Source organism: Podarcis filfolensis, assembly GCF_964270895.1.
Source record: "Podarcis filfolensis genome assembly, chromosome: 5".
NCBI classification, from domain to species: domain Eukaryota; kingdom Metazoa; phylum Chordata; class Lepidosauria; order Squamata; family Lacertidae; genus Podarcis; species Podarcis filfolensis.
Window position 1 is genome coordinate 69,880,250 of NC_139608.1, and position 566,553 is coordinate 70,446,802.

At 43.8% G+C, this 566,553-nt stretch overlaps 11 protein-coding genes and 4 long non-coding RNA genes across 62 annotated transcripts; 6 read left to right on the forward strand and 9 right to left on the reverse strand.

Moving 5' to 3' along the window:
• Positions 1-1,220: 1,220 nt before the first annotated feature.
• LOC310762824 lies at positions 1,221-25,692 on the reverse strand. 5 transcript variants are annotated; one of them, XR_014548205.1, is made up of 5 exons: positions 25,016-25,692; positions 14,939-15,008; positions 8,228-8,356; positions 5,770-5,854; positions 1,221-2,767 (listed from the first exon to the last, which is right to left on the reverse strand). It is a non-coding gene; the product is annotated as an uncharacterized lncRNA (long non-coding RNA). The 5 variants fall into 5 exon arrangements; XR_014548204.1 differs by having other exon boundaries at positions 1,221-5,854; positions 25,027-25,692; XR_014548206.1 differs by having other exon boundaries at positions 1,221-5,854.
• Positions 25,693-25,695: 3 nt separating this feature from the next.
• CHST3 (carbohydrate sulfotransferase 3) lies at positions 25,696-74,103 on the forward strand. 4 transcript variants are annotated; one of them, XM_083614312.1, is made up of 3 exons: positions 25,696-25,828; positions 66,975-67,252; positions 68,868-74,103. In XM_083614312.1, the coding sequence occupies exons 2-3, from the start codon at positions 66,984-66,986 to the stop codon at positions 70,105-70,107; spliced, it is 1,509 nt and encodes a 502-aa protein (XP_083470438.1). In that variant the 5' UTR covers positions 25,696-25,828; positions 66,975-66,983; the 3' UTR covers positions 70,108-74,103. The 4 variants fall into 4 exon arrangements, with proteins under 4 accessions (XP_083470438.1, XP_083470440.1, XP_083470439.1 ...); XM_083614314.1 differs by lacking the exon at positions 25,696-25,828 and adding an exon at positions 32,863-33,123; XM_083614313.1 differs by lacking the exon at positions 25,696-25,828 and adding an exon at positions 53,475-53,681.
• LOC310762825 lies at positions 28,159-95,760 on the reverse strand. 2 transcript variants are annotated; one of them, XR_014548209.1, is made up of 4 exons: positions 95,651-95,760; positions 61,093-61,211; positions 31,469-31,726; positions 28,159-28,978 (listed from the first exon to the last, which is right to left on the reverse strand). It is a non-coding gene; the product is annotated as an uncharacterized lncRNA (long non-coding RNA). The 2 variants fall into 2 exon arrangements; XR_014548210.1 differs by lacking the exon at positions 28,159-28,978 and having other exon boundaries at positions 31,306-31,726.
• Positions 95,089-103,059, forward strand: AIFM2 (AIF family member 2). Of its 4 annotated transcripts, none has more exons than XM_083614319.1 (9): positions 95,089-95,326; positions 96,067-96,275; positions 98,410-98,525; positions 98,615-98,734; positions 99,235-99,327; positions 100,349-100,457; positions 101,440-101,592; positions 102,139-102,339; positions 102,654-103,059. In XM_083614319.1, exons 2-9 carry the CDS (start codon positions 96,101-96,103, stop codon positions 102,806-102,808), a joined length of 1,122 nt encoding a protein of 373 aa, XP_083470445.1. In that variant the 5' UTR covers positions 95,089-95,326; positions 96,067-96,100; the 3' UTR covers positions 102,809-103,059. The 4 variants fall into 4 exon arrangements, with proteins under 4 accessions (XP_083470445.1, XP_083470447.1, XP_083470446.1 ...); XM_083614321.1 differs by lacking the exon at positions 95,089-95,326 and adding an exon at positions 95,798-95,933; XM_083614320.1 differs by lacking the exon at positions 95,089-95,326 and adding an exon at positions 95,836-95,962.
• MACROH2A2 (macroH2A.2 histone) lies at positions 102,087-120,643 on the reverse strand. 9 transcript variants are annotated; one of them, XM_083614324.1, is made up of 9 exons: positions 120,093-120,643; positions 115,528-115,752; positions 114,644-114,750; positions 110,940-111,137; positions 109,913-110,023; positions 107,751-107,850; positions 106,904-106,993; positions 106,072-106,246; positions 102,087-105,073 (listed from the first exon to the last, which is right to left on the reverse strand). In XM_083614324.1, exons 2-9 carry the CDS (start codon positions 115,697-115,699, stop codon positions 104,908-104,910), a joined length of 1,119 nt encoding a protein of 372 aa, XP_083470450.1. In that variant the 5' UTR covers positions 115,700-115,752; positions 120,093-120,643; the 3' UTR covers positions 102,087-104,907. The 9 variants fall into 9 exon arrangements, with proteins under 9 accessions (XP_083470450.1, XP_083470449.1, XP_083470454.1 ...); XM_083614323.1 differs by lacking the exon at positions 120,093-120,643 and adding an exon at positions 119,689-120,071; XM_083614328.1 differs by lacking the exon at positions 120,093-120,643 and adding an exon at positions 119,693-119,971.
• A 1,160-nt stretch (positions 120,644-121,803) lies between these two features.
• Positions 121,804-315,854, reverse strand: COL13A1 (collagen type XIII alpha 1 chain). Of its 9 annotated transcripts, XM_083614298.1 has the most exons (42): positions 278,307-279,305; positions 265,908-265,977; positions 216,156-216,182; positions 210,692-210,727; positions 207,441-207,467; positions 203,898-203,948; positions 194,492-194,527; positions 193,915-193,941; positions 192,964-192,990; positions 187,954-187,980; positions 187,822-187,848; positions 187,358-187,384; positions 182,165-182,230; positions 179,772-179,870; positions 179,400-179,441; positions 178,401-178,427; positions 176,859-176,894; positions 175,584-175,646; positions 174,819-174,845; positions 171,836-171,880; positions 168,160-168,192; positions 165,765-165,791; positions 165,166-165,228; positions 161,521-161,574; positions 160,544-160,630; positions 159,772-159,840; positions 157,029-157,052; positions 156,633-156,686; positions 154,835-154,879; positions 151,904-151,993; positions 151,189-151,233; positions 150,620-150,661; positions 149,092-149,118; positions 148,230-148,310; positions 144,201-144,236; positions 141,099-141,152; positions 140,187-140,240; positions 139,521-139,556; positions 134,920-134,997; positions 132,351-132,389; positions 130,659-130,690; positions 121,804-128,253 (listed from the first exon to the last, which is right to left on the reverse strand). In XM_083614298.1, the coding sequence occupies exons 4-41, from the start codon at positions 210,710-210,712 to the stop codon at positions 130,688-130,690; spliced, it is 1,716 nt and encodes a 571-aa protein (XP_083470424.1). In that variant the 5' UTR covers positions 210,713-210,727; positions 216,156-216,182; positions 265,908-265,977; positions 278,307-279,305; the 3' UTR covers positions 121,804-128,253; positions 130,659-130,687. The 9 variants fall into 9 exon arrangements, with proteins under 9 accessions (XP_083470424.1, XP_083470425.1, XP_083470431.1 ...); XM_083614299.1 differs by lacking the exons at positions 130,659-130,690; positions 144,201-144,236; positions 168,160-168,192; positions 171,836-171,880; XM_083614305.1 differs by lacking the exons at positions 130,659-130,690; positions 134,920-134,997; positions 182,165-182,230; ... (1 more) ...; positions 265,908-265,977; positions 278,307-279,305 and adding exons at positions 136,389-136,475; positions 185,293-185,349 and having other exon boundaries at positions 210,692-210,836.
• On the forward strand, positions 314,527-338,231 carry LOC310762822 (uncharacterized protein). 12 transcript variants are annotated; one of them, XR_014548201.1, is made up of 6 exons: positions 316,775-317,174; positions 317,474-317,527; positions 317,816-318,177; positions 331,447-331,547; positions 335,259-335,463; positions 337,669-338,231. XR_014548201.1 is itself a non-coding variant. In XM_083614338.1 (5 exons), exons 1-4 carry the CDS (start codon positions 315,368-315,370, stop codon positions 331,513-331,515), a joined length of 225 nt encoding a protein of 74 aa, XP_083470464.1. In that variant the 5' UTR covers positions 315,235-315,367; the 3' UTR covers positions 331,516-331,547; positions 337,669-338,231. The 12 variants fall into 12 exon arrangements, 1 of the variants encoding a protein (XP_083470464.1); XM_083614338.1 differs by lacking the exons at positions 316,775-317,174; positions 317,816-318,177; positions 335,259-335,463 and adding exons at positions 315,235-315,385; positions 328,553-328,636; XR_014548194.1 differs by lacking the exons at positions 316,775-317,174; positions 317,816-318,177 and adding an exon at positions 315,506-315,816.
• A 22,783-nt stretch (positions 338,232-361,014) lies between these two features.
• On the reverse strand, positions 361,015-365,753 carry LOC310763662. The gene is made up of 3 exons (XR_014548747.1): positions 365,662-365,753; positions 361,757-361,853; positions 361,015-361,317 (listed from the first exon to the last, which is right to left on the reverse strand). It is a non-coding gene; the product is annotated as an uncharacterized lncRNA (long non-coding RNA).
• A 10,178-nt stretch (positions 365,754-375,931) lies between these two features.
• LOC310763663 lies at positions 375,932-378,834 on the forward strand. Its single transcript, XR_014548748.1, has 2 exons — positions 375,932-375,999; positions 377,472-378,834. It is a non-coding gene; the product is annotated as an uncharacterized lncRNA (long non-coding RNA).
• Positions 378,835-382,045: 3,211 nt separating this feature from the next.
• FAM241B (family with sequence similarity 241 member B) lies at positions 382,046-387,553 on the reverse strand. 2 transcript variants are annotated; one of them, XM_083616189.1, is made up of 3 exons: positions 387,416-387,553; positions 385,419-385,545; positions 382,046-383,895 (listed from the first exon to the last, which is right to left on the reverse strand). In XM_083616189.1, exons 2-3 carry the CDS (start codon positions 385,509-385,511, stop codon positions 383,611-383,613), a joined length of 378 nt encoding a protein of 125 aa, XP_083472315.1. In that variant the 5' UTR covers positions 385,512-385,545; positions 387,416-387,553; the 3' UTR covers positions 382,046-383,610. The 2 variants fall into 2 exon arrangements, with proteins under 2 accessions (XP_083472315.1, XP_083472314.1); XM_083616188.1 differs by having other exon boundaries at positions 386,878-387,496.
• A 31,196-nt stretch (positions 387,554-418,749) lies between these two features.
• NEUROG3 (neurogenin 3) lies at positions 418,750-419,666 on the reverse strand. Its single transcript, XM_083614943.1, has one exon. It carries the CDS (start codon positions 419,598-419,600, stop codon positions 418,812-418,814), a length of 789 nt encoding a protein of 262 aa, XP_083471069.1. The 5' UTR covers positions 419,601-419,666; the 3' UTR covers positions 418,750-418,811.
• A 24,364-nt stretch (positions 419,667-444,030) lies between these two features.
• LOC310762809 (broad substrate specificity ATP-binding cassette transporter ABCG2-like) lies at positions 444,031-474,657 on the forward strand. Of its 5 annotated transcripts, none has more exons than XM_083614296.1 (18): positions 444,031-444,443; positions 448,391-448,481; positions 456,993-457,103; positions 457,327-457,541; positions 461,107-461,166; positions 462,097-462,214; positions 463,590-463,745; positions 464,405-464,562; positions 465,051-465,202; positions 465,422-465,514; positions 467,494-467,681; positions 468,562-468,713; positions 469,730-469,819; positions 470,738-470,862; positions 471,702-471,856; positions 472,519-472,608; positions 473,319-473,371; positions 474,094-474,657. In XM_083614296.1, the coding sequence occupies exons 4-18, from the start codon at positions 457,393-457,395 to the stop codon at positions 474,239-474,241; spliced, it is 1,887 nt and encodes a 628-aa protein (XP_083470422.1). In that variant the 5' UTR covers positions 444,031-444,443; positions 448,391-448,481; positions 456,993-457,103; positions 457,327-457,392; the 3' UTR covers positions 474,242-474,657. The 5 variants fall into 5 exon arrangements, with proteins under 5 accessions (XP_083470422.1, XP_083470421.1, XP_083470419.1 ...); XM_083614294.1 differs by having other exon boundaries at positions 444,110-444,443; positions 467,491-467,681; XM_083614295.1 differs by lacking the exon at positions 456,993-457,103 and having other exon boundaries at positions 444,038-444,443.
• On the reverse strand, positions 474,614-497,364 carry TSPAN15 (tetraspanin 15). 3 transcript variants are annotated; one of them, XM_083614334.1, is made up of 8 exons: positions 496,566-497,354; positions 490,769-490,954; positions 488,335-488,409; positions 485,279-485,374; positions 483,002-483,118; positions 479,138-479,185; positions 477,665-477,781; positions 474,614-475,834 (listed from the first exon to the last, which is right to left on the reverse strand). In XM_083614334.1, the coding sequence occupies exons 1-8, from the start codon at positions 496,665-496,667 to the stop codon at positions 475,682-475,684; spliced, it is 894 nt and encodes a 297-aa protein (XP_083470460.1). In that variant the 5' UTR covers positions 496,668-497,354; the 3' UTR covers positions 474,614-475,681. The 3 variants fall into 3 exon arrangements, with proteins under 3 accessions (XP_083470460.1, XP_083470461.1, XP_083470462.1); XM_083614335.1 differs by lacking the exon at positions 479,138-479,185 and having other exon boundaries at positions 496,566-497,357; XM_083614336.1 differs by lacking the exons at positions 477,665-477,781; positions 479,138-479,185 and having other exon boundaries at positions 496,566-497,364.
• A 3,660-nt stretch (positions 497,365-501,024) lies between these two features.
• On the forward strand, positions 501,025-517,669 carry TACR2 (tachykinin receptor 2). The gene is made up of 5 exons (XM_083614349.1): positions 501,025-501,988; positions 507,602-507,796; positions 510,301-510,457; positions 511,616-511,812; positions 512,857-517,669. The coding sequence occupies exons 1-5, from the start codon at positions 501,594-501,596 to the stop codon at positions 513,053-513,055; spliced, it is 1,143 nt and encodes a 380-aa protein (XP_083470475.1). The 5' UTR covers positions 501,025-501,593; the 3' UTR covers positions 513,056-517,669.
• Positions 514,773-564,771, reverse strand: LOC310762828 (hexokinase-1). 3 transcript variants are annotated; one of them, XM_083614341.1, is made up of 18 exons: positions 564,695-564,771; positions 540,214-540,376; positions 537,249-537,397; positions 532,332-532,451; positions 531,311-531,406; positions 530,476-530,575; positions 530,168-530,351; positions 529,437-529,592; positions 528,654-528,887; positions 526,519-526,823; positions 522,719-522,867; positions 522,505-522,624; positions 521,614-521,709; positions 521,069-521,168; positions 520,701-520,884; positions 520,080-520,235; positions 518,580-518,813; positions 514,773-517,663 (listed from the first exon to the last, which is right to left on the reverse strand). In XM_083614341.1, exons 1-18 carry the CDS (start codon positions 564,746-564,748, stop codon positions 517,519-517,521), a joined length of 2,745 nt encoding a protein of 914 aa, XP_083470467.1. In that variant the 5' UTR covers positions 564,749-564,771; the 3' UTR covers positions 514,773-517,518. The 3 variants fall into 3 exon arrangements, with proteins under 3 accessions (XP_083470467.1, XP_083470466.1, XP_083470468.1); XM_083614340.1 differs by lacking the exon at positions 564,695-564,771 and adding an exon at positions 550,758-551,697; XM_083614342.1 differs by lacking the exon at positions 564,695-564,771 and adding an exon at positions 540,609-540,696.
• Positions 564,772-566,553: the final 1,782 nt, after the last annotated feature.

Here is a 566,553-nt window from a genome sequence, read left to right on the forward strand (position 1 = left end):
AAAACTGCAGTAGCATTGAGTAGAAGATACTGGGTGAAAAATACCTCTCTAGAATCTCTGGGCTGCTGGTTTTTGTTTTGTTTTAACAAAAAAAAAGCACAGGGTCTTGTTGAAAGGAGGCTGGCCTTTACAGATGGCATTCCTGTAGCAAGACTTGCACTACTCAAGGGAGGGCCTTGTTAGTCATAGTACTTGTGTTTTGAAATTACTACTTGCCCTGGGAAATTCAGCTCACTTCCTCTCTTTTTGCCCTTTTGCAACAAGTGTTGTCTGAATGCTTCTTCAGGCAGCCCAGAATAAGCTTGAACGTACCGTATTTTTCACTCCATAAGATGCACCTTACCATAAGAGGCACCTAGTTTTTAGAGGGGGAATGGAAGGAAAAAAATATTATTTAAAGGAAGCGCTGAGCAGAGCCTGTATGCATCCCAGGTTCTGCTCAGCACTCCCTTTCACGAGCCGTGCGGAGCATGTGTGCGGCGCTTGCGGGCTTTTCCTCTCCTCAGGGAAAGGCCCCCAAGCACCGCACACACGCTCCACACGGCTCGTGAAAGGGAGCACGGCTCTGGGGGGCTTTTCCAGGAGGTGGGGGAAGGGACTGAGGGGCTAAGCCAGAAGCTAGAACAGCAAGAGGGAGTGCTGCGCATCAATACCTCTCGCTGTTCTGGCTTCTGGGATAGCTGCGCAGCCTGCATTCGCTCCATAAGACACACACACATTTCCCCTTACTTTTTAGGAGGGAAAAAGTGCGTCTTATAGAGCGAAAAATATGGTGATTCCCACCTGTCCAGTTTGCCAGTGGCATACACCAGTCTCCTGCCACTGCTGCTGCTACTGATGACCTCCTTTCTCCATAAATACTTGCCTATACCTTAAGACCATCATTGGAAGGCTTCCTCTAGGTCAGTGTTTCCCAACCTTGGGTCTCCAGCTGTTTTTGCACTACAACTCCCATCATCCCTAGCTAGCAAGACCAGTGGTCAGGAATGATGGGAACTGTAGTCCAAAAGCAGCTGGAGACCCAGGGTTGGGAAACACTGCTCTAGGTGCCCCTATCATCTAGGGGATGTGGGTGATTCTAAGTGGTGGAAACCCCGTTGCAGGATGCTCTTGTTGGAGAAATTTAAAAAGGGGCTCCTAGACCCTTCTGTGAGGTTACACTCACAAAAACCCAACAGAAAAAGATGCAGGCTCTCAGGGAAAAATAGGTGTTTATTGAAATGCAAATATGCAAGGGACAACCGCAAAAATAAGGAGGCTGCAAAGAGCCACATCCAAAGCAATGTTTCATATCATAGGTGCTGGCGCCCTGGGTGCCTGAGCACCCACAAAATTCCCCAAGAAGGGGCCAGGCACCCACAAATGTCAGCGCCAGGGTCATGCACGCAGCATGGCACCCGCAGCCCCAGGCACCCATGGTCACAGGGCTCAGCTGGCACTCCTGTTTCACATACACGTCTAGATTGCACATGTGATTTCCAATCACCAATCAAATGATTACAGCAATCTTAACAGTTGCAACAGAACGTCAACATCCTTACTCTTCAGATCAGTCCTCATCATGTGATTACATATAACCATTTTAATGTCTTTCTTTATTAAGACTTTTGCTAATTTTTCTATTAATTAAATGACTCCATACCCCCCCCCCCGCAAAATCCTTTCCCCATCTGTCAACAAAACAATTCAAGATTAATCACAATTGCCATGCCTAGCTGATTCTCTTTTCATGCACACAATGGCCACCCTAGATTCCAACAGTTTATTATTTCAGCCTTCTGGAATGAACATTTGCTACTTACAGTTCTCTAAAAGAAACTTAAAAGGTAGACAGGCACGGGCCTTTTCAATTTAGCTAGGCCATAGGCTCAAAAGAAAACAGAATCATAAAAATGATATTTTTATGAATTTTTTATTTTCTTCATTGCTCTCCTCAGAGAAAAGTTTGCATGGCACCTGCCTTACTGTCCTTTTCATACAGTGAAAATATGTTTTTTATGTTTAGATGCAATTTTAATTCTGCCTTCTGCTGCTTTTGTGATTTTGCAACTCTTAGCTAACCACACTTTTTATTTACTTTGGGCCACTGTGAGAACAGGATGCAGATGGGCCATGGGCCTAATCTGGCAGACTCTTCTTATATCTGAGCTGCCATAGACACAGTAGAGAAGTCATGTATCCTGACATCTGGAGCTGTGGTGTGATACATTTCACTAACCTCACAATAGCAGTTTTTCACCAGTGGAAATTGTATAGATTTAATGGCACACAAAGACCACTGTTTGCAGCTTTGTTCTTTCCAACTGTAAAGCATGAACATGATCTCAAAATAGCATACCAAATCAGCAAAAAACTATAATACCCCATGACTCAGATTTTTGTCAGCTGGTATCTGCATCAGACATTTTCATGAAGTCAACTTAAACTGAAATGTGATCTCAAAGGGTAGTGAAAGTATATTGTGCAATGAGCTTTCAAATGCTGTACTGTATTTATTTCCTCATGTGGGCAATGATAGATGGGACAGGATACATCTGGATTAGAAGCATCAGATACCTAACAGTATTGACAATTTGAAATTCTACTCAAAGCAACAGCTTTATATTCAGGGTCATTTCAGAATTGGTGGTCCCAGAACTGCAGCCATGTCTTCGTCACAATATATTAAGAACTTGAAGCTTAAAGTCCATGGTTCAAATCTCACTGTAGATATGATTTCTCTAGAGGGCCTCAGGAAAGCCATTCTCTCTCAGCCTTAGTCCGCCATCTGCAATATGGAGATGACTATACAGTGGTACCTCAGGTTACATACGCTTCAGTTTACATACGCTTCAGGTTACAGACTCTGCTAACCCAGAAATAGTGCTTCAGGTTGAGAACAGAAATTGTGCTGTGGCGGCACGGCAGCAGCAGGAGGCCCCATTAGCTAAAGTGGTGCTTCAGGTTAAGAACAGTTTCAGGTTAAGAACAGACCTCCAGAACGAATTAAGGACTTAACCCGAGCTACCACTGTACAGATCTGCCTTGCTGGGCTACTGCTGAGTGGATTCCTAAAATAAATTATATGAAGTATGCCTATTCCCAGGTTAACTAACAGGGTCAGCTCGGGCGAAACAAACCAAATTGGGGAGTAAAAGTTAAAGGACCCCTGGATGATTAAGTCCAGACAAAGGCGACAATGGGGGTGAGGCGCTCATCTCACTTTTCAGGCCGAGGGAGCCAGCATTTGTCCACAGACAGCTTCCTGGTCATGTGGCTGGCATGACTAAACCTGCTTCCCCATGTTGCCTCTGCCTCCCCATGTCTGTTTATCCCCACCCACTGCCTTATTATCCTGCAGCAATTGGCAGGATTTTGTGTTTTCCTTACCATAGGTGGGTGAAGTGGATGGACACAAGAGGGAGGAACGGGTGGTAACAGCTGTGGCTATCTCATCTCCTGCCTTACTAATGTGATTAAAGGTACCGGTAAATATCTATTCTCCAGACTGAATTATAGCAATTCCATCAGTTCAACATAGGAGTTGCCAGTTGAGGAGAAACCCAGCCTGCCTCAACTCTGCGCCTTTGACAGAGGTTTGATCTGCAGAGATCTGCAGGTGAAGCTTGTCGTGACGCCAAGCTAAATACCTGTAAATCAAATTTTTGATAAAGAAAAAAGCCGCTGCAGAGATGGGTTCAACAGTTGGCAATCCCCAACTACACCGCAAGGCACAGTGCCAAGGACTGAGTGAACTTTCAGCTCTACTAACAGAAAACAATGAGCCACATCTTATCAATAGCTCCAAGGAGCGTGGGTTGTAGTGGAGAAGTCAAGGGATGGTGAATCTCTTTCCCCCACTATTACAGAAGTTAAATGTTTTGCCACCTAAGTCTTCAAGCTATAAAGTACGTTCTCTAAGCAGAGTCTTATCCAGTCTTGAATTCACCTAAACTAGGGCCAAACTAAGGATAACCATGAGTAAGTCCAAAAAGAGGCTTGACTTAACTAATCACGAATGAGCCAAAGTAGATAAATGCATTGTTGTGCACAGCCTTAACAATTCAAATAGCATGTACCGGGTGTGTGTGTGTGTTAATAATGATTATGATTGCACCAGTCAGCAGACATGAAGGAGAAATTTAATGGCGAAACTGGATGCCTTCATCTGCCCAGCTATAACAAAACATGTCTCTACCATACTGGTCTCTACAGCTATGGCAGGCGCTGTAACACACTTTACCCTTGATGATGCCTTCTTTCATTGTTTCTTGAGACAGACAGATGCCAACACTATTAGCTCTGTTTACTGAGTTTTAATTGTAATGAAGTATTTTGTATTTTTTTTATATTCCTGATTGTAAGTTGTCATGAGACCATTTTTGATATATGGTAATCATGATTTATCATCATCTGATAAAGTGACAACTCCTGCCTGTTCTTCCCCGGGGTCTTTCACTTCTCCTCCTCCTCTGCCACCTTCATACAAGAGTCCTGTTTGCTACTTCAGCAAAAGGGAAGGCAAAAGAACCTTATAGTGGGAGAGCTGTAGCTCAGCATTAGAGCTTTTCTTGTAGAAAGACCCAAGTGTAATTGCTGGTGTCTCCAGACAGGGCTGGGAAAATCCCCTTTCTGAAAATCCCCCGTTGGAAACCTTGGAGATCAGCTGCCATGGGTCTAGGCAGATTTTACAGTTGCTTCATGTGTAGCTATAAATCTGAAAGTATAATTCTGTAATGTGGCTATGTACTGTAATTGCGGTGATGCTGTGGTCTAAACCACTGAGCCTTGGGCTTGCCGATTGGAAGGTCGGCGGTTCGAATCCCCGCGACAGGGTGAGCTACCGTTGCTCGGTCCCAGCTCCTGCCAACCTAGCAGTTCGAAAGCACGTCAAAGTGCAAGTAGATAAATAGGTACCGTTTCCGTGTGCTGCTCTGGTTTCGCCAGAAGCAGCTTAGTCATGCTGGCCACATGACCCGGAAAAACTGTCTGCAGCCAAACGTCGGCTCCCTCGGCCAGTAAAGTAAGATGAGCGCCGCAACCCCAGAGTTGTTCATGACTGGACTTAACTGTCAGGGGTCCTTTACCTTTTTTAATTATGCTCTGGTTCATGCATCTATTTTGATAGTGTTTTTGAAACTGTATGCAAGATGCATTGTGGCACCTATTTGTAAGAGCCAATGTGGCATTGTGTTTAGAGGATCAGACTAGGACAGAGGAGCCCCAGGTACAAATCCTGCCAACCAGAAAATTCACAAGATACCTAGGCCTAATCTATCTCTCAGGGTTGTTGTGCTAATGATAAGATGTGGGGATAGGACACAACCACATATGCCAGCTTGAGCTGCTTGGAGGAAAGGGGATCATAAATAAATGTAATAAATAAAATAATTTAATACCAATAATACTGATACTGCTGCTAATAAAGTGCTTATGAATAGCACTTGATTCATAGGTGCCAGTCAAAGGAAAACCAAAACAGGTTTGCAGCCTCCTGCATTTTAAAATGAACTTTGTATTCTGACCACCTGATCACTCATATGAGACATTTTAATCTGTTCAGGTCAGGTTAAACTCAAGCTGTAAACAAAAGGTTAGTCATCCTTAATGTTAGGATTGTCATATCTTTCTCTTTTTTTGTACAGACCTTGATCTGGGGTTTGTAACTAGTTCTGAGCTGAATAATTTGGCCCGACATGTTTATCTGATTTTAGGGAGGATTAAAAACACCTCCAAATATTGGATTAATATTTGTAGGGGGGTAGACTTTAAAGAATTTTCATTTCTTACCTTTAAAGACAAGGTGGCCAAAGGTTGCTTTTTGTTTCTGTTTTCATTCTAAGGGGTATTCTGACCCAGGAACACAGCAAGGCTGCTATTATAAAATGAGAAAGAAAGAAAGAAAGAAAGAAAGAAAGAAAGAAAGAAAGAACACTCCAACTATCTCATGTGTGAAGGTAAAAAAAAGACTATAAAACTTTAACACACACACACACACAAACCCCCACACCCCCCTACACACCCCACATAAGTTGTCAAATATTCATCCAGCCATTGATGAGGGGGTAAATTGTCCTGTGAAAGTAGGAGGGGAAAGAAAGATAATCAGCCTAGCTTGAAGTTTCTCTCTCCCTCTGTCTTTCTTTCTGCCCCCACCCATGTCTTTCTAATTGCCTCTTCATTGGGGCAATTCTGCATTCAAAACTGCATACACCTGCTAGCGTTTTTGGGTGGTCATACAGTTTCATTTCTATTCAGTGCATATCCTGTAACCTCAGTGCAGAAATCACACAACTTTTTAGATCAGAAATGTTGTGTTTTATTTTTGTCCTATTTCTGTTGCGCTATAACCTCTCCAAACGGCGATAACATGGTAGCATTGGGGAAGCACTACAGAGCCAAATCCAATTTTTTGATCTCACCCAAAAGGCCTTCATGAAAATATGTGTTTTTGATTGCACAGGAGCAATTATTTTAAGATGGTGCTGTCAAAGGCACTGTAGCGGGGGTGCAGGAAGATGACCTTACTGATCAGTTTTCAGAGAAGCGTGTGTTTTTTTTTGCAGGGGGTGGGGGGGACTAGACTCTGTGAAGCATAGTACAAGTCCCTGTTCTCAGAATACTGTATGCAGAAATGCAGCTGTGCTGGTTTTGGGGATATGTTACATTATAGTCAAGAAAGATGTGAACAAAGAAACCTTATTATGTTACAAAACTGCCTGCACTTTAACAGGGGCCTAAATCAGTACTCAACAGTAATATATTAACTAACAATAAAGACGGGCTTAATCCTTTACATAAGATTAGGGCAGATATGCCTTTTGCAGAGACGCTGCGACGTTTTGTTGCAGTTCCCGCTTGTGGAATCTTTAGAATTTTGCTGAGTGAATCTAGGCCTTTATCACCGTCCGTTTGTCATAGCTTGATCAATTGTGTCCTGTGGACATTATCTAATGAAGGTAGCCAGATGCAAAAGGGGATGGGGCTCCTGTAGACTTAATACTTGTGTAGAAAAATGAATGGTCAGGCAAGCTGCATCCGCTGGTTTCCCCCCGTTCTGTTAAACACAGTAAATGTTTGCGAGCCCTGCTTTCTTTTGCATTTGGTGACCCTATTCAGGCGGCGGCCACTTTGTGCTAGTGTGATGTGTGGTGGGCCCTTTTGGACTCAGAAGAGGGCAGAACGGGAACAGAATGGGGCATGGCTGGCTGGTTTGTGCGAAGCATGGAGTTTCCCCCAATCTGTGAATACAGTGGTACCTCTGGTTACGAATTTAATTAGTTCCGGAGGTCCATTCTTAACCTGGAACCGTTCTTAACCTGAGGTACTACTTTAGCTAGTGGGGCCTCCCGCTGCCACTGCGCCACCGGCACGCGATTTCTGTTTTCATCCTGAGGTAAAGTTATTAACCCGAGGTACTACTTCCGGGTTAGCAGAGTCTGTTACCCGGTGTTTGTAACCCGAGGTTCCATTCTACTTTCTTTTCAGGCTTGGGCAGCATAAGGAGTACTGGCATTTGGATATTAAGATCGACCTTAGTGTATATGGTATCAGCAGCTCTACAAAAGTACCCATATTCTTTAAAGTTTGTCAGGTTTCACACAACTGCAAGTCTCTTTTGGTGTGTTGTGCAGTCTGTTTTCCTACCATATGCCACATAACAGGACCGAGGTTTTGTGATTTGGCCTCCGAGTTACAGGATTCTCTCAACTTTTCTGTTTTGAAGAAATTAGCATTTGGTCTGCAGGTGGCAAAATGTTTTTGGTTGTTTTTTTTTTAAATTCTGACACTGACACCTGCTTGTGCAGAAATAAAAACCGCCTTGCCAGCAGACTTTTAGCCTTCCTGGGCTTTTACAGCTGTCACTGGGAGAGCCACAAGCAAAGCTTGTAAACCATTTTTTATGGCCTTCTGTTTCAGTGGAACTGAAAAAAACATTGCTTTGTTTTTATAAGAGTGCTTTGAAATCAAGGATACCTGACAAGAAAATAACCTAAAAGAGAAATATATCCAGCCACAAACAATATCTTCAAATACAGATGTATCCAAGCCACAGAGAACTGTCCTACTGCTACTCTGGACTGTTGTGTGGTTTACAGGATCTGCTCCTAAACTATGGACTTAGGGCAAAGAATACAGTAACCTTGCTGAAGCTAGAGTGGTCTGGATCTGTCCATTGCCTTGATGGGAAGACTGATCTATGTCACCTTGGGTTTTGTGATGGAAGAAAGGCAGAATATATACGTACTAAACAGATGTATCAACGTAGTTCACATTCTGTGTAATGATGTATGTTGTCCTCAGAAACTCAAGAGGAAGTTGATCAACTTTTTGTTAAGTATGCCTATTCACCATATAACACATCTTGCAACATTTGCTGGGTGATAAGAAAATTAAGATTGCCAGGCTTTCCCCCTGGTTTTTGTTTTTTCAAGGAAGCAAAAACACCAGGCCTGCTAGTGTGCTTTTAAAAAAGGATTGATACTGTATGCAGCAGTCAGCTGCAGATAAAAGTTTTTCATGACCATGGAAAGAAATGTTTTCACTTGCTAATTGTTGCAGGTCAAAGTGCTATTGAAAAGTTGGATTGCTGCTTCTACTTTCACTTCTTCATTGTAATATGAACATATGGAGAAATACAAAGTGCATCTGGACTAACTACCGTTTCTGGTTGAGGTACCAGTTCCGTTTTTTTTGAAGCTACACTTACCAAGATATATAAAAAAGAAAATATAAAAATTAGCTTGGCCAATCTCCACCTGACATAGTCTTTCTGGATCAGATTCATATTGTTATATAGCTGGGGTACCCGTGTCTGCTGGGCCTCCCCAAAGTTGATGGGCATTGCCATTCAAATGGTGTGTGTGCACTGTGTCATATGATTGATTATGCAGGTATTACCTAAAGGTAAAGGGACCCCTGACCATTAGGTCCAGTCATGACCGACTCTGGGGTTGCGGCGCTCATCTCGCTTTATTGGCCGAGGGAGCCGGCGTTTGTCCGCAGACAGCTTCCGGGTCATGTGGCCAGCATGACTAAGCCACTTCTGGCAAACCAGAGCAGCACACGGAAATGCCGTTTACCTTCCTGCCGGAGCGGTACCTATTTATCTACTTGCACTTTTGACGTGCTTTCGAACTGCTAGGTTGGCAGGAGCAGGGACCGAGCAACGGGAGCTCACCCCGTCGTGGGGATTCGAACCGCCGACCTTCCAATCGGCAAGCCCAAGGCTCAGTGGTTTAGACCACAGCATCACCGCAATTACAGTACATAGCCACATTACAGAATTATACTTTCAGATTTATAGCTACACATGAAGCAACTGTAAAATCTGCCTAGACCCATGGCAGCTGATCTTTAATTCTAACTGATTGTCTTTTGCACCTGCCTCAAGCTGGTGGGTGTTGGGGTTCTAGTAAAAAAGTAAAGCAGATCTGGCCATCTTTAAGTCTGCCCATCCTTTTAAAATGATAAAACAGGAAATACAAGTGCCAAACTCTTGCCCTTGGTCCTTGGGTGGCACATGCTTTGGTGCTTTTCTGGGAGTTGTGGAAGGCTGTAGGCAGAATAAGGTAATTCGTGGAGGTGGTGCAAGGAGACAACATTGCACCCAAGTGCCTGGGGGTATGTCTTAAGTGGTTTTAGATTTAATGGCTCACCACATGGTGGTGAAACTGTTTAGGGATGTGCACACATGTGTATGAATGTGAGAGAACTGTGTGCAAGGCCAGCCCTATCATTAGACATAGTGAGGCAACTGCCCAAAGGCAGCAGATGCAGGCGACAGGTCTCCCCCTGCACCCTCTCTAAGCTACCCTTATTGCCCTCCAGCCTGGTGGATGCTGCCCCATTGCCATTCAGTAAGATTCAATTGACAGTTCAGTTAGCTTCTGCATGTGGAACAGGAGCAGGAGGTATTGCATTTGCCTCAGGCAGCAAAATAACTTGACCCATGCACTGATTTATTTGTGTGTGTGTTGCACTGTGGTTGTGGTTTCCTTAAGTGTAAAGCTGAAGTGAAAGAGGAACAGAAAATGACTTGCAAATTATTTGCAGAACAAGTTAAGATGTGTACACAGAGCTAAACTGCAAAAGGAAGGTGCTGGAAAGTTAGGTGAAGGCAATGTCCCAGTTGAGGCAGCAACAGGCTTTTCACTTGGGGGAAGAGCAGTGTCACTCCCCCCCCCCGGCCCCTTGCATCTGCCACACATCAGAAGGTGACACCTGAGGCGGCTGCTCCCAATGAAGGCTCATGTAGATGTATGATTCATGCCCCTTTTAAACTAAAATAGTACTGGGAAATCCTTGAGTATGGGTCCCTCAGAAGGCCTCAAACCACTTTTCACCAGTGGGGAAGGAAGCTCATAAGTGAACTCTGTCACCATCTATTAAACCAACTCTTAAATTTCCCCTAATTCATGGGTGCCACATGTGGTGTTCTATTCTATCTCACACAGCCATCTAGGGATGAAAAAGAGATAACAACAACTCAGTTTAGGGCAATGAGATTTTGTGGGACTGAAGGCTGTGGTATCAGGCAAGAGGGGTAAATCCCAAGATACTTCACAGGGTGTGTGTGTGTGTGTTGGTGTGCTTTTGCTATGCAGTTAATATTTCTATTTCATATTTTAAGGAAGCTTGTGAATTTTCACAACATCTTTGGAGTGACTTCTTTGGGCATAGCTTTGATGCATGAAAACTGTCAGGAGAATATTTCCTGTGACAATGTTTCATGGGTGCTTACTTTTTATTTTGCTCCTCCACAGCCAATGTGGTATAGTGGTTAGAGCATTGGACAGAGACCTGGGAGACCAGGGTTCAAAGTCATATAGCTCACAGGGCAACCTTGCACCAGTTGCTGTCTCTCAGCCTAGCTTACCTCACAGGCATGTTGTGAGGGAAAAACGCAGAGTGGGGACCCACCTCGAGCTCTTTGAAGGAAAGGTAGGATACATAAATGTTGAAACAACAACTACAGCTGTTTTCCTTTGTGTGTGTCTTGGTTAATGCCTAATGTAAATAATCACTGAAGGTCACAGTATTTGCTTTGGATTAGAAAAAAACGCACTATGCCATTTTTCCAATTGCAGAATTAGCTGCAGCAGTCTTTTGTATGTCTCCTAAATTGCCCGAGGATTTTTCTTAACAAATGGCAGTATACAAATACACAATATCATGACAATAGAGGAATCACATGGGTTACAATGCTTGTGTGAGTTAGGACTCATTTTACCCAACCCCCACATCCAGCGTGGATGTGTATTTTCAGTTAGTGTGCATCAATGTTCTCGACCCTTTTCCTTCAGTTAGTATTTCCACATTCCACTACGGGCATGGATCTCCCCCTTTTTAGATACAGCTTTCCAATATAATAATAATATAATAATAATAATTTATTATTTATACCCTGCCCATCTGGCTGGGTTTCCCCAGCCACTCTGGGCGGCTCCCAGCAGAATATTAAAAACATGATAAAACATTAAAAACTTCCCTAAACAGGGCTGCCTTCAGATGTCTTCTAAAAGTCAGATAATTGTTTATTTCCTTGACATCTGATGGGAGGGTGTTCCACAGGATGGGTGCCACTACCAAGAAGGCCTTCTGCCTGGTTCCCTGTAACCTCACTTCTCGCAGTGGGAACTGCCAGAAGGCCCTCGGACCTCAGTGTCCAGGCTGAACGATGGGGGTGGAGATGCTCCTTCAAGTATACTGGGCAGAGGCTGTTTAGGGTTTTAAAGGTTAGCATAAGGTTACCAGATGTCCCTGTTTCCTGGGACAGTCCCCGGATTTACAAATCGGTCCCCATACAAAATCCATTGAAGTTGAAAAGTGCCCCGGATGCATGTAAAAAATCTGGTAACCTTAGGTTTGCACCAACACTTTGAATTGTGCTCGGAAACATCCAGTATACCAGATTTTCACAATGCAGTGCAAGAAAGCTACAAGTCAAATGCATTTTCATTTGTACACACTTGGGCTGAAGTGCAAATCTATTCTGTTTTAAAATATCTTTTTGCATCAAAACTGGTTTGTGTGGGGGAATACATGCATTGACTCATTGAAAGAAATCGGATGTGTCTGGATTGGGGTTGACCTCATGTGTACAAAGCTGAAAACAAACAAGCCCAGCACATTCAGAGTGTGCTGAATGCACACTAAACCATAGAGCGTATGGTTATCTAGCGCTTGGACACTGAGACGAAGTTTCCTTGTCTATGTTTTCTACATACAGGTCAGCAGAGGGAGCCAGAGCATAATACTTTATGTCATGATCTTGGGACCACGACAAGGAACTCCATGACTCAGTTAGTGCTTATGCTGCCAGTACATAAGGCAGTGTCGTGCTAAGTAGCACCCTCCAGCAAAAAGACAAGATCCAACCCAATGGAAAGGACAACAATTAGCTATTAGGACTAAAGCCCCAAACAATCTTAAGACGTACTTATTTGCCATTGTTATTTGATGCTTTGTAGCAGGAGTTGGAGGGACGCGGGTGGCGCTGTGGGTAAAAGCCTCAGCGCCTAGGACTTGCCGATTGCATGGTCGGCGGTTCAAATCCCCGCGGCGGGGTGAGCTCCTGTTGTTCGGTCCCAGCTCCTGCCCACCTAGCAGTTCGAAAGCACAATTAAGTGCAAGTAGATAAATAGGTACCGCTTTCTAGCGGGAAGGTAAACGGTGTTCCGTGTGCTGCTCTGGTGCCGGTTCGCCGGAGCAGCTTCGTCACGCTGGCCACGTGACCCGGAAGTGTCTGCGGACAGCACTGGCTCCCGGCCTTTAGAGTGAGATGAGCACACAACCCTAGAGTCTGTCAAGACTGGCCCGTACGGGCAGGGGTACCTTTACCTTTACCTTTAGCAGGAGTTGGGAAATGGCTCCAATTGGCAGGCTGGATCCCTATTTACCCCATTCTTGGTGAGCCAAGTTTGAGTGGTGTAAATCACCTGACACCACAGGGACACCTGTTTTTCCCTCCTGAGTCTCAGGTAGGGGTGGTCAGCATTCCTTCCTCTGATCACCTAGCAACAGTGATTCAATGCCCTGGAATACGTGAGTTACCCGCTGGTGGACTCATCATCCTTCACAACTGTCTTGTTAATAACGTAATATCACTGTACTCCCGCCACTCAGTGGAGAAAACGATTGGATTTTGTTGGCTGCCTAAGGTAGCCAATTGATTAGGAAGAAACAGCAACCCCACCCGTGCACTTGTGCTTCTAACTTCAGCTCTGTGTGGATAAATTAACAGGTGAAGCTTTTCATGGCATGGAAAGAAGCATTATCGCCTGCTAACAATTGCATATCAATCCACTGCTAAAGGTACAACTGCAAAGCTCAGCTGAAAAGTTGGCAGCCCTGTGATGACCAGTGTTGGTCAAAGTTTCTTGGTCTCAAAAGTTGTCAATTAAAATCCTTTAAGGCTCAACGGTCTGCAGCCCAATTGTTCCTTCCTTATTTCTCCAGTCCTGCCTGGGTTGCAACATCCAGAACAGCAGCTAAGTGAGTCACCTTTTGGAATTGATGACTTTTCCCATTGCAGTACTACAGGGACTAGTGGTGTGTCCCAGCGGAAAGTCGCGTTTGTGTGTATTGAAGGTAAAGTAAATAATCCGTTCACAAGTGTCTAAAATGGCCTGGCTCCAAAGAACTGCACAACAAGCTAACCAGGGGAAATTTGGACGTGTTTCTCAAGCAACAGCTCCCCAAGCCACAAGGTAAACTTCGCTTGTTTTGAAATGGAGGGGAGTTTCATAAGCAGTTTGTGATGTAGCATAATGGTCTGCCATTCAAAGGGTGTGTGTGAATTCTACTGAGCATGCCCAATGCCTTGATTGCATCTAAAGTAGCTCTTTGGATCCCCGCCAATGAATTTCTCAGTTCATTCTTTGCAACTTAAGTATAGGTTTGCTTGTTTTTTTTTAAAATTATATTAGATTTAAAAAGGAGATTCTGGTTCTCATTAAAGACTGTTTTGTTAATGGTGCTGCTGTAGGCAATGCACATCTCTTATTCATTTATTTAATGAATTAATAGGTTGTCATTCAAAGTACACCAAGGAAGTGCACTAGGAGGAGCTGGCTTCAAGCAGCAGGCCCATTGGCAGACCAACTCTGTGTTTACAAAGATCTCTGCAAAAGTGACTTGAAGGCTGATAACATCAACCCTGCCGTGTGGGAATCCCTAGCGGGTATCAGGTATTGTATTGTGTAAGGTATAGTCAGGTATTGTATCCACAGCAGTGACCAGAGGAGGAATGGCCTCTGGAAGAAGCACAGGGAGAAGGAAAAGCCATGACGCATTTGCAGCAGCAACAACTCGACACCTTCATCTGCCCCAGCTGCAATAATAAAACATGTCTCTGCCATATTGGTCTCTGCAACCATAGCAGGCACTGTAACTCTCCAACTGTTTGACTTCAACTCCAATAGGCGTATTCCTCTATTGTCTCCTGAGGCAGGTGGAAGCCAACCACAACAACAAAAAGTACACCATCTCCCCCTTGGTGGCTTACAACATCTCAAAGTGATATAACAATAAAGACATCAACAAATAATAACAACAGCAAGAAGCAATTCCATATGTAAAAACAAGTTCGAATCCAATGTAGACCGGGATAAATATCTGCACTTGTTTCAAAAAGACCGCCTTCAACAGGTGCCAAAGAGAAACAGAGGCTGTGTCTGTCTGATATACCACTGGACGGAGCTTCAAAAGACAGGTGCTGCCATGCTAAGGGCCCAGTTCCTACATCATATAGAACGGACCACCTAAGGGTGTCTGCAGGTGGCCCTCTCTTGTGGAGCACAGTGACTGGCTGGGTAGAAAAGGGCTGAGACGATTTTTAGGCATCCTGCCCTCAGCTATACAAGGCTCTCACCAGCACCAGCTCCCAGAACTTAGCTTAGTAGCTAATTCAGTACAATTATTTCTACAGTGGTGTAACATGGCGGAGATAGCTTACCTCAGTGAGCAGCCAAGCCGCTGCATTTTGCACCAGCTGCAGCTTCCGGGCCAAGCTCAGTGGGCAGCCCCTGCAGTTGAAACAGGAAAAAAATACAGTATATCATTTATATATTGCAATACAATATAAAAATAATATTAAAACCATACTAAAGATCAAACAATATGCTAACAGTAATAATAATAGCAGCAGTTAAGCATTTCACTTTTCCTTATCCAATTCCAACAGCCATCCATCTATGAAATCAGGCAACTGTATTGTCAAACAACACAGCTGGCCTGCACTTGGAGGACAGCTATTAATCACTGCTCAAAAGCCCAGCAGGATTCCCTTTCAAGTTTTTGTGTGTGTGTGTGTGCAGCTTCTATTCATTTTTGAAACACAGTCGAATCATAGAAGCACCATGAAGAATCTCAGGCATAACCTCACTTTGCCTTCGCACTCCCTTTCAAGCTGAATCAAGGCCAGAAGCCCAATGTGCCATCCATTCACCCCACTGCATCTTCTGTGAGATGCAGTCTGCACATCCACTACTCTCTATTACTATTTGCTCCTTTTGAAGCAACCATACTTTCTGCTTCCAAACCAAAGAGGGATAAAATGATACAACTATTTACATATGATGCTGTTTTCTGTTTCTTTATTTTACCTAAACAAAACAAAAGAAAGTTGTAAAGTGGAAAGTATATTCTGGATTCCCCCCCCCCCCCCGTGGCTTTAAAATGACAACCAGGTTAAGCAAATATTCCAATGCTTCCCCCCCCCCCCAAATAAATGTATGGTAAATCAAAGGCATCAGAGTATGCTTTGCCATTGATCTGCGTGAGATAAATGGATTTACGGAGGTAGCCTTCCGCATAACAAAAAATACTTTTAGGAAAAGTGGAACTGAGTTTTTAGGGATGCACGCTCATCTGCTTAATTGTTCGTTTTTGGCTGACTTGTTCTGTTTCTTTTACATATTTCCAGATGCTTGCCTAGTGACTGTGTGGGGTTAATTGAAAAACCCGTCGGCACGAAATCAGGTGACGTTGCTGACACATCACCAGTTTGGACCAAAATGCAGATATTCAGAACTGCTGCAAGATAATTGGAATCAGATGTCTTTTTCCCTACCCTAAGCCTAAGGCATTTTGGTTGCTTTAGCAACTTATTCCCCTTGCTTCTCTTCTGATGTCATTCTTGGACTGCATTGCTTTGGAACGTAGTGGCAGAGGCTGCCAGGATAAGGAGGTGTGCGGTGGCTGGAAATATAGCCTGTGTGGAGACACACACACACAGCCACTGGGAGGCTGAGGGTGCAATCCTGCCAGCTAGTCATAACTTCATTGAAAGCAGTGGAGTGCAATTGGGGTTATGATTGATGCTGGATTGGATCCTGTGTGTCTAAGACGAGAGATGGATGTTGGTTTGGTGTTTTTCAGAGTTGAAGGTGGCATGGTACAGCTATACCACTATGATAGAACCAGACCGCCATTTCTCATGCTGTACATACTTTGTCATGGACTGGCTGGGCGCAGAGAAGTGCTGGGAGGCACCAGCTGGGGAACCCCCAGGGGAAGAAGGCTCAGAGCCAGGGGACTGGTGGTGTGACGATGCGTGGTCAGAGGGAGAAGGAGAGGAGGACGTGTCAGGAGCTGAAGAGGCAACAGGGTTTAGTGAGCAGAAAGAGGCTGTGGCAGAGGGCAGTCCAGATTCAGAGACAGGAGAGTAGGAGGGCCAAGAGACAGAGATATGGCAGGCTGCTGAAGAATCCAGGGAATCTCATCCTCCTGCTGCAACCTCAGGTCTCCTAGAACACACAGATAAATGAAGAGGGCAGAGCAATGAGAGAGAAAACAATGGAACCTTAGGTTCCTGGGGAAGGAACTGTGGAAGGAGCCGTAGAGAGCAGTGGGAAGGCCTTCGGTCCTTGCAACTGCTTCATGGGGGCAAGACCTACCCTGGGAAGGTTTGCTGCGACCACTAGGACTGAGCTGTTTTGTTTCTTTGAATAAAGAGTTCACTGACATCTGGCACTTTATTGTTTTATTGCTGACCTATGCCTGACGCCAGCTCCTGACATACTTCCTCCTTCTCTTTCCTGTGCTACTATTATTTCTGGTCAAATAGGATGAGGAGGCTTTTGTGGTGCATCAAAACCTTGCAGCACTTGTTGGACCAAAGGTAATAGCGGGACAAAATAAACCAATGTATACACATTGCTATGGGCACTGATGTCTTGATCATGCCAACTCTCTTAAAAAGCATTGCCTGTTTCTTGAGAGGCTGGATTTTAACTGTTCTATGAAGGCAAAGATATTGCTACATTTGAATCCTTTGTCACCGTGAGCGGCAACCATATACAGTGGTACCTTGGTACTCGAACGCCTTGGTTCCCAAACAAATCAGCTCCCGAATGCCGCAAACCTGGAAGTAAGTGTTCTGGTTTGAGAATGTTTTTCGGAAGCTGAATGTCCAACACAGCTTCTGATTGAGTGCAGGAAGCTCCTGCAGCCAACCAGAAGCTGCGCCTTGGTTTTTGAATGGTTTTGGGAGTCGAGAACCAAGGTACCACTGTAATCATCTCAGGACTGATGCCTATTTTCATTTGCAGGGTGCGTATGATGGCACAATTATCGTGCCATCTTTCCTTATATTTAGGTATTGTTGGACCACACCTCCCATCTTCTCTGATCATTTGCCATGCTGGGTAAGGCTGATGGGAGTTGGAGTCCAACACCACCTGGAGGACTGACATGCTGGCAACGCAGGTTGACTTGGCATTTGGCTCCTGAGATTGCTTTGCCGTGTGTCCCGCTCACAACCTGCATTTGCTGCACCACTTTTAAAGCTGTCTGCCAGCAGCTGGGTTGCAGAGCAATGATGCGGGAAGTGTGGGAAGAGTTCCAAGCCGGCACATGGCAAAGCAATCATATAACTGCTTGACTGCATGCTGAACTTAGCGCAGCTAAATTCAACCCACATTCCTCATGGGCCGATCTGGTTGTTCGAGTTGGCCCTAACACTGATTGATAATAAAATGGGGATGGGGAGTTAAGAAATGTTGTGCTTCCAATCTATTCAAAGGGAGGAAACTGTTCTTATTGTGTGTGAAAGTACTGAATTTTACAAAAGTGCTGTGAAACCAATTGAAAACTGAGATGCCTGCAAAGTATTTATGCCTGATTGCATAACAAAGGGCTGGTCTCTCAATTTCCTTTTTACATGGAGAGAAAAACCACTAAGAACTGTGCAGTCTTGAAGGAGAGCAAGAATGACTTAGTCTTTCTCCAGCAACCTTGATATATTTATTGCTCCAGCTCTTCATGTTGAAGAGAATATTCCCCATAGGTAAAGCAGTTCTCAAATAACACATGCGGCCAATTACAAAACGTCTTGCCTCTGCATTCACTCCCAACATTGCTGTGACTTTTAATTATATTGTTATAAGGTTCTCGCTTAACCGCAACATGTAGGGCACACATTTTCTTGTAACACAGGAAACGATAAGCTTTAAATGTGTCTAGAAATCACACACGAGTCCCAGTGGAATGTGAGCAACCGACAATACCATTATATTTTCACATGTGTATTATGCGTTCTCTGCTGCAAAACTATATGCATGGGGAACTGAGAACAGGACTCTTGCTGGCGTTGTCATCTCTTCATCTGGCAAATCATGAGCAGGCCAGCCATTCTGGCCAAAGCATCCATGGTGGGGTGTGGGAAGTTGGGTTGCCATATGTTCTCTTTTCCCAGGACATGTCCTCTTTTTTTAAGGGTAAATAAAATAAGAGTTGTCACAGCGATCCATAGTTAAAAGTTGAAGTTGGCAAATGTGTCTTCTTTTTCGCTCTTCAAAATATGGCCACTGAGAAGTAGCTTGCTGATGAACAGCACTGAGGTTGATGTACATTTTTATGCAGAGAGGGGTAGTAGAGCCTAGCAGCTAAAATAGTAAGTTGTGAAGGAAGAATGCCCTGGTTCAGATTTCACCCCTGACATGAACTCACTGCTTTGGGAAGGCAAAGAGGACAGTTTCACCCCCATTCGCATGTTTAAATCTTGCTATCGGTCAGGCTTCAGGGAATCCTATCCCCCTCATGGTGGCAGCAAAGAAGCAGATAAAAAATATGAGTTCTTACCAATTAGTTTATTCAATATTCACAGAGAGAGACGAAGGAACGCAGTTTCTCTTAGATAATGGTGCTGCTCCAAGTAAAGTCCCACCCCCTCAGTCTCTCCTATTCTACGTCACCCCTGCGCTGGCTGATCTATGCTTTCTGCCTCTGAGCTTTCTGTTCTACTACAGTGGTACCTCTGGTTGCAAACAGGATCTGTTCCGGAGTCCCTTTTGCAACATGAGCAGAATGCAACCTGCATCTACGCGTGTCGCAATTCTCCGCGTCTGCACATGTGTGCATGTGCATTTAGCGCATCTGTGCATGCGCAAGCGGTGAAACCCAGAAGTAACCCTTTCCAGTACTTCCGGGTCGCTGCGGGACGCAACCTGAAAAATCGTATCATGAAGCAAACGCAACACGAGGTATGACTGTACTCTCAATGCACGCTTGGTCCTGGGAGAGCGGGGTGGGGGGTGGGTCAGGAATGCTATCCAGAGACACTGAGTCTGTCAGCTGTCTCTCCCCTGGTGCTTCTTCTTCCTGGTGCTCTCCCAATATTTCCCAGCTTCTCCCCTCTGCAGCCTCTGAACTGGGACCTTCTGCAAACCACTGTTCTAAATCTATACTGTCCTCCTCTTCTTGGAAAGGTGCAGGAAGCGGGGGGCGGTTCCCACCATTCCTCCTCAGTTCACTCTCTGACACTATCATTCTTGAGGAGCACAGTTTGTTTGTGCTCTTTGGGAAGGGGACATAGCTGAGTGGTAGAACACATGCATTGCGCGTACAACGGCTCCTCGCCCCCCTGAACTCCTAGAGAGCCACTGTCACTTAAGAGCACACAAGACTGGGATAGAAAGAATACTGAAGAGGAAGCTGTGGAAGCCAGCTTTTGAAGAGTCCATCTCTCCTGACCCCTGACTCTTGGCCACATTTAATGGGGCTGATGGGAATTGGAATCTAAAAACTTTTGGAGGGCCACAGGCAGTGGCGGAGCTTCATGCTCCGGCACTGGGGGGGGCGGAGAACAGGCGGGGCGGGGCTGGCATGCACCCTGGGGGCGTGGCATGCCTCCTGCGGGGTTGTGGCACCCAGTGCAAGCAGTGGGGCAGCTGCGATGGCACCCCACCAGGATTGCGCTGCCAGGGGTGGTGCGCTCCCCCCGCACTCCTCTTCCTCTTCCAGTGGCCACGGGTTTCCCGTCCCTGAGACAGGGCAATGTTGAGACTCAGTGTAAGACAGCTTCTTTGTTCAGCACATCTATTTCCCTTGCGGGTTAATATGCCTTTTGGATATTTTTTTGAACTGAAGGGGACAAATGGAGGTTTACCACCACTCCCAGAATGAAAAATGGTATTTATTATTCATTATCTATTTAAATTAACCCATTTGCTAGCACCTCGGTCATGTCACACAAAGGAAATTTATACTGAGCACAATTCCAGCAAATATAAACGTGGCACAACTTCGATGTACGTACATGCATAGTTAATTATATGCCCATTTCATTACCATATAGAGTTTAACATTGTTTTTAAACAAAATTGAGCTTTCCAATAAAAACTGCGTAATTTAAAGCAACAAATGCAACACATTTTGCACATCCCACAAAGAGAACACAGTGCAAGGAGGGTGGGGGAGAAGAAAAACAACAAAGGAATGCAGGGGACAGGATGTGAGAAGGTATAGGAGGCTCGGAGCTAAAGATGCCTTCTCCAGTACAAAACAGGTGAGCCTGCTAACATCAGGATCCAGAGAGCCCTTTGTAAGAGTGGAAGGTGGGATACCTCTGATTTCTGACAGTCCCTCTCCAGCTGCAATCCCTTTTCCCCACCTCAAGCCATTCTGTCCCTCTGCCCATCAGAAGTTGCTTGGGGAGGGGCAGAAAGGGCTGCAGGGGCAGCAAGGAGGCAGAAGAGGCCTGGTGCCCGAGCAGAAGGCTGCTTGCATTCCCCACCTTGCTCAACGCTTTTGAACATCTTGCATTAGATATACGGCGAACCATTGTTAACGTGGAAATGTTGTTGTTTTTTAAAAAGCATAGAGATCTGAAAATGTCCCTTGTAAGTGTCCTCTTGATTGCGCAGCACAGAAAGTTTGGTTCAAACTCAAGCAGACTAGGATGTAGGGGTTGTGGGGCAGATAAACTAAACGACTGTCCCAGTACCCGCATCACCAGCATGCTTTTTTGGTCATGCAGCTTATGACCTGCATGCGTAATCTGTGTCCATTTGCTTCGGTATGCTAGTTTCAACGACAATGGTGGAAAACCATTAATTAATGAGCTAAGCGGTAATCAAAAGCCATTGTAATTAGTTCACACCATTTCACTATGGCTGTTTTAGAAACACAAGAGTATGCCAGAAAATATTAAGTACCTTAAGGATATAATCATATTTGTTGGGGTGATTTAGAGAAACAAAATGCCACTCTCCAACTGGAAATCCAGCTGCTTCTGCTAATATGATTCTGCCTTGAATCTAACAATATGAAGCTCAGAGGGAGCCATAAAACCTCCAAACATGATGTGGAATACTGTTTTCTATGCATAAAACGCCACAGCCTTAGGGGATTTTTTTTTCATATCTTTCCAAAGCTAGATGTGAGTTCTGTATCCTCCATTTGGAAGCCCAGCAACTCCCCTTTCCAAGGGCTTGACATGTTTCCAGTTCTAGCTCCCAGTACATGCAGACCTTTTTTCGCATGACAAGGAAAGGAGCCATGGGCTCATAACTTAATCTCGTGTGCTCTGAGCCCAGAGCTGCCAGGAATATAAGCAAAAGCATTTCTGCAATGAAGGCTTATGCTTTAAAATGAGTTTGCTCAAGATTTTCAATGCGAGGACTACACCTAAAGGAACCAGTGACCAGAAGATGGCATGATCTTCTTAGCTCAGGAGATTTCATCACCCCTCTTTATGCTACTTCTTAACTGTGCTTCTGGTAAGAACGTAGAAGGGTGACACAATGAGCGGGCAAAATCAGCTTGAACAAATCACTTTTTGGGTATGACACAAACATGTTACCGCCATGCAGATGCCAAGGAAATAAACAACTATTTGACAAGATACAGCAATATAAAACAATTTCAAGGAACAAGGCACAAAACCATTGCACCAACAATAAACATTTGGGGTCCTGCACATCACCTGCAAACCCGCAACTTACTCAAAATGTACACAATTCTTCTTTTGTGTGACACGACAGCCATAACTCATTTGCATCCTTTTAAATTCATGTTGCACAGAGGGCATTGTGTGACTGTAGTAGCATGCAACAACCAACTCCATTTTCTCAAGAACTCAAAGAAGAAGAAGAAAATCCCTCACAGAGGTGCAGCAACCTCAGAAGTCACATTACACCTATGGTTCCATCAGTCTGGCAAGCTCCTGTAGTTGCGAGCCAGGAACCAATTTAAAATTGATGCTAGGGCGAGAAATTGAATTTGTTGATCTCTTGCTAAACCAGCGGGGGATTACTATTATTCTTATATCTGAGCCTGTGCTATGCTGTTAAAAACAAAAAAAAAACCACTGTTTCAAGCCTGTGGCAAAGGGCGAGGCTTGAGGGATGGATGACAAAAAAGCTGCCAAAGGCAGATGATTGGAAAATATGGAAAGACTGAGTAGTTCAAAGCCATGGCTCATCTACTGATTACTTTGGAAATACCATTTTCAGACAGAGCCATTTTGGTGCTTAAAGGATAGTGCAAAAAATCTGCAACTGGGGATATCATGCAGCCCAGACCCATTTATCTAGGGATGCATTGGTGTAGATACACATATATGTGAGTAGTAACTGTTTAGCACATAGTATTTATAATTCATTAAATTTAAAGCATTTCCCAAGGATGTTTCAACAACAACAACAAAAAAGCTCCCAGAGTGTCCTAAAGTGCCACCAGGTTTGCAATCAAAAAAAAGATGGCACATAAGGAACAAGGGATGGGGAGGGCAGAGGAAAACAAGCAAACTTGGGTACCTGTTCTTAAACAAGGCAGTGGAGGCTTAGGATCAGAGTTTTCCTTCTCCGAGATGGGCTACCTTCCCAGGATGACAAGCACCATCTGCCCTCACTTTCTTCTACAAGCAAGTGCAATCCACCAGATTCTGTCTTCACATGTAGGGGAAGTCCCTAACTCAGCAAGGGTTTGAGGCCCATTAGCTACCCGCACCTGGTTTAGACAGCCATATGAAGCAGTTCCGGCTGTGTGGCCACTGTTGCATGCTGATTGCTTTTAGGAGATGCAGGTGAGACCTGAGCGCAGGATGGGGACCAAAGGTGGACAAACTACCCCCAGCAGGAACGTGATGTGTCCCACACTAAAGATACAACCCTTCCTCAACTACTAGGTCTATACTGTACATGTAGAACAGCTCCCTCCCAACAGAAGCCCCATCTTCCTTTGCCACATAAATTGCTGCTTTGGCAAGTAGAGGACATTCAAAATGATGGCTGGCAATGCTTTTTAAAAGGAAAACAAATTGAAAGTCCTGCTGTGTACACACAAGCCCTCATGCATCTGTAAATGGATGCTTGGTCCCTAGGGTGAAGAAGGTGAAAGATGATCAGGGAAGCCTTTGCGAAGGCAGCAGTGGAAGGTGGATCAGTTTTCTTAATGCATGAAGGCAAAGCCAATGAAAGATTGGGATTAGTAGAGGAAGGAACACTGGGTAAGTATAGGATGTAATGCATATGGGCAAAGTTAGGCTCCTTGCCCTGCAGAATCACCACAAGAAAGCTGCTTTAGTCACTTCCAGAAAATGCAAGATGTAGCCAGAAATAACCACGGTGGAATGAGCGTGCAGGGCAGGGGGTGCCAAGCTTTTGGGGCCTGTGGACATATCTACACACACACACACTGCATCCAAGAACACACCACTATCTATTATATTGTAGTGGTTCTTCTAAGCTGAATTTCAACATGGGTGGGGGAGAGATTCTGGGGTCCCAGGGAAGGCATTTGCAGGTACCTATGTGGCTGGTGGGCCCCATGTTGGTGACTCCTGAGTAGGGAGATGCATCCTGTTAAACTTCCTCATTGCACACACACATCAAACCTGCTTCCTGTGGATTGTACACAGAAGCTGTGTAAGAAACACTGTAAAACTGCAGATTAGGGTAAAGACACTTTGGGCTCCAAGTGTCTTTTGTGATGGTAGGTTGACACTCAGGAGGTGACATGCCATTAGGTGTGGCAGCCAGTGGTGGGTGGTGCAAGAGTTTATATTTTAGCATGACCTGCCACATAGCTTTTTCACTGTGTGCATGCGCCTTAGGAAACTGGCTGGTTGCGGCTAATCAATGCACGGGAGGAAGACCATAGCTCAATGGTAGAGCATCTGCATGCATAACGTCTCTGGGGCAATCCCTTGCCTTGATATGGCAGCTTCCTACGAACACCAGCAACGATGTGCTGTATGAGAAGTAAAGACTATGTAGAAGACCATCACGCACATCAAACCCAGCATGGTACAATTGTTTTCGGGGCCGGTGGAGATGCTCTCAAGTTTACGACAACTCACACAAAAGCAAAATTTGTGCAAGTGCTGCTTTAGCCCTGGCTGCCGGTATTTCTGCTGTAAAAAGGGCTTCTTGTTCATAGTTCCATGGAAGTGCCTCGCATTTGAAAAGATGGCCCTCTGAGGATGCCTTTCACTCATCTTTGGCCATCACTGCATTTGGCATCGCTTTTTGCAAGCAATTCCTGGTATCTGAGCACTAGTGCATGCTTCCCCACTCAAGCTGTGGACTCCTGACGGTATCATTAAAGGGCTTGTTGCGCTCCAGGCGGCGTCCATCCCTACACCAGAAGCTTGCAAGTGAAGGGCCGAACCCTGACACTACGTACTACAAGCCTGCCGAGCTCCTTTCCCTGAATCACACCCTTCCCGGCAAGGTGTGCTGTCAATCATTCCCCGCCACCCCACGCCTGGAGGTGCACTTTTGGACAGCGGCGGCCCACAGATACACACCCACAACTCACGAGCAGGATGAAAGTGGCGCCTTTTCTCTCCGGCTCCGCACAAAAACCCAGCAACCCCAAAGCACCCCTCGTGCAGCGCGACTCCTCGCTCCCGCCAGCAGCACGCAAGCGCCCCAGCAACGTAGCCGCATATTTTGTCGGCGAGGGTCTTGGACAAAGCCAACAGAAGGGTCCTTGTTAGCCGGCTACTCCCTGGAGAGGGAGGGTGGGAAGGGAGAGCGCGCGCAAGAAGGAGCGAAGTGGGGAGGGGCGGCGGCGGCGGCGGCGGCGGCGGCGGCGGGGTGGAGCTGGGCTCTCTCTCTCTCCCGCTGCCTGTCTCCCCCTCCGCCTGCAAAAGCTGAGGGAGCGAGGGCGGGAGCAGCCGGAGCCGGGAGGGGATGCAGCGACTTTGCGAACACTTTGCAACTCTCCCTCGCCGGAGGCAGCGCTTCTCCCCGGCCTCGCCGCGGGCTCCCCCTGAAGCGCACGTCGCGGCCGGGCCGCTGGGGAAGCGCTCCAGGAACCCCGGCCAAGGAAAGGAGCGCGCGTCTTCTGAGGGGAAGCCGGAGAGAGGTGGTGGAGGAGGAGGAGGGACTCCTTTCCTCGTCCCCAGGGCGCGCCCTCCCGCCTGACCTCGCGCACCCCGCGCCTCAGAGGGGGAACCTTTCAAGCAGCTTTCCTCAGCAGAAGACGGCGAGCCGGAGTGGATGGTCCCCAGGCTGCTGCTGCCGCTGCCGTCGGCTGCCTCGAAGTCCCTTTCGGGACAAAGGCTTCTCGGAGCCGGCCCTTCCTTGGAAAGAGGCTGCGAGGATCCCGCGTCCGGGTAAGGAGGAGAAGGAAGAGGAGGCGAGACATCTCGCGCCCGAGCCGCGCCTCCCGCGCGCTGCCACGCGGGGCTTCCCCGGCCGGCTGCGCCCTTGTCTTCTTTCTGCCGCTTTTCACGCTCTTTTGTTTCTCGGTGGCGGACGAGTCCTTTTGTGCTGTGCGCTGATGGGTTTCTAGCTTCTCGGATGTGTCGGGAGGGAAGGGAGGAAGGAGCCAAGCCTGGTGGCGCATCCTGATGCTGGGAAAGCAGGACGAGGGACTTTCCTTCCTTTAAAGAGAGAGAGATACCCCCAAATTCCCAAGCGGCTCGCGAAGTTTTGTAGGAAGAGAAAGTAGCAGCAGGCTTTTGTTTTCCTATGGTTCCTAAGTTGCATTTATTTTATTATAGGGCTCGATGGGTAGAGAGCAAAGCACCTTTAAAGTTGCATTGTTTCGGTGATAGAAATACGCGTGTTTTAAATCTCTGGCGCTGAATGAAACCCATAGGACTAGGAAGGGCTTAACTTTTGGATTGTGCCCGTAGATGTTATTTTTGACACAGCCTGTTGTATTGCTGAAACAGAAAATGGTCCATATTGGCGCTTGAAACACATAAGAAGGGAGACTTTACCTGAAGTTGTTAGGGTTTTTTTTTGGGGGGGGGTGTCACATATTGGTGTAAGATGCAAGATGTGGGCTTTTGAATTGTACAGGTCTATTCCTAACCAGAAGGTTGTGGTGCTGAATGGGAGTTTTCAGACAAGCAACTTGAAAGCTGTGTTTCAGAGATTAGTTGCTGGTCTGAACAAAAGTATGTTTCTCGAGGCCTCATCAGACAAAAGGAAGGGCATAGTTCACCAGGAGTTTATTCTGCATCAGCCCCATTGAAATGAATGTCAGCTTTGTAAGCGTGCTCCCATTCCATCATCATCATCATTAATTAAATTTGTATACCGCCTTATACCCACAGGTCTCAGGGCGGTCAATAGGGATGGTATCAAACGTTTTCTAAACAAAGGCTAGTTCTGTGTAGCAATAACTCATATGGAGTTTATAATGTATGATAAATGTACACACTTGCATATCACCATGTTTACATCTGGCAAAATAGATATGTATTGGAGTTCACACCATTTCTGCATGTAAGTAGCTATTGTCCAGAGAATTTGTCACACGTGAAATGGTCCTCTCTTGCATTATATTCCCTGTCCTTTGGGAATAACAAAATGACTGTGGTGCCTGCTTTACAGATGGGGAACTGAAACCATTGGCAATCAGTGAAAACATTCAGAAAAGGTATTGTGGTATAGTCCTTCGGTGACATCACTACATAATACCGGAGGCATGTGGTACAGTCCTTCCATCACATTACCACTAAATAATACTGGAGATGTATTCCCCTGCAGCAGAAATTTCCTGAGCGTTAAGGATAATCATGTTAAAGAGACAAAGTTGGCATACAATTTTCTCCCTCAAATCATAGCTTTCTGTTTGTATAAAGTTATTGACATGGAGAAGCATTTAAACATTACAGCCCCGCACCTGTTTTCCAAAGTGGTGCAGTCATGGAAGTGGGGGAGAACATGCGTTTTATTTCTGGGCAGTGAGTTAACCAAGTTCTCAGAGGTAAAAGTGCGCAGGTTCATCGTTCTGCCCACTAAACTTGCAAGGTACCTAAGCTGCTGTGTGGACCGCAGGGGAGTTATTGTGGTGCATGAATGCCATCTGTCTTGTGGGTATCTGATGCACTGATCTGAAAAGTGAATGGGAAGTATTTGCGGAGATTACCAGAATCATATCATAAGAGTAAAATGGTATCTGTTGCCAGAATTTCCAAGAACAAGACCTTTTGTTGCCCTTTTTTTACTCTGAAGTGATACCCGACCCCACAGACCTTCTGCATTTAAGACATAATCCAATATGTCTGGCAGAAGGATGAAATCGCAAGAGATGATGAAAAAAATAATCAGAGAAATCCAAGTAGAACAGATCAGGTCTGTGTAAATTCTGCACTTAAATCAGAATCCTGCATCAATGTAACCCAAATTTCTTAGCAAAAAATTAATCCTGCGACACACTCATTTTGCAAATATACCATAATGGCATAACTCCTCTTATTTGGTGTGATTTTGCACATTTTACTTTATAGTGGGTGGGAAGGATAGGTTATAGCGTTTCTGCCTAGTCATGACCACTGGAAGTTTTGTTCCGTAATCCTTTGGTTTCTGCAGTTTCTCTGGGTACTGGCCACATGTTTTCAAGTATAACTTTATAAGTGCCAAAGTACAGAAACTTACTTTTTTCCTGGTTAATTTGTTTAGGAAGCTGAATTCTGCACAGTGATAGTCATAGCCACTAGATGGAAGTTCTTCTGCAAAAGACATAGAAGACAACATCCAAAGATAAAGAGTGCTTATGTATTTGTTACATTTGCACCACACTTTTTCTCTAGGGAGCTTGAGGTGGCGTACATAGTTCTCCCCCTCTCCATTTTACCCGTATAACAACCCTGTGAGGTAGGTGAGGCTGAGAGACAGTGACTGGCCCAAGGTCACCCAGTGAGCTTCATGACTGAGTAGGGATTTGAACCCTGTTCTCCCAGGTCCTAATGCAACCCTATGGCTGCACCCATACCAGCTCATTCAAAACACATTTTCACCCCCTGCCTTGTTAAGGGTGCTGGGAATTGTGGTTTGTGAGTTGCAAGCTATTGTTGTTGTTTAGTAAATTTGTTAGTCACTCCAAGACAACCCAAAGAGACTTACAGTTCTCAGAATTAATGGGGGATTTTTTTCAAATGTACTTTAAAGGTCTGGTGTGTATGCAGCGTAAAGCTACTACACCATTACTGTCCCCATCTTCATCATCTTCATCATTATCAGTTCATTAAATGTTAGTGTACGTTGTGTGGGAAAATATAAAATAGACATGGTTCACACTCAATGGGTTTTATCATATGATGCTGCTGAGAGATAAGGGATAAGTGAGACTTAACTGAAGGTGAGAAATCCAAGCAAATTCTATAGTTCATCTCTGTAAGCAATTATACATTTGGTAGCAATGTTAGCAGTCCCTATGGGCCTTCCAAACTGTAAGGTTGAAGTTCTTTATTTTCCAACTTTGGAATACAATATGCGTTTTCTACAGACAAGCTTTTCAGATGCTTTGTCTGAAAAAGAAACGCTTCATTAAAACCAAAACCGCATACATAATGTAAATTGCCAGCAGATTTCAATAGAAGCAATACTGGTGGTAGGAAATGACAGGCGCAAAGGCACGATAAAGCCTTTGTTTGGACTAGAGGACTACAGCATATGATAGGCTTTTGCCAGATGAAGGTCTCCTGTAACAATGATCTTTAATTGACTAAATAAGGGAAGACATTCATTGGAGTGAAAAGGAAGGCTCAGGCTTTGAAAGCTGATGGGAACAAAGGATGGTTAGGGTGTGCCTGTACTAGCTCCTCTTGTTGCATTTCTTGTCATTTCAGCCCAGTTTCCTCCTCACTGCCTTGGCACTAGTCTTGGCCCACATTTTTGCACATACCTTTCTTGTATGCATGAGAATCCACTGCCCAGGATTGAGGGCCACTTAAAACAAAAAATGCCCAATGCATTTGCTCAAGGAAAGCTTGTCACCTCTGCACTTAATGCCATCATTTGAGAGCAAAAAAGAAGGGGGTGAAGTGCTCTGAAATTTTCCTATGGAATTGCTACATAGCTATGATTGATCAAGCTCAGTGGTGACTTAGTATTTGCCCTCCAGATAGAAATTAGCATTTGAAATTTGCAAGGTGCAGTGGTGGGATTTGTCTGCGCCTAACCAACCTAGCAGTTTGAAAGCACATCAAAGTGCAAGTAGATCAATAGGTACCGCTCTGGCAGGAAGGTAAACACCGTTTCCGTACGCTGCTCTGGTTCGCCAGAAGCGGCTTAGTCATTCTGGCTACATGACCTGGAAGCTGCACGCCGGCTCCCTCGGCCAATAAAGTGAGATGAGCGCCGCAACCCCAGAGTCGGCCACGACTGGACCTAATGGTCAGGGGTCCCTTTGCCTTTAACCAATTTTCAAAATGCAAAAGACTGTGGCACTGAAGGAGTAGAGGGTAAGGTGAGAAGTTGGGAAGTTTGGATGAGGGATGTTGGGCAGAACATTTCCCCAAATCAATTGCCAGATGGTTAACTCCTCTTTAAAGAGGTTCTAGCTTTCCACAAGAAATGAAGGAAGAGGACACAGCACATGCAATGAAAGGAAGATAGCAGCAGCACATGCAGTTAACAGCTCTCCCCGACCCTGCTCCTTCACAAAGGAATGTATGTAGATTTGTAGATTAAGCGAGTTATGGACTCTTTTCTTGTCACATTAGAGAAAGACTGTAATTCACGTTGCCAGCTCATGTACTAATTTTCTTCCAATTATGATATTAGCGCTTCAAAGGAAAGTGCTTCAATCATACACCTACATTCGCACTGTGGTCTCAGTTCATATATTTTCACCCTGATCTCAATGAGGACTTCAGTTTTTAAAGGCATACCTGATTGCTACAAAACTCTAATACCTTTTGCTCAGTCCACACAAACGCCTGCCTTTCCACTCTTTGGATTCAGGGTGTTATGAGCTAGTTGCAAGGCAATCTGCACACAAGGAGGAGTAATGTGAGTGTGCAAAATCACACTTCTTATTTTGGAGGTGCTGCTTCTCACACTACCCAGAAGCCTCCAGGAGGACATGCCATTAGTGATCGGCTTCTGTCCTGAGGGAGGAAGGCTGAGAGAATTTGTAACTATATCCTGCCTTTAGAGTCATGACAAATGCTGTTCTGATTTTATACTGATATCCGGTCCTACACATCTCCTCTGCTTCTCTTTCCATTTTTTAAAAAAAAAACATGTTCTCATCGGTTTAACTGCCTGTTTATTGATTCAGAAGAAGAAGAAGAAGAGTTTGGATTTGATATCCCGCCTTTCACTCCCTTTAAGGAGTCTCAAAGCGGCTAACATTCTCCTTTCCCTTCCTCCCCCACAACAAACACTCTGTGAGGTGAGTGGGGCTGAGAGACTTCAGAGAAGTGTGACTGGCCCAAGGTCACCCAGCAGCTGCGTGTGGAGGAGCGGAGACGCGAACCCGGTTCCCCAGATTACGAGACTACCGCTCTTAACCACATTCATTCCTTAGCTGGCAGGTTGTGGCCTCAACAACAGGCTACACCAGGCTTTTCTTGACTATGTGGTTTTAATTTGTGATTTATTTATTTTTGAGGGATAGCAGCGGTGTACATAGAAATATTTAAAAGAGCTGCCATGACGCATTGCATAGGTTACTGGATTTCCATGTAGGAGTGTCCTACATTGGAAAGATTTGAAGAAAGCCTTGTGTCTGAGCTTCTCCGGCTTACCAGGATTATTGTGAAGACAACAGTGAAACGTTCTACCATTTAGAAATGATACTAGTAATGACAAGTATTCTCTGGTAAAAAAAGAAAGAAAATAATTCGGATGGCTGTTCCATGTATATATTAATCCGCAAGTGAAATTCAAAGGTGACTTTGTGTTTTTGTTTTTGAAAAGGGACATGATGTTATCACCTAGACAATTAGCTACTGTCCAGAACGTGCCAGACCCTGGAAAAGGGGACTTGCTCAGAAATATCCAGCAATTACCTCATCCTTCAGGCCAACCTTCTACCTTTAGGTGTGGAAAGTTCTCCTTCCATCCTCCACAAAATCACTCAGTGGTGAAAAAAATGAGCCTGGACATCATTCTGGATCTGAATGTTCCTGGGAGGCTTCTGCTTCAGGGCTGGCAGAGGCAGGTTCACGTAAATTTCATCCATGGTATTTCTCTTCCAGCTTGGATCTCAGCCACTGTGATTGGAAGCTATGACTTCTGTTGACACAGTTGATCGCTGCAGCCAAATTCTGGGATGGAGAGACAGACACATGGGTATATTCTTCAGAGAGAGCATGTGAGGACTTCTGTGGATAATTCCTGTTAGTATTCAGAAGCATTATCCACATAAATCCCTCATTCAAACCGGAGAATAGGGTGTTGTGTATATGTAAACTGCAGCATTTCATCCTACCTTAGAGTCCCGGGGGCGGGCAGGGAAACGATTGGGTAAGCCCTTGCTCCCTCATGGTATTAGTGCTTGGTGCCTTTCCCACCTACTAATTGGGGAGATTTATGGTTCCCAAAGTGGATGTTGAAAAAACAATTATTTTTCCTGGTAACTTTTACAAACCCGACTTGATGCTTGGACTGGAAATGGAGCAAGGTTTCCTGGAAATGTTCACCCCCAGATGCTGGGATATTCAGCCATTCACCAGGAATATGACAATGGATTGATTTACATGAAGGAATTCTTTCTTAGCACTTCCTTGCCTCCCAAGAGCTGCCTTGGGGTGGTGGTGGGGAAACTGAGCACACTAGCTGCTTTAAGGTGGTAAAACAGAAGCAAACGCAGATTCCAAATTAGCTTGAAGGAACAGGCGTCCCATTCAGTGGCTTCTCTGGGCTCTCGGTTGTAAGGGAGGGTGGGAAAAAATCAAGTCAAAAGGGGCATGTTTCACTCTCCCCCCCCCCTTTCCCATAACAGCTGAGTAGCAATCTGTGGGCACATATTTTACAGTATAGAGAAGGAATTTGTTTTATAAAAATAATCTCAAAAAAAAAGAAAAGAAAAAAAAGCAACACAGTGTTTGAAACCAGAATATCCCAACCTGGAAAAACAGTTTGTTGAGACGCAGATGTAGGTTTGTGGTTTTGAACATGCCCTAAAGGCACAGCAGGGAAGAGTGTGAACAGAGCAAGCCAACATTGTATTTTGCTGTAGGAGGAAGCAGAGAAACAGCAGCCAGATGCACCTCTGTTGTCTTTAACGGCAGGAATTCTAAGGCCAAAGCCTCCTGCTCTTGGGCGAACTCATGGCTTAGCAGTAAGTTTCCCAGCCATTCCTGGTGGTCTGCAGACCATGGTATGTAAGACATCATGTTTTTCACTTAACACCACCTCCAGCCTGAGGTCTGCTGTGTAATCTCTAAGGGTGCCATTTAGGTATACATAGCATGAGTGATGAGCCCACAGGGAAAATGCACTTAGTTCTCTCTCTCTCTCTCTCTCTCTCTCTCTCTCTCTCTCTCTCTCTCTCTCTCTTTGTTGCTAAACAGATAACCTTCCTCAGAGAATCAAGCTGGAAGCAACCACTTCTTTTTCCAGGAGAAGCCCAATTTTGCAGAGCGCTGATTGGCTGGCCTTTGTGATAGGCCCAAAGCCACACTCTCCTGCCTCTTCAGTCTGCTCTGTGTAACGCTGACCGGTTAGTCCTTGTGGCAAGTCACAGAGTCATTCTCCCCTCCTGCCAAGCTGTATCTCAAGTTCTTTTTTTAAATATATCTGTGTTTTTAAAAGAAGGTTCTGAATGAAATTTAATTGGATGAATGTTACGGGGGGGGGGGAATGTGGCAGGGGATTGTAAAACCAAAACATGGTGGTGGGAAGGAGAAGAGAAAATCATTGCTAGCTAGGTATTAGTGTGAATAGAGGAGTAAAGCTGGCAAAAAGCAGAGTTTAAAGTTGGGTCAGAATGATTAAGAAAAAACACACTGCACCATTCGCAAGTGGCAAGATGGGGGTTAGTTTTATGGGGGAAACCCTCATTGAGCATGGACTACTCCATGCATGTAGAATTGCTCTTGTGAGAGTTTTTGTAGGGGGGAAATGGTGCCCCCCTCAACATGTGCCATTCTGAGCAGAGGTGTGAAATGATGTGGTGGTGTTCTCCAGTGGGTTGTGAGCGAGAAATAAAAAAGAAGTCTTCCACCTCCAGTGGATTTTGACAAGGAAGTTAAAAAGATGGTCTCTGAGGAAAATAAGCAAGCATGACCCTGTAGATGACCTTCCTTGAACTTCAGAGAGATAGCGAAAAGAAAATGTCAGAGCAGAGTTATCGATTTTACAGTTGTAGGATATCTGTGTGGCTTTTTCTTCCCAATTCTTTCAATTTCTGAATGTGTAGCCCGGGTGAAGAGATTACTGTTTCATCTCTCCCTCTTTCTGATTAGCGCCAGTCCTGGAGTACTACGCTTACAAGGGTTCTTTGTGGGAAAGTGGTGGCACAAGAATAGAATGTGAGGTCACTGCTTTTTCAAGGAAAGGATGCTGCATTATATGTATTGCAATACACAACATTGCATTGGGGTAGGATATCAGCCCTACTGAGTGACGCTACCTGCATCCCAGCTGATCTAGGGTAACGTACTCTTGGCTCTAGGCAGCCATTGCACAATCAGGATTCAAATCTACTTGCTGCCTCTTTCTGTCTCCCTACTCATCACTTGTAGATATTATCCCAAGTCCAAGTACGCAGATGACTCACCAGGAGTCCACATATGAATAGATTTCTTACCCAAGGCAATTTTGTTTTGGTTTTTGTGAAAGGGAACATCTTTTCTTTCCAGACTCATTCTGGTAGAAGTGGGAGGCATAGAATGTCCACATTATTTATGCATGTGGGTTTTTTTCAAAATTTTATTTGTGAGGATCATTTTGAGGCAAGCAGTAGTTCGTTTTCATTTTAAGAAGCTTTGGCATTAAGCCTCTCCTTTACTGTCCCTTCAGGGTTATGATGACTTTTCCTTCAGACAGCTGTTGCAGGAAAGAAGAGCTTAACTTAGGCAAGGAAACACTAATCTCTCTCTTCTTTTTTGCTTTTTAATTATATTTTCTTTCTGTGCCTCTGTGTGGTCTAGTTGATCCTTAATGCCACCCTGCCAAGTCCACAAGAGATTTCAGTTGAAATGGGCTTGTAACATTAACAGTAAAATCCTGTGCACATCTACTTAAAAGTCAGTTATGTTGAGTTTGGATTGAGGCCGCAGTCCTATGCACTCTTCCTTGGAACTGAACCCCATTGAAAACTGTGGAAGTTTCTTCTGAGTGAATGCACATAGGATTGCACTGTCAGCCTGCTTGCATCCTCTTCATTGCTGTACTCCATTGGGGTTGCAGAATGATTGCAGATGCACAAAGGAAAAACAAACAAAAGCTGCATTGGCTTCTTGGCAGAGAAAAATGGACGAAAGGGCTTTAAATTGTGTAATTACAGCTTTCTCTAAACATATAAAAAATACGAATAATATACACAAGAATGAAAGCAAGGTTCCAGGCATGAACTGCTTCACTGCTGTGGGCTGAGTTAGATCCTGACTGAAAGATGAGTAGGATGAAAAGGTAATAGACTGGCTTTGGGAAATTGCAGACCTTTCACCAGAGCCAAAACCAAACAGATGCTGCATTCACCCAGGAACAGCAGTAAGAAGAACCTTCTCTCAGTGCCGAGTTAAGGACCCTTGTGGAATTTCCAACCCTTGGACCAGCCATCTCTCTCTGTTTGCATGTTTGAAAAACTGGAAGTGGGAAGTTGAGATAGGCTACAGATTTCAAACATACTCATCGCTTGGTGAACATCTTTCTAGTCTTTATGATGTCTCGGGTGTCTGCAAGCATGCACATCTGACCACCACTGAACATGAACATCATTAGCATGAACAGTAGGTGGTTCTGTCAGAAAGTTAAGAGAAGAAAGTAACAGACTGTTTTGGGACATGTAGTGCTTTTCGGATGAGAAAGACCACTCTGCCAAATGCCCCATGCCCCTAGGAATAGCAACAGGGAAAGGGCTTTCTAAATGCAGAGTTAAGGGTTTTTGTAATAGCCCCAGAATCCCCTTTATCTACACATTTGAAAATTCCTGTATCAGAAAGGCAAGTTAGGCCATGCTGCATATTTCACCACTCCCACCATTGACTGGGCGTCTAATACATTTGCAGTACCTTAGAAAATTCCTACACAGTTCAGTATAAAAGAATAAAAGCCAGAAATATATGTGCAGTGGTATGAGACTATAAAGCAAACAGATTACAACTAAATATCACATAAGCAGAGAATTGCTATGCAGCCAACAGTACATTTTTCCTTTTATGACCGTACGTCTAGTTTGATGTTTTCTCACCAGTTTTCTGATGCAGCCCAATTGTATGCATGTTTGCTTAGGAATAAGTCCCACTAATCACAGTGGGGCTTTCTTCCAGGTAGGTGTGCATATGATTGCAGCCTTAGGCTGGACTCCGCAGCCTACTCTAACCAGATGTGCATAGGATTCTACTGGTAATGATTCATAAGCGGGTGTTCCTGACATAATGTGTTAGATCTCCCTTTTTGGTCAGTTCACATGAGCATTTTCTGATGCTGCTCTTAACCCCTGATTGCAGCAGTTTGGAGTGCATGTGTTGGAAAATCCAAATTTTGTACCTAGGCAGCCCAGTTCTATGTCAAGAGAAACTGAATCCTGCAATAATACATTAATTTGCTTATTTTGTGCACACATTTGCTTATTTTGCACAATTTTGCTTCCTTTAGTCACAGGATGTGATGAAGAAATATTCAGGGATGAATGCCAGTTGGGGGTGGGGGTGGTTCACCACTCCCCCCCCTGCCTTTTTGACACCTACTTCCTCAGTTTCCCCATGCAGAGTGAGTTCTGTCTCCAGGCAAGCAAGCATTCTGAGCATCCTTCAGTTTGGTATCAGCATGGATGGCAAGCCAGAGAACAGTGCCCAGTCTACCATTGGATCTTTGTTGAATTTGGGGATAGGGTGCTGCTGCTAGAGACAGTGCTGTCAACACAACCTGTGGTGACTTCAAGGGCTGAGAACTTGAAACGTCTTATGGCTTCGTGATGACACCATGCTTTCTGCTTTCATGTTCGTTGACTGCCATACAAAAATACTGTTTGTCTAAAGTTGTCGTATAACTTTGCTATATGGATATCCTAAAAAAAAACCCCACAAACATTTTGAAGCAGCGAGCATTTTCATGTGGTGAAACTGCAATAGTTGCTTACTGTATTCCACCATGTGTAATGTGGTTTACTCCCAGGTAGCTGTGCATGGGATCATAGCCCAGCATAACTTCCATTTCATTGCATCCCTAATGTGATAATGGTTTGTAAAGTTATCCCTCTTGGTTTAAGCGAAAGGAGCATTCTGAGCATTTGAAACCACTTTAGCTGCTGATACACACACTCTCATTGGGTATGTACAGGGTGAGTCCTTTCAAAGAGGCCCCGTGGATACAGAGTACACATGTTCCACGGGGCCTCTTTTAAAAGACTCACCCTGTAGTTTGCTGCCTTGGCTATCATCATGAAAGATACTTCTTTAGGGACAGAGCTGTACTGGTTTGGTTAGCAATGCTTTTGCATGGGTATGCTTTTGTCACCAAAAGAATACTAGGTAAGGTTGGGCAGCAGCTAAGGACATATGAGACCAGGGCCACGTATTTGGGCAGGGCAGGACAATGATAATTGAGAACTTGGAAGAGGCTGTCTAGGTTTCTCTTTCTTTCTGCAAAGAGAAGTGTCTGTACTGGAACTCAGCCTGCGCTAGTTTCACAGACCACATGCTCCATGCCCAAGGCAACCTTGACAGTCCCCTCAGGCTGGAGCAGCAGTTTCCTTTGTGCCTAGACAGGCAAACCATGCCCTTCATCTTATTCCTTGCCTGTAGCCCCACTGCAGGTAATTGATCATATGCAGCCAACAATGATATATATAGCCCAGCCAGTTGCTCTGTTAATTAGACGTCTACTGTCTTGGTTGTTTTTACTTTTTGTGGCTTTCTCAAAGTTCTTCTAATGAATAGTGAATTATTTAATGTAGGGCTTTCCAACCATATATATATATATATATATATATATATATATATATATATTCATGAATGCCACTGTCTCCAAGGACAGCTGCAGTGTCTGGGGAGTGAGTGGATCACGTCAGAGGAAAGGGGGGAAATCCTGACCCAGATGCTGATGCTTCCTGGTCTCTCTGTCTGCAGGAAGGGCTGTAGCCTGGAGGCTCACATCATGCTCATTCCTATAGGGAGGGGAAAGGTGGTGGGAGCCTTCCCCCAGATGCTTATGCTTCCTGGTCTGTCTGCAGCTCAATGGTAGAACCTTCTGCCTTGCATGCAGAAGGTTCCAGGTTCAATTCCCAGCTAGGGCTGGGTGAGACCCCTCTCTGAAATCCTGAGAGCTACTGCACATCAGTGCAGACAATGCTGAACCAAAAATCTGCTAATGCAGCTTTCTACGTTCCTCTATTTTGTGCCCTCCTTGCCAAAATTATGCCTGTTTTGAAAGGCTGCATCTGGACTGCTATGCACAGTTACACTTTGCCTCTAGTTCACTGCCTCCCCAGCTGTCTTTGGGCAAGGTTGGGCTGGATTGAACGGCACTGTGCTGTCCTTGCTGCTGCAGCGGCACTCAAGACAACATAACATAAGCTACACCCCCCCCCCAGTAGTGCTGTCTGCCATACTGTGAGTGGCTGAGAAAGGAGAGCATTCATGTTCAGTATAGAGAAGTGCTTTTGATAGGCAGGAGATCATCCCTCTCTATCCAGAGGCTAAGCCAGGTCACCCCCTGTTTAAATGTGGGGCAAATTTGGCTTCTCCCCAAGTGGAAAGTCTCGTCTCCCTGTTTGATACCAGGTCTGATCCTATTACTTGCAGCTAATTAATACACAAGCTGCATGGAGCCTGTCATCGCGGGCAAATTCCAGGGAGCAAGAACAGTTTGTTGGAGCGGAGCAGACATAGCTGTGTATTATTTTCCACTGTGTTTTCATATTTCTCTGCTTTCAGACATAAAAAAGAGGTGGATGGTGGAGAAAAGGAGTGGGAATCAATTAAATAATTCTACGACCATGGTTTTTCTCACTTCACAGAGTTATTTTGCTGAACTCTGAGTCATTTTGGGAAAGTGTGACTTCATGCTTCCATAGAGTTTCCTTAGTCACCTGCCTAATGAAAGGTACTTCCTTTCTTGTAGGGTGGCCCTAGATACAGGCACAGATAAATGGGCTAATGTTTGCAGTCATCCTTAGCAGCTGGTTGGCTGACTCATCCTCCCTCTTTTAAACCTTGCTTTATTTTTAAAAAATCAAGTCTACACTCTTCATTTTCTTATCCCTCCAGAAGAAAGTATTCCAGGCACATGTATTCCCCACAGAGAAGGCAAGATATGCTAATTTATAATTATCCTCATTAGGTGGGATGGTGAGAGCACACAGCTGCAAGAAAGAGGAAATTAGTCTCAATGGGCTATAATTGTCTTGCAAATGAAAAGTTCTGAGCCCAGAGTACTGGGAAATGGCACCAAGCGTAAGCTTCCAGTCTAGGCACACTCAAGACGAGAGAAGACCATGCTAGGCCACTGGCATTATTCACCACTGGCATTAGTTGTGACAGCTGTGGGTGCCAGGAGCAGGTCAGCAATAACTCATACGGCTTCAGTGAGGTTAACTCATTATTCAGAGAAACAAGACAGCTCCAGAGGCCATGCCTAGACAGCACAGCAACTCTTGCCAGTAGAACTCACTTCTCTGAGGCAGTTGAGAGGACTGAAGTTCCCCACCTAACCACAGCTCCTTAAATCTCCTCCCCAGGGTCCTTCCCAAGCAAGCTGAGGCACTGTCTCTGTGCCTGTCTGTGCTCCACCCTTTTCATACCTCTTCTGGTTCTGGGAGACCAGGGGTGAGGGGAGCTGGTTGCAGCACGAGAGGGAGACCACTTGGCTTCCTCACCTGCCTGACTCAGCTCTGCCTCTTCGTTCCCCTCCTCTCCCGCCGCTGGGCTGCTCTCTGCCACAGACACTTCCTGCTCACTAAACCCTGTTACCTCTTCAGCTTCTGAAACCTCCTCCCAGTCTGCTCCATCTTCTCTCTCTGGCTCTGAGTCTTCTTCCCTTGGGGGTTCTCCAGCTGGTACCTTCCACCACTCCTCTGCATCTAGCCAGTCCATGACATCTTGCTCTTCTTTGTATATTTTAAGAGCAGGACTGATAATGCTATGCGAAAAGCAAGGCTGCCCCCGCGAAACAGCATCATCTTAAGTTCTCCCCTTGTACTCTGTGATGGAAAGGAATGGGTAGCTGTGTTATGTTATGTTATTCATCTTCTTGCCCCAGCCCAATAAATTTTGAGTCATGTAAAGAAGTTTCAGTCTGCATTAGTGCATTGGTTACACCGACCAACTTCTTCTTGGGAGAAAATATGCTGCATTTCACTTGCCCTCCAACCAAACATCTCAAATCTCAGTGAACATTAGCTGTGTCAGAAAGCTGAGCGTCAGCTGGGAGCAGCTTATCCGAAGAGGGAAGTGTTAAAAGGTGCACAGAGACCCTCTCTGTTTCAGCTAACAATAGGCCATTTATTACTTTTAATTCTGCCTCCCTTACCCAGACAGCAAGCATGTAAATGAGGAGTTTTGATCCAGCACTAAAGAAGGTAACTGAGATAGAGAAAGAGAGAGAGAGAGCATGTTGGGCATTACATTCTCTAATAAAGATTATTGCAGAGGGAGACTGATAAGGGGAAGCTTTTAAAAATAGATTTAATTTAAGGTAAACTTTCTACTGCTGCACCTAGTTCCTACTTTTTATTTTAAGTTCAAATATACAAATACGGAAGTTCAGCTGGAAAAAATCTCAGGCACCTGGTCCTCTAGGTGCTTAGAATTTTTATTCAGGCACCTAATTATTTGAAATATCTTTTCCTGGCTCTGTTTACCAGCGGTGAACATCTGTTTCCTTCAAGTGATTGATTCTCTCCAAGGGACTGGATCATGTTATGTTCCTCACATGATTCTTTAAAAAATAATAATAATAACCACTTCCATTTTTCAGAATGTCAGAATCTCCAATCTGGCAAAACGTGGAGACTTGTAGAAGCATTTAACACAGCAATTATGGCTCCACATGTCCATTTTCTCACCACAGTAGTTTTCATGTCAGCCGATTTCACGGTCAGCAGCTACAGCTGCTCTCCAACTACAGGCCTTCCAGGAGCTCTGTAGGAGCTCTACTCATTGAGTAGCTACATCCCTGGATAGACCAGGGTGTACCTAAGTTGCTTTACTGTCTCATTCATCTCTTTCAACTGTGATTGGAAACATCCTTGAGCATGAAGTTGTTATGCTTAGCCACTTGTTCTATATGCTGGAGGAGCAGAACTTATTCTCTCAAATACCTCACACCTGCTCTTTTTGGACTGAAACATCAGAATTTGTCAGTGTATGACTTCGGTATGAGATTCTATAGTGCATCTTTTCCACTTGTTCCCTCATTAAATTTTCGCAGCTGACTTAGCTGTTGGCATTATTTTCAGAGTACCTGCACTGTTTTTGATGTGTCAACTTTTCTGGAATAGGTGTGACAATTATTTAGCGGTGGACAGTAATTATATTGTTTCCACGCACTACTTCCCTGTTCCCAACAGTCTTTACTGGGCAGAGAGAAAGGAATAAAGATATTTTTGTAACGATCTATTCATAAACATATATTTATTGGGGCACAGAAGCAAGCACACAGACAAGCAGTGCTAGATTCAAGGCTGTATCAGTGCAATCTTCAGAGTTCTGTCTGCAGGAACTTGTTAGCACCTCTGCTAAACTGTTACTCCCCACCCGGCAACCCCCCCAAAACCCTCTTTTTCAGCATTGCACACTCCTTTAACTCAAACCGGACACATTAGTTCTCATCTACACTGCAGAATCAGATATATAGTTCAAGGAGACTTTGGAGAAAGGGTAGGCTTATGGAGTCTTGGTGCCCTGTCAGCTACCAGGCTGTGCCTTTTAAAGGGAGGCCTTGTAGCAAACAGGAGTTTTGTCAACATTATGTGAAAGAATGTCATGCCTCGCTCCAGCCATACGAAGCATTTTGGTAGATAAATTCTTCATTACTCATGTTGGAATTTGGCCAACACACTGAGGACCCCTTTGCCTTGAGGAAGATATTTCAAATGTCACAAGATTTCAAATGCACATGTGTGTATATGACCTCAGCTTGACATCTAATTGGAAAAAACACACGGCTGGACTGATACATGATACTTTCTGAAGCATAGTCACATATAAAAATCAACATCTGTAAAAGCTGCATGCAGATACAGTGGTACCTCAGGTTACATATGCTTCAGGTTACATACGCTTCAGGTTACAGACTCTGCTAACCCAGAAATAGTGCTTCAGGTTAAGAACTTTGCTTCAGGATGAGAACAGAAATCATGCTGTGGCGGCGCGGCAGCAGCAGGAGGCCCCATTAGCTAAAGTGGTGCTTCAGGTTAAGTACGGACCTCCGGAATGTATTAAGTACTTAACCTGAGGTACCACCGTACGCCGGATGCGGGTGGCGCTGTGGGTAAAACCTCAGCGCCTAGGACTTGCTGATCGTATGGTCGGCAGTTCGAATCCCCGCGGCGGGGTGCGCTCCCATCGTTCGGTCCCAGCGCCTGCCAACCTAGCAGTTCGAAAGCACCCCCGGGTGCAAGTAGATAAATAGGGACCGCTTACCAGCGGGAAGGTAAACGGCGTTCCGGGTGCTGCGCTGGCTCGCCAGATGCAGCTTGTCACGCTGGCCACGTGACCCGGAAGTGTCTGCGGACAGCGCTGGCTCCCGGCCTCTAGAGTGAGATGAGCGCACAACCTAGAGTCTGGCAAGACTGGCCCATACAGGCAGGGGTACCTTTACCTTTACCTTTTACCACTGTACGCCAGAAATGTGAATTGACCATGCGAGGCCTACATAGTTCCATACTACTACTACTACTACTATGTCTTGCATGGGGGTTATATTTCTGGAATGGCACATATAGGCAAAGATACATACCACCCCCCTGGAATTGCCCTGCACAATCATCCTTACCTTCCAGGTAAGGCAGAGAGCTTGCTTACCAGGCTCTGGGATGACCTCATGGCTGAGTTCTCACAAGATATTGTGGGAACTCAGGTGGCCCTGCCAGATCTCGCAAGACCATCCCAAAGCCTGGTAAGTAAGGCAGGGAGCCTTACTTACCAGCTCTTTCCTTTTTTTTTTTTTGTAAATTTTAATTTTTTTAATTGTTAAAATAATACACATATATTACAAATATACAAGCATACAAACATATATTTCATACAATCCTTAAAAGTGTTCAAACATACCTACACTCATTCCCACAGATAATTCCTTTTCCCATCACCATCCACCACCCCTCACCCCACCTTTGTGTTAGATTTCCAATCTACTCAGTTGCAATTTCTTACCACTTCTATTACTTTCTTTCACACACCTTTAACCTAATTTCATACTTCTTTTTCTATTACACATTGTTATCCATCTTATTTAGTATTTCAGTATTTGAAATGGAACTTGTTTATTCTAATAGGAGTTCTGATTTTTCGATATGGTTTTCTAAGTATATCTTTTAAACACCTTTCAATCCCTGTCTATCTTCTCTTTTGAGATCTTTCCAATTTCTCCCATTGTTTTGGATATATTGTAGTACTTCAATAATTTGGCAAGCCACTCTATTTTTGTCGGTACAATACCACTTTTCCCATTTTTCGCAATCAATAGCCTTGCGGCTACTGTTGTGTATAAATATAAGGTCTTGTCTTCTTCCTTTAGGCTTCCTGGTATTATTCCCAATAGAAAACCTTCTGGTGTTTTCCTAAATGAATATCTGAACACTTTTTTCATTTCGTTATATATTGTTTCCCAAAATTGTTTGACGTTTAAACAATTCCACCATATATGTATCATAGTACCTTTCCATGCCAGGAAAACTTGGCCCAAAAGAAGATTTTAAGATCTACACCTTGCACACAGTTAATTTGTGGGATTTTGACTGACCGGCTTTCAATTGCATAAGGTTGAAATCATGCCAGATAATTGCGTGCAAGATGCAATTTATACTGTACACTGATGTCAAAGAGAGCATAGCTTGGGAAGAATGGAAAGAAAAGGATTTCTCATCACAATACTGTACTTGATTTTTTGGAAGACATTTGCTTAGGGTTGCCATATGTTTTGAATTTCCCGGACGTAGCTGGTATTTGACCCTTGTAAACATGACAGCCAATTTCCTTAAAAACTCTCCTTTTTTGAGATTTTGCATAAAAATATATATCATGGAAATGCATTCTGGTTTTCAGACAGCCCAGACTACTAAGCTCCCCTGGATTTTATGTGGTTGTGACATATCCAGGTTTAAACACACAATTCTGTTGCTGTCATGTCTAGTTTAACCTTATGGTCTTCTCAGAGGCTTTGGTAAAGTTTCTGCATTCAGAAACCGAGAGTTCAAAAAGAAATGGAACTGAAAAGCATGTTTGAAGCTATGTAAAGGGATTTGCATATTTTATTTCACCCCTCCACTCCAGTTCCTCAAATATATTGACATGTTCACATCTTGGCAGTTACAGACCCTGGACACGACATGGAAAGCTTTGCTGTCTGGGTGGAAACTGATTAATGGAAGCCGTAAGCTCAGGAAACCGAAAGAGCAGCCGTCACACAATCGCACATTCCATCAGAATGGTTAAGTGAACGTCAGCTAGCAGAGACTTTTAAAATGCATAAATGGATGCAGGGCTCTTTTCAATACCCATCGCTGCGAAGATAATCTAAGCAGGGTTTTCGAAACCAAGTACCAGTCTTGCTCTGAGCTCCTGATCATTTATGCTTTTCAATAGGCTGCTTTATGCACCGGGAGGCAGAGAAGTTAACTGAAACTGCTCTGTTGGGAATTGACGCAGTTCTAAGAATCCAAGTGAAGAAATAGCTTCTTGTAGACGCTTCGCTTGTAACACTATTAAGTGAATGTTTCTTTAAGCAGCGCAAATATTACCCGTATTTGTATATCTACTGTGAGCAGGAGGGACATCCGTTTACTGCATTTAAAAACCCTAAAAACCTGCAAATGGAGTCATTTTCAGATACTGGGTATGCTCATTCAGTACTGGGGGTGCAGCACTGCAGCAACAGGCTGTGTCCCAAATCTACACGCATTCATTGTAACGTCTGAAAGAGAGGGCTGCCTCAGGAATTGGGAAAAGCCTTTACAGGTGATTCAAGGAAGGTGTGTTGCCTGGCGTTGTGTCTGTGAAGTGGGAGAGTGGCATTGTGCCAACAAATAATAATAATAATATTAACAACAACAATAACAACTTTATTACAGTCATACCTCGAGTTACAGATGCTTCAGGTTGCGTTTTTTTGGGTTGCGGACCACCGAAACCTGGAAGTACGGGTTACTTCCGGGTTTCAGCAGTCACACATGCGCAGAAACGCTAAATCGTGCTTTGCGCATGCGCACCGAATCACAATCGTGCGTGCGCAGACGCGCCGCTGCGGGTTGCGAACGTGCATCCTGCACGGATTACATTCGCAACCTGAGCGTCCACTGTATTTATATCCCACCCATCTGACTGGGTTTCCCCAGCCACTCTGGGCGGCTCCCAACAGGGGGCTAAAAACAGACTAAAACTTCAAACATTAAAAACTTCCCTAAACAGGGCTGCCTTCAGATGTCTTCTAAAAGTCAGATAGTTGTTTATTTCCTTGACATTTGGTGGGAGGGCGTTCCACAGGGCGGGCGCCACTACCGAGAAGGCGCCAGACCTAGAGACATACAACGGATGTCAGAAGAGAGCCTATGCACACACAACAGTATCAGTCAGGAACAGTTTTCCACTATGATATCACTCCCCCCCCCCAACCGAACCTGTGTAGAGAGCTGGATGGGGTTTGCAAAGGAAAAAAGCCTCCACGGGGGGCCCTGTTACAAATAATGCATATAGATTAGCAGGTGTGGGGAGAGTCTGGCTCTGTGACGCCACCCCTTCCTCCCCTGTGCATTCATTGTCCGGAAAGGGTGAGCCAAATCCTGCAAGGGAGCCAGAGCTTAATGTTCTCCGTTAGTTCCACTTCCCCCCTGCTCCCTAGCACCTTCTGTTCTCTACTAGAGTGAAAGCTCCAAATGTATGTTTTCGGGTAAAGGGGCACTTCCAAAATCCAGAATGGCATAAAAATAGTAGATCATTAAATAAATATGCAGCAAAGGTATTCTGTTAATAGGAAGGTGGAGGATTCCAGTCTGATGTGATGAACTGAATGGTATGGAAACTTGCTGTTCAGCTTTGAGCAGCCAACGGCACCGAAGGAAGACAGCCAATCCCTATGGGGTCACTTGGTATTTAATAGTCCGTACCAAAAACATAAACACCAAACCTGCTAATAGATCTACAGGGGTTAGCGGTTCGAAGAATATTATCCACAATATCCCCCAAGGTTATGGTGATATGTTTTGCATGTTGCTGCTTTCGGAGGTGGCCCATAGATAGAACCACTTCCATGTTCACATCCTTGGCTTATTGGTGACTTTGAACTATGGGTGAGATTGACACATTCAAACGCAATGCGATCCAAATAGCGCTTCAGTTTTGAGGGGAAGGGAGTGGCTTTGGCAAGTCTCTTTTACTCATTAAAGAGCTGTGAGGGGCCTCTGACATTAGCATCACGAAGTGTGAGTCAAATGAACGGACTCCCGGTTGGCCATTTCCATATTTATTCCTGTGATTCCTGATTTTCCGGCATCTTCTGGTTCTCCTGGAGCAGATTCCTAGGCTCCCTGCCATAGCGCCGCGGAAACAGTCTGCTTAGGAAGAATCAACTCCTTTACCCAGATTCCTGATTTCCTTCCTTCATCACATGATGTCTTGAAATACTTTCTCTGGCACCTCTTTCATCTGAAAAGCGAAGCAGAGTCCTGACCTGTTTCAACTAAGTGGTAGATTACCGCTTAGCCTAAGGCCAGCACTGTCACTTATTCTTGTGCCCCAGTGTATGAACTGCCCAAAGTGATTCTTGCCATGTTAAAGCTCTAGGATAGGGGGTTCATCTTGTAGCCTAATATAGTGAATGCTTCTGTCCAAGTGAAGCATGCTACTAGATTTCAGGTGAAAATAGCTTCTGCCCCAAGGGATGAGGCCCATGCAATCATAGAGGGCAAAAGTCAGAGTAGTTCCTTGACTCACCTGAGCTTAGTACTGTCACCCTCCTTTTATACAACCCAGTGTTTGAGTGGAAATCTTATTTTAAAGGACATTAATCACTAATTTAGCTGTAGTCAACGGGAAGCTGAAAAAAGGCTCAACCTTCAAACAGGAATTGTTTAAATGAAAGATACAAGGAGCCTGCTAAAAAGTGATCCAATGAGACCAGCTGATGTTATTATTATTAATGCATTTTATTTGGGGGAAAATAATCATAAATCAGGTCAGGGTGGTGGGGAACAGGCTGACAACGCAGAAAACACTGGACTTCAGTGACATTATCTGGATTCTCCATAAAAAGTGAGCAGAGGATGGCAATTCCAGAGACAATCACTACTGTCTCTTGAGCCATTAATGTCACCAACTACTTCATCCCTGATCTCTAATTTATTGTTTTAGATCAAGGTATGGTTCACACATGCATGTTCATCAATAAAAATGATACACATAGGTAAACATTTTATCAAAATTAAAATATATTTATACAGTGGTACCTCGGGTTACGAACTTAATTCGTTCTTAACCTGAAACCATTCGTAACCTGAGGTACCACTTTAGCTAATGGGGCCTCCTGCTGCCGCCGCTGCACGATTTCTGTTCTCATCCTGGGGCAAAGTTCTCAACCTGAGGTACCACTGTATTGCACAAAACATTAACATGTAGCTTTGCTTTTAACAAATGCATTGTACTGTATTTACTCAAATCTAATGCACACCTTTTTTGGCCAAATTACATTGCGAAAATTAAGGTTTACATTCGTTAGCAAATACCTTTTTTGGTTTCAAGGTTCTGAAAATTGAGGTGCACATTAGATTTGATGACACATTAGACTTGAGTAAATATGGTATTTCTCAATGTTCATCATAATACAGTTGTACCTCGGAATTCTAACAGAATTTGTTCTGGAAGTCTGTTCAACTTCTGAAACATTCGACTTCCAAAGTGCAGCTTCTGATTGGCAACCCTGCAGCCAATCAGAAGCCACGGAAGCCCTGTCAGATGTTCAGCTTCCAAAAGAACGTTCGAAAACTGGAACACTCACTTCCGGTTTTTGATCATTCGGGAGCCAGAACATTCGACTCCCAAGGCGTTTGGGAGCCGAGGTATGACTGTACAAACGTTTCCTCTGTCCCTTTGAAATCAAATTTCTGTAATATATGCAAAATCTGTTCCCCAACTCCTTTATGCTTCAAATGGTCTATTTCCTAAGTTAGATGGGTTCCAGGCAAAATTCCTTTGGTCCCTACTTCAGGTTACAAATTGTGTTCCTAATTCAATTCTATTTCTGGAAACAGGTGAATGTCGGCTTTTCACCAAAGCGTGATGGGCTGCCTTGAAATATTGGCTAAAGATTTCAGTATTTGGCCTGGGGAAGGGATTACTTGTACATTTAACCAACAAGGAGTCTGTCAGCTTCTGGTCAAAAACTATGGTCCGAAAAGCCTCCTTGATTGGACTTTCACCATCCTTTTTATATCATCTGGGTTATGATACTGCCCTTAAATCCCTGAGGCAGAGGTTATAGGACATTTCATACAGCGATCTTCGATCTCGATCTTATGTAACCTGTGGACCGTTTGCATCTGTAATTCAATATGGACATGATTTTCAGTTACCTTCATATCTTATGAATCTTACAGTACCTATTGTTGACTGTTTAACAAAGCCAGATTAAATGTATTTTCATCTGAAGTACGAAACGGCAGACTGGCCAGCGTACCCTATCAGTATAGGCTCTGTTTACGTTCTCAGGGTGTGGACTGTATGAAGCATATCTTACTACACCGTTGCCAGTATAAACAAGCCAGGGATAAATTAATCAAACCCTTATTGGTAAACTTACTGGCGAAATCTGAAACCTTCTGTCTCAAGTATCTTCTTGAAGATAAGTCAAAGGATAATACCCTGGCCGTGGCTAAGTTTGTCTCAGAGGTAATAAGATCTAGAAACCAACATGCTCCAGATAAAACTTAGTGACTGCCTTATAATCTTTACCCTGTATTTCTGCTGTATCTTGCTTTGAAACTGTTTCTTGTGGGTCTTTGGACCTTAATAAAGAATGTGTGTGTGTAATATATTGGATTACGGTAGAAATGGAATTTTTTGAAAATTCAAGAAATCCACATGGATTTCTTTAATTCCTGTTTCGACCCTTCGCCTTGACAAGAAATAAGGATTTCCCCCAATTTTGCTGAAGAAGTGAACAATTCTTGTATATTATATGCATACACAGTTTCATTCCAAATTTCCTAAATTATCCAGAACATACTTATAGCTGTGTTTATAGCTATAAAATAGGTATACAGTATACGAATATTCTTATGAAATTGTGTTAACAGAAATATAGTACAACATGGCTCTTGACTCTTTTATACATATAGTTGCATATATTTGTACATATAATCCCCTCCACCCTTCCCACAAAAAAACCCCTAGCGGTGTCTGAGCAGCTTGGACATATGGGTGCTTGTTAACCAAAGGCAATCTCATGTTAGCAAAACTCAATCTTAAGTGAGGTGTAAACAGCGCTTCTTTCTTCAGGAACCAGTTTAAGCATGCTTTTTATAACAAAACAAAACCAAACCATGTATTTTGGGCCTAAATGTTGTTCACTGTAGTGTAAACGTTATTTCCTCTTTGTGACATTTAGTAGCAGGTGGCCCGTTAAATTCATTCGAGAAGAGAAGATCGACTGACTTTAGTAAAGGAAGAGGGTAGCACGAGCCTTCTAAAGACAGCAAATTATGCATGTCTTGAAAAGACTGTGCTGTTAAGAATACGGAATCTCTACTGCCCTGAAAAATGGTAATAGCCACAATAGTCCATGGCAGCTGTTGCCATCAGAAAGAAAGACTTTAAGGCAGACAGTAGTTTTATGAGAGCGGAAAGTGGTTTGAGAGAGGTTTTGTTTCCCATGGAAATGAGTACAGTGGTACCTCAGGTTACATACGCTTCAGGTTACATACGCTTCAGGTTAAAGACTCCGCTAACCCAGAAATAGTGCTTCAGGTTAAGAACTTTGCTTCAGGATCAGAACGGAAATCGGGCTTCGGCGGCGCGGTGGCAGTGGGAGGCCCCATTAACTAAAGTGGTGCTTCAGGTTAAGAACAGTTTCAGATTAAGTACGGACCTCTGGAACGAATTCAATACTTAACCTGAGGTACCACTGTACAAACATATTTCTTGCCTCTGGTCAAATAGGTGGGGCAGGTTTTTGAGGCAGTGCGTGAACCTCTGAAATCTTGAAGCAAATAGGTAGGACCATACTGTTACCAACAAGAAAGATGACAGAATAAAAAACAAGTAACCTTTAACTCTTCCTGCGCAGCAAAAGATAAGCCAGCAGCCGCTTCCCCAGCCTGTTCCCTGCTTGGTCCTGTTGTCAACGCTCCCTTCCCATTTGCTATGTTAGCACACCTGGATTCCTGATCAGGTTGGGGAGGGTGTGGACCCCAGGACCAGGAAGAGAGCAAGCAAGAGAAGCTGATGGTTCCTTAGAGCAGTGTTTCCCAACCTTGTGCCTCCAGCTGTTTTTGGACTACAAATCCCATCATCCCTTGCCACTGGTCTTGCTAGTCAGGGATGATGGGAGTTGTAGTTCAAAAACAGCTGGAGGCACAAGGTTGGGAAACACTGCCTTAGAAGGTATTTGTTGTTTAGCTTTGTCAACATTAGCAGCTATGCCTCATTCAGACTTTCTCCTTCTTTCAAAAAAGAAAAGAAGCAGCAGCAGTGTCCTCAAACTGAAAGGCCTTCTGTCATCGCAGGTGCCCAAGCAACGTGACCACCTGTTCTGAGCATCACCACTAGCGCTGCTGTAATAGCTGCATGGCATAGCCTTTGATGAAGCCCTGCCATGTAAATCTGCTGCACTCCAAACAACTCTGAAACAGAATATACCAAATGACTCAATGACTCTGTAGGCCGGTACTGTTATTCCTCTTCTCCCAAATTACTATTTGTGCAGTACAATTGCCACCTCTGTTTAACGAAATGTTAGAGGGCCATTTAAAAACTAGCAGGCCCACTAAAGTGGCAAGTTTGCCAGTGTTTCGTGCAAACAGCTCCCCTTGTGCCATTCAAGTAGTACAGTCCCCTATGTGAGGACTGTGCCATATCAAAAGAGATGCAAGAAGTGATGGTAGGAAGAGATCATAAGAGGTGATCACGGCATCTTTTATTCTGGGATGGAAACCCATGACTAAGTGCAATGAAGTAATTCATTCTCTATTTCTAATCATGCTGCCATCATAAAACCCCCATCAGTTCAAGCACACAAGCAGTAGAGGAAGTCAAGCACAGCCCAAATGCTTGTCTCTGTTTCCCAGCAACTGTGTCACACGATGGAGTGGCTGATATGTGAAACAACAACAACAAAATCCTTGTTTTTAGAGGATGCTCCGCAAGTTACAGGAGGCAGGCACCATCCTTTAAGAAGCATGTCTTTCTGTGTGTGTCTCCTGAAGAGGTGCTTTCCTTCCATGAGTTTTCAAAATGGTTATTAATTCACCATGTATTGATTTTTTAAAAAATGTGCCGTCTGATTAACATGGGGAATACAGAGGTATTGCACAGGTCCATGACTCTCATTTGTTTCACCCAGCAACCCTGTAAGCTAAGTTAAAGGGAAAAAAGTTGCAAAAGGGGAAAGTACACATGGTTCAGGTCCCATAGGGTATCCACTAATAATATATATATATATATATATATATATATATATATATATATATATATGAGATTAACGAAATATGGCAACCCTAAATGACCTGATTCAGGAATGAAGAACCTGCAGCTCTCCAGATGTTGCTGGACTGCAGCTCCTATTGTCCCTGCCAATTGGACATGCTCTCAGGATCTGATGGGAATTGGAATCCAACACCTGCAGGGCCACAGGTTCCCAGCCCTGGCCAAATTGGAGCTAGTCCAATTAAATAGATATTTGTGTCCATCTTCCTTGTCCTGAAACATATTCTTACTCTGTATTATTTGTTTGCATCAATGAGCTGTTTCCTCTTCCGAGAAAGGAGGTAGGAAGCTTAAGTACAATACTAAAATATGTTTGTTTTGTTTGGACTTTCAGTCTGAGGTTAAGAATCTTGTCTGATGCAACATCTGGCAGGATTCCTCTGGCTTATGTTCCCATGATGTAATGAGTAAGAATCAGGCAGTAAAGAAGCAATAATCCATAACTGGCTGTACCACTTCAGAGCAATCATTTGAGTGTATGCCGATGATGAAATGATGTTCTGAATGTAATACACCTATTGGCTTTTATTAGTGCAGTGAGGGGGGATTCCTAAAGCAGATATTAAACATGGAATTTAGAAATGTGGTTGAGCAGAAGTAAAGTTACTGAAGAACAACTTCCCCAACGATGCTTCTTCACAACGAAAGTGCTTTCCATTCTCCACAACAGAAGCCTTTGAGCTCTTGAGTAGTTTTGCTCCTTTAACTGTATTTGGAAATGCCACCGCCATCTGACATAGGACAACTGCAGATGTCAAGTGAGCAGAGGTTTGAGTGTTTTTGCATCTTGTGTAAAGCATGCAGACTTCTTCCCCTGGAAGTGCACCTCCAGGCTTTGAATAAGACATGGCGAGAGGGAGCATGAATCACACATATTCTCCCACTTCGTTTCATGTAACCAGGTGTGCTGAGTGAGCGCACCCAATAATGGTCAAGCCAGATGATTTAAAAACTTGTCCAGCCTTGTTGCACTATTTATGTTTAGCTTTAAAAGTTCACAAGCAACAGTTCAGGATTCTGATGCCAGGACACAGTTTTAGAATTCTGAAATGAGATTAGAAAAAGAGTGCAGCCTGTGTATTACAGGGGAAGGTAGCTGACTGGGTACTTTTTTTTCTTGTATTGTTTTGTTATGAAATAAAGAGGGTTTTTGGAGGGGAGTGGGGAGTCCCTGGGATATTGTTTGAGGTGACCTTACTGTTAGGTAGTGGGTGAACATATCAGACGACACAGCAATCCTTCAACAGCTCTAGTTTATTTTTTATTTTTTTAAATAATATTTATTAAAGTTTCAAAAGAATTACAAAAATAAGGAAAAAGAAAAGACAAAAAATACAAAATACAGAAAAAGTAAAAACAGTTAAAAAGAAATCCATCTTTCCATAACTTATCTTTCATTTACTTATTTCCTTGACCTTCTCACACCTCCCTTTTTTGTATTCTAGTTAAATTGATTATTTCAGCAAGTCCTTTCCATTCTTGTATTTATCTTATTAATTTGTCTTAATATATTGTAACTTTACATTCTGACCTGTTAACAATCCGTTCTTCCTTAACCCTATATAACATTACTGCAAAAACCACATTACTTCATTCCAACATCCTTTTAACATTCCTTAATTTTACAATGTTTCTGTAGATAGTCTTTAAATGTCTTCCAATCTTCTTCTACCGACTCTTCTCCCTGGTCTCTGATTCTGCCAGTCATTTCTGCCAGTTCCATATAGTCCATCACTTTCATCTGCCATTCTTCCCGGGTGGGTAGCTCTTGTGTCTTCCAATACTTTGCTATAAGTATTCTTGCTGCTGTTGTTGCATACATAAAAAAAGTTCTATCCTTCTTTGGCACCAATTGGCCAACCATGCCCAGGAGAAAGGCCTCTGGTTTCTTCAGGAAGGTATATTTAAATACCTTTTTCATTTCATTATAAATCATCTCCCAGAAAGCCTTAATCTTTGGGCACGTCCACCAAAGGTGACAACAGCTCTAGTTTATTCACAGGCCAGAACAGAACTGAACTGAAGGGTTCAGCCAGCCTGCTTATATAGAGCTCCACTACAACACAACTGTAACAACTTTCTGTAACTATCCAATCACTGAACGTCACCTTCAATCCCTTATTTGCATATGTGGACCTGAGTGAAAACTATCTACAGTATCCCCCTGCTGGCCCAGGGTGAGAACATCAGTACATAACAGGTAGGATGAGGTTCAAAGAGAGCAAGTCGTTCGTTTTAGTGCCACAGAGGTGCCATTTGGATTCCCATGCACAAGAATTCCTTGGGCTGTATCATCTGGACCAGGGGTTTTCAAACTCATTACCCCCATGAGAGGTAAGACCCCATTGGAGACTGGGGGCAGAGCTTGGCATAATCAGCTGGCAATTACTGATATCAGTTTTTATCTAACCTGCCTTGGAAATTGCCAGATTCTTTGCCACATCACTTTCCTAGCTTTCCTCAAGCTATAAATACAAACATTAGCTCCGGAGGTTTTGTGACTGCCGCCCCACCCCCATTTTAGGCAGAATTTGCTGGCCCAGAGGGTTGAGCCTCAACATACAGAAGGCTTGTTCTTTTATATTTTCTCCTTCCCGCCCTGGTGTGCATCCCAAAGTATTTTTATCCGTTTCCTGTAATTTCTTCTCCCATTTGCCTTTCACACTCAATTTGTGCCTTTCTCGCTCTCTCTTTCTCTACCACCCCTTGTCCTGAACCCCCACTAATTTCTTTCCTCCTTGGCCCTTTTACATCTGTTTCTTCTTCCTTTAACAGCTTCCCTCTCTTATCCCCTTCCTCTTTCTTCCCACTTTGCTTGCTTGTTTCTAATAAATATCAAAATTTTATCTGTTAATATTATTTTAGCTTCTTATTCCATTTCTAATTTCCTTCAACGCCTTCTTGGGCCCTTTCCCCCTCCTCATCCCCAAAGCCCTTCTGTCTCCTGGCCATCTTTACTCAACATGCAAGAAGTTGCTGGTTCAGCTGAAAGGCTTATGGCGACGGCAGGCAAGGGGTTAAGCAAGTGAAGAGGGACAGAGCAGGCTGTTGCACTAAGGTTGCCTGAAAGTGGGCCCACTGGTGAGTCCTTTTTTTAAAAAAATAATATTTATTAAAGTTTCAAAAAAGTTACAAAAATGAGAAAGAAGAAAAAGAGAAAAAAGAAAAGAAAAAAAAACAGAGAATACAAAATACAGAAAAATAAAAACAATTAAAAACATTTCCCTCTTTCCATGTCTTGTCTTTCATTTACTTATTTCCCTGACCTCCTCACACCTTCCTTTTTTGTATTCTAGTTCAATTAAATATTTCAGCAAATCCTTTCCAGCTTGGTTTTTATCCTAATCCAATCTTCTTTATCCTAATAATTTATCTTAATATACTGTAATTTTACATTCTCTTCTTTCACCAATTAGGCATCCATTTTTACTTTATTTAATCTTACTTCTCCTTAAAACTGATATATTTAAACTTAATCTCTTAAGACATTTCCCCTAGGGTCATAAAAATTTCATTCCACGATTTTTCCAACTCTCATCAAAAAATTTTTTTAAAAAAAATCTCCATATATACATTTTAAACTCCCAGTTTTCTTCCACTGTTCCCCCTCCCCGGTCTCGGCCCCTGCCGTCAGTTCCATCAACCTCCAACAGTCCATCAACCTGGAGATCTTATGTCCGAGGCTCTTAACTCTTCTTCATGTCCCATCTGCCGATCTTCTTGATAATCTTTGGTACTAAAAAGCCGATCTCGGGGGAGCTCCAACCCATCGATGCTCATATTCCTTCTTAACAGGTCTGCCAGATTTCCATAGTTAAGGCTAGGGCCCATAAGGTATTCCAAATCTTGTTTCACAATTCTTCCAAGTCCAAAGGCCCCAAAAGCTCCAATCACCTCTTGGCTCAAATTCATATCCCAAAAGTCATTTGATCCCCGCATAAGGGGGTCTCTCCACCTTTCATTTTCCAGATCAGGCCAGATTCCCATCTTCAATGACTGGCTTCTCCTAATTACAGTCATAAAAGGCCTCATCTTGTAATCCTCCGTTTGCCTCTGTAGGGTTAAGGCTCCCCCAGTGTATTGCTTTATACTCCACAACAGCAACTTTCTCCTTCTCTAATTCATCAGTTAAGAAAGATTCCTGTGCCGGGTTCTTGTCGACTTCTATGCTGATGCCCACTTCTGTTCCCAAAATATCAATACTGGTAGCCATGGCATCCATCTGTTTATGCAGCTTTCCCAACAGATAAAATGTCCTATTCAGTACAGACACTACTTCTTCCTTAACCGACATTCTTGAGATGTTCAAGGTCAAAGCTGGTTTCTCACAGTCTTTATCTTTATCTTAAAGCCAATATCCCAGCTGCACTCTTGTAACAATGTCCCAAAACTCCCTCTAGAGGGAAACAGTCTCCATTTGTCAATCCTTTCCAGCACAGTTCCAAAAGTAAAATAGTAACAGTTCCAATTACCTTTTCTTCTTTTTTAAACGCAGAAGCAGACAGTAGAAACAATGTCTTCTTTTATGTCTTGACAGCTAGCTGTCAAATTTATCCTGTTTACCGTCGATGGACTTTTTGCAGACCGTTCCCAGGTTCAGAGACGTGGTACTTCGTCCAGCTTCTCCTGCAAACTTCCCCTGCTTCCAAAGGGAGTAGTAATAGTAGTTTCAATCAGTGGAGTTTTAATCCTTTACGAAAGACTTTCCAAGACCTTAGTTAACAACTTCTTTGCTTCAGTCTATTTACAGAAAGGGAAGGTGGACTTCCTGTTTAAACCTTCCCCGTTCGGTGCCAGATTAAATTATTTTACAAGTCCAATTTCCTGTTCTACTCACGGGTTGTTGTTTAAAATCCAATTGTCCACAAAAAGAAGTCAGCGCTCTCCGACAGCGGCAATGCGGCTTCGCTCCGTGCAAAAAGCGGTCGATTCAAAGCACCGCGCCGCTCACCACCACATCGCTCCGGATTCCCGATATCGGGCCTCCTCGCGAGTGGGGGGGGGCGCAAAAGGTGCCAGCTGAATCCCAGGTTCACAGGCTTCTCCACCTGTGATTTCTAAGGGTCTCCGCCTTCGCCGTGGCAGTCAGACCCTGTTTTTCACAGAGCCGGTTCCTCCGATCGGGAGGAGCTCCGCCATTGCCGGAGGCGCCAACCCGGAAGTCCCCCACTGGTGAGTCCTGTCCCACTGTTTGACAGACATTGTTCTAGAGGAGGGTTTCCCAAACCTGGGTCTCCAACTGTTTTTGGACTACAATTCCCATCTTCCCTGGCCACTACTCCTGCTAACTAGGGGTGATGGGAGTTGTAGTCCAAAAAACAGCTGGAGACCCCAGTTTGGGAAACCTTGTTTGAGAGGGTGGATTTTGCACAGCCCAGAAATCAAATAATTAAAGTACCAGCATGGTGCAAATAGAACCAGTCTTTTTAATAATCTAAAAATAAGTAAATCTGTCATCAGCATTTTGCTTTTCTTTGAGCTATATACTATTTAAATATTACACTCGAATGGCCTGAAACACAATGAAAAGGCTGCTCCTGGTTGCCTGCCCCATGATGTTTCCCACCCTGCTGAGATGAAAGCGATTCTGAAGAGCATCCTTAAGCAAAGTCTCAAATGAAAACTGCAGACCATATTGCTTTGTGAGCCACCGTAGGCTTTTAACAGTCCTTAGAAAAGCTCATAAACAGAAATATGACTTTTAAGAGGAAGCCTGTGGTGAGACAGAGGTCAACGAGCCTGCTTACTATAAAAGTCTGGCTCAGAGCAACAGTTCTGAACTGAAAGGGCACGTACAGACGGAGGAGTAAGGACGGCTTCAAACGATCCGGATTTCTTAAAGCTTTGTGATGAGCAAACTCTTCATCCGGCTCCCAGTGCAAGCACCAAGCTAAAGTTGCTTTTTGGAGGTAGCTAGCACAAGAAAAAGTTAGTGATCTGTAACAGACCTAGGTTTGGAATTCATCCTCAATTAGAAGTATTCTGGCAAGACTACAGATATATATTTTTTGTATATATATATTTTTTGCTGGTTTGTTTTGACTTTATTCTTTAACCCTTCTCTACAAGCCCCAAGTTAAATTAATATTCAGCTTACCGTATTTTTCGCACCATAGGACGCACCGGACAATAGGACGCACCTTGTTTTAGAGGGGGGAGAACAAGGGAAAAAAATTATTCCGCTCTCTGCCCAGCGCCCCTTCAGCTCCTGCCATAGGCGCGCGTCACCTCTCTAGCCGGGAGAGGGTCGCGGGGGGCTGCTTTAGCCCCGCGCGCGCTCTCCCGGGTGGAGAGGTGACGCGCGCCTATGGAGGCTCCTGCCATAGGCGCGCGTCACCTCTCCAGCCGGGAGAGGGTCGCGGGGGGCTGCTTTAGCCCCGCGCGCGCTCTCCCGGGTGGAGAGGTGACGCGCGGGTATGGAGGCTCCTGCCATAGCCGCGCGACACCTCTCCAGCCGGGAGAGGGTCGCAGGGCTATGGCGTCTTCGCTCCATAGGACGCACACACATTTCCCCTTCATTTTTGAAGGGGGAAAAGTGCGTCCTATAGAGCGAAAAATACGGTACCATGAGCTGCCAGCTGCCTCACCTGGATTTTGCCCTCATTTCAGCCTCATGACCCTGGTTCTTGACTGTCCATATGGAAGACAATTGTTTTCCATGTTAATTTACCCATGGGCGTCTCGTTCATTATTCCTTATTGTATCGTATCCTCATCCAGCCCATACTGACACTCAACTTCATACTTCACATAGCAGCAGCATTATTTTTCAGCTACATTTGTGTTACCCACAGCAAATGCATAAAATGTGAATGGTGGTCTTAAACACATGGCAGGGAGTCTGAGTGGTTGTGTCCAGTGCATGTTCACATGCACCTGCCTGTTGCATTTTATGATGCTGTTTTAGAGAATATTGATGTGACAGCAGAGAAGCCGTGACAAACGTGACCACTGTGTGAAGCAGCTGTGAGGACATGCATAGACTTTATACTGGGTATTCTGAAAGACAGGCAACTCCCATTTTGTACGTGTGACCTGCACTGTTTTCAGATCCGGCCACTTTTAGTTAACCACCATAAAGGTGCTGTTCTTTGGGGACTGGATAGTCTGGCTGCTGGAAAATTTTGCCTTTATGGTGGATGGGGTTATGTATATCTGTAGTATTTCTATGTTTTCGTTAATTCTGCATTGATTTTTATTGACTTCCTTTATTTTGATTCTGTTAGGCTGCCTTGGGTCTCTTTTTATGGGAGAAAGGCAGGGTAGAAGTCTTCTCATAAATAAATTAAATACATTTTCTTACACTGGCTGGGGTCTGTTGGCGACAGAAATCTGCTCACCAGTTGTCCCTCGGAAACCAGAATTAACAGTACGTTCATTGTTGTCTCTGGGTATTTTGATACCGGTCTTAAAAAACACTGAGGCTGCAAAACCACATTGATTGCAGTTCCATAGAAAGGTGGTATACAAATTTAAAAATGGAATGGGACAAAACCCTGTACTTGTTTACCTGGGAGTTAGTCCCACTGAACTCAGTCGAAATTGTTTCTGAATAGAAAGGTGTGGACGATTGCATTGTTAGAAGGAGAACATTGTGTGGGTGGGGGGGGGGTGCGTATTTAGAACTAGAAAATTTTATCCACATTTTTCCAGGGTAAGAAGCAGACAGCTGGGAGTTAAAAGCAACACAGAGCACACAGTTCTGAGTCTTAAATGAGAAACATAAGCCTTCAGACTCGGTTACTTGGCAAATTACTATTTTTATGGCAATAACATATCTGAGCCAATAGGGCAGGTTGGAAGCGCAACACTCAGCCCTGTGTTTTACAAGAGAAGCTGAGAACACATTCAGCAGTCTTCTCTCCTGATTTCTCAATCTTAATTTTGTGAAAAGAGGCATCTGGGTCCTATGCGTATTTACTCGAAAGTAAGCCTCGTGGGATCAAATAATTGCAGCCTGTGTGTCTGTATGACACAAGTAATATCCCCCTCCCAAACCCTGAATTGGCAGAATAACTGAAAGTTGTGAGAAGGCCTCTAATCTCGAGTTCTATCTTCCTTTATCTGCCAAAAAAGAGAGGACATGCTGTAAACTCTGGCTGGGGTTGGGGGGGGAGACGTTTTGTTATTGTTTTCTGCGTTCAAATAACAGATAAATTTGAAATGGCGTCTCCACAAAGCAACGCCTGCCAGTTAGCTGAGTGCTCAAGAGTAGCTGTTTCCCCTTTGGAGACTGAAGTGGCTGCTTGTTTCTCACTGTTTCACGGCAGCCATGATTGAATCCACACCTGTGTCAGTCGTTTTCGGGCCTAGGGCTGGCAGACCTCGCAGTCAAACTACGTATTCTTCTGTTAAGCACACTGTTTATAAATGGAGTTAGAACTCGCCAGCAGCAGCCATGGTGGGCAGAGGACAGTCTGGATTGGGATTGTGTTGTCTCGTAGGATGGGGAGAGGAGTAACCAATTTCCACTTTACAGTTTTCCAATGGAAAATGCCCCTTGCACCTGCTATTTGCACTTGAGCAAATATCACCTGAGGGTGGGGAGATTTGAGGGAGGCATGTTCTCCTTCCCTGCCCCAGATCCTTATCTGTATTAGCGCGCGCGCGCACGCACACGCACGCGCGCGCACACACACACACACACACACACACACACACAGGCTTTTTGCTAAGAAAAAGAAGTGGAAAATCTTAAGTGCACTTTCAAATACTGTACTTAACGTAATGTTTAGTTTAGCTCTGAGATGGAGTTTGGGGGTAGGGGTTAGGCTTGGAGTTTCAAGTGCAGGAAGCAGATGATAGTTACAATCAAGGTCAAAAAGGGAGGCTGTCAGTCATTGTCCCAGGCCTGGTGAATCCAGAGATTTCATGTTATTTGATGATTACAGTGGTACCACCGCTGCACGATTTCTGTTCTCATCCTGAAGCAAAATTCTTAACCTGAAGCACTATTTCTGGGTTAGCGGAGTCTGTAACCTGAAGCGTATGTAACCTGAAGCATATGTAACCCGAGGTACCACTGTAATTGGAGTCCCACCCCCCTCCAGCCACTGCTATGTTGTAGGACATTGCCTTACTCTTATTCATATGCCACTTCAGAGATACTACTTTATAACTGCTGCAGACGATACCACTTTATAACTCAAGCAGTATAACCTCCAGAACATATTTTTTTGTCATCTTTAAACCTACTAAACATATGGTATCCATAAGCATAGCACATCTGGCCTGAGCATGCCCTCCACTTTCTGGGACGAAATATACTGCTTCCCGAGACTTTTATGTATAAATATTGGTTTAAAATGTAAAAAGTAAAGAATAAAGAATCTATTTATTGCTTGGGTTCCTGGTTAGAAGTGCATGGGTTTCAATTATAGTCATGTGATTCTGTACCAAAACCCAAAGGCAGGCCAAATGTATTCTGGAAAGGGGGAGGGGTTCATTAGTAAAAAGCAACCCGTGCCAAAGTTTCGTGAAAAAGCAGGATGAAGGTTCATGGACCCCTGGAGGAAACTTGGATTATGTGCATGTTAACGAAAGGGTTCTAATAATCTGTTTGCAGTTGGATTCCTGTCACACACAACGTCATTTACAACAGTTAGTACGTACCCTGAGGCTGGAGGCAGGCAATAGTTTTAAGAGAGCTGGAAGTGTTTTGTGATGCGTTGGTTCCTGTGGTCTCCACACGCATTTCTCTTGCCAGGCCATCACCTCCGGTCAAGCAGCTTCTGCACAGGGACAAAAAGAGGGTGAGAATACATGGTGTTGGCACCATCTCTTCCGCTCTCAGGGTGGGTGGGTGGGATTGTGTTTCTCCAGCCTGAGACACCTGTTCTGGGATCCAAATATTTACAGAATGGCTCTGCCCCTCACTCCGAAACACTGAAATATTGTGAAACCTTTGTGTAAGCAACAAAGGGGCCGTTTCGCTTCACTACCGATAAGGACAGATTGGTCATTTAAGGCCTTTGGCAGGCAGATTTTGGCAGCTAGATAAACTATCCCATGGCAATAGGCTCAGTTGTTAGGTGGTTCTTGTTTATGATAGATTGATGGACAGTTGGAAAGCAGCGACCGTTCCTACTGGCTGCCTTTTAGCTGGGTTTGAAAACAAAAATCTTATTGGGATTCTGTTGAATTTTTATCTTACTGGTGATATATAGGCCACATTATTAGAGTTTATGCCTAGCTTTAAATATATTTAATTTCCTACACATACGCAAGCTCCTGCCAGGAATAATCTGTAGGTGGTTTCATTTGCGCAACTGTTAAAAGAAATGGCAGCATTTGATTATGACATTTTTTTTCAGCTGCCCCAAATATCCTGTCCCAGAGCAAAACCGGTCAGTAAATTACACAAGCTCACAGCTTGTTATTAGAGAAACATGATCTTCACAGACTTGGCTGGGTTTCAGGCCTAATGAGCACAGCAGCAGATAGGTCCGACTCTATGAAATCAGTTGCTGAGTCTAAAAGCCCCTGCCTCCTCAAACCCTTGTAAGTCCTCCCCTCTCCAGGGCTTCTTCCAAGCAAATGGAGACTGTGCCTGTGTGTCTGTCTTTTCCCCACCCATTTTAGCCCTTTCCTGGTTCTGGGAAGGGAGAGACACCTGTTGCTCTTCACTAGCCTGACTCATCTCTGCCTCTTGGCCTCCTTCCTCCCACCCTCCTGCTTCAGCTTCTACCTCTGACTCCTGACTTTTTCTGCCACAGACTCTCCCAGCTCACTGAGCCCTGTTACCCCTTCAGCTTCCGCCACCTCCTCTTCCCTGTCTTCTCCCTCTGACCTCTCACTGTTGTCCCACCCCCAATCCCCAGGCTCTGAGCCTTCTTCCCTTGGTGGTTCCCCAGCGGGTTCCTCCCACCATTCCTCTGCATCCAGCCATCCATGGCATATCCCTACTGAGCTAACGCCTGGAATTGTGAGCAAATGCTGGAATTCTGAAGCCATAGCTGCTCGCACCAAGTTGGTGTGCACATCAGAGCAGTGGCTTGCTTAACCAGTGCTTGCCCACAACAAGGGTCGGTTTTTATGACCTCTTTGCTACCAGAGAGTTACTGTTTATTTATTTAAGACTGTCCCTCCTCACTTAGCAGGGCATTCTAGAGGATAGATCGTACTGGGCTGGTGTTTCCAATTCCACAGTGGAGGAAGAAGTACAAAGATACCCAGCTCTTTCCCCGAATAGGCAGAGGGTGGGCCCAGTGCCGTGTGTTTCATTCAGCCCCTTATTAAGGAGTCGGAGGTGGTTCCTGCCCTCAGTGGGATTCCCTTTCCAGGTTCGAGGCCCCCACCTCCCCTTCTGCAGATCAGAGAGAAGCCTCTGGGCTTCTGCAAATAAACAGTTGGTGGGACCAGCGAGTTCTGCTTGCGCAGAGTATAGACAGTTGCCTTTTAGAGCTTGGAGCGCAAGAGTCTGAAAAGCCAGGAGGGCCTGGTGCCAGAGGGGAAGTGCAGCAAGGGGTCTTTGGGGAAGATTTATTTTTGGGAACGGAGAGATGTTAAGGGGGCAGAGGTTGATGGATGCTCTCAGCAGCTGAGGATGGAGCTTGCAAGGAAGAGGAGGCCCCCTGCTTTCTTTTTATTGCTCTCTCTGCTGAGCTGGAGCCTTGTTCACGCAGCAAAACAGAGCAGCCTTCAAGCCCTTGATGTAGAAGCAGGGTTTCCATATGCCGAGAGCCCCAGATGTTTCCTTGATGGTTTGAGGCAGAACACGGGGGAGATACCAAAGTGCCGTACATTTCCCAGGCCTGTGCGGCGAGATGCAAAGTGTCCACTTTAATTAATGGGAGTCCCATCTCTCTCACACCGATTTATCTTAGTAGGGGTCGGCAACCTGCGGCCCATGGGCCAAAAGCAGCCCACGGGGGTCGTTTAAAGGGCCCACGAGCCGACCGCTTGGCGAGTCCCCGCGCGCTGCACTAAACTGGTGCAGCGCGGAGTGGTGACTCGCTTTCGTGGCGCCGGAAATCGCGTCTGCTCAGATGTGATCCGGCCCATAGAACAATCTCCACAGGAATGAACTGGCCCAGGCGAGGTAAACCTTGCCGACCCCTGGTCTTAGGGTGGGGCTGCATGATATGGGGGAAACACAGTTCCCAAATGTCTTTCTCTCCCACTCCCCAAAAAACCTTCCCCTAGAGAATTGTTGTTTTTTTCTCACAGTGATGGTCTAAAACGGAAAGTTAACCCTTGCATTTGCAAGGACAACTGAAGGGCATAGGGATAGGCAGGAAGGGTAGGTTTCGCAGCCATCCTTCCCTGTCAGTCCTTCTGCCCATACATTTTTTCTCTCGGCAAATGCATAGAACACACAGTATCCAAGATAAGAGTCTAGTTCCACTGTTAGCTGAGTACAGTGGTACCTCTGGTTAAGTACTTAATTTGTTCTGGAGGTCCGTTCTTAACCTGAAACTGTTCTTAACCTGAAGCACCACTTTAGCTAATGGGGACTCCTGCTGCCGCTGCGCTGCCGCCGAACGATTTCTGTTCTCATCCTGAAGCAAAGTTCTTAACCCGAGGTACTATTTCTGGGTTAGCGGAGTCTGTAACCTGAAGCGTATGTAACCTGAAGCATATGTAACCCGAGGTACCACTGTACTGCGCATGGCTATTGCATTGGGTAGTATCTGCAATACCTTCAGCAATGTATGCAAACTCTCCCTCTCCAGCACGTTCTTTATTTCCCTTTGCTGCTTTTAAAAGTTTGCCTTAAAGGCGTGAAATGAACTGGGTGAAAATCTGCTTTGCCCGTTTGGTCTGGTTTCACCACTCCATTAACTTCAATATAATTTTATTTAGTTACATTAAGAAATAATGCAGAATATTTATACTTCGTTACAAGGATAATCCAAAAATGTGTATGGAGAATCTTATGTGTATAAAGTTTTTCTGTCTTTCTTTCTTTTCTGCACCTGAGCTGTTTCGAAACTCCCATTGGCATAGATGCCATTCTTAAAAAGGAGGTTCGTAGAATCTATGACATAGGTGACTATTTCCTTCCTGCCCCTGTTATCTTGGGGAGAAACTTTGTTCTTCGCTAAGAGTGAGCACCCACACCATGAGAAATGCTTCTGAAATAGAGCCTTAACCTAGCTCCCTTCCCTGCTGCATTCCACTGGTAAGAAAATACATTTTTGTGAAAGGTTTTTGGGGTTTTTTAAGCTTTTGCTGGTGGTTGATGGATGATGCTATCTGGAGGCTAGTTTTATACAAGAAATTAGCTGTCAGGCTTGCTGCTTTCTCTTTTTTTACTGTTGTTTATTATGTGATGGTTGAACTTGCTTTTATTGGATTTTTTAAAAATCGTATTTCACTGTCGCCCAGTGCTTTATGCTTTTGTAATTAGAGTATCTCTCTTTGGGTGCCCATGGGCCATGAATGCAGGTAGCCGATATGATGAATAAATAATCAATTTCTGTTGAGCAACAGGTGGGACTTTCACTTTCACTGCTGCTGTCACTCTAGCCCTTTCTCAGCACTGAAAGCTCCAGGGCGAGGGCCAGCCTTGCTTCCTAGGAAAATATTTAGGATTAATTGCCTAGGAACCTGATCTATACCTTTCCTCGTGCCTTTAAACTATGCACCTTTGTCTTACTGCTTGGAGAAAGATGGCTGGTACACATTAAGATTAACTTAACAATGCAAACTGCCACATAGCACCCAAGCATTAAATAGCTCAGACAAGGTGAGAAGGTGGAGGGGGGAATGTTCGGGGGGGGGGGGAGGAATAATGAGACCGGCAGTCCTCAAAAAGGCAGTAGAGGGAGAGGGGCCAAGCTACACAATCAGCAGAACCTTGTTGCAGCTTTTAAGGTCATATGTTGGAATGCTCCCCCTATGCCCTCCTGCCCACCCCCCAAAAGCACCCTGCTCATAAAGAAAGAAATAATAATAATAATAATTTATTATTTATACCCCGCCCATCTGGCTGAGTTTCCCCAGCCACTCTGGGCAGCTTCCAATCGAGTGTTAAAAACAAAACAGCATTAAATATTAAAAACTTCCCTAAACAGGGCTGCCTTCAGATGTCTTTTAAAGATAAGATAGCTACTTATTTCCTTCACACCTGAAGGGAGGGTGTTCCACAGGGCTGGTACCACTACTGAGAAGGCCCTCTGTCTGGTTCCCTGTAACCTCACTTCTTGCAATGAGGGAACAGCCAGAAGGCCCTCGGCGCTGGATCTCAGTGTCCAGGCTGAACGATGGGGGTGGAGACGCTCCTTTAGGTATACAGGACCGAGGCTGTTTAGGGCTTTAAAGGTCAGCACCAACACTTTGAATTGTGCTTGGAAACATACTGGGAGCCAATGCAGATCTCTCAGGACCGGTGTTATGTGGTCCCGGCGGCCAGTCCCAGTCACAAGAAAGAAAGAAAGAAAGAAAGAAAGAAAGAAAGAAAGAAAGAAAGAAAGAAAGTAAGTAAGTAAGTGTCGGGAGAAAAGTCAGGGTAGGCTAGAAGTTCTCTTTTTGGTATGCAATATTTTTAAATGCATACATATAATACACACAGAGGAGGAGAGGGAACGATAGAGAGTGTTCAGATACACAGTTCCCCCATTTACAGTTTGCAATGGTGCCAGCCAGAACTGGATCACGTTGCTTGGCACAGAATCTTGGGAAGGAAAGCTCAGACAACTGTGGGTGCTTCCAGATGGCTTTTTAATATGCAATCTGGTCGCTGAGAATATTGCAAAAGGTTAAGTTGGCAATAGGCTTTTTTTTTTTTTTACTGATTGGAGCTGTCCTGGAAAACAAATATGAAGATCGAATTGGGGGTGGGGAGGGGAAAATACGTCATGCGGATCCTGCAAAAAAACAACAACCCCCACTTGCATTGATAAGTACTGATTCCATAATAAACACCCCATGTGGAAGCACCTGCTTCTTTCTCTGCTGATCACTTGAGGTAAAGGGAAATTTCACAAATCCTGTGCACTCGCTCCATCATGAAGTGCCACTCTGGGTCTTTGCTTGGGTTGTGTCGAGGGATGGAGGAGCCATGCTAGGATGCTGTCCTACCACCCTAGTTAGAATCACAAGATGGAAATTGGCAGCATCCCAAATTTAAGCCAGGAAAGGCGCAAGGGACAGGATGAAGCCAAGCGAATGTACATGTGAGCTAGGAGCTTTAGGGGGATGTGAGAGGCCAGATGACACAGCCACCACAGAGATATGTCCCTCACTGACATGAGAGGGTGGTGTGTTCTGTACCTCCAGGAGGCAGCAGCACAGCCCCAACCTTCTTGCGGCTACCCTGTTTCCCCCTGAAGGTGGGCAGGGACCTTGGTGACTCACATCCTTTGGAAGCAGTCCTGCACTGGATGAATCTCCTCCATCGGCAGAGCCAAGAACAGCGGTCTAATGCCCATTAAGTCCAGATAGATCCACTTTGAAAGTGCGTGAATTTTGCATGCAGTTCAGACGTGCTCCTAAGCATGCAGTATACTTATTGACACATGCAATTTCTCTCAATTTCTCTCTCTCTGCAGGGCATCCTAATGCTAGACGATGCTTTCCAGATAGCTGAAGAACAACGGGGAAGTTTGAGGAAGGTCCCTTTACCCCCTTCTCCTCAAAGGGGAAAGGCCTTTCTTTGGCAAGTCATCGAACACAACACTCTCTCTCTCTCCATGGATAAAGGGCACACGTTACCTCAAGACTTCTGGGTGCTGCTGCATTGCCTGAGGATGAGGAGCAAATACGCCATCCTCCTGGTGTTTGTGGTAGCCCTTGTCATTATTGAGAAGGAGAACAACATCATCTCAAGGTAGGAGGGGGAAAAGAGAGCTGTGCTGGAAGAGAGGCTTTCTCTGTACCCTAGCGTAGCCTTCAGGCTGCAGCTATATCTTACCACCTTTGCAGGTCCCAACTTGCTACCACCATCTCTCCGGCCTTTTGGAACAAGGTAAATATTTCTTGCCTCCCAGTGTGAATTAAGCTACCTCTTTACCCAGGAATGCAGGCAGGTTGCTCTTTTAAACATCATGCCCCACACAGGGATGGGTGGCAGCAATGGATGGCTGGAATTGGTTTCATACAAATTGATTTGATTTGACATATATATCTAAAGAAGAGCCTTCTAGCAGAATCCGCCTAGAAAGGGGCAAGAGGGAATTTCACGAAGCACACCTTTTCCCCCTTTTGCTTGACAAGCTGCAGCTGCAAAAGTTCACTTTTCTGAACAGCTTTTAAAGGTACAGATAGGATACCAGTCCTCACAGAAACATAGAAAACTGCCTTATACTGAGTGAGGCCACTGGGCTCACCCAGATTAGCGTTGTCTACACGGACTGGTAGAGTTTCACACAGGGTTCCCTACCTGGAACCTGGGGCCGTCTAAATGCAAAGCAAAGTTATGGCACTCCCCGCCCCCTGGGTCATCCTACTTGTGTCGAAAGCCGTCTCAGACAGTGGTTATTACACTTTCCATAGACCACTAATAATTGACACTTCCGAGTGCTTATACAAGCATGGTAGTTAACTACCGTGGTACATAGACAAGCATTTCTATTCTCAATCACTCCCTTTTGCTACCGGGTAACCTAAAACAAAGGGACGCGGGTGGCGCTGTGGGTTAAGCCACAGAGCCTAGGACTTGCTGATCAGAAGGTCGGCGGTTCGAATCCCCGCGATGGGGTGAGCTCCCATTGCTCGGTTCCTGCTCCTGTCAACCTAGCAGTTCAAAAGCACGTCAAAGGGCAAGTAGAAAAATAGGTACCGCTCCGGCGGGAAGGTAAACGGCGTTTCCGTGCGCTGCTCTGGTTCACCAGAAGCGGCTTAGTCATGCTGGCCACATGATCCAGAGGCTGTACGCTGGCTCCCTCGGCCAATAAAGCGAGATGAGCGCTGCAACCCCAGAGTCGGCCATGACTGGACCTAATGGTCAGGGGTCCCTTTACCCTATAACAGAAGATCACTATTGCCCGGGCTGGCTTTATGGCAAGTTACAATGGCAGGGCAACAGCCTCTGGTGGCAAATTGCGAATGGCTGGTTGGTTGTGCTGCCACTTGTCCATGCCACTTGTGTTGACTTTGCCAAAGAGATACATACACACAGACTATGCTTTTGGACTAACTGAGGCACCGATTTGCAAATGGTGTTCTGGGGGATATAGGGATTCCTTAGAAGGTTTATCAGGGGTTCAGTCAGAATATTAGAATTAGCAGGTAAGCATCCTGCTATGAAACTTTTCTTCACCCCGGGCAAGCAAGCCCAAGACATTTTGGTGCCTAATGTCGTCTCTACCCCAGGCCTTTGGCAAGTAGGTGAGAACCAGTGGCTATACTTGATTTATTAAGGCCTGGAATAACCTTTGAAACATTGCATGTTTAATATTGCTCCTGCTATTCGTTAGGGTGACTTTTGTTCTCTTTCTTCACAGGGTGTCCGACAAACTAAAGCAGTCTCCGCAGTCCTTGATGGAAGCCAACAGCACGGACTCTGGCTCGGTGCTGCCAGAGAATGGCTCCCTGCTGTCCTTAAGCGAGCTGGATGCGGCTTTCTCCCAGCTCAGGAACCGCCTTCAGAATGTCACTTTGCAGCTCGGGGGGACTTTGCCAGCTCCTGTTCAGGGAACCCGAAGACACATTCTTCTCATGGCCACCACCCGCACCGGCTCCTCCTTTGTGGGGGAATTCTTCAACCAACAGGGCAACATCTTCTACCTCTTCGAGCCGCTGTGGCACATTGAAAGGACCGTGTCCTTCGAGACCGGAGGCGCCAACGCCGTGGGCTCAGCCCTTGTCTACCGGGACGTCTTGAAGCAGCTCTTCCTCTGCGACCTCTACATCTTGGAAAACTTCATCATCCCGTTCCCGGAGGACCACCTGACCCAGTTCCTGTTCCGGCGTGGCTCCAGCCGCTCCCTGTGCGAGGAGCCCGTCTGCACGCCGTTCGTCAAGAAGGTCTTTGAGAAGTACCGCTGCAAGAACCGCCGCTGCGGCCCCCTCAACGTGACCCTGGCCACGGAGGCCTGCCGCCGGAAGGAGCACATGGCGCTGAAGGTGGTGCGGATCCGGCAGCTGGAATACTTGCGCCCACTCGTCGAGGACCCTCGCTTGGACATGAGGATCATTCAGCTGGTGAGGGACCCCCGGGCGGTGCTGGCTTCCCGCATGGTCGCTTTCTCCGGGAAGTACGAAACGTGGAAGAAGTGGGCCACAGAAGGTGCGGCGACCCTCAACGAGGACGAGGTGCAGCGGCTGCGGGGGAATTGCGAGAGCATCCGGCTCTCAGCGGAGCTCGGCTTGAGGCAGCCAGCCTGGCTCCACGGCCGCTACATGCTGGTTCGCTACGAGGACATTGCCAGGTCGCCCCTCCAGAAGGCCAAGGAGATGTACCGATTCTCGGGCGTCGCCATCACCCCGCAGGTAGAGGAGTGGATCCGGAAGAACACCCAGGCACCTCACAACAGCAACGACATCTACTCCACCCAGAAAAACTCCTCCGAGCAGTTCGAGAAGTGGCGCTTCAGCATCCCTTTCAAGCTCGCCCAGGTGGTGCAGAACGTCTGCAGCCCGGCCATGAAACTCTTCGGCTACAAGCTGGCCGGCAGCCCCGAGGCCCTTACGAACAGATCGGTCAGCTTGCTGGAGGAGAGGAGGACCTTTTGGGTCACGTAAAGGCACCACTTTGCCGGTAGCTTTCTTGTAAGATTGGAAAAGCTGGAGCGCAAGAATTGTTGGGGGGGGAGCAGCGTGTAGCGCAAAGGGTGGAGGAGGGGGACGCCTTCGGCTAGCCTGCTTTGTGCTTCTGCTTACCTTGCGCTCACCGCCCTCGCACCGAGGTGCTTTCTGCTTTTTCTGGGAGCAGGCGTCACCTGCCTTTCAACTCCCAGGCCCCTAGATGGATTTGTGAGGTGGCTGATCTCAGTACGAAGGGAGTTCAGAAGCTGACACAGGCTGGAGCGTGAAGCGCTGGGTTCTGCTTTCCCTACCTCATGTTCACATCCTCCTCAGCAGAGGAGGGCCTTTCTCTTAATGCCTGGGGCATTTGTTCACTAAACACCCAAAGAGAGAAAATATTCTATTTTTGAAAGTTATTAAAAAGGAAGAAGAAAAAGAAAAGAAATTGCTTTCACATCCTGCTGGGGAGATGTAAGAAAAGCAGAGTTGTAGCACTGGTAATTGCCTCAGGCAGCCTTAAATTTAGGGCTGATATTTGTGAGAGGGTGTGAAAGAGAGGAAAGAAACTTGTTCATCCTTTTGACAAGAGGGTGTTTTGAACGTTTCCTACTTGAGACCCTCAGATAAATTAATGCCTTGTTTAAACTTGAGGAGATGCGTTTGGATCACACCAGTCACCAGGGGAGGTGGTGGTGGGGACTGGCTCTACCAACAGTAATGAGAGGATTTTGGCCTACACCACGGACAGTTTCGTGTGCTTGCTGCCTTTTGTCTTGCTTTGCACCTAAGCCCTTGGAAGAGAAACAGAAAGCAGGCTATGAAAACAACATTCGACGGGAGAAGAGAGGAAGAATGGAATAGCATTCAGCCTGTGTCCCTGAGGATCAGGCTTCCTCAGTGCCATCAGCTGTTTTGGTCTCCGATAGTCTATTTTTGAAAACAAACACCTGCTGTCTGGTTTTCTCACTTGTCACTGAATCAATTGTTACTGAATCTCACCCAGCTGACTGGAGGCGGCTAGAAACAATAGCTGCTTTCTTGTGAGGTGACAGAAGGCTGTGGCTTTAACTGTGTTTCCCACCCTGATTGCTCCTCCTTACCTCCAATAATTGTTTCTGTGTCCTTTTCAAGTGCTGGTTGGAAACTGCCAATAGTTCTTTCTCTGCAGTTTCAGAGTGGGGGTTGTTTTGTACAGAGCAGGCCTGCCGAAACACAGAGGGGACGAAGCAACAGGCCAGTGGAGCTGGTTCAGTGATAGGAAGTGGAAGTGGTTTCTGCAACTGCAAGAAACAAGATCTCTGAGAGCTGACAATGAGCTCCTCTTATTCCTTTCTGGTTGTGGGTTCACATTTTCGTTGCTTTGCTTCAAGTGAATGCAACCATGTAAGAAACCACCCAATGAATTTTTAGCACATGTCAGCCCCTGCTATTAAACTGAAGCACTTATTAGCTTACTTTCTGAGTGGAGACAGATATAAGACTCTGATCCATTCTTCACAATTGTCACAGTTCTTTCTTGAAATGCTAATTTAACACCTTAAAAAAGAAACAATTACTTTCTGTAATAGGTAAAATATCTCCAATCTCAATTGGCTGAGATGTCTATGGAGTCATATATTATTAGAATCTTCATTTCCTTTTGTTTCTTTCTTTCTTTTAACAAATGTCGTTCAGCCAGAAGCTGTTAATGCTTACGGCATTTAAGACCATTGCTTTATTTTTTTTGGCGGGGGGGGGGGGGGCGGATGGGAGAATGGGGAGAGAATTGCCGAATAAGTATTTTACTTTAACCCGCTCAGAATAGAACTGTATGCATCACGGTCCTATTTTCCTGACATGAAGTGAGTGATCAGGGAATGAAAAGAGGACTTTTGCACAGCTGCAGCAAAAATAAAAATAAAATCATCTCTCCACCCCACCCAGAAAAAGCAGTTGATTATCTAAACAGAAAATTTATACCATGGTGAAGTAGAAGCTAAAAAGAAAGAGTATGCCACTGAACAGAAGGTTAAGAAAAATGCTTCTGGGTTGCCATTAACTCTTTCCAAAATGTCTCCCAAAGTTCCAAAGCTAGGTTTTCCACAGAAAGCATCACGGAGGAGGTGGGTGTTCGCATCAGCTAATTTTCACACAGTTGGATGACTCCACACACTCAAGATTACTAGCACCAGTCACCTGTACAGCAAATGAGCACAAATTATTCTTCCCCTCCACCCTCCCCTTATTAACCTGTCTTCGGTGGAGATAATTTGCCTGACTGATAAGTGGTGACTGATCCTCACCGTCTCACACATTCAGAGTATTAAGCGATCAGCAGAGTTACCAAATGATGCATATGATGTGTGAAATTTCCCTCAGTCGTAATTCAGGGAAGCCTTTAAACAAGGGTTGTGCATTCATTTCCAGTCCAGGATAGCGCCATAGCATGGGCAAAGGAGATGGATGTGGGCGCAGTCCGCATGGATCTGGAGTTCTTCTGCACACAGCAGGCATTGACAGCACCTGCCCCACTGTTGAAGGGAACCCTCTTGTCTATGGTGGGGAAGGGGTGGTTCTTAGACGCAAGCAAAATTCTCTTTTGGGGGTCACTGTAGGGAAATGTTCATGCTCTGTTGCAGTGTTTCCCAAACTTAGGTCTCCTGCTGTTTTGGGACTACAATTCCCATCATCCCTGACCACTGGTCCTGTTAGCTAGGGATGATGGGAGTTGTAGTCCAAAAACAGCCAGAGACCCAAGTTTGGGACACGCTACTCTTGTATAACTTGGCATAGACTGAAACGGAGTCCTGCTGAATAGTGCGCATTGATGTATATACGTAAAACACTTTTTTGGGATCACTCAAAAGCTCCATTGATACATGTTCATATGTTTTGGACAACCAACTCCCATCGGCCCCAACCAGCACGGCTGCTTCTAGTCCAAAATGTCTGAAGGCCCCAGACTGGTGAAACTTGGTATAGAGCAGGAGGGTTGCATCCACAGCTGCAACATCCACTCCCATGGCGGTTCAGGTGAATTCTGGGTTTATGTACTAGCAGATATTGTTAGTGTGGTGCGGAGCCACACAATCTGCCCAAACCACGTGGTTAGAGGTTATGGACACAGGAGACAGTGTGATATGGCACATGCTACGAAATGTATAACTGAGGCTTAAATGTCAGTTTCTACACAGAATATTGATGAAAAGCTACCTGTGCCATTGTCATAACGTTAGGACATGTGCTTGCTTTTTGCCCTGGTTGGGAAGCTGCATACAGGTGGCAAAGCAAACACTTCTGCTGACTTTGCACCAAATGGTGCAAATTCTTCTCCCTGCAGGGTGGACATCTCAGTGGAGGCAGAATGCTACCTATGAAACAGTCTTAAGCAGGATGAGGGTCAGATGCAGCATAGCTTGCTCTCTCTCTTGAATATTACTAGAAGGAAGCATGGCCCAAACATTGCCTGTTCCAAAGGACACAGTACAGAGGTGTTGGGATAGCTATGAGAACTTTCTGTCTATGAAAAGCAATATGGACAGTCTTTACTTCTGAATCTCAAGATATCCAGTCCACAGGCAGGTAGGATTCTTTAACAGCCCCCATGCCCATTGGAAATTATTCTGGTTTATGGAAAGTTTCAGCCAGCACTGTGTTCACTATGTGTTGCTTCTGCTGTTGCTTAATTTTAATTGTGCTTTCACATTCTGTTGTGTTGTTGTTTTCAAAAAAAGTACAACTGTGGCTTTGGTGAAAAGCAGCCATGATTTCTTTACATCTACAAAATGGTTCCAGTTTTGTATGTTTTCTGTCTGTCTTTAGCTGTAAAATGTGCAGTGGGTTTGTTTATTTATTTATTGTATGGGGGGGAGGGGAAGATGAAAAATAACTTTATTAGCAGGAATTGGGACTGCACCAAAAGAAAAACAGACTCGGAAATGTTTCCCAATAAACAGAAATGCAATTAAATTAAGAGTAGCTCTGGTTAAAATAAAACATGTCTTTTTTCCCTTCCTGTTTTTTTTTTTTTTTTTTTTTTTGCAAGAATCTTTTACGGGAGAGAAGGGTTCTATTTAAAGGAAAGAACTGGGCAGGAAACAATTACATTTTATTCTCCCTCTGTAATCTCAGAGCTGCAAATAGCTCTAACTATCTTAGAAACGATAAGGAGAGCCATTTGTTCTTTTAACAATGTGTTCTGTATCCTCAGCTCAACAGAATTCTTCCTATTGCACTGCAAGAGGTGCATTTATTTATTTATTTGCCGATGAAAAGGTGGTGTGTGTTTGAGGAGGGGGACGTGGTTGCAGTCACATAAGAAGAGGATTCACAGTGTGGTGGCATACAGACTTTTTCTTTAAGATCTTAAAATGAAAAAGAAAAGTATTGCATACAGTTTTATCGCACCGGAAAATGCAGGGGAGCCATAATCCATTGCCCAGTAATGCTATATTAGCCAATGGGGCTTAAGTGTGCCTGAATGGGTGCTGGATTGCTGCATTTATACTTTACAGATGACAGGTGACTGGCAAGTCTAGAATCAAGCTATCCTTTAAATATATTCATGGAAAGCAAAATAGGTATGGCTGTCATGCTGCAGCCCAGACAACCTACTTCATCATTAAAACGTTTTATGTCACAGCGACATTGCCAAACTCGCTTCTGCAAGGTAGTGAAGCAGGCAAGACTTTGCTTTTGTCCCATAGGAGGAGCGAGGAGCGACTTGGTGTCGGAAGGGCAATGCCGTGGCAGCAACCTCATCTGGTTGAAGGTAAAGGCAAGTTTTCTGGACTGCAGCCTGGCCAACCCTATATCAAATATGGGGTTCATTCCCCCAGAGGGCCCCTGCTCTTGCACTTTGGCAGCTGAGAAAGCTCCCTGTTTTGTAAGGCTGCGGACATTTTTATATACTTATTTTAATTTATATTGACATGGTGCAAGCATATGGAGATGCTTGGTTAAGCACAGTGTCTGCCAGTCTTGCTGTATCCACTGGGGAATAAGAGTCCAGGCCAAAAGTTGGGAGTCCAGAATCACTGGTAGGAGCAGACCCAGGAATAGGAGGGGGTGTGATTCTTTGGCAGCTCTCAGGACATCACACAGAAAGGCTCCCGACTCTAGCTAGCTTGGGGATAGACACAGAGAGGCAATTTTCTCCTAAGCCAATCATTTGACCTTCCTGAGCACAAGGGCGTCATTCAGTTTGGTATATTTATTTAAGGAAGGGTGGGTGGTTGGTGGGGTTGGTTTTTTTTTGTTTTTTTTTTTTGGAAACTTGATGAACACATCTTCAGTCTGTGAGAGAGTGAGACAGGCTTTGACCTTCTGGGTATTTTGACTTGCTAGATTATAGAAAAATCAGGTTTCCAACAACACAGCCTCGCACCCCCCTCGTGTCTTCTGTCAAGATTCAATCAGCATGCTGTCTTCACTTCCATCTGTGCTGTAAAAGGATGCAGTTGGCCCAGGAGAATGGCGCATAAGCCCAGTTACGGGCTTCCTTTGCTGTGTGGCCTCCTGACCCCCTGTTGCCTTGGGGCAGGGGAAAGCAGCTCCTATCAGCCTTCGGGTTCACTTTGCAAAGAACAATTTTTGGCACACAAAGCATCCTACAAGGGTAAGGTTATTGGTTCGGGAGTCTTCGAAGCAGAAAGGCAGCAACAACTATTATTATTATTCATCTGATTTCTATACCGCTTTGTATTTTAAAGAAAGAAACCCTCAAAGCAGTTTACAACACAATAAAACATCAGATAAAACAAACCAGAATAAAACAAATTGACGCTTCAGGGAAAATATTCCAGATCCAAGGGACATTTTGCTTTTCCCGTATTTATTTGCCTACTTAATTTATGTAGCTGCCCCATAGCAGAAGTACTCTAGGAAGCCGGTGTGGTGTAGCGGTTAGAGTGTTGGACTAGGACCTGGGAGATCAGAGTTCAAATCCCCACTCAGTCATGAAGCTCACTGGGTGACCTTGGGCCAGTCGCAGCCTCTTAGACTAGCCTCTTAGACTACAGGGTCGTTGTAGGGATTAACTGAGAAGAGGGGTGAACCATGTACTCCGTAAATAAAGCTCTTCTGCTTACCTGCTTAAGGAAGCTGGAGGGAGCAGCCAGATGGAGATACCTATCCCCATCCTAGCATCCAGAGACCTCCACGTGGTTGCAGTTGGACCCACGTCAGATGCAAAACACCCCTGGCGCCTGGGGAATTTCTAACACTGGGCTTGTCATTGCACTAAGTTAAAGTTATTTATAACCCACCTTTTCCCCAGTCTGGGACTCAAGGCAGCTTACACAGAAAAAAAATATAGAACAAACTAAAACATAGAAAAGGAAGTCATTAAAACATAATTAAATGCAACTAAATGTTCATGTAGTAACACAGAAAAAAATGAGTTTGGAGTGGAGCCATCGGAGTTCCTCAGGTATCCCTATGGTTGTCCTGCAAAACATTTTCAAAAAGGCAGGAGTTACCAATGTTAAAAGAAGCCCGCAGTGGCACTGCGCCTCTGATTATAAAGCCTGTTGCCTGACTTCTGGCCTCTGCTTCTGTGTGAAAGGACAAAGTGGTGCATGCAGTGGTGCATTTTCCCACATGTGCACAGGATACAAGCAAGATACTGCCCTGAGACAATTGGATTTGGTATTGTTTACTCACCTAATGGCCTAAAATTCTGCAGCTCCGCCACCCTGCCCCATCCAACTTGCCTCAGAGACAGAACTGCAGACGTGTATCAAGCCAAAAAGTTTAGCATTTCCAGCTGCTCTCAGCCTTCCAAGGCCGTTGAGAGAGCTGCTCTCTCCTACTTTTATCTGTTTTCCCATCTCTTGTTTTCTCGTTTATCCTGGGCCATGCTGTAACTCATGCGGAAGAATCATCTGTCAGTCACGTCCCCCTTTTAAACCCCATCTTTGAATGGACAATATTCTGCCAGAAACAGCTGTTTTAGTTTGTTTAAAACCAAAACATCAGTATACAAGATTCAAGGCAGGCCCTGTATCTTCAAACTGAAGGGGTTCACATGGGTGGGAGGAATCTGTGAGGAAGGAGGCCAGGAAGAACAGCTGGGTTAAATGGTAGGAAAACGTGCTTCCAGTATCTGAAAGAGGAGAGCAGTTGAGAGGTTCAGAGAATGCCCTCCCCTCTGTTTATTTACCTGTGCACAGAGATGTCTGTGTTACGAGCTAGGAGATCTCCCAAAAATAGTGAAACCAATATGTAAATATTTTCTTACTGGCCCTATGTGCTGTGATGGAGGTTTTTGGTGGAGAGCTTTGCCTTGTGCTTTAAACTTGCTTTGGTCCCTGCCCTGCTAAGGCAGTGCCTGCTTGGACGGAGACATGTTGGGGTGATGTTTCATGCTCCTTCAAGGAGTGGGAAAACTCAAGGCAGCTGTAACGTGAAGGGCGTCTATATAGTGGCCCGTTTACAAACGAATGATTAAGAAGGCATTACAGGGGTGCAGACACAAGCACACAGGCAGGGTTTTCCCACAAAGAGATGCCTGTTCGGCCCCCTTAAAACCCAGGCTGCTGCTTTTTTATTTTTATTTTTTGACAGGCCTTGCGGAAGCTCTTCCAGACAAAGCTGGTTCTAACTCACAACCTAGCAGGAAGCTCTGACTCATTTGCAAGCTGCTTGGAAGAATCATCAACCATAACTGTGGCTACAAAACCGTCCTAATTTTTGTACGCCTTCATTTTGTTTGCAATTTCCCCTCATCCCTCCTCACTCCCTGTTTCCTGCCATATACCGCCTGATTAAGAGGTCTGGGAAAGCTCAATGGCTTGCCACATTTTTGTGACAGTTCAGTTGGTTCCAACGTATTTGGGAGTTTTCACTTTTTGGACCAATGTGGTTACCTTTGCTTCTTCTCGGGGGAGGGGGGAACAGTCAGTTGACCATTGGTGGCCTTGTCCCCCTCTAATAACCTGCCACATCAAAGCCCAAAGGTAGATCCTATGGCACAATAACAGTGCCTAGCTGCCTTGATAGGTTTTATTGTCAAGCAGAGAACTGCTGCACATTTAAAAAAACAACAACAACCCAAGCTGTGGACCCGTCAAAAGATCTGTTTTTGCTCTTAAACAAAAATAAAAAGAAATGCATAATTCTGCTATTCTAAACTTTTGTCTGGCAGTGGGAGATGGCGGCTGAAGGTGCGCCAGCTGCTGAGACTGCCTATTTAGTAACCACAAGTGTTGACATGCCCTAAGGTGCTCAGGAAAATAAAAATAAATGTGGGGTCTAGGAGACAAAGCAAAGCAGAAAGCACCCTCCTGTAAAGCTTTTTAACAAGCGCCCAAAAGGAGGCAATGGTATGCTCTCACATTTCCTCATCTGCTGTGTTGGTTGCTCACCTCCCTGATCCTCACCCGTTGCTTTCCATTCTCCTGATTCATAGAGAGACAGTGAAAGGAGGAGGAGGAATAAAATTTGAACTCAATTTATTGAAAGGGAGGAGGCAGCTTCAGTCAGCCAAGAAGCGCAGCCCCCCCCTCCAGATGCATGAAGCCTGAGTGCAGTGGTTTCGTGGCAAATCGGTACTCTGCACATGTTCAGAGGCATTACTGTGGTAGCCTGCCGCAGATGCCAGCCATGTAAATACATGTGATATCCAACTGCACATTTCCTGGGATTCTATAGCAAGCCACGATGCGTACCATAAGCTACATTAGCGCGGAAAGTATAAACTATCAGGGCACAGAAAATCATGTTTGCACGCTTCTTGTATCCCTTCCCGCCATCTTTTTTTAGCAGTGTTGACTGCAAAGGAAATGAGGAAAAAAAAACACCCCAGAGAGTTAACTTTTCTTCTGTGCCCCTCCAGGAGTAGCAAATGAATCGCCCACCACATGCTCACTGCAAAAGAGGAAGTCTCCTAAAGTTATTCTTCTGTGATACATTATCAAGCAGATGGTCTTAGGAGGATGAGAGAGAGAGGTATGCAATCTCTGCAATTATGGGGGGAGAGTATGTAAGCTTTGCCGGTTTCACAGAAATCATTAACTGGGGGTGAGAGGGATAGAATCCAGGTTTTTTGGATACCAGCCGATCTAGCAAGAGGTGCAAAGCCGATTATCTGTAGCGTCAAAAAGTATTTGCATTTAGCCCAGTATCTCCTCCTCTGGCTGGCAGTGACTCCCCCCAAGATCTCTCACAGAGGCCTTTTCCAAGCCCTGTTATCGGAGAGATAACTGGAGAGTGAACTTGTGACCTGCATATCAAGCTTATGCTCAGCCACTGGGATGTGGCCTTCCTCCACGCATGGAGTCGGCCTCATGGGGAACAGCCAGTATGGCATACTGAGTAATGAAATGGGCTCCTGCTGCTGCTATAGCCCCAACTAGGTGATGCCACTGCTACCGCTATGTCTGACGCGGGTAAGCTTTTTGCTACACCACCTGCCAAGGAAAATCCTAGAGCGCCTTGGCAATTTATTAAAAAAAAAACACCTGACCATGAAGGCAATTTAATGTTTAATTTAAGATCCGAAGAGTTGGAAGGCACCCTGAGGATCATGTAACTCACCCCCCCCTGCATTGCACGAATATGCAGCTGGGATTGAACCTGTGACCTTGGCGTTATCAGCACCACGCTCTAACCAACTGAGCTAATAGATTGCTTTAATTAGACAGTTGTTTTAGCAGGCAGCTTATGAGCGGCCTTATAAAAGCCTGGATAGCTCGGTTGGTTAGAGTATGGTGCTGATAACGCCAAGGTTGCAGGTTTGATCCCCGTACGGGACAGCTGCATATTCCTGCATTGCAGTGGGTTGGACTAGATGACCCTCAGGGGTCCCTTCCAACTCTGCAATTCTATGATTCTATGAAACAGTCAGAGCTTCCTTTCCTGGTAGGATAGATAGATGATAGATAGATAGATAGATAGATAGATAGATAGATAGATAGACAGACATATACTGAAACCATGTGTCTATGGGCATGTGTGTTCAAATTGCCTTCAGTAGGGTTTTTATTTAGAGATCTAAACATCTTAGTAGCATTTTTGAGCTTATAATAGAAAATGTCCCTAGTAGGAAAATGCCATGCATTTTTTCCTAGCTTCACATTTGAAAAGAGGGTTCTGCGTTTCTCTCGCTCCCCCTCCCAACCACTGTAATTCCCACCGCGGGCAACAAAAGCTGTGGATTTCATTCAGCTCTATTAATATCCTCTCCATCAGTCTGGCTTTTGAAGCCAGGCTCAAAATTAGTTGGAGGCCGGCTGGAAATAGCAGCCCGCTTGCACTCTTGTCTCCTTCCGTCCCCTTTCCCATGCCACTCCTGCCCTATTAATAGCCTCTAAGTGCAACCCGGCCATTTATTCACTCAGTAAACAAATAGTAAAATGTCAACATGACGGGAATACACAAGAAGAGGGATGAGGAAGGGGTGGCAGGGAGGGAAGAGTTAAGTTGCAGGAACAGGTCTTCTTCACTGACACAGGGGGGCAAAGGATGGTGGCATCACCACGCGCTGCCTCCTTTGTGGGAGAGAGAGTTGCCCTATGGAAGCCAGGGCAGCAGGCAGGCATCCTCTGGCCTCTTGCCACACCAGCCGGGGCTCCGAGGCGCCACTGGGAGCTTGCACCCCTGCCTCCCAGGAAGGCCATCCTACCCTCGTCCTCCTGCCAGAGAAAGGGAAACTGCAGGGGATGTTGCTTCTCGCCTCCCTGTCGAGGAAGAAATATTATTTCCACTTGCACAGCTGAAGGGAATCTGCACACTACAGCTTCAGTCAGCAGTCAGGGTCTTAAGGGTGGGGTGCGTGCAAAGTGCAAGTTTTGGACCTCTTTTTTTAAAGTTATCACTTGTAAGCTGAGAATATTTGATAGAAAAGGAGGGTATCATGTTGTTGGCAACCGTCTGTCTCGAGAAGCAATGGAGTGCGCCTCCAGGGCCGAAGTCAAACAACTGAGTTAGCAGCAGCAAATTGACCTCTCTGGGGTGCAAGCCTGGGTAGAGTGTATGGAAGTCTTCGGCTACCCAGATGATGAGACTCCCCCACCCCACTTTGACTTTGCTGATGTGGCCCAAAGGAAAGTAGAGCAATTATGTTTGACACCAGCTTGGCTGCAGGAGTTGCCGGAAGGAGGCAAACAAGGCGCCATCCAACAGTCTTAGGGACTCCACTCTGGATTTGCATAGGGTTCACTCCTTAGCCTTTTCTTTTCCTGAAGATATCTTGCAAGGCAGCGGAGGTTTAGGATCAGTTTTCTTTTTCTTGGATGGGCTACTTTCCCAAATGGATGAGCCCTCCTGCCCCCCCTTTCTTCCACAGCATGTGCAGAAACCACCTTCTTGACTGTTGGGCTAAATAATTAAATAGATGTTGCTATGAGGATCAGCAGCTGGAGACTCCAGGGCTTTATCTGGCCACACACTGAGCTGGCTCCCTAGGTGTGCACCAGTCCCCTCTCACTTAAAACTCGATGTCAACACACACTACTGTGTGCATTCAGGGTTCAACTCACAGTCACCCCAATGTGCACATGGGTTTGTGAGTATACCGCAAGTTTCAAAAGAATAAATTGGGCTGTACCTTCCAAAAGTAACTAGCGTACTCGGTGGGGTTCACATGTTATCTATTTATCCAGGAGAACCTATAATTATGATCGTTGCTGAGAATCACGTCCAGCCACTAGCTCTTCCTGCTGCAAGCTGACCCTCTGGGATGTTCTAAATGGGAGCATTGAAACGGCAGGCTCTGAGGAAGAAACAGCCTTGCCTTGTGACTCAAAACACTTCCAGACATTCGCCGGCTTGTTTAAACTAAGAACAAATACCTCCATTCGGGGGGAAAGACAGGCTAGCATGCAGGACTGTTAAAAAGCGACTCGGCGCTTGTTTGGGAAATGCTTTTTACCTTCCATGTCACCCTGACTTCCAGTGGGGACATAAGCAAAAACATACCCAAGACTTTTCTCTTTGCCGCTGCTCCTTCTTCCTCCCAGACTCTTCCTCCACCTCCCAGGATATAAAAGTGATTGAATAACAGAAACAAGCCTTCTTCTCTTTCCCGCTTCATCTGCCTATCCAGTTCCCATGTTCTGTGCCTAGACAGATTGCACTTGAATCAGCTGCAGTCCTGCAAACACCCTCATTTTCTAGTTAAGGCTGAAATTAATCCTGATGGACAAGATTTGGAACAGCTAGAAAAGTGATTCTCTAGGATGCTGGCCTGGCAGGGCTGGTGGAGTGAAGTTAGGAAGTGGGGAGGGCCAGGGAGGAGGCAGGCAAGCAGGAGTGAGGGGGGAAAGTGAGAATTAAGACCGCAAGAGTGAATTAAGGCTGAAAGGTGAGGGGGCTAAGATATATGGCAACTGTCTGTCTCGAGAAACAACGGAGGTGTTCTTCTTCACCTCTGGGGATGAAGTCAAACTGCGGCGTTAGCAGCACTGAAATGATCTCTCTGGGGCACAAGCCTGGGCAGTGTGTATGGAGGTCCTGGGCTGCCCCGATGACAAGAACCCCCTCAGCCTTGCTGATGTGGCCCCAAAGAGACTCTCCACTCCAGATTTGTGAAAGGTTTACTCCTTAGCCTTTTCTTCTCTCAAAGATATCCCGCAAGGTAGCAGATGTTTAGGATCAAAGTTTTCATTCTCCTATATGGGCTACCTTCCCAAGCTGACAAGCCTCACCTGCCCCATTTTCCTCTACAGCACATGCAGAAACCATCATTGGACTGTTGGGCCCACTATTGGTCTTGCCCACTCAATCCGCCAGAGCCTGCTTTCGCATGCAGGGGTGCTAAGAAGATGGGGGGGGTGAATTCAGGTGAGGCTGACAAGTCTGGGTTGCAGGGATGTTGGCAGCCTGAGGTAGAATTCAGGGCTCCAACCATGGGGGGCAGGGGTGGTCTGTTTCCTTCTGGAGCCTACGTGCCAGAAATGAAACACTTTCTGTCAAAGGTGAAAGCATGCATCAACATAACCTAATATCCATCAAGTCTATCAGCGTTCCAACAGCCTATGTCATTGGAAATTGAAAATTCACCACACGTTAAGTGTCTGGAAATAAATCGCCACAGAGGTGTAGGGTGTATAACCTCAAGAATTCCGGCAAACCTAAAGATGACGCTACATCCAACCCTTTCAGAAGAAGTTTAACAAATAGCAGTGAAAATGTTCTGTTCTCATGGGCATTTGATGCAGTAGCCCAAGGGCTATAGCTAGGAGAGCTGTGTTTGTCTCACCACCTCCACCGGCCAATTCAGAACCTCCTGGCCTCGGTTCTGCATCTAGAAATAGCAAGGGACCTTCCTTCACAGAGATGCCGTGTCCCCGCTCCCGAGCCTAGATCTAAGGCTTGTGCAAATGATCGCGTATAACAGCCAAAGGCCTGTTACGCAATGCACATGTAGTGCTTTGAACGCTTGAAGGTGCTGTGTCGATGATGCTACCCATCTGAATCCAGCCAGATCAATGAGACATGCAGATGCACCAACATCTGCCATGCATGTGCAAGACAGCTCCTGTGCACAAATCTCACTTTGCACTCAGGCAAAAGCTTGCAAGACAGGAAGCTTGTACGTACATCTCTGGGAGCAAAGCCACATTGAACCTAATGGAATTTACTTCTAAGCAGATATACATAGGATTGCACTGTAAAGCACAATGCAGGTTAGGGCTCCACTCCTGTGTACAAGGAACTTTTGAGCTCAGTAGAGCTACCTTCTGAGTACACTTAGGAAGCTGCCTGGATCAGACCATTTGTCCATCTAGATCCAGGTCCTCGTAGATGCCCATGTCACTGGAAACGGGCTTTTTCTAAGAAATTACATTTTAATGCAAACAATGTCATGTGGACACTGCAAAAAATAATTTGTGTGCATGTAGAGTACTGACCCCACAGTAAACCGGCCACCCAGGATTACCCTAAGAAAGATCTATATCACACGTTGCCTGGGAAGAATGGTAAAACAGTGGCCTCTAATGTCCAATAGGGAGAATGCCAGGTTCACACAACAAATATGTGCAGAATGAACTAGGGAGCAGCTGGCTTACTGCCTGCTTAGTATTTCAAAGTATGATTTCTTATTTAGTAATCTTAATAATAAATGTGGAGCAGGCGACCCAAGGCTATCAGGGCCTGACTGCAGGATAGAAATACAGGGTAGTAATCAATTATATTTTACCCCAAGTAGACTCACTGGAAATAATGGACATTGCTAAGGTTCATTAATTTCAGTGAGCCTACTCTTGAGCAAAACTTTATTCACTGCCACCCACATTAAACAAGAAACATGAATTTGAAGTACAATCATGCTTTCACATCATAAATTCAAAGTGCACATGACTTCCCCCCCCCCCCAATAATCTTGTGAACTATAGTTTAAGGGTGCTGGGAACTGTAGCTCATTGTAAACTGCTTTGAAGTTTTGTTAAAGGCAAGCAGTATACAGATCTTATGAAATGAATAGACCTAAAGACAAATGCAAGATATTGCTTCCTTCAGACAAAAATACAAGGTAGATTGTATATGAAGGTTCTGAGAAAAAGTCCTTTAGTTGCTGGGAAGGTTTGTGGTATGTAACAAGTTTTTTAAAGCCAGCAGCTTCTTTGAATACCACAGCCGTCTCCTTGCTGTGGTGGGGACGTGAAGGAAAGGTACATTCTGTTGCGAAATGTTGATAGGAAGAGAACTTTTCTTAGAAGTTGCTGGTCTTCCTAGGATGTAGTAAGGCAAATAAATAAAACGAAGGCTCCCCCCCCCCAGACTTGGAAAGAAATGGAGACAGGACAGCTTTTGGATGAATCAAAATATCTCTCATGTACATAAAAGGTCTCTTTCTCTTGGAAGCCCAGGTCGGTGTCCAGCCCAGCCAAAAGGGAAGCTCTAATGTGTGGTGAACTACAGACCCAACAGACTCTGAGGAAACCCACAACCTGTTTACTTTTCAGTGCCCTCTTTTTAGCCAAAGGCCTTGGCTGCTTATTTTGGATGCCGTTGCCCCTCCTATATCTCCTGGATTGGGCTGTTCCAAGAGGTGTTATTAACCTTCCATGCAGCTGCTCAGAAAGGATGATTGGGGCCTTTCTTTTAGTCAGAGGGGGATCATTACCCTCTTTCCAAGAAGGCTGTAGAGGTGCTGGGTAGAACCTCCACTCAAGTCCCTTTCATGTTTTTCAGCTGAGGAACTGCTCCCAGAGACCGATCATATAGCGCCAGCACCCACTGTGCACCTGTTTCTTCTCTCACTGATCTATTGATGAGCCGCTTTGCACATTCAAAAAACCAGGGAATGGCAAACCTCATGGACAGCTGAATCCATGTTTCCCCAAATCCTAGTCCGACACACCAACCACTAGGCCAGGGGTCAGCAAACTTTTTCAGCAGGGGGCCGGTCCACTGTCCCTCAGACCCTGTGGGGGGCTGGACTATATTTGGGGTGGGGGGGGGAGAAGAATGAATTCCTATGCCCCACAAATAACCCAGAGATACCTTTTAAATAAAAGCACACATTCTACTCATGTAAAAGCACCAGGCAGGCCCCACAAATAACCCAGAAATGCATCTTAAATAAAAGGACACATTCTACTTTAAAAGCACGTTGATTCCCGGACTGTCCGTGGGCTGGGTTTAGAAGGCGATTGGGCCGGATCCGGCCCCCAGGCCTTAGTTTGCCTACCCATGCACTACGCCATGTTGGAAGGACACTGCTAACAAACAGAGAGAGACAGTGTGGCATAGTGATTAGAGTGTTGGACTAGGACCTGAGAGATCAGGGTTCAAATCACTGCTTGGCCATGAAGCTCACTGGGTGACTTTGGGCCAATCACTGCCTCTCAGTCTAACCTACCTAACAGGGTTGTTGTGGGGATTAAATGAGGAGGGGTGAGAGCAGGGTATGCCACCTTGAGTACTCTACAGCCACCTTGACTCTCCAACAGTTTGACTTGAAGGCTCATTCTTCCATTGTTTCCCGAGACAGACAAATGCCAATGACAACAACAAATGCAATAAATCAATACAATAGTGTAACTGCTAATGTCATTAGATGCGGAACATCCAGGGACATCATTTAGGGCAGCCCCCTCTGCATTTTGGACCCCACTGACTTTGTTCCTCAGCAAGTTCTGTATCTCTGAATATCTCTGTGTATTGCAGGTGCAAATGGTACTGAAAACACAATTTTGTGTAAGACCCCTGATAACATCATAGGCACAAATCATTAATTTTTGATAAAAAGGATGTCTAGAGGGGTGCTGGAATGCAACAGATTTCTCTTGAGTTGCATCTGCTTTTGATGCAGGTGGTCCCTGCTTCAATCCCTGAAATCTCTGCCAGAAAATCAATGTGTCCTGATTCCTCGTTTTCCTTCTCCCCAAATGCTCTGTTATTCGCAACCTGTGTGGGCCCTGCTGGTTTGCCATGCAGAGGACTCTTCTTGTTTCACTTGGCTGGGGTCAAAAGGATGTTCCAGGTATCCTCTACCCAAATAATAAAACAGTCGTCAATATTAAAGTAAGATAGGTCACTGTGTGTGTTTTTAAGACAGCTTGTCGTGGTCTATAAGACGTTCTTTCATTCAGATTATTTAATCTTTCCCCTCCCTCCGCCAGACCACAGCCTCAAAAAGATGAGTCAGATGAGAGAATGAGCATGAAGTCCGAACATACACATTATCTCAGTAAATATACTTCTTCCCAAGTGCCAACCCAATACATTTTGCAGTTTGAAGTAGTGCCCAATTGGTGCCCCTCACAGGCTAGATCCAACCCTTTAGAAGAGATGTTGCCAACATGGCACCCATGCAAGGTATCAGTAACTCACAGAGCACAGCAGTTTGCTTTTGCTACTCCTTTCCTGCTTGCAGCGGCTAGCCATTTCCTACTTGGAGCAGCCTCCCTTAAATATGACCACTTTTCATTGAATGCCGGGATAGGATGCCTACCCTGCCTTCTGTTCTGAACACAGCAGAAGGCAAAGGGCTTCTCATTGTGGGTGAGCATGGCAGCAGCTGACCTAAGTGCCTTTCCCCTGCTAATTGGAAGGCACGCCTGCACCATATTATGGTCCTCTCTCTCTTTCAGCTTTTAGATATGGCAGCCACTTTGTGTTGTGCCATGCCCTCCCACAGCAGCTGTTTTGGGATTTGGTGTCCAGGCAGTGTACCGAAACTCCAAATGTGCCCACTGGTCCAAGGAGGTTGGCGACTCCTACTTAAAAACAACACACTGCATTATTTAAACACCAGCTGCTGCCTTCATCTATACACACACAACCACAACTCGTGGTGCTGCCTAAAGGGGGATGCAAGGCAGGGCCAGCCCTGTTGCTCCCAAACCCACATTTGCTGTCATAATTATTTTTTTATTATTTATTTAAATTTGTATACTGCCCTTCACCCGAAGATCCCAGTGCAGTTCACAACAGAAAATCAGAAAATGAGAAATACAAAATACGTAATAAAATATAAAAACAAATCAATAACCCTCCTCCCACAAACACATTTTAAAAGCCGTAAAATGTATTTGCTATTATTTATTAAGGGACACGGGTGGCGCTGTGGTCTAAACCACAGAGCTACCCACATCCCTATGGACAGGATAGACAGGCACAAAACCATTCCCATGCCTACTAATTCTTCCAGCGAAAGCACCATAGCTCATGGCAGAGGTAAAGCAGAAACTCCAAGGTTCAATCACCAGCATCTCCAACTCCCGCTAGAAATGTCCCCTTTGAAACCTTGGAGAACGATGGTTTGCAGACCCAGCCACCTAGCAAGTGGGCCTCAGGGCAGCTGTCAGCATTGGTAGGCCTCACCAGTTCTGAGCTCCTGGCAGCTGCTTGCCAGGCCTCAGTACTGTTCAAGTAATGGCTGGTTCCTCACTTGGAATCCTACTTGAAAACACCTACATGAACTCCTTTTGTATGCTTTTCTGGAACCTAACCCAAGCCATTTCCCTTCCTTTCTGTTTGCTTGCCAAGATGAGTTCGTTCTTGACAGATTGCTGTTCTTGTCAGATTGCTGGCCTCGTTCACATTACACATACAATTAACAGATGTCCACAGCCAATAAAACAAAGACAAACTGGTCTAGGTGTGAATCCACTGGCTGGTGTTCTTTGATCAACCACAGGGACATTAGCAATGGGAGGGAAAGCTATAAATGAAGGGCTGTTTTTAAATCCAGCTCTGAAGAGTGATGGGTTGTGTAAGTAGGCAGGCATGGATTTCTTTCTTTACTTCAGGCTTCTCTCCCCCATTCTCTTTTCAATGTGATCTTCCCAACAGGAAAGTCAAATGCTAAGGGGCCTGAGTTGGAAATAAATGACTAACCTCTGGTCACTTTTTACTTCGTGAGACCAGCTCTTGATACAGTGGTACCTCGGGTTACATATGCTTCAGGTTACATACGCTTCAGGTTACAGACTCTGCTAACCCAGAAATAGTACCTCGGGTTAAGAACTTTGCTTCAGGATGAGAACAGAAATTGTGCTCCGGCCGCGCGGCAGCAGCGGGAGGCCCCATTAGCTAAAGTGGTGCTTCAGGTTAAGAACAGTTTCAGGTTAAGAAGAGACCTCCGGAACAAATTAAGTACTTAACCCGAGGTACCACTGTACATCCAAATGCATCTCAGGTCCCACCCCTGATTTTGCACTACATACCCAGCCAGTCAGTTTCTCCACCCTTCAGCACAGTTTGTGCTCCTCAGCTTGGAGTATGGCTTTCAGCTTACCCTAAATCACCCTCCCCAGCTGCCAACACCATACGGGAGCCTGGCCTGAGGGCAGGGAACTGAGGCCACGGCCACAAAACCAGCAGAAGGCACCACTTTCAAGCTGCCTCACGTTTTTTAGGGAACAGTGAACTTGCTTTCAACTGCAGATAACTTTCACACAGATGTGTTTGCTTGTTTTACTATCTCTGAGGCTGCTGTTGTTTCTGTCTCTTAGTGTGTGGGTTATCTATTGTTGCGCTTTGCCGTTGGACACCATGAAAAGCTGTTTCTAAATTTAATAGCAGACAGTAATTCTTGCAAAAAAACCCCCCAAAAATGTAAATCACAGCCTCATGCAAGAGTGAAACTAATGTCAAAATGGAAACAGATCTTATTTATGATTACATTTAGATCCCTCTTCCCTCCAAAGAGCTCAAGATGGCAAACATGGTTCTCTCTCTCTTGCCCCATTTTATCTTCACAACAATCCTGTGAGGTGGGTTAGGCTGAGAGGCAGTGGCTGGCCCAAGGTCACCCAAAGACTTCACGACACAGTAAGGATTTGAATCCTGGCCTCCCACGTCTTGTCCAACACTTGAACTACAGCACCACACTGGTTTAGGACATTTTGCTGAAGGGAAGGCAATGCTTTCACTGTTTTGTCCTAATGCACAAACAATACATTCTTGCTCTTATGTGAATTGATCATGTGTGCATGTTCTCCTGCTGAGGTTCTGTTGCTGATAACTGGGGGAGCAGTTGAACGAGAGAGTTGTACTCGATATAACAACTGGGCAATTCAGGAACTTCTGAACGCATTTTACTGTGACTCAGATATGGGAGACTCCAATCATTTTTAGCTCCTTCCTCCTTCTCAAGGCTAAATACTTATCTTTTAAATAGTCCATAGAACGAAAACAAACAGAGCTCTGAAACATACTGGCTGTTGACTGAGGGTGCCTGTTTGCAGGCTGCAGTGGGAAAATAACGTCAAAACAAGCAGGTATGCAAAAATATTTGTAAAGCCTGGAAAGAAAAACACCTGTAGTGAGCCCAGCGGGTGGGGGCAGGGAGGGGGAGAAGGTCTCATTTGACCACAGTGACTTCTGTATTCCAAGTTACTTTCCACTTGCTGCTAGTTTGTTCCTTTACACTTCCCCTTTATTCACAAAACTCTCTTTTAGTTCAGCTGTTTTGTTTGGGCTCAGTTTTTTTATATTGGCCAAGCATCCCTGTTGATTCGGGTCCAGAGCTGAAATTTCATTGGCTTTTAAAATTTGTTGTGCGGAGGGGGGGGGGGATGACAGGATCTCATCTTTGCCAAGTGTTTGAAGGGGATCTTGGGGAGTGTTCTTTAAATATAGGTGTGTGTCAAATTTTATGCACAATAAACGAGTTCCTGGATGCAATCCTAGGCACACTGACTTGGGATAATAAATCCAGTTGCAATGAAGGACTTCCAAGGATAGAACCAGCCTTGCGTCTTTCATGCCTTTTTGTCTTATGCTGCTCAGCTATAGGCAGGCAAATGCTGTGAAGGAGCGAAAATGCAAAATATAGCAAATGCACTATTATAATTTTAGCCTACCTGCATATTAAAGTTATCCAGGACACTGGCCAGGTTTGCGCCCTGGAGAGGTCACTTCAGGCACTGTGATTCTCCAGTGGTTTGATTTCACCCCTGGAGGCGCACTCCATTACATTGGTACCTCAGGTTACATACGCTTCAGGTTACATACGCTTCAGGTTACAGACTCCGCTAACCCAGAAATAGTACCTCGGGTTAAGAACTTTGCTTCAGGATGAGAACAGAAATCGGGCTCCGGCGACGCGGCAGCAGCAGGAGGCCCCATTCGCTAAAGTGGTGCTTCAGGTTAAGAACAGTTTCAAGTTAAGAATGGACCTCCGGAACGAATTAAGTACTTAACCCGAGGTACCACGGTATCTCCCAAGACAGATGGATGCCAACATCATCTAGGAGGAATTTATTTTAGTAAAAATGTGCTTCCATTCCTTGTTGCATTTGCAAACCCCCTCAACTGAACTGCCAAAGAGTTGCTCAATCATTACCCCCGTTCCCCCCCCAACCAGTTGCTAAGGATGCGAATTCTGGTTTCCTGGACTTGTCAGGTTCTGATGGTTTTGCTTCCACTCAAAAAAGGGGTTTCTGTTTTGCAGATCAATTTAGTCACTTACACCTCCTAGTGGCCATAATCTGACAGATTTTCTCTGGCAACCTGAATGGATGCTCCTTTATCTAGAAGTGTAGGCAGATGCACACTATATATTTAAAGCACATTGCCCCCCGCCCCAAAGAATCCTGGGAACAGTTGTCGTGGCCCCCAACTACAGTTCCTTAACAAACCATGGATCCCAAGATTCTTTGGGGAATGTGGCTTATGTATGGTGTAGACCTACTCTCAGCCCACTAATTCAATGAAGCTTTGTTGTTGTTGTTGTTTAGTTCTGTCCGACTTTTCGTGACCCCATGGACCAGAGCATGCCAGGCACGCCTGTATTCCACTGCCTCCCGCAATTTGGTCAAACTCATGTTGGTAGCTTCGAGAACACTGTCCAACCGTCTCGTCCTCTGTCGTCCCCTTCTCCTTGTGTTCTCAATCTTTCCTAACATCAGGGTCTTTTCCAGGGAGTCTTCTCTTCTCATGAGGTGGCCAAAGTATTGGAGCCTCAAATTCAGGATCTGTCCTTCCAGTGAGCACTCAGGGCTGATTTCCTTAAGAATGAATAGGTTTGATCTTCTTGCAGTCCATGGGACTCTCAAGAGTCTCCTCCAACACCATAATTCAAAAGCATCAATTCTTCGGTGATCAGCCTTCTTTATGGTCCAGCTCTCACTTCCATACATCACTACTGGGAAAACCATGGCTTTAACTATACGGACCTTTGTTGGCAAGGTGATGTCTCTGCTTTTTAAGATGCTGTCTAGCTTTGTCATTGCTTTCCTCCCAAGAAGCAGGCGTCTTTTAATTTCGTGGCTGCTGTCACCATCTGCAGTGATCATGGAGCCCAAGAAAGTAAAATCTCTCACTGCCTCCATTTCTTCCCCTTCTATTTGCCAGGAGGTGATGGGACCAGTGGCCATGATCTTTGTTTTTTTGATGTTGAGCTTCAGACCATATTTTGCGCTCTCCTCTTTCACCCTCATTAAGAGGTTCTTTAATTCCTTCTCACTTTCTGCCATCAAAGTTGTGTTATCTGCATATCTGAGGTTGTTGATATTTCTTCCGGCAATCTTAATTCCGGCTTGGGATTCATCCAGTCCAGCCTTTCGCATGATGAATTCTGCATATATGTTAAATAAGCAGGGAGACAATATACAGCCTTGTTGTACTCCTTTCCCAATTTTGAATTCACCAAGAAGATCAGCCTTATTTAACTAAAATGTGTATATCTTGCCTTTCATCACAAGATCTGAGGGTGGGGACCAATTAAATTAAATGAAAACAACACATCCTTTAAGCAAGCATAAGGACTGATAAAAATGATTGACATTATCGCATACAGTGATCTGTATTTTTAATATTGACACAGCCTCCGTTTCTCTTCCCCTTCTGCAAAGCAGAGCACGCCCTCAGTTAACACTAGAGTCAATTATCCTTCAGAGAGGACTTGAGTAATACTTGATATATATTTTAATGATGAAGCAGAGAGGAAGAATCTCATCACAAATTCAGAAAACCAACGTTTTATTGGTAAGTTGGAGTGGCACAAACGTAGTACTACTTATAGCCAGCCATTTCAGAGGATTTGCAGAACTGTGCACACCTAGGCTATGTACTAAACTCCGGGTCCTGATTCTATCTAGCCCAACATAAAAGCTAGAGCACCAGCATATAAAATACGGTGTTGCGCCTTTGATCTGCCTACTTTTAACATTATGGCATCACAGAACTTCCCTGAAGAGGATGAGGGATGCAACGACGCTTATGCAACATGTTTCCCAGTAATGCAATGTCATCTGCTTATATAAAAAGATGGGTGGTAAAATGTGGGTGGCCAAAATTTATACAGATCAGCACTGCTCATAAGTTAAAGAAGCAAAGACACTATTCAATCTCATTATATGTGACTGATGTACAAAGCAATCCTAGACACGCCTGTTCAGAAGCAAGTCCCAATGAATTAAAACAAGGCTTATTCTCAGAAAAGTGGGTATAGGACCACAGCCCCTTGTGCATCCAGAAAAAGCAAATGGTAGAGTCATTTCTGGACTGGAATATGTACTTCTTTAGACTATAAGCAAGGAGGGCTTCAGGTGTCTGGTGTGTTTCCGCATGTAAAAGCTCTCTTCACACAGAAAGCTAGCATGTCAAGGAGAAAGGTTGAATGTTGGAAATTTTCCACCTGTTACACGAGTTTCGCCCTGGGACTTGGAAATAGAGTCCAGGGCATGGCTCACAGGTAGAGCTACTTCAATAAACGGGTTGCAGTGTGGAAAACAGTGTTTGTGTGCAGTATTTTACTTGCTGCAGATGGCACAGGTCATTCAGTGTATGGGGAGGGACAGTCTCAGCTTCGTATATGTCTCCAGTTACAACAGCCTAGTTTTCTGCCATGTAAGCCTGGCTCCCATTGCTTTCTACTTGTATTTCATTTAATTAAATAAATTTATATATCACCGCTCAGTAAATATTTCCAAGGCATCTCGCCGACACAAAACTACGGTATATATTAAAAAACAAAAACGACAATAAACAAAAGGACAGAATTAAAAATGAAAACAACACAGCAGCATAAACCTTCCTATCGAGGCTTGGGAAAATTAATTCATTTCAATTAACTTCCCAGTTACTCCATGATTCTACCATTCAAATACAGAATATAATTGCTGACTCTCTGCTTTCAAGAGTAGCCTGACATACGAAAATGACACAAAGCAAGCAAGCTTGCCCAATCACTCATCATTTTTCCTTATATGAGGAAAAATGTCACCTGCTAAAGTTCCGCGTATCAAGCTGTTATTAAAAGCACAGTAACAAGGGTGGTAAAAAGATGGCAACCCCAGGGCTGAAACTTGTAACAGGAGAGGGAGCATGAATTTTGATCTTCTTTTAAGTTTCTAGTCCTTAAGTATGTGAAGACAGACTTGGAAGTGGGTGGGCAACGTCCAGTTTCTTCATTGTACTTATTAACTGGGTTTGGGGTTTTTTTCTGAAAAGTATCTCAAAGCAACTTGCACACACAAAAATTGCACATAGGTTAAATCCAACCAAAAACTGAAACTAAGCCAACATAGTTATAAACAGCACATTCATCTTTATAAAATGGCAGAACTAACACCCCAATCCACTGAAGGAGGCCACAAATTAATTAAATGTCCAAAGGCCTGACAGAAAAGAAATGTTTTTACCTGGTGCCTAAAGTGAAGGTGCCAGAGGTTTTTAACTGCAGTCCTATATACTTTTACCTCAGAGAAAGCCCCAGCTTGTGTTCACAGGTTGCCTAAAGGTAAAGGTAAAGGAACCCCTGACCATTAGGTCCAGTCGTGACCGACTCTGGGGTTGCTCGCTCATCTCGCTTTACTGGCCGAGTGAGCCGGCGTACAGCTTCCGGGTCATGTGACCAACATGACTAAGCTGCTTCTGGCGAACCAGAGCAGCGCATGGAAACGCCGTTTACCTTCCCTCCGGAGCGGTACCTATTTATCTACTTCAACTTTGACGTGCTTTCGAACTGCTAGGTTGGCAGGAGAAGGGACCGAATGGGAGCTCACCCCATGGCGGGGATACTTCAGAGCAAACAAACATAAGGTTGCACCATTAAGTCTCAAAAGCCGCCATATTAAGAGCCAAGCACATGTCCTAGCGATCAGGGGACACAAGCTGTCCCCACATAACTCTGGGCCACCTCTTGAGTTGCACACTCAGAATAGGTTATCCAACAGCAGCAAATATATTCGCATGCATACAGAATTCATGCTGTCTATCTGTCTATCCCCAATACAGAATTCATGCTGTCTATCTTTCCACATGGCAAGCTCACAGATACAGCGCGGTTAGCAGTTACGGTAACTCCAGAAGGAGATGCTCCCAATAAAAGCCATCGAAACGACTGCCGTTCATAAACCCGGGAGCGAAAACAGCGGGAACATGTTTGCGCGCAGAGTTGGGAGCGAGTCCCGTTGGAAATTACCGCTGCTCCAAATAATGCCGGGAGACCGTACTGTGTAACATGCCGCTTCAGCCTAACATGCCGCGCTTCCTTGGGAGTAAGTCCCAATGGACTTCAGGCGGCTCCCCGAGGAAGCACGCAGAGCAGGAGCGGTTATGAAACAAGATCGCCGACAGTCCCGGCGCCTCGCTAGGGGGCAGAAAGATGGGGAAGGCAGGGAAGGCGGCCGTGCACCACGGCGCTCTCCTTAAACGTCTTCCGGGATATCTGGAGTGACGCCCGGTTCCTTAGTCATTGCCCAGCAGATAGCAATCGAAAGCGGACCAGTGATTCAGGCTACTTACTTGCTACCACCCCCCTCCGCCCCCTGGAAATAAATAGGGCGGAAGCGGCAGCGTTTTCCTGCTCGCTTGCAGACTTTCCATTTTGCAGGTAAGTGGAAATGCGGAAAGCTTCCAGAGATTTCCCTTTGTGGGGCGGAAATGATAATAATAAATGGAAATTTTGGTAATGATTGTTTCTGCGAGTCCAGTTTTGCGAGAGGCCTGACTTGGACCGAGGCAGTGTTCACGAGTATTTTGGAAGGGGGCATTTCGTTGCTCCGTTAGCAACGGAGGATAGTGGCCGATATATGCTTCTCAGTTTTTTAGCAGCATGCCGCAGTTTCATTAAAGCAAACAAACAAAAACAAGGCAGCTTTCCATAATAATAACAGTTTTAAGGAAGAAGGCACCAAGCATTCCGTTAGTTGCCTACCTTATGAGCTTAGCAGCAAGAGAGTCGTTTTCAGCAAACGGCTGAAAGTTTGCATAAGAGGCGCTCGCTGAATCCCGGTTGGAATCGACTGGTGACGCCGGAGGCTGTTCCCTGCAGTTATCAAATGAGCCTCAGCAGCTCCGGGGACAGCTGGCGACGCGCCTCCTGCGGATGATCCCGGGGACTGAACCGGTGTATCAGGGATCAGGCAGTCCTGAGACTTTCTAATGGTTTCTGGATCCCATGCCTTATGAAGTACCAACAGCACAGCATGTACCAATAAGTAATCTAATTAGAATTAGCAAAATTAGGGTTAGTAAAATTAGTAAAAACTAATCGGTGCAATTAGTACGTAGATCTCTGTTCCTCAGCTGAACTCTTCACAGCATTTCCCCCTCTTTTCTCATTTTCTTTAGCTGCCTTGGCTGAAGACCTTTTGCTCTCTTTGCGATGGGCGGCCAAATCTCTGCGGACAAGTCGGTGCAGGTGGTGATAGTCGGGGGCGGCTTCGGCGGGATTGAAGCTGCCCGCAAGCTCAAGTGTTGGGGAGTCCCCTTCGTTCTGGTGGACATGAGGGACGCTTTCCACCACAATGTCGCTGCTCTCCGGGCTGCCGTACAGAGTGGTGAGCTTCTCCTTCTGGGGGCAGCAGCATATGTGCTTCTTTCTCTAAGATATGGGCAGTTTGTATAAGGGAGATAAGCGGTCAAACCAATTGCATAGATAGGGGTTTATACCATGGAGCTGTGTTGCTTACTCAGGCCTTAGAAATCACAATTGGTAGAGAGGGCTCTGTGTGATGTCATTTCCGGTTCTCCTGGAGAGGAAGGAGCATATAGTACTTCCTGTTCCCCTCTTCCTTCAACCAGCCATGGGGGCAGGTGTGCCCTTTGCTCGCTCCAGCTCAGACAGATGCCTGAAGCTGGTTACACTGTAAATATGCCTATTTCCCCTGCATACATATTTTATATTGTTGCCACTGCTATGAACCAATGCAAGATGATCAGTAAGTCAGTCATATTTTCAAACTTACTTCTCAAGTTGTAGCCCGATTCATTGTTAAGTGGAGCAAGAAAGGGAGAGTCGGCTTCCTTCAAAGCTGGACTTGCTCAAAGCAAAGTTTCATAGCTTAACTCCTATGCTTTATAAATTTTGCTGCCAAGGATGGGATTTTGAGACTCTGTTCAACCCACACACGTGGGTGCCTGGAGGGATAAATTGCAATTGATATATCCTCTCCTACCCATTAAAACCCATCCCACAAACAGCTGCAGTGTGCTATGAGAATATTTGTAGGTAGGATGGGAGCTCTTGGATCTATGTTGAGAAATTAAGTACTGAGCCTGATAATCAAACACCTCTTTCCAGGTGGCAAAACCAGGCTGAATCCTGCACATAACAGCAACTGTAGCCTCATTCTTTTCCCTACACTTGTTTCTCTCCCTGCCCTTGTCCCCAACAACTTGATGGGTCCTTTCCTGTCAGGGCCATATGCTGGGAAACTACTTTTTTTCTTTTAAATGCCCTGTAAATCTTTAGGAAAATTTTGCTGCTGCGTGAATTGCTAAGCTGAAAAGTTTCCAGGTAGCACCCTGTGATTCTCCCACTCCAAGTACTTGACATTCCTTCATTTTTGCAGTCCCAGATGGGAGTGATAATGAGGTTTACTGCACCCACAGTGACAATATTGGTTTGAGGAGACAACAAGTTATATGGGCCTGCTATAACAACAAAATGTTTCAAAATTAAACCAGTTCAGGATACTGAGTTGAAATTCTGTGATTTAGCAACTTGAGAAGCCTGAGGGCACCTAAGCAATACCCTGATCCTTTATCTTCTGTTCCGTTTCTGTGTTGTTGATCCGAAGGATTGGTTATATTTTCTTTGCTTTTAGAAATTGGTAGTTGTACAGTGATTTATGCCACTTTTTTTTTTTTACACTGTATACTGCTCTGAATACATTGGTAGAAGAATCAGACAGAAAAAATATAGTTATATTCATATGGCAAAGTTTTGGGAGCCTTAATGTTTGTGGGGCAGAATTATGACTGAGGCCTAGTCTACACATGCAGCAGAATGAGGTGGTTAAGCCCTGTGGTGGTATAAAGGACCCTAATTTATTATTTAAGTTTTCTCTTTTTGTGTTGCCTTTTGTAAAAAGTTCACTGTACCTAGAAACTGGAGCAGATCCACGCCTTACATTTAAAACACACCCAACAAAAACCTCCAAGGAAGGCGAGTCCACAACCTCCCGAGGAAGTCCGTTCTATTGTCGAACAGCTTGCACTGTCAGAAAATTCTTCCTGATGTTTAGCCAGAATCTTCTTTCTTGTAACTTGAATCCATTGGTTTGGGTCCTGCCCTCCAGAGCAGGAGAAAACAAGCTCGCTCCATCCTCCATGTGACAGCTCTTTAGATATGTGGAGATAGCTATCATACCTCTTGTCAGTCTCCTCTTTCTCAAGAATACAGTTGGGTGTGGCTTAAACACATGGTGTGGACCTGCAGGTGGGTTGGACTGAAGTGTTTTTGTTTCTGTTATAGGTTGCTATTTTAACTCGTAGGGGTTTTTTTTTTGGGGGGGTGTACACTCTGAATGTAACATGCACCCCCTGCGGTCTACTCCTATTTGGGCTTCTACCTTCTCATCCTGCCACACACACAGACTAGGCCATACACGTATTAAATATTTAACTTCTTTGTAATCTTGCTCTTTAAGTACCATGAATGGCCTGAAAATTCTATACATCATTTTGCAGGATTTGCCAAGAAAACTTTCATCTCCTTCTCCAAGACCTTCGGAGGCAGTTTCCGGCAGGGTCTGGTAATTGGAATTGACTTGGAGAAACGGCATGTCCTGTTGAATGATGGTGAAGTGAGTGCATTGAGGCTAAAATCTGTGGTAGCCTGTAGACATGAATTGCAAGAAGGTCCGACTGACCCTCTTTTAACATCTCTTTTTAGCAGCTCTGCTATTCCCACCTGATCCTTGCCACAGGGAGTGATGGGCCTTTCCCAGGAAAATTTGACAAACCCATGGACATGCAGTCTGCTATTCAGACCTACGAGGACATGGTTCAAGAGGTGATGTTGCAAATTCCTTTTGGTGGGAAATTGGTCTTTTCACCTTGTGTATGGCTATGTCTAGGGTCTGTACATGGACCTACCTTGGCTCACTAAAGTGCCACTTAAGGCTGACTTCTGGCAAGATGGCAGTTGGGCAAGTCCAAATACTCCCTTTCAATCAGAAACTCAGACATATAAGCTTGGCACCAAATGGCTCCTTAAACCAGGGTTACAGTTGCCAAAACAGAATGCCTAGTTTCCATTTGGCGGCCAGAAGGCTCATAAGTCGTATTTTTCAAGACAACTTTTGGGTTCCTGAAATTCGCTCTGATGGTGCAGATAAAATATTACAGATATAATTCCACAGGATGCATTGTTAGCATGTGAAAACAGGCAAGATCCAAGAACCCCAGGCATGCACATCCAGATGGTGGAGATGTAAGGCGCCATCCTGCTTAAAATTATGAAGACATATTAACATAATATCTAAACTCTCTTGTTTCTCCTGGTTTTGAAAGGTTGAGAAATCTCCCCGCATAGTAATTGTGGGGGGTGGTTCTGCTGGTGTTGAAATGGCTGCGGAGGTTAAGACGAAGTATCCCAACAAAGAGGTAGGAGCCACAAGTGACACTACCGCTCACCATTTTATTCCTCTGGTAATTAAAATTTCCCCAGAATAGACAAGGGTTGCCGTAAGTGTGGACTCTTAAATGTTTGTTTGTGTGATTCTAAATATCTCTATAGTTTTTTTTACATTTCTTTACCCCTGCCCCCAACAGATAACTGCAATTCTGTGCATGGTTACTTGGGAACAAGTTCCACTGTGTTCATTGGGACTTGCTTCCAGCTAAGTATGCATAGGATTACAGTTGAAATTGTTTTATTTTCAAAAGTGAATGGGTGCTTGGCGTTTTTTCCTCCTCTATTGCATTGTCTTTAAATGTATGCTCAGTGCTACAGGTTGGCTAATTCCTCTTTTTTGGTCTTTTTTAAGCAGAAAAATTGCAATTTGGATGAGTTGTTGCCCTGTTCTGCTGTTATGTTGAATTGTAATCCAGGGACTCCATTTTCTTTGGCTGTGTAGTGGATTCTAGCTTGCTATGTCTTCTGTAAGCCAAAGCTTTACTTTTGCGGGGGGCGGGGCGGGGAGCGATCTAGATCTAGTTGCCAGCATAGCAAACACAAATATGAAAAGCTGCATGATTTTATGGGCTCTCAATGGCCACATTTGGGTGTCATGATATACTAGGTAAACTATTTACCATGCATGAAACCAGTTGCACCCACTTAACCATATTCCCTGGCTTAGTGTAGTGTCTGAACCAGGAATTGTGGCTTCTTTCACACCAAGCAAACCATGATAAGCTAAGGTCTACTGATTGTGGTTTGAGAGAAACAAACCCTGATCCCTGATTTGGATGGAACACTAAGCCACCAACTTTTTATTTTATTTTCTCCCTAAAAAGGAACGAAGGGGCTCATGCATGGGAACCCATGCTTTACTACGATTTACCACAATGTGAGAATGCTGCCTCTGTAGTAATCGAAAACCTGGTTAAATTGATATTGCAGACAGGTAATGGGTCTTTGCTGTTAACACCCACAAATTCAACAATGTGGTTTTGTCCCCAGGTCACCCTTATTCACTCAAAAGTTGCACTGGCAGATGCAGAAGTGCTCCCCAGAGTTCGGCAGGAGGTGAAGGAGTCCCTTTTAAAAGAGGGGGTACATCTCTTATTGAGTAGGTACATAGCTCATTTATTGCATGTAATTGTCTCCTAGGAAAGCTGAAAATGATCTTTCCTCTTAAACGTTTCTAGACTGATTAAGGGTTGCTTCAGAAGAGTTTCTTTTTGTGCTTTGGTATACATACACTGTGCATCTCAATGAAACTATGCTCATGTAATTTATTTAGCTACTTTTAAAATAATACACAGGAACAATTGGCAAAGAGGATTGAGCCCCTGCTCGTATTTTAGTAGCATAAATGGTTAACATGCATGCACATGTCAAATTAGGACATACAGTGTTTGTATTTTGTACGTTGCTCAAAAAAGTTATTTAGAGTGGTTCATGGGGATTACATACTGTGGCAACTTTCATGTAAGTTGGAATACTGTACTCCCATTGGACTTGGGGAGCGTTGCTTCTGAGTAGACAAGCATAAGATTATACAGTACTTCGTTCCTATTTTACTTCAGGTTACTTGGTGAGGATATTGTGTATTTATTTTAACTGAAATGTGTTTTTGCTCAGGAGCTGTATACAATGTGAAGTCCTCCCTGGGACCAAGTTCCAACCCAATTTTTATAATTAGAAGTTGCTCATATAATAGAGTTCCAAGATTTTCTTTATAACCAGGAGGGTTAGTAACACGTCTTTTTTAAACAAAACCGTATTGGAAGTTTTGAACTGGGCACTTGGTTACTTTTAAGTTATGGTAAATATAAAACAGGGCTGGGGACTGAATGTAGGTTCTCCAGATCTTTTATCTGACCTGTGGGATTCTGCAGGCCATGCCATGTGTCCAGTTTAACATATTCCAGCCTTCCTGAGCACCCTGTCTGAAAAAGTTTTCCCCACCCTTGTTCTAAAATTTAAAGTTAACCAACATCCTTTTGAGGAATAAATACCTTAAAGCACAAGAGGATGGGAGCACGATTGTTGCAGTGGTTCGGTGACATATGGTGTCCTTGTTTTTGTTTTTTGGCTGCTTACAACAGGTCAGAAAGTTGAAAACCTGCAATCACTGACTTTAAACCAATTCAAAGAGAACATGATAGTGAAGACAGACAAAGGCACAGAGATTGTTACCGACATGGTGATTCTCTGTACTGGGATAAAAGTCAATTCCGCAGCATACAGCGGTGCATTCAGTAAGTTATTTCCCACCCTGACTTCATGTTTAAGGTAACATAGTTCTTCCAGTCCTCATGTCTCAGTTATAAATTGGAATTGTAACTTTGTACTTAGTTTCAGAAAGTGCCAGGCTAGCGATATTCATTTGTTGGCTACTGTTGATGCCTTTTAAAATGTGACCTTTTACTCATATAGCTGGCCCTACCACGTAGTATCTGCCTCCACTGCTAGTTTTGGGAAGATAATTAAGGCACACATCCTATGCACACATAGCTGGGAGTAAGTCCCACTGAAGTCTTGCTTCTGAGTAGACATGCATAGGGTTGAAATGAGGGATAACATTCTGCATGTATTTTAATCATTTTTAGACCTGGGACTTTGGAAGAAAATATACTAAAATGGGCACTTCTAATATATCTATATTTTACAGATAACGTTAGATGAGACTTGTTTTGTGGCTTGTGGAGAGTTCATGGTTTCCATAAGACCAAGAAAGACAGGTTAAACTGAATTACATAGTTCATGGAACTACATACTGATTCAATTCCATCATCCATCATTAGGCGACAAGCTGGCAAGTAATGGTGCTTTGCAAGTGAATGAGTACCTTCAGGTTAAAGGATATGATAACATTTATGCTATTGGCGATTGTGCTGATGTGAACGAGCCAAAAATGGCATACCATGCTGGGCTCCATGCAGATGTTGCAGTGACAAACATTGTCAACAGCCTGACACAGAAGCCTCTGAAAACCTATACACCAGGTAAGTTTTGTTTTGTGCCTTCATGTCTCTCTTACATGTCTTCGACAAATGTGCATTACAAGGGGTATGACAGGAGCTTCCATAACTGCACCAGAGTTTGAAGCTGCTATTTTAGGGGACTTCCTACAATCTCTTGTACTGCTGGTTCATTCCATACTTTGTTCGGGTGGGGAAATAATAGTTGCTAATTAAATGTGTGAACAAGGCCTCGATAGCTCTTATGAGTGGGGAATATGGACTTTGCATGAAATGTGGGTTAAATAAATGACTTAAAGTAAATAATGCAGCTTTATAAATCTTTGTGTCCCCTTCAGGATCACTCACATTTTTGATCTCACTGGGAAGATGCGATGGAGTGGGCCAAATCAGTGACTACTACGTGGGACATCTCTTAGTGACAGTAGTTAAAAGCAGGGATCTTTTTGTCTCACAAAGCTGGAGAAAGATGGGACAGTGTATGCCATGCTAGATAGAAAGGGGCTTGCAAGAAAAGATGCAGGTGTAACAGGACCAGTGCCAAAAAAAGAATATACCTTTCAATTAAAGAAGGGTTGGGTAGTTATTACTAACTTTAAAAAGCTTAACTTTTGTCATATATGGTTTGTATATCTTATCCAAGGCTATATTTTACATTGGACCTTGGGATCATTTTTACTATCTGGCTCATAAGCTATAATGGATTCTGAAAGTTCTTGAATTAAAAGAAGTAGCAACCTACAATCTGTTTTGTGCTGTATTCATTGAACTATGTGTGTCTTGTCTGCTTGAGTTTATCTTTTTTTGATATATTAAGCTTAAACCTACCTCTTTTAAGCAAACGATTTCCCCTAGAATATATTTATATTGACTTCTAGCTGATCCAAGCCCAAAAGGTTTAGGACAGTTGGTCCATGCAGCTCCCAAAACTGTGTAAGCTATGATGTGGCATAGCTCAAGCTTTAGAACTTATCAGTTCCTAGGACCTCAACACTGCAGTTGTTGTTACTTTACATATTTTTTTTGTGTTGAAAGTTGTTTGTTTCTTGAACAATACAGTATGATGACCTCAAAAAGTGAAGTTTTTTGTTTTTAAAAATGTATTTACAAGTTGAGTGTTTTCCTTCTATCCATGGGTAAAGAATGGAACATTAAAACCTTTACGAACAAACCTGGGTGAGTGCAGAATCGTTTTGATTAAAAAATCTAAAATGACAGCAACATACCTATTTTTCCTTGCCACCAACACATGGTCGTCTATTTCAAAGTAGATAAAAGGTAAATGTAAAATAACATTCCATTATGCACTACTTTTTCCTGTATTCAAAACTTTCATCCATCATAATACAGCTCTTTGTTGTTGTTGTTGATGATGATGATATTTCAAAAACAAACATAAAGGTGCCTCATCATATTACTCCCTTTGTTCATGGATGAGAGCAGAATTTAGTGAAGCTGATTTTGACTTCAAAATAAACTGTATAACACACTGGGCACTATTCAACTAAAGTTGAGCACTTTATGTACTCCCCTAAAGCTCAACAGCTGAAATCTAGGAGACTTACACGAACAGTGGTACCTCATGTTATGGATGGGATCTGTTCCGGAGGCCCGTCCATAACGTGAAATGCCCGCAACTCAAAGCGCTGCATCTGTGCATGTGGCGAAACCCGGAAGTAACCCATTTCGGAACTTCGGGTTGCTGCGGAACATAACACGAAAAGATGCAACATGAAGCGGACGCAACATGTGGTATGACTGTACCTGATGATTGGGGGGGGGGTTCAACTACAATTTGTGACTGCATGGTTGCTTTTTTTAGTACATTTGTATCCCCCCTCCATTTGTCAGATTCTGTGGTGTCTTTTAGTAGTGCAAAACTACAATATAATCCGTTCCACACATCTTTCCCAGTGGCAATGTTGAATGACAGACTAGGATGGAACTGGTCTCATTGTTCCAAGAGACTTCTCTGTCATATAACTGAAGATGTTTTCCCTTGAGAATAAGTCTTAAGTGAAAAGGTTTTGAGTTTCAAGTTTTTAAAAAGCATGATGCCACATTTTTTTATATAAAAACAAATAAGATGAAATATTCTCAGCAATTACAGTTCATTCTGGGGTAAAACAGTAAAGCACCAAGTGAAGTTTTCTTTGAAATTACTTTCTCCAACATGGAATGTAGACATAACAAGGTTTTCTAACTACCAGTGGGGAAAGAAAGAGCAAACAATTCATTTTCCCACCCACTCTGTGTTGAATTGTCTTGCTACTCTAAAATGAGATTAATCTTTAAAAGGTCTAAACTAAAATAACTCGAGACATTAAAAGGTAAAGAGAGCTGGCAATGTAATTTCTTAGGGATGATACAAAATGGTAGAGGGTGCCTAAAGCATGGTATAATTGCCGATCAAATTCTCCCAAACAAATTCCCCTTCTCCCCCCCACAATTAACAAAAGCCCTCCACCCATCACAAAACTTCAAACCTACTCACATACTCCGTCCTCACAATATTTTAAAAATAAAACCCACTTCTAATTCATTCCTACTCATATTCATGTTGAAAAATAAATTTTCATTTGGCTTCTGTTGCTACTTTGCATCTAGCTTTGCCATCTCTTGCACGTAGATGCCAATGCTCTCACTGTCAAAAAGCACGAAGTAAATGTTCTTCAAGGAAGAAGGGCTGGAGTCATCAAAATGGGAAGAAATGGCTTTGAGTGTCAGCTGGGCTGCAGTCTGTTTTGGAAAGCAATTTCTATATACAGGGGGAAAGAGATCAACATTAAAGCTTGAACATAAGAGCATTAGCCCAAATTATGAGCTAAATGTACTTTATAAATGCTCAACTCATTATCTAAAAGATGTTATTCCAGAAAATTATCAATAATGTTCAACCTTATAATTGCTAAGATTATAGCAGCTAAAAATCAGAAAAAGCGTATCTCCTACTATATTTGAATGGATTGAGAAAATTTGGACCATAGCAACTATGATCAAGCTAACATAAAAGTACATATGCACCAGCCTAACAGACTTATGGAAAAATGGGTATCTGCTGTCCAGGAATATCAGCATATTTATAAAGGATGGATAATCTTTGTTTGGGAAGAAGAGGAATGATAACAGGCAAGGGCTCATAGGGACATGAAGCTTGGAAAGAGTGCAGTGGATCAAGATCAAGATGTAGCTGAATCAACAACAGTAGTTTCAAGATACAGATAGTAGAGCTTACTTGGTCATGGAAATAAAGGGAAGGGAATTATGGGAAGAGAAGCTGGCTGATAGTGCTTCTCAAAGCACAATGGCAGTCATTCAAGATTCAAAAAGATAGTATACCACACAATGTAAGTAATGAATGGCTACTGGGCAGAGGAGACACTGTTGGAGAGAAGTATCTTAACATTTCACCTAGCATACCTAAATCCTTGGACAGCACTGAAAAAGGCCACAGCTATTGAAATATAAAGCCAGTCACAGAAATCATTAGGGCAGCCAACTCCTTTCTAGCAAAGCTCTTTAGTAGTTGCATGATATACTAGAAGTTCAGAAAGCGATGCTTTCCTTGACACAGAGATGCAATGACTTGAAAAAGTTGAACATTATGCAGTCATTAAAGGTGCTGGACCTCTGGCAGGAAAAAAAATATATGGCAAGCCTTCATGTCACACTTACAAATTTGTTTTGTGACAAATTTGACAAGATGTTGAAACATTCATAACTAAGTGGCGGGGCTTTACAGAGAAAACCACATACCTGCCACTGGGGAAAGGTGGGAAAGCCACAGATTTCAGCTTCTTGTCTTCAGCAGCAGTTAAACAGTTCTTTACAGTCTCCTCCAGTTGCTCTTCACATTTGTCTGAACCCCACTGTGGGATGTGACAGTGAATGACAAACTTTGCTGCTAGACCAGTAGACTGGCTGAGAGCAGCTGAGGAAAAAAGGGAGAAAAAAAGCAAATATGTTAGGCGTTAAAAACACCCTGTCAGTTTAATCAGGTCTATAATTTTTGGCTACGGAAACCAATAATTTTTGGCTACAGAAGCCAAAAATTGTTGCCAGCCCCCATCCCTCTGTCTGGCTTTTCGTCAGGAAGAACCAGCGGGATGGGGGGAAGCTTGCTTGCATACCACTGCTTGAAGGTGCCTTTGCCATCCTCCATCCAGTGAGGGGAGGGTTGCCATGTGGTGTAACCCACAGCCCCCCTCCTGACTCTGGAGGGTACAAAAATCACTAAGCTCTGCAGTTTCAGAATTAGATTTAAGGCTTATCATCTCTTGCACTCTGCAGAGGACAGCTCCACACTTGCTGCAGTGAGCGTGGCAAATGAAACTGTTAAGCCTGCTATTCATTCATACTTCCAAACCAAAATAACATTCCTTATAAAAATATAAGGTAGTCTTTATTCTGTTGCAATACAAGCTACCTGTGGGATGGAATCCCACAGAGATTGAAATAACTCATGCATTTTTTCGAAAAGCTATTCCAAAGACAAACAACAGCAAGAAAAAATATTTCTTGAATATTTGTAAGGAGAAAATACTAAATGATTAATAAAAAAAAATCTGCAATAAACAAAAGAGGTTACCTTCTGTGACTTCCAGAGGTCCTTGTGTTTTACGGAGTTCCTTTATGGTTTCTAAGAACTCTTTACCTCCAGACTTTTCCAGTGCCTTACCTGGGGGGCAAAAAAGCAAGACACGTTTCTATTAAAATACTAGTGGAGTTTTCACATAAAAATATAGAATCTGAAGTCAGCTATCAATTTTGAGCCTATAGCCCTACGGTCAAAGATTCATTTAATAAAATGATTTCCCCTCCTCCCAGTGCCTCAACTTTCCATTTAAAATGTAGATAAATATTGTGCTGGCTGTCTCAAGTTTATTATAGTTTTATCGCACTATGGTTTTTTTTTTTTCTATTTGTAAGACACCAAGATAATTCATTTTATGAGGTGTCTAAAAGAGAATAAACAAACAAAACTCTTAAAACACTAGCAAAAACCTAAGTACATAGCAAATGCAGCCAACTTTAGGATGGTGTAATTAAAAAGCAAACATAGTATTGCACCAACTTATTGTGTTATGAGATATATAGGCATCTGAAATCTTGAAACAAGACATTTGAATTATATCACTGTTAAAAATAAAACAATTGCCACAAAGATGGAAACTGCTGTACAAATACTGCAAGGGCTTTTGTTACACATAACTCAGACTTCAGCAACCTGGAGACCTCCAGAGGTTTGGACTACAACTGCTTTGAGTGCCAGTCAGCTTAGCCACACTGGCTGGGGCTGATGGAAGTTGTATTAGTTTTGAGTTCTGATGTTAAGGTTAGACTTCAACAGTCCCGCTGGAAAAGGGTTACAATTACAATTCAAAGGTTCAAATATCCCCATCTCCTTAAAAAAAAAAAGAGTTTTAGAGACTTACCTACTTCTTCTTTGAGGTCTATTTCACTAGTAGTCGGGTGCACAATGCCTTCTACTTTCATAGAACCAATATGGCTGATGTCACTCTGCGTCAGAGAGAGCTGCAAGATGCCAATGAAACAGGAGAAAGAATTCACAAGAATATAAAGAAGCTGGCTGGATTGGACTAAAGGACTATAAAGTACAGAATCTTGTTTCAAACATGCCAAATAGCTGTCTTCAGGAAACCTGCAATCGGATTGCATAAAATCAAAATCCGTCTCCTATTCTATGACCCCAGCAGATTGTATCCAGAGATACTTTTTAGAGATGAGGAAACCAGAACCAAACATAAGATTCAAAAAGTGACCATATCATAGATTCATATAAAGGCATCAGGATACTGACAAGCTCTATTTTCAGGTCCTTTCCTAACATTCCCAGCAAAGAAATTGCCTTTATGCTGCAAACCAAGTTTATGCTTTCAGTGAGCTGCTAACCATAACTTTGATATATTTCCTATGTAGTCTTAGCCTGTTCACATCCCATTTGTGTGTGTGTGTGTGCTGCTATGCACTTTGCATTTATTTACTGATGCTGTGAAATTGTCTGAATACTAAACTACTAAAACAGAAAGCAGATTGTACTTCATTTTCTTATTGCTACCAAGCTGCTATCAAATTGCAAGGCTCTCACTTTCAAACTAGGGCTACCAGCAGCTCACTTTTCAGACTTCAAACAGAGCCTTTAAATACAGGATGACCACATGCTCTTTTCATTAGAAACCCCTGCTATCTTTTAAATGCCTATCTTTATAATCAAGTAATGCATTAACCTGGCCCAAATCCAGCTGCACATGTGCACAGCAGTAATTGGGCTTCTGTGTGCATAGCCTGTATCAGATAACTGGTGATAACTCTGATCACCCATTCAGGGGAAGCAGGTAATGGGAGAGAGGGTACAAAATCCAGTCCCCTAACCAACAAATGGTTAGAATAACTGCCAGTTTTCTGACCGCAGCGCAAGCATCTGGATGCAGGGAGGAATTATGCAAGCAATTACTCATTCACCCATGGAAACATGCAAAGAACCCTGCTTTCCCGCCCCCAGCTGATCAGGGCACTTGATTTCTGTGTTTACTATATGCATATGTATCTATAGTTACAGAGATTCACCTGAAATAAACTGGACTAAGGGCACATAACTTCCCCTCTAATAGGTTCATTGTTTTCAGTTTGCACAAGAAATACCTAACATTTTTGGATTTCAGTTTTACTAAAGCTGCATCTTCCTATTATTACTATCATTAAATTTATATACTGGCCTTCATTGGAAGTTCTCAGGGTGGTTCACATCACAGAGAAAGAACAAATAGTGAGAACAAAAGCAAAACAAAACAATAACCCCCCCGCGCCCCATTCCCACAATCACATTTAAAAGACCACAGAATATTAATCAGCCTGGTCAAAGAGGAACATTTTCACCTGGCACGTAAGGATATTTAATGAGGGCATGCAGTGAGCGAACCTCGCTGGGGAGAGCATTTCACAAACGGGGAGCCACTACAGAAAAGGCCTATTCTTGTGTTGCCACCCTCCAGACCTCTTGAGGCACATGAAGCAGGGCCCCAGATAGTGATCACAGAATCCGGGTTGGTTTATATGGGGAGAGGTATTGCAGCACAGTGCATGAAGTAGCAGCACAGTGTTCAGAGATGTTAAGATTATTGTAGTGCAAACTAATGCAGTCCCAGACCCCTGGAATTTGTGCCTTATAAATAACCCATACCTATTTCATGCAACACTTTCTCACAGAGTCTCTCTGTGTGTGTGTGTGTGTGTGTGTGTGTGTGAGTGAGAGAGAGAGAGAGAGAGAGAGAGAATATTCGTTGCTGTGAATGAGGAGAGGGGTGAGACATCAGTAAGAATCATGATTGAATAGCAGGGGCATGGCCTGTTTTAAACAGGAGAAAGCTTAAACATATAGTTCCTAGAGTGAAGATCCGCAGAGTGGCTACTTCATCATGATTTTTTTTTTCTTAAAAGAAGGAATTGCTTCATAAAAATACTTCTTGGATCTTGAGGAAACCTTGACTAAAATATATGCAAAGCGAGAGACAACTGAGCAAATTTTGGTGTGGATAGTGTGGACATAATTTTATTGTACTGTTCTCTAACTTGGTACCTTCTGTCCTGGAAGAAGACTCTTGGAGGAGAGTATAGTGAACCCATCACCAGGTCCATCATCAGCTGCTGAATTTGATGCTCCTTCTTTTTCATTCTCCTTCTGTTTGTTCTATTGGGGGCAGGGAAAAGAAACATTAAGAAGAAGAAAACCTAACAGAGTAGGTGGGGAAATGTACTGTCAGAGAAACACCCCCCCCCAATATTCACAACTAGAGTTTCCTCTGATGTGGTAACTTTTTTGTTTTCCACATGAGGGGCTAGTTCACATAAGCATCTTAGTGTGTAAGAACAAAACAGAAGAGCCATTGTGCAAGGATCTTAACACCTTATAGGTAAAGGTGTGACTTGGCTCTCAAATGGACAATGTGAAGATCAATGCTAGTATTAAACATAAATATATTTTGCCTTGCAGAGTTGGGTTTACTTTAACCTGTGCTATCCTGGTCAGGTCAGGTGTCCATTTGCAGCTCTGATAGATTTTGAAGACATGAACTGTTAACATATCCATGTGTGACTCATCTGTAGTTTTTTTATCGCCTGGCATATGTTGGAAGTGGAGAAAACAAACCAGCTCTTTAAATCTATGTTAAAAACCAAAAACACCAAGACTGTGGTCCTCAACGTAACTACTTGGAAATAAACTCTGTTGAAGTCACCCAAAGATTCACTTTCTTAGATGGAAGGAGCTTCCTTTGGAGGAAGGGAACCTTTGGATATAATCCAATGAGACTAATTTCCAAATTATTTCCCCCCAAAAATGGTGAAGTCTATTCCCTCTTTATACTATTAAGTGTTAAGGATAGCATTATATGTAAGGGTCCCCCCTTATACATTACAACCCTATATGGCAGCCAAACTCTTGAAAAGCTTGAGTTATTCCTTTAAAATAACTTACAGTTATTTTACAAGAAGATAACTCTGAAATGAACCTGACCACAAAGAAAGGCATTATAATGAGACCAGTCCTAAGAGGGATAGCATAGCCTGTTTTCCAAATAGAGCTGCTTGGTCCAAGTTTTGCTTACCTTTTTGGGTGCCCGGGCTTTTGCAGCCTTTGTTTTCTTTCCAGTCTTCTTGGTCCCCAAATATTTCCTCCCTCTCTTCTCTGGAGAAGGTGAAAGGATAGTATCAGATTTGCTTTTGGTGCCTCGTTTTTTGGCAAGAAGCTCTGGATGAATCCTGGGCAGGACACCTCCACTTGCAATGGTCACTCCTTTTAGCAACTGCAGAAAGAAGCAGTGTACAGAGACAGGACATACCTGAATACAAGTTCTCTTGAGGGTACTCATTCACTTTGATAGATTTGCTTGTTGTTTTTACAAACAATTCACTGTACAAAATGGAAAAACTCCAAATATGCAGCTCTGCTTTCATGCTTAAAAGAATAAAAATGTGGTCAAATAAGCAAAATAAAAATAAATTCAGTTATACCGTATTTTTCGCACCATAGGACGCTCCGGACAATAGGACGCACCTTGTTTTAGAGGGGGGAGAACAAGGGAAAAAAATTATTCCGATCTCTGCCCAGCGCCCCTTCAGCGAAGTGGCAGGAGGCGCTGCGCAGAGAGTGGGAGAATTTTCCCCCTCTCGTTTTCCCGCTCTAAAACAAGGTGCCGTTTAAGGTGCGTTCAGGCGGCTACCTTGGAAGCCTGGAGAGCGAGAGGGGTCGGTGCACACCGACCCCTCTCGCTCTCCAGGCTTCAGGTTCCTTTCGACCTGCTCTTTGGGGCTGGCGGGGGGGAAGCCCACCACCAGCCCCAAAGAGCAGGTCAGGGAGCAGCGGAAAGGCGCAGCGGAGAGGCTGCTGCCATAGTCACGCGTCACTTCTCCAGCTGGGAGAGGGTCGCGGGGGGGGGCTGCTTTAGCCCCGCGCGCGCTCTCCCGGGTGGAGAGGTGACGCGCGCCTATGGAGGCTCCTGCCATAGGCGCGCGTCACCTGTCCAGCCGGGAGAGGGTCGCGGGGGGCTGCTTTAGCCCCGCGCACGCTCTCCCGGGTGGAGAGGTGACGCGCGCCTATGGAGGCTCCTGCCATGGGCGCGCGTCACCTCTCCAGCCGGGAGAGGGTCGCGGGGGGCTGCTTTAGCCCCGCGCGCGCTCTCCCGGGTGGAGAGGTGACGCGCGCCTATGGAGGCTCCTGCCATGGGCGCGCGTCACCTCTCCAGCCGGGAGAGGGTCGCGGGGGGCTGCTTTAGCCCCGCACGCGCTCTCCCGGGTGGAGAGGTGACGCGCGCCTATGGAGGGCTATGGCGTCTTCGCTCCATAGGACGCACACACATTTTCCCTTCATTTTTGAAGGGGAAAAAGTGCGTCCTATAGAGTGAAAAATACGGTACTTCCTACATTTAATACAAAAAGGAAGACACAATTTATAGATCAGATTGCTGATACTGAAGGCCCATGAGCTTTGGTGACAATATACTCGTTTATGCTGTTATAACATTCTCCAATATTTCATGGATGAGAACTGAACCACTCTTTTGTGCATGTCCAAGTATTTCTGGAGTGGAGTCTGGCACCTCAGCAGCATGCCTGGCTACATAACGCTGCGGCCAACACAATTCAGACTCAATCTGCCGAAAGTAGAAACTGGGAGCTAAGCAGAAGGCTTAAGTGGACAAAACTAGTGAGGCAACCCACAAGCTATCCAGCAAGTAAAAACAACACTACTATATTGCATTTAAACCACAGAACACTGGTCCACTTTAACAGTTGAGGAACACAGAGGCACAGCAGTAAATACCCAGCCCAAGATAAGTGAATGAATTGATAGTAAGAATTCTAGAAAAATAAAACATTAAGCAATTGTAGCCTCCCTGCCCCCGGTTTGCACTGTGGTGGCCTAGTTCCCACAGAGATTAAACTACTAGCACTTCTCTCTATAATAGTTAAGCATCCCTCTCCATTGCTGCAAACTTCACCCAGAGTGTACCATTTCATCCCACTTCTCGTGTTCCTTCCCCAATCTGGGAAAACCAACCCCTGCTTCCCTTCCTATTCTCCCCAATTTCCTCCAATGTAAATTATGCCAAGACCTCACTAGGGCAGCTCAGGAGTCTACTCTCAATGTTGGGCCAGAGTTCTGGGAATAAAGGCACCTCTGAGATCATGAAGAGTACGAGCCCCTCATCACTGAACTACTGCAGACTTTTGCCCTCCCACAAACTTAACACTCAGGAGTGGGCTGCCTCTGAACACATGCATAAACACTGAACCATCATCCATCCTTTCTGCAATGCCCATTGTCTCCTCCCACTCCTCTCATTCCTTAACTTTCTCTCTCACACTTTCCCATCCCTTTTAACAATCTACCACAGTGGTTCCCAAAGGGTGTGGCACACCACACTGGTGTGGCAGGACATCGTGGCAAGTGTGGCAGAAACATTCTAGAACAATAAAATATTTAAACATTTCAGTGCAGTATAGTATATCCAGCCAACTGAGGAGATATGGAGAAGTTTATTCACTGTTATGTTACGTTTTGGTTGGGTCTTATAAAGGTATGTTCTATTGCAGGCTTCCTCAAACTTGGCCCTACAGATATTTTTGGCCTACAACTCCCATGATCCCTAGCTAGCAGGACCAGTGGTCAGGGATGATGGGAATTGTAGTCTCAAAACATCTGGAGAGCCGAGGTTGAGGCAGCCTGTTCTATTGGGTACGTCGTAATTTTGGTGGTACCATAGTTTATGGATGTCAAAGATACAGTCAGACCTCAGGTTGAAGTAGCTTCAGGATGAATATTTTCGGGTCGCACTCTGCGGCGACCCGGAAGTAGCGTAGCGTGTTACTTTCGGGTTTCATCGCTCGCCCATGCGCAGACGCTCAAAATGACGTCACGCGCCTGCACGGAAGCAGCGAAATGTGACCCGCACACCCGCAGTCGCATCTTACGTTTACTTCAGGATGCAAACGGGGCTCCGGAACAGATCTCGTTCGTATCCAGAGGTACCACTGTATAAAGTAGCACATCTCAATCTGATAGGCTACTCTTTGTGACACCTGTCTTGAGCTTCAGCTGCTGCTTTCATCCACATGAATCATGCAAAAAGGAGGGGAGAGAAGAGGGAGGAATGCCCCCCAGCCTCTAAATCAATCTGATTCATTGAAATATTTGCACACTGCTCTGTATAGATTTCATAGTGGTGTAAAACCATGGCAGTCATGGTTGAAACAGAACAATTGGAAAGCAACAGCACAAACCTCCAGCAGTTAAACTTGGACCAAGTTCAATGGAGTTTACTCCCAGGTAAGTAGGTATGGGATTGAAGTTTAGGTGATTGCATTTTGTGGCATTATAACAGTATAGCTGTTAGTATACCCTTTCTTAAACATTTCTGTGCTGGGGCAGCATGTCTAACTACTGAATACTAGTTAATAAAAATGTACTATTCAAATCAGAAGCACATGACTGTAGAGCTGCCCCATGTAGAGCAGGTTGATAAGAATGCTTTAAATTGACTCCAAACACTTCCATGCTTAATGTTTATTTTTTCACTTTCTCCCTCCCCCTCCCTGAAACTTTTAAACAAAGAACAGCAAACATGTTAATGAAGAATAACTGCAAGCCATGCAACACCTTGTTTGGCAAATTCAGAAAAAAACTGTAAGAAACCATGAGATCTTGGTTTTTCAACATTTTTTTTCCTAGTAGTGTTGAACTACAGCACTACAACAGTAATTAACAGTTATCCAATGCAATTATCTTCTGTAAATTGTTTGTAAAGCATACCTGATTCAGCTCCTCATCATTAGCAACTGCCAGAAGGATGTGTCTTGGAGCAATTCTTCCCTTTTTGTTGTCCCTTGCAGCATTACCAGCCAATTCCAATATTTCTGCTACAAATACATTGGGATACACGTCAGTAACAAGATACGTCTGTTCCTGGGACTCACTATGTAAATAATTTACACATTTAGGCCATCTGTGAACCACCTCACAGTTTCATTTCCTAGATCTGTAAAATTCTAGGTCCTTCCTTGAAATGGAAAAAAGCCTGGGATGTGTGTATTCCAATACCTTTGCTTTTAATGATTTACTGAATTTACTAAATGGGGGAGGAGCAGAGCAGCACAGTCCGAGCATTGCCAGCTTGCAGTGCAGGGGGGTGGCTTCCAATCTTTCTTTTCACTATACCAGTTCCAGGCTGCTAGCACCCTGCTCCTAAAGGCACCATTTCAGAGCTTTCTTCCTGCTCCCACTAGCGGGAGAACTGGCACGAGCTTTCTGCTCACCTGGGCCTTCCAGCACAGTGGAACCCTCTCCACTGGCAGTACTTCTCTCTGCTGGCAAAGAGGCAAACAGTGTGCCATCCTGACCCCTCCAGCCATAATCGAGGGATTAGGATTGCACTGTTATTTGACGATTTCTATTTATATCCTGCTTTTCAGTTATATAGTGCCCAAAGCTTCTTACAAAAAAAGAAAAGCTTTCCCACTTGGGATAAAACATGCATAATTGGATGTCCACTATTCCCACTGCTCTGTTAAAAGCTTGAACTCAACAACATCAAACGAGCAAATGATTTCTTTACCATTATACAGCCTCATTTCCAGAAGTGTTGTGCAAGCACTTGGCCTTGCCACTTCATTAATTTAATTAAAACATGTTCTTACCTGCTAGATATTCTATGACAGCTGCCATGTAGACAGGAGCTCCCACTCCTATCCGGAATTTGTATGTTCCTTTCTTTAAGTATCGCATCATTCTGCCCACTGGAAAAATAACGCCTGCTCTGCTGGAGCGAGACATTTTGGTCATTTTTTTCTTTCCACCTCGGGCCGACATTTTGTCGCTCTGTGTTTTTCAGTCTTCTGGCAGATTATTCTTATTTGCTTGTCCTAATATAAAACATACAAAGGGTGAAACAAGGATTGATATTGGGTGTGATATAATAGGAGTTGGATTTTTTTAAAATGTTGGGGAGCAAGATTTAAGGCTGTGTACACACTATACCTGGCTACGCTATATGTTCAGAACACATTCCCCTGCAAAGAATTCTGGGCCCTGTAGTTTGCCCCCAACAGAATTAGAATTCCCAGCAACCCTTAACAAACTGCAAAACATAAATGACCTATAATAATGTAATTGGTATGGAAACAATACTTTCAATATTGTACCAACTAGTCCACAATGTGAACAATTAACATGGCACAGCTGCCAATACCCATGATACATCTGAAACAAAGTTTTCATAGCCAGTTTCTTTGTCTGATGTTCATGTGCGTGTCAGTGTTTAGGCAGCAAGACCTTTATCACACACACATACGATACTATGAACAGGTGTGAAGGAACCCCATGCTGCAGAAGCACAGTACAAAAATAGAGAGAAAAACCTGTGTGACACAACTCAAAAACAGGGTGAAGACTGTGACCACAAAACACTGATTTGCCCGGGGGATCTGGAGAACTATGTGGGGAAATGGAATAGAGTATCCTTGAGGAAGGGTACTGACTGGAACAGTGAGCAAGAGAACTCCGCACTGCAACACTGGATATATGTCCCATTTGTCTGATTCAATTTCTCCTATTACAACCAAACCTGTTCATGTAATAGCCTCTCATATTATCCTAGGCTGTTCCAATGCAAACTAAAAATAGGCTTCTATACTTTTAAAAATTGTGCAAAGTGAAAATTTCTGAAAGGCACAGCTTTGTCATGAAGGGGTGAGCATAATTGTACCTGTTGAAATTGTCTTTGCTACACAGCTATGAAAAATACGGAAGCTGTATCCTTCATTGCATCGGAATACGCTATATTTTGATTCCATATGGCCACAAAGGCATATTTTTTTATAGGTAATAAGTAATATATAAGTAATTTCCATTTTTTATTTGACCTGATCTGTGGCTTTTAACCTGGAAGCCTCATACACAGATGAAACTTGTCCTAGCATAGAGATAAATGGATCTCAGGGTTGTGATCTAACTATGGAGATGTACCTGACTTACACACATCTGGTAAAATAGCCTGTATTTGCTCAGAAACTAGGCCACACCCCCACCTGATTCTGTACATAATGCCCATTGTGTGCTTGGCATTTTACAAAGTGAAAGAGGCACACAGGAGACAACAAAGGAAGGGGAGGAAAATGGAGCAGTGATAAAAAGGGCAAGTAACTGCAATTATTTCAGTTACATGTACTTAGGCTTAGTTAAATGCATCATTATACTGTTATTTGTTTGTGCTGTGTAGTTTTCGTGTGCCTATGTGAAGGGAAATAGGATGGCAACCTTTCCCCCTGGCAGAGGCTCTCTGCCTTCAATGCAGGCAACCCATTTATGCACAGGTTATGTCCCAGGTCATTGTGCGCAGTCAGTGGACTGTGTGTAAGCTCATTCCGCCCTCTTCTGGTACCAAACCTGGCAAGTGTGTGCACGGTCATATGTGCATCTAATGTGCACAAAATAGGATTTGCCCGTACCAAATTATATGCTGAAGTTCAAACAGCTGCAGCATTCTCAGAATGAGGATAAAACAATAAAGCAAACTGCACCTGTTTAATGCAATTCCTGTCAGACTTGTAGTTCTTTAAGATACAGAAACATAGGAAAAGTGAAAACCCCAGAAGGTAGAAGGGTTGTCTGTGGATAGATTCCTGATGTTAGCTTACACAATATTTTGCATTCATGTAGAAAGCTGCATGTCTACTTGTATTTCTGAGATAGGGCGATCTAATTCATGTGTTATCTAGGTGATGTGAGAGCCCTGTTCAGAAATGCTCTCCATGCATTCAGGGAATCAGGGGAGAGGAGGGCGTGGAGCCCACTGGTCCCACCCCCAGTTTGCCTACTGACTTCTCATCCATCGCCTTCATACATTCAGTGTGAGGTTTGGAAGCTTAGGGCTCCCAAATATATAGCAAACCAAACCTTCAACCAAAGGTGTACAGGTTGTGGGCAAGGCCAGCAGACATGCCGATACTGCTTCTCCTTCTCACTTGTTTCCTAAGCACATAAAGGGCACTTCTGATTTTTCTTTTCTTAAAAAAGAATATACTGCTTAATATATAAAATATTTCTAAGCAGTGCACAGAAAAACACACAAATATTACCTAAATATGTAAAACCACAAATACAAAATACAAAAACAAGAATGAAAAGTTAAGAAATAGAGCATTATAAGTGCACTTCTGATCGCAGGGGAAGATATCCATGATTGAATGTTCCCCATACAGAAAAGTATATACACTAGACTAGATGTTAGGGACAAGGGGATCACCAGACTACCAATTCAGTGGGAACTAGGCCTAAATGACAGGGAGATCAGATTGCTCAAATTATGTGGCAACTTCATTATTTCCACTGAATCTTCTGGCACGATGCAGAAAATATAGATATTATTTATCTAAAACATTTACATCCCTGTCAACAGGCGGCGTTTCAAAGTGGCTGATATAACCATGATATATGTTCTTTTTTATTATGGCAGTAGTGATCGATTGAGGGGCTGCGTGGGACAATAAGAGAAAACGTAAAAATTGGTAGACAACCGTATGGAAAAACAAAACAAAAAACCTCAAGACCTCGCAATTCACACACATACAGCGCTTCATAAATAGAGGCACGCACTGCGCATGCTCCGCGGCCGTTTCCTCCATCCATAACATTCCCTCAGAAGAGGGAGGTGTGACATTGCTCGTCCTCATATAAGAACGCCCCACTCTTTAAAGGGGCTGGCCTTTAAATTCAAGCAGGAACCTTTCTGTTTCAAATTCCAAACCGCCAAAGCATTAAAACTTATTTACGTAGCGAGCGAGAACGTGGAGGAAGATGTTGCTAATACGGAGTCGGGGGCGGGGCGCGCGCGCACTGAGGGACCCGCCCCGCCTAACGTTCTTTAGGGCACGCGCTCATAGGTCGGACGGTTGAAAGACGCGGGCTGGCAGTTTTTTCTTAAAGGGGGTGTGTGGGTGGGCGTGAGGGGGGCCAGCGTTTAAAGAGGCAGGATGGAGAGCGTGCGCTTATGCGCGAGCCGCCAGTGAGGCGCAGGGAACTCTGGGAAGCCAACGCCGTTCCCTTTCCCGCGCAATTCCCGTCCTCCTAGCCTCTGGCGGGGCGGGTGGGGGAGGCGTCTATCTCCGGGCTCTCTCGTCAAATTCCCGCCTCTCCTCGTTCTGCTTGTGGCCCGAGATGAGCGGGGGGGGGGGGAGTGGTTGAGATGCCGTTAACCGGCTCTCGCTGAAAGGGCGCCCCGGAAAGGGAAGCGCCGGGGAAGTGACCTCTCCTCACCTCACTCCCCCTTGGGACAGCCGTGCGGTGGGGAGGGAGAGAGGGAATCGCGACCCCCGAGAGAAATGGGGGGGGGTTAGAGAGAAACAGCGCAGAGGGCGGCGGCGCCTTCCCCCCCTTCACGCCACTCGGCGGCATTTTCTTGACCTCTGAGGAGGACAAAACGGGAGCGGGAAAAGCGCCGCAGCCTCAGCGGGAAGAGATTCTCATCTCGCGGGCTGAGGTGCCGCCACTCCCGCTTTTTTCTGTTTCAACGGCTCGTTCTGCCGCCTTTTCTCTCTCCCCCTCGCTTTGCTCCCTACCGGGGATGGCGCGCCTCTCCCCGCATCGCCTCCATGCGTGGGAATGGGGGGGGCAGGAGGCTGCGGCTGCTTTCGGGGGCCGCTTCCCTTCCCGCCGCGGCGCTTTGGGTGAGGGGCGGGGGCGGCCAGTGACGGCGACAGGCCTCCTCCTTCCCCACCCTCCCCTGTGGGCCCCAACGGCTTGTCCTCCGGGGGTGCATTAACCGAGCAGCCTTTCCCCCCGCCCCGAGCCTTCCCGGTCACCTGCCCGCCTGCTGCCGCCTCCGCTCCGGCGCCGCCGCAATGCCCGCGTCGCGCTTCCTCCTTTCCCTTCCGTCGCTTTTATTGTATGGTTTCAATGGCGGCAGCTCTGGAGGCCGGTGGTAGGGAGGGGAAGGGGGGTCCTTCTCCACATACCACCTCTAGGAGGAGCCACGGCAGCGCGGTCCTCCGAGCGCCCCCGCCGCCAGCCCTGGCGTCGACGGCGCTCTCCTGGTGCCTCAGGGAAGAGCCGCCAAGGGGGCCGGGTCGCCGAAAGCGAGCTGCGATGCTGGCAGCTGTAGCAGCAGCGGGGCTTTTTAGCCTTGCTCTTCGTTTGGATCGGCTGCGGGTCAGTTTTGGAGCCATCGGGACACCCTTTCGAAATAACCCAGTAACCCTCTTCCTACCTCTGAAGGTTCCCAGCGCCTCCCGCTCCCGAATTCTTCGCGATTTCTTCTAATTCTTGCTTCGCAGCGGTGACTTTAACCTAAAAGAAAGCTCTCTGCCAAGGAATACCTGCCCAAACAGAAAGGGGCGGGGCTCTTTGGGAAAATACTGTGCAGTGGTGCTTCTTTGGACCCGGTGTTACAACACCGCTGTACTCTTTCGCAAGCTGCTTCAGATCGCTGTTTGGCGAGGATGTTGCAGAGCGCGCTTGAGATCCAAAGAAGCATCAGTTAGGGATCTTGTGTTGCTAGATGTCCCTCTTCATCTTCGATGCCGCACAAAAAGTACGAGTCTTGTGTGTTCAAAGCTGCCACCGCAGCGTAGGCTTTTCGCCCATAATTATTCACTGAAAGGGTGGCACATCATTTCCCCACTTTTCATTACCACTGTTTAGCGCAGGTAAGGGTCGAACAGCAACTTGTTTGGAGTTGCGTTTTTTAAAAAACTGTTGAGGTGGCGTCATCTGTTCTTAAACATGTCAGGCAGATTGCTTCCTGTAATAAATTAATGTGAGTATATTGTGTGCAAAGAAAGGGAAGGACCATGCCTCTGGTAAAATACGCAGTTTGCCCCAGCAAAAAATTATGTGGAAGTAAGCCCTTCTTTGTTTCCTGAGGCTTCCAGTAAGATGTTTATAAGATGCTTCAACTACATAAAAAAGTATCTGGAGAATTGGGTTCATCTCCCTATAGGGCTCTACTCAGACTTCGAGATATTATTGAGAGGCCTTACTCCCATGTCTTGCCACCTTCATGGGCATGCTAAGTGGAACTTTTCAGTGGCTGCTCTCAAATTGTGTCATTGCCACAGAGGGCTAGGTTGGCTCTTTCCTTTTGTGGACAGGCAAAAACTTGATTCAGAAACCTTTGGCCACTAACTGGCTGTTGCAGCTCATACCGATAACAAACTTAGTTGGTCTCTAAGGTGCTACTGAAAGGAATTTTTTTATTTTGTTTCGACTATAGGAGACCAACATGGCTACCTACCTATATCTTTTGGTGTCTGGCAATGATTTCTGCACTTGTGCATGAATCACATGGGTTGCGATTCAGCGCTTCTGCACATGCGCAAAGTGCGATTTAGCACTTCTGCACATGCGCGAAACCCGGAAGTAACTCGTTTCAGTACTTCCGGGTTTTGGCGGGTCCATAACCCAAAAAAAACCCGCAACCTGAAGCGTCTGTAACCCGAGGTATGACTGTATAGCATTTTAAGCTTTTTATTTCTCCCAGTGGTTTAAAATATATCACTTTCATTGTGAGGAGAGATTACAGTGGTACCTCGGGTTAAGTACTTAATTTGTTCCGGAGGACCGTACTTAACCTGAAACTGTTCTTAACTTGAAGCACCACTTTAGCTAATGGGGCCTCCTGCTGCTGCCGCGCCGCCGGAGCACGATTTCTGTTCTCATCCTGAAGCAAAGTTCTTAACCTGAAGCACTGTTTCTGGGTTAGCGGAGTCTGTAACCTGAAGCGTCTGTAACCTGAAGCGTATGTAACCCGAGGTACCACTGTATTGGAAATATGGTCTTTGTTTATAAATATAAAGGTTGAGTAGAGACTGCTAAGCAGTTTCAAAGTTTTCAGTGAAAACTGAAGCACGGTAAAAAAAAAAGTTAAAACAATCCACCACTTAATAGCAGACACACACACAATTAATATACAGATAAGGTTTTGTAAGAGAATGCACACTTTATTTTTAAATCGGCTGCATGAAATAATAAATCGTAAACATTTGCCACTTTAAAAAGATAAATATTTACATCATATACAATAAACCAACAGTACAGAATTGCATAAAACTTACATTTTCCAAATAATAACCTCACTACAGAAATAATACAAGATAAGTAAATGTTAGCACAGTGAATGTTTGTAGTTTTCCTGGAGTAGGATCAAATTGTTGCCCCACAGTGCATGATAAAGAATGGAGAACTAGTTATGGCATTTGAGCGTATATCCTTAATGTTGCTTATAATCTACTTTGCCTAAGAAAGCTATTATTATGCTTGAGGCTATGTGCATATTGCTGTTTACTTCAGCTCAGTGTGCTCCCAGCACTGATGGTTTGAAACCATGGACACATGGTGCTAACCACAATCCCTATCTATCCTCCAGCTTCTTGGGAATTACTGGTGTTTGATGTGTTTCCCCTCAAACCAGCTTCCATCTGACTTGAAAACGTAAGCAGCAGTTAATCTGAGGTGTGTTCATTTCCGATAGCCATTGTCTGGGCCAGCCTAGGACGTTTTTGCCGCGTGAGACAAAATAGAAAGGGCTGCTGCTTCCTCTGCAGCACCCCCTGCCACCACTTTTCAGCAGCCACAGCCACCTGAGGCAACCGGAGGTGGTCTGGAAAAGGCCCAGCATGCTGAAGGTGGTGGTGGGGAGTAAAAGAAAGCCAGAGAGGAACAGCCTGTGAGCAGAGGAGGCGGCGGCCGACAAGGACAGGAAGCGGTGGGCGACATGCTCCTCAGAGGCTGGATCTGCCACGTGAGTTGACGGCTTCACCAGTCCTCTTGGGCGGGCTGGCCCATGTGCAGATGAAAGTTTCATTGAATTGGAATGGGTGGGGAGTAGCAGGTAATGCACATTGGTTGAAGACATCCCTGCTTCCTCTCCTGTGTGTACAGCAACATAAAAATGTGATTTGGAAATGTTGCAAAGAAAACCATGTCACTGCTTTTCAAGCCACGAATGTGTGTATGTATCCTGATTTAGTATATTTTTACATAAAAAGTGAACAATTTTTTTTGCTGCTACTTTAAAGATCTGAGCATCATCTCCTTACATTTTGTTACAGTATAATGATGAGGTGTATGCTTGATTCCATTTCTCCAAAAAGTAATTTTGTTGGGAATGTTGAAAATAAAACTGCACTTATCCATTGATTTCAGTAGTTCTACTCTGTGTATGACTTGTTGGATATAACCCTAAACGTTTAAATCAGTATGCAGCAGAAGCTTGAAATCCTTTTTTTTAAAAGTGGGCATAAACTTTGGCTGCAGTTAATTTCAAAATAGCTTATCACACACACATACTATTTAAACAGAATTATTTAGGTTAAGGCTGCAATTTTGTACCCTGTTATCCGGGATACACTTCTGAGTAGAATTGTACTGGGTTGTACTTTAAAGCTACATATAATTTGATAAGTTTGCATCTCTGATAAATAAAGGCTTATCTGAAGAAACAGGTAAAAAACAATAATAGTAACTGCTTAGGTAGATAATCCAATTTAAATGGATAAATACCTTTATCTGTTTGAAGTAAAAAGAGTTTGAAGTTGCTTTCTCACAAAGCTTATTAAATATTACCCTACAATATTTAGTTGGCATGCCAAGCAGTGATTTAACAAACTGAAAATTTCATCGCAACCTATGTAGATACAAAGATGTCTATCTCAAATCAGTTGAAGCCTATGTAGGAGAATGTAGAAACAATGCCCCAACAATGCAATATATTCCAGTTTAATAAAATTTTAAATATTTGTACATCAATTAAAACCAGATAAAAAGCATATTTTGTCATGTAAATTGACAAAACCAGAAACAACAACAAATTGTTTCTGCAAATCAGTTTCCTGCAAAAACTGGCTCCATAACGAAAGTCTTTTTAAAAAAAATAAAATAAAACCAAATATTAATTCAAAAGATTAGCTACTCATATAATTTTTTAAACAAATTCTGATAGCTTAAATATCTAGAATGAAATAATGACTTTAAAGCTATTACAAGAGTCCCATTAATTATTGTGAGGTAGGATACCACAAAAAAAATCTTAAATGGCAGGTTTCTGTCTGCCCTGATTTTAATATCTTTACCTACTATTTATGAAGGTTCCTAGAATTTATTTATAATCTACCTTAACCTGGATTTGGAAATAATTCCTATAGGGTCTGTCCTAAATTAACACTTTGAATTCATGACACTAGTTTTTTTGTTGTTGGTAAATGCACACAGAAGGCAAATAAAACTAATTTGTCATCTTTCAATAAGTCACATGAGTAAGATATGATGGGTCCTTGGAAATATTTGCATGGGTCTTTACTCACAGGAAATTCTTCAAAAAAATCAATTCCTTTGCATGCAAAACATGATTTTTGGACATGCATCTTTAGACATTGTGGTGCTGGATCCCATAATTAACTGAAGGGGAAGAAAAATTGCTGCTAGCATTCCAAAAATGATTGCACAGGAGTGCACAGAGCTATTGTAGATAGGCTTTTCTAGGAGTTCTCATGCTCATACAAAAGTTTGCATAGCTGTTAGAACATATTTAGAATTAATTTCACTTTCGATATCTTTTTTGCTGTTTGGCATGCACTGATTTCTAGTTTTGGAAGAACATGTAGAATGAAGACTAGAAATTTTTGATTACATATATTGGAGAAAATTTGGTAGATATATTAAATAGGAGTTTAAATACATTTTATGAAAATATATTTGTTGCATGAGGAGGATATGCACTCATTTGCAAGAGTCACTAGAATTAGTGGCACTGATTGAAAGGATATGAAAGATGTAGAAGGAAGGTGTTGAAGTGTATTGGGATGCGGAGACATACGGAATTTTCTCTAAATGGAAGTTGGCACTCACCAGGAGCAATGTATTAACAGGAAAAGGTAGCTAATTGATTTACCATCAGACCCTTAAACTTCCCATTGCTGTATGAAATCTCAAAATAATATAGTAACTAGTCAAAAATAATAGCAATAAAACCTAAGATTAATGCATGTAAAAACTATAATTCCTTCTCCATACATCATTTATAAAGCAAAGCTGGTATTTAGTTATTTAGATATAAAACTATTGAGAGCTAACTTAAATATGCAAGCAACCCAAATGCCCAAAGATTATACAGACTGCATAATGAACTTAGTGTTTAAGTGCTCAATTAACTCATAAATGCATTGGGGATCATGCAAGATCTATTTTGTCCAGCATTCTGTTTTCAATAGAGGAAGCTTACAATGAGAGTGTGAAGGTGATGGCAGTCCTCTCTTGCTCATTCCTCAACCTCTTCATGTCCAGAGGTATACTGTGTCTCTGAGCAAGGAGTTGTTTACTTAGGACAACTTGGATATTGAAAGTTAAAGCACAGGAAAGTGTTTTATTGGATCACAAAATTGGCAGTATAGAGGTTAGTTTCATTTTCACAATCGCTTCAAACAGAACAGACATGTCTGAGTCTGTTTTCGTTTAGAGAGACCACCTGTCATCAAAAGAGACCATTTCTTTGCCCTTCCCGGTCCCTACATTTTGTGTAAATTGTTACTATTATTGAAAGAGACCATTTTGATCCCTCAATCCAGCTCTAGTGGTGCATAAATAAACATAGCTAATGTGCCAGAATGATGGGGGTGCACAGTTAGATGCACATTCACTGGAATTTGAATCCCTGTCCTCTTCCTGGTGTTGTTAGCCAAACATAACTGAGTTGCTAGAGCTTGATTGGGGGCCTGTATTTAGGGAGTCCACAGTTGTTTGGTCCCCAGGGTAGTCTGTGGAAAAAAGAAAACTTCCGAGCTGAACATCTGCCCATCAGCAAAAAAGCACCAATAAGATAGTGTACTTGGAAGGCAAGAAAACATCATCCCTAACAACAAATGATTTAGGAACTTAAAATTTTCTTGCTTTCCATATCAAAATACAGCTACAGAATATATAACAAAATAAAAAAGGAAATGTAATATTAAAAAATGAATATATTAAAGTACAAAGGCACACCGCCCTGCAGTTGGACACATTCTTACCTCAACAAAACAAGAACTTCTGCAACAAACCTAATATGCAAAAATAGCAGTCCCTGTTAATACTTACATTGAATAAGTCTTATATCAAAAATGTTTTGAAGTAACATTCAACTTCTTCTTGTTCATTGTGAGCACACACTCTCCCTGATCTGAAGAACATTCAGTCCAATCCAAAATTTTGCAGGTGCATACATAAAGAATTCGTAAGTGCAGAGGGCTTTCTCCTCATTGCTGGGCAGTCCTCTGTATGCATCCCCATTGTCCATATGGAACCTCCTCCAACATCGCAGTGAACACCTCTTTGCAGACCAGATTGTATATGTGGAGGTTGGGATGGTAACAATCCTTGAAACCTAGCAGGACATCTAAATTATGGGTACACTGCAACACAGATCCATGCTTATGCCCCATTGATTTCAATGGCATTGGTTCATAATAGTGCACTTAACTGTGCCCAGTGTGGTATAATTATAAGAACTTGAGCGCAAGTCTCATGAACAACTACCCTGTATCACTTCTGACTTGCCCATTTCTGGTTTTTCTGCAGATAAAGCTGTGGCAGAAATCATCTAGTGATGAAATAGTACCCAGTGGCAATTAAGGTTTCCAGTAACCAGTTTATACTGTTTGTTCTCAGTATTGCGAAATCCTTCTATTTTCTTACTGAATAGTTCAGGCTCTGCACTAAACTATGATTTATAAACAATCAATGAAACATAATGGTTTAGATCCCAGATTGCTGTTCTATTCAGAAGTGAGGGATTTTAATTTGCAGGCCCCCACAGCATATCCCCAAAGTATCCCAGTCCCTACTAACAGACTTTCAGGGGACTAGAGGGAAGGTGTGGGGAGCCTCATTCCATAAATTCTGTCCTGGTGAAAGAAGCATCCAACAATCAAAGCAATCATGTCTGTTTCCTTAAGAATTTATGGGTTGTTGCTATTTGAGTGTTTACTGACAGTTCTCATCTAGAGCTTTGTGGGCATTCCAATGTGAATATGCTATTTCTGCATGAATCCATTTTCAGCAATGTAGGATGCAGATCTGCATGTGTAAACAGATGTATACACAGAATTGCCTCCTGTGAAAGGGATAAAGAAGCCCAAATGTATGCAAAAGTGTTGTATGCAAGGAGCTGTTGGGGCAGTTTAACTGTGCTAGAGCCCTGGGGGAGCATTCAGAAAAAGAAAAAAACCATCAAGTAAGTTACAGATGAACTAAATGCATTTTTGGCACAAGTCTTCACAATAGAAGACATCCCAGAGATACCTACACTTAAAACAAATTAACAATAATACACATGGACTACAGGAATCAGTAGAAGTTTTAAACCTAGTTGACAAAATAGTAAGTTACTGGGACTACATTGCATCCACTTGAGACTTCTTAAATAACTCAGATGATATTACAAAACTATCAAAATTCAAAAGGGGCGAAGTTGTCATTAAAATTGTCAGCACGTTATTGGAAAGTTATATTCCCCCCCCCCCTAATCTTTTGTCCCATAAACTTGTACAGTCTGTTAAAGTGGTACCCTTATGTTTTTAGCACTGGGATAGTTCCACTGAAAAGGGAACCTAGAGAAATTGAACAGAGTTTTATCATGGCAGCAAATACTTCATGACAAATATGTTTCTAGTATGAAAAATGTCTGAAAATGAGTAGAACTAAAATTATGTAGAAAAGAAATCAAACATTTATCAAATTTAAAATTAACTTCTAGTACACCAAAAGGATAATAACTTTCTTGCAGAAAAATAAATGGTAGCTTTTGAAGAGAAGCCATGAAAAGGTTAACGATGGAATCATCACGTGAGTAAATGAATGTTTGTCACTGGGCAACCAGGAAAGATGGCAAAGTGTTGCTGTATCTTCACTGAGCTGCTTTTCAGAATCAATATTCAAGTTTATTGCTTAGAAATATGAGAAAAATAGCCCCTCTTCTGAAAAAAGCAACAACCACAGAAAGTTGTCTTATGCCCTAATGTTCTTCACATCAGCTGCTGCATGACATGTCAAGATTTTCGGACGAAGGCTCCTATTATCAAAACAGACTGAATTGAATGAAAAATGTTGAAACAGAAGCCAGTTTCTCTCACATCTGGCACTGGTGCCGACCTCTGGAAGGAGAGAGCAAAAACCACTGGGGTGTCCATCTTCTGTAGCCTCACCAGGTCCACTGTTCAGGAACAAAACTCTGGTGCGCGTGGCTCAAGAATACTTCCGTGCTCCTTGGAGGCAACTCATTCAATAGCTTCAGCAAACCTTCAAGCAGGATGTTCTTCTGTCACCACTGTAGGACTTCCACAAATATCTCCACTCTCTTACTTGTTTCATTATTTGGCTATCAGCCAAGGAGTTTGACCCTTTAAGTGACAGATATATTATTTCATATAGAAATGTCCTTTCAGATATTAGCAAAAGTGCTGCTCTCATGTACTTAAAACTATGCAAAATCTCAAATCTAATTTTATCTGTGTTCCACTGGGCTCCACTTAAACATAAATGTTTATAATCCTTAGCAGCAAGTATTTTTCACTTAGCTATTTTGGGTTTTGCACCTGTGCCATCCCTTTTCTGAAAATGATGGGAGTCTATCACACCTCCCTGAAATAATGTGAGTGGACTGCAGCTAGTATGTTGCACAATCTTTTGCTCTACTCAGAATAGTGACATTGTAAACCAGGAACAGTCTAGTTTCCTGTTGTGCCCTGATACTGAACTAAATCTGAGTTGGGTTTCATAACTATTCGTTTGGGGTGCATCATGGGGATGCAGTGCACATTTTGAATTGTCAGCTGCAGAGTTGGGGCAGATATACACCATATATTTAAAGACCATCCAACACATTTAAAGCACATAACTCGCCCAAAAAATCCCAGGATCTGTAGTTTCCCCCTTCACAGTGCTACAATTCTTTTTTAAACTACAGTTCCCAGGATTCTTTGGAGAAAGTAATGTTCTTTCAATGTGTGTTGGGTATGCTTTAAATGTATGCTGCGGATCTGTCATTAGTGTGGATATTGGTGGTAATCGTGATGGGGAATTTGCATGGTGCATGAACTGAGTGACATCTTTTAAAATACTGGTCTGCGTCTATAGTATACATAACGAGTGCTGCTTCCAGGACTAAGAGAAATACATAGCAGTAATCTACACAAGGCTAAGCCTTCACTTGTAGTACTATGTTCTCCATACTAAAGTTCAAGAAAATGCTGAGAAGCCAGAAGAGATTTAGAAGGATATGAGAAGAATGACGAGTCACATGGGGAAATGAGAAAATAACTGGAAATGTTCAGCTGAGGCACACACACCTCATGGCCTACCAAGCCAAAGCATATCCTGCTGTGGGTTTGTCCTGGTTCCAGTGGATTGACCAGAAAGCTGCTCTTTCCTCTATGTGAAGTGGTCAGCATATATATAGTTAATAATCTATCATATGTTAATAATGTCAAGGGAAACTTAACTGACTGTTCACTGATCTGAGGGCACAACTGGATGTGACCTTGAGATCCTTATCATGGAGAGTGTGTGTGCGGGTGTGTATTAGCTGCAGCCTGGGGGCTCCTGGGGTCAGGACCACCACTCTGGGCCTCTTGGGTTCATGTGTTTTAATTGATAGTGGCCACAATTAATTATTTTAGTCTCCTGCATTACCTTTAGTTTGGCACTGAAGTGAGGACAAGAAGCAACATGTGTTAAAACCAGCAGTGGCGTAGCGTGGGGGTGCAGGGGGGGCTGGCCACACCGGGCGCAACATCTGGGGGTTAGGGGGCGCAAATCCACGGATTAGGGGGCGCAAATTACTTGCCTTGCCCCGGGTGCTGACAACCCACACTACGCCACTGAAAACCAGAGGAAAACAGCCATTGTTTGGGTTGTGAGATCTTGCAGGGTGCAGGGGCAAACAGGGAAATGCTGAATAAATGCATCTTAGTGCAATAACATTTGATGCTCCTTAGAATGAAATATTTGAAGAGCAGCAATGCATGGGAAGAGAGGCATCAGCTTTTAAAAGACGTCCAAGAACTGAAAAGGGCTATTATGAATGCTAGAAGTTTCTACTGAGTTCAGTGGGACCAACTTCCTTATTGTAAGGGTGTACAAGATTGTGCACTTAGTTGTGTATCTGAAGCCTGCTGTTCCCACCAATGACTTCCTCACTGAAATGTTAACCTTTGATTTAACTGATTCTAGAAGATCAGTGCTTTATGTATGTGCATGTTTTGTTATCCACAAATTCTCCTACAAATTTAGTTATTTCATCAGTGGTGCCCTCTGCTGGCAATAGAGTTGAACACAGGTGGTCCCTGTTGTTTCTCACTTTGTTGGCTTAAGTTTTCCCATAAAATACCATTATATATATATATGATTTATTTTACAAATGTTAATTTCATTTCATTTTAATAATGAAAGTCCATAGTATTTTAAATTGTTCTTGCATTCATTGTCAAATGGCTTTGTTGGTCTTCCTATGTAAATAGAGTGATTCTTCCTGGCACCTTAATGCAATAACTTATTTAGCTGTATCACTTAGTATGAGTGCACAAATATCATGCAAATATTGCAGCTGTATTCCACAATGCAAGTAGCATAGTATCAATATACATATAACGATACAAATGACTGACAATCAGATAAAAAGGAAAAAAAGTAGCATTTTCTGTACAAAAATATGCAGCTCTTTATAATTTGAAAAATGCATTATCTTTTGGCACTTCCAAAAAGAACACTGTATAAAAATAAATATTCTATGCACAAACACACATACACACACAGGCCAGTCCATGGTTAGAATCTTCACTGCAAAAGAAAAATATAAAACTATGTTAATATCACACATAATAATTTTGAAAGGGATTTTCTGTTGAGAAGAAGTGCTGTGAAGGTATACTTTTATGTGAGTATGATCCAAGGGAAATAATCTAAGCATGTAATCAAAGCTAAGCATGTTGAAGTCCTATTGATGTAAAAGAGAGAGATTTTGCATGTTTCATCAGTATGAAAATGTCTAGCTTTGTTGACAGGCATTTTTCTTAGGAACTGAAGTCCTGGGGAAATCACCTGTTCATTTTGCATTCTTCAGTAATTGACTAGGAGAAATTTGTAACCCATTTGGTCCTATTCCCTCTATATTCACAGTCTGCACTTTGGAGTTCAAAATGCTTCACTGGAATTCCACTTTAATCAGTGGCAGTCTTATGATCTGCAGAGCTTTTAAGTTTTCTGCTTTGCTTGCTGGGCAAGGCCCACTCAGCATGCTAGCTCTGGAAGGTTAGGGATGCTCACACGACATCTCACAGGAACTTGGACAGCCCTGTGAGATCTTGCAAGAGCATCCCAGCACTGGTGTGCTGAGAGGGCATGGCCCACACAAGAAAGGCAGAGAACTTAAAAGCTCTTTTTGCACTGGGAAAACCTGGCACAAAAAAGCTGCTAAGCTCTCTGCCTTGCTTGCATTTAACTTGTGGAATTTCAACCAGCTGGCCTTCAACCTCTTAGGGTTGAAACTACACAAGTTAAATGCATGTAAAATGTAATCATACTGTACGAGACATCTTGTGAGAGGTTAATCACAGCATGAACTTTATGGAGAGATACTTTATTACAATGGATGCACCAGGGCATCTTAATGCTGGATTCAGCCATATAGCATACTTTTGAATGCATAAAGGTTCACAAATACTTTTACACAGAGAGTCCAATAGATATGTAACCTCTGTACAAATTACAGATTTAAACCAAGTGGTTTAAATCCTAATTTTAAAAGTTTTGGGTGTTTGGATGTTTAATTATGAAAGTCTCTGTTTGAATAACAGAAGTGAGTTGTTAAATAAGTCTAACATTCTCATGAATGTCAAATTCTGACTTCTAAGGACCAAACTATATATGTCATCAAACACATCATTAGTAAGCAGGTATGTGGATTAAAAGAAAAAGAATAGCGAACTTGGGGTGATTTTTGTCAGGACCGAAGTACATGGTGATAGAAGGTTTAACTCTTTCCTCTATCATGCCCCCCCAAAAGATAATCCCTTCCAGCTGTTTTTGACCCCAGAAGGAAAGTTCTCTTTGCAGCACTACCCTCATATGCCTGCTCTGCATTAAAAGAGAGACTGCATACAGAGACTGCTAATGATGTGTTTAGCGTCATGTCTACTTAGGCTCTTAAAATATTGGCATACAGTTTATAATTTTAGGCTTTTGATATGATTATATTATGTATACCCCACTCTGGGCAGCTTACAGCATGGTGAATTGCTAATGTGTTTGGTTTGGTCTGAGTTATAAAAGATACATTACCCATGCAGTCATCTTATTTTCATATATTTGAACAATAACATAGTACCTATAATATAGAAGTTTTTGAATTGGGACAGAAGTGTGCTATGGCCAACCCGTCATGCTTTTCTGTTATAGTTACACCATGCAGAAGCAGCACATATCACAATCATGCCATTACCTTATTCCAGCATCCTTGAACTGGCAAGCCATCTTCCCCCTATAACAAAGAATGATTTAAGGAGTTCAAGACAGCAGAAGACTAAAATAAATCAGGAGAGGAAATAAATAATATAGCTGCAGAAAATATTCAAAATTTAAAATCTGTTTAGATGAGATATCCCAATGTAATACACCTTGCTTAGCCATAGATTGAATAAACATGTTTGGTACAAGAGGGCTGCCTCTGCATATAATAGAAGGCCCACATGTTCCAAATCAGAATCTTGCAACCAAATTCATGTTGGACCTTTCCATACAATCAGTTTACTGTCCAATAAGTGCGGATTCCAGATCCATTAAAACCTATGGAAGTTTTGTCACTGATTTCTGTGGCTCATAAATTACTTTCTAAATGTACAGCTACTACTGACTGGTTTAGCCTCCAGAAGCCTCTCCTCTCGGTAGGCTATGGTGGGGACATAGCATTTACCCAGTCCTTAAACTACAATGTTTTGATGTTTTGTTTAGTGCTTTGCAGGCTGTGTGTGCATCTATTATTTAAAATATCTGTAAGCACAAATAGAATAATTTTCTAAGGCTATACTTACCAAGCCATGAATATATGAGGGGAGCCAGTTTAAAGGAAAGTCCCAGTGTGTCCCCTAATACTGTCAAGTGTGTGCAGCAAGCTGTATTCCTGTCACCCAGATTTCTAATTGGATTACCCATTAGTCATTCCAGTATTTTAACATGTGTGTTTGATATATATATACATTTATACATACACACAAACCTATTAAAACAAAGAGCTGGTCAGACTTGTGGATTGATCAAACTTCAGGCAGAATTATGACTGGTTTGTTCCTCTGACAACTAATATGCTTTCTAAATAGAGATTTCTCATGAGAAATAATACCTTTTTTATTATGGCAATCTTGAAATATAGTGGCAAGAAGTATGATAAATTAATGATCATTTGACACTGAAATAACCACATGTTTTCTAAACCTATTATCCTTAATGCAGACACTCTCCTGACAGTACATCTTTCCGCTGGTACATACAACTGCAAAATGCAACAACTGAAGAGCCATAAACAATGAATGAAGAAGTTCCCATTGGTACAATGGTCCCATTGGCAGGAATGAATTGTATAATGCATGTAAAATCCAAAGTTAGGGAACAGGAGTTACAATTGAGGGGATCAACAGAAGGATGTGGTCATAACAGTGTGTTTGTTTTGCAGAGGCTGGGAGGCAGAAGGAAGCATATTTATTAGTAAAGAGCAGAAATTAGGCATATCACACTTGAAAAGCATGGACTTCATACATGCTCTTAGAATACAGAGCAGTCCAGGAACTATGGCAGCAGAGTGACAAGTTAAAAAGTAAGGTTTTTTTCATGCTTGAAGCAGATAGCATATTTTAACATTGGGTTTCTTGCTTTGTTATAAGAATATGGCATCAGTTTGACTTTTCACAAGATTTTGCGTGTGTGTTTGTATCAATGTAGTGTATCAGAGTAGGAGTGTGTGTGCTTGTGTGTGTAACCAGTAATGAATGTGGTATATTCCACGGGGGGGGGGGGGGCAACACTGAAAAGACCCATTATTGTGTGGCTAACTTTCTGCACCTTCCTTGGGTGGGGCATACAGAGAAGAGCCTCTGATAAAGACTGCAGGGTATGGGCTGGTTCATCTGGAGAGGTGATTCTCTTTAAATGGCAAAAACAGCACTTTGAACTGAGCCTGGAAATTATTTGGTAGCTGGTGCATTTGGGCCAGAATCAGTGTAACATATCCAAACCTTATGGTCCCAGTCAATAACCTGTCTCCTGAAATCTTCAAGGAACAGATTACAATTGAACAAATTACAAATTCAGAATTAAAAAAATGAAAGAACTATGAATAGTCTTTTGCCATGATACATGGGAAACCTGTAATTCTGAAATAGAGGATATGAAATAGGTGTGTTGCAGGACAGAAGTGGGAAGGCAGGGTGATGTGGCGAATAACAAGATCTGCGGAAGGGTCACAGTTTATATATGTGAATTAGATGAAGAAGAGTTTGGATTTGATATCCCGCCTTTCACTCCCCTTCAGGAGTCTCAAAGCGGCTAACATTCTCCTTTCCCTTCCTCCCCCACAACAAACACTCTGTGAGGTGAGCGGGGCTGAGAGACTTCAAAGAAGTGTGACTGGCCCAAGGTCACCCAGCAGCTGCATGTGGAGGAGCGGAGACACGAACCCGGTTCCCCAGATTACGTGACTACCGCTCTTAACCACTACACCACACTGGCTCTCATGGATGCTCTTTTATGTGGTGTGAGATATTTGTAAGATCATGAAAGTTAAAGAAGAAGTAAAGCAGATACGAGCGAGCAACTTTATGTTCCTTAAACCAGCATATTTATCCTCATATATTGCAGAAAAATGGTAGTAGCAACTGGTCTCACTCCAAAAGCTGTTATGAGTGTCAGTGGACATCAAGCATTTGGGAGAAAGGGAGGGGATATGGAAAGGGTCTTGCAATAAAGGAAGGAAGGAAAAGCAAACTGAAACATGCAGGAAAGGGAAGGTAACACCATACCAATGGGCAAGGGGCATCCAGCCCGTCCAGCCCTGGTAACCCCGGCTCACCCTTCTCGCCTTTAAAACCTCGAAGTCCCTGTTCGTGAAATCAACCACTAGAATTACTTTAGTCAGTGCAGATTATCTCCATTTTATGGGTGGAGAAACTCAGTAGAACAATGATGTACTCAAAGGCACTCAGGTTATAGTCCCAGTGTTTTTATGTACAATGGCATACAATGATAGCTTTTTTAAAAAAATAGTATTCTGAAATAACCAGAAGCTACTAGTTTTAAATGGAGAAGATTAGAGAATCCAAATTTTGGGGAAAGACTTCCCAGGAAGCTGATACTTAAAAGCAACTTGGTGGCAGCGTGCTTTAGCTGTTTGGATGGCTTTGCTACAGAATTCACAGAGTTAAGGAAGTAGCTGAAATGGAATACTTTGGGGTTTTGTCACATTTTTTATCAGCTTAACTTTAAAATATCTTTAGAAAATCTTACTGAAGTACTGTTAATTTGATATGATTAAGAAAACAGAATAAAATCTTGTCATGTTCTCTGGCCAGATACAGATACAAGCTATTATAACCCAGATAAAGTAAACCAAGTAAAATACGGCTTGAAAAGTTAGCACTTAAAAAATATTTCCTTAAAAAAATATTTCCTTAAAAAAAACATTCCTTAAAAAAAATAATCTTATTTTGAGACATTTCCTTAAAAGAAATAATCTTATTTTGAGACATAGGAGGTAAGGAATTCTGAAGCTCTCCACATAGCTGCACGTGTTTCAAATTATCTTTCAGGTGTCATCAGAAAGCCACTTGCTTGTTTGTTAAAAGAAAATTGGAGTAATTTGCCCGTATGTAAGTGGTTCAACGTCAAGAACTTTCTCCTTTTTCTTTGGACTAGATCAGTCTGTTTTTCACTGGGTGTCATAAACTGAGTACCCTGCAATACAATCAGCTGCAACATCTTTCTGAGACAACATTTGCTCATCTCCACAGTGGGCAAAGGAAGAAGGCACTTTTAGATTTCACTTTTACTCAGGCCCCCTTCACACATGCACATTCACTTGATGATTGTAATGTAAAGTGATGACCCTTTACAAACAAACCCTGTAGATGAGATCACACTGTTTTCACATTGCCTCATAACACATTTCATTTGAGATAGTTAATTCAGCAGCAAGTCATCAAGTGAACAAGTGAACACACATGTATGAATTGGCCTTGAGTCTATGGAAGAAGCTGTAACTGAATCTAGAAGTTTTTAAGTGGTATTGCTTTTTCAACTGGGCAAGTTTTACATGGCCAGGGCTTGCTCTGGCTTCCTTTTTCACTTCAGTAGGCATGGCAGAGCTCCCCTCTTTTTTTTTAAAGAAATCAATTCAAGACGTTACTGCATTGTGGTGTCATTGCCTCTTGTCCTTCTTTCTTCCCCAGTGGCTTAAAATATAAAACAATGTGCCTTATAAAACACAACATACCAATGGGCAGGGTGCATCTAATCCAGGTGCTCCTTGGTCTCCCTTATCCCCTTTAGGCCCCCTAGAGCCTTTCTTGCCCCTTTCCCCCTGTGAATAATAGTTTATTAAAAAAGATACATAAAAGATTTAGGATTATCCATTTCAAGTCAGTGTCTCATAAAAACAAAATACTGTAATGTAAAAACAATTAACTTCAAAAGCTTAATTTTCTTTTTCATTTAACATTCTTCATGATTATTTTTTTGGCTGGCTTTGGCATTTTATGTTTAAATGTATGCGTATTTTGTATGATTAAAACCTCAAATTTAAACAATAGCAAGGTGTTTGTCTTTCATTTTCATGCAGTGGCTCTGCTTTATACATACAGTTATATAGTTATATAGATTTTTTTTTTCCTGGCGGTGTTTGTATTGTTTTGTCATGGCCTTTGGCTGGTACAAATGAGCTTATTTTGATTGACTGACTGACTGATTGATTAATTGATTGATTAAATAATCACAGTGTTCCTCCTGAAATGTTTTAGAATAATTAGCATTAGGAACAACGGCTCCTCACATTTGCTCAGAAGTAATCCCACTGAGCTCAGTGGGGAATTCTGATCCACAATATCCAAGCGGACAATAAAAGTAAAATGAGTGGTGGGGATCATTACACTTCTTTTCCAATGACTAACTTTGGAAAAAAAAACATATAATCTAGCTTAAGTTCTGTATTATTTTTAAAAATAAACCTAGGAAGACACACTTCTGTTTAAAAATCACGTATTAATCAGCTGGCTCCACCATGTTTTTTTATTTAACAGGAGAGGCAACATTGGCAAATTCTTGTAAAAATGCTCTGTTCTACTTAAGTTCTTAAAATAGACCCTCAAAGGGATAAAAATGGAAACCACTGGCCTCATGCTACCTCTCTGAACAATGGTGCAAAGTCACCTTGAATGAAAAATGCCAACATCAAGCCAGGGACCAATAGTCAGAAAGACAACATAATTATGAAATCTTTCCAAGCCAATTTACAAAAATCAGCAACATACAAAAGAGGGAAACATTTTGATAAGTGCTTGTGGATGTAGGATGTAAGTGGGATTGCTGCAGAGGGAATTTCATTTAGTAACTGGTATAAGGATTAGGTGGCGCAAGGAGACGACATAAAATCAGGCAGAGGGGGTATATTTTTTTAAGGGAAATAAATGGGTTTGTTGTTTGTTTTTTTAATAAAACAAAAATAAACTGGCAGGAAAAATGGATGGGAAAGGAGAGGTCACCCAGGATCAAACGTTGGCTTAGAGGGAGGATAATCCAGGAGAAAATGCAGACTGGGTTGCGGCAGGAAGAGAAGGAAGGATCCGGGAGAAAAGGCAGAAGAGCAGGAAGGGATAAGGGGGACAAAGGTAGACCTGTAGAAGCAAGGAACACACACACGCAAACCACACAAAGACAGGAGAAGAAGAAAAAAACAGTTGAAATAACAAATTCAAGTTTAATGCACAGAATAAGCATTGGCACCTTTTCAGCTGGTTTGTCCAAATGAGCATACTCCATTCCCATGATCTGTTATAATATTGCATTTATTTCTATTTTCTTGACTGCTCTTTCTGGGAGATAAACCCCTATGGTATCACACAAGAGCCAATGGGACTGATTAGCAGAAAAGAAGGACCAAGCTGCATGGGATGGTGGCAGCATGAGATTCATGGGTCAGAATCAGGCCTGCCACTGGATCCTTATAAAACAGAACTTGGGGTGAGATTTAAAAGCACATTAGGGGCAGGCAGGAGAACCTCCTGTTCTCTGTACTTCTCCCTACGCAAATTATGTCTTCTTAGCTCTTTTTCAGCCAGGAGGACTCCTAGGCTGGAAGTAATCCTGCTAGGATAAAAGCAGCTGGAAAGAAGCAGGTGGGGTGGGAGGGGCAGGGTAAGGGGTCAGCAGTCTCCTGCCCTCTCCTCCTGAGCTTTAAATCAGCCCTTTTCCCGCTTTGTCAACATACAGCATAATGCAACCAATATTGGGTTGTGCTACCATCAAATCTAGTTTGGAAAGATAATTTCCACAACTGCTGCACAGAGTATCCCGTTGCCAAATCATGCTGCAAGTTAAATAACAGGCTGCCCTTGACTGTTTTACATCCATAGCACCACACATTTCATACCCGACTCAAGAAATGTTTCCAAAACATCAATTAGTCATAAAGTGTCTGCTAATGATATATGGAAGGACTCTTCATTTCTTAATGACTAAATGGATACTTATGCAGGATTTGTGTGTGCACAGTTGCTGCTCACTCTAACTCATCCCCCGCCCCCGTATTGTGATTTCAAAGTATTTGTTGCAGTTTTGCAAAACGTACTCCTGCATGGTGCTTTGGATCTTTTTTTCTCTTTTGAGTGGTTTCAGAATTATGAATGGCACTGAGAGTGAAACTGGCCTGACTTTCCCCAGAGCTTTATTACAAGCAATTTAGAAACAAAGCTCTCTCTTCTTGATGACTCTTGTCTAACTGGGCAGAAGGTTCACTCATCATTCTGTGACAGTTCTCATCTGCCAATAAACTTGTTGGGACAGAAACCCAGCCCAAAGTGGTTTCTGAATTTTCAGTTTTAGTTAACCAAGACTGTCCTAAACATTTTATTCAAATTTAAAACCAACTGAAAAAGTCTCAGGAACTTGCTTGATAGAGTAATCCGAATAATAACTACATTTTATTTATTTTTTAATCAAAAGGAAGTTATTGAAATAAAAGCAGAGGTGGAATGATTAAGTACTCTATGCAACAGCAGCCTTGGAGAAGTCATAAACTAAGAGGTAACACTCATCATGACTGTGATGTGCTGTGAAGACTTATCATCTCGTTACTTCATCAAGTATTGTATCACAACTTTATTTTAAGGTTTTCCAAGCGTTTCATGAGAATTATTTCGAACTCTGGTTCTATTATTGCTAGCAGCCAATATTACTGCAGGCTCCTACATTCTTGAACAGGTAACATCCTTGGAAAAGATGATAAGTGTTTGGGTTATACTTTATTAGGCAGTTAGATTTTACCTTATCCCTTTTGATGTCCTCACAAATTTAATCATTCCACCATTCCTTAAAGGCCTTAATAGTGAAAGAGCCATAATTTAAGACTTACCCGGTTTCCTTTTTCACCTGGTGAGCCTTGTGAACCCTATAATATAGGTATGAATGTTTAAAGAAGTTACTCATTTTAAAGCCAGTGTGGTAGCCTGCTTAGTGTTTGAATCCCCACTCGGCCATGAAGCTCACTGGGTGACATTTGACCAGTCATTGTCTCTCAGCCAAACCTACTTCACAGGGTTGTTGAGATAAAATAGGGAGGCGAGGAGAACCACATACATCACCTTAGAGCTACAACCTTGCTCACAAAGTGATTCATCTGATGACTGAGATGGAGAAGATGGAGATGGAGAAGCAGAACCACGTCTGAGCTGAAGTTGAGATGACTGGGTGGGTTGGAGACGTCTTAACCTCTGTATTCATCCCATCCATTTGCCTAAATATTACCCCCGCTGTTCTTACACCAAAATTGGTGAAGCCTTGCGGGGAGTGGCAAAAAAATTGCTTGTGGAATCTGATCCAGCCCCCAAGCTAGGAGTTAGCCACCTTCGAACTAGACAGAAAATTGATCATCCTTTTTTTTACTTATGGAGAAATTTTAAAGCATTTAGCTTTACTCAAGTAACTGCAGCAGAAGATCTATGTTCTCGTGCAGTGGAATTATTAAAGTGAATTTCATGGGGAAAGTGAGGTGGAGGAAGAAGAAATGCTCTATACTTACAGGAAGTCCTGCTGGTCCTGTTGGTCCTGCTGTTCCAGGGTCTCCTTTATTGCCCTAAAATGAATTTAGGAAGACAGAAGTATTTCCTGATTTTGAAAGTGTACTACAGGCACAGAGAAGGTAGACCAATACTATTATATTTCATAGTAGCAAGTTACTTCTGAGCCTTAGGCAACAGAATTTTATTTTCAGTTTCACATAATATTTTCTCAAGCTAGCGTGGAATTGGAGAGGAGAGATTTCCACCTCCAAAAGGTCCCCAAAGTGTCGGTTAAACTGTATTTTGCTGACTAGCAACAGAATAGTGTTAAATAAACATTCCTTTTACTGTTTATCTCTGAAAAGGTATCATGTTCACATAACAAAACACATTAGAAGTGAAAAAGAGACAGTGGAAATATCCGTTAGGTAAGGTAAAAAGGTAAATGACCTCTGGACAGTTAATTCCAGTCAAAGACGACTATGGGGTGTGGTGCTCATTTCGCTTTTCAGGCCAAGGGAGTGGCGTCTGTCCACAGACAGCTTTCCAGGTCATGTGGCCAGCATGACTAAACCGCTTCTGGCACAACGGAACACTGTGATAGAAGCCAGAGTGCATGGAAACACTGTTTACTTTCCTGCCACAGTGGTACCTATTTATCTACTTGCACAATTGTGCTGTTGAACTGCTAGGTTGGTAGGAGCTGGGACTGAGCAACAGGAGCTCACTCCATTGCAGGGATTCAAACTGCCAATTTTCCAGTCAGCAAACCCAAGAGACTCAGTGGTTTAGACCACAGCACCACCTGCATCCTGCCATCCATTAGGAAGCATTACTTATAATATCAGAAAAGTAAAATTTGCTGCATTTAAGATGTATTGGACTTGTAACAGACAGCCCGTATATGGACCTGTTTCCTATAGGTTGCTCACCCTCTCTCCTTTTGGTCCTGCTGGTCCTGGAACTCCAACTGGTCCCGGAGTACCCTGAAATTTTAGGGAGAAATAAGTCCATGAAGCCATTTATTCAACATATTTCAAACTGGATAAGAGCATGAAAAAAAAGAGTTGTTTTTGGTTATTCAGGTATACACTTAAACACTACAGCTTTTAAAGTTGATGACCATCATTATTGTATATACAAAGCAGAACCACGTCTGAGCTGAAGTTGAGATGATAAAAAAATATAAAAGACATTTCCTGAAACATTAAATATTTATTCCTTTACAATCATCAACGAAGCTAAAAGCTGTAGCAAAAGGGGGGCAATGCATGTTCATACTTAAAGCCTTTTAAAAGTGGTTGGGTAGAGTAGGGGAAAGTAAAGTTTGCATCACTTTTTACATAGGCAGCTCATCATGCAGGTTGACAGATCACCATGCCACAGGCAGTAATGCAAATGTACAGTAATATAATAGAGAACATGAGAAGGTCTTGTTCATTTTCAAGTCCTTATCTGCCATTTAAATTAAACTTCAGTGGGGCAGAGAATGGTGTGTTTTGGTTTTCGCTCCGGGTGCTTCTAGACAAGACAGGCTTATTGTGGAGTCAGTGCTGCTAACGCACTCAGGTTTTTTCCCACTGTCCACATGATGATGATGTTATCAACATACCCACCCACATATTGTTTTACGTTTCTCTTATTGCAGAAAACCCAATAAGTAACAAATAACATGTTATACATCTGTGGTCACCATAGGCTTATGGATGTTATTTATTTATTTAACGAATAGTTTATCACATGTGTGGTGATGTGATAATAGTCCCCATTGCCACAACCCTGCTTCCACTTGCTCCTCACCTGAGCACAACCTAGCCATTGTATTTTCAGCACACCAGCCTGCCTGGTTCCACCAATACAAACAATCTAGTTTGGAAAAGCTATTCCCTAAAGATCTCATCACAAGTGGGGGAATACCTTGGAGACTGTAATCACAGTACATAGATCAGAACTTCTCTTTAAAAAGAAACAAACCACAGATTTTGTGCAAGACCTCTTTACCATAATTTCTATAGAGCTAAGTAATGTATTTTTAAAAACACACACAAAGATGGAAACAGATGTTTCCCACCAATCAAGGACCTCCCACTAATGTGGCTGGGAAACAGCAGAATGCATGTGAAAAACAAATGTGTGGATGGTTGTGTGCCAACTGCGCACACAGAAAACCTGGATCTTAACTGGTGTGTAACATATAGCCCCCATCTGGAAGTGCCTTCAATAGCATTTCCCCTTTTATAGCCAAGTCCTACCAAAATTTTATTGGGTTTAGGAATCAAATAAATCCATGCACAATCTAGCTTATGGATCAGTTCATACACTCAAATTAATCAGTCAATCCGTCTTCCCAGAGAACTCTGGGAGATGTAGCTCTGTGGCTGCACAATTGTAAGTTTAACATAATATCACATTGATCCCCCTCAGTCCTAGGTATTGCTCTGTAAATTCAAGTATACATAAAGAAATCTAGTTTTTAAATACGAAACAAGCAGTACAACCTGCTACAACAACTTGGCACTGGAGGTTCCATTGTGATTTCACAGAAATCAAAATTATGGAGTCTGTGACACAATATGAAGACCTAATGGAAACAGCTGCCCATTTGCAATCCAAGGAGGTGCTTTGTAAAATGGGTTAGTATAGTTATTCTGTCTTTCAGCATGAAGAGTTGGCCAGCAGAATTCATAGGTAGTTAACTCAATATTGTCAATTCTGAACAAGCCTAGTCAGCTTAGTCACAGTGTTATAGCATATCTAGCCATACCTCACAAGCATTCTGACACCTTCACAGTCTCTTGCATTGCCAAAATGATAACCTCTCTTTTGCTTTCATTATCACTTATCCCCCAAAAGGTGAAAGCAAGACACACAAATCAAAGAGTCCATATTTATTATAGTTCCGTTTCAGATTTACTACATGAACGTGAGCAAATGAGTCAGGAACTGTTATCCAAGGACTGATGGCTGTGTGAACTGGCTGAAATGACCAAAGCCAAAACAGGAAGATAACTCGAGAGCCTTATTATGGAAGCTGCTGTTAAGCTAGTAGCCTCCTGGGATCAACAAACTCAAGAGAATTGTCCATTTTAGATTAGGAAGGATCTGAGTAGATCACTGAGCAGATATGAAGGCCCACTTTGACATGTTGCAATACACTGTTCCTAAAATAATGGTTCATCCATATTTTCACTTGCCCTGTATTTTGGTCATATTGTGTACCAATTAATTCTCTTGGGTCCGAGAGCTTTTCTTCTTGTTCTGCAGCTGTGCCTTGCAAAAATCTGATCGTACCCGCTGAACTGAAGTCTGGTTAAGCAAAATCTCTCTTTGGATTTTCTGTGCATCTTATAAGATTTGATTCAGCAGGCAAGACTGGGTTTTTGCAAGGCACAGCCACAAGATAATGAGAAAAGCTCTCAGACCTGGGGAAGTTAATTGGTACACAATATGACCAAAATACAGGTCAAGCAAAAGTGTGAATGAGCCCCTAAGTCTTATTCCCATGTCTCATGCACATATGACAAGCATTCTAGGCTATAGTGAGATCAGAACAAGAAATTGGTTGCAATGCATTGCTTGAATGTGCTTGAAATAAAAATGCAATAGAGTGCCTTTTGCTCACATAAGACATTTACAAAGCATTACTATGGCTGAGAAAAGTGGAAGGAGATGCTTTAAGCAAGCTTTCCATGGGGAGAGAAAAGAAGACAGTTGACGACTGACAATATGAGAGACAGAAGTACATAACATTAATAATGGGTACATGCAAAAAATTCATTTATAATTTACAATATATTACAAGTAAATAAAATAAAACCAGGTTATCTTTAGGGCTAAATTCCCAGACCTGTGGAAATGTGTAATGATGTGAATTAAAACTTTATGGTTGTTCGGCATCAAAATGTAGCAGCTGCATTTGTTTTGTCTCAGCTTTTTGGAAAGACAATGATACAGATACAGTTGTGGCAAGACAAAGAAGACAAACCACAGCATTAGGGGATAGGAATGTAGGGTAAGAGAGAAATGGAACTCACCGGTGGGCCAGGCCTGCCGTCTAAACCTGAAGCACCCTGGACAGACAAGGAAGGGTTAACAAAACAAAAGGCGAGGAGGAAGGGAGGGTGAGGAGGAGGGGAAGGGAGAGGTGAGTGAAGCAGTGACTGGAGACAAACATATGCTCACAATAAAACAACAAAACTTGGATCTCAGGGACAGGTGATGGCACTTACAAGGAAACCAACAAAAAACAAGACACTGAATGTAACATGGTCTGATTGCTTTAGGTTGCCGGTGAGAATGCAGCACACCAGCATACTCTACCAGAATAAACAGGCCTAGCTTTGGGAGAGCATCGCTGCTGTCTCATGCTCTATAGCTGAGGTTGCGATGGTAACAGGAGAGCTGATGGCAATCCTTAGGCCATCAGTGGGAGTTGCTTTGAATCCCAGCACATTTACTGTACAGTAGCATCTGATGAAGGCACAGCTCTCTACCTTGGCCTCTATCCCACACCTGTGAGAGATATACCTCACCCTGTCTATCCACCCTGTTGTCCTGATCTTAATGTGTTTTAACTGTTTTCAGTAGTGCATTTTTAGACAGTGGCAACCAAGCTTGGGGTGTCATTGTGAAGGATAGGTAAGACATTAGTAGGGATGTGGGGGGAACTGGTTCAGTTTGCATTCCAATGCAACCTTCCCAAAGCTGTACTTAACAAACAGAAACAGAAACATCGCTCTGCTCTGAAATTCATACTTTTCAGAATTTTGCGGTGCAGTTCTTCAACCAAAAGATTGCATACAAAAATGTGTTGTTAGTAAAAAAAATAAAATCATTCTATAAGGAGGAAACTGCTTGCTAAAATGCAAAATTGTGCACAAAAATGCATATATCAGGAGAAATGTTCACAAAAATGCACATAGATTTTCATGTGGACTTTTAATTCCTTTAAAAATAAATAAATAAATTGCAAAATGCAAGTCTGGAAAAATAAGAAATAGACGGGGGGAAATGGACAGATCTGTCCATCCCCAAGCTCTAGTCATACATAAACAAGTTACTGATGCTGCATGTTGTGCACATAGGCTGCATTCTCATTCAGGTATTTGAATACTAGTCAGCTTATGTCTGTTTGTTTCTAACCCAGCAAGTGAAATGTGCAATAAGACTGATTATATTAGCTAGATAGGAGAGACTATTAGAACTGTGAATGATCAAGCACATAAATTTGTTAAGCTGCCAATTTCTGATGGGCTTCTTTTTTTAAAAAAAAACAACCCAACAACTTGAAGGAAGAAATTGGTTGGTTGAAATGCAAATTAAACAATGATCATTGGTGATTTATTAGGTTCTTCAAGCAAGAGAGAGAATACAAAGAAAGATGGGCACTGTTTAAATCTAGACAGGCTGACTGAATTAGCAAACACACTTAACACAATACCTGCAGAAGATACATGGCCTCTGAACACAGAATCCATTTAGCTATCACAGGAAATTTCTGTCAATGGAATTTCTCTAATCTTTTTTTTTAAAAAAAATATCCAGCCAAGTTACTGAATTCCGTATTATGTGTCTTGTGAAGTACTTTCTTTTGGCTTTCCTGAACCTACCATAAATCAATTTCACTGGGTGACCCCCAAGCTCTAGTAACTGAAACAGTTTCGTGTGTTTTTGTAATTTGCTTTCTTCCACAGATACACTCTAAAGAGTATCACGATGTGACCCTGAAAGAGAAAGTTTTCAGCAAGAGAGCCCCAGTGTATGAAGAAATTCTGACCAGTTCCTGTACAACATCTTCTGTACTCTCATTTCTTTGAAAGGTGGTAGCAAGATGCATTTGACATCACCTCTTTCTATACGCATTGGAATTTGGCTATATTTGTTGCAGTATTTGTTCATGGAATGGTGCTGAATCTTCATATGCACACACCTCATCCTCTGCTAGGGTCAAGAGACTTTGAAACTGGCACCAACTTGCAGTAATATTTCTAATGGGATAATGTGCAAGGACAAAGGGACATAAGTCTTGAAAAATTAGCCCTCAGTTAATATGGTGATGTATCCATAAGGTTAGCTAACTAAAAACTCTATGAATGCACACTGTTGTTCTTATCCAACAAGGGAGATCCATGTTTGGAGAACAGACTTCCACTCAAGCAGCTAATGTTCAGGCACATTCCAATTTTCTCCTGGACTTCATTGAAGTGACTGGATACAGAGCTTTTGTTACAGATAGGGATGAACATATACAGCAGGAACCACTAGCCAGTTGTGTCACAGCTAGGATATATAAACCATCGTATATAATATTATACATCAAAGTCAGCCTTTAAGATGTATTAACAGGAAGCAATGTTCTGCTATGTGCATTTATTAGCAAATGTAGTATTGTTGACCTGGGTATTTCTTTCTCCAGACTTGTTTAAACTCTCTGTGTTAAGTTCAAAAGTTTAGATTTCTTAAAAATAATAATGTTCCACCTATAAATTGGTCCTGCAAAAATTGCCATGTTTGTTATGTCTTGGCAACATTTCTGAACTCTCCGAGTGAGTTTCCACTTTCTTAGTTTTTAAAATCGTTTAGTGCTTCTGCCCTGCTTTGAAAATTATGTTAAAATCGTGACATTACAGCAACCTATTTAAACAAAGACCAGCAAACCGTCAGCCAAACAATCACACAGCTGAAGTCTGGAGAACTAGAAAGATAGTTCAGGTTACTTTCTGAATAACAAGACCTATCCCTATCCATTTGGTTTTGATGTATGAATGCCATGGAAATCCACTAAAATAGATATGCTGCCCATATGGCCCAAAGCCCAGATACAGATATCAGAATTCTCCTTTTTGATCTGCCAGCTGATCCAGCTCATGGTTCTCTTACCAAGTTGCCATCCATTTTGCATTGCTTCACTACCACCCATTGATGACTTGCACAGGTGGTAGGGAAGGCAAAGCACATGCCATCTTGGGAATATCAGTGAGGTTGTATAAACAGGGCAGCTGCATAGTGAGATATGGCACTGGTCCATCTCTACTGCAAGCACATGGGTCTCTAGCTTCCAACTTCTGCCACAGGCAGCTGGACGTTGCCAAGATGAGGACCCTGCAGCCTGGTTGCCACTTTCTATGCAGTCTTTTGTGGTGTTGATCCCAGAATGTGAGCTGTAAGCCAGAAAGTCCCCAATTCAAATTTCATTTCAGCTAGCTGACATCAATACTCCCGTAAAAAAGTGGCTGTCCCTGCCCTAAGTGTCCACGATAACATTCCCTCGAACTTCATAATTGTAGGATCTGCATAAATAAATGACCAGGGAGTTTGTAGCTCCCTCCTTCTTTCTGGACTAGGTTTGCAGGTTGCCTATGGAAAAGAGTGCCCTATGGTGGGTGGGCACACCAAGCTACAGGTGTCCTATGGATTGAGCAACAGCATGCCTTATTGCAATCCGGAAACTGGAACCATGGCTTGGGATGAAAGCTTCAAAGCGCCCATTTTCCATTAGCAAGCTGCAGTGCAGGGAGACAAAAAGGGTATGTGTGGGCTGACTGTGTCAATTAGTCCATATTTAAGAGAGGAAATGGGTTATCTGGTGAGGAGTATTATACTCTAGAAACAGAACCCTAATAGAAACAGGGAATGCTGGCTTTGTTTGAGAAGAGAACCCTGCCAGACTTAGATTTAGTAGTTCAGCCTGGTCTTCCCTGATCTAATGCCCTTCACATGTTTTGGACTGTAGCTAGAATCTACAAACTATTTACGTTTCTTAATGTATTGGCACTTGAAGATTATTATGAGCATAAGAAACACATGTTGCAAGAGCCCAGAAGTAAAATTTCTCTTGTTGGCATCACCCAAGCAATCAAAATCCAGGGGACCTTGAGTCAGTGACCAGAATTCTCAAACTCAAGACATCTTTGCAGCTTCGTAGACTTCACAGCATGGCATCGTGTTTTGAAGCTTCTCATTCCATGTGTCATTTTATCAAATTATGCTTCTTATTTTGGTATTTGGTGAAAGCTTGGGTTAAAGATGGCCTGTGAAGTTCTCCTTGCTTTCTAGATACTTACGGGCAATCCCAGAGGACCTCGGTCTCCTTTTTCTCCCTGGGCACCCTTTTCGCCTTTCATTCCAGAAATGCCTGCTTCCCCCTAAAGGAAAGATGTATCAGGAGAAAGCCTAACACTTCCTTGGAATGTTTCTAAACAGATATTAATTACATAGCAAAGGCACCCAGTAGCATCCAAGACATAGCAATGACTAAAGAACATTTTGCAGCCAATTTCACTCTCACACTAGACAATGCCAAGTTGCTCCACTGGTTTCAAAGGAGATATTTAAAGTGTTCAATAGTGAAAGTGACAGGATAATCAGTCTCTGTAGTCGATGCTAGAGTTTATGCAAAATGAGAAGTTCTGAGCTCCCATAGATGAAGAGTAAATATTTGTAAGATATCCTGATTTTTCAGTGCAAATCACACAGGAAGGGAAGGGCAAATACATGTATTAGAGTCAAGTTTCCACATAAGAAAAAGAAAACAGCTTTGGAGCCATTTTGAGTAAAGAAGGTGTGGGAGGAGGGACCCATAAACCCTTTTATCATGTGTTGTTTGCCTATTTCAAATTGCTCACCTAAGTGGCCTTTTTGCACAGAACAAAAAAAGCAGAAACAAACAAGTGTTTGGGCTTTACATACATGAACTGACACATAATGGTATAAGAAGCATGGGTTTATTTCAGCCTGAAATAAGAGTTTCTGCTTTAAAACCTGACACTATTTGAATGTGGGGAGATGGGGTATATCAGTTCCACTGACATGTTTGGAAAAACTCTAAACTGTCCCAAGCCAATAATTTGACCTTCAGAGCAGCTTCTTACACACTTTCTCTAAAAGGGCCTTATTTAATCCAAGGTGATGGTCCTTCATTCTTACCTTAGGTCCTCGACCACCTTGAAGACCCTGTATTTGGAACAAACAAGAATAAAAGTTAGGGTGGGTTAAATTTCAGAAGTCCAGTAGCACACAGTTCCTATATTACTCATTCTTTTGCACCCTCTACTTTCTTGTTAATGATATAAATTACAGCAACTAACAGAGCAAATGCCCCAGTGCTGTTTTCATCTGTTCCCACCATTTCCTGCCTATAGATAATAGTTGTATACTGTGCCAGTAGTGATGTACCAAGTCTTTCTTGTTGATTGATACATCAGTTTGAAAGGATTGGATTAACAGTAAGGCATCATATATATAAAATAAAATGGGGATTTTTAGATGTCTACTATTGATTGCTACAGAAGTGTCATTAATTGTACCCATCCTTTTGTCCTTAAACAGGATCACCAAACAGACATTACATAGCATATCCTTGCATATGGTGGGTGACAGTAGTGGACAGCAGCATAGGGCAGTGACACACACCTGGTCTCTGGTCACCTGTGTCACTGCTATATACTGGGATGGAAAAGGGAAAATACAGGGTGGCAGTGAGGTGCAAATGCACTGCTGGGAGTGCAAACAGGCTCTGTTGGTGTATTTGCACCATGCCAACTTCCCTGCTATCCATCCTAGTATACAGCAGCAATGTGGGCAACTGGAGGTCAGGTGAGCATGACTGCCTCACCCCTGCCAACTGCTACTGGTGTGGGAAAGGCCTTTCTTTGCAGAAGCAGTTACGAGCAGCCCCCTTCTGCCACTCTGCTTTAAAACTGCAGCATCCCGACACTGCTTTTTCATTAGGAATACAGTGGTACCTCGGGTTACAGGCGCTTCAGGTTACAGATGCTTCAGGTTACAGACTCCACTAACCCAGAAATAGTTCCTCAGGTTAAGAACTTTGCTTCAGGATAAGAACAGAATTTTTGCCACAGCGGCAGCGGGAGGCCCCATAAGCGAAAGTAGTGCTTCAGGTTAAGAACAGTTTCAGGTTAAGAACGGATCTCCAGAACAAATTAAGTTCTTAACCCGAGGTACCACTGTAGAATAGAATCTATTGAATTAGTCTGCAGATCATAATGCGACAAAAACAAACATTCTTCACTGGGATGTGTTGGTCTATGTATGGTGCCCTGGCTCAGTTTGTACAGCAAACAGTAGGTAAAACCGTAGGACCAGAATATGCTGTGCTGCCACCACTGCAGTTTTGATTATTTCATCTACCCAGAAATTGCTCCTTATTGCTATATTTTAACTGCAATGGTGTTCACTCTTAAATATATATATATGCCTCTATATCTTATATGTTGTATTGTTTTCATTTTGTTTCAATTTTAAATTTGTCCACAAACTGTCTCAAGCTAAAGACAAGATAAAAATGGCTTGAACAACTATAATAACTAAGTTACTTGCTTTCTCATGCCGTGCATTGCAGTTAACATTGACTACTGGCAGCCTTGCAGAACAGAGTTGTGTATGAAGTTTCAGTGAAATGCTACCATATATGTAGTTGACAGATAGGACTTACTGGTGTTCCTGGTGGGCCTTGGGGCCCTGGGGGCCCTGGTACCTGAAACCCCAAACAGAAAAAGAAAGGTCAGTGCCATAGTAAACAGCTTGCATAAGAACACATTATGTAACTTTCAGAATGGTGGGCTCATGAGAGAAGTGAATGACTATGGAATACATGAAAAGAGCAGATGGGTACCATTTATGTTTCTGAAGTCTATCCTTCTGGGTGCCTTTTCTTCTCAACTAAGCACTGCATTAGAGGTGGGGTTGGCTGGATAAGTGCTTGGGGAACGGGGATGCAGAAAACCATGCTGTGAGTAGGGAAGGCTGCTGTGGTCCTCACCCAGAAATCCCCTTTGCTGTTAAAAATGGTCCCTGCCCTTACTCTGTGAGTACTTAGAGGTCAGCAACAGGTCAGTTGCCATCACGTCAAGGCAGGCCCCTTTTTCAGTAGAATAGTTTGGAGTAGGCAGCTTAAAGTTCACAACCCATAAAACCCTGACGGATGCTTTGACTACAACAATGATCCTCCCAGTAAGCTTCAGCTTCTGTTTTCAGAGGATAAATTGTGGAATGACAACTTACTGAATCTCCAGTGTCTCCTTTTGCGCCAGGTTCTCCTTTCTCTCCCTGCAAATGCAGCAAGTATAGCATAAACCCAAGCACTGGTATGATTTTTATTTCTTTACAGTATTAAGAGCTTTCAGATGGCTTAACATTCAGATGAAGACATCCATTAGAGAAGAAGAACTGCAGTCATCATTTTGCACCCCTCCCAAAATATACAACAGTGTGCCTGAATTAGCTGTGCTAATATTTGTCAAAATAGCTGGGCACCATTCTAACAAATTTAGATAATGTCTTAAGCTGGCAAAGTATGTTCAGAAAGGAAATATAATGGCCAAACTCTTAAGAAACACATATTCCATATTTCTAGAAATTGTGCCCTCCCTGCACACAACTGATTAGAACCTGTTTTGTCTCAGGCATAGATGCTTCCACTCCCCCCCCCTTTGTTCAAACACAATCATTTTCAAAAGTAGGTGGTTCTGACAAGCCTTTTTCTCAAGCAAGCAGCACTATGGTGGTATAGTATAATGACTTAAGGTGAGAACTGTGGTAGTGGTAGTTCCTGCTTTAAATATCACCTCCTTCACAAACTTACTGCGGAGCCTCAGGTGAGCAACCATTAGCTCAGCTTCAGCTGAGAAAGAATTCAAGGCAGTGTTTTGTAGTGCTTGACTCTCCCCACAGAAGTGGGTATTTTTGGGGGGATGATCTTATTCTTTGGATAGCTTACTGTTAATCCTGGAAGTCCGATTGGACCTGTTAGGCCTAGAGGTCCTGGCATCCCCTGATCACCTTTTTCTCCAGCTAAGCCATCAAGACCCTACAGAAGAAGAAAAAATATTTATTTTTAAATACTATACAATGCAATAGAAAAACATGAGTGCACTGCTGGCATTATCAGAGTGCAAACGTATTGAGACCCAAAGACTAAGGGCGCTGAACTCAGTGCTAACAAGCAGCTATAGACAACACGCTTTGTGGTCTTTACTTGCAGAACTCTCTCTAATGTGTTTCTTGACACGTCCCTAGTCAACAACCTACTAGGCAAAGGGAATGCAGTGCAGATGGATTGATTCGGTAGAAGCAGCGGCAGATGTAATATAATAAAGAGTGTATTTGATGTTTATAACCCAGAGTATCTTTCAAATGAGCTCTAAGTGGCTAACAGGAAAATCAGTAAAACAATACACAACAAATTATAAACAATAAATCTTGCTGTTCATTTGTTGTTGTTTTTATTGTTGTGTCTTATATGGATTGTCCTTGTAGGCCACCTTGAGGGCATTTGTCCAAAGGTGCACAAATAAATAAATGGGAGGATTTCACCCCATTATGACATCCCATTTATATGAGTGTGACCCTGAAGTTCATAGAATCATAGAATTGTAGACTTGGAAGGAACCATGAGGGTCATCTAGTCTGACCCTTTGCAATGCAGGAATCTTTTGACCAATATGGGGCTTGAACCCATGACCCTGAGATTAAGAGTTTCATGCTTGTGTGTGTGTGTGTGTGTGTGTGTGTGTGTAGGGGGAAGGGCTGTGTGAAAATGTGTGTCTGCATAGGATGGAGGGGATATATGTAAGTCCATCCCTCTGCTCCTTCCACACCACTGCAAATTACTGTGAATCTCTTCTTAGAAAAACACACACATTAAAACACATTTAAAGTTCTCAGTCTTTCACCATCTTAGTCCTATAGAAAGCTATGCTAAACAGAGAGGCATTCCAAACTTACTTCAAGATAAACGTGTGTAGTATTTGGATTTCTGCATGCAAAAATCACATTGAGTTCATTGAGAAGAACATTTGTGTATTTAACTTGTGAAGAAAGAGGTAGACCCATCAGGAGGGAAAATAAGGCAGCATCTTGCCTTATGACAATTCAGTCAGGTGTTGAAGTCTCCAGGCCCAGTTTGGTAATAATAATAATAATAATAATAATAATTTATTATTTATACCCCGCCCATCTGGCTGGGCCTCCCCAGCCACTCTGGGCGGCTTCCATAGAAACCAAAAATACAGTAAAATATCACACGTTAAAAACATCCCTGAACAGGGCTGCCTTAAGATGTCTTCTGAATGTCAGGTAGTTGTTTATCGCTTTGACATCTGCTGGAAGGGCGTTCCACAGGGCGGGCGCCACTACCGAGAAGGCCCTCTGCCTGGTTCCCTGTAGCTTTGCTTCTCGCAATGAGGGAACTGCCAGAAGGCCCTCGGCGCTGGACCTCAGCGTCCGGGCAGAATGATGGGGGTGGAGACGCTCCTTCAGGTATACTGGACCGAGGCCGTTTAGGGCTTTAAAGGTCAGCACCAACACTTTGAATTGTGCTCGGAAACGTACTGGGAGCCAATGTAGGTCTTTCAAGACCGGTGTTATGTGGTCTCGGCGGCCACCCCCAGTCACCAGTCTAGCTGCCGCATTCTGGATTAGTTGTAGTTTCCGAGTCACCTTCAAAGGTAGCCCCACGTAGAGTGCATTGCAGTAGTCCAAGCGGGAGATAACCAGAGCATGCACCACTCTGGCGAGACAGTCCGCAGGCAGATAGGGTCTCAGCCTACGTACCAGATGGAGCTGGTAAACAGCTGCCCTGGACACAGATTTGACCTGTGCCTCCATGGACAGCTGTGAGTCCAAAATGACTCCCAGGCTGCGCACCTGGTCCTTCAGGGGCACAGTTACCCCATTCAGGACCAGGGAATCCTCCACACCTGCCCGCCTCCTGTCCCCCAAAAACAGTACTTCTGTCTTGTCAGGATTCAACCTCAATCCATTAGCCGCCATCCATCCTCCAACCGCCTCCAGACACTCACACAGGACCTTCACCACCCTCACTGGTTCTGATTTAAAAGAGAGGTAGGGCTGGGTATCATCCGCATACTGATGAACACCCAGCCCAAACCTCCTGATGATCTCTCCCAGTGGCTGCATGTAAATGTTGAAAAGCATGGGGGAGAGGACAGAACCCTGAGGGACCCCACAAGTGAGAGCCCAGGGGTCTGAACACTCATCCCCCACCACCACTTTCTGAACACGGCCCAGGAGGAAGGAGCAGAACCACTGTATGACAGTGCCCCCAGCTCCCAGCCCATCAAGACGGTCCAGAAGGATGTTATGGTCGATGGTATCAAACGCCGCTGAGAGATCCAGCAGAACTAGGAAACAGCTCTCACCTTTGTCCCTAGCCCGCGGGAGATCATCAACCAGTGCGACCAAGGCAGTTTCAGTCCCATGATGAGGCCTGAATCCCGACTGGAAGGGATCCAAATGGTCCGCTTCTTCCAGGCGTGCCTGGAGTTGTTCGGCAACCGCCCGCTCAATCACCTTGCCCAAGAATGGAAGATTTGAGACTGGGCGATAGTTGGCCATCGTGGCCGCATCTAAAGATGCATATAAACATATAGTCTGGAAGTTCTGATATCGTATGGCTAATGGCAGGTATGTATTCAACAGCTGCCATAGATCAGGCCAAGCACTTGGCAAATGGAGCCACCAAAAGCATTCTTGTTTTATGGAAACAGTTTAAATCAAGTTCATCATCAGTGCCTTCCAGTTTTAGAGAGCAGATAATCTCACCTTCAGTCATTTGAAACTGTGACCCATCTATTTTCGTGCTTGAAAGGCCAGTCAAATTAATACACTCCCATTACCTAGCCCTTACCTTTTCTCCATCATGTCCAGGAGGACCAGGCAGGCCAATTTCACCCTAAGATGCAGAAACCAATGGAGATTAAAAAAAAAATTTGTGAAGGGCTATTTCACCTCTTTGTGTGTTAAGCACGGGAAGTGACAAAAAACAACTCTGCAGGTAGAGGAATCATAGGTAATTATAGCAAACTTCACTCACCAGGTGCATAGCAAAATCCAGGCAAAAGAGAGTGGTATCAGCAGGCTTGGTGGGGGAGTTCCAAGGGTTGCATAATAATAATAAAAACCTTTAGATACAAACCTTAAGGTGCGGGAAAACACCCAACAATCCAATGAGGATTGAGCATAGTCAGTGGCTACAGAACGTTGTGAGACTGCAACCTGGAAATCTACACTGCACATTAAAATTCCCTAATGCAGGGAGCATGAAGGAACCATGACCACTCTCACTTGTTCCACTCTTTCCTGGCACCTGTATTTCTTGCAGTAGATCTAGAGTCTGCTTATTACGGCAAGTGGAGAACAGGAGGGAGGTTGGGAGGACGGGCAATGCTAAGAGGGGAACTTGTGGGGAAACCTGAGTTGTTCTCTGCTTGGACTGGGATATTTTCAGCCAGCAACCTGGCCGTCCTATTCACTTGACAATAGCAGTGCCCTAGAATTCCCACACCACAGAGGGATTCGCACAAGAGCCAAGTTTGGGAAAGAGGTTTTCCAAGATGAGAATATCAGGGAAGAACTGCAGCCTGTTCCCCCAGCTGTGCTGATGCCTGTGTACATACTACTTTTCCTTAAAGAATTCTGGGTGCTGTAGTTTACCCCTAAATTCCTTGAGGGGGTAAATGTGCTTTGAATGTATTTCATAGTGTGTATGCACCTAGCATCCACTATACACACCCACCCAGTGGCATTTAACTAACAGAGGCAATTGAAATTCATCCCCCAGTTTTGTGTTATGTTTCCTTTATGGCCACTGAGAATGAAGTAATTCCCTGCCATAGCATAGATGCAGCACAACCATCAGACACAAAACCAGGTTTTAAATTATGCTTAAGGATGGACATACAGGTGTTTTTTTTTTTTTTAAAAGCAAATTGTCTGTGGTAAATTAATTTACAACCAGGTGTGTCATCTATCTGGCTTGTACCTAACATGCACTTGCCTCAGGTATAGCAATCAGGGAGTAAAATGTAATGTGCAGAAAAGCCTTTAGAGTGCAGTTGACTAAAACAAGGGTGACTGAAAAAGAAGTTTCTTGTGTCAGACACTATCCAGGCGTACTTTCATTTATAGAACATTTCCCCTTAGTAATGGAATGCACAGCACCACCTCATACTAAAACTAGGTTTTATTATTCTGCAGTTATAAAATGTGAGATATAATGAGTAGGAAGAAAAGTTTACAGCTGCCTTTTCATTATGGAGTGATGAGGATACACAGGGAAAATAACTCTACTGGTCATGTAGTACATACACGATCTTTTTCAGTTACCCAGGGGTAAGTTCCATTGAGCGGGGCTTGTTTTTTAGTAGATCCTATATTTGTTTTTGTTTAGTCGTGTCCGGGTCACGAAGAGTCAGACACAACTAAATGACTAAACAACAACAAATATAGGATTGCATTGCAAGGTCCTAATTATTAGTAAGCTTGGAGCATAATCACAAGTTCAGGATTTTTGAATTTAAATGAGAGAGAGAAACACGTGTAGGCATCTGTTGCATTGAAATCTTATGGGTCTTAAAGTGTTTTTGTTTTGTTTTTCTAGATCATGCCCTAGTCATTTTTAAGGAATCTCAGATTGTGATTCTTACCTTCTGTCCAGGTAGTCCTGGAGGACCTGCGACACCAGGTAGTCCAGGAGGTCCCTGATGAAAGAAAAACTCATGTTTACAAAATAACTTGCTTTCTTCCTTTAAAAATGAAAACATTGCAAAAGTAGATACTTCTTAATGCTAAGAGCTCTTTGACAGTGAACCAGGCTGCCGTGGGCAGTGGTGGGCTCTTCCTTTGCTTGTGGTACTTAAGCAGAGGCTGATGGACAGCCATCTGTCAGGGATGCTGCAGCAGCATCTTGCTTAGCTGATCCTGTGCACTGGTTGGACCAGATAACCTCCTAGGCGTCTTCCAATGGTTGCTGATCCTACCCCTTTTATGTAACAGAACTTTGTTTATAAACCCCAGTGCATATAGGAGGAAAGGTGACTCACCATAAGAGCCAAGGTTCGTATCTCCTGGAAAAAAAACCCAAAAAATATATATTAAAGTTTCTTCTTAAAGAAGCAACTCTCTTCCTTTCACCTCCAAACTAATGCTCAAACAATTAATCACATGTAGCATGAAATGTTATGTAGGTTTTATTTCCATTCTGGAATTTCAAAATAGTTTTCTTTAGGGAGAACAGCGGCTTTACAGCATCTTCATAATAATCTATGGGTGAGACTCAACCCAGCAAATGTGAAGGGACTTCCTCTTCCCTCCCCTCCTTGCAGAGGGTCTCCCAGCCCTCTGAATCAGATGAAGAGGGGCATCAATGGTAACAGGGAATCCTGTTTACAGAAGTGGAACTCAGTGCACAAGTAGGGCACCACAACTGGATATACCACCCTATATGTTTACGAATGTCCAAGTTGATCAGCCATTACAGATGCATAGAAGAAAGCATCCAAGTTGGCATTCCTAATCTGAAACCAGCACTACTTCAGTACCTTGAAATTCAAAACCATTTCTCCCCAAACAAGCAATTTCCATACAGCTCTCCCTGTACATATACTATAGACCTGGTTCCTACAGCCCTTCAAGTAGTCATTTTATAGTTCAATACTTTAGACAGCCATACTACTGATTAGTGTACACTGCTCCCACCCATCATCAATCATCAGGCTGCACTGAACCCATCAGTTTACTTGCCTATTTCTGGTGCACAGAAATAGCTTGAACTCCCATGGTAAAGACCAGAAAAGAATAGGTTAATATGAGGTACAAAATGGAAATTATTAAGCAGACAAGAAATCTTCATTAGGGGGGAAAACCTATTTCAGAGAGTTAAGCTCTTATTCAAAATATAAGTATTGCAAGAAGTTCTTTACTGATTCCTACTGCCTATAAACATCTGTTGTAGCTAGGTAACAAATCTGAAACATCTGCAATATTAATCTGGCAGGTGGGGAACTATCTTATTACTACTACTATGTCTGTACAACTCTTGCAAAAAGTGATCTGCTGGCAAGAGCTATTCAGGCATGTTATATAATATTGCACTTTGAATTAATGTCCTCTTTGTCCTAGCTGACAGCCTATTGGTAGGGTATAAAAGAGATCATGGAGTGCAGAAGTTAGAATACTGAGAGACATGCTGAATAGCACCGCAGTGTACAGTCTGAAGGCAAATGAGACTAACATCTTGCTGGAGCTAAGCAGACCTCAGGTATTAGATGTGAGAAACGGACAATGTCTTGTCCCTCCTTCGACTCAGATATTCTGTGGTCTTGGAGATTCAGACAGTCTTTGGTCATCTCCATATCTTGCATTCAGAGCTGTAGGTCTAGCATATTTTTAGAAAAGGACCAAGATCCATAGCTTCCTAAACATTGCTTGTGATGTCCGTAAGCTTAAGGCCAAAAAAAAAACCTGTGATGCTAAATGCATCACTACAAATTAAACCAATCTTTTAAAAACTAAATAAGCAAGTGTTGGTTCCCTATCACTGACATTAGCTCCACAGGCCCAAGAGAATAACCTGTTCTATCCCATCATGGTTTCAAAGAGAATTATCTCCACATAGCAATGGAAGTTTCGCTCCTGGGGTTAACAGCAACTGCGGGGGTGATTTTAATTGGAATCATGGCAGGGGAATAAAAACTCTCTCTATGAGCCACAGTTCTGATTTTGTTCAGGGCCTCTCATGCCTGTTATTTAAAAAGATTCACATAACTCGTAGTGACCTGTTCAGCATCATGTATAGTTTGACTTGAAATTTACTAACAGTGTAAGGAATGGATATCAGCTCCGAACATCAAAAGAAAATCCAAAATAAGCTAGACCTACTAATACAGTATGGTGTTTAGTGCCACATGTAGTTTAGCTCTTAGTGGACATCTGGATGGTTTTATACTGAAGCCCGCTTCACAGTAAAGTCTAAATATCACTCAAAAATCTTATTATTGGTTCATGGTGGCAGCATTATCTTTTCTCAAGGCATAATGTTTTTGCATGCCATAATAGGCCCTTCAGCTTTATCCAGTGAGTTGGAGTTTGCGAACACTCCCCAAAGTAGAACTTCTGTTCATGCAGTAGTTGGGATTCTTATGCATATTCCAGAGGAATGCCACACTTTTGCTGATCTACTTTAGGTAAAAGATGCTGTTTTGCATGCAGTGGAACAAGGAGATTGCAAACTAATCCTACTATCTTCAGTAGGTGACTTCACCAGAATCCCCTGCACATTCTAAAATCTGAGTAGTCCTAAACATGAATGATCTCCACATCCTCCAGATCATGATCCAGTGCTGCTCAATCACTGGCTGTGATTACAATAATTTGTATACATAAATATAACACCCAAGTCTGCATACTATAACTTCTACAGAGGTGGCAATTAACTGTATGACAGGGTGCCCAAACTTTTTTCAAAGAGGGCCAGATTTGATGAAGTAAACATGCATGAGGGCTGACCACAGTTGTTGAGCTTTTTATAGGATTGAAGTTGCTGAGCTTTTTTTTAGGATTTTACCCAGGACATATACTGTCATGGAGGCCGGATTAAATCAACCGACGGACCAGATTAGGCCCCCGAAACAGACTTTGGCCATGCCTGCAGTATGAGATGATCACTTGTTGCAGCTAAATCAGCATGAAACAACCTGATACTCTTCAAAAAAAAATCACCATAAAACAAACAAATAGCAACACATGGTACACACCTGTGTTGTATGTTTCAGCTTAGTTTATTACCTGTAAAGCTTCATTGATATTGCCATTGTAATCTACCATTTCATTCTTTCCTGGTTCACCCTTGGGACCCTGAAAAACAGTACATAGGTGGTTAGAAACCACAGTTTCCATCTAGATTAGAGATACTTCAGTGCTTGAAAGTATCTCTTACGTATTCAAGTATCTTGAATAGAAAGCCCCAAAGAAGAGGACGTGCTTCACAGAAAAACCGCGTAGTGCAGTTATAAGTGCACATATAGTCAGTTTCTAACCCACTCTGGAATAGTCTTCAGTAAGCATATCTTCCTCTGCTATATTTGCATAAAAGTGTTATCAAGCTGTGGTTCATCTGGCCAAGGACAGGTGGCGCTGCAAACTACAGTGGGTTGACAGCTTGCCAAAAACACACAAACCACCCCTTAGTGGAAGAGGGCAAGGTGGAGGGAAGAAGTGGCCCAGGTGGGCAGGTGAGCCACAGATGAACATTCAGTACAGACTGGTGCAGCTCCCCAGCAATTGCTCCCTAGTCCTGTTTTGCTGCCACCTGCCACTCCCCTCCACCTTACCCTCTTCAAGGGCTGCTCCTGCAGTGTAGGGAGGGGTGGGTAGTGAGCTGTAAGGAAAAGGGGCTTTGTTGAACTGTAAGGAGTCAGGGGCTTTTTCTTGTGTGGTGGGGAATATAAGAGGGTTGGCAAAGTCTCCAGGGATTGGGAAGTAGGTGGAGCTGGTGAGCAACCCAAGCACAGATGGAGCCCACAGTATGTATATAAAAGAGCAAGGAGAATTTACTCACCTTTGGTCCAGGAGGTCCAGGTAAACCAGGGGGTCCAGGTTCCCCTTTACCTCCTCCAAGTGCATTGTCAGAATCTCCCTTATCTCCCTAGATATACAAATAAAGAACAGTGGTCAAATGATTGTAATGCCTGTATTTCTATAACAAGGCTTTTTCTGAACGAGTGAAGGGGAGGAAGTGATAAATGAGAAGGTATTGCTGCTAATACCCCTTAGTCAGTTGAGTGCTGACATTACATATACTAATTGTGAAACCAGTTAGCAAAACCAGCACTGTCCACACAGGAGGAGAAACCTGCCTCTGAGATTTGGCCCGCTTTTCCAACCCCTTAATGTGGTTGGCCCCCTTGGAACTCCATGCCAATACAGTGGTACCTCGGTTTACGAACTTAATCCATTCTGGAAGTCCATTCTTAAATCAAAACCATTCTTAAACCGAGGTGCAGTTTCCCTAATGAGGCCTCCTGCCGCCAGTGCCCTTCCCCCATTCGGCTTCTGTTCTTAGACCGAGGTAAAGTTTGCAAACCGGGACACTACTTCCGGTTTTGCAGAGTTCGTAAACCGAATAGTTTGTAAACAGGGCTGTTCTTAAACCGAGGTACCACTGTAGAAGTTTGCTTTTAGGCATCTTCTGAAAAAAACAACCACTGAATTATTCAAACAGGTCTTTCAGTTCTGAAATCCTTTGCCAACCAGCTATCGCTGATGTGTTGACATTTTTACTATAATAGTGTGTTTTCAGTCTGTATACCGCCTTGTGGATATTTCATATAAAAGTGTGGCCTATAAACGTTTTAAAAAAACAAATGTACAAAGATCTGTCCAGTGAAATATTTTTTTCCGTCAGATTATTTGCTGTTTTTATGGAAGCATAAAGATGCATACTTGGAGGTGCCCTGTTCCCTGAATGTTTCTGTGCAAAGCAAATAAAGAAAATATACCTGTTACCACATCCCGTTCCCAGGTAACAAAACAAACCTTTTGTCCTACGGTTCCAGGAGGTCCCGGATCACCAGGTTTTCCTTTCTCGCCCTGTTGGTGAAATATACACATGGTTGGATACCAGCTGCAATTATTGGTTTAATCTGCACTAGGATCAGCTGAATGGCAGTAAATCTATCTTTGGACACAACATGGCAACTATGTCTACAGCTTTATTCCTGTTCCTTTGCTAGTTTTCCATCGTTTGCCTTTTGATTCTATATCACAGCATGGCCATGTGTCCATTTTCTTTTACACACACACACACACACATATGGGTTGGTTTTCTTTTTTAAAAAAAGTTCCAGCTACAAGAAGTTTCTCTCTTTCAAAGAACATGGTTTAAAATGAAACAATCTCTCAAAACTAATCACCATCTAATGAACTTTCCAGTTTTGAAAGGCTGCATTTCACAAACATCTTGTGAAGAAACCATCTTCACAGGACAATCATTTATCTGATGGTTTGATATTGGGGGCCAGGAACTGGCAGGTGCGTCACAGGTACTCAAGGTGATGCAATCCTGTATATGTCCAAGATCATCCATCTACAGTGCCTGTATGGATGGCTTTATACCCTTGTGTTATGCCCAAGAACCTAAGCTCGATAAAACAAACAATATGGGTATTGCCATTTCAGTTATCTAACACAGAAACACCATGATCATCCCTAGTTTCAGGAAAGTTCTGGCCACCTGTTGCACCCCAAGCTTAGCACACTTCCTCTTACCCCACTTTGAGCTAACGAGCAATTCAACGAGCAATTTCCAGATTGATGTTCGCTCAACTTAGAGCTAAAGAGCAAGTTTTCCCTGGAAAAGGAGCGGGGAAACCACTTGAACCATACTTTCTAGGCATGGGACAAGCGGAAGTGTGGATGAGCCCTCAGTGATTTTGCCAAGTTTCTGTGCAGGTGTGCATGCTTCACAGAGGCATAGCTGAGAGGGAGGGCAGAGGGCGCCACTGGGCGCCATACCGCGGGGGGGGGGGCGGCACTTACCGTGGGGCCTGCAGTGCGCCCAAACCACACATTTCTCCTGGGAGTGACACGGTGGCTCATGCATCTGTAGGCTCTGCACTGCCGAAACGGCAGTGTGGAGCTTGCAGCCACCTGCTGCCTCCCCCCTCAGCCGCCCTACAGATGAGGGAGAGGCAGTGGCCTGCCCCGGCTAAACCCCACCCAGTGGGTGGCTTCCCCTGCCCCTGGGTGCAGGGCACGCACACCGCCCCAGGTGCCCTAGTGGCTAACTACACCGCTGATGCTTCAGCTATAAGGAGAGATCACTCCATAGTACAAAAGAGTCTGTGGGCTGAATGGCCAAACATTTTGAGTTGTGCCTTTGCATTACATAAAAGCAGCATTCAGTTGCAAACAAATTCATTTTGATCTTTTTATGAGCCACCTTTGGCTTACGCCCCAAAGGCAGTGTGCAGTTAAAAGAACAAACAAAAACAACACAAAAATTCACCATCAAAACAATGTAAAACACAGAAACAGCAGCATCCATCCCAAAAAAACCAAAGCAGACATCAAACTGCAATTTAAATCAGCTATTCAACACACCGAAATGCCTGGGAAAATAAGCAAAGGAATTTGCTTCCAAAAACACTTTATAATGAGTGGTGGGGTAGCTAGTCCAATAAAGACATTGTAAATACAAGGTCAGATGGTTGTGGGATCCAAACAAAGGCCTTGAGGGAAGACCTTGCATTTTGGGTAGAATCAAGTGGGAGAGAGAAGTCCTTTAAGTAACAGACCCCAAGTTATCCAGGCAATAGCCAGCACTTTCAAATGTGCCTAGAAAGGAACCAGCAACTATTATAGTTATTTAAGAACTGGTGAGATGCAGTCTCTATAGCTAATACACTGTAGCTGCTGTGTTTTGTACTAACGGAAGTTTCCAAGGTCTTCAAAGGATATATCACACAGAGTGCATTTCACGAGTCCACACTAAATATTACCAGAGCATCAATAATTGTGGCTGAACAATCTAGCAGGGGTTGCAGCTGATCTACCAGTTCCAGTGACAGTGCTTCATCAATCAGCAGCACCAGACTGTGAACTCCAGAGACTGTAACCCCATCCTTAGGGAAACGCAACCCAGTCTGTTCTAATTATCTGAGCTGGCCAGAATGCATTTTTGCTCAAGAAATGTCTGGATTTCAAAATAGGAAACTTATAGAATCATAGAATCATAGAGTTGGAAGAGACCACAAGGGCCATCGAGTCCAACCCCCTGCCAAGCAGGAAACACCATCAGAGCACTCCTGACATATGGTTGTCAAGCCTCTGCTTAAAGACCTCCAAAGAAGGAGACTCCACCACACTCCTTGGCAGCAAATTCCACTGTCGAACAGCTCTTACTGTCAGGAAGTTCTTCCTAATGTTTAGGTGGAATCTTCTTTCTTGTAGTTTGGAACCATTGCTCCGTGTCCGCTTCTCTGGAGCAGCAGAAAACAACCTTTCTCCCTCCTCTATGTGACATCCTTTTATATATTTGAACATGGCTATCATATCACCTTGATTTAAATCATATTGATCACACTGATTTATAATAGCACCAGCTGTATGGAAGGCTATCTTGAGACCATTTATTCCGAAATCATTTCATGTACCCCAGTGAGAGCCCATTTTTGTAAATTTCTGCTTGACGGCTGGATCACATGGGTATGAACCATATGAGTGACACATTGCTTAATGGGAAGGGCATCACTAATATTGCGTGTGCAAGCATGATGTATAAAGCAGGTCTGAGAGTTAACAAGGGCAGTTCTTTTTATGGCAATAGGCCTTTGGAAGGAAGAGAAACAGAAGGGGAGAACAGAGATTGAGGAAGAATGAGCCAAGTGGTAGGGCAGAATGAAGTACTGAGAGCTGCGTGGAGCAAACCTGATTATCTGACCGCTGAAAGCTCTGTCTGACTTTCCTTTCCAACTGTTTTCTACAACCAAGACAGCCTTCAAAGTTAAACCACAACAGCTGAGATTCTCAGGATGCCAACTTCTGTTCTAGATATAACTGCTTTCTGTGTCTGCATGGTACACATATGCAGTGGTCCAAATGGACATGGCAATAACACTTTTGAGTACAGATGGAAATTGTTTACTCAGAGGGCCATTTTCATGTACTATCTGGATCTGCAGTGGAGAAGTTGAGTTCACTTGTATTTCAAAGTGCACACAAGGCATTAAATGGAGTGCTTCATTTTCAAAGTAAGTTGGGAAATGTGAAGAGTTAATAAGCTGCAGCCAGAGCTAATACTAATCAGTTGCATGGATTTTGCTATCTTCAAAGTCAGCAGCAATTGCATCCTCTTATAAACCGGCACCCCAGCATACATCCAAATCATTCTGTCCTCCCATCACAATACTTATCCTGTTTGTTATTCCAAGGGTGAAAGCAGACACAATATATAAACACATCTCTTTCAGAAGACGGCTAATGTTTGAGTATTCTGAACAGGGGTGCTTCAAATTCTGGGTTTAGTTTTGGGCATACACAGCACACTCCACACATGTCAGAAATAGGATAAAAGCATTCTTTGGCAAGCATGAAAATGCAGCTCAAAGCAACCTGGTCAAGGTTTGGGGGAAGGACAATACAAATAAGCAAACCAAGCTCAGGCATTTGACAATGTCCTACCCTCTGCCCCCTTTTCCCTGGCAAACCTGGGGGGCCCATCTTCCCTGCAACTCCACGTTCTCCCTTTATTTGGAGGATGGGTAAGAAAAGGGAGGCAGAGAATTATGTCTGATATGCTTGACTGGTAGTCTCCAAGCACAACATAGCCAAACCCTGAAACACCTAAAAGAAACAGCAAACTTGCTAAAACTTCTACTTTTGTTGCTGATAGCAACAACAACATCAGTACAATTTATATAGAGTTTTAAAGTGGTGAAAACACTTCACGTACCTAATCTCAGTAATCTACACAACAACCCAGTAAAGTAGGTCATTATTGAAGCCCTTCTATTGAAGCTTGGTGAGGAGATCTAGAACTAAGATATAGTAGCTCCCTAGATAGATAGATAGATAGATAGATAGATAGAAAAACTTCTACAGACCCTGGTGAAATTTCACTTGTCTCCTGCTGGGGAGGGGAGAGGAAAATAGGGAACATCTCTACTGACCAAAGTATTCACATACTCACATCCTGATTATAACACCAGATCTCCTTAAGAGACTTTAAATAAAACACAGACAAAGCAGACTAAGAACAGACGTTTCTTTAAGTGCAATACCTTTGCTCCTGGAATCCCTGGCTCACCCTGCATTAGGAAAAGATGGAAAAACAAACTGAGAGAAGAAGAGAGGAGAGGGGCGATTCTTTTACTTCCAACACTAACAGGCAGAGTAGGTGACCATTCTTTGAAGAAGACCTCATGCCAAAGCCCCACTTTAGCTTTGTTTCAATTTGCATTTACGTCTGTCTAATGGGTTTCACTAGGTCTCACACAGCTGTGTACTGATGTGAAATTCACTCATGCAACTTTCTATCCAGCTTTAAACGGACCAAAAGTATTTTATTTCAAGACTAAAAAATGGAATCTGCAGAAATACAGATGGGCAAGAGTTGTTAATATTCAAGTTTGAGGGCAGAACTAATGAAGAAAACATTGAGTTCTGATGTTTTCCTTCTAATGCAAATGTCAGTCAGGGCTGTTTTCTGGGGAGAATCAGTAGATGGGAAAGGATTTGAAGTCTTCCCTCGCTTGCAGATTTTGACCCGCAAATATTGTCCTAAGGAGGCAACTTTGGCAAAAGAGAACCATGACTATGCAGATAGGAGCAATGTTGATTTGGACCACCAGAGCCATAGTGCCCTTCTTTACATTCTCCCATAGAAGTGAATGGAGCACAATAATGTGTTGCTCTTGGAGACACTCTGGTAATGACACTGGGGGCTCAACCACACTTCCCTTCGTCCCACGATTTCTTGGTCCAAGAGGTTTTTCTTCTGTCCCACCACTTTCCCTGAGAAAACCTGTGGTTTACTGCTGAATTGGAACCAACGTCAATCTGCAGAAAACCCAAATGCCATTTGTTCTAATTCAACAAAAAACCACAGATTTTCCCGGAGAAAGTGGCAGGACAAGAAAAAAACTTCTCAGACCCGTGTCTAGAAATCATGGGACAAATGGAAGTGTGGATGAGCTCTGGGTGGCCCAGCCCTCACCAACAGAATTCCCAGGGAGGAGGAAGTCCCATTTGCTTCAGTGCAGAGTACAAATATAAAATTCTACCCTCTGCTCATATCCTACCTTTTAAAAGGAATTTTGGTAGCGCTATAAAATTACTCTGATAAGGCAGGCCTAGGACTCAGCTATACAGCTGCAAATAAAACATGTGTTGTAAAGTATATTATACAAATGTGGCATTAGATGGCAATGGTGAGCTATGGCAAATTCAATATTCTTTTCAAAACATTAAAAAAGCATTTCACATAGTTTTTTATATGTGTTTAGATTCCACACTAGTCTGCGAGAAAAGTTATATTATGATCATTTAAAAGAAATCACTCTGATCTGTGTTTCTGTTTGCAACAGTGTTATAATGTCTCTGTAACACCAGCATATCATGTGGGCTGTGGTACTATATTTTTGTACACCACTCTAAGCACTGGTTTGCTGGCACATCAAAGCTGCTTTAGGTCTTTTTAAAAAAAAAACAACACCGGTAGATAGTGCATGATATGAGAATCTGCCATTGTGGCTATTTAATTAATCTGATGGATGCACATTATGAACTTCCTTTGACCAGACATTATCTTAAACATTTGCACTATTGACTAAGTGCCACTTTTTTTTTTTTACTATGAAGGAACTTTGTACTCATAGGATCTCTCCAGTGGATTATAATCTCTACTACATTACAAAACACTAGATGTGATGTTTCTGAGTGCAATAAAACCCCAAAATTTAGCAGTTGAACTGGCAAAATAGTAAGTAGTCACATAGTTTTTTATATGTGTTTAGATTCCACACTAGTCTGCGAGAAAAGTTATATTATGATCATTTAAAAGAAATCACTCTGATCTGTGTTTCTGTTTGCAACAGTGTTATAATGTCTCTGTAACACCAGCATATCATGTGGGCTGTGGTACTATATTTTTGTACACCACTCTAAGCACTGGTTTGCTGGCACATCAAAGCTGCTTTAGGTCTTTTTAAAAAAAAAACAACACCGGTAGATAGTGCATGATATGAGAATCTGCCATTGTGGCTATTTAATTAATCTGATGGATGCACATTATGAACTTCCTTTGACCAGACATTATCTTAAACATTTGCACTACTGACTAAGTGCCACTTTTTTTTTTTTACTATGAAGGAACTTTGTACTCATAGGATCTCTCCAGTGGATTATAATCTCTACTACATTACAAAACACTAGATGTGATGTTTCTGAGTGCAATAAAACCCCAAAATTTAGCAGTTGAACTGGCAAAATAGTAAGTAGTCATAAGGATAATTCTTTTTTAAAAAATGCTTTTTATTAAAACAGCTCTAATCTCAGGTCTGTGCTTTGCTTTTCAGTTCTCTGCTCCCCACTATTTGATGCTGAGAGCACACCTCTGTTTTCATCTCCTAAGAGAGCTCTACAGCCCCCCTGAGAGGTTAGCACTTGAAAACTAACCTTCATGCCTGCCACCGCAATTCCAGAATCCCCCTGACAGAGAGAAAGGAAAGACAGGGATACTTTGATAGATGGTGAAAAAAAGGTGTTTGCTCAAGAGAGAAAGTTTCAGAAAGTTTCTCTTTTTTTTCTTGGTGAGGGGGCAAAGCATACCTAAGGTAATGTAAAATAGAAGCCAACAGCCTTGGAACATTACTAGGGCCAAACTAGATGTGACAGCAGCACAGGGCATGTTGGGTGCATCTGATTTTTCATAGCAAAGGGAGTGTGTGAATGAATCCCTTACCAAACCCACTCCTTACTTCCCTCTAGCCTCTCCCCGCAAATACTTTTCTGATGCCAGAGCACAGATAACAAAAGCATCAACACACAAGAGCACAGGAAGCTCCCTGATACTGAGACAGACCACCAGTCCATCCAGCTCAATGTTTCCCCAAAGTGGATCTCCAGCTGTTTTTGGACTACAACTCCCTTTAGCCCTGACTATCTGCCCATGGCTGGGACTAGCAGAATCTCATAACTCCCGTAGGACTGCAGATTCCCCACCTCTGACCTAAAGGGGCACACTGCTGGGAGATAAGCTGCAGTTAGGAGCAAATTTTCTAAACCTAAATCCACACCTGTGTTCCTCTTTTAGTTCTGAGAGAGAAAGAGAAAGGTGGGGCGGGGAGGGGGAGAGAGGAAGAGGAAGAGAAAGAGGAAGAGAAAGGTCTGCTGCTGTCACCTCTGGCTTGGCCCTAAGGGATTCCTCAATGAGGAGTTCAGTATTGGCAGACAAACTTCTTTTAAGCACAGTTTGCCTTCCACTACCATCTCCTGCAATGTTTGGTTGCAGGGAGTGCTAGGTACATTGTGGAACACATCACTGGTCCACATGTGCTTGGCTGGGGCACTGTGTGTGCTGAGAGGGCACCCTAGAAATCACTATAGATCGTTCGGTACCACAAAGGGTTCCTCAACACATGCAATGGGGTCCTTCCGCAGACGAATCAATGTGGAAAGAATTTCCTGAGGGCGGAGGTTTTAAGACTCTTGGGTCTAGACAGGAGTGTTTCACAGTTCCTCTACACTAGCATTATCAATGCATCTTGCTATTGTTTTGAAAGAGAAACTGTGCTATTGCTTTTAGCAGAAACCAAACCTTGGCTGTTTCATAATCTTAAGGTTTTCACCATCAACTTTACTGAACGGTTTTTCATCTCATGTATGCAATTGTGCATATCTAATATTATTTTATGACTGAGGGAAAATGTGAATATTAGTAATGGGACATTAAGGTGGGGGAATGAAATGAAATGTAGCAAGAATGCTATACAGCCATGGGATCTGTCAGGAGATCTTTGTACTTTGAATGGCAGGAAAATAAATAATTCCTCACATATGCAGGATTTTTTGTATAACATGTGACAAATGAGTGTTTGGTTTTGTCCTCATATCTCTACCAATTACTTAACCTTTGCTTTGCAGTTGGATTCAGGCAAACTGTTGAGGTGGTAAAGGCACCACACAAGAAACAACTGGTTATTTTTACATATGACTTCACACATTATCCAGGAGATTGTCAGCTACAGTATCTGCATTATGTCAGTGCATTTAAAAGAACAGTCCACATAAAAAAATATTGTCCTTTGATGACTTAGCTATTTTGGCTGTTCATCTGAATCAAACTTGGGTGATTCTTTGTGAAGGCTGAAGCACATATTGAGGCTGATGAAAGGGATACTGCAGAAAATGGCCTCCCTATGATAAGTGACCCCAGCTCTGTCCATAATGGCTTCATCAGCATGTAATGCTAAACTATGTCTTAACATTATGAGGACAAACCACAATGAGTCTAGGACTCTTGCATTCACTTCTCTTCTCCTCTCCTCTTTTGGCATAGCTGCAAGAAGACTAGAATCTTCTGCTTCCATTTTATTTTCCACATATTATATTCTGTGCAACCCTAAACTGTGGTTAATCATAGCTACAATCTACTCAAACAAGCCAGATTTATAAGTCACAGTCTGAAGCTGACTTGTTTTAGCAAACCATATTTAAGAGTATCTGAAGCCCACCCAGGTTTGAACATCACAACAAGCTGCAGTTAGTCAAATAAGAAAACAAAAAATTATTAACTCCTCTTCATGGTTTTGCCAGAGAAGGAGGGAACAAGCCAAAGGCTCACTGCAACTCAGATTTGTAACATAAACTGTGGTTTAGCATTACATGTGAACCCAGCCAAAGTTGGGAAGTACACCTATAAAGGCTGTTACCTTTTGTCTCCACATATCCTTCCCAACGGCCTCAAGATGGCCATGGATATGCAGAATGTAATGGCTCGATCCATTTGAAATACACTTACAAGTGTTTCAGCAGGAAGAAGGACCAGTCACCATGATGAGGTCACGATCAGTAGCATTTTTATGGCAAAAATAATGCCCACTGTAGACCACTGTATTTCACTGCTCCCTATTAATGACTGGAAATGATGCTAATGGGGAGCAAGCTCATCAAAGCAGCCAATACGTAACATGTAACACCTGGGCAGGGAAAGAAAGATACTGGAAGCCTTTGGGAAGGATATCAAGTGGTAAGAATTTCCTAGACAAAAATTGCAGTGCAGATGGAACCTTGAGATGAGTGCTTATTGGCTAAATAAAGGAGGTGGGCACATTCTACATATTAGTATCTGTTAGGCTCTTCAATGAGAGCATTTGATTACAAGAACAAGTGGTCCTAGGGAAAGAAGTGGGAACGGATGGAAATATTTATTGTTAGACATAGAATAATGGGGGTTTGGAGAGTTTAGTGCAATAGATGAACAACAAAGAGACTTGCTTGGAGAAGCAGATTTAAATCATAAACCAAGAAGGGCAAACAGGTTCAAACATTGAAAGGCGTGAAGCAGATGGGGATGGAAGAAGAGGGAGAAGGATCATACCTCTCAACTTTCTGAAACAGAAATCAGGGGCATAGCTAAAAAACACAAGGACAGAAGATGGAAATCAGGGATTCTATGTAATAACAGGTGAAAGAAACATTCAGAAATGCATCAGATGTGAGTAATGTTTAGTAACTATGGGCTAGAGACATGAAGGGGATAAATATATATTGGGAAGGTGGATTTGATTGAAGAGATGGCATGTCAGTCCTTTAACATGTAAATGAATGCAATTCCGGAATCCTTTAAATAAGGGTTATTCTGACCTAAAATATGTGCACTGGAGTTTAATCTGAATCGCAGCTATGAATTTAAAACTAAGCATATACTCAAGTGGAATTCTTCTCCACTCCTCTGAAAGTAATACACATTTGAACCTTGATCCAATGGCAAATCAGTCAAATTTATGCTCTCTGTTTCCGTGGTGCAAATGAAGCACAGATTGGTTTAGTGGACCACACACTCATTGCAGTGGGTATCTTAAGGCACCCATTTCACTTCACTTCTTTCCACAATGGGAAAACTGTTGAGGAACAGGCATGCCATTTGTTCAGCAAAACATTTCTTCCTGGTTCTTCTTCGTTTTGCTAAATCGGACTTTGAGCTTTTTGTATTTTAAGAGTAGGAAATACATGTACAGAATACATGTAGAGAATGTTAAAGGTAATTGGTGTAATCTCTGAGACTCAGGGTCAGTTGAGAGGTATGGATAAGGGTGGTTGGATAAGTCAGACTCCATTCCTTGCAGAATACCTGAACTCCTTGTTTTCCTGGTAGCCCTGGCATGCCCCTCTCCCCCTGGAATAGGAAAAAAACAAGATAAAGATAATGAAGATGGAAGAGTGAGGGGAAAACATAGGTCCCCATATGACCTTTGTTGGTAACCACTGAAACTGGAGAAAACTGTATTCATAAGATCTCAAGAAGCTCTGACGATTCAGACTAGAAGGCAACCATTGCTGTGATAATTTCTTACAATATAATTAGTAAATCCTGAATTTAGTATTAAACATTTGAAGTGTTAAAGTTATGATGAGAACATGGTTTTCTCCATCTTTTGCATGGGGAAAATGTCAAAATGTAATGCCAGAATCAAACTAGGGACTGGTTGTGCCAGCAAATAAATAATCAGTGCAGCTCATGGCTTGTGGTATTAGGTAGTGTTGCAGAGATATTATGCTAATATGCCATAGGCGTAGGGATTGACTTACGACCTTCTCAATGTCACTTCAACTGGCTGATGTTAACTACCTTCCCAGAAAATACAGAACTTCACTGTGCTGAATTTATTACATCTGAAAACAACTTCTCTGCACGGCGGCCAAAACACAGATCAACTCTTTTGCTGTATGGGTAGTGTGTCAAATTCTCCCCAGCAATGCAAGCGATCATTTACCCTGGCATCATCATATCTTGTGTTTTCCTACCACATAATGACTGCAGAAATGGGATGATGTACAATGGACCACATGGAGCAAGTGAGCCTAAATACTATGGGAGGAGAGAGGCAGTACGATTCAGTGATGCTGGAGTTTTGGATGACACTTCCTTGTTGTGTGTAACATATAGCATGAGTGTCTCTCTGGACTCTCTGGATGGATGATTGTGACAATTTTAGTTGCTCCCAGTTCCTCATTTCCCCAAACTTAACTTCAATTCACCACATTTCCAGATCAGTATTCTATTTTTAAAAAAACCTTTTCATGAAAATCTGAGTACATTAACGTGCTAATTTCTTTTAATAAACACATTTCTGTTTACAATTTTTCCAAATATACACATTTTTGCAAGCAATTTCAAAAATGCAGAATGCATCTTTGAATGTCATTTTCACTAATATATACAGGCACACACACCCTACTTATGTGTGATCAACTCACACGTGACTGCATATATGCACGACACCAGGAAATAAATAGACAGACAGACAGACAGACAGATAAAAGGGATCCGAACAGTATATAAAACCAACATATGTGTTCACAAGTGCCAAAAATGGGAGAACTGTTTTGATTGTCACTAAAGCTAACATGAAACAACGTACTGTAATTTGTTTCTGCTTCTAACAAACCAGCAGAGGGCAGCCCAGGATTTCAATTCAAAGCTTGAGGGTGGGCTGTTTGGGGGGACGGGGGGAGGAAGAGACAAAATGCTGTTCATTTCTTCCCACCAGGACAGTCTCCTGCTGGTTTCCTCTTTAAACTACAAGTTTCATGGAGCTTTGATTTTCCTTAACCATGAAATTGACGCTTCCTTCTCATCACAATCCAATTGGAAAACCTGGATTAAGAAGATCTCCAGATCTCCAGGGTTTAATGATCTGGCTGTGCTCACAGACAGGTTGTGAAACTCTTGATGTATAATCCCTTTCACCTTGGAGAATGTGTATGTTTTTTTCAGCTGCCTGGAAAATCAGGAGGCAGCCTCTAGGTAGGTGTGGAGAACATCATTGGGATACGCTAGTTAGCACTGATATTAGTTGCTAATGATTACCCACCTTCCTCTTAATATGCAACTTGCTGTTGGGTAATGACAGACACAACATGTGAATAACTGTGGTGTCTTTGAAAGCAGACTCATTGCAACCTACTATGAAGTCAGTCTAGGTAGCAGCCTAGGGCAGCAGTTTATAAGGGGCTGCCTTTTTGCACAATAGGTGATGGATGTCAAGTTTTCTTTCCTATTAGTACCTTAGTGCATGTATTTCTCTTACTCATGAACAGTAAGGAATAAGGGAAGAATGGAACATCTGTACTTAAAAAAGAATAGGGAGGATATGACCATTAAATTACCTCAGTACATGTGCTGGGAAGCCAATTGTATTAGCATATCTTGTTTTGCACCGTCTTGATATTGTATGTGAGTGGGCAGCATATAAATACATTAATAAATCAAATTTGTCTCAGTAAGTTGTAGCAGGTACACTGAAAAGACAAGCTATCCAAATAGACATTTTTAGTAGTGTGCAATTGTAGTGTGTAATTGTAGAGCAGTGTGTAAATTGTAAGTAGTGTGTAATTGTAGAGTTGGAAGGGACCCTGAGGATCATCTAATCCAATCCCCTGCAATGCAGGAAAATGCAGCTCTCCCATACGGGGATTGAACCTGCAACCTTGGTGTCATCAGCATCACACTAACCAACTGAGCTAGAACCAGCCCCGAAGACATTTAAATCATACAGCCTTTTATAGTTTGCCTTCTCTTTTGTGGATCTTGGCCAAAGTTGTAATACCTTTTTAAAAAAACACAGGAATATATTCAAAATTTATAGGCTCAATATACATTTTAATCAAATAGATAACATATGGGCATGAAATCATGTTAGCCTCTCTTAAAAGGGCGCCGAGCATCAGAAGAAAAGAAAGGAGCATGCCAAACCTCAACATCAGGATCTGCTGATTTTAGAGTGGGTTTGATGTGTCAGCTAACCAGACATTGTGAAGAAACCCCAACCCGTCTCACAAGATACAGAAGGGCAAGAAATCATCAGCCAGTTTGAGTAGTCAAAGAAATGCCTTTGCAAAGAGTCAAATTCCACCAAACTCATAAAGATAGATTTCACCGTGTCTCTCTGTGTGTGCCTAGTGGAGCCAGGACATGGAAGTCTGCTAGTGGTTAATCACAACACAGATGGATATGCTATTAAATAGGCCAGAGGTCTGTCTTGGGTCAAGATTTTTATAACAATACATTGTTCTGAGTAACAATTCCCATACCAGATTGACACCATGCCTACCTTCATGCTAGGCTCCCCCTTTTCACCCTGTGCAAGGGAAAACATAGAGAAGAAAATGGGGGGGATAGAAAAAGAGGGGGGAGGACAGGCAGAAATAAGAAATTAGGGAAAATGAGCTGCATTGAGAAATGGATGAGAAATGAAGGGTGGCACACTTGAAAACCATGTAGGTTGTAGATAGACAAAAAAAAATGTAAGATGGTATGACAGAGCGCACAGTGTATGCATACATTTTTTCCTTCTTCTATTGTCTCTGGCTCCACAGGTTTTTCAAGCACTATAAAACCAAGCAACTTTCTTTGACCAGAAACAAGAGCACAGAGCATCGTTTGGTCTAGAACCCAGCCATAGCATCTGTTTTCAATACCAGGATTCAATTCTAGAACATATGAGATCAGAATAGGAGAAAGCACTGCAAATTACATTCCTCTCACCACTAATTAATGGGAGAAAGCCTCTGCAGCAGGAATTAGAAATTCCAGGGCAAAGAGTGGTGTTTTCACCTGCCCTAGCAAAAGTGAGGCGGGGGGCGGGGGAGAGAGTGTACCTATTACCCATCACAATGGGTCACTAAATCTTCATGTCAAGACTGGGAAAAAATATTTGCCTTAAGCCATACATGTGTGCAGAATGTCCTCTGGGTGCAACACCACTCCTCTTGTCAATGTATGGGATGTTCATATGAACATCATTGTTGTAACACAGTGAAGTAGCAATCGGTTGAATTTGGGACATGGGAAGTTGCTGGTGCAATGCAAAAGTTACCTTTGGGCCAGAAGGACCAGGAAGGCCAGGGTTGCCAGGTAAGCCAGCCTCACCCACCTCACCCTGGGGAAAAGATACAAGGAAAGACAGGAAGGAATAGGAACAGATAAGGGTCATAAAAAGTCATGTTTTCTGGCTAAGAAGAAATATTATTAAAGAAGTGGTGAACAGTAATCTCAGGATGACACCCTTGCTGTCCTGCCTGGATTAATACAAGAAGGTATTCAAAAAAGCAACAACAAAACATACCTCTCCTGTATCAGTATCTACAGCCACAGCAGGCACTATAACCTTCCAATAGTTTGATTTCACCCCCAAAGGCACACTGCACCATTGTCTCCTGAGACAGATGCCAACCAAACCAAGTCAACACTTTCCCCATGTTTCACCTAACACCTGAGTTCCATGACCCAAGTCACAAGATTTAGAAGCCATCTCTTGGAAACTGCTGGGGCTCAACCCTAGCACCAAAATGAACCTACTAGACTTATAAGATTCAATATAACTCGCAGCACGATAAATCAAGGAAATCATAATAAAAGGACTATTGTAAAAATAGCAGAAGCGTCACAAACTCCAACAAAGTGGTAAGTAAGACCAGCCATATAAGGCAATTAGGTAAGAGCTGACCCAAACGTTTCAGTGGACTGTACCATCCCAGAAGATACATGGGGAATTGCTTCTTCAAAAGTGCTCACATTATCAAAATCTCTCTCTATGTATGTTCCTGACATTAGCTTTCTACGTGCAAGGAGGTTTTCATGTGCCCCTCTGACAGTTTGGATCGGGTCTAATCAGATTCAGCCAAGGGTGGAACCACTGAAGGATACCCAGAGTTTGTACATTTTGCATGTGAATGTGGATTCAAACTCATTTTTATTCCAGATAGGTGTCAAATCTTCAGGGGCTTACAGTTGTTCCTGGAAGAAACTGTCATAAGCAACCAAGAGAGCCTGAAAAATTGGAAACTTCTCCAGTCCCACCCTCTTGTTAACAGATTCTACCCATGGGGCATGACAGAGGTTGTGATGGCTGCAGGGGAAGAAGTCACACTTACTTCAAGCCCTGTCACTCCCAGCCGAAGTTGCTCAAGGTAGGAAATGAGCAAAGTGTGATAACCAGGATATGCTTGTGTCTGTGTGCATGAGTAAGGCATGGATGGTGTAACTTTGCCAGCACTTTCCCAGATGGCTCAGATCTACATTAATGCATTTCAAACGCTGCTGTGCTTATTTCATTTTCTAGTCTTATGCTTCTAAAAAACAACAACCATACCTTTCTTCCATGGTACCCCTGAATTCCAGGGTCCCCCTGTAAATGCCAATTGAAATAAAAACACAAACAAGGATTGAGTTAGGTTGAATTCAGACTGAAATCCCTTTCCCTTTATGAACATGAACATAAGAATATGAGGGGGACATAGACAGATACAGGAGTCCCAAAGAAGAACTGTGGGGTATTCATGTCCCTTGCAAATTTTTCAGCTCACTTAACTCTAATACTGGACCATTCTAGCCTTTAGGGATCTCTGTGTGACCAAATGTTGGGTATTAGCTGCCCCTCTTTGGAGGAGTAGAAAAAGTAGTGGCATGCAGTAGCAAGGAGAATTCTATAGTATCAAAAATATTGTCCTGGCTCCCGCCCAACACATTTAGACAGAAGCTCTTCCTTGAAGTTAAGAAAGAGATATTTATTCAGGCAAGTAACAGTGCAGTTTTGGCAGCAGACCCAGTGCTCAGGAGTCAGGATTAAGGAGTTCAGGAGCAGGCAAGAAGTTCAGAATTGGACAGAAGCGATGAGTATGTCCCAACAAGTTTCCCTGCCCCTCTTGCCAAGCTTTGTAAAGCAAGGCTTGGGATGCTCACTCACGAGACTCTCTCACCTTGTAAGAATGACAATTTTGCAAGTACACACTCCATCGGTGCAAGCTGGTCTGCTCCCTGCCTGGTTCTAAATGACAAGGTTGCACCCTCCTGTTCAGTCACTGATGCCTCCTTGTTCAGCTTCCCTCTCAGTGGACCAAAGCCCTCCCTAAAAAAGGTCAGAGGGGAGAACCTGCACCCCTGCTCTCTCTTCCAAAGTAACTGAAATCAGGGTGGAAAGGGGAGATCCCTGTTCCTCGGTTTCTTCTCCTTCCTCCTCTTCCTCCTCCAGAGCCTGCCAACCCAATCTTAATTGTGTTGTGGAGCTCATTACAGATATGCAGGTTTTTAAAGCTAAGTTTCTCTCTGTTCAAAAGGTATGGAAGAATTATTTTACTTCCTAGCTAGTTCCTGGCATACTTCCCAACCTCTTCTAAGTGGATCTTAGTTTGTGGTTCTAAATCAGGTAGGGCCTGATTCAAAACTGGTCTTATGTGGAGGTAAGAATATGAGTAGGAGGAACATGAGCTCTTCACGCATTACTAATTTCCATGCTAATAAACACATTAATGCAAACAGGTTGTCCTTATTTTCCTATACCTTCCAAAGGTACATACACAGTAGGTTTATTCAGAACTTGTTCCTTTGCTATATATAGATTTGAGCCTGTGCTTCTAAGATGCATTAAACATGACAAGTCAGGGTCATGGGTCCTTAAATAAACAAATTAATTAGAAGATCCCTAATACTTTTGTGTGTGTAGGGTTTTCCCTTGTTCATTCTCAAAGCATGATAGACTAACTCTCTTGTAATTAAACCATTTTGCAGCATCCCGAGAACACAGTTTATAACCACATTCTGTACTTCACTGCATTTCACATTTCACTCACAAAGTATTTGAAATTTTAGAGGGCAGTTTTTATATCTGGTATTTCTTCTGAGTTGCTTTACTCACCTTTGGTCCAGGAGGTCCTGGCAAGCCCTGCAGATAAAAGCATATGACATCATGAAGTAGTAAAAACCTGAAAATCCCCACAGCACTGGGCAATATGCTAAGGTCTGTACTACATTTACTTCTCCTTATACCATACCACTATATATTTTATCTTTTATTACTTAAATAATGTATGCAGAAATTATCCTCTGTAGTAAGTAAATGAATTCTAAGCCCCATATCAAGCATGCACCATGTTGCATTATTTCTCCTTTACAGGCCCTGAACTATTCGTTTTAATAAATGTCAGCTGACACTTCACAAACATCTTTCCATACATCCAAACTACTAGGCTATGGTCCCAAATTTGAAGAGACAGAGCTTATTGGGATGGCAAAAAAAATGCATTTTAGGCCCATGACTGCAGACAAGCCGCACCATTAAAGCACTGTAAATCACCCCCTGATAGAGCTACAATTCTCAACACCCTTAACAAACTACAGTTCCCAGGATTCTTAAGGTAGAGAGGCTATGCTTTAAAAGTACTTCAAATGTATGGTATGTATGCAGCTCAAGTCTCTTTCCCTCCCTCTCTTTTTCACAGATAATAAGCCTGTTTTGTGCTTATAAGTGCTTATCCTAGGATTAAAGCAAGATGAGTTGAGAAAAATCCTCACTCCCAATTATTTCAAGTTAACCCTCCATCATGCACTCAAATCATTAGGCTGAAGTTCATAGGGTTTTTTTAAAAATAAATAAATCCTAGAGTTCAGAGGGGTTTTAAAATCCAAGAACCGAGTAACTGGACTTTTAGCAGACTACATTCAGACAAAGCTGGCAAGAGAATGGTCACTGAATGACCAACTCCCTTCACTGCTTGCCTACCCTTCCCTTCATGCATGCAATTGTATGGCACTGTTGAGCCAGCATTCATTATGTCCCTTGAAGGCACCAAGAAATAAATCACGTTCATGCAAGCAAATGAAGCAACCGTAGTAAAGGAAAAGATGAAACGGATACCTTTCCATCCTTGCCAGGCTTCCCTGGTTCTCCTGCTTTTCCCTAAGGCAACACAGAAATGTATCTTTCAGAGACGCCAGCTTAGTAAACCCTTATTTCAACAAGAGTGATTTTGACCTTTTGAAAATGCTTACTGTCCCTGCAGGAATGGTGCTGTTACCAGAACATCAAATAGAATTTGAGGCTTTTAAAAGTTGGGCGTCCTGCTGAGAGTGACATAATTGCAGCCAGAGTGTGACTTGTAACATGGGAGAAGAAAGGCTTTGGGGCACCACCATTGCAGAACCACCATGGAGGTAAAAGCCAGATCTTTGGTTCTTCAGAGAACAGAAAGTATGGGAAACAGACACAAGCAATTGAAGAGGTACTTACAGCTGGTCCAGTTGGTCCAGGTTGTCCTGGAGTCCCTGGGAGGCCTGGTGGCCCAGGTGGCCCTGGAGGCCCTTGGATTCCTGCCTGTCCCTGTTCACCCTGAGGTGTATTGAAAACAACGCTATCATCAGTGCAGCACAATGACCCTGGAGTGTAATCTATAGCAAGCAGAGCCTGAGCAAAAGAAGAAGAGCCAAGCCAAGCAAGTTGCTGTTAGTAAGTACCTGAAGGGGGTTTCCAAAACTTGGGCAAAGGGCAACGTGTGGATGGGCTTTCTGCATGGATTCCTGAATGACTATAAAGCTCCCGTCAGAAGGACTACAACTCCCAATCAGATCTTAGACTGGGAAAGCGAGCATCAATACTAAAGCCCATCAAACGAGCCCTTGCCATTGTTCTTAAGGGTTCTCCATCTTCTGCCCTTCCTTACAGATTTACAGGCTGGGGGTTTCAGGGATGTCTGAATGACACAAGACAACAGCCCCCTAAAACTACTACTTCTGTTCCATCTCCGTCTCATTTCTGTTCTTGCTTCTGCTGCTTCTTTTCCTGTATTCAAAAGACTCCTTAAAAGCTGATGTTTTCTCTCAGGCTTTAAGAATTTTGTTTGCTTGTTTTACTGATGTTTATCATTTATTTTACATTGTACCTCACCCTGGTATCAGTACTGATGAAGGGTGAGCTACAAATCCTTTAAATAAATACAATAAAAAATACAATCTATTTTGGTGCATTATTATTACTATCTCCACTGAATATTGCTCCTTCCTAACAGAATGCAAAATAGAATGTATGAAGTAAGAACCCTGGTTGCATCTGCTTTTTCTCTACCCAACCTTCACTATGTCCTGAATTCCAGCCGTCTGTTTCATTGACTTCCCTGTTGTTGTTTTTTACACCCAGCCAAAGTGGTTGTGTGAGATAGCCTGCAGTGAACTCTAACAGAACATTAAATCCACACACAATGAAACCACTTGGTGCTTAGCAAAACTTTAAAAAAAATTATATAGCTCCAATTAATGGTTAAAAATAGGCATGTGACATCCGATAAGTATGGCGTTTGATCTCTGACTTACTCCCTCCATCCAGTTACATTCCAGATGAATCCTAGAGGGCCATTCCAGGCTAAAAGTATTCATAAGCATACCATAATGCCACAGTAACAAGAGGCTTTGTGTGGGTTGGCATCTCACTATAGAGAACTCTTGCTGAGATGAACCATCTGCACTTATCTACACAAACACACATAATACTGTCCTCAAACAAAGCCAAGGGCACTGCGGCTGTATCCTCTGAAGGATGTTGTAGGCAGCTGAGCCAGTACTTGCCAAATGCCCATGTATAAATCTCCATAGATATACAAGCTAATTCATTCCAGTGCCTTCATTCAAAGTGACATAGCTATCTCTAGAGGAGTTGAAGAGATCGTCAGCAGAGGTTCCTTTACTGTTAGTGCTACAGTCTGTCTGTCTGTCTGGGAAGTCAAAGGGTGTTTGCTGTGGCTGCAATCAGGATATTATTTTGTGTGGCAACTGTGTTTAGTAAAGTTACACTGACCTATCAAAACCAACACTTTCCACAGTAAACATATTAAGTGTAGACACTCGCAGAGGAGCCATGACCAGTCTGGTGTCCATGACACAAATCCTCAGGTATTTAGAGATGGGTGCCTGTTTGTCACACTTTGCCAGACCTTGAGAACGTCTGATCTAGGAAGCTGAAAACAGCCACCCTACAAGGTGTTGTGGTGTTCTAGGTGCTTAACAGTCCCCTTGTTTTTAAAGATCTAGACAGTTTGCTGAGCCTCTGGGTTACCATACACTACATTCTGCTTGATAGGTCCCAGGTTGTGCAAACTTGCCTTAAAATACATGTTTACATGTTTACTGCAGGCGATACCTGCATGACACCAGTGCATGGTCTCGTGGTAAACACAGCCTCAATATAATGCATGCAGGGCTCTTAGATTCAGTTCTCCTTCAGATATTCTATAGTACTGCAAGGGGAGGTCATTTGCTCTCTCTCCAAGAAAAAAAAGCAATCCTTTTCTTTAAGTATATCCTGTGAAAACCTTGTTCTTCCTCAATAACACTCTTTCTTGCAGCATCTTGTGTGGCCCTGAAATCAGATCATCAGGAGAAGCAGCCAAAATATTTCTGTTCATGCTTAGCTGCTTAAACTGAGAGCGCAAGCACACAAGTGAACTAAAACCAGCTTGTAGGGTCATTTCTGATGTACAGGCATGTCAAATGGTGGATAAAACTGACTCTCTAAAGAGATCCCTGCTTCTTCTAGTTTTCATGAAACCCTCTTTAAGGAAGAAAGGAAGCTGATTAATCGCCAGTCTCTGAATGAAAAGAAAATAATTAAAACCAGGAAAAGAAGAAGGATACCTGGAAGGTGCGTCTCTTTATGACTGGGGGTGGAGCCAGCCGCACTGAATTGAGAAGAGGCAACAGCTGAAGAAGACCGAGCCAGGAGGTCACAGGGCAAGGGCCAAAGGTCACAAGGCAAAGGAGGTCAGTAGGGCATCAAAAGTCATACAGAACAGCCAATGAAGAAAATGGAAAGGGGGTGGGGAAGGAAAACAATGAAAGGATGTAATGAAAGTAAGTCACAGTTCAGAGACAAGAATGAAGGGCAATGGAAAAGGTATCTGTCATTGGGAACCTTTTGGCAAGCCTCTTGAGCTCTTCTATGTTCCATTTTAATATTTTGAACATAGGCTTTGGTTTTATTCTTCAGAGTACTCTGGTTTTTTTTTAAAATACTTTCTAGTTATATAACATGGAAGAGAAGCTGATTATGCTGTCACCTTCTGCTGTGTATCATTGCAACTAAGCATAGCACTTGCTACCCTCCACACCTGTAGTCTCTAGGCAGAGTACTTCTACTCTAAATTTGCTTCTTGACTTGTTATTTGCACTTCTCTGTTTGCATCGTATTCTTCTCTTTACTTCACCCAAAGTCTCCATTCCTCACTGGTTGTTTTTGTGCTCTCCTTATTACCAGATATAGTTCATTTCTTGACCATTCTTTTTTGTTGCTAGCTAATTCCATAGCAAATTTGCTAATCACCGCAAAAGCTATTCTGATTACAACAGATATTCTCAGCAAACCATTTTTCATCCCTTAGATAGGCCAAACTGTATTAGAGAAAACTAGTCGTTATAGTAAAAGAAGTGTGCCTGCTTTTTTAAAACACCTCCCCCCCCCGTGAAAATGGATATGAAGAAGGCATCTTTTAAATTTCTGAAGGGATGAGTGCAGAATAACTTGAAGACTTCATTCCTACAAGGAATCCAGCTCTACATCTTGGCAGAAGTTTCACTCCCTGCCAAGTCCAACTATAGGAGATTTTTCTCAGAACTCATTCCTTCAGTGTTCCAAACATGAGCTTCACATGGAGGTCATTTCACTCCTCAGTTTTACCATACCTGACCTCACAAAAGTAATTAGTATGCATGAGATGCATTTCTAATTTCAGCACCTTTCCAAAGTTTACTCCACATCATTCTACCTTGCGTGTGTGAGCGTGTGTATGTCTTGCCTCACAGCTGTCTCTATGCGTGTCCATTTTAAATCCAAAGCCATGTGTTCCATGCTACAGATATCCATTCCACCTCACAAAAATGGCTCCAGGAAAACAAACATATCTATGCATATCTATGCATATCCTGCCTGCCAAATATTCAATGAACTGTTCCAACCGCTGCATATGCTTATCCTCACTCTACAACTAGAATCACTCCTGATTTTCACTAGTATATGTGCAAGAACAATCAGGTCTTGCTAAAGCTCAAAAATGCAGATGCCTGTAATTTCTTTTGAGGCTGAGAGGTATGCCTGCAGGTCTCCCATGACAGCAACTGTGTACACTTCAGAGAGTACACTTTCTTCCCCTTATTTATGGCTGCTTGCTCTTTAGTGCAGGCCAAGTTCCAGTCTTGTTGCAAAACTGAAATGTCATCACAATATTGCAGCACTGCAACCCAGTCATTCTGGGCAGCTTGTTAAAAATAGAAGATGTGTTGTGGTGGTAAAATTGGAAGAGCAATGGTTGGATTAAGAAGGCCACAATCAACAGCAAATCCAAAGACCACAGAGGGGCTCAGTCTGTGAATCACAGAAAAAGACACTGCACATTCCCTGTAATTCTTAAGAGGCGACAAAGTCAGCTGAATTTTGGGAAGCTGTAGCCCTCTTCAGGTGTTTTTCTCCACACAATCTCTGTTGTGCAGAAAAAGACACACACAGCAGAGCCACGTGTGCTTCCTCTGCCCCCACCACAACACCACACATCTGCCTGTCCCCGGCACCATCAACATGTTGGGGGAAGATCTAAAGCAGGGTGGGAACTGCCTGACAAGCACACAGGCTGCCCTGTGAGTTGGAACCCTGAGTGCTCCTGAAGGCAGCCTCTGCATGCTCAGCAGGCATATCCCCTTCAGACATTCCCCCAATGTATCAACACTGTGGGGACAGTATAGGGTGCGGTGATGCATGCAGACAAACACATGCAGCCCCACTAGTTCTCTTTATGTGACTGAGACAGTACGGAGATAAACACCTGAATAGGATTTTCATATTCCATCTGTTCTGTTCTGTTCTGAGGTGTTGGATTTGAGCAAACATGAGGAAGATTTGGAATGCCATCCTTAGGTCCAGCTGTTTTCTTCTGATGTCTCACCTTTCCTAATAAGAAGCATGGGAGTATCTAGGGCAGGTATGAGGAAAATGTGGCCTGCCAGATGATGCTGATCTCCAAACTCTTATCAGCCCTGGTCAGTCAGGAATGAGGGGAGTTGTAGTCCAGAAACATTAGGAAAGCCACAGGTTGCCCGTTCCTAGCTCAGCTGTTAGAGCATGGTGCCGATAATGCTAAGGTTGCAGGTTCAATCCCCATATAGGGCAATTGCATATTCCTGCATTTCAGGGGGATGGACTAGATGATCCTGAAGGTCCCTTCCAACTCTATGATTCTATGATCTAGGAGTGCCTTTCACATGTCTTATAATCAACTGTGAAATTGCTCAGTAGAAGGGACTCCTCTTGAGGCAAGATCTAAAAACACAGACAAGGCAAAAATAGTGCTGATCAGTTTAAACCTTCAAAATCTCGAGTTGGGCTGGGAATGAAACCCTGGGGAACTGCTGCCAGCCAGTGTAGATAGTGCTGAGCTATATGGAACAGTGGCCTGGCTCAGTATGGCAGCTTCCTATGTTCCTAAATAAATCTTGAGATGACAGTCATTAACGACTATTGGAAGTTGAGCTCAGGATAGTTCAGATGGCATGACTATGATATACAGAATGTTTTTCTTTACATCATTTGCCTTTTCCCACAGTGAAAAACTGAAGTCTGATGGTAGCATATATTTTACACATTTTCCTTTATTGGAGGGGAGGGGGTAGCATCCCGCAGGTATGTTATTGGATCTTTTGCCACTGAGAACTTGCAATATTGGATTCATCTCCTTGGCCTTTTGCAACAGGACCAGTTAAACCCTTTCCCCACAAACCTTCAGTGTAAGGATCTGATTAGAACGCAGGGCTGCAAGTGTGGTGCTTAGGTATTCCTAGGGGGACAGTGGAGACAGAGCAACACAGAGCTGGGTCAATTTGATTCTCTATACCATCAGCAGCAAAATGAATTTCACCAACTCCTAAATCCAGTCCGAAGACAACTTGCAACCCCTGCCCAACCCTGTTGCCTTTTTTACCTGTTTCAGTTACCTCATCTGTCCTCAAGGCTTGCATTGTGCAACGCATACATAACCTCTTGATGCATTCATTTCCTTCGTTGAGAGCACAGTATCAGCTTTCCTAATTTGTTGCTCGACAAACAGGCTAGGGAACTACATAACAGTGGGGCTGGATTCTCAGCCCTTGCTTCACTGACAGTGGTAGAGGAGGGAAACCCAGGCCAAAAAATCAGTTCATATGCCACAGACACAACGGTAAGAAACCCATTATTCGGAAATCCTAAGCAAGCTAAAACAAGTATCTGGGCTATTCCTTCCTCTTTTTGGAAAAGAATATAAGTTTGTTATTATGGAACAAAGAAATTAAATGCCTTCCTTTAAGATCCATGGGGGGGGGACGACACACCTTACCGTTGATAATTTGCAAAGTATTGCTGCCTTTGAGGGCAACGCTTAACAAAGATGGAAATTGTGACCAGTGCCCTGAGTCCATCCAAGATTTCCAGGCAGCAGGATAGGCCTAATCTTCTTGTCTAGCACCTCTCAAAGTTCAAAAATCATGAATCTGCTTAACAGCTTTTTAAAAAAGCATAACTTTTTTAATGACTTTAAGAAATCATTTGGCTCTGAAGTCTTCAAGAACATTTTTGGTATCATCTTGAGGCCCAGTGTTGTTTTTAAAAAGAAAACGAAAACCTTTAAGTTCCTATAATTTTAATTAGAGTTGGAAGCTAAAATCTCAAGCTTTGCTGGCTGCGGCTCAACTCTCAGGTTCCTCACCCCCAGAAACAAAACATAGGCTGCCGGTTAGTATAGAATGTAGCAGAGGAAGGCTCAAGGCATACTCCCGTTGCAAAGCTTTGCCAGAGCTTCTCCACCTTAATCTATTTGCTCATAGGGTGTGGATCATTATTATATTTCCTCTTATTATGTAGATCTCCTGTAGCTGAAAGCACCATCTGAGATGGGAAGGTATAATTTCTTAAATAACAATTCCAAATATCCAACAGAGACAGTAAGCCACACTATTTTTTTCTTTGTGATCGTATGGTATGGCCAAGTCCTCTTTACCCCTGATTAGTTTCTCAGTGTTTTAATAGTCTGTGGACCCTCCTTTTCATCTTGATCAGCACTGGGAGAACTTGCAAGGGAGTGCAGCTGAACTCAGAGCATTGCTCAGGCAAACTATGCTTCTAACTTAAAAATAAAAAGCCCATAGCAATTGACTGACACTGCTTTTCTAAATAAATATACTTGGCTCTCTGTTGTTGTAATTATATAGGCCAGAACACTCAGCCAATCAGCCAGCCTTTGTTCCCTGCATTCTTCTGCCTCAGATGCCTCTAAAAGGGTCATTATCTGCATCCTGTCATCACTCAGGATCCTGGACAAACAGAACATCTATCACTCTCTGGGATAAGGGCCAGATTTTAGGTATATTTATTAGGAGACTTCTCAAATGCTGAATATGAAGTATTTAAACCTGTGTCCCTATAATAATTTCAGCCCCAATGTATGCCTTTCTAGCTGAGATTTCTGCATTGCAGGGGGTTGGACTAGATGACCCTCAAGGTCCCTTCCAACTTTACAATTCTATGGTTCTAATGCAGAGAAACTGGGCAGAGCAATCCTAACTGGCAGATCTGCTAGCCAGATGGAGAAATTGGTGAAATGTTTCCCAGAAAACTCTGCACTTACTGTATCTGCCAATAGTCAGGTAATAAAATATCTATGTGGATGGGGGGTGGGTGAGGAAAGGACTGCAAGAGCCAGTGATGAACTCTAAGAACTCTTGGTTCTATATTTCCATAAAAGCCATCCAAATAAACAAGGGTTAATATGCAAGGGTCACTTTACAAACAAAATAGAAGAGTCTGCTTACCCTGTGTGGATAATCTCCACATTGACCCTGCAAAAGTAGGAGATTAAAAGAAAATAGTTTACATCATGAATGCTGTAACCAAAATAGATTCGTGGAGACAGGTTCATAGCAGGTGCATTGCTGACTTGAATGCATCCATGTCAGTGAGGATAATGCTGATTTAAGCATCCCGTGGACTGGACTTTGTCTATGGATTCAAATGTGCAAAGGTGACATTATTTTCAAAAGCAACTGTGATATTGAGACTATTGATTCAGGGTACATGAATAACCTGGAGTTCCAGGTTGTTTCAGCTTCCAGTTTCTAGAAAAACCTGTGTTTTAATGTGAGTTAAAATCCTCTTTAAGAGAGCACATGACTATTTTAGCCTGCCTTGAACACAGGTATTTCTAGAAACTGAAACCCAAACCAACATGGAACTCCCTTTTTTACTGTAGGTAGAATGTTAATTCTGCTAAGCTCACCTTTTCTCCTTTTTGTCCAGCGGTTCCCTATAGAAAGTAGAAGACAAATATAGAGTCATGTCGCATATATAATGGTGATAAGGAATGCCAAAAATAAGTGTGAGCAGAAAGTATGTACAAGTAATTACTCACTGGTTGTCCTTTGGGACCAGCTGGGCCCTTTGAGGGGAGGAAAACCCAAGCAGAGGTTACATCAAGTGAAAAACAAAGTGAACAATATGATGAATACGACAGCACATGATGTAAGCTTCAGATAAAACTTTGGCATTACAGACAGGAAACACAGGCAAGCTGTACCCCCTTTTGCGATAATTCTCACCCAAACCTTTTAATTCCATAATCAGGTATCCTTAGGATCCTCCAAGTAACATATCTTAATTGGGCCTGTTACAGATGTCATCTACTCCATGTACAGATGTGGGAAATCTTTCTTTCATGGTGATGTTGCACATCAATTAAATATCCTTACAGCATGTGCAGTTCCCATCAGGAGAGACTATCCACTAGTGACATAGTTACCAGGAACATTCAGCAGTGTGGGCGGTGGGATGCATAGTCTGTAGGAGTAGCACCACCAAAAGTAGGGATAGGGGAGGAATTCAGTTCTATTTGCATTTAAAGACGACAGATTCGCACTTTTCAAAACAATACTGTGTACCGAAATGGATATCCTAAGAAAGTCAGACTTATCTGGATTCTGCACAGCAGTTCTCCAGCCAAACAATGTCTACAAGAATGCACAGACTATGGTAATGTGTGCACATAAATGCATATATTAGTGACAATAAAAAATCAAATATGCATTTTGCTTCGAAAAATGTGCACACTGAGCAAAAATGCATTTAGAATGCACATGAGAAATTTGCACAAAAATGCTGACAAATTTTCTGGAGGACTTAAAAAAATATTCCAGTGTAGAAATGTGGAGACTGAACTTAAGAGTAGAAAAGTGAGAAACTGAAAGATACTGAAATTGACAGATTAACCCATTCCTAATACAGGAAGAGTAAAAGCTTTTTTACACATGGGACAAATAAGTCTAAACTGTCCACTGCTTCTTGCAGAGTGGAGGATGGAATATTAGCTACTTCACAGCAGGGCCCCGAACTGTGAATGACAAGTGTGAAATCCACAATGAGGTGGAGGTCTTATTGTCTTGCCAGCAGGTGGTGGCTCTGGCTCAACACCACTGCACCCCTTAATCTAGTTTGCTAAGGTATGCTGTGACATGTGCACATGTCTGGTGAAATGATCTGGGTGGCTTATAAACAAAAATAACAGGTGCCCAATTAAAAATAAAATCAGCAGCATTAGCCTATTAATTAACTAAAAGAAAGCAACCAAAAAGTAGCAAAACAACAGCAACAACCCACATTCAAAGCACAATAGCGTCCAGCTGCTAGTTGGTTTCCCAAACTTGGTTCTCCAGCTGTGTTGGACTACAACTCCCATCATCCCTACCTAGCAGGACCAAGTGGCCTGGGATGATGGGAATTGTAGTCCAAAAACAGCTGGAGACCCAAGTTTGGGAAAGACTGAGTTAGACTAATAAAAATCAGGCCATGATGTGAGATGTATGCTAAATGTCTTTTTCACCTTCTCTTCAAAGATAAGATAGTGCTGACATGTGAAGAGGGACCTGCATACATTTTTACAGCAACAACAGGGTATGGCATACCTCTCATTTGCACACTATTCTGTGATATTTTGGCATACCTCTGATGCCCATTATGGATACAGCTCTCTGAGGAAAAGTGATGGAGAAGTCAATCGAAGCACAGTCATAGGCTTTAGCCTATTTTAAATCTCTTGTGCTTGGCCTCTTCCTTTCTGGTGTTTGGGATGCACTGAAAATATGCCTGGTGGAGACTTGCTCCACTTGTGACTCAGTGAGCTGAACACAGGCCACCAGAGGCTCAATAAAACTGTCTTTGGCGCCTGCCTGGAGCTTCCCTCCCTCCCCCCCCCAAAAAGCATTTTGGTTTTCTCAAACACCTGGCTGGCCCACATAACACATGCCTGGTGGGCTGTGTTGACTTAGAGGGTCACAAAATATGTGCATAACGCCTCAAAAACTTAATTTAAAAGAAAATCTCACAATCAATTCATCAGATACAGAAAGCACAGCATGTTTCAGCATCTGCCTGCAACAAATAATGTAGTGAAAATATACTATATTAACAGAGTGACAATTAATTTGAACAGTGGGGTTAAATTGGAATTCTGTAGGCTCTGGGCCAAAGCAAGCAGAAGCTTGCCAGACCACAGGCCTGTAGTATTTGATAGATTGTAGGGTGGGATTATTTCATTAACTCAGAGAGGAAGCAAAGTATACACTATATCCTGTGGTTCGCTCTGCTTTAGACACAGGGTAAAACTCCAGCTTCGTAGAAAATAAAAGCATGACTTGAGCAATCCAGCAATCGAAGCATACACTGAAATGAGATACTTTGTAAAGCAGGGCCAATACACACAGGGTGGCAGCAGAATTAACAAGGTGGATAAAATTTATGGACCAGGAATTTAGTATGTGAGAGTGTGTCCAGTTACAAGCAAGATAGGCTAAATGGCCTGTATCTGGCTATTACTAACTCTGCTTTCCAAGTTATTGACTTGAATAATTTTGTGAACAGTTGATTTTCAAAACTGTGTGGGTTCCCTGACAAGTATTTTTAAAAAAAGAAATCTGGATAATGAAAACAGGATATCCTAACACAGTTTCTCAGCACTCAGCCCCATTCATCTCAAACAGCACAGTCCGTCCCCCCCCCCATCCTTCTATTAAGTACATGTTAAGTTGGATGGAGGAGGGGTGGAGTGATGTGGAGCTACCACCTGATGGTGAAACAATCAGATGACCCAGTTCACCGTGCATTTCAGACTTGCCAGTCACCCAGCAAATCCTCCTGAAGGTTCTAATTATCCCAGTATAGCTTAAATCTGAAAGGACTTAGCAAAGCAGTCACAACAAGGAACAGTAAGCACAAATGCAAATTAAGCCTTGTTGAGTCATGAAGCTAACTAAATGTATGGTGACTAGCATCATAGAAAGGAGAGATATTGGAGATATTGCGGGTTTGGTCCCAGACCATCAGAATAAAAGTGAATATTGCAAGAAAGCGAGTCACACAATATTTTGGTTTCCCAGTGCATATTAACTGTTATGTTGATACTGTACTGTATTCAATGAAACCAGTGCCTCCTGGCTGCAGGGTCAGGAGGAGAAAAACCTGGCTCCAGTCCTACCCACTCCTGTGGCCAGAAGAGGGACAGCGGCAGTTTGCCTAAAAAATTTCACTTGATATTAGATGTAGTACTGATTTGCCTTTGGTACAGCTACGGATGCAGCTCGATTCCACAAAAATATGGAATCCAGACAAGGATTTGCAGGTCCAGCTATGACAAAATCACTGTACCAGGTATATTCACAAGAATCTGGAGTTCTCTTGCAAATTTAGAGCAAGGATGGGGAATATGAGGCCCAGGGGCACTGCAATATGGCACATGCAACTCTTCCTGGGCCACACATCCTCCTTAGCTGCATCCCTTTCCATCCTTGCTTTGCACCCTTCTTGAGTGTCTCTGTCTGGCTGGAATATGTCCTTGAACAGTTCATGTTTCTTGCTTGGAGAACAGCAAGGGGAGAGAGAGAGAGAGTGTGTGTGTGTGTTGGCATTTGACCCCTGGAAGGTCTCCCAGAAGGTTCTCAAGTTGTGGAAGATTCTCCACACCTGGTTTAGAGACTTCATTGATGCTATAAAGCCATACCACACATGCACAAAGGATTCCTGTGCAGTGGTGATGTCATACCCTACAAATAAAGTGCAGCCTACCTTGGCGTTGCCAGAACCTGCCATATTATGATAAGTTTGGTGGAGGAACAAGGGGAGGAATTCAATGTTGCACTCTTCTAATAGATCTGTCAGTGCAAGTATTTCTGCTTGCCGGACAGAACACCCTCCCCCTTTTATCTTGCATGCATTGCTCCGGGGTTCTCCTGGCCCACCCCCCCACCCCCAGAGCAACAATCTAAATTTTTCTATTGGCGTCATTCTTTCAAAGAGGAATGTCGAAGATCTAGATATCAATAAGAAGTGACAGTGTTTCCCCTATGCAGAGCTTTCTGAGAGCTACGTCTACAGATTATGCCTTCCGCCGTGTCAAATGGTAGAGACAAACAGATACCAGTTTCACAACAGATTTGCATTTGTAATTTAAAGCAGGTGGAGAATGTAATCTGTTATGCACCGAAATGTCCTTTATATGATAGTCCAAGGGAAAAATTATTGAGAAATATTTTGTCTAGTTTAACAACCCATCCTGACCAAAAAATTATGTGTTTTCTCTTTGGAGTTGTTTATCCATTTGTTACATATAGAACTACATTGTATGCTTTAGCTGCAAGCAAACATCTAACAGAAAGAACTAGTGTATTAAAGGAGGCCATGGCTTAGGAGCTTTAAGAGTGTATTTAGTTTAATCTTACCTTGAATTCAGTTTTACTCTAATTATGTTAAAATATTTAATATCATTAGAAGGCACTTTAACTTTCTTATTATACAATGCTTTTATTGTTTAGGGATTGGAATTTTTTTGAGTTTATTTTTAAAGTGGTCAAGGCTAGTACAATAAATTTGTTGATGATGACCCAATAACCTAGTGCTGCTTACGGGGGTGGGGTGGGGGGTGGAGGTCTTATTTACAAATTTGCCAGCAGAAATCACTTTCCTGCTTTCATTGCTAGAGTAGGAAGAGAAAAGAATGGGAGATCTATTCCAGGTAGGGCTGCCATATGTCCGGAATTTCCCGGACACAGCTGGGATTTGTCCTTCGAAAATGGTGTCCTGGTGGAATTTTCAGAAACTGGTTAAAATGTCCAGGAAAACCCAGGCGTATGGCAGCCCATATTGGAAGTGTTGCATTTTTGGTGAATTTCTGCAAAAACACAAAACCAAAAAAAAAAAGCTTTAAAACTCAGCAACCTTTGTGTCCAGATTTTCACTTATTGAAATATGGCAACCCAAGTTCCATTTTGAAATGAGGACCCCACAAACCCGCCCTGGCAGTCTTGCCCTTTTACAAGCTTGAAAGTCTCCAGCTCGACCCAGCATATTGCACAGAAATAGATTAAAGTCTTATTACCACTTCTCCCTTCTGTCCAGGTTGCCCCTGAAATGGAAAGGAAGACTGCATCAGGGGTGGCCATTCTAGTTACTAGGACATTTTGAAGCCTCAGACTTCTGCAATTGTCATTACCGTTTAGTCATGTGTTCTCCTGTTGCTTTCCTACAGCAATGGTTTTCTCATGGTTTGGACATCTAAAGCCCTAAGTGGTTTGGGATCATGTTATCTGAAGGGCTGCCTGCAAGTGGATGAGCCTGCTGAAGAATTGAAATGAAAGCTGTGACCCTGCTCTCTTAACTGGCTAGCAAGAGCCATTAAGCTGGCAGGTAGCAGGAACAGGGCTTTCTTAAAGGTGGCCCCACACATTTGGAACTCACTCCTCACAGAGATACATAAAGCTGGCCTCTTGCAGTAGGGCCCAAATTTCGGGCAGAGCAGCCTTCCTGACACTGGTTCCTACACAGCCCTGACCTTTCAGCCCCTGTGCCCCTGCAGCAGTGCAAATGTTGAGAGGATGGCTCTACCTCACCACAATGGCCGCCACTGGCCTCATCGCTACTAGTCTTTAAAAGAATTTCTGAAGATATATTTATTCAGGTCTAGTTTTGGCTGAATTGTGATGTGGGTCCATATCTTGTAAGTGTATTTTCCCCCATGTGTCCTGGAAATTGGGTTTTAAAGCTTTCAAAATTTAAACCAACACACATATAAAAATAGAAACACTGGTGTATGATAGGTAGATGTTAAAAAAGTATCCAACTATATAAGTTACATTTCTGACAAGTCTAATTTCTAAGATGTGTCTTTTGGTGGTCTGAACACCAGCACTACTTCACATATATGGATTTGCCCAGAATTATTGAAACAAATGATTGAGAGATAAACATTTTGAAAGTGTTATTGACAGAAAGCTGCTGACTAGGAGTATGAGCAAGAACAAGAGTCAGGGGAGGGGAAATATTCACTTACTGGTTTGCCGTCTAAACCAATCTGACCCTGAAATTAAGACAAAAGAAAAGAGGTGAACAGTTGACTTTTTGTGTAATTCTATACAGGTCTACTCAAAAGCAAGCCCCACTGGGTTGAATAGGGCTTTCTCCCAATAAAGTATGTAGCAATGAAGTCTAAAACAGGCAAATATTCGGACTGTGTTCATAGCCCATATATACAGCCCACAAGACTGAATACCTGACAGGTCTTGGACAGAAAACACAAGGGAGTCTAGTGACTGAAAAAGCATTGCAACAGATCTAGAAATTAGTTCAAATCACAACACGTATTTATAGTTTTATGTTACAGTTTTTGCTTTAATGACTTATTTGTAAGGAAAATATAGGAGATCTCTCTACTTGCAATTTTTTTAAAACAATAAATACATTTTTAATGAAATCAAAGCACTGAATGAAATAGCAATGTCTTTTCTGTGACACAATCCCCAGCCATCCATTTTTAGAACAGATGCGTCAAGAGGCATTTAGTTTAAGGGATGCTGCACTTAGAAATATATCATTCATACATACCAGTATGCATTAGCAGTGCCACTTACCGGAAACCCAGGAAAACCTCTTGTTCCAGGCTGTCCCTGAATAGAATGAAGCGGAAAAAGAGATTAGAAGAAACAGATGAGACAGCAACATGTGTGACTAAATCACTCCATCAGGCCTTGTGATTTCCTACTCTCCATCATTTGCCAGATGAAAATATGTACACTTGTTTTACATGACCTGAGGGATTAGCTCTTGACTGCGGAGAACTAGTACAAAATGAAGCCATTTCTGTGGTGTCTGGAAGCTACCGCAAGTCACTAAATAATATTGGACTCTCTAATCTCAAGTTGCACATTTCTCCACCACTCAGAAAATGCTTCTGTTGATGCTCAGCCACCACAAATCTTTAAATGTTTCAGTAACCTTTTAAGTGTAGTCCCCAATACCTTTATTTCCCTCCCAAAATTACAAGTCTTAGACCTTTAAACATATTGCTAATGCGGCTTCTGTTCCTTCTGCATTTGCTCCCACACTGTTCTGGGCACAGAGAAAGACTTCCATCCATGTGGTTCAGCTTGACTGAGGATATATTTATAAGCTATGCAAATGATAGGTCTTCTATGGGCTGGGCATTGCTTATGTGTCCTGCAAACACACCATGAGGCCAAACCATGTGGGCAACCTATGCCTGAATCAGTGTGGAAAGAACTGCAGAACCTGGAGCAAACACACCAGGAAGGGTGATATGTGCAAATAAGGTCTTGAGCCCAAAGGAAATAAGCAGATGCACAATGGCCAGCCACTTGGAATCCCAACTACATGAAGATCGCTCCATGTGACAAAGTGCTGATGTGAAGCTCCTCACCACATGGATTCAACACTTACTATGCTGATTCCACCACATCACTGTAAACCATCAAACAAAGCAAACTGCCGAGCATGCTCAGTCCTCACTGAATTCTTGAGAATTGACTTTGGCTTTTAAAGATTGTCGAGCTTCTGCAAACTTTGGTCTTCCCATAAGAAGGCTGACAAGTCCTTCTTGCTTCTTGGTGGCTCCATTGTGGCTCCAATCCTGTCAGTGCTTACCACCTGAGCTCACTATTAGAAGGAGGGATGCTAAGAGAAACCTGTGCAAGGTTATCGCAAAGAACCTGGTATTCTACTCCCAAACAGATACAATTATAACTGCTGGAGGATATAACACAAATAACCGGTGTTGAGGAAATTAAAAGGAAAGCAGTTCTGTGGAAGAGACTATGTAATTTCCAATTTCCCTTCAATTGTTCTTCAGCTATAGCCACTCAGGCTGGTTTCACATGAATGATGGGAAATAAAGAGGCCCAGCAGCATTACAGAAGGGTTCGTTTTGAATTCCAGACAGTTTGTCTGAAGTTTCTGAATCAATTACATGTGTGTTATAAATTCAAGCTTGCTCACCAGTCCTTTTGGTGCAGTTTGCAGTGCCTGGGATCACTTTATAGGAATACTTTATATAACCGCATCACAGTGCCATAAAATGAGGCATTTAATGGTGGTCAATCAGCTGTGAGATGTATACTGAGCCTCAAAGATGATGGTGGTCTTGATCACTCAAGCCCAGTTGTCTGGCTTTCATATCTCCTCATTCATTTTACCCATAAGGAAAATGTTGAAGCAAATATGGTTGCCAGAACAGTCCTAAGCAAGGGTGGTATGCAATGCCAACAGGAGATGGAGCAACAAATGTGTACATCCTGTGCCTGTTCCCAGAAGTCCCTTTCTGGTTGTTCCGTGTATTTCAACTGTACCTAGTTTGCGCTTTCACCGTGTAGCTAATTTTATTTTATTTTATTAAAGATATTTATTAAAGTTTTACAAAAACATAAATTTAAAAAGGTCGTATAAAAAGAAAGAAATACAAAAAATACATAAAAAAGAAAAAAGAAGAATAAAAACAAATCCATTTTTTGTAACCCTAACTCATTATCTTATTTCCTTGGCCTCCTCACACCTCCCCTTTTTGTATTCCCATTTAAGTAATCAAATCAGCAAATCCTTACCCTCTTTCGTTTATCTTAACTCTGTATCTTAACATATTATAACTATATTTTCATCCATTATCGATTCAATTTTGCATACTCTTATTAACTTTGTTGCTAATGCCACTTATTTTCAATCCAACATCATTTTAACATTCATTAATTTTACAGTATTTCTGAAGATAGTCTTTAAATTTCTTCCAGTCTTCTTCCACACCGTGTAGCTAATTTTAAGGTTTACTTGCTAAGGGTGCCTGGAAACAATGCTGCCTATTTTTACTTCTCTGATCTGACAATTTTGCAAGTATATATTGGATTTCGAATTTCTGATAAACATCAGTGCTTGGAGACATGTCACAACTCATGACTGGCTAAAATGTTTCTGACACATGTGTTGAAGAGAGAGAGAGAGAGAGAGAGAGAGAGAGAGAGAGAGAGAGAGAGAGAGAAGGTAATGTACATGATATATTAGTGTTTTTTCACTGGACTTGCTCATATTGTTATAAGCATACTCTTCAATAATACAAAACAGTTCATACTTTGGGTGTGTATAGTCTGGAACTTGATTGCTAGTGGCTTATACAAGCCACTGCACGAGTATGTGTGCCATGAACAGTTGTTTCATGTGCTGGCTTACTGCTTTTTTGTTTTAATTGATATTGTGGGTTTAAAAAATTGTGATGTGGTTTTACGGCCATGTTTGCATGTAACACTAAAGTATGGTTTGGCATTACATGCACAAGCATCAGGCTTGCAGACTCCCCCCACCCAATAATAGCCACGAGCATATTGCAGGCATCTGCTTTCACTTTTAAACTAATTAGAACTAATAGTTTTAAACTATGGTTTGTTAATCAGCCATATCACAAACCCTGGTTTGAACCTGGTTTGTTTCAACTAACCATAGGAGGAACAGGGGAGCAAAATGTAAGCCCAAATTCATGTACAGCACACCCATCACTAAACCATTGTTTAGGTCCATTATGTTGTAAATCACTAAGTTCGTAAGCCCACACTAAGAAGGAAGGACACGGATGTAACCGAACAAATAAAAAATAACATCCTCACTCTCTATATAGCACATACATCTATGATAAACACTGCAAGTCTCCAGTTTTCTCTCTTTCACAAGGAAACTGACCCTCTAAAACTTCCCCTGGGACTTCCTAATACTCAGGGAAATGGAGACACCCTTCTTTGTCTAACAGACAAAGAATAGTTACATGCTATTGTTCTACAATCTGATCCAAAGAAACATTCAGTGCTTAGTTACAAGTTTACTCATGTGTGTAAATTGTTTATATAAGCAATTGCTTACATTTATCTCAAATGCTGAACAAAACAAAACAAAATGGGGAAACGATTATAAACTCTTATAGCAGATTTAAGATTGAGAAGAGTCCAGATAAAGGTGCTGAAAATCTCAATCAACCTCTTTCCATTTAATACTTAGCACAATCTAAGACAGGCACAGGTAGACCAGGTCTGCAGGATCTAATTGCGTTTGCAGTAGAATTGCAAGCTCTACCAACCAAACCCAGGTGCAAAATAGTAGCAGCAGGAGGAGCCAGATGGCAAGCAGTAGCTCATATGCTAGATATAATTACTTACTACATAGGTTATACACTAGGATAACCTGTACAAAAATAGCCTAATTTCTAATAGCCTAATTTAGAAAGTGGGGAAGCCTTTTTGTTGTTGCCAGTGAAAGTCTGAAACCCTATTATACACAATAAACTGTAGCAAATCTGCTGCTGTATTACAGTCATTTTAGAAGTAAAAGTAGCCCTAGGGTTTCACAGTTACTCTGTAAGGCAATTGTTTGCAAACTTTTTCTCTTGAGACATTTGCTTGTCTACCATGGAACCTCTGCTCGTTAGTGGAACGTTCCAAGTAAGGACTGTGGGGGAGGGGGGATTCAGTCCAGTTCACATATACAGTGGTGCCTCGCAAGACGAAATTAATTCGTTCCGCAAGTTTCTTCTTGCGAGTTTTTCGTCTTGCGAAGCACGGTTTCCCATAGGAATGCATTGAAAATCAATTAATGCGTTCCTATGGAGACCACTTGCCAGGCTGGCGGTGCGGAGAAGGGCTTTTCTCCCCACCGCAAGCCTTCAGGACAGGTCCGGGAACAGAGGGGAAGGCGCGCAGCGCTTCTCCTCTGTTCCCGGGGCTTGCCGTGGGAGGAGGGTTTTTCCTCCCCACCGCCAACATTCAGAACAGCATTCTGAATGTTGGCGGTGGGGAGGAAAACCCTCCTCCCACCGCAAGTCTTCAGGACAGCCATCCGAAGGCTGGCGCGGGGAGAAGGTCTCTCCGCCCCACCGCCAGCCTTCAGAGCAGCCTTCCAAAGGCTGGCGGTGGGGCGGAGAGACCTCCTCCCGCCGCCAGCCTTCGGAGCAGCCTTCCGAAGGCTGGCGGTGGGGCGGAGAGACCTCCTCCCGCCGCCAGCCTTCGGAGCAGCCTTCCGAAGGCTGCCGGTGGGGCGGAGAGACCTCCTCCCGCCGCCAGCCTTCGGAGCAGCCTTCCGAAGGCTGGCGGCGGGAGGAGGTCTCTCCGCCCCACTGCCAGCCTTCGGAGGAGCCTTCCGAAGGCTGGCGGCAGGAGGAGGTCTCTACGCCCCACCGCCAGCCTTCGGAGGAGGTCCGAGGACAGTGGGGAAGACGCGCTGCGCTTTCCCGCTGTCCTGGAGATTTCCCTATGGGCTTTCGTCTTGCGAAGGAAGCCCATAGGGAAATTCGTCTTGCGAAGCGCATCGAAAAACAGAAAACCCTTTCGTCTAGCGAGTTTTTCCTCTTGCGAGGCGTTCGTCTTGCGGGGCACCACTGTATAGGCAAATCCTTCAGTTTCACACTTTCCATCATACTGTCATCTTTCAAAATTCATACTTAACTGAACTTTGCAAGTCAGTTCTCCAATCAATGTGTACAAAAGATACATTATATTAGGGGACAGAGTGTGTGTGTGTGTGTGTGTGTGTGTGTGTATAGTGAGAACAACCAAAAGTGCATTATGTTAGGGGAAACTGCTTGTAAACTATGCACATTAGTCAAACTGCATACAGAAGCGTGTCTATTGGCAGAAATTCCCACTAAAATACTGAAGAATTTTCACAGGGATTTTATTTTTTCAATTCACAAATTGCTGCAGAAATATGGAGAATTGAATTTAAGAATGAAAAAAATGAGAAACAGAAAGAACTGAAATTAGCAGATCCTTCTATTTAATTCCAGGGCATTTTGTAGAATTGTCATTCAGTTCATGTGAGGCACTCTTTGGATCCTATTGTTTTCCCCACTTTAACAAAACCTAGAATACATCCACCCACCCTGTACCTGTGAACATTCCTGGTATTAGTGAGCAAGCTGTTTTTTGGAGAAGTTTGCCTGCCCTTACTAAATGTTTCATCGAAGAATCTTTAATAAGCTTCCATGGAACCCTAGAATTACCAAGTGCATGCTTTGAAAACCATTGCTTTTTGACATACACCCTGCTTTCATATTACAAAAGGGCTTTCACAAGCCAGAGAATGAAGACCAAAATCGTCTTAGAAATTCCTTGGAGAATTATTGTGGCTATAAAGTGCCTTAAATTGCTCCAAACAGCGCTTTTTTAAAATGCTGGTGTGACTGGAGTAGACTTGCTTAAAAATTATTAAGCTTTGTGATGTTGCATTTGGTCATATTGGCTTTGGCAGAATATATAAAACCACCTGGAGCCACTGGCTAAGGACCAAGGGGAGATGATCTGCTATAAATTCCATGGCCTGTCCACTCTGTAGCTTTCCGAAACAACAAGAAAGGAGAGGATCTCACTAATAAATCTCTGCATGTAGATTGTCTCTGAACGTTGATGGACAAGAAAGGGCTGAGAAAAGAATAGTTAGAGGAAAGCCGGAAAGGGTGCAACTTGGCCTCTGATACCTTCCTTGTAAACTGCTACGCTGCTCCTTTCGACTCTTTAGGCTGGAGACAATAAAAGGCCAGAGCAAAAGTTCAAGCACTAGAGATTCCAAGAAGCATGGAGCTTTCTCTTCCTCAAATGTTGTTTGTATCAAGTTCTCAAGAATAGAACTCTGGGAACTGCCAAGTCGTGGAACGCGTCTGTTTCTGCCATGCTCAGCACGATGCTTTGCTCAAGCCAGCAAACCCAAGTAATGTTAAGCAGCTGAAAAGCTCTGGATGTGCAACTGCTCACATCATCTCGCCTCCAAAAGACAGTCTGGAAACTATTTGTCATCTCACATCTGTCTAAAGCATGCTGTTATTCCAGAGTACTCCTGCGTTTCTTTGCTATCAAGGTGCTCCTTAGCGCTTATCACCAGGTCACCATAAAACTAAATCATCTTTGCAATTGATTTGGAGAAGGAGATGGAGAAAAAGCATTTTCCCCTGTACTGATGATTATGGCAGGCAACAATTCACTTCAAGCATAATACGTGCCTTATTAAAGCCACAGTCCTGAAATTATTTCCTCTCAAGTAGTTTCACTCTAATAAAGCTTAGGTAAATGCTCTCCAGTGAGGAGTCTCAAGGCAAAATCAACATGCCTTTTCATTTTTGTAAAACTGGCCCTCAAAGATGGGTTGGAAAAGGCAGGTTGCAGGAGTCTTGTGGGCAAATTGCCAAGTTATCAGTGAGAGGGTGTTGCGGACAGTATGATTTCATTTCCTGGTTAGAAGCTGAAATTGCTAGATTCATCATGCACAAAGACAACGTTCTGCTGTGCAGTTGCCTCTTTTATATCACTTTAGCCTTCTTAAAACTTTCAGCTCCCAACACTTCTCTGTCTGCATTTTTCTTTCCTGCCTCTCTTATCCTTCAAATGCAAATCCTGGCAGCAAAATTATTTTACTCCCAAAAGAAAGTATACTAAGGGACAGGATGAATCAGTACTGAACCTACTCTATAATTATACAGATGCAGGTTGCACCATCACTCATAATTCAAAGTTGTAATTTGCCTTCTCCGGCCAAAGCTGCAGCACAATGTGGGCTGCTCATTAATGCAAAACTGAGGGAAAGAATCCATCCCCTTTCACACATTGTGCTTATGATATTCATTACTGTTTGCAGAAGAACACTGTTGAGTCATAAAAAGCCGAGTCACAGCCATTCTGTATAAAATCAACATGAGGAGGAGATTCATGCTCACTAGCCCTGGCCCTGCCTTTCATACGTTTCCCTGGCCTTGCGTATGGACTACGTGCACACATGCTGAACACTTTATGTTCTGAATGTGGAATCTGTATTCTGCTGTGGGACACACTTTGAGGCTCAGGGGTGGGGTCATGAAGTGCAAGCCTGCTTCCTCTTCCGTGTAATGTTTGTATCCAGAGCGGCATTGTGAAAAGGGCATATAACATTCTGTTAGCGTGTGGAGCAGTTTTCAGCTTAGTTATGCAATGGAGAAAAATCACAGGTCACAGTCCAACACAGAGATAAATGCACTTAAACCATTGGTTTTAGTAGCCTGAGCATACCTAACTCTGTGCTAGATTGTGGCCACTGAGTATTATGGCAACATATGAACACTATAGACTAGTAGGCCGTAAAAAGAGAGAAACTTGGCAACTTTATGTTTTCAGTCAGAAAATAAAATGGGCTGAAACACATAAAAATGCAACATAACACAAATAAGCACAGTTACAGATAGGTAGCCGTGTTGGTCTGCCATAGTCAAAACAAAAAAATTTTTTTTCCTTCCAGTAGCACCTTAAAGACCAACTAAGTTAGTTCTTGGTATGAGCTTTCGTGTGCATGCACACTGAAGAATCTGAAGTATCTGAAGAACTGTGCATGCACACGAAAGCTCATACCAAGAACTAACTTAGTTGGTCTTTAAGGTGCTACTGGAAGGAAAAAAATTTTTTGTTTTGACAAATAAGCACCTCAGCGATCCTCCCCCCCCCCCCAGTTTGTCTCCTGGTTTTACCTGCATCTGCAAGCCCAAGCATAAATAATGCAATCTCCCAAAGATACTAACTTTTAGACATAAAATACATGAAGCTGCCTTGTACTGAGACAGGCCATCTGTCACAGGATTGCCTAATCTGATTGACAGTGACTCTTCAAGGCCTCAGTCACAAATCTCTTCCACCCTAGCTGACATTATTTAACTGAAAGTGCCAGGGGTTAGGCCTGGCAACCTCTACCAGTGCATGCCTCTCTCTCTCTTGTAGTCAACTAACAAGACATCCCATTCTGTTTTCACTAAAGTGGACAGTAGTTTTGTGGCAAGACCTCCCTGAGAAATTCTGCTGGTCTCATCAACAAACTTTCCACACCTCTCTGAATTCCACAGATGTTTTGCCTGAGAAGAAACCCAACAAAACCTCTTAGAATTTTACCATAAATAAAATCTTGAAGCACCACCAATTCATTTCTTACAGTGTTGAATGCTGCTAATATGGTTCACCTTGGGTTGATGAAGAAGAGAGGGGGATCTGGGTCCTTTTTTAAAGCATTCAGGTGAAGCAATACCTATTGTTTAGTATATGCACATAAAAATCTGGGGCAAAATAGCAGCACATGCCTCCTGACAAGTCAAGGTACATCAAGTTGTTTTGGCCCTGAGGCAGAAAAATCCCACAAGCACCTTTCTTGGGGAATAAAAATGCAACAGGAATAAATTTTGCTATTTCATAGAACCTATAAAATCAGGTGCTTGAGGTAACCAATTCACTCCGCCTAGTAATAGGGCTAGACCTGCTAAAAGCTCTGCAGCAATAATCAAACAAACAATATTTTGACAAAATTCTTTTGTCCCCTGCAACTTGGCTGTTGTCCACCTGCAGAAAGTAGGTGGCCATGGTCCTTCCTTTTGGAGACACTTGTCAGCAGACCTTCAGTCGTGAAGTCAGATGTAGCAAACAGCCTAAGCTAGTAAGTCCTCTGTAGTAGACCAGAAACTTCTGCTGTGAAAGTTCCTTACTTCCTTCAGCTACACTCTCGGTGAAGAGTCTTGCTCCTTGCAAAGTTTTTTTGGGGGGTGGGGGAATACCACCATAAATTTTCTGGGAAACAACGTCAAATTTCTTTCTAACACATTGCACCAGAAATCAGTGACCAGTTGGTATTATCTGAAGGCAATACTATTTTTATTTTTTTGCTAAAAAACAAGGGTGTGTAATATGCTTTCTGTTACTGGCTTTTCCCTTTAGACCAGAAAATATTTCCTTTACTTTTAAACACAGGAGGGAAAACCACTGGTACGGCCAGTTTGAGCTTTTGTGCTGAGGCTGATGTACTTTCTAACCAATATATATAGTCTGTAATTTCAATATAAAAACAAATCTGGCCAGGGATGTAAACCACATCATTTAGAGTTACAGGCCCTTTGAGCTGACTAGTGGCATTTTCCCACTCCCTGTATTTTTTGGGCAACTCATCCATACCCTTTAAAAATTAAAGTAGAAGAAAAAAAAAACAGAGAAGGCAACTTACTGGTGGGCCACGGGGACCGATGATGGATATGCCGGCTTCTCCTGGGGCTCCCTGCAAGGGATGGGAGGAGGAGGAGAGGGAGAACATGGACGTGAAAATCAAAACCAAAACAAGACTGGGAAATGGCTTAGAGTTGGCTGTTGAAGAAAAAGAAGGAAGGGAAGTATTTGAGAGTGGGGGGAAAATACACGAATGTAAGTGACAAAGCCAAAGCGAATATTTAAAGTTAAAGATTCAAATGAACAACAACTGAGGGCTGAAAGGAAAGCGTGGCCAAGGAAATAACGAAGAGGAAAAAGGAAAGTTTACAAAAGAGATTAAAAGGAACAATACATCTGCACACTCTTGAGAAAAAAAATGATCAAAAGCAGGTTTCTTCCAGTTAAAACAGCAGGTCCCTTGGCCTTTTCCAAACAAGACGGGGAGCCATTTTGAACCTATTCTGAAATCAGATCAAAGCATCATTTGCGGCTCCTTGAGGATGGAAAGTATAATCTCACTATGTAGAGATTATGACTCTACTCTCTTGTGCCAGAGTGGTCTCACTTCTAGTTATCATTATCTTTATCTCCACGACGGAGTGAGCTCCCGTTGCTCAGTCCCTGCTCCTGCCAACCTAGCAGTTCGAAAGCACGTCAAAGTGCAAGTAGATAAATAGGTACCGCTCCGGCAGGAAGGTAAACGGCGTTTCCATGCGCTGCTCTGGTTCGCCAGAAGCGGCTTAGTCCTGCTGGCCACATGATCCGGGAGCTGTACGCCGGCTCCCTCGGCCAATAAAGCAAGATGAGCGCCGCAACCCCAGAGTCGGTCACAACTGGACCTAATGGTCAGGGGTCCCTTTACCTTTTACACTTTTATGTACACCTAACTTGGCTAGAGAACTGCATCACAAAATTTGGAGAAGTGTTAATTTTGAAGGATGGATGCATTTAGGTTCTCAAGTTGTTTCAGGAAGTGTGAATTAAGTAGGCTTGCTTTCAAATGCAAACTGAAACAAATTTCCACCCTTCATCCCTAGTGGCCACTAACTGCTATTTTCCAACATTTTGGGTAGAGGAGGTGCTACTTATGTTTACCTTCCTTAACTATTTGAGGTTGCCATGGGTTTTTCAGGGTTTTTTTCTTGCTTCAACTTTTTTTTAAAAAAACCTCGCACTGCACACAATGGGACAAGGCTCTCTCCCCAGCTTCATACCATCCACATACTTCCTGGAACACCATGGGAGCATCATGCCACTGTGTGGAGCACCGACCTTATTTGTGAAGTTAGAGCTACCCCCACAAAATCCCTTTAGCCACCTTGTAAGGTCAAGACAGGTAAGCAGTAGCCCCACCTCAAAATGTTGAGAGAATTTCTTTCTCATCCCATATTCTTTCAGAATGGCTTCATATTGTCTTTATTTCCCTCAGTGAAGGTCAAAAATAAGCTGGTTGGGTTCTTTGTTTTTGGCAAAGTTCTACGAAGCGCTGTTCTAAATATTTGGAATATGATTCACAACTGTCTATGTCATTGGGGATGGAAAATCAGTTTGGTTTTTGTTTAAGTGGGAGACCTAGATAGTAACAAAATTTCTGGAGACAAGGATGCTATTGAAGATTCCACAGCACTGATGGTGCTATGAATCTGGGATTGACTGTATGCTTATTCCAGTGCCCTTGGAATGTCTGCTTAGTTTACAAATGTACAATTTGTAAATGAATAGATAACCATTACAAAAGCTCTATAAATCTCCAGTTCTCTCCCCTCTAAACCTCACTGTCCTCAACACCTTAAATGTTGCATTTTTGCTGCTTATTAATAACAGGGAATGAACAAATGATGGGGGTTTTGAAGTGACTGTAGTGCAAAGAACCTATGTACCCATGAGTAAAGGGTCTCTGCAATCACACAGGATGGACAGGGTGTGCACCCCATATAGAGTTCCCACGTCTTAATTTGGCAAATTATGGACAGCCAGCCATTCACTGCACTAGTGGACAAGAGGAATAGGACATAAGAAGAGCTGAATACTTAGACAGATAAAAAGGGACAAGTGTCACACCAGCAGCTTGGAGTGGTGGGTTCACTCTAATAATAAGCTCAGGTGGTGGAGTGCCAAGAGGATTATAGCCAAAACAGGACTTCTGAGAAACAAGAGAGCATGCTTGGATGAATCCTGAGGTATGCAAAACAACGGCCCAATGAGGACAGAGCATGCTCAGTGGCATCCAGGAGTCACAGAATGTTGAGTCCAGTTGGAAAAGGGAAATGGAGAGTGGAGAGTGGGTGGGGAGGAGAGGACAAAGAACTGGCCTGCTTGAGTCCCTGACAACTTCCAATATGCTAGAGGAGGGCTGGAGTGCTGGAAAGAACCCTAAGCAGCATTACTTCTGTTAGCAGGTGAGGGTACACTACAGCATTATGCTTCAGGTTCCACTTGTTTTACCTAAACATGCCCAAATATTTAATGTCAAACCTGATGAAGGTTTTTATACTAATTGTCTTGGATGACCTAAAGGAAACCAAGGCCTATGTCTGCAAGCTGCTTTGCTCTTCTGCTCCAGAATATATCATGCAGTATCTTTTCTTCTTCATGTCAGGCTGACAGGATTTCTAAACAGTCAACTTTTTTGTGGTACTTCCTTGGGAAGGACAGAGAATCTGCAGCAAACATCCTCCCCCCTTTTTTGTCTTCTGAGGTGCTGCAACATCTGAAATGATAGTGCTGCTTACTGGCACACACACAACATACATTTGGCGTTTGAAAAAGCCCTAGTTCTGTCTGGGGCAAAGCAAATAAAAATATGATATTTCCATTGCAATCTGTTCTGGGCTACCACTTACCTCTGCCCAAACATAAAAAGAACTGATGTAATGCTTTTCTGGATAGGAGCAAACGAAAACAGCACCACAGATTAAAGTAAACGTTTGAGGGTCCCCTCACACCTGCTTTCCTCAATTATTTTTTATGAGGCTTTCCCTTTAGATAATAGAAGGCTGCAATCAGGAAATGGTGGACCTGGCCCAACACAACACATCTGGCTGCCTAGGACACAGCTGGTGCAGTTAACCACATTTCCACGTGTATCTTTCCTGAACGCACCAATCACAGCTGTCAGCAACAAAACAGAAAATGGTTCCAGAAAATACCAGAAAGGTCCAGCTGCAAATGTTGAGCTTGCCTAGCCAGCCTTCACAATGTTAGTATAAATTATAGTAAACAATTTTTTTCCCTGCTGTCTTGGAACATGTGTGGGCTCTTTCCACAGAGTGCCAGGGGAAAAAACCCACCCTGCTATTTCTTATTTGCATATATTAATTTCTGTAAAGTTTGTACTTCTAAACCGGGCCTTTGGCTCACATAGAGGATGGGATTTCTTCCTTTCTTCTAGCCCAGGAAGAGCAGGGATGGAAGTTAGAGAGGGATAACTTGGACTAATTTCCAACCACATGGCAAACTTGTTGTCAGGGCAAAATACCTTGGTTAGGGAGGTGTTTCCAGGGGACATAGGGTTTTTTTAGGACACGGTAATGAAGTGATGAGCTGGAAAGAGCTGACTCACCTTCTCTCCAGGTTGCCCCTTTAGTCCCTGGGCCACCATTTACACCAGTCGCAGCCACATGCAAGAGGGTGAAGGAAGAGAGAAAGAGAGACACAAACACAGGAGTCAGTGTTAAGGCACACTAAGCCCCCAAACAACATAGATGCACACACAGAAGCACACACACAAAAATCCCCATGTGACAAACATTGAAACATGCTTTGTTTAATGCTCACGCACAAGCACAGTGGATGGCAACCTTTGCTTCAGACTCCCTCCCATTTAAACCACTTTTAAGAATTCCCGTCTCTGGATAGGGGAGTGCATCATATGGTGAAAAACTGTTCCTGAAACGTACCATAAGGGTTTGCATAAAAGTATGTATATATTTCTCTTTTTTAAAATCTACATATGTAGAAAACTAGTATGCCTGGGAGATGTGTTCCAGCCCGGTCTTATCAATAAGATGCTACTTTTTATGTTTAGGAATTTTATATGTGTGGGACAGAGGGCACATTCAGTCATGCAATTGCTCATCTGCAGTCTGAAGTGGTACGGAACAGGGATTGTTTTGCATCATGATTAACTCTTTGTCCAAAGACCCTAAAGAAGCCTAAGAAGGCGGCAGGAGCTGCTGCAGCTGAAGCTAGGAACCCAGCTTAAGTTCAAGAATGGCAAAACAAATGGTATGCGTTAGCAGTAAGCTCATAGAGTTAGCTAGGCTGGGCTAGATTTAAGCTCAAAAGTCAGCAATGGGGAAGGAGCAAGAGATTTGGCAAGGTTCCTTAGACCCACCGCAATCAAGAAAGATTTACTGTTTGGAAGATCAGTTCTGATGGCGTCACTTAATGCAAGTTCACCCCATCCTAGTCAATGCCACAATAACCAGAATAAAAGCATCCCTTTGGCAAGGTAATCCGCTGTTACCACCCAACACACCACTGAAGCACGAGCATTTGACCAATTATAAACAAAATATTAACCTGAATACTAGAGCTGAACTGCAGACTACTCTTCAGTTGATGGTATGTTTAAAAGAACTTGAATGCCAACACCATTCTCAACAGTTTTTCCTTGATATTCCCAAGGATATATGTATTTGTTTTGCAGACTCAGAAGTCAACTCATAGCCAAAAGCTGCTGAAGTGGTGTACAATAAGATAAAATAAAATCCAGAAGACACAGACTTCATAAACTGAAAACAAGAAAACTACTTCTACAATGGTATACTTAACATTCCATAAAAGACACTGCAGCCTTCATGGATTTATCGTATTGTCAATTTGCTCTTTTACTTAACACATTTCCCCGAACATTCTATTTAAATTCACTGCCCTCCATTTTAAACTTGTTGTTTCTTGCATTTCTTGTGAAGAATGTGGAAATTCTCACTTGGTTTGACATCTTCTTTCTAATAACGACTTTCAGATATTTGAAATTTGTCAATGCATTTCTTTAGTGGAGGCTAAACATGCACAGGTCTCTCAGTCTGTCTTCATATGACTTGATCTTCTAGACCTTTTGGAATTCATGTAGCTATTCTGTAAATTTTCTCCCATTTCTCAAGACTTTTAAAAACAGCAACTGATACCCAGAACTAAACAATACTTCCAATATTGTGCAGCTTTAGCCACCATGAAATATAGCTGCATGCAAGATTATATGACCAACACTCACTAGAAATTTTCACCTATCAACACTCTTTCCAGAAGTGTTGTGCTGTGTTTCCTCAAAAATACAATCAAGTCTTGCATGACTACTTGGATGTCAGATGTCCCATCATTTGGGGCAACATCACAGGTGATGGAGTGAAGTTTTTGATCATTCCAGTGGCGTAGCGTGGGGGGTGCAGGGGGGGCGGGCCGCACCGGGCGCAACATCTGGGGTTAGGGCAAATCCATGGGTTAGGGGGCGCAAATCCACGGGTTAGGGGGCGCAAATCCACGGGTTAGGGGGCGCAAATTACTTGCCTTGCCCCGGGTGCTGACAACCCACGCTACGCCACTGGATCATTCTATTTATGTTTGCTAATTAACTTGCTGATTTGAGAAGTTCCTGGTCTTGGTGGCCTTTGTAGAGTACATTTTCAAATGCTCTGGTCTTTATCATTTGGTTATTTACTTGAAATGTTCATGTTTTGACTTCTAATTGGCGTGCATTTGATGTATTACAACACAGATCATTTGGAATCAACCTATGAGGCAGACCATAGGCAGAAGCTTGAGTGTATCTTGACTGAACCAGGAATGAGGGTGCCAATTGTTGCATTTATTTTATGCCTTTTTTTGTACATTGGAAAAAGTTTCATTGTTTTTCTCCTTAACTAGGGGGAAGCTCATTCTGTCAATATTTGAGATTCAAGTTTGAGGTATGTCAAACAAAAACATTTTCTCACATCTACAACACATCCAGGTGCATGGAATAATGCCTTTGGAATTATTAGTTTTTATGCATGTTACTGGAAATGCACACAGACTGACATGCACTTGTATGCATTATAGAGGACAACACTTCTTTGGTCAGTGAGTGTGGGAATATATTCTTGCAGTGTTGTTTCTTAACTACAGGAAAGCAGCAGAGTGCACTCCCCCAATCTTTAAATTACAGGTTGCAGACACTTCTTTGGGAGGTGATATGACAAGAGAACATTTAGCAGTGGTTAGCATTAAATTGAAACATGTTCCACCTTTATGGTGTTGACATTGCTATGTTGTCCCAAGAGAACAATGCTCATTCTTAGGCCAAAAATGTATAACTGTTTAATCTTTGCAGTTATTTACACCCTTTTCCAACTCTGGGAAAGCTGTAAGAAAGTAATCTGTTTTAGAAGCAATCCTTCCCTGCCACACACACCCATTACTCCTGTTTCAGCTGAAAACCTGGTGCTATAGGGCCTATAGTACAGGCAATCCTCCAAACAGATCAGTTTCTTTTTCACATCCCACCATTAATTTATGCTCAGTGAGTTTCCATGTAAGTTCTCTTCCTCAGTTAATTAAAGGTCCCTGCAGTTTTATGCAACAGAAGCATCTAGTCGTTGAGATTTCCTCTGCCTCTTGCTATGAAGCTCTCAGCAATCAAATCAGTTATTTATTTATTTTAATAGTAGCTGCTTCATGCTTTGCCTTTTGCACAGCCAAACTAGAAATGGACCCAGAGTCATTATTACCCTGAGATAATGAATATATCACGCCTCCCCCACAAAGGGGCCATGGATAGCAAAGGGTTTAGAAGCAGGTGTGTCAGGTAATTGCAAGAGGTTTAAGACTCACCGGTAGTCCACGGATCCCCATGGCGCCTTTGTCTCCCTAACAATTAATGCAAAATCAGAGGGCAGTTGGAAACTGGCCATATGTGGTGCTATAAAGTGACACAAATGAGCTTTTACTTGGCGTTTCAAGCAGCTGCATTGATTAATTTAAAATTTATGTAATTGGTTTAGATGTTTGTGTGTTAGGTTGAAAATACAGAAGTTTGCGTATTTTATGGAATCTGAAGTGGAAACTATGTGGTTGGAGCATCTTCAATGCGACGGTATAAATCTGCTTGCATGGTCTTGTGTGCGTATAGGTGTATGTCTAAATATTTTTTAAATATGTCTATAAGTACGTAAGTATAGCTGTGCAGAAAATTGATAAAGAAACATACACGGTGTCATTATATAGAAACATTTTATAGTTTCACAAATTTGCAATATTGCATAACACATCAAAGTTGTTGAGAACATAAGAACAAAACATAAGAAGAACCTGCTGGATCAGGCCAAAGCCCCAACTAGTCCAGCATCCTGTTATCACAGTGGCCAACTAGATGCCTATGGGAAACCAAGGAAAGAAGAAAATGAGCCCTCTCGTAGTCTAATGACATATTCTGTTTAGCAGTATATTTCCTAATCCATTAGTATAATACAGTGGTACCTCAGGTTAAGAACTTAATTCGTTCTGGAGGCCTGTTCTTAACCTGAAACTGTTCTTAACCTGAGGTACCACTTCAGCTAATGGGGCCTCCTGCTGCTGCTGCACCGCTGCTGCATGATTTCTGTTCTCATTCTGAAGCAAAGTTCTTAACCCGAGGTACTATTTCTGGGTTAGCGGAGTCTGTAACCTGAAGCGTATGTAACCTGAGGTACCACTGTAAGTGGTAGCCCATTGGTTCTTAAACTGTGTTTTATTTTGGATCCCTTGCTTGTTTGTTGTGAATCATTATTATGTCACCATGTGGGGAAGGTATTTGAAAGGCTTATGATTATTAATCACCTGCTGTTCTTTGTTTCCATTGCTATTTGTGTGATGGAGAATCACACATTAGCAGAAGGGTCTTTTTTTAAAAAAAAAAAAACTTGCACTGTCAAAGAAATAAGCAGCTTCTCTGTGGCTTGCCTCTTCAGCCTGAGGTAGAACTACTAACAGGAATCTATAGCTCTTTAGCATTTTCCTTTTTTATTAACAGTGTGGCATAAACATGCCCCTGAAAAATTCACCAGAAGCCCTTGAATCACAGCTAAAGAACCCTTGTATCAGTTAATTTGAGAAAATCAGTTCTACACTTTTTCAAAATTTTGTTCAAGATATTACTAAGGCAAAGGATGATTTAGGGGAGTACGGCCAGTTTGGTCACACTGGGTGTGCAGCCTCAGGGATGCCGCAACTATGATTTACAATGGAGCGCAAGAAGGGAAGGGGTGCCAAATTTTGGTGTCACACAGGGTGCTGCTGAAATTTGACACCCCAAGGCCTGCCACTGACTAAGGGGCATAGAAATTACCTGTACTTGCTTTAAATGTGCATGTTGTAAGCTGGAAAAAAGTTGAACTTTCAGATCTTCCTGGTTGCAGTCCTAACTATGTCTACTAAGAAATCATTGGGGCTTACTCCCAGCTAAGAAGGGGCAGGATTTCAACCTCATAGTGGATGCATGTCTACTTAGAATTAAGTCCCACTAAGTTCATTTGAAATTATCTTAGGTAAGGATGTATACGAGAGTCACGACGTATATTCTAGCACTTATGAGTCTTATGTCTGGTAATGGACTCTCTATTTTGAACAATGTGCATTGCATCATGCCCTGCCCTCTCTGTGCAAAAACATTCCTATATATCTTTGCAATCCTAAAGGCTAGCATCATGCTTTTAGACAATGAAATAAAGCTGATCCTATCAAGAAGTTGAATTCTGAACCCAATACTGCCTTCCAGATTCCTGTTGAATCACACCACACACACATCCCTGCCTATGATGTTCAGAATAAATTACTGATGCTTAAGAGAGCAGGATGCCTATCATGTAATGCCAAGAAACACACTCACTTGTGAGTAATGTTTATACCCCTCACAGTGCATTGGCACAACCTTCATAGCTTAATAAGTCAGCATGGTTTGCCTGGCTGCCTGCCTACCATGTGTTTCTAAGGTTTTCATCACCAAAGCAGCCAACACACTATACAACCGCATGAAAAACAAGGGCCTATCTTGATGTTCTTATCCCCTAAAATTCCACAGAGTGTGTTTAGGTCCCTTATTTTTATTTCTTTGCATCTGAAAGTCACACTTGAGGGATATTTTATCCAAAGGTGTCCTATCTAAGATCTGAACTACCTTCAAGTCTGACCCTTGTATGGTCTTTCTAGAGAAGAACTTTCCAAACTGATTTCTGAAGCTGAACACATTTTACTCCCAAATTTCAGAAAATTAATCCTAAAGCTCCCTAATTATCAAAGCTGAACCTTTTGGACAGGTAGATCCCATAGCACATGGGTTAATTCAAATTGAAACCAAGAAATAAAAAGTAGGAGAGCTTCTTACTTGACATTTTGAATTGAGGTATAGATACCTGAGTACAAGACATGTACATACTATTAATTTGTACGTGTCTTGGTAAACAGTTCAGTTTTCCCAGATGTTTTTCCATTATCATGTCCATGTATATAACAAGGTTTTTGTTTTTTAATGTACGAAGGCATGTTTTGCAATTGATAGATGCCCAGTCATATATCTTGAGCTCAGATATTTCTACACACTGACAAAACAGCAAGCAAGAACAGAACTAAATGTTATGCTTTTCAGACTGAGCTGCCAACAAAAATGATACGCCGGCTTCAAGTTCTCCCACTCGTCCCTGTTATGTTTAGGCATATTGAGCACAATCAAGACATCATCATGTTATACATTTCCCCAGCCCTTGACTGTGGTGTAGGCTGTGTTGTTGGCAGGCCAGGGTAGATGACTATCATGGGTGTCTATTCACATTAATAATAATAATAATTTTATTATATATACCCCACCCATCTGGCTGGGTTTCCTCAGTCACTCTGGGCAGCTTACAGCACATAGAAAAACATAATAAAACGTCAAACATTAAAAACTTCCTGATACTGAAAACTACCTTCAGATGTCCTCTAAAAGTTGTATAGTGCTTTTTCTCCTTGACATCTGATGGGATGGCGTTTCTAAAACTTTTGGGGAGAAAACTCAACAAGAGACTATGGGTTTTGGCACCAACCCCATGTTGGAGCTAAAACTGACTTCTGCCCTGAGAAACGTCCCTTTAATAAAAAAGAGAACTGACTTCCAATATCATATTCCCATACAGCGAAAAACAGTGGTACATTTATTGTGGTTATAATTGTTCATATAGATAGGCTCTTTCGCTTTCCCCTGAGTGAACTAGCTTCTGAAGTCAGTAACTTATCATTAGATTAGATTAGAGGGGGAAATGTCAGTCCTCCAGTAAGAAGTCCCTCTGGCATATTTTTTGTGACCCATCATGTCCACAGACTATCACTAATACCTGATTTCCATGTGGATTAGCATTAGGTATGTGTTTACAAATCCCATAAAAAGTGACCGGCACCATGCTGGTTTTGTTTCTAATCTCTGATAATAAGACTATTCATATAAACAAGCTTAGAGGGGAAAGAAGAATGCAAGCTGTCAACAAGGTGGGAAAATAATATTTACATCTTTTGCTGTTTGAGAGGAACTACAAACAGGAATGGGGGATGTGTCCATTAAGAAGAGATTTAATAAACTAACCATATTCCTACCTAGCAAATGTAGAAGGATAATGGAATAGATTCTGATAATAGATCCTATCCCAGCTGGGCAAATGCAAAAACACCCAAGGTAAGCTAGGTACACCTTCCATTCCAGCAGTGACAGCTAGTTATGGAGGAGCAGAAAGTGGTCAAGTGACCACCACTGCTGGTTGTGAGAGAGGGGTGCCTGTGATCCGTGACCTAATGGAAGCAGCCTAATGGAAGTACCTCACATGTAGCACTGTGCAGCTGTTTTGGTGACTGGCTAGTTCACCATACCCATGTGGATATTACAGACTAATTACACAATTGGCACAAAATTACCAACACATGCCTTCATGAGCATCTCTTGCCCAGGCTACTCCCAACAGATGCTGGTTGGTAAGCCCCAGATGTTCCCCTCCCATTTGATAGTTGCTTAGTGGTATTGTTTTCCATACCCCCCTTATCAGCCACTACTACTTCCAGAAAGTGAAATCAATGTGGCAATGAAACTTATATCAACCAGATCAAGAGATCTTAGGTAGCAGAAGTGGGGAAGCTCCTCCAAGCTTCTAAAATCAGGGTCACAATCAACATGCTTCCAATCACAGCACTAGACTACATTGACAGGGGTAGCCAGCCAACTGTCCTTGGATTACAATCCCTATCAGCCCCAGCCAACAGGGCCAATGGTCAGAGGTGGTGGAAACTACAGTTCAGCAACATATGAAGGGCACTGTGTTGGGTACCCCTGACATAGACAATGGGGTGTCCAATATGAGGCAACTTTTATATTCTTAACTGTGCTATAAATGTGACTGGCAGCTTCCCAAAATGCCAGTGTCTGAATGTGGGCTGGAAGGATGTGTCTTCTCTGTCATTATATTTTCCTGATGCTTGGTTTGTGCTAAACCTAAGCCATAAAATGCATGGTTTTTTGCTCAAGGAATGTTGTGCCACAAATTCCTGAAGGAAATCAACCCACAACACCAAAAAATCTAATGAACTGGAGCTTCCATTGCACATGGGCCAAACAGGTCAGCTCTCTATTTCTGCATCACTAAGAACACATTCCTCACACAATGGTATTTGTTCAACTGAACCTGCAAATCCTTTCCATGATTAAATAATATAGGACAGATTTACATCTCTGCCTACTCACAAGTCAATGCTGGGGATGCCAAGAATCTGAAAACTCCTGAGAGCTTTATTATATGACTTGTAAGTAGACCAAGATATAGATCCTTTGTATGTTTCTGCAGGAGTGGCTTGCAGAAGCAACTCCAAGAATGAAAACTGCAATGTGGGAAGGAAATACCCTAAGTGCTATGAGCTTATCTGAAATCAAAAGAACTTCTTAAAGGAAATGTGTGCTCTCCATTACAAGAAAGGCTTGGGAAATTCTATACTTAGAACCTTTGTCCTGACATTGGGTCAGTCTGCATGTCCCACTGAAATCCAGTTCTCTTTACAGCAGAAGAGGTGAACATGGCACCCTTCAGATGTTACTGGACTGAGCAGTAGCCATGCTGGCTGAGGATGAAGCTGATGTGAGTCCAAAACCATCTAAAGGGTACTATATCGTCTACACCTATTGTCTGACAATATGTTCTTTTGCAATGGGTAGGCAGCTATCTCCTCCCCAGTATTCACAGACTTTAGGCAGCTGGCAAGAAAGGAAGAAGAGAGGAGAAGAAACACAAAAAGGGGGGAAAATATTTACCGGAAGCCCAGGTCTTCCTGAAGGACCCTGAAAAGAAACACAGCAAAGGACAAGTTGGCACAAGGAGCATGGGCAATTGGATTGGTACAGAGAAACAATAAAGACATAAGCTAACTGAATCTTGGATGTGACGAATACCACTCCAGTGGCGGTAGAGCACATTCTTTGTGCAGATAAGGTGCCCTATGTTTAATTTGTGGCATCTCCAGTTAAGTGATCATAGACAGGAAAGCTAGGAGTTTCCAGACACTCTGGCAAGCTATTGGAAGTCAGAGTAGACAAGACTGGGCCAGATACAACTGACTTGGCGCAGTTAGCCTTGTGTATCCTAGACAAAGATGTGGGGCTCACTAAAGAAGGATATGTAGCTTGTTGAGTACAATTGTGAACCACACCCGCTGCTACTATTCACTCCCACTGCTGTGCAGTCAGCAGGTGCATTTCTGCACTGGGATTAACTGGCATTATTAGTCCATGTAGATTCATTCTAGCATAGGAGAGTATGTGCAGCGAACAAGCACAGAACAAGCACACCCTACGTGAGTGAGAAGGAGAGTGCTTGGATAAACGACAGCTATTTGCTCAAATATGTTGTAGTCTTTCAAAAGAGCCAGTTGTTCAAATATGTTGTCGGCGTGACTCCTCTTCAGGCGTGACCGATTCAAAGGAAAGTTACAATAAAAGAAGGAGCTAAAGAGATCCTTTCTCTCTTCCCCCCACCCTGCATCTAAGCACGCACACACATGATGGATGATGGCAGGCGGACTATATTGTATCAATAGTATAGGTCGCTGCTGGAAACAATTTGTGTAAAAAACTGGAATGCAGAACTCTTAAGCACATCAACTGTCCAATCCTGTTTACTAGCGCGGAGCCAAAATGCCCCACAACTTGACCACCCTGGCTGCAAGCTGCAAAGTTGGGGGGAGGGGATGTTTGGTGATTTATAAGGGACACAAACATATGCAAAATGCTTGCTCCATTTGCTACAATAGCTTCTAAACTCCCTGCTTCTGCCTGGCAGTTTCCTGTGTGCTTCCTACTCAGAAGATGCCAGCGTGAGAGCAGAGAGAAATAGTCCTCACTCTGAATTGGCTTTAGAATGATACCACATATAATCATAAACAAGTGGCAACAGCTGTGAAAGCAGGTGAAGCGTGTGTGTGGTTTCATGAAACTTCTGCCTGTTCCTCTCCAAAACCCCATGTTTGAGCCAGAAAAGGAATCAATAAAACCTTTGGCTCAGCTCTAAATTTCTTCAGGCACATGTACTCCCTTGTGTTAAAGCAGATACTGTGTTTGGACCTGTATGTGGAAGACCTGGGTTCAAAATCCCTAGTAAGCTGTGAAACTACCTTTGGTTAAGTCACTCTCTGTCCCAGCAGAATAACCTACCTGAAATGGTTGCCTACAGGATAAAAGGAGATAACCCTATGTATACTGTATCCAGGGGCGGACCTTGGTAATACGAAGCCCTGTGCGAGGCCAAAATTTGACACCCCTCCATCCCAAAACTGCCTTCACAAAGCTGGGTAAGTGAGGTGCAGGGCTTTGGGAAGGAGGTGTGAGGCTCTGGCAGGGTCCTCCTGCCCCCTTCCCAAAGCTGGGCAAGCACTAACTAGGCTTTGGGAAGGAGACAGGAGGACTCTAGGATCCTGCTAGAGCCCTCACACCTGCTTCCCAAAGCCCATCGCTTACTAGACTTTGAGAAGAAGGCAGGAAGGTGCCCCCTAGGCCCCTTTGCCGGGGTACCAGTCACGCTGCCCTAAACCCACCTCTGCTGTATCTTGAACAACTTAGAGGAAAGGCATGATACAATTGTGAAACACAAATAAATAATAAATACATGGTTACAGAATTACAGCCCCAAAGCATCTCTCTAGCAAGCCAGGTCTGATAGCTTGACTCTTGGCTGGACGACACAACCATATGCCCATGGCGGAGACTGTCAAATAGTCTGTGCAACAAATGGGTGTCAGCTATGGTTTGAGCCTACACAATGCTGTTATACAAGGCTACATGAATGAGGAAACCCTTCTGGGTTTTGTTCAACAAATCAGCATTGTTAAGAAAGTCCTCAGCTTCTCGGCTTTGGAATGCAGGTTCCAAACAGCTCTTGAAGATGTGAAGAAACAGGCCATATTTTGTCGGGTATGTTGTGTTTCTTCTGACTACGTGTCTGGGCATTAAAGTAAATGAGATGAGAGACTTCCAGCAAGTCTGAGATCCCGAAATATCTCAAACGTCTAGACACGGGAGGCCCACAGTCACAAATTCTGTGTGGAGGTATGAGGAGGCATTGTAAATCAACACGAAGCAGAAAAACATCGAATGCAAGTAGTATATTATAAGTTATTTAAATTATTATTTTAAGTTATTTATATAAGACAGATACCACACACAATCACCAATCTGTTCACAAGGCAAGAAAATAAGCACCATGCGCCCACCAAATTGGTTTAAAGGCAGGAAAATCAATGGCCAGAAAATAATGCAGTCATGGCCAACTGTAGCAAATCAAATGCCATAATTCACAACATAAACATCACACTCTTTGCTTAGCAATGAACAGTGAGGTTGGGCTCATTGTTTTAAGCCCCTACCACATACAGCTAATAGGAATCACACAGCAGTCTAAATGACAAATATTCTAAAGTCTGTACACAGACCCCAGGAAAATGTAATGCATATTTTCCTTTTTTCCAAACTTCCTTTTGGTTGGTTTCACAAGGGCCATAGCTCAGTGGATAGAGTGCACATGTTGCATACAGAATATCTTTATTCCAATCTGTAGCATCTTCAGTTAAAAAAAAGCATGGGTAGCAGGGCTGGGGACAACCTGTTGGTTAGAGCAGATGGCAACCAATGGCCTGACTCAGAAAGGAGTTCCCATGATCCTCCCTGCTTACATGTTCACAGACACGTAAGGAAGAGCAGGATCACATCCAGCAACATGCACCCTAGCCATGCTCCGTGCCAGCTGGACATTTGGCAGCAGTGTAAATGAAACAGATACATGGACAGATGTACACACGTTGGGCTAGTGCATTTTTCATTGACTGCATTTTATGGCAGACTACTTCATGCTGGCACTATTGGGACCAAGCAGTTTTGCAGCACTTGGGGTCTGTAAAACTATAGTGTTTTCAGAAATTAGTTAGTTGCTGCATTTTCTTAAGGACACAAACTGAGAGAGATGCAAGGAGATCAGCGGAGAGGACATAAGAGTTTTCTTATTTTCACTCACCCGTCTTAACTTTTTGCCCTGGATCTCCCAGAGATTTTTTAATGTCATAAAATAAATGCTCTCTAAGTAAGCTTGCGAGAGCCTCGGAATGTTTCTGGTCCTCCCACAACAAAATATACAGGTACCAAAAATATGGAAGAGCAGGTGGCACGGGCAGTTGAATCTTTTGTGAATGAGAGCAGCAGCAGTTTATCAGTTAAGCCCTTTCTGTCCATTAAGAATTCCTGATGTTTCAGGAATGTTCATCCCTCTCCCCCAGTGCCCAGTCACCTTACCACCAGATGCATTCTTCACAACACACACAGATGTAAGTTCTGGTACTTACAGGGGGGCCTGAAAGAAAAGAGAAAGAAAAAATAGTTATCATGGTGGAATGTGTTAATGCTATTGACCTCTATAAATAGCATCTTTAATAACATCTTCCTCAACAGATCCATCATTTTTCAGTAGGATTATGAACTGGCAAGTGGATGGTTTATATCTCACCTTAGCCATAAACTTATCAGGATTCTGCAATATGTGAATAACAACACTGACCCTTATTACAAAGCTGTAAGGATTACTGAATAATTTGTACAAGGTGCTTTAAACACTCAAAAGTAGCATGGAAATGTTAAACTGTGAAGGTGGTGTGTTTTAGGTTTTGCACTACAAGAGCTCCTGTTACCTTGATGCTACAAAAACCATATACATCAACTAATACAGGACAGTAACTGAGATGTCTGATTTAGAGCAGTGGTGTTCAAGATTATCAACCCTCAAGGCACTTTCACATGCATCAATTCATCTTTTGTGTGTGGCAGAAGATTTTGGAGAACACTCCTGATCCTAGTCATCAACTAAAGTGGGCTGAGAATACCGTATTTTTCGTCCCATAGGACGCTCCGTCCCATAGGACGCACCTAGTTTTTTGGGGGGCAAATAAAGGAAAAAATATTTTTCCTTTATTTCCCCCCCCAAAAGCAGGTCGGGAAAACCGAACCAGGTCGAGGAACAGCGGGATGGCGGCGCTGCGCCTCCCTGCTGTCCCCCGAGCTTGTGGGGCTGGCCGATGTCTGCCCGGCGCGAGGGGCGCTCTGCTTCAGGGCGCCCCGCCCGCTGGGCGGCAGGCTGCTATCCGCAGCGTGGGGAGCCCTGCGGGGAACTCCTGCAGGGCTCCCCACGCTGTGGATGTATGTCCGGCGAGCGGGGTGCTCTGCTTCAGGGCGCCTCGCCCGCCGGGCGGCAGGCTGCTATCCGCAGCGTGGGGAGCCCTGCGGGGAACTCCTGCAGGGCTCCCCACGCTGCGGATGTTTGTCCGGCGCGCGGGGCGCTCTGCTTCAGGGTGCTCTGCGCGCCGGGCAGCAGGCTGCTATCTGCAGCGTGGGGAGCCCTGCGGGTACCTCCCGCAGGGCTGCCTAGGCTGCGGATGTGTTCCCGAAGCACCGGGCGCTCTGCTTTCAGGGCACCCGACGCTCCGGGAAGCAGGCTGCTATCCGCAGCCTAGACATCCCTGCGGGACCTCCCGCAGGGCTGCCTAGGCTGCGGATGTGTTCCCGAAGCGCCGGGCGCCCTGAAAGCAGAGCGCCCGACGCTCCGGGAAGCAGGCTGCTATCCGCAGCCTAGACATCCCTGCGGGACCTCCCACAGGGCTGCCTAGGCTGCGGATGTCTTCCTGAAGCCTGGAGAGGCTCTGCAAGCTTCAGCGAAAGCCTGCATTCGCCCCATAGGACGCACCCAGATTTCCCCTTCATTTTTGGAGGGAGAAAAGTGCGTCCTATAGGGCGAAAAATACGGTACATTTTAGAATGCAGCTAGCACTGCCTTCTGCATATGCACCTTGCAGGAGACAATTAGCCATGACACTTTGGAGCAGCTTTTTGCCATTCTTCTCATCATGGAACTCTGACTAACAAGCTTTCATGGAGCGCCAAGCTTCTTTGGAAAATGGTTTAAAAATCATTGGTTTAGAGTGCTTAGACAATACTGACCAAGGCTGTCAGGATATGGAGATATACAGTACAACACATGACACATAGGGGACATGATTAGTCTGCCATTTTTGGCGGCAACCACATGCTTCTTATTTGGTGTAGTTTTGCTCTAAGGCTGTGCCTAGAGGCATGTTTATGGTATACTCTCCAGTCCAGTCTCTCCTTTGCATCTAAAATGTAAGGTTTTCTTTAACACTTCCATTTTCAGCATCAAATCCAGGCACAACCCAGGGTGGAACTTTTCTGATTCCAAGCAGATGACAGCCCTTTTGAAAACATTTTGCACCACCAATGGCAAGACTTTCTTTCTTTGTTTTTAAAATAAAGTAATACCATACATGATGATGTCATAATCCATTACAGTAGCCACTAAGTGACATCATATGGGAATTTTGGACTGCCACTCAGAAACCTCATTTGCTCTTCAGTGGCTTGGAAGAGGCCAACCTCTGTCAGCAGCACAGTCTACGTACCGTATTTGCCGGCAAGCTGCATTTCACACACAGCTTGCAAAATGCAACTTAACTTTGTCTCACCTTGTAGGGATACATGGATCTCACAGTCAAAACCCCATCCTCTCTCTCTCTCTCTCTCTGGCTATCTGTGTACACCACTTTGGAACTCCCAAGTTGGGAACTGTCTCAGTATATACTATTTAATTTACAAAAGCTACTTAAGTGGATAGTCAGGGTAATGCAGTAGTTAAAACAGTTAATTGGACAGTTAGCTAGCTGATTCAGAGAGACTTAGTTTCTATTATATAATGGGACAACCCCAATATGGAATCTTTACCTCCTTGTGGGAAGAACTGAGTGCACATGCAATTAAAAAATAAAACCTACCCAGTTTTCACCTTACTGCACACATATTACATTAATTAATCCATCAGCTATCACATTCACCAACTTACCTTTCCATCTGCCACTTTATGCAGTTCCTAAACACTTCATTTCCCCACCACAACCAGCCAGCTAGACAGGCACAGCTGTGTAGTCTCAATGGTGGTGTTGGGAACCTCACACCTTACCCAAGACTGTGGGTGAGGACATGGAAGAAGGGGAAATTTCACATTTGGGGGGAATGCCCTTCAGCTTCATCACTTTGGACTGTGGTTTATCAGAAAATATCTAATATAATGAAACATCCTATCCAGTCTTTTCCATTAATCTCTTAGTTGAATTATTGGGATGATGACCCGATGAAAACTTTTCGATCTATTGAACTTTTAACCTGGCTGCTGCCAGGATCTCTGTAGCACAGAAATGGAAAATGCTACAAGATCTCCAGTTTTCCCTGTGGTATAAAAATATGTGGACCTTGGCCATCACTGAAAAAATAATACATAACCTATGTGTTGCTAGGAGTATTGAGAACCCAGAACAATTTCACACCATCTGTGGGACTTTATTTCATACACCTTGAACTTGCATATACAAAAGTCTCTATCCTACTCATGGAATTTGGTTGTTTTGACAATCTCCTGTGTACCAACTGTTTCTTATTAAGATAATATCCAGCCTCTTGCACTGCCCCTATGTCTTTCCCCCCTCTGTTGTTTTCTTTGCATTGGCTGCTATATTTCAACAAAACCTATAAAAATGGTGGTGTTAGGAGAAGCGGTTTGGATTTGTTAGGCCCTGAGGAATGTTTTGGAGCACGCCAGGCCTGTACAAATGGGACAGGCTCTGCTTGAACCAGGATGGAACCAGACTGTTGGCACTTAAAATAAAAAAGGTTACAGAACAGTGTTTACATTGCATCTAAATTGCAGTAGGGTGGGAAAACTTTGTCCTCAAACTGAAGGCATTGTTCTGTGAACATGCTAACATGATTTATAGCTAGCTTTGTACAAGACATCAGGGTTAATAGCAGGCACTAACAGTTACCTCAATTCAGAAAAGGAAGCTCACATGAAGGAGCAGGCTTCCATACACATTGCTGAACACTTTGTTCAGGAAGTGTTAATCAGATTGGTTCCTTCAAAAATGTGACCAAACAAAATCCTTGAGCATCCCTAACAAGAAAAAGTAGCTTTTAATACAGGTAAATAAAACAACAACAGGAAGACTGGAAGATTGTAAACCAATTTGCACATTAGAAGGAAGAGGAGGAGGAGGTCCTGGAGTGAATTTTCTAACAGATAGCTGAAGTCAGGAGGATGGAGCTATATTTCACAGCTAAGACGGTCTATTGATTTTAGCCACCAGCTTCACTAATCAGAGACAGATGCTAAGTATCTAAGTGCATGAGAAAGGCCAACTGTGAGGGTTGAAAATGGGGAATGTACTGTTAGAACTATGGACTGAGGTGGGTGACCTGTGCATAACCATAACTTTGGCTTTACATGGAGACAATAAAAATCCTGTTCTGCTACCCTCATAGTCAAATTGTAAATGGTCAAGCCAAAATAACTTCCAAGTTGCCCTTTAACCTGGCTTCTCACAGAACAGTGGTTTAGGCTCTCATGCAGAAACAAGTGGCAATTATAAATGATTTATTTTATGTTTAATAAAATAATGTTTAATCTTTTCAGCAAGGGAAACACTAGATTCGAACAGCTAATGTTGTCTCCACCGTGTTTCCAAATGACACTGGTTGATATCCAACAGTCATACTCAGAGTACGACAAATTTGGAGATCACCTACTGTTTGCACTTACATTCTCCACTAAGAATAGGCAAATATGTCAACTTTGGTTCTCCACAGTTTCTCATATGTTCCCATCTTAAATTCAGTTCTCCACATTTCCATATCAGTTTGAGATTTGTTTTTAAGTCCTCATGAAAATTCACCAGCATTTTTGTGCAAACTTATCCTAATATACACATTCTTGCATGCCATTTCCCCTAATGTGCACGTTTTAGCAAAGCAATCTTCCCGAACATAATGCATTTGGCATGTTACTTTCACTAATATATGCATTCATAAAAGGGAGTGGGTGGCGCTATGGTCTAAACCGCTGAGCCTCTTGGGCTTGCTGATTGGAAGGTCAGCAGTTTGAATCCGTGTGACGGGGTGAGCTTCTGTTGCTCTGTTCCAGCTTCTGCCAACCTAGCAGTTCGGAAGCATACCATACCAACTGGAGTAGATAAATAGGTATCACTGTGGCGGGAAGGTAAATGGTATTTTCATGCTCTCTGCCACCCATCACAGAATTCCGTTGCACCAGTAGCAGTTTCATCCTGCTGGCCACATGACCCGGAAAGCTGTCTGCAGACAAACACCAGCTCCCTCAGCCTGAAGCAAGATGAGCACCACAACCCATAGTTGCGTTTCACTGGACTTAACTGTCCAGGTTTCCTTTACCTTTTACCTATATGCATTCATATGCAGATTAAAGCACACAAATATAATGTAGAAGCCTATTTTGGCATTAAGTAGTATCTCAATTAAATAACAACAATAAGAGCAGTTATAATGCAGGGGGCAATAAGAGCATCATGCCCAAGCCAAAAAAAATCTGGACTCAACACAGGTCAAATAAAAAATCCCAAAGCAACTTTAACTGGGCTGCCATGGCCCTACCAAATTTTAATCATGATGTGGGAAGAAATTCCGCTGCATCATACATAGAATTGTAGGAAGGAATGCAAAGGGTCATCCATCTAGCCCAACCCCTTGCAATGCTGGAATCCCAACACTTCCAATTTGAAACCAAACCGGACCCTGCTTGGCTTTGCTATATTCTGAACCATTCAGAAGAGAAACAATGAGTCTTCATGTGTATTTCATATAAAAGTGCTAGGGAATGGCACCTTTAATATGAAGCTTGACAAATCTATGAGTGAATTGTTCTCGCCCCCAGCTATCTTGTAAATGGGATGACCACTGAAAAAGTGTCAATATTGAAGCTGACTAACTGACTAAAACATTAAAAATGACCAAATATATGACAATCTTTAGGCCTTGGGACTTGACTACCTCAGATGTGCTTTGCAATAGAGTTTGAGCCTCAGGAATCTCTGGATAGGCAAAGCTTGTCTTCTTTGGCCTGCAGTGTTGGCAAGGAAGAAAGCAGGAAGTATATTTTTCCTTGGAGGGTGTAGGGAGGAGGACTGATTATGTGATAGCTAGAGAGGGGGATTGTTTTCCTAAAGCCAGGGTTCAAATACTCCTGAAAGATAAATGTGTTGGCTGGGTCTAGAGGAAACACACCCCTTGCACTATCAAATCCACAGGACAGCTTTTAATTTTACTATGACAAATTCTAGAGAGTAGGCTGGTTTTGTCTGCAGCAGCAGAAACCAGAGAGTCTCGACTCTTGTGGCACCTCAAAGACAAAATAATATTGTGGCAAAACTTTGTTCTCCAATATATTTGTTAGTCTTTAAGGCTGGTTTTTTTAGTCACTTGTGGTTCTTTCTGTTTTACTGTGTGATAATTTTCATATTTTCTTTCTTTCTCTGATCACAGGGGAGCAGTCAGTCCTTTCAAAATATGTTTCCTTTACATAGTCAGTATCTATGCCTTTGGAAACACCCTTTGAAAACAGGCAATTTGTATAGCTGAAGAGAATATATACTGAAATATTTGATTAACTGTGTAAAAATATCTGGGGCTTAGGTTGACAGACTCGTTTCATCAGGTTCCTGAGCTTTCCTCAAAATGTTCACGGATATTTCTAGTAGAAAGCGGATTTAAATACCTTTTTGTGGTTTCCTTTCAAGGAGGGGAAATGGGATACTTAATACAACTGTCAAAGCTGTAAGTGCTTTTCATATATTCTAGACTCTTATTAAAGGCAAGAGGTCACATACTAGACTCACTCATATGAGGCAAGAGCTAACAGACTTGCCTTTTAAGTTAAATGGGATGGCAAATGTGTCAGCCCTGAAACAAAAGACTGGCAAAAGGATGTGTTTTCCAACTTTTTCCATTTCACCATTTGAATCTCATGGCAGTCTGCAGGGGTGGACTTTGGTGTTTCAAATTTCAGCGGGGCCCTGTTGCACCCACCTACCCACCCACCCAGCCTCTTGCCTTCCATTCTGCTCAGTTAACTACATCATAGTTGTGACACCCTGCAACACCCTCCTAGGCTTGGCACGCAGTGCGGCAGAACCAATTGTGTTGCCTTAAATCCGCCTCTGCAGTCTGCTTGCTGCTAGACTGACAGTGCAAGGACACACAATATATTTATGAAAGTCATCACCAATCACGGAGGCAGAAGCAACACTGCATAAAAAGACCGACACTTTCAAAACCAGCTTTGGGGTTTGGGGGTGTAAGACAAGTAACAGCGCTGAAAAATTAATCAAGTCCAAATTTGGAAAGTAAAGTCAAATGCCCTGGAATTTCCTTGCAGCCTCTGGCATAACTCCACCCACTCTCTCTCTCTCTGGCAAGATGAAGGCATTGGATTTTGTACATTCATTAATGCTGAATTTGTCAGAGTAGATTGCATAGCTGTCAACTTACAGATTTGAAAATAAGGGACCAGCAGCCTTGAAAACAAGGGACCAGCAGCCAAAATAAGGGACCTGCAGCCTCACCTGTTCCAGGCACTCCAGTCTTCCTGTCCTCCTGCAGTGTGGTCAAACTCATGCTGGTAGCTTCGAGAACACTGTCCAACCAACTTTGTAACCAGAGGTTCAACTGAATAGAATCTGAATCACATGCACCACAAGGCCTATGCAGCCTCAACTTAAGATGGCTCCCCGGCCTGGCTTTGCACTGCAAAGTTTGCAGCAGCACATGCAACAAAATGGCGTCCAGCATTCAAAAAACCCCTCAGCTTGCATTAACTAGCCACACACAAGGCATGCAGGCTCCACCCCCAGTCGTTCTTAGACTTCTTATTGGGTGAGCAACACAGCCAAGCAACACAGTTGGAGCCTCCCTCCTCCCTGGCCGGCAGGGAGGGAGGGAGAGGAGCTGCTTCCTTTGAAATTTAAGGGACATCATTTAAGGGACATTTAAGGGACATCCATCAATAAGGGACAGCAGCGGGACATGGCGCTGGAATAAGGGACTGTCCCTTCAAATAAGGGACACTTGACAGCTATGAGATTGCTAGTGGTCATGTTGCAGCTATTATTCTGCAATTTAATTCTGCAACACAATGGAACATTCAGGCAAGGATCGCTTTCCTCCTACCTCCACCCTGGCCAGTCACACTTGCACCACTGCATGCTGGTTATTACATCCTATGGAAGGTCATATGCATCTCCCATATGTACACTGAATCAGCGTATTCTTCTCCAGGGCTCCAAAAGTAACATACTGATAAGCACAAGTAACCTGGAGGAGCAGTCCTGGGGAGGTGCTGGGCTCTGGATGTACAAATGGGATGCAGAAATATAAAAGGAAAGTAGGTTGGCGCCCCTCTTCATAAATCTGGAAAAGGTTTAGGGGCTCATATAATAAGGCATTGTCACTTACTGTATGGCATCTAACCATTTTATGTTTTATATTAACTGTTTTAATGCTGTCTTTTAAAATTGTATTTTGCATTATGTGGTTTTATTGTTTTTATTATGTGTTCTATGTCACCCAGAGGATATTAATTGTTAGATGACTAATAAATATAGGAATAAATACATAAATAAATAAACATGGATGCCCCATTGCAGGTAATGGCCAGTGTGCTGAGGTACATGCTTGAATAGCCTTTGTTCAGTGGAGGAGTGAGGGGAACAAAGTACATTTCCATGGTGTAAAAGAGCAGAGTCCAATGAGGATTTTTTTATATATATAAAAAGCAGAGGTTTTTCTACTGCTTTGCTTAAAATAGATGGTACCACACCTTCCATAACAGATGCATTCAACTCCAGCCACCCAATCAGTCAGGCCTCCTTCATTGGCTTTCACCAGCCAGAACAGACAAGGATCAAGAGGGCATGTGGTCGGTCTCTAACCTCCAGGCAAACATACACATTAAAAGATGACAAGCAGATGCTACGGTCACAACCACCGATCCTGCTCTAAATGTGGAGTCTAAGTAAGGGAATATGAGTGACTTTACCAACAAAGTGTTTTGCAGATTGATCACAGATGGCATCCAAAGGTTCCTCCTCGCTACACAAGATGTTCAAATATAAGACCTCCTAAATAAAATCTCTGTTGGCCAGCACTGTGCTAATGCAACATTGGCAGCAAAGTAGATGAGTGCTGTGGGGTAGTTCCCAAAATGAGCTCTAGCCCATTCTCAGTCAGATTCATTGCAAGTCTTCCTTCAGCTTTGCTCTAACTCTTTCCAGTTGCTTCATCACCCCTGGTTCCTCAAGAATCCAAGAAGCTTGAGCACTTCCTGATGGGAGAGAGGTTTGGGGAGGGGAGTGATTATGTTAACCATTTGTGCCATTTTTCTATTCCAGAGATCAACCAGCATCTTGCTGGTGACGAATGATTGTTTTTCTGGTACTTTTTAGAGGGATACAGAGTGCAAAGATTTGTGAGGACTGGTGTAGTGTAGTGGTTAAAGTGTGAGCTGTGAATCAAAAAACCAGGCCTTGCAACCTCAACCTTATGCATGGTGGTCACCCTTACAGGGCAGTTGGATGGATTACTGGGAGAACAGGAATTGAGGTAGCCCAAAATTGCTTATACATATCAACGAGCATGTGCAAATTTTTTACTGAACACCGTATCCTTTGGCCCCAGGAACCTAGTCTTTTAAATACCTAGCAATGCCCTAAATGGACTGACTAAAGAAAAAGTCTGTGGGGCTTTGAGAGTTGCATCTCGCTCAGAGATGCCATCATAACCATTACACAAGTTAGGCCTTTTGCCCATTAATCCTGATTTTAATGTTATACTAGTGGGAGATACAAAAGGCAGTAGGAATCACCCGGGTTAGGTGTTATTGTTTTCACCTATAGCAGCTGGCTTGTTTTCACTCTTTGCTGGATCCATGGCATGCCCAGATATACCCAGACCCTTCAACTTTCTTGAAAGTCACGGCCAAATGAGCAGGTGGTATTGTCCTTCCAGGGGGTGGCTGGGTCCTCTCAGGGCTCATGCCTCACATCAGTTCTCTAATGCTCCTTCAGCAGCAGCAAATAATGACGCTCGATTGACTACCTGACGAAAGAGAGAACCTTTCTCTTTTTATTATTATTAGATGTATAACCTCTTGTTGACCTCAGTTAAAAATGTTGAACTGAGTTTTTAAACCCTCTTTAACCACCAGACCATAATGAACCACTGCTCCAAGAGTCATGAATGCTCAAGTTCAGGGGACTGTTTAAGTATAACAGTCTGATTAGAAAGACTGATGAATTTATGATGATCTATGAGGGAAAGGTCAAAGATCAAGTTACCATTTTCTCCTCATAGATTTGATGGACCATGACAAATACATTCGCCAGACTTTAGTATTCTATCTCAATGGAGAAATGGAAATTAATTGCATCCGTCCATCAGTCACCCCCTAACAACATCTGCGTTGCATTATAGGTTTTAGAACTGGAGGTGAACCACAATCAGAGAGCTTTAAATCAGAAACCTCTGGAATTGGCAGAAAGGCTAGGTCACATTCTCATTCATGTGTTTAAGCTTACTTGTGTGATCCTCTCAGTTCTTATCCACAATCCGAGAGACAGAGAGAGAGCATCATTTTCTTGTTGCTGATTGGATGCAGCTGAACTATTATGAGAAGAATTCTTCTTCTGACAATTTGGTTTCCAGTGATGGAAAAAATATAAATGATGAGTCATTTTAATTAAATGGCCAATATCTTTGGCTCACATTGAAACAAGACATGCTGTATGATTTTGACACCTCCCATTTTGAACCTAAACTGAAGCTAGAAGACTGTTCCAGCTCATTCAACCATTACTGCAAAGAAAATAGTTGGCATGTATGGAGAAATTTAGTTGTTATATGGGATCTCACATCCCAGAAGCCACATTGTGGGAAAGTAGAAACAGAACAACAATCCACAATTAAATAATGGACCTCCATTCATTATGAGCTGGTTCACACCTGTATGCTCATCACTGGATGACTATAACATCAGGTGATGTTTTGTCACATCACATTGCTTCGAATATAAAAGTATTTTATTAGAATCATTCAACGAACTCAGACTGGATTAAGAGGTAGACCCCCCCTCCCCCAAGATGCATTCTTTGTGGCCTAGTGGGATGAAGAAAAATGCCTACACTTGATCCTGATGCCCCCATCCTTTCCACAAGGTTAGTAGGGACCTTCACAGCAACAGGACTCTGGAGAAAAAGTAGACCTAAGACACAGGCGCAAATATTGGCAGGGCACTGCTTTGTTCTTGATCAGGAATTCACTTTCCACTTTTTTTCATTTTTAGATGGTCATATGAGGATTTATGTGGAATTGCAAGTAAATGTTCAACCTTTACAGAATAAAATGAAATATACTTTTTTTTGTTTTTGTTTTTTTAAAAAAAATTAAATATATAGACATCTCAGGAATTGGGAAGGGAAAATAAAATACCCCTACAAGATACATATATCTTGAACTAAAGTTCTTGTGGTAGGGAAAATTCGTATTTTACCATTCACCACAAGTGCTGCAAATTTCCTTGTATCAGAAGAGGAAATTAGAAATGCCCTTGATATCCCCCTCAAAACTATACATGCCTTTATCATCTCCAGCAATTTAACTCAGCAATGCTGTTACATCCTGAGCCACGCAGTAAATCCTGTAATGCCTGCGTCTTGCTATTCATTAAGATGTTCAGATCAAAGGCGTTTCTGAGGTTCATCTTCTTTATATCACCCTCTATAAAATTAAGGATAATGTGGAAGGGAAGTAGATACAGTCATTTAATATAAAGGAACTCTCACTGGCAGGCAATAGAATGTATTTCTGGAATAATGTTACCTGTTATGAGTATTGAAGGCTGAGCTGAAGTGCAAGCGTAGCTGCTCATATAGAATAATATTCTCCTTAACACCATGCGCATGAATGCAGCTTCTGGGCAACATTTTTCAATCTGATGCATATGGGGAGCTCCCAGCTTCCCTCTTCAGGGAAATAATGTATGTAGTGTAGTATGTAATGTTGTTGTTGTTTAGTTGTTTAGTCGTGTCCGACTCTTCGTGACCCCATGGACCAGAGCATGCCAGGCACTCCTGTCTTCCACTGCCTCCTGCAGTTTGGTCAAACTCATGCTGGTACACTATCCACTATCCACTATCAAGAACACTATCCAACCATCTCATCCTCTGACATCCCCTTCTCCTTGTGCCCTCCATCTTTCCCAACATCAGGGTCTTTTCCAGGGAGTCTTCTCTTCTCATGAGGTGGCCAAAGTATTGAAGTCTCAGCTTCACGATCTGTCCTTCCAGTGAGCACTCAGGGCTGATTTCCTTATGAATGGATAGGTCTGATCTTCTTGCAGTCCATGGGACTCTCAAGAGTCTCCTCCAGCACTATAATTCAAAAGCATCAATTCTTCAGCGATCAGCCTTCTTTATGGCCCAGCTCTCACTTCCATACATCACTACTGGGGAAACCATAGCTTTAACTATGTATGTAATAGGCTAACTTAATTTAAAACACATCTGTGCATACAAAGTTTTAGAAACTTTTATTTAAAAAATGAAGAAGAAAAGAAGTCAGCTGGGATCAGGCTGGGCCACTCCTTTAGGAATGTGCAGGGAACAAAGACAGCCAAATAGAGGAAGATCTGGAGGACACAACTGGAATGCCTGCAGAGTGCTCAGAGTATGAGAGAGCAGTGCTGGGTTTGCATTGTCATTAAAGAAGGTTCCTCCTGGTATTTAGGCCCAGTGTAACAGGTGTCTATTTTGTGTGCTGATATTTACGGGGTATTAGTTAGCGGTTACAATAGGTCTCTCTCATTAAGTCCTGCAGCAAAGCATCCTATCAGTGGAAAATTTGAAAACTATCTTCCATGTGCTATGTTATGCAGGACAAATGCATTCCACAACCCCCAGAGACACAATTACTTTCAGAAATTTGGGAGTATGTTAATTGATAACGAGATAGCTATGACAAACAGTTAGCTATGAATGCTAATTAAAATATCAACCACCCTAAAGCTGACGTTTATTTATTAGGAAGGGAGAGATGTATTCCTTGGTGCACTTCCGCTTCCTCTCATCTCCCCGCATGCTCTCAAAATCTGTTCTTTAGCATCCCCCAATCCTCTGGAGCAGATTTTGAGGGTGCATAGAGGGTTTCAGGGGACAGGAGAGGAGGAGGAAGTTCTGTTGCGTGAGCAGAACGGCAGCATTTGATAGATGCTTTAGTCTTTTCATAATAAAACTAATTTGATGTGGCATTTAACATCCACATTCAGCTTGTATTTTAAAGATGAAGCACTCTCTTTTTCTTACATGATATTTTGGGATTCTCTTTTTCTTCTTAACCATTTAATCTGGGTTAAGACAGTTGTTCCTGTGGATTTTTTTAGGGTCTCCAATTCTTCCATGTAATTGGATCTTCACAATCCTGTTCAACATATTTGTGAGATACTTAAACATACAGAAAGGACTTTCTTCTAACCAAGCTCGCATCCACCCAAGATTACTTTTATCTCCGATAACCACTAATTAGCACAACTGATTTTAGAACAGCCACAGATCCATCCCTCAAATAGTCAGCTTGCTGTCTCTTGGAGCCTGTGATACTCCACCTAAAAGGCAGACGAGAATGGCTACCACTGTCTTCCAAATCCCCATAATTAGCAGAAGGATAAATTTGTCCATTATATTTTTTGTGTGCCAAAGAATGCCTGTGGAAGTACCAAAGCACAAGCATGCCATTATTTTATTAAGACAACCTAAAAAGTTTCAGTGGATCTCTAGGGCTATGTACACATTTCTGGCCCAAAACACAGTTCCTTGTCTCAAGTCTCAATTCAGTTCAAAGTTGGCTTGGAGGGGAAATACATCAGAACATAGAATTTCATGTGTGAGAAACAACAGGACAGATATGGATTGTGGCTAACATCATGTGTACACCGCTTCCCAATCCGGCAGCGGGAGCACATTGAATGCAGAGGAAACAGGAGTATGTAAACAGCCTTTGCCTTAGTTTGTATGCACTTAGCAGGCTGTATGTGAAGTGGGTGCTCTATGAGAAGGCATGATTTTGGGATGAGAAAGATCACACAAATTTGGTTAACACATCTGTGCAGTCAATCCACTATGTGCCATATGCACCTGGTGGAGGGAAGGTAATGTACCTGCTCCTACAACACATAAAGAGCATCAATACTAATTGTCTGGTAAAAAAAACAGACATAAGATGTCCATGCATCATTGGATACTCCTTGGCTCTTGGGATGAATGTAATCCCACTAGGAGCTTTGGTGATTGAACTTCATCATGGCTGCCTCACCACCACCCCCATAGGACTTAACGTAGTTAACTTATTTTTAATTGCTTCCCCCACCATGCCACAGGATCTGCAGTGTGGACTCTCTTCTCTTCTGAGTGCAAGCCACTGCAGGTTTTAGTTGTGCCAGCTGTCATGTGTTGGTTCCTCCAGCTCCGCAATTCTTTTTGGCATTACAGAACTCATTTTGAACTAATTTTTCCTATATATATGTACATATATATATATATAAAGACTTAAAATTGAGATCTAGTTTTGGGAGGAAAGTTGAGTAAACAAATAAAATACGACGTCACATGATGATTCAAACCAGTTGTTCCCAAACTCTCCCCCTCCCCACCCCCACAATGGGTGACTTGAAAATTGGCACAGCACTCGGTGATTTTTATGATTGTTGTAGCAATCTCAATGACTGTGTTAGATGCTGTATTTTTGAATTTTTATTACTTCTTTTGTTCCTTATATTGTATTTTATTGTATTAAAATTTGCATTTCATAGAATTCAAATAGTAATTGGTTGAAATCCAGCAAAGCTAAGCAATGGCGACATTCAAAGTTAGGAGTTTTCACTGAAGTTTCTAATGCAGTGGCATGTACTAAGGAGTCAAGCCGCTTAAAAATTAAAATGGAATAGTGCCACTTCAGTACATGGTGGAATTTAAAAACAACAACATCCAGCTCGTCAAATTTTTCTTTGGTTATTTTCACTGAAAGTGCACCAGGGCTTGCCTGCTTGTCCCTGGGTCAAAGGTTAGGATTAGCCAATTGCAGTAATATTTGTGAGTAGCTGCACTCTTTATATATTGCTTAAAACACTTAACTGACAGAGAAGTATTTAAGATTAAATCAGGGCTTTCCCTCAGCTTGATCAGATCTGCCTAGGATCACAATTCCAGCAGCTGTTACTTTGGCCCCATGAAAAAAACCAAACACACAAACTTAGAAAAGGGGAACACTAGAGGCCTCAACTTTGCCCATTAGCTTAACTCTATGGGAGACCACACTGTGCAACCCATATGTTTTCTAACTTTTTCCATACACCATCCTGATCTCCCACTGCATCCCTACCTGGCCCAGCCTGACCCACACAGCTGTGACGCTTAGGGAAGCGGGGCAAAGACTGTGTCGCCTCAGAGGAAATTTGCTGGGTGGTCTCTTCTGTACTACACATGTTGCCTGGAGCAATATCAAATCATAATAAACAAGTCCCCCACACAACCCCCTGTCAGTTCAGATTCCATTTAGACTGATATAATCTTCATTTTCACTTTGAAAGGCGGGAGGAAGCAGGAGAAAAGATAGACCTCCTTCCAGGGAGGGAGGAAGGCGCATGACATACGAGTAATATTCTTGCTGGCAAAGTGACTTACCAAGCGTATGTATACAAACGTGCTGCTCATCAGCCTTTTTGCCCCCTGTGTTGCACTTCCTCCTGCTATCCTCATGATTCCATGGGGAATATGCTTATTTAATTACCTTGTCCTGATTGAGCTGACTGGTGTCAAAGCAGCACAGCAATGACATCATGAAAAGAAGAGAGGGCAACCCCTTTTGCAGTCTTATTAGAACAAGAAAATCAGTATGAATGAATTACATGAAAATATTTTGATTGATGCCACTCTCTCAAGAGCACATATGGGAATAAGACCAAAGATATAACATGTGTGGCATGAATCGCATAACATATGTGCAAGTAAGATTTGTGGGTGTGCATTACGACAGAGCCTTCCTTTCTCCACAAAGGCCCAGGAGTGCCATAGAGTATGTTCTGGTGGACAGATCTGTGGTCAGGGCACTGCTAGCAATTGTGCACAAAATTCTGCAAGTGCAGCACTATGCCCCTTTTTCGAATAAGCCTCAAATATTTCAAACACCCAAACAGGTGAAAAGTACAGTGGACCTGGATGGAGAGATTCACCCTTCTGGTTTTGCAATATGGAATCCAAGTATAATATACAACTAGCAGCAGACAGAGCTCTAGCTAAGTGGTTTCCAAACATTTTATTAGAAGAACCCAGCAATACAGCTTTATCTAGTTAGGAACCTTCCACTCAGTCATATTCCTCTGCTCGGTGATTCTGAGTTATAAGCCTCCAGGTGTACTGGAGGTGAACTCTGCTCTGCCTGTTACCTGACAGCCTTCCTGTTTTTGTAGTCCCCAATAGGCCGCTACAGCAGGGAGATTAACCACAGGACGGCCTAACACAAAGCGAAAGACTGTAGCTCTGTGGTAGAGCATCTGCTTTGCCCACAGAAGGTCCCAGGTTCAATCCCCGGCATCTCCAAGCAAGGCTGGAAAAAAGCCCCGTCTGAAATCCTGGAGAACTGCTGCCAATCTGTGTAGACAATACGGCGATGGATGGCCCAATAGTCTGACTCATTGTGAGGTGGTTTCCAATGTTCCTACTACAAGCCTGTGCAAACTTTGGTGGGATAGCAATGCACATCTGATGGGCTGCATTCAGCTTGGTGGGTGAAAAGTAATTTTCAAGTGTTTCAAAGGCAATAACAGAAGGCTTTGGGGGTCTATGAAGAGCTAGGGAGGCTGCACCTGAGGACTCAAGTTAAATTTCTTGTAAAAATATGAGTTAATGCTGAGAGGCAGTGCAAGTTGAAAAATTCAACACACCCTATTGTGGCAACATTAGGCTGGCCACTGCTGGAAAGACGATACTGGACAATGTGGACTTTTGGTCTGACCCAACCAAGTCTTAAACTGTGAAGACTAGTCCCAGGGTTTCATACTGCAGACTCTGGAGTCTAAAATGCTACATAAGTGGACTGGCTTCCAATTAGCTACTGGGCTAATTTCAACATGCTGGTACTGGTGTGCAACACCCTATAAAGCTTGGGACTAGGACACCTAAAAGATTGTCTCTCCCAACCAAGAACTGTGCTGTATACCTCTTGCAGATACCATGTCAATAGGAGATCCATTCCGTATGATGTAGGAATTGGACCTTTAGTGTGTGGCACCAACCCTTTGGAGCTCCTTCCCCTCACGTGTTAGACAGGCACAGTCTCTATTGTCTTCAGCACTCATTGAAGGCTTTGAAGTGGATATTTTTATCCCAGTCTGTAATATATGTTGGATTAACATTTGCTTCTATATGCATCCTTCTTGTTTTAATTGTTAATCGCTTTGGGATGCTTTATGAGGAATGATTCATAGGTGAAATTAAATCAAACACATAAATAATGGAATTGCTAAAATTCTGGTGTTTAAACCCCCCAGTCTTTTGTATATTGAGATGCTGCAGAGCTCGCAGGTTTGTATACAGAGTTGATGTTTAACTGAAACAGACACAGACACAGTATGGAGGGTCAAGTCATCTCCTGGCAATCAGGCATGTCTGGTTCTGGTTCTCTTCATTTGCTTTACACATGACTGGGCAGGCTGAGAATGTTCATAGCCTGCTTGTTACATCTTCACACTCCAGTTATTAGCTTCCTTGCACTAAAGTTCTGTTCAAAAGGCACAGAGAATGAATGTGCAGACATAAGAAAAGCCTGCCAGATGAGGACAGTGGCCCATCTAGTCTAGCATCCTGTTCTCACAAAGGACAACCAGATGCCCATGGGAAGCCCCAAAGCAAGACCTGAGCACAACAGCACTTTGCTTGCTTGTGATTCCCAGCAACTGCTCCCGAAAGTGGAGCTAGAATATAGCCACCGTGGCAGGACACAAGTATTATTGGTTAGTAGAAATGTGAACAGGGATTGGAACCTTTTCTGGATGGGGCTGCACTCTCACTGAAGAGCTAGGTTCAAATGTAAGGGTGCTCCTGAACCTGCCATTGCTCCTAGATGGCTATGTGGCTGCTGTGGCTAGGAGTGCTTTTGTCAGCTTGAACCAGTATACCAACTGCATCTATTCCTGGAGAAAGCATATTTCCCCTTAGTCAAATCCATCTTAGGTTAGTGCAATGCACTGTACATGGAGCTCCTCTTGAAAAGTGTTCTAAAACTACAGCTGGTGTAAATATGCAATAGCCACAATAATTTCTGGTGCCTGTTTTTCTGACCATATTACTCTGGTCTTGTTTTAATTTACATTAGTTTCCAATTCATTTCTGGGCCAAATTCAAGCTGCTGATTTTATTTTATTTTACCTATATGGCTCAGAACCTTCTCTTCCAACATGAACCTGTCCATCAGTTGTAGTCCTCCTCTCTGCACCCCACTAAGAAGGTAGGTACAGTTGGTAGGAAGTGGGACAGGGCCCTTTTGATCACAGTACCCTGTGGAACTTCCTCCTAAGGGGAGCTGAATTGGTCCCTTCTCTGGTGTCCTTTGGGTGGGTGGTTACCGTATTTTTCGCCCCATAGGACGCACCGGCCCGTAGGACGCACCAAGTTTTTTGGGGGGGAAATAAAGGAAAATATATATATATTTCCCCCCCAGGCGCTTGTGGGGCCGGCTGTCCCCGGAGCTTGCGGGGCAGGCAGCGGGGAGAAGCGCTCTTCTCCCCACCGCCCGCCTGCAGAATAGGTCCAGGGACAGCGGGAAGACGCGCTGAGCCTCCCAGCTGTCCCCGGAGCTTGCGGGGCAGGCAGCGGGGAGAAGCGCTCTTCTCCCCGCCGCCCGCCTGCAGACCAGGTCCGGGGACAGCGGGAAGACGCGCTGCGCCTCCCAGCTGTCCCTGGAGCTTGCGGGGCAGGCAGCGGGGAGAAGCACGCGTCTCCCCGCCGTCAGCCTCCAAACCACATCAGGAGACAGCAGGATGGCGGCGTTCCGCCTCCCCGCTGTCCCCTGACCTTGTGGGGCTGGCGCTGTGGCTCTCCTGAAGCCTGGAGAGCGAGAGGGGTCGGTGCACACCGACCCCTCTCGTTCTCCAGGCTTAAGCGAAAGCCTGCATTCGCCCCATAGGACGCACACACATTTCCCCTTCATTTTTGGAGGGGAAAAAGTGCGTCCTATAGGGCGAAAAATACGGTATATTCCAGTTGGATCACTGAGATTATCTGCAGAAGCATCTTTGGTTGTTCCATGAGTTGGCAAGGTTCATTTGACAACAACAAGAAACAAGGTTTTTAGTGTCGTCAGTTCACAACTGCCACCTGATTTCTGATTTTAACTTTTTTATTGTATGGTTTAAATGTACGATTGTTGTAAACTGCTCTGGGTTTCATTTTATGACTTAAAAAGGTAAAGGTACCCCCTGACCATTAGGTCCAGTCGAGGACGACTCTGGGGTTGCGGCGCTCATCTCGCTCTATAGGCCAAGGGAGTCAGCGTTTGTCCGCAGACAGCTTCCAGGTCATGTGGCCAGCATGACTAAGCCACTTCTGGTAAAACCAGAGCAGTGCACGGAAACGCCATTTACCTTCCCGCCGGAGCGGTACCTATTTATCTACTTGCACTCTGACGTGCTTTCAAACTGCTAGGTGGGCAGGAGCTGGGACCAAACAATGGGAGCTCACCCCATCGCGGGGATTCGAACCGCCGACCTTCTGATCGGCAAGCCCTAGGCTCTGTGGTTTAGACCACAGTGTCACTTAGCAGTATATAAATAGTTTTATAAATAAATCAAAAATTGCCAGCATTTTAGTGCACGTTTCCCCTAATATATACATTTTTAGCAAGCAATTCCCCCTCCAGTCTAATGCATTTCAGTATGATAATGAGTATCTGCACTTTATATACATTTTCCCCTAATATACACATACTTGTACACAACTACAAGAAAACTGCATTGCAAATTTTGGAGAAGAGCAAACTTTGAAGGAGAGCTGCATTTTGGTTCATGTATTGTTTCAGAAAGTACAAATTCGGTAATTTTCGCAAAAAAACAAAACCTGAATCTCTCCCATTATCCCAGTTGGTGGCCTCAGGATCCTAATAAAATACAAAGTAGATTCTATAAGGCTGAAGTCTGCCCTCCCTATGTTTAATTACTTTCTCAGAGCCACATCAAGGCGACCATTTTACCACACATTGTGCCACATGTTTTACTACACAGCTGCACCTGACATGTAAAATCCTCCTTACCACTTGGAAGGATGATACAGTTGACTAAACTTGGCACACTAGCTTGTTTCTTTGTATGGGCTCTCAATGAAAAAGAGAGGAGGAGTTTAATAGCATGATGTCGGCTTGCTAAAATTAAGCACCTGTGAGAATGAAGATAGCACATGTCATTTGAATTTCACACAGTTGTGGAAGGCTGTTACTTTCAGAAATTCTTCTTCCACAGCCGTGCTAAGACATACAAAAATGGGAAGTGGTTCCTTTAATCTGAGGGGAAAGAAGTGAGTTCTTCTGTTTTGCTTAATAATCATACCTTTTGCTTAATAATATGGAGTACCAACTCAGTAAAAAGAGAACCCGTGTTTGCCTCAGGGTGAAGGCAACAGCTTAATCATTAATTGCTGCTAGTTTTAAACGTCAAAACCCAACCCAACCTCAGAAGTATTGCCTGGTCTTCAGTGACTGTCGCTGATGGGAAACTCATTGGAGCATATATTTGGAGGGGAAGAAGGTTAAGATGATTAACTGGTGCTAACAAGTTTAGGATGTGGAAGAAGTATTTTCTTGGACGTCCATCAAAGAGGGGATTGAATGTTCCGAAGCACAGTGGTGGGAGGGATAGGAATGGAGGAGGCTGGGGGTGTTATGTGTTTACCAGATGATATTTCTCAACCAGCTTTGCCTCCTTAGCTGTCCTTCCCAGCAGGCACAGCAGAACTCCTCTTTCTGCTCCTAACCCCCTCCCTCCCACCCTAGACCTAACAGAGAGAGAGAGAGAGAGAGAGAGAGAGAGAGCGAGAGAGAGAGCGAGAGAGAGAGCGCCCCAGTTAAAGATGTGTCCTGGCAGCTGGGCAGAAAAATGATCCAGGAGGAAGAGGGCAACGTCACCGCTCTTCCTGTTGATCAGTGCATTAAGGACACCCTTTAGATACCGGTCCCAGCAGATCTCCAGCCTCTTCTGTCTCCAAAGGCTGCACTAAAGGCTGGCCAAAAAGACTGATCCGAGCAGCTGAAAGTAAATCTGTCTTAATCCAGCCACTAAATGCTTCCTAGTGAAATAACTACCGATCCTTGTCAGAGACAGGAGCTTTGCTGCATTGATTGTAGGTAGCAAGGCAAGAAGTAAATTTTGGCTGGGGCGAGGTGGGTGGGGGGAATGGCAAAGTATTCATTTTCCTCATAGGATGGAGACAGCAGGACTAGGGCAGATTGGCACACACGGCCAAGGGTCAGCTTTGGCAGCCAATCATGTAGAGTTTGGTAGGTCCTTCATCTTAACTAGATTTGCTGGGTTGGAAGCACTGCAAAGGGAATGCCATCTCAGTGGTGCTTCAGATTGTTTTCACTCCCCGATCCTTGCATGGCAGGAAGTTCTAAGGTAGCTTAATGGAGGTGGCTTCCTGTGGAGGTAAGGAATAGTGGGTATCTCAAGGGTGTTTTATAGGGCTGTGCCAAATATTCTCCATTTTTGGTTTGAAGGCAAAAAACAGTAGTTACTAAGAAATAGAACTATTTCCTGAAAAGCACACTGTGAAAATAGTCATGTTTTTGCAATTGTGAAGTGTGACACCACTACTTTGGTGTCATTTCCCCGCCCCCCTGGTTGCTGCTCCTTTCCTCTCCCTGGACTGATCAAATGAACAAGCCAAGCCAAACAGGAAGGGCAGGGGTCAGCAAACTTTTTCAGCAGGGGGCCGGTCCACTGTCCCTCAGACCTTGTGAGGGGCCTGACTATATTTTTTTGGGGGGGGGGTGTAATGAACGAATTCCTATGCCTCACAAATAACCCAGAGATGCATTTTAAATAAAAGGACACATTCTACTCATGTAAAAACACGCTGATTCCTGGACCGTCTGTGGGCTGGATTTAGACGGCGATTGGACCAGATCTGGCCCTCGGGCCTTAGTTTGCCTACCCATGAGGAAGAGCATGGTGAATGGGATGCCATTGCAACACTACGTGGCTAACCAGAATTGGCTATGACATAACTGAGGGGAAATGGAGTTAACTGAGAGAGGTGAGGCAATGTAAACAAACAGGTAAACATTTTCTCAAGCAGTGCTGAAAACTGAGGGGAAAGGGAGAAAGTCTTTCAACAGTAGGAAGAACGCTCATGGAAAATAGAATGTAGCTTTGGGACAGATTCGGTATTTTGTAGTACTCATTCACAGATCCATCAGGCAGTAAGCAAGCAGTCACACAGAAAGGCAAAGCCAACCTCAGACTAGCATGTTCGGTACCCCATCAGTCTACAAAGTTGCTTGTGCCTGCCAAAATGCTCTTAGTAACCTTTCCCTGCCAGTTTCAGACTTCAAACTATTCCCCCTGCCCTGGTCATATTCCAAGCCAAGCATTATTATTTTTCCTTTTAAGCCCCCAACTCAGGCATGTGGGTATAACACACTCCATGAATTCAGACTAGCCACTAGTTATCAGAGCCCACTGCTTATCAGGAACCTACTGCCTGCTTCATAGTCACATGCATGCATGTACGTCACTTGATGGCTGTACGCTTGATCACTAACAAGTCTCCACTGAAAATCACTGCATGGGAGGTAAAATGTTGTCTGTGTTGTTACATCTGTGACGGCCCATTTACATATGCAAGGAATGCCTTGAGGTAGCAGCCATCAAGAGAAGGAAGTTAAGCTTTCTGGCTACCCTTCTCCCCATGCCTGCAGTTACTTTGAAGTTCTCAACACAGAAAAATCGTTCAGTATTAAACTCTTTGCCCAGGCATCTAAGCATTTGTATTTGGTCAATGCATTACATGCACATTGCATGCACATTTATGTAACTATAGCCAAACAACTGATTTAGGCCAGGAAACAGTGCTTCACTATGAGCATTTAACTCTTTCCCTGCCCAAATGATTTCTACCAGCTTGGAATTTTAAATGTGACTGAAATAGTTTTGCACCCATTATAAATCTCATGAGAAACATAAGCTGCTTGGGACTGATTTGAAGCAGAGAAATTAGAAGTGTGAAAGCGTTCAGTTCTTCTTTCCTAGCCATTTCCCTGCTCCCTGAAAGACAGCTTGCTCACTGCAACGAGGAGTTATCTGGGGAAATTATTCATTGTACATAAGGCTGCTTTTGAAGAATGACTGGAAACTGCCGTTAGTAACCTAGCACCTGTGTTTTAAACTGAGTGGGCCCTGGCACTGGGAATGCAACTGACTTGACTTTCCATAACTTCTAGTCCACTTCCACTGCAATTCAGGGTGCTGGTGCTTACCTTTAAAGCCTTGTATGGCTTGGGACCTGGATACACCAACCTGTCCATATACTAAGATCTTCCTCTGGGTATCCCCTCCATCTAAAGTGAGTGGGCTATATAGGAGAGAGCTTTTTCAGTTGTGGCACCCCACTTGTAGAACTCCTTTCCCAGTTTTGCTTGGCACCTAAACTAATATCCTTTAGGAGCCAGGCTAAGACATATTCATTTCCTTAAGCTTTTAACCTCTGATGCATTTTCTCCCCTCCTGTGATTGATTTTTTAATTGTGTTTGTATTAGTCAGTGTAAACCACACTGGAAATCTTGAACTGAAGGGCAGCATAGCAATGTTTTAATAAATAAACAGATGGGGGGGTTTAATAAATAAACAGGCAGGGGGTTGGACTCGATGGCCCTTGTGGTCTCTTCCAACTCTATGATTCTATGAAATTAGAGGCATCCTAGGGCACACTTGCAGTTATACGTACAGAGCAAGGGTGAGGCCCAGCAGGCCCAGCAAGTGTCGCTCTTGACCTGAGAATATGTCTTAGAACATGACCAAGAATCTTCTGTAACATGCGCAGGGGAGTGTCCCTTGGCCAGTTAACAGGGGCTCCCCGCCATACCATGCAGAAATCATTCCCTGATGGCAGAAAGTCTGGAAACCATTAGCCTATAACATGCCTATGTGCTTTTGTTTGTTTGTTTGTTTATAACCATTTGTATACTGCTTAATATTCCAAAAATCTCTAAGCTAGTAGAAGAGCTGCAGCATTCCAGACTTTGGCCTGTCAGTCTGTGAAAACGAGATCTTGTTAAGCATTTCAATAATGCAGGCGTACACAGAAGTCACTTGCTGGCAATGCCAATGAAACTCCCCATCTACACCAGATACTCAAGAGAAACATCAGGCATGCATGCCCAAAATAAATCAGGTCTTTGTATATATATTTGCTAAATCCCATAATACAAGGCATTCTTTGTGCACAACAGGGTGTCTGAAGAGCTACATTAATTCTGCGTGTCATGTTTTCAAGAATTTCTTCAGTTCTCCGTCTACAGTTGAGACATTGCTTTGACAAGGCATTGGTTTATGTATGTTTGTGTGCTACTGGGGAATTTGTAAAACCCTGAAAAGGCATTCCCTGGTGTAAACACTTTTGCTGAGTATCTGTGCAGAAGTATACACATACGCTCAGAGCAGTTTTGGAAGGGGGTTAATCAATCACCTGCATAACAGAACTGTTCTACTGGACATTGATCTGGCGTGAGGCTAGACTAGGATTTCATTAAGCCATATTCCAATTTCATTAATTATGTTTAACAGAACCAGAGATCTGGAAGGGGCTGAAAGGACACCTGCCCCAGCCTCTGTTCAGAAAGACAATTCGCACAACTAAGTGCTGAAGTGAACTGAACAATAATTGACATTTTCAGCAGATTTGCACTTGTTGAACTTGTCTTGTGAACAGGCCACAGTAATTTGTCCAGATTCACAGTCCTTAATAAATAAATAAATCTCTGAATAATGTTTTGAGTTAACAGATAAGGGGCATGCTTGTCCACACACAAGGCATATGCAACATACACAAAAGTTTAATTTGTGTAGACCTTAAAAGAAACAGATTATGAATCAGTCCAAAGACGGCTATTAATAATGACCACCTGTTAAGCCAGACAAAATGAATTTGCAGTTGCCCCAAATATGTGGCACCCAGATCATGCTATTGTGTAGGAAGGGGATTAGTAAGGGGCAATTCATTTGACTAAATGGCACGATGAGAATGTTGGTTGAGTTTCAATCTAGGCACGTTCGGACAAAACTGCCAGGCCCTTCATTAGGAGCAGAAGAACACACAACACAACCTCTACTTCAAGTGAAACTGGAGCAACCTTGGCAAGATTCAGGTATGTTTAATGTGTGGTGTGGGCACTCCAAGCAGATGCCCATGCAGCAATCACTTCTTAATGCTACAGATCAGGCGGGGCTCACTTATCACAGGGAGAGCGTTTTCAGATGACAGCACCAAAGAACTCAAGGGAAAATTGCAGTTTGCTTATAATCCCTGTTCAATTGACTGAATCTCTGGTAAATTGTGGTGACTGGAGTGACTATAACCTCAGTCCAAACCTGAAATCTCTGTGATCATCTAAGCTTCTGAAAAAATGGAAGATAAACAGTAGGTCCCACATACAGCACATAAGCACATAGAGCTTATTCATTAGTTTTGTACAGACTGGATGAACATGTGGAGGTTAGAAGCAGGATCCTTGTGTCTAAGCCTGCCACACCCTCAGAACATAGTATTTGTTCACAGCTTTGGTAAAATGAACAAGGTTCCAGTCAACTTATCTAAGAGACAAAGGATGAAATCACTGAACAAATTGTTCTTTACAAAATAATTGCTCAACCCCTTGAATCAGCACCCACGTTCTACGCATTCTATACAGAATCATAGAGTCATGGGATTTTAGATTTGGAAGATACCCCAAGGGTCACCTAGTCCAGTCAGCAGTTACCTGTGAGAATTCTTTGCATGTGATAATATGCTGAAAACAGATGACTCATTGGCATTTCTAAAGCAAACAAGCCCCAGTCTTGAATACTGTCTGCCAGAGACTCATTGCATAGGAACAACCCATGGATCATTGTGTTTACATAAACAGCAGGAGAGCAGAACTTTTGCAAAAGCAGCAGTCCTCAATTCCAAAGAATTAAACAAACTCCAAGGGGTTAGCTGTAAGAAAAATACAGTGGAAAATTTATCTTGAGACAGTTACCAGATGTGCCACACTCCAAAGGCGTTCTAGTCCATTTATTAATTAGTTCTTCTGCTGCAAAGTTATTTTAGGAGTAGTTTATTTGGTGGGGAATCTGCATCAAAAGGAGACACTGGCCATGCTGGATCTAGACACATCAAATAAGTGTTTCAGTTTAAAGCGTTGTAAATTTAAACAGGGAAAACAGGGAAAGAAAAATGGGACTTTCACATCACCATCTGGGACTCATGATTCCATTTCTGTTGCATGTTCATGACCCCGTTCTTACTGAGGTGCAAAACCTATGTCCAAGGGCATTAGCACCCCTAACTGCATGTGGAATTAATTAACTCAGGGCTCTTGCAGACTGTTGGGTTTTAGGGACAGGATTTGTGTGTGTCTTCTGCAACTTGTCATTGACACATTAATAGTGCATTAACGTTGGACTTATACTGGACTATCCACATATAGTTCTGCCTTATTAGTTGTTCCGCAATGCTTCTCTAATGCTACCGCATTATTGACACCTGGAGAGGCATTCCTGTATTACAGTGCAACAAAAGGGAAATAAAAAATAAAGCAGAACATTTTTGGTATAGAAGTTACAGGATTTCATAAAGATGTTGCAGAACATGCACTGTTTTGAAGCACAGCAAATATGATCACTGCAAAGCTGTTACAGGTCAAACAGTATTGAAAGCATATCATACATGTATCATAACTACTATCATATTAGTGACGGGGTTAAATTTATTGCAACCTTCAAATCAGATTATTCTGAGTGCATGGGGGAAAGTTTTTAAAATTACTTACATTTTGCTACACTGAAACAAAAATATGAGCATTTCCATCTTTTAAACACAATAACCGCTCCCCACATTAAATGGGGGCGCCCCTTTGTGTGGTCACACGCAGCCCCCTGGACCCTATGCAGCACCATTAGCACAGGCTTGGCTTCACCTTCCCCAGGTGGGATACCTGGAGGTCTCCGCCTACCTCAACCAGTTGCCCAATCCCGCCTGGGGAGGCATTGCCCAGGTGATCAGGCCAGGTAGGGGGAGGGACCACCCTGCCCACACAATAGGGGGAGGATTTTACCTGGAAATCGTCAGCTGGCTCCAGAGCTTCTCCCACCCTACCCTCCCTCAATTAAGACTTCTTTTGCAGGTTAGCCTTTTCTCCACAGGTACACGGGCGCTGCTACATCAAGGTCACTGTTGAAGGGCCAGAATTCTTCTGCATTAGCAGGTTTGCCTTTCCCATAGCAAAAGGTCACAACTTTGGTGGCATCAGGCCTTGGGCGGAATCCTTTAGTCTATCTTCCCTAAATAGGGGTGGGCGTGTAGTGGTGACCTACGCCCCCCTTCTCTTTGTGGCTGTGATCCCAGGGTTCCCCGTTAAAGGGGTTGTTTTGAGGGAAGGCTTTGGCCATACGCCTAGAGGTTGTTATTGCTCTCCCCTGCGACGGCGGCGTAATGGGGGCAGGCTCGCTCTGCTTGAACATATGTTCTCCAGAGCCAGCCCATCCCCCCCCCACACTCTGGATAACCCTGATGTTCCCCAGATCCCCAATGGGGGACTGGGAGGGATAAACGCCCAATGCCTGAGCCAAGGTCTACCCACATCTGAAACATAATAAAGTTGTGGCCAATTTTTAATCCCATAGCACGTTGTGTTGAGTCGTTATTCCACACGGGTTTGGGGGACTCCGCCTGTCAATGCAATACGCTCTTATAACTGCATGATTTTTTTTGGGGGGGGGACACATATTTTGTTAGTGACAATAGTGTGAAATTGATGTTAATAGTGGTGTACACACAATAAATTTGTTTTGGAAATAATTCTGATGCTAATGTGATTTTCTGATGGTTTGCTTACTCTCTGGCCTTTATTTTTCCGCTGGGCTCCACAAGCTACATAACATCATGTAGCATCCCTGACAGTAAGTGTGGCAACCATCCTTATGGTTGTAAGCCTATGGGCAAATCCTGTTTTATTTTTAATTTGTTGTACATTGCCTTTTTCATAATCAGGATACCTGATAAATTAATTAATTAAAACCCCATTGCTAGGAAAGGCCTAATGATGTCAAATAATGTCAAATAATCATAATGGAGGGCCAAGTGGCATACCATCTAACATTTCTCCAATGAAAATAGGAGCATCCTAAGAAAAAGTGGGACATTCTAGGATCAAATCAGAAACCAGGACGGCTTCTGTAAATCTGGGGCTGTCCCAGGGACCCTTGAAGCATCTGAAGTAGCAGTCAATTGCCAGGGCAGAAATCTTGTGATCAATAGGTACAGTCCTGCAGAATCTGGCCTAAAGGGTCACTGTTTTGGGGGGACAGGGGGCGGGCTGGTGTGGAGGACTCCCTGGTCCTGAATAGGGTAACTGTGCCCCTGAAGGACCAGGTGCGCAGCCTGGGAGTCATTTTGGACTCACAGCTGTCCATGGAGGCGCAGGTCAATTCTGTATCCAGGGCAGCTGTCTACCAACTCCACCTGGTACGCAGGCTGAGACCCTACCTGCCCGTGGACTGTCTCGCCAGAGTGGTGCATGCTCTGGTTATCTCCCGCTTGGACTACTGCAATGCGCTCTATGTGGGGCTACCTTTGAAGGTGACTCGGAAACTACAACTAATCCAGAATGCGGCAGCTAGACTGGTGACTGGGGGCGGCCGCCGAGACCACATAACACCGGTCTTGAAAGACCTACATTGGCTCCCAGTACGTTTCCGAGCACAATTCAAAGTGCTGGTGTTGACCTTTAAAGCCCTAAATGGCCTCGGCCCAGTATACCTGAAGGAGCGTCTCCACCCCCATCGTTCTGCCCGGACGCTGAGGTCCAGCGCCGAGGGCCTTCTGGCGGTTCCCTCATTGCGAGAAGCAAAGCTACAGGGAACCAGGCAGAGGGCCTTCTCGGTAGTGGCGCCTGCCCTGTGGAACGCCCTCCCATCAGATGTCAAAGCGATAAATAACTACCTGACATTCAGAAGACATCTTAAGGCAGCCCTGTTCAGGGAAGTTTTTAATCTGTGATATTTTAGTGTATTTTTGGTTTCTATGGAAGCCGCCCAGAGTGGCTGGGGAAACCCAGCCAGATGGGCGGGGTACAAATAATAAATTATTATTATTATTACTATTATTCATGAAGGGGCCAGGCACCCACAAATTTCAGCGCCAGGGCCATGCATGCTGCATAGCACCCACGGCCCCAGGCATCCAGAGTCTCGAGGCCAAGCTGGCACTCCCAGGGCTATGGAGATAAAGTGCATTGTGTGTACTATTCCTAGAAAGCGATGTGGAATATACATTATTGGAAAGAAGAATGTCTACCAATGGCGGCTGCACTTTCACAAAAAAAAACACACCCAGCATGGTACTTTGCTTGTCACTAACTACAACCTCTCTTTCCTCTCCATTTCCTTCTGTATTTGACCAGGGAGTTTTTATTCATGACAAACAGGCATGGCTGTGGCGGCTGCAGGGGACAGGGTATCTTGTTACAAACCCTGCCTAGTTCTTTTGGTGGCTCAGAGCCAGGCAAACTGACAAATCACACTTCCTCTCAACACAGTCTCTGCCCTGAAATAGTCAGACCACTCCAGTTCAGAGCCCCCCACCTCCAAGAATCCCAAGCATCCCTCTACAATGCATCCCTATGGAGCACAAGCCAAAGCCAAGAGCTAAGCTGGTGTCCAGGCCTTTAATCTTAACAGGCAGGTTAGGAGCCCCAGTGTCTGTCATGTTGTGCCTTATGTCAGAGCCAACTGAGGCCTCTTAAGAGAACATGAAAGGAAATTAATCATCATCATCATCATCACCATGCAAACAAAGGTGGGTGCAGGCAATCTTGTTTCCCAACAGGGAATAATTTTTGCAGGCAATGGGTGGCTGTTTTCAAAATTATGCTTACTTGAACAATAATTAAAACATGATCTAAGTGAGGAATCCTGGCTGTATGGATTATACACCAATGTGGGTCCTCAAAATTATATTTAGCACAGCTGGGATGTTTACTGAATACAAAAGCACAAAAATGCACTGCTAGATCAGCCCCCCTTTTCAGGCAGACCTCTGATTACATAAAATTATTAAAAACAGTAAGCACCAGTACACATTATACAGTAAGACAGAAAAGCAACTGTCTGCCTTAAAGAAACTCTTTCTGCAGCTCCTCATCTCAGAGCAAGGTTTTATCGCAGAAAGGCAAAGTATAATATTCCGAGTAGCAGCAATTAACCAAATCTAAGCTTGAGCGATATTCAGAGTTGTATAATTCTGTATATTTTCTGTATACAGATGTCCCATTCAGTTAGTGGGCTTTTTAGCTGTCAATTCTCATGAATTTGCACAATCTATTTGAAAGTTATCTAAGCCAGTGGTCATCACTACATCCTGTAATAGTGTGCTTTTCTATATATGTACTAATTCAATTTTAAGCAAGTAAACAACAGAAGAAAATGTTGGTGATGATGACAACAGAAAAACCCACCCTCTTGAATTCCATAAAGTCCATTGCTCTGTGTATGAAGTGCTTCCTTTTGTCAGTCCTGAACAGATCCAGTCGGTTTCGCTGGCTGATACCAAGATCTAATATTGTGAGGGGGAAATGTCTCTAAATCCACTTTGTCCACCCTGTTCATAAATTTATAGACCTCCATTATATCCCCCCTTACTCATTTTTTTCCTTAAGTAAAAAGACATTTAAAATAGAACTAAAATAGTATTAGCCTTTTCTCATACATAAGTTGCTTATACACTGATGTTCAGCCTAACTTGGGTGCTATGCAATTAATAAATTTGTTCCTTGTTTTAGGCTGGTGAAAAGCAGCCCCACTGCTGTGAAGGATACATTCACGAGCTCAGTTAAGAATAGCATTTGTGGCTCTGCATTTTCAGACCATACAAATCATAGTTACTGAAGGATGACATGCAAAGGCTGCTTACCAAACAAGGTTCTGCTTCTGTGGAATGAACATGGCAGAAGATCTGCCACAGTACTTATTGTTGTGTTCATTCCCCCCCACACACACACACATTCTGTATACAGTACAGATGGGTGGAGGTTGTGATGCTTGCCTAACATGCCTCAGTTGTCCCAATTTGTCAGGTACTGTTCCTATTTTCTGGTCCCTGTCCTTAATGAGTTACTGTTGAAATGGTCTTGGGTTCATACATCTAAACCACAGAATAAGGGCTAACAAATAACCACAATCTGCAGAGCAACTTGATGATTTACAGTAGTCTCAAAACCTTTCTCTGCTCTAACAGACCCACATGCTCTTAGGGCAATGGTAGCTTCCTCCACTGTTGGACTACAATTCCTATCATCCCTGTCCTTTGACTATGCTAGCTGGGGTTGATGGGAGCTGGAATCCAACAATATCTGCATTCCTTAACCTTGTTGGCTACCCCCATCTTAGATCATGTCCAAAAATCATCGTTTTCTAAGGAAGCGTTTAGTATCCCAAATAAGGAAATATCTCTTAAGTCAGTGTTTCCCAAACTTGGGTCTCCAACTGTTTTTAGACTACAACTCCCACCATCCCTAGCTAGCAAGACCAGTAGTCAGGGATGATGGGAACTGTAATTCAAAAACAGCTGTAGACCCAAGTCTGGGAAACACTGCTCTAAGTTACAAACTCTCACTCTTTTGCCTCTGTGGTGGTTGTTTTTAACCTGTTAGTTGTTAGCTTTGCCATTTTTTTAGGCTGAGGTACAGTTTGAACTAGCAGCTTTCTGACCACTATAGTACACCACCAACATCTGTAGTGTTTGTTTATGTACTAATGCAATCCTCCTGGAAGAGTAGCCTGATTATATGTGAGGAAGGAGTTGAACTTCATTCATTTTTGGCAACCCTAATGTAGAGAAAACAATACTGCTGGCTTCTATGTTGAATTTTTGAAGGGCTTAGCCCTTTCTCTTCCCTCAGCTATGGAGAAACATTCTGGGAAATATAAAGGGCAATGCAAGTGCTGACCTCTGAGGTATTCCACTCTACCTCAGATCAATATGTTATAAACATTAGCAAAGGCTAGGCCAAGATACCTCTTTACTTTTTTAAAAAAGAGTTTATTTTGGGGGCTTTCCCCCCATTTCCGGATATCCAAAAGTCCGTATAGTTTACTAGAGTGTAAAAGTCACTCATATCTTGGCTTCCCAGGATGCTATGCAGTAGCACTGTATAATAAATTTCAACATACAAAGATTTAAACAGAACGGTGAGAACAAAATAGTGATTTTTGCTTATGCAACAAAGGAGTAAATAAAATTCCTTTACATTCCTGCCAGGTGGGGCAAGTCCAGTGCTTTTTTTCTGGGGGTATGCAGAGGTACGCATACCTCTAAACATTTTTGGGCCTCATTGAGGGGCAGTATTACAATATGAAGAGGAAAATGAGAGTAACCCTAAACATATTTTTTAAAGAAAAAAAGCACTGGGCAAATCTATATCATAACTGAACTGGTTTCATAGTAATTCCTTCTCTGCGGGTACACTGAAACCTGTAGCTCTGTATCACTCCAAAAGTCAGCTCCCAGGATTATCTGGGAGAAACCATGACAGTTAAACTGATATAAAATCAATATACGATTATAGTATATACTCTCTGGGATTATAGTCCCAGATTATAGTATATACTCTCTGGGATTATAGTCCCAGAGAGTGCAAGAATGAGAGTAAGAGAAAGCCCTAGCCTCTTCTTTTTAAAAACTACACTTACTAAGAGCTTGTAAATCGATTACTTCATCTGCCATGAACATACTTATTGAGCAATCCCAGTGCTCCTCCTAGCAGAGAAGACATATGAGGTGCATTACGGGGAGCAATAATCTCACAACAGGGACTTCAGCAGAACTTGAGCTTGTGAACATCATTCAGCATAGCTGCTCCAACTGCCAGGCATTGGCATGCAATGTTGTTCATGGTTATCTTGGACCCATTCAAAGACCTGCTTCTATGGTGATGTGTCCCATGAACTGCTTGCTCAAAATTAGAAAATAAACCAAGCTTAAATGAGGGTGGCTTCCAACACTGCATTTTGTAACCAAGTGCAGTAACCCAATCACAGAATAGGTATGCACTTTTGAAGGGTGGTAAAAATATCTACTTTTTATTTTTTTAAGTACGTGGAATGGGAGGCCAAGTCCTTTCATGGACACCTCTTCCATTATTTTTAAAGGGAATGAGAAGATTTTTTTCATATGTGTTCCTTTTATCATGTAGCACACTAGGCATCTATTTTGTACCCAGGATTTAACTACATGTATAAAATGTAGTCTGAGCAGCCACTCTATGAAATAAGGGGGAAAGAGGGGGAAATATGAGACTCTTGACTGTTTCATTCCACATAGAGGTACATACACTGCAATATTATATATGGAAGATTATGCTGTACATCTGACAGGGACACCCTATGCATTCATAGGAAGGAGTCAGCCTTAGACAAAGTCACACTTTTGGTCCATTTAGCTCAGTATTGTCTACACTGACTGGCAGAGGCTCTCTAGAGTTTCCGCCAGGATTTGTTTCCAACTCTACCTGGAGATGGAACCTAGAAGCTTTGCACGCAAAGCAAGTGCTCTCTTAAATAACAAGGTCAGAGATAGCTCAGTTAAGACAGGACTACAGGCAGCGACCATTTTGCACCAAGGTTCTGTTCCCAGCCCCTGCATGCATTGGCAGAGCATCTCAATACACCCCGCCCCCATTCTGCTTTCTTCCGGGTCCAAAAGGACCTGCACATCGACAATCACACATCAGCTGGACACACCAAAAACCGTCACTGCCAACAGAGAGCCTCTGGAGAAAAGCATATTTAATATCATATCTTACCCTCATCTCCCTCCAGGTAGCATTCGTATTCTCATATTGTAAATAGGAATTTGAGTCAGAAAGGGTGAACTCTCCTAGTGAGTTCATGGCAAGGCATAATTTGAACCAGGAACCCTAATAATTTGAACCCTAGTTCACACACAGTTCATCATTTCACCACACCTGTTCCATTTTCTGCTTACCAACAAATATACTTGGTTGCAATAAGCCATTAAAGTATGCAATATTCATGCTGCCCTGCTCCACAGCAAGTAGCTAAACTCTCCATAAGCTGCCAAGTTTGAAGGCTGCCACCCTACTTTTAAAATCCACATAACCCCACCACGATGCCAGACCTTCAAAGGACCTGCTGAAATGTGCCTATTTTCATCTGTCAGTGTTCAGAGGGCACGAGTGTCTTCACAAAACAAGATCTGGATGTTATAGCCCTATTTTCTTTCTATGTATTCTGAGGCAATGAAAAAAAATGTTCAGAGGAAATAAGGAAGTCATTAGCGCAATCGATTTCCAAGAACGCCTCTAAAATGGGCCTGAAGATGTTCCCCAGCAGAACCCTTTTTCAGCTCACAGATGGTAGAATCATTTCATCAGGCTGTTCCAACACTCAGCTCATATGACAGGCAGCAGGGTGCGGTCAGGTTGCTGCACTTTGAATGGTGATTATGCAATGCTGCTTTGCATCTTAGCATGAGAAGACACGTGAGCCATCTATGAGCAGTTACCCCCATGCTACAAGTGTAGAGCTTCCACAGCTATGCAGTGTTGCTGCCTGAATCCTCTCACACAACTAACCACACCATGTCCACACCACACCTGGTTACAGTTTACAGTTTGATAACTGCTGTTTATTGCAACAATAATCCACAGCCCCAGCCTTTTTCACTTGTTCCCTTCCCACATCTATGTTTTATAAAACGTTGGCCAGTTGTCCCCCTTCAGATGTTAAGATTATGTGCGCTCCAGGGCTCAGAACTTTCCTTTAGTTACATGTATATCTTGGGTCTAGCACCCAAGAGTCTTGAACCTGACAGTAATGCTGCTTTTAAGTGCTACTATAATCCACAGAAACAATAAAGTGCTACTTGGAGAGATGGAAAACTCATTTTGCTTTCGCCTTGAACCCACTTGGGGGTTCAAAAGTTCGACTGAAGCTCTGACAGAGACGGAAAGGAGTGATGAAGAGACAAAGAAAAAATAACTAGTAGAAAAGTGGGCTGTAAATGGAGGCTGACTGCAGGCAGAATGAAAAGAAGAAAGCCAAGACAAAGGAACAGTGGAAACGAGAGGTGTCAAAATCCCAAATCCTATAGTAAACAGTGAGAGGCTGGCAGCACAAGCCTTCTTCTGGCAAAATAATCAAAATTATTTCAGTGGTTTCTTAGTTACAATGTGCTATAGCGGATACACACAGATACACTTAGCCTTTCCAGTGCAGGATTCATGGCCTAGCCATGAAGCTCAATGAATGGGTGAGAGCAAGTCACTTTTAAAAATTAGTACTTTTCTTGGACAGAAAAGTAGAGCCTGTGAAAAATGTTGTCTGTTTGCAATGCCCACATATGCAATGGCTCTCTTTATTGTCAAATGCCAAATCAAAATACACATGGACAAAACAGTTGTCTGTGAAAGATGTACACACCTCTAGCTTCAGATAGTTCCTGAAGGATGGCTGTTAGTAGAGATTTCATTTCAACTATTTCCTGCCCCCTTAGAATAGCCTATCTCTTTATTTTTATTTTTGACATAGTATTTTAGATGGTTTGAAAACTCTTTCTTTCTAGCTTATCCACCCCACTTTAGTTTGAATACCCACTAGCTGAATACTTTTAAGTGTTCCAAGTGAGTTTCCCCCCATGGCTTAGGAAAGCTGTTTAGGACAGTTTATCTATCTGGCATCAGATTTCATTGGAACCATAGAGCCAAGTTACATGTTATATCAAACCCATTGTTTGGAGTTGTGTGGTTTATTTATTTTTAGAAAAGCTTTAAACAGCAACCATGGGAAGGGTGGGGAACTGATGAGGATGTGGATGGTGGTGAGAGATGGAGGTACTGATGAAAATTGGCCCCTAAAGTTGCTTTTTATGTCAGGAGAGAAGCTTATATCGGTATCCCTCTTTAGGCAAACAGCAACTTTGGTAGGGGAAATTATTTTTGTTGCAGCTGCAGAACTGACACACCCCAGTCCCAACCTGAGCAGTGCCCGTCATAACTTCCTATTCAAAGTTTAAAAAATAAATACACACCAAACTACAGATTAAATTTATAGCTTTTCCTGTAGTCATACCCTCCAAAATGCCACAGAGGGTGATCAGGACATGCGTCTTTTGGGATCCTGCTCCCACATGTGTCACCTGGCTCCTGGGAGAGTACGGCCCCTCAAAACGGGTGCCTTTGGGGGCTGCGCTCCTGTGGGTGCCAAAACAGGACATCTCGGGATCCAGTCAGAAGCTGGGATGACTTCTGTAATTCTGGGGTGTCCCGCTCAAAGTGGGACAGTTGACAATTATGCCTATAGCTAGAAAACAGGTTTCTTCTAGAGATGGAGTGGAACAATACCTCCATGGCCAACTTTGTGCTGGCTATTTCTTAATCCCTTGCACTTCATTCTAAAACTTCTAAGGATTCTTCCTTCAAAGGTGACTTATGAGACCCAAGCCTATAACAACATATGTTGATATCCTAATGCTTAATTAATGAGATGCTTTTGCAGATGTGTGTTCAGTTCCTTCTTTCTATAAAATGTTTTTTCAGTGGTTAAATGAAAATGCAATCATGAATTTTAGACAATTGCATAAGCAATTGAAATCCAAAAACAGTTCAGCTCCTTAGCCGATAAAGTGGGTTCTAGGCTGCCCATGAAAGCTTATGCTCCCATAATGTGTTAGCCTTTAAGGAGTCATGGAATTATCTCATTTAACCAGACACTTATTGTATTAAGAGTACCTTGAAAATATTATTTTGGGAATGGGGTCAGCATGTCACACAACATGCAGCAACTCTTATTCTAAAAATTGGGTGAAGTACAGGCTTTGACAAAGTTCACAATAACATTTATCAGATCCAAAGATGCTAGGCACCAACAGCCAAGACCACAGCAGCTAACAATCACGGACACAGCTCGGAGACTTCCTGTACAGTCTTATGGTGATCTTTAAACCTTTGGTGACCCTAGAGAAAAACTCAACTCACAGCGGGTGCCACACCTATCCCAAAGCATGACAGATTAGTAGTGTCGGTTTCCTGAGCCTAAGGAAACATAGATTTCCTTATCGTGTCTATAAATAACATTAAAACACTGTGTTTTTACATCTGTCTATATTGTTCTTATCTTTAGTGCTAAGATAACCGAGAGACACACACACTTATGTATCCTCTTTACAGCTTCGCTTTACTCAGTCTTCTGTTAAACTAAAAGTACAAATTTTACAGTTTGGACCATTTACAATTTCCCTGCTGCTTTCAAAAAGTCTGCAGATGAACTTGTGTTCTCTTTTCCTTTCTGCACACTAGGCAGAACTCGGAAATCGGGGAAGAATCTGTGGGAAATATGGTGCAATGTCACTTATGGTAAACATTTATTTTCAAGAAGGAACATGAGGTCTCCTTGTTTATAGGCACCATAAGGGGCTGGCTTTAGAAGAGAACCTTGAAAACATCATGTTGACTCTCCTAAAGTTTGAGAAAGCTTCACGTCTGCCCACAAGGACCACAATGTCTAGGATCAAGAATCCATCTAGGCCATAAGCATATCAGGCATTGGGGGGGATGTCAAGAGTGTAGTGGTTTCCAAGGTCTTCTCCTGGTTTAATATTCACAGTGAGAAAGCACACTTGCATTGTTCAAAGTCAACTGGAGCCCCGCCTGCCAGACCACTACTCCAATTCCGCATTCCACCCATTGAATTCAGTAGAGTGACTGAAATGGGTGAGAGTGGGAGTTTTGCAGATGGCATCCGTGTCCTTGGAATCTTTGGTAATGATACAACAGGTGCCTAGAGGCAAAAAAAGGAAGTCACAGATTCATGTATGCATGTTACCCAATTATTCCTTGGTTATGTAGTCACTCATCCATTCATTCGAAACAAGGCTACCTCTCCAGAGGAGAGTAGGAACAACACAGAATGATTGCTGAAATATTGGGAGGGGGGCATGTCACAGAGAGCAAAGTTTTCTTGAAACGCCCGCCCCCCATCTTCGCTCAACACTAAGTGGAAGCATATGATTCAGCTACCCAGTAAAATAAAGACCTATTTCTCATTGAGAAATGTGGCATAAATAGCTACTCTTAAGTTGAGAGGTGTCCCAAGAGTATTTCAGCAGCTGACTAGATCTCTCCTTTTGATAATGGCCAGTGCAAAAGAAGACAATGACAGACACTGAGGGATATAATTTTACAAGATGCTTCAGTTTGCTTGTGGACCTCGAGGCATTATGAAAGTCATGCTTTCTCTGACCTGCTGGTATGCAGACAGACAGCACTACATCACTCTTGCTGTCTGCTCTTGCTCACACTGTTTATGTTTTAAAGTGTTTGTTTCATACACATCTTCCAGAGCAATTACGCAATCAGACGTCTCAACCTCCGTGTGTGGTGTTTGCAGTTTTAAAGTCCACACACCACATGTGTGTTCTCTCAGGTGTATCAATTGTACTATATTGGTGAGATATTGCAGCACTTTAAGAAAATTGTCAAGAATGTAGAATGGGGGGGGGGGACTCTTAGGGCATATGGAGGTGCCAGTGCAGCTGCAACAGGGATGCTATTTGGTTAGGGAAAGGAAGAGTTGCAGGAATCTCAATGAGGTTCCATTATTTTGTTGCTTTTAAGCAGGCACTAAGTATTTATTTGTTCTGTCCAGCCTTTCTTGATGTTTGTTTTACACTACTGGTGTTTGCCTGGTTTTTAGTTTTGAATTTATATTTTAAAAATTTTATTGTATTGCTTTTATCTCTTGTTGGAAGCCGCTGCAAGGGGACATTGTTCTAAAAGGCGGGTTTTAAAGGAATATTTGGGGAAATAAACTAATTTGCCTCAACATAATATTGTACAAGATTAAGTTAGGACTGTCACTATACTGATGGACCAATCCAGATCTGAATGTAAGTAAATAAATACATAAATAAATGCTTATATGCATCCATATAAAGCATAAGCGGATAACCTTTTTTGGCTCAATTTCCGTTTTTGCTGTGGTTCTGGATTGTGTGGAGGGGTTTAAATTGCCCAGCTCAGTGTTGCAATGTTACCTGTCTGCCCCCAGCCCAGTCCACCATTGGTGCTGCTGAACAAGGCACCCTTCCTGTCCAATGTCATGTTTCAATCAAAGGCAGATCAAAGTATTCTGGGAACAAGAAACAGCAATCCTACCTGCTCTGTTTCCCAAAGGTGCATTCAGGAAACATCAGAGCAGAGGAGAATGCTGTTCCCTGTTTTTGGAGTGCTCTGATCTGCTTTCAGTGGCAGCAGCTACAGGACAGAAGCGACACTTCATTCAGTGGTTTTGCCACTATATGGTACTAGTGGGATTGTTGTCCACAGAACAGACAAGCTGGGTCGGAACTATGAGTCATCAATTCCCCACCCCTGCTATACTCAGTCTTGTACATGTACATGTACACACACACACACACACACACACACACACACACACTTACTTATTTGCTGACTCATTGTTACATAGGCATGTGTAAAATTAACTTAACAAATGTTGCTCGTATCACTGAAACTCTTCTGGCTTCCCTTCAAATTCCTCAGATGTTTCACTTGAGAAAGCACCGTCAAAACTGCTTTGAATTTTGCTTTAGGCAAAATTTTGATGACAACTGTACTCTGACAACTGCAGAAATTCACTAGTATAATTCCACTACTTTCCACATTTACCACACGTGTGAGATTATCAACAGTTCTACATGGCCATTCATAATTCCCACCAGCCTAGTGAATTCCATGGTGCTTACTTCTGAGTAGACATGTGTAGGATTGCACTATTAGAAATTAGAAAAATGCATGATGTTACATTTTGAATAGGACTGCAGTGTTCATAGCTTTTCTACAGCTGTGTCCAGTGGTATAAATTAGAAAAAACACATTAATACCAAATATGTTGGCTATAACAGCCACATTTTATATTGCTGGCATTGATCACCTTGCAGCTCTGACATCATCATCATTATTATCAAAAGCAGGAGTAGCTAAAGTATGTCATTCTAAATCATTGCCTTAACCTACTGAATCCTTCTAAAATTGTGCTTACATTCCAAAGGTATACATTACTTTGATTCAAAGCAGTCTCAATGTCCTGAGCTAGCAGTCTCACTCATTAAAATATTGTTATGTACTGAGTTGAATAGGATCCAAACTGCAGCAGTCTGATTGGTCCTAGAACAATAGGATTCAGAATGCAGCAGTCTGGTTGGTCCTAGAACAATGCAGCAGTATGATTGGTTGGCAGGAACCACCCAATCATGCTCTAGATAGAAGTGAATCCACAACCTGATTGGCTTACAGTAGAATTCCGGAATTAGCCAATCATGTGCAGCCCATTGTGTAAATAATGTATATAAAGCAGATACTTTGAGGGGACTTTCATTCATTCCTCCTCACCACTATGAGCTGAATAAAGAGCATGAAATCACTTTGCGACTCTGAGTATATTCCACTGGCGACGAAGGTGGGATCCCGCTGAGCTGACTGCCACACACAGCACCGCAGCACCGCCACCTGCCGCACCGCTGCCTCGCACCGTGTATCCAGGCTTCAGCTCCGGGACACAAGGAACTCAGAATGGCAACCGACAGCAGCTTCTCGCCATTCAACCCAGCATCTGGAGACTGGGAAGCGTACGCCTCCCGTTTCACCTTCCTCCTAGAAGCCAAAGGGGTCACCGATGAAGAAGACGCCAAGAAGAGGGCAATATTCTTCAGCGTCTGCGGAGAGGAGACGTTTGAAATCGCCCGGGCTCTCCTTGCGCCTGAAGACGTTGCTACGGTTCCATACAAAACAATAATGGAACAGCTGAAGGGGCACTTTTCGCCACAGCCCTCAGTGGTGGCTCGTCGAAATGCCTTCTACGCAAAGCGGCAAGCCCCTGGGGAAACCATAACTGGGTTTGTGACCTCTCTCCGCCAAGCTGCCCGGTTCTGCAACTTCTCAGAGCTGGAGAACATGCTTCGTGATCGCCTCGTCGGTGGCCTGAAGGATGAGAAGCTGCAACGACGCCTCTACGCTAAGAAGGACGCGGCAACTGGACTTGCTTGTGGTCAAGGGCCCCTACATTAGCTTACTGGGATTGGCATGGTTTGGACCACTGGGGCTAGCCGTCACCGGGGTGAACCACACAAGCTTACAAGTGGACGTAGATGCCATATGCAAGGAATTTCCGGGGGTTTTCGATGGGAAATTGGGACAGTATACGGGCCCCCCCATTGCTCTACAGCTTGACCCCACAGTACGACCAGTCAGGCTCAAGGCCCGCCGGGTCCCGTTCGCTCTGAAACCCCGTATAGACGAGGAATTGGACCGACTCGTGGAGCAAGGAGTGCTGGAGCCGGTGCCTAATGCCCCCTGGGAAACCCCAATCGTCACACCCGTCAAGCCTAATGGTTCAGTCCGCATCTGCGCAGACTACAAATGTACCATAAACAAGGCCCTCACGGCCCATGCATACCCAGTGCCAGTGGTCAGCCATGTCCTTGCCACCCTGGCTGGGTCGAAAATTTTTGGCAAGCTGGACTTGGCCCAAGCATATCAACAGCTGCCAGTAGATGAGGCCACAGCAGAGGCACAGACGATTGTGACGCACAGAGGAGCGTTCAGGGTAAAGCGGCTGCAATTCGGTGTCAGTGTGGCACCAGGCATATTCCAGAATCTAATGGACTCGCTCCTTAAAGGGATTCCTGGTGTCACCCCCTTCTTCGATGATGTGTTGATTGCCGGGCCCACACCAGAGGAGTTTGAGGACCGCCTCCGCACCGTTCTGCACCGTTTCCAGACGGCGGGTCTCAAGGTGAAGCGGGAAAAATGTCTACTAGGAGTGCCTCAGGTGGACTTTCTGGGATTTATGGTGGACGCAGAAGGGGTCCACCCGACTGGGGACAAGGTACGGGCCATTTGTGATGCCCCAGTGCCCAAGAACAAGACTGAACTTCAGGCCTTCTTGGGACTATTGAACTTTTACCATTCCTTCCTTCCCCACAAGGCGGCGGTAGCGGAGCCCCTACACAGGCTCCTGGACAAGCGGGCCCCTTGGGTGTGGGGCCAGCGCCAGGAGGCCGCATTCCAGGCAGTCAAGGACTTGCTGGTCTCAAACTCGGTCTTGGCACACTTCGACGAAAGGCTGCCAGTGGTGCTAGCATGCGACGCCTCGCCCTATGGCATTGTCGCTGTCCTGGGACACCAACTCCCGGATGGAAGAGAGGTACCGGTGGCATACTTTTCCCAGACACTCAACGCAACCGAGCGGAACTACTCGCAAATCGACAAGGAGGGTCTGGCAATAGTGAAGGGAGTAAAAAAATTCCATGATTTCTTGTACGGGCGGCCCTTCACCGTGGTGACTGACCACAAGCCGTTGCTTGGCTTGTTTGCCCCCGAAAAGCAGACCCCCCAAGTGCTGTCTCCTCGCGTCCTCAGGTGGTCAATTTTCCTTGCCAGCTACCAGTATGCACTGATTCACCGCCCTGGGAAGGCGATGGGCCATGCAGATGCCCTCAGCAGGCTACCACTACCGGAAACAGGCCCTGACCCAGCACCTGCACAAGAGGTTATGAGCCTGGAGCTGCTTCCTGACCGCCCCATTCAGGCACAAGAAGTTGCACACCATTCCAAGAAAGATAGGGTCATCTCCCGGGTCCTGGACTGGGTGTGGAGGGGATGGCCCAGCAGCAGCCCCGGGCCAGAATTCGCCGGCTACACAACCCGCAAACATGAACTGTCGGCCCACAAGGGGTGCCTGTTATGGGGAAGCAGGGTCATTGTTCCCCAGCCCCTCCGCAAAAGGGTCCTCACAGCCCTACACGAGACACACCCAGGGGTAGTAAGAATGAAGGCCCTTGCCAGGAGTTATGTGTGGTGGCCGGGGATCGACGGAGAGATAGAGGCCTGGGTCAAACACTGCCAGGCCTGCCAAGAATCCCGCCCAGATCCCCCAAGGGCCCCAGTCCAGTCCTGGGAGTCCGCCCGAGCACCATGGTCACGCCTGCATGTGGACTTCGCTGGCCCCTTTCAGGGGAAAACATTCTTCATAGTGGTGGACTCCTACACCAAATGGCTGGAAGTCGCACTGGTACCATCCACTTCTACGTCCGCAGCCATCCGGGTACTACGCAGGCTGTTTGCAACCCACGGGCTCCCTGACACTCTCGTCTCAGACAACGGGACTGCATTTACGTCAGGAGAATTCCAAACCTTCACAGCGCAGAACGCCATCCGCCACATCCGTTCGGCGCCATTCCACCCTGCCACCAATGGCCAAGCAGAACGCATGGTGCGGACCACCAAGGACACCCTTCGCCGCATGACGCAAGGGGATTGGGAGTACCGCCTTGCCACATTCCTTCTAGCACAGCACAGCACCCCCAGCTCAACGACTGGCCGGAGCCCCGCTGAACTACTAATGGGTCGGTGCCTTGCAATCAGATTGGACCGCCTTCACCCCGATAGAGCTCAGGATGAGGTAGTGGTGGGGGAAGGCAGGAACCCCCGGACCTTCGAGGCCCAGGACCCAGTGTACGCAAAGAATTTTGGGGCAGGCCCTGCATGGGTACCCGCCACAGTCACCAGGGTCACTGGCCCCGTGTCGTACGAGGTGCTAACAGATGGGGGGCAATGCTGGCGCCGCCACTGCGACCAGATACGGCGACGATTCCCGGGAGGAAACCAGGAGGAGGAGGACAGGTCAGAGGAGTCCCAAGGGAACAGTGGGGCAGTGAGGCCCATAGAGCAGCAGGGGCAAGCAGGAGAGGCTGAATCAGTAAATACAGAGAGGACCCGTGAGGCCGAAAGGACACCGGAACCAGAACCACGACTGAGCGAGCCGGTTGTGCCAGACCATACAGCCCCATCACAGCCAGCATCCTTGGAACACGAGCCAGAACCTGAACCCCGGACCAGGGAACACCCCAGGCCGCAACGCACACGTAGGCCGCCGGCGTACCTCGAGGACTATGAATGCGACCTCCCGGGCAGGACTGGAACTTAGAGGGGAGGGGTGTTATGTACTGAGTTGAATAGGATCCAAACTGCAGCAGTCTGATTGGTCCTAGAACAATAGGATTCAGAATGCAGCAGTCTGGTTGGTCCTAGAACAATGCAGCAGTATGATTGGTTGGCAGGAACCACCCAATCATGCTCTAGATAGAAGTGAATCCACAACCTGATTGGCTTACAGTAGAATTCCGGAATTAGCCAATCATGTGCAGCCCATTGTGTAAATAATGTATATAAAGCAGATACTTTGAGGGGACTTTCATTCATTCCTCCTCACCACTATGAGCTGAATAAAGAGCATGAAATCACTTTGCGACTCTGAGTATATTCCAAATATGTTTTATTAAAACATTTCATGAACAAGTCTCTACAGAGGAGACTTGCTCTCCCCCACCTGATTTCCTTGAAAAATGAAGATTTTCAAATGTTCATTCCCATCAAAGGGCTTTTGGGATGTCAATATGAACATTCAAAACCACTGCTACAGCCAATCCCCTTCACTGCTACTTCTCCTCCTTTCCCAAGGAAAAGCCTTGGCTTAGAGAAGATGGATGGATAGTTGACAGCAGAGGGACTGACATGTGGAACACTTTTTCCAGTTGGAGATCATAGGGGTTGATTTTAAGCGTAACAATTTCTGGGAGAAAATGAACCCACACACATCATTTGTAGCTAATAAGAGGCAATATACAGTCAAACCCCATGATGCCCGTATGAAAAGAATCCCATGTGTCATTTGTTAATGAGGAGAGACTCTCCTGTGTAGATGCAACCATTCCACAACCTGCTACTCTCCTCCCTTTCCCCAAAGGAATGTTTTTTTTTCATTGGAGAAGGGAGAATGGCAGGGAGTGCTAGAGGTGGTGTACGGGTCCAATGCAAACCCCGATCAAGATGGCCAATCTAAAATGCCATTCAAGCACAGGTTGGTTTGCCTTTTCAAGCACTTATATATTTGACATATGTCTAGATATTTCTACCAGTGTGTTTTGTTTTTATTAATTAATTAATTAATTGAAAAAAATACCTGGAACTACTCCAGCATTTTGAACAAACATGGTTTGTAGGCAATGTTTATATAAAATAGGGATGAATGGAACTACCTAGATGAACATTCAGTTTTGCATACATTCAATCTTAAATTCAATCCATCCCAATTTTCAGTGGGTTTTTTTAACCATATGAAAACTTTACATCAAAATTGCACACATTTTTGTATGTACCTTCCTCATAAATATGCATTTTGTGAAATTTTATGGATTCCCCTCTAAAATGCACATGTTTGAACTGAAAGTGCGTCACAAAATCCAGAGAAATACACAACTCAATCCCTATAGAAATCCAGAACTGTGAATTAAGCCAGTTTGCTTTAAAATGTGGACCAAATAAATTTCCCCTCTATCCCTTAAATGATATAATTAAACACATGTTGCTTGTTGACCTTAGAATTCAAAGTTTGTAAGTCCTCAGATCTTCTAAACATTCAGATGTCTTGGCCTATTACTACCCAGTTTTAATTTGTCATCAGAGTAGCTAAATCAATGCAAATTAGAATGGCTGTGACATATTTGCCTTCCCAAGAGATTATGACATCACGGTACATCAGTCTGTGGCATTAACAGAGTTAGGGTTTGAAGAGAGGAGAACACTGCCAGGGGTGTAGGGCAGGGGGTGCAGTTCTCCCCGGGTGTCATCCTTGGGGGGGTGACAAAATGGCACACCACGGGGGGTGGCACTTACCACGGGGCCTGGCATGCAGCCCGAGCCACACGTCTCTACTGGGACTGACGCGGTGGTTCAGGGCCCCACACTGCCCGAAACGGCAGCATGGGGCTTGTGTCGAACTCTGTGGACAGCTCACTGCACCGCCCCCCTGGGCAGATCGCCGCGGCACCCCCATGTGGCCCTAGGTGATGGAGCAGCTAGCTACGCCCCTGAACACTGCAAGCATGAACACTACCAGAATGTTGGTTTTAATTGTTAGCTGAGGAACAGGGGATAAATATTTGAAAACAAATAAAATAATCAAAGTTCAAAGGAGACAAATAGAAAATAATCAGAGAACAAACAAATATTCCAAAACAATGCTGGTTTTCCCACAACCTTCAATGAACTCAAGGGCTTGCCTTTCGCTTTTGATCAAAGTTGCCCTCTCCTTGCATACCCATAAGGACTCAAATGATACTCCATATCTACTGTATATAAAAGCTGTCATAACCACCAGCACCACAATATGGAGTTCCTACCTGCTGGACAGTTGCATCGCTGGTGGATGTCTCTAGCTTCCCGATGTCTTGGCATGTTGAACTGTAATCTCTATAAAGTGAAGGCAGGAGGGGAAAGCTACATTAATAATAATGAAACCCAAGACTTGTGCATGTTAGAAAACAGCTTTTGAAAGGAATTCAGCCCAGAAGTGTAGCGAGGAAAAGACATCTGGTTTCGGATCAAAGACAGACAATTGCCTTCAAATTTAATCTCAACATCCGCTTGACTGAAAGCAGGCAGAGCAAATTTGACAGAATTTCTAAATGTGATTCCTTGCTGAGGGGCTGGATTGCTGCAGAAAGGGGCAATTACCCACGCAGGGAAAATTCCATGTGGCAGACACAACAATTTAGGTTGGGGAGCACTCTTCTAAATACAGTAGCCACCATGGGAATGTCAGGCAAAAACATTCTCCATGTAATAAGACAACCCAATCCTATGTGATCACTAATGTTTACACGTATTCAACTACCACATCACTTCCCTTAAGCCCTACCCCTCTCTCACCCTCAGTCACCATAAATGTAGAATGCAGTTGAGGTGGGGTGAGTACCTACCTGCAAATATTATGGTCTTTAATAGAGAAGACTCATTTCTGACAGCTGCATCTACTACACATATGCCAACCCTCAGTAATAAATCTGCTCCATCAAGTGTTGCTAGTTCTCCTCTACATTATTTATTTATTTTGACAATTTATATACCGCTTAATTACAACAATCTCTTAGCAGATAAAGTTATACAGTGCCAACCAGTATAGACAATACAGAGCTAGACAGACCATGGATCTGACTAGGCAGCTTCCTAGAACATTTAGAAAACTGCATCAGATTCATGTGCCACGGCCAATGCAATGGCACACTATTGCAACTAAGTAAGGAGCTTTGCTTCAAATCCACCATGTATCATATTCACCTTTTCTTAGCCATGTACCTGATAAGAGGAACCAACACTGTCAGAAATAGGAACCTATCTTTAGCCTCCTTGATCTGTTTTTAAGACTCAGTATATGGTGACCTGAATTTCCTAAGTACTGTACTGAGATGCTCAGCAACGCACACAAACTTAACCACTTCAGATTCGGAAGGAACGGCTGTGTTATCAGATCATTTATTAATCTGGCTACAGTCCAATGCAGAGTTACTCGGGAGAAAGTCTCGTTGAATTCAATAGGGCTTACTTCCAAGTATGTTTAGGATCAGGCCATAAACCTGCAATCCCTAGCATATTTCTGCTAGAAATTACCGTAGGTCTCACTGAATTCAGTGGGACTTACTTCTAAGTGAAAATGTTTACGGCTTCAAATAGATTTGAAGCCAAAATTCAGAAAGTTTACATGCAATTTTTTAAAATAAAAAAACCCACTGGCTTTGTTTTATTTATTTTATTAAATTTCAATTTATAATATAGATATGCCATTCCTTCTCCCTCAACCTTTACAAATCTGTATTTTCAGATAGCTGTACGTTACATATTATCAGGGTCACGTTAGGGCTATAAGAAACAATATTCAAATCTAGGCTTGAAGGGTGAGTTTGAAGAGAAGAAGAAGAGTTTGGATTTGATATCCCGCTTTATCACTACCCGAAGGAGTCTCAAAGCTGCTAACATTCTCCTTTCCCTTCCTCCCCCACAACAAACACTCTGTGAGGTGAGTGGGGCTGAGAGACTTCAGAGAAGTGTGCCTGGCCCAAGGTCACCCAGCAGCTGCACGTGGAGGAGCAGCGAGGCGAACCCAGTTCCCCAGATTACGAGTCCACCGCTCTTAACCACTACACCACCACTGGCTCTCCAACCCAGGTGCTTGAACTCAATTAATTTAATGGGGTCTGATCTGCAGGCTGGTACTGCTTTATTAACTTGGCATGGGAAAACAACTAGGCTACTAGTATTTATACTGGGCTGGTCAATCCAGAGATGTTATACTTCCAACCAGAGGGTCTGAAGCTGCACACACCTAGTCCCTTCAGTGCCTTAAGACTTTGATGGCTGAGCATAAACAATAACTTACTAGGCTAGGTCTCAGCCTGTGAGGTTTTCTAGTCGAAACCATGGAGTTCCCAATAAATACTATGTAACTGTGTGTGTTCCCTTTAACAAAACCTTTGGATGCATATGAACCTCTGTTCTGGAAATGTTCCACTCTTCATCCTTGATGTTTACCTCAAAACCAGTGAGAGATTCTAATTCTGTATCTTGGATCTTCTCAACTGTGTGTATTAAATTTCAGCTAGGGCCATAAATAGGACATCCATATCCTTTAGTTTGATATGTAACCTGGTCTTTGAAGACCTAATTGCCTCCTTTTATACATCCAAGTGTTAATTTAAGGATCTTACCACAGGCGTTTGCCATCTCAGTAAGATTGCTCCATTAGGAACTTGTAGGGTACCATATGTCATTCCTTCTGGCAAGTTCAGGGATGAGGCCATGTGACATGATTTGCATGGTCAGAAGGTCTCTGTGACAACTCGTCCTCTAACAAGTGAAAGCTAATGCTTCAGGCTTAGAACACAGCTCTTTGATGTACTGTTTATAGCACCAGAATATGGCAAATGCAAAGAGAATGGCAGTCAAAATGGGGAGGGCAGTCGGGATATGAAAAAAGTGGCATTGTTTTCTGTTTTTGGCTGTGGCCAAGTATTGTTGCAACTCAAGGGTGGCAGAAGAAATGAGAAGGCTATTTCGGCTCTCTGCAGAAATGCAGCATTTTCTGGTTCTTTTTGTTATCAGAAAAGACTGTTACTTCCCATACTATTCCAATAACTTGGGAAATATGCACCTTCTGACCTTGGGCACTACCAGATGGTTGTCATTTTGGGGTAGGATTCAATCACATACTGGTAAATTCAGCTTCTGCAATTAAAGTTGATTTGGTCTCTTGCACAACAAACCAGCTTCTACTCAAAACCAGACTTTTTGCAATAAGGAGAGTGACAGGAAAAGGCACTGGGAAGTGTAGGATAATGACTGCTTGATACAACATTGTGTAATATCCCTGCAAGTACTGTACATCAGAATGAATGCTCAATAAATAACTGACCTTGCTTCTCTGCCCCACAAACTTTGTGCAAATAAGTAGAGACAAATGTTCAATATACTAGCTGTTCAGAAGTGACCCTAGACTGCTAAAGACAATTGCAAAATGGTGGTCATAGGGCTAGAACTGTCTCAGGAAGCTTAATATATTGGAATGTAAATTGGAAGACATGGAAATACCATTTCTATATTTGCAAGGAGAAAAGCTACAAACTCCTATCTTCAACAAAATTGTGGGTTTCCACCAAGGAAAATGATGTGATAATCAAAACAACTTATTTAGTATGTAAGTTTTCAGACTGCCCTTCAAGCAAAATGGAAATGACAAAAGCTATCCTTTGAAATCTAGTTTTAGGTAGCCTGTGCGTAGCACTTTATAGAATATAAAAGGCAGATGCACATCATGGAGAGTTTACAATCAAAGTTTGACACAGGGGAAACAGCAGACGGCTGGGAGGGAAGTGGAGGCAGGAGCGATAGGTGAATGTTTCATATACCTGTGCTTAGCCTTTGTTACAGGCTTAGTTGCAGTAGGGCATGGGAATTAGGGGCCTGACCCAAATACCTCACAGAAAAGGTAGGTCTTAAGGAGGAATTTAAAGGAAGTAAGGTGGTATCACACAGGTATTCTGGTAAGCAGCTCCAAGTTTATAGTGCAGAAAGGGATAAAGAGTGGAGTCTTTTGAGGAAGCAGAGGGAAGTTCATGGTTGGGAATGTACAGGGATATCAGAGCAGAGATGAGACCATTACAGACTACTGGATCACCAAAGAACTAAAATAATCTCTTGAGACCACTATCTTCTGTATTCTTCAAGATGATCAATTTTAAATCCAAAGCACAAATGTACTAGTATAGTGTGGGTTTCTTTCAGCATAAAGTTAGGTCTCTATTCATAACTGAAGACAATGTTCTATTGCCCTATGGAGCTCCTAAAATTTCTCCAACAACTCTAAAAACAACAAATGGATTATTGGATAACTTATACATGCCCAGGTTGCCTTTGTCCAACAAGCACAGATGCAAAGTGATAATAAAGTCAACTTTTAGAAGTCAGAGCCACTAGTGTGACCTGCTATGGGAGAAAGTTGCTTTTTCTCTTTGAAAGCTTTGCCTATGCCTAAAATGCCACTGTTTTGTTTTTTGTCCCATAAATGCTGAAGAATTTCGTCTTGCAGCCAGGGTACTCTCCGTACCATCTACATCATTCTCAGTCTACAAACACATTTGTCAGGGAAACACAGTTGGCAGAAAACCTCATGACATTGCTTGCTGCTCACTGTCACTGGCAGTACTTAAGGAACAGAACCTGGGGGGGAGGGAGCATTTAAGGGCACTTGTCCTGGGCCTCCACATATAGAGGAAGACACATCAATGCTGACAAACAGCAACCGAGAAGGGTGGTTGCCTCAAATTAACATTCAGCTGCTGAATGCTAAGCTTCTGGGTGTTCAAAAGTTCTTGTTAGTGCAATCTTTCTGAACAAATCAGGATCTGATCATTTTTGCCAGGGTATCTGTCAATAGTGCATCAACAGGCAGGAAAAAACTACAGCATGTCCCAACTGATATGTGCATCTGGATATACCCATGCTCAAAGTATGCATCCCATTCACAAATCCTTTATTCCCCCCCACACACCTCTCTCTCTCTTCTGAGTGTTAGACAATATGCATGGATCATATTTTAATTGGCTTTCAGTGTCTTAGGTTCATACGTGGCTGGAGGTCCTTCTGCAGCTAAGAATATTAAAATCAAATTTACACAGTGATCCAAGTAATGCTTTACAAAGAAACCAGTCCTTCAAAACCTCCATACATTGATCATATTTTGAGAAAAGCATACTATTATGTGATGCTTTGAAATGCACCACCCTTTCTTCAGAGTATTTAGTGGCATATGCAGGGCTCCATTTGGGTACTTGTCAGGCCCAGCTGTTTAGTATCAGACACAGAAAGAACCTCTTTATACATCTTGACTTCAGGCCATCTTTAGCCTTTAGTTAAGTGTTCTTGAGTTGTCTTGAATTTAGTCAAATATGCAGCCTGATTCTATCTGTGTTTTACACATGCAGAAGTTCCACTGAATACAGTGAGGTTTGTTACCAATAAAGGAAATGGAATTGCAGCATTAGGCCACACTCTGGAGTGTACTTACCAGGAAACAACTCCCATGAAACCCAATGGATCTTACTTCCAACAAACCAGCTCCCAGTGATGGCCCTTCCTCCCCAAAATGTCATCACCTAAAGAACCATCTAACCTTGCTGGGAGTAGAGAAGAAGCAGTTACCACATCCTCTAAACAAACGGTTGTCTTTGTCGTGTTCTTATAGCCTCTCCCTGTGCCCCCAATGTTTATTGTTGTCATAATCATATGCAGACCACTTTGTGAGGTCCACCTGGAAATAAATACCACGATCTAAGACATGTGGAACAGCCAGATGCAAAAGAGGACAGGGTTCCTGCACCTTTGATGGTTGTATAGAAGGCGGAATTACAAGCTACACCTGTTCAAATCCTCTCTTTTCCTAACTTCTTAAAGGTGGAGCAACCCTGTTCTTCTTCTGCACCTGACCCCCTTAGCTGTGATCAATGTAATTAGGATCAGTCATTAAAAAACAAGAAAAGGGATAGAAGAACCTTCCTGGATCACAGCAAATTTCCATTTAGTACTGCATTCTTTTCCCACAGTGGTTAACCCAGAGGTTTTCAGGATGCCCATAGCAGGATATGAAGGAAACAAACAATATTGTTTTTGTTTGTTGTTGAAGTACAGTGGTACCTCGGGTTACATACGCTTCAGGTTACATATGCTTCAGGTTACAGACTCCGCTAACCCAGAAATAATACCTCGGGTTAAGAACTTTGCTTCAGGATGAGAACAGAAATTGCATGGCGGCTGCGCAGCAGCAGGAGGAGGCCCCATTAGCCAAGTGGTGCTTCAGGTTAAGAACAGTTTCAGGTTAAGAACAGACCTCTGGAACAAATTAAGTACTTAACCAGAGGTACCACTGTATGCAGTTTTGTGTTTTTATATTGTAAACCACCTTGTGTTCTTCAAATGAATGGCAGTATAGAAATTTTAATAAATTCAGTTCAGAAAACCGGGCTCAGGGCGACTAACAACAAATTTAAAACACTTAATTGATGGTACAAAAAACAGCATAAAATACGGTATAAAACGTGAATAACAATAAAATCAAAAATCAACTTAGGGGGGAAATCCATCCAATAAACATTAGATGATCACCAGGGCTAGCTGGCTAAATTAGTTCTTTTTGGGCCAGCGAGGAGACCAGGGGAGAATTAGCTGTGGGATCCCAGAGCGGGTAATCTTCATAAAAAGGGGAGATGGAGGGAAGGAAGGGGAATAAAAGATCAGGCTAAGTTCAAATTGAAAGCTAGGTGGAATAGTTCTGCCTTACAGGCCCTGTGGAAGGAAGTTAAATCCTGCAGGGCCCTGGTCTCATGGGACAGAGCATTCCACCAGGTCGAAGCCATCACTGAGAAGGCCATGGCCCTGGTGGAGGATAATCTAACTTCCTTAAGGCCCAGGACCTCTAAACTATGATTATTCATGGACCTTAAGATCCTTTGCGGAGCATACCAGGAAAGGCGGTCCCGTAAATACGAGGGCCCTAAGCCACATAATAATATCCCTTCCCAGCTCACCAGTGGTGTACTGCCTCTGAATAATGATGTTTTACTTAGTTTTTCTGGCTAATAGCCACAGAAAGGCCTCTCCTCCATTAATTTGTTTATTCTCATTTTGAAAGCATCTAAGTTGATGGCCATTGCCACACAGTGTGCAGTGCCAACAGGAAATGCCATTAGTTAATTAGGCTTCATGTGAAAAAATACTTTCTATTGTCTGTCTTGACTCTATTGGGTGACCCTGGTTCTAGAGTTACAGGAGCCCATTCTCTCCACCTACTTTTACCATGGTATTCATTATTGAATAAGGATGCATCAAAGTCCCATATAGACACAATGTATGAAGCACAACAATCCATTCACATGGCTTGAAAAGGACAACGTCCTTTGCATTTACTGCTATGGGGCAGAACTCAGCCGAAGATAAGGATGGATCAGCCGCTAGATTTAATGACTCTTAAGCAAATGCTTTACTTTTCTGCTGAGATCAAGGAAGCCCATGTGTGCTTGACTTTCTAAAATGCCCCGTGCTTGCAAAATAAGGAGGGAAGAAACCAAGTTAAAGCTGAGCTGCTTCATTAATTCAGTGCATTTGCTTCCCTCCGCCTCCCTTAAAAACCACACTGTGCTTTATTCTGTGTTGTTGTTGAATGATGTGAACCTTGCAGCTGTAAAACTCATTAGGAGCCACTGTAACTTGTTCATGAGAATGTGACGGTAGAAGTACTGACAACGTGAAAAAGAGTAGGGACTTAATGCTCTGCTTGGGGGGTGAGTCATTCTATACTGTTTTCTTTCCTGGTTCCATTCTGCTATCCATCTCTCTTGTCATCCTATATGATAGTCTCCTATCCTTGCTTTCTCCATTCCTCTCCCTGTCTCTTACCAGAATTGCCTGTATTTCTTTTCCACTTTATCTTGCCTCAGCAACTCCCTCATGCCTCTCTCCTCCATACTTGCTTGTCAATCTTTCCTTTGGCACTCACAGAGAACAAAGTAGAAAGGGCCCATTACCGTGTATCATTCTCTTCTCACCTGCTCTGGTTAACTCCAGCAAAGCAAGTGCAACTGCATCTTGATCAATCTAATAGAATACACTTTTTCCATGAATCTAGTGTTTCTCAAACTTGGGTCCCCAGCTGTTGTTGGTCTACAACTCCCATCATCCCTAACTAGCAAGACCAGTCAGTTGCCAGGGATGGTGGGAGTTGTAGTCCAACAACAAAAGGTTTTCCCAGTCATGTGCCATGGAACCATGTTGTTCCTTGTGAGATTATCATGGGTCTTTCACTAATGGTAGACAAAGGAAGCTTAACCACCATTTTCCTCTGCAATTCACAGCAAAAATTGTTGTTTCTTCAGCTTGTAAACCACCTTGTGTATTGTAATATAGAAATTTTATGCTTTCTTTCTTAGTTTCTGCTGTGCTTGTCTTGCATTTCTGTTTTAATAGCTTTTAGAATATCTGCTGATGTGTTTTAATGTGCTGTACGTCGTCCTGTGACCTTATGGTGAAATATGGTATGTAAATTCCTAAAGAAATGGACAGATAAACCAATAGAAATTTTAAAAACAAAACAAAATGCTGGTCTAGGGAACATAATTTCTATGATTCGGTCAGGAGGAAGTGTGTGTCTATGGTTGTTGAGCATAGTAATATCTTTGCAGTACTGCCTAGAATGTCACTTTTTTTACCACACACACCACGAGCCCCACCATTTATATAACAAACTTTGTGTTTGGGTTTCAAACATTAGTTATTCAGTGTATGTTAGCGAAATGAAATCCCAATCATTGTGATGGATGAAGAGCAGGGGAAAGTTGGAAAGGGGGACATTCCAAGCCCTAGCTGGAGATGCCAAGGTTTGAACCTGGGAACTGCTCTACCTGCCACTTAGCTGCAGCCCTTACCAATGGCACAGCTTTGTCAAAACAATTGCGCAAACCAGCAATTAATGGTTGTAAAAGCAAGAAGTCCCCATATTTTTAGATCAAAAACTCTCATTGTGCTGTTTTTCCCAGTCCCTCCTATCAGAAGACTTGATTGTTCTGCACATGCAGCAGAAAAAGTGGTAGCAGAATCTTCCACAGGCACTGTACTACTTCAGATAACAAAACAAACAAACAAACAAAATAGGACAACAGTTCTAGCTCAGCTCAACCCTTGTGGCACCAATTTCCTACTTACAGAGATTTTAAAATACATATACAAGCATTTTCAAAAGTGGTGTCCTTCCCACATATACTCTGAAACACAGCTCTGCCTAAGAGTGGTCACCACATTGTTTGTGGGCAGAAAAACGAAGGGAACCATTTCATTGATTTTCTCCAAGAGCAGGAAAAAATCTCCAATGTTTTCTCAGGGATGGGCCTTACCTTTAAAGGGACCCCTGACCATTAAGTCCAGTCACAGACAACTCTGGGGTTGTGGTGCTCATCTGGCTTTATTGGCCGAGGGAGCCGGCGTACAGCTTCCGGGTCATGTGGCCAGCATGACTAAGCCGCTTCTGGCGAACCAGAGCAGCGCATGGAAACGCCGTTTACTTTCCCACTGGAGCAGTACCTATATATCTACTTGCACTTTGACATGCTTTCGAACTGCTAGGTTGGCAGGAGTAGGGACCGAGCAATGGGAGCTCACCCCGGCACGGGGATTCGAACCGCTAACTTTCTGATCGGCAAGCCCTAGGCTCTGTGGTTTAACCCACAGCGCCGCCCGCGTCCTTTAGCAGCTTCTTTTCTCCTCCCCCTCAGCCTCCCACAAAGGGTTTGTTTGCTTATCTTTTTTTTTTTTTTTTGATATCCTGCCTTTCACTCCCTTTAAGGACTCTCAAAGCGGCTAACATTCTCCTTTCCCTTCCTCCCCCACAATAAACACTCTGTGAGGTGAGTGGGGCTGAGAGACTTCAAAGAAGTGTGACTGGCCCAAGGTCACCCAGCAGCTGCATGTGGAGGAGCGGAGACGCGAACCCTGTTCCCCAGATTACGAGACTACCGCTCTTAACCACTACACCACACTGGCTCTCTGCTGCAAAGGACAGCAACAGCAACTATGTAGGCATCATTTTGCATCCTCTTTGATGCGCTGAACATTGTGCCATTCCAGGGCATACAGCAGAAGGGGGGGGATAGAAGGACGGCAGAATATTTGAATAAAATGCTGCAAAGTGGCCTTCATTTTATAGCTAGGTGGAGAAAGAAAAATCTCAAGGGTCCCCACCCCCCTGAAAAAAAAAACGTATTCTGAGAAATTTTGGCTCAGCCCTTAATCCAAAGTGGTACAGTCCATCCCATCCCCGCAGAACTCTACAACCTTATCCTGCTGCACATGTAGGCCAGGTTTCAGGCACAATCTGATAGCGAATTATCTCCTTATGCTGGAGTGCAGCCAGTCTTCCACAGACAGGACTCCTGCCTCTGTGTGTCTCTATGCTTCTCTCATGTATTCCCCTTCAAATCTACCATCTGTTTGTTCTTCCTAAGGACATGAAATTAATTAAGGAAGAACATAGCTGTTTTTAGAGAACAGGAAATAACAATAATTAGTTGAGAGGCAATATTTCATTGTTTAAGTTACTCTCATCCCACAAGCAAGCATCAACATATTATTTGGGGCTTGCATGTAATTGTTGTTGTTTAGGCGTTTAGTCGTGTCCGACTCTTCGTGACCCCATGGACCAGAGCACGCCAGGCACTCCTGTCTTCCACTGCCTCCCACAGTTTGGTCAAACTCATGCTGGTAGCTGCAAGAACACTATCCAACCATCTCGTCCTCTGTCGTCCCCTTCTCCTTGTGCCCTCCATCTTTCCTAACATCAGGGTCTTTTCCAGGGAGTCTTCTCTTCTCATGAGGTGGCCAAAGTATTGGAGCCTCAGCTTCAGGATCTGTCCTTCCAGTGAGCACTCAGGGCTGATTTCCTTAAGAATGGATAGGTTTGATCTTCTTGCAGTCCATGGGACTCTCAAGAGTCTCCTCCAGCACCATAATTCAAAAGCATCAATTTGCATGTAATAGATTGTACAAAACATGGCAACAGTGCTATTTTTCTAGAAAAGAGGTGCTGGAACTCACTGTGAATGCCTCCCCTGTTCCCTTATAATGGCAATGGCGCTCACCTGAGAACTTAGTTCCGGCTTGGCGGGGGGGGGGGGGAGCTCTGCATGGCAAGGATAAAGAAGCTAGTTTCCAGTCAAGGCATTGGATTGAGATTCTGGAGAGATGTCTTCCATCCCTGGCTACTCTGAAACTTGGAATATGCTCTGTGACTCATCTGCACCACCTGTGAACTGGGAGAAATGCTTATGGAATGGCTGTGAGTCTAAAATGCATCCGTATCCATGAGGTGTTTAATATTAAACATGGAAAGCATAGGGGAACAGCTGCAGATCAGTGGCAGAGTGCATTCAGGAGGTCCTAGATTCAAAGCCTGGCATCTTCAGTTAACATGATCTCAGGCAGCAGGACTTGGAAAGAACTCGGGATAAGGTCCAAAGGAGCCACTGATGGTTGGGAGTGTAGAATGCTGCTTCAAACACACATGTAATTAATGATGTAAAAGAGATGCAACATGGCCATTGGCCACACCTGGCAGAAAGAATGAAGGGGCCACAGAGATTGGCACACTGGAGCAGAGCAGTGGGAATTCTCATGTGACCGGACTGGAGTAGTCTGCATCCGAGCTTCAAGATCTTATTTCTCTCTGTGTGTGGTCTTGCCAACTCCTCGTAACAGCACTTGTTTATGCAGTTGCCCCCCACCCCGCCAAGAGTCAGTAAACAGATCCTCTCTAATTTCATTGTTATTCTCCTCCCCCTCCACCTATGAGATTCTTAGCAGAGTTAGTTTTACTTCTTAGCACTGCCTTGCCAGTATATTGCTTTTTGCCATCATGTTCCCACCCCACCCCCGCTGCAAAGCAACATCTGTAAAAAAGAAGAAGAAAGCAACCTGGGTTGAAATGGAGAGCAGCTTATTCTGAAAGCCTTCCAACAAGCAATGAGGAATCAAGATGCCCCTTAACCTTTCCCTGATCCTCTTTCCCTTCTACCTGATTATAGACGCTGCATGTTTAGCTACTTTAGTGAGCTTCAATGCATGCTCCCCCATGTGCAGCTTCCGATTGGTTTCAGCTTTGCCGTATCAGTCCACAAGCTTCCAGTTACCAGATGTAAGTCTACAAGCCCATGTATACTTATATGGAAGAAAGCTTTATTGAATCCAGGGGTGCATACTTTGAAGTAAAGATGCATAGGATCTGGCTGTCACTTCGGGACTGCATTCCTGTGCACACTTCCTCGGGCAAAAGTCCCAGCGAACTCACGCTCCCACCTATAGACTCAAGCTGCATAGATTAAACAGGTGATGTTAATTCTATGCTAGTTATTTATCTGGTCTGCTTGTCAACCTACCTACTCATCTATTTCTGCTGGGGAGAAGAATAAGAGGGAGGAAAGCTGACATAATTTAAAGCTGCCAAGGAAGGCTCGGAGAACTCGTGGGCTGTCAAACAGAAGTGAAATCCCAAGCCCCAGAGAAAGGATCAGAGACGTTTCACAGTGCTTGGCAACAGCAGAGACTCTGGTGTATCATTTGCCAAAACAACTCCACAAGAAGCTTGGATTTTGCAGGAAGAAGACTAGGACAGAGGGTTTTAAACATATTTGTGAAAATGAAAGAGCACCGACCTCAGCAAGCAGTTGGTCAACTCTTCCCAAAATAGCTGTCTCCATTTGGTCTGCGGAGAGGCAGGCAGGCAGCGGAGCGGATCTGTCTGCCTCCAAATCTGAAACCCTGGATTGCAGGTCCGACGTCCTGAAGTACAGCAGGAGGCTGAGCACCAAAGAAAGTAAAGATACTCCAGGCAGCCCAGAGCTCAGCAGAAGAGGTATCTTACAGCATCTTTCCCCATCTCCTGTCCTGGGATGTGTGAGGCAGCCGCTCTCCAAGGCACCAGGAGCAGCCCCCTTCCAGCCCTTCTCCACCACCACCATTCCTTCCCTGGCCTGAGAGGCAATAAATAAATAAATATAGTATAAATAAAGCTGCAATCTTCCTCTCAGAAGTACAATCCAGAGCGCATGAAAAGAGCACCGTCCAAGGGAATCCCAAATGCCACTGAAGGAAGAAAAAAAAAAAGGACAGCTAACAAAACCAAACAAAAATGTACAGGGATCAAAAGGAGGTGAAGGGTAAAGAATTTTCCCTTTCCGAGGGAAAAAAATCAAACTCCAGAAAAGTTTTGGAGTTTTTTGGGGAGGGGAGGGGAAAGAATCTGATCAGGGCTGTTGTTGTTGTTGTTTGTCTTTCAGCCTCGTTTGTTGTCTCTGTTTTTCCTCCCTCCCTCTTTGTTTGATAAGTTTTCAGTTCCTTAGCAGAGCAGGCAACAGATTGTGCATGGAGGTCCCCATTAGAGAGAGGTAATTCTCAAATGATTGGGAGTTGTACTGTGGCTGTTCCTGACTTCTCTGTAATATGACACACATACACACACTCTCTCTCTTCTCTCCTCTCCTCTCTGTCTCAGATATGCTGGCTGCACGGCTTCTCAAAGCAACCTCCTCTGCTCTCCCTTTCTCTGCCGATGATTTATTTATTTATGCAAAACTGCTGGGTGGGATTGGATTTGAGGCTCCCACCTCCTCCAAAGCCCCACAGGTCCCTCAAGTGCCTTTCATCAGCTTCTCTTTGAAGTGGCACTCACTGCAGTCATTTATAGCTGCAGGAAAGTGACTATAAAGCAGAGGGGCAGGTCTTGTGTTACCCACCCACCCATCTCACATGAGGGCGATTATGTCTGTGGGTTTGTTTTGATTTTCATTGCATCTGTGGAAGTCAAGCAGCATCCTCCTGGTCTGCTCTTTCCAGACAGGTCTGCTGTTTTCGGACCAATTTCGGATCTAAAGAACTTTGGATAGTTCAGTCACCCAAGTGCTTTCAGTCAGTTGATTTGTCCTGAATCTTTTTTTGCGGTTCCTTTCTTTGTGTTGTGGCTTCATTGCTGATATGTCTGGATCCCTTTGGCTCAGGCATTTCACACGTGTGAAGCATGTTCCTCATGTCAGCAAGGAAACCAAACTGCAATTCTGGAGAACAATGTGTGTGCAGTATGTAACTTCAGGCTAATGTTTCAAACCTTCTCAGTTAGGTTTGCCGGAGTACAGATATGTAAACCCTCATTTAAAAATAGTAAGTTCATAGGACGGATTAACAGTTATGCAAAGTAGGCTATGGCCCCTTATACTATGATGAAACTACAGGGGGATTTCATAGTGAGCTGAGGATGCTTAAAAGTGATAACATCAGAAAGGGACATTAGTTACAGTATATAGGATTGACTAAAATTTCAGACACCTTTCCAGAATGAAGAATAGAATGGCCATGATTTCTGTACAGCTGCAGGTTTTAGGTGCAGCTTCTGTGGATGAGCGTTGGCTCTCTTGGCTACTAGCTATGATGGCTATGTTCTACCTCTACTGCTAGAGGCAGGGCATTTCTGTATAGCAGCTGCTGGGAATCACAACTGGGAATGTTCTGTTGCACTAGGATTCTGCTTGCAGGCTTCCCATAAGCACCTGGTTGGCCACTGTGAGAACAGGATGCTAGACTGTTCTTATGTTCTGAAATGCTGGTAGAGATGAATTAGGTTTGGTCTCTGACACAGGGATAGTATAGGGCTCCTGCATCCTTTAATCTAGCCTGTTAAAGGCCAGGACCTAGAGCTTAGATTAAATGAAGGAAATAGCATGGTTCCAATGGCTCCATTTGCCTCCGAAAAATAAAGAGGAGGAGGAGGAGGAGGAGGAGGAGGAGGAGGAGAAGGAGGAGGAGGAGGAGAAGAAGAAGAAGAAGAAGAAGAAGAAGAAGAAGAAGAAGAAGAAGAAGAAGAAGAAGAAGAAGAAGAAGGGACATTGTTGTAATCTCTGTATGCCCCCAGAACACAATAATTGGTGTAAGCTTTGTATGAGCCAATGAATTGTAGATTCTGTAACACTGAGATTCAGAAATCTTAGTTCAACAGTAAGAACCCCTTAAATTTCTCTCTGACAGTAGCTGGTAAGGGAATGAAAACAGACTTCTTTGGTTGGATACAGTTGCCTTAGAACTCACTTTGCAGGTCCTGAAATTGCACACCTCCTCCCAGCCATTCTCCAGAACTTCAATGCTACAGGAATTAATTTGGCAGTTCATGAGTCTACCCAGAAGCAGTTCCAACATAATGGTCTAACTCCATGAGAACGCTCTGTAATTATTCCCGTGAAGCAGTAATATTTGGAAAATGCTGAATTGAAATTGAAAATCCATGTGGCTCTGCCAGGAGTTTGGCCAACAGGCAGGAACTCAGTGAGCTCTGGTCTACAGGCAAGTGGCCAGGTTGAGTCAATAGAGTATTATAACTTTAGTCAGCTACAACCTAAGGCAAGTTATGGAGCCATAAAGACAAAATCATAGGTTTTTATCTGGGAGGCAGTTCCATAAGGTGAAGTAAGGTGAGCTGGGTGGGAAAGAAAAATCGTGTATGTTGAAGGAGGAAGGTCTTGGCTTGCTGGTTGCAGGTTACCATGGAAACATTGAGAAATGGAAATAATCTATTCCAGAAGAACTGCTAGCTCATCCAAAGGCATAGCCAGGAGCCTATAGTAGACTGGAACAACCCAAAAGACAGGATGGATTGGTGAATGCTAACTCTTCCTAAGTTTAAACAACAGAAAGTATTGAGGCACATGAGAAGACTAATAAACGTTATCTGCCACAACTACCCAAGCATTCCATGTTGGTTGAAAACCCTTTGCTGGTTTTCCATGTTGATTGAAACACCAGATAGTGCTTATGCCCAACTTCAGTTAGAGTGCCAGCTACAGCTGTTCCAGGATCTGTCCAACTTGGCCTCAGTAACCCATGCTCTGATAACCTCATGTTCGATCTGCTACAGTGTGCAAGACTACTCTTGAAGAAGATTCAGAAGATGTACTATAGCTGAAGCTACATGCTGCTACATTGTTATGGTGTGATTAGAGAAGACAGGGCCTTCTTAGTGATGGCACCAAGACTTTAGGACTCCTTCCCTGAAGAAATATGGCTGTTCTCCTCACTGTAGACATTTAGAGGCCTGCTAAAGACTCCTGTATCCACCTGGTCCTTCAGGAATTAAATGTCCCAATTTTTGCCTGGAATTTTTTGTAATGGTATTTTAATTATGTCATACACCGCCCTGGGCTATTGATTGGGAGAAAGGGTTGTATAGAGATCAGATAAATAAACAAAGCATAGTTTAGTGCAGCATACAAACATGGCCGCTTAACAAGAGCTAACAGTGTGGTAAAGCTAGCTCCAGGTTTGAGGAGGCCCTTGGCGAAGTACCCTCTGAGTAGCACCCTCCAACAGCAACAGGCTAGCCAAGTGAGCTTACCAGGTAGTGATTGCAAATGACAGCAGTACTCTGATTAGGGCCAGGTACCTGGATCTCTTGCAGTCCATGGGACTCTTGAGAGTCCCACGGACTGCAAGAAGATCAAACCTATCCATTCTTAAGGAAATCAGCCCTGAGTGCTCACTGGAAGGACAGATCTGAGCTGAGGCTCCAATACTTTGGCCACCTCATGAGAAGAGAAGACTCCCTGGAAAAGACCCTGATGTTGGGAAAGATGGAGTGCACAAGGAGAAGGGGACAACAGAGGATGAGATGGTTGGACAGTGTTCTCGAAGCTACCAGCATGAGTTTGACCAAACTGCGGGAGGCAGTGGGAGACAGGAGTGCCTGGCATGCTCTGGTCCATGGGGTCACGAAGAGTCGAACACGACTAAACAACTAAACAACAACACCTGGATCTAGGAACCAGACACCATTTTAATTCCCAAAATGCCCACTACGCTTGGGGCACTGGGTAAAATTAAAATGGCAGCAGGCTCTTAGCTGCTCTAAGCCCAGCTTTGGCCAGGGCGGGCGGGATATAAATAATTTATTATTATTATTATTATTATTATTATTATTATTATTATTATTACCATGTCCTGATTTATGAGAATAAATTTGCGTAAATAGAGTCCAGGGCAGTAGGGCAGGTGTTAGCAGTGGACCCTGTGGAGTGTCCAGGATACTGGATTGGCAGAACAATGCAATGGTTTTATCCCAGTTAACTGACAGATCAGGCCAGACAAGCGTCCCAAATGAACTGATTGTGCACCCTAGAGCATGGTGCAAGATGTGCTGCCAACATGCAAGGATTTATTTGCTGATGATGTGGAAAAAGGTCCCTAAAGGTAGACAGTTTGAAATAACTATTTGAAGTCAATAACCCATATTCTGAAAGACGACGACTCCACAGATCCTTAATGGATGTGTGCCTTCTTTGTGAATGTCCCAGTAGGGACCACGGTTTGGGGTCAGTCTACCTCATATAGACACACTGAAAGAAAGCAGCCTGAGGCTACTGTGAAGCGTGCTTACTAAAACACATGCTGAAAATTGGCCTCTCAAATGGAGCTCCCTTCTGACTCTTTGCCTGTCATTTACACAGTTTAAATGAACATTTTGCGTGCAGTCTGTGCTTGAAATTGCTGGCAAAGGAAACTCATATTTGTCTCCAGCCTGAGCTCAGTTTCAGAGTGTTTTGAAGAAATGGACCTTTTGGGACCCAGTTGAAGAGAGCGAGAGAGATCTGTTACCCTTCCGTCAAATAAACCTTTGAAGGACCCAAGAGCACACGGTGTTTATTCTTTGAACAGCCATATCCCTTTCGCAAGCCACTTGTTTTCTAAAATGAGATTTTAGTGTCTGCTTGACAGGAAATCCTTTCTTAATTTCTTTTAATGGGTTCCTTGTCATTTAACAGCTCAAATGAATGTTGTGCCTTTGGTATGCTTTGCAAACATGCTCCTATTAACAGATATCTTCTTTCAACAGCTTTTCATATACATATCTGAGTCTTTCTAACGCATGATGAGGTGCAAGTAATAAGTGCATTAATTTTTGAAGAACGTTGTGTAGATTTCTTCTGATCTTTGCAGTGCTTTGATTTTTTTTAAAGGTTCTATGGATCCAGCTCAGTTAACATTGTTATGCAGTATATTAATCTTCGTTTGTTTATTCAATTACACCCCATTTTTTAGTCCTGATCAGCTCCTGATGTAGCTTTAGAAAAATATACAAATGCAATCCATGAAAAGGCACACTAGATTGGGGTGCCTGGTAGTGTTCTATGGCAATCTATTCTGGTCCCTAACAATTTGTTTTCTTGTCCAGGTTCCACACTGAGATTCTTCCTACAAGATGGAAAACGAAGAAGGAAGTGCAGATGGACAAAAGGGCTGGCTGATTATAAATATATCAGCTCACAGAAAGCTGTCTGATGATGTCTGATGATATCAATATGTCCTCCAGATAGTAAATTAGTATTGCTGTCTCTTAAAAAGGATGGCAATTGCAATAAAGAACTGTGGATGGGCACAATCCTGTAATTCCCAAAGCGTATCATGAGAAAAGCTACAATGTTGCAAGAAATAAATGAAATAAGGAATTAAAGGCTCTTGTGAGTTCATAGTATTCATCTACAGAGGGGGCTGCCCATTGCATGAGTTGCAGCTTTGAACTTGCTTAGAACAATGATTCAAGCAATAACATGGGATGGACACGGGATGACAGTTAAGAGTAGTTACTTTTCCACTCTGAAATCTTATCTCACTGGGTATAACAAAAGTTTGGAAACATTGGTGAACAATGGGATTAGAAGAGCAAAGAGGCAAGCTGGTAGGTCAAGTGGATGGGTTGAGCAACCTAGATCCAAACCTAGTACACTCTAGATGGTTTAGACTAAAACTCCCATCATCCCTGACTGTGGGCCAAGCTGACTGAGGCTGATGGGAGTTGGAGAGCACCAGATTGGGTGACATGGTCAGAGTTCAAACAAGGTCTGCCAGAATCTCTGCTGAGTGGCTCAGACCATGAACTAAGCAGGACAAGAAGTTACGCAGATAAATTCTGAATTTATTTGCTGTACAGTGGTACCTCGTTTTGAGTCTACCCCATTTCGGGTCCATTTTGTCCAACGTCTGCGGCAAACCCAGAAGTACCGGAACAAGTTACTTCCAGGTCTGCCGCTCGCGCACACGCAAAAGCGCTAAATCGTGCTTCGTGCATGCACAGAGCAGCGCTTTGTCGAGCGTTCCTTTCGTTGAGCGTCCAGGGCTCCACAACGGATCCCGGACGCAAAAGGAGGTACGACTGTATATGGTACAACTTCTGTTGGTGCAAACCATGGGGATCAGTAACTGAAATTCCCTAAGATGGGTTGAGAAGAATCTCTGTGTACTTCACTTGCATAGGAGCCAACTCCTAGGGGCTGAGGTCCCTTGTCCCCACCCCCAATAAAATATTTCATGGGGCTGCCCCCCCAAGTGATGGGCATTGCCATTCAAATGTTGTGTGTGTGCAGCGTCTTGTGATCAATTATGCAGGGTGGAGTTTACCTGCCCACCCCCAATATTTTATTCAGGTTGGTACCCCTGTTCACTTGTAATTTCCTCATGTGGTCTAGAGGGCAAAGCTCTCTGAATCCACTCTAGGAGTCACAAATTGAGACTTCAGCAGATACCAACCCCACCCCCTCCCACCCCCCAAAACCAGCCCAAAGATCAGTGAGTGTGGACTGACTCTTGTGGATATCAGGAAGATGGGAAAATGGGCATAGAAAGGAATAAATGTACCCTGCTGTAATCTCCTTAGGGTGATAGCGGGTTTTTTCCTCACAGGGAGAGAAGTGCTCCAGGTTCCTGATCTTTCTAACATCTATTCTTCTTTCAACAATTTTTTTCCAGTACCTATGGACTTATGTGAAGGCATTATGATAGAGACCATTTTGCTTTCAGTCTCCCTCCCAATAACTCCAAATGCTGTATTTGATTTTGGGTTGCTATTTTTGTATTACTGCTGCTCTTTTCTTTGATAGAATCCACCCTGGTTTTCTTTCCTGATTTGCCAGCCAACTTAGATCCTATCTGTGTATAAATGGAGTTATGGTTTTCCTCTCCGGTGTGTATTACTTTAGACTGACCTACATAGAATCTCACCTGCCATTTTGTTACTCATTCACCAAGTCTGGACTCTAGAGATATCCTTTTGGATTTTTATACACACAGTCTGCTTGGGTTTTCACTAATCTGAATAATTTGTTATCATCTGGACACTCACCCCTGACTCTAGATAATTTATAAATAAGAAAGACGCATCACTCCCAATACATGTCCTTGAGAGACCCCCACTGGTTATTTCCCTTCATTGTGAAAACTTCCTATTTTATTCCCACAGCATCCTGTTTTTGATCCAGCTATCAATCTATAAGAGTCCTCACTCTCTGATTGGTAGGTTTATTTAGGAGTCTTTGGTGGCTCCCCAGTGGTGATTCACCAATAGTCTGTTGCCACACTCAAAGAATTCTAAAAAGCTTAACAAGATAGGACTCCCCTTCGTAGAAACCATTCAGAAGCCCCAGCAAGGCTTATTCCTCTATATGCTTGAATTCTAGCATTAAAACACTTTCCAGCAATTTATCTGTTACGCATATTAAGCTACTGGAATTGTAATTTCCAGACACTCCTTGAGTTCCTTTTAAAAACAGGTGTTACCTTGACCACTCCTTCCAATCCTCCACTTATGAGGTCAATTTTAGGGATAGCATGCATATTTTTGTTAGAAGATCATCAGCTGCATGTGTGTCTTGGTGTGCTGCATCAGCTTGGCAGGAGGAAGGGAGGTCAAGTGAGGCGCAGCCCCACCATGCTGGCTATATGCCATGTGAACCCAAATACACGTTTATATTTAATTTGGATATTAGTTCTAGAACTTCATCTCTTTATACCTCAGTCTGTGTTCCTCAGGTACCATCCCCAGAAAAGGCTATTCTGATGTGAGTTACCTTTACAGAATCCCCTGTGGTGATAGTTCAAATAATTAATCTCACTTCTTTGCAAACTCCTACTCCATCTTCAGTACAGTAATGACGAAAGGTCTATGAGATGTCTAATTCCTGTCACTAGAGGGAACAGATGCTGGTTTTTTAACTGATCAGATTGTTGTACATTAAGACTTCAATCCTAACCCTGCCTCCTCAGAGGTAAATCCTGATGAATTCAGTGGGGCATACTCCTAGGTAAATGGTGTTAGGATTGTAACCTCAAGGATACCCTAAAATATGGAACTGGGGATTTGAAAGTGAATGTCTGAAGTACCGTATTGGTCCGAATATAAGCCGTATCCAAATATAAGCCGCACATTTAAAATTGGAGGGGGGGAGAAAAAACACCCAAATATAAGCCGCTCCCTTCCTCACTGCTCCTGGCTGCATACTTGGGGGGGGGGCATGCTGCGTTGCTGGCGGCTTTCCCCCTTACTCGCTCTCTCCCTTCCTGGTGGGCACCACTTTGCTGCGCTGCTGGTGCTGTTTGCCCCAAGCTCCTGGCTGTATACCGTAAGGTCACGAATAGAAGCAGCACTTTAAATTTTCACGGTCGAAATTTGGGGGGAAAGTGAGGCTTATATTCAGGCCAATATGGTAATACAGTGTTCAAGGCCTGCCCTTCTTGTCTACAACAGTTCATTCTATAGCTGTGTTCAAACAATACCTTTAAAGCACATTCAAAGCACATTCGAAACACATTATTTCCTTCAATAATTCTGGGCACCGTAGTTTACCCCTCACAGATTTAAAATTCCCAGCAACCTTTAACAAACTACAGTACCCAGAATTCTTTGAGGGAAATAATAAGTGTTAAAGGTATAGTGTGTTCACAGCATAAATTATTCAATTTCAGATTCTCCTGACAAGTCTGTAGTGTATACACATAACCATTACTGCATGCCAAAACTGTCACAGTAAGTTTTCTTTTGGTAACTGGTTCTATACTTATAGGGTGTTCAGCATGTACTAAGGATTATACCATGCATTTGTTTCAGCTTACAGCCTGCCCTGTCTTGGAAGGCTAACCACACACAGACATCTATTTTCAGTACTATATAGACAATTACCAACTGTGCCAAAACATGCTAATCATTTCCTAAACCAGACCACTACTTAAGTATATATTAAAACATTTATGCCACCCTTCAACCTCTTTGGGATTTCTGTGCAGTATGCAACAAAAATTTATATCATAATGCAAAGTAACATTTACAAAACAGCAGCTAAGACCCTTAAAAGGAGACTGAGATTTGCAACATATTAAAATGCCTGGGTAAATAAAAGTATTTTAAATATTCCATCATAGCCATGGCCATGGCTTAAGTAAGCCAGTTGCTGGCATTCTTCCTCCCCACCCACTACCCCAATCTACCAGTGTGAGGGCTACATCTGAACCAAACTTTATTCTTAATGTTTACAAAGGAAAACGGCTACCATATGTGTAGCCTTCATACCTCATAACTAACCAGAGAGAGTTCTCCATAATTCACTATTGATTTGTGATACAGGTATTGCAGCCAAGATGCCTGAATGAGTTTATAACTGCTTTTTCCTGCCTCCCAGCCACCTCCATCCTCTCTTCCATCAGTTCATTTGCTGGCCATGTCATGCTGTTTCCCTAGGCACGGGTTACTGCATGTCAGTGTAGTTTAGGTCAAATGAGAAGCTTTGGCTGCAGATGTGCAGGACGGGTAATTTCTTTATCCACAAGGCATTAAGGAGTCTTATAATCCTGTGCCAATATAAACGGACTAATTTAGCTGCAGACCTCTTCCAACTGGTATACTTTGAATTATCAGGGCTGCCCTGTTTAATAAAGTGCCTTCAGGGACATTCTCCACCCCCCAGGGAACTTGGAATCACTTTCTGACTCTTTGATATACGCGGAAAGATCCATGGTGTGGACCTTCCTAAAAATGTGAAGTACAAGGCAGGAGTGTTTGTTCCTGACCCTGAAATGGGACTGGGAATGGCTGTGTCTGAAAGCTGGGAAAAGATAAATAGATGGCTACAATGCTAGCAGATGGTTTTCACTAGTCCAAAATTTCTAATTTCTAATGGAGAAATTCATCAGTATGGAGGGCTGATCATTATGCTCTAAATCATTTATACCCCGCCCATCCAGCTGGGTTTCCCAGGTGGCCTTCCAATGGTTGATGTATTCCAACTCCCACCAACCCTAGGTTAGCCAGTTGTGCTCTAAATATTGGTTTTCCAAAATGAGAAAGTTGTCACTGCATAAAATATTTGCTGCGCTCCTGGTTTATCTGGAGCTATAAAATATCATAGGTTCTAAACTACCAATGGTTTGGCAAATGGTAATCACATATGGTTTCCAACTGCCGATAATAAGACCAAGACTATTTGCAGCATGGGGCAAAGTGGGTAAGGAGGATAGTGACACACAACAGATATGTAAATGTAAATGCATGTATTTATGGAGAAATAGTCTATTCATAATCTAAATTTTAAAAATCACTTCTGGGTAAGATGGATTGGTCCATTCTAGTCTGCCAATTTTTAAGTTGAGAACAACATTCAGATAAGTGTAAAATCCAAAGAGTTATTTTGTTCTAGTCCACACATTAGTCTGTGGAGATCCCAATCAGTCAACAGAATCCACAAGCATCCCTTTTGTAGGTAACATGCCAACATGCCTTTCTCTCTATATATAGAGCGAGGAGAAAGAAGGGAAGAAAGATACTACTGGGTCTTTATCATCTGACTGGTCTATGGTCCAGGCTATAAATCTCCAAGAATAAACTATGGTTTGCAATCACCCATCACAGCAAGGAAGGGGAGGAGAGAGTATGCCTACAAACAGCTCATTCCAAATCCTACATGAGAACAAAATATCTGCCAAAGAGCAATGAACCACCCTTGTAGCCAGTATGAATCTTTAATAGCTAGTAGGTGTAGTTAGCAGTGATGGACTGGCCATGGTTTCCAGTCAGTCCTGAAGTAAATCAGGTGATAGCATTAGGTAATTTTTTTTCAATCACTCAGGGCTGTCGTAAGGATGAAAAGATATCAGCCCATTCATGTTTACAGCTCTAAGCATCTTAGAGCAAGGGAATGATACAAATGGAATAAATAATTTCTTCTGCCTGTTCCCTAGATCCCCAGCATTTCAATTTCTATTCCACAAACTTCACCACCATGCTTTCTTATGGTCCTCTCTGGTAGCAGCTGTAGTGCTGCTGAGTGAATGTGTACATGGACTTTAGATGACTAATCTATGTTTCTCTTAACAAACATCACTGTACTGCCAACAACAGTCTGCTTTGCTAACCATATGGAGCCATGGTTTTGTCACAAAATACCATGTTTAAGTGCAAATAATATCCCTTTTTTTCCTTGCAGTTTGTAGGGAAATGAGAGGTCTTGGCTCGTTTAGGTGATCCATTGCTGTCAATAACTAGCAGGCCAACATCTCAAGCTATTGTAAATATATTAATGCAAGACTTTCTTTGTATTCACTAGACTCAAGAAAGAACATCTGGAAACAGATGTTCTGTGAAGCAGCATAAAAGGCAGCGGAAGAACAGTAATGGCTCACAGCGCAGTGGTAAGGCAAGGAGCAACAATAATGGAGTTTGTCAGTGATTAGTCACTGCTGATCACAAGGGACAAGCACAACAGGAAGTAGTCATAAACCACTGTTTGCAAAGTTAATGTTCAATAGAGGAAAGACCTGAAGCTGCTGATAGTAGTATATCATCAGCAGTAAGAGTCTCAGGTCATGCAAATCAATCTGGGAGAGAGCAACTATTAGGCTGAGAACCCAGGCCAGAGACAACAGCTCAATAGAACCAGCCTCCGTGGGGAGAGCATTCCACAAACAGTGAGCCACCACAGAAATTGTACTTTGTCATGTTGCCACCCTCTGGGCCTCTCGTGAATGAGCCACATGAAGAAGAGTCTCAGATGATAACCACAGGGTCCGGGCCAGTTCATATGGGGAGAGGCAGTCCTTGAGGTGTTGCAGTGCTGAGCCATTTGAGACTTCATAGGTCAAAACCCTCACGGACGCAGGTGGCGCTGTGGTTTAAACCACTGCACCCCTTGAACTTGCTGATAGGAAGGTCGGCGGTTTGAGGCGCCGCGATGGGGTGAGCTCCTGTTGTTCAGTCCCAGCTCCTGCCAACCTAGCAGTTTGAAAGCACGCAGTGCAAGTAGATAAATAGGTATCGCTCCGGCGGGAAGGTAAATGATGTTTCCGTGTGCTTCTCTGGCTTCTCCAGAAGCGGTTAGTCATGCTGGCCACATGACCCGGAAAAACTGTCTGCGGAAGCGGATAAACGCCGGCTTCCTCAGCCTGCAAAGCGAGATGAGCACCGCAACCCCAGAACTGTTAGCAACTGGACTTAACTGTCAGGGGTACCTTTACCTTTTTTAGGTCAAAACCAGCACTTTGAATTGGGCCCAGAAACTTATTGGCAACCAGCGCAGTCAAGCCAGGATCAGTGTAATATGCTCAAACCACATTCCCCCAGTGAGCAACCTGGCTACCGAATTCTGTACCACTTTAAGCTTCCAAGCAGTCTTCACAGTCATCCCCATGTATAATGCATCACAGTAATCTAACTGAGGTTACCAGAACATAGACAGAAGTTAGGCTATTCCTGTGCAGATAGTGGTGCAGGTAGGCCACCAGCTAAAGCTGGTGGAAGGCACTTCACACCACCAAGGCCACCTGAGCCTCAAGCAACAGCCAAGGCTCCAGGAGTAACCTCAAGCTACATACCCACTCCTTCAGAGGAAGTGTGACCCAATCAAGAGCAGGTAACCTCCCATCCATCTAGTCTAGGGAACCACCCATTAACACAGGCATCCCCAAACTCAGCCCTCCAACTGTTTGGGGACTACAGCTCCCATCATCCCTAGCTAACAGGACCAGTGGTCAGGGATGATAGGAATTGTAGTCCCAAAACAGCTGGAGGGCTGAGTTTGGGGATGCCTGCATTAGCAATACCTCAGTCTTATCTGGATTGAACTTCAGTTTGTTTACCCACACCCCACACTCTGCAGGCATAACTCCTTTTGATGGTGACCATTTGTCTACTGCCATTCCCCCTCACCACTTAAATGCCCCTCCAAGTGATGCTACATCATGCTGTGCCATTGCTCATAAGGGCACTATGGGGAGAAAATGGCAGTTCTCACTGGTGGCCACCATTCTTCCACAAAAGCCACCTCTCCACAAACATAAGTTTCATTTTCTTGCTTTTCAGTTAAATAAGAGGATGTCAACCTTAGATTGTAAAAATATTGTTCTTCACTACTGGTTGGTCAGCTACAGAGCCAGGGTTTATTCTGAATGATAATGAGCAGAGCTGTGTGTAAGGTAGAGTTCAATGGCTTTTCATTCATTACAGGTTACCTGCCAGAACACAGGAAAAAAAATGGATAAAAATAAATGGATGGTTGAGAACTCTAGTCAAAGTGGGATCATTGCTCCAAACAAAGCCAAATTCTGGTTCATTATAGGGAAGATGATTCCAAACCCATTTCTTCACTGTTCTGCATCAAAGGGAAAGTGCAATGTTTCACAGGAACCGAACTTGCATTTTTTCCCCCTGGTGGTGTCTGGGTTTGATTTCATCCAGAACGTACCCCTCTGCAATCAGAGGTCACAGAGATGGTCATCTTCTCCAGCTGGAGCGGCACAATGATCTCACTTCCTGATCATCCTGGGTGGTGAGACTTTTTAACAGGCAAAATTGCAAAAATGAAAAAAAAAAAAATCTCCAGTGAGAAAATGCTGAAGAACATCAAAGTACCGACAATCTGTTCAGAAAATGTATCAAAGCACACTTCTAAACACCAGTACTGTATATGGGATATTTGTATGTGTTTTTGTGTGTATCAATTCATTTTTCATGATGGAAGGTAGAAGCCATGTTAAGCAACATTTAAATATTAGATAACATAATAAAAACTCAAGACTTTAATTTATCAGAAATAGGGAGGGGCCATTACTTCTTTATCCCAAAATCTCAGGTGCATAACCTAGATGGAGGTTATCTGCAATCTTCATCTTGGAATCATCTACAAGCTGACTTCATGACAACATCAGCCTAATTTCTGCACTTTGCCCCACTTCTCAACTCCCTCACTACCTGCTTATTGTAGCATCTTGCCTGATGAAGACTTCTGGAAAGCTCAAAAGCTTGCCATGCTTTTGTGACATTTTAGTAAGTTCCCCAAAAAGTCATAGTCCAACTATAGATTTTGGAGAGGGGGGTGTATATGGATCAACACAGCTACTTTTGCTCTTTATGTGCATAGATGAATACAAAACTAGCCATTCAGGCAGAATCCTACAACCAGAGAAAGATGATTTCCCACCATTTGGACTTTTCATTTTGAGAATTACATCCCCTCCAACCGCTAGATAATACTGTTTGACTTCAATTGACTCTTTTTACCTAGGACACCATCCAAAATTAATCCCTGGCCTTGCTAAATTAAAGACTGCCAGGTTTCACTTTACTCCCGCTGCCTGCCAAACCCAGGGACCTGTGTCTTACAAGCCAGACTTTAATTTCTCAGAGTTGGGGAGCAGCTATTGCTTCTTTATCCCAGATTCCCAGGTGTGCAACCTGATATCTATAGCACCTGGGAGGAACTTCAGACTGCAATCTCCATCTTGGAACTATCTGTAAGCTGACTTCATGACAACATCAGCCTAATTTTTTTACTCCCCACCCCCACCCCACTTCTCGCCCCCCTCACTCCTATCTTGCCTGATAAAGAGTGCTGGAGAACTCAAAAGCTTGTCACACTTCTGTGACATTTTGGCTGGTCCCAACAAAGGTATTTTGGTTGTTAAACAATGTTGCAGTTAAAGGGTAATGATAGTTATACAGTATATACAAAAACTTACACAATTAGACGAATCAAGTGCTCAGAATGAAGGAAAAGCACAAGATGGAAGTAACACAAGATGGACAGGTGGGAGTGGGCTGAGAATGACAACACCAAGATTAAAACAGAACTAAAGGTGAAACAGAAGAATGAAGCACCGATAAAAAAAGGCAGTAGAAAGGAAAAGGAACTAGTAATAAATAAAAATGCACATGTAAAATCTGTGTACTGTTCTTGAGATTCTTTGGGGTAAAACATTTTGCTGAGAAAAATGAGTTGTAGAAAACAAATAAACTATCTCACTGGCGCTATGAAGCCCCCTGTCACTTGGTACAACATAGCCAGGGGACAAGTGGACTACACTTTCATCATCCATGACAACCGACCAAACTGGCTGGGCCTGATGCAAGGCCACAGGCTCCTCATCCCTTTAGTATAACGTATTCTACACTGGAAGAATTGGCTTCCTATGGTGGGCGAGTTTTAAGCATTCCACCACAGCCAAGATGCTGTTCTGCAGACAGAAGATGATGAAAATTTCAGCAGCTGGGATTACTGAGATCACCCATTAACATGGTGCAGATTAATCCTTACCTTAAACACAACCTTTAACTTTCTCCTGTACAGATGAATGGTAGTCAACCATCCAGTGGGGACCACTAAAGTGTTATAAAAAAGGTAAAGGTAAAGGGACCCCTGACCATTAGGTCCAGTCGTGGCCGACTCTGGGGTTGCGGTGCTCATCTCGCTTTACTGGCTGAGGGAACCGGTGTACAGCTTCCGGGTTATGTGGCCAGCATGACTGAGCCACTTCTGGCGAACCAGAGCAGCACACAGAAACGCCGTTTACCTTCCCGCCAGAGCCGTACCTATTTATCTACTTGCACTTTGATGTGCTTTCAAACTGCTAGGTTGGCAGGAGCAGGGACCAAGCAATGGAAGCTCACCCTCTCACAGTGATTTGAACCACCGACCTTCTGATTGGCAAGCCCTAGGCTCTGTGGTTTAACCCACAGCGCAACCCACGCTATACAAGTGTTATACAGTGGTACCTCAGGTTACATATGCTTCAGGTTACATACGCTTCAGGTTTAGACTCCGCTAACCCAGAAATATTACCTCGGGTTAAGAACTTTGCTTCAGGATGAGAACAGAAATTGTGCAGCAGTGGCGGCAGGAGGCCCCATTAGCTAAAGTGGTGCTTCAGGTTAAGAACAGACCTCCAGAACGAATTAAGTTCTTAACCCGAAGTACCACTGTACTTGAAAATAATACAGTGGAAGGTGAAATCTGCTTTGACATTGGCTTCCCAGGTCCCACTTTCAGGGATCCCACACGGCAATCCAAATTCACCCCCAGGTCTCCTTGCAAAATACAAATCTTCCTCTGACACATAATACCCTAATCTGTCTAATTTACAGGCATTTTGCTAGCCCTATATATCAAACATAAGGCTGAATCAAAACATCAGACCTAACTTTCCACCCTCATTAGCAAGCTATGAAGGTGGGCTCTCACTTTCATTGATTCTTCGATGGGAGGAGGGACAAAGAACAGGGACCAAGTTTGCGATTGTGCCAGCAACAGAGGGAAAGAAAAAAGTGCAGTAGGAAATATGCCCCCACTTCTCAGTGGTTTGCAGTTTTCTTCTACAGAAGTGAATGCCAAACTTTTGCTCCTCTGGGAAAAGTACTGCATTTGGGGACACTGTTGCAGCGGGATCAGACTCCTGGCCCCTCCAAACCATAGGTCATAGGTTTTCTACTGAGAGGGAACCTGCCTGGGGGCACAGTCTATCTCTCTGTGAACACAAAACGAGGGAAAAGAAGAGTATATTTCATTAAAGACAGACTGCCTAGGAACCCAAGAATGAAATGGGAATGGATAGCTAGCTCAGGAAATTGAAAACAACTTTTAGTAAAAACTTCCTATCCCTCAAAACACTTAGTCTTTTATCAAAGATCCTTCTTTTTCTGACAGCAAAGTGTAAGGTTTTGGCAGAGCACAGCTGCACTCCAGGATAATGCAAAAGACAGGCGTGGTGGCTACGAGGTTCACAGCTAATGGACCAGAGTCGTTTTCAATTACTCTCAGCATTGTTTGCAAAGAAAAGCCAGGGACAAGGAACGCTGCTAATGTCATCTGGGAGCCACATCGTTTCCAGCATTCCTGGACACAGTCTTAAAATCCATTCACTGTACCTTCAAAGATCATCCTGGGTGTTATAAGCCATGAGGGAGCGCTTGTTCGTCTCTGTCTTCAGTTTTGATCCAGGGCTTGCTTCTGTGCACAATAACACCTGGACCCTCCCTGCAGTGCTAAAGTAAAAGAGAGGCCTAAGCATTTTAACATTGCACACTTTATTTACATTTTCAGTGGTGACATTATTTTTATGATTACAAAACCAGTGTGGTTATAGCCGGATGAAAATTGGTTTACAACGTTGTGCCTCCATCCTCCCACGCTGTCACTATCACATATGACAGCTCTGAATTTTCAGAGAAAGGCAGCCTAGAGAGCTGAACAAGCACATTATATGCAGCAAGGAGTGGGAAACCATATATTAGAGCAGGAAGGTACTGCAGGTGGGCAAAGCATCGTTGGTAGAAGTCATATCAGGCTGGAAAGAAAGATGAAGCATCTAGTAGGCATAAGAGATCACACAAGATCAGAATTAAGGACATAGCAAAGGAAGCAAATGGAAGCGTGGGCAGTCAGGAGTAGTCATACTATATGGGATGTTATTAGCATGGCATATAAGGTTTCACGAGGTTTTGACAGGTATTTGAGTTTATGTAATCCACCCTGGGACCTTAGGGTAAAGGGTAGGTAATATCCTTGGAAAAAGATCCGTACAACCCAACATTTCTGAGGTCATTTCTGAGAATACAATAGCCGTCTACAGCACCTTTGGACAGATGTACTTCTTCCTTATTTTTGTCCACCCATAACCAGGTTCCGCACCAGCTCCATCCCTGCATTCTGATCTGGTAGATTCTAACGTTGCTCTTATTCAGTCAGCGCGATACTTCCAGACTCTGCTTCTGCTCTGTCTGCCCTGGCTCTGACTTCCAGCCCTGTCTCGAGGGCTATTGTTTTTCAAAGCAAAAGTCTGCAGTCCCAGATAAGTGAACATATCTAATAATTGCTCATAACATTCTGGTGATGCCCGTCTCCTTCATCAGAACAGGTCTCAAGCCAAATCGTTCTGAAGTTGAAATTTAAGACACAAGCTGGCCTAATCGCTGGATTTCCAAAAGATAAAAACACAATTCTGACAACCCTTTGAATAAGCAGCATTGCCATTTGGGCCAGGACATGGGAATCTGCTATCTGTGGACAATGGTGAGTGGCACTGGGGTGAAGCTCTGCAATTAATCTCATGCTTGGATGCTACTCAGGGCAGTCTAAGAGGAATACTACTCTTCCATTTTTCAGTTCCATGCTAACAGGTGATTCTCTCCTGTGGCCATCTTCTTGAAGGAAAAGAGTTTGAATTACTTGGATTCCTCTTCTCTTGAGTTTGGAGCTGAAGAAGGCAGTGATTGATACTGATGAGTGGACTGATGTGGCTGCATTTTTTGACCCAAGGACCAAACCTTCACACAACAGACTGGTCATTGTTTCATATTAGAAACATGCTAACATGCTAACAATCAAAAAGATACCAACAAATCTATAGGATATATATCACATTCAAAATGCAAGTTTACATTTCACTTTCAAATGTCAGATTGAAGAAATCACTGGCAACAAAACTAGAAAATTCAGTGAGTTTTGAACATTTGTGGACACTTGTTTCAGCTGCAGTTTCAGCCAAAGTATTAAATCCTATCCCTTCTTCATCCCTCTAGGCTCTGGCCACATAGCCTCCCTATAAGTGGTTGGGTCAGTTGCTTCTAGAAATGTCAGGCTGGAGATGGGCAGCAGAGCCTTCCAGTAAGAGATTTCTTGCCGTCTGCATGGAGACGTCCACTGAAGTCTTTCCAGCTTACAGCTGCTAGCAGGGGATAAGGTAGCAGCTGCTTCTGCTGCTTAGATGTCTCATATTGAGCACACAGCTCTTATTGTATCAGCCTTCTCTGCATCTTTGTGTCGGCAATGTGATGTAAATCTTTCAGTGGCAAGGGTTAACCTATTTTATCAGAGTCAACTAGAAAGAAAGAAAAAGGAGACCCACCATATGTGAGATGTCCTCCAATTATTAATTTTTTACAGTTGCTCTGATGAATTAGAATTTCAGAGAAAGATCAAGGCAATATGTGGATCCTTTTATTTGACTCTAGGGTAGTTCCTGCCCTAGTATGTTATTTTGGAACTTATACTACTATTTACTACCATTACTGGTTATAATTACCACCACATTTATAGCCTGCCTTTCCTCCAAGCAACTCAAGATAGGGAACATATTCAATGTTCTCCTCACAACAACCTTGTAAAGTAGGCTAGCCTTCAAAACAATCACTTACCAAAACTCAATTGGGATTACTCAGTTGCCAGTCACTGAGATCATATGCTAGTGGCATTTTGCATGTACACCAAACTGTTTCCAAAATCACTCACCAATTAAACATGATCAAGATCTGAATATTGGTAAAGCAGACTAATCATGAATAGTACATAGAAAAAAGAAGCAGAAAGAAGGAAGGAAACAATGAGGAGAAAAAAATTAAGAACTAACAAGAAGCATGGAAAAAGTAGAAGAACGAAAAAGTCAACCAAGCTTGATCAGAAGTGCAAAGGGTTACCAGCAGTGCAAACTGTCCAACCAGAAAATGAAAGAATGAGTTAATGAATGTTGAAGTGCTTAAAAAAAGGAGTTTTAAAACATTCAGCAGTTTTTTGTGTTTGCTGATAATTACAGCGTGAACAAAGAAAATGGGCAAAATTAGAAGGGGGAAATGTTAGCATACCTTTAAAAAGAAGTTGGAAAAATGAAGGCACTAAGAAGGCAAATGCACGGAGGAATACAAGAATGGCTCTACTTCAAGTTAAGGGGTCTAATCCAACTCTAGTCATGCACAAGGAACTTTGTACTACAACTATTGGGAATTGGGATGTGCCTTTCCATCTGCACCATAATACATAGCCAGCAAAAGCAGCATGAGATGCATCCCACAAAACGTGCACACAGTAAAACCAAAGGTGCATCTCTGAATCTGCATTACTTGTGCACACAGAAGCTTGCATCTGTATATGCTGGATTTAAAAAAACTGATTTTCATATAATTTTGTTTTTCAGGCTCTCCTAGAACTGCTGGGAGAATTTCAGTGTCCACTCACCCTAAAAAATAGTAGGGAGAACACCTCTCCCACCCCCACAGCCTCATGAAGAAATTCATGTGCAACTGTGGGTCCAGTTATTACAAGTAATGGACTTGGCCACAGCTCCTTCCAGTCTACCTCTCTCGGCTCATTGCTTCCTTCAACCACCAGTATGAACTAATAACGGTAACGGTAACGGTACCCCTGCCCGTACGGGCCAGTCTTGCCAGACTCTAGGGTTGTGCGCTCATCTCACTCTATAAGCCAGGAGCCAGCGCTGTCCGCAGACACTTCCGGGTCACGTGGCCAGCGTGACAAGCTGCATCTGGCGAGCCAGCGCAGCACACGGAACGCCGTTTACCTTCCCGCTGGTAAGCGGTCCCTATTTATCTACTTGCACCCGAAGGTGCTTTCGAACTGCTAGGTTGGCAGGCGCTGGGACTGAGCAACAGGAGCGCACCCCGCCGCAGGGATTCGAACCGCCGACCTTTCGATCGGCAAGTCCTAGGCGCTGAGGCTTTTACCCACAGCGCCACCCGCGTCCCTTTTAGTATGAACTAATAGTATAGTTTAATTCGGTGTCAACTGAGTGAAAATTCTACATGAGAATATTTGGGAACACTCTCTTCCTTCACTCCACCCTCCATTTTGCCACTCATAAATAAGTAGTGAAATTGTAATGTAGCCAAATTTGATTCACTTCATGGTGTTATGATGCTAGCACATTCACAATGTGATCCTAAATTGTTTGGGATCATGCAGTGAAGATACGCCACAACACTCTGTAACAGGATAAGGGTTTGGATTGTAGAAAATGAATATGTATTTATACGTCTGTTCTCATTTTTTGTTACACTGATCCCTTACTCCTATCAGCTACCTCATTTTCATCCTTCTAGAATATGTTCCAATCCAGGTCAACCTTTGTTTCACCCCTGCCCAATATGCTGAAGGAGATCAGGCCACACTGCATTGATTTCCCCAGCAAATGCCTATAGGTGTACAACTTGTCCTGCATTTGCCAGGAGGACAGTGTGATCTTTGATTGCTGACTAAGCTATTGCTTCTTAAAACTGATCTTCTACAACATATAACAGAGAAACCCTTGTTTGTTTTACAGCATAATCCAGAATTTGTCTTCTCAAAAATAAGTCCTACTAAATTTAGTAGGGTTTACTCCGAGGTAAATGGAGTTAGGATTGCAGCACTAGATAGTCTTTTCACTTCCATAGATATGACTAAGTATGGGGCTATGTTACTATTGTGTTCTTGTTGGGGAAAGACAAGAAAGTTATTGTTTACCTTCCTGACTGATGTGTCCTCTAAACCTACCATGACATAATGTAAAAAATAATTTAAACCGTTTTCTAGGACAAGGGAAATGTGTGGTTCTCCCCACTCCAACTACAATAGAAACTCTCATATAAAAATCCATCACTAGTTTGGATGTGGGAAACCCAGGATGTTAACTTCTCTACAGAGCCTCAGCTTAAATGAATTTACAGGGCTACTGTGAGATTAAGTCAAAACAACCTCTGTTATTGAATGAAAGATGGAGTTCAAATATGGCATATATGGGAAAATGGCACCCATTGCTGTGATAAGTTAGTGACACTGTCAAACCATTTTTTACCATAATTCCACTTGGTCCATTATAATACTGTGATTTAAATGTGCCAAGGGATTGGGAACCTCTTTCTATGCTAAGGATTGCTTGCATACATAGATTCCTTCCTTCCTTCCTTTTGCTTTTATCTAAGCATAATTGTGAGTCTGTATGTTAGCACAAGTGTCTTGAAATATTTGGAGTGCATGGGCTGGAGTGGAATGAAATATCATGCCTTTCAGCAGGGCCATATGGAGAGAAAATAGCAAAGGATCTGATAGCAGGTTCCTTTCAAGATGTACAGGAATAGCAGCACACATCTCCATGGGATCATATGGATGAAATTCCTTGGGCCTTGAAACCTGTTGAGAGTCTTCAAATTCTTCTGTATACAGGAAGGATCTTTTTGATATAAAAAAAAATTACTGGATCTCTATATTGTTGGATACATTTTGGTGTGCTTTTTCCAGAGTAAATCCTCTGGTAAATCTGTAATGTGCAGCCCATGCACTTTCGGTTACAGAACATTTTTAGTTTTCCAAGGGTTGGTAGAGAGGGGGGTGCAATATGCAGCAGCCAATCGGCATAAAGCAGGGAGGGCACTGAGGCTCAGTGGTTAACTTCCCAAGAGTCTCTTCTCCGCCTTATGCTTTTGTGATTGTGTTTTGGATTAAACCTTCCCCCACAATTCTGAAATATCCCTGGCCCTGAATAGATGCCCCCCCAAAAAAGTTCTCAGTCACTACTACCACAAGGCCTATGGGTGCCACTCAGAATGGAAACTTTTAACATCATGTAGATAATAAATGGAACCAGGATTTTGGAGAAATCTTGGAGCCAGATAGTGTGGGAACCCATATATCAATATACCTTTTTAAAAATGTAATGTACTTGCACAATCAGTACCACCCAAACTAATTGTTAATGTACATTTTACGGTGGGACTATGCATTTCCTAAGACTACTGCCAAGAAGTAAATGCATTTGGGGGTTTTTAGATTATAAATTACCGAATTCCTGTGAAACCCAAAAGAGAATTGCTAGTTATGATATCAGTTAAGGCTCAATTAAGATTAATGACAGTTTCATTACTCTATAGATATAATCTGGCTAAAGTTAAATACTTTTGAGTCTTACCAATTTTGTTGGCAAGGAGAGGTCTGCATGCTCATCCACACTACAGTGTAAGTCAATTAATGCAAACATCAGTGTAGTAGTAACCTATTTTCTCAGCACGCAAAGGAGGAATCTAGGCTATTGCAAAATCATTGCTTAAAAATGCTGGATCTGACTAGAGGACCATCTGCTACAGAAAAGCTACCTGGGGAATGTTAATGGTATCCTGGCCTTCAGCTTTACCAATAGCCTTATTAGTTTTAGCTAAATATACAAATTTAAGGTTTGGTTGTTTTAAGCCCTATAACCAGTTTTGGACTAAGATTACCTACCATCTTGCCTCTTCTGCTGATGTTTAAAACCTTTCAAGGAAACCCTGCTGGTCGTTCCATGACCAGCAGATAATAATGGGGAAGCAGGCTTTCTCAGTGACAGTACTGACCCTCTGGAGGGACCTTAAACTTTAGCTAATGGGGCCTCCTCCTGCTTCCGCGCCACCGGAGCACGATTTCTGTTCTCATCCTGAAGCAAAGTTCTTGACCTGAGGTAATATTTCTGGGTTAGTGGAGTCTGTAACCTGAAGTGTATGTAACCTGAAGCGTATGTAACCCGAGGTACCACTGTATGCTGCTATGAGAAAGAGGAGCACTTGAGTTGTGACTGAGCCATTTTTTTGCTAGTGGCTCCTGCGTTGCAGGAGGAATATTTTAAAAGACCCAACTACTAGGGCAGGATAGATCCCAACCACAGAAACAACCCTCCACTGGGAGGAGTGGTCTTGGTTCCATCGGGCAAACCCACATGTTTAGCCTCCCCCCCCCCCATATGGATAGTTTAAAACTTACTCCATACTTATAAGAACAACTCAGGGGGAGGAACCTCAGCCCCAGGGCCCAAATATGTCCCTCCAGGACTTTCTGTTTGGAATTCAACATTCTCCCCAGCACCACTTCTGTCCCCACAGACCACATCCTGCCCTCCTTTAATGCTTTTACATGAATTTTGCATACATAATTTTATTTGCCTGTTACTGAACAACTGAGGCTGGGAGTCCATAAGTCACAACAAGGTATATTGTTTTATTCCTAGCCATGAACCGGGACAGCATACATATATGAAGTGTCCAAATGAATCCTAGGTGTTTGACAATTATTCTTGCAAAATGTGTTAATATTGCTGGTGTTTCAGTTTTTTAAAATTAATTTATTGTTGTTAGAACTGCTATTAAATAAATGGCTGTATTTTGGGTGAATGTATCAATATTGCTGTTTGTTTTTAAAAGAATATCTTATTGCCGTTGTGATTGTTATTAAAGAAATGGCTGACTAAAAGAGATGTGCCTAGGGTGAATGACAGAAATTTTACATTTTCACTTTTTGATCTTGCGTAGGTAAAACATGAGAGAGCCAAAACCTGAACCTGCTGGAGTAGGAATCCAAAAGTAACCATCAAATACAGATTCTTACCAGACTCTTGCAGATGGATTTATGCTCTTTGATATATTTACGGAGCTGGTCAATGAACAAAGGCAACCTTTTTTAAGCAACCCCAGACTTTGCAGAGCTGATTTTGGGATTGCTTGGGAACAAAACTCCTGTCTGGCCTATAGAATCTATCTTGCACAGGCAGATGGAATGCCTACAGCTTCTTTTAGCTGTTATTAATGTTCAAGGAAATCTGGTTGGAAGAGTTCCATTATCTGAACCAAAAGAAAGGCTTGGAAAACCTCATGAGAAGCAGCAGACAAGCCTTGGGTCTATAGCTTCCTCATCACAGCTGTGGTTCAGAACACGTTTGAGATTCTCAAACTTTTCAGCCACTGCCTGCCAAACATAAAGACCTCAAATCATTCCCAGTTGCATGCATAAAAATAAATAGTGCTTTTCATTCAGGCAGTGCCAATGCAATATGAGTTACTGAATGAGAGCCATCATGCACAAATACTGCATTCAATCTGGTTGTTGAATGTTGTTCATGCTACGTTGTCTGTGAAACTCACACTGTAACATTCACCGTCACACTGCTTTATGGCTAGTTGTTTTGTGGAGTGCCGTGGTTTACAGAATTACAATTAACTGCACATGGCTAAAGCTAAAAGTGTTTTAGGAAACTGTTTTGTGGAAGCCCAGTAGAGATGTCAAGAAACACAATCTCAGCATTTCTACTTCTTCACCTGTAATTTTGAGCAAATTGAGTTTCTAGGCCTATGAGGTTGACAGCCTCTTGGGAATGACATTCCAGACGTTGATGCGAAATGTTCCCTCATGGTTAACATTACAGCTCAACATCCTATATCAAACACTTTCAATGCCGTTTTACATGTGTTTCCACATATTTCAGGATAAGTGAGCTTGTGTGTTTTTTTGTTTAATAACATATGCTGGAGCAAAATTAGCTGTGGGAAGAAATGTTTAGTAAAACCTCGGTTTGGATCCATGCCACCGGTGTGTGCCGTGAAACCAGGCCTTAAGCAATACAGTAGGAAACGTCTGTAGGTTTGGAGAGCATTGTCAGAGATGTCTCTCTATACTTTATGAACATCTTAGAAACAAACTTCCTGGCTGATGGAACTGTCTTCCTCCATTTAGGAGGCACGCAATCCCATCTCCTATCTGTTTCCAGTGGAACAGAATACAGTAGATAATAATCCCTTTTGGTTTAAAGACATTTGTGTAACCTAGAAAGAAAGGAGCTTATAGTCCCAGTTGGGGAACACAATGTAAAAGAGGGGAACCCTGTTGTAACTGAAGCGTCTTAAAGGCCCCTTTGAGCTAACTGGGTAGTGCCTAAACGGTGAAGGGTCATTGTACTGGCAAGACTAGAAAAGAAGAAGTAAAAAGGAAACAGGAACTGTGTGGGTGAGTACAGTATGGGCTCGTCCACACTGCTCCTTACCCTGTACCCAGAAACAGTTTCCCAATTGTCCCTTGCTTTCCCCAGGAAAACCCTCTCCTTAACAGAATTAGAACAAACATCAATTCATGGAAAGCCTGGGACTGACGTTTGCTCCAATTCAGTGGTAAAGATCAGATTTTCCGGGGGGGGGGGGCGGCAAGACAAATGGAAATTTGGATGAGCCCTATATGGAGCAGTGCATGGAACCAGTTCTTCCAGCCATTGGAGTGGCCTAGAAAACTAAAGACTGAGACAAGATCTCTCAAAAAGCATGTGCTTGTCTACCATCCTGCCAAAAACCAAGCATGGTGTGGGGAATGTATATTAGCATCTGAGAAAGGTCACTGAAATTAAAGAGAAGTCATGTAAATGGCTGTAACATATTTTTTATTTTGTGTGTGCTGTTTGTGGTCATTCTTAGCCTGTTTGTTTGTTTGCTTGCTTGCTTGCTAGCTTGCTTGCTTGCTTGCTTGCTTGCTTTAACATGTACACTCACCTCCAACAGGGAAGTCCAGAGCCCTCAGGGCAGCTAACAAGATAACAAAACATTCTTAGCCTAAGTAAAACGTGAGAGTAATATATTCCAGACAACAGAGGTTCTTGAGAAAAATACACACATTTTCTTGCTTCTAGAGCAGGGTGGTCCAACATCCGGTCCAAGGGCTGCATGTGGCCCTCAAGACCATTTTTGCCAGCCCTTGGCAACAGTTGACACACCCATCCCAGCCCTCATGCTGCCTTCCCAAAGCTGGGTAAGCAAGATGCTGAGCTTTGGGAAGTAGGCACAAAGCTCTGACAAGGTCCTAGAGTCCTCCCGCCTCCTTCCAAAAGCCTAGTTAGTGCTTGCCCAGCTTTGGAAAGGAGATGGGAACATTCTAAGACCCTGCCTGAGCTTTGGGAAGGAGACGCAAGGAGACGCTACCTTAGAGAGAGGACTCTGCATTTTGTTTTCTTTTTCTTTTTTACAAAATTTAGAATAGTTTATTATATTGTATGGTATTATGAAAAAGGCTTTCCAATGCTAGAATGCCTTTGTTATCAGTGTGTGTGTGTGTGTGTGTGTGTGTGTGTGAGAGAGAGAGAGAGAGAGAGAGAGAGAGAGAGAGAGAGAGAGAGAATTGTCACTGTTAATAAAGTAAATATCAGTGACTGTACTTTTCTGCATTTCAGTCCCTTCTGACCTCTGTATATTGTATATAGTCCTCCCCAACCCATCCCATGACCATGTACATATGTACTGCAATTCAAAATAACATTTCATGCATCTCTTGAAGTGCACTGTAGCCCATAAAAGCTTATGTCATACTAAATGTGTTAGTATTTAAAGTGCCCCCAAACTCTTTATTGTTTTTGCTGCAAGAGATTAACATGGTTACCCTTCTGGGTCCTTTTTTTTGTCTTTCTTTTTAAACCAAACCAGTTTTAATGTAAGGTTAAAAACTTTTTCCCTGCCCACCCAATTGCTCCAATCTTTTCCCAAACCAAAACCTTGTGCTACAGTAAATAGCAGCTGTCTGCAAGGTTGCACAGTAGCTATCTTCTGCACCTGACACCTGAATATACACAGAAGCTAAAGTGCACAAATGTGTGGGCTGACCAGGCGCAAAGACCAGCCACAGTTTTGTGAAACAAATGTGCAATGGAAAAGACTCTTCTAAAGATTCTGAACTCCTGAGGATACTCTCTGACTTATTATCTCCAGAAAGTTCATAGATGAGAGAAAAGGTTGTGATGGAGAACTCCATACCTCTTTGTACAAATCCTTCCCCTATATTCCTCAGACACACAGCATACTCTCCCTATACTGCTATGAGTTTGAAGGGGAGGAAGTAGGCTATATGTGAGACCCTTCTAACCCCTAGATCCAGCAAGTGTTAAAATATAAGACTGGCTAGGTTCCTGTGTTGAAGTGATTGCCTGGGTGATTTACTTTTGTAGGGTGCTGGTGGTAGCACACCGAGCTCAGAACAGAAGTTCCTGACAAATGTTCCCTGATGAGGGGGAGCCCAATCAATGTAACACTAAATGCCAATGTCTTCTGTGTATCCTGATGTTGTATTATTATTATTATTATTATTATTATTATTATTATTATTATTATCATTATCATCATCATCATCATCATAATTTATGTGCAAACTGGAAGGCTTGCTCTACAGACCAAAGTTTAGATCAGTGGGTTAATCACAGTGTTATGCTTCTCTCCACCATCATCACCCACCAAGCCAGGATCATGAGTTTGAAGCCTTTTTTCTGTCATCTTCATGGGCCTTTATCTGCAGAGTTTTTAAAAAATATTCCCTCTGCCACACTAAGCTGCAACTTTTGAGAAGAACATAAGACAAGTTTGGGTAGACCAGTAAATTGCCTCAAAGCCACCTATTCTGGCTTATTATTACATCATAACAGGAGAGTTTGCAGCCATAACTACTAGGTGGCTGGCTGCATGTGGTATATTTCAGGTGTACATATGAATGCATGTGCCTGCATGAGCATACACTCACACATGCATGTGTGACTGTTCTTCAGCAGGAGTCACCCCAACAGCCTCCAGATTTCCAGAGCTGACAGTAATTAACTAGCAAATGTGCCCCCACCCCACTCCAGCAGCATATGTTTTCACTTCAGAAATATTTCTTGACATCTGTATCTAATTGAAGAAGTGAGCAATACAGAATTGAATAAAGGGAAGTGGACATGGGGCATATAACCCTGACTTTCCTCTGCCTATCCACTCTCAGTCTACTCAATGACCCCTTGCACAAAAAGGGTGGGGGGAAACACACTGAAAAGTCAGACCTTCCTTTCAGTCATTCCAAGCTGCATGCCAGGAGAAAAGTGCCAGTTGTTGGCATTTGTCTGACTCACAATGGAGTGTGTCTCCAGGGACGAAGTCAAACTGCTGTGTTATCAGCACCAAAGTCCCCCCCTCAGGGCACAAGCCTAGGCAGTGTGTATGGAGATCCCAGGTTCCCCAGTCAAAAATATTTTCCTCTCGGCCTCACTGAGGTGCTCCAAAGGAAAGCAGACAAATACATTTGGCACCAGCTTGGCTGCAGCAACTGCTGAAAGGCAGAGTACAAGGCACCATCTAACCATCGGAGGGACTCCACTCTGGATTTGTGTAGGGCTTACTCTTTAGCCTTTTCTTCTCCGGAAGATACCATGCAAGACAGCAGAGGTTTAGGGTCAGTGTTTTCCTTGTCCTAGATGGGCTACTTTCTCAGGCTGATGATGAGCCTTATCTGCCCCTCACTTCCCTCTACATCACATGAAACAAACTAATTAAAGGCTTCTTTGAGCCCACTGGGGTTATTGACAGGGGTCTTACCACTGCATCACTGTATGATTTGCTGTTTTGGCCTTGCCATCAGTTGACCTCTGCTGGGGGTGAGACATTTTCCTGCATCTGTTCTTTGAGTATGATTGGATCGTTCAGTCATTCGTGTTGCAGCAGAATCACCTGCCCTCTAAGGAAGCATGCCAGTCCAATGACTCATGCAGAAGCTCAAGGGGCCAGGCTCCCCTGAGGTTGGGTGGCTCTAATTTTTAGACACTCTAAAAGTAATTCTTTTTAGTTATGAGCATGGTGTGCCACAAGTAGAGGTGGTGGAGAAATTTGACTCAGTTCACATTTTAAAATGAGCCTATCTAATTCACACAATGAACAAACTGAAACACAGCCACGCTTTGAAATCTGTACTTCTCCAAATTTTGCAATGTAATTCTACAAGCAAGTAAATGTGTACTGAAATATACTCAGAGTCGCAAAGTGATTTCATGCTCTTTATTCAGCTCATAGAGGTGAGGAGGAATGAATGAATGTCCCCTCAAAGTATCTGCTTTATATACATTATTTACACAATGGGCTGCACATGATTGGCTAATTCCGGAATTCTACTGTAAGCCAATCAGGTTGTGGATTCACTTCTATCTGGAGCATGATTGGGTGGTTCCTGCCAACCAATCATACTGCTGTATTGTTCTAGGACCAATCAGACTGCTGCAGTTTGGATCCTATTCAACTCAGTACATAACACCCCTCCCCTCTAAGTCCCAGTCCTGCCCGGGAGGTCGCATTCATAGTCCTCAAGGTACGCCGGCGGCCTACGTGTGCGTTGCGGCCTGGGGTGTTCCCTGGTCCGGGGTTCAGGTTCTGGCTCGTGTTCCAAGGATGCTGGCTGTGATGGGGCTGTTTGGTCTGGCGCAACCGGCTCGCTCAGTCGTGGTTCTGGTTCCGGTGTCCTTTTGGCCTCACGGGTCCTCTCTGTATTTACTGATTCTGCCTCTCCTGCTTGCCCCTGCTGCTCTATGGGCCCCACTGCCCCACTGTTCCCTTGGGACTCCTCTGACCTGTCCTCCTCCTCCTGGTTTTCTCCCGGGAATCGTCGCCGTATCTGGTCGCAGTGGCGGCGCCAGCATTGCCCCCCATCTGTTAGCACCTCGTACGACACGGGGCCAGTGACCCTGGTGACTGTGGCGGGTACCCATGCAGGGCCTGCCCCAAAATTCTTTGCGTACACTGGGTCCTGGGCCTCGAAGGTCCGGGGGTTCCTGCCTTCCCCCACCACTACCTCATCCTGAGCTCTATCGGGGTGAAGGCGGTCCAATCTGATTGCAAGGCACCGACCCATTAGTAGTTCAGCGGGGCTCCGGCCAGTCGTTGAGCTGGGGGTGCTGTGCTGTGCTAGAAGGAATGTGGCAAGGCGGTACTCCCAATCCCCTTGCGTCATGCGGCGAAGGGTGTCCTTGGTGGTCCGCACCATGCGTTCTGCTTGGCCATTGGTGGCCGGGTGGAATGGCGCCGAACGGATGTGGCGGATGGCGTTCTGCGCTGTGAAGGTTTGGAATTCTCCTGACGTAAATGCAGTCCCGTTGTCTGAGACGAGAGTGTCAGGGAGCCCGTGGGTTGCAAACAACCTGCGTAGTACCCGGATGGCTGCGGACGTAGAAGTGGACGGTACCAGTGCGACTTCCAGCCATTTGGTGTAGGAGTCCACCACTATGAAGAATGTTTTCCCCTGAAAGGGGCCAGCGAAGTCCGCATGCAGGCGTGACCATGGTGCTCGGGCGGACTCCCAGGACTGGACTGGGGCCCTTGGGGGATCTGGGCGGGATTCTTGGCAGGCCTGGCAGTGTTTGACCCAGGCCTCTATCTCTCTGTCGATCCCCGGCCACCACACATAACTCCTGGCAAGGGCCTTCATTCTTACTACCCCTGGGTGTGTCTCGTGTAGGGCTGTGAGGACCCTTTTGCGGAGGGGCTGGGGAACAACGACCCTGCTTCCCCATAACAGGCACCCCTTGTGGGCCGACAGTTCATGTTTGCGGGTTGTGTAGCCGGCGAATTCTGGCCCGGGGCTGCTGCTGGGCCATCCCCTCCACACCCAGTCCAGGACCCGGGAGATGACCCTATCTTTCTTGGAATGGTGTGCAACTTCTTGTGCCTGAATGGGGCGGTCGGGAAGCAGCTCCAGGCTCATAACCTCTTGTGCAGGTGCTGGGTCGGGGCCTGTTTCCGGTAGTGGTAGCCTGCTGAGGGCGTCCGCATGGCCCATCGCCTTCCCAGGGCGGTGAATCAGTGCATACTGGTAGCTGGCAAGGAAAATTGACCACCTGAGGACGCGAGGAGACAGCACTTGGAGGTCTGCTTTTCGGGGGCAAACAAGCCAAGCAACGGCTTGTGGTCAGTCACCACGGTGAAGGGACAAGAAATCACGGAATTTTTTTACTCCCTTCACGATTGCCAGACCCTCCTTGTCGATTTGCGAGTAGTTCCGCTCGGTTGCGTTGAGTGTCTGGGAAAAGTATGCCACCGGTACCTCTCTTCCATCCGGGAGTTGGTGTCCCAGGACAGCGCCAATGCCATAGGGCGAGGCGTCGCATGCTAGCACCACCGGCAGCCTCTCGTCGAAGTGTGCCAAGACCGAGTTTGAGACAAGCAAGTCCTTGACTGCCTAGAATGCGGCCTCCTGGCGCTGGCCCCACACCCAAGGGGCCCGCTTGTCCAGGAGTCTGTGTAGGGGCTCCGCTACCGCCACCTTGTGGGGAAGGAAGGAATGGTAAAAGTTCAATAGTCCCAAGAAGGCCTGAAGTTCAGTCTTGTTCTTGGGCGCTGGGGCATCACAAATGGCCCGTACCTTGTCCCCAGTCGGGTGGACCCCTTCTGCATCCACCATAAATCCCAGAAAGTCCACCTGAGGCACTCCTAGTAGACATTTTTCCCGCTTCACCTTGAGACCCGCTGTCTGGAAACGGTGCAGAACGGTGCGGAGGCGGTCCTCAAACTCCTCTGGTGTGGGCCCGGCAATCAACACATCATCGAAGAAGGGGGTGACACCAGGAATCCCTTTAAGGAGAGAGTCCATTAGATTCTGGAATATGCCTGGTGCCACGCTGACACCGAATTGCAGCCGCTTTACCCTGAACGCTCCTCTGTGCGTCACAATCATCTGTGCCTCTGCTGTGGCCTCATCTACTGGCAGCTGTTGATATGCTTGGGCCAAGTCCAGCTTGCCAAAAATTTTCGACCCAGCCAGGGTGGCAAGACATGGCTGACCACTGGCACTGGGTATGCATGGGCTGTGAGGGCCTTGTTTATGGTACATTTGTAGTCTGCGCAGATGCGGACCGAACCATTAGGCTTGACGGGTGTGACGATTGGGGTTTCCCAGGGGGCATTAGGCACCAGCTCCAGCACTCCTTGCTCCACGAGTCGGTCCAATTCCTCGTCTATACGGGGTTTCAGGGCGAACGGGACCCGGCGGGCCTTGAGCCTGACTGGTCGTACTGCGGGGTCAAGCTGTAGAGCAATGGGGGGGCCCGTATACTGTCCCAATTTCCCATCGAAACCCCCCAGAAATTCCTTGCATATGGCATCCACGTCCACTTGTAAGCTCGTGTGGTTCACCCCGGTGACGGCTAGCCCCAGTGGTCCAAACCATGCCAATCCCAGTAAGCTAATGTAGGGGCCCTTGACCACAAGCAAGTCCAGTTGCCGCGTCCGCCCTCGGTATTGCACCCTGAAGGTCCCCACCCCCATTGTGGGGACCTTACGTTTCTGGAAGTCCCGGAGGGTGAATGGGGCCGGCCTGAGTTTGGGACCCACAGTAGGACACAGTTTCCTTAAGGTCCTTGCCGAGATTATGGATAGAGTTGAACCCGTGTCAAGTTCCATGCGGCATGGGGCCCCCTCTATCTGTACCTCTACATAAATTTTCTCTACGTTGGGGTGGGGCAACTGGTATACCTGGAAGTCCGTGAGCTCCGTCGAGTTGCCTTGGTGTGTTGGGCCCCGGGACCTGGGGCTCTTGGATTGGTCATCTGATGCCTGGCGTCGGGTGGGCCGAGCCTGACACACCCGGGCAATGTGTCCCAATTTTCTGCACTGCCTGCACTCTGCGTTGTGGAAACGGCAGGTCCTCCTCTCGTGACTTTCTCCACAGCTTGCGCAGTTCCCTCCTTCTCGTCGAGGCAGCTGTGGTATGTGGGCTGCTTGAGTGCGCTGCTGTACTCGGTGCACCTCCTCCCTGTTGGATCCTGAGTCGTCGGTGAGGTCTTCGTGGTGGACCCTCGGTTGGGACGGCTGGCTCGGCCATGCCTCTTGCGTTGACCTTTTGGCAGCTTCCGTTGCCAGGGCCTCCTCCAGAGCGACCTGGAACGTTAGGTTCTTCTTAGCGTAGAGGCGTCGTTGCAGCTTCTCATCCTTCAGGCCACCGACGAGGCGGTCACGAAGCATGTTCTCCAGCTCTGAGAAGTTGCAGAACCGGGCAGCTTGGCGGAGAGAGGTCACAAACCCAGTTATGGTTTCACCAGGGGCTTGCCGCTTTGCGTAGAAGGCATTTCGACGAGCCACCACTGAGGGCTGTGGCGAAAAGTGCCCCTTCAGCTGTTCCATTATTGTTTTGTATGGAACAGTAGCGACGTCTTCAGGTGCAAGGAGAGCCCGGGCGATTTCAAATGTCTCCACTCCGCAGACGCTGAAGAATATTGCCCTCTTCTTGGCGTCTTCTTCATCGGTGACCCCTTTGGCTTCTAGGAGGAAGGTGAAACGGGAGGCGTACGCTTCCCAGTCTCCAGATGCTGGGTTGAACGGCGAGAAGCTGCTGTCGGTTGCCGTTCTGAGTTCCTTGTGTCCCGGAGCTGAAGCCTGGATACACGGTGCGAGGCAGCGGTGCGGCAGGTGGCGGTGCTGCAGTGCTGTGTGTGGCAGTCAGCTCAGCGGGATCCCACCTTCGTCGCCAGTGAAATATACTCAGAGTCGCAAAGTGATTTCATGCTCTTTATTCAGCTCATAGTGGTGAGGAGGAATGAATGAATGTCCCCTCAAAGTATCTGCTTTATATACATTATTTACACAATGGGCTGCACATGATTGGCTAATTCCGGAATTCTACTGTAAGCCAATCAGGTTGTGGATTCACTTCTATCTGGAGCATGATTGGGTGGTTCCTGCCAACCAATCATACTGCTGTATTGTTCTAGGACCAATCAGACTGCTGCCTTTTGGATCCTATTGTTCTAGGACCAATCAGACTGCTGCAGTTTGGATCCTATTCAACTCAGTACATAACATGTACCCAAAAGTATATACTAGGGGGAAGTGTGTAAATAATGAAAACATTAGCAAAAATAATTGTGTATCTTATTATGGTATATAATAAGATTTGTATTTGGGAAAACGGTTTGCAAACATGCATGTCTTATCTAAAATTCCACAGAAAACTGTGTATATTAGAAATAATTTGCACTGAAATGCTGATTAATTTTCATGAGGACTTAAAAAGAAATAACAAACTGATGTGGAAATGTGGAGAACTGAATTTAAGACTGGGAAACAGAAACTGAGAGAAACCAAGATCCCACACACACACACCCTTGCTAGCCACATGCTATTCCTTGTGCCTCATAATTGCAGGGTAAATCTGGCATAGATTTATTTAAGGAAACTATAATACTTTGACTACTTTTTATAATTTTAGACTATACTTACATTACGTTTGCTTTTCTTTATGGCAGCAACTTTGCCCACAGATCATTGATTCTAAGATCTCCTTTTAGCTAACAGCAAGTTCACACATTCATATTCATCATTCAGTGAGTACCACCACATATCACACACTACAGGCAAAGCTTTCTTAACAGTGAAGACTACCTTAAACAAGGAGCTTTCTAATGGAGGTAGCTTCTACATTCAGCTGAAATTATCAAAGGAAGAGTCATGGAGGCTGTAGTCTTCTAGACACTTTCCCTGAAGTAAGCCCCACGGATCTCAATGGGCTTACAAATTCTGAGCAAATGTGCATAGGAATGAGCTGTAGACATCCATAAGACTGAGTTGTAAGTGGTGAGATTTCAAAAGATACGCATACATTTGTAAATTAGTCCAAATCAGGGAAACCTAGCAAGAAAAGGCAGGAAACAACTAAGAATTTAGCTGAGGAAAGACTGAGAATATTAAGCATGAAAAACATGCACAATGAAGCAATGGAAAGTGCTAAAAATGAAAAATCACACTCTAGCAAGTTTCCTCCTACCTTGCTTAGGTTTCACAGAGTATCGCGTGCCAGAAACGACTTCATGCAGAACATGAAAGTATACAGGTGTTGTCAGAAAAGTAAAGGTCAAACTAAACAAGACATTTAAGTACACAACACGCAAAAATACTTAAAATGACCTCATCTCCTTGTTTACAGAAATTAGTAATACGGTCCTCCAATCCAGCTCAGGGCTGCAAAATTTCAGGAAACCTAACTTTTACGTTAGGTCAGTGCTCCCATACTGTTTAGGCTGTCGCATGTGTGCATGTGCAGAACTGTGTGCATGTGCAGAATTGCATCAACATTCTGAGCCAGAAAATGATTCCAAATGGAAGTCAATTTGTAACACTGCTGAGCATGACAAGCTGAACAAATTTCCATACTGAACTGAGGAAACTTCAGCAACTTCATTTGGCACAATCAATATTAGTGATTTAAGGATTTGATCATTACTTGCTGGTGTCCCTTATATTAATAAAGATGTTGTATTTTAAGGCAACGTGCCTTAAAGGGGGGGGTTAAAACAAGTTATAAGAAGAGCCATAGCTCAAGCAGTATAGCATCTGCCTTGCAAGCGGAAGTCCCAGGTTCCTGGGTTCAATCCCTGGCATCTCCCTCCAGTATAAAATCCCGGAAAGCGACTGCCAGTCAGTGTAGACAATACTGAGCTGGATAAACCAGAAGGTCTGACTCAGTGGAAGGCAGCTCCCTGTGTTCTTGCTGAAAAGATTATGCTTTATTAGGAAGTCTAATCGCTTGTGAGGTCAGCTTTAGCGCCAAAACACCACACAGATACAGGAACGCCATTTTGAATTTTTGTGGAGTTCCCTCTTTTGCAGCAGGCTGGGGCTAGCTGAAAAAATTGAGAAACAACAGGCACCCACTGCCTGCACTTCGTGGAAAAAATTGAATTAGTTTTTGTTCCCACTGAACGCATAGGTCTCAGCCCCGAGTGTCTGGTTTGTATATATTTTTTTAATTTAAAAAAATCATTCATTTTCTGTGCTGTTTTTACTTTTATTATATTTTGTACATCTCCTTGAGACATATACGAAGGAGGAGGAGGAGGAGAAAGCAGCTTAAGCTTAATGATCTGCCTTGTCCCTGGCACTAACTGGCCATAGGCACCACCTCAAACATTTCTGCTCCTACAGCTACTTGTTTTTTCAAATGTTAAAAGTCGCTGGTAGCCAGCCTTCTTAAATGTATACAATACCTAAGGAATACCCCCTGCACAGGCAGGAATATGGCACAAAAGAACCATAGTCTGTGACTCACCCTCTGCCATGCAGAGCAACCCTTGTCAGATGGAGTCTCTTGGAACGAGTGAATTCTAGGCCTTGTTGAAGTCATTTTGGGGCACGGACTTCTGCACACCTAGGATTTTAAGCAAAACATACATCTCGTAAGAATGTCAAGCCCATTTTTAATGTGACATTTCCCACAATTCTTCTATTTATAAACTCCTGTTCCCTGTCATACATTTCCTCATTACAAGGCCTTTGATGTTTCAGCATCGAAGAGTGAGTTTTTATTGTTTCGTTACAGTTTCCTGTCTCTGTCTTCTGGTATATTTGGATTTTGTTGACCTGGCACTTCAGTTTATTTCACATTTCTATGGTGGAGGGAGAAAAAAATATCACCTTGACTTTCTTCACCTCCAGATGCCTTTAACACGCCTAAGAAGGAAACCTCTGTGGAATTAACAGACAAAACATCAACTGAATACCAAACAAACATCCAAACTGGGAGCAATTTCCATGTAATTGGCTCCATAAGTGACCTCAGCAAGATATCTACACAAAGCCTGCTGTCAAAATCACATGTAATGGAAAATGAGATTTTAAAACCCACAAGAGTGCAAGACAAAGTGAAGGATAAAAGAAACAGTGCCCGATAGAAGTTAGAAAGGAGACGCTTGTTTTTGTGCTACAGTGGTCTTGTACGATAAAAGGTTTGCTACCTCACGATTCCTTCACATTTGGACTTTCCATTACGTTGTGAATCCATCAGGATAAAAAGATTTAAGTTACTAAGCAGCTTCAGACCTGACAAGGTGTAACCTAGAGCTAGCTGTTATACTGCTATTTCAACCACAGGTGGCACTGCGTTCAATTGAGGTGGGCCAAAATGGCTGCTTAACTGAGGGACTGCCTTATTGTAAAAGAACAGTCTAGAACAACAGCACCAATTGAACACAGTGCAGCAGCCAAAAGGAGCCGCTAAAAAAAAAAAAAGGCCCATGGGAGAAAGAGAGGAAACTGCAGGAACAGCAGGGACAAGAGCAGCAGCAACAGAAAGCTGCTTCAGAGCAAACAACTTGACTCTTGAGGGTACCTCATACTCCCTGGTGTAAATACGGGGAACCTTCTAACCTTGCTAGGTCATCAGTACAGAATCTCCTGTTACACTTGCTGGCATAGAAACAGTGATTTGGCCAGAAATGTTCACTTGTGGACTTTGAATTAAATGTCATAAACGTAGGAATGTTTTGTTGTTGTTGTTGTTTTTAAAGAAGCACCCTCTCCAAAACATGTTGGGCTGGTTTTGCCTACCTTTCAGAACCACAAATAAACTATGAAAGAAAAACTGTTGCCATCAGAAGTGGAGCATCATGATGCCACACTATGCAAGGGTAGAATTGCCACCACATACGGAATGTAGTACTCTTCCGTCTGCTATATTTGTTTTAAATTTCCAATGAGGTTCTTGGCCACTGCAGGAGAAGCTGGTGGCATTTCACAAGTCATCTGTTCCTCATACAACCAGCACACAATTATCACATAACTTCTCACCTCATCGTTCACTTCAGGGAAATCTGGGCATGTTTTTGAAGGCTTGGGGTGCGGGGCAAAATGCCCTCAGGGATCCCCTTTATATAGCAGGTTGTGTGAGAGAACTGAGGTGAGGCCTGCATCTACCTCTCCCATGGCACTGACTTAGAGGAGGCTGTTGCTCCTCCTTGCAAGTGTCTTTTCCATTTTACACTGTATCACAATACTGTAAAAAATACCATAATAAATAGCTAACAGTTTGTGGGCTTTTTGTGTCAATGAAAATTTTTTGCCTGAGGCAGCTGCCTCACTTTGCCTATTGGTAGGGCCAATCTTGCACCCTGCAAATACCAGCAGCACCCTCCCCTCACAGGCTCTCATCTCTTCAAAAAGAGCTGTGACCTGCTGGCCTGGTCACCCAGGATCACCTAACCTCCCTCAAGTCATTGGCTTTCTTTTTAGAAGGGAGATGGGTGGTGGGTGAGCAAGCAGGTGGTGAAGAAAGGTGGAGGGAGTCGCAGAAAGAAGTTCCATTTCTGTTAGTAGTGGTCCCCCGATTAAGGCACAGGGGAATCTAGAAGATCTCTGACCATTGTAGTGATGGAAGCAGGGTCTGGGTTTGGAACCCCCTGTCCCTTAACCTTGACTTAAAGAAACCCATTTTTCATAAAAGCTAAAGTTGAGGGGCCATGTGTCATTGTCACTTCTGCTCTCAATTTTCCTGGCATATGACACAAATCCTTTACAGAGAATTATTGTGTTGACAACCTGTTGAAGGAGTAGATCTCTGAGATTTTGAAGAGGTGAAGCTTTACACAGATGTTTTTATTGTTGCAGTTCCTTCCTTTGGACAAGGCTACAATCAAGGCTTGTACAGTATGTGTAAAAACTGTGAGTCCTCAGCATTTGTGAATTACCTAAAATGGTGAACTTAAAAAAAAAATGTACTCCTCTGGGGGAAGAAGGTTATATGAAAAGGGCACAACAAGGACACAACATATACCGACAGCTTTCTTGTAAAGAGATTCCACTTTAGTATGTACATGTGGAAGATAGATAAGGTTGATGAGAAGAACAATGCTGACAAACAGGGGTCTGGAGGATATGCCCCGGAAAACTGCTTTGCTGTATTTAAAATATACATCCCAGCTACAATATGAAAAAGTGGATCTGTTTCAGGGGTTACTGGATTGAAGAGAAAACCTGATGGACTGCAAAAAGCACAAAAGCATGTTGAAGAATTAAGAGGGAAGTATAGTGTGTTTATATTTGATTTCCAAAAATGTTATAACTGGAGCTGCTCTGAATATTTGCCAGTATCAATTTTAAAGGCAAGAATAGCTGTTCCAGTGGAGTGTAAATATCACCTGATAAATTTATTAATTTTTTAAGTTTTGAAACAGCAATACTATGGTTTCATTTTCTTTCTCGATTTTGAAGTAGTCACATGAGAATAACTGTCAGGAATCACAGCATGACATCGCAACACTATGCAGCCAATCATGTCTGGCTATGTGATTTTATCACTGAGGGCAAGTGAGGTAAATTTAAATGGATAAGGGAACATTTTAGCAGATAATATATATATATTTATGGCTGAAAAAGTATCCATTTTTTGTTATGCAAAATGGTCCTGGTTAATTTGGGGCAACTCAACCTGGCGTAGTACAGGGCTCTCTTGACCCAACTTGGTCAAAGCTGAGATCGGCTTGAATTGGCCAAATTTGGTTTGGAATTGGGATTTTGGCCAAATCTGGTGCATAGTCTTATTATATTCCTGCCAAATGATGGTTAAAATCAGTGCTGTTATGAAGGGTTCAGCCTGCCATATTAATTCAAAATGGCATCTGATGGTATTCGAACGTAGGCTCAAACTTATTCTACGATCTCAGGAACCATCATGCCACATTGGGGAACGATATCATCTTCAAAAGTGTTCAAATCATTGCAGGTGGCTCACTTCACCACCTTGAGTCAAAATGAAGTCTGATAGTGTCCCAGCCTAGACCAAAATCTACTACTTGGGAACTGCCATGCCAATTTGAGCAATGATATCTTAAGTGGTGCAGTTTGGAATAATTTGGCCCACCACCTTGATTCAAAATGGTGTCTGGTGGTGTATTTACAGAGGAGGAACATGACAGACTGAACATCTTCTGTTGACAGCTCGCCGATGGCGATAATTGCATGATGCTTAATGATAGCCAAACCATAAATCTTTGCTATTAAATTCACTCTGGTAAAATAGAGTGCACAAGGGATTAACTCACTCCTCCACCTCAGGAGCCATCATGCCAAGCTGGGTGACAGTATCTTCAGAGTTGTCTAAATCAGTTTAGAACATTTCAGTCTGACATCTTGAATCAAAACAGCACCTAGTGTCCAAACATAGATGAAAACTGGCCCCTTGTCAGGTTATTTCAAAGAAGAAGTCAGACCAAAATGGTTGCTTAACAGAGGAACAGCTTTATTCTTGTTGCTTCTGTGAAGTAACCTAGCAAGGGGCCAGTTTTCATCTATCACCCAGTGATTCCATCTGATTGATGGATGATGCTTTAGGGAAAATGGCCTTGCAGGCCAAATTGGACCTCTTATTGGGTGAAGATTGGCCACGGCCAAACCCCTGATTTAAATGAACAGAGCTCCACTCATGCAGAAGCTCCAAGGATGTAAAGAAGCGTGCATGTGGCTCTGGATTAAGTTATTTTATTTCATATAATTAAATTATTAAGACACAAATATTAAATAATCCAAAAGATTTGGAGCTTTATATTACTATCTCCAAGGCTATTTATATGTTACCAAATGAGGCAAGTAAAAACCAAGTTGATGAAAAACTTGTAGTTGAAAGACTTTAAAGATTTTATCATTTTTTCAGTGCTGTTTTTGAATAAGAGGTGAGAATAAGATAACTAGTTTCTGAAAATGCAAGAAATCTTCATATTATCAAAGCATCCGTCTACTCAATAAGACTCTGCTCAGAAGATGGGACAATCTGTTTAAGTAATACACATCTGTAGTTTGCTATAAAAAAGACTGCTAGAGAATGAATAAATTCACCAGGGATATATATGATGGAGAACACAAAATATATATTTTACAACCAACTAAATTCTACTTGGGTCTCAGTTTACCCAGGAGAATTGAACAGCCGTATGATTATAGAATTTTAAAAGAGGCAAGCATAAAAAGTTCAAACCTATCTCCCGTACATCCTATAAAAGTTAGGAAATTCATGGCCCCTTTAGTAGCTACAGAGCCAAAACCACCGTAATCCTCAGTTTGAGTCTGAATTGTTTTCAATTTGTAATCTGAATGAAAGAAGAGGTTCTTAATTCCAGATGCCACATTTTTGGCTATACATAAGCTGAGGTTTCTTAGAGCAAGGGTTATATCATGATAAGTATTTTTGATTCTTTGCAGGATTCCCTGGGAACTTACTGAAGTGCTGGATATAAATCCATGAAATAAATCCATGAATATGTACATACATGCATACAGGGACAGAGCTTTGTTCTTTCATTTTCCCAGCAGTCATCTGCCCCTTTTCTAACATTATTTATTTCATTTGTGTCCCAAGTCCAATTCAGAGTAAACCCATAAATTCGCAAGCAGATTCTAGTTATTTCCAGAATTTGGTAGATCTCGTATAAGAACTTTCAAGAGCAACACCAACTTGGAAACTGTTAACTAGAAGCAGGAGAGGCTATAAGCAGCGAGGCAGGGGACAGCTCATCAGATATTTGAAGATGGTCTCCTCTTCTCCAGGCTAAACATACCCAATGCCCTCAACCGTTCCTCATAAGGCTTGGTTTCCAGACCCCTGATCATCTTAGTCACCCTCCTGTACACATGTTCCAGCTTGTCAAAACCCTTCTTAAATTGTGGCACCCAGAACTGGACACAGTACTCTAGGTGTGGTCTGACCAAGGCAGAACAGAGCACTACTATTACCTCCCCTGATTGGGACACTATACTTACGTTGATGCAGCCTAGAATAGCATTAGCCTTTTTTGCTTCCTGCGTAGCCTGAGTGATGCAGATTCTCTTAATGGGCAGCTTCAAATAACCTTATCCTTCCTCTTCACCCAGGATCTTAATTCCTATCACATGTTTCATGTGCTCATGGCCAGCACCAGCAAACACCATTCTTGGGCATATGCTGAGGTCCCCACAAGCTCCACTCCCACTACTAACACTAGCCTAGTTTGGGCATACTTTTCCTTCCTGACAGGAGCATAATTACAGCATTGCATTGTGGGGGATTCAATGGTAGTGCCAGCAGGTTTAGCCACATAAGCCCAGTGCTCCGGTGCTGCAGCTGGCCTCTTGCTGCAACTTACCACCTGACAAGTCTGCTGTGGGGTGGGGAGTGACCAACTGAGGCCACTTTGCCTCAGATCTGGAATATGCTTTGCTCTTGTTCTGCACATATGTTTCAAGTACTGAACAAAGTGGTATCTGCAGTGCATTCCAGGATGTACGTCTTTAACCTCGGGAAACTAAGTATTCATTATACCAGTGAAGCAATATGAACAGATATCCCTAGCTATGTTTCCTACTGAGTTAATATTTCTGTGCTATTGACCTTTCCCCAACAAAAGACTAGAAGAGAACAGTTGAAGAAACCGAGCTTTCTAAATGGCCTGCAGTTGGCTCCTTCTCCCAAATATTTGGGAGAAAAGACTATAAACTCCTGCTATTTGCACTGCATCCTAAACCTGAGTATCAGCCAACAAAAACTGGCACAAGTTCATGGATGTCACACAGGAGGCACTGGGAACATGAACTGGTGTGAAAGCCTGAAGGAGCAAAAGGGAATGCAAATGTAGTAGCCAGAGAGACAGATTTACAAGAGGGATACAAGAGATCTTGGTAAATGTGCTCAAGAGTCTAAGTTAGGCTGGTGTTTGACATGACTTAGACAGAAGGGAGGGAACTAAGTGAGAGAAGAAGGATGGTTTGAGAAAAGAACCAAACAGGGACAGAAACAGTGTGTTGAATGCATATACAGCTCCGTAGATGAAATGGATAATCTAGCCCCATTTCAATCTGGCTTCAAGCCTGGGCAGCTGGGTGGCAGGGAAGGGTAGAGAGAGGAGCAGAGGAAGCATGCTACTGCTGCTGATTTTCAGTTATTACTTCTTCTTTTTAAGAAAGGATATTCACTTCAATAACATACAAGAATAAAGGAAGAAATAAAGACAATACAACTCAATTAAAATTAAACATACACATAAACACAAAATGCAAATTAGGGTTGTTTCATCGACAATACTTTAAAAGAATTATTGTTGTTGTTATTGGGAGTGAAGGTAACATTCCTCCCTAAATTTCAATTATGTTATTTTATTGCATATAATAATACAAATGTTTGAGATACAGACAACAAACAATTATTGATTCCAGTTTCTTACCCACCCTTCCCCTTAAAGCCCCAGGGTGGGTTGAAGCAAACCTGAATGTTAAAATGCAATAACGTGCAATGTTAAAAACCCATTTAAAGCATCTCTGCACACCCTACACTGTCACCTCTGAATGAACTCAGAAACTCTTTGCTGTTGTCTGGGGCCCAAGTCCAGACCATAGAAGAGAAAGGCAAACAGAAGTGTATGAGGTCGGATGCGAAGGAACTAAGTGGAAACTTGGACAAATACTGGAAATGGTTGTAGTGACTGAAGTAAAATAAAGTGAGGACATGGGAAGGAAGAAAGCCAGCAGGAAACCAGGTCTAGGTGCGGTGAGGTACAATAAACAGAAAACACCAGTCCATAGAGTACTCCATGGGGGACTGTTTCAGGCATACAGCTTGCAACTTTCATAAAATATTGCTTTTCTTACTGTAACACCTCAACCTTCTTCTTCCCCACCCCCAGCTATAGTGAAGAGAATGGTTGCAGGGGAGAAAGCCTCCTTCATCTGTCACTGCTTCTTGGGGACCCCATGAAGTTAGTTCAATTTACACCTTTTACCACTGCAGCAGAGTGTTTCATTGACTTGCAGAAGCTCTGTCCCAAAGGCAATAAAAACCTAAATTGCTACAGAAACCAGGCTGTGAAATAGCCCTGCTGGAACTCCAAGGAGCTTCATTAGTGTGATGGCTGCTATGGGAAGTCTGTGCATGCTGACAAGCAAAGCGTCCCAAAGGCCTGATATTTAGCTATTGCCTTTGGCTAGGGAACAACACCATTTATGGTGGTGATCTGTGATTTCCCCAGGATAGATGGCAAAAATCGCAAGGCTTCCTAACTGTCAAAATATATTCCCGAGATTTAGGAGTATGCTTGTCCAAAATTTCTCCAAGGAAAATATGGATGTCCTATTCCATAATGAGGGACGTGGGTGGCGCTGTGGGTTAAACCACATAGCCTAGGACTTGCTGATTAGAGGGTCGGCGGTTCGAATCCCCCACGATGGTAGCTCTCGTTGCTCGGTCCCTACTCCTGCCAACCTAGCAGTTTGAAAGCACTTCAAAGTGCAAGTAGATAAATAGGTACCGCTCTGGCAGGAAGGTAAACGGCATTTCCGTGCGCTGCTCTGGTTCACCAGAAGCAGCTTAGTCATGCTGGCCACATGACCTGGAAGCTGTACGCCAGCTCCCTCGGCCAATAAAGCGAGATGAGCGCCGCAACCCCAGAGTCGGCCACGACCGGACCTAATGGTCAGGGGTCCCTTTACCTTTTTATTCCATAATGATGATGATGATGATAATTTTACTTTGGGCTGCTTCCAACATATATAAAAACATTAGAAAACATTAAAAAACATCCCCATACAGCACTGCTTTCAGATGGCTCAGGAGTTGGATAACTCCATACCCTCTAACATTTCTCCGATGAAAATAGAAACATCCTAAGGAGACATTCTGGGATCAAATCAGAAACCAGGTTGGCTTCTGTAAATCCAAGACTATCCCTGGAAAATAGGGACACTTGGAGAGTCTGGATTAAGCATGAAAGTGTATCTATATCAAGCCAGACACACTCATAATAATATCTGCAACAGAAATAGTTATCCTCTTCTAGGTAAGAATATGGAGGAATCTAAATCTGAATGCGATATATTCTGAAAGAACTGGGGAAGGGAAGGGAAGGGAAGGGAAATGGATTGCTTTTCAACATAATAATCCCAGAGCTAGGCATTAAATGCACACAAATATCCTCTTTGGTTTCATCCCAAATCCCTTCGACCTCCTGCACTGAACCTGAAGCCCAGACCCAGAAGAAGAACAGTGTACTTGGGTCAAGTAGTACAAAAAGCCCAAAGCTTTTGGAGCCTCTTGGCGCAAGTAGTCATTCTGGCAGCTCAGGGTTTCTTGGCACAAAATGCACTTCTTTCTTTCTTTTCCCCGTCTCTTTCTTGGCCTAGTGCTTCTGTCCAGCTTTCCTAATTTTCTGACATCTTGAAAATGTCAGTCAGTTGCTTTCAGTTTATAACATATTTCAAAGCCTAGTTACTTAGCCGTGCAACAACAGAGATGCTTAGCTTTCAAAGCTGAAGATAGAGATTTGTACATGTGCTGAATGGTCTTTATTTCCTAGGGACGTCTGCACTTTCTCTTGCCTCAGACTTGCCTCTTGCTTAAAACTCCATTACTTTGCCTTTCTTTGCCTGCCAGAGGAGACTTTCGCTAGGTAATTCCTAGCAAAGTGTGCTACTAATCCATGGACAGATTCCAAAGACACATTCAAGCACAACTCAGTACATGCATGAGACAGTTCTCCCTTTCTCCAAACATATTCAGTGAACATACATATTAATGAGTACTATGTGCATATTTAAAAGCCATCTCCAATTTCCCATCACACTCTGTGATGGACAACACTGCACATGTACACACCCTTCAGTTCACATGTCACCAAAGTTTTCTTACTTTCAGAAAACAGGAATGCAAATTGAATTGCATTCCAGCTTAGAATGTAAAGCAAGACACTGAGTGTTGGTTATTTGTTCAGCTGACAAGTTACTGAAAGATTTGAGGTTGGATTATTATATTCACCATTATTTTATTTATATAACACATTTTCTACAAAGTTGTACTCAGAGTGGTTTACAGCAGAATAACAGGCCAAAGAAATACTATAATAACCATTCTACATGATTAAAATCATAAAACTATTTGCAATGCTAAATTAACAATCTACTAATTAATCATTAGAGGGACGCGGGTGGCGCTGTGGGTAAAACCTCAGTGCCTAGGACTTGCCGATCGTATGGTCGGTGGTTTGAATCCCCGCGGCGGGGTGAGCTCCCGTCTCTCGGTCCCAGCTCCTGCCCACCTAGCAGTTCGAAAGCACCCCTAAGTGCAAGTAGATAAATAGGTACCACTTTATAGCGGAAAGGTAAACGGCATTTCCGTGTGCTGCTCTGGTGCTGGCTCGCCAGAGCAGCTTCGTCACGCTGGCCACGTGACCCAGAAGTGTCTGCGGACAGCGCTGACTCCCGGCCTCTTAAGTGAGATGAGCGCACAACCCTAGAGTCGGACACGACTGGCCCGTATGGGCAGGGGTACCTTTACCTTTTTAATTAATCATTATTGTTGATCAATCATTAACAAGTCATATAAAATGCATCTAGAATATTAAACATAAAGCACACAAACAGGTCAAGTAATACATTGGTTTACGAACTTAATCCGTTCCAGAAGTCCGTTCTTAAACCAAAGTGTTCTTTAAACCAAGGTGTGCTTTCCCATAGCAGTGGGGGACTCAATTTACAAATTGAACACACTCAACAGAAACCGGAACATGTTCTGCTTCCAAGGCAAAGTTCATAACACCTACTTCCGGGTTTGCAGCGTTCTTAATCCAAGTTGTTCATAAACTAAACTGTTCTTAAACCAAGGTACCACTGTATCCCCAAACAGCCAAAAAGCTAATGACAGTAATCACTGCAACTAGCAGCTGTATGTGTGTAAGCTTTTAAATATTAATTTCTTTACTCCCAGTGATAGTCATAGGGATGTCCCGGGTGTTCGGATACCCTGCTAGAATACTTGTGAGCAAGATTCAGCAAGCAAAGCCCTAGCCTCCTAAATCTTATGAGCAACAGCCCCAAGGTGCTGAAATTTACTTTGACCAATAGGAAGGAGGAGGGAGCTGCAGGTGCTCTGCAGGGCTGTTTTTTTGAGGATACGAGTGGGATTACCAGTCCCAGAATCAATAACGGAAAACCGGCACTCCTCCGTGCATCCCAGGAGAAGATCGTTTAGCTTTTTAATCTTGAGGATTGGCTTCACAATCTGAGCATGTCTAGCATTGCTAACTGTGTGTATTTAACTAAAATCTAAACTCTAGGTCAAGGAAGGGGAGCCTGTAGCATTCCAAATGTGGAACTACAACTTCCATCATTTCTGACCATTGACCATGCTGGCTGGGGATGATGGGAACTGTAGTCCAAAAATATTGAGGGCACCAATCTTGGTGAAGGCTGCTTTATTCTTTTTCCAGAATTTTCAAACAAATGCTCCCCATGCTGCAACTTAGGAAGTTTCCAAGTGTCTTCCACCCCAACTCTGACACCCAGACCAACTCACTTTCAAATTATGCCTTCTGGCAAAGCTGGGCTGAATTTCATGGAAGGCTGGGCTGAGTTTCAAATGAAGCTGAGCCAATTTATAATTTATATTTCAGTTTATTGTTTGGAGGGTTGAAATCATGAGCAGCTTCAAGCCTTCGCTCAGGGCAGCTTCAACCTGAAACCAGGCAAAACCCAGACATTTTGGCTGAGTTTCCTGATCAGGATTTGTTTGAAATTCAAAAAGCATTGAAACTTTGGTATGGGGTGGGGGGAGTCCTTCAGAACTGAAAGCTATAAAAGGTTTTGCAAGGCTTTCTCAGTTAATCCATACCTCTGTATTTCATGTTGCTAGTTATATTATAGATTATATATCTCATATAAAGCTGTGGTTCAGATTCATATGGGAAGTCGTTGGGGCAAGAAATTCATTTGTTTGCATTATCAAGCATAAATCCAGGTCTCCTTGATCCCCTTTCTTACAAGTGGAATAGCCACAAATGAGGATGGGATTTCAGCGAAGGAGAACATCATTGCTCAGTTTCATAATTGTATTAGGAGGGTGGAAAATTGTTTCCTACAGGTCTAATTGGTTGGAAATTCTTTCTCCTGCAGGAAATGAAGAAGTTCATTGTTCTTGAGATTGGTGTATATATCCTATTAGACTTGCTCTTTTTACCTCGGCTACCTCTGGCATTGAGGAAACTGAAACCCATACCATAAGAACATAAGAAGAATCTGCTGGATCAGGCCAGTAACCCATATTATCTAGCAACCTTCTTCTCACAGTGACCAACCAGATGCCTGTAGGAAACCCACAAACAGGACCCAAGCACAATAGCTCACTTCCCTACTGTGGCTTCCAGCAACTAATATTCAGAAGCGTTACCTCCTCCAACTGTGGAGGGAGAGCCCTGCCATCATGGCTAGTAGTCATTGATAGCCCAATTCTCCACAAAATTGTCCAATCCCCTTTTAAAGCTATCCAGGTTTGTGGCCATCACTGCCTCCTGTGGGTGTGAGTGCCATAGCTTAACTATCCGCTATCTGCTTGTGCCACATTATGATTTGATTGATCATAGGTAGCATTCTTTTGTAATAAGCAGAAATATATGTTTAGGTGTACAAGGTCCTGTCTCAGTGCATGGAAATAAGCAAATTCTCTTTCAAATAGTATTACTTAATTCAATATCCTTTAATGCTATAAAACCTATACTGCATGTTTTGCCCCCTAATTGGCCATGTCAAATGGGGAGACTCTACTAGATGGCAATAGCCATGTTAAAACCAGTTTAATAATATTATATTGTACTAGCCTTCAGAACAGCAAAGCCGCCTTACTAATGATTTCATGTTCCTTTTGCCAGTGTGGTGTAGTGGTTAAGAGCAGTGGACTCGTAATCTGGCGAACTGGGTTTGCGTCTCCGCTCCTCCACATGCAGCTGCTGGGTGACCTTGGGCTAGTCACACTTCTCTGAAGTCTCTCAGCCTCACTCACCTCACAGAGTGTTTGTTGTGAGGGAGCAAGGGAAAGGAGATTGTTAGCCGCTTTGAGACTCCTTAAGGGGAGTGAAAGGTGGGATATCAAGTCCAAACTCTTCTCCTTCTTGCCAATAGGTAAATATCAGCTGGTTGTGTATAAATAGTAGTAATCCAGATAAGAAGTCCTCTTAAGGATGAGTAACTGATGAAAATCAGGAAACAGAAAGTGGGGATAACTAGACAGTTTTCTTAATGGAAGGAAGGAAGTGAGTGAACCAATAGCCGTGTTATTTACTTTGCAGAAATCTCAAGCAGATTGTAAAGAGCTGCAAATAGGTCTCTACAAACCGGGCGTAAGAGTAGATGTAATGCAGTAAAAGAGTAATGCATTTGGAATTAAAATAAAAAAAAAATACACACACACTAATTGAGTCTAAACTTTCTTTGTCTACCCAAGAAAAATATACAATAACTCATTGAAAACAACATCACACCACTCAGTGGTCATCACCTCCATGTCCCGACTGTGAGTGTATGAAAGCATATGGTTTGGCAGTGTTGGAATGAAAACAGAATGCTGAGTTAGGTGGATCCTAGTAAGATTCAGCAAGACAACAATTATGGTCTTATGTGTCCTTAGAGGTGAAGGAAAATATATTTAATATTTAACCTTGTCTGCAGGTGGTAATGGGTAAATTTTGAGAGAGGTGCATGGGGTAAAATACAGATTAATATGAATAGTCTTCCCAAGCTATTACTCATGAAGCTGTGTGACATGAATTCTGATGTGAAATGGGGCATAGATGCTCTTTAGACTCTACTCTGCAATTTCTTCTGTCCAGTCACCATGCATCTACTCCTGTTTTTAGGGTTCTTTTTTGCAGTCTGGCTCTGAACCTCAATATTGCTAATTTTCAGGAGAATATTAGAACTTGGAGGTGGTGGGACCACTTTAAGGTTCCTTATGATATAACAGGAGAGTGTCTGAATCCTGGTTCTGAGGTAATTATACTGCATATATATCATAAACATGGCTGACTAGAGGTTTCTGCAGTCTTGGAAAAGCAGCTACTCACCCACCTTCCTCTTCACAAGCCTGTTGTTGACCTTGCCCCCTTTCCTACAATCAAGCTGGAATTCACAAGTTCACACCTTGTAGTTGTTCAGTCCAGAGACTTTTAATAATGGCTAGGTGTTGCCGGATTTGGGGCCCATTTGGAAATGTTATTAATGTGAATGATCCTGGTGTCAGCACAGTTGTAGTACTCAAGACCTTTACAATGAGTTGGATCTGCTGGTCCAGAGGTGAATGGCCAATATAGATTTTCATATAGAAGCTAAGCTGACTGACACCTTTTCAGCCATTGCCTGAAATGCTGTTAAAACAGAGAGCACCACAGGAGGGGTTCAGGTGAGAGAACTCTGTGTCTAAACCATTTGCCACTTTGTCAACTATATAAGCAGCCTAGAGAGATGGAACAAGAAGAGGCCATTTCCCCCCTTGAATTTGGCTGCACAAAAGGTTAGTACAATAGCTATTCTCCTCTGGAGGTCTATATACAGAACCTGTTTAATTTGTAAATGAAGGGTTTTGGCAGACTTTCAACACTTAGACCTTGAGCCTCCTTTAATTAATTGCATCATCAGTATACAAAATGTCAGAATAGGGATGTGCATGTAACGCCCCCTGAGAAATTTCTGCAGTTTTATCTAAACTTCTTTTGTTTTGCAAAAGATAAATAAACCGTTGGATGTTTCTCCTGAGCAGGAACTGCAAAATTTATCTCAAATTTTCACTTTAGGTGAAACGCTGTGGCAAATGTTATGATACCCCATGAGAAATGTCATTCGTCATTCCTGAAAACTTTTTGCTTTCCTGTAAATTCCTTAGACATTTAGTTTGAGGAGGAACCTCCACATTTGCCTCAACATTTAATTTTTAGTGACATTTTGTGGCAATTTTTATTCAGAGTGAGCAGGATTAATGTGTAGAGCTGTGAACGATCATTATGAATCTCTCAATTTCCGATCTGTGTTGTTTTCACATTTTTTACTCATAATTCTCTTCCATTTCTGTGACGATAATTCCCCTTCAAAATATGAATTTAGAGGATATTTTAATGTGTATTTTAATACATAAGCAGGCAGTGCAATCCAATACATATTGACTCAGAAGTAAGTCCCTCTCCGTTCACTGGGACTTACTCCCAGGTAATTTGTTAGGACCTAGTTTAGAGAGACTGAGTGTAGCTTCTCTGGAGAGCCAGTGTGGTGTAGTGTTTAAGAGCGGTAGACTCGTAATCTGGTGAACTGGGTTTGATTCCCCGCTCCTCCACATACAGCTGCTGGGTGACCTTGGGCTAGTCACACTTCTCTGAAGTCTCTCAGCCCCACTCACCTCACAGAGTGTTTGTTGTGGGGAAGGAAGGGAAAGGAGATTGTTAGCCGCTTTGAGACTCCTTCGGGTAGTGATAAAGCAGGATATCAAATCCAAACTTCTTCTTCTTCTTCTTCTTCTTCTTCTTCTTCTTCTTCTTCTTCTTCTTCTCCTCATCCTCACATAACAAGCTCCACTTGCAAGCAACCAAACAAATCCTTGTTTTGCACAATTATTAAAGCAACTGGCACCCTGTCTTATTTTCAGTCTAATCATACTAGACAAGAGCAGATGTTGCAGATTAGAACCATATTGTATTGGAAGCAGGGCTGGCCCAAGATATTTTGGCACCTGAGGCAGACCCCAAAATGGGGTCCCTCCACACTAGGGAAGAAGGGTAAGCGAAGATCTACATCAGGAATGGGGGGGGGGGAGAGAGAAAGAATGACATCACCTGCCCCTGAGGACCCTGCTAACTGAGACTGTTGCCTCATGGGTGGGCCAGCCCTGAGTGGAAGGGATGGCCAGGAGACCTGCTCGGTAATATAAAAGGGTCTCTTCTCTGTATTGCCTGATTGTTTCTGAAGCGATCTGCTACATACTTTCTAGAGTGATCTTCCAGAGGTTGATCCCATAACGAGCACGTTTCTATAGACCTTGGTCAGATTTAGAAAATTATTGCGTCTCTTGTCAACACTTGGGAATTCGCGTAGGATAACAAGCACCAAAACCTGTTCCTGGTTGCTCTACTGCCCTCTTCACACATTACAGCAAAGATGGATCCCTGTCTTCCCACCATTGACTAACAACCTGTAGTGCTGATAAAAATTGCTGTCTTAAAGATTTGAAGATAATCCTGCTGCTGTTGGGCTGTTTTATGTATTTCAACAGATTGGTGCCCCCCCAGGTTAATTGTTATATTATAAAACACTTTGTTAATGAATATTAAAAAGTAATTTACAAAAGCTATGAAATCAGTGGTAGCCAATGTGGTGCCCTCCTGAGGTTATTAGACTCCATCTCCCATCAGCTTCATCCAGCATGGCCAGTGTTTAGGAATGATGGGAGTCCAACAACCTCTGGAGGGTAGCAGTTGGCTACTCCTGCTATAAATAAATAAATATGGAAGTGTGAGGGTTGACATAATGAAACTGAGCCCAGTGAGGATATATCCAACAGCCAAGGCACACCCGCTAAGCTCAAAACCTATGAGGAGCATTGACAAATAGACCTAAGTGCAGATTATCCTACAGACAAGAGTTGGGATGAAGGGTTATTGTGGGGCGCCATCCCATGCTAGACATTATTTTTTTGAACTTGTAAGTTCATGCCATTGAGTATGTTTCACAAAAAGGTGGGAGATCTTATCTACATAAATTTTTTCCATTTCCTTTTCTTGGCTTAAATGCTCATTCTTTCCTTCACCTCTTTCCAGGTTGCTGTGATTGGAGGTTGCTTTGCAGCTACGGTACAAGTTGCACCAGAGAAGGGGCATGGGAATTGAAATCTGCTGTTTCTCCATCACGGAGTCCAGAGGTAAGCCCTGTGAAATGAACCCCCAGACATTATTTCTCAATAAGGTAATGTATTCCTCTGAGGGGCTCAGACAAAGAGCTCAATTTATGAACGCTCTGGAATTCCTAAAAATAAATATCCTGAAACCTTTGAAGAGAGGATTGCTTCTTATTTAGATTATATATGTTCATGAAAAGTCTGAAACGGAGATTTTTGCCTGCTATATATCCTCATTTTTAACACTTTAATGGACACGGCAGCCTTCTGGAGATATTTTGGTATGCCTCCTCCCAGTGGCATGCTGGGGCAGGACGTCATGGACATTGTTTTTTTGTGTGAATTGCATGTTGTAAAGCAGGGAATGCACAGATTCTTAAGTGGCCTTCACTTCAGCCACCTTTCTGAGCCCAGGGACACATTTCTGGTCTCCTACGTAAACGTAAAACGCTGAGTGAAAATGCTAAACTACTGTCTTGGAATAACACAAAGCATATACTAGAATGTTGTATATTGACAGAAGTGACTTGCCTTGGACTTTTGCCAGACTAGACCAGCCCTGAAGGGGCCCTACTGTCCATCACAGACAACCCTGGTAAGGCCAGCTTCTGCATACCGAGACGCCAACTGCACATGGCATCAGTAGACATCCATGACTGATCTGCTGGCGTTTCCTTCATTGTAAATTGCCGCTTTGGAGAGTTGCAAATGTGATTGCAGTAGTGGTGCTGTGGCAAGGGATCATTAACCCTTTCCTCAAGGCTTCCCACTTCCCGCTCATCGTTCACCTCAGCAGAACACTAGTAACAGAAGCAGACAATTGGCGGCACACATCCTTGCAAGGGTTTGAAATGCTGACCTCCTTATCCTGTTACAGTCCTCTGAGCTATGAACTATGACTGTGGCTAAGGAACAAATTTGTATACTGCCCTTCATCCGCAGATTTCAGGGCAGCTCACAACAAATCAATAATCCCCCCTACTTCCTCCAACATATTTAAAAGTCAATCAGCCAAAGGCCTGATTAAAGAGGAACATTTTTGCCTCTCTTTCTCTCTATCTGTCTGTATCCCTGGACCCAGAGATTAAAAAGAAAACTTTAGGCTGAGTCTTTTTTCTGAATGGTTGGCAACCCTCAATGCATGCAGAGGCCTGGAGCCCTTCTGAATTACTGTGGGTGAAGGAGAATAAGGGCAGCAAAGTCTTAGCTTTGCTGCTCGTCCAAATGTCAGCCTTCATCCTCCATTTTTTAAAAAATCAGCCCGCAGCTGCTTTGAAGCCCACAAAATCAAGACTTCAACAAGCAAGTCTTTTATAAGTTTATCTGTCTCCTACACAAATTCAGGTCTGACCTGCATTACTTAATCTAGCAAAATATTCCACAGTCCCCTGCTTTCCTGTATGCGACTATGCAGTAATGCAAAACATCTGTGGAAAGGGAGGAAAAGCAGAGATGCCTACAAGGCACATGAAGTGGGGGAAGAAGAAGAAGAAGAAGAAGTGGGGGAAGGAGCAGCTTTTTGCTACTTGGAGCAATTTGGCAGGAAGTCCAGTTGGGATTTTGGTAACTGATTCTTCAGGACTGCAGGAAGGACATAGCCAGAGAAAGCATTTCAGGGACCTGCTTGTAAAATAAGAGAAATGAATAAAAACACAGCAGAAGTAATAAAGCAGGAAAAGTGACAAGACGGAAATCAGACAAAGCAAAGCTGGGGGTCATAAGTTTTGGCTTGGAATTGAAAAGCACACAGCAGCCACTGCCGAGATCTTCCCCCCAGGCATGAGAAGCATAGGGTGAAACTGGCTCAGCAAAAGCCGCCTTTCTTCTCACTAAGAATTGCCTTCTTCTAGGAGTAGCCCCAGTGGAAACACCAAGTAAAAAAGCATGGAGTGAGTGATCTTAAGTGGAGCCCTCTTTCTGAAGATTGGTGAGCAGATCCTATCGCGTATGCTCTGCAGAAGAAAACAGGAGGGCACCTCCCAGTGCTCTTGTGAAATAGTGGCCAAGCCAGCTTGCACATTGCATCTGATCTGGCTGCTTATTTTTCTCTTGTCTTCAGCGCACATGCAGAGTATCCTTATGAGAAATATGTGACATGTGGACTGGAATTCGCCGTCAGGCCCTCCTTGTGTTCAACAAGCTTCAGTTGAACCATGTATACAAAATAGCAACAAGCCACACAACGCTTTCTTTGTCTTGCTGCACTAGCATTACTGAGTAATGGCATCCAGGGTAGCAGTAATGCCATCTCAGATCTTAATGGCTATCAGCTCTGAACTCTATGGGTTGGAGTAAGATTTAGGGATGCGTTCTGAGGTACAGAAAATCTGCCCCCATCCTAGACAGGACACCCAGGCTAGGCTGCTGGAACTGTCTTGCAATATTCAGTCTTCTTTTATTGGTAATAACCTTCTGCCACCTGAAATGTTGGCAGTACTAACTCCACTCTAGAGTAAACATACCAAATGTTTCTTCTACCAGAGATGCTAACTTCTCTCTTTTACTTTCTTATAAAGCACATTTTAAATGTTATTTATTTAAGAACTTTTATAGACTGCTATGAAACGTCTCTAACATAACACCATGCAAAAAAAATTCTTGAAAAATACAGACCCCAATCAATCAAAGGTTTATTGGCCAAAGGCCATAACAATGTCACCATTATAATTTGCCACACTGCAAATCATAATCTACAGCATACGACAATTACATAAAACAAGGGATCAATGATTTGAAGAAAGGGCGTCAGCCTTCATAAATATCATCTGCTAGCTCAAACCTAGTTGAACTTCCATTAGACCAGGCATAGGCAAACTCAGCCCTCCAGATTTTTTGGGACTACAGCTCCCATCATCCCTGACCACTGGTCCTGTTAGCTAGGGATGATGGGAGTTGTAGTCCCAAAACATCTGGAGGGCCGAGTTTGCCTATGCCTGTGTTAGACCTCTGAATCTCCTGTGCAACTTATTGCAATACTGTCTCTCTCTCTCTTTCTAATCTTACTTGAAGCCAGAAATAAATATAGAATCATTGAATTGTAGAGTTTGAAGGGACCCTGAGGATCATCTAGTCCAACCCTCTGCAATGCAGGAATATGCAGCTGTCCCATACAAGGATTGAACCTGCAGCCTGGGCATTATCAGCACCACACTCTAACCAACTAAGCTATCCATGCTCTGATACACACAGTGATACAATCAACAAAGTTTAAAAGCAATGTGTATGTAGTGAAATGATTTTTTAAAAATACTGATAAAATCAACAGAATTTAAAAACCAGTAAGCACAATAAAAGCCCATGCTTGGATAGGCTTGCCAAAACAAAAGTTTTTAGCGGGCATCTATCCACTGTGGTTCTTTGCAGACAAGTAAGTCTTATGATTTTGATTTGGTTGCCTGGGGCATATGAATGAGAGTATAACACCTCCTGCAGCAGTCATTTCTACAAATGCTTTCTCAAAGTGGCCCTTAAATGGCCCGGAAGGCCACCCCTTCTTTTGTACTTGGACTGCAAAAAAGGAACAGAGGTTGTAGCATCATGTCATAGGGAGCTCTGCAGAGAAGCACCAGAAGAGCTCAAAGAGCAGGCGACAGAAGAGAATCTCCCTTTGCAAGCTCTTTTATGTACTGTCAATAGAAGGGAAAACTCAAAAGAGAAAGCATAATTATTTGCCACTTTCCGCTAATGGTCTGAAATGAGCACACCTCCTATCGATTTGTCATTTTCTTTCCCCAGACTTTCACACAGAGCTTGAAGCTCAGTGGACATAAAGAAACAAGCTGGAAGAGAAAGGAAAGAACTTCAAAATGAAATTCTATAATAAAGCGAAACAGTAACAGAGCCCATTGTGTCCAAGGGATGTCATTCATTTATATGGCGTCTCCATCTCCCCGCCCAACCCCCAACCCCGGAAATGATGATAATATCAAGACAGATCCAAGTAAAGATGTTTCTGCTGTTATAAGAATTCTGAGGTCTCAAATATAGAATAAATATTCATAAATGCACACACATCTAAATATATAAACCATGTGTTTGAAATAGTACAGGAAAGCAATTCTGAAGCCATTTTGACTCTTTCAATGACTTCAAATACTCCTCTGCAATAAGGGAGACAAATGGCGAAAGCCTTCTTTTCGCTTACAAATCCTGACTTCAGGGCACATTTGTGTATGAATAAGGTGAGCCTGTGACCTGGATTCAGGAACTAAAGTATTAACCATCACAAAAGAATAGCCAGGCTACCCAGGTAATGCAATCAGGATCTTAGCGGACTCAAGAGTCCCATGGGGAGTTGAGCAGCAAAAGCCAAACCCAAAAGACCAAAAGCAGCTCCATGTTCAGAAGTGAGCCATAGCTCCACTTTCCCCAATCCAAAAACCTAATAAAAGGTGACATTGCCACCATTACTCCTGGTTAACAAAAATATTAGTAGAGTCCTTAAGCACCGTTGGTACCAGTGGAATCCCAGCAGCTTTACAGACTTTTAGACGGCAGACGACATGCATTAGCTGAAGTCCTTGATCTTTCATGTTTCCATCCAGCAAAGGATATTTCCAGAAGTAACATATATTAGCATACAGTTTCCTAACAATGTCCCTTTTAAGATCTGCCTTGTTTTATAAATAATTTAAAACTCACTTGCCACTCAGAATTGCATCACAGGTTTTAATTAGGGGGAAGAACGCCTTGTTTTACATAGAGAGCTTCCCATCCAGGGACTAAAAAAAGGGCAGGGGAATCCAAATGCCAAAGACAACCTGATGACAAGCAATTCAAAGGCACATCAGTGTATATTAAGTGCCTGGAAATGAAGGTAAACACCATGTGCTGAGATTCTGCATCTCTTGGGAGTTGCCTCCCATATCTTTCTGGCGCCTAACCATCTTAGCTATGCAGGACCAATAACCAGCTAAGGAGCCCCGGTGCTTTTGTTTAAACCTCATAAATGTGGTGCTGGTGAAAGATGTTTGATTAAATGCAGCCACATGTGAGAGATGGAAGTCTTCACTGCTCAGTGCTCAAGTGCTCAGTGCTCTTCTGTACATTCCCTGCAAGAGTGTCATGGCATCAATCTACTGGGGATTGTCCGTACAGGGTAGGCCAAGTACCGTATCCTGTTAGTCAGTTTCATGACTTCTCTCTTTGAAATTGCTAACCAGTTGTGGTTTGGGAGATGTGGTCACCTGTTTGCTCTCAGGATGTGGGATAATGCAACCAATGAGTTTGACATTAGATCATCAAACAACTGTTAGAGGCTAACTCTTGCCACCTGTTGGGCTTTGGGTCATGTGCTGTCTTTAATGCTCCCTAGATTAAACTAGCTGGTTCTGAGTCTGCAAGAGTTAATGCTTATATTGTATAATATACCCTTTTGAGGCTAGGAAAGCAACTATGGCTGGGGCAGGGGGAACCAGTTTCCCCCAGTTTGAAACTTGCAAATTTTGTAATTCCTTTTCGAAGTATGACATCGAATTCTGAATGCAGTGTTCAATTTTCTGTCAATTTCTGTGGCATTCATAGAAAAGGAGAGACCTCAGTAGTGTACATTTGTGTACTGACGGAGTCCAGCCGTCATTAAATGGCGCACAGCATAGAAAAATGACACAGAAAGCCAGCTATATTTTCATGATGATAAGAGCAGCTCCTTTCTCTGCCCTCCTCCGATTTATTCTCCTTTGTTCTCTCCAGCCGCATGGCCGTTTGCCAATGTCTCACGTTACCTCATCCGGTCAAGGCTTTTATTACACACATCACCATATAGGGTCATCACTGCCCAGAGGAAACACAACTCCATTTAAGGTCAATACATTCCAATACATTGTAAAGCTCGGAGTGCTGGTCAGCCGAGGTCAGGGGGCACCCTGCAATATTACAAGCCTCTGCTATGGCTTTATGATTCCCACAGTGTACAGCATTACCTCTATGACTAGCAGGTTTTATGAGAGAATCAAAATATTTAGGTCAAGTCATACACTTCTAGCATTAGGAAGCAAAGATCAGATGCACATTCTACCACGTGGTGGGCGTGCAAGATAACAAAAGCATTCTGGGAAATGATTTATAATGAGTTGGGGGGGGGGGAATGTTTAAAATAACATTTGTAAAAAAAAACCCCCAGAGGCTTTTTTATTTGGAATTTTAGGTGCAAAGATACCAAAGAAGCAGAAACAATTATTTATGTATGCAATGACAGTAGCGCGGATGCTACTGGCCCAGAGATGAAAAGAAGACAAAGTCCCGACCAGAGATGAACAGTTGATGAAGATGATGGACTATGCCAAAATGGCGAAACTGACTAGGAAAATCAGAAACCAGGAAGAGGAGAACTTCAAGAAGGAATGGGAAAAAATTATAATGTAAACAACTAAAAACTTTGGCAGGATTTGAGTAATGCTTGTAATAAGGAAGAAAATAAGAGAAAATAAGAGAAGCAATTGAAAAAAGATTGACAATTGTAACCATGGAAGGACAGAGGGGAGTTGAGGATTCAGGGAATACTAAATGATGATGTTGATGTTTAATGTTGGAATTTTAATTTGCAGTGTAAAACTTAAGAAAAAATATGGGGGGGGCAGAGATCAGATTTTAATTTCTGAAAGGGAACTCTCTCCCAAATAATGAGTGTTGAGTGTCAAAGGCTCAGGGATATATCACATAGGATAAGAATGGTCATGGAAGCAAAGTTTCCCACTTCCTCCTTTCCCCACCCCCCAAGCCTGAATGGCAGGGATGCAGCCCTCTGGAATAATGTGGAGTGTCTGAGGATTGCCGAGGAGAGAATGGATTATGGAACTTTCTTTCTGTGGTCTTCCCTAAGGCTGCAATTCTATCATCCCTGGGAGGGTTGTGCATTCAGAGACTGAGACCCAACTTGGTGAGCTCCCTCCCTGTTGCTGTGGAAACCTCTGCAGCCCTTACCTTACTGATCTCAGTGTTAGTAAAGGCAAAAAGGAGCATACCAGTGGCAGATCCTGGGAAGGAATGGATCCTTCATACTCATTGTTCTCCCAGTCCCCCAACATGCCACCAAAGCCAGCCTTATGACTAGCACATGTCCCCCCCCCCCACATTGGAAACAAAGGGAATAAATCACAGGCTTTGGGTGCAGGAGGAAGAGGAGGCCTGAAGCTTCTTTTCTGTGAGCTTCCTTAAGTTACATTAAGATCCAAACCATAATCTCCAGCTATATGGTAGCCCCTTGAAATGACGACATACATACATACATACATAATATAATCACAAAAATCATGCACAGAAGCAGACTTTGATGACCAAGTGCCTGTTCTGTGCAGCTGCTCACCATGCATGTTTTGCCCTCTTAGGGTAAAAGAATAGGGAAAGATGTGTCTGAAAATGTCTGCAATGACACTGTGTGCACAAGCAGCCGCTTTCAATTTGCTGCGATTATTCAACATCGTCTCTTGAAGAGCAGGTCAGTGCACAAGGCATCCTAGTGTGGGTGCTTTAAATGGCCACATTTTTGGATAACAGTTCCAAACTAGCCTTCCAATTCTGTGCATCACAGTGACTGCCCGTGACTAGCTGTTTGCTCATACATTCTAGTTGGAGTCATTTTGCTGCCCCGTAATGATGTGAGGAGTCAAAACTATTCTGGAAAGTTGCCTTGCTGCTGTTTGTTAGTTAGCTCAGCGAGAAAATACTCTCTGCAGCATGCAATGGTCTCTAGTAAAGAGATAGGGGTTCACATGGGCAGATCTGGTAACGGCAGACCTTACAAAACCAGAAGCAGCTTATCTGGTGGGGTGGAGCTGCAATGCTAGCATCCTGGCAGCTGTGTTGCTGCCACTTACTAGGACAGAGAGGGGAAAGCCCAAAGTAGCAGAGATGTCAGGACTGTGTACTTCCACCGCCAGAGCCAATCCTGCTAGGAAGCTTCTGGAAAAGCCACTTTGGCTCAAAACCAGGAAAAAGCATCTTGGTGGCACAAAAGAGTGCGTAATAAACCAGTAAGCAAGAACTCTCTGGACTCTAGGCAAATTAAATAGCATTCAAAATGCATCTGACCCTATAGTATGGGGTTAGAAATCTGCCCACAAGAAATTTATTCTTGTAAGGCAATATGCTGATGGGAATATTTAAAGTAAATGGAGCAACTTCCTGCTGCTCCTGCCCATGCAACTAATTTGGTGGTTTGGCAATTTCACAATTTCACTGGATCCTCAGGTATCTGGATCCCATTTGGTTTATTTATCAAGAAATACTGAGCATTTGTCTATTGGTACTTTTCAGTAATGAAATTAATGTTGGATACATTTTCGTGTTTCCTACTTCCTGGTGGTTAAATCAGTTTTGCAGCTCGGAAAGACTAGCTTACAATCCCTTGTTTTGGAGCCCTCTCTCTTTGATAACCATCAATGTGGCATCAGCTTCCACTGGGCTGCCACTTTGCACGCTAAGCAGTTAGTGTGACACTTCCCCACCTTAGTAGAGAGCCCTATGTATATCAGGAGCTCAAATGCGATTCATTCTAATCTCTCAGGGGCCATTCCATTTTTTCCCTTTAGTCAATTTAGTTAGCAAACTTAAGTGCAAGGCTGTAACTCATCTGTTGCAGAGGATCACACTACTAGGGACGGACTTTGGTAATATGGTGCCCTGAGCGAGGGCAAAATTTGGCACACCCCCCCCTAAATATCTCCTATTTTCACAATGATTCCTTTGGGTACAGCTGTTGTTTTTAATGGATCTTCTCAATAGGTACCTGTATAAATCGAAAGCTGTTATACATAGAATCATAGAACTATAGAGTTGGAAAGGACCACAAGGGTCATCTAGTTCAACCCCTGCAATGCAGGAATATGCAGTACAGGAATATGCCGCTATCCCATATGGGGATCAAACCTGCAACCTTGGCATAATCAGCACCACAACCAACTGACCTATCCAGGCTAGTTCATTTAATGTAATGTGTAGTTTCGCCCTCCTTGTACTAGAATTCTTCCTGCTTTGGCTCATCATTGAAAAGCTGAATGCATTGAGAATTCATGGCAGGATAGTTGTCCATTACTTCCTATGGAGCCTTGTCTGTTGCCTCTACTTGAAAGGACTAGGTGATGAGGCGATGGCCAGGGAACAGCTGATGGATCTCATTGCAGACTGTGCACACTACCATAATGGATTGTGTAAGCAATGTCAGGGTATTATTTATATCCCTTTATTATGCCTTAAACTCCCATGGTGCCACTGGAGAGGAACAGGTGCAACGCTGACTGTGATCCAGTGGCCAAGAATGTTCCCTCTGCTCTGGGAGCCCAGGCAAGAGCTGATCAGAGAGGTACAAACCCAGCTATCTGAAATTACTCTGTAATGCTGATGGGCTACAACAATAAACGCAAAAGTTTCACAGAGCTGTGGGGGCGGAATAACTCGACTGCGACTCTCGGCAGCCTATGTGGCTAGGAAATCAGAGATATTCAACAGCAGGAATTCCCCAGCAAGTGCATAATCTGAGTTCGTTTATACAAGGCTCCACTCGTTATAGAACCAGAGGAGGACAACTGGAGTGGAACCCTTTAAATCAACCTTTAATGCCTAGCTCAAAAGCAGGACAATGGGAGGGGAGGGGGGTTCTCCTGGGGCTTTGCTCTGTGCAGGCACCTGTGCTGAATAGGCATGAACACATGGTAGAATCAATCCACCTGACACAGCTGCCCTATTGCTCTCTCCATCAAGCATTAGAAGGATAATGCTGTGCTTAAAATGCCCAAACTACCTAACCCAATATATATATTCTGAAACCGCATTGGCAGTATGCAAATATATTAAAAAGGAGATTTATCTGTTCCATTCCTTGAGCTAATAATAACCAAGAATAGAGCTGCTTGGGGATTTTGTTTGGTCCATATTTTTTAACCAAACTGAATTGATCTGCACTTCCTAGACTAATACACAAATCATAATGCAATTATCCTTTCATTTTCATGTTTCTCTGAATATCGCAATAGTTCAGGGCCCGAAAAAATGCACCAAGTGCTTACAAACCACTTTAGGTAAAAATGGATATGAAAATGAGTATCTTATAATAAATGCATAGAAAAATGCCTATATTGGGATAAAATTCATTAAAAGTGTACATTTTGTGTGCGTGTTTTAAAAATTGATTTGTAGAGTGATGTGGAACTGCAGTAGAACAGTCTTAGAATTGTAGCGCTGGAAGGGAGCACTCATGTGTAGGTTTAATAATTTGCCTGGATCTCATATTAAATACAGCTTGCAGCTGTATCTCCGTGTGAATTTGACCCCAGATTTTGAATATCCAAACCACTGTCTGAGGTAAATCTATAATTTCTTCTACCTCTTTTTTGCAGTTCCCAGGAGGAACCCTTCTTCTAAGCAAGAAGGTAACAAGACAACAGATGCCTTAGGAAGGCACCACACTTACATAAGGTTGAGCTCTTGCATTTTACCTCTAAGTAGCTGGGTATATATCTGTATCTGCTTAAATTCAGCAAAAGAAAAAAGGGGGGAAAGTTTGTAGTGATGTGGCACTGTAAAGCACAAGCAAAAGTTACTACATATCCAGAAAGGATATGAAATGATACTCCATTTACAGGCAATGAACTTCAAAACACAGGGTTTTCAGAAAGAAAATTCAGAGTCGCTCCTTTTCCTTACTCAGAAATCCTTGGAGCAGAAGCAATTAACATTTGCCAACAACCCCTGGAGTGGAACACCTCATAAATCTTCCCTTCGCAAAGCCAAGGCAGCACACGCCTCTGCTTTCACAAAGTTCACTGGGAAAGAAAGTGGGCATTGTTCAGTGGCCAGACTCAGGTGTGATTGGAGCATCCCATCTGGAGCATCTGTTCTTGAGTCCGAGCATGTCTATCTTCAGAGAGGCTTTAGGAGGAAAGAATTACCATAAGGAAAAGAAGGAAAATTTCCTCTTCTTCAGACCAGCACTTCTGGGTGCTATGTTCCTACAACATATTGTTTGCTAGAAATCTGTAAAAAAAGGCAATGCCAAGGCTACAATTTTATGCACATTTACCTGGGACTAAGAGCCCAACTAGACAGGGTGTGAGAGACATGTGACCAGATTTCATGACTAAACATAGAAGAATCAACCTAATTGGCCCCATTTTTGCCTTAATTGGCATTTAAAAAAATTTTTTCACATGAACATTCACATTTAAATTTAGGTAAGAAGGCATTTAAAATACACTTTCTCTCAAAATACACATTTTAAAATGGATATTTTTGTGTGTGTGTGCTGAGAAATGCACCAGAACCTTTGGAGATGTGCAAAATCCAATGGGAACATACAGTCCAATCTGCACATGATTCTCTAGGAGGTGTGGATCTGGTCTATTCATATCAAGATTCCAACACCTCACACATCCACACACACAATTTACTTAAAACCAGCCACCTATGACATATAATATGCACCAGCAAAAGAAGAAATGGAAAGTAGTCAACTAGGATATTGCTCTGGACTTCCCCTGCCTCTGGACTCCCCCTTGCCCCACACCATCCCCATCACAATGAGTGCAGTGCACTGCCAGGACATCACTGTATCCCCCACTCAGGAGCCCCACCCCCTCCCATCTACTCCTCGGTTTGCTAATCTAGATTTCTCTTGTACACGTTTCCTATAGTATTCCAGTTGTGGGCACCCAAAGAGCACAGGCCTTTGCAGTTGCCACTACTGAGCATGCCCCTTAGCACTTGAGCATGCTCAGTAGAATTCCATGGACAAAACCGGCAGGTATATGAGAAATGGTTTGCTGTGAAGCCAAGAAGAAATGTAGGGGATTCCAGAATGACTTCATTGAATCTGATCATGCACATGGGAGTCTATTCAGTTCTTAAAGTGGATGTGAGGGTGACCAGTAGGGATGCCATCTCCCCCTCCCTCCCCAAAAGATATTGAATATCCTCAGCTTAACAGATTCTTGCAAGTACTGGCAGGCTTCGGGGAAATGATGAACTCTCATGCTGTAATTGGCCATTTGGCAGGGTGAGAAGTGTGGGAAGCAAGCAGTTCCTAGACAGCTAGGACTGAGCATAGTATGCTTAGTAACGGTAGTGAGATCACCAGCACCAGTGGCGAGCTCCACCCACCCACTTTTGGGGTGTAGGATTTAGACTGCTGATCTTGTGAAGGGCTGAAGGAATACAGGTTTGCTACAAAACCAGGGCACAATGGAAGTCTTGCATGCTAATCTTGTGCGCTGCATACTTACTCAGAAGTCCAGCTGGCTGAGTCTGTCGACCCACTTCCAAGTAAATATGCCTGTGGCTGTACCCTTCCTGTGTTTTCAGACCAACATGCCTTGTCAGGAGAGAAATTCGGTTCAGCTGGCATCTAAAAGCTAACCTACCAAATATGTGTTTTCCAAAATAAAAAAAATTTGAAACACACCCATCCTTCAAAATCCGCACTTCTTCAACTTTTGTAGCACAGTTCTCCAGCCAAATCAGGTGTACATATTTGCAGGATGGCTTCTGTACCTCTGGGATGCCTACTCAAATTGGGATGGTTGAAGGGCACAGTAATGTGCAAATTCATTCTTCATTATATGAGTGGGTGATGCAGGGCAAAATATCAAAGCAAGATACATTGCAGAGGTCTGCCATCTTTTCTATGGTCCTCAGTTGACCTGTTATAGTTTGAAACAGGGGCCCTTCACTGTAACCCAAGAGGCCTCTTTATTTTAAAGGACAACAAATGCTGTAGAAAATCCCAAGCCTTTATGTTGTTACCATCTGCTATGTCTGCTTCAGCCATTGTTTTGCAGTCCGATCTACAGTACAACAGTGCAAATTCAGAACTGCGCATACATCAAATCTGTCTTTTACAAACTCAAGGACAGCTTCCTGGATCTTGTATTGTTTTTCTTGCACACTGTTTCTGTGTTGCGCCTTCCAGTCCAGAAGTTGTATTTACAGTTTGTTGAGATACTTGGACAAACTAGTATTCACCTAAAACATTGTGTTGGCTTATCTCAGACACACAGCAGGGCGCTGAGGGAAAATCCAGTGTCCATGTTTGTTCAGTGGTTAAAGAAGGTATTACCCTAAAGATGCAAGAGCTCTGCAAGTAGCAAGTGGGCATTTGGCTCCCTCTTCATCCTCTCTACCATCAAACAGAAGTTATTTCATGACACAATGAACAGAGGATTCTGTGTCTTCCTGCCCCTACTTCATATAACAAGACAAAGGAGAGAATGGAAACAGGGCTATCCCATTGCCTCTGCTGAGAGACTAGCTGCCTGTGGCCTTCCTTCAACCTAGTGCAGGGGTGAGGAAACTTTCACCCTCCAGATGTTAATGAACTACAACACCCAGCACACTTGGCCATGCTTGTTGAGGCTGATGGGAGCTCTAGTTCAGCAACATATGGAGAGCCAAAGGTTCCCCACCCCTTATCTAGTGGCAGCCATTCCATCGGGCTTCCTGAATGCTCTCCATTCCAGCTGAGCTTCAGAAGAACTGTACCTTTAAGAACTGGTTCTTAAGTTGGCTTTTTCCCTTCCTCCTCCCTATCCCCTTTTCCTTATGTGTCATGTCTTTTAGACAGTAAGGCTTAGGGTAAATACAGCCTTACTACTTTCTTTTTAAAAATAAAACTGCTTCGGGAGCCTTTTTTAGATAAAGAACAGGGTAAGACGGTTTAAATGAACAGAAGTAAATAAATAACTACAACTGGCAGAGGATGGGGAACTGAGGTTTGTTGTGATGTATCACGACATGTTCTGCTAAACATTACATGGGTGGAGGGGAACAGAAGCTAAACGTGTTGCCCCTATTTTTAGAAGCAGCCCTGCATTTATGGTAAAGCCAAGTAGTTTTATCCCATAACTGCTTATGAACACACAGGAGAGATTATCTGTTTTCCACTCAGTTGCCAATTTCCCTTTCGGATGTCCGTTTACTAAACAGCGAGGGGGAAAGAGATTCCTCAGAACACTTCGCTGAAGCCAGTCCTCAGAAGTGGAACCAAAAGTCATTTACTTTATGAATAAGTGAGCATTCATTCACTCCACCCTAAATATACCCCTCCTTGCCTTTCTCGTCCTCTCAGCCACACAGTTACTTCTCTCCTTCTCTCAGCTCCTGTCCCTTCACTATGTCTCCCAGGCCCTGTATTCTTCCATTGTGCCACTGCCACCATCACCCCCTCCCCTCCACTGCCACCTTCTCTCTCCTCCAGCCACTGCCAGGCATGCCTTTCTTCTTGAGATTCAACTGGGGGGAAGGTGGCGCTCTCTAACCCATGCCCTTGTGGACCACCCGGGAGAAGGAAAATAAGGTGGACCAGGAGACAGGTTGTGGTAGGAGGAGAGGAGGAGCATGGGGAAAGAAGGTTCTCCCTCCTTCCAAGGGCCTAACGTGCAGGGCCAGCCCAAGATGTTTTGGCACCTGAGGAGAACCACAAAATGGTGTCCACCCTGCTAGTGCCAAGAAGCTACTGTAGAGGCAGCATGGGGCAGCGGCTGAGAAGGTGACAGATCCGGTCTCAAAGGAACATGCTGCAGCCATCGCAGCGGTGGACAATGTTCCTGTTGCCTGAGGTGGTTGCCATCGCAGCGGTGGACAATGTTCCTGTTGCCTGAGGTGGTTGCCTCTCCTTGCCTCATGGGTGGACCGGCCCTAATAACATGTCTATATGCAGAGCCTGGAGAGATGAATGCTGCCTACTCGTTCCCACAAAAGTCCTAGCAATTGACAGCCTCTTTCTATTGCCCCAATGCCCTGGTTCTGAGGTACTTGTGTGTCTTTGAGTCCTCAAGATGACGTGTGCACAGCGCTTTTTTACTTCCTCCCATTCACTTCAGTGGGAGGTGAAGTGGTCAGGAGAGGGAAAAGTTAATTACAGCGCTGGAGTTGGGTGGGGCCTCTGCTTCCCTGGCAACCCATTTACTTTTGCTCCCCTAGGAGAATGGAGTTACGTTTTGTCACGCTGACAGACATTAGCTACTAATATTCCATATCACCATTAAGTCATTATTAAAATGAGGCCTGTACCCGCTGGAAAAGCTTTAGGAGACACTGGAATATATTTAGGAGAAGGCCTTGCCTAGAGGGAATATAGTCTTCTCCCTGGCAAGAAAGCCTTACAAAAATGAGGTAAGATTTGGCTTTAAAAACCAAAAATCTTTTTCCATTCCGTTTTCAGCACTCATTTGATGAAGTAAAGGACTGCAGCAATTAAACACGGAGGGACCGTTAGAGAGGTCTTAACCTCAGCTGTTCTTATCACTTCTCAGCAGCCTGAGCTTATTTCTCCGAGATGTTCTGCAGGCTTTCCCCACTGAATTGAGAATTACATTGCTTGGGTGTTAAGAGAAATAACGTGCTTTCAGTCACAAGCGTGCCGAAGGTCTACTAAAGTGGAGAGAGGTTGAAATTGAAGAGCACCTGTAACCAGGAAATAGACTAATAGGGATGTTCCTTCTCTGGAGAGAGAGAGGCTACAGTTATCTGGGCAGCAGGTTGGTTGGCTGACAGTGGGTGACAGTGACACCTGCTGGAAATATGCCCTCATTAGACAGTGGTGGCATATTTCTTTGCTACTCAGAAAGAGTTCCACAGAAATGTTTAGCTAGATTCCTATATGAAGTTCTCACCATGTTAGTCTTTCATCCTGGTTTGTTTGCAGAGAGCTATTTATCAAGCACTGTGATCTGTTTGTGGGGAGGTAATAAGGCATTTCGTCAAGCAAGTGTCACCCCACACTTTCCGGCACATCTTCCTGTTCCTTTCCTTATCATAAAAAGTCCATTTGGGAGAGAGATGTGGGTTTGTCGCACAAGAGCTCCAAATTCCGCTTTAATTGTGCACCCTGAATTGTATGGGATAACACTGAACCCCCACCTCAAAATGGCGGCAGTCTGTAGTGGCACACTATGTCTCCAGACTCTTCTGTTAGAGTGCCAAGGGGGGATCTTTTAGATAACTTTTTTTAAAGAATGCTTGACCTATGCAAATGGCAGGGATTATGTATGTCAGAGATAACAGGGGGTGAGAGAGAGAGAGAGAGAGAGAGAGAGAGACAGACAGAGAGAGATCGGCTGAATCTGTACATCAAGAGCAAGAAGGGATGCATTCTAGGCAAAGTGTGGTGTAGTGGTTAAGAGCTGTAGTCTCGTAATCTGGGGAACCGGGTTCGCGTCCCCGTTCCTCCACATGCAGCTGCTGGGTGACCTTGGGCTAGTCACACTTCTCTGAAGTCTCTCAGCCCCACTCACCTCACAGAGTGTTTGTTGTGGGGGAGGAAGGGAAAGGAGAATGTTAGCCGCCCTGCCCTGAAGGTCTTGCACCCAGACTCATAATCTTATCTACTTGTGAAACTTGAAACCTTCAAATTCAGTGCCCTGAGTCACCACGCAAGGCTTTTTCTTTCCAAACCTTGAAACCTTGCTTTGCTCCCAACTTATCAGCAAAACTCAAGCTAGAATATCACCTTCTCCGGTGGAAGGATTCAGGCAACTTTTACAGCTGAGAGCCTGGCCCAGCACTATGTATATAACATCTGCTTTGAGGAGGGGAGACCTCCGTCCTGTGTGTCACCACAGCAGGGAAAATGCTTCTTTCCCCACTCTATGGCTCTCTGGGGGCCAGGAGGTCAGAAGGCTGGATCGAGATTTATGAGCTTCTCCCAGTAAAAGACTTCCCCAGATGAACTTTTTGCACTATTCTCTCCCCCTTATCCCTTCAGGTGAATGGGAAGATTTGAAACAAAGGTAGGCGGGTATGGCCGATACTGAAGAGCCCGTTTTTGACCTCTTGTTAACATGTTAAATTGACGCATGGGCAGGTGGCTCCTTGGCAAGTGAACGGCTCATTGTCTAGCCTTGGCCAATTGCACAGTAAGAGCTTTTCCCCTTCTTCATTTGTTTGAGCCAGAGGAAATCTTTCTGTGTAGGAAGCCAGTAGTCACATTTATTTAAACTTGTCTCTGGCCTTACAGTAGTGCTGCACACTTCTTCTTCTTCTTCTTCTTCTTCTTTAGATGTCTGGACATGTTACAAGAAGAGAGCCGAGACCAAATTTACCTTGGATACTATGGGCAGGGCAATGTGTATGGAAAATTCTGCACCAAGGTAATACAAATCCCGTACTAGCAAAAGATGCATCCTGCATTTCGTATTATTGTTTCTTTTGCGTTTCCGTACTATTTTGCAAATTTTTAGCCTATTTCTGCTAGTGCAAGGGGGTGTACAATGAGTTCTGCAGGTACTGGATTTTATTCCACAACTGCAATGTTTCACCAGACAGTGCCCTACCTGGCCTACCATGATTTTCATGATATCAATATTCTGAGGAGCTAGGTGGTCCACTGGCCTGATGCTATAGGTTTATGTTCCTAATGCTATATGTCAGGGAGGAAGATTCTAGCCTACCCTTCTCCCTGACATGCTGGTTTTCTATGTGCAGTGATTTATTTGTTTTTCTTTATAGAGGAGCATTCAGTTCTGAGCACCTCCCTTGCACTCTGAAATGACACAGTGTAGAAACATGTCTGGTTTACCAGAGAGAGATCAATTAAATGAGAGAGTCTGTACCTGTGCCATGTGCTGCTACCTGATGCACCAAATAAGCGTCCACCCGGTTGGGATCTTGTATACATGCACACAGTGTATCATCTGGCAGGAAGTGGAAATCCCATACATTTCTTGGCCATTTGCACCTGAGCCAAGTCTAAATGCCAGTCCTAAAAATACAGCCTGGAAGCTACAGCATGCTAACAACCTTCCTCGCTCCTGCCTCCCATCCATACACACTGCCTGCACCACCGGATTATTTTTGAATGAGGACACTTTCTTGAAAGTAACTTGAGGCTACACAGAAGCCATTCCCTTTTCTTTCATGTTCTTTGGTTGCTGTTGCTGTTGTTGCTTCATTCAAGCTGCAGGCAGACGTTAAGAATGCGGAAGGAGGAGAAGGGAGAAGCAGTCTCTGTCTAGGATTACACTGCTGTGTTGCTTCTTCTTCCTTTTGCATTGCCCAGTTTGGTTTTGTATATAAGCCACATTTGTCCTTGGTTAAGTTCTGCTTCCTGCAGGCTCGTCACTGAAACATGGAATTACTAATGTGTGAGGAGAAAAGGGCTTGGCGGTCCTTTGAATTATTAACTCTGGTGAAGAGCAGAACGAATATAGGAAGGCTCAGAGGCTTGAGAGCCAAACCCAGAAGCTACAAGACCTATTTGAGTTCTATCTGCTCTGCCTGATATGGTTGGATGCAGTAATTCTTCTGAATACCAGTTGCTAGAAACTTCTGGAGGGCAGGGGCCTCTTGGGCTCAGGCCCTGCCTGCAGGCCTCCCACAGGCCTCTGGTTGGCTACTGTGAAAACAAGGTGCTTGGCTAGATGGGCCATTGGCCTGATCCACCAAGCTCTTCTTATGAACAGTGCTGTTTTTGTGTGCAGAACAGAAGGCAGACATATACAGTGCAATGAGCTGATCCTGAAGTGCCTTGTGCTCAGACCACATGTATTTTGTGCCCTCCACAATTCTGAAAAAGTAAAATGGGCGCATAAATGTCTCCTTATACCCACAGCTTGTTGTTCTATGTAGTGCAATAGTCTTTCCAGTCCTTAAAAACCTAAGATCCTTTAACTGGAAATACCAAGCATTGAACCTGGTATTTCATGCATGTGAAGCAGGTGCTTTATATAACCAGAGAGGCAGGCCTTGTCCCAACTTGGCAGTAGCAGCCAACTGCATGCAGTGCTGACTGACTGACTCCTCATGATGTCACCAAGAAATCACCCCTCCCCACCCTGCCCCCTCCATGGTCCATCTTTGGGGCAATTTTGCCTTGTTAAAAAAAAGGAAAAAGGAAAAAGCCGAAATTGCAGCAAACACAGTATTTTATATTCATAAGTCCTAGCTTTCCTAAAGCAGTATTAAAATGAATATATTACAAAGCAAAATGCCACCCCACCCCTGCCCATTCAGGAGCCAATTTATTATATTTTAAATGTACCCTGTATTATTCTTGGTGAAGAATATAAGAAAAGCCTTGCTGGACTGCAACAAAGGACTCTATCCAGGCCCCTGCTTCGCTCAGTGACTGGAAGCTTCTACAAAGCCCACCATCCAGAGAGGAAGACAAAAAGCCCCCTCCTGCCATTCCTCACCAGCAACTTGTACGCAGTGGCATTCTGTCCCGGGACTTAGAGGTTTCATTTGAAACTAGCCGTCATGGGTAACATAGCTGTCAACTTTCAGATTTGAAAATAAGGGATCAGCAGCCTCAAAAATAAGGGATCAGCAGCCTCACCTGTCCCGGGAACAGTCTACGGGATATCTAACAATCCGGGATAGCAGTGGGAAGCAGCGGGAAACGGCGCTGGAATAAGGGAATTTCCCGCAAAAAGGAAGGTTGACAGCTATGGTGGGTAATACACAGACCTATTGGCCCCTACAAATTTTGCCTAATCCCCATCTAAAGCCATTGCAATGAAATGTCATTACCACAGCTTGTGTCAGCAAATTCCATTAAAAAATTTTTTGCCAGGTTTGCTTTAAGGGCTGGTTTATGTTTGTTTAAACTCCATACATTCTAGTAATGGGAGTTCAGAAGGGCTGTTTTTACTCCATTTGCACTGAGAAGCCATCACGAACACCACCAGTTACCACTTGCACAGGGTATAATGGTGAAAATACTCAAAAATTCAAGCATTCAAATGGGGGAAGGACATTTTCTCTTGGAAATCTGGCAGGATTCCTGCATTACAGGGAAGTGGACTAGATGAGCCTTGAGGTCCCAACTCTACAATTCTATATTTTACTCCTTCCCCTCACTGCAAAAAGAACCCATCCAATGGAATCTTAGCCTTATACTACCATCGCTGCTTTTAAATCCCTCTCATAGCTGAAATAGATGTCGCCGCTAGAGGGCACCCAGTATCACCTAGCATAGGCATCTAGCCAGAAATCACAAGATTTTAGATTATATAGCGAAGGTGGAAAATCTCTTGGTATACTCAGAAGACAAGTTGAAAGGAAAGGCCCCGGTGGAACAAATGTGGCTCTTGATGCATACAAACCCTCATGCCCTTACATATTTAAAAGGCATGTGGAAACCTGCCCCAAATCCGATTACATCTGAGGATTAAGGGGATGAGGCATGTGAGCCTGTAAACTCCTGCTTCCAAGCTCCCTTTCAGCTGCAGACTTACTGGGTCCCGCTCACCCACTGTCTGCTTCTTCCAGTCTGTAATATGGGGATAATATATTATTGGCCTTCCTTCTAGAGTTTTTACAACTGGGGAAAACGGGGCTCTTAAAGAAAGTGCCACATAAGTAGCTTTGCTGGTTTCGATGGGATTTAAGGAAATATGCTCATGGTCTTCCTCTCAGACACAATAGCAGCAGGTGGATCTGAGTCTAGGCAGCTGCCCTTCACAGCAGCTGAGCGAGATTCCTGAGGATGGGAGAGTTAGGGAGCTCACTGTGGCTTCCAGGCCTCTTGACTCCATTCATCTGGGACAGCTTCACGCCCGGACAGCTCAGATAACTACCTTGGGGATTTGCCTTAAGGGTCTTTCTAATCCTGCACTGCCTTGTCCTATACAAACTTCTCAAATTCCCAGCAAATGGAGGGTGAGCTTTATGTTGTCGTTGGCTGGCAAGTGGCTTGGAGCAGAAAGCCACTTGTCCATTTTTTCTGGGATGGGGCCGATTTCACATGAGTATTCTCGGCAAGTAGACATCCCAGACTCCCTTAAGAATAAATGGGCTCTTTAATCAGGACTGTCCTATTTGATCATATTAAGGAAATGCCCCCATGAGCTGTAATTCACCCATGCTGTGTGGCAAGCTCTGCATAGATCCACCTCTCCATCACTGCCTTGCATAGAAGCCTCTTGCTTAGCATTCCCCACCCCTGACTAAACCTCCAACAATGGGGCCATTGGCATCTTTGATTCATTACAACAGAGTCCTCATTGCTAAAACTTTGGTGGTATGTTTCGAAAGGGGAGACAGAAAAATCTCTTTCTGGATTTCCAAATATCTGCACTTGCCCACGTGGTACAGAGCATATGGGTTGGCTTGCTTAATATAGGTGACTCTCAGCTTAAGCTGGGGCTAAGTTCCGGGGATAGTACCTAAAGCCAAAATTGGGTAGAGTCAAGACATATTGGGTTCAATGGCAGGTGGAACTGCTAAAATCTATTTTCCTGGACGCCAACCCCCTATTGTTTATTTTTTTGCCAAGCACCTAAAGCTGAATGCACACTAGTTAAATGTGCGTAAGTTGAGAGTTACCGGTAATTCAGTTTAAGGCACAACTTTATATCTTCCTTCACTTCTTCTCTGTGCTGTTTGGAGACCCATTCAAGTGTGAACATCTTCTATAAGTGGTATAAGTTGTTCTCCTCCGCTCTGTCGTCTTCCAGCTGTATTTTTTTCTGATGGATAGTTTAAGTATTTTAAGCACTTCCAGTCATGTTAGTCAGTTGCAGAGAGGCAGGGAAGAAGTATTGTGTCACCTTGAAGATCAGCAGATGTATTGTGGCATAATATTTCGTTGACTCGGTGGTACACTGACACAATTTTAGATTACGGATTTAACGGTCTTATAGAGCAGCCTGTGGCTCTTTCAGTGGCCATGTGTATTCCTTCGCTTACATCCAAATGTGGCAAACCAGTCCTGTTGCCTTTGAGGTCTCTTGTGCTCATTCTGTGGAGTGGGGTCTTGATGTCTGCCTCATTCCCCTGCTCTGAAAGCACAGCTGTGTGGACTAAATGCATGGGATATTGTCCTCATTTCACAAATGCACACATTCATTCAGCATATAGAGAAAAAAGTGGGCTCAAAGAACCACAAAATAGGTGTGCAGTCTAATTTTATGCATGCATACATACACAGCATGGCCTATGATAAACACACACACACATATCGCCCTAGCACAAAGAGAGCACCTCATGTAAATAACAAACTGGCTCTGTTCCACAAAAGCCTTATGACACATACAGACAGGGAAGAAATTTGGTTTGCATTTTATTGCATATCTACCTAATTTGCACTTCTTGAAACAATGTGCAAACTGAAATACAGCCAGTGCATTTTTTCTTTAAAAAAAATGTTTCGGGGTACTCTCATTTTCCTACTCATATTGAAATACTGCCCCTGAATGAGGCCAAACTTAGATTCACAAAATGTTTAGGGGTATGCATAACCATGCATCCCCCCAGAAAAAAGCACTGAATACAGCTATCCTTCAAAATTCACACTTCTCCAAATTTTGTGGTGCAGTTTTTCGAACAAAAAATGTGTACATACTGCATTAGGGGAAAGAGTCACCAGAAAGGCACAGATTAGTAAAATGCATTACATTGCTTGCAAAAATGTGTATATTAAGGGAAATCGCATACAGAAATGTGTGTATTTGGAGGAACATGCACTAAAATGCTGACAAATTATCACGAGGACTTTAAAAAATAGTAATGGAAAAGGAATGGAAAAATGAGAAACCGAGAGAAACCAAAACTGACAGATTCTATGCATCCATAATGCCGCATGAGTTTTTGTTGTTTATATTTTAGGGGATGGTAAGAGTATTGAGACCAGCAGGGTAAACACACAAAAACTAATTAATTTATTCTGGCAATAGGTGCCTGCCTAGTTTATTTAGCATAAAACAACTTGTTTTAAAGAGCAGGTTTTTAGGGTGTTCATTTAAAGCCTTGGCCAAGTGTTATTAGTATGTCTGGCAGGCTGGGCTGGAGGAACTTCTGACAGCCGAGAGAACGAAACAATAGGCCTCTGTAATGGGGAGCTTCGACGTATGGTTCTTGGGGCTGCCGAGGCTGCCGGCAGGACACGTACAGCTGCTGCGGATCCAGAAGAAGGGCCAGGAGCTGAAGGGAAATTAATGATGATGAGGGAAGTCCATCACTCTGCACACTGGTCCAAGAGATTAATGCCTCCTAGATGAGAAGCAGTATAATGCAAAAGTTCGGGACGAGACAGTAAGGAGCTGAAAGGGAAGAGCCATAAATAAGGCAAGGAAAATAAAACAGAAAGGAAGCTGGCAAAAAATAAATACCTGCACTTTGACAGTGAAATATACAGGCAGGCCTGTGGGAGCAGAATAGGGGTGGGGGGGTTAGGGGTGATGGGCTGCTTCCTGAAAATGGAATGGGAGATCAGGAGTCCTGCCAGCCTTGTGGAGTATGCAACAGAACAGACGGGCCATTAAGACATAGGACTTGTTCTCTCTCCTAAGGCCTCGCTGTTGTCGAGCCATGTGAGACTTTTGCACAAATAGATGCGAAGGCTATTGAAGACAAGGAGCAGAACAAGCAGCACTTTGTCCTGGCTTCCCTCCTGCTCCCCACCCTACATGCAACTGTCCCAGGAGTTTGGTGGGGCAGTTTGTACATGACGGTTTACATCACTCAAGAGATGTGCAGCTGAAGGTGTGAACGGTCTCCCTGGAGCAGCAGTGGGCTCCTTCGGGCAACCCGTTTATTGAGCATTCATCCTGATTTGATTGCACATGGAGGTTAGGCAATGCCCCGTCTTTACTGAGCATTCGTTCCTGCATTACCACCATCCCCTAAAATATGTGACCTAGAGGAGTGTCAGATGTGTTGCTTTCTAAGTTTGCGCACCTGCCTAGCCAGTGCTCTGTGTAACCTGTCCATGTAGATGCTCCAGAATCATTTGCAAAATGCAGGCGTTCTGCAGTGGATGCCTTGGAGTTCCCTGATGTGTAGAAAATGTTCTCTTCAAAGTGTACACTCTGAAAGCAACTGCCTTAGAGAGCCAGAGATCACCTTGGGATCTGCAAATCTGAGCAATAATTTGTATGGCCCAAGAGAAGGCCACACGGCACGAAGCAGGAGCCAGTTCCATCTTTTTTATTATTCGCCGTATTATTTAAACACATCGTTTCCTTTCGGCTTGCTTTCAATCTGCCAAGGCACATCTTCGTCACAAGAAGAACTGACATTGCAAATGAATGGACGGATCGCTGCAGGTTCGGAGATGCAGTTTGCATAAGCACCCCCCAAAGTTTTTCTGAACCTCATCCAAACTCTCTGAAACTGCAGAAATAAGCAAAGAATGTTGCCAGATTTCCCCCTAGAGTTTTGGTGCTTCCTGCTTCTTCTTGGAAATATTACAAAAACAGAAGAGATTTCCTCTAAGGGACGAAATCTATAGTTATTTCTGATCTCCCCTGAAGTTTCCTAACTAGTGTTTCTTCTCTATTTGGACCATTTCTTTTGAAGAATGTAAAAGCAAAAATGACAAAATCCAGGGCATTTTTAAAGGGGAGAGGCCCTTCTTCAGCTCTCTTATCAGCCATGCCCACACCATATATTTAAGGCACACAGCTTCCCCCAAAGAATCCTTGGAACTGGAGCTGATTAAAGGTACTAGGAATTGTAGCTCTTGAGGGTCCCTTGGGGGAAGCCACATGCTTTAAATAGAACTTTAATAATAATAATAATAATAATAATAATAATAATAATAATAATGTGGGGTGTGGACATGAAGTTATAGAATGTGGTTCCATAAGTGATTACCAGGACAAATTAAAACACTTGTTGCTAGAGTTTCAAGGGGATGACAAGTCATACTTCAGAGTCATCAGGACTTGCTACCATTCTGCCATCCCCATGGCCACCAATAAGAGCACTAACACCATTAGCCTTTAAAACTGAGCTGCCATATGTCCGGAATTTCCTGGACATACGTAGCTGGGATTCGTCTGCCAAAAACAGTATCCAGGCAGAATTTGCAAAAATCAGCCAAAATGTCCGGGAAAGCCCAGTGTATGCCAACGCATGTCAGAAGTGTAGATTTGTTGGCGAATTTTCGTAAAAATAATTTTGTTTAAAAATGTTCATTAAAAAATTGCCACCCTACTTTAAAAGGCTTTAAGAAGAAAAAAAGGGGGGATTTTCTAATTCACTGATGGGAGGAGAATTAAATGCTAGCAGGCTACTGTCACCAGCAACTGTGTTAAGTTGTCAGAGTATTTTGAGGGGTGAGAGAAGTGGTGTAGTTTGCGAGCATATAAATGCACTTCTTAGCATAGTCTGTGGGTGGAGAGGCAAAATACTGGCAAAACTCAAGGAGCCTTGGGTTATGGGCCCAACTCCAATATGTGTGGGTGGGTGGTATTCAATAACACCACAGGTTGTGTGTTCTCCCCCTCCCCACTCCCAGCTTTTTTATTTTCCCTGCTGAAATCTGGTATGAAACTGCTGCTACTGTTAGTCCAACAGATTAAATGGTCCAGATCACTTCTTTTCCCTCTGATGCCTGGGAGAAGTGGGGGGTTGTAAACCAAGAGTTCAGATTACAAAATTCCAGCAACTTTATCACAATTTGAGAGGTTTTTCCCCTAGCCCTTTCCATTGGACGAAGTCAACCTAAGAAAATGTTGAGGCTTTTCTAATCTCTATATACTATCATTTGCCACCAAACACTAGTGACAAGTCATCATTTGGCAGTATTTTCATTCCTCAGTCTCTCCCATCTGCTGGCTCTTCTTTCATGCTATTCCCCTCCACCCCCCACATCCTTGGATTTAGGATTTATTTTGTTTTTTGAAAGAAAAGGAGAGCTGTTTGTACTTCTGTTGTGTGCCCCTAGCAAGTCTACCCGCTTCTATGTTTTTGTGAAAACGTGGAGCAGTTGCTGTGATTTACTGCAGTGTTAACAAAAATGTCAGAGCTTGGGAGCGTCGTAGGAACGGATGTGCTGGCAGCCTGCCTGGGCAAACACACTAAAAGTCAATCCCGGATTGGATACTTGAGGAATTAGTGTCTGTACAAAGATGCTTTAAATACGGAGAGAAAGATGTGGATTTTTACAAGGGAGGCTTGAAAAGTTCCTCGGAGCAATTTAACATATGCCACTGAGCTGAAGACTGCACCTGCCTCTCCTGCTTATTGGAAGCCTGACTCCTGTTCCTTGTTGGAGCAAGCCTCCTCTTCTCTGCTTTCCCTAGTTCTCATTCTGAGAAATAAAACAAATCCCCTGGTCCTGTTTGTTCCTCCCCTCCCACAATGAATCTGCTTTAAACCTAAGGAATTGTCTTCCCTACGCGTTGACTGCACTTGAGAGCCAATTACAGGTGGCTGTGACAGGCCTCCAAACTGCCATGGGGAGACAAAGCGTTCCATGTCTTGAAGCTGTGTCTATCAATGTTTCTCACACTTGAGTCCCCAGATGTTGTTGGACTACAACTCCCATTGTCCCTAGCTAGCAGGACCAAAGGTCAGGGATGATGGGAGTTGTAGTCCAACAACAGCCAGGGACCCAAGGGTGAGAAACACTGATAGACTGACAGACATTTCTCTTGGCCTCGGGACATTTCAATGTACAAGGAATACACTTTTTGTGATCTGTTGCGTAAAATGTGATAAATTACTTATAGAAGAGGCAGGGAAACCTTTTCAGGATCTTGTTCCCTTTGGGACCTTTGGGAGTAGCATGTCAGTGGTTGGTGGGGCCAGAGGCAAAAGTGGGTGGAACAATTAATGTAAATTTTGCCTGGGCTAGGCTCTACACATGCTTACACACCCCTCACTAACCTCCATACAGGAATGCAAGAAGCATGATCAGAGTTCAGGGGCGTATTGCAACCAGGCAAAACTACTTAAGGAGGCTTCCAGAGAAGCCAGTAGGGGATGTGACTAGGTAGAGTGGGGGCTAACTTTCAGAGAGTGCTTAGGGCCAGATAGAAAGGTTTAGAGGGCCACATTTAGCTCCCCAGCCTGAGCTTCCCCACCTATATATGGGAAACAATTAGGATGCTATCCTATGATCCCTGGGAGGGTGTGCCAGGAGCCATTCAGTGTTGCATATTAGTCTTTTGTGCATACAGAATCCTTGTGCATACTTCAAGAATGTGGATTGAAAGGCTGCGATGTGCACCCTGTGCCCTCCCCATATCTGCTCTGGAGAGATGAGGGGACACCTAGAACAGATTTAGGGGGTGTGCATCAGGGAGGGAGAAGGGAAATTCCAGTACTCAAGTGTTTCTCAGCACTACTTTGGATACAGCCCAGGGTGTCCCCCTGAGATAGGTTCATTAACATGTAAACTTTGGCATCAGTTTGGAGGGCATTCAAAATTTCGGGATTACATGTTAATGAAGCTCCCTGAGATTGATGGGGCTTCCTCCCTAGCAGGTGTGTTTAGGATTGCAGCTTCAGCCATACAAAGATACCATTTTTTATATGTAAGAAGCCTGTGTTGTTTTTAACTGAGCAAAGGGAAGTTATTGCTGTAGCTGATTAAGCATTAGAACAGTTGCTATGAAGTTAAATGCTTGCTCCAAGTAAAATTGAGGTTCATTTGCCCTCACAATTTCAAGTGAAGACGGATCCCAATGATGGGTCGTAAAAGGGACAAAGAACTGGGTGGCAGTTCACGGGGTAAGACGGGTGCCGGTGGAACAGTCTGTCAGTAGAGCAGAAAGCTACAATTAGTGTTTCCCCAGGGGGTGTGCCGACTGGCGAAAGCAAGGAGTGTTGTCAGTCAAAATTGAGTTGTGTTGGCAGAGTTATGTCTTGGGAGCTTTCGAGTAGAAAAAGGGATGTGAACCTGCACAACACTTGTCTATGGAGAGATGGAGAGAGAGAGAGAGAGAGAGAGAGAGAGAGAGAGAGAGAGAGAGTTCATGAAATATTAGCCTGCCTAATAAATTAGAAAAATGCATAGTATTTCCTCCTCTGCAGTGATCCTGTCCCAGTCCTTTTATTATTTGGAACATTTCTTCCACGCACAACTAAATGTTTGTCCATCCCACACAACTCTTGCTACTCTCTGAACATTCTGGAATTGCCATTTGCTGACATCTCCAATGCTCAGCCCTGGAACTCCTATTTGGTATGAGTTGCTGTATCTGTACCTGCAGGTTTTCTAAAGGTTAATCTCCCCTCTGACGTTTCTGCTGTACAGATTTCTTCAAAGTTGTCCATTTGCAGGCCTGCACTGAAGGGGGTGGTGGGATGACCTGTGCCAAGCTAGGCATTCTCTGGCAGTGTCCAGGCAATGTTCCTTTTTCACTGCCAAAGAAAATGGAGGGGGGAGGAGGAGGGAGGAAATGCTGAAGCCATAAAGAATACTGGAGAACTTGTCACATTCAATCTTCCTTTTCGAGCAGAAGGGTTCCCATGAATGAAATCACTGAACATAACAAAGTTTGAAAAGTGAGCAACAGCAGAGGATTTTGGTTGTGTTCACAGTTCTTGTGGAAGCATTGCAAATCAATGGAGGCTTTAAGGATAGCCATTCAATTTAATATATTTTCCCCTCAAAGCAGCAATATATGAGAAGAGACTTTGTGCATGCATGCATCTAAGCACCCACCCAAAAACAACACCCACACATTCACCTTCTTTATGGTCTGCACTCTAGGTCACAGATGGGGAACCAGTGGACCCTCCAGATGTTGTTGGACTACACTTCCCATCAAACCTGATTATTGGCATGCTGGCTAGGACTGATGGGAGTTGGCCTCCAAGAACATCTTGAGGGCCACCAGCAGCCCAGCCCAGCTCTAAATGATTACGCAGAACATATCATATTTTGTTGTTCATAACAAGGGGCAAGAGACCAGTATGGCTTTCCATTCTTGGTATACAGAAATTCTACATACATAATGCAGTAATGGGCAGCATGCTGGGGAAAGCAATGCACACCTGACCTCCTGACACCTGAGTCGCTGCTGCTTACCAGGAAGGGGAGGGACAAGGGAGTGGGGAGGTTGGCATGTAGCAAATGCACTGGTGGAGCCAACCTGGCACTCCTGCAGATGCATTTTCATCACATAGACTTCCTCACTGCCTCTCCGCTTCCATTCCCGGAAAGCAACAGCAACTCAGATGTTGGGAGGTCAGGTGAGCGCTACCACCTCACTGTGGTGTCTGCTACTGATGCAATGTAAAAGGAAGTGAGCAGCTGTCAAGCATAATATTAGGAAAATGTGACTTTCCCTGCTGCCAAACCTGCATGGGTGCTGAGGTAAGCTAGTCCTGGGCTGCTGCATTATGCACCAATTCCCCTCAATCCCATTTTGTCAAAACACCCCCACCTTCCTCTTCCAGCAGCTTTTGTGGAATGATGCTCTTTCGATTAATCCTCATTTCCCTGATCTTGAGATATATTTTCCACCGAAATCCAAGTCATACACTAGTTACCGGTACTTACCTTGACATCCTCCTCAACAGCTAGATAGATGGATAGACTGATAGATATTTACACTGAAGGCAGCTTATATTTGAAAGCACTAGAGACAAGCTGACATTATATGCTGAGGAAAGCTTGATATTTATTTGCCTTGGTTCGGAGTTACAAGGAACAGCATATGAGGTTTATTTTTTCATAACAGGCCTTTCGGCAGTGTTTTCTCAGATGGTGGTTTACAGTCAAGGGGAGCTGATCGTCCTTTGGATGGGTGAAAGGTGCTTCTTCAGCTCCAACACTCCTATAACAGTAATTGACAGCAAGGATATATGCCCCCCCCCACTTTCCCCCTCCTCGGTTATCCTGTCTTTTGACTTTCTTTGGCAGTAGCTGCCTTGGATTCCGGCTCCTCTGGACCTCCTAGGGGTTTTCAGTTGTGTGGGAGTACTCATTCTCAGGTGTTAGCAGAAAATGAAAACATGGGCTGTGTTTACATTTGGCTAGACAGTCTATCCACCTGCCTAGACGTAACCAGAGAACCGTTTCTCGTGACCGCAGGGTTTTCTTCTGCCCAGCAGGAATCATCTGTCTCTTTAATGGCTTATCCACACAGACAAGGAGGGAAACCGTTCCAAACCTGGGGAAGTGCTGAATCTGGGTATGTAAAAGAGGAGGCACACAATCACCATGTCTGAGAATCAGAGTGTGTTTTTCACCTCTAACAATATAACTGCTGATGGTCCTCAGCAAAAACCATAGAGGTTCCCAGGTAAGTAAATACTCCAAATAAAGAAACATAACTAGCATCAGAGAACAAATCTACTGAGTGGTGGCGAGACCTGGGTAGGCCTGGACTCTGAAAAACTTACTTTCCAGGTCTACCCCTGTGCTAATTCATGTTTATCTACAGGTGGCCCCAGCATCAAGACCTCTTTCTACTCACTGCTATATCTGTATGATGGACAGATGAAAACAGTCTCATAAAAGTATTGATTCCACAACCCACTATCTTGCCTTGATTTTGGACACACACAAACACACAATCAGGTGACGTCTATGATTTAGAGACAGAGAAAAAATCTGATCCTGTCACCTTCCAGAGGCGAAGAGAACCTCAGCAGCATGATGCTGTATGTGTGTTTATGGTTTTTCCAACCCGCCATTCATCACAAGATCCCTTGAGTACAACACTGTTAAAACACAACAATAAAAGGCAATAAAACCAAAATCACGTATACAATAAACATTAAAATCAACATTAATGATAAGCATCAATACACTACCGCCATAGTCTCCTTTGGGAGGAAGGGCTGAATACAGCCTGTTGAATTCCGCCTGTTACAGTTTTCAGACCACTTATTATAAGAACACACTTCTGACCTCAGACTTGCAGTTAACTCCATTGGGAAAGGAAGGCTGCGCTCCTTAATGGGAATAACAAATTGCCAAAGGCAGGGCGGACAGATGGAATCTCGGAATGAGTCACAGAACAGTAGTCGCCCTTCCATGCCTGTCTGTGGCTTTGCTTGGAAGCTGATCTGTTATTTAGAAGCCCCTTGGTATTGCTACTGGGGCTTCAATAGCAGGGAGGGGCAATTTATAATTATATCCTGTGTCATCTTCAGGGTAGATGCTGAAACCATGCGTACTGCCGCTGCAAATTTAAAGGACACAAATTTGATCATACTTCAAAAGATCTTAGAATTAATTCCAAGGAATTGTTTTTATTATTTGTTCTTTGTGAATCGAGCTGCCTCTCATTCCATTTCAGCCATAACCTCTTGGCTGTCAAAAGAAACCCCACTTTGTGTAACAGCTAATCATTGCTATCTGTGGAGCACACTTGGCCAGCTTTATTCAATTAGTTGCTAGGCAAGTGAAAAGTCCCAGGTCTGTTAATCCCTATCACATATTGCAGGGGTGGGGAATCTCTTTCAGCCCAAAGGGCCACATTCTCTTTCGGCCAACCTCCTGAGGGCCACATAGCAATTGTGGGCAGATCCAGAGGCAAAAGTTGGCGGAGGAACAAATTGCAGTAGGCTAGTTCCTGTGCAGGCCTCTCCATTCTCCATCCAGACAAGCAAGAATTCAGGGACACATTCTAATCAGGTACAAAGATTTGGGGTGCGAAACAGGAGGGGTGCAGCCTGGGGGAGTGCACCAAGGGCCAGATGGGGAGGTCTGGAGGGCTATATTTGGTTCCTAGGCCTGAGTTTCCCTGCGCCTGGCATGTTAAGATGGGTTCCACCAATGTTATTTGAGTTTCGATACGATTTTAACATCTTGCTTTTAACTTTATTTCAATAAAAAGAAGTTATTGACAAACTTAGAAAACCAAAAACCTAGCATTACTTTCAGATCAAGATTTTTAAGCTATGTTCTTAATGCAAATACCTTTCATGCATTCATGCTTTTTGCCTGTTATTCAACGTTTTGCTTGCTCTCCAGCTCCAAATAAATCCTGAAGATAAGCAAAAGATTGAAGAGGCATCACTTGTGGTGTGATCCTGCTCTCACAACACACTATAGGCATATGTTCTAGCAAACATATACTAAATCAGTTGCAGCTCTGCCATGTCCCTCATGCTCACCTTTGTGTGGGAGGTGGGGCTCTTTTTTCTTATATTTTCACCCTTTGTGCCAAAACCTGAACAACTATTTTTAAGAACAGTTGAAAAAACTGCTATTGAGAGTGATGTGTCAGTGACATCATTGATACTAGCCAATGGGTAACCTTCCAAACTAGCTTTACCTGTCCAAACTGACTGTGCTGGAAATGTAGAGGGACTTTTTTTTTTTTTTTTTTGAGATTGCACTGGGACAGAAAGTATATTTATATTTAATGTGGTAAGAGGGCACTTTTGAAACCAGCCGTCTTTCCCCAATTCACACAGCCCACGAATATTGCATAAGTCTTCATCTTAAGACAAGTCTCAAGACGACTAGTGTGATATTGTTTTACCATCTCTAAATGGCTTGGGGCTTCCCAACCAAGTGCGGGGATCCCAACAGTCTATTTAGTAACTTCACAGTCAGCTAGATACTGCCAGTCATTTCATGCTGCCTTCCTCATTTCTGCCAGGAAATGAATTCTGTGGCTACACATTCCCCCTCCTCCGCTCCTGATGATTATTCCACACATGGTTACTAAGTGCTGAAAGACAGCTCCTCCTACAGGCACTTAAGGATGGTCCTACAGTATATGGTGTTTAACTCTTCAAAACAGTCAGAGGGATAGCAAGAGGGATCATTACATGATAAACTTTAGGACCACCAGGTTGCAACCCAAATAAACATCCATGTAAATGGGGATAGGGAAGAAAGAGAGAAATATTGGTGTTCTTACCAAAATTGCATATTTTCCTAACACTTACTCATGAATGAAATATTTTAAAATGTAAACCCACTCCAGAACAATTGAGGTGAAGAATGAATGTGTTTCCCAAAGGTTTGTTGCTGTTGCTGCTGCTGCTGCTGCTGCTGCTGCTGCTGCTGCTGCTGCTGAATGAGGCCCTGAAAGAAGCTGCGCCTTCCTTCAGGTGTAGACAAGGGAAAAGCATTAAGTGGAAGTTGTATTCCACTGAAACCAATAGTACTTCCTTCTGTATAAATCTGTCAGGGGTATAGCCATAGCTCAGTGGTAGAGCACATAGTCCATATACAAAGGGTCCCAAATTCAGTTCCCAGTATCTCCAGGTGGAGCTGAGGAACCACTCCTGTTTGAAACCCTGAAGAGCTGCTACCAGTCATTGTATATGATACTGAACTAGGTGGACCAATGGTCGCAGTTCCTGCCCACAGTGACGGACAGACATGAAAGAAGGAAAGAAAGAACATGAAAACAAGGTTTCAGGGACTAATTCTTCATGAAACTTCACTAGATATAATAAACATTTGTAGGAGGTGATTGATGAAGGATCTGGGGAGTGATAATGAAAAATGTCCATTAGAGGGCCTCTTCCCTCTGATGACAGCAGCTTATAAGTGGAACTAAAGTGTTCCATGTGTGGTTGTAGTGAGGGAAGCCATTCTGGGGAACACCAAGCAAGAAACAGGAACTTAGAGAAGCAGCCATTTTATAGCAGCATGATAAGAGTCAAGTTCCTTTGCCCATACTTGACTCCAGTCTGTATAATTTACAATGTTTACAGCAGCACATTCATTACATTTATATACTGTGTCTACTTCTGAGATATGTTTGCAAAGGCCCGGTGCTCTCAAACAAGTAAACTGGCTCTATGCAAGGTCAAACAGTATTAAGTATCCATGGCACAATTGACCCCTGCAGGAGTCCCAGCCTGGCTGGTTGTTCTGAAGCTATCAGAAGCCACTGTATGAGAAGAATGTCAGCCATGTAATAAAGAGAAGGCAAACCTATTTATTATTAAGTCGGGGTTGTAGCCCCTGACGTCAGCTGCAGGGCTTGTGTTTGGGCCACCCGCTTAAGTTCTAAATTGCTCTACAAAAGTTTTTGCATTATCCCCCTCCCCTTGTTGCTGCCCCTCCTTCCTGCCATTCCCACCAAATCTCTTATTCCCTGAACTGAAATGGGTTAGCATTCCTCCTTGCTGAGGCAAGTGGATAGCTCTCAGCAATGCCAATTCCATTTTAAGTCTTTCCTGCTCCCATGGCGCCCTGTAAGGGCTGGCAGTTTGGGTGCTGCGAAAATGTCAAGTATTTGCCAGCATTCTTTCAAGCTTAGCCCATTCCTGGCACTTTCAGAATAATGTTGGAATTTAGTCCATTAGCTTAAAGCTCTCAAATGGCTTGTCTCAATTACTCTCCTGGCTTTGGGATCTCCCTGTGAGGTGTTCACAAAAGCACACACTTTCTCGCAGCATCCCCCTATTGCAACATGGTCTCAGTATTCAGTGCCAGGTGCTGGTATTTTTAGTGTATGTGTACAGAGTACGAATAGAGAAACTCAGGCCGAGGTCCAAATGTGGCCCTCCAAGCCTCTTTCTCTTTGGCCCTCAGATTTCTCCGCAGGTGACTCACCTCACTGGTCCTGTTTCACAGCCCAAATGTTTTTGTCTGACCAGAATATGTCCTTGAACTCTGATAATGTCTCTTGCTTATCTAAATGGAAGATAGAGGTTTGTGTTTAGGTAAACTAGCCTAATAGTAATAATAATAATAATAATAATAATAATAATAATACTTTTTATTTGTATCCTACTCATCTGACTGGGTTGACCCAGTCACTCTGGGCGGCTTCCAACAAATTATAAAAACACAGTAAGACGTCAAGCATTAAAGGGCTGCCTTCAGATATCTTCTAAAAGTCATATAGGCCTTCTGCCTGGTTCTCTGTAACTTCACTTCTCGCAGTGAGGGAACAATCAGAAGGCCCTCAGAGCTGGACCTCATTGTCCGGGCTGTACAAACATAAAGTTTAGTGCCATTGCTCAGGCCCCATGTGGCCCTCATAAGGTTTCACAGAAGAGAATGCAGCCCTCTGGCTGAAATTGCTCCCTACCCCTAGAAAAGGAGACTCACAGGGGCAAAGTGACTTGTCCATCAACACATAGCAGGCCAGTGGCAGATAAAAGGAAGAAAGGAGCTGGTGAGGCTGAAAGGCTGAGTGATCAGCCAAGAAGTTTCCATTCAAAGCCACTACTGCCTTCAAGTTCATTGGTGGCTTTAGGCAGGCCACTAGTCTCACAATCTCAACTGCCCATCTGCAATATAAGGATGACAAGAACACGGGCTGACTGCACAGGATTGTTGACTAGAAGGATTGCTGAGGGCTAGTTTTGACTGAGGGCCAACAATGGGATCTCTTGCGTGTTCAGACCCAGAAACCTCCCCCCTGAATAAATTCACACTTGACTCAAATTTTGGTTTTGGTTTTTGGCAGAATTTAGGCCACAACTTTATTGATTACAGAAGGTGATTGGTTGCATAGGGTCTGATTCGACTAGCTCCCTGCCATGCAGGTAGCGCTAACCCAGGGTTCCAGCATAGGTCAGCCAAGGGTGAACACCTGGATAAGCCGAAAGCTGGGAACAGGCTATCTTCACCACCCAAATGTGCCCGTGGACTCAGGCATGGGCAGAACCCCTTCTCAGGGGTTGACCAAACCATCGAGTCCCAGGATTCCTATAACAGAATACCCTTCACATAGGGATGGCGAGAGCATTCTTCTATCCCTGTCACCTGAACCAGAGCCTATCTGCAACCTTACAAGTTGTGACGATTTGCTACGTGGGCAGGCAAAACCCAAATGGCAGCAGCCAGTCAGCCAAGTGGGGGAAATTCCTGCTGTGCCCCTGTCCCAATGACAGACGACACACGAAGGCATAGCAAGGTCAAGTGCAAAACCCTAAAAGTCGGGAGAGGTGGGCGGGTGTTCCGAATGCACGTGCCAAAAGAGGACGCCCTGGGTCACGTGCATGGGCATAAATAGGTCCCTTAAATCATTTGGACTGCGTCCCATTGGCCAGATTGCACCCAGTTACGAGGGACCTACCAATCAGGTGTTGTGGCTGACCAATCATACCCACCCACAACACAGGGTGTCGGTTTCCAGGTCTCACCTCTTTAAGGGAGGGTCTGATTTGTCTCTTTCTGTTCTGGCAAATAGGAGCTATGGGAAGAAGAGGCAGCAATACCGTGTGACAGGGAAGAGAAGGGGCAGTGTGCCAGCACTTATTTCACAGCAGGGACAATGATGTCATCACCTGAGCCTGCTATCTGACAGTCCTCTGCCTGCCAAATATATAAGCTTTTCTCAGAGAGAAGCCCACCAAATAAGCTAAGCAGGGGAAGAGGTAGGTTGAATTAGCATGTAGAGCTGAAGGCTAAATTGTCACTTTTTTATTTTGAAAAAAACAAAAACCCAACATCATTTCATTATGAATCCAGCAGAACTCTTTGTCAGGCTGCATTCTTAGCAAATGGGGGGCATGCAAGAGAGAGAGAGAGAGAAATGCTGGCTTGGTATAGAGGCCATAATATCTTGGTCAAAAGTTCATTTTTTTTCATAGTCTTAGAAGGGGTGTGGCTGTGGGAAGTTGTCAAGGAGAGCATTTGCATTGCAGAATTTACCACTACGCTACTAGGGAGGGGGTGTGGATTGGGACAACAGTGCTAGAGGAGGGAGAGTTCATCCTCCCCCCCCCCCCCGCCACATGCTCTTTACCTTATATGGCTCCCTAAAGTTGCCATTTGCCATGTCCACAATATTTCCCTATTCCATCCCTCAGGGCTGCAGCTCCAGTCGAGAATCCCCACCTGTGACTTCCATAATTTCATTGCAGATCTTCACCATTCAATCTAGTTTGGCCCTGGGACAATGTACATGACATCCAAATGCTGAAAAAAGGTCCAGGTGTGCCTGAAGTCCCACGAATTTGGGGGACCTCATAAGGAAAGTCATAGCTTGTGAACTTGTTCTTGCTGAATGCTGGTATTGTTTCTCAGCAAAAGATGAATGAAACAGGCCCTGACCTGTAACAACCCAGCTCTGGAGCTTCCTACCACTCGAGAGCCAGCATGTTGTAGTGGTTAAGAGCAGTGGACTCATAATCTGGTGAACTGGGTTCGCTTCCCCGCTCCTCCACATGCAGCTGCTGGGCGACCTTGGGCTAGTCACACTTCTCTGAAGTCTCTCAGCCTCACCTCACAGAGTGTTTGTTGTCGTGGGGGGGGGGAGGTAAATGAGATTGTTAGCCGCTTTGAGACTCCTTAAGGGGAGTGAAAGGCGGGATATCAAGTCCAAACTCTGGGGAGACAGGAAGCATGAAACAAAGCATTCTGAAACTGAGCTTGCTAAATCAAAAGTATCCTAGGCAGAAGGCACCTGAGGCTACTTTGCTCCAGGGTCTATTCAAGTAACTAACTGTATGGACTGCATCTTATATAATGAACATTTTGTACAGGAACATTTGCCAATTTCTTTTGGAGTGGGAGAGTAGTGCATTAAACAGATATTTGTAAGCACTCTGCCATACAACCAAACTTTGGGGAAATTGCTCCGTTTTTCTACATAACCTCCCCACCCCTTCACCTAGTATGAATAGATTTTTGTTGAGCCGTGTATTATGGAACGAGCCTGACTGTTCCAGGCTCTGTGTCACTTCATAACCTTGGCTTTATTAGCCCCAGTTGCAGTAATTCTGAGAAATCTTAAGCAGGGGCTTTGATTTTCAGGGCCTGCTTTCTCTTTAAAATTAAAATGCCTTTCATCATTTAGAAAACAATCCGGCAGGATGAAAAAAAATTTGGAGGGAAAAAAGGAGAGAGGAGGCTTGGAGCAATTAGGAGGAATGATTGAAATACAGGGGATCCATTTGAATTTCTTTTCCAATTTATTTCCATATGGAAAAGAGCCGTGTTCCAACATTAAATGTGATAATAAAAGCTTAGCATCCTCTTGCAAGATTAAACAGGCATGTTTGCAGCCACCTGAGACTTATTTGAGGGGAAATGTCCAGATGGGCATAGAGTAGAAATTTCAGCGTGGGAGAGGCCTCCTTAGATGTCTCATCCAACCTTGAAGAGACCACTCAGACGCGGAGCATACGCCTGCCAACACGTCAGTTTGTCAGTCTCTTTACAAGCCTTTATGCTCCCTCATTATATAGGGCCTGTCCAAATTGTTCCAGGTGGAAGCGTTTGGGGTTCTGCCGGAAGCAGCGATGGTGGAGTGTGTTGTCTACAGTTAATAAAGTAAACGACTATAAGGACAACCTCTTTAAATATCTATTTCACTGGTCAGATGAGTCCCAAGATATTTTTTTCTGTAGCTGCCAAAACCCTTTTGGCCTTGGGCAACTACCACAAATGGATGAATTTACCTCACAGGGCTGTTGTTGTGAAGCTTTATATATATATAAAGGTCACAATAAAACAACAATACTCATAATAATAGCAGGGCTGCCCAAACATGATGAGCCTAAATGCTTTGGTCAGATTTTTGGTAGAGTGGATCTCTTGCCTCCTCCTAGCACGGCTGTTTTGGGCTCCTGAATTATTACAGTGGTACCTCTGGTTACGAACTTAATTCGTTCTGGAGGTCCGTTCTTAACCTGAAACCATTCTTAACCTGAGGTACCACTTTAGCTAATGGGGCCTCCCGCTGCCGCCACACCACCAGCATGCGATTTCTGTTCTCAGCCTGAGGTAAAGTTCTTAACCTGAGGTACAACTTCCAGGTTAGCGGAGTCTGCAACCCGAAGTGTTTGTAACACGAGGTACCACTGTATTCCAATATGGTTTGTTCTTGTGGTTTTTCTTTTATGGTTTGTAACTGTACCTGATTTTATTGTTATACTTTCATGACCCACCCTGGGCCCCTGTGGGGAAAGGCAGGACATAAATGCAAATAATAAACACAAGTATTTGCTGTCTGAGTCCAAACAGCAAATGTCACCCCCATCCACACCAACCCCAAGTGTGGGTGCATTGTACCTAAGGCTAGTCAAGTTATTTTGGCACTGGAGACAGAAAAATCCCACAAACACCCTCACCCTGGAAGTAAAAATACAGGAAAAGCAAGTGATAAATTAATAACTTGCCATTTTGGGGGGACATCCAAAATTAGCAGCCTGAGGTGGCCACCCCATGCTGCCTAATGGTAGAGCCAGGCCTGCACAGCGCTCCAGGCACGTGGTGTGACTTTCTATGTCCTCTGCAGATGAGTTCTTCCCACGTGGCTTCAGACCAAGCTGGAAAGAGCATCTGAGTGGAGAGATGGCCCAATTCCCAGGTACATACATAAGCTCCACTTGAATGTTTGCTTTCCCCTTTTACTCTTTAAATCTTTATCATTTAATTTATGGGCAAGAGCAAGCTAGTGTCTAGGAGGGCAGATGGGAGGTTGCTCCAACTCCTTCCCTGAGGCACAAAATGGAGAAAAGGAATGTGAAAGATACTTAACAACCTCACTGAGGTTTCTGCGGCATGCAGCGTGAGTAGACACTGCATTCACCTTAAATGCTTTCCACAGCTGATTGTCCAGTGTAAATAACTGCTAGGGACAATCTGGGCAATGACAAAGTTTCAACCAAAACTGGATCAGCCTTGAAAAAATAGAAATGTAGATGAAAGGCTGCACACCTTTACCTCTTCCAGCACCCTCATCTGTTATGCCATTTCCAGACTGATGGGTTAGACCAGAAGAATCAGTGTATTTTGCTTCTGTCCACAACCCCACACAGAGACTACAGGTTTATCCACACCTCTCTTTGCTCTGTCACTTGTTTTGGAGGAACTGGACATGGAGAGGGCGTTAATTTCCTTCATGAGCCCAAATCACCCCATGTGTTAGGTAAGCCGACAGGTGCAAGGTCAGCCAAGCCAGTTGCTATGGCAACAGCCCAGTGCCATCTATATAAGTGATTAAGGCACATCAGCTCAGTGTGTGTCAGGGCCAGTCTTGTGAAATGAGTAAGTCTGACCGGAAGCGTGAGTCAGGGTCTGTGTTTCATCTTGAATTGCTGGAGCAACAGAAATACTTTGTACTTTGTATATATCTGCATCTGCTTTGAGCTCAGTGTTGTTGCGAAAGCGGCATACAGATATTAAATGAAATCGTATCCCTGTCTCCCTCAGGCTCCTTGCTAACTCTTATCTCAGTCTCTCAGAAAGAAGCAGGGGTGCAATGAAGAGGTTGAGGTGAAGTTCCCTGTTGCCATGGCAGCACTGTATTGGGACAACCAAGCAGTTGTCAGTGAGAATGCTCCATTTTGTGACAGGAACTGACAGGGTTCCTGCCCTGGTTCTAGGCCTCATGGAAACAATTTACACCTCCGTGGCAGAGAGGAGAGAGAACTGAGAGCCAGGAAACTGCAAAAGAACATATGGGCATATTTTTGCAGAGCAACATGGTCTAATAAGTTCCCCTTACACAAACACTTTCCCTGACTCTCTGCTTTAACTAGAGGTTCAAACTATCGAGCAGTCAGTGTTATATCAACACCTCCAGATCAGCTTCAATAGGCACCCTTCAGTCTAGAAGGGGCAGGGAACTTCCCTGGGAAAGATCTGAGGCTATAGGCAGTGGAAAAGAAATTTTCCCATTCCCCATGAAAATTCATCTCATCTTGATGAATTGCAGGACGAAATTTCCTTTATCATCCCAGGGATCCATCTCATTTGCAAAGGTCCTGGGAAACGTAATTTGTTTCTTAGCCTCCTGCTGTCTGTGGTCTTCTTGCTGAAAAGTGACATCATTTACAAAACCAGTAGCAGCAGTGATGGAGTCCCAAGTTGCTCTGCAAATCATTTTGCAGCCGGCCATAAATAAATATAGAAAACTGTGCCATTTCAATATCGAGAGGGTCGTAGTTAAAAAACGGATTTTAATTTGGATTACAAAAGAAAGGAAAAGCTCTAACCTGCATTATGAATAGCACTTAGGAGGATTAAATCTGAATAGTGCCTAAAAACTACATTATTTTTCAGAAGCAATGCTGTTGACTTTTAATTATTCCCCCTGCACAATGGAACTTTACTTACTTTTCCTCTTTAACTTCTAGCTCAGAGTGAAGTCTGAATTTATTACAATGATCCGGTGCTGCAGTGGTTTTTATTGGACATAAAGCAAGGAATTGATAACAGTCCAATCCCATAAACTGCTGTGCTGGATTACAGTGTATAATATCAATCACAAGGTCCGGCCATCAATAGTTCTCATTATAGTACTTGATCCAATGCTGTTACAGGAACAGCTATATTAGCCAGGATGCCCAGTCATGGTAAGATACAACAGTGCTATTAAGACAAACAAAGATTTATCTAGCTCAACCTCCAAATCACTATAATTCCTGGATTTATAGAGTGATCTAGACCTGCTAAAATTAATGGAAACTTTTCCACTGATTTCAAGGAGGTGCAGTCTGTACTCTTCAAGTTTGTCTCATGAGTTGTGGTTGCACATCTTCCATGATAGAAGCACCATGCACTTCCTTATTCCTGGACTTACAGCTTGTTTCACAGTTGCCTGGTGCTAAAGGGAGTTGAGACAACACAGATGTGGGAAGAGTCACCACAGTCATATAGCAGGTCAATTCTGTGAGATTGGTGGATTGCTAATATCCATGAACCCTGTCGCAGAAGAGGCAAAGATTCCACTGTGGCACTCGCTCTTCACGGCCATCACACAGGAAGCAAAAATTAACCCTGTTGAGAATATGTGAACCTTAACTCTGAGTCTGGTTCTCATCAAGCCATCGCAGGGGAATGAAACTAACTAGCAGGAGGGAGGGAGAGACAGAGAGAGAGAAAATGAAGTCAAACTTGAAGGAGGTTCACACTGGGGTCACCTTAGACCACAAAGCCAGAGCATCATTTAGGAAAAGCAGAAAGGCAATCAAGGAATGTCCCTTCCATAGAGTCTTCTCTATGATTCAGGCAGTGCAAAAAATAAAATAAAAACAGAGTACAAAATTTGCTTTTGCTTACACAGTTTAGGCTGCAACCCTGGGAGCAAGCTCCATTGAACACAGTGGGACTTCTGAGTTAACATGTATAGGATTGTGAGCTTAAGCTGATCTTCTGCTAAAAAGCAACACCTCCTGGAGCAGCTAAGAACATTAAAAATAAGAGATTTACAATAAATACACAAAACAATATAAAAGCGTAAAGAGATTTAAAAAACAGGATGTCAGATAAAAACAAAATAGTCTTTAAAAGGACTTTGTGGAATTTGTGTGGTGGTTAGACTATGTCCAGCCCTTATTGAGCATTCGTTCTGGTTTATTTGAGAAGTTGTATGAACAACGAGCATTCATCCAGAATTACTTGCAGGGCATTTACATCTTTCTATTATTCATTGGTTCATTCTACACTTTCCAGTGCGTTTCACCACCACGTGCCAAACTGCAAAAACTCCTGTGTGTTTGTTTGTGTGTGTGTGCGTGTGCGTGCGTGCGTGCGTGTGCGTGAAAAAGTAGATTTGTTGCACTAGGGCAACAGGGCATTTTTTCCATTTTAATTGTGCAAACCTGAAACTCTTGCATGTGCTTCAATCTGTTCTGCAAAATACTGAAAGTCTGCAGGCACCCTGTGTAGAAGTGAAGCAAGGAATTGTCTTACACCAAGGGAAATAATTGCTCCGTTCAGTATTGCCAGCACTGACTGCAGGAGTTCCAGGCAAGTGTCTCTCCCAGCCCAGCCTGGAAAGGCTGGACCTGGGAGCTTTTGCATGCAAAGTGTGTACTCTACCACTCTTCCACCAAGATTCTTGGAGTAGGAGAGGGAATTCAGAAAACTCAGATTCCTGATGAGAAGGACAGGCAGTTTTTAGTGCAATTCTATCCACGCTTTGTGGCATTTGCCTATCATCACAGTTATTAATATATGTATGGAGAAACACCAGGAAAGTGCAATGCTTCGTTGGCCATCCCAGAATTGTTATGGATGTTTTCGTGTAACAAACATGTGATGTGCTGAAGGAGAAGTGGATTTTTCCAAAGGCACAGGAACAAAAAAAGAAAAGAAACACCCACCCGAAGCTTTCTGCTCCTAATTATCTTCTCAAAAACCTCCTCTAATTATTTGGGCCTCCAAAATTATCCTGCTCTTGATGAAAAAGTCATTCAATTCCCAGGAGGAATTCCAGATCACTGACCGCGTGTAAAATTAGGTGGATCTTAATCAGGCAACAGTCCATGTTGGGATCTGCTGAACAGAAAGAGATATTCCTAAGATTTTTGGTAATAATCCAAATGAGAGCAAAAATAGCTGTAAAGGGAGGGGGGAAAGAAGCTAACAGCCCACTCTTTGGCAATAATTGCAGCCCAGCCTTACAACTGCAACTACACAGACATTCCAGTGAATCGGATGCTGGGACAGCCATCAATCTTCCCACCCACCTCACCTCAGGCAGGTCGTACACCTTTGTTCTTCTCTTTAATGTCACATAACCATTAATGCATTTTCCCAGTTCTTCATTGCACCATCATTATAAAAAATGAGGAGAGGTTTTTGGGTGGCATTACAGGATTAAAGGATTTTGTTAATTAGCATGATGCATAGCCGACACCTTTTGCAAACTTATAGGAAACCATTGATTGATAGGTTGATTCATTTTTTAGCTTGGCCCTTCAGAGTGATAGGCATCCATTGACTGAACACAGTGGGTGTGTTTCCAGGTTGCCCCCCTCCCTACATGCTACATCTGTCTTCCCTCTTAGCATCAGCAGGTGTGGTGGGAATAGAAGGATTTGGGCCTAAGACTGTAGCTTTCTCATATATTCCAGGGCTGTGCTCTGCCAAGGGAAAGGTGAATAAACGGAACAGTATGTTGGCCTCCTCAAAGCAACACTGATGCTTCATGAAGCTAAGAACTGTCCACCGAGACTCCTTTTTATGGTTAACCTCTCCTTTCTCATTTCCTGCTCTTACTTATTAAAGATGGCAAATTAAACCCTGCATCCTGCTTGGCAGAAAGTTTCACATGACCCTACCCTTGTCATGCCAACAACTACAAGAGTGCTGGATTGAGCCTTAAGTGTAGAAAGAACAGCGACATTTGCAAGCTGCTCCACCGTAGCAGGGAAACCATTGGACAACACTATTGTCACTGACTTCAGTTGCTCAGCTCTCCAATCGGGACCAGCCCTGCTTTTAGGCAGAGTGAGGCAGTTACCTCCTGCGACAAATGTTGATGGGCTGGGAGTAGACAGAGCTGTGTGTGCCTTGCTGCCTTCAGCTGACATGGAGGGTGCTGTCCCACTGCCAGTGTCAACATGAGTCAGTCAGTCTGGTCAGCTTTTGTACATCACCTGTTTGTCACTTATAGGCAGCCCAGTGGGATTGTGTGTGCCATGAAGGTCCTGATGGCAAAACTGCAAAGTACTGTCAGTCACTGCAAGCTTGTTGTCACTTCCAATCAGTTGATTGGTGCCAACAGCAATCCTCCTTTGCTAAGGAGCAATCAGGAGCACTTGAAAGCTCTTGATGTTTCCTTGACAGCCACATTTCTACCTGTCCTATCTCTGATATTATATATGACATCAAGTGTGGGGCAGGTAGTCATGGTTTGGGAATGGGAACAGCCTCATAGCCAAATTGAGATCCATGACAGATCTAATTGGGCCCAGCACCCGGACGTTCCCCACCCCTCAGTTAAAGAGATTTTGTGTGTGTGTGTGTGGTTCTCACTCTTTTACTTTGAATTGGTTTGTTTTTAAATTATTCTTGTTTTAAAATGTTGTGAGACACATGAAGCATTGTCTCAGGAAGACAGACTGTAAATAGTCTAATAAATAAATAAATTTAAGCATCAGCAGAAAACGTGCGTTATCTCTCCCTAACAACAGATCCAGTAAAGCTGGACTTCACCATAATGAAGGAAAGCTGAAACGGTTTATCATATTTTGGCTGCTTGTAATTTGTTTCTGTAGTTTTTGGATCTGCACACTGTAACAGCACACAGAGTGCATATTAAAATGTTACTTTCCCCCCATACACTTAGAAACACTGAGTCCTAAAGGAGAGGCTGGATGAATGTTGTGTTTCTGCATAGCACAAAATGGTTTGATTGGCAAGTGATAGTGCATAGCCTGTTTCAGTAACAGGGGAAAAAGAGAGTCAAGGGTCCATCAGATTGTCAGCATACAACTACAGCTGTGCTTTAGAGTCTACAGAAAAAAACACATCTCCAATTTTCAGTGACAGCAATTTGATACAAGGACCAAAAAGTATGTGATGTACTTAATCTCTGTTTAATACTTTGTAATCCAACCCCCTTTAGCTTCCAGGACAGGACGCTGGCCCTGCTAATAGACAGCTGCCTCAGGCGGTCAATTCTGGGTGTCATGAAAGGGCAGCAAATTGTTGGTTATTGATTATTGTTGTATTGTTACAGCCAGGGAAAAGATAATTGAAATAGACTGGCAAGGGAGAGACCCAAGTGTCACAAAGCAAGATGTGTATGTTGAGACTGTGGCTTGAGTGGACCCATGCAGGGCTTGGAGCATGCCGTAGGGGTCATGTAACTAGAGTTGTGAGATGGGTGTATTCTCAATTTGTGAGCACTTTAACTCCATATAGGTAAATTCACTCCCAATTTGACTTGGGTTCAGAGTAACTGCTGACCTCCTCCATGCTGAGCAGAAGGCAGCAGCAAGGGCAGCAGCAGTTGAGCCCCTGGATCCTATTCTTCCCCTTTCCCCACAACTTTTAGCAGCTTCAACCAAAGAAAGGCTTCTGACACAGCGTCTGAAATGGCAACCTGCCTCGGGCATATGAGACAGAGGATGTAGCTTGTTTAAAAACTAACAAAGCCCTAAATTGCATTTACTGCAATGTTTTGCTAATCTAGACATACATACATCAGGGAAAGAGGAGTAGACTGCTCATTCAGAATTGACATCAAGATGACATTCAAGGACAACTTGACAGTTCTGCTTCCTCCTCTATAGTTGCTTCTTCAGGGAGTCCTAGATGGGTAGCATGAGTCCGTGTGCCACCTGTATTGGCTACAGCATTGGCAGAGTTCTTGTTCACTTATACTGGATTGGCATTTGGAGCATAGTCCAAATCCTAAAATACCATGCAGCTTTCTCCTAATTTTTATTTTTATATATTTTTTATCTTCTCTTTCAAAATTGCTCAGTAATCTTCTATTCTTGGCCATGGCGGGGGGCGGGGGGGGAGATATCCAACTAAGGCATATTCAGCATAGACCTATTACAATCAATGTTAAGTAAGTTGAGTCCATTGATTTCAACAGGGAAGAAGGTGGTTTCTGCAAGTGCTTTAGAGGGAAGTGAGGGGCAGATGTGGCTCATCCACTTGGGAAGGTAGCCCATCTAAGAGAAGGAAAACTCTAATCTTAAACCTCCGCTGCCTTGCAGGATATCTTTGGGAGAAGAAAAAGCTAAGGAATAAGACTGTTGGATGGTGCCTTGTACGCCTCCTTCCGGCAATTCCTGCAGCCAAGCTGGTGCCTAACATATTGCTCGTTTTTCCTTTGGACCACATCTTGTCATCTGGGCAGCCCAGGACCTCCATACACACTGCCCAGGCTTGTGCCCCAAGGAGGTCACTTTGGTGATGATAACGCAGTGGTTTGACTTCACCCCCACCCCCATTATCTCTCGAGACAGACGGATGCCAACAACAACCACTGACAGGGCGGGAAGAGGAACTTAGGGTGTTTTCTTCCTCAGGTTCCAAATAAGTTGACCCACCTTGGGCACTAGCCATGGTGAGGAGTGGGGCACCATTTGTTGTTCCACCTTATGCAGCAAAATGTCTTGGGAAAGCCCTGGGGTGGGTAATCTTTTAATGTGTGTGTTTGTTTCTTCGCTGCACTTGCCCTCCCCTCCTTCTGTCCATGAATTGAGTAAAACAAGCCTGGTTTCACCTTGCAAACATAGCTGGAATTAAAAGGCTTTTCCCACATAGGACTGGGCTGAAAGGCGACTGGCTTCCTTTTCACATTTGCAAATGTAGTTCGTTCCTCAGCTGAGCTCTCTTGTCTTCCTATGAAGTTGTTTCCTCTCTCATGCACAGGAGCGAGTTAACAGGGGGTCAGTGCCATCTAGTGGAGATAACATGAAAACACAAACTTGCCCCGCCTTGGCTCACATGGATTTAAAATTAATTGCTTATTCAGCCAATGGTCATTATGAGATTGCTGGGTTGCACAGCAACTTGAGTCGTTTTACACCATGTGAGACACAAATGCAGTGTGTTTTTTGGAACATGAACAAGAATAGGAAAGGAAGAGGGAACAGGAAAAGAAGAGGGAATGTTGTTGGTCTTTAGCTAGTTGGTTGCTTCTCAGGGATGGGTGAACTTCCTCAGCCAGAGACTAATTTGCTCAACCAGCAAGGAATTCAGTGTTACAGTTTTGGGCAAAGATTCTCTGGTATTTCAAGATGCAAAGATACACAGAAGCACACTATGGCAGAAAAAACATTAAGCCGCACAATATCCACCAGGTGGCACACCTACAGTACTCTAAAGTCCCACTTGGGCAAAAGACCTGCTACGTTTTTTCCTGGGTACTGCCAGATATATAGATGAGTTACACTAAATTTACAAATTAATTTGCCCCCTCAGTGGTCATTTTCACAGCGTTCCAATAATTATGGGCCCAGATTTGTTGTTTTGCCTTTCATTCTCTGCACTAAGGATCAATACCAGCTGTTTTATAATAGCATGTCATTCATTAATGACTTGGGTCAGGAATGCACTTTATAAAATACATTTTTTAAAAAATAAACAATTACATGTGGGACCCGTGACATTGGCTTGTGGAGTGCTTTCCTTCAGGGTTTCAGGCAAGGAGCCATGTCCATTTTCAGGATACTCCATTCCATTTCCCCTCCATCTCCAGCTGTGATCCCCAGCCCCTCTGCTACCAACACCCTCAGTTTTCTGTACATACATACATACATACATACATACACACCTAGTGCTGGTAAAGGTTTATTCCCCCTTCAGCCCACTTTTTATTCCCCAAACAGCTCCATGAGTTTGACTGGTGTCAGAAACAGCAACTGATCCAGGGCTGCTCTGAATTCTTAAAGATAAACCCACAGTAAGTTAATGTTGGGGAGCCTTTTAGAAAATACCAAGTTTGTTATTTCCAAACACCCAGGAGATATTAGATGCCACATTTTCTTATAGCAACTGGAGATCAAGAATGTACGTTGCTAAGTCTGGTGCCTGTACACAGGAGTAGGGAGAACCAGATTGTTCAGAATCAGAATATGAAGAGTGCCACTGCCACATGCCACCTTCCCAGTCTCCTGCAACATACCCTTACCCAACCTCGGGAGTTGCCGCATGCAAGGAGGGGGAAATTCTTATTTGCAAAGACCTACCGTGCCATGTTTTGTTTTACTCATTATTAGGGTGAGTGGAAAAGAGGAGAAAACATGCAGCAGCCATACATCTGAGACCCACTAGTCAATAGCCACATTTCCAGGAACTGTTGTTTTAGTTTTTTAAGAAACCAGCATGTTTCCCATGTTACAAGAATGGGTGGTGCAGTAATGTAAGTTTAACTCTCTCAGAGGGAGAGGAAGCATCCTTCACATCACCTGTGAAAACACTCAGAGAGACTCTCACATCCTGGGCTTTCCAAACCCAACACTTTAGGACTCACAAAGCCATGTTTGATCAATATAGTGGCTGAAGTGTAAACATGCACTCATGAAAACCAGCCAGTTGGAAGTGACACTTTAAACCCCTTCTTGGCAGAGCACTGCTCGCTCTCTGCATCTCTTGAACTTTTCAGAATGATGCTCTCTTTTGAGTCCCGCACGTACAAAGCTGGGCTGAGTGTTTCCCTCCCTCCCTCGGCCTTGCTTTGTGTGACTGATGGATGGCCTGAGGGGTTTCCCTCCGCAACCCATTCCTCGAGCCCCCCACCCCACCCCACATGCCTGAATGGCTTATTAGGGAGCCCCTTTGTGGTGTAATTGGATTTCTCCCCTTGTTAGTTTGAAATGAAAATGTCATCTCGATCGAGGGAGGAGCCCATTCAACTCAAATTAAAGCCGGTCATTTCTTCAGTGAGCTGTGAAGCTATTCATGCTGCAGCAAGCAGCTGCAACTGGAGGCGCTCTTGACAATGCCTCAGAAGAGCTCTCCAACCCCAGCTCCCTCCCCACAACACACCCCACCACACACAACTGGTCTGCTTCTGTGGTGTTACACACACATATATTGGCCAGCCCAAACAGCACATGTTAGTCAGGAAAGGTGAAAGCTCAAGGTCCCAAGGAAACAGAAATGTCAGGAACTGGGTTTGAAGTGGAGAATCTTAGGGATCCCTAGCTGAATGAGCCATCACAAGTGGCCTGGTGTCAGCAGCTGCCAAGGCCCCAGCCGGACCACAGAACCCAGGTGGCTGGGTCCGCAAGTCACCATTTATATTTCTCCACAATGCCCTGGGCACTGTGAGACACTTTAAACAGCAGCTTCCCTACCACCAGGTGAGCCCACGGTCTGTGAAGCTCACCCATGCAGATAGTACCATGTCAAGGTATTAGTAATGGGTTTACAAAATGGCCTCCAAAACCCAAGTATCAAGGGAGCCTGGAAGCAGGTCATTCTGGGACAGGGAGTGGGACTGTAGCCTCATCACCTACCAGGCCCAGCATGACCTCTTGCTGCTGCCATTTGCCACTCCAGACACAGGCAAATACCCTCAAGTAGCCAGGGTCGGCCCTCAAGTCTGAGCAGACATGTTTCAAATACAACATCCCATGGGAACATGGTTATTTAAGGAGATTAGGATTGAAGATTAATGCACCCGGAGGACAGGCCACCCACCCCCCTTCCACTTAAAGCCATTGTTCTCTTATTGTAGGGAGCATCACCTCTACAGCAAGCACAGGAGCAAGCTGCTAACAGGATTAGTTCTGTTACTTGAACTCACAATAGTGGCTGCCGGCACTGAAGGACCACCTCTGACAGGGGTTTCCCTCAAAAATTCAGACAATCCATGAATGCGAGTGAATAAAAGCCAAGTGAGAGAACAATCCTGGGGGGGGGGTCACAGATTATTGCGGGTCAGCTTCCCAACCCAGTAGTTAGTGATATAGATGTTTCCTGTGTTTTTAATACGTTGTTGGAGGCCGCCCAGAGTGGCTGGGGCAACCCAGTCATGCCAAGCATATAAATAATAAAATCATTCTCATCATCCTCATCATAGCAATCAAGACCCCAGAAGTTGTTGCAGCCACATCCTGTGAGCTCCTAACTCACACATTAAAACTGCTTTCACACATTAAAACTGCTTATGAGCACAGAGAGGCTGATCATCTCCCCATGTACTTCTCCAAGCTTGTCTCTCCAGCCCCTGGGTGAGCAGAACCAGTGGTGTGGCTCTTTGGATCCCAGCCAGCGCTGCTGCCTGCTCTTTGATACATCTGCTAACCAAGTGAGTGACTGAAAAGCTGGAAGAGATGCTACCCTACTAATCTGAAGAAGCGAAGTTTCCCCGTTTGCATTTGTTTAAAATTACAGAATATGCTGAGGTTTAAGAACGGACAAATCTTTGTGAACCATTTTGGGGGGCTTTTTGGCTGAAAGGCACCCCAGAAATAAATTCTAACCCACTCACAGCCTGTCCTGTTCAGATCTGTCCTTCATCTAGACAAGGCAAAACAACTTCCAAAAGCAAATAGAGGTATTTTTGTTTATATCCGCTTATAGCAGCCACTGTCAAGCTGTTGGTGTATCTTCAGATGGGAGAGTTTAGTCATTTGAGTGTTCAAAGGGTTGTGGACGTTATATTTCTACAGATTAATGCAATACTTTTGGTTTTAAACATGTTGCAACTTGCCTTATGTCCACAGGATAAATCTGAAATATAAGTTATGTCGATAGCCAGTTTTTCATTTAAGCTTGCAGCATTCATTATTAGCAGCCCAAGATCAAACACATAAAGGAATGGAAGCCACAGCCATTTGGAAAGGAACAAAAGATGTGTATTAAGGAACAGTTTGCAACTAGTATTACAAAGAGTTGAGGGAGGTGGTTACAAAGTTTTCCTTTGCTTGGATTAGATTCCTCCACTCCTGTTTTCAAGAGGAGGCCACCACTAGCAGGGGAAGAAGTGTGGGTGGGTGGGGAGTTCTCCCACCAGGTCATTTTGCAAGGATGCAGAAATATCCATTCACGTAAATTAACAGACGTGAGAACCACGTTACACATGCCCACTGCACACTCACTTAGTAAGGCTCTCCCACTGCAACACACACAAACCACACACACATTATGAGACAATGGATGGTTTCGTGCTTAAGGCAGACCCCAAGTGAGCACCCCGGGAGCCAGCACTCACACAGAGGCAACCATTCATCAGCACTGTTGCCTCCAGCATGGGGACTGTGTATGCGACAATGCAAAGTACAGAGGCCACACGTACAGCTCCCAACATGGAAAATAATTCTCAGAATTGCCCTTCCTCATGTACGCTGGTTAGCTACAGAGTGGCCTCCTATCAGCTATGCAAAGTGTGGTTCTATGATCGATATTTCCACACAAACCGAAGCTTCCCTCCATTTGGAGATGGTGTTTTAATCCTGTGACTGACCTGAGTTAAGAAGCTTGGTTTTCAATCAATCTTCATGCACCTGCCTGTCTTTAAAAGACCTGGACACACATCTCAAAAGTAATAGGTGTTATACCTATATAATTTGCTTTAAACCAGGGATGTGGGGCCTGTGTCTTCCCCTCCAACCAAAGGAAGCAAAGGCTCAAGGTCGGATTGTGACCAAGAGTGCCAAACCAAACCCAATCCATTTTACAACTCCCAGATTATGAGTGTAATGCAGCCTTGTACAACCTGGTGCACTCCAGATGTTGCCAGATGCCACCTCAAATCAGTCCCAGACTGCATGGCCAATAGCTAGGGATTGTGGGAGTTGTAGTCCATCTGAACATGAAGGGCCACACATTTCCCACCTCTGCTTTATACCTTCTCAGTTATCATGTTAACTACCTCCTCTCTAAGGGCAATAAACAATGCCTACTTAGTCATCTCATAACACTGCCTTTTACATACGAGGTTCATTAAGCGCTTTTGTTGAGAGAACAATTGAGAGATCCACCTGCTGCCTTTTCACCCCTTCAGTCAAAAAACTAAGCTTCAACCAACAACCCTGAGATTGCCTCCACACCCAACTGCTACAACCTGAGCAGCACAACAAGAAAAAATGTAGTGAGCCTCGTGCCACTGAAAGAAAGTTAATTTTCATGCTTCCGCAGGAAGCCAACTGAAGTAGAAGAAACTGTACCCTCACAAACTCACACTCCATATACTGCCTCCCCCCACAGCTCATTTCTGTTCCCTACAAAATCTATTTACATAACATCTTGAGGGTGGGAGCCCATATGGGCACACATACACACAACAGGGGCACATTTGACACCCCCCCACTCTCTCTCTAACATGCGCTCACACACCGGATAAGGAAATGTGGCTCTCCATTCGCCAAGCAGCAGTCATGGCTTGTAGAGAAGTCCCTGTCATCGCTGGCTTAAGTGAGAGACAACGTAGATGAGGCCCACCAAGAGTAGGCCACGCACGCCAACCATCATGAGAAGGAGCAGCAGCAGGATGGACATGACTGGCTCCACCACCTGGTTTCCAAGGTTCCACGTGAGGAATCCCATGTTCACCAACTGTTGATTGATGTCTGAAAGCAGTGAGCGCTCCCCTGGCCTTGCTGCATCCTGAGGCTGCTGCTGCTGCTGCTGCTGTTGGCGGTAGTGTTGTTGTGGAGCAGGGCCTGAGTTCATGTTGAAAAAACCCTGCGGAGGAACCCCAGAGAAACAGAGTGAATTCATGGCGCCGGATCCAGTTTGACAGATACAGTAAAAGCCAGCAAGAGCTGGAAATGCAGCCATTTGGGTGGTTCATAGATTCCAAAGAGCAGGTATTACCATAGAGTGTGTTTTGAGAAATGAGGAGACAACACAAAAACGTACAAGCCTCTTCAGTGAGCACATTCCACGGACGTTTAAAAATATTTTTAATTTCCACCTCATCCTTAAAAATAGTGCAAGGCATTAAAATGCAGCAGAAAACTTAATTTTAAAAAAAAACCAACATGGTTTAAGAAACAGTAAGCCTGCAATCCTATCTATGACAGCTGGACTTAAGATGCCAAATAAGGCTCCCCGCCTACACAGAAATGGAACCAGAAACAAAATGCTGCAGTGTGGATCACTCCTGTTTTCAGTGCTCGCTTCGGCAGCACATATACTAAAATTGGAACGACACTCCTGTTTTCAGGATATCCCATCCTCCTCCCCTTCCTCCCTCGTGCTCTGTCCCTGGCTTTATTTGCACTATACATTTGAAGCAGTATCATACCGCTTTTTCAGTCATGGCTTCCTCCAAAGAATCATGGGAATCGTAATTTATCAAGGCTGCTGAGAGCTGCTGTTCCCCCCTCAAAGAGCTAAAATATCCAGGGTTGCCTGTGGAGAAGGACTGACAAACTCCTCTGACAATGTCCCACTCCTGCTCCAAATAATCAAGTCAGTATTTTGTGACCAGTGAGCACACTCAGTACTCACCAAACTGTTTTTTGGCCTCCTCCCGCCCCCCCTTAATCTTTCCCACCCAAGGCTTTTCTTTTAAACACGCATCTACAAACTTTGGTGTTCCCCTGAGTCTGTTGATAACCCCTCTAGCACGTGAATGGTGTGGGTTTTTTATATCAATGACTGGCCTTCAGAGAACTAAAACCCCTGTTAGTATTGATGATTCACAACTAAGGCTGCCCTGGCTAGGCAGCAACATAGGCCCTACAGCATCCACAGCCCTGCTGATTGTGGCAGTCAGGCCAGAAGGGTGGGCTGCACCAGTGACAGCAGTGGGGATGACTCAGGATCCAGTAACCTTCTCCTTCCTCCCCCTGGAGGATCCCATATTGGGTCTTTCTGCAGGCTGCCACCTCAGGAATCTCACCGGACAGCCTGCATATTTGCAGATGGAAAAGGGAACTCCACATGGGCAGTGACTGGCAGGGTTAGGAACTGTGGTCCAGTCCAACTCCCCCTCTCCATCTCAAGTTCAGTACAAAGGTGGTTCAGATTACAGTGCCCAAATGCAATTCTGTGCATGCTTACTTGGAAGCAATCCTGGCTCAATTTTGCAGATTTACTTTAGAGGAAACATGCACATGTACTTAAAAGGGTAATCTGAACAGATCGACCAAACTGCAGAATTAAGCATCCATTTGCGACAGGAATATTGAAGCCTTTCAAGTTCCTCACATAATAATTCTCAGCAAAACTGAAGCACCACAAAAAGGTCTTCTCCTCACCGGCCGAGAGGAGGTTCCTCTGTTCTGAGTGCTCTGTCTCACTCGAGGGTCATCGTCTTGTACGATGTCGCCGTTGGCCAAAATCCGCACCATCTTTAAGGGTTGTGTTGTGTTTGTTTTGCCACCCCTGTTAACATAAAAAAGAAAAGAGTTTTGAACAAGCTCCAACTGTTGTCTTAGGGAAAGGAGCGCAGTTTAGAGAAGCGGGGACATATCAAATTAATATACATGAAGGCAGTGCTTTATTTCTAAAAAAAAAAATGTTTAGGGGTACTCTCATTTTCCTACTCATGTTGAAATACTGCCCCTCAATGAGGCCAAACTTAGATTCACAAAATGTTTAGGGGTATGCGTACCCCCAGAAAAAAGCACTGCATGAAGGCACATTTTTATACTCTCTATTAGTTGCTCCACAATTAATACTGACCCCCCTCTTTTCATGGTCACAATGGCTAGTGCGGATTGGAATACTTATCACACTTTTCACACAATCCTAAACTGTACGCAAAAAAATCTATTCCATGGATCATTCATATAGAAACACGGGGGGGGGGGGACAAATTATCAAAAAAAAACCCCAACCAGACAAGCCCTTTGGCAGCTTAAGCAAAAGACTAGCAAGAAGAAAGGCTGACTCACACACTCCTGTACAGTAGAGCCATCATCATCCAGTTAAAGTGGATTAATCAAGGACTCTTTAATCGATTAAGTTGGCATACACACCGTAAGAATGAAAATGAAAAGCATGCTTTGCTTTTAGATGATGCATGCATTTGTCGCAAGACACTATCTTGGAAAAGTTAATCCCTCCTAGCTGAGAGAGAAGAACTATTAATCACAGTCCATTTCAAGCAGTGACCCTAGGCACAGTCAGCAGGGAGCAAGTCCCATTGAATTCAATGGGGCTAACTTCAGACTAAGCAGGGATAGGATTGCACAGTTGATGAGTCAGAAGACTTTTAATCGTTTAATCCAATTAACTGACAAATGGCTGCAGCCTGATATCTAAACAGAAAGGTGAAAGTCTGTCTCTAATTCCTTGGACGATTAACAGAAATCACAAAGGGCAGATTTTAGAGAAAGCTCCACACATTTGATTAGACCCCAGGGCTGCATCTGAATATAGATTTCTAAGCACTCAAACTAACCTGGGAAACATTCCCATAAAAGCAGTTATTCCATGGTGCAAGACAGTCTGATGCTGGTGTCATACATGACCTGACTACAGTCAGGAGGACCATTACAGATTGATGGCCCAGGCATATCTTTTATTTTTGTTATTATATTTATCAGGCACAGCCTTTCGCCAGAGGCAACTCAAGGCAGCTTCACAAAAGCAAAACATAATGTACTTCAGGAGTGAGGTGCACATCCAGGTTCCCTAAAAAACACTCAGGCAGATTCACACAGTATTAAGCCATAAACTAGAAAAATCCCCAGGCCCGTTAAAATTTCTCACTTACAGCTTGAATTCACCAGGTAGCCTTAGACACGCTACTTCTCTCTCAGGCTCAGCTCTACAGTTGCAATATTGACCTACCTCGCATGGGTAAGAGTTAACAAGCAAGCAGAAAACACAGGTAGTAGAATTAAGGGACTCACTGCTACGAGTTATGATAACAGAGCTTAGTTGTTTTTTTAAAAATGTGAGGTGCCCTAGAATGCCCAGCCTCGCCTTGGGAGGAAAGCCACCCCTTCTGACAAGGAAACGGGCACTCTGCACATGCTCGCAAAGCGCTGCTTATTCTTGCAGCTGCTCCAGGGCAGACACCCAAACCCCCTCGGATTAAGGGACCAACTTCCCACGCTGCATTTGGCTCAAACAAAATCCTGGCAGGTAACTCTGCCCTGCTTCAACCAAGGGGATCCGCATTTCTTCGGCTGCATCTTAGGATTCTGCATTTCTAACAGAGCTGCCCCTTCAGAGGATAAAGCAAAAAAAAAAATTGGCGGCGGGGTGGGAGGGCTGAAGGAGCACTTGGAGATGCACCACTCGCCTCTTTTCTCCCCCTCCGGCTGATGCAAAACGTCTCCGGCTGCTAACGCTGCTGCTCCTCCAGCTGCTTCCTCTCGACTGTGACACATCTGAAGCTTGGCAACTTCCTACAGGCTGTCGGCGCCGGAAGTTGCAAGTAGGAGAGGGAAGGGAGAGGCACAAAGCAAGATCCTGCGGCGAGAAGCATTTGCAAAACCCGAGCACCCCCCTCCTCAGGCGCCCTCCGTGAACTGCAGGTCGCTCGACGGCAAGAGAGCTGGCACTGGCGGACGCAAGGAAGTTCTGCTGGACCAGGGCCTCCAGATGTTTTGGCTGCGGCTGATGGGAGGGCCAGCCGACCTCTGGATGGCCGCGTGTTCCTCGCCAGCCCCCCGGGTAAAGGGGGAAAAGCAGGGCAGGGCTCCCCCTGCACCTTTAACCGCTGGGTAGAAGAGAGAATTGCAACAGGTTTGAGGAAAGATTAATATAAGTTTTGATGTATTGGTAAGAAAACGTGCCATGGTCTACGATAAATGTGAAACACTGTTAGTTTTGATACGTAATTTAGTTTTTAAGTAACGAATTGTAAGGCTGATTATGATCTCTCACAATAAAAATGGTTTTTTCATTAAATTTTTGTAAATTTACAATTTTGTAAATAAATTACAATAATTTACCATTCTCATACAATTTACGCTTTGTATCAAAGTGCCCCATCCACTGTTTCAAAGTGCCCCGTAGGTGGGGCAGAATGATACAAAAACCATTTTTCACTCATGTCATTATATTCTCATTATCGTCTAACTTTAATTGTTCTTTTGATTGCTATTATAATATTGATTAGCAAATATTGATAAAGCATTTTTTTTAATTATTTGACACATTTTGTTACATAAAATATGAGATTGAATTTTTCTGCATGAATCTGCCCTACTTCCCCCTATCCTTTCACAATGCAGAGCTGTAGCTACAGTGGGGGGGTGGCTAGCCATATTTTTTTACCACGGTGAAGCCTCCAGGGGGGCACCATTGAGACTCCCAGCCCATTTGTGTGGGCGTAGGTGGGTGTGTATGCAAATGTGTGTGGGTGTGCCAAACTGGGTCTTTGACCCGGGTAAAATAAAGCCTAGTTTCGCCCCTGCACAATGGAATGGTTTCTCCCTCTCCTTCCCCTGTGTGCCCCCTGAATCTGTTCTCAGAGTTCCCTTAATCCTCTGGAGTGGATTTGAGGGTGGCATGGGCCAGTTGCCATAAGAGGAGAGTGGGGAATCCTGATGCATTGGAGTTAATCCTTGCACTAGTACCAATGTTGAATACCACCCAAAGTCTACAATTTCTGCAGATATAGTCAATGCATTTACATATTTTTTTCTCAGCAACGAGAGCTGGTGGGGAGGGGTGGGCCTCAAAAATAGTTCGAGTGATATATGGATTAAATGAAGTCCTGGTAGAAAATCCATTGCTTTTTCTTTTGTGGGAAAAGGGGATTCCAGTACAATTCAGGCAACCTGAAACTTTGCCTGCATGTGTGCATTTTTGCTCACTGCGCAAGTGCAGGAATCAACAGTAAGGGCATGAGGGCATGTTAATTTTTCTCAGTCCCAGTATATCTCTCATTTGTTTAGGTGAAGCCTGTTTCTGCTTCATGGAAACACCAGTGCAAAACCATCTCTTGGGGTCTCCCTTTGCATACATCTCCTCCTTAGGGGGAAGCAAAACAAACCACAAAATAGGTTTTAACAAAGACACACTGCTGTAGGCCCACATTGTGAGCCTGAACGACAGAACTAATCCTTTTAACACTTGGCTGCCTTTCTTTGCTAAATGGGGGGGGGGGGGATGAAAAGTAGGGAAAGCAGGCTCAAAGTTTGGGATTGCAACATTAATCCCCTCCCTATGCCTCAGAAACAATACAATCATTTCAGGAACACATTTGAGCACTTTAAGTCTCCCATACCTCTCACTTCTAAAGCTGACTAGAATGCTAAAGAGTCAAGACGCCCTTTGGTCTGTTGAGAGCCCCTCCTGAGATTCAGTTTTCAAACCATTTATGCAGCTCTAGAAAATATAATCTTGATCCCTGAATTGTACTTGAATGCCCACTTATATTGTAGGTTCTGCCAACATTGATCAAGTTAGTAAGGGGATGACAAATTTAGGGCAGCGCGGACGGTTCCCTCGCACAGCGCGACAAGCTGAGGAGGTGCAAAATATTAATAATGACAAAAATAAAACCTATATTTATATAGGTGCTTACTGAGAAAATCCATAAGGAAAGCAACTGTACCAAAAGGAATTATTGTGAAATTTTATTGTGCTGTTTCAATTCACTTTCTCTCACCCCTGCCGTACCCCTCAACGTGATGTTAACTGTTTTGAGAAGACTTGGGGTGTGTTGAAATATTCATTACACACACACACACACACACACACACACACACACATTTGTAATCATAGAGTTGGAAGGGTCATCTAGTCCAATTCCCTGCAATGAAGGAATCTTTTCCCAATGTGGGGTTCAAACCTGTGACCTTGAGTCTCATGGTCTACCAACTGAGCTATCCCAGGTCCATATTTCCCTTTTAAAAAGAAGTACTCCCTTCAGTCTCAGCCCTCTGGTTTAAAAATTGCCCCTGCTAATCAACATTTGTACCCTAAATAGCCAATAAATAAAAACTTTACTTGAGTCCCCTTCCAATTAAATTGATTCATCCTTTCAACTCTTAACGCCTCTCTAGCTCTGCTTACAGGTCAGGCAGAGGTACTGCTAAAAGTGGACTGGCATTCAAGTGCCTAGCTCAGAAGTAAGCACAGAGATTTAGCTCTTCTGGCTGGCACCATGGCTTTCATCATGAGAGAGATTTACAGGCAATATTTTATAAACTAAGACAAGCAGTTGTATCAGAAGTGCCCTTGGCAATCATAGTATATTGTATATCAGAGTGGCCAGAAGGTGCATTGAAGTTTATTAGTAGATTTAATTTAATTAGTAAATTAGTGGTTTACAGTAGCTCAGCAAGGGTTTCTGATTCCCAGTAGTTTTAACAATACTGTAGCAACAACAACAAAACTGTTTATTCCACCTAAATAATGTGGCTGAAATGAAGAGAGCTAAGCAGGAGTGGATGTCTTGTGTGAAACAGTAGTGAGCTCAGTTCAGTTTTAATACCAAACACAAATTCCTAGTCCACAACAAATTCAGAGGCACTCTGTTCCTTAATGCTAACTGTATGCCCTTTGTTCCTGGCTCTGGTTCCTGGATCCTGGAGTTTTCGTGAAAACCAAAGTAGCTCAGGCATGCCTCCCCACCTCTCTTGTTAGCATTTGTAAAGTACTGCACTTGAGGTTCTTCAAAGTGTTTCACATGAACATTATCTTGTAAGCCTTTCAACTAACCTGTAAGATAGGTCAATATTATTGCCCTTATACAGGATGGGAGTATTGTGGCTGAGAAACAGCTTCCCTTAGGCCAGCTAGTCAGTTCATTGCAGAGGTGACATTTGAACCTAGGACATCCTGGTTTGTCACCCAGCCTCTAAGACCTACCAGACTTTAATGGAACCAGTTTAAAATATGGCAATTGAGATGGCTCCCATATCAAAACTGGGGCAAGCCAGGCATCTAATTTCTCCTGATTGGAAGGGCACGCAGAAGAGAGTGGACCAACTTGGCAGGAATGAGGTGGGCTTTGCTCACAGAGCTGCTTTTGTCGAGGGCACCTCCAATTGCAGCTGCTTCCTGCAGCGTGAAGTTTCACAGCTCACCAAAGAGATGACTGAATGTAATTTGCAATGAATGGGCCCCTCCCTTGATCTAGATGACATTTTCATTGCAAACTAACAAGAAGAGAAATCCAATTACATCACAAAGGGGCTCCCTAATAGGCCATTCAACTTGGAGAGTGTGTGGAGGGAGGGTGAAGAGGCGTGGAACTACTCTCCAAACCAAAGTCTGGAAGGGGTCTCTGTGGCTACAGGATACTGGGCAGATAACAATGTGGTCAGCGTTCCGGCAGAGGGGGAAACAGCCTGTAGGAGAGACCGCCCACTACAACAACACTGGTTTGGAGCCAGACAGATGCTAAGGGTCATGCTTTTAAGAAGGGAACTTGGAGGAAAATTCCTTCGCTTTATTGGAAAGGCAAACTTGGATCCACAATGTGAAGGATTTCTAGGCCACTGAAGACCAATAACTAACGTGATTATCGTAACATCTCAAACATCAGCTCTTTATCCCTCCAGAATCTCAGCACCTGTTCACATAAAACCTTGTGCAGACTTAGTGGCTGAATGATACTTCATGGAAGAGTGGATCCTAAAGAATGCCACAAATTTCTCTCAGGGTACCAGCACTCAAGGGCAAATGAAACGCACCATCATATTGTAACATGAATGTAGGATAAATTTTATAAAATGACACAGAAGGCAGAAGGACTATATTGAGCATGAGAAACAATGACTAGGGAAAGTGTTTGTTTTTATTTCTTTAACTGGCCCAGTTACTGAGCCATGTATGTCAGCTCAAACACAATATTTTTCCAGTGGAGATAGTTCGTACATTCACCTGAGAGTGTCACTAAGGGTATGTGCAAATGAGTCACATAACAGATGCAGTGTGAATATAAGTGACCACATTGGCTTGGAGAACGTCTTTCTCTGTTAGACACTATTGCAGTTCATATCAAACACTTGGATTAACATTGGTGAAATTGAACAGCAAGCAAAATTTACTCGATCCTGAGCACAAAACTGCCAAAAGAAGGCAGAAAGTAGTGGGGGGGGGGAACCAAGGATGGGACAGCACCCAAAGCCTTGGACAAACTTTTCCCAAGAAACAAGTTTAGGGTAAATTCATTTATCCCTGTTATGGATGCTCTTGAAGCCAGCCTAGACAGAAGAGCAACAGTCTGTAGGGGTGTAGCTGGCATTTTTTTTTATTTGATGCAGGAGTATCCAAAGGATGTGGAACTTAGTCTGGTTGATGAATTCTTGCACTTCCACATGCATGTCAAAAAGAGCACCCTGAAAAAGAAAATTTCAGCCTATCTATATATATATATATATTCATATATATATTCTCTGCATAGAAAATGATAAACTGTGACTTACTGATTTTAATTATCTACTTGGTAATTTGCATCCAAAAGAGCTCAAAAGAAACTGTTCTGACTTTGTACATAGTGTAATGTTATAACAAAGCTGAGTTTCCCCCGTGAATGTTCCGTGTGTCTTCATTAATCCCACACTTCTGTAAACGTACTAAAGGTTATAAATTTATAAGCAATCTTAGTATCAGTGCTAAAATTTCCACAATGTTTTACTTTCATTGTGTACATAAAGATGAGAACAATGTTTTGCTTCTCATGGTCAGATGCTTTTAAGTTTGGGCCTCTCAATGTCTCCTAGCTCAGGGCCTCCACTTGGTTTAATCCAGGCCTGTTCTCAAGCCATTAGTTACATCTCTTGTACTTGCTTTGGGGGGCGGGGAGGCATTGCATTTTTTTTTTCTCGCTTTGCTGTTCTTCTGACCAATCTAGTCCCAATTCAGAAGTCTTTCCAAGCTGAGATGAAGCACCAATCTGAGCAGTCTAGTTACGCAAATCTCTTATTCTGCTGGAGACCAATATACCTTCAACAGCAGATGAGACAGCAAGACTTTTCCTGGATTCCACTACTTCAGGCCACAGCTGGGAAATGGCATGGTTGAACACTTCTGTGTGAAGAAAATTAACATATCAAGCCATAACTTTTCTCTCTAGTGCCTAGTTTTCTGTGCAGAGGCAGTTGTTGTTAAGGCCCTAACACTGGAGAAAGGTAGTTGGACAGTTTAGGCAGCATATGCTGGGATGGGGGTTGGGTTAGAGGAAGTTGTAAGGTGTTTTTGTAAACTGCCTTGAAAGCTCTGCTGAATTCAGTATGGAAATCTTTCTTCTTTTAAAAATCAATTTCATTAAAGGTTTCAACATATAATACAATAAAAACCAAACAAAGTTAACATCTAAAGAGAGCAAAATAATAAAAAGAAGGAAAGAGAGAAGCGGGGGGAAACACCCCCACAAAAACAAAATTCTATATTCTATCAACCTTCTATCTTAATCTTCAATTCACAGAGATCCATGTCTTCCCAGTTCCCACCTGGGACAGCTCCGGTCTTTCTCAGCCTCACACTCTGAGAAAAACCATTTTATTCTGTCTCTCACATACATCTCTTCTATCAATCTTCTCTCTGCATGTATCGTCATATAATACCATCCATATCATACTTACAAGTATTATTTAATATTTATCAAATACTATCAAAAACTAGGTTCAGCTACCAGTCCAGTCAGCTTCAGTATGTAAAATTGGGGGGGTAGGGCACCATCGTGTCCTTCCCCTCAGGCAGTAAAATGTCTTGAGCCAGCCCTCAGTTGTGATTGTTTTTAATCTGGAACGGCATTCAGTGATGGAGTCCCTCACCTGCCCACACCAAAGTGGCTCTCTCTGGGGACAGTTTTATCCCCTCATCTGATCTGCCTGAACCAGATGAAATTGGCACTTCAACTGCAGATGTGAGGGAAAGAGTGAAGGGATTAAGAAAGAGTGAGAAAGACTATCCCTAGCATTTTTTCCTTCAGAGCCACAAAACTTTCTGTAAGACCACAACAGTGGATAGCTTAGTCCACAAAGCATGGGACTCTTAATCTCAGGGTCTTGTTGGGCAAAAAGATTCCTGCCTCGCAGGGGGCTGGACTAGATGACACTCGAGGACCCTTCCAACTCTACAATTCTATGATTTTCCAGTCAGAGTTTTCCAGATTTCCTTTAGCTGCCATGCCTTTCGTCTCCCGTCAACAAAGCATGAAGAGGAAGAGTAACTGTTATCAACGCCCAACTCAATGAAAAAGAAAACCAGAGAGAGAGAGGTGAGAGGAGGAGAAATGAAAGGAATCTTAGCCCCCTCTCTCACACACACATGGCTTCCTTTTTAGTCACTCTGTCAGTTCAGAACAAGCCTGCTCAACCAACCGCTGCCTTGGGAGAGAGGCATTTGCTCGGCCCTCTCTGCACACTGCAGGTGAATTAGCATCTGTTTGGTTCTCCCCAGGCTGAGCAAATCATATCTTCAAAGCCACTGCAGGCCTGAATGAGGCCCACACATTGTGCCCTTTTCTTCTCCTGACGATTGACTGAGCTAATTGAACTCTCCTTTTCTGGAAGGACCGAACAAGGGTTTCTCCCCGAAGGGCGGTGGCGAAGGGGGTGTAAAAGAAAGAAGAAGGGGGGAAAACCGAGGGGAGCGGAGAGAGAGAAAGGATCTCTTCTTCTTTTTTCCCAACCCAATGAATGAACTCTGATTCCCGAACAGCATCTCTAAGGTCAAAAGGTTAGAAACTAGATGGCCAAGTTAGCGCCTGCAACGTGCTCCTTCCTGAGACTATCCGGCTTCCCTTTCAGTTCCAATTAGTCACTACACTCTATAGATGTGTCTGACACATCAACCAGGCAAAAGCCGTGACTGCTGTTCTTACAGACCCTGGGCTCAGTGCTTCAGTTGCCGTGCTATATAGCCAGCTTTATTCATGCACCTCCTCCTTACTTGACTTCCTTACTTTCCCTGTTCGCCCGGCACTGCCAGGTCCCGATTCTGCATCATGGTCAAATTGCAGTCCAGGTTTAAGCCCAGGGTTGCCCGCTTCCATACTGGCCTCTGCTCCTGTGCCTTTATAGCAGCTTAATAGCAGCTTAATCTGCATTCATTGTGAGGTAAGCTTATCTTCAGATCAAGATGCTAAACAGCAACAGGCTAGCCCACTCCCGCCCCCCCAGTCAGCTGGTAATTCTATTCATAATGGTTGTTATGGATTACTTATGTGCAAGACATAGTTTATTCACAAATCCATACAAGGCAGAAGTGTAGCAAGAAGAGCTTTTCCAATAAAGAAGAATCCGTGGTGGGAAATGAGGCCACTGTTGTTGTTTTTGCCGCTGTTAAAAGCAGAGGGGTCCTTCGAGGAAAAAGAAAAAGTAAATCTCAGTATTGGGTAAGCTATACTGAGAGAACTTTGCAAAGTAAAACTGTTCACAGCAGACAAATATGTTTCAAAAAGTTTTCTTGAGGTAATAACACTGAAAACCTCAAACTTTAGAAATCGCTCTATTTATGTCGTTCAGTGTTTTACAGAACAAGAGTCTTGTGATATATGCACCAACACATTTGTGCCTTTGTCCAAGAGAACAGTGATGTTCCCAAGCTAACCTAGTGATTCTTCCTTTGTCTTTACTGTTAAGGGCATAGCATGGGGGGGGGAGCCATGGGGACCGTGGCCCTGGGTGCACAATTTTTGAGTGGCTGCAAACCAGGCAATCCCATGTAAGCGCCCCGCAGGGCGGCCTAGCCCAATGCTGCTCTCCGCCTTCCAAGGGCTGTGTCAGCTGGCCGGGCTCCCCCCGTTCCGATGGGCAGGTGGATCAGCACAACCCTGCTTTGCTCCGGTGAGGGTGTGGTCGCTCCAGCGGCATCAGTGGTGAGGGCTGGGCTAGCACCCCACCCAGCATGCGTGCATGCCAGCCCCGGGTGCCAGCAATCGATGCTACACCACTGCTTACTGTGGCCTAAGATAGTGTGTTCATCACCACAGGGGGCACAGGAATGGTGAATTAAAAACTATTTCAGCCTTGAATAGACTACATTTAGGAGCAGAAGGGGCAGGGGAACGAGGCTGCTTTCCCCTCAGGGTTTTGTTTTGTTTTTCAGCTCAAAATTACTCCCTCCCACCCGCAAGCTGCTTTTTCAGCATTTTGCCCATCTCAACGAGGATCAGGTGGAAAATGAGCCTCTCTCTACCTGCCCTTTTCCAACTGAGGCTCAAAGTAAGGCTGCTTTGGGTTAAAAAAGAAGGCAGAGGAACCAATCCTGGCACTCCACTTACAGTCCAATTCTATGCACTGTGCAGAGGAGCCATCCTCACTGCACTAAATCTGGCACTGCAACAGCTTCATACAGATAATTAAGCAGAGACCGGTGACAGAACTGAGTCCAGCAGCATAAAATAATCCTCATGGGGTGGCGCACTAATGTGAACACAGTTTCCCTGTGGGTGATGTCCCCCTGGGCGATTATTCACAATATATATTTGCCAGATATTCTTAAAAGACAATGGTTTCCAAAGCAGTTATACTCCCCGCCCCCCATAAAAGCAATAGCTAGAGGGATGGGTTTGGTAGGCAATGAGAGAAGAGAAATCGCTTGCAGCAAACGGCACTGAAATATAAAGGGAGACAGCAATCATTTATTGGGGGGAAGGTAGGGGAGCCCTAGATTGACCAAACAGAGAAAAGAGAAGAGTGTTTGAAAGACATTGTGCCAAGTGATGAAATACCGGAGCATTAAAATGGGCTGAAAGGGCGAAGCACGTGAAGAATTGTTTATTTTTTAAAGAAGAAGCAATAAATTTAAAGGCAGCAGCCCCTGTGGAATTATTAATGGACAATGAGGTTGAAACCTTGGCTTTGCCTGGTCTAGCTGGGGGAAGATGAGCTATTGAGTGGCATTTGATCAATAGAACCAGCCAGCCACAGCAGATGGCTGAAGAGAGGCCAGGTGGGGGGGGGGACACACGGAGTAGGACAGAGCACAAGCTGAAGGTCTGCCCTTCTGTCCTCCGCTCCCCCCACCCACCCTCCACAGACTGAGTGCTTGGCTGGAGCTTCCATGCAACAAGGAAGAACCACACACACACACACCAGGTTTGCGAATGTCTTGTTAAATCATTACCAGAGCCACAAGGTCAGACACCGAGCCGTCTGCCTCGCATTAAGGTCTAAATCGACCTTTTTCTTGGCTTGTTTGTATGAGCGCTTTGTGGAGGATGGGTGGAGGGGAGAAAGGCAGTTGTTCTCAGTGGAAGATACTGTTAACCCTACAGGCCTCCCAAGGATGCATATGCATTCAGACACTGAAAGGCAAAGGCTTCAATTGGCACCGAGATATTGCACCCCTTTCCACCCTGGCTCCCTTAGCTCATCAAAAACATAAACACTTCATCTACTACTCATGTGTTCCTACGAACCCAAGTAGCCTTGAGGAAGGGAGCATACAAGGTCATTGAACTAATTTCACAATTTCAAGAAGCATCATTGCACTGAAAACACGATACATCATTAAGTGATCTTGCAAAAAAGCAAAACTATATTTTCAATTTCTGTTAAGATACAGGCAATGACCAGTGTGCACCGGAGTTATATTCTGAGGCACCATGTGCTAACGTGAAATCACGTATAATCGAAACACCCATTGAAAAAGCCTGCAAACAGCTCATGCCACCCCTGCCCCTTTTTGTGCCATATTTGGGCACTTCTCGGTTTGGCACAATGCATGCATGTGCAGTTGCACACATATTGGATATGTCTAAAACAATCGATCTCTGTGCACTAAACAACTGCGGTGGACTGTAGTCCACAAAAGCTTGTGCCATAATCAATTTGTCAGTCTCTAAGGTGCCACACAGGTGGCACTGTGGTCTAAACTACTGAGCCTAGGGCTTGCTGATCGGAAGGTCGGCAGTTCAAATCCCCATGACTGGGTGAGCTCCCGTTGCTGGGTCCCAGCTCCTGCCAACCTAGCAGTTTGAAAGCACGTCAAAGTACAAGTAGATAAATAGGTACTGCTCCGGCAGCATGGTAAACGGCGTTTCTGTGCACTGCTCTGGTTTTGCCAGAAGTGGCTTAGTCATGCTGGCCATGTGACCTGGAAAAACTATCTGCGGACAAACATCAGCTCTCTCGGCCAGTAAAGCGAGATGAGCGCCGCAACCCCAGAGACTTTCGCGACTGGACTTAACTGTCAGGGGTCCTTTACCTTTAAGGTGCCACAAGATTCTTCATTGTTTAAACTTATCTAGCACATGGTTGTGGTGGGAGGGGACCCAGTTCCAACATGTTATTTTCTGCGTATATCGTATTGGATTTGCAGTGGTGAGATGGAACAGAAGATGCACAAACATTTCAAGAATGTTTGCAGTCTCATATCTCCACATGTGGTGGGAATGTCCCAGAATTCAACTCTTCTGGACATCAATCATACAAGAAATATGCAAAATAACTAAGCAAGTATTAGAAGTCACCCCAGAACTAGCCTACTGAACATATTCCAAGATAATAAGGCCCACTCACATTATAAAGAGCTCATAACCCACCTACTCTCAGCAGCCAGAAGCATCATAGCCAGACACTGGAGAGACCTGTCAGGAGTAAGCATGGACCAATGGTATCAAATAGTATGGGAAACAGCCTTATTAGAAAAAAGTAACCAATAAACTGAAACTGACATGGGGACAAATGTTCCCCCTGCTTGTTCCCAGGGTTTTTTCCCCCTTTATGGAGAGAGCCCCCATTTCAGAGACATCATTATTATCACCTTTTCAGCAGGGATCACCCCAAGTTGTTTGGGAGGCAGGAGCACAGTGCAAAGGCAGAAACATTATCACTATCATCTTATACATCCTTAGTTTTGGCATTGTTGGCATCCTTCTGTCTCGGGAGACAATGGAAGAGTGTGCCTTTGGGGGTGAAGTCAGACTGTTGGAAGGTTGCAGCACCTGCTGTGGCTGTAGAGACCAATATGGGAGAGATATGTTTTATTGCAGGTGAGGCAAATGAAGGCATCCAGTTGTCCTGATGCAGACACACCGTCATGTTTCTTCTCTCTGTGCTCCTCGCAGCAGTCACTATTTATTTAAGTGATTGAATAGGTCCCCCCCCCAAAAAAAGGGTCGTGCACAGGGCCGTACAGACCATAAACCTGCCACTGTGAACACAGACACTTGTTGACTGTTCATGCGGGTGAAATGTCTATAGAACACAGAGCAAGGCAGATAGTTCAGAGAGCTGGCAGCAGCAGCAGCAGCAGCCAAAGAGGAATGCCTGTGCTTTGTCTCCCTCCCCTTCCTGGGCACGGCCAGATGTGACCGTATCTCAGACTGAAATGTTATCAGTGGCATTTCCAGCTCCTGGCTCAAAACACCTGTTTTAATTCATTAATCTCCTGACCCCGGCACACGAGGGCTCTGTATTAGGCAGGCTATTTGCTGACCAGGCAAAAAGACTGAACAAGATCAGAGGGGTGGCGTTCCACTCTCTGTACCTGCTGCTGCTAAGCAACTGAAGCTGATAGGACTGGTTTTCTGAAGTATTTGTGAATGATGGGTTGGTACCTGGGAGGTAAAAGAGATGGGAATCTCCCCCTCCTGCCCCACTTAGAGAGGGAAATTCCTGATTGTGCAGTTGAATCAAATGCTTAGCTCTTAGGTGGGTTGTCCAGCATAGGTCATCATGAGAGATTGGAGTTGTAGCTTTGTGAGTACACCAATGCAACTCTCTTTAGAAAGACAGGGAAAGATTACATAACATACTGAGGGCTGCAGAGGCAAGATGGACCTGCTTCATCAGATCACAAGCTCATACCATTTAACAAAAATTCCTCCCCTTCCTCTATTCAGACAATTCATGGTTACAACAATGGATCTCGGTGACATATTGAGGGAAATATTGTATGTTCCCTTGGCCTGCTCTTAACTGGCTTGACTCCTAAAGCCTTGCATTCCCTCTGTCATCTTCAGTGGCTATATGAACAGTCTAGCAAGAGGAAAGCAGAATATCCAGAGCATTTCTCAATAATTCTCGATTTCAGTTCTTTGTGTTTTCTTTGTCTAGCCATTTCGATGTCCCACTCAGCACCTATTGTTCATCAAAGTTCGGTGTTCTTTGATTGCAGCCCAACATCTCTTTTCAACGCTGAGATTTCAAAATAAAATTTAGTATGCACAAATAGGGCACAGTTTGGTGCCTTTTTTTCAAACTGGGGCTTCACTTCTACAATCATTTCCCCAGGAGTCAGGAAAGAGACAAAACACCTTGCGACGTTATATTTACCCTGAACTCTACAAGATCACAATGAAGCATGGATTGTATGCTTCAAAACATAACCATCTGAAGTCTGAACACCCACCCAACTCCTTCCACACATGCACACATCCATTTCTGAGGGAAAGAGAAAAGGGACAAAATGCATTATAATATGATATACGCCCTGAGTGTGGGGGGTTCATACTGAAACTTAAGTGTCGCTTCACATGTTTTATGTGTGGTACAATCAGCAGAGAAGTGGAGGGCTTTCTTTGTGGTAGCCCCTGAATTGTGAAACCCTATCCCCATAGAGGTGCCTTTATCATCTCGCTTGTCCAGCTTTTGCTGTGTGCTGAAGATGACCTTCTGCAATTAAGGTGCGGGATTCCACCACTTTTGTTGTACTTATTCTGCTCTGTTGCATTTGTAATGGTTTTATTTCTTTTTATCATCTTGGATATTGTTATTGTAACCCACCCTGAGACCTTATGGCAATGGACTGGTAAGAAATCTTCTAAATATCAATATGCATGATGAGGGCTCCACACAATTGAGGAGAAACAGGGCAGTGGGTCTGGCCCTGCCCCCAATATCGTCATGTGCCTTCCTGATCCCCAATATCTGCTTGTTGAGCACTTACATCTGAATAGGGCAAGGCTGTGCACATAACCTTCCAAGTGATATAGAACCCGGAGCAATTGGAGCTCTAGATCACACAGAAGCTTATGCACATAGAGCTCGGTGTTCATTGGCTTCCTGTTGTCAGATGTCCATGCTCAATGTGCAGACATTGGGGAGGAGCTACATGATGTTCGCGTGAGGCCGGCGGCAGCATTGCCCCTTCATCCACTTAATCATGTGAGGACCCCTTCGCAGATATAATATGGAAAGAGAGGGTGTTGGTCTGTAAAGTTTGTACACAACTCCTTGACCCAAATAGCTGGTTTCAATGCAACTATTGTGAGTTGCAAACTGCCATTTATAGGGTAAGAAAAAGGCACTTCATTTCAATAGGCTGACACTTGACTTATGCCCAAAGACAGACAGAGACCTCTTGTCATATCTGCTCAGATTTCAATAAAGCTCAGATTTCAATCCCAACTATTTCCTCTTTTAAATTCAACAGCATGTAGACCGCTGACCAGATGAGACGGAAGTTTCTATCTTATACATGTTTGCCATTTCCTTTCAAGCTACTGTTTTGGTTTGGTATTAATTTTTAAAGGGAGGCACTGCAGCTTTAAAGAGATTCCCAGACTTCCTTTTGTGACTGCTGGAGTGGGCGGGGCTGCGGAGGAGGCGGAGACCAAGAAGAACAAAAATAGAAAGAGGCCAACAAAAAGGAGTTAAATGTGTGAGTGACAAGTTTTCAGCAACTGGCTTTAGCTTGAACTGAACCCTGTGAGGTCGTTTGCATGAAGAAAGGGAACAAATGAGCTGGATTTTCATGCTTGGTGGACAGTGAATGAATAAGCATCTTTTAAAACCCTATCAGGAACTCTTTGGATTGTCATTATAAGCTGGAAAAGAGGGGGGAGAGAGAGAGAGATCTGCTCATGTGAAAGAATCCCAATTCTTACATTTCTACAGCAAATGGGATTGGTGTTCCTTGCATCATGGAGAATGGCACTGTATTATTTGAACTTGTTGTGGCGATGGTTGCACCTAGCTGAAGCAAAGGGAATAGAAGGGAGTGTTTTTTTAAAATAATAATAATAATAATAATAATAATAATAATAATAATAATAATAGTTGAGCTGTAGCAATATGAATTTAGGACCACTCCCAATTTGACATGTTGACAATGGGAGTCATGTGGAACTTCACAGAGTTTCTCATGAGCTGAAGCAGTCCAGGTGATGCCCAGTTTATGTCATATTTCATACTGCTGCTCCATGAAAAAGCTGCCAAACATGGGCTATGGCTAATTCACACCATCCCTGAAGTAGCCAGATGTTTTGGCTGACTGCCTGCAAGCAGGGTACCACAAACAATATTTAAGTGGGGAGAGGTTGCATGGTGCAGCAAACCTATTTGGGGGGCCATTTCCAGTGGCATGCAGAAACATGAAACCTGTGCCTGGCATCAGTCTTGAATATCTGTCTTGCAATGGACAGGAAGCTGACACATGTGGCCATTTCAAGACTCCAGAGTAGTTGTGTGAATTTAACCCTGTACTTGTTGCAACTGTCAACTTTCTAAAGTGATGCACCCTGCTGACTGGGGTATGAAACAAAGGCACCTTGCTTCAGTGCTGTGAACTCTTTAATAACAACATGGCTGCTTTGGGGTTCTCCTTCTTGCACAGTGCCCCCTAGAGGTGCTTTAACCCACATGTACTCCAGTGTGCGCACATAAAGCATCTGTGTGAATATGCTTCCCCATTCACAGCAATGGAGAGAGCGGCTTTGCAGACTCATCTCTTTGCACATACCTGTTTTTGAGGCACACAGCCATCCCTTCCATGGAAGTGAACAGAGACTAGCAGGGTGAGCAGAGGAGGTCTTAGCCTATAAGAAAGTGGGCTGAATATATGTCCGGTGTTTCTTATGATCTATACTGTTATTCATCATAAAGAATTCCTAGCAAATGATTAGTAGAAAAGCTGTTTCTCCCAGTGTTGTAAAATCAATAACCCGCTTTGTAATGAAGCCATTCAGTGTCGCTACTTTTCATTCATTATAGCCAAGATCCTAAGCTTTGTGTGTGGTGTTCCATATGTGTACTGGGGCTTCTCAGTTTCATCTTCTAGAAGCAGCTTCTCAGGCCTCCCCCCACCCAATTCCTCAAAGATCCTCTGGAGAACATCCAAAAAGATGTAAAAGGATGTTAAGCAGCAGAGAAACCAGTCATACACCTCCATCTGCTTTTAGAAATTCTGTGTGTGTGTGTGTGTGTGTGTGTGTGTGTGTGTACACAGATCTCTCTAGGTCACAGATGGAGATCCTATTGCTCTCCAGATTTTATTTGACTACAACTCCCATCATTCCAAAAAAGTGGCCATATTGGCTGGGGCTGATGCTGTAGGGATGTGTACAGATGCCAGGAGAGGATATGTTTATTAGCTATTTGTTTTTAGCCTTTTAGCTTAAGTAATCCAGGATGCTTTAAGGCAGAATGGATTTTCCTGGTATTTCCCCCTTTCCTCCCCCTTCAAACAATAATCACACAAACAGTCTTGTGAAAGGTAAAAAGAACATTGACTCACTGCTGCAGAATGAGAGATACAGCAGCTTTGTTAAGGCCGGCTTCAAATGGTAATTCAGTTACATAGGCATGCTTAAATCTAACTTAAGATGGTGTCTGAGCATTGGAGCTCAGACATGCAGATTGTTCTCACATTTCTGGCTTGATGATGAAGGTGTAGGAGTAAGAGAAGAAAGAGGATGTGCCCAGGCAGGTAAGGACAATATATATCACTATGCCCTCCCCCTGTTAGGGCACAGTGGGGCTGTCTCTCACAGTGTTCTCTCTAGCAAATATACAAGAAAACTCTGTGAGTGTCAGCTTCTATCATGTGCCTATCTAGCAAACATGCGTTGTTGGTTTGACTGCATTGTAAATATCCCACAGATGTGGCTTGGAGCTCAATGACATTAGGAAGGCCATAGGTTCTCCATGCCTGCTCTAGATCCTGGTCCGAATAGATATAACGGAGATCATTCATATAGGCTGACTCTGGTCCCAGCTAAAGTTGGCCATGACTAAATCCCATAAAAGGCAATGGCACTTAGACTCAAGTAATTTTAGCTGCATTGGGTACAAGAGGTTTTATTTTCTTTTTTAAATCAATTTTGACAAGGGTTTGCTATTTTCTGAATTTCCTTTTGTTCTTTCTTTCGAAACAAGCTGCTGTGTAATTTTTAAAGTGTTGCATGGATGCAGTATTCTGTACACCCACAGAAATGGAAGTGTTCCAATTGGTCACCACTTCATTAGACATTGAAAAGGGCAAAAAGAAACCTTGGTTGTAATGATGGCTTTGGAGCTGCCTGGTGAACAGAAATGAAACCATCATGTGCTAAACATTGAGCAGAGATAAATGGAAGAGTCTTTCAGTCTTCATTATAAAGTCTCCATGGGCTTGCCAAAACCATAGCAACCAGTTCAAGCAATGATTAACCGAATAATGTGGAAGCAAAGCGGTGGGGGTTGGGAGATGCATTCAAAACCCTAAAACATTATCCGCTTCTCTAAAAGTTGTAAATTTCCCCACAGTATACAGAGCAAGGCTCAAAAAGGAGGCTGCAGTGCCGTAAAACCCACTTAAGTGAATACGTTTAAAGAACTAGCTTTAACCACTCTCAGAAAACAACTTTTCTGTGCTCTGCAATATCTACATCTTGCTAGATTCCATTCTTTATGGCCCCGTTTTCTTTTACTCAAAAGGATAATTATTTGCCTAAAGTATCTATGATTTTGAGGGGGGCGGTATTTTATTTTGATGACGACAGTAGGTTACATTTTCCATTAAACCAGTTTCACACTCTAGCAAACCATTGTTTTGGTCTTAGGATGAACTTCCATCCTTTTGCAAGCTGCATCATGATCCCCACAGATAACAACAGAATGTGCAGGCTACAGAAGTGGGGAACCTGTGGTCATTCAGAGGTGGTTGTACTCCAAGTCTCTCCAGGCCTAGCCAGCCTGATCAGGGCTCATGGTGAGAGCGATAGAGCTACATCCCTGGTTCCCAATCCCTGATTCAGATATTTTCTGTTTCCATACAGTTTAGGAGCTAGAACCATAGCATCTCTTGGAAGTTTATATCCTATATGTGGGATATAGATGGGACAGATGGGAACAGAACTAGCTGGAGGTGAGGTAGGTGTGATGGGCAGCCCAGGGGTTTTATTGCTGGTGCTAAAGACCCCATAGGTTTGTGGGGGCGGGGAGATACCACCCCAACAGAAATCTCTTTTCTACTTGGCAAGGGATGTGAAGTACAAATGAGTTGATGAGCCACATTCCCCACCTAGCAGATGCCCAGATGCGTAGTATTTCACACACAAAAGTCTATTTCACCTGAATTTAGCTTCACAGCTTCAATAAAACATCAACAGTTGAGGGGGCAGGGATTAGATATTAACCCTGTATAATAATCAATGCACCCCATGTTAAATAGGTATGCTTAGAACAGCTTCCTATATCACATTCAGTAGCTGGCGGCTGGCAGAGCTTGGGTTTGTGATGCCTAAAAGGAAAAGGTGACACAGGCTACAGATGAAAATGAACACTGAGCAACAACTGTTTTCAGTGGTTTTCAACCAGTGCACCATGGCACCCTGGGGTGCCTTGAAAGATGGTTAGGCGTGCCGCGGGCAACATTGTCCCTCTTTCTTTTCCCTCCTTCCTCTGATGCCCTTTTGCTTCTCTGCCACCCAAAGGCTTGCACAGCTGTTTGTTGCAGCAGCCCTGGCTACAAGCTCCCCAGGCAAATGGAGCCTCAGGTGCTGGCCAGAGGTGCTTCCCAAGCCCCTGTGGAGTAGTGTGAAGAGGCATCTCTCTTTGGGGCAAGGGCGGAGCTTGGAGACCAGGAGAAGCAGCTGCTGCTGCCCAAAGGACTCCCAGGGAGAGGAGAGGAGGCTGGGGGAACACTTCACAAGGGAGGGTGTTCTAAAACCACTGAGGGGCTGCTTGGTCTGCAGACAAGGGGTGACATAACTGGGCTCCTGAGCCCCCATGGGGTGCCACAGAAAGAATGTAGCTGGTCAAGGGAGCTGTGGACTCAAAAAGGTTGCAAACCTCTGATTTAGGTCATTACAAACAAGCATAACCAGCTAGTGGCCGAAGAAACTGGGCAGGCAGCTGGTGGCACTGGCTTGACACATCCACAGCAGTTTGGTGTCGTTTGTGAAAGCTCCTTGCTGTGGCTCTCATATTTCAGCACCATGGCCAGTGGCTTCCCTTCCCTTCTAACGGTCTTTGCTCCACAAAATGGTCTTTATACACTTGGCATTCTTTTGCATAGAGATTCTCCCAGCACCACACAAACTTGTGCAACAGAGAAGCTGGTACTAAGCTAAGGGGCCAAAGTAATGTGCAGGCAATCCACCCGCTCTGGTTCATTTGCTCTGCTCATTGCCAAAATAATTGGCTGGAGGTTCTTTGCTAAAGGAGAAGGAAAGGGCTTTGCGGCGAGACGCTGGAAGATGTGGGGAGGGAGCACTTCTTTCCACCAGATTTGAAGCTTATATAAGTATTCTAGAATTGGGGAGATGGCAGGTGACTTGCTGGCATAACAAGACACAAGCATTGCCAAAATATGGCAAAAAGCATGGCAGAGGGTCAGACAGTTCAAAATCACCACCACATATCTAAACTAAATTTTGAGATAAAAAAAATCTCTCATATTGATGCTTCCTTTGTGCCCCGCATGAACCCTCTATAATCCAATGTTGGGTAAAGATGCCCTAGGGTAGTCAACATGGCACCCTCTAGAGGTTGTTGGACCCATTGTCCCTGAATAACATCAGAAGTGCACCACACTGGCCACTCCTGCCTTAGCCTCTTTACTAATAGTTCATATTTTGGGGTGATTGGTGCTTTACTGTTGTGGCAAGCCAAAGAGAGAGAGACAGGAGGAGGAGGAAGCATATTAACCAGCAGGAATGTGGCAGGCATCAAGGCACAGATGCTATTCAAAATGCTTCTGCTACAGCAGCAGCAACAACAACTAAATAATTCCTTAGATTATAGTGAGAATGGTATAGAAACTTATATCTAATTAAAACTGAATATTGAATTATGTTTAGGAAGAAGGGGTAATGTTTGGCTGCAGGAGTTGCCAGAAGAATGTGCACAAGGCACCATCCAACCGTCTTAGGGACTCTACTCCAGATTTGTGTAGGGTTTACTCCTTAGCCTTTTATTCTCCCAAAGATGTTCTGCAAGGCAGCGGAGGTCTTGGGTCAGAATTTTCCTTCTCCTAGATGGGCTACCTTCCTAAGTTTATGAGCTCCATTTACCTCTCACTTACCTCTACAACATGTGCAGAAAATGCCTTCTTGGCCACTGGACCCATTATTGGTCTCATCCACTCCACCCACCGGAGCCTGTCTTCGCATGCAGGGGAAGTCCCAGACTCACCGAGGGTTTTACACCCATTGACTACCCCCACCTGGTTTAGCTAGCCAGTCAAAGCCATTCCTGGGGTGTGGCTGCTGTCGCATGCTGACAGCTTCTAGCAGCCACAGGTGAGAGCTGAGTACAGGTGAGAGCCAACTGCCATCTCCATCTTGTTCAAAAAACGGATCTGGTAGCAGGTGACAGAAAAGAGCTCTGTCTCAGAGCCCCTTTGGTCGTAGTAGTAGACAACACTGGGCTAGGTGGACAGCATAGTATTTTGGTGTTCCTATGCTTCCTACATCTCTAGGATCTCTAGGTAGCGGTGTGGATAAAATGGGAGTTTGAAGAACAGCATATACCACCTGAAGGTCCTTAGAGGAAAAGGTACAAATGAAATAAACTCTTAGCAGTGCAATCCTATGCACATTTGCGATCCTATGCACTCAGAAGCAAATCCTACTGTATTCAACTATTAGGCAAGTGTGTAAAGGATTGCAGCCTAAAAGGCTTTTGTTTTGGGGGGGAGTGAGTAAGATCTAGAGGCCACCCTAGACCATAGTCTAGGAAAGAAAGAAGATTTGGGATTAGGAAAGGAGGGGTGCAAGAGAACACAATAAAAATAATCTAAGGATTTGGCAGGAGCTGACAAGCATCTATAAAACTGGGGAGAAGGAAGTTTTAGGGTATGTGCAGGTGGGTTAATGACCGGTGACCCTATGACTCACCTTTTTTCAGGTCACCAGGCATTGCTGGATCCATTCATTAATTAAATAGCCTTTATCAAAAAGCCCCAGTGCCAAAGTACTTACTTGGAAATGTGTTCCATTGAGATCAATGGAATGTATTTCTCAGTAAATGTGTGTAGGGGTCAGGATGCCATTCAGATAGAAACTGAGAATGGGGGGCAGGGACAAGCCTTGCAAAGCATAGGGTCCAACCCCCTCTTTTCCAAGCTGTTTTCCCCAAATGACCGACCAATCGCAGGGCGTGGAAGCAAATGCCACCCATTCAGGCGAGTTAGTGAGTCTGGGTTTACGGAGTCCGAGTCCTACATCTCCTCCCATAAAGCGTCTATCTCTTCATTAAGTTTTGGCTGAATTCCTGACTTCAGAGGCTGAGGCCCACCCTCTCCTGTGCACATCAGATTAAGAGGATGGGCAGAAAGTCGCCTTGGCCACCCTCGGAAGCAGGGCACCTCATTTAACGTGACCCTCAGGGCAGGGAGAATCAATGCTCTGAGCTGAGAAGTGAAAGTCATTCCAAGCGGAGGGTCCACAACAATCCCAGGCCTACAGAGATCCCAGCTTGGGCTGTTGTTTTGCAAGCCTTGCCTTTTCTTCTGGAGCAGGGTTGGTGGAGGGAGGGAGCGAAGTGCATGTGCTTTTGTCCCCCAATAACCAAATTTCTTTTGTTCTACAAATTGCTTCAATAGCCTCTCTTTGCTGGCTGGCAAATGGGCCCCTGCTGACATCAGTTAGCATGACAATCGCCTTTTGGCCCAGAAGCCTCCCTTTGTTAATGGGCTGCATTGCAAAAGAGGCAGTGGGAGAATGGAGAGAAAAAGGAGGCACCATAAATCTACCTCCAGCAAACTGAGTCCGGGGAGGAGGAGGTAGTGGTGGTGGTGGTGAAAAAGGAGGAGGACAGGGTGAAGAAGGAGGGGGAAAGCTCCAAGATTCATGGGTTTTAGGCTGGGCATTCTTTAACCCAGACAAAGCCTCTCGGATGGAGAAGGGGGAAATCTCTGCAAGGCAGGCAGCAATTTCCCTTTTTCAAAAAATCCCTGGATAAACCTGAGATGATTCTACAGAAAAAGAGAGCAGTAAGACAATCCCTTGGATTGGCCTTGCAAAATTATCCTGTACTTTGAGTGAAAGCAAACTGTATGCTACCCAAGTTATATTTTAGAGAGACCAACTCTCTATCCACAACCCACTCAAAGCTCGACAACACGACACCAGACTGTGATGTGAAATGGTGTATTGAAGCCACATGCAACTCTGGCCTTCAGTAAGCTACCTAATTCTTAGGCCGGCTTCCCTATAATGTCATTCTCTCCAGACAACTAAGAATGGCTCTCCCTGATGTCATAATCTGTAGCAGGGATGGGGAATCTTTTTCAGTGTGTGAGCTGCATTCTATGCTAGGCATCCATCAGAGGGTCACATACTAGGATTCAGGGCCAGCCTGCCCATGAGGTGGATTGCGGCAACTGCCTCTGGTGGCAAAATCCGGTGGGCCCCTGCTGCCAGAGGAGAAGGGGCAGCGGTGGCTTCACACAACATCTCACCACCAATGCCACTTCTCAATTCTTCCATGGTGGAAGAAGCAAGTGCCGGGGAAGCAAGAAGGGTAGGGAATGCAGGTTCCAGGTTCCAGTGAGATCTTGTGGACCTCTTGCGAGATCTCAGCAGAACCCAGAAGCCTCAGCTGCACAACACCGATAAGCAAAGCTTTGGTGAAGAAGTGTGCTCTACAGGGCTTCAGCCACCAGGCCCATGGCAGACCAACTCCGCATTACAAAGATGTCTGTAAACATGACATGAAGGCTGGCAACATCAGCCCCACTGTGTGGGAATCCCTTGCAGACCACCACAGTGCCTGGAGACAGACAGACAGGTTGTGTATCCACAGCAGTGACCAGAGGAGGAATGACCGCTGGGAGGAGCGCAGACAGAAGGAACATCATGGTGTAATCTGCAGCAGCACAACCATAAGCCTTCACCCGCCCCAACTACAACAAAGCATGCCTCTCCCGTATCAGACTCTACAGCCACAGCAGGCGCTGCAACTTCTAACAGTTTGACTTCACCCCTGAAGACGCCCTCTTCCATTGTCTCCTGAGACAGACAACGGTGGAAGGGTGGCAGCAGAGGGAGGGGGCTGCACCTTCCCGTTCCACCTTAGGTGGTGAAATGGGCCAGGCCATTCAGGCAAGATCAGAGGCAAAAGGAGGCAGAGCAACAAATGTCAATGTTAATTTGGTACAGTAGGCTAGTTTCCATGAAAACTCATGCACTGTTCTCTACCTCCATCCAGGGAAGCAAGAGGCATGATCAGAGTTCACAGACACAGTCCAGACAGACAGAAAAATTCAAGGAGGGTACAAGCATGTCTGGTGATTGGTGTGGCCTGACAAGAGGTGGTATGGCTAAGGAAGGAGTGTAGCCCTTGGGAGAGTGCTGAAGGCCAGATAAAATGGCTTTAAGGGCCACAATTGCCCACTCCATTCTATGCACAACGACACATAATGTTTGGTTGTTTCCACACCCCACTCTTCCCCTGAAGCTTAGACCTTGATCCAACTTGTACTTAAGAACCAACACCCACCAAGCTGTTTAGCTCTAGAAAATTGGAATGAAATCTCCCATCAATTCAGCAAACGTAAGAAGAGTCCCATTGGATCAGGCCAATGGCTCATTGAGTCCAACATCCCATTCACACAGCGGCCAACCAGATGCCCATGGGAAACCTGTGGGAATGTTCAGGGATGCAGGAGAGGATATATTGATTGATTATATCCTTATCCAACTTGTGCTAACAAGTTCCCAATATCAGCAGAGTAAAACATTCCCCTTTATTGAAGTCCGCAACGGCAGCCTGTGCTCAGGCTTGCTTAAGCCTCTATAATAATCACTCTGGTAATTTCCCCTTATTCCCTCTTAAAATAGAAGACACGACACAGTCCTTTACAAAAGTATAAAAAGAGCTTACTCATATTCTGTTCACATCAGATCCCAGAAGGCAGACTTAAACTTAGTGAAGTAATATACATTTAGATTCTATCTTATAAGAAGGTAGTCCCTTTCTCCTCTCTTGGCTGGGAGCATCTTTAGCCTAGCAGATGTTGCTTCTTCGAAGGAAGAGAAGAGAGAGAGAGAGATGGCTGGCCCTGCCCTGTGCTTTTATCATTACCTGCACAGGTGAGGCCACACCCACCTCTAGTCACATGCGGAGGAAGTCTGTCCCAGGAAGTTTACCTGCTGGCTGGACAAACATCCCTCCCCATGTCTAAACATGTACACTCTAGGAATGTTGTAATTGACTGCTCTTGTGTTTTACATCCCACAAAACCCACAAGCAGCATTTTGAGCACATGATCACTCTCCCCTCCGGTGGCCTTCATCAACTGGTGCTCAGGAGTGTCGCTGCCTCCCACTGTGTCAACTGTGAAGTTTGCTTTTTTGAAATTTGGGGGCATCCTAGCCAAGATCAGTACATTTAGAGTTCCATTAGGAAACAATTGAGGCTTATATTTTGATGGTTTTTTAAGGCAATAACATTCAGAATCATCTTGCCAATTTTAACACTTTCATGCTTGGGTTTTGGTTTGGTTTGTTAAAATATTAAATGCAACAGCACCCATGACTGGAGATGCTGCAGGAGGCATCAAATTAGAAGTCTATGAACTGTTATTACTATTGCATTTGAGCGTGGAAATTTTGATTTGAGAATCTCTCTCCACACCCCAACTTTTAAAACATAATTCTTGTCTTCAATTGCCCATACAGCCGTACCTTGGTTCTCGAATGGAATCCGTTCCAGAAGTCCATTCAACTTCCGAAAACATTCAAAAATCAAGGCGTGGCTTCTGATTGGCTGCAGGAGCTTCCTGCACTCAATCAGAAGCCGTGGAAGCCACGTCGGACATTTGGCTTCCAAAAAACGTTCACAAACTGGAACACTCACTTCTGGGTTTGTGGTGTTCGGGAGTCACAAGGCGTTGGAGAACCAAGATACGACTGTAGTTGAAAAGGGAAATCTCTCTGGCTTGGTTTTGTGTTTTTTTAACTACCCAGCACTTTCAGATACCAGCATGTACCATGCAGTGCCCCAGTCTCTTGTTGTCTTCCACCAGCATAAGAACATAAGAAAAGCCTTGATGGGTCAGGCCAATGGCCTATCTAGTCCAATACCCTGTTCTAACAGTGGCCAACCAGATGCCTATGGGAGCACAACAGCAGCCTCCCCACTTGTGATTCCCAGAAACTGGCAGCCAAAGGCATACTGTGTCCAATGGCGGAGACAGAATAGAAGCAGGTGACCCTCAGAGTTCCAGTGCTCACTTTCTGCAGCACAGAAAGTGGGCATCCCATGGGACCCTGGGGTCCCATGGGATGCCTTCAAAAAAGAATGCCAGGAGGCAACCTTACATAACAACTATTATCCACTTGAAATATCAGCCATGCCCCCCACATTGGGAGAGCTTTGGTGCACTGGAGAGGCTTTTGTGAAACGTCAGTGGCTGGGCCTCCTTTGCTGCCTATAACCAGCTCCACCTGCAGCTCCAGGTGCAAGCGTTGCTCTTCCTCCGAGCTCTGCAAAAACACCACCAATTACGCATTAATCTCAGGCTACTCAGTCAAACCCCCAGGAATGAAACAACACCTTCCTTCATCTGCGTGTTTGCTAGTTAACCTTCATCCGGGTTTTGATTGGGGCCATATATCACTTTTGAAATAAACTGGGAAGCTTTTGTAGAGCCGGGAGGCTGTTTGCTTGTGTGCTGAGGAGCCCCAACAAATGGGTGACTGTGTTTCTTGGAGGATGAGAGGAATGTGCAGATATATTGCCAGAACTGCAGCCACTGGGTACTTCTCCTAAAAGGCCACCCAATCTTGCAGGGCTGTGGGTTTCGCTGCAAGCGCTTCAAATTACATTGAAAGCTATGGTCAAATGACCATTGATGTGATGGAAGCTAGAATTCAGTGGGCTGGAAGCCACTGGGCAGAGAGGACAGAAGTGAATCGTTTCCAGTCCTGTAGACTTCTGAATCTGCCAGCAACTCACCCATCTCTGGATGAGAGGGACAAGGAATTAGACTCATATATATATAACTGTAGTAAATGTTTATATAAAAACACTGTGCTGAAAGTGTGTTGCTCTACAAATGGGCAGCTAACAGCATCCATACCAACCACAAAGGTAGTTAAGCAAGGTTGTATCCTAGCTCCCACTCTATTTAATTCAGTGGCGTAGCGTGGGTTGTCAGCACCCGGGGCAAGGCAAGTAATTTGCGCCCCCTAACCCGTGGATTTGCGCCCCCTAACCCATGGATTTGCCCTAACCCCAGATGTTGCGCCCGGTGCGGCCGGCCCCCCCTGCACCCCCCACGCTATGCCACTGATTTAATTTATATATAAAGGATACTGTTCAGAGTTTAACATCCCCAGAGTAACATGTGCCTAAATTGGCCACAAAAGCCATCTCTATATTACTATACGCAGATGATGCGGTACTTCTATCTCAGACAAAAATGGGCCTAAAAAGATTTCTGAGGGCATTCTGAGGATACTGCCAAAGAGAACAGCTGGCTGTGAATGACAAGAAAACTAAAATCATTTTGTTTTCAAGAAACTATAGGGCCCATAGATTGCATATGGAAAATCAGTTGATCGAACAAGTTAAAGTCTTTAAACACCTCAGCCTTATTTTTCAGTCAATAGGTTCATGGGGAGCACATCAGAAATATGCAAAGGAAGAAGCGTCTCAAAGCGCCAAAATTCTGACATGCTTTTTCCATCCAAAAGGTGCCAATCACATACCACCAGCACTTGAAGTGTTTAAAGCTAAACTCCCAGCACAGTTATTATACAGGGCTCAGATTTGGACAGACACTCACCTTGGATCTACAGAAACTGTTCAATCTAAGTTCCTAAGGCATTTTTTTCCCCGTTTCATCCCGTGTTCCAATTGCTTCATTATGCCTGGAGGCTAATCTCCCCTCTGTTGAATTACAGACTTGGTGTAGGACATTTAATTATTGGATTTGGCTAAATTAAAACCCCACTGATCTACTGCCCTTAGTATTGCAAGATTGCCATGAGAGCGCTTGGACTAAAATTGTCAACCAAAAACAGCTTTACTTTTCTGGTTTACCACCACAACAGTTATTAACACCAGGCTTCAGTAAAGCAAACAATTTAATTAGACCGTGCCTATATGATATTGAGCAACAGAATAATATGGCCAAGATAAGGAAATTTTGTCCATGGTATGATTATTTTCCACCTAGTCATTTTGACACATTGGCACCCTATTTGCAAAATTTAACAATTCCAAAATACAGACGCACTTTCACTTAAGCAAGATTTAAAATGCTGCCTTCAGCTGTACTTGAGGGTTGATTTTAAAAAATTACACTGGAAAAATTGTTGTGTCCATGTGGAGATGGCAGTACAGTGGTACCTCGGGTTACAGACACTTCAGGTTACAGACTCCGCTAACCCAGAAATAGTACCTCGGGTTAAGAACTTTGCTTCAGGATGAGAACAGAAATTGCATGGTGGCAGCACGGCGGCAGCGGGAGGCCCCATTAGCTAAAGTGGTGTCTCAGGTTAAGAACAGTTTCAGGTTAAGAATGGACCTCTGGAATGAATTAAGTTCTTAACCCGAGGTACCACTGTATTGAATCAGTGGCTCATGTGCTTCTGGCTTGCACTCTTTATAAAGATTTGAGGAGTGAGGTTATTACGCCTCTACTACTGTCCATGCCGAGTCGCTCAACCATTGCTACTGTGTCCTTTCTTCTAACAGATCAAGATAATCAGGTGACAGCAAAAACTGCAAAAAAAAATTAGCAGGGGTGATTAAAATAAGATCTATTATTTGATTATTGATGTAAACCTCTGGAATGTATTTTGTATAGTTTTTACCTCTATTTTATTTTATTTTATTATTTTATTGCTATGGCTAGTGGCTGAAGGGACGCGGGTGGCGCTGTGGGTAAAACCTCAGCGCCTAGGACTTGCCGATCGTCAGGTCGGCGGTTCGAATCCCCGCGGCGGGGTGCGCTCCCGTTGCTCGGTCCCAGCGCCTCCCAACCTAGCAGTTCGAAAGCACCCTCGGGTGCAAGTAGATAAATAGGGACCGCTTACTAGCGGGAAGGTAAATGGCATTTCCGTGTGCTGCGCTGGCTCGCCAGATGCAGCTTGTCACATTGGCCACGTGACCTGGAAGTGTCTTTGGACAGCACTGGCCCCGGCCTCTTAAGCAAGTTGGGCGCGCAACCCCAGAGTCGGACATGACTGGCCCGTACGGGCAGGGGTACCTTTACCTTTACCTTTAGTGGCTGATGCAAATAGCAATTCTTCTGATTCTATATAATTGTAGAGGTGGAAGGGACCCTGAGGATCATCTAATCCAACCCTCTGCTATGCAGGAATATGCAGCCGACCCACACAGGGATCGAACCTGTGACCTTGGCATTATCAGCACCATGCTCTAACCAACTGAGCCACTCAGTGCCAGTTTTGCACACAAGCTAAGTAAACAACATCTTAGAGTCTCAGATTATGAGAGTGCCTCTACATACAAAAAGTACAAAATTTCAAGTTTTCATAGCTGGTTTAAAAAAATGGAAATGGGGAAAACAGGTGCTAAAACAAACAAGATTGTTCTGATATGACAAAAATATGGATACACACATATTTGTCATGTTGTGTTTATGGATCTGTGCAGCAATAACTTTATAGTTTATCCTTTGGCCACATCATCAGTGGCTTTGCTCTCCTTTAAAAAATTACATTTGACATCAGGTGCAGAACAGACCTACTGTGGATGTTGTATCTTCCATTTAGTAAGTGCTAAACTGTGATTGCTCCTGTTGGGATTTGCTGGCAGAATGTTCCAGTGTTAAATTGCATGTGAAGGTGCCCTCAGGACAATTGGTGGATCCTTATCATTTGCATGTGCATTTGGAAAGTTCTCTGTGTTCATCAAGTTTGAAAGGAGACCACTTCCATATTTTTTCCCCAAAGAAAATTTAATTCCCACCACCAGCAAAGTCATTTTAATTCTCCCCATTGTAACTCCGCAACATGTATATAATATAATCTTCGGTACCAAACATATATACTGTATATATAATATATTCATATATTCATATATTTGTTCTGAAATATAATCAATAAATACAAAACAGTGAGAAATTATTATAAATTATTATCTTCAGTACAAAAAGAAGGGATCAATGCTTCTTACGCGCGTGGTACCATTTTACAGGGAAATAGGAGCTTGCAGTGCTATTCCGTAAATGTCGACTCAGAAGGAAATCCCACTGGATTCCATGCTGCTTTCTCCCAGGTAAGTGGGTATAGTATTTCAGTCTTAGTCTGAAATGTACCAAAAGACAGAGACTTTTTATTAAATGCATGTGTACTTAGCACATACATGTTCACACACTCTCTCTGTGCCCCCCTCACACACATGCACACTTCCCCATGTAGAGAAAGCCCTCGCTTCAGAGGGACTGTCACAGTGAATCCCTCTGCTTTCAATTCAATTTTAATTGCAAATAAGCTTGCTGTTTCTCTTTCTTAGAGGAGTGTATGGGCATGGGAAGCTGCTGCTGTATGCTGAGGTGGGCCACCGGTCCATCTGCTGCTGGCTTTGCTGGCAAAGGATAAGATTCCATGGGCAGATGCCAGTCAGACTGACTGCTGAATCTTACTTCAACACTCGTGGCAGGACAGTGCCACAGCGAAGGGCTGTTGTGGCCTAGCTTGGGGGAATGTACAGAGCTGCTTGGGTGATGTGCAAAGCTCTGTCCTCCAATAGAGGGGAACAGCATGGGAATCTCAAAAGGGACCTGCTGCCACTGTGCCCCCACAGCCCTGGCCAGATGCCTCATTCTGTCTAATGGCAGAGCCGGCCATCCCACCCAGGGCTGTTTCCTCTGAGAGTGGTTTCCCAGGGGTTAAGGCTTGTAGTGAAAATGCCAATTGGACCATCTGTCACTGAGTGACATCCCCTTTAAGGTTACGTTGACCTCCCCCCTTCAAACCCCACACGCATTTTACCTGCCTGTCCAAGTTGCATTCACACACACACACACACACACACACAAGTTCACACCTTTGCATGCTGCTTGATTCACCCAGAGCAACTACTACTCTAGGTTTTATGCTCACCACTGTTTCTCTTGTTTTCTTAGAGCGTACGCTCTGTCATAAATTATGCCACTCTTAGCGCATATTGAAAACTGGGTAAGGAAAGCCCATACGTCCCACTCTCAGAGGCTGATTCTATACATGTTGACCCAGAAGTAAGTCCCATTGTGTTCCTCCCAGGGAATAAGGCATAGGATTACAGCCACAACCACTCAGCCACAGGGTGGTTCAAAGCGAAGGGCAACTAATCTATATATTAAGTGCTCTTGAATATGTATCCCCCCCACCCCCCGTGAGTGATTTGAGGGTGGCTTAAAAGAGCAGGTTTACCCTCTCTTCAAGACATGCTCACAGAGATTTTCAATCAATCTGGAGTTGTACTGGATAATATTCCAGATTTATCCTCCCAGAAGCAAAAGGCTGAGCTCCTATGTCCAAGCAAGGTCCCCCTGAAAGCAGCAGTTTCTAAGCAACTGCATTCAGTGTGGAGATATTTGGGGCTTGGGGCAGTGGGGAATGCAGCCTAGTGAAGCACCTTAGGTCCTACTGGTTTCAGTGGGAGAACAGTTGTGCTTATGCTTATGGCCCTGTGTTTTGATTTAGCCTGCCGTCCACACTACCTCCAATACAGTGCAATTATCCCACCAGAACAAACATAAAAGGTGGGAATCAGTAGGTGTTCTCCTTTTAGGACCCAGAACTAAATGGGGGGGGGGAATGGGGATTGGAAGAGATGCAAAAGTTGGCATGAAATGGTAAGACATTGCTGCATGGCGAAAGGGGGTGAGTATCCTTGCTGGAATTCCACACTAAGTGAGTGCACCTTGCTGTGTTGTTACAATAGGGTGCAGTTAACCCATTGCAGATTATTATTATTATTTAAGTACAGTATGAATAAAATCTCTAAGTACCAAAAAGGATGAGGCAGCGGAATTAGCTGCCTAGTGATGTCATGAGCAACTCTCCAAAAGGTGACTTTGAGTTACACCCAGATTTTATGCTTATGGAGGCTGGGGGGGGGCATTCCTCCCCACCCCAATTCAGTGCTGTCATTTGAGCCCTAGAGAAAACGCAATTTCTCCCTTAACCTTTTATGCTAACTGGAGCAAGGCCACTGCATATGGCTGCTCCACAGTCTCTGGATGAGAAAACCACCCCATCTGGAAAGTCTCTGGCGCAGAGAGGGGAGTCCTCCTGGTGCCTCCGGATGCGGTCGCATTTCAGCTTCCATCATATTCACCCAGCGGAGCCAATGCTCAGGGATGATGGGAGTTGTAGTTCAACCGCATCTAGGAGGCTCCAGGTTCCCGATCCCTAGCTCTGAGGGCTATCATGTCTAATTTTCTTCCCAGCCCTGTCTTGGCTTCTCCAAAAAAAAATGGGGGGCGGGGTGCGTGGTCAGGAAAATTGCACAGACCAAGTGGAGGGAGCTCTCCCTCTTTAGACTGAGGCGAATCTAGTAGAGGAGAGAGCGTTCTCCTCTCCCGCTTGGGCGAGGAGCCGAGCGGCCGAGCCACCCCAGTTCATGGGCGCACGAAGTCCGTCGAGGAGGGGATCTCGGGCAAGACTAGGCAGCTCAGACGAAGTCCGGGAAGACCGCGCGCTCCGGGGGGCGCCTGAGTCGGAGAGGGCCGCCGCCGGGGGGCGCCTGGAAGGAGTCCGTGGGACTGAGGCTGCCCTCTTGCGAGCCGGGCGAGTCCAGCGAGGCGGCGTCCCACTGGCAGCAAGCGGGCCAGGCAGCCAGGCTGTCGCAGCCGGCGCCCAGCTGCTGGAAAGCGGGGCCCACCTCGGGGCCCGGCCCCGCACCGGCCAGATTCTGGTCGGCCAGGCGGAGGGTCTCGGTGAGCGCCCAGATGTAGTTGTGCGCGAAGCGCAGCGTCTCGATCTTGGTCAGCTTGGCGTCGTCGGGGAAGGTGGGCAGGACGCCTCGCAGCGCGTCCAGCGCCGAGTTCAGGTTGTGCATCCGGTTGCGCTCCCGGTCGTTGGCCTTCATGCGCCGGCTCCGCTTGGCCTTGCTGGGGCCCAGCCCCTCGCCCTTGCCGGGCCCTCGGCCCCGACGCCCTTTCGCCGGGCCGCCGCGCGCCGCCCGCGCGCCCACCTCGACCAGGAGCAGGCAGGGGCTGGGAGACGAAGGCAGGCTGCCGCCGGCGCCCAGCGAAGGGGAAGACGAGGCGAAGGAGGCGTCGTCGTCGGAGATCGCTGACGAGGGCGGCTCCCCCTCGCTGGTGGTCGAGGCTGGCGAAGAGGAGGCCGTCTTGGGAGACATCCTGCAAAGCAAGCGGAGAGAGCCGGGCGAGGGGGCCACGTTAGTGGCAAGGAGGCACCCGGAGAGATGGCGCAGGGTTGTGGGCGCGCGGTGGCGCATCCACGGGGGCGACCCTTTCCTGGGGAAATGGGTTGAGAAAGTGGGTGCGCTGCAAGCAGGGATCCCGGGAATCTAAAGGGAAGGTACCCTTGGGTGCTGCAGCTTCGATGCTTTGTGGGAGAAGAACTTAGATGTGCCCTCACGCAAGGCATTGAAATCATTAATCGATGGGCAAGTACCAACTTCTTCTTCTTCTTTGCACCCCCTTGGGAGAAATAAGCTGCTCTTTAAGCCCCCGAACCAGTTTGCAGCTCTTAAGAAGAAGAGGACTGCACGAGGAGAGGAAGCCTCTGGGCATATGCAAAGCGCCTTGACCTCTCTGCCCAGATCATCGACGGCTCCCGGCGCCTCTCCAGTGAGAGGCATTCAGCTCCGCAGAATCCACAGGGGGAATCTTCTTACCTGAGCCAGAGGCGACGATCTCGCTTTGGGAGCAGCCCACCTTGGAGCGCAAGGATAGCGCAAGGATAGCGCCTTCCCCGACGGCAGGAGAGTGGAGGCTGCAGGTCGGGCACACGACTGCCTCGGGGGCCCCTATATATAGGGCGCAGAGACAATGCAGGGTTTCCTGATCTGGGCAGCGTGTGGTGCTTTCTCTGTCCCGGGCCGTCCTCTCCTCCCTCTCCTCCCCGCCCCCCCCGTCCGGTTCACCCCCGCCACCTCGCCAAAGCGCGTCCAGCTTGGCACGCTTTATCTTATCAGGCCGGCTCGGAGCGTGCCTGTCTCGTTACCGCCCGCAAGAGGCCAATCAGAGAGGCGCCTCCGGGCTGAGCCACGCGAGCCCCTTGCACAGCTGGCGGCCCAACAAAGAACTTGGGGGGGGGGGAGATGCCCCTGTCGCCTCCTCAGCAGCAGCAGCTCCCCCGCAATAGAGACGCTTCACGGCAAGGTGCGTGTGCGCGCGGGCGCGCAAGCAGAAGCGCAAGATTGCCAAGCACTGATAGAGCTGCCGCCTTGATGGGGGGGGCGGGGGTTCAAAAGGAGAATGGCAGCAAAACTTCTTCAAATAAACTCCTAAAACACACGCGCCGCTTTTCTTTTCGGTACAGTTTGGTTTATTTTTACGTATTTATTTAATGGCATGTTAACCTTCCGTTTTTATGCGTTAGCCAAGAAGAGGTCTTTGGACTCTGGAATCTTTCCTCCCATGCTGCGCAATCCTAGACGTATCTACTCAGAAGTAAGGCCCACTGAATTGAGTGTGGCTTACTCCCAGGTAAGTGGATGGGTGTAGGATTGCTTTGCACGTGCAGCAATTAAGGTGGATTCTTGGAGGGGCTACAAGAGGGTTTGTGCGCAGTAGAAAATGCATCCTGCAAACTAAGGAATTCCTTGAGTACAGCATCCCCGTTTCCAGAACTAATATCTAGTCTGGGAAGCCCATGAAGGCAGTAGCCCCAGGGGGGCTAACCTGTGGTCCTCTGAGTATTTTGTCTGTTTTGAGAAAGAAAAGCCACTTAGAAACTAAAAAGGAAACAAAGCTTGGGGAAAATCTTTTTAAACCTATTCTCTGCCCCCAACGTTGCTTGCAAAACCACATCTAAAGTCATCTCTCCTTCTTCTTCGCAGCCACCCTGTGAAATAGGTGAAGCTGAGAAAGAGTTTACTAGATCAAGCGAGCCGAAAGATTTAGTGGAAATTTGAACTCGGGTCCTAGTCTGAAACTAATTTCTACGCAACATAGCTACATTTTCGGACCATCCCTCCAACAAAAGCATGATATGAGATTTTTCAGCATTTGAGGTGCTGATTAAAAAAAAAGAAAAGAAAATTGCAGAAGGCAGATTCAAACTAGATGTCAACTTAGTGAAAGCAGCTAGCCAAGCAGAATGGCACAATTGCAGGTTCTCATTGCCCCTGCACCTAGAGCCTCTGAATACTGCACACGGGGAAGGAGAAAGACAGAGCCATGAGCCATTGGACAGCAGCAGACAGCAGGTGTTCTGCACAGTAGCTTTTGAGTAAGGGCAGTTAATCTGAGATCCCTATATAAGGAAGGGCTACAACGCAGTAGCAGAGCGTATGTTTTGCATGCGTAAGGTCTCTGGTTCAATTCGTGGCGGCTCTAGGTAGGGCTGGGGGAAATGTTCCCATCTGAAACTCCTGAGAGTTGTCAGCCAAGGTTGACCAGTAACAAGCCAGACGAATCAACTTATCAGTTAAAGGCAGCTTCCTGTGTTTAGTTGAGAACTTTGGTTTAAAGCACCCGTATAGGTCATTTCTATGGTGTCAGTTCTGGGAGGGTGTTAGGGAGCCCGTGGTCCTAGGGTATTGTTTCACACTCTCATAAGCCCCAGGCAACTTGTGGTCAATGGTCAGGAGTTGTCCAATAACATCTGGAGGCACACAAGTTCTCTAGCAACTGGTGTAGCCGTCCTTTCCCAGGCACAGAAACAACTAGCTGTAGCACTGCTAATAGTCAATTAAAGGTAAAGGGATCCCTGACCGTTAGGTCCAGTCGCGGACAACTCTGGGGTTGCGGCGCTCATCTCGGTTTATTGGCCGAGGGGGCCGGCGTACAGCTTCCGGGTCATGTAGCCAGTATGACTAAGCCGCTTCTGGCGAACCAGAGCAGCACACGGAAACGCCATTTACCTTCCCGCCGGAGCGATACCTATTTATCTACTTGCACTTCGTGCTTTCAAACTGGTAGGTTGGCAGGAGCTGGGACCGAGCAATGGGAGCTCACCTTGTCTCGGGGATTCGAACCGCCAACCTGCTGATTGGCAAGCCCTAGGCTCTGTAATTTAGACCACAGCACCACCCGCATCCCTTAATAGTCAATTAACTAGCCTCAAAAGGAGAGCTCTCTTGCCTCCATTGCTTTTGGTTTTTTGCTGCAATTCTCCTGCTGCAAGGGAACAGGACATTTCACACACTCCACATAATACCCCAAATGCGGCTTCTCCCAAGTATTCCGACATTTTACTCGCTACATCAGAAGTCAGCTCTGCCACCAGTGGACTCTTGTAACGGTGTCTCTATGCAGAGTGCTAAAGCAAAGCTATGTGCAAGTAGCGGGAAACTCCCTAAGGCTACTACAGTAAATTCAGTGGGGTATAGAATTGTAGAGCTGGAAGGGACCCAAGGGTCATCTAGTCCAACCCCCTGCAATGCAGGCATCTCGGCTTGCTTATGAGTAACTTCACAATGGATCCAACAGACAGTGCATAGTGGAGAATGAGTCTCCGTTGTGCATCATTTAAAGGCTTGCTTGTTCTTTGACAAATGTCAGGTACTGTTCCAATGAAAAAAAATGCCACTTTCACCAACTTCTGTGTCTCTTCAGTCCTCTGGGATATTTGGACCCAGTGCAGTCCTGTGCCCATCATGTGTTCTGTAACTTGGAGCACCCAGCAGGCAAAAGTGGTTTCTATACTGTGTAAAAAGTTGTTTTAAAAGGAAGAATCTGGAAAGGTTTAAGAAAGGGAAGCCCTAGTTCTTGATTCCAGTTTGTATTTTCTGGCTGGCATCGATGCCCAGCTAGCTATAAACTACAAAGGAAACAGCCTTCCTTAAAACTTATTTATGTACTCAGCTGGTGCATAGTTCCAGTATCTGATTTATTTAATCCCTATCTTTCAGCTGCGTTTATTTTATTGCATTGAGATTTTATTATTTTAAATTTTGTAGCCCACTTCAAGACTCTTAGGGAGGCGGAACCAAAACCTCTTAGTATGGGAGTAATCCCAGCTCCCCTCACCCAGCCCACAGAATGGCAGTGCCACACATGGGGAGGGGGGAGGCAGATTACTGCACCAGCCTGAAGCTCATGGGGTGATTGGGCCTGAATCAGAACCAGTGTCATCATGAGAGCAAAGCAGTGATTGCTCGGATCTCTGGCCAGCTCAGTTCTGCTCCCCAGAAAGCTACATTTCAGGGTTTTCTGCTAGCAGGTGGTAGGGATTCTCCTGGCAGTCATTCTCCCTGCCTATTGGGCAAGTGGAAGGAGGGACTCCATACTAGTGGAGGTGATGACTGACAGAGGCCAACAGGGCTGGACAGAGGGACACCCACACCCAACTCAACCCCCAGCATGGAGCAAAGGGGGTCTTGACTGCCCTATACATAAGTAAATACAGATAGATAATAAAAAGTTGCATTGCCTTTTTTTAATGTTATATTTCTCCTTCCAGCACCTCCACACTCAGCATAGCTTAGACCAGTTTCCAGGCTAAATCCATGGTGATCAACCTCTTTCACTGCTGAAGTTAAGCAGCTGTAGATCAGGTCAGTACCTGGGTGAGTGACCACCTGGGGACTTTACAGACAATGCCTTGGGTTCCATGGCAGAGAAAGGGCATGATAAAAAGGTAAAGGTAAAGGACCCCTGACAGTTAAGTCCAGTCGCGAATAACTCTGGGGTTGCGGTGCTCATCTCGTTTTACTGGCCGAGGGAGCCGGCGTTTGTCCGCAGACAGTTTTTCCGGGTCATGTGGCCAGCATGACTAAGCTGCTTCTGGTGAAACCAGAGCAGCGCACAGAAAGGGCATGATATTTGTCCGCAAATAAATAAACTCTAAGACACATTTGGTGGCAATGTGGGAGAATGCATATTTTCTCTGTGGTGGAACTCAGCTCACAGAACTCACTAACCAAAAGCTTAGAGGAAGCCCCTCTTTGCCTGTGTTTTGCTGGGGACTGAAGACTTCTTTTCCGGAAAGCCTTTGGTTCTACTGCTGTTCTGTTGCTGCCCCATTTGTTAAGTGGGGCTCATTCCCAGGTAGGTGGGTAAAGTGTTGCTGTCTTTTATGGACTCTTTAGTGGGTGGGTGAAAAATGGAAAACATGAGATTTGTAGAACTGTGGGTTTGAGAGTGAAAAGGAGAGTTCTCTCTCTCTCCCTCTCCCTTAGTGTTAGAAACCTGGGGCAGGGGAGAGGTGTTCACTTAGCTATGTGCCAAACTCAAATCAGTTTTCACAGGGATATGAATTTGTTTATGGGATTTGCAAGTGCAAAAAGTGGCGATTGCCTTCGTTGGCTTGTGGGGAGAGTGGGGGGAAAGTCTGCACAAATTCAGGGAGGGCAGACCTCTCCATAGCCATGGTGGCTAAATGGAACCTCCCTGCACAGTGCCAGTCTATGTTTGAGTACCATCTAATGTAGAGGACAGACAACCAACCCGCCCCCGCCCCCACACCATCACTTGCATCCTCCACTTTTGAGTTTCTCAGAAGCATCTGACCAGCCACAGTGCTGCACTAGATAGCCCTTGCTCTGTCCAACCTTGCAGATCTTATGTTTATATCACTACCATACAAGGGTTGTCATTCATAACATTCCCCACCCCCCGCCACCCAATTGACCCTAAGGAAGAGGCCAGTTTTCTTGAGGAAAGAGGCCTTGGTTCCTTTCTCCCCTCCCCTCCCCTTTCCTCTGTACTGGTGTATTTGCTCCCTTTTTTTTTTTTAACAGTCTTTCCCTCTGACTTGTAAAAAGCAACCGCTAGATTGAGTTTTGCATAGACGGCCTGTTTTGAAAAAGCATTTGGCCAAACAAGGCAAACTGTCAGGAAGTGTTTAAAGTTACACACATAAGCCACAGAAGGGAACAAAGGCGTTGGCACCGAGCCATGTGCAAAAGATTCAACCAGAGACCCAAGGAGAGCGTGTCTGGGAGGACTGGAGACAATGGCACGCGGGAGCAACAGTTGGGCTTCCTTTGCGCACACCTGTTGCTGCCCGCGCAGAGGAAAGGACCTCCCTTCCCTCCATCAGAGAGGGGTAAGGAGTCGCTCCAAGGTCTCCTTCGCGCCCCAGAATGGCCAAATACCCCCACTAGGTGACCAAAAATTATTATTTTGGGGGGAGTCAGCACCGGGGATGCGGCTCTCCAAAGACTTCGCCATCCCAACCCTCCAGTAAAGTAAAAGCAAAAAAGGGAAGGGGAAAAGAAATTTCCTTTCTAAAGGGGAACTTGGAACTTTCGCCCCCGTGCTTAAAAATTAGAGAGGTTGGAGCTCTAAAAAGGCTGGGGTCCTTCAAAGAGACCTGGTGGTGGGAACTCTAAGGTCCAAATGTGATTTTCCTTTAAGAAAGTGGACCCGAGCAAAGGAAAAGGAGGAGGCACTTTTGTGCGCAAAAATTACCCGGGAAATTTACGCAAACAGTTGGAAAGCTCTGGGCACGTCTGTTTTCCCACCTCAGGGCGGGAAGGAGAAACTCTGAGGTGCCCTTTCCCATGCTTGGAGGAGTCTGCCGAGCTGGAATCGGAGTGGGGCTGAGATCTTTGTCAAGCCCCAAAGGGCGGATTTGGAGGCGTTTTCTGGGTTCCGTTTCACCTCACCAAAAACATTTCCTCACTGGCCGTTGGCTGCGGCAGCGAGAATCGCCGTTGGAATCTGTGTAAAAGATCCCTATGTGGAAAGCGGTGGTGCTGAAACAGCTCCTTTCCCAGAGCTGGAAGGGTGACCTCGGACAAGCTGCGGTTTGCTCCATGCGACAGGTAGCAAGGGGGCCCCCTGAGACCCCTTTTACGCACGGCTGTCTCCAAAAGCGCAGGGCAGAGGCGTCGGTGAACGCCAGCCTCGTGCATCTGTCGACCGCCGCTCGAGTCTCTTCTCTACCGGGATCTGAAAGACTTTCCCGTCTTTTCCCCCACAAGGAAAATTGGGGGCGGGGAGGAAGCGAGAGACTTTTCTCCCCTCTCGAATTTTGTGTGCCCTTTTTAGATTTGCGACGAGAGGAGGGAAAGGGGGGCGCGAGGGAAAACTGAATAGGCTCCTGGCAGATTTTTTTGCTTGCACACAAATGGATAACAAAAATCTGGTGAGCGAGTTACCAACCCCTTAGACTGCCCACTTCAAACGTCCTCCAGACAAAAGCTGAAGAGGGAAAAGAAAGCCCCACCTGGTCGCACTGTTTGCTAAAATAATAATAAATAGATTTCGTTTAATAAATAATGACAAGAGATTGTAAAGTGGAGTGCTTTGGGGAAACATTAATCATGAGGCGGGGGGCAGCCATCACCTGCTCAGGGAAACAAGGCAACTTTATTGTTAGATCACCTTCTCTCCCTCTCCCCAACCCCCCTTTGTGCCATTGCTTTCCCCGATAACTTCCCTCCAATTGCCACAATTGGCTGGTCGCTTCTGTTTACTCATAGTTAGCATAACAAGCGCAATATTACCACAAACGTGATAAAAATCGACCGGAGGTGGGGGGGCGCTGCCTTGGCTTCTTCCTCACACCTGTCCGGGCAGCTTGAATGCCTCGCTGGCATTAAATGGCCATCCCAGTTGGGGCCCTTCTGGCGTTTACATTGGCCTTCCTTCTGCTACTTTATAACAGGTTTACTGCAATTCCCTATCGCCCCGTCCTATTTGTCTTATTTTATTGAAACCATATGGTAACCAGAGGAGCCAAGCACCCCACCTTTTCGCCTGCCAGGCGTCGGCGAAGGCTTAGTGCAATCTGGGCCTCCCCCTCCCCTTTCTCCTCTTGCAGGCTGCCGCGGCCAACTGGCGCGCTGTTTGGTTTGAGGAGGGCTCGTGGAGATAACAGGGCCGTCTGGCTTCCCTTTCCCACACAAACTGTGTCAATACAATCTTAGGCACGCACACACACAAACACACAATCCATTAAAGGAGAGAGAGAGAGAATAACTGGCACCGGGTTCATCCGCATCCCTGAAAAGAAGGCATTCCCCCATTATTATTTTTGGAGAGGTGAGAGGGCGACCATATGTCCCCATCTGAGGTAACCCAAGACGCACGTGGAACACTTGGGAAAGGAAATAGACCCCCCCCAACAACCCCACACACAAAATGAACCCAGACAAGGGAAAGGGGTTAGTCCAAGTGGCCGGAGCTTTGTGCTGACACGTTCTCCCCCGCTTCCCTCTATACACAGAGAGAGACACACAAGATCTCCCCATTCAGCGGCGGACAAACGAAGCTTTGAGAGGAGCTGAGCTGCGCTCAATGTCGGGGAAAGGTACAAGGGCGCAGCGCAACACCTGTTGCGCCCTCCAAGACTTCTCAGCGCCCTGCTCGCTCATTCTCTTTCCCCGCCCCAAGCCAGGAGGAAACTGGCGAGGAGGAGGTGGGGGAGACCATTAGCTGGAAACCGTGATTTGTGAGGCCATATGTTGAGCCGCCACATATGGATGCTCTTCAGAAGGCACACAGAAGGAACAGCTGCCGCTCCTGACATACCTACCCAGAAGAGATAACTGGGGAGCCACCTCTTGGCGTCCTCCGCTCTCTCACACACACGCAACCGGTTGACAAACGAGAACCCCGCTAATATGGCTGAGAACAAGGCCTCGATTGCGAGGGAAGGGCTTCCTTGTCCAGTTCGACAGATGCTCTTTATTTCCCCCTCCGCTCCATTTCCCCCCTTCCCCAGTTTAACTCATCCGCCAGGCGGTTTTGCTTGGAGCGCAACCGCCGGGCGCAAAAGTGGAGAGGTGGCTCTCTTCCCGCCATCGAAAGGGGGCAGCGAAACCATCTCTAGAGCCAGGAGGGAGGAGGCAGCTCCCTCTGCAAGACCCCCACCACCCTTCCCAAGAGGAGAGGCGCCTTCAGTCTGTCAGGAACGGAGACGTTCTGCTGGAAATCGGTGCGCTCTCACTTGTTGAGTTCGTGTGGGGTCTGATGAGGCTTCTGGAAAGAAAGCGCTTTGCGGGGACGGGATCCCAGGCCAGGTCTTGTTCGGAGATGGATAGTTCTTTGACTCAAGCTCAGGCCCTCCATCAACAACCCGCTACCGTTCTCATTCTCCATCCAGAAACACAGTGGGAGGAACTGGCCTCTGGTGCAGTTTGGTCAGGTATCACCGGGGCTGAGAACACCTTTTTCCTGTCCCAGGGACACATTCTGGTCTAGACAACCTTGGCAGGGGGACGGAGGTGGTTGAATGCCAGTGGAGGGAGAGACTAGAGGCCAAAGTGGCTGGAGTAATGACTACCCCTTTGTTCAGGGACCTAATTTCGACATGCACTTTCTTACTTCTCTCTGTCCTGCACCCAAGCAAGCAAGAAACAGTATGGGATACTGTTGCAGTATGGGATACATTGCAGCTAAATACTCTCAAAGGGTGTGCAAAGCAATGGAGAGTTTGTTCTGGGGGAGTCCCCAGGGCCAGAAAGAGAGAACTGAAAGGCCACATTTGGTCCCCAGACCTGAAGTTCTCCATCCTTATTGTTACATCTGGCCTTAATGGTCTTATGGCTCTTTAGTGCATCACGTCACTTCCTCCAAAATGTGGTAAACTCGGGTGGCTGTGTTTGGGGACCCTCCTTCTCAGCCTTCAGAGTGAGGCCCTGGACTTCTGCCCTAAAGCACCACATGCTGACCATGTATTATAGCATTGGTGGAGGTGAGAAAGTGACAGCCCTGATTTTGTCTGGATTTCTGTGCCTTTATCTGTGTAGACTTGGATCCCCCTTGGAACCAACAGTATCATAACGGGCAGCTTAAAAAGTGATGGAATATGAGACCCAGGGTTGCACCTCATGGGGGAGGGTCCTGGTTTGCAAATATGGCCAGTGAATGGCTTTCTTCTGTTAGCAATGCTGGAGCAGAGGACTTGTATTGAAATCAAGAGCAAACACGCTGCCAAAAACAAAACAAAGCAAGGTTAGAAATGGACCACCAGTTCTGGAGCATGATGGAGGCAGGGACCCAATTAGGTAAACTGGAGTTTCGCTGTTGTTGGTCAGTCTCCTTGCTGGGCTTCCTGCAAAAGTCTTGGAAAGGAAGGAAGAGGATCACCCAGCTTCTTGGGGAAGATACTTGGCGAGCTCAGGAGGGGGTACTGAAGTTCTCACCAAGCAATCCAGAGAAAATGGTGAAGGAAATTGTGTTTTGTTCAATGGCACTCTGAGAACAGGGATGGGGAACCTGTCTCATTCCACCTGTAGTTGGACCCCATCTCCCATCAGTGCCAGACAGCATGGCCAATGTCACGGGTGCTTCCCAGCCAATGAATGTGCATGGTAGAGAGCTAACTCTTTATCATCAGAGATAACAGTTACAGTCGCTTCCACAGCTCTGGAGACCATCACACACTAATCTGGCATCTAGGCATCTATTCCCAGGTCTGCACTCTATAGAGCAGTTGCAACAACTGGGGACCACTCCCCCTCCACCAGCTTATGTACCTTCCCCCGACGGGTTGTCCAAACATAGCTGGGAACTGCACCTGTATGAAAGATGCTGTTTCTGCTCTACCTGCTTCAATTCTGTCCTGGTTCTGGGAGTGGTGTGGGAGAGGGTGGGGAAGCACCCAGTCCATTTGCCTGGGCTGCCTTGTCATCCTCTTCTTCCAGCTCTAGAGCTCCCCCCCACCTCTGATTCTTGCCTCCTGGCTGGTACAGGTCCCCACAGGCCACTGCCCTCCTCTCCTGAGCCAATAGTCAGGGATGATGGGAGTTGTGGTCCATCAACAACTAGAGGGCCACACATTCCCCAACCTTGCCTTAGAAGAACCTGGAAAATGATGGAGAAGTTCCAGAAACAGTTCCTATAATGGTGCAAAACACCTTCCATCTTTCTAAAGAAACATCCAGTTGTTAATCTGAAAAAACGGATAGGAAACTTCCTAAGGAAATAGGGAACAAGCACCATTATCTGATCACAACAAGTGATGAATTTTGGCACTCTGGAAAATTGTTCTGCATTAAGTGCACCAGGTTAATTCTTTTTCTATTCCCCCGTGCAACAACCATCAGACCTGACCAATTTAAAACCCTGTTTGTTGTATCTAGGTTTGGAGTTGGTTGTGTTCAGTGATTTGGTTTGAAATCAATTTGTTGGATTATGGTTTTTTTAAATATAAAATAATCCTTAAGCTAATGTGGGGAGGATTGAACCAGAAAACACACACACACACACACACACACACACACACACACAGTGTCTCAGTCTTCTAGTTCTGTGAGGATTTATTAGAAACACTTCTCATTCAAATTGGTGCCACCACTGTTTATGGTATGAGGAGAGGAGGGGCAGCACCTGAAGCAGTCTAATGCAAAATGCCAATGCAGAGATGAAGAATGATGCTTGCAAATTTGCAAGTCAAATTAGAGGGTTTCTTGCCTTGGACAAAGACTCATATTTGACTTTGTATCTTTCTCATCCCTGTGCACTTTGGCTGTACACACAGAAGAGCTTCTCTGCTGTGAGGCATGCTAATGGCACGCATGCACGCACGCATGTGCGCACGCATGCACATGTCATCTCCGCAGTCCCTCAAAATCAACAGAAGGAAAGAAGCATCCATTAGTCCTCCTCTGGACAAAAGCACTCCAACCCTACTACCTTGTCTGAAGTATCAACTAGGTTGCAGCAGCAAAGGCCCCAGACCCACATGCAACCTGGAGAGGGAAGCCAAATGAGCCAAAGACTTTACCATGCACCTTATGTTCCTTGAACATAAGTAATTCTTTCTCATATATAGATATATATAGGCAGTTCACATACAGATGTTTAAAAATAAATACAGCCGTGAACTGACTCACTGTGGAGCAGCAAGCAGCAGGTGCAAGCTATCTGAGCAGTGAGCACTTGAGATTGCAACAGCAGCAGCACAGTTCATTAGCTGGGACCCAGTTCTGCCTCCCCTTTGGAGCTTCATCCCAGTGCATATCAGACAAGTATCTTCTCTCTTGCCATTTGAGCCAAAGACGTCGCTTTTTCAGCAAGCCTTCAGAAAACTTTATCACAGTTTGTGTCTACTCTACGATGGATTCTAATTTTTTTCATGGATGTTCTGCTTTTGTTTTAAACTGTTTTTTATATTTATGACTTTTACAATTATATATATATATATATGCAGTTGTTTTTATTGTTTTTTTGACATATGTACCGGTTTACTATGTGAGGAAGTGAGGTCAGCAACCCTAACAGGGAAAGAAAGTCAGCACAGGTCAGCACAAGGGCAGGAGGTTTGGTGGTCCTTCTCTCTAGATAGCCTTTCTTTCTTAAATAGATTTTATTAAAGATTTCCTTGGTTTACAAAAGTACGTGCATTGCCTCTTTTTTCAGGTTGTAAAGTCTTTTCTACTGATCGGTTGCATTTGAAATGAGACATTAGTGTTGTATACAGTGGTACCTTGGGTTACATACGCTTCAGGTTACAGACTCCACTAACCCAGAAATATTACCTCGGCTTAAGAACTTTGCTTCAGGATGAGAACAGAAATCGTGCTCTGGCAGTGCAGCGGCAGCGGGAGGCCCCATTAGCTAAAGTGGTGCTTCAGGTTAAGAACAGTTTCAGGTTAAGAACGGACCTCTGGAACGAATTAAGTACTTAACCCGAGGTACCACTGTACAGTATAAGGGTGGGGAAGAAGAGGGGGGGAAGGTGGTGTTGGTGAGACTCATATTCTCTTATATAGTGTACATGTGGGGTTTTGCATCAGTGTCTACTTGTTAGGTCCTCTTCCTATTCACTTATTTCATTTCCTTGGTAGGGAGAGGGATTGGGGGGACAGTGTGTAGTTGGTTATCTGTTGTTGGCTGCAGTGTGGTTTGTTTGCATTTGGGGGGGGAGGGATTGTTGGGGCAGCTTTAGGCACAGTGGCTTATCCAACTCTGTAGCCTCCCACTCTATATCTGGAAAGCTGTTGGATTCAGGGCTTGTCACAGTTTGAGACCTGAAAGAGCACCCATTACCATCTTAGTCTCAGACCCATGAGGTTCTTCTTCAGGTGCTCCCCGCCCCGCCCCCCACCACCCGAGTGAAATAGCATTATTATTATTATTATTATTATTATTATTATTATTATTATTATTATTAAATTTGTACCACCCTGTTGCCATAGGTCTCAGGGGGCTACCCAACATAAAATTACACTATAAAATATGAATGGGGAGAGCAGGGCCGGATTTAGATGAAGAGAGGCCCTAGGCTACCCCCACCCTCACGTCTAGAAGAAAATGGAAGAGTGTTATAAACAAAACTGAGTGAAGCCAAGGATGATGACAGGTATTTAAAATTCTACAATTCACAATTTCTCCTCTAAAGGACCTAAGATGTTATTGTTAAATACCTGGTGATTTTTAAAAATGCGTAAAATTAACACTGAGAAACCTTTGCAATAAGTGAACTTTGTAAACCTTTTGTGGAATAAGCGTTATTTTTTAGGAAAATAAAGTTGTAATGTTATTATTAAAAAAAACCACCTTGAGTTTACAATTTATATTGCCTGGGAAGTGTAAACAATATGATCATGATCACCTGACAGTGTGGCACTTTTAGAATCTACTTCATGTTGCCATTAAAATAATAATTAAAATAAAATGTCAGTTTTAAAATACGGTACATATTAAGAAGTAAACTACAACCATCAAATACAGTAAGGCTAAAATGTATATTTTCTAGCCTTCCTCATAGCAAAATCATCCAAAACTTCATCAAAACTTGTTTGTCTAAGTTTGTCACTTTCAAAGTACAGACACAGGACTACTCCTCCTTTCACAGATATTTTGTGGCCATTTGCAACTGTAGCTGCTTCTGATGAGTTATCATTTAACTCTTTGGGGGGGAAATTAGCATCACACATCATGTGCATGGAAGTTGCCGAATCAATTAATCAACTAGTAGGTTTGCTCAAGTGTGTTGCAGGTAGAAATACTGTTTGTAATGAAGTGAGAGCAGTAGTTTACTTGCTCGAATTAACAGATAAGAAAGTTTTGAGAATTTACATGCTAGATTAAAATTGATTACCGTATTTTTCCCTCTATTACACGCAGATTTTTTCTCCTAAAAAGTAAGGGGAAATGTCTGTGCGTGTTATAGAGCGAATGTGTGGTCCCTGGAGCTGAGAAGCGTGAGTGAAGGCAAAAAGCAGGCAAATATCAAATCGTCCGGAGAAGGGAGGAAAGAGGAAGCTGCGGCTTTCCTGCATTCTGCCTCAGGGTCTTACTGCCCACCCGCTTCTGTTTCCTTACTGTGTTTGCTCAGACGGAACAAAGAGCAGAGAAAACCCCTCCCCTCCAGGCAAGCAGAGTGGAAAACAGATTCCTCTCCGTGCGTCTGGGACTCGAAGGCAACATGCAGGTTGGGGGGGGGGAGAGAGAGAGCTGGTTGGCTTGTGGGGGGGGGGGACTTTTGCCTTCCTTTCCTCCCTCCGGTAAAACCCCTCTCCTGCATTCTTAGCCAGCTGCTTCTCTGCACACCCCTCTCCTTGTCGCTTCTATGTTTTTCCTTCCCTCCCTACTTAAAACGTGGTTCCAATCACGGATCCACATGGATCCTCAGGATCTTTGCATTGAGTCACCCCAAATTCACCATCAGATCACATAGCAATGATCTGATGCAAAAACAGGGCTGCAATGCTGCAAAAACATGGTTACAAAGCACGGATCCACATGGATCCTCAGGATCTTTGCATTGGGTCACCCCAAATTCACCATCAGATCACATAGCATGTCCATGGCTACAGCCTGCACCAAAAAAATCATGCACCCACTGTTTCCTGGGGCTGCAATGGTGCAAAAACGTGGTTACAAAGCATGGATCCACATGGATCCTCAGGATCTTTGCATTGGGTCACCCCAAATTCACCCTCAGATCACATAGCATGTCCATGGCTACAGCCTGCACCAAAAAAATCACGCACCCACTGTTGCCTGGGGCTGCAATGGTGCAAAAACGTGGTTACAAAGCATGGATCCACATGGATCCTCGGGATCTTTGCATTGGGCTACCCCAAACTCACCGTCAAATCACATGTCTGTGGCCGCAGCATGAAGCACAAAAATGATACATCCACTGTTTCATTCAGAATTTTTTTTTCTTGTTTTCCTCCTCTAAAAACTATGTGCGTGTTATGGTCAGGTGCGTGTTATCGAGCGAAAAATACGGTAATTCATTGAGAAGGGGCTTGTAAGAAAAACACTGGGGCCTAATTTGAATAGTAGAGTGCCTGGTATTTGGTGGGCCAAATCACTCATCAGGAGAGCTATGAGATTCAGGTGAGGGTCAGATGCCTTGCCAATCCCAGCAGGTATATAACAGGAAGACTGGCCTGGCCAGCCCTGGCCGCCAGAAGGGATACAATTTACGAGCTTTCTCCGTTATCTGCACAGCAGAGCATGTTCAGTCAACAGTGCAAAGGCTGAGCTGAAGTGTTCCCTGCTGGTTACCTGTTTCAGCAATAGGGGTTGCTGTTTGGTAGTACCCAATTGGTTAGCTGTCAGATTCTAGAGTTCCCTATTGGTGGCTCTCAGGTTATTCACAAAATACAGAGTCTATTCATAAAACACAGTGTTCATTCATAAAGCAGTAACATAAATCTCCATTGGTACATATTGAGTGTATATTTCAGCGGTCGAACGTACAGGTTTATGGCCGTGCTGTAGTGAAGAAGAAGAGTTTGGATTTGATATCCCACTATATCACTACCCTAAGGAGTCTCAAAGCGGCTAACAATTTCCTTTCCCTTCCTCCCCACAACAAACACACTGTGAGGTGACTGAGGCTGAGACTTCAGAGAAGTGTGGCTAGCCCAAGGTCACCCAGCAGCTGCATGTGGAGGAGCAGGGACGCGAACCCGGTTCACCAGATTACGAGTCCACTGCTCTTAACCACTACACTACAGTGGTTATGTGACTGTGAATAAAAGGTGACTGGGCTCATCGTCTTGGGGTTTGGGGGGGGGAGGTGACAAAACTGATTTCCAATAAGTGACATCCCCCTTTATTTCCATAACAAGTCATTGAGTCTGTACTCTGAATAGTGACACCAGGGACCTAGAAGATGCAGGGCTTGTCAGTCCAACCCCATCAGGTCTCATCAGGGCTGACCTTAAGGCAATTGGAGCAATTTGGCCAAATTGGACCCCGTGGGCCACTCCTAATGGGGCCCCTGCACCAGGGCAATCTAGATGGATTTTATTTATATCTATAAGGTTTTGCAGACTTTGGCTGTGAACTGGGGCCCTACACAAAAAAAAAAAAAAAAAATCAGGTTGGGCCCCACTGCTTCCAGTTGGGCCCCACTGGCTAACCCTGAGTCTCATAGTTGCCCTGCCCGAGTTGCCCTGCCCTTGCATGAAGTCTTGAGTTTGCAATTTTGGGAGAGAGGAGATTGCCTGCTGGGGAATGGGCAGGTTGACGAGGCCCACAAGATTTAGAGGCCCAAGTTGCCCTTCTCTTTCATGAAGTCTTGGGTTTGCAGTTTTGGGAGAGGGGAGACTGCCCACTAGGGAGCGGGTGGGCTGGCAAAGCCCCCTAGATTTACAGTCCCTAAGCTTTTGCCTATACATAAATCCAGCACTTGGGGAGAGAGCCTTTGTGGCATTGCCCCCTCCCCTGTTTTTATGGAATTCCATCCCAAGAGAGGCTGGCCTGGGCACCTGCAGTGCTATCCCTTCAGCCTCGGGCAACAATATTTGGATTCTCCCAGACGTTTGAGTTTTAACTCTGCTGTCTTTAATTTCTTGCTTATTTGGTGGCTGATGTTATTTCTTTATTGTGTTATGCACTGCCTTGGGAATCATTGGCTGAAGGGTAGTTTACAAATATATAAAAACAAACCAAAATTAAAATTTACATGCACATAGCAAATTATTGGCATTGCTACACTGGTGCAAATAGCTGAATAACATGGGATGCTCGCTGAATATTGAATTATGAACCACGGATATCAGTAAATGTCTGGGGGGGGGGAATATATTCTTTTTCAGTTCTTTGTGAAATTACATCTCTCTGGAATTCTCCTATTTGAATCCAGATTTTCGTCAATTTAGTTAGCTTCCTTCAGCGTTGGGAATTTCAGTTTGGGTTACAAAACCATAGCATTTGTAGACACCCAAAATCATAGCCTTGGAAAGATTATTGTCCAGTTGTCCCTTCCTTAGTATCAGGTATCATTATCCACCATGCTACCCCAGAACAACGTATGCAGTTCAGATCACAGCCTGTCATAAGCAGAGAGCAGATGCTTGTGCCGCCCATAAGGTGCCTGCAGAGCAAAGGTGTCATGAACTGGCAGGATGATGGGGGGGGAGGAGGAAGAGGTTTGCGGCAAGGGGCGTGGCCAAGGCTGGGACACACCAGGGCAAGCTGGGGATAGGAGTACAGGGTGACAGAGGGTGGCAAAGGGATGGGGGTCAGTGCACAGGAACCAGAGCAACAGGACCCATCACCAGAGCCAGAGGAACCCCTGTCCCCATGAACACGGTGGGCTCTGAGGTGTAGGGAGCAATTCCAGGAGGCAGAGGCAGGCAAGGGCCCGCGGCCCAGCTCCCTGGGTGGCCAGGTGGGACTCATTAGCTCTGGGTTGTGATTCCTCAACTGGAGTAGGCTTGGAGCAGGTGAGAGTCACCTGCCTCATCAAGCCCAGATGCTGCAATCAGCAGGCAAAGTACAAAAGGGAAGCAGAGCTGAGGTGCTGTGTCTGCTCAGCTGCCCATGATTGGTCCATGGCTGGGATCCTGCAGGATCTCTGTGGGACTGTTCTTTGGTTTTTGACTCTGGACGTGTGGATTGGCAACTTGGCATACTGACTTGCCGCCAGGTAGGCCAGGGGTTCAGGGGATTGTGTGTGTGTTTGCAAAGAGGGCTACAAAATAAAGGAGGGCGAAGATATAGAAATAGGGATGATCCATGTGCAACAGAGAGTTGAGAAAAGTAAGGAGGAGGGGGAAAGAAAAAGGGATTGAAGGTTGTCCACAAAAGAACGTGAGTCTTGGGCTGAAAAAGGTTATCTATCCCTGATGTATTTATGGGATTGTGCTGCATGGCACCAGTCCACAAATGATTTCCTCTGTCACCTTGCTGTTATGTCAGGGGCACTGACTATAGGGACTCAGCCAGACTGGTAAAGAAAAAGCGATTTATATGCGTTGTATATGCGATATAACATTGTGCCACCAGATGGCAATGTGTTTTCTCTACAATGGTACATCAGGTTAAGAACTTAATTTGTTCCAGAGGTCCGTTCTTAACCTGAAACTGTTCTTAACCTGAGGTACCACTTTAGCTAATGGGGTCTCCTGCTGCCGCTGCGCCGCCAGAGCACGATTTCTGTTCTCATCCTGAAGCAAAGTTCTTAACCCGAGGTACTATTTCTGGGTTAGCAGAGTCTGTAACCTGAAACATCTGTAACCTGAAGTGTCTGTAACCCGAGGTACCACTGTGCTTGTTTTCCCTGTTTAAATTTACAATGCTTTAAACTGAAACACTTCTTTGTGTTTAGATCCAGCCTTGGAAAATATTTTTCAGCTGAGGGCCACATTGTCTCATGAGCAACCTTCCAGGGGTCGCTTGTCAGTGGTGGGTGGGGAAAGAGGCAAAAGTGGGAGGAGCAACAGGTGTGATGCTTTCCTGTCTACAATAGGCAACATTCCAGCCACACAAAGCTGTACATTCCCCTCTCTATCCATGCAAACAAGGGACATTGTTACAGTTTGGGAACACTTCCAGTAGGCCAAGGCACTCAAGGGTGCATGGAGCAGAACCAGGGAGCTCTGGAGCCTGGGAAGAAGGGCTGTGGCTTGGGAAAAGTCCAGAGAGGCCTTCAGAGCCGTATTTGGCCCTCTGGCTGAGGTACCCCACCCCTATGAGATAGTACAAGTGGCTGAGGGGCTGCAGATGCAACACCTGTTAATCATCCCATAAACAGTACATCTGAATAACTGTTCGTGCGCATTTGCTGAAGGTGTCCTGTATTGACATTCAGCAGGTCACCCTTGGTGACCTCAGGGGTGGAGAACCTGTGGACCTCCACAAATATGGTTGGATTACTACTGAGCCCAACCCAAAGCATTTTGCTCCAAAAGGTGGAATGTCCCCCGCTTCATGTACAGAAGATGGCTAGACAGCACTTGACTCCTATTTCAATACTGGCAGTGAGAATCTTCCACTGCAATTGAGGGCAGCAGGCTCATTCAGGGAGGGACATAAAGCAGGCTGCAGGGCACAAAACAGCTCTGTCTACTCTGCACCCCTCAGCGTTTGCTGCCTGAGGCAGCTGCCTCATGGTAGGGCTGTCTCGGGCTCCTCTCCCCAAGTTGAGGTTTATAGCACCCAAAGCCTGCTGAGGTTTTTTTCCCCCAGCAGCTCAGGTATAATATCCCACATGCCTATTTTCGCTCCCTGACATTAAAAAAAAGGTAACAAAACATTAAATGCCCAAACATTTGGTGCCTACTGTGGCGCTGTGGGTTAAACCACAGAGCCTAGGACTTGCCAATCAGAAGATTGGCGGTTCGAATCCCCGCAACAGGGTGAGCTCCCGTTGCTCGGTCCCTGCTCCTGCCAACCTAGCAGTTTGAAAGCACATCAAAGTGCAAGTAGATAAATAGGTACCGCTCTGGCGGGAAGGTAAACGGTGTTTCTGTGCACTGCTCTGGTTCGCCAGAAGCGGCTTAGTCATGCTGGCCACATGACTCGGAAGCTGCCGGCTCCCTCGGCCAATAAAGCGAGATGAGCGCCGCAAACCCAGAGTCTGCCACGACTGGACCTAATCATCAGGGGTCCCTTTACCTTTACCTTTACCTACCCCAGAATCAACTTCCTGAGGCTGTTGCTTCATGAGAGAGCTAACCCAAGACTCGACTCCCATCACTTAAGATTATTGGCCATGCTGGCTGGGGCTGATAGTAGAGTCCAACGACATTTGGAAAGTCACAGGCTCTCCACCCCAGCTCTAGAAGCACCTCAGTGGGAACTGCTGCACAGAAGATGTGAAATTTATCCAATGCAGAGAGACAATCGTATCCACAAGTTAAGTTTAGGTAGAAGATCAGTGGCAAGATCAACCCATTCATACAGAAATGATCATTAATCAAAAGAGAAGTGGCCCATTTGTTTCCAATGTAACCAATGGAGAGAGAGGTGAGATATGCAAAGCTCCCCTTTTTGTCTCAGTTGCTTGCCGCAAGCTGAAACAATGTGGTTTGCCTCCGAAAAGCAGGTTTAAAATATGTCCTTTCCTTACCCGACTCTTTCTCTCTCCATCTCCCACTTTGTGTACACACACACACACACACACACACACACGGTTAGAAAGATCTATGGTGTTTTTAAAAAGGGAAATAATTAATTACTCAGCTAACTTGAAAATGCTTTGGAATAATCAGTCACTAATTCACTGAATAGGAAAAGCTGCAAAGGATTGTTATAAAAACGCCGCCAGTTGCATTCTGGCACAGTAAATCTTCGACCCTTTTTTAAGAGTGCCCTTTGTGTGTACAGCCCAAAGAAAGCGTAGGAGAAAACAGTGCCGTCTACAGAGAGAAAGGTCTCTGGGGTCTTCCTGGGCAACCTACACACATGCCTGGGGGTTAGCTAGCAACTGGGCCTGCACATAACCACCCTGTAATAAAGCAACAACAGAATAAATGCTCAAAAGAAAGACCGCCCGTAGCCCGACTAGCATGCAACTTTTGTGCAAGCAAATCAGGATGGATGTTGAACAAACAGGTCATTTGGAGTCTGTCTAAAGTAGGAGTAAGGGACCTGTAGCACAGATTTTGCTGGACTGCAACTCGAATCATCCCTGACCATTGGCTATGCTGTCTGGTGCTGATAGGAGTCGCAGTGCAAAAACATCTGGAGTGTACAGATTCCCTATCCGTGGTCTAAAGGAAGAAGAAAAGAACAGGATGTGCAAAGTGACCTGGGGAAAGTGGGGATCTAGAAGGAACTGTGGATGAAACTGTGATAATGCAGACGGAAGACAGTATCAGCATGTGGTTTGTAGAGAGGAAAGGATGGATTGTAGAGACCTGTGCAGTAGGCAAATGGGAAATAAGTGCCATGACCGAAGAGTGTCAAATAGCCCGGCGGTGGTACAGAGAAAGATAGTGCCAGAGAGTGCAGGGGGTGAAAAGGTTACTAAATTACTACTGCCCGTAAAGGTAAAGGGACCCCTGACCATGAGGTCCAGTCGTAGCCGACTCTGGGGTTGCGGAGCTCATCTCGCTTTATTGGCCGAGGGAGCCGGTGTACAGCTTCCGGGTCATGTGGCCAGCAAGACTAAGCCGTTTCTGGCAAATCAGAGCAGCATATGAAAACGCCGTTTATCTTCCCGCCAGAGCAGTACCTATTTATCTACTTGCACTTTGACATGCTTTCGAACTGCTAGGTTGGCAGGAGCTGGAACCGAGCAACGGGAGCTCACCCCGTCGCGGGGATTCCGATCGGCAAGTCCTAGGCTCTGTGGTTTAACCCACAGCGCCACCCGCATCCCTACTACTGCCCATGAGCAAGTGTAAATCAGCTACTTTGTATGCCAGCTAGTGGTTTTGTTGGTGTCCAGAAGTCATAAACACGTCTAGGGATTTTGGTTTCTACATTTCTCAAGTGACAAAAATGGATATGAACAGGCTGATAATGGAAATCTCCAGTGATTTGGAAAGATGGGCACTACCCAGACTTGGTATTCGGGGGTAAGGTTAGTGCACTTAAAATGAATATTCTGCCATGAATAATATGTGTGCTGCATGATAATTTCCTACCTGTTCCTTAAGCATATCTTCAAAAGATCAGTGTGCTATTTCATGACTTGTTTATATGATAGAGTTTAAGGCACAGAATGCGGCCTGTGAGGGAATGGACCATGTAGCAAAACATTGGAATGGCGATGCAGTCAGGGAGCACAATACAGAAAGGCAACTATGCTACATAGACTATTACCCCCACCAGTTGCATCATTGGTGCTTCACTGGTCCATATTGGATAGGCTAGTGCTGCAATTGCATTTAAGTCAGGGGTGGGGAGAGAGAGAGAGATAAAGATGGGTAAGCAACTTGGAATAATAATATCATGTTGTTGTTGTTGTTGTTTATACCCTGCCCATCTGGCTGGGTTTCCCCTGCCACTTCTGGGCGGCTCCCAACAGAATATTAAAAACACAATAAAACATCAAACATTAAAAACTTCCTTAAACAGGGCTGCCTTCAGATGTCTTCTAAAAGTCAGATAGTTGTTTATTTCCTTGACATCTTGTGGGAGGATGTTCCACAGGGCGGGCACCACTACTGAGAAGGCCCTCTGCCTGGTTCCCTGTAACCTCACTTCTCGCAGCGAGGCAACCACCAGAAGGCCCCCGGAGCTGGACCTCAATGTCCGGGCTGAATGATGGGGGTGGAGACGCTCCTTCAGGAAGACAGGTGCATGCAGCAGTTTGGCAGTGATGTGCTCTGGATTTTCCAGAATAAAAGAGACATGAGTCCTGTTCAGTTATTTGGTATGCATGAGTACTAAATGTTTCAAGGAGCTTCTGAGAATGCTCCTGGCTTGACCCAGCCCCTAGATACAGACATGCATTCACTCACACTCCTGGATAATGCATCACTAGTGTTGGCCTAAAAAGTGAACATGAAGCTCCCTCCAAGGAGTTGCAAACAAAGGTTGACTGCGGTTTGCATCCCTGCAAAGGGACCGTATGTAGCCCCCCCACCCCCCCATGCCCTGAGAAAAATATGCCACTGCAAGGAAGGAGTTTTATGCTGCAGTTCTCCCAGATCACCACACGAGGCAGCTGAACATAACACTTGTTCACAAACAACTCCTGGGGAGGATTAATTCACTTCATGCGACAGATGTTGGCTCACATGACTACCAAAAAAATCCCTGTACACAGAAGATTGGGAGTCAAGCGGAAAGGCTCTAATGTACTCTTCTCCCTGACTGGTAGGCTAGTTCTCTAAGTGGATGGATTTTATTTTACTCTTATCATGCAAACTCCCACTTGCAGTCAGAAGAGAAGCAGCTCAGACACAAGTTTATCCCCTCATCTGCTGTTTAAGAGAGCAAGGCCTAATAAATGAGAGGGGTTTCCAGTGAAATTAAGGGACTTGCATAGCTCTAGCTCGGGGGTTGGCAAAGTTTACCGGCCATGGGCCGGATCATTCTCACGGAGATCGTCCGTGGGCCAGACTGGTGCAGCGCAATGCCGGAAATTGTGTCTACACATGTCTGCAGCACTGGAAATCACTTATGCACATGCCCAGACGCTGAAAATCATGCCTGTGCAGAAGCAATTTTTGGCGTCTGGACATGTGCAGATGCAATTTCTGGTATCTGCACGTGCACGGATGCCATTTGTGGCACCACTCAGTGAGGGCACACGCCACGCTGGTTTAGCGCAGCATGCGGGCGTCTCAGTTTGGGGGTGGTTCGTGGGCCAGTAAGACGGTCTTCATGGGCCGCATCCGGCCCATGGGCTGCACGTTGCCGACCCCTGCTCTAGCTTAACAGTCTTGGAATTTGAATGGTCTTCCAGTGTGCATATCCTAGAATACAGGTGTTCAGGTGCTCTTTGCGACTCAACCCTCTGTAACGGATTTTTAAAAAAATATTCTGTACTAGCTGCATGTTTCAGAGGTTCCACACTGAAGGTGTTAGAGAATATTAGGCATGATACCTGTGCTTGTGCTACACCATAAGCAACATAGCTTTGTGGCACGTTAAAGGCAGATTTATTAAGGCATAAGATTTCATGGTTTCGTTTCAGCTGGAAGAAGAGCATTCTAGTTCACAAAAGCTTATGTCATAGTAAGTCTGCTATTCTTTAAGGTGCCACAAGATTCTTGGTTGTTCTTATCGATCAAAGCTCTAAATTGGTCTGCTGCTTGTCAGAGCTTGCACAGCTGAAGTTTCGGAACTGTTTTCAGAGGCAGCCCCACATATAACCCATTGCAGTAATCTTACCCTAAGACTCAGCTATAGAGCTGCAAATATGTTTTAAGTGCATTATACAAGTGTGACACTAGATGGCGATGGTGAGCTCATGGCAAATTCAATATATATTTCAAAACGCTAAAAATAACAAAACAAAAAACATTTTCACAGCGTTTTTGTGTGTGTCTAGAATAGATCATGGGTAGGCAAACTAAGGCCCGGGGGCCGGATCCGGCTCAATTGCCTTCTAAATCCGGCCTGCAGATGGTCCAGAAATCAGCTTGTTTTTACATGAGTAGAATGTGTCCTTTTATTTAAAACGCATCTCTGGGGTATTTGTGGGGCATAGGAATTCGTTCACCCCCCCCAAAAAAAAATATAGTCTGCCCCCCCCAAGGTCTGAGGGACAGTGGACCAGCCCCCTGCTGAAAAAGTTTGCTGACCCCTGGTCTAGATTCCACCCCAGAGGTTACCAGAGCATAGATGGCAGAAGTTAGGCTATCCCTGTTTCCCTGTCCAGAGAGGGGCGCCACTGAGTCCACCTGAGCCTCAAGCGACAGCAAAAAGGATCCAAAAGTACCCCAAAAGTTGCGTACCTGCTCCTTCAGGGGGACTGCAACCCCATCCAGAGCAGGCAACCTCCCATATTGTTAGAGCTTACCGGGGCCTTTTTAAGGCTGGGAAAACATGCTTTAAATATTATAAGTAAAACATTAAAGTTTGCTTAGCACAAATCACAAGAGACCAAAGGCTCGACTAGTCCAGCATCCTGTCCCGCACTTGCAAAGTCTTTGCTCCGTTTTGCAAGTTTTTTTGTAGCCTATAACTTTGGCCCAGTGCAGTCAAGAGGCAGAGATAACCCAAGTGCTGGCGGGATCTTTTTCGGCATTTTTTTCACATGCGTCCTCTTCCGCAGCTGCTATTCCGAGCCTTTCACGAGGCCTCCACGCAACCCAGACGCTTCGCCCCTCTATTATAGATCGGCGTCCGGTGTCAACAACCCGAAGGCGGACACGTGAGGGGAAACCAAGTCGTGTGGTAGGAGAGGGCGGGTTGCAAGAGCTCGTATTACAGCCGAGGGGAGGAAAGGCTTCTTTCCCGCGAAGCCAGCGGCTTGGGGCGGAGCAGGTGGGCCCGTCGTGACAGGAACCCGGGAAGCGAGAGGAGCCGCAGCCCCGCAGCCCAGCCGGGAGAGGCGTCTTTCAGGCCCGAGGGGAGCTCGGCCGCGCCCCGGACCCGCCTGGCCATGGGCCCCGAGCGCGGTGAGTCACGTCGAAACCCTCCGCGGCGAGCTGCCTTCCCCTCTCCCCGCCCGACGTGCGCGCACCCCAGGCCTGAGCTGCTTTCAGGCTGCAGTCCTAGCTAGGGCGCACCGCTGAAGACCGGGGAGCTTGCTTAGGAGAGGAAACGAGTTCCACTTCAAGGCTTCCTTTCTGCATTGTCTTATGCTACATGGGAATCTGCCCCCATGGGAATCTGCCCCCACTGTTAAAATTAGGTGCAGTCTGGGGGCGCAGGTGTTGCTGGATTGCAGCACCCCTGAGCACTGGCTAGGTTGGAGGGGAGTTGCAGTCCAATTGGAACTGCAGAACCACAGGCTCCCCACTTCCTAAAATGTGATCTCCCCACTGTCCTTTTCTCTTTCCCCAATTCTCTTCCCCTTCCTTAACTCATCTGCATAAGAGCATCTTCATAAAATCATAGGATTGTATGGTTGGAAGGGGCCAGCAGGGTCATCGAGTTCTTCTTCTTTGGCGATCACTCGTAGCCGAGTAAGATTGTCTTCCATGAACCCAGTCTTAGCAGTGAGTCCGTAAGTGACTGTGGAGGCCAGTTCTGGATCCACATGTCCTTCAGCAGTGGGGACATAGGTTTCTGGGTGAGAGTTGATCACGGTGAGGGTTTGCCAAAGGTTCTTTCCTCTTAGCATGTTTCTCCCTTTCGTCCTGAGTTTGAACGTCTTCAAAGTCCATGACACCTTTGGTAAAGGCTGTTCCCCAGTTGGAGCCCTCACAGGTTCCCCAATTGTCTGTGTTTATACTACATTTTTTTAGATTTGTCTGGGGAGAGTCTTTAAACCTCTTTAAACCAGCATTACTTTCCATTTTTAAGTTCGGAATAGAGTAGTTGCTTTGATAGACAATAATCAGGCACCCAAACAACATGACCAGTCCAACAAAGTTGATGTTGAAGAATCATTGCTTTGACACTGGAGATCTTTGTTTCTTCCAGTACACTGGCACCAGTTCACCTATCTTCCCAAGTGATATGTAAATTTTTTGGAGACACCATTGATGGAATCTTTTGAGGAGCTGGAGATGGTGTTTATAAGTGCTCCATGTTTCACAAGCATACAGTAAAGTTGGTAGTACAATAGCTTTGTAAACAAGCATTTTGGTGTCCCTGAGAATGTCCCGGTCCTCAAACACTCTGAACTTCAATTGGGAGAAAGCTGCACTCACAGAACTCGTGTGATGCTGGATGTTGGCATCAGTGTCGGCCCTTGTGGAAAGATAACTTCCCAGGTAGGAGAAGTGATTGACATTTTCCAACGTTACACCATTGAGTTGGATTTGTGGTGCTGCAGAGGGGTTGTTTTGTGCTTGTTAGTGCAGCACTTGTGTTTTTTGGATGTTGAACAATAGGCCAAGCTTTCTGTAAGCTTCTGTGAAGATATTTAGGTATGTGAAGATATGGTTTGGTCATCCTCTGAGTGTGCACACACCACGTCGTCATCAGCATACTGAAGCTCTGACGGAAGTTATGGTAACCTTGCTCTTTGCTTTCAGCCTACTCAAGTTAAAGAGCTTTCCATCTGTTTGATAATTATTTCTACTCCAGTGGGGAGTTTCCCTTCAACAAAGTGTAGGATCATGGTGATGAAAATAATAGATTCGGGGTGATAACAAAACCCTGTTTAACACCTGATGCCACTGTGAATGGTTCATTTTGAGAGCCATTATTATTTGCAATTGTTGCTCTCATGTTATGGAAGAGCCGAGGGATGTTCACAAATTTATCTGGGCAGCCAGTTTTCAGAAGGACAGTCCACAGGGCATTGTGATTTAATGTCAAAGGCCTTAGTCAGGTCAATACAGGGGTTGGTTTTGCTCTCTGCATTTTTCTTGAAGCTGTCGAGCAGCGAAAATCATGTCCACTGTCCCCCTAGAAGGTCGAAAACCATTTTGGGATTCAGGAACAGTAGCCTCAGATATTGTTAGGAGATGGTTTGCTAAGATCCTTGCAAGAATTTTGCCAGCCACAGCTAATAGAGATGCCGTGAAAGTTTTTGCAATCCATTCTATCACCCTTTTTTTAAAGAGTGGTAATTTTGGCATCCCTAAAGTCTGCTGGGAACTCCACTCTCGCTGAGATTTTTTTGATGAGATTGTGAAGTTGTTGTGTAAGTTCAATTCTGCCTACTTTGAAGACCTCGGCAGGTATCCCATCAGGTCCGCTGGCTTTGTTGTTTTTCATTTGGTTAATAGCTGTACACAACTCTCCCAGATTTGGAGATACTGCAAGCTCATCTTGCACCAGCATAAGAGCATCTTCGTGGAATCATAGGATTGTATGGTTGGAAGGGATCTGCAGGGTCATCTAGTCCAACCCCCTGCAAGACAGGAATCTTTTGCCCAACGTGTGACTCTACCGACTGAGCTATGAAGAACACCATAGTTTTTGCCTGTTGTCAAACCCAGTAAATGATTTAGTTTATTGTGTGTAACCTTTAAGATTTAAGCCATTAAAAAACACCCTACACTAAAAAATGTAACATGTAAATATGAAATTGTCTTTGCAGTTACACAAATATCCTAACCCAGTGGTTCCCAGACCTTTCACCCACACAGCAACTTCTTGAAAATTGCATAACAAATTTTCTGCCTGCTGTTGCAACTGTATTGCTCTGTACTAGATGCTGTCTGGTTTCTAATTGTATTTTTATTGCTTCTTTTGTTTCAATTATTCGTACTTTATCATATTACCATTTGGATTCTACAGAATACGATACAAAATACAACAATAATAAAGATGCAATATAAGGAATAAAAGAAGCAATAAAAACAGTTAAAATCAATATGAACATCTAATGCTCTGTGTCCACTGTTCTTCACAGACCACCTGAATAAATGGTGGTCTGTGCACCATAGTTTGGAAACTCCAATCCTAACCCTTTTGGTGATACTCTTTCAATTGATTGCAGCAGGATTGGGAAACATGCGCCTCTCTAGATATCACTGGACCACAATGCTCAGCATCCTTGGCCATTGACCATGCTGCCTGGGGATGAGGGAAGTCCAACAACTGGAAAGGCCAGAGTCTCCCTACCCTGTGCTAAGTTACAGCCACACACATGAGGCATGGGGGCATATCAGAAGTGTGCATGGCGTGGTTCTCCTGTTACAGCAGCCTAACCTGGGACCCTGCAGTTGCTTTGGGTTGCAATTCACAGCAGCAGCAATCGACCTGCAGTGTCACAGCAGTTGTTGTTTGTGGGTGCAATGAATCCATGTAGAAATATGGGGGTCATCCACACATGTGTGCCACAGCAGTGCATGAGGGGCTGCTACTGGAACCGAAAGGTCAACCTCTCCCAAGGTGCATGCAGGCAGATTTTGCATGCCTGCAGATGCCTCTCTTGACCCAGTTCCCAGCCTGTGCAGAGTAGTGAGGTAATTTGGAACAAGCAGCTGACAGAGATGATGGTTGTTTGGAAGCCACCTTTGATATCAGCAGATGTGTGCGAAGCCTCAAGCAGGCACAAGTATTGGGATGTCAGATGCACATCCGTAAAACAAGTACCTTTTTATGTGCCGAGGCTCTGAATGAGCCACTGTGCCTCCGGCTCCATTGGTTTCCTGCATTCCATTAGCTGTCCAAAGTCATTTTGCCCCACAGCAGGTTGAGGAGGAGACTAGTGGAAGTACACGAGCTGCGTACACCCCATACATTCAAAGCACATGTAAAGCCCATGACTTCCCCCCAAAGAATCCTGGGAACTATAGTTTGCCCTCCTCACAGAACTGCAGTTCCCAGCACCCTTAACAAACTACCGTTCCTGGGATTCTTTGTGGAACTCGGGTGCTTTAAATGCATGGGGTGCATGCAGCCCTTATTTAAGTGGTGAAATATTTTGCTTCTGAATATAATGCAGACATAGACTAGAGCATGACTTAGGCATTAATGTGTGTGCATTTATATTTGGTAGGTGGAACTGCTTGGTGCTGATAGACCATTCTGCTGAGGTCCTGGGAGAAGCACAGTTTTGAAAGAGGCTGTACATGGGGCTAACTCTTCAGGTAAGAGCATGCATCGGGCTACTTCAGGTGGTGGCTTGTGTGTCTTCCATTAGAGGCAGGCTTTGAAAAAACACTTCAATAGAATCTCGTAGAATTGTAGAGTTGGAAGGGACCCGGGGGTCATCTAGTCCAACCCCCTGCAATGCAGGAATCTCAACTAAAGCCTCTATGACAGGTGGCCATGCTAGGTCTACAGAGCTTGCCTGGCCTGAGAGTCAGCCCCCGTGTGCCCCCTTCCGAGGCAGCCGTGGAGGGTTTCAACACAAGAACAGACTCCTCGGGGGTGACTCCCCACTTGCAGAATGCTCTCCCCAGGGAGGCATGCCTGGCAAAGGCATTTTTATTTGCTCAAGCCTTTTGGACCTTAATTTTCTGCTTCTCTTTTAATGGGGTGGTGTTGAATTGGATCTGCTCTTTTATGCGTATAATTGGCTTGGCTTTTGCCGGGTAATCTCATTTACATTAGGTCTTATTTGATACAAACGAACTCTCATATCCTAATCAACATAAAGAAGCCTTTCTCTTTCCTGATTTTTCCTATTGGACACGGTTGAGAATCCTTGTTCACCACACCATGTTGTGGAGAGCTGTAGAAGAGTAGTTCATGTTCTTGAAGAGAGGCATGGATACTGTTTCTGCTTTTATATATAAAAACTATTTTGATACTATCTTATACTACACTGAAATGTTTAAATGTTTCTTTAATTGTCCCTGAATCTTCCTGCCACACTTGCCATCCTCTCCTGCCACCCCAGTGTGGCGCACCACACCCTTTGAGAACCACTGGCTCAGAGGAACGATCTCATTTTTCTCCCTCTCTTCCCCCACCCTCAGGAAACCAGTCACACTCGTTCAGACCAATCCTGTGTGAGCTTATTAGGAAGCAAGCCCCTCTTTGTTCAGCGGGGCGTAAAGGTAAAGGAACCCCTGACAGTTAAGTCCAGTCGCGAATGACTCTGGGGCTGCAGCGCTCATCTTGCTTTACAGGCTGAGGGAGCCGGCGTTTGTCCGCAGACAGTTTTTCTGGGTCATGTGGCCAGCATGACTAAGCTGCTTCTGGCGCAACGGAATACCAAAACCAGAGCAGCGCACGGAAATGCCATTTACCTTCCCGCCATAGCGGTACATATTTATCTGCTTGCACTTTTTGGCATGCTTTTGAACTGCTAGGTTGGCAGGAGCAGGGACCGAGCAACGGGAGCTCACCCCGTCGTGGGGATTCAAACTGCTGACCTTCTGATTGACAAGCCCAAGAGGCTCAGTGGTTTAGACCACAGTGCCACCTCAGCAGGGCTTACTACCCAGTAAACGTGCATAGAATTCTAGCCTCAATATATTTGGGACAGGAGGGACAAAAACTTCCAAACAGACTTTAGCTCAGTTGTGGCATTTCCTTTTCTTAAAATCAGCTGTTCCAGGCGACAGACATGCAAATAAATTTGTTGGGCTACTGCTATGTTCTTTTTTTGTTCCCTCATGTAGTTTCCCCTCCCCCTAGTTTTTGAGTGACTATTGGTGCTGGAGGAAGAAGAAATGGCTAAGGTGTTGCAGTTACTGTTCCCTCTCACCACCCACTAGCATCTGCTGCCTGAGGCAGATGCCTCATATTGCCTAACAGTAGAGCCAGTCCTGTGCGCAGAAGATGATAGCCTTTTTCTCCATGTTGTGAAAACCTTCACCCATTGACTTCTGCAGCTGAAGCCGCTGTGGAACGCACAAAACTAGCCAGTTATTTTTCTGGCCTACACTGCATTCCCATGAGGAACAATCCAAAGGCATTGCATCATTTCACCTCTGCCCCTTCTCATGTGTTTGCAGACAGAACGAAGCAGAAATGGAGTTGCATGCTCCTCTAAAAAACATTAGGTCTTGCGTCACCTTAAAGACAACAGATTTATTAGTTGTTATGGTGTCACAATACACTTTGCCTCCTGCAACAGGCGGAAACACCTGTAGAAGTTGTTACACTGGAATTCCTGAATACTCTCTGTGAGGAGGTCTGCCACTCCTTTGCTCCTCCTTCATATGAACTCTGCCAAAGATGAAGTGTGCCGAACTTATTTTAATATTAGCAGAACCAAACAGTTTGAGCATGAGTGCTGGCTTAAACAAATGGTGGGGTTCCACTGTCTGAAATTCCAACCTGTTCCATGGCTTGGCCTGGCTCCTCATTTGTTCACCTCATGCCAGTATAGCTATTTGGAGTAGAAGCACCAGTGTACTCCATAAGCAAAAACACAGCAGAAATGGAGGGTTCTGTTCACGGGTCCACCTGGGAGCTGCTCCTGTCATTGCTTCAAAAGGTCTGGCTGCGAGGACAGGACATTCCCCCAGAAGTGACCTGCTTAGGAAGCAAGCAAGCGAATCTGGTCGCGTGCGGTGGGAGCAACGCCTTCAAAACAAACCCTAGCCCAGCTGATTTGTGCGGTACTTGCCTCCCCCTTCGCAATCCCTTTAAAGCAATTTCGACTATTTTCCCAACATCATTTAAGTTTCTAAAGTATTTTTGTTTTCTTTCTTAAGCAAACCATCTACCATATGTTCCACCCTGAAAGGAGTAATTGTTGACTGATAATTAAGACACTGCAGTTCGCACTCGGGGATTCCTTGCCTGAGCCAGGCACACATTATCCTGCCTTGCTTTCAATGTTGCTTTGAGGACTCTGCTTTTCTAACTTCCTTCTCAGTGGGAGGGGGTGGCAATGAAAGAGCTTCTAAAATGACCTCTTCACAACTCTCACTCTTTCTTTCCATTTATTCTCGCCAACACCCAACAACAATCGTGACTTGGTCCTGGCCTGCTGTTCTCTTCTGTTGCTTCAGATGGGGCGGGGGGGGGGGAGAAGGGACAGGAAAGAGGAAGAGCAGGGACATTGCAGTTTTTCAGATGACTTGAATGGTAAGGGCCCATTCAGACATTATGTTTCAGGGGGTTTCACATGCCTAAAAAGCGTAATGTGACATCATGTTTGCAAACATCTGCAATCATGTGGATATACTTGTCAGGGCGGAGGATTGGCCACAACTCCTTGATAAGTAAGCCCTCGATGGCAAAGCTGGGTTTGCTTCTGTGTAATGTGCCGTAAGATGGGGTGAGGGCTAATTGGTGCTGATGTTGGTGAATGATGAGATGAGGACGTGCCCCACTAGAAGTTCGCTGAGCTGAAATGCAGCCCAATACCTAGACAATTTGTCTTGGGGAAACTTAATAATTCTAAGGGGGCATTAGACACTGGGACACCTGGAAAGAGTACTGATCTCCAACGTGCCAGATGTTATACTACTTGTGATCCATTGCTTTCTAGCTTCATTAGAATCCCTAAATCATACTGGGCTACGGTGATGGTGATGGGCTTTTATGGCTATATTTGATGTTTGGAAGACAATGCAAGTCAACTTTTCCAGGTTGCCCCAAGTCCAGAGACTGAAAATTAATATATGTATGCTGAAAAAGGGGAAGTTGAACCATTTTAAGTGAAACTGAACCGTTTTGGAACACATACACACCTATAAGAGATTCAGCATTTTTCTTAAATCGTGATTAGAACATGCGTTGAAAATCAGAAGATGTCAGACTATGGCTGCATACACGTTATCGTACGTTTAAAGCACCTAACCCCTGCAACAAGAATCTTGGAAACTGTAGTTACCCCTTCACAGAGCTATGATTCCCAGCACCCATAAGAAACTACATGTCCTGTGATTTGGGGGGGGGAGGGGAATGCATTCACTTTAAAGGCATGTTGTGTAAGCAGCTTATTTGACAGTGCAGTAGATGGCAGCAGTTTCCCAGGGTCTTGAGCAGAGTGTTTTTCACCCGACCTGCTGTTTGAGCCATCCCTGAGGACTGGAGAAGCCTGTGATTCAGCAGGAAACCTTTTGCAAGCAAATCATGCTCTCTGCCACCAAGAAATGGCTCCTTTCTGATTTGCAAGGAGCTTCTACGTAGGCTCAATATACACATGTACATTATTTATCACATTTGTAAACCATTAAATTTTTATTTTAGATCTCAAAACAGATTAAAAACATGAAAACAGTCTTCACTATTATTGAAACAAAAGGTAAAAGCAATAAAGCAGTAGTATGAAAGCAGGAATTCAGGAAATCCATACAAATAAAATCAAGAGTCCAATCCTATGGGTCAGGGAACACCTGGACAAAAAGACAAGTCTTTACAAGATGTCCCAAAGCAACCGATGATTGCTGCTTCACCTATGGCAAGAGGGTAGGGCATTCCATCACATAGGGGCCCATTGCAGGATCACCCTTGTACAGTATTCTGTAGGGTGCGATACCATGAATAGTATTTCCCAAGATGATGTCAGTCATTATTCACCACCCTGGCAACCTCCAGATGTTTAGAACCACAACTTTCATCATCCCTGACGACTGGCAGCGCTGGTTGATAGGAGACAGCAGGTTCTCAGAGGCTGATCCAAGTGATCTTAGAGTAGTGCAGGGGCAGGTGGTCTTTCAGGTAACATTTGCGAGCACTGAGCCATTCACGAGGCAGCTTCTACACATTCAGAGCGCTGAATAAAGTCTGCCTTTGAAAGAAGTGGACATTTGTGGTCACTCTGCGAACTACGAGTTGTTCTAGTTAGGAAGCAGTTAAACCTCTGGGGAAAGCAGCTGCACAGAGTAATTGAAGAACCAGGATCCGGGTGACAGCTGAAACTAATTAATGCGGGCTCAAAGAAAGGTGTCTTCCCTCCCCCCAAAAATAGTAGCACTAGAAGGCTTAATGAGAAAAAATAGTCAAAGGGAAAAGTAGCAACAGAGGCTTGAAAAGGCACCCAAGACACTCTGCCCTCACAGTCAAGTCAGCTTGCAGAAGAGACGGTCACTCCAGGCACACCTCTGTCCAAGTCAGAAACTGGTAGCCAGCAGAGTGTAGTGGCAAGAATGTTAGATTGGGGCCCTGGAAAACCAGGGTTCAGATCCCCACTTGGCCATGACACTCGCTGGGAGATCTTGGGCCAGTTAGTCTCTCAGCCTAACTACAGGGCTGTGGTAAAGGTAAAGTGGAAGGGTGGGGTGGGGAATCCATTCATGCCACCTTGGAGAAGTGGGATGTACAGAAGAAAGAAAAAAGTAATCCTGCAGGGGAAAGCGAGTGGGAGGACTCCTCCCTAATCTCCATCCCTGGTGGAATAAGACATTGTTCTGGGTCTGATCAGAACCCCTTAATGTAACTCCCCACTCCCCATGTGCCACAGTTCCAATGAAAATGGGGGCCACTATTGACTTTTCTTTTTCAACTGAAGTGGAAGAGAATGGAGTCTCCTGGACATGACTGGCTGGCTTGGAATTTGAGAATGTGGGAGCACTTAGTCACTGCAGCATTTTGCCACAGCTCCCACTTATGCCTTCCGTTACTCATCCCCTCAAGAGAAGGAGAATTGCTTTGCTAGAAAGTGGTAGATGTAGATTTGTGCTGGTTTGCTGTCTTTTCTCCCCTGCCATGGTAGTAAGAAATGGCAACTTCTGCAGCTGCTTTTCACCTGTTGAATTTATACACTTGGGCGCCCACATCTCTGACGCCTGGCCTGGCCAGGTTTCTCAGACTTGTACACGCAGGTGTTTAAACAGACGCACACTGCTTGCAGACTGGACAGATTTGCTGCAAAAGACATCAACGTCCCGTCCCCCATTGTTATAACTGCATGTGAGTTATAACAACTTAGGGCAAAGCAAGCCATGGTGTTCATGTGGTGCAGGGATGGTTTAACTGTGGTTCTCCAGGTGTTGCTGGAAACTCCAGCTTCCATTGGCCATGCTAGTAAGTTCTCCATCCCTGCTTTAGAGTTTTGTAAGTGTAAAGAAAAAAACGAATCTCTGCTTACTGTCCTGGAGGAGTGGGGAAAGCAAAAGCTAGAGGGGAAGAAGAGAACAGAGAAGTAAGGAACAAACATGAACAAATGTGTGTATGTTTGAGCTTGCCTCCAGCTGGAAATAATGATGGGAGAAGGTCCCTCCCTCTGCAAAGGTTTTACGGAGTTCCCTTCCTTCCAACCAGGTACCTTGTTTTTTTCACCTCTACCCTTAATGCCACCTTTGTGCTAACCCTCCCTTCTCCTAGGCTGGAGGGAAGCACATGGCCTCCAAAACCACAAGTATCTTATTTGGATGGTAGAATACCAGCTTTGGTACCTTAAGGTTTGAAATTCAGAAAACTATTTTTAAATGTATTCCTTTCCTGCTCCGACTATGTAAGATGCTTTTCTCCAAAGCTGACTGCTGATTTGAGAAGTTTCCTGTAGAATGGTAATTGTGAACAAACACTGCCACCTGCTGTCCAAGTATAATAATGGCATACCTTCGTTTTCTTCTGGAGATTTAGGGTTGTTGTTGTTTAGTCGTTTAGTCGTGTCTGACTCTTCGTGACCCCATGGACCAGAGCACGCCAGGCACGCCTGTATTCCACTGCCTCCCACAGTTTGGCCAAACTCATGTTGGTAGCTTCGAGAACACCATCCAACCATCTTGTCCTCTGCCGTCCCCTTCTCCTTGTGCCCTCCATCTTTCCCAGCATCAGGGTCTTTTCCAGGGCGTCTTCTCTTCTCATGAGGGAGCCAAAGTATTGGAGCCTCAGCTTCACGATCTGTCCTTCCAGTGAGCACTCAGGGCTGATTTCCTTAAGAATGGATACGTTTGATCTTCTTGCAGTCCATGGGACTCTCAAGAGTCTCCTCCAGCACCATAATTCAAAAGCATCAATTCTTCGGTGATCAGCCTTCTTTATGGTCCAGCTCTCACTTCCATACATCACTACTGGGAAAACCATGGCTTTTACTATACGGACCTTTGTTGGCAAGGTGATGTCTCTGCTTTTTAAGATGTTGTCTAGGTTTGCCATCGCCTTTGTCCCAAGGAGCAGGCGTCTTTTAATTTCGTGGCTGCTGTCACCATCTGCAGTGATCATGGAGCCCAAGAAAGTAAAATCTCTTACTGCCTCCATTTCTTCCCCTTCTATTTGCCAGGAGGTGATGGGACCAGTGGCCATGATCTTCGTTTTTTTGATGTTGAGCTTCAGACCATATTTTGCGCTCTCCTCTTTCACCCTCATTAAGAGCTTCTTTAATTCCTTCTCACTTTCTGCCATCAAGGTTGTGTCAACTGCATATCTGAGGTTATTGATATTTCTTCCGGCTATCTTAATTCCGGCTTCGGATTCATCCAGCCTAGCCTTTTCGCATGATTTAGGGTTACTAACCCCTAAAAAAACCCAAAAAAACTACCTGGGCAGTAAGCTGCATTGAACATGTTGAGAACTGAGTAAAATGCCTAATATTGTGCTACAAGGCACTTTGGCTCAGGAAATGAAACATCCAATTTTGAACTGGAAGTTCAAATCCCAAGTTTAATTTTTTATTTATTACCCACTGAAACCCAAAGTTTTAGTTGCTTCCTATTTCCTGAATCTGCTGTGATATTAAAGGCACTGTTTTGTGATTCTTATAGGATTTTTGATTTGAGTTTCTACTTATTGCTGTCATTTTAATGTACAGTACCATTATTTTAACGCGATATTTTGCTTTTTATTAGTTGTTAGCTGCTTCGAGTATTTTATCAAGTTGCAACTTTAAATAGTATTGGAAAAGAAAAATAAGGAATTAAAGTTCAGCACTAGATCATCTCATTGCAGATGGCCACTCAAAAATCTTTAATGCAGGAGTTGGGAACCTGCATAATAACTTTTTTAAAGACCCTTCATGAAAATCCACCAACACTTGAGTACATTTTTTCTCTAATGCACACATTTCTGCAAAGTAATTTTTCATAACAATGCATTTTTATATGTTCACTAACACGTGTACTTTTAGGTCCGTTGCCCCCTAATATATGTGTTATTTGATCAGAGAAGTGCATTGTAAAATTTGAGGAAGTATGAGCTCTAGGGGATAGCTGTGTTTGCGTTCATATAGTGTTTGGGGAGGTGTGAATTACGTAGGTTTTCATTTGGACAGGGGCTGAAATGAATTTCTCCTACACTCCTAACGTATACAGAGATCTTGGGCTCATCTTGCTGGCTGTCATTAGAGCCATACTCATGTTGAATGTTTCACATGAAGGGAAAAGTGAGTTGGGAGTCACTCCACAGGTGACTTTTGCTCCAGGACCACATCTGCGATACCTGCAGCGGAAAGACCCAGCATTCCATGTAGATTCCCATCGTTGCTGGTTTTTTTTAAAAAATAGCAACATGTCAAAGAGTAAACGTTTCTGCATGACTCACTTCCTGATGTCATTTCACTATTTGCATAATGATATCCACACTTCAGGAAAAGCGACCTGCAGGTGTCTAATAGCCATGAAATTCGAAAGTGCACCTCTAGTGCTCAAATATAGTGCAAATCTAGGTCGCAGGTGCAAAGGACTCAGAACAGGAAGTGGATCTGCTGCCTTCATACCCTAGGCAAGAGATAGACTGCTGAGTTGTATGGCTCATTGATCAGCTATGGCATGTTCTATTATTGTTCCTTCATGAATGTACGTTTCCTCAAGGGGCAACGGAGATCTATTTTATCCGGAGCTTTTTCCCCAGCCGGAACTCAGTTCTGGCACCTCTCAGGTGGGTGCCAGTGCCATTACGAGAGAACAAGGAAGACGTTCATGGTGAGTTCCAGCGCCTCCTTTTCTAGGAAAAATAGCACTGGATCATTATTCATAAAACTCTGCTTGCACAAGGCCTGAGTGAGAAGGACTTTGTCTGAATTATGACTTTCGAGCCTGTGTAATAGATAAAAGTAAGATTGCTTTTGAGATAGCAGAGGTGCGTGAGCTGAGGCAAAGCGAGACAGTGAAAAGAGTAAAGCATTGCATGTCCTGTTCCCTTCAGGTGACTGACTAAAAGGGAAGCCTTTGTGTCTTCTCCCACCATTCTGACGCGAAGGGGCTGCCTGGAATGGAGCTTGCAAATATTCAGGATGCTGTTACTCAGCTGAATATCCATGGCCCAACATTGGCTTTCCAGAACATTAGTTACTTGGTCACCACATGCTGGACTTTACCTTTCAAAGGAAAAGAAGAAAAGGAAGTTCTCAGGGATGTCAGGTGAGCCAGTTGCCATTTCAAACAGCAGTTACATGTGTACTTGGACACTGGGGTTAGATCTGGACTAAATTGGTTGCATTCAGTTCCCTCGGAAATCAACGGGAACTGCTTTCCCAGCCTCGGTGCCACATCTGCAATATGGGGATAGCATTGGCCTACCTTGTAAAGTTGTTTTAAGACAGACTGAGATAAGGGGGAGGGGGCTACCCGTGAGGTTGGTCTGGAAGCTGCAGCTGGTGTCTCCTGACTTGAGCAGCCTATCACTGGCATAGAGCCCTGTGGCTGAAAAAAAATTGCATTGGCCGCCAGCATGCTACAAGACCAGGCCTTGGGAATTGTATGTAAACTCTAATTAGAATGAAGCCAGCCTATTTGAAGAGCCACTGCCAGGTCCCTGCAGTCCACAGGAGACGCGCTTTTGACCCTGCTCCAACACTCACTCCATGACCACCCGGAGCAGAACTTTTAGCACTACTTCATGTATTTTGGAAGTCCAACAAGTGGAGCTACGCTTATACCGGGGCAGGGGGAGAGAGCCTGTGACCCTCCAGACATTGCTGAACTAGAAGTCTCATCCTCCTTGACCATTGGCCATGCTGTCTAGGGCTGATGGGAGATGGGAGAGTCCAGAAACATTTGAAGGACCAGAGGTTCCCCATCATTGCGCCAAGGATAACACCGTACATATTTGTTGGGTGTCCTGTTCTGGGTCGTCATGGTGCTTAGATACTGCGTTAAAACTTCGTTATCCACACAGGCTTTCCCTGTAGTGTGACCCAGTCATGTCGATACTACTGAAGATGCTTTACTGTTTATCCTTATTTTGTTTTGTATATTCTTTTCAACTTTTAAAATGCACACCCCTCTGGTATTTTTTATATCTTGAGTCATTTATAACTTCTTACAAGGAGGACATAAATGAATAGTTATGTGGAATGCTTTTAACACTTTAAAACCCTATATAAATGCTGAATATTCATAGAATTGTAGAGGTAGAAGGGACCCTGAGAGTCATCTAATCCAACCCCCTGCAATGCAAGAATCTCAATTAAAGCACCCATGACAGATGACCATCCAACCTCTGCTGAAAATCCCCCAAGAACGGAGAATCTACCACAAGCATCCCCAACCTGCGGCCCTCCAGATGTTTTGGCCTACAACTCCCATGATCCCCAGCTAACAGGACCAGTGGTCAGGGATGATGGGACTTGTAGTCCAAAACATCTGGAGGGCCGAAGGTTGGGGATGCCTGGTCTACCACCTTCCAAGGAAGACTGTTCGACTGTCAAACAGCTCTTACTGTCAGAAAGTTCTTCCTGGTGTTCAGTCGGAATCTCCTTTCTTGTATCTTGAATCCATTGCTTCAGGTCCTAGTCTCCAGAGCAGGAGAAAACAAGCTGGCTCCATCCTCTATGTGATAGCTCTTTAGATATTTGAATAGGGTTATCATATCTCCTCTTAGTCTGCTCTTATCCATGCTAAACATCCCCAGCTCCCTCAACTGTTCCTCATAGGCTTGGTTTATTGGGAATCTGAGTAAAATATAAAAGGGCACTTACCCACAATCAAAATATTGTGGATGTACCACATATTGGATGCTGCACCTTTCACATGCAGGCGGGACTGGTTGCTGGGTTTCTGTTTATTTCTTTCCCCTCTCCACCACTGTTTTGTGAGCATGCAATAGCACAACTCTTGACAGCAATCTGATAAAATGATAGTAAAAGTTGATTGCAGGATGGGGCTGGAGACCGGGCCTCAAGCCAGTCAAAGAGGTGAAACAGGCAACTGGAGACAGAAATTCAATAAGCAAATTTGTACCAGCAAATTAATCTTGTACCACTTTGTTACAGTGCAATGTATCGACAAACGTTTTTGCACATACAATAAGCAAAATTGGCTTCTGGGATGTTTCTTTTTCGAATAACATTATGCACTTTTCTTAATAACAAAAACAAGAAAACGGACTGATGTTTTTCACTTGCTGCAGAAGATAACGTAGCCTCCTCAGAGAGCACAAATCCCATGCTACTTTGCTGTGCTAGAAATCATGCAACTATGCAAACATAATTTGCCAACAGCAAACAAAGATGACCTTTGGTAGTGACAAACTGTCCTTTTCACAAATGATTAGGCTGCATATCCACCATACATTTAAAGCACACACACACACACCAAAGAATTTTGGAAGTTGTAGTTTAAGGTTGCTTGGAATTGTACGGGTTAAACTACATTCCCAGGATTCTTTGGAAGGAGGGATGAATTTTAAATATATGGTGTATACGCAGCCTCAGTGACATTGGGTGATATCCAGTATTAAAGAGCAGACTCATTAAAATCAGTGATCCATTAGTTTCGATGGGTTTACTCCGTGGAATCATAGATAATAGAATCATAGATCTGTAGAGTTGGAAGGGACCCTGAGGGTCATCTAGTCCAACCCCCCTGCAATGCAGGAATATGCAACTGTCCCATACAGGAATCAAACCTGGAACCTTGGTGTTATCAGCACCATGTTCTAATCAACTGAGCTATCCAGCCATGTATGACTTTGTCGGATATCACCCACTGTTTCTATCTAATTCAAGTTAAGATCCTTTCCACATTTACCTGGGAGTAAGTGCCATTGGACTCAGCGAGACTATGCATGTCTGCTCAGAAAGAATTGTGCTATTGCTGGCCTATTGCAAGGATGGGGAAAGTGTGGCCTGCCAGATGTTGTTGGACGGCAACCCCCACCCCCAATCACTGGCCACTCTGATCAGGGCTGAAGGGAATTATAGTCCAGCATCATCAGGCGTTCCACAAGTTTCCCAGCACTGGGCTTTTAGATGCGTTCGGTGGTGATTAGGAGTTAGTGGGAGCAGGCAAACTAGTGCCCAAATCATCCTTGCTGATTTATCTTTCCAGCCACTAATTGTAAGATGAAATCGATTGTGTGTATATCACAAAAGCTGGAAGGATAGGTCTTCTGAGGGGAAAGGTAATATTGGCATGGCAGTAAAATAAAAACTGCCACAACAACATGGTACTTTTCACACTGTTGCTGACACATGGCAGATCTTCAGTGCTTAAAAAAAAAATCCCATGGCAATTTGTAACTTTAGAAAATAATAATAATAATAATAATAATAATAATAATAATAATAATATATTTGGTATAAATAAATAAAATTATTTATTTATACCCCGTCCATCTGGCTGGGTTTCCCCAGCCACTCTGGGCGGCTTCCAACAAAGGATTAAAAATACATTAAAACATCAGTCATTAAAAACTTCCCTAAACATGGCTGCCTTCACATGTCTTCTAAACATCAAATAGTTGTTTTTTCCCTTGACATCTGATGGGAGGGCATTCCACAGGGCGGGCGCCACTACCGAGAAGGCCCTCTGCCTGGTTCCCTGTAACTTTGCTTCTCACAGTGAGGGAACCAGCAGAAGGACCTTGACGCTGGACCTCAGTGTATGGGCTGAACGATGGGGGTGGAGACGCTCCTTCCATGCAAAATACAGTTCAGAAATGTCTGGTCTGGGAACTGGCACCAACCCATTTCTATTTCTGCAGTGGTATTATGAAGCCTGGGATGAATGCCATCTTGGGGCCAACCGGAAGTGGGAAAACTTCGTAAGTTTTGTCCTTCATACCTGTGTTTTGCATGTCCTGGGGGTGACTCATTCCCCAGTTGCACTTTTCCCTCTGTACGCAATAGTTTCCTGCCTCCAGCCCACCTACTCTTCTCTCTTGGCAGCTCTTCCACCCACAGACAATGCTGCTTGCACATTCCCAGTGGAAGGTGCTCAGCCATCCACTTCTGCAACCAGCCACAGTTCTTGTTGGTCGCTGTTTGCATTTGGGTGCAGCCGATGCATTTTCTGCAACTGGGTGGGACGCTTATTAAAATGGAGGCTCCACACTGCGGGATCATGTGTGTTGAGTGCAGTTCCCCACATTGAACTCAGTGGGACTTGCATCTCAGTATAGACATGTAGTCTTACACTAGACCACTGTAGTCTCTTCATTCCATTGTCTTTCTTTCCTTGGATGTTACAGGAAGTTTGAATATTAATTCTGGGGAGGGGGTTGTAAGAGAAAGCAGCCAGATAAGCAGAACATGGATAAACAAGTCCTTCAAAATTTACTCTTCTCTGTGATTTGTCTTGTTTTTCTTCTGCTGCTTCTCTATATATTTTTAAACATTTATTCACATCATGCCCTGCTCTTCCTCCTTTTATTTCCATTTCAACTCTTCAATCAGGATTGCAATACCTTTACTTGGCATCATTTTTCTACAGTATCTTTCCCCTTATCTCCTCTACAATTCTTTTTTTTGGGGTCTTCTTTTTATTTTTAGACCCAAACCCTTCTTTTCCCCTTGTCTTCCTTTATTCTCGACTTTTCCCATTCAAAATCTTCTTCCCTGTTTTTTCCTTCTCCTCCTTTATTTTGTAGGCTTTTCACATCCTCCTTTTCTTTTTTATTCTCCTTCCTCTTTATTCCAAGAGCCCCTGGGAACAGAGTGATGACTTGTTTCCTTCCCCTCCACCCCATCTCTAGGCTCCTCGATGTCCTAGCAGGATGGAAAGACCCCAAAGGGCTTACAGGTGGGCAGATATTTATGGATGGAAAGTTGGTAGACTCCAATTTTCATCAGTGTTCTGCCTATGTAGTCCAGGTAAGCTCTTCTTTATGTGCAACTTTTTTTGTATCTGTTCACATATTTTATAGTTAATTGAAGTTAACCAATAATCTGAACAAGTGAACTCTGGATATGGATATACTAACCCCTTGAATTTACTGGAACATAATTTCAGGAAACTGAAAAAGAAATGAGTTGCAGCCTCATGAAATCACAGTGGTATTATTGCCCACCTCAGGCGTTCCCTTTATATACAGAAATGTCTTTAAGAGGTTTGCATGGAAACACCATGCAGAAGAAGCTAGACACTCACTTTCTTCTGACCAGCCACTTTTCCATTTGAAATCTCTGCTTTCAGAGCAGAGAAGCAAAGGTCAAGGAAGAGTCAATTCCCTTCTTGTTGCTTCCCTAGAGCAAGCCCCACCCCCCACCCCGCTCCTTCTTTGGAGGGGGGAGAAGAAAAGGAGATGGTGTCAGGGCCATGTTATTTGTATGTAATGTCCAGTTAACATCTCAATGATGGTCAGGGACAGAATTTATATTCTAGATGCATCTTGGTACAGTAAAAATGCCTCTAGGGATACTGGCGCAATTCACACTAAACCATATGGGGGATAAGCCACAGGAAGATTCAGGCTCATGCACTTCTTCCCCCTTCCTAATGCATGTCTGCAAGGCAGATTTTAGAAGCTTTTATTTCTGCTTTTGCATAGGCACAGCTGGTTGTGTCATCAGAACCCGATAAACGAAGCTTAGTATTCATTACGGCTTGTCTGAAACCAGTCAACTTCAGGGTTATGAAGCTGGCTTGTTTAAACCAACAATGCTTAACATCAGCCACAGTTTAGGGGTCAAGCATAATGCTAAACCAGGGATTAATGGAAATTGAATCTCCTGCACAGCTGCATCAAAGGAAAGGAAGTGGGCAGAGGAAGCAGACAACATTGGTTATTGTAGCTCGTTGGTTATTTTATTTTGCAATTGGTTATTGTAATTGAATTAAATGTTAATCAGTTTGCATATATTATGTTGCATTTCAGTGTATAGTAATGTGAACACTGCTTATTGCAGTGCAGTGCAGTGCAACTTATTGCACAGTATGGTTCACAATCTTTGCTCCCTTATGTCAACCAGCTCAAACGAAGAGGCTCTGCTTGAATCCTATTGGCCAGTGGTTGTAAGCATGTTAGAACAAGCATGGGATTTGGTGCCTTGGTTCTGTTACACTGAAGAGATCCACCATGCAAACGAAGGCATTGGATGTGTAATCCTGCCTGATACCCAGCAAGTGCTTGCCCCAAGAAAAGCTGCTGTTGCTCAGCATGGTGTCAGTGCTCTTATCCAATGTGTCCTCCTTCCCCTGTGGGAATCCTTTCGCTTCCTAAGGCATCTAAATTTCCCTGGCCTGCAGGAGGACATTCTGACAGGAACCCTCAGCATCCGGGAGAACCTCCAGTTCTCCGCCAACCTGCGGCTGCCACAGAACAGGAACAGCAACACAGAGAAGAAGGTCAAGGTTGATGCTGTGATACAGGAGCTGGGCCTACAGGACTGTGCAGACACCAAGGTAAGCCACAGAGCAACTTGTGGCCCTCCAGATCTGGTTGGAGTTCAGTTACCATCAGCCGCAGCCATCATGGTCCTTGTTCAGGGATTACGGGACATCTGGAGTTGTACATCTTAGAGAAGGCCTAGTTCTTACAAACATTCAGGAAAGCCTGTTTGGGGGCTGCTCCAGGCTGCAGGTGGGAGTTTGCATGATAAAACACTCTCCTGTATATGGAAGACTGGCGCGTTGGAGAGAAGGGTCCCAGCCTATTCTTCTCCCTAACTTGCTAGATTTCTTTGTGCCAGAGTCTCCCTCTTTGGAGGCTATTCAGCCCCATGAGCCCCTGCTCCACACTTACCTTGTGAAGAGGAGACGCTACATATTCCCTGACACAGGTTGACTTCCTCCTTTGCTCTTGCATGAGGGCTGTGCTTGTATGAGGACCCTTTACATAGGAAGGTAATAGAAGAAGCCCATCCCCTTGTCTTGTCCCTGATTTCCATAGAGAACCAAGCTTCTCAGCATCTACTTTAGAATGGTGAATGTTAATGAAACAGGAAATGGTAGAATGGCTGGGTTACGGTTTGTCTTTGGTGGAAGGTAAATTCAATGGAATTTTTTTAAGCCTTTGTATCCTTTTATCTTCCCATGCTCCCTGCTTCTTTCCGTGGCGTCAGATTGGGACTGAATTCCTGCGTGGCGTTTCAGGGGGTGAGAAGAAACGCTGCAGCATTGGCATGGAACTGATCACTTCACCTTCCCTGATCTTTCTGGATGAGCCAACCACAGGGCTGGATGCCAACACAGCTAACGCCATCATGCAGCTTTTGCACCAGTGAGTTTCTGTGCGTTCTGTCTCTGCTAAAAATAAAAACGCCTTAACCCAAATAGGTCTTCAGAGATCTCTCACACACTCACTCAACCCCCCCAAAAAAATGCTAATGAGGCAACGGAGTGATACGCATGAATGGGAAACTAGTGTTCATACAGCCAGAGCTTAACATGCAGCTTCTACTGCAGTAGTCCCCATTGCTAAAGAGACAAGCCACCATCTAGTTTAAGAAGCAGCTTGCCTCTATGGCAGAGAAATCTGCTGCAGGTGAAGCAACATCTGCATACGATTTTTTCTTTTATGAATGCACATTATTTATTTGCGTTTAACACACCACCAGAAATAATACCTATCTGCATAGCAGCAGTCGCACATCGTCCTCGGAACACACTGCCAGGGCTAGAACTCAGCAATTGCTGAGCGCTTTCTGGTGGCAGCCATGTGCTAAGGACCTCTTTCACTCCAACAACTAAGCATTATCTGCTTTGCAGACTTTCCAGGAAAGGGAGAACGGTGATCTTCTCAATTCATCAGCCGCGCTACTCCATCTTCAGGCTGTTTGACCATCTGACCTTGATGAGCAAGGGAGAAATAATATTTGCAGGAGCAGCAGATGAAGCCACAACTTATTTCAGTAGCATTGGTAAGGAAGAAAAGTGTCTCTCCCAGAAAAGAAACAAAAAGCACCTATGACTTCTGGAGGAAGACAGGGTGGAACTTCTAAAGCCAACACGTAAAAATATTCTGATTTCTTCTCTGTGTCCAGTAAATCATCATGAACTGTGGCAGGAAATGCCCTGAACTGAAGCTGATGTTAGGCCTCTCTTTGTGTGTCTCCCTCTCACATGAATTTCAATTTCAGGCTATCAGTGTGAGCAGTTTAACAATCCCTTGGACTTCTTTCTGGATGTAATCAGTGGGGAGGTGATACAGTCCCAGCCTCAACAACACTTGGGTGAGTGCTTTCCCCCCTCCAGTAATTGATTTAGTTTGAGAAACTGAGTCGGGGGGGGTAATCTTCCCAAACTATAATGGTTGTAGTTGTGGTTATGGAAGCCTGACTTTCAGACAGCAGGGCCTGCCTTCCCAAGGACAGAGACCATCCATTAGATATGGCAACATTTAAATTCTCACAAGTACCTCTGCTGCTCTACCTTTGCTTGGAGGTAAGCCTGAGAACAACGGTAGGAGAGGGACTGAAAGAGTAAGCTGTGAATCTGATTCAAATCAAATCTCCCCTCATTTTGAAAGGTACTTGTTGGCTGCAGACTAGCCACATGCTCTTGGCCTCAGGCCTCCATCTGCAATATGGATATATTAATACTGACCTGCCATACAGGAGTGGTGTAACAATTAATGAGATAAATGAAACTATTTGAGCACCCTTGTTGAGAATTATAATTATCCCACCATTAACAGAATGGTGGGATTAGGAGACTCTACATATTATCAGGGACAAGAACAGAAAACGCCCATCGCTGAGCCCAGGAACCAGCCACCCAACAAATATTTAACAGTGCCAAATTATCATCAGCTCCCATCCCTTCTGTGTACTCTGTCCTGTGCCTTTTATGCTCAGCCTTTAATAAATGGAGACGGAAGCAATGCAGCCCACAGTGAAACTAATGTGTCTGCATCAGGCTTGAAGTAGGAGATGGCATACAGCCATTCGGGAAATTTAATTTTCCACTAACACCATTATAGCACTGAGATCAGCCTTTGCTGGTCTCCCGCAAGCCGGAACTATACAGGCGCATGAAAACGAGCCATAATGAGAGCTTTGTACACTGAAATGATGGGTAATTTTGAAGATTGTTGGATACTCCTTCCCAGTGTATAATGAAGATTAGACTAGCCCTATACAATGCTATTTTTAGGGCACCCTGGTCAAATTGCCCTGAGTCTGGCTGCAGTCGTGTCTTGTCAAAAACAAAAAGTTTCGGGCAGAAGCAATTGTAATTTGCCACTGCCGCCGCTGAGGTTCTGAAGAGCAGTGGATTTTCTGCCACACCTGCAGTCTAGCTAGCCACAGTGGCACCCGTGAAAAGTGGTGGGTCAGAAGCAAATTTGGCCCAATCCCTGTGTCTGTTTCAGGCTGATGCAGCATTTGGGCCTGACTCAGACCCTTTGCCAGCCAGCGTTGACTTAAGAATAGCTTGGGATCCAGACCTGCTTTGCCCTTGGAACAATTGGAAGCCTTCTGCAAGGTTCCGCCAAGAGACGTCCTGCTGGTGAACCTGCCACCTGCATGCTTGGCGGGTGGGTGAGGGGGGTCTGCACTGGCAGAGTGTTGCAAGTGTCGCTCTGTTGGTAGCTGGCATGGGTGGCTGATGTGTCCAAACGGATTGTGACCTGATGCCAGGATAGCTAACAGAAATCACATTCGTTTTTAGCTGGGATTGATCAGGGAAAGTGCCACCATTAGACAAATTGAGATGGCCACCTCAAACAGCAGATAACTGGGGCTGGGTGAGGAGGAAGCAGTCTGCCAGAAATGTCCCTTACTAAGCGAGCAGGCCGGAGGTGGTGGTTATCCCACCTGGCCATGCCCTCCAGCTGGCATTACACATGCGCTTATGTTGCTCAGCTCATGGGATGCATGCTGGCACCATGGCTGACATGGTGCCAAGTGGGCTGGTGTGCAAGTGGTGGCAAGGTACCGAAGGGCAGAATGATGTGGCCTGGTCTGCACTCCACCCCCAGGGCCTTGTACACACGGGTGCAGAGTGGGGTGCTGCCCCATCACTGTTGCTGCAGGAAGATTCCACTGCCAGTCCAGTTCTTTTTTTGCATGTAGAATGTGGAGCTGCCATCTTGTCCTTCGCCTCAGGCAACATATAATGCCTTGGGCTGGTAGGAACTGGGTCATACCGCTTGCATCTTAAGATGAATAAACTGTCTATTTTTTAAAAATCTACCTTTTGTTTGAAGCAGGCAACAAGAAGGATGGCCTTTTCTCCAGCAATTGTTCCCTTGACAAGAACGCGCTTTCCAGTTATTACCATCAGTCCTCCTACTATGAGCAGCTGCAAGAAGATCTGAAAAACCTACAGTCATTCCCGAACCAAGGCTGCGATGCTACCACATCAAAAGCCACTTATGCCACCTCATTCGCCCAGCAGGTGAAGGGGGAAAGGGCTGGGAACAGGGGCAGGAACAGAGAAAGGGTGACGGATCCGCAAATAAGCACAACATTTGCCTTGATCCATTCAAATAAACCTGTAATAAAACTGGGCTACAATCTGCATAGATCAGTTTTGTTTTCTCTACCTATTTAACCAAATGTGGAGACATTAAAAATCTTTTTTCTTCTTAAGATGGCCATTTCTCAGTTGAGATTCCTGCATTGCAGGGGGCTGGACTGCAGGACCCTTCCCACTCCGTGATTCTGTACAGTAATCTCCATACAACTACCAAGGAAGGGCTATCCTCCTTTTCCTAACTCATTGACCAAAACACCCCCAACTCTCGTTAGCTGGAACTCTGTGTCCAATATTGTATTTAGAACTCACATCAGCATCAACAGCTACTATAGTTTTGCCTTCTGCTGCTTGCAGCCAACTCTGTGACTGTACGTATTGCCATATGGGCAGCGGCAGTGCTTCTGATTTGCGTTCTGCTGCTAAGAGTGATGTCTGCCACTTTGAATGAAGAATGTGATACATCATTAAGCTCTGCCTGCCCTGAGCAACGAGGCTGTGTGTGCAGCACAATCACAGGATGGTACCCGACAAAGTCCTCCTTGGGGCAGACCCATAACAATTAATGGACTGAACTAACTAATGTCTGTCCATTTCAGTGGATCTAGTATGTTTATGACTTAAAAGGTTTCTTTTTGTTTTGTTTTGGTTTTTCCAGATAATTGTCCCAAACATGGGACGCCACTTTGCTGGGAAGGTGGACATTTTCACAGATAGCAACATCTTTGGGGGGGGGGGGATTGTCAAGAAGTAGGGAGAGAGATCCCTCATGTCAAGCTATTAATGCCACACTGTTCTCTAGTTGTATGTTGTGAGCTGCCGTAATGTGAAGCATCTGCTGAGGAATCCTCAGACCTCCATTGGCCAGATCCTTTTGGGCATGGTCTTCTCCTTGCTGGTGGGGCTCATTTACTACCAAATCCCGGACACTCTGCCGGAAGCCCTACAGAACAGGTAAGGTGCTCATTCCTACTCAGGTGGCCCTAGAGCACAGCATGTCACCATCTTTCTTTCTCCCATGTTCCCATGTTCTAGCATGTCCAATGGGAATGTTTTTGAGCATCCCGATGGGCCTCCTCAGCAGTTGTAGCTTGGGTGAATCCAGAAGCTATTTATGGTTCCAGACTGACTCCTGGCAGTTTCCTCTGGATGCAATCCTCTGAGAATAGAGTATCTCATCAGGATTAGAGATGGGGGCAAAATCAGGGTCAGTGTGCATTTTGATGTACAACTGCATAATTTGCACTTCTCGGAACAATTTGCAAACCAAAACACAGCTATCCTTTGACATTCACATCTGCAGTGATGTGTACATAAATGTGTGTATATTGGGGGGCAGTTGTACGTAAAAATGCAAATATTAGTGAAAATAACATGCAAGATGTATTATAATAAAGAAAATGCATGCAAAAATGTTGGAAAAATATGAAGTAAAATGCTGACAAATTCTTATGAGCATTTGAGTGAGGGGTGGGGAGGAATCACAAACTGATGTGGAAATGTGCAGGATTGCAGACTGGAAAAATGAGATACAGAGAGAACCCAAAGTAGACACCCCCTAATTGATATAAAATCCATACAGTATGTGAGTGCAGTAAATGAAGGGAGGGAATTGAAATGAAATGGCATAATTTTTATTAATGAAGAAGAATTATGCTGTTACTGCTAATTTGCACAGTTGCAGTTTTAACTTGACTTGTGGAAAGGGACCCTTCTAACCACTGGACGTCTTACTCAACTGCCTCTCTGACATTTCCAGTATCAGTAGGCATTTCTCATGCATTTTCAAGCTGTTACTTTCATACTGGCTAGAAACCTGCCCTTTTAAAATGAAAGCCAAGTGTGTAAGTGGGTGGGTGTCTGGCAGTGGAATTCTGCACTAAATACCGCAGTCTGCACTCCTGCATAATTGCAGCATGCAGAGTTATATGTAATTCCTCTTTCGTACATCTGTTCTTTTTTTGCTGCAGGCTAGGAGCTTTCTTTTTCATGGTTCTCACTCAGATCTTTGGGAACTTGTCAGCTGTGGAGCTCTTCATCTACGACAGAAAGCTCTTCATGTGAGCAGCAGTCCTGCTTCCGAGAAAACTCATTCTGTAATAGACATGCCCAGTGCCATGGCCTTTCCAGAAAACTGTGCCTGCAGAGTCTCAAATTGAATTAGATGTGTAATGGTGTAATTATAGCATCAAGGAGCTAGCCAATGCAGGTTTTCCTCTCCAAACTTTGCTTGCAGGATTAGAAGGGGGAGCAAGGTTGAAATAATCAGCTGTAAAAACAACTCCCCCTCTTTTTTCCTTCCATGCCCCAGCCTTGCACCTCGAGATAGGATTGTAGAACTGGAAAGGCCATCCGTCCAACCACTGGCCCCGAGAATATTTTGACCCTGGATATGTATGTCTCCAAGAGAGATGATTCCACTCTCTTGCTTCAGGGGGAACTTTGGTTCCATGGTGAAACTGTTCTTTATAGGTGGGAATGGAAATCCACCCAGTGGTGGACTTGGGGCTCTCAAATTTCAGCACCTCTCGAATTCCATTCTTCAGCAATGTTTTGGCTCCCCCGGCAGCATGGCGCACTACCCTAAAACAGTCTCTGATCCACCTTCCTAAAAACCTTGTTCACCTGTTGAATCCCGTGTTGGTGGCACAGCTTTTTAAATACATTAATGTAGAGTTGTTGTATCTTTGTGTCCCTCTGCTGATCGAAGGCTCTGATGGGTTCCAGGAAAGTGGATGGTGTTGAAAAATATTACCCATTTTTTTACCTCTTGCGGCCCTCCCTCCCTGCATTTCTCCTCCCATGCTGTCCTAGAGGGTTCTCTGCAGATTTTTCATGCAGCTGCATGAAAGAGGGAAGGTGGAATTGGCTATAATAGCCTCTCCCTGTTTTCAACGTCAACTGGACCAAAAAGCTTTCTGTCAGTATGGAGACACAACCAGATACAACCCAGAGTTTCCTCCTCCTCCTTTTTCTAGCCATGAGAGTGCCAGAGGTTACTATAGGACATCTGCATACTTTCTAGCCAAAGTGTTTGCTGATCTCGTTCCCAATCGAATCCTGCCTGTCCTGCTGTTCTCTTCCATTTCCTATTTCATGATGGGTGAGTAAAGTGTTACGTTATTTGATCTGATCCATCAACTGGTGGCAGCAGTTGTGACATAAGGGGTGGGGAGTGTGACATTTCTTCCAGTCCAAATCTTTTTGGGGGGTGGAAATAAGACACAAATTAAGGATTTTTAAACACACACACACAGACACACTTAATTTAAAAGGTCAGCAAACATATCAAGGACAGTGTGAGCAGAGAGTAGGCCATGTTTCACTGTTAGACCAATTTCCAATAGGTCATCTAGGAGTGGACTGTGATTTGCTGGTTGCTGGGATTCTTGCAGAGAATGATGGACTGCATGAATCCAGCCGGCTACTGTTCTCTTTCTTCCTTTGTGAGCCTTTTGTTCTTTGCCAAACATGAACAAAGCTTGGAAATCTCTCTTCAGCAGGAGTCTCTGTACACAAATATGTCTCTGATCTGTTCCCCACCCCCTCACAACCTTGAATAGCCCATCATCAGCTATGCTTTTTTGTTCTCTTAGGAGTGTCAGCCCTGCAGTCAGTAACACATAAATATTTGCCCAAAGTAAGACACAAATCCATTTCCTCAAGCAGGAAACTTACGAAGGGAAACAACCAACCAAAGGCCACTTAGGAGAACCCGAATGGATGCAGGGATAGAAGCACTAAATGAGCTAGGACAGTGATGGGGAACTTGTGGCCCACCCAATGCTCTTGGACTCCCAACTCCCATCAACCCTAGCCAAAGTGACCAGGAATGATGGGAGCTGGAGTCCCAGCAGTTTCTGGAGGACCAAAGGTTCCCCATCCCTAAGCTAAGGGTTTGAAGGGTGCCATGCAACTTTTTCTCTTTCTGCCCACCTCCAGGTCTCAAATATGATGCAGAATCTTTCTTCCTGCACGTTTTGTCTCTTAGCCTGACTAACCTTGCAGCAGTGAGCATGGCTTTCCTAGTGAGCGCCAGTGTCAATGCATTTGCCATTGCCAACCTCTTGATTGCCCTTCCATACGTCTTCATGATGGTAAGCTGTTCTGTTTTTCAGTTCTTCAAAACATTCATACGGATGGTGCACCCTTTTTTAATAACGTGCATGGCTACTTAGAAAACAGTTTCTGCTGGAGTTTAAGCTCTGCATATGAAATTTCTAGGGTACAGTTAGACGTTACAGCAAAAGACAAAACTAAGATACTGAAATCAGATACAAACAGTAGCCCCAAAAGCACCAAGTATTTGTCCCTCATTGCTTTGCTCGCTTCTGTGACTTCAAGCCAAACTATAGAATGGCTAGATCGAAATGTCACATCAAACTATGGTTAAACGAGATGTGAATGAGCCCAGTCCCCTAAAGAGCTCTTTTGCTCCCCACTCCCTCCTAAGGAGGAGTTTGGAAGCTTTAGCTTACACTAATTGCAGCATACCATACAGTCTGGAGCTGTGGTTAATGTTGGTCATGGTTAGTCAAGCCAATTTCAGAAACCGTGGTTTGAAGTTCGGCTTGTTGAAAATTAATCCATTTGTTACTCCTAATGTCACCACAATTGGTGGTTAACCAAAAGTGAAAGCTAATGCTTCCAAACTTGGAACAGTGCCTGTCACTGTTTAATGAACCCCTTGGGACTTGTTAAGTTCTTACTGTGGTCTTTAATTATTTGCTTGTTTGTTTGGGCATCCTATATCCTGCAGGTCTTTGGTGGGTTTCTTGTCAACCTCAATTCCATGTTGAGCTGGCTGTCCTGGATCAAATGGATTAGTATCTACAGATATGGCATGAATGTGAGTCACAGGGACTGACTTTTTTCCAACTGCAGCTCCCTCCCCAAGATGTTTTAAAGGTCATTTCCCCAACTGGCCTACAGGTGTGGAAAGAAGTCTGCTGGGAAGGGGTTGATGAGAGTCTCACAGGAGGGGAATCAGTGGGTAGGTTAATGATAAAATCAGTGTTTATCAAACTGGGGTTTTCAGCTTCTGCTGAACCACAGCATCATCATCCCTACCTAGCAGGACCACTGGTCAGGGATGATGGAGTCCAACAACAGCTGGAGACCCAAGTTTGAGAAACACTGGGTTAAATGCTCAGACACTTCCCATCTGCCAACAAACACTGGTTTGTACACCTAGCTCCAGTTATCTTTTCTTTCCCTTTTGCAAATAGTAACAATGACAAAAATGCACTTGGGGAGAAAAGTGTCACAAATGGGTGATTCTGGAACTGGTTCAGATGCTCATGCAAGTTTATTGTAACATCCACTCTAGCCTGAGCTGTGGCATCAGCATCAAAATGTCTAACCCACCCCAATTTAAACCAGATTTACTTTCTGCAGAAAATCTACCCCAATTTTTTAAAAAAAAAACATGATGCAAACAAACTGATACCTGAACTTGTTTGCAATATGAAAGCACCCAGAAACTGGGTGACCTGACAGTCAAAAATGTCTCCCCCACCCCAATAATTTGCGTTTGTAAAATGCATGTTTCAATTTCAGGCTCTGACCATCAATGAACTTAAAGGAAGAGTCTTCTACTTGAACTCTACCAGGTAAAAACCATCCTGTTGGAGAGAGCACTCTAATGGGGGATGGGAAACAGAGAACCCTTGCAGAAAAGCTGGCAAATCCAGAGCTCTGCTGGTCTCACACCAGCCAGGACCAAAAGTTGGGGCTGGGGGCAGCTGGATGGGAAAGTAAGTGTTCCACTTCCAGGGCTTGCATTTCCCCTCCCTTGTCAGTGGTGTGTTGGAGAAACATGAGGCCATGAGATACTGCGGAGCCCAAGGGGCTTTCCATCCACCCTGGCATTCCCCCCTGCGTTCTGCCATTGGAAGGGTAGAGAAGGAGGGATGGCTCCAAGAGAAATCCAATGGCCCTGGCCACATCCATTGCACTCATTAAGAACCACAAGCATCCCATGGCTGAGAGCAAGAAATAGTGAATCAACACTGATACCAACCTCTCTTCCTGCAGTTGAGTGGGAAGGTGAATTCTGCCTCTGAAGTTGCACCTATCACAGCTGATAGGTCTCATTACAAGCTATTTTCCATTAATTTAATTTTTATAAAAAGACAATTCAGTGGGTTTTTTGTTGGGTTTTTTTTGAAAAATGACATGCAGGTTTGCAAAGTAAGAGTTACGGTATATTCTGGAATATTCCAGAAGCTTTTCTCAACAATGTTTGCCTGCTTGTTAGCGATGGGTGTACTGTGCAATGCTCAGAAGGTCTGGGGCTTTTACCAGCAGCCTACTTCCCATATTCTTCCTTCAGGGTCCCTGGAGAGCATTACATGGAGGACCAAGAAATTGACTACAGCACGTGGGGTTTCTGGGAGAATGAGGTGGCCCTCTTCTGCTTGACATGCATCTTCCTCTTTTTGGCTTACATGCAGCTCTTGAGAGTAAACCGTTGGAAATAGACTACCGCATTAATGAGCCATTAGGAGCACAGCTACCCTGCTGGAGTCTCTCCTCTATCTTATGAAATTAGAAGTTGTTTTTTTTAATTGGTGATAGCCTGCCAAATTAAGATGTTTTTATGGATGAACAATTGGGATTGTGAAATAGGTGTTGTCACGCTCCTCTTGAAGAGTAAGAGAGCAGGAATATACCTCCTCTTTGTACATTTTTTTAAAATAAAATTTGAAAGTGCCATGCTGCCTGTTGATTGAAAAACCATTCAGTGGTACTAAAAAATGCATGTCTTGGTTTGCATTTGGTTCCTCACCTTAGCAGCAATGATTATGAAAATAACTTATTTTGTTCAGTTATGAGGTGAAAAAAAGTTTTCCTTTTTCTTTTTTTACAAAATCATTAAATTTATTTTCTATATAAAGAATTGCATCTCTCTGTACACACCAGAATTCCAGTCAATAGGCAGGAAAAATACAGTACATCACAATACATACAGGATTCAAATTAATCAGGGATACCAAATATCATACAAAAATATATAAATTAGGAAATTAAATTGGCATCAAAGCAAGCTGCCATTATATGACTTAATCCAGATAGTGGTTTATAGTAGAAAGGCACAAAAGATTAATCAAGGCCTCCAGAGTGCTTTCCCTAACCCATAAGAAGCAGCATCAAAACATGATTGCACAGTATTTTAAACGACACAATTTGGACAGGTAAGTATTACTTACACAGGCTTCCACCCAAAACTGAACATGCCCACAAAATAGTATGATCTGCAGTTGGCGTGAATAAATCTGCCTAGTGGTAGGACCCAAGTCTTGAAAATAAAAAGAACCTACGCGAAATTTTCAAGTTTTTAAAAAGCCTGAATTCAGTCAGCTAATAAAAAACAAAGTAGCAAATATCCTTTGGAAAAAATTAGGAAATGGCTACTTCAAGCTAACCATCGTTCTGAGGTGGGAAAGTCACCAAAATATCCTTTTAGAGTGAACTTGAGATTGTGCCCCCTGCATTGGTAATCTTACCATGTTCTGAAAATGACTAGAAAAATAGAAAGAAGAAAAGATGATTTTATGTTGTTAGCGACATCCTTGCATAGGGAATGTGGACAGCCCTCGTACATAGTCAGTTTGGCTACAATAATTATTGTATTAATTTTCACAACCGTTTCCCTCCCAGATTAGCTATACTGTTTACTGTAAAGCAGGAAACTGGCTAGATTTTTAGATGCCACAAGAGACAACACATTTCAAGCTCAAAGCCAGTGAAACTGTAAAGAACGCTCAGAGCAAAACATTAATTAGTCAAGGTCTGGAAAGAATTGGGAGGTTTGTTTCCTAAGGACTATTGTTTGCAAATCACATTAAGTTCTGACTACAGTCAAGGTACAATGCAAAGGGATGTTAGTCATTTGTCTTTCTTAAAGGAATACCTGGGGATCACTCAGGATAACACATACAGCACCCAGCGCTAGTAAATTCAATGTCCGCCTTCCGTCTCCCTCCATCAAGCAGAGTCTCGTTAAGCTTGTGTTCTGCAATTATATCTTCTACTCGGGTGATGTAAAGCAAAGACAGCAAAACCCCAAGGAACTGCAAAATAAAGTGACGAGGGTGATCAGAATAGCACCATTCACTAACAGTTTACAATTCCTGCTCATTTGGGGGAAACAATTCTCATTTTAAAGTTTGTACTCAGATATCAAAGGACACAAGTTGAGATTCCTGCGCTGCAGGGGGTTGGAGTAGTTGGCCCTCAAGGTCCCTTCCGATTCTATAACAACTATGCTTCTATAATGTGCACCTAGCAACAAGTGTGGATAACTCAGGCATATTGAAATTTGGCACTTGTCCCCTTAAAAACCTTCAGAAAAGGCAGGTGGTGGACCCATACCTCTGAATGTGCAGAAATGTGCACTTTGGTGCACTTCACACATGATTTGCACAGTGCCCAAAGTACTAAAAACATGAGAAATGGATCTCAGACTATTGCTGCTTGAGCTAAGGAATTTCACACAGAAAAACAAAGTGTTTTCGGAAAAGCAAGACTTGACAGCAATGAATCGCTACACCATCCAAAGGATGGATGCTTGAATATAATTCCCCAGGAAGTCAATCACTGAGATTCTTGACAAAGGTTAGACAAGAGCAAGCCTTCCCCAAACCAAAATGGAACGGCTTTGAAGTAAGCCCAAGGCATTTCCCAAAAGGTCAAAAACAGCCTGACATTTTCCAAGCTCCTTTGAGAAATCTCCCTCCCTCCTAGCCACTCCGATCCTCAAAACATTATTGGTGCCAGGATCACAATCCTCCTAAGCCCTCCTCCCCTCCTCTTTGATTTAGACTTCTTCGATGGCACAGAGGAAGTGGGAGTGGTGCTCCAAATGCCACAAGAAGAGAAAGATTGGGGTTGCTTCCAGAAGACATTATGCCAAAGCAAGCATTACTTTATACTTCCCAGTGCATCTTCTCATCACTTTAAAAGTCTGGTTCTGGGGGAAATGAGTTTGTTGCACGAAACCTCCCAATCAACTGCAGTTGTACAACCCAAATTACTCGTTTGAGTATTTTCAGGTGGGATTCAATCGCAGTCTGGAATCACCCTAGATTTCTCCCTTCCCTCTCTGGTGTGCTGCAAGCATGCCATGGGGAAAACCCCGGAAATCTCATGGGAGTTATACTTTCTCAGAGGACATATGCAATAGCATTTTAATAAGGAAGGAGAGGAAAGCAGAAGGGCTTGTAAACCCTTTCCCTCCCAATTTGTTTAAATGAGGTAATGTTTGTGTAACATATGTAGTTTGATGTGCAATGTTTGCCATTTCTACAAATATTTTATTCAGAAACACTAATTCAACAGGACACGATCACCCTTGCCAACTGCAATCTTTCAACATATTGTACCATTGATATTAGTTATTCTTGCCAGGGCTACTTATTTCCAAGACCAGCAGCATAGGAATCATCCAGGCAGTCATCAGAATCATTAACACCAAGGCTGGTCAACAGACAGCCTGATTGTCCAATCTGGTTCATGAAGCAATTTAGTCAGTTGTAAAAATGTTTTCCACGGTATCATTCATAAAGGATTTTCAAAAGTTATAAGAGCAATATATAATTTTATAATATATATATATGTGTGTGTGTGTATGTCTTTTAAATATTTGCCCAAGCACTTAAGTTTCACAGGTCTTACTGCCTGTCTTTACGGACCACACTGAAAGGGATCCAGCTCTACTGCAAACTGACCGATGAATAACAGAGAAGTTTGCCACCCTCTCTGACAGCCCAAAACACATATAGGAAACAACTGACCCCCATGTCACGCATCAAAGCTGCAAACTGTGGCTCACAAACCAACAAGCAAGGAAGGAGCCAAGGCCTTGTCCTGAATATTTCCTTTTACAGTCTTGCCAGCCTTACCTGTGGCAGCAATATACCAAGCAGAATGCCAGCCATGATGGCATAGTTGTCCAAAAACCAAATCAGTACAGCGCTTGTGCATCCTCTCACATATATCACGTGTTGAACACTTAAGCGCTGTAAAGTAACAACAGAGATTTTTAAGTAAACAGCCTGATTTGTCTTACTGAGACAATATGTGCCCTGTATTCAATGCTAACAGCCCCACTGAAATTCACACACAGAGTTTACTGCTGGGATCTCAGTGGGTTTTATGTGACAGGTTGAAAATGTCTACTTCATATACTACGCCTCCCCAGATACTAGGACTGAGATCGTCTGAGTGGGTGTTGCTTCCAATTCCCTCTTTGTCAAAGTCCAGACTAATGCCAAAGAGCAGGGATTTTTCTGCAGCGCCTCTCAAAAGAGACTGCCCCTCTAGCCAGGGCAGTTTACTGCCGATGATTTGTTTATAAGATGACACTGGTTGCGTTATGATTTAATTGGATTTTTAAAATGATTTTTTATATAATGTTAGGTGCCCTGAGAGATCCCTAGAGCCTTGTTTGAAAGAGTACATATTTTTTAATAAATTACTTTCGAGTTCAAGCTGCCATTCCGGTTCCATTTGTTACATCTTATTCCCAATCTTAAACTGCAAAGGGATGGGAGAGATGGCAAGCAATTCATTCCTATTTTCAGGCCAACATTACCAGACCAACCACGAGACACAGGTCTGCGTTTAAGTCAGTTGTTGGCACTAGTGGGAGCCAACACAACTAGTCTTCCTAGCCCAATGGCACTGTCCCCTGAGTGACCCCTACACCATCCTCAGATTTGCTTGGGTCAAGAGAACCCCCAAAACAGGGGAGGAAAGGGGGGCGGGAACAGTTTCATCTGGCAAGCAGAAATGCACACTGCAAATGCAACAGCCGCCTTAGCAGAACATTTAATTCCGCCTAAAATGCTTTCTTGCATTGCAAGAAACTTCAACAACAGACTGGTATTTCTGTGCCAGCTGTTACTCACATGCTAGGTCTAAAGAACAGCCAATTCATCTTGCTCCCCGCATCCATGTTTTGTTCCAGTGAAGCCAGCACAATATACAATACAATTACCCACAATATACAAAAATCACAGAAAATGTGTTTATTAAAAAGAACACAACCCTTTTGCTTGGGCATTTACTCAGAAGTAGATCTGTTTACCTCAGCCTTAAACAGCAGATTGTGGTGTGCCCACAAACAGATCTATTTGAGATTAAGATAACTGGAGCCTTACAAATCATACACATGCTCTTCTTGGCATGTGTGGGTTGCAAAGGCATAAAAAACAGCACAGGAACAAATAAGACATGGAGAGTTTTCCTTTTCTGGTCTGCAACAGAAATGCTTGATGGTGCAGACACAAGACTGCAAATTGTAACCTCAAAACAGTACATCATTTCAAATGGCTTAAAGCTAACTGTATATGGGGAAAAATATATGTTCCTACCTCTTCATTCATAGTTTTATATCCACACATGGTATTGATAACTGCTGTCTGGGGGGAAAACATATTTCACAATATGAGTACAGTGCAACATGAATATATTTATATAGCTTATTTTCGATTTTTGGATAATGCAAACTATGAAATAATCAGTATATATTTGGATGTCTTCATTTTATCAGGCCTGAAACAGTACAGTGAGTAAACTGGAAAACAACAGTGACTGTAAGCATTAAGAGCCCCTGCTACGCTTCTTGTGAAAGTATTTTCAATGCTATTTGGAAGGTACTTTCACATAAAAGTGTGAAGTTGGCACAAATGAGTTGCCTACCGCCACAATTATTACTACAATCTCCCAAATTTCAAAAGCTCAAAGACTTACACCAAGCTTCACAATTCAGTTTGCAGTTACACAGCCCTTGATAATATCTCAATTTATTCAGCGTTCACATTTCACAAGGCCACAGTTTCTCTTGTGAACAAGAATGGTCAACCTTGAGGGCTGTTAAGGCGCTTGAGCTTTGAATCTTGCCCATGAATGCCACTTATAAATCATTACTCTCCTTACTATGAAACCAAGGCATGAACAAGGATATCCACACGATACTGCTGCTACCGTCGACCAAGTCCACTGGGAACATCTCTTGCACAAATGAATAAATCACTTAAGAACAAATTTGTGCTGCTGCTGCTTTTTTAAACAATTTTTATTGAGTTTTATAAACAATGATCATTTGGATATTTAATGATACAAATAAATAAGCCAAGTCTTCTCATGTCAAAAAAATAGCACAATAATTTTGCAGCAATATCTGCAATATATGGTTCATTATTAGTGGTCAATATATAAGTTCTTGGTTTGTGAATTGGTTTAAATAAAAATACAAAGGGGAAACAGAATAGAACACAACAAATCTGTGCTTCTGTTCAATTAATTTCCAGTCATCTCTGCTGAACAACATCCTATATTCTCCTGTAGGAAGTTTCATATGCACAGCAATTGTACTTTCCAAGTGCCTATACTTGCAACGAAATGTGTGTGTGTGCAGTTGTCAAGTTTAGCTCTCTAAACACAGTTTGCGTGGAATTCACTTCTTCCACTGAAAAGGTGGTATCGGAATAGAAATTAGTCACATGTGAGGCATATTTCAGTGTGGCTTACAGAGAAGTTCCCAGCACCTTGTGCCCTTAGTTACTATTCACAATACATAACACATAAATGCACTGACTACTTGTGAGGTGTGTCCTGGGATGCTCCAGAAATCTGCAAAGGGTCAACAAGCAAGATGAAGGACCTCCGGTAAAGAGAGAAAGTCATCGGAAGCTATGACAGGAATCGTTAAATTGTTTTTGAATTTCTATCATCTAAACCAACTGGCAATGCCAAAGTTGAAAACCTTTAAATAAAACTGTCATGATTTAAGTTATAGGTAGTTTTATTTTTTTAAAGATCTCCAGCTTTGCCAAGCCACTTCAGAGTGCAAACAGTTTACATTTGCATGTTACTCAGCTTACTGGAAGAAAAAGCACCTTTTGTTTTATAGGTAGTGCCAAGCCGAAGGTCTCACCTCAGGTAGCAAATATGAGGTGCATTTTAAGGGCAACAAAATAGGCTGCCTCAGATGCTTCCTTGATGGCAGGAGTAGTAGCGGAGAAAGTGCTTTCTCAGCAACAAAGATGGCAGCTCAGTGATGGAGTTTGTGCTTTGTCCCAGAAGGTCCCAGCCTTAATCCCCAAGATCTTCAGGAAGGGCAAGGAAAGACTCCTGTCAGAAACCCTGGAAACATTGCATTTAGCTAGATGAACATATATATGGCCTGACTCAGTAGAAGGTGGCTTCCTAGGTACTATGTCCTAAAACTGGGAATGATGCTGCATACAGGCTTCCTTCAGCATTGGCTCTTGGTGGCTGTCATCTTTCTAAAGATGGTGCTGCCCTAGGGCCCCTGCTCTAAAGCATCCTCCAGACGTGAGACTGAGCGCCGTGACGGATGTTCCACGCAAACAGCAGTGTCTGTTCTTCAACTGCAGCTGAGCCCAGCTCATGCCCAGCCAGTACAATTTCCACAAGTACTGCAAATGTACACAGAACACAGCTGAATACCGTGTACCACCAATTCTTGTCTTTCCCATCATGAGTCAAGTGGGTTGCCACCCTTTTGGGGTTTGTTCAAAGTGGCAACACACACACACATGTATAAAGTATATTTAACTTGCCTCCTAAAGCAAAAAAACAATAATCACAAATTGCAAAGGAAGCCATAAAACTGCTCTAGAGTTTGGACATCAAAGCTGCCAGCCAGCTAGGATCTTCCACAGGCAGATCTCCTCCTTTCAGGATCTACCACACTGAACACCTGCAGAACTAGGCAAAAGGGTTGGAGGGAAAGTTATGCATGTTCATTCGCAGAGCAGCAAAACAGCCTCCGCCATTCTGGCAATGGTAAGACTGTGTGCTCTTTAATCAGGGTCAGTCTGTCTGCAGAATCACTCAAAGCAATTACAGGATATGGGAGTAGCACATAGGGCTGCCAACTTTTCATTTTAAGATCCTTGGCTCTGTTCTGCTAAGATGTGGGAGGCCGCCACTGGACTGAGTCAGGTCATTCCTAAGCCTGCCTTCCCACCAGGTGGGAGTTAGTCCTATCAAGCTCTGATAGCCTGTGGAAGGAGAAATTACGCAGACTCTGCCCAGGCATCCCCTCCTAGGCTCTATGAGCAGTGCCATGCCAGAGGTGGCAGAACATAAACACGCTTGGGCCCAAAAAGTTCCTTGGCAAGCACATTTGTGGGCTACCCCCAAGCTTAGCTGTGATAGGAAGCTGCTTACACCTAGGTATCAGTATCTGAATCTTATGTACTGCATGAAATTTGTCCAAAGATAGAGACGCTGCCCTCACATATTAACAGTACTTTTCCATGACCAGAGAGTAAATGACTAATTACTGCTCACATCTGTACATTTCCAGTGCAAAAGCCAAGTTGGTTTTGGAAACATGTCAAGCGGCTAAGATTTATTCATCTTGATTTATTTTTTAAAGACTGCCGGTGTGGCATCCTCCAGACAAATGAGTGTTAACAAGACGGTGCTGCAAGATTTCAAGGACTGTTCTGTGATATACGTGGTAACATGTTCTCTTATAACCTAAAAAGGGCAATACTATTTTTAGCAACATTACTGGTTTCATTTGGTAATAATGACAAAAGAGATGCAAAAATATTTTGCTAAACAACGTTCTATTATCACCCTCTCTGTCACAAAATCTCAGTGGAGCGTCCATTTTTAATTCATCCAAATGTGGTTGAGCTTTTTATTCTATCATACTGATATGATGTTATTACTAGGCTTTCTTTGGAAACATTTCTTAATGGTTATTTTTGATTGGTCAGGAAAAGGTAACATGGTATAATTAATCTTTCATTCCATAAACAGCCTAGAAGAAAATGGATATAATTCTTCATTTGCTTCAAAAAATATTGGGGGGGGGGGAATCCAATACTTAAAAAATTTGTAGAAAACCAACACAAATAAATCAATTTATTTTAAAAAGGATTCCTAGAACTTTTCCTTTTAGGAAATTGTACTGAAAGAGCCTGTTATCCTTACCAAGGTTGTTTCTGGGTGATTTGCTTTTGTGTGGAAAATGTACACTTGCTTACCATTTGTTACACATAGTCTAAGCGTGCACAGATCATATCAAGCAAGATGAATCACATAACGAACCCTTCCGTGTACAGATCTCCATTCTTGGTGGCAATTTTAGCTTGCCAGACTGATTTTCTTTCATGGGAAAAAAATCATTTGGTGAACTGTGCGGAACAAACAGGTAACTGCAAAATTAATCCAGAATAATAACTAACTTTTACCTTGTTTGTGACACAACAAGAGTAAGGAACTCCACAAGCTAGTGGTCCTGGGGCACTGCAGTCATGGTACTGGTTTTCTGACCAGTCTTTAAAATCTTCACCGCCACAGCACTTGAACTTTGAAGAGGGGGGGGAAAGGTGTTACACAAAGACAAAACCTTGCTGCAGAAATTTAGAACCTTATTATCAGTAAGAAAAAAACCTCGTGATTATTATAGAGGCTTCATGTCCTAATTTCTCATTATTATTATTATAGGCATGTGTGGAGGTGCCTAACATTATTTACAAATCACAAATTTAAATGTATGGAACACAAAACCACCGAAATGTATATTGCTTGCAGCTCTGTTATGGGGCAGGAAGAGCCCGTAAAGAACTCTCTCAAGGCCTGATCCTACCTAATCCTACCAGATTCCAAAGCAATCCCTATTCACTTTAGAACCCTAAATTATAGGTATAAGAGAGCCTTCCCCAACCTGGTGCCCTGGCTGGACCTGATGTGAGTTAATAGTCCAAAACATCCAGAAGACACCAAGTTGGGAAAGGCTGATCTAAGCAATAAAGGTAAAGGTAAAGGAACCCCTGACCATTAGGTCCAGTCGTGACCGACTCTGGGGTTGCGGCGCTCATCTCGCTTTATTGGCCGAGGGAGCCGGCGTACAGCTTCCGGGTCATGTGGCCAGCATGACTAAGCCGCTTCTGCCGAACCAGAGCAGTGCACGGAAACGCCATTTACCTTCCCGCCAGAGCGGTACCTATTGATCTACTTGCACTTTGACATGCTTTTGAAATGCTAGGTTGGCAGGAGATCTAAGCAATATGTTGCTTTAAATTTATGCTATATGATGTCTAGTCTGATTGCAAAAAAGGAAAGAAAACACTAAAGCAATGAATGTGTAGGGTTGAAATAGGAACAAAAAGGGCAGCAGCTATCTAGCCAAAGATCTGAATACTGTGTAATTTATTTGTGAGTGTGTGTGTGTGTGTGTGTGTGAGCATGTGTTTAATTTAATGGCTAAAATATCACGAAATCCCCATACATTTTGAAGGTAGCATCTTCCTGCAGGCAAAACAGCCAAAGCCAAAAGTGGAGATCTGCTGATGACTACATTCCTTAAGGTCGGCCTCAAAAAACATTTGGATTTTGATGAGCTATTTACAATAAGCATCATAAAATGATTGATTAAACTTTCCTTTGCATCATTTGTGACCTTCAGCTTCTATTTGCTGCATCTAAATTTTCTCAGCTTTGACTACGCACCACAGAATCATCCCAGATTTTATCTGTATCATTACAGAGTAAAAGAGAATAGCTAATGTAATTTCATTTATAAAACAAGAACTAGAAAACTAAACACTGTTAATCAATCATGAATGCATTAACTAAACATCTCATTGGAAGGGACCTAAACAAGGATAAACCAGATACTTACGAGAACTCTAAAACTTTGTGTATACATTTAACAAAAGGGAGACTTGGAAAGCTATGAATTAGTACACGCCTAAAACAATTTCTTCATGACCTTTTTTAAAAGAAGGCTGTCCCCTTTAAAAAATATCTTATAAGGAACACAGTTCACCACCATGGTCTTCTGAGCAAGCCTCATTGAAATGAGCATTAATGTTTATGCACACCTCCCTTCATTTCAATTTAGTTTGCCCAAAAGAACCTCTCTTCTGGGTTGTGTCCAAAATCTTCACCATAAAGTCAAAGTTGTCTTTTAAATGATGGGAGTTTTCATCTATATATCTATACACATGCTGTTCTCTGTATGTTAAAAAATATCCAACTTTTCCGTTTCATTTAACATCTCTGTAGCTCAAGGCAAAAGCAACCCAGTAAGTATTTCAACACAAACCAATGAGTCAATTAAGCATGCTATGGCATAACACACAGCCGTGGTTCAAAACAATTTCTAACTCTCAATGGCCTATTACCCTCAGAAAGGGTTTCAAGTTCCGACAAACACCTTAGTGCCTGAAAAATGTTTGCATGGAAACTAAATCATCAAATTTGTAAGCAATTAACAGAGCCATCCAAACCCCCAGCTCACCATGCTGGAGAGGGTCTGAATGGAGCAGAGATGCCCCTGCCCAGCTCTGCCAGCCTCCACCAGTGGGCGGGGGTCCACTGTCAGCAAGGAAGCCACCCTAGCACTGAGCACCCCAACACATCCACCTGAACAGCAAATAGCTGGAAGCTACTGCTATATTGTAGCACATGGGATCAATGAATAGCTTACTACTGTTTGATTAATTTGACATCCAAAAACCAACCTCCTTTTGAACAAAATCCATTATGTTTTTGAAGTCCAAGTCATCGTAGTAATTCACAATACCTTTTCGGATGTTCTCATTTACAAAGTCAATTGTCTAAAGGGAAAAAAGACTAATGAAATCAAGCACACATAATTTGAAAAGAAAAAAGTATAAGCATGCACTCATACCATCCATAACTAGCAACAAGTTTTAACAAGTCTATTCAGCAGTGGAAGTGAGAATGATTGTAATGCTTTTTAGACTCTTAGTTCTGATAAGCTGCTACAAAAGGAAATGAAAGAGAAAATTTTAACATGCTGTAAGTTCTCACACTTCCTTTGGTATCTTAGAAAGCTGATGATGATATCTACAATTTAATGTAAGAATCAAAGGCAGATTATGGGTCAAGAATGTGTAACTGATTGACAGCCCTAAAAATAAGCAATATGCAAGAACTAGTCTGGTATTAGGCCCTGTCAATATATAAAATTGTAGGAAAACAAGAACCTACTCCTGCAAATGTTTGCTTATGGTTTGATAGTTGTTTTCATGCAATAAATGTCAAACATCTTACTTAGACCACTATGTAGGATCCACAGAACTAACTTAATGAAAAAGTGGCTTTGTTACAGGATTTTTGCATTTTCCCAACATACCAACTGGAGTATTTTGTAAATGGGAAAATGTGATTTTTCCTCTCATTCACATTGCTGCGTAGAATACGGTTATTAACTGTTGGACAATGCCTGCGATGTATCATAAGTAACAAATAATACATCCTTCCAATGTCCATTTTGTAGCATTTGGGTTTTTTTCTTTATTTTTACTGCTTTAGAAGATAAAAACTCTCCCACTATACCATTCCAATCTGGAGAGTGTAATCTCTCCCTTCAACAAATGGTGGGTACCAGCAAGCTCTTCTCTCCTCCAATTTGTCCACACACAGAAAATTATTTGAAGATTGCCTACGCCCCTACCATAGGCACTATCTCCCCGGGGCCCTGCGTGCCCAAGCACCCAGATAATTTCCCATATAGGGGCTGGGCACCAGCAAAATGCAGGAGCTGGCACACAGGCTCCACACCGCATGGAAAGAGCACCGAGTTCAGGTGGGGGGGGGGTTGGGAGAGAGAGTGTGGAGTTCAGGCAGGAGGGGAAGAGAGTGTGTGGAGTTAGGGGATGAAAGAGTGTAGAGTTGGGATGGAAGAGAGCACAGAGTGTGGGTGGGGTGGGAGAAAGAGCAAGGAGATCAAGCATGGGGTGGAAGAGAGCGTGGAATTGGAGAGAGAGAGAGAGAGAGAGCGCTGGAGGGAGGAGTCCTGTCACTGTGCTGCTGGAGCTTGTGTCCCGCCCCACGCTATGACATCATGACACCACAGCATGCATCATGATGTCATGGCATGTGCATCATAATGTCACAGTGTGGGCAGGGGGCAAGTCGTGCTGGGCACCCACAGTGTGGGGCCCAAATCAGCACCGTTGTCCCCAACATCTAATGCTGGAGTATAAAATGGTTCTTTAAAACAAACCAACCAACCAGAAAATACCTATCTCCCACATGAGTATCATTCTAATAGCAGGATACACCCCGTAATGGCGAAGTTCTTCCAAAAAAACTTGCGAGGCCCAAGAGCTCTATCTGCTCAGGCCGAATCCTGTCTCCATTGGTGCACCATTCCTTTTCACATAGATACAATATTCAGTTTGAATGGTGGGAAAATGCAACATTCACACTACAGAAATACTACTTTGAGGCAAGGCATCTGAAGGTACAACATCATAACTGAAAATTTATTATGTGTGTGAGGGGGTCCCTAATATCTCAAACTTTTATTCACTTCACTATTATTAGCAAGCAATCAGTTTCCCTGAGTTAGACATTCAAGGTAGACAAGTGTTTGCAAATCAGAGGACTTGTACGTCAACTTTAGAGACAAAACAGGCTTGTCAGGCCAGCTTGTGCTGCAAGAGGAAACACCAAGCTCCACGCTTCTCCAAAACACTAATGGCTCAGAATTGCTTACTAGCCCTTGGAACAGGCTGACCGAAACCTACCTGTAAAATGAGAAGCTTGGGGGAAGGAAGTAATTTACATCTCCACCCTTTGGGCCTAGCCAGAATGAGTGTATGCCTCATTATTTCAAGTTAAGAAGGGACATTACAGTGCTGCGGGTAGGAATTTCTATGCCTGGGCAGGCTCTCAAGTCTTTATCCATGCCTTGTGGAACAGAATCCCCAAGCAAGTTAAAAATAGTTGTGGACTTTTAAGGATGCTGCTGCTGAAATTCCAAGTTCTCACTACGCAGAACGAATTGCTCTTGCTCTTTGCAAAAAACCTGCTGTCCAATTAACAAGTCTGCTCTATCCCTCTCACTTTGGAAGTTGGGTTCTCCCACGTGGTCAAGCAGTTTCTCTTGGTTTTTTTGGGGGGGAGGGGGGCTATATTCCACACCCCAGAATCAGTTATGATATTCCTGCCCCTCACTGGGTCAATGGGGTCCATCTGCCAGTGCCGAGAGCTATTTTCAAGCTGTTGTGTGCGAGTGGGTGGAAGCAAACAAGCAGAAACCGATCGCCTCTGAAGCATTCTGTGCAGGCTGATGAAGGAAATTAAAACAACAGTGTGGTATTAGGCACTGAATCTAACTTCCTAAGAATCTCATATTTCATTTTTTAAAATGGTAATAGTTTTAGCCTTTAAGGTAAAAACACACACTTTGAACTGTGGAAAACACCTGCTGAAAAGCCAGAAGGATAAAAAGAGTTTCTATGAATATTGCAGAATAAATTACACAAAGTAAGAAATTATGAAAATTTGCTTGATTTCTGTAAGTTACGTAGTTGTTTAGGGCACAGAATCAGGAGTGCCAGAATGCAATTTTATTTTTACAGTAGTGTTTGCAAGCCCTGATTTTGTTGCAATCTTGCTACTCAAATACATGATCTTCTGTGACTCTTCCATAATAATCAGTAATTTTGCTTTGAGATAAGTGAGTACTGGTTCCATTTTTCCATAACAAATAGGGAGAAGTTTTTTTAAAGGTACCTTTTCTTGAATATTTCAGTTTTCTTACCTGATTCCTGAACATTAAGGCCATAACTCCACCAATTAATTCAATGAGCAAACAAATACCCAAGATGTACATGAACTGCAAAAGAAGTTCAAAAATATTACGTAAACATACAAAATCTAAAATCTTCAGCACTGAAATCATGACTCATGACTTCCAGTGAAATTAAGCAACTTTTAGAACTGCTGTAGATGAGGCAGTGCCACTGGAGCACTTGCCACTGCTACTCTGCAAAGACCCATGTGCCTCGGGGGGTGATCTTGCCTCTCAACTACTGAGGAAGAGCAGCAGGCGGCGGCAGCAGCACAGGAGATGAAGGCAGACCTGTGGCAACAGTCAGATTCCCAAGCCACCTTCATCCTCCTCTCTTGTGTTCTGTGCAGCACTCATGTTTTAGACTCTATTATACAATGGACCGAAGACCTTAATGCCCTTGCTACATTCGAACATACTTTTTACAAACAAAATCCATTTTGTTTGGATCCCTGTTCAGACATTTGAATACAGTGAAGTTTACTGAGTGGTTAATGTGAGGGGTGTTGTTTTTCTTTCTTTTTTCTTTCTTCCCCCTTTTTTCTTTATAAATTTACACGGCTTTGAAATCGAAACATGCAGCACTGGCTGGTGAGGGCAACTCACTAGAAGGGAAACACAAATCATCGCAATCTGGCAAACGGAAAGGGGAGGGGCCTTCTCCCTGTTACATTTGGTCATCAAGGAGACACTTGTGGCATGGGGACGCTGCAGCAAGCACCATGCAAGCACATACAGTGGAACCTTGGGTAACATACACTTCAGGTTACAGACGCTTCAGGTTACAGACTCTACTAACCCAGAAATAGTACCTCAGGTTAAGAACTTTGCTTCAGGATGAGAACAGAAATCGTGCGGCGGCAGCGGGAGGCCCCATTAGCTAAAGTGGTGCTTCAGGCTAAGAACAGTTTCAGGTTAAGAATGGACTCCCGGAACAAATTAAGTACGTAACCAGAGGTACCACTGTAGTTGCTAGGTGCCAAAGTACAGAACAGCTATTTGATTTGCCCGTCTTAATGTTTCACTTCAAAACTTAGTTCCCTTTAGTTGGGCAGATGCTTTCTGTATGACCTCTCAGAGGTCAAAAGGGTCAGTTCTTTTTCTGTCATTTTATCAGAAGATTGCACACAATATATTCACTTACGAAACAGTTTCCTAACTGATCTTCAGAGAACTTTCCCAGTTTCTTCCTTGAGGGGATCAATACGTTTATTATTAAGCAGGTGGCAAGACTTCCGAATGTTGTAATGTTTCATAGGCCTGCTATGATTCTTAGTTCTGAGCTTGTCATTTTAAAATCATTGGTTTCATGGAGGCTGTGGTTTTGTATTTTATACTTTGCATTTCGTCTCCTTGGTCAGCTTACTCTAATAAACATCTGACTGAGTGTTGCAGAGCAAGTGGGCTGCTCTAATATTGTAATAATCAATTCACGTGCATACATGAGATTGGCAGTGGAACACCCCACCAGAGGCCAATACCTCAGGTTACATACACTTCAAGTTATATACGCTTCAGGTTACAGACTCCGTTAACCCAGAAATATTACCTCAGGTTAATAACTTTGCTTCAGGGTGAAAACAGAAATTGTGCAGCAGCGGCATGGCGGCAGCGGGAGGCTTCAGGTTAAGAACAGACCTCCAGGACGAATTAAGTTCTTAACCCGAGGTACCACTGTAGTGTTAATGAATTCTTGCTGTTTACTTTTCATTCTCAACAGTGCTCTAAATTTAATTTGCATATTGATTGTTTTACTCATATTGATTGTTTTACTGTTGATGTGAAAATGTCGATCACTGGTTCTACCCCAAAAGGAATCATGGTGCTACTTTAGATCAAAGGGCTCTTTTCATTAATAAATACGTTATATAAAAATATGACACATTAAAAAAAACCATATAGATGGATAAAGTTCAAGCATACATGCTGTGAAAGAAACCTGCTCTGCTAACCTGGAGGCAGTAAATCAATGTACTTCAGTTTAAATAATAAGTAAATACATTTTGTGAATGAAAATATTTTATCCTGATTCCGCTTTTAACATCAAGCTACGGTATGTAAACACGTTAAATATTTGTTAAATATAAAAACATTTTATATGCCTGAAGATTTTTCTTACATAAATCTTACTTTTGTTTAAGCAGGCTTTTTCAGTTACACCCACATTTTCTCTAAAACCATGATTAAGTGCCACTAAAGTAAAGCATTTGCCTTTGACAACTTCGTTTACGCTGGTTAAATTAGAATCCATCTTGCACTTTCCTTTCTCTCTGCTGTTTATCCAAAAAAGGAAGCTATTAGCTAAGCTGTCTTAAAGCTGTTTACAGAATAGAGATCAAAATAAGTTTTCATAAACATCAAGTTCAGGTTACAAGTAGACTCCTACTTATATAAAAGTACTTACAGCTTGAAGAAGGCATAAGTTGTCCCTTAAGGAAGCCAACACGCCCACGAAGGAAACGAGGAACATTATAATACCTAGGAGTATTAGAAGAATGGCTGGAGCTAAAAAGGCACTTTCAAGGGTTTTATATTTCTGTCTTTCAACTTCTGCATAAATGCCAACTGCTAAGACAAACCCTCCTAGCAACTGTAACAGAAAGAAAGAGAAAGTGTTTGTTATTGTTGTTTTCCAAACAAAACCAATGGCTGTATTTTAAACTGACTTATTAAAAAGAGAAAATCAAATTACTGCTTATTTCACAAAAGTACAAACTAGCAGGAATCTTGAAAGGTGGAATTGATTTAAAAAACAAACAACCCAAAAACCCTTAAACCAGGTACAGCAAACTGGAAGCATCAAGAACACAGCATTATTTTGTCTGGTCCTTAAATCAGGGGCAGATTGTATTTCCAACAGGCCATGTCACAACCAAAACATTATTGAACTGTTCTGTAACCGAACTGATAACATGTTTAGTCTTCTGGAAATGTATCGGTGGTAAGTCCACTTCAGCCAAGAGTCTTGTGCCACTTTCATAAAAGATTCATACTAATAAAACAATATCATTTTATTAAAAGGATAATTGTGTTAATCTTTAAAGTGCCACAATACTCAATGTTTGTTTTTATTGATAATAGTGGTGCACAAGGTAGTCTTACACTCTGGTCTTAACGGCCTTATAGGGACACCCAAGCATACAGTAAAGTTGGTAGTACAATAGCTTTGTAAACAAGCATTTTGGTTTCCCTGTGAATGTCCCAGTCCTCAAACACTCTGCGCTTCAATCGGGATCAGGTGAACTAATGCCAGTGTACTAGAAGAAGCAAAGATCACCAGTGTCTAAGCAATGATTCTTCAACATCAACTTCGTTGGAGTGATCATGTTGTTTGGAAGCCTGATGATCGTCTTCCAAAGCAACTACTCTATTCTGAACTTAAAAATGGAAAGTGTAATGCTGCTGGTCAACAAAAGAGGTTTAAAGACTATTTAGATGCAGTGGTTTGGTCCAGGGTAATATTTCTTCTGTTCTTGTTCTACCTGAATCAAGCTAACGAAAATAATCTTTAAAACTGTGTGTCTACTTATTTTCAGCAGCCTTCTTATCCAACATTTTAGAAGAGAGAAAATCAGTTTATCCTGCTACATGATCATCCAATGCAAAATGAATATGACTTAATAAATATTAATACAGTATCTAAATTTGTCACATGGGGATGTTTAAGCCTTCCCTCCCCTCAACCATGATCGTGGTGGAAATATTCCCTACAGTGCTATTAGCTCTGGGGTGAAAGGTCTTGTCTCCATATGGCCCGAGTGACCAATCCTGAATTGTATTTTTAGAGCTCCCATACCTCAACACACTCACAGCTTCAAAATTTCTCCCATCAATAACCAAGAGAGCCAGGGAACTAAGGGGAAATCCTTTTATATATATATATATATAAAAGCAGTGCCAAAATATACTTCTAAGAAATATAAACCATTTCATTTATCAAAGTTAAAAATAAGCATAGCTTTAAAAAGGTCTCTTTTCCCCTCAATAAAAATTCCTCTGAGGAAGAAAAACTGCCAAAGAAGGCAGTTTAAAATAAACTGAGAAAGAGGAGTGATCCTCTCACCAATCTTTTATGACAAAAGTGTATTGGCTGGAGAGGCCTCTCCATTTGAGGTTCTTAAGTCGCTTCTTTCTAGAAAAGTCTGACTTTTGGTTGAAGCCTTCATCCATAAATAGGAATGTGTGCATCATTATACAAAGAAGTGCCAGCCTTCCTGGGCATATGTGAGCTGGTTAGAACATAAGGCTTGACACTGTGACACTGAATGACCAGGGTGGAATCGTGTGTTGTGCAAAAGCAAAGCTTTTGACCAGAGAGAATAAGGAGGCATGTTCGTGCATTTCTCAGAATATGCAAACGCTGTATCTGTGGATGGGAGGCGGGGTGCACAAACAAGCCCCACTTCAAAAGCCTCATGCATGTCACCCTGAGAAGCATCAGGGGTTCAAACATTTGTCCCTGCCCCCATCCACACTTAGGTATTTGCACATTCAGGGAAATGCCCCTACATGTCTCTGCTGTATCTTGAAGGAAACAGCCTCCCAGTCATGGAGATGTAAGGTATGTAAAGGTAAAGGTAAAGGTACCCCTGCCCGTACAGGCCAGTCGTGACCTACTCTAGGGTTGCGCACTCATCTCGCTCAAGAGGCTGGGAGTCGGCGCCGTTCGAAGACACTTCCGGGTCACGTGGCCAGCGTGACGAAGCTGCAACTGGCGAGCTAGCACCAGTGCCGCACACGGAAACGCCGTTTACCTTCCCGCTATAAAGCGGTACCTATTTATCTACTTGCACTTAGGGGTGCTTTCGAACTGCTAGGTGGGCAGGAGCTGGGACCGAACGACGGGAGCTCACCCCGCCGCAGGGATTCGAACCGCCGACCTTGCGATCAGCAAGTCCTAGGCACTGAGGTTTTACCCACAGCGCCACCCGCGTCCCGTAAGGTATGAGGTAGCCCCAAATCTCATTTTGGGGTGCCAAGATGTTATGAAATTCAGTTCCTCGTTTAGGCTGCTCATGCAGCTTTCTGTTGAACTAGGAACTAATAATAAGGAACTGGGAACTGGGAACCTACATCCTAGCCGCCTGGAATACAGATAACTTTAACTGTAAATAGGAAATTTAGCTAGCGTCACACGAAAGTAAGGAATTTCCCCATAAGGATAAAGAACAGCATGAACCTTCAGTGGTATTTCAGTCGAGGATCTATTAGCTGTGATGCCTAAATAGAGTGAAGAAAGTGAGTAATCCTTCAGATGATATCGGCCCGGGATCTGAAGATCCAAACAGTTCCAGCTAAACTTGAGCCATAAAAAAAATAGCCAAAATATTTCTAAAATGATTTTTGGCATTATTAATAAAACAGATCGGCAAGTTCCGTTCCCCAATGTAGGTAGAATTATGCTAATGAAAACTGAATTATCTGGCAGTAATTTCTAGAACTAATACACAGAAAGCTACAATGCAAGCACAAACACAATTATAAGGCCTCTACATTCACACTTTTAACTGGATCTTAAGTTTAGTTCCATGACCCCAATGACCTCTTCAACTCACTTCAGTGAAACAGAACAATATTTTGACAGAGCAACTGCTACCTAACCTTTCATCTCATTCAGCTTACTCACTGTTGAGGCAGCCATTATTGCCCAATGAAAGACTCTAACAATACCCACAAGACAAATCTTGTTTTATTTTTCTTAAGAAGCCCAGGGGTCCACCAAAATATTTCATATTTACAAAGCAAGAGATCATATCCAGAATGCAAGTCCTCTAAACAGTGAAAGCACAACAAACAGGTGTTAACCGATTCAAAATGTGCACTCTTTTCTTAAGAGATCAAAATGCATTTAGTCAAGCATTTTTTGCAAGAAACCCAACAACACAACTTAAAGGAGGTAAGATCAGGGGTTGCTAACCTCTGAGCTACCACATGTGGTTGAACTCCAATGGCAAGCATGATGGGAGTTGGAGTACAGCAACACCTGCAGGGACAAATGTTACCCACACCTGAACTAGGTTGTTCACCCAAAATTGGCCAATAGTTCACCAACAGACCACAATCTACGCTCTTCCATCTACTTCCTGATGTTTACTAACCATAGTTTGCCATGATGTTAAACAGAATTTGAAACGTTGGTTTGAAGATGGTTTGCAAACCATGATTCAGAGGTCAGCACAAATCATAAGGTGCCAATTTGGACATCACAGCAATGTGAGCTAGAAAAACTCAGGAAGTGGAGGAGGGGAGGGAATAAGAGCATGTGCAAACTCGCAAAGGTACTCCCAGCCACAAAATCATGGTTGGGCATTGTGTGTTAACTGAGCTACATGTTAGTTAAGTGGTGTTGTGTATTGATTGAGCGATAGTCACAGATCTGAAGATACAATAATGAACAAAGTAAGGGTCAGTTCAGACTTAATTATTTCTAGCTTCATAAACCATGAAGCCAAGAACGAGTGTCAAAACCTTTTGCTCCTCTTTTGCCCCTCCCATTGCAAGTCCTCTTCAGTGCAGATATCTTGGTTTGTTTAAACTAAAGCCCCTCTTTTCATCTTTAGCGTTAGGTTAATTCCTGGCCCTGGAATAATGTACTGATTAGTAAGCAAACATTAAGCCACAGTCTCTTATTTCATCTAAACAGGGAACTCTAGTTTAAACAAACCAGGCTCTCCAGACCAAAGCAAGGCAGAAGAAGAGAGAAGTGTGTGTGGATCTAACACTCATAAACTATTATTCATAGTAACAGGGAACATTATGTCCAGTCCAGATCCTCATGTGTTAATGGTTAATTAATCCAGTATAGGTATGAATACAATCCAAAGTGACAGCTGAACTGTCTTTCAAATAGCATGAAAGCTTGGGGCTTTTACTGGAATCAGTCTTATTGGGAGCAATATTATTCAGTCAGTCAGTCAGTCATATTACACTGTCACTGTGTAATAAGTATTTTACAAAGAACAAGCACACACAGATCCCTGTCACAAGGTGTTTAGTCTATATTCAACACAGCAGAGAGAGAAAAGGGAAGGGAAGGAAATGGTGGCGATTGTAAACAAAACAGGCTGTTTGAATTAAACCTGCAAGCTCTTATCAATTCATCCATGTGACTAATTCATTAAATATTTCCTTATAGGTTAAAATTTGCCTCCCTACTAATGTGGGGTGTGCCACAAGCAAAAACTGAGACTTTGAACTCAGAACTATGCAGGCCACATAAATGCATGGTTTTTATCTTCTTCTGCACTTCTTAACAAACCTGTGTGTTTGCAATGTTGGTTGCAGAATGATGGGTGCATGACAACACAAAAAAATTAAGCATATGTACAATTTCCAGAGACTATTTCTATTTAAACAATGTTTGCTGCAAAAATTAATTATTTTATTAGTTTGACAGAACCAGAAGAAAATTTCAGAGCAGGAGGAGATGGCAAGGAAATATGACCCTGCCTTTTCTAATAGTCACTGCTAGCATATGATCGCTTTAGAGAAAGGCAGCAGGTGTCACAACCACTTTAATGCATTTTTTTTTTCTTCCTCGACTGAGTCAGGGCACTAGTTTGCCAAGTTAAAAGCCTACAGCTAAATTCACCGCACAAGTCAAGCTACAGCTATTCTGACCGCACCCCTAAAGGGTCTCCTCCGTTACATACTTTGAAATCGGCGTTATTTTAAACCACGGAATAGCCTCCCACTGACAAAAAAATAAATAAAAGCACGTGCTTCTCGAGCGAGCTGTTTGCTTTCCCGACACTGGGTGGGATTGGAAACCTTTGCAACTGGACGGACCGCCCCGGCGTGCTCGGAGGAGGAGGCGGCATGTGTGTGTGTGTGTGGTTTCTGTGCGCAACTCCCTGAACAACAACAACAAAACCCCCCTCAGATTCCCAAACGCTGCGGCCGGCCGGCGCGTTTCCTGGTGCTTCTTTCCAGCAGCCTTACCCACATCGCACCACACCTGTTGCTAACAGGTCGCCCCGGTTCTGTGAGAAAAAACACAAAAGGCAGCAGGAGGGCATCCCCGGGGCAACCCCGCGCGGGCGCGGAGGGACATTTCTCCTCTCCCCTCCCCCCATGGCAGCTCCTCGCTCGTCGCCCCGCTTTCCTTCTTTCTTGCCTGCCCCAGCTCGGCGGCTACACCCTACTACAGGGGAGCTACTGCCGCCTGACGGAGGTCCGGCCCGCCCGCCCCTCGCACTCACCCAAAACACCGTGGAGTAGGTGATGAGCGTGAACTTGAGGCACAGGTAGTTGAAGCGCGCGCAGTAGCGGACCTGCTCCGAGTCTCCCGTCGACCGCGCCATCCTCCTCCCTCGGCCTGCTTCTGCCGCGGCCCGGGCACCTCCCCTCCGCCAACAATCCCTCCGCCGCCGCCGCGCTTCCTGCTCCTCCCGCCCGCCAGCCACCTGCGGAGCCCCAGGCCGCGAGCTACGGCGGCGGCGGCGCCTGCTCTGCTCTTCCCTGGAAGCGGCTCGCCTGCGCCAGACGACGGGAGGAGCCTGCCTGTGTCCCCGAGGGCAGCCGGGAAGGGAGAGGCGAGAAAGCGACGGCGCCCCGGCTTCCTGGAGCGGCAGCTAGTCGGAGACTGCGCCGCTTTCGCACCTCAAAACGAGCCGCAGCCCCGGGGATTTTTCGCGCCCTCGGAGGGGCTCCCGCTGCGCTTGTTTAAGCTCTGATTGAATCCCCGCAGGCTGCGCGTTCTCATCGAGCTCCAGCGTCTACACGTGTGTGTGTGTTTCTGACACTTGATTACTATGATCCATTGCATCGGATGAAGCAGACGTTTAATTCACAAGCGCTGATGTCATAATAAATTTGTCTTTCACGTGCGGTGGCAGCCTTAACACAACAAGTAGCCTTCTAGATATCGTTAGATGAAGGAAGCAATCGTGCCCCCACTTACTTGGGAATAAGCCTCATTTCAACTAATGAAGGCAGCCCTGTTTAGGGAAGTTTTTAATGTTTGATGTTTTACCGTGCTATTAATATTCTTTTGGGAGCTGCTCAGAGTGACTGGGGAAACCCAGTGAAATGGGTGGGATATAAATAATTATTATTATTATTATTATTATTATTATTATTATTATTATTATTATTTCTGAATAAGCATGTGTGGAAATGTGCTGTAAAAGCCCCACCCCACTTGTCTTGTTGTTTTTTAAATAATATTTTATTAAAGTTTTCTTGGTTTACAAAGGTATGTGCAATGTCTCTTTTTTCAAGTTACATTTTCCATAGGTCTGTTTCATTTGTTGAGACATTAGGGTTACATTAGGAAGAAAAAAGAGGAGAACAGGTGGAGGGGGCCCCACTTGTCTTGTTTACTGGAGAATTGGTGTGACTGTGATCAGTGGGCGTTCCTTCAAAGGTGCCACTCTTTCTCTTGACAAACGCAATGGACGATTGTCAAGAGTCAAATAAGCTGAAAACCATTCACACCAACAACAGAAAAAATATTCCATTGTAGTACAGTGGTACCTCGGTTTAAGAACAGCCCTGTTTACAAACGATTCAGTTTACAAACTCCGCAAAACCAGAAGTAGTGTCCCGGTTTGCAAACTTTACCTCGGTCTAAGAATGGAAGCCAGAACAGTGGAAGTGCACCGGCTGCGGGAGGCCTCACTAGGGAAAGCGTGTCTCAGTTTAAGAACTGTTTCAGTTTAAGAACAGACTTCCAGAACGGAGTAAGTTCGTAAACCGAGGTACCACTGTATACAGATGTCCCGGTTTTGTTCCTAGCATTGTGAATCTAACGTTGGCATATTAGATTAAGATGCTATAGGACTCACAAAGTGAGTTCAAGCACTCTCCCAATGGCAACTAGCAAGAAAAAAAAATGTGAATTGTTTTGCTGTATTATTGAGCAAACATGAAGAGAATATGTGATTGATATTAAGCTAGCTGAGAAAAAGAAAGAAATGCCTCACTCTAAGCCCTGCACAAGAAAGCTATTTTCTTGAGGAAGAATAGCTCATTGACACTGCTAACAACTGCTGAATTTGTTCTTGCCCACTTGCCAACAAGCAAGCGAATGAATGAAGGAATTGAGGAGAAATGATTTGCATTATAGAAGCTGTGAAATCTGAAAGTGTCTGATATGAAAACATTTCAATGGTTTTTCAGGTTTTCTTGCTTTCTGCAACAAGCATTCAATATAATCTTACGCTTGGTCTTCGATAAAGCCCTATGTTTTCTAATAAAAAAAATAGATTTTGCTCTTCGTTATATCTCTCTTATGAAGAGTATCTTAAAGCTGTTAAGATCACTAGCTAAATTATGCTGTGTTTTCCACTGTGTAAAGTCATAGTGATTTCCCTGGAAGTCTATTGGGCTTTCTACAAGTGACCTTTCAGCATCTTTTTCTTTTGGAACAGAACAGAACCTTTCCGCTAGCCAGAGAGAAGTATATCCCCTTATAAGGATCTAACAGTAAAATGGAACAGATCTCTTTCATATATATACTCGGTGTAAATATTTATTCATCTTCTAGAGAATCAAACTCCCATTGTGAAACTAACACAGAAAGAATGTAATTGCACATATTCAGCTTGTCAGAGTACTCTTGGAAATGCTATATGGTTGTTTTATACAAAACAATAATTTAAATAAAGTACAGTATAACATTAAATTGACTGGTCACTGGTAATGTTGGGTCTAATGAAGTACTGTCCTTGTCCACATAGACAGTGTCCAATAGTTTCAGCCTTCTCCTTTTTCATGTGCTGGAATTTTAATGCAACTATGCAGGAATATGTGAGGATACATTAAAAAGTTCAAAGATGGCTTACATGATTATTTTCCACATGAATATTCCAGGCATTAACATTTAAATATTGCATTCTTAAAATGATTTATCCATTAAGGACTAGTTTACACAAGTCAGTTCTGAGTTGATGCTCTTTTAAACCTCTTCAATTTAAATGTGTTTTGCAAGCTATCCAAGGTTTAAAGCACATCTTCAATAAAACTGGGACATCTCAAATAGTCCGGTACTTTTTTCACCTCATCCCAGAGTAACGGTATATAATGTCCCTGTTAATAATTGCACATTTGGCAGACAGGACATTTTGCAGAGAGCACTAACTAAATTGCCTCTGTTCTACAATATACAGAGTGGCCCTTTTTCTATAAGTAGCGTCTAGAGAGATGTTCAAGTGTCTCTAGCAGAAAGTATTTGATGATAAGAAACATGAGAACAGAACTTGAATCAAATCCAGCCTTGTATTTAACCATTTGCCTGGTTGCCATAGGCCACCAGGAATTCCATGCAGCTGAGTGAACAGACTATTAGAACAAACTATTCTGTACCTACGCAAGACCCCTTGGTAGAAGGCAATTGACTGTTGTGGTTGGTTGGTTGGTGCTAGCCTACATGGCTTAGTAGCAGCCTACATTTCCATACTGGTTGAAGAAGAACTTTCCTTTCCTCTGTGGCCAGCATAGAAACTAAGGCTATGTAACGTCTTCATGTGCTAGTAAAATGTTTGCAGGCCAGGAATTTTTATAGGTACACTTGCACAGGTGAACTGATATATGGAAATGTACTGATATGAATAAGTAGCTGGGGAAGTTGGGGTGAAACAATGTTGACTCAAGGTTGGACACTGTTTGGTTTAAAACAAAGTCTTGTGCTACAGGTTACATTAGACGTAGTCTTCTGGCAATGGTGCACACTAGTCAGAGCTTGGATTCATAACTTTGGCTTTCAAGTAGTAGACTACATGATTTTAGATGCTGAACAAAACATTCTTGAAATAGTGCTTATACACCTATGGCATGCTAGCTATTTCATTACCGGAGGTTTTCCCTGTGTTGCTTTTTTTAAAAAATGGGATAAGCTACTGTTCTGCAGAAATTTCTCAACAGACTTGAATAATCCAGTTTAAATATAGTGGAAATCTAACTACATTTTAAGGGTAGTCTCAGAGCAATGGGATAATCTCAAAATTTCCACTGAAGATTTAAATACACAGTAAAAGAGATGGTTCTCTGTGTGGTGCAATTACTTAAAAGTTTGAAAAAAATAAATGGGCACATCTCTGGAAACTGTTTTAGACTATACAGGCCTAGTAATAAGAATAAATAGTAGTCATAGATAAGTTAGGCATATTTTAAGACACTTTGAAGGCAACTCACTGCATCAATAAAATAGCATTTTATTAGGAGAAAATAATGTATGGGATCCAAGCAACCAACTCCTGGGCATAGGCAGAAAGCCCTTATGCTTACATGGGTGGGGGGGGGACAGTATTTCCTTCCTGTGACATTCCCTTGTGCTTCACAGAGCCTTCTCAGGAAGGCTGTTCTTGAGATTGGGATCTTTTCATAGGATGAAAATGACTACCTCTGAGCAGAATATGGTTCACAGCAGTTGAGCTCCCAGCCACTGTTCACAGTCCAATGTGTAAGCTTCTGTGAAGCTCTCACAGCAGTCAGGAGGAGATGAATACATTTTTACTGTCTTCTGTATAGTTGCTTTGGAACTGTTCTCGCAAACCCTTCTACTAATATTTATGGCACACTGCAGGCCAAGTTCTTAGTGAAACTCTCACCAAATTAAATGTGAGTTGTGGATATGCAAAGGATAAATGTATTGGCCCTAATAGGGTAAAATCTCTGACGCTCTTCGCTTTAAACCTGAGAGGAACAGAGCTATGAAGATTACTACAAAAACGTGGGGCAAGGGGTGGAACTCCAGCGTCACTAAATTGGATTTCGTTAGCTATTGTATATTCTAGCCTCTCCACCTCTTTTCAATTCTCGTTAAGCCTGTAGATTTTTTTTTTGCCTGTTTGACTGCTTCCAAAATGTTTCAGTGTTACAAAGGAAGGGAGAATTAAAGTCCAGCAACTCCATGCTGCGATATCTTTTGATCTCTTCTTTTTTAAAAAACAACACATTCTAATAGAGTTACCATAACCTGACACTTTGATTCTTAAGAAGATTCTTCTTATCACAGATCTTCTGCATATTTCTGTTGGCCATTAACACCAGCAGATATTCAAATGGATTTGTGGTGGATATGAGCATAGAAGAGCTGTAATCGCTTCCTGTGGAAAACCATTGTGTGGTGCATGGAAGATCTCTAAACTGAATGTGGGATGCACATCAAAGTCAGTGTGTCATGTTCTGAAGATCTCCAAACTGCGAGTTCACAGCAACAATGCTAGGACTGCTGTAAGAAAGTAATCCCATTTCACACAGTTTTCAACAGTGAACTGAAGAAAGTTATGAAGACAATTTCCTCCTCAAACATAAGCAACATTTCAGTGGATGACATTTCCATAGACCATGTCAACCAGACCGCGTTTTCTCAGCCTGGCTGGCAAATAGCACTTTGGGCTATCACCTATTTATTCATAGTCATCGTATCGGTTGTGGGCAATGGCACTGTCATTTGGATTATCTTGTCTCACCAACGGATGAGGACTGTTACCAACTATTTTATTGTTAACTTGGCTTTTTCTGACCTGCTAATGACTGCCTTGAACACAGTGTTCAATTTTATTTATGCCAGCCACAACGTCTGGTATTTCGGTGAGGGATTCTGTCGGTTTCTTAACTTTATTCCTGTTACGGCAATGTTTGTGAGCATTTATTCTATGACTGCTCTTGCTGCTGAGAGGTAAGAGTTTTCAAGTTGAACTAAATTTTGTTATCCTATTTTATTTGTTTTTAAAGGGTTAACTTGTAAAAGCTGGGTTGAAAGAAGTTATACTAACCAAACTGGAAAAGCAGCTGAATTTTTACAAATCTAGGCATATTTACTTAAAAGTAGATCTCACTGAGTTCTACAGCACAATCCTATGCATGTTTACTCAAAAGTAGGCCCCTTTGTGTTCACGGTGGCTTATTCCCAAGTAAGCGTGCATAGAATTGCATCCTTACTCTCTAGTAAGTATGTTTAAGATTGTAGTCAAGGGGAACAGTCCTATACCTGGGAACGAACACACACACACACACACACACACACACACACAGCACTTCTAAATAAGCCAGAATCAAGTTGCCGTACTATGACTTGGAACTTGCATTTGGAACATGGGATAATGAACAAAGGGGACATTATATTCTGATCCTGAATTATTATTTTGCACTGAAAGATGTAATATTTAAAGGGTTCACTGGTAAAACACTTCCCTTTCCTTGCTCATATGCACACCACCAGCTCCCAAACAGCTCCATCTGGTTCCTTTAAGATGCCTACATCAGGGGCTACACTCTGAAGCTGCTGAAATCTGCACAGCCTGGTACCCAGTAGACCCAGGTACTGCCCCTTCTTGCTATCAAAGAGCTTATATAACAGAGTAAAAGCAGATCCCTAAGTCAAAGGTTAAATGTGGTTTTCAACCATAGCAGAGTCTGGCTGAGTCTTATAATTCAGCAGGGAAGCACTCTGCAGGACACAAAAAGGCCGTCCATTCCTATTACGGTAATTTAAACTTTATGGAAATTGTTTATCACTACCAAATCAAAAAGGTGATATTACAGAAGTTTCAGCGGGCTGCTACATAGCTTCTACTATCTTGATCATTTTCTGAAAGTCCCATTCTGTTCCCTAGGTTTTTTTTAGTCTCCAGCAAGACTTACAAATATACTTGATCTTCTTATTTATCTGTTTTTGTTTTAGTGTTTAGTGTTACACCGAGTCCTTGTTCACACATCATTTACAGACAGTGACTCATAACCTACAATACAGGAAATATCTGAATGCCTTATTTCTAAGGAGGACAATGCAAATTAGGTTCCGTTTCCTCTTGCCAAAAAAAGGACAAGTTAGCAAGATCCTGCCAGTTCAGAAACATCTTTCACTTAGAGTCAACAGGACAAAAGTCACCTCTGGGAAACACCCAACGTACTAGTCATCAAATATTTATTTAATAATAAAATACAAATAATACAAAATTATGTCAGTGTAGCTCCTGTGTTCAAATTAATTTAGAATTCATAAACTCCCAAGTTTTAACCAGATGTAAAACACTGTATTTCTCCATTATGTTCAGTGTCTACGTGGTTCCTATATTCCTAGTAACAATAAAGTCTAAGGGTGTGAGACAATTCTCATATTGTCGATATGGCATACAGTGGTACCTCGGGTTACAGACGCTTCAGGTTACAGACTCCGCTAACCCAGAAATAGTACCTCGGGTTAAGAACTTTGCTTCAGGATGAGAACAGAAATTGTGCTCTGGCGGCGCGGCGGCAGCAGGAGGCCCCATTAGCTAAAGTGGTGCTTCAGGTTAAGAACAGTTTCAGGTTAAGAACAGACCTCCAGAACAAATTAAGTTCTTAACCCGAGGTACCACTGTATAAGGAGGTCTCTGTGTGCTTTGGTGAACCCTTGGATTTGCACAAGTGGAAAGAAATGGAGGGAAGGACCAATACAAGGGTGCCAGCCTATATAGACTTACTTGGGAGTACCGTAAGTCCCACTAAACTCAACTGGGGCTTACTTCAGAGTGGGTATATATTCATAGGGCTGCACTGTCAGCCACAGAAAGAAAAACCCAAACAGGAAGGAAATAGAACTGTGCAGACATTTCCTTTCAGGAGGCAGAGGTGAGTGAGGAATAAGCAAATATCAAATGTGGAATCAGCCAGGCATAGCATTGTTCAGAAAGCAAGCCAAACTGCTCATGGGGCAAAATGCAGGCTTGTAGGGGTTCCCTTTTCACAAACCTGAATCAGCCAGTACAACGCAAATATAGCCACACTTGCAGAATGCAAGCAATATGTGCCATTAAGCAGATAAGCCCACTCCTCGGTGGGGTAGACAGTAGTAGTCGATCATGAAAACAGAAATAAATCAGTTTCTGGGAAAGATTAATGACTTTAATAGAAGTAGCTTTTTCCGGCTCGAAGTCAAGGGCTGCTGGTAACAGATACATTGTGTAATCTGGAGCTTACCACAAATTTATTTTAAAAAACAGTCCTCCAGATCAGTTTATTTTCTCTACATCTCCCACTTCGGGATTCTTGGGGAAGAACTTATAAAACTAATGCCTTTTTTATTTTTAATTAGTTACGCGGGAAAAGTTGAACTTCCATTTTTATAAAGCACAAGGTTTGTGCCATAACTATACTGCACCACTCTTTAGGGAGCTACCCTAAGTGCAAGAAGCTAGTGTAAAGAAAGCCAGTCGAAATAAAGCTGGCATAAAGTTACACCTGATCCAAATCCCATTCAGCAGCTAGGCAGATGCTGCTGCCCTGCCTAAGTCTGGCAGAGGAAAAACAAGTCTTTAAAACAGTGTTCTGTGCTGGGTTGCCAGGTCACGTGTAACTAGGCTGAATCTACTTAGGATCTAGCCTAAGGCCCACTCTCCCAGTCCTGCCCCACCATGCCCCAGAATGCTCCCTTTCGGAGACTTACACCAGCCTTGGCTCAGCCTTTTTGGACTGCCACCTTTTCCTGCCTGGGAGGCTGCCTCTTCTGTTTTTCTTCCCTTCACACTACTGCTAGTCATAAAAGATTTCTCAGGAAAACAGGTAGGCTGCATTTATCTTCCTTGGAAAAGTTTACAAAAACAAGCCATCATTTCTTGCTGTTTGGATTAGGGATGCCAGATTTTCCTGCGCCATGTGTGACAAATGGATGAAGTTATCTTCCTCCCCACACGGCTAAGATGTGGGGAAGCTTTGCCTGCTAAACTTCTGCTTGTCATGTGGCTTTTTAAGACACAGGAGCCATGCCAGAAAAAGTTGGCACCCCTAAAATTAATTTTATACATTCTGCAAAAGCTCCGGACAGATCTTCCAAGCAAAGAGGCTGTCGTAACTTGGCAGTAAGTAATTGGAAGCTAATATTTTTTGTTTGGGTTTTGATCTACTCAAAAGTGCAAAAGTTAAGGATCGACAAGACAATATATCAATTGAACAGGACAAGTACTGTTGCACAAGTTGTATTAAGAACATAGGAAGCTGCATTGTACCAAATCAGATTGTTGGTCTATCTCACACACTACTGACCCAGTACGATAGTGGGGCAGAAAGAAGAAAGTACATAAATGTAATGATGGTCACCAACTTAAGGTAAAGGTAAAGGGACCCCTGACCATTAGGTCCAGTCGTGACCGACTCTGAGGTTGTGGCACTGATCTCACTTTATTGGCCATTGGAGCCGGCGTACAGCTTCCAGGTCATGTGGCCAGCATGACTAAGCCGCTTCTGGCGAACCAGAGCAGCGCACGGAAACGCCGTTTACCTTCCCGCCGGAGCAGTACCTATTTATCTACTTGCACTCTGACGTGCTTTCAAACTGCTAGGTTGGCAGGAGCAGGGACTGAACAACGGGAGCTCACCCCGTCACAGGGACTCGAACCGCTGACCTTCTGATTGGCAAGTCCTAGGCTCTGTGGTTTAACCCACAGCGCCACCCGCATCCCGGTCACCAGCTTGGATGGCCCCAAAAGAGTGTTAGGAAAATGGAGGCTAGCGATGGCTACTAACCACAGCAGCCATGTTCTCCCTCAGCTGTTGGAGGCAGTATGTCTCTGAATACCAATTGCCAGGAAAAGCTCTGTTGCACTCACGCCCTGCTTGCAGGCTTCCCATAGGCATCTGGTTGGCCATTGTGAGAACAGGATCCTGGGTTAGATGGGCCTGGGGCCTGATCCAGCAGGACTGCTCTTGTGTTCTATTGTCTATACGTACTGACTAGCAGTTGCTCTCTTCCCTTGCACTGTCTGAAGTTGTCAGGCATTGAACCTGGAACCTTCAAGTGAGTGGCTGGGGCAATCCAGTCAGATGGGTGGGGTACAAATAATTAAATTCTTATTAATATTCAAAGCAGGTGCCCTATCACTAAGCTATGGGGGAGAAATTTTGTTTGCTTTTTAATGAGAAACATTATTGAACCAATACGTAAACTGAAGCACTTCAAAAGCAGCACTTCACTGAATTTTGCAATGCTATTCTCCAACCAGCGTGTTCAAAAATGGGTATATTAGGGGGAAAGTGTGCATTAAAGTGCTTGTTAGTGAAAATAACATACAAAATACATTATACTGGGGAGGTATATTTTTAAAATGTGGATATTGGTTAAGACAACATGGACAAAGGTGTATATTAGGAGAAATTTGCACCAAAGTTCTGACAAATTTGCATGAGGCATTAAAAAGATTAAATCACAAATTGCTGTGGAAATATGGAGAGATGAATTTAAGAATGGGGGGGGGGGGGAATAGAAACCTGGAGAAACCAAAACTGAGACATTAATTCATCCATAGCTATGGCACTTCCATGGAATAACTTGCCCTGAATTACTGTACTTCCTGCAATCTCAGAGTAAACAAACTACAAGGAGGCAGGAATTAATCATTGTACAAATAACTCTTCTCAGCAGAGCCACTTACTTAGGTATACAAAACCCTGGGATCATAAATCCTATCCTTGGCGTTAGAAAAAGCTACCAATTTTGGAAAAACTCAGCCACACTGGCCATGCAACATCAATTATTGTCGAAAATGTCATTTTCTGTGTGTCCTACAGTACATGTGTACTACAATCACAGAGCACATTTATCAAGCAGGCCACGCTGGCTTCCTGGTCATGTGTCAGTCAGCAACCCGAGATGAGTGTTCAGAACAGGTGTGAGATAAAATGCACAACATGTCATTTAAACTGGAAGGCGCAAGGGTTGGAGAGAGGCTGAGGGGAAAACATTTCCACTGCTCAGTGAACAAATCAGGCCTGTGGCAGCAGGATGACTTTTTCTTAAAAAAATAAATGATTGCCCCTCACAAAGCTCATATAAATCACTAAGTCTGGCCTTATTTACACCAATCTATGCATATGTGTATGCATTCTTTAACTAGAGAACTCCATTATAACATTTGGAGGCATGCAAATATTGAAATAGAGCCGTATATTCCCCTCGCCACAGCTTTTTATTAGAGGTCACTCCAGAAGTTCCCCAAGTTTCAGAATCGGCTTTGGAGTGAATGCTCAGAAGACTCATTTGTACACACCAAGCATTTCCCACAGTCCTTTGGATCTGTAGATTTCTTTCCACATAAATGTACACAGTAGAGTAGGGTGGAGGGGATAATGCTTTGCCTCTTCTACAATATTTGACTTGTTTATTGTGAATATGGCTGTGTACACACTATACCTTCAAAGCACAGAGCACAGTCTTCCCCTCAAAGAATTCTGGGTGCTGCTGTTTGCAAATGGTTGCTAGGAATTGCAATTTTGTGCAGGGTGAACTGCGGCCTAATTCTCTCTCTCTCCCTTTCAGGTATATGGCTATAGTTTACCCTTTCAGGCAAAAGCTCTCTGCTGGGTACACCAAAGTGGTCATAGGAATAATCTGGTTGGTGGCTTTTGGACTTGCTTTCCCACAGTTCTTTTATGCACAAATTCGTGTCGACTACGGAATGACCAAATGTGTTGTTGCCTGGCCAGATGATGTTCATCGTAAAAATCTCATCACGTAAGAACACCCCAAATCCTGAACCCCAAAATACATGTTGGCAGTTGAGAACTCTTGATTTAAGGGGGAAAGAGAGAACGCGAATGATGTTGCTGAAAATCTTGCCTTAACCATCTGTTTTCAGCCAGAATCTATGTTACTACTATGTCTTCTTTACACTTGATGGAGGAGAGTGGAGGCAAACAGGTGACCACGTTAATATTCATGCAGTAATCAGGGATACTGCCAATTTAGGGTGTTTCATCCACAGATTTCAATGAAGTTGCAGTTTTCTGAAGTGAAAGAAGGCTGTGACATTCTGTGATGGGGGAACGAGGGTTGGAACCAGGAACTCTAGACCAAGGTGATCAAATTTAATTCAAACAGGGCTTCATACGTCAATTAAAAATCCTTCAGACTTATCCGAGTTAACTGAATGGCAGGACCATCCCAAAACTTTTAAATCCTTGGGGGAAAAGGGATGCCAGTATTCCTTCCATACTAGTAATTTAGTCTGGGATCCCATCTATCGGTTTAGATGCCTTTGCTGGACAACTCTGGCAATGTCATAGCATTGGAGTGCTATGGGATGGCTGTGTTACCCTCTCATCTTGTCTTTAAAAGTCAATTGCAACATTAGCTTTCATGAATTTTCTAGCCAAATATTCCTGAGGCTTTTCAGAGCTACTGTATCTTTACCTAAAAGCTTCCTCTTTGCAGCTGCCAACTTTAATTGCTTTAGCCTGTAATTGTCCTTTAATTAGTCCTTCCTGCTCTACACTTTCATTACTAGATTTCTTTTTTCTTTTAACTGAAAAATAGCATAGTGTCACAAATATGGGGCAATTCATTCCTAATGAAACATCATATTGAACAGAAAATGCTTAGCGGAAGGGATCACAGGGAGCAAGCTTCTAATTAAAGTTGCAGGTGGGTTGCCTTTGTCCCAGCACAAAAAGTGAAGAACTTACCTCAGCAGCAGCACTCTCCGTTGCAAGAAATTGATGAGAAAGGCACAAGTATGTAATCTTCAACCCCAATTGAGATTCACACAGAAACAAGGATCAACAAGAAACGTCTGTTTGAACAATTGTCATGCTTCCTGTTTGAGAAATATCAAAACAAAATCTGGCACTGAATGGGATGCCGTCACTGTGATATGAAGCAACACTTCTATAGAGTAAAAGTCCCATTAAATCTGTCAGAGAAATTTTGACAGTTGATTATCGGTAGTGAAAAAAATGTTTAGTCAAAACATGGCAATGTGGTGGACGCAAAAAGAAGGGGGAAGCAGTGTGACCTCAAAAAGCAGGCCTTGGGTCCAGTAGATAAAAGGACTGAGGGGAAAATGGAGAGATATCTTGAGACCTTGCAGTGATCAGCCTTGCAGTGATTAGTCTTGCTATTTGTGGCAAAGGGAAGGATTTCCCCCATGTGTTCTTATCTCTTCCTCTGTCTGGCTCACCTCTTCCCCTTTTAGTCCGGGGAAAACCACACTCAAGGCTAAAACATAGAGTCCTTTGTTCTGTTTATGAGGTTCTGGAATTCAAGAGGCCAAACATTTATGGAGCTTTGGGCACAATTCTCATCTCCCTCCAGAAAGGAGGCATGGTTATTTAAGCATTGCGTTAACATCACTCCTTGAACGTTTATCATCAACCATCTTCTACAAATAGTAGCCTTCTGACAAGCTGTCTTCATGCCACTGGTTTACTGTGGCCACTGTCACATCACCAAAAAAAGTGGGGGGGGGCACACAAAATTTTACACAAATTCACACTGTATACATGATATGCTAATTTATACGTATGGTTGCAAATTTAGAAACAATCACTATAATTCAAATATAAATTAACTATCATTTTGTCATAGTGGAGAAGACTGTGACCAGGTGATCTGTAGGTTTGCTCGGTCTGTTGTCCCCATGTTAACTGTTGATGGGCAACTTCAAGGCTTTTACTCTCCCTTCATAAGTATCTGGTCAGGCCTTCTGACAGAGGTCACTTTCAAAACAGCGGAAATTATAGAACCTTAAGAGTTAGAAGGGACCCCAAGGGTCATCTAGTCCAACCCCATGCAAGTCCTTGGTAAAGTAGGGCAGATGGTCACCCTAAACAGCAGTTTATAATTTTGAGAGTATCACTTTTGAAAGACCATTAATGGTACATTGTGTTTTGATAGCTTCCCCTCGCCGGCCTTGCTTCACATCCTCCTTGAGTATTTTTGCCTGATTGGAACATGACATTGAACTCTGAAAATGACTTGTTGCTTGCCTGGATGGAGAATAGCGAGGGTGTGTGTGTGTGTGTGTGTGTGTGTGTGTGTGTAGAAACTACCCCAGTGTACAAAGATACCATTTACATTCACTGCTCTGGCCACTCTTGCCCTGGAAACCACTGGCCCAGAAAGTTTTGGAAACTCAGGCAGAAAAGCATTTATTGATCTTCCCAATACAGAGGTTCTTTTTGGACTTAAGGAAGGGAAACAAGCTCTATCCATGCTCAGCTCTTTCTCTCTTTTTTCAGGTACCACATTACAGTCATTGTTTTGGTGTACCTCCTGCCTCTCCTAGTGATGTTTATCACATACAGTGCAATAGGAAAGGCTCTGTGGAATAATGCTGTTCCTGGAGATCACACTAATGTGCTCAGCTACCAGCATATGATTACAGCCAAAAAAAAGGTTAGTCATTGTGAGCTAATAATTGATGCTTATAGCGCAGTGGTAACATGAACCCAGGGGTAAATCTCACTGCTGCGTAGTTTTGTTATCAGCAAGAACAACAGACCAGACACACCTCCGGCTAAGACTCAGACTGTGTGTGCAGTATTTCTTAAAAAACAACAGGATAGGTACAGATCATGACAAATACCTGTTCCCAAACCAATGGTAGGAGCACATTAGGTGCAGAGTTTGTGGGAATGTGTACAGTCTCGATTTTGCAAATTACCACCTAAGTTTCAGCAAATGCCCTCTGCTGTCCTGGACAGGTACTACAGCATGATGCCTGTAACCAGCATTATAAAAGGTAAAGGTAAAGGACCCCTGAACGGTTAAGTCCAGTCAAAAGTGACTATGGGCTGCAGTGCTCATCTCGCTTCAGGTCAAGGGAGCCAATGTTTATCCACAGACAGCTTTTCGGGTCATGTGGCCAGCATGACTAAACCACTTCTGGTGCAACGGAACACCATGACGGAAGCCGGAGCACACAGAAATGCTGTTTACCTTCCCACCACAGCGGTACCTATTTATCTACTTGCAGTGGCGTGCTTTCGAACTGCTAGGTTGGCAGAAGCTGGGACAGAGCAACGGAAGCTCACCACAGTCACACGGATTCAAACCGCTGACCTTCCGATCGGCAAGCCCAAGAGGTTCAGTGGTTTAGACCACAGTGCCACCTGCGTTCCAGTAACCAACATTATATACATTGGCAGCAAACAAGTAGGGCAAGATACTGCTAGCTAAGGGGGTTCAACTTGAATAGTCACCACCTGTCACTTCCCAATCCTAAAAAGTGCATGTTTCTGGGATTTGCGGCAACATTATCACAGCAGCATTCTGCACAGCCACAGTTGCCTTTATAAACAAGTTACTACTATATATTGCAGGGATGAGGAAACTGTCATTAATACAACTATGCATTTAACATATTGTCTGGTTTGGTTCATAAGAAACTCCAGGCACAAATTGCTGCACAGCCATGCATCACAGACTTTCTGAGTACCCACCCCAAGCCTGTATTTCACGAGAAATGGGTAGCAGCCTCTTTGACACCACAGGCACAAATCTAGGACCAGAAGACTGACAAAGCATTCAAAGATTTCTCTTTCCTTTTTCTAGTTCGTCAGGACAATGGTTGCAGTCGTGATCACATTTGCCATCTGCTGGTTCCCTTATCATCTCTACTTCGTCTTGGGGAACATCCGGAAAGACATTTACAGGCAGAAGTACATTCAACAAGTATACCTGGCAGTATTTTTGCTTGCCATGAGCTCTGCGATGTATAGTCCAATTATTTATTGCTGCCTTAATCAAAAGTGAGTAGTGCATGCGTTAAGTGGATGCAAGCAACTTGGGAGTATCACTGAAGTGTAGGATAAAAATGCTCATATATAAATATAGGAACCTAGGAAGCTGTCTTATACCAGTTCAGATCACTGGCCCATTTTGCTCAGTGTGGCCTACGCTCAGGGCTTATACTTCTATCATATTTAGCTTGACCTCTAACATTTACAATGCAATCATTTACATTCCCGCTCTGAAGCAAATACCACCGAGTTCAATGGTGCTTACTCTCAGGCACAGTATTAACAAATTCCACAAAAAACAGCGGTTTTCTCTAAATGTGCATCACATTCCTTTGATAGCCTCTGTATTCCATCAGGGAAACAGTCCATTTTTCTTTGGAGAGAAAATTTCCTTTGGGGGTTCAATACGGAGGCTCACACAAAATTCCTCATTCATCAGACTTTATTCAATAATGTGTTACGGGACAGAGTACAAAAGCGTCTGTCAGAGTACACACCCTATATAAGGAAATATACGTCATCTTGACCATTCATTCTCTAGCCAACCACCTTCTGCCACCTCAGCACCTCACCTTCTCTCATCCAACCATAGTCCTTGGAAGCACTTACTCAACCCAAGTTTTTTGCTGTTCATGAGACTCCCTTGTGCCTTTGTCAAGCAATCGGCCATTAGGTTCCTCCTAAACTGATTCTTACTAGTTTTAGGGCGAGGCTGCACTCTTGCATACGTGATGCAAGATCCTCGTGAATAATGGGTTTTGCAGAATTTCTACCTTCTCAGTCTGTACAAGGGATGGGAAGCTTTTTCTGACTACATTCTGGGGGGTCACATGCTAGTGGTTGCTGGGTCAGAGGCAAAAGTAGACAGAACAGCCAATGTGACTTATGCTTTGGTTTTGGGGTCACACACAAGTCAGGTTTTTCTATACAGATTTATCTCTCCACCCTGTCAGGCAAGAGGTGTGATCACCCTACAAAGTCCCTCAAGTCTGAGGTTCTCCATCCCTCATCTATACCATGTAACACTTGGCTTGTGTTTGCACCCATTTACAGGTTCCGCTCTGGTTTCAAGATAGCTTTCCAGTGCTGCCCTTGCATCAAAGCAACGGAAAGAGACAGACTTAACCTTACTCCCCGATTGCCTTTAAAGAAGACCTGGAGAGATCACGCATCTAACAACCTGACAAGCACAGGAACACAGACAACCAATACAGACAGTGTACCATTAAGTACTATGTATTTGATTGTTTGACTGTTATGCCAATAGCTTGATTAATGGCTTCTTGTCGTGTTTCTTGATTGCAGATTAAAAATATTATCACAGAGGCTTGTGACAGATTTGGGAGTATTCTTTGCAGTGTTTCACACCAGCAACACAACCAATCAATTCCTCCATCAGTGTTATTGCTTGAATGTCTTAGTGTCTGAAAACAATCTCAATGCCATACGCTCATACTATTATGGAAAGCCACAGGGCCGACCCAAGACATTTTACTGCCTGAGGCAAAGGACAAGGTGGCTCACCTCCCTATTCCATGTACAGAAGCCAACTGGACTAGCTGTTGAATCTTATTTCAATGCTGGCAATGGGACAGCATCCATCATGGCACCTGATAGCAGCAGACTAGTTTAGGGGTCCAGGATGGACTGTGGCACACACAGAGCAGATTGCATACTTCAGAACAAATAGAAAAAAGGCATTTTTTTCCCAGTCCATCAGCTGGCATTAAAAATTCAAATACAGTGGTACTTGGGTTCACAAATGTAATCCGTTCTGGAAGTCCGTTCCAAAACCAAGATGCACTTTTCCATAGAAATACAAAATGGATTAATCCATTCCAGACTTTTAAAAAACAATCCCTAAAACAGCAATTTAACATGAATTTTACTATCTAACGAGACCATTGACCCATAAAATGAAAGCAAAATCAATGTACTGTACTATAAAATAAACAAGACAGTATTGTAGATGATAAAAATTAAAATTATTATTTTTCCCTTACCTGCACTGATATTGTTTGGATGGGGGGCTTTTATCCATTTCCCCAGTCACACCATCAATCAATCAGTGGCTGAACTGGGTTCCAGTGTTACAAAAACAAATAAACCGAAAAAGCCTCAAAAACGAAAAGGCAAAATAAATAGCAAAAAAGAAGTACCAAACAATCTGCTCCAGAAGTCTGCTTGACTTCTGTAATGTTCAAAAACCAAGGCACTGTTTCTGATTGGTGCAGGCGCCCTGGAAACAATAGCTGACAGCTGCATTGGATGATCTGCTTCCAAAAAACGATCGAAAACCGGAACACTTACTTCCAGCGTTTGGGAACCAAAGCGTTTGAGAACCAAGGTACCACTGTACCAAAATCTGTAGTGTATACTTTAACAGTAGTAGCAGTTTTTAGAGTATCACTTGGATTGCCTTTTAGAACACAGGAAACTACGTTCTCCCATTAAGCTCTACATTGTCTATATAATGACTGACAGCTGCCCTCCAGGATTTGAGTGGAGTCTTTGAAACCTAGAACTCTTCAATGCAACACATGTGCTCTACCCATTCAATGCTGAAGGGAAAAGCTACACAAACACCATCAGATTATACATTATGCTATAACTGGTGAACCTGCAAGGGGGTGGGGTGGAAGTAAAGCCTGGTCCTAGAATATTAACCATCAGCCAGCACTGATTCAACTCAACGACACAACACGTAGCAGTTCTTGTGTCAAAGAGGTGTGCAAGTGTGTTCAACCCAAGGCTGAAATCTGGTGGGACATTTTAACACTGTTTTGTAAAGATACATTTGCTAGAGGCACACATTTCTCAGGAAATATCTGGAATCTAGAATTGAAAAAAGGAGTTTTTATTTTAAATATTCCCAGTTTCCATTGCTTTTAAAACACACAGGGATCTTCCCCACCCTTCTCCAAAGCATCAATCATTCCTTTGCCAGAAAGAATCACCAAACACCAACACACGTCAAAAAAAGTTTAATATTGTCACAAATATTCACTTTGCACTAGTAAGTACTGCTGCTACTAGTGGTGCAATGTAAAAAGACTTTCTAGCATTGCAAATCCAGGGAATCATGCAGATCTTCAGGAAGACACACACGCACACACGCACACATAAAGCTGAGCTTACTGCTTGTGACTCGTGTTACCACACAACATTCGATCACAGTGCACCAAAATGCATACTGAAATGTTTATTAGCATGGGGAATCCAAATCTTGAGGAGCAGAGAAGAAAAATAAGTCTGCAAATCTCTTTTCTTCTGGCCAATGGTGGTATTTAGTTGAACAAACAACAATTCATACTTCGGAGAACAAAAAGATCTAAAATGGTAGTGGGTCGCTTCTGCGGCAGCTGTTCAGAAAACTAACTGCAGGCTAACCAAACTTAAAAGACAAGCTAGCTAATTTTGTATTTGTGCAATTCCAAATAGGAAGGGAAAGGTGATGTGGGTGGTCTGCGTGCGACAGCGAATTTTTTGTGCAAATTAGGCAAGTTTGCATAAATTAATTTGCACCAGAAAGCGTCACGTTATAATCTGGCATGCTTATTTTACTTGCTTTTTTTAAAAAAAAAAAAAAAGCTAAAAGATTTGAATCTGCTAAGATTGGCTGATTTACAATGGGCAAATGCATTGTTACTAAGAATCTTAACAAACCAGGGGGGTGGGGATCCATGGAAAGGTAAATAACCGGGGACTGGGGGGGCAGGATGCATCCCACATCACTATTTGCCAGCCCTTTCTATTTGCTGAGTGGCAGGCTGGCTTGACTTGCAAGTCTAGCTGAATCTAGTCCCAATGCTGGAAATTTCCTTGCTTTAGGCACCTTTGGAGCAGGCTGGTTTGGTGTTACTTGCCTGCAATGCTTTCCCAAGCACCCTGGAATTCCTTGCCCCACACCCTATGTGGATTGACACAAGAACAGTTCCTTGAAACTTTACTCATCTAATTGTTAGATGCTGCTGCTATCTATATATCTAAAAGCAGGGCTTTTGGGGCGCCATTGCTATTCCAAGAGAACAAGGGACACGTTCATGGTGAGTTCCAGCACCTCTTTTTCTAGAAAAACAACACTGTTAAAAGCCTGGTTCTGAAGTTAATGTCACTTTTAAAACCACATGGAAAGGTATATACTTCCAAATATCAGGGGGCTTTATTCAGCTCCCTTAAAAATCAGTGTGATTTTGGCCTCTGTAGGACCCACTGTTAATGGCGATTAGGATGCATTTCATTCCAGCCCTTCCCCTACTATTTATCTAGACTCAGAGTGTAATTTTTTTAAGCACTCGTGTGAGTGCTGCCATGTGGGAACTAGCTGTTAATGCAGATTAGAGGGCTCCCTAGCAAAGCACCCAAACACCACTTTGCTCACTCAGGTCTGGTCATCCATTCGCTCCCATACATATGGACATACCAGGAGGCAGCGGCTGTGTCTGGGAAGCTGCCTGCTATTTTAATTTGTCCACCACTTTCCGGGGCAATGTTGCATTGGGTGCACAAGGGCATTGTGGGAAAATTAAAACGGCAGCTTCCCAGTGACAGCTGCCAAAGGCTCACAGCCAAAGGCCTGGGCAGGCCAAAAAGCCAGGTTAACTCCAGCTTTGGCAGGTGGACAAAGATGTTGGGAATGGTGTTGGCCTTGCAGTGCGGCACAACGTTTCCAGAAGCAAATACATGCTGTGGACTTGCCAGAACTCCCCTAGATAACCTGCAGCCATGTCACTCCCACATTGCAAGCACTCGTGCAATTGCTACACAAAGGCAGTCCGTGAACTTGGCTCATTACACTGGCTCTCAGAGCAGCAAGGGAGACCAGGATGCCCCTTTTAAAAATTAGCATCCTCAACTCACCAGAATCTAGCCAAACCAAGGGAAGGGCACATGGAAAGCTACGGTCAGAGGTTTGGATTATCTCTGGGGTCAATCCTTCTCTTGGTTGTTTTTTTTTTTTTACTAGCACAGGCTTGCCTTTTGGAACAGCACAAATCTTACTTGGAAACATGACATCATTCACCAAAGCAGCAGAAAAAGCCAGTGATATTAAGACATGTCAGGAGAGCCCCTTATTTCTTTCCTAGTGACTGAATTCAGTGAGCAGAAGACAATTCTGGCTGCTAAAGGAGACCTTGCTACAGGAGCACAGAGTGCAGCTCAGCAGATGTGAAAACTTCAAAGTTGTCTGAAAGGAAAAGGGTGCGGGGAATCAAACATTTGGCTAGAAATTCGGAAAAGAACTGCTAAGGCCTCTTAGCATAAGCATTTGTGTCCTACTCAGCACTGTTGGTGGTGTATGTATTTAACACGGAAGTAGTAGCAGCTGGAAATAATACACTTGACACACAGAACCACCTGCTCTTGTCCTTGGACATCATTTGGCTGTAATTTTAGACCTCGAATAATAAACCTATTTTTGACATTTGTTTAAATTATAGATCCTCATTTTTTCCTCCTTTGAATGATTTACACACGGGGAATGTACCAAATAGGGCAGAAAAAGACACATGCAGACAAGGGGTTCAGAGGAGGGAGATATTATCAGCAACAGCAGCACACTCTATTCAGTATCCTATTTTTATTTTTTAACTCCAACGCTTCCATAAAGCAGCAGTGGGATTCTGGGCTTCCCCTCTTGCCAGTTCAGACTACGGAACTGCTGCTTTTCGCAAGGAAGTGCTCGGAAGGCAGAATGAGCCAGTGGTGCAGAGTTCAGTTATGCTCAGCGTCACGCAGTCTACATCCCACGGCAGTGATGAGGGCGGCCCCTTTGCCACTGCCATCTTCGGAGAGAAGGAATGTCACATCGCACTTGGGGGCCAGGTCCTTTACCGTTTGGTGCATGACCCTTGAAAAACTGTGGGGGGGGAAATAAAAAGAGGGAAATGTGAGGGAGGGCTTCTCTCTGCCAGTCCATAATCACGATAAGGTCTCAAGATTACCAAGCAGGTTTCATTCTCTTTTCAGCAGCAACGCTTCTGAATATCAGTTGCTGGAAACGGATAGCTCAGTTGGTTAGAACGTGGTGCTGATAACGCCAAGGTTGCAGGTTCGATCCCCATCTTCCTGCATTACAGGGGGTTAGACTAGATGATCCTCAGGGTCCCTTCCAACTCTACGATTCTATGAAATTGCAGGAAAGGAGAGAGCTTCTGTGCTCACGTCCTGCCTGCAGGCTTCCCACAGGCATCTGGTTGTACACTGTGAGAATAGGATGCTGGACCAAGTAGGCCACTGGCCTGATCCAGCAGGTTCTTCTTATGCTCCTCCATGTTAAACCGGAAGCCTTCCTTATGTCAGTGAACGGAGCCAGACACTCAACATGCAGACTTTACAGAAGAAACTGGCAGGAGATCACAGAAGGAAGCAAGGAGCAGCTGTGGTATAAAGGGAATTCCTTCTCACTGTTTTCACACACCCATCCGCAGTGATTTCTATAAGGCATGCACCTGAAATATGCATCTGAGTCCATTCATTTTTATGGAAATGAGAATTAGAAACCCCTTATCCTTAACCTATGCCTATGGAGTCTGCAGTGAAACATAAGCTCAAGCCCAAAAGAGTGGTGGAGTACACAGTGACTACTCATTAAGCGAGCACACAGTAAGCTTCAAAACGTGCAGGCTAGGAGAAAAGGCTCCCTTGGCTATTTCATCAGAGCATCCCCAATCTCTCACAAGCCAAGCACTGCTTTTCACAAAGCTTTAAGACACTTGGTATTTTTTGTTTCCCGGAGCACAGACAACAAAAGCACATAATTTCCCAGTACTTACTGTGGGTGAAGCTTATACAGTGTACCATCAACGCCCACCGTTACATCCAGGTGGTCCAAGCCTCTGTTCTCCCTTATTTTGTCTACAACGGCAGCCATCCCGGCTCCACACAGCTGAGCTGCCCTCCTTGATACTGCGCCACACACCGTCTTGACGATGATACTGTCATCACAGGTGCTGTTCAGACCAAGCTGCTGGAGGATTGTACGGACCTGAAGCAGCGCTAACCTGTCACTGTTGAGAAGACCCAAGGGGAGAAGGGGGGAGAGAGAGAAAACAGAGGCTTGAATTCGTTTCCAAAATCCTCTGCTTCGGTGGACACCAGGGATAAGGCACCAGATGCTGTTGGACTCCAACTCCCATCAGCCCAGCAAACATGGCCAATGGAATGTGGCCAACAACATCTGGAGGGCCACAGGTGTATGCAGTCAAAGACTCCGTTGGCCTGGGTACCATGTGCATCACTGAGTGTAAAACTGAAGCCCTATTCTGGCATTCAGGCTAAAGATACATTGGCTGTAAATGGAGGAGCAGGCACCCAACATCCCCCTCCCTGCTGGAATGCCAGCTCAACCTCAAACCAGTCCACATTAAGTGCAAAGGTCCTCCCCACAGAAAAACCCTCTCTGATGCTGGATGCAGGAAAGTCTCAAATGGAGCCAGGGAAACTTTCGTGTGCACTCCTGCCCTTTCCCTATTTAAGACCACTTATGTCATCTCCAGACACCTAAGTACAACACTGGTATTGAAATCCACATGGCTAAAAATGCCTCCCATCACACTCTCAGCAGCCCCTTTTCACTGCATTCAAACTATCCTCACTTTCTCAGGGTCTGTAATAGGTATTGGTCCCAGAGAACAGGAGAGCATTGCCCTGCTGTACTTCCAGCTGTTCTGGAAGCCATTCTTTCCCCAGTTGATCTGTCTCTGCTCTTCGCAGTGGTCTGCCGCTCTAGAGCCGTTTCTGGCTCCATCTATACTGATGCGAAAAAAGCACTACAGCGGCAGCTGGTGTCAGACTGCGGTATTACAGCACTGTTGCAGTATTACAGCAATGTTAGGAGGCAGACCCTAACATTTGCTACTCAAGCGGCAAGTATATTGTAATATAAGGTTGTTTGAAATGTTTGAAGTTAACTGGGGAATATGATGCAGCACCAAGGAGAGCCATCCACACATCCAGGAGGGCGTGCGGGAAGTCAGATTTGGAAAAATGTTAAATTTGTTCAGATTTGGGAAAATGTTGATTTGTTTTAATTTAATTTAATTTGTTTTAATTAGTGACCAATTTGGGGGAAACAAATGAAAATCAATAAAAAAAAGATTTGCCGAAGTTTGCTACTCAAAAAATGCAAAAGTAAAAACCAAACCAAACCAAACCATGAAAGAGAACGACAAATATGGACTGTGTAAAAACTCACAGTAGATTGTGGAGTATTATTATAATGCTGATACCATTACCTAAGATTTCCGAGAAAAAGTACATCTAAGCTCACTTACCTCTCTATCTGTGAAAGGAACTTTGTTTCAAAAATGCCCCTCGTTTTCAGTGTCTCTGAAATTTGACCTCTGAAGAGGAATCCTCTTTTCGTGAAGTCAATCAAAATGTTCCGGACGATTTCCCCCAAGTACATTCCACTGATCATCTTCTCATACCTGCAAATCACAGACAGAAGAGGGGTTCAGAATGAAGGGTGTGTGTGTTAAGGACAACTGAGAAAAGTTTTGCTGGTGATTAATCCTTAATCTAGAAAAGCCCGATTATGTTATTCCACCCCATTCATTTCAATGCAAAGGGAACACAATGCATATTTGTGGGGGGGCACGGATACAAATACATTTTGTTTGCAGGCTGAAAGCAACAGCAGGCACTAATACGCAGCTATGTTTGCTGAATTGATTTCTGTTCTGGACACAGCAGAAACACGCAATTTCCTCTCTTGTTTATGTTGGGAGTTTTCAGACACCCACCAGCCTTGCTGCCTCTGTGCACCCAGGCTGTGTGTTTGTCTTGAAGTCCAATCAGGTGATCACAGTAATGCATGTGATGAAAACCATCTCTGCTGCAGCACCTCAGCACAAGCCTTCACCCATTTCCAACAACATTTCACCCGCAAATACCTTTGCTTGCCGCTGTTTAATGAGTAGTCATCAACAGCTTTGTCATAGATTGTCCTGATGTCATCTAGGCATCCGTTGTCTCCAAACGCGCCCCATTCCATGTTCACACACATTCTTCCTTGCTCTCCTTCTACCATCTCTATGTTTCTTGTTTCTTCCATGTAACATGCATTGCTGCCAGTTCCTGGAACAGTGAAAGAATCAGATTCAATACCAGAATAGACCAAAAAAGGGACACAAAAAATCATCTGGTAGTTATAGGACCTACTGCAATGGGTCTTAGAATAATGAGGCACCCAATGAACCAAACTAAATAATGAGGCACCCAATGAACCAAACTAAATAGCAAGTTAGTTAAGTCATCTTACCCACAATGAGTCCAATTTCACAATTGGGATCTTCATAGGCACAAGTCATCATAGTCCCGACTGTATCATTCACCACGGCCACAACATCCAAGTCAAATTCCTTGGAAGAAGTAACAAAATTATATACTACAATTGCTTCTCTTGAAACACGGCGGAGTAGTATTCACCAGTGGTTACAAGTTCAGGGAAACAAGCCCATGCCTGTCATTTGCAAATATCGTAATAATCAGGAAAACACAGGTCTGTTTTAAATAATAGCAATTTAATTTTCATTCCAATGTCCAGAGGGCTGGATTCAACTAAGTTGTTGCACTGGCAGAAGCCAGAGCAACGAGTTCTGCCAGCAGAACGTGAAAACCACCCTTTTCTTCCCCAACACCACACCCTCCACAGATCTGCTCAGGAAGGTTAGGAGAACCCACAGAACAGGGGATCTTAAGCAATGCAGAGGAAGAATAAGAACACACAACAGTGACTCATAAAACAAACAATACATGATCAACACCATCCGCTAATTTTAAGAAATCACAGAGGGGGAAACTCACTTCTCTTCTTTTTATTCCTTCCCGTAGCAAATTAACAACATCCTCCCCTTCGCAGTCAGTAGCCTTAAAGCCCTTGGTCCAGTTCAGAAGGATGCCCTAAGAAAAGGAACAAGAAACTCAGTTCATTGCAATATCAGAACAAACCAGAAATAATCACCACCTGGGCATCCAGGTGCAGTAGCAGACCCAGCCAGCTAATGAACCCACAATGGCATCAAGAGCTCCTCATATGAATACATATGCAGCTGTTGTTCTTGGAGATCCAAACCATGGGGTGGTATTTACCACTAGCCCACATTATCCAAGTAACATCTTCTGAAAGATGATGAATGGTGAGATGTCATTGTGTTCAGCTTCCAGCCGAGCACAAATGGCAGCCAATGAAGTGGAGCAGGGGGAATATCCAAACTACAAGTGAGATGACATCATGCATCTCCTTTCATTAGTTGCTACCATGGAAACATGGGTTAACAACAAAGACTGATGGCAACCAGCCATGCCCCTGCAATATCTTGTTTCGGCATCACTTTTAAAGGCGCACTGCAGTTAAGTCTAGAATCTGCAGGTACGGTGGGGCGTAACTCAGTGATAACAGCCCATGCCTTGCAGGCAAGAACTCCCAGGTTCAATCCTCAACATCTCCATTAAGGCCTTGGAGAGACTGGAGAGGTGGCTCCCATTCTGTGTAGATTATCCTGAGCCAGATGGACCACTGATCTTAACTCAGTATAAGGAATACTGACTGTGTCAATATTCTGTGCATGTGCAAAGCTCGCACCCACGCTTGTCTGCCTGCATACCTCTTCTCAACCGCTAAACTGCAGCTGAAAATCCACTCTTAAAAAACACATATGGAAAAGTTTCATTACAGAAATAAGAACAATAACTTACAGCATCTAAGCTTGTCTGTTTGCAAGGGAAAGAAAACGTAAAGCCCAGGGGGAGTCGTGCACCTTTTATTCCCATGTAGTCCAGGAAATCCGAGATGCAGGAAACAATGTGATCAAACAGCTGGAAAAAGCAAAATAAAGTAGTGTGTATCACAAGCACTGTGCAGTCTCTGAAAGATAGCAACAACATAACATCCTCTGCACTACATGCTCACCTCCTCTCCAGTACCTTGCATGACCTCTATAGGAATGGCATAGATTTTATTGTGCATCTCCACCATTCGCCTTTTACCGCTTCGGATCTTCACAAGCAAAACTCGGAAGTTTGTTCCTCCAAGATCCAGGGCCAGGAAGTCTCCGTTCTCTGCAATGAAATAATTTTGAACAAGTAGGAAGTGAGGAACAACGCCTCTAAATTTTCCGAACTTTTAGTCCCCAGCACTTTTACAGGAGGAAAAGGCTCTGTCATCTACTGTGAACTCAGTGTGTTTCCAGTGCTGGGTTTTTAATCAAGAGTTTACACAACTTTATCCAAAATGCACATGCATCCTGTACAAATGTGTGCATATATACATATCCATGTGGTACATTGTTCCTCACCCCAGCTTCACATCAATAGGAGTCCCTAAGCGAGAGCTTTCCCAACTTTTTATGTTGGTGACACACTTTTTATACAGTGGTACCTCGGGTTAAGTACTTAATTTGTTCTGGAGGTCCATTCTTAACCTGAATCTGTTCTTAACCTGAAGCACCACTTTAGCTAATGGGGCCTCCTGCTGCTGCCGCGCCACCGCTGCACAATTTCTGTTCTCATCCTGAAGCAAAGTTCTTAACCTGAAGCACTGTTTTTGGGTTAGCGGTGTCTGTAACTTGAAGCGTACGTAACCTGAAGTGTATGTAACCCAAGGTACCACTATACTTAACCCGAGGTACCACTGTACATGCATCATTTTGCAACACAGTAATTCAAGGTTTGCATCATTTTGCAACACAGTAATTCAGTTTTACTAGCAAACAGGAAGTTAAACCTTTCCAACCCCGGGAGGAGCGCAGGCGGAGCATTCGTGTGACACGCCAACACACTAACGTGCGCCTTTGCATGGTGTAAACACATCCCTGCCTCGGCAATGCCCTCTGGTGTGTACACAAACAGAAACCCATCTGACACTAATGAAGCCATGCCGAAGGCAATGTGAAACTGGTGGGTGGGGCTTCACGGCACTCTGAGGCGGTAACGAGAATGCATCCTTACACTGAGCTCAAGTTATTCATGTATTTAAACAAACACGCTTAACCTGTCTACTTTTATTTTGGTGAAAAAGCGGCCTAATGCAATTTAATGCCCAATGCTGGTTTACTGCTGAAAACCGCCCCATATTCTACTTACCCCCAAAGGGGCACTTTCAGAATCAAGCAACAAAAAACAGGACGGGACCCTAATCTGGACACACAAACGTGAATGTTTTTACTACAAAATAGAAGCAGCCAGGTGAGAGCATACTTCTTCAAAATACATGACTTACAGCACATGTAGTTAACTGAAGGAGAGCAGAAAGGAGGCCTGAAAGAGGAGTATTCCCCCTTTTTGGCTCATTTTTAAATGAGCTGCTGCTCAGGATTCTGAGAACCGTCTTACTGAGGGGAGAAGTCCCATTTAATTAGTCCATCTTGCCTGATGGAAGATCACATCAAGGTTGCAATGACTGTGCAAAAATCCTCTTGAGTCGCCACATGGTCTTTCAGCATATACACCCCCTGGTGCTGGGCAAAGATGCCCCTAGGCCCTGATTGGTTAATGGAAAAAGCTACCCTTCTGCCTTTCTGATAAAAACTGGTCTTTGGCCTGGGTCTAATGGCCCCCATTCGGATGTTGATTGTGAATCACAACAACCACATATGCCTGGGTTCAGCTTGTTGGTGGGGTCTGCGACCCTAACAGAGGATGAGACAAGCTAGCTTCGTTATTTTTTATCTGTACTTGAATTCCCAATGGTATCTTTACATTCTAAGCCTTTTATTAACCACCTTCTATGGTATTGGGTTCTCATGTTTATTTTTACAAACATTTGTGCATTTAACCTTGGGTGGCTTCTTAGAGTAAGTTCGGCTCGGCATCTTGTACCTGGCTGAGTAACTTGTAGGTTGGAGGCTCAAAAGACAGTGAATAAACTGTTTGGCTCTTATATGTGTGAATCCCAAGGACACCCAGAAAAAAATTGAATTTTCCTTGGCTAAGCATGGGGGGGGGGGGACCAACAGGGGTGGCGGCAGTACTAGTGGGCAGGCTTGGTTTTTTCACTAGTCTCTCTCTCACGCTGACAACTTGGAATAACAAAACATTACATGCTGGCAGTGCGGGAAAGGAAAGCCGTATACATAGGAAACTTATTTACATGGTGACAGTGTTGGAGGAAACCCTTGGTTGAACAAGTAGGATTTCTCTACAGGGTGGAGGGTGGGGACACACTGCAATGCAATTATTCTCTTCAAAAAAACGAGAGAAGTTGGCTCGCTGGGAATGGATGAATTACTATACATACATGGAACATTAGCCAGCAGATGGCGATGTTTCTCCATCTTCATTTAAAAGGTGTGCTCTTTCAAAGAAACGCAAGCTTTTGTTTTACAGAGCCATCAGGAAGAGAGACAAGGAAATGCAAGAACCAAGTGAGTGCCACATCAAAAACCCACTGGAAGTCTAAAGGACCACTCAGTTAATGAGTAAGTGACAAAGCAAGGACTCCTGTCCGTTGCCAATGGCATTTTTTTATGTGGTGAAATGAGGCTGAACTGATTTTATCTCCACTTGATTCTGGAATACCGAACCTGACCAGAACCTGTAAAGTGGTACCTCGGGTTACATACGCTTCAGGTTACACACTCCGCTAACCCAGAAATAGTACCTTGGGTTAAGAACTTTGCTTCAGGATGAGAACAGAAATTGTGCTCTGGCGGCGCGGCGGCAGCAGGAGGCCACATTAGCTAAAGTGGTGCTTCAGGTTAAGAACAGTTTCAGGTTAAGAATGGACCTCCAGAACGAATTAAGTTCTTAACCAGAGGTACCACTGTATGTGATGTGATGGGTTTCAAACTGGAATTCTCCGCATCCTAAGAAACTTTCCAAAAGCACATCTACAATCTGAGCAAAGACAGGTCTTGAACATTCACTGGACTCATTTGACATACCAAAAATCAAATCAGGCAGGTGTCAGCAAATTACAAAAAAAGTGGTCCCTAGGAATTGTGAATCTTAGCTCATCATGGAGCAGGGATATGTTTTTATTGCCGTCCTCATAGAAGAAAGGCATGGGAAATTTTAGTTGGACCACAATTGTGATATTCTGTTTCTGATGAATCGAGATGACTAGAGCATATGAATACCTCATAAGCTGAAAAGTGGCATATTAAGGATAAAATCCTAAATACACTTACTGGGGAGTAAGCCCAATTGAGCACAGTAGGCGTTACTTCCAAGTAAACATGCATAAGACTGCACTGTAAACATACTAAATAAATCTGCAGGACTGATATTAAGGATCAATATGGCATGGCACATATTTATTAGATCTAATGCATTCAAAATCTGTTCAACTTATAGATACAGGCCAAGATCTAAACAGGCATCTACACCCTCTGCACCCCGTTGCCTCCTCAGAAAATGCTTCCACCAGGTTCTCAAAACTGCTCTTCAACATCTGACTGGTTCTACAAAGCAGTTTGGAGCTTTCCAAAGTGGGGAGGGGGACATCAGTCTAAGGACATAATCTATTTTATTTCCATTTCCCCAATGAAAAGTGATAGCAACCTGAAACTGCCTTTTGTGTTCAGTTTGCTGAACTGATGCTGGGAAAGCAGCACCTCAGTATTTTAAAAACAAGCAAACCAGAAATGCATGGAAAGAATATACCCCCTTTATCTGGGGGCTCCCAGCCTTAGATTATTAGCTGCCTCACTCTGCAATGAGGAAACTAGGCTGCCTCTTCCAAAGGTCCCTTCCCAAGGACTAAAGACCTACCTGTCCCATCAGGTGTGCTGCGGACGAAGGTGGGCAGCATTTTGACTTTGGCGTGATCGTGCGATTTCTTCTTGAGGCCTGCTTCTATTTCCATCCGCATCCTCTTCTTCACCTGCAGCAGCTGCTCGTGAGTAAGTTTGAATTCAGCCAGGGTCTCGTCTATCAGGCGGTGCTGCTCCGACAGCCGGTATGCTACCGCTGTCACCATTGCAGCGCCCTTGCCGCTGCCGCTCTCAGACAACAAAAAGCGCACGTCTGAGTCGGGCACTAAGCGGCGTACCGTTTTGTGCAGCCGTCGGGAATACCTGCAGAGGGGGGAAAACAGTAGGTTCAGCAATAGGAATTTTTCCTTAATTAAAGGGGGGGGGGACCACTGGGTCAGGCCAAGGAGCTATCTAGACAGTGGATAAATAGGAAACGTGTGGCCCTCCTGATTTTGTTGGACTATAACTCCCATCAGACCCAGCCAGTGGTCAGGATGATGGGAGCTGTAGTCCAGCAACATCAGGAAGGCTACAGGTTCCCCATCCTGATCTAGTGTAATAGCAGTTTGCTTTATAGATACAAGGCAGAGCTCCTAATGATGCAAAAACAGCACATATAACCGCAATCCAGACATTAATTGAGAGTTGATGCCATTTGAGAGATGCAAGGAACTTTCCCGTATCATAGTCCCACACCTGGCCAGAAATATCCATACAGAAGAATGCTGTGGGAAGACTAAAGGACATGGTTCTTTCTAAAACTGGCAATGCCACCACCAGGAGAGTGACAATGCCAGCGTGGGAAGGAGCCACATCGTCCAGCTCTTGCACATGGTTCCTCTCTGCAGAAGTCACAGGAGCAGAGTGAGAATAATTGCAGGAAGTAGCTCCCACGCTGCTCCAGCACTGCAGGCCTAAGGGACGGGGCACTGGGAATGGTGTGCCTGCCTTACACACAGATACTGATCCACACCCACTCTGCTTATATGCACACACACACAGCCAACACCAGAGGTGGGTGGGAGATCAGCCATTGAGATTTACTGGCTGGGTGATTTTGTAGAATCATGGAACTGTAGAGCTGGAAGGGTCCACAAGGGTCATCTAGTCCTACCCCCTGCAATGCAGAGGCTCAAACCCATGTTCCTGAGATTAAGAGTCTCATACTCTACCAACTGAGCTAGGCGACAATAAAGTGCTTAAATCAGCCTGCTGAAGAAAAGCTAGCTATGAGCGACTTTTGTGAAAAAGAGATGGTGAGCTCAGCTCAGTTCTGCTACTGAAAACAAACTCCTAGGCTCAGAATGTGCTTTGAAACATATAGAGAGGCTTTGAGGGCCACATTTTGCCCCTGGGAGCCACAGGTTCCCCAGCCCCAGCAGTATAAACCTTTGTTGCTCTGTTTCTCCAAGATAAGTTATCTTCCACATACAGGCAGATATATTAAGAGTAATATCCAGGCAACACCAAAAAAACCCACAAACAAACAAAAAACAAAACCAAAAAACCCCCCCAAAAACCCCGAGCCTCCACAGCTGCTTTTCCAATGGTGTGGCATCACTTGTTTATTTTCTTTATTAAATTTCTATACCACCCTTCATCCAAGGAAAACAGGGTGGTTTGGTTTGGAGTGTGTAACTGCAAAGTACCCCCTTGCATCTGTATGATACAAGTTAACATGGGGGGGGGGATAAACTACAGGCTATTGCATGTTACGGGCACATCACTGCAATGTGCAGAAAACTAGTTGCAAAGATTGTCTGCTGCAAGCAGCTACCTGGTATTAGCCCTGAGGGATGGTAGAGCTGGTAGAGCCTGAAACTCTCAATCTCAGCGCCGTGGGTTCAAGCCCACGTTGGGTGAAAGATTCCTGCATTGCAGGGGGTTGGACTACATGATCCCTGTGGTCCCTTCCAACTTCTATTATTCCATGTGCATTGCAAGCACTGCCTCCTGCCTAACTTACTGAGCTGCCTTTGGACTGTGATATTTACAGCCCACTTTTACCTCCTTTGAGAGCTCTGTTTACTTAGCCCAAGTCCAGAGCACACAGCCAAATGTCAGCTGGATGTGCTACATCTCTGACCTTTTGCAAGAGACAGTCCCTAACAGGTGCCAAGATGTAATTATGGAAACCTGGCAGGCTCTTACTGCGGATGCATCTTGTAAAGGGAGCCATCAACCCCCACGGTGGTGCGCAGGCGGCCCACTCCCTTGTTGTCCCGCAGCTGGTTAAGGATGGCACCCAGAGTGGCAGCCACCAGGTTGGCAGAGCGGAAGGAGACGATTGTGCACACGTGGTGGACGGCGACACAGTCTTCGTGGGAGGGCTCAACCCCAAGACGGGTAAGTATCTCCTTGGCCTTTTGCAAACCCTCCTTGCTCCTAAAAACAGAAACCGCAAAAAAGTTACGATAAGGTAACACAATCCTGACGGATGGGCAGGTTGCTCACCGAGGGAGAGTGTTGTGAGAGTCTGAGAATGGGTGCAGCAGAGTCCCGTAGAAATCTTGCAAGGAAAGGAAGGGAGGCTGAGATTAGAATCTGCGATATTAAGAGCCTACAGAGCACAAAGAGGTTTTCAGTTCCACTGTGCTGGATTTGGGTGGTGGGTTCTCTGTACTGTGCACCATTTGTAATCAGCGGGACCATTTAAGGGTAAAATTCTGGAAGCCATTGTTTTAAAATAGGCCACATGGCGCAAAGCCAGAAAATGTCAGGTCGAAAGGCTGCAGCTTCAGAGGACGTACATACACTGAATGTCATTTGAAAGCTGGAAAGTGCTGCCTGTTAAGATAATGACAAAACTGTATTTTCAAAAGCCCATCCAGGAGTTGCTCTTAGAATCCAATTGCATATATTCCACTACATTTCATTACACAAGTACTGTATTCTAGGTTGGAAATGCAGGAGGAAAGCTTCAAAGCTACTTACTTCTCCATGGCAGAAACGTGCTTTGTTTCTAGCTTCCCTTTGGTTAAAAGTTCGGGAGTGATTCTTCCCTCGAAAAGAAGACCTTCTTTGGCCATTTTGACAAGGATCAGCCTGACGAGCTCGCCCATGTACATGCCACTGACCATCTTCTCAAACCTGGAAAGATATTACGGCAGAAACACGAATCAGACACACTCACAAGTAGTTTATAGGCGTGTGGCCTGCTCCTGCATATAGTTACCCAAGATCAATTCCCAGTAGGTGCCGATGGGAGGCATCCTTATGTTTCAAATCCTTCTTTAGCCGTCATGCTTACAGTGTGGAAATCCTGAGCAAATCACTCTCCCTCTCAGCTGAACTCAACCACCCACGCTAACACACACACACACACACTTGCCACCAGAATAAAATTAGGAAAGAATGATGGGTGGCAAAAATGAAGGGAGCTTCCACTCACTCAAGGGGGGGGTTCCCCAATTTCTGACAATTTTTCCCCCAGCTGCAAGAACCCCTCTGCCATGCTAGTTCCCCAGGTCATTCTAGAAAGTCCTGAAACCATCCACAAGTCTTCTTGGAGAGTGTTGAGCAAAAGGGAAGGAGGCAAGAATGGAAGGAGGCTCTGCTCATGGATCTTTGGATCCAAGCCTTAAGGTGTAACTCCCCACCACAAACCTTTGGGACAGGCATGAAAGTCTAAAACAAGAACAGTAGAAGAAAGGAAGTTCAATTACAATTGCTTCCCAGGGTTAACGGAACCCCGATCGATCTCCCTGTCAAATTCAGTCCGGATGTCTTCTAACAAGCCATCGTCTCCAAACGCTCCCCATTCGGTATTGATGCACATCCGCCCTTCGTCGCCTTCCACCAGATCAATGTGTCTCATTTCTTCCATGTAGCAGGCGTTAGTGCCAGTACCTTAAAAGAAGGCAATGGGATTAGTCAACAGGATATATATATATATATATATATATATATATATATGAGCAAACCAAAAATGTCAACATGCATTATGCTTGGCAAAGGAATCAAATGTCAATACCAATGATCAAGCCAACTTCGCAACGCTGGTCATCAAATCCACAGGTCATCATGGTCCCTACGGTGTCATTGACAACTGCCATGATGTCTGCATCGTAGTCCTTCAAAATGAAAGGGATTATTTCTAATATGCAATTTTACCAACACTTTTTGATAGGCGTATTCTACTTGCTACTGTGACTCAGAATCTCGGTAAATGTTATTTTCTGGGCACACTGTTTAGGTCTGCAGGCTGTTCGTGGTCTTATATTTTGTCCCCTTATTACTACTGACCCAGGGTCTCAAGATCCTTTTCTTCTCAAAAACTCCATCAGCCAAAAAAAAAGACTCATTGACTTCTGGACCACTGAAAGACCTATCCTATCCATGTCAAATGCAGCTACATACACAGAACTTTCCACTACTTGAAACTATATTAGGTTTCTCTTCTAGGTCCATTGACTTGGCTGCAAGTCCCATTCAATGGGGGATTCATCTGGACGAACTTCCAAGTTAACATGCATAAAACTTCACTGTGATATTGAGAGGGGATTGTTTGAATCTAAGGCCGTTGAGTCTATGGAAGTTTGTTTGGTATATAATATTATCTAGAACAAGAAATGCTATATCGCCCCCTCCCCAAGAAATTGGTCTCTTAGTCTGAACATCTTCTTGGCTCAATACTTTTACTAGGAGTTAAAAGCACCGTGAAATTAGCGACCATCTAATCATTCTACAATGACATTGAAAAAGATTGACACAATTCCTGACACCTGCAAGTAACAAAAGGTGTTCCATTATCAGCCAAGTTCATGTATCAATGCTAGCTATACATGTATATAAAAAGATAATCTTACCCCACGCTTCTTGATGGCTTTGTTTAGCAACTTCACTACATCTGCTCCCTCGACACCACTGGCTTTGAAACGTTTTGTCCAGGTTATTAGAACACCCTAATGAAATGAAAAATAAAATAAAATAAAATTATGGCCTAAAGATATTAGGACCAATTAGGACTCACTTTTTCAGTTGAAGATCAGTTTTCATATGTGGTGACACTGCTGAATTTCCTATGCATCAATTTGCTCACGTTCTCATGGAGGACATAATACAGGTGAACCAATCTACTCACATACTCCATTACCCACCCTTGCTACAATTATACATCTCCCTTTTGGAGGTACCACAATCAGGGAATCATGCTTAACAGTATGCATATACAGTTCACATGCTAAATTCTTCCATACGATGGATTTATATGGGGCTCTCAGTGGTCTTCTTCGTAACATTAAACAGGTCCATACTTCCAAAATCCAAAAACACTGCATGCTTCCTGGCCACGTGCTGGGAGAGATGAAGTTCTAATTCAAGTGTCTTCCAACCGTTTCCACACACAATATTGCAACAAGAACAATATTCCAAGCACGTTCAGTCGAACCAAGTCATATCAGCTAAAGGGCACTTTAGTACCATCTAGCTGGGGAAGATTCACAGCACATGTTCTTTCTGCCTGCCAGAAGTCCCTGGTTCAATCTCTGCCACCTCCAGATGGGGCTGGGGAAGTTGAATCCGTGGAGCACTGCTTCCAGTCAGCATAGACAGAGTACTGAGCTAAATGGTCTAGCATTCTGCTTTGGGGTAAGGCAGGTTCCTATGTTTCTTCTGCACAGTAATAAAGTTGTGCAGTGTTATTTGTGTATTTATGGATCGCTTCCCATGAAGCATCCCAAAGCCATTCCACAATACCGTAAAAACATATATAAAACAAGTGTATATATGAAAACAATTTAAAACCGTTACATATATAAAAACAGATTCAGACAATTACATATCTAAAAGCAATTTCAGATGCAACACAGATGCCGCCTGCATTCTTACCTCATCTAACTTGGTTTGCCTACATGGAAAAGAAAATGTGAACCCAACAGGCAACTTCTTGTTCTTGATTTCCTGCTTCTCCATGAAATCGCCTAAACATTCAGCAACGTGGTCAAAGAGCTGAGGAGAAAGGAAGGACAATAAGACAACATTTTAAAAGTCAGATAAAAATAATAATTGCATCTTCATCCCCATAACCACTACTGGAAAAATCATTAGGTGATCCCATACCAATAAATACTATTTTGGTGGCAGTCCTATAAAACTGGAACATTTGAAAAGTAAGGCTTTCGGGTGGAATTCAACGTAGTGTTAAGCAGATCACTCAGTCAGGGCAAGCGTTTTTTGCTTGCCTGAATGAATGATCTGCTCTCTCCTCCCACTTGGGGAGGTTCTGGGGGTTTTCTGAACCTCCCCAGGCCAATTTCAGGGTGTGCAGGGGGACCAGAGAGAAGCCCTGCTGCACCAGCAGAACACCTTGTGCGAGCATCCTCTGGCAGGACTACACTGTTGAATCCGGTCCTTTGGTATGCATTTCATACATGGGGGCAGAATCCTCCGTTGAAGCCATAATGCTCAGCAGACTTCTCTGCGAACAACTCTCACTGGTTGTCACTGCAACCGTAAACACACTTCCTTAGAAGCAGGTCAGAGTGAAATCCATGGTACGGAAAATGTTGTCACACTAGGAAGGCATACATCTTCCTGATCTTCTAGTCACTGCTAGGTCATTGTCAGGGACTGGGCAGATGAAGAGGAGTGGTGGAGACCACCTCCCCAGGAGCATCCCAGAGGAGGAAAGGGCAGATAGCATAGATCTACAGGACTGGTTTGACACAGGGCACACCCCAGAGGAAGAAGAGGGAAGAAGTTGAGAAATAATGGGAGATGAAGAGCTAAGTAGTACTGAGCAGACAGGGCCCAAGCAGCAGCTGACTGATATGCTGTCGCTGGAGAGTCTCCCAGAACCCGTCCTGTGCCCCAAAACCAGGTGTTCACTGAGAATAGCAGAGCAAAGGGCTCAAAGGCGGGGGACCCTTAACAGCCACCGTAGAAGAGGGGATGAGTCTGATGAATAGGGAAGTACGGAGGAGGGGAGGCGTGGAGCTTCACTCAGAGCAATGTTAGATACTGAAAGGTGCTTGGCTGACTTGCCTTGGCATCTGGAATAATAATAAAAAGGACTACAGTGGTGCCTCGCAAGACGAAAATAATCCGTTCCGCGAGTCTCTTCGTCTAGCGGTTTTTTCGTCTTGCGAAGCAACCCTATTAGCGGATTAGCAGATTAGCGCTATTAGCGGTTTAGCGGCTATTAAAGGCTTAGCGGCTTAGCGGCTAAAAGGCTATTAGCAGCTTAGCGGCTTAGAAAAAGGGGGGGGAAGCGGAAAAAATCGCAAGACTCGCAAGACGTTTTCGTCTTGCGAAGCAAGCCCATAGGGAAATTCGTCTTGCGAAGCGCATCGAAAAACAGAAAACCCTTTCGTCTAGCGGGTTTTTCGTCTTGCGAGGCATTCGTCTTGCGGGGCACCACTGTATAAAGCCTGTGTCTTCTCTGTCTCTCTGCTTTCCTGGGCAATCAGCCAGGAGCCATCGACAGCACCCTGACAGTTATGGCTTATGCCAAAATAATAATAAAAACCCCAATAGCCTGTTCCATAAAGCTCTCTTTCCCCAATTCTTTGTCATTTTAACTCTGTGAAACACCCTGATAGCTACGATGTGCATGTTCTGCCTCCACTGTCAGAGTCAGTATTCCTCTCAATGGCAGTTACTGGGGAAAACAAGCGGGAAGAGCACGGTTGGGTTCAAGTCTCTTGCGGGTTCCCCATAGGCTTCTGGTTGGCCACTGTGAAGACAGGATACTGGACCAGATGGGCCACTGACCTGATCCAGAAGTGCTCTTTTGATGGCCTTAGTGTTAACTTCAGTTGTGGTTATAACACAATCTGGTTTGAATTAACCATGGTTTGCTACACATTATACTAACCATGGTCAACTCTGAAAAGGGAAGGCAGGGAGGAACTCATGCAGGGAGAGGGAAGGACGAAACATGAGCCTGCAGCACATTTCTGATCTCCTAACCATAGTTACAAAATTAGAAATATTACCTCTGCACTGGGTAATAAAGTTTAGACTGGCACTCTCGACAGACATTATCCAATGCATTTCATGTCACAGTTTAGCAACTGGGTTTAGAGTAGGAATGCCCATTTGGCAGGTTAAAAACCTCTACGAGCAAGTATATTATAATTTACAAGGCTAAACAACACTCATACATCACAAATAAAAATAATGATCTAAATCAAATATTCCTGATTTAAATCTGGGGTGATTTTGTAATGCTAAAAGAATCTTCCTCCTTAATTCCCCACCCCCCGAGGAGCCCAACACCCAACTGCCCCTTTTTAAACAATTGCTTTTAAAAGTTACAGAACTGCGGGTGTCACAGACCTACTGAGTTGTATTCAATGGTGTCATTCAGCTAACTTTAAATAAAAATCACCCGCCCCATTCCACTGATGGACATTTTACCATCAGTTGAGTGGCAAATCTGAATATAGCCCATTGCTTTCTGGAACGAAATGTTTGCAACACTGGAAAATAACTTTCAGTTTGGGGCTAGTCACGATTTGCCTCTTCCAGTCAGTCCTCCTTCCCCAGCTGAACTATCCCAAGCAAGCATTTTCAATTCACAGCTCCTAAATGCATTGATGAATCATAACCAGAATGCCGATTCCATGCAGAGCGAAAATGTCTTCTCTCATTCTTTAAAAGCATATGCCTGGAACTGGTTTCATATTTAATTTATGTAGAGCTTTTTATTTTTATTTTTTAACGTAGCACTATGCAGGCAAACGATGCAGAACTCTTGAGCTCCAATTACAGTTTCAGTGCTGCAGCTCTTTCCATGCCATGGAACAGGTGTGACAAGTGCTGCAATGGGGAAGCTGGAAATGGTGGCACAGCACAAATACGGCTAGATACAGAACAACAGAATTGGCTCCTCTGGTGCTTGAGCCTTTACTTCAAGTAAAATCCCCAAATCTTCCATGTTTGTTTTTTTTTACATAAAGCCATTTGCTTTTACATTATACCCTCCCCATTTATCTTCCTTGCAAAGTGACAGAAAATGCCTCATCATTTATCTCCAAAATCTTTTGGGGGCAAGCCTAAAGCTTGGTGAGCCTTAAAGCTGTTGTTGGCATCCATTTGACTTTTACAGCCTGGCAACAACATGCGTGTTCCAAAACTGAACAGGCCAATGCATCCCTTCCTGCACTGCAGGGGGGTGGACCAGATGACCCTCGGGATCCCTTCTAGGAAGAGGCGTAGGGCTCAAATCACCAAGCTGCCAGTAAATAGTGACAAGAGCAGTGCAGCTCTAGGGCCCAACCTCTACCCTTTATTTTACTTGTTGCGGTGGAAACAGCGGCTTGTGTTATCTTTTTAAGCCAGAGGAAGTTCCTAAGCTTTTCAGATGCTGCTGGACTACAACTCCCAGCATCCCTAGCCATTTGATATGCTGGCTGGGCCTCATGGGAGTTGGAGTCCAATAACAAGTTACTTAACATGCCATCAGAAATCCAAACACCTGACAAAATTATGTAAGGTTTGCCCCCATCCCTGGCACCTTAGCATTTTGATACTGGTTCATTAAAAAAAATCGATTCTACTGCCTAAGAAACTGAAATGTCATGGAGCTGGGATATTGGAAGGATCCTGAAAAACATACAAATACATTTTAAATAACTATGAAAGAGTATTTGCACTGTCATCGTTATTGAACCACAGGCAGAATAAGGTGTCGGCCGCAGGAACACAACAGACTTTCCCCAAAACATAAAACAGAAGAAATTTGGTTCTTTGACTACTGTATGACTGATGCTGACCTCTCTCATTCAGTAATGACCAACAAGACCATTTGGGACATTTAGGAGAGCCACTTTCGCATGCTGAAGTGACTGCGCAGATGTTTTCAAGAGCCAAATAGCAAGAACAGCACAGGCGAGCCTGGAATCTACTGGCTCAAAGTGGGAATTTCTGCAACAGCAAGAAGATGCCCAGAGTGCCTCTGCCTAACCGGCCAAATTACTGACATTCAGGCTTAACGGCCATGCTGCCAGCATACAGGAAACCAGGCATTAAGGCTCATCCTAGGGGAAGCAAGATAAATAAATGGCAATGGATTGGGTAAGGTAGGCTTTTTTAAAAATGGCAGCATTGGTGACAGCAGATTCCAATACCTGTAACTTACACAGGAGCTTTTTCTGGGGGAAATAGGAGAAACTCCTCCAGCCTTTCTTGGTCTCACCAACCATCCATGTAGCTTCTACAGCCTGAGTTGCTGGCTGCAAAATGTATACTTGGACCAATTTGCATATGCAAGGGCAAGAGAAAGAAAGATAACAGCAAGTTGTTTGTGACTGTAGCTGAACTGCTGTATTATGAATCTTGGGTCACAAAGTTAGAGGGGTATAATAAGTGTACAAATAAACAAAAAAACAGCAATACATATTTTAGCTCACAACTGGGTCATCATTTTCATGCCTATGGATCAGGATTCTAAGCTGCCTTCCAATTCAACAAGTCATCATTGTATAGGAAACATTGGTTTGCAATGAATAAACTAGAAGAAATTATCACAAGAATCCAATTTCCTAATGCTAAAAAACCCTAGCATTCTGCATTATTCTCAACAGAGAAGTTGGCCTCAAAATATGCATCCTACCTTTCCACCAGGTGATTTTGAAGGTAAGTCTTTTACTTCCTTTAAAAATTAAAATTACAACGTAGTAGTTTTTATTTTATCCTTCAAAACTGTATCAGAAAATCCAAACAATACCATGTGGAAGCTTTTTCAAAAAAAGTTTTACAATCCTCATATATTGCAAGAACATTCCTAGGAAGCAATCTTACCCGTGTTCCACTGCCATGCATAATATCCTCGGGAGTGTTATAAATCTCCGTTTCCATTTGCACCGTCTGCTTTTTCTCATGAGACACTTTCACTCGCAAAATACGAAAGTAAGATCCACCAAGATCCAGGGCAATGAAATCTCCTTTCTCTGTTTTGGATGAAACAGAACATCAACACCTAAGCATCAAGTCACTCTGGGTGCACAATGAATCTTTGCCATCTACTACATAAAATAATGCATTGGGTACTGAAAGTTAAACTATCAGCATTCACCTTTTAACACTGCAAATATATCTGATCAACCCAAGAGATTAGCCTCATCCTATCTAATCAGACAAGCAAAGACCACAATCCTTTATTTGTTTGGAGACTGAGATTACCAATTAAAACAACCCATGGAACGAGATTAAAGAAAAACTCAGTGTGTGTAAACAGAGCACAGGCAAACACTGAAGTTCAGGTACATGGATGCAGAGGCAAATCCACACACTCACACACCCCCTCTACTCTATTTTAAAAGGATGTTCAAACCATCAAAACAGGCTCTGCATCAGCTACAAGAGACTTGGAGTTGCCCTCAGAATAGCAAACTGATTATTTCCTGGCCTAATTTTAATTCTTCATTGATTTCTGAATTTTCATTAAGCTTTAAAAGTGGCAGAAAGCAGGAAGGGTAATGTCAGGGAACTGCCATCGGAACTAGAGGAGGAGGCGAGGCTCCACAGCGATGCTGGAGAGGGGCCAAGCAGGGAGAGAGGCAGGTCTCCGGTTGGGGAAGAAAATCAGCGCAACACCAGGGATAGAGGGGGGCCAATGGGGGAAGCAGAGAGCAGGCTCCGGGACTCTTCACTGGACACCAGCGGGGAGAGCACAGGTCCTCCGCTACCCACGCCCTCCCTGCGCAGAAGACTTCTGCGCAGGGAGAGTAGGAGGAGACTGGGCGTCAAACAACTTTTATGTTGGAAAAGGTTTAAGAAACGCCCACTGACGGATTCTGCCAGCGACTGAACAGCCACGGAGTGGATGGCTGTCCAGCGAGAAATGGTTTAACCAGCCAACCTAGCCCCAGAGCGGCGGCAACTTACGCACAAGAAACCCCTAAAGCCATTACAGGTAATAAGCAAAATACAATGTTGGATCATTTATGACACTGGCTGGCTTACCATTCACTTTCAGTTTGAGACTCGCTAAATACATCATTCTTACCAACGCATTCTTGGCCACCTGGACACAATCAATTTCGCCCATACAAATGAGCCTTGGACATCATACCCATCCGACAATCTTGCAACACAGCTGTAACTTCCCACTAAAGCAGCCTTGTTTCTGTCTTCAGCACTAACATCACACCCACATAAAATGTCAAGCATGGATTTTCCCTTTTTAGGTGTTCTATTACTCTTTCCAAAGAAGGTTTTCTTCCAACCGTGTTCTCATCTCAGCAAAAATGGCAACAAATTCCTTACTCTCACCTGCCTCTCTTTGGGCCTGTCCGCTCATGTGGGTAAGAAATCAATGAAGAATTGAAATTAGGTCAGGAGGTAAATCAGTTTGCTATTCTTAGGGCAACTCTGAGTCTCTTGCAAGCTGATGTTACAGCAGTGTTTTTGCCCAAAGTTATGCAAATCGTAACGGGTATACAAATTGACTCATCTTGTTTGCCACCAAAAAAGGGAGACCCAAATCTGTCAGTTTGGGAAAACACATTTCTAAATAGCAGAGTAAACTACACAAGCATCCAAGAGGCAATACTTTCAGGGCTGCCAATGAAGAAGCGTGAGATCTGGGAGCTGCATCCCAGAATCCCTTGCACCGCCATGGCTCTTTGATTATGCTCCATTGTGCATCATTACCAGCACCCATGATACTCTGTTTGCAGCAAAGCTCTCCATATTGTGTATTATAATTTTATTTATTTATCAAGCAGCTCTGCACTCCATTTTTCATTAAATATATATATATAATCTCAGTGACTTAGGGCAACATAATATGCAGGACCAGCATCATTTTGAAGCTAATGTAATTTTTAAACCATTCTGTCGATAAAACCAATTAAATATCACTGTTCTGTACAAGTACTGAGCATTAAGCAAAATGTGCAAACAGACTTTTATCACTGTAGTCCATCACTAGTTTAGACTGAGCCCCATTAGCTTTTTTTAAAAAAAGGAAAAAGGAAAAACACACACTAGAACAGATGGCCTTTTTCCCCTAGAGTAATTGAACGATGGAATACACTTCATACAAATGCAGCACTTCAGAAACGTCCACCCTGGGATATGTTGCAAATTAACACCCTGTCTGCACACTCACATCCAAGTCAACAAGACACTTAAAAACTGTAACTTGTATAGTCAGTTTTACACTATTATGCAAACCTGCTTAATATTTGACTGAATACTTTATACCGCATATGTATGGAATGTTTTGGCAGCTGGGGGCATACAGGGATTCTTTGTTCTATGCTTTTCGGAAACTGAATTTAAGATTAACCACAGTTTAGGGTTTGGATAGCTAACTAAACTGTGTTTAGTCAAAGGCAGAAGCAGAAGCTTCTTACCTCCTCACAGCAGCACCAAAGAAGGAAGGGCCTGTGTTATATCTGAATGCAGCCACTGTGTCTAGGTATTGAGCATAGACTGCAACTTGTTGTTTGATTTGGGTTTCAAACACACTGTCTTCTTCTTAAGTTTGTACAAGCAACACACCCTGACCCCAAGACAACAGGAGCCAAAGCTACTGGCCATAGGGAAATAGGCTGAGGTTTGTTTCTTTTTAAAAACACTGTTTCTCTTTGGTACAAACATTGCCGAGAGTTTCTTTTAGTTTTACATACTTGGACCACTTTAGGCATACATGTGTAGCTAATGGCTCTCATTGTGCTCGTAATAGTCACAAGAGATTGTTCTGGTTTTGTTTCAGAAAACTGTTTGTTAAAGAAGTACAACTGCACATAATCCTTACCTGAGCCATCAGGAATAGACCTTACAAATGTAGGAAGCATCTTTACAGAGGCTGTTGGGTTAAAGTCCCTGGAAAGTCCATTCTGCATCTCTCTCCTGAAGCGTCCCATAATATCCAGCAGAGTTTCATCAGAGAGCCGCATGGCGTACAGATATTTATCGATCTGGAGGGGACATAAGAGAAAAGCACACAACGTTCAGACCTTGCACCGTTTTGTGTTAACTTAGCTACATTCTTCATTTGTGTCATTTGATTTCCATCTGGCTCCATCCCAAGTGCTTAGGGCAGGTAACAATATTTTAGCTGCAAAGCTCCCAATTACAAAATAATTAGCCACCATCTTTCCCTGCCCCCAACCCTATCCCTGGCACCAAAAGCCAATTAAAAGGTCTTACACTGCTTCCAAAAGACCCCTAGGCTTCGGCCTCCGTGGAAGACAATTCTCGAGTCGAGAGGCAGCAACCAAAAAGTATTTGTGGTCCTGGTGGTGCATAAATGGCAAGGTTAAGAGGTGTTTCCAGCTGATCTTAAAGGTCATGATGAAACACAGGGATGGAAGCCATTACTGAGACAGAATGACTCCAAGTCTCTTAGGGTTCGGTGAACCAGCACCTTGAATGGAGCCCAGAAAGCAATAGGCAGAAATTGTGCACAAAGAAATTATTTTGTCATCAACGTTATCATCATCCTCTTGTCCTTCTCTATTTAAAAGCCCACTTAGCATTTGATTCAGTTAGCATTAAAAGGTGAACCTATCTAGTCTACACTTTCCAACACAACAGGTGAACTAAAATATAGCCATCTTCTGAAATTCATGCTTCTCCAAATTTTGAAATCATGTTCTCCAGCCATGTTATGTGTACAAAAATGCATACACATGGCTAAGGTTTGCATAAAATGCATGCATTTGTGAAAACAACATAGAAAAACGCATTAGATTAGGGAAAATATAACACAGGGAAAAATGCATAGGGAAAATACACTGTCCTCGGGGTTCTGCTGGCCCTCCAGAGTGGATCTGGGAGAGGCACAGGGGGCATGCAGGGGAGGGAGGAGAAAACCCCATTGTGCTAGCTAGGGTCTTTGTGCTGGCTTCTGCTAACGCAACAATGGATTGATTTCTGGTGGGTCACAGTTGGGGATATACTCTAGTAACTACCAATAGAGCAGTAGATTGTGACATTCTGTGCGGCTCAGCTGCTGAAGGCGATGAGAGACAGGGCTCTCCAAGTGGGTATTATTAAATGCTATTTGCGACCAGCAGCAGAGCTGGAGACTGGAGAAGTCATGGGTTCCGTTTCAAGTTTTGGAAAAGAATGTTCTCCGACAGGCACAGGCTCTCCTGCCTGAAGCACAGACAGCTTGTTCAGATTGCTTTCTGCTATGCCCAGCCTCTTCACTACAGTGGTACCTCGGGTTACATACTATTCAGGTTACAGACGCTTCAGGTTACAGACTCCGCTAACCCAGAAAGAGTACCTCGGGTTAAGAACTTTGCTTCAGGATGAGAACAGAAATTGTGCTCTGGCGGCGCGGCGGCAGCAGGAGGCCCCATTAGCTAAAGTGGTGCTTCAGGTTAAGAACAGTTTCAGGTTATGAGCGGACCTCCGGAACGAATTAAGTACTCAACCTGCGGTACCACTGTATTCTGCTCTAGCAAAAGCTATCCATGGCCTTGATCCAAAGGAGCGCAAGTGGTCCTCAAATGGTGTGACCAACACAGCATCCCCCAAAGCTTCATCCCAACCCACTCTGGGAACTGCCCTATATGTGTGTGGACAGACATGCTCACAACCACAAAACTACAAACATAGATCCCAAAATGCCCTATTGCCTAGTCCCCCCGCCCCCCACCTATCATTCATCCAATGGAGGAGGGAAGGGACTCCAAGAATAGCTCTGGAAATGGATCTTTCATTTTTTTCTTTTTGACAAAGTAATAATAATAATAAATAAAAATGTGCATTCCATTTGTATTGTATTGCACCATTCCATTGTAACTATCCAACCTCCCAAAATTTCAACACCTCTTGTGATGGTTTGGCCCCTTTCTGTTTTAACAGGACAAATTCTGCAAAAAACCTTCCATATCTCCTCAAAATCATTTCTCCTGCATATTCCCCGTTTTACCTTAATAGCGCTTTGGAAATGGATCTAAATGCATAGGCAGGCTTATATGAGAGAAGCCGGTCCTTGATATATTTGAGTCCTAAGTTATTTAGGGCTTTAAAAGATTAACGGCAGCCCCTTGAATTGTGCTCGGAAGTAGACAAGGAGCCAATGAAACCATTTAAAAAATGAGGATATGCATTCCATTTGCTTCCATTTGAGAAGTAAAGAGGAGAAACATTCTCAATCTTAAAACCTGAAGAGTTGCTAGATGGACCAATGGTTTGATCTAGGATGTGGCAGCTTCCTATGGTCCTCAAAAAGGGAAACATTTTTTACATTTTAAATTTTGCAGCATCTTTAGAAAGTGCAGAAACTGTTATGGCTGTTTAATCTGCATTGCAAGCAACTTCTAGTCTCCCCATGTCATTAATTCAACTCCATGTCATTAATTCAACTTCTAGTCTCTCCATGTCAATAAACATTTTTGGAGATGGAAAACCACTCTGCCTAAAGCATAACTTTCCACAACTGTCCCTTTTGATGTGATATAAGATACAGCTTAATCTTCTGATATGATAAAACACAGCATAATCCTAATAAACCAAGGCTCATGGCCTCCTACTGCTTTCTGCAGTACACATGACCATCAGTCCCAGACTCTGTAGCTGTATATCAGGGGTCACCAACACAGTGCCCATGAGTGTCTATGCACCCACAAGGCCTTTCCTGGCACCCACAGGGTCACCTCCACTTGTTGGAATTAAGAGTTGAAAGAAGCATTCTATTGTGGTGTATATGTACTACCAACAACAGTTTATCTGATATGCAAATGTGCCCATTGGCAACCCCTGCAAAGTTCATGTCCCCAATCCTCAACATTTGGCATCATGAAACATTCCAACAAATTCAAAAGGATGTGGTTTGTTATTGCCTTGCATGCAATACACACATTATGATCTTACTAAATATTACATTCAGCAAGAGTTGCAAAGCAAACAAATAGAAGTTGCCGGTGGGGGGGCAATATTCTACTAAAAGTGCAGCCATGTTTTATTACCAAAGGCCTGACATGGTCACAATGACATCCTTCCAACATGATAAAAGATAATCTTTCTTTCCTCCTTCTAACCACCTACTCCTAGTGCTATAAAACTTTATAGAAGAAAATTGGAAAGCTACTCAAGCACAGATTAGAAGAGTTTTCAGGCAAATTACTGATCATTACAAGAAACCACTCCGTACATTAGCACTCTAAGGACTTTTACAATGCACTGATTGCAGTGTCCTAATATCACATAAAAGCAGGTAACCTCCCAAGGATAATATATAGCAGCTGGAATCCAAATGTGCACCTCAATCATATCCACGGGTTTAGCCAAGGCTTGTGCCACAATACTCAAATCAAATCAAATCAGGCGTGTCCTGCAAAAGACATACAAGGACTATTTGCAACCTGACATAAAGAGAGAAATATCCTTGCTACTGTTTCAGACTCACCCAGGCATTAGGAGATTGGGATCTGGGCTTTTAGAATGGAACACAGAAGACAGGTTGTTGCCCTAGCTCTCTCCAGCACAAACACACACAAAAGCTGCACAGGCTTTTCATCTTTGCTCTGGCTTCTAGTCATTAAGGCCCAAGCACATGCACACATGGATGTAAGGCAAATGTAAAGGACCCCTGGACAATTAAATCCAGTCAAAGGCGACTATGGGGTGCGACGCTCATCTCGCTTCAGGTCAAGGGAGCTGGCGTTTGTCCACAGACAGCTTTCTGGGTCATGTGGAAAGCATGATTAAACTGCTACTGGCACACAGAGGACCGTGATGAGTGCCAGAATGCATGGAAACGCCATTTACCTTCCCACTACAGTGGTACCTATTTGTCTACTTGCACTGGTGTGCTTTCGAACTGCTAAGTTGGCAGGAGCAACACATGGATGTACACAAGCTACAGCAAAACTTGGGCTCGTGTGCTCCTTCCACACCCTGCATGACTAGGAAAACAACTCCAGAAGGTTTTATGTCCACTTTCACTAACTGAACCAGAAGTCATAACTTAGCACTAACTCTGCTTAGTTGAAACAAGCCAGCATCATAACCCATAGTTTGGAGTTGGCTTATTTTGAAGCTGACCATCGCTAGCATGAACCACAACCCCCAGTTCAGACTGACTGAGAAGCCGCAGTTAACTAAATGTTTTGAGGATAAAATTACAGAAGCTAACTCTCTATTTTCCTTCCTTATTTTGACAAAACAACATCCCTGGGCTTGCCCCTAGACTCAGATACCACAGGCCAGATAAAGCAATACTTTGGCAGCTTCTATGCGTGAGGATTGCTGACAGCTTGAAGGGTATAATGTTACCAACTGTGTCTCTGTCATGTGATGCTAAGCAGCCTGAATACAAGGAGAAATCTAACACTAGGCAAGTTGCATCTGGGTGGATACAGCAGAGCAAGCATAAGCAGCCAACTACAACTTTTGGCATCATAAATTCACATGGAATCAAGCTTTTTCAGTTCCCAAAAAGGGACAAGTCCCCCAATTTGAAAAGGTTCACCCACAAGGCAGAAATTGCACAAAAGCACTAGGGGAAAGGGGACGCGGGTGGCGCTGTGGGTTAAACCACAGAGCCTAGGACTTGCTGATCAGGTCGGCGGTTCGAATCCCCGCGACAAGGTGAGCTCCCTTTGCTCGGTCCCTGCTCCTGCCAACCTAGCAGTTCAAAAGCACGTCAAAGTGCAAGTAGATAAATAGGCACCGCTCTGGCGGGAAGGTAAACGGCGTTTCCGTGCGCTGCTCTGGTCCGCCAGAAGCGGCTTAGTCATGCTGGCCACATGACCCGGAAGCTGTACGCCGGCTCCCTCGGCCAATAAAGCGAGATGAGCGCCGCAACCCCAGAGTCGGCCACGACTGGACCTAATGGTCAGGGGTCCCTTTACCTTTACCTTTACTAGGGGAAAGGAGAAGTAGTGCTGGAATTCTGCGCTTGCAATCTCAAGCATATGTCTCCTGGAGTAAGTCCACTGAACACCTTGAAATTTACTTCTGAGTAAACACACATATAGCTGTTCTACACAGCAACCACCCTGAATGGACTAGGCTGCCTAAGTATGAACTGAGAAGTTCTCCAGTTTTAAGAACTCAAATTCACCAAGCAGTTCCAGGCAAGCTACCATCTTCCTACTTTGGCCCCCACCTGCAATAAGGACAACAACACTGGCCTACCGCATGAGATAATGCAAAGCACTCAGAAGTGCTGTGTATTCTTGAAGTTCCAAATGAACAGGATGCTGCTCTGTATCGAGGTGTTTTTAAACCAAAGCTCAGACTCAGCTTCCTTGCTCAAGTCCTCTAGAACCATTTTGTCCTGTGTCATCTCATTTCTGCTTTGGTCTGGGATGTCTATACAGTAATCACCTCTAGGAGCTATGGGGAATGGGTGAGCTCAGAAGGGGATGAATTAGATGGCCTTCCCGTCCTGTGATTCTATTATTATCTACAGCCATTTCTGAAACACGCCCTGCAACATTCTTCCCTAGCATTCCCCTGACAAATAATCCAAAAATGATAAACTTTGCCTTTGACAAATTCAAATAATTTAGAAATCAAACAGGCTTTTAAAATGTAGTTTAACAAGCATTGAAGGATACAACATCCTTGAGCTTGTAACATCCTCCTTGTGTGATGTTAGGTCAAATTTCTAAATATAAGAACAAGTTTGTGGAAGAAGCAGCCATTTTGCATGGACACCCACCTTTCCCAGTCTGAGACAGCACATCAACAAAACGAAAATAAAGATATTACACAGACAAATGGTGTGGGAAGAGCTTAATGCCTTAAATGCCTACGAGCCAGCTTCACCCCTGAACTACAACACTTCGTCCAATCCCTACTCAGCCATGAAACTCCTTGTGCGGCCTTGAGAGAGTCGCAGTCTCTCAGCCTAACCTACCTCACAGAGTTGTTCTGAGGATAAAAGGAAGACAGGGTGGGGGGTGGGAAACTATGTATCCCACTTTCAGTTCTTCAGAGGAAAGGTGGAATATAAATGTAATAATTTAATAATCTCACAGATCAACATGTGGAGGGCTAATACCACCAGACCTGCTCTCCACAGCAGCAACCCATGCACTAGGAATGGCTCATGTCAGTCACAATCATACTGTTTCCCACAGCAGAGCTGGTAACGCCAAGGTTGCAAGTTCAACCCCCGTATAGCACAGTTGCATATTCCTGCATCACAGGGGGCTGGACTAGATGATCCTCAGGGTCCCTTCCATAGAGTTGTACTCTATGATTCTATGACGTTGGCACACATGCTCCTTGTGGGCTGGCCGGGATCATTGGCCTATCAAAACTTAAAACTTTCAGCAGGCAAGCTAACACAATTGTTTCTCTTTCTGGAGAAATCTAAAGGTTTTACACAAAAAGGTGCCTTATAAATGCCTTATAAATGGGTTGCGTCTTTCAGTTTCTTAGTTAAATATGCCCTTATCGTGCTCAGTTGGTACAGCAAGAGACTCTTAATCTCAGGGTTGTAGGTTCGAGTCCCACGCTGGGCAAAAGATTCCTGCATTGCAGGGCGTAATAATAATAATAATAATAATAATAATAATAATAATAATAAATCATTTATTATTTATACCCCGCCCATCTGGCTGAGTTTCCCAAGCCACTCTGGGAAGCTCCCAATCAAGTGTTAAAAACAATACAGCATTAAATATTAAAAACTCCCCTAAACAGGGCTGCCGTCAGATGTCTTTTAAAAATAGGATAGCTGCTTATTTCCTTGACATCTGATGGGAGGGCGTTCCACAGGGCAGGTGCCACTACCGAGAAAGCCCTCTGTCAGCTTCCCTGTAACCTCACTTCTCGCTATGAGGGAAACAGCCAGAGTCCGGACTGAACGATGGGGGTGGAGAATAGATGAGTCTTTGTGGTCCCTTCCAACTCTGCAATTCTAAGATTCTATGATACTATAAGGAGTTTGTGGGTGCCAGACTCCCATGTGTTACGAGTTTCTGGAGAAGGCCACCTTGGCTACAACTGAGCTACACCATGCTGGATCTCTTTAATGTACCAGTGGAATGTTGTGAGACCACACCCCCGTGCCTAGAATAATACCATACGAGATGTTCACAAGGTGAGTGATCACATCATATCACATACCAAGATGCAAAACATGCCTTGAGGGTTTTATTTTACCCAAGGGAATTACAAAGCCATTCTAGATGTAGCACCTTGAAATCTATACCAGTTAGGTGAACATACCACTAGCTGCTACAAGAATTGAGGAATAAAGCCAGACATTAACAATATGTATTGGTCTTTACATAATTTCCATTATTTCCCAGCAGCACTCATTTGGCCCACACATGTCAATCATTTTATTGTAGTTCCCTTCTCTAAATCTTGTAAGAATTCCTAAACCTTAAGTATCTAAGCGGTGTACAAAAAAGGTAAGCAACAACAGACAACTTTAAAAAAAATATTACAAAAAGACAAGCTACATATAAAAATGCTACATCCATACAAAGTTACTGAGACAAAGAAAGAAAAGTTTTCAGGCTAATCAAAAACAAAAATGTATGGTTTTAAAGTGGCAGGTAATATTTTTTGACCTTCGAATCCCTACGACTGGGTGAGCTCCCGTTGCTCGGTCCCTGCTCCTGCCAACCTAGCAGTTCGAAAGCACATCAAAGTGCAAGTAGATAAATAGGCACCGCTTCAGCGGGAAGGTAAACAGCGTTTCCGTGCGCTGCTCTGGTTCGCCAGAAGCGGCTTAGTCGTGCTGGCCACATGACCCAGAAGCTGTACGCCAACTCCCTCGGCCAATAAAGCGAGATGAGCGCTGCAACCCCAGAGTCGGTCACGACTGGACCTAATGGTCAGGGGTCCCTTTACCTTTACCTTTACCTTAACATTTTTTGAAGTTAGCATTTACTTATTGGCAGGGGTGGGAAAATTCCAAACCCCCAAAACTAAGCCATAGCTAACAGTTCTTGTGCCTTACTCAAACCCAAACTTTTTCCTATAAACTGTTTCCTATAATCATTTGAAGTGGGCAGTGCCCGAGTCCCATCTTGCCTGGCACTCTGCATGGCTGTAAGAGTCCATAATGGCACACCCTAGTTGTGCTACTGACCCCAAGTGGCTTATCTAAGAAGCTAGGAGTCATTTGTTTGCTGAACACACCAGAGTACATATTTTTTATGTTTCTGTAAGGCGGATGAATGTAGATGCCTATCTGTAAGATTCTGAATACAAGGAGAAACATATAAGGATGGCTTGAACAGCAACTCTCACCAAGACTGCTGGAGCATTAAAGGCAGTGCTTCAGCATCACCATCCAAGATAAGAGGCCTCCAGGGCTATCCTTACTCCACTAAATTGGCTTCCTTCCTTCTCTCTCTCTTTATACACACCACACCCAAAACAATGAGTGAGCCACTTCCTTCAGGTATGCAAGTCTACACTATTGGGGAATATGTGTCTCACAATCAAGAGATTAGGGCTAATCACACGGCCCTTCCCCATCTGCTAGTATTCTCCTTTCCAGTACAGGGTGGCAAAAGATCACTGGGATCTAATGAATGAACATCCTACCCAGAAAACCCCAATAGCCTTTTCTGCACAATAAGCTTGATACTAGTAGATATGTTCGTTTTTGCACAAAATAAAATCCAGAATAACTCAGTGAAACAAAGATTTGTCCGCATACTACTTCCTATTTTGAATGGTTAGTTTTAGCCCCTTTGGACTGTTTTGCAAAATGTTAGTTTTTAACAGGTTGTAAGTTATTGCAGATGCAAAAATGAAATGATGATGCAAAAAAGAAGAGGAATAGAGACCATGAAGCGGATTCAAACAGGCCATAGTAGCTCCACAGTCTGGCTATAATATATCTTAGCTATTATTATTATTTTACTGCTTTTGCAAAAAATGACCAGCACATTTTCAAGTGTGCCTTCAGTACTATGAGCTTGATGATGATATCTGCATTATTTTTAAAACCTCATCAATCTAAACAGGCCAAATATCAGTTTCCCAGAAAAATTCCAAATGCTGCAAAAGTGATAAAATACCAACACATGGAAAGGTGATGGTAAGTAATGAAGCTTGTTTTGAGTTCACAGTTTTGTTTAACATGCAAGCAACCATACAGTCATCATGACAGGCCTCCATAGGAAAACACCGATGATAGGGTAGAAAACTACATTTCTGAAGCAAAGTAGAAAATGTCTATGATGATTTCTTTCTTGTAATTTTATATTGGATTATTTATTATTTCCTCTCCATGATAATCAGATCCCTCCCTTATCAGCAACGCATTTCTGAAACACAGAAACACTAACATCTGCCTAATAAAATATTATTGCTGCAAAACATGCTCATTAGCTCAACTTACAGCACTGGGCAAGTTAACCTGTTAAAATATTGGCCCAGTGCCCAGGTAGAGGCCTACTATACATCTCTCCTGAAAAGGAGATATTTCCCCCATATTTCTGGGATGGTGTCCTTAAGAGACCTCCTGGGCAATATGGGACCAAAGTGAATATAATAAATCCAGCTCAGCAAAATGCCCAATTTTACTTTTTTACCTATCAAACCATTTACATCTTTGGAATCTAATTAACAAGCTTAGCCTTATCAGCCCCTTTTGTGGGGTCCTGCTATCTCCTTACGATTGCTACCAATCCCAGAAGAGCAACCTACAGGTAAATCCAGCACCTGTCTTGGTAACAAATTCCAGAGGGAAGATTCAAGACGCAGATTATGCTCTAGTCCACAAAAAACCCGTGCCACAAAAGAAACCTGTTAGTCATTCAGGTAACCCAAGGCTCTCTTTTGTGTCTAGAGGCTTATCATTGCAGAGTTACAAAGAATGCACCTGTTTTTACCCGGCCCTAAACACGCATCTGTATACACGATTTCAGTAGGCCCTGAATGCTCACATTCATAAAAGACCTAGTCCACAATTCCCACAGTTACTTAGCGGATGACCAGCCCTTTATAGTAATAAACACATGATAGACGGATCCAACTCAGACGGGGGGGGGCGGGGGAGAGAGAAGGGGAGTAAACCATGATTGTTGCGTTACTCATCGCTGCTCTGACATCTACATCCTGCTTCAAGGACACTGCAGCCCGTTCGGAAACCTTGCAATGGGCCGGATCTTTCAAGCTTTTTTTTAAAAAAAAGCCAACCCAAAAAACCTATATGATCAAGGCAGAGGTTAAAAGATAAAATAAATGATGCCAGTTTAATATTCTGGATGCTAAGAAATGCATGTACATACGTATATATAAACACAAATTATGCACCCCATAGGTTTTTTAATAAAAAAATAATTATCCCTCCCACCCCCATCAAGACTGAAGAACTTGAACCTGCAGGTTTTTAAGGACGTTCGCTTTGTACCTTACCTTTTTGACCTGATCATCCTTTAATTCTGTGAAGTAATAGGCCAGAAGCTGAGCAGCTATCATTCTGTCTGGTTAAATAAGAGCTTTTTCCCAGGGTGGTTTTGCTAACCAGCACAATTGGGGCGGGGGAGGGCAGCTGAAATTTGCAAGGATGCAAAGCGATCCGTTTCTCTCCTCCCCTTTCTTCTTACAAGCGAAAGATTCTAGAGGTCCTTGGTTCAGCCTCACAGGGTAAAATATATAAATATAAAATGCAACGCGCTCTCTCTCTCTTTCCCTCCTCCTTTCCCTCCACGCGATAGCGACCGACTATAAACCTGCCCACTTCCTGCCTTGCGATTGGCTGTTCAAGGAGCGGTCGCGAAAGAAGCGATTTCCACACCCTCCTCCTCCCGCCGCTGCCGGTTTGATGGACAACCTCCGCTGCCTTCTATGTGCAGGAAGGGGAGGATGCATGGCCATGGTCACCCCGGACGGGCATGCATCCGTGCACGTTCCTCACGTCCCTACACATCCTCAAGACGTGTTTTAATGGCCTATACCCGCTCTCAACACCTTCCGGGAGAAAGAGATCCAGACCACCGCCAGGCTCGGGTCAGCTCCCTACAGATGGGCAATGCATTTTCATTGCTTTCCTAAGGCAGAACATCTCTGCGCCGAAAAGCGCAACTCCTTGAGCACGCAAGGGCGGAACTGTGAAAGCACGCAGCAAACAGGCTTTAAATAAATTATACCCCCAAAAAAGACAGCGGAACTGCTGTGTCACTGCAAAAGAAATGCATGCATTTTGAAAGCAGCGCGCAATATTTGACCCAAGCGCTTGCTAAGGCTGTGGCTGGTGCATTTTGCCTTCTGCTATTATTAGCGAAAGGAAAACAGGCAGCGGAACGGATAAGACAGACACGCGCACGCTACTTCTAGACACTCGACCGTCTGCTCAGCAATGTGGGCGTTGCCCAAGTCGCTGTCATGTGACCTGCTGACGAGGACGCCGATGATGCAGCATCCTCTCGGATTTTTCTTTCTCGGCTCTCTCCCACCCTTCGGAATAGTATTTGCAACAAGGGCTGTTCGACCTGCTTTGTTTGGAAGCTGGTAAATCAAAGAGCGTTATGTGTCCTGACCTTGCTGCATTAGGGAAGCATAATGTGCCTGAGATATAATAAGCACCTTTAAAACAAAACAAAAAAAGACTTTTTACGGTAATATATTACTGTAAGCGTAAGATTTACCCTACCAGCAGATTTTACAGCGGTACCCAAAGGATTAGAACTATATGCATTTTTTAAGTCACGCATAGGATCCGGCTGTAAGAGTGGGATAGGTAATTGGGAGCTGTACATTTCTATATACTCTCGTTATAAAATCCTGACTCCAAATCTGTAAGATCATGGAAGCAAGTCCCAAGAATATGCCAGTTTTTCCAAGGAGCAGCAGGTCTTGGCAGGTTTGTAGGACATTTTAACTAGTTAATGCTAAATAGTTGCCTGGCCACATTCCTTTGCTGTCCCTCATATATCAAGGGCACGCTAGCTGCCAGTTCCTCCATAGCCTCAGCGTCAGAGAACAGGATAGTTGTCATATTTGTCCTGTAAAGCAAGGCATAAAGCCTAGGAACTATAGTTTACCTCTCACAGAGCTACCATCTCCAGTGCTCTCAACAAACTACAGTTCCCAGGAGGATTTGGGGGGAATCATGTGCTTTAAATGTGCATTGGATGTACTTTAAACATGGGTTTGTGGTTCTGCCGGTACCCCTTCATATTACAAGACAAAGCTCAAGCGATGGAATGTTACTCCATCCCAAAATAGAAAAACATCATTCCACCTCAAAGACTTGATGTCAGAGGGCATGCTAAAAGGCTTTTCCTGGACCTCTGGTTTTATGTGTGTACAAGCCAGGATTCTTCTCCGTCCCTCCATTCATTCTTTCATGTGATCCCTCATCTGAAGTTTGACAGGGTACATCCCAGACACAGGATTATGACCTTAGGAAGGGCCCATGGCATCAGAAATCTTCTGACCCAACGATAATATGACATGGAAAGATAGAGGGGGAAATCAACTCAGGACCATAGTATTGGAGGATGGAGAGATCAATCCTTCCCCCTGCACTATTTTCCGGATACAGTAGAACCTCAGGTTTCGAACGTAATCTATTCCAGAAGACCGTTCAACTTTCGAAGCATTTGAAAACTCAGGATCAACGGGCTGGCTGCAAAATCACCTTCAAAAGGCACCTTCGAAAACGGAAGCAATTACTTCCAGGTTTTCAGCATTTCGGTTCCAAATTGTTCAGCTTCCGTGGTTCCACTGTAATTTTAAATCCCACCTCCCAAGCTGTTTCTTGCCTTATGGAAAGAAACATACAGGTATATATAACATATTACTGGTTACTTTTTAACTAATATTACGAGGAACTTTAATTGGCAAGAGCCCAGTTCACCAGGTACATGAAATAAACAGAGAAGATGGTCATTTTAATGTTGATTATATTTAAATGTCTTTCTTGCTCTGTCCTGTCCTGATTCATTTCCCAAATGTTAAAGGAACCAGGCTACACTTGGCCTGGCCAAACCCATGAAATTAACAGGATTTCCTGAGCAGATAAACAAGGGGCTGGGGAAAATGCATGCCTGTATTTGCAGCTGCAGTTTTCAGTGTAGTTGAGATAAGTGTACGCTGTGTAGAAGTGAGGACACCACAGAGCAATTAAGTACCGTATTTTTCGCCCTATAGGGCGCACTTATTTGGGGGGGGGGGGAATAAAGGGGGGGGGGAAATCCCCCCGAGCCCCAAAGAGCAAAGAAGCCATAACAGCGTGCGGGATGGATCCCGCTAGCTGTCCTGGCTTCGTTTTTAGCCTGGGGCTGGGGGTCCGGGAGCGATGGCGAGATTGCGCTCCCGGAGCTTGCGGGGCTGGGGGCGGGGGAAGCCCAAGCTTCCCCCGACCCCAGCCCCCAGAACAGGCTGCTATCCGCCGGGCTCTCCAGGCTTGTGGATATCTGCCCGAAGCCCGGGGTGCTCCCCGGGTTTCGGGCTGCAGGCTGCTGTCTTGCGGATAGCTTCCTGAAGCCTGTATTCGCCCCATAGGACACACACACATTTCCCCTTCATTTTTGGAGGGGAAAAAGTGCGTCCTATGGGGCTAAAAATATGATATTCTTGAGAATTCGCCTTGAACAGTTCTAAAAGGGGCAACAGAATTTTGTGTTGGGAAAAATATGTTCTTGCTCTTTCATTTGCCCTCTAATACTGCAAATAAAACATTTTTTCTCCATAAAATAGAGGACATCAGGTCCTTCATCTGGGCAACAATACAATGTTCTTTCCTTGACTTGTGCAGGAAGAGGAGTGCAAGGCAGGAATTGAAAGAATTCCCAGCTCATACTTTGCAGTCCTGTGCCAAACAAAGCTCTTTGATGCTTCATCAGTGTTCACATCCAAATTTCCACTAAAGTTCCCACCTTGAATTGCTCCTCTTTGCCTGCAGGCCTTACCCTGCATCCTGAGTACAGTGTGCAGAAACCAATGCACACACACATACAATTTATGATCAACATAGCTTTGTCTTAGCACTGTTCTTCAAGTATATCTGCCAAAAAGGTTATCTGGTCAATCTATAATAAATTCTGAAAATCTATAGGTGGTATGCAGAAAGTTTTGTACTCTCTTCTCATCCAAATTCACTGGAAATTTAAGAATTCCCCTTTTCTATCTGTAGCTCTTTATGTGGCTCTTTTAGATCCCAGTCTTGGTTGGGAAGGCCGAGACATACAGTACATTTTGAGTACAAACTACATGTGACATCAAAGATCCATGATCAGATCAAACTCAACTGTTGTTGTTGTTGATTAAAAGTAGCGGCAAAGTGCTCTCAGTTGAATTGGGAGCAGTGGCACAGGGCAAGGGTTTCTTTTTCATTTTATTGCCTTTTTGGTCCATTTCCTTCCCATGTTGGCTTCACAGTCTAAATCCACCCTCCTGAAACTTCTATTGGCCTCACATAGACTTATTCCACTGCCACTCTGGGGTTAATGAGCTTTGTGGAGCAATTTAGATCAGAGAAAGGGTTAAAAGAAATCCTCTCCCAGTGCTAATGCTTCAACCCTTTAAAAATATCCCCATTATATTGCTTTTTAAAAAAATAAAATGGTTGTGAGAAAGGGGATTGGGACTGAAGCTCAAAAAATCTGAGAAACCATTAAGCCATTCTCAATTTCTTGGTTCACCAGACCTCACAAGCTACGTGCACATTCACACATATACACTTAAGTGGATGACAAAAGGTCTTACTAAATATGGGAATACACTGCAAGCTTAAATATAGCTTGGGCAGTGATGCTGATATCTTACTTAAAGTATCTTGCTAAGCGTGAAGGGGTGGGGGAATCTACAACCAACACCTCAGCTAACTTCCCTTTAGATTAGACAAACTGATACACCTAGGCCGTGATACAGTACCCACTTACTTGGTAGTAAGTTCCTTTGACCTCAGTAGGAATTACTTCTGAGTAGACCTGCACAGGATTGCACTGCCCACATTATTTTCCAGAAAATCTTGAGACAGGAATACAAGGCCATAACCACACCATACATTTAACACACTTTAACAGCCATGGCTACCCCCAAAGAATTCTGGGAACTGTCGTTTGTTAAGGGTGGTGAGAGTTATTAAGGAACTCCTATTCCTCTCAGAGAGTTACAATTCCCAAAGTGCTTTAACAACCAATCCCTCTTCCTACAGAATCCAGTCCGAATTTTATTTGGGACCACCTAGACCCATGTGAACCTGACAGGCAATAGAAACAGGCCTTTTTCAGTAGCGGCCCTAAAATTTGGAGCTCCCTCTCATGAAATATCTCCTGCCAACCTAGCAGTTCGAAAGCACATCAAAGTGCAAGTAGATTAATAGGTACCGCTCCGGCAGGAAGGTAAACGGCGTTTCCGTGCGCTGCTCTGGTTCGCCAGAAGCGGCTTAGTCACGCTGGCCACATGACCCGGAAGCTGTACTCTGGCTCCCTCGGCCAATAAAGCGAGATGAGCGCCGCAACCCCAGAATCGGTCACAACTGGACCTAATGGTCAGGGGTCCCTTTACCTTAACCTCATGAAATATACACATGGCCCATTCTTATTATCCTTTAAACTGGCTTGGAATCTTTTCTATTGCAATCCACTTTTAATTTACATGCTCAGCTGGGTTTTTACTCCTTACAGTACTGCTGGTTTTATCTTAATTTAGTTTTGCTTTTTTAATTAAAGTGTTGCTAAGTTTTATTTTTAACTGCTGCTGCTTGGCTTCTGTAATTATAACAAAAAAAATTTTTTTCCTTCCAGTAGCACCTTAAAGACCAACTAAGTTAGTTCTTGGTATGAGCTTTCGTGTGCATGCACACTTCTTCAGATACACTGAAGAAGTATCTGAAGAAGTATCTGAAGAAGTGTGCATGCACACGAAAGCTCATACCAAGAACTAACTTAGTTGGTCTTTAAGGTGCTACTGGAAGGAAAAAAATTTTTTTTGTTTTGACTATGGCAGACCAACACGGCTACCTATCTGTATCTGTAATTATAGTTAGACTACTTTTACTAAATTGTTTTTTAATGGTTGTTATTTTTAAAACAGTATTCATTACAGTACTGTAAGCCATTTTGTGAACTCACCTTAAAAAGCTGGGTATAAATGTGTAAATAGCCTGCAGTTCCAAATGTGGAAAGCTAGTGAAATAAAACACGATTATATAATAAAGCACATCACCATAGTGTGTGGTGTTAAAAAATATTAATGTTCCATTGTAATGAAGAAGGAGAAGCTTAAGTTTAGGAAAACCTCATTCTTCTAATAATAGTAGTGAGTAAAAAAAACAAAAAACATTCTTGGAAAGGATGAACAGGCCTATTGAGAGAACCTTTCATTTTGTCAAAGGCTAACTCTGCCTTGTTATGTGTGCCTTGCTCCCGTTGAATCAGAAGACAGAATGATGACAGGTTGCAATTATGGCAGCCAAAAGCCAGCAATGAACAGAAGAAGCAGAAGGGAAATCCTTATAATTGATGCTACAGGACAGATTAGTTTTAAAATGTGAGACTCAAGTTATAACTCACTGCAACATCATTTTTTAAAATATGTTACAGTGGTACCTTGGGTTACAGACGCTTCAGGTTACGCGATTTCAGGTTGCGCACCGTGCTGAACCTAGAAGTACCGGAATGGGTTACTTCCGGGTTAACGGTGCTTGCGCATGCGTGGAAGCACCGAATCACAACCCACGTGTGCGCACAGGCGGCACTGCAGGTTGTGAACGTGCCTCCCGCACGGATCACATTTGTAACCCGAGGTTCCACTGTATTTCATGTTGCTTAAGTGCTATTTTTCTAAACAAAGTGGTGCTGGAACTCACCATGAATGCCTTCCTTGTTCTCTTAGAGTGGCAATGGCGCCCACCTGAGAGGTCCTGCCAGAACAGAGTTCTAGAAAGTTCCGGCTGAAAAAAAGCCCTGACTACAACATATGTATTCCCCTTGATTCCATTCCACACATCTTGAATTCTAGAATAAGAAAACTATCCTCTGCACCATACACACAGCCATATTCTTTACTCAGTTCTGGCCTAAATATGTCAGAAAGCAGAGAAAAGATAGATATATAGTATCAGTGGAACGTTTGAATAAATAGCTCCAGATGATGACCCAAATCACAACAATATGATGAATGGTCCTAGACTTAAGATAATGCCAAACGTAAGGGTAAAATAGGGTTGCTACATTACCAGAGAGACTATACAGCTACAAAAGAGGCAGATCTCAACAAATTTTCTTATTACTTGTTCACTATGCCATCAAAAAAACACGGGTGGCGCAGGGACGCGGGTGGCGCTGTGGTCTAAACCACAGAGCCTAGGGCTTGCCGATCAGAAGGTCGGCAGTTTGAATCCCCGCAGCGGGATGAGCGCCCGTTGTTAGGTCCCAGCTCCTGCCCACCTAGCAATTTGAAAGCAAGTAGATAAATAGGTACCGCTCCAGTGGGAAGGTAAACGGTGTCGCCAGAAGCGGCTTAGTCATGCTGGCCACATGACCCAGAAGCTGTCTGCAGACAAACGCCAGCTCCCTTGGCCTATAGAGTGAGATGAGCGTGCAACCCCAAAGTCGTCCGCGACTGGACCTAACAATGGTCAGGGATACCTTTACCTTTATGCCATCAAAAGCTCTACTACCCAAGAGCTACTAAGATACCATCATAGAGGATTAGTGCAAATTAGGTAGTTCATCAGTAGCCTGCAAACAATATAACATTTATCTCCCCACCCTACACTCTGTTCGCCATAACATTAATCTTTGAGCAACAAAGTGAGTGATTTCTTATTTTCCACCATCAAATTACAGAAAGGCCTTTGTGGGCTACCCACAAAAGGCTCCGAAGGGTCAACAGGTTTAAGGCTTATCAGTACATAATTATACAATCATAATATTGGTAGGATTCCTCTTCGGAGTCACTGTGTATTCCTTGCTTGGCGTGTTTAATCATTCCCTCTGCCATGAAGCTCACTGGGTGACTTAACTCTCAGCCGAACCTACCTCAGAGGGTTGTTCTAAGGATAACATGAGGAGGAGGAAAGCTATGTACACCACCTTGGGCTCCTTGAAGGAAAGGTGGGATATAAGCCCAATAAACAAATAAATAATAATAAAAACTATGGTAAATTGTTGGTTAATCCTTTCTTTTTTGGGGGGGGGTTCTGTCTTTGCTTTTCACCCTGCTTTGGTATCTTTAGCAGCAGCACGGCCAGCAGAAAGATTACACTGATGAATCTTCTCCTAGTGTGGAGGAAAGCTGTGGTAAATTTATTTGCATCGGGCTACTAGTAAAGCCCAAGGACTGAGGCAGTAAGAAGCTAAGAGCCAGATTTATGACTCTCTCTTGCCTTTACCTCTTTGTAATACATGTCAGTGAACTGAGAACAACTCAGGAAATGGCAGGAAAATACTGGTTTGAATTTAGACACAATTTTCACCTTACTGAAGGGCAGAGGGGAGAAAAAACAGACACCACTGTGCGGCAAGACCTTGGTGCCTATACTCATGTTCCCTACTAGGAGATTTTATCAGGGGTAAATGCCCTGAGGGGATTCTCTGAACGCATACAAAGGTCACACACTAGCCAGTTTAAAACAGCGCTCGCTGGAGGAACTATTTTTGTGGCATATAACACACCAGGAGTGTGCATTTGTGAAGGGCAAGTAGGTCTCCTGAGAAACGTGACACCAGCAAAGGTGGAGAGGATCCTGCCAGCTGGTGGTCATGCAAGAGCTTTTAAGGTAAAAGTGAACAGCAAACTGAGGAAATATAACATTAAGGAGAGGCCAACAGACATGTCGCTAAAAGCTAAAGCTAAAAAGCTGATCTAAAAATAAATAAAGCTTAATTTTCAAAAACAAACTAAGGGCTAAGATGGGTTAGTTGGATGCTGTAGACGCAGAGAGATTGCACTCGGGCTTTACTCTAGAAGCAGACTGGATTTATGAAGGCCACACACAGTCGACATCAGACAGTGTCAGCTGCAGAACCCACTGCTGCCTAATGTTGAAGCAGCACCTGCATCACCACTTGAGGGAATGAGGCTGATGCATGTCAGGATGAAAAAAACGACTGCACTAAAATGGCCTAGATACCACGATTATCGCTAAAGCAGACTGCAGTGTATTCTGCTCAGTCGCCCCAAATATACAACTCTCCATTTTACTGCTGTGCTTGAAAACTAGAAGTGAATAAATGTTACCAGTTCGCACCATACTTTCTGCTATAAATTACTTTCTTATTATTTACTTTACCTCAGAAACTTAACAGAAAGTTTAAGAGCATGTCTATACAGTAATGAAGCAGTGCATATTTACCGCCCACCCCCAACTCTAGTAACTCCTCCCCAGTGGTGTGGCATGGGTTCCCAGCACCCAGGACTGCATGGAGGGGTGGGTGGGAGGGAAGGAAGGAAGGAAGGAAAGAAATAGATGGAGTACGCATGCGCATTCAACTGCCTAATGGTGACCGAGTCACCCAGGAGACTGCAGCTGCAAAAGAAAGAAAGTAAAGAGTCATTCAACTGTCTGGAGAGGTCACTACTTGGTTTGCATGGAGAAACCGTTTTCAACAGAGTCCAGTGACAGAAGCACGCAGCTGTATTGAGGCAGCACCAGGTGTTGAAATTTTGCGCCCTTAACAATTTTGTACCCAGGGCAACTGCCCCTTTGCCCCCCGCCCCATGCTACACCACTGCTTCTCCCCCAAAAAACTGTACAACTCCCTGTTAGGAAAAAAACATTGAAAAACCCTCCAGAAAACAATTCCTAAAATTCTGTGAAAGGAAGGTGTGACCATTAAAAGTTCATAGCAAAGACAAACACTGAGAGCCTTTTGCACACATTACACTTAAAACAACTTTGAGTGTTCTGTGCATGGTTACCTAGAGCCAAGCCTCATTTGACAGAATATATCTCTGAATTTGCATGGTATTTACCTGGGATGTGTTTGCATTTATGTATGCATGTGAGAGATAACGCAGTATAATCACACAGAAGGTTGGGCTTTGATTGGAAAGACTTGATTTCAAATTTTGACTCAGCTAGAAAGTGTGCCAGGTAATTCTGGGTCATTCATTATATTTCAGCAATCCTGTGAGGTACCATCTTGTATTCCTGGCCTCCTTGGAAGAACGAATACATGTGTCATAAAATTCACATTATTCCATATGTTTGCATTACAGATTAAGGAAACCATTTAAAATTCAAATTAGCAGCACCCTGAATTTTAAACGTAGGTGACCCCTTCTTAGAAGGAGACCCCTGCTGGTGAAGTTTAGTATAAATAAATAAAAATAGCTTTAGCCTTAGCTTGTTAATTACATGAATTTTAATTGATTGATCAATGAATTTATTCCATCTGAATAAATCTGCATGTAAGAATTATAGTTCTGAAGCTAAAAGTATAACTTTATTTGTGCATGATGCACAGATGTTTTGTGGTTGGTTCCATCTTAAAAGAGGTATTTCTTCCTGTGCTACAAAGTGAGAGTAAGGTGAATAGCTTTTCTGTGGATTTTTAAAGTATGTACTCTTTATTATTTTTTATGCTTCCCAATTAATCAAGGGCACATTTTAATAAATTAAAAGTGTCTTAACAGATTACTTTATTCATCAGTGAAATGTTGCATCCATAAAAAATAGCCTTTGAACTTGGTGTCAGCACATCTGTCATTAGTAAAATACAATTAAAAGTACCCCACAGTGTAATCCTATGGATGCCTACTCAGAAGAAAGGAGATTAAGTTCAATGGATCGTGCTCCCACATAGGTGTGTATGGGGAGGATTGTAGGCAGGTCTGTACTGGCTCTGTTCTGTGGTTAGGAGTTTCTCTGGTTACCATAAGTAAATAAGACATCAGACAGACTTCTGTGTTGGTTACTGTAACAGCAGGAAAGGAAAAGCAGAAGAACTATCAGTGTGAAATGCAGGTAAAATGGTCAGAACTCTTTGCTTTGTCTGACCTTGGCCAAACCACTTTCTCATTCTAGCTTAATGTATCAGTAAGACACTCCCTTCTTATCTTTCAGGGTGTGAAGTTTGCATTTGTATATAGGCCACAGTTTAAGCCCTTTATATGAAAGTATTACATTACTAAGTAAGCCATGGAAAAGAGGCAGGAGACTGAGAGAAGAAGAAAAAAGTATATTCATGAAAGCTTAAAGACAAGTACGTACTATACAGTGGAACTGCCAAGCTGTTTTTTGCCCACTTGTAGTGAAGAATCCAACAGCTGTATTTATGCACTAGCACCCTCTAGTGATCATGGGGGGAATATCATTAGGTCACAGAATTAAGACAGAATACATTGGAGGAAAACTTGAAGAAAATACAAATTTGTTTTGCAGAAAAAGGGACCATGAAGTGTACATCCCCCCCATCCCAATAGCTTCTGCATCCAATTTTCTTAAAAGCTGATCTTAAAACTTTCACTGGTTTGAGCCAACTGTTCTTCCAAATAAGCGGATTCTGAATTACCGTCTGTCCCGGCCTCCTGTGACGCAGTGCGAGGCTCCACCTCTTCCGTACCGGCACAGCGCATGTTCATTGGCCACCGCATGCATTCTGGGCAGAGCATCCCCACAGGTGAGGGTGGCGGAGGCCGAGGCAGCCGTTCAGGGCCTTTTCCCGGAGGAAGGGAGGGAGCTGGGCCCGGCCTCCCTCCCTCCGGGTGGTAGGTTTCGGTTTCGTTCCCCCCACCAAATGCTGATTCTGCCGCAGCTTCAAAGACTTTTAAATGACCACAGTCCTTGCATACGATGTGTCCCAGACTTGAAACCAAACTGAAAAATATCCCCTTGGGAAGTCAGCTGGGCCACCCGCAGCTGGGCCACCCTGCAGCCAGAACTACCAGCCGGTGAGCGCAGCCCGCCACTTTGCTGGACGACTGATCGGGGCTCGCTCACCTCGCCTCGGGCTGCTGTGGTGGCGGCGGCGACAGAGGGGTGCACACTCTGCCTCTGGCAGCGCTTGCTGCAGGCGGGGGTAGTCTTATACGGCCAGTATATCCCAAACTCTATATTTTAACAGGAAAAGTTGGAGGTCGTCTTATACGCCCAGTCGTCTTATGCGCCGGAAAATACGGTATATGCTGTTCTGTGGGTTCATAAAAATTATGTGTGTGAATTACCACACACTTCCTGTAGAAAGCTAATCTCTTAAGGAGAAAGCCAAGCACATGCCACAGAAATCCTCCAAAGAGGGAGATTCTTTTCTCCATTTGCACTTTCATACAAGCCTACCTAATTTGCAGTTCCCAAACCAATATTTGAACTAAAACACAGCGTCTCCAAATTTTGTGAAGCACTTCCTCAACCAAAAATGCATACAAAAAGAGAAGGATAAATTAGGGCAGCCTTCCCTTGTATTATATAAACATGGTTCCAAACATGGTTGGCAAGCCCTAATAAAGCAGAAGCACCATGGTCAACTTGTGCATTTGGCAACGTAGTAAATTAATTGGTGCTTGTTGTTGTTGTTTAGTCCTTTTGTCATGTCTGACTCTTTGTGACCCCATGGACCAGGGCACGCAAGGCATTATATTATATTATATTATATTATATTATATTATATTATATTATATTATTATTAAATATATTATTATTATTATTATCATTATTATTATTATTGGTGCTTATTATATGTTAATTCTTTATTACACATAAGGCTTTAAAAATATCTCTCATTCCTCTTAATTCAACCCTTGTCCTTTCATTTTAAAGTTAAGCGTCTCTAACCCTGACAGACTGGAAACTTGGCATAAATGAAGCTTTGCATTGTTGTAGCAGTAATCTTGATACCAAGCCAGAATGTCTTTAGCAACTGCTTAGCGACCACATAGCAGAAAGGTTACATTTGTGTGAATGGTTTTATTCTTACAGAGGCTGAGAACAAAGGAGCAGGGTGGGTCTAGCGGATGTGAAGTGTGAAGATCAAGCTGAACCTGGGACCGGACTTTGCTACTCTGGGCCTGCCTAATGGATGCTCCCAAGTACTGTATGAGAAGAGGAGAAATGGAGAATTTCTTGATTCCTAGAATATAGCTTTTGGCAGAGTTTTGCAACTCTAGCATTCTGGGGCACAGGACTTTGCTCCCCATTCCATGTCCCTATAAAAGCAGTGCTAGTACATAGCAAACCCCACTAAGAGGCAACATGTGTCTGCATGATGCACCTCTTTAGCTCATGTCTCACCATGCTCCTATTTTTTGCTTAATACAAAGGATCCCTGGCCAGGATCCTTTGTATGTATGAGTATCGTCCCATTGTTGGCATGGGTGTGGATTAGGCTTGGTCTGTTTAGGTGGGATAATTCCTTCTACAGTGGTACCTCGGGTTACATACGCTTCAGGTTACATACGCTTCAGGTTACACACTCCGCTAACCCAGAAATAGTGCTTCAGGTTAAGAACTTTGCTTCAGGATAAGAACAGAAATCATTCTCCGGGGTCGCGGCGGCAGCAGGAGGCCCCATTAGCTAAAGTGGTGCTTCAGGTTAAGAACAGTTTCAGGTTAAGAACAGATCTCCGGAACGAATTAAGTACTTAACCCGAGGTACCACTGTATCTGATTTCTATTTCCCTTCTTCCAAGGTAACTTCGCATAAGGAAGAGGGTGCCCTAGGTGTAAAAGTTTGATAAGGAAATAAGGAGTTATCAAAACATTTCTGAAAGTCCAAATACATGATGTCTTCTAGGCCTTCACAACTTCGAACCACTGACTCCACCACAATATTGTTTGCTAAGGAAAATGCTGTCCTGCTCCCACCCAAATCACTCTGTTTATGTGGTTACTTTGTGGAGTATGGTTGAACAAGTGTCACAAGCAGCTATTGGATATATATTTTTAAAAATGTGACTAGTGACAAGTAGGACAACTCTCCCATTGTCCAAGACTTTTAAAAGTTATTATTTGCAAAATTTTGTTGTACTCCCAAATTCTCAACCTGTAATGTGGGAGCACATATTGAGACAGATTACTTTTAAGCCAGTAAACACAGCAGTCTCTCTCATGTCCTCCAGTAATGTCTACGACATAAACATTTTGATTTAGTTTGCAATCATTTTTATACTCTGAACTCATCACCCCTATATTACTCTTACACATGAATGCAAATATATTCAGTTTTTTAAAAAGGTGGTAAAGAGTAGCATAGATATCGTGTTCCCTTCCTTTGTGCACAAGCTACATGGATAAGGGACATTTAAAAAGACACACACTAGATTCTTACACAGTAACCAAAAGAGTCTTTGACATGCTTTTAGTGACCGTGGAGAAAAGCCCCAACACTAAATGACATGCCTCCTTCCAGTTTCCAGTGAGTGAGGTTGATGCTTTTATTTATCTAAATTAAGTCACCTACTTTGTATTCTGAAGAACCATAGTCTGATCCGTCAGTCTCCTCATCTGTGGCCATCACTGGAGCATCTCTTCCTGGTTTACATTATAATTCCAAAGGTCTGTAAAAGTAAAGAATGGATAAAGTCAAATTTCATTTAAAAACTTTCCACTCAGTAAAGCATATTAAATGGTAAGACCATTGGCCATGTCTATAATACTACTAGCACATACACATAAAATAAGCAAATCAGCAATTATGCATTTAATTAATCTGTTTTAATTTAATTTAATCAACAGGCCACATAGCAACAGTTATCAGCCTCTTGTCTATTGCAGATTTTGCCAACCTGGTACCTTCCAGATGTTTTAGACTACAATTCCCATCAGCCTCTGGCCAGGTTGGTGAAGGCTGGGCTAATGCAACTTCCTGTCGATGAAGCAAAACCAATCCTGTAAAACGAAGTAACAACAATGAAGTACCTACTTTACTGTACACCAACGTGTCAACCTCAAGCATCCTTGACAAAGGCATTGCCACACAAACCTAGGATTTAGTTGTATCTGCAAGAGAGACAGCTGAGACAGTGTGGAGCAAGAACATGCCTTCTTGAAGAATGCTAGACGTAAATAATCCTCATTTGTGTCACACTCAAGATGATATGGTATCACCTTCTAGAATGGCATAGTGCAGCCTTGACTAAGCAGAATATCTAGCTGTAAATTGTTCCTGGCTTCTCTGTCACATGCATGCCACAATGAAAGAGGCTAAACATTTGTCTGGGGTGAGGTGGGGGATGTTACTTACTGCACGCTCCCATCTGCTTTGCTGAATTAAAAGCTCTTCGTCCGAAAACAAATTCTTCTTAATCTTCCAGGGACAAAAATCATAACAATAACTGTGATTTATGTTCTCCAACAATGTAGCTTTGCCGCAATGAATGAAGGCTTTGCTATTGCTCTCATCATGATAACATAGCAGCTGGTTTTAGAGTCAATTCCTTTTTTGTATAAAATTTAATGACCGTGCAGTTATTTAAATTTCAGAGTAACTGCCCGGGCTTTGGAAGCACAATGCTGCTCTGAAAACACAAACTTGAAAGCAACAGGAAAGTTTCTGAAATGCCAGTAGGGAATAAACTTGATAAAGATATCCTGTGTCCAGCCCACAAATGCCTAAAAGTCTATGATTCTATATACATGGTGAGTATTTTAAAAGAGGCCCCGTGGAACATGTGTACTCACGGGGCCTCTCTTAAAGGACTCACCCTGTATATACAACCTGCATCTACGATGGAGGGGTTCCATCACTTCAAGCATAATCACCCCAAGAGAATCTTGCTTCTCCTCTAGCTGCAGCCTTTAATTCAGGTATCAACCATTGTGCTCTGGCCCTCTCTCCAGCCTTTACCAACCTGCAAACTTTCTCCACCTCTAGGTCATATAACTCCTAACTCTTAACTATTCTAACTGAAGCTGTGCCCTTATCTGTTGAGGAAGAGGGTCCCCAACCATTTGCCGTGTTACAGGAGCCCCTTTGATGCTTTGTTCTCTCAGTGGTCCATCACCCGGGCTATAACTTTGTGGGAAATCAGCCTGGGTTAATTAGCTTTTAACACTTGCTGATTCCACAGGATTAGAAGTGTCTAGCACACAGCACCTTAAGCCTCAGTTAAATTCTGACACTTGCTTCATCCAGAGATTATAGTGGTCTGGAACTCCTAAGAGTATGTTATAAAATCCTACATCTTCCCCTTTATGGTTTTGGAAAGCATGTACCCTTACTAGTTTCTCTTATTCATTGGCAATTGTTTGATCATAAGTGTATGATGGCTTGTAGCACTTCAAGGCTGCGATCTTATGCCAACTTACCTGGAAGTAAGT

Bases quoted from the DNA above. Each gene is read 5' to 3' on its own strand.
- COL13A1 (XM_083614305.1), bottom strand. From the start codon at position 210,712: ATGGGGATCCGTGGACTACCG. The intron at 165,229-165,764 runs GTATTGCACTTA...CTCCAAATAAAG, and splicing joins CAGGGATTCCAGGAGCAAAG to GGAGAACGTGGAGTTGCAGG. The intron at 154,880-156,632 runs GTAAGAATCACA...TCTGCATCTTAG, and splicing joins CAGGACTACCTGGACAGAAG to GGTGAAATTGGCCTGCCTGG.
- MACROH2A2 (XM_083614324.1), bottom strand. From the start codon at position 115,699: ATGTCGGCCCGAGGTGGAAAGAAAAAAATGACCAAAATGTCTCGCTCC. The intron at 107,851-109,912 runs GTACCAAGTTAG...GGCATCTTGCAG, and splicing joins GTCTTCTTCCAGGACAGAAG to CTCTCTCTGACGCAGAGTGA. The intron at 106,994-107,750 runs GTAAGTCTCTAA...TTTGCCCCCCAG, and splicing joins AGACCTCAAAGAAGAAGTAG to GTAAGGCACTGGAAAAGTCT.
- CHST3 (XM_083614312.1), top strand. From the start codon at position 66,984: ATGCTAGACGATGCTTTCCAGATAGCTGAAGAACAACGGGGAAGTTTG. The intron at 67,253-68,867 runs GTAGGAGGGGGA...CTTTCTTCACAG, and splicing joins GAGAACAACATCATCTCAAG to GGTGTCCGACAAACTAAAGC.
- NEUROG3 (XM_083614943.1), bottom strand. From the start codon at position 419,600: ATGCGCCACCGCGCGCCCACAACCCTGCGCCATCTCTCCGGGTGCCTC.
- TSPAN15 (XM_083614334.1), bottom strand. From the start codon at position 496,667: ATGGCGCGGTCGACGGGAGACTCGGAGCAGGTCCGCTACTGCGCGCGC. The intron at 488,410-490,768 runs GTAAGTACTTTT...CTTCTTTTGCAG, and splicing joins ACTTATGCCTTCTTCAAGCT to TTCATGTACATCTTGGGTAT. The intron at 485,375-488,334 runs GTAAGAAAACTG...TTTTCCCTTTAG, and splicing joins CCTTAATGTTCAGGAATCAG to ACAATTGACTTTGTAAATGA.
- FAM241B (XM_083616189.1), bottom strand. From the start codon at position 385,511: ATGGTGCGGATTTTGGCCAACGGCGACATCGTACAAGACGATGACCCT. The intron at 383,896-385,418 runs GTGAGGAGAAGA...GTTCCTCCGCAG, and splicing joins GAGGAACCTCCTCTCGGCCG to GGTTTTTTCAACATGAACTC.
- LOC310762828 (XM_083614340.1), bottom strand. From the start codon at position 550,820: ATGATAGCTGCTCAGCTTCTGGCCTATTACTTCACAGAATTAAAGGAT. The intron at 531,407-532,331 runs GTAAGAATGCAG...TCATTTCATTAG, and splicing joins GGCAAACCAAGTTAGATGAG to GGTGTTCTAATAACCTGGAC. The intron at 529,593-530,167 runs GTAATTGAACTT...ATATCTTTCCAG, and splicing joins GTTAACCCTGGGAAGCAATT to GTTTGAGAAGATGGTCAGTG.
- TACR2 (XM_083614349.1), top strand. From the start codon at position 501,594: ATGAAGACAATTTCCTCCTCAAACATAAGCAACATTTCAGTGGATGAC. The intron at 507,797-510,300 runs GTAAGAACACCC...CTCTTTTTTCAG, and splicing joins CATCGTAAAAATCTCATCAC to GTACCACATTACAGTCATTG. The intron at 511,813-512,856 runs GTGAGTAGTGCA...ACCCATTTACAG, and splicing joins TATTGCTGCCTTAATCAAAA to GTTCCGCTCTGGTTTCAAGA.
- LOC310762809 (XM_083614293.1), top strand. From the start codon at position 457,393: ATGGAGCTTGCAAATATTCAGGATGCTGTTACTCAGCTGAATATCCAT. The intron at 461,167-462,096 runs GTAAGTTTTGTC...CCCCATCTCTAG, and splicing joins ACCGGAAGTGGGAAAACTTC to GCTCCTCGATGTCCTAGCAG. The intron at 473,372-474,093 runs GTAAAAACCATC...TTCTTCCTTCAG, and splicing joins TTCTACTTGAACTCTACCAG to GGTCCCTGGAGAGCATTACA.
- LOC310762822 (XM_083614338.1), top strand. The intron at 317,528-328,552 runs GTGAGTCCTCAG...GCTAATTTTCAG, and splicing joins GTACAGTATGTGTAAAAACT to GAGAATATTAGAACTTGGAG. The intron at 328,637-331,446 runs GTAATTATACTG...ACCTCTTTCCAG, and splicing joins GTCTGAATCCTGGTTCTGAG to GTTGCTGTGATTGGAGGTTG.
- AIFM2 (XM_083614319.1), top strand. From the start codon at position 96,101: ATGGGCGGCCAAATCTCTGCGGACAAGTCGGTGCAGGTGGTGATAGTC. The intron at 96,276-98,409 runs GTGAGCTTCTCC...ATCATTTTGCAG, and splicing joins CCGGGCTGCCGTACAGAGTG to GATTTGCCAAGAAAACTTTC. The intron at 101,593-102,138 runs GTAAGTTATTTC...ATCCATCATTAG, and splicing joins AGCATACAGCGGTGCATTCA to GCGACAAGCTGGCAAGTAAT.